At 48.2% G+C, this 565,165-nt stretch overlaps 21 protein-coding genes, 1 long non-coding RNA gene, 1 pseudogene and 1 gene segment (V, D, J or C); 11 read left to right on the plus strand and 13 right to left on the minus strand.

Moving 5' to 3' along the window:
* The first annotated feature begins 22,284 nt into the window (after positions 1–22,284).
* SMPD4 (sphingomyelin phosphodiesterase 4) lies at positions 22,285–41,434 on the plus strand. 2 transcript variants are annotated; one of them, XM_082203112.1, is made up of 20 exons: positions 22,285–22,415; positions 23,760–23,843; positions 24,113–24,199; positions 24,643–24,785; positions 24,893–24,968; positions 25,353–25,461; positions 26,163–26,215; positions 26,878–27,032; positions 27,364–27,496; positions 28,165–28,236; positions 31,736–31,825; positions 34,346–34,491; positions 34,826–34,916; positions 35,602–35,705; positions 36,196–36,359; positions 36,855–37,063; positions 37,413–37,646; positions 39,048–39,179; positions 39,909–40,037; positions 40,875–41,434. In XM_082203112.1, exons 2-20 carry the CDS (start codon positions 23,769–23,771, stop codon positions 41,199–41,201), a joined length of 2,529 nt encoding a protein of 842 aa, XP_082059238.1. In that variant the 5' UTR covers positions 22,285–22,415; positions 23,760–23,768; the 3' UTR covers positions 41,202–41,434. The 2 variants fall into 2 exon arrangements, with proteins under 2 accessions (XP_082059238.1, XP_082059239.1); XM_082203113.1 differs by lacking the exon at positions 31,736–31,825 and having other exon boundaries at positions 22,286–22,415.
* Positions 41,435–44,271: 2,837 nt separating this feature from the next.
* CCDC74B (coiled-coil domain containing 74B) lies at positions 44,272–50,246 on the plus strand. Its single transcript, XM_082203542.1, has 8 exons — positions 44,272–44,700; positions 45,122–45,166; positions 46,237–46,353; positions 46,474–46,651; positions 47,400–47,607; positions 47,704–47,786; positions 48,668–48,718; positions 50,032–50,246. The coding sequence occupies exons 1-8, from the start codon at positions 44,388–44,390 to the stop codon at positions 50,168–50,170; spliced, it is 1,134 nt and encodes a 377-aa protein (XP_082059668.1). The 5' UTR covers positions 44,272–44,387; the 3' UTR covers positions 50,171–50,246.
* On the minus strand, positions 48,909–50,058 carry LOC309521218. Its single transcript, XR_014214575.1, has 2 exons — positions 49,960–50,058; positions 48,909–49,929 (listed from the first exon to the last, which is right to left on the minus strand). It is a non-coding gene; the product is annotated as an uncharacterized lncRNA (long non-coding RNA).
* Positions 50,247–50,584: 338 nt separating the features above from the next.
* MED15 (mediator complex subunit 15) lies at positions 50,585–81,826 on the minus strand. 2 transcript variants are annotated; one of them, XM_082203130.1, is made up of 18 exons: positions 81,666–81,824; positions 77,524–77,611; positions 73,773–73,824; positions 71,416–71,445; positions 70,053–70,256; positions 67,767–68,032; positions 66,390–66,686; positions 64,992–65,186; positions 60,572–60,691; positions 56,469–56,605; positions 56,225–56,352; positions 55,656–55,790; positions 55,003–55,066; positions 54,495–54,561; positions 53,105–53,265; positions 52,624–52,790; positions 52,223–52,321; positions 50,585–51,626 (listed from the first exon to the last, which is right to left on the minus strand). In XM_082203130.1, the coding sequence occupies exons 1-18, from the start codon at positions 81,719–81,721 to the stop codon at positions 51,490–51,492; spliced, it is 2,403 nt and encodes an 800-aa protein (XP_082059256.1). In that variant the 5' UTR covers positions 81,722–81,824; the 3' UTR covers positions 50,585–51,489. The 2 variants fall into 2 exon arrangements, with proteins under 2 accessions (XP_082059256.1, XP_082059257.1); XM_082203131.1 differs by lacking the exon at positions 60,572–60,691 and having other exon boundaries at positions 81,666–81,826.
* A 240-nt stretch (positions 81,827–82,066) lies between these two features.
* Positions 82,067–92,109, plus strand: KLHL22 (kelch like family member 22). Of its 2 annotated transcripts, XM_082204050.1 has the most exons (6): positions 82,067–82,846; positions 84,146–84,311; positions 85,457–86,175; positions 87,313–87,505; positions 88,515–88,748; positions 89,070–92,109. In XM_082204050.1, exons 1-6 carry the CDS (start codon positions 82,620–82,622, stop codon positions 89,445–89,447), a joined length of 1,917 nt encoding a protein of 638 aa, XP_082060176.1. In that variant the 5' UTR covers positions 82,067–82,619; the 3' UTR covers positions 89,448–92,109. The 2 variants fall into 2 exon arrangements, with proteins under 2 accessions (XP_082060176.1, XP_082060177.1); XM_082204051.1 differs by lacking the exon at positions 84,146–84,311 and having other exon boundaries at positions 82,683–82,846.
* Positions 92,110–95,156: 3,047 nt separating this feature from the next.
* CRKL (CRK like proto-oncogene, adaptor protein) lies at positions 95,157–108,982 on the plus strand. Its single transcript, XM_082203422.1, has 3 exons — positions 95,157–95,755; positions 97,272–97,734; positions 105,878–108,982. The coding sequence occupies exons 1-3, from the start codon at positions 95,421–95,423 to the stop codon at positions 106,010–106,012; spliced, it is 933 nt and encodes a 310-aa protein (XP_082059548.1). The 5' UTR covers positions 95,157–95,420; the 3' UTR covers positions 106,013–108,982.
* Positions 108,983–109,097: 115 nt separating this feature from the next.
* On the minus strand, positions 109,098–134,812 carry LOC309521055 (T-box-containing protein TBX6L-like). 4 transcript variants are annotated; one of them, XM_082203319.1, is made up of 9 exons: positions 132,461–134,812; positions 119,877–120,009; positions 118,611–118,713; positions 117,053–117,217; positions 115,826–115,972; positions 114,773–114,843; positions 114,012–114,097; positions 110,846–111,068; positions 109,098–110,211 (listed from the first exon to the last, which is right to left on the minus strand). In XM_082203319.1, exons 2-9 carry the CDS (start codon positions 119,936–119,938, stop codon positions 109,782–109,784), a joined length of 1,287 nt encoding a protein of 428 aa, XP_082059445.1. In that variant the 5' UTR covers positions 119,939–120,009; positions 132,461–134,812; the 3' UTR covers positions 109,098–109,781. The 4 variants fall into 4 exon arrangements, with proteins under 4 accessions (XP_082059445.1, XP_082059446.1, XP_082059444.1 ...); XM_082203320.1 differs by lacking the exon at positions 132,461–134,812 and adding an exon at positions 132,256–132,306; XM_082203318.1 differs by lacking the exon at positions 132,461–134,812 and adding an exon at positions 123,268–123,703.
* A 6,071-nt stretch (positions 134,813–140,883) lies between these two features.
* Positions 140,884–199,556, minus strand: CABIN1 (calcineurin binding protein 1). Of its 5 annotated transcripts, none has more exons than XM_082202971.1 (37): positions 199,358–199,552; positions 198,075–198,134; positions 197,549–197,641; positions 197,345–197,458; positions 196,344–196,478; positions 195,894–196,074; positions 194,281–194,410; positions 193,742–193,891; positions 193,220–193,497; positions 192,524–192,692; positions 191,841–191,977; positions 191,377–191,594; positions 190,227–190,305; positions 189,602–189,792; positions 189,152–189,298; positions 188,497–188,691; positions 187,335–187,571; positions 186,093–186,261; positions 184,983–185,104; positions 184,619–184,780; positions 183,789–183,995; positions 183,010–183,155; positions 182,166–182,427; positions 181,770–182,030; positions 180,808–180,959; positions 180,440–180,531; positions 171,643–171,831; positions 170,880–171,196; positions 168,923–169,036; positions 161,593–161,756; positions 155,677–155,773; positions 154,928–155,590; positions 154,027–154,101; positions 148,272–148,569; positions 143,835–144,029; positions 142,615–142,838; positions 140,884–141,851 (listed from the first exon to the last, which is right to left on the minus strand). In XM_082202971.1, the coding sequence occupies exons 2-37, from the start codon at positions 198,075–198,077 to the stop codon at positions 141,708–141,710; spliced, it is 6,510 nt and encodes a 2,169-aa protein (XP_082059097.1). In that variant the 5' UTR covers positions 198,078–198,134; positions 199,358–199,552; the 3' UTR covers positions 140,884–141,707. The 5 variants fall into 5 exon arrangements, with proteins under 5 accessions (XP_082059097.1, XP_082059096.1, XP_082059094.1 ...); XM_082202970.1 differs by having other exon boundaries at positions 180,353–180,531; positions 184,983–185,101; positions 199,358–199,551; XM_082202968.1 differs by having other exon boundaries at positions 180,353–180,531; positions 199,358–199,551.
* Positions 199,557–200,442: 886 nt separating this feature from the next.
* Positions 200,443–202,286, plus strand: LOC309521155 (D-dopachrome decarboxylase-like). The gene is made up of 3 exons (XM_082203534.1): positions 200,443–200,636; positions 200,741–200,916; positions 201,948–202,286. The coding sequence occupies exons 1-3, from the start codon at positions 200,529–200,531 to the stop codon at positions 202,018–202,020; spliced, it is 357 nt and encodes a 118-aa protein (XP_082059660.1). The 5' UTR covers positions 200,443–200,528; the 3' UTR covers positions 202,021–202,286.
* Positions 202,287–204,962: 2,676 nt separating this feature from the next.
* LOC309521123 (glutathione S-transferase theta-1-like) lies at positions 204,963–210,095 on the minus strand. Its single transcript, XM_082203477.1, has 5 exons — positions 209,913–210,095; positions 208,026–208,113; positions 206,920–207,070; positions 205,340–205,516; positions 204,963–205,187 (listed from the first exon to the last, which is right to left on the minus strand). Exons 1-5 carry the CDS (start codon positions 210,022–210,024, stop codon positions 204,987–204,989), a joined length of 729 nt encoding a protein of 242 aa, XP_082059603.1. The 5' UTR covers positions 210,025–210,095; the 3' UTR covers positions 204,963–204,986.
* A 3,166-nt stretch (positions 210,096–213,261) lies between these two features.
* LOC309521682 (uncharacterized protein) lies at positions 213,262–230,550 on the minus strand (the record flags this gene model as incomplete). The annotated part of the gene is made up of 12 exons (XM_082204395.1): positions 230,306–230,550; positions 228,846–228,933; positions 227,571–227,721; positions 227,140–227,316; positions 225,723–225,922; positions 224,074–224,156; positions 221,597–222,001; positions 220,250–220,309; positions 217,738–217,810; positions 216,321–216,471; positions 214,999–215,175; positions 213,262–213,462 (listed from the first exon to the last, which is right to left on the minus strand). Exons 1-12 carry the CDS (start codon positions 230,415–230,417, stop codon positions 213,262–213,264), a joined length of 1,878 nt encoding a protein of 625 aa, XP_082060521.1. The 5' UTR covers positions 230,418–230,550.
* Positions 230,551–231,635: 1,085 nt separating this feature from the next.
* On the minus strand, positions 231,636–248,239 carry DDX51 (DEAD-box helicase 51). The gene is made up of 16 exons (XM_082203190.1): positions 248,172–248,239; positions 246,118–246,482; positions 244,865–245,067; positions 244,070–244,220; positions 242,195–242,331; positions 241,821–241,892; positions 240,401–240,507; positions 239,583–239,691; positions 238,258–238,406; positions 236,696–236,870; positions 235,562–235,677; positions 234,818–234,934; positions 233,898–233,999; positions 233,706–233,769; positions 232,292–232,426; positions 231,636–232,141 (listed from the first exon to the last, which is right to left on the minus strand). Exons 1-16 carry the CDS (start codon positions 248,192–248,194, stop codon positions 232,115–232,117), a joined length of 2,052 nt encoding a protein of 683 aa, XP_082059316.1. The 5' UTR covers positions 248,195–248,239; the 3' UTR covers positions 231,636–232,114.
* Positions 248,240–250,081: 1,842 nt separating this feature from the next.
* Positions 250,082–252,567, minus strand: MIF (macrophage migration inhibitory factor). Its single transcript, XM_082203724.1, has 3 exons — positions 252,386–252,567; positions 251,705–251,877; positions 250,082–250,330 (listed from the first exon to the last, which is right to left on the minus strand). The coding sequence occupies exons 1-3, from the start codon at positions 252,491–252,493 to the stop codon at positions 250,264–250,266; spliced, it is 348 nt and encodes a 115-aa protein (XP_082059850.1). The 5' UTR covers positions 252,494–252,567; the 3' UTR covers positions 250,082–250,263.
* Positions 252,568–256,928: 4,361 nt separating this feature from the next.
* On the minus strand, positions 256,929–270,971 carry LOC309521053 (solute carrier family 2, facilitated glucose transporter member 11-like). Its single transcript, XM_082203314.1, has 11 exons — positions 269,741–270,971; positions 268,752–268,912; positions 266,804–266,928; positions 265,123–265,252; positions 263,828–263,976; positions 262,956–263,143; positions 260,802–260,912; positions 260,576–260,677; positions 259,361–259,436; positions 258,153–258,280; positions 256,929–257,851 (listed from the first exon to the last, which is right to left on the minus strand). The coding sequence occupies exons 1-11, from the start codon at positions 269,813–269,815 to the stop codon at positions 257,645–257,647; spliced, it is 1,452 nt and encodes a 483-aa protein (XP_082059440.1). The 5' UTR covers positions 269,816–270,971; the 3' UTR covers positions 256,929–257,644.
* Positions 270,972–273,808: 2,837 nt separating this feature from the next.
* On the minus strand, positions 273,809–308,417 carry LOC309521683 (uncharacterized protein; the record flags this gene model as incomplete). Its single annotated transcript, XM_082204396.1, has 24 exons — positions 273,809–274,648; positions 276,237–276,364; positions 278,424–278,499; positions 279,547–279,648; positions 279,985–280,095; positions 281,835–282,016; positions 282,812–282,960; positions 283,261–283,390; positions 284,699–284,823; positions 287,033–287,193; positions 288,370–288,468; positions 289,659–289,741; positions 292,969–293,170; positions 295,664–295,791; positions 298,099–298,174; positions 299,226–299,327; positions 299,664–299,774; positions 300,910–301,091; positions 302,455–302,603; positions 302,764–302,893; positions 303,733–303,857; positions 305,211–305,371; positions 306,979–307,077; positions 308,301–308,417. 24 exons carry the CDS (start codon positions 308,415–308,417, stop codon positions 274,442–274,444), a joined length of 3,135 nt encoding a protein of 1,044 aa, XP_082060522.1. The 3' UTR covers positions 273,809–274,441.
* Positions 308,418–311,268: 2,851 nt separating this feature from the next.
* LOC309521048 (solute carrier family 2, facilitated glucose transporter member 11-like) lies at positions 311,269–331,295 on the minus strand. 4 transcript variants are annotated; one of them, XM_082203304.1, is made up of 12 exons: positions 330,931–331,295; positions 330,026–330,124; positions 328,669–328,829; positions 327,616–327,740; positions 325,354–325,483; positions 323,145–323,293; positions 320,272–320,459; positions 317,055–317,165; positions 315,639–315,740; positions 315,257–315,332; positions 314,483–314,610; positions 311,269–312,700 (listed from the first exon to the last, which is right to left on the minus strand). In XM_082203304.1, exons 1-12 carry the CDS (start codon positions 330,955–330,957, stop codon positions 312,491–312,493), a joined length of 1,506 nt encoding a protein of 501 aa, XP_082059430.1. In that variant the 5' UTR covers positions 330,958–331,295; the 3' UTR covers positions 311,269–312,490. The 4 variants fall into 4 exon arrangements, with proteins under 4 accessions (XP_082059430.1, XP_082059429.1, XP_082059431.1 ...); XM_082203303.1 differs by having other exon boundaries at positions 330,026–330,221; positions 330,931–330,962; XM_082203305.1 differs by lacking the exons at positions 330,026–330,124; positions 330,931–331,295 and adding an exon at positions 329,476–329,638.
* Positions 331,296–335,407: 4,112 nt separating this feature from the next.
* On the minus strand, positions 335,408–355,523 carry SLC2A11 (solute carrier family 2 member 11). Its single transcript, XM_082203265.1, has 12 exons — positions 355,253–355,523; positions 349,756–349,854; positions 347,897–348,057; positions 345,259–345,383; positions 343,610–343,739; positions 342,844–342,992; positions 342,040–342,227; positions 340,938–341,048; positions 339,736–339,837; positions 338,526–338,601; positions 337,847–337,974; positions 335,408–336,229 (listed from the first exon to the last, which is right to left on the minus strand). Exons 1-12 carry the CDS (start codon positions 355,445–355,447, stop codon positions 336,029–336,031), a joined length of 1,665 nt encoding a protein of 554 aa, XP_082059391.1. The 5' UTR covers positions 355,448–355,523; the 3' UTR covers positions 335,408–336,028.
* Positions 355,524–361,450: 5,927 nt separating this feature from the next.
* On the plus strand, positions 361,451–367,568 carry LOC309521402 (derlin-3-like). The gene is made up of 7 exons (XM_082203848.1): positions 361,451–361,744; positions 362,156–362,221; positions 362,472–362,545; positions 363,438–363,531; positions 364,299–364,494; positions 365,967–366,057; positions 366,743–367,568. Exons 1-7 carry the CDS (start codon positions 361,652–361,654, stop codon positions 366,846–366,848), a joined length of 720 nt encoding a protein of 239 aa, XP_082059974.1. The 5' UTR covers positions 361,451–361,651; the 3' UTR covers positions 366,849–367,568.
* Positions 367,569–369,250: 1,682 nt separating this feature from the next.
* On the minus strand, positions 369,251–375,565 carry SMARCB1 (SWI/SNF related BAF chromatin remodeling complex subunit B1). The gene is made up of 10 exons (XM_082203855.1): positions 375,368–375,565; positions 375,105–375,216; positions 374,159–374,188; positions 373,129–373,258; positions 372,451–372,588; positions 371,755–371,882; positions 370,800–370,966; positions 370,339–370,529; positions 369,955–370,086; positions 369,251–369,565 (listed from the first exon to the last, which is right to left on the minus strand). Exons 1-10 carry the CDS (start codon positions 375,458–375,460, stop codon positions 369,526–369,528), a joined length of 1,161 nt encoding a protein of 386 aa, XP_082059981.1. The 5' UTR covers positions 375,461–375,565; the 3' UTR covers positions 369,251–369,525.
* Positions 375,566–379,083: 3,518 nt separating this feature from the next.
* Positions 379,084–390,291, plus strand: LOC309521049 (E3 ubiquitin-protein ligase TRIM38-like). 3 transcript variants are annotated; one of them, XR_014214496.1, is made up of 6 exons: positions 379,084–379,675; positions 381,579–381,980; positions 385,254–385,276; positions 385,833–385,933; positions 387,433–389,652; positions 389,916–390,291. XR_014214496.1 is itself a non-coding variant. In XM_082203307.1 (5 exons), the coding sequence occupies exons 1-5, from the start codon at positions 379,271–379,273 to the stop codon at positions 387,996–387,998; spliced, it is 1,497 nt and encodes a 498-aa protein (XP_082059433.1). In that variant the 5' UTR covers positions 379,084–379,270; the 3' UTR covers positions 387,999–390,291. The 3 variants fall into 3 exon arrangements, 1 of the variants encoding a protein (XP_082059433.1); XR_014214497.1 differs by having other exon boundaries at positions 387,433–388,369; positions 389,425–390,291; XM_082203307.1 differs by having other exon boundaries at positions 387,433–390,291.
* A 28,366-nt stretch (positions 390,292–418,657) lies between these two features.
* LOC309521684 (immunoglobulin lambda variable 8-61 pseudogene) lies at positions 418,658–419,145 on the plus strand (annotated as a pseudogene). Its single transcript has 2 exons — positions 418,658–418,697; positions 418,841–419,145. The product of its transcript is annotated as an immunoglobulin lambda variable 8-61 pseudogene (transcript).
* A 117,231-nt stretch (positions 419,146–536,376) lies between these two features.
* LOC309521129 (immunoglobulin lambda-1 light chain-like) overlaps positions 536,377–565,165 on the plus strand; it is a 627,875-nt gene continuing 599,086 nt past the window's right edge. The window contains exons 1-2 of the mRNA XM_082203492.1: positions 536,377–536,465; positions 536,585–536,879. Of these exons, the coding sequence (XP_082059618.1) occupies positions 536,420–536,465; positions 536,585–536,879 (341 nt within the window). The 5' untranslated portion in view covers positions 536,377–536,419. The remainder of the gene's footprint in view (positions 536,466–536,584; positions 536,880–565,165) is intronic.
* Positions 551,982–554,684, plus strand: LOC309521150 (immunoglobulin lambda variable 6-57-like). The segment is given in 2 exons: positions 551,982–552,096; positions 554,000–554,684.
* Positions 560,381–565,165, plus strand: part of LOC309521143 (vacuolar protein sorting-associated protein 29-like) — a 10,462-nt gene continuing 5,677 nt past the window's right edge. The window contains exons 1-2 of the mRNA XM_082203521.1: positions 560,381–560,453; positions 563,920–564,111. Coding sequence (XP_082059647.1) covers positions 560,451–560,453; positions 563,920–564,111 — 195 coding nt within the window. The 5' untranslated portion in view covers positions 560,381–560,450. The remainder of the gene's footprint in view (positions 560,454–563,919; positions 564,112–565,165) is intronic.

Consider the following 565,165-nt stretch of genomic DNA (forward strand, 5'->3'; position numbering starts at 1 on the left):
GCTTCCCCAGCCACTCTTCCAAAAAAATATGGCGGCTTCCAAAAAAAATATTAAAATACTTTGAAACATCAAACATTAAAAGCTTCCCTAAACAGGGATGCCTTCAGATGTCTTCTATAAAAGTCTGGTAGTTGTTGTTCTTTTTGATATCTGGTGGGAGGGCGTTCCACAGGGAGGGCGCCACTACCGAGAAGGCCCTCTGCCTGGTTCCCTGTAACTTGGCTTCTTGCAGTGAGGGAACCGCCAGAAGGCCCTCGGCGCTGGACCTCAGTGTCCGGGTAGAACAATGGGGGTGGAGACGCTCCTTCAGATATACTGGACCGAGGCCGTTTAGGGCTTTAAAGGTCAGCACCAACACTTTGAATTGTGCTCGGAAACGTACTGGGAGCCAATGTAGGTCTTTCAAGACCGGTGTTATATGGTCTCGGCGGCTGCTCCCAGTCACCAGTCTAGCTGCCGCGTTTACAAGCACCTCTGCAGGCCCCTGCATGGGTGAGTGTGTTTGGGTTTGGTAGGGGAAGATGGGCTGAAGTTGCCCACCAGGAAACTTGAAATTGCATCTGCCTGTTTCCTCCCCGCCCCCCCCCCCAGCTGTGCACAGGGCTGTGGGGAGTGTAGGGGAAAGGCTTTTTGGAAAGGAAGAAATGCTCTGTTCCCCCTTCTGTCCCTGGCTAAGTAATGAAAAGCTTTGAGGTGTGCGTGGGATTCTTTACATTTTTCTCTCCCATAAAACCCTTTGCCACAATCCCCCTCTACCACTGCTGCTTCTCAAATTAATCCCCTCCTCGCCCTTTCCACCCTTTCTGGCTGGGAGTTATAACTGGTGGTTTTTTAAAAATCAATCCAATCCTTCAAACTGCTTGCATACATCTCATTGGTTTTATTGCATTGTGCAATCACTCCAACATTCTTCGAAGGAAAAGATTCACTCATTTAACAAACATTAATTGAGGATCTTCAGAGCAACCCTCGTTTTTTAAAAACGGCAATTCTTAAAAATGCAGAAAACAGTTTGAGCACCATGGAGGCTGTTCTTCTCCGACCTGGTGCCCTCCATATGTGTTAGGCTACAACTCCCATCAGTCCCGGCCAGCATGGGCATTGTAGTCCAAAAATTCAGCTCTTGCAGGGGTGGGTAGAGGTGGGGAGATCTACTTGCAGGAAGGCTCACTGGATGCAAGGACTGCCTCCCCCAACCAAACATGTACTGTAGTTCTAGTGATCTGGTGGTAGCAGCTGCAGCTGATAACTCTTTTTCCAGGAATACTTCAGTGAAGTATCTCTTGGTTTACTGAATCTTCTTGCATCCTGAAACTTGCTGATGTCTAAATACGCCCCCCCCCAGCTTGTTTTTCCTCCTCGATGCTCAGCCCCAGGCCGCTGAGATTGAGTAGGATTTCTGGTAGGGGGTGTTGCTTCCTCCACCCGCGACTGTCAAGGCTGTCTTGCCTCTCAGCAAACAGTGTCAGAGAGTCCAAGAATTTCCAGGACGTTTGCCAAGCCTGAAGCCTGAAGATCATCATCTTAATGTGTTGCATGTTCTCTTTCCTCTCCCCCCCCCCGTGTTCCTCCTGCCTTGAACATTGTTGTAAGTCAGCTGGCCAGATCTCTCGCTTTTCCTTTTAATTAAGGGAGAGTGGAGAAGCTGGGCTGCTCTGAAACAAAGTGCCTCTGTGGCGGTGCCCCTGGAGTCAGAGACCTTTCACGGCCCTTTCACAGAGCCGGGAAGGAACAGAGGCCATGGTGGAAGAAAGCCAGCCATCCCCAATGGGATGCCCTCCGGGTGTCACCGGGGGAAGACTGCAAGGGGGCAGGGGCAGAGCTCCGTGTCAGAGCAGAAAAGTCCTGGGTCCAGCCCCCCAGCACCTCCACGGAGGACTTTGGGGAAGACCCAGGAGAGCCACAGCTGCCAATCAGGGCACATGGTCCGGAGCTAAGGAGACCAGTAGCACAACTCAGTCACAGGGGGTTGGACTAGATGACCCTCAGGGTCCCTTCCAACTCTATAATTCTCTTTTTCCAGTTATATTAAGTTTCAGCATTTTTCACATTTACAATCAAATCACAATTTCGTCTTTTCTCTTCCTTTTATCGACTCCCCACCCCGTTTTCCAATGGAGTTGTTGTCTATCCCCTTCTGCTGCACCCTATCTTCTATAATTTAAATCATAAGCACAGTATTATAAACTGATTAATTCTGTTGCTCATAGTTCAAATCCTCCTTGCATGTTCAACATACTATAATATTTCTTTATATAGTATGGCATCCATTCTTCCATAAAACACTCATCATTAGATTCTGTTAATTTTGCTGTTAATCTAGCCAGTTCTGCATAGTCCATTATCTTACTTATTATCCATTCTTTTTTGGTTCGAACTTCTTCCTTCCATTTCTGTGCGTATAGAATCCTAGCTGTTACATGCAACTTTAACATTTCGAGGGAGGGGGATTTCCCCCCCTTAAAATTCCTCCAACTCTATGAGTCCATGAAATGCCTGTGATCCTGTTGAATAGTGGAAAAGATGGACGAAGGACACAGCTCTGCAACTTAATTTTAATACATAACAGATCCATTACCTTGAAGCAGGGGTCAGCAAACTTTTTCAGCAGGGGGCCGGTTCACTGTCCCTCAGACCTTGTGGGGGGCCAGACTATATTTGGGGGGGGGAATGAACAAATTCCTATGCCCCACAAATAACCCAGAGATGCATTTTAAATAAAAAGGACACAGTCTACTCATGTGAAATACGCTGATTCCTGGACCGTCCCCAGGCTAGATTTAGAAGGCGATTGGGCTGGACCTGGCCCCCGGGCCTTAGTTTGCCTACCCATGCCAAAGTGTGTATATATGTGTGTGTGAGAGAGAGAGGGCAGAGCTCCCCCACTCGCCTCAGCCCTCATCCTGAAGAGGGGGGTCTGCAGATTACCCCACCCCCCGGATGTTAAGAGGGCTGCAGTGAGATGGTGTTGACTTTGGACTCCAGAAGACTCCCAGTTGGCCTAAATCAACAATGCTTTTCATAACAGTGTTTATATTCACATCCCAAGGAACGTTATTTCAGAGGTCCAGTTCTTCCCTTCCCTAAGTTTAAGAAATGGCACGGTTCACGTGAGGATAACAACGAAGAAGCTCAGCTCTGCGGAGCTGAACTAATGTTTTCGATCAACTATTTTTTATTATTTTTAAAAAAGGTTTCTTGTATTATTTTGTTGGCTGCATGTTCACAGACGATCTCTCCCTAGCTGTAGCTCCATTACTGGCCACGTGTAAGGTGCAAAAACCATGTGGGTTACATTCACCTAGGTGCAAGCAGAGTCAAAGTCAGCTTTCCTGCAGCAAGACCATCAAGAGCCCAGCCAGGTGAACAGCAGGACGCCAAAAGGAGCAATAGCCCACCCACACCCATGTCTGTATTCCTGGCATCAGACTGGGTTTAATTCTTTGCAGGATGGGGGGCTGTGCTCACCCCAACTTCTCCCTGTTGCTTTCACACCAGCCCCTTTCTCCATATATAATCATTGTTATTATATTGTCATGAATTGCTGGGGCGGGGGGACCACACCCTAGAAATCAATCAATTATTTTGATTATTGGGAATCTGAAGGGAGAAACACAAGCTGCAGAGGAATTCCTGGACTAGCCTGTGCAGAAGGACCTAGCCAAGGCAGTGCTATTAAACAATACAATACAATACAATACAATACAATACAATACAATACAATACAATACAATACAATACAATACAATACAATACAGGGCCATTGAGAGCCACTGGCAGTGCAAGAGAACTGTCCTCCCCCCCCCAAAAAAAAAACCCTTGCCCTGAGGTGTGAACAAAGACTGGAGATTTGGAAGGTGTGGGGTGACAGGAAAAGAGTTTTTAGCAGGGTGTTCTGGGAAGAAGAAGAAAGAAGAAAGACTGGGCTCCATTTTGGGTAGGTTGGCTGAAGGCTGGCTGCACTGCTGTAGGGGACAAGCGCCTCTTGAAAGGACCATGCTGTAAGATCTGGACTCCCTCCATGCAGACTGAAGGTGTAAAAAGGTGAATAAACCCTATTACTTAAAACTAGCAACAGTCTGTTAAAGCTATGGTTTTCCCAGTAGTGATGTATGGAAATGAGAGCTGGACCATAAAGAAGGCTGATCGCCGAAGAATTGATGCTTTTGAATTATGGTGCTGGAGGAGACTCTTGAGAGTCCCATGGACTGCAAGAAGATCAAACCTATCCATTCTGAAGGAAATCAGCCCTGAGTGCTCACTGGAAGGACAGATCCTGAAGCTGAGGCTCCAAGACTTTGGCCACCTCATGAGAAGAGAAGACTCCCTGGAAAAGACCCTGATGTTGGGAAAGATGGAGGGCACAAGGAGAAGGGGACGGCAGAGGACGAGATGGTTGGACAGTGTTCTCGAAGCTACCAGCATGAGTCTGACCAAACTGTGGGAGGCAGTGGAAGACAGGAGTGCCTGGCGTGCTCTGGTCCAGGGGGTCACGAAGAGTCGGACACGACTAAACGACTAAACAACAAAAGCAACAGTCTCCACCATGTCTCAGTTTTCCAAAGGACCACAGACTGTGGGAGAGTGCCAGGAACCCCATGGGCTCTTGCCGCTGCTCAGCAGAGAGAGGGACGGGCACACGACTTTTGTAACACTATTAACATGAAGAACTTAAGAAGAGCCTGCTGGATCAGGCCAAAGAGGGCCCACCTAGTCCAGCCTCCTGTTCTCACAGTGGCCAAGCAGATGCCTCAATGGGAAACCCGCAAGCAGGACCTGAGTTCAAGAGCAGACTCTCTCCCCACCGTGGTTTCCTGCAACTGGTATTCAGAAGCATTTACTGCCTCCAGATGTGGAGACAGAGTGCAGCCGTCATGGATACCAGCCATCCATGCATTTGTTTAATCCTCTTTCCAAGCTACCCAAGTTGGGGACTATCACTGCTTCCTGCTGGAGCGAGTGCCATAGTTTAACTCAGTGCTTCATAAATAAGTCCTTCCTTTAGTCTGCCCTGAATTTTCCAGTGTCCAGCTTCCTTGGATGTACACAGCATTACTCTGCCACCAGAATCGTAGAATTGTAGCGTTGGTAGGGACCCCAAGGCAGTGGCGTAGCATGGGTTGTCAGCACCCGGGGCAAGGCAAGTAATTTGCGCCCCCTAACCCGTGGATTTGCGCCCCCTAACCCCCAGATGTTGCACCCGGTGCGGCCGGCCCCCCTGCACCCCCACGCTACGCCACTGCCCCAAGGTACATCTGGTCCAACCCCCCCCCCCCCACAATGCAGCAATACACAGTTGTCCCATCTGGGGATTGAGCCTACAACCTTGGCATTATTGGCACCATGCTCTAACCAACTGAGCTATCCAGTCAGCTAATGCTGAACTGGTCCAAAGATGGGCTCAAGAACTTCCGCTAACCCCTGCAGGATGGAATGTGCCAGCATGAGCCTCGCACCAGAGCTGGAACCAGCCCCTTGTGGAGAACAATCAGTTAAAGCCACCAGGCTCCTAAAAGGCTGCTTAGTGGCCGAAGAGGAAGTTTTGCAACACTTCTGGGAAATGAGCAGGATTGCCTCTAGGCAATCATTCTAATAGGGAAAAGATCCTTGGAAGTGTCTGTGAAACATCACCATCACTACAAGTGCCTGATGTTTTAACGGGAGCACTGAGATATCTGCAAGCCAACAAATTCCTTCTTTCATCCCAAGGGAGATTCACGCAGATCTAGGGCGACCCCTGTCTTCCCCGTCCATCTCCTTCAACAGACACATACCCTGAATTTGGGTATGGATGTGTGCTTTATATGGTCGGGATCCAGATCCTCAGCTGGTGGGAATTGGTGCAAGACCACTGAGAAGAAGACTTAGGCTGGGCACACTTTCTTGTTCACTCTGGTCCCCACTGCTAGTTTAGAAAGCACAACCCAGAACGGTGCTGTTGTGAAATACTACATTTTGGTGTGCTTTCCCCCAATGTAATTTTGATCTGAATTGAGAGTGACCTAGCTTTATTGGAAGGGACGCGGGTGGCACTGTGGGTTAAACCACAGAGCCTAGGACTTGCCGATGAGAAGGTCAGCGGTTCGAATCCCCACAATGGGGTGATCTCCCATTGCTCAGTCCCAGCTCCTGCCAACCTAGCAGTTCGAAAGCACTTCAAAGCGCAAGTAGATAAATAGGTACCGCTCTGGCGGGAAGGTAAACAGCATTTCCGTGTACTGCTCTGGTTCGCCAGAAGTGGCTTAGTCATGCTGGCCACATGACCCGGAAGCTGTACGCCAGCTCCCTCGGCCAATAAAGCGAGATGAGCGCTGCAACCCCAGAGTCGTCCACGACTGGACCTAATGGTCAGGGGTCCCTTTACCTTTACCTTAGCTTTATTGTAAGCCGGTAATTTGAACAGAAGGAAGCCCAACTACGTGGAAAGATGCTACGCTGACAAGGGGTGGGGGCTGTTCTCCTATTGGGGGGTGGGGAGGAAGAGTGAGATTCTGCTGAGGGGGAACAAAATAGTTTCCGAATTTGACTCTAGGCCCAAATCAAAGTGTTCACATTAAGCAACTCGGGCCCCAAATATATGGTACTGTCTCCATTCCTGTTGATCTTCTCTGGTACTGAAAGCACCCTCCTGACAGTTCTGCTGCCCTCAGAACTGTGGAGGTTGGGGGCCTGGGAGAAGCAGCTCCTAAACTGTGGGGCTCCCTCCCCACAGAGCTGCAACTACCATCTTCACTGTACATGTTTGCTAGAGGCTCACCTTTTCAACCTGGGCTTTTGACAGCTGAAGTATTTCTGTTTTAACGCACCCACCCTTCTCCTGTGAAATGTAAGCTCTTCTGACTTGAACGGTTTTGCTCCTTAATACAAATGTTCCCGCTTTCTCTGTTTTTACAGGCGCATACAACATTGTTGTAACCTGCCCGCGTCCTGGTGGCAAGCAGGTGGGGCAGTAAGAAATCTTATGCATCAAAGAAAAGCAGCGGAGCGCAGGGTCGGGGCTAGGAAATAACCGGTTTCTTTGCAACAAGTCTGAGCTGGACCCCTTGGAGCTCTCAGTTCAGAAGGCAAGCAAAGTGGAGACCAGCTAAGGACACTTGGGGCAACCTGAGGTCCCATCTCCTTCCTTGGTAAGATCACTTGACCAGGTGGGCCACTTCTCAAGAAAGGGTTACCGGGTGGAAGCAGGGTGAAGCCTCCCCATTCCAAGCCAAATCCTGCCTCTTCCTGTGCTCAGTTCAGCACTACAGAGAAGATGTTTTGAAATGGGACAGGGTGATGGGAAGAGGGGGGCTTTGAAGTGTAGGTGGGTTCCCATGAGGCAAGGCACAGTGATAACAGCAAGAACCTTTGTTGTTGCTGTTTAGTCGTTTAGTCATGTCCGACTCTTCGTGACCCCATGGACCAGAGCACGCCAGACACTCCTGTCTTCCACTGCCTCCCGCAGTTTGGTCAGACTCATGCTGGTAGCTTCGAGAACACTGTCCAGCCATCTCGTCCTCTGTCATCCCCTTCTCCTTGTGCCCTCAATCTTTCCCAACATCAGGGTCTTTTCCAGGGAGTCTTCTCTTCTTATGAGATGGCCAAAGTATTGGAGCCTCAGCTTCAGGATCTGTCCTTCCAGTGAGCACTCAAGGCTGATTTCCTTAAGAATGAAAAAATTCCTTCCAGTAGCACCTTAAAGACCAACTAAGTTAGAACTAACTTAGTTGGTCTTTAAGGTGCTACTGGAAGGAATTTTTTTATTTTGACTATGACAGACCAACACGGCTACCTATCTGTTCCTTAAGAATGGATAGGTTTGATCTTCTTGCAGTCCATGGGACTCTCAAGAGTCTCCTCCAGACCATAATTTAAAAGCATCAATTCTTCGGCGATCAGCCTTCTTTATGGTCCAGCTCTCACTTCCATACATCACTACTGGGAAAACCATAGCTTTAACTATACGGACCTTTGTTGGCAAGGTGATGTCTCTGCAAGAACCTTTACTGAACTACATAACTGGGAAACAGAGGAAAAGCAACTGCTTATATACATTTCTGAAGGCCTGGGCCTCTCCCATTCCCAACGTTATTGGCTGTCTACACTTCCAAACTGCGACTCACGATTCACGAGTTCAAGGGCCAATGGCAGAGGCCCAAATCCTGAAATGTTCTGTGATTGGACAACATGTATTGAATCAGAACACAGAAGATCAGACTCAACCTCAGGCAAACACAGACCACTGAATATATACAGTGGTACCTCGGGTTAAGTACTTAATTCATTCCGGAGGTCCGTTCTTAACCTGAAACGGTACTTAACCTGAAGCACCACTTTAGCTAATGGGGCCTCCTGCTGCTGCCGCCATGCTGCCAGAGCACGATTTCTGTTCTCATCCTGAAGCAAAGTTCTTAACCTGAAGCACTATTTCTGGGTTAGCGGAGTCTGAAACCTGACGCGTATGTAACCTGAAGCATATCTAACCTGAGGTACCATTGTAACAGGCTTCCTCTCCCATTGACTTGCCTTCCTCTGTGCCTTAGTACGAGTTGATTCCCAGCACTACTGCTGTGTTCAGGCCCTACTTCCTGGGCTTGCCGTTGAACCATCTGGTTAGCCACTGTAAGGACAGGATGCTGGACTAGATTGGACTTAAATCTTCTTCCCTGTGGCTTCAAAGGGCCAGGCTACAGTGAACCATGAAGCTGAGGGTGCTTCTCTTTGTTGGAGGGGAGGAGGAAGAGAGCCTCTTGAAGGAACAGCTGTGGTCACAGACCTCCACTACACTTTGGACAGGCCGGTGCTGTGATGTCGCCTGCAGAGATTACCTGACCACTATATCAAAGGCCACATTTGTAGTGTTTGCGGGTGGCGCTGTGGGTTAAACCACAGAGGCTAGGACTTGCTGATCATAAGGTCGGCGGTTCGAATCCCCGCAACAGGGTGAGCTCCCGTTGCTCGGTCCCTGCTCCTGCCAACCTAGCAGTTCAAAAGCATGTCAAAGTGCAAGTAGATAAATAGGTACCGCTCCGGCGGGAAGGTAAACGGCGTTTCCGTACGCTGCTCTGGTTCACCAGAAGTGGCTTAATCATGCTGGCCACATGACCCAGAAGCTGTCTGTGGACAAACGCCGGCTCCCTCGGCCAATAAAGCGAGATGAGCGCCGCAACCCCAGAGTCGGTCACGACACGAACTAATGGCCAGGGGTCCCTTTACCTTTTAAGACCTCGAAATTCCTATCACAAGTGCAACTGTGGAATACGAGAGGCTTAGCAACACTATCATCAGGGACCTCCCTGAAATGGGGTGAGGGGGACTATTAGTTGGCAGTTCTGGACCGGATGGCGGTGGTGGGCTAGTAGTGTGAGAAAGCAACCCCAGCAGGGACCCAAAGCAGCCTCCCCCAAAATCTCACACATTTCCAAAGTAAAACCACTGGGAGAAGTGGAGCAAGGCTTGCAACATCCATCTGTTCCTTGGGAACGCAAACCTCAGCATTCCAAGTTTGCAAAAAGGGAGACGATTCAAACAGGGGGTTTTGCAAGAAAATTGAAACCAAAGGTACATCTCTTTCTTTCTTTCTCTCTCTCTCCCCTCTGAATGGGGGCGGGGGGGGTGACGGGGGGAATTTCCAAATTGCAGAGGAAGTTAGAAGGCTAGAACACACAAACCACACACACACACACACACACACACACACACACACACACACTCCTTGGGGAGATGCCAAGGACTCCTGGGATTCTTGAGACAGTTAGACTGTTTTGTGTTTTTCAGCCAGGGCTCATTAGAAGCTCACCAAGGCCAGAAAATGTTCATTATTTTGCTGGGAATCGTGAGATGCCAGAACAAAAAATGATGGCTACGAACGATCCCCACAAGCTACACAGGGCCACTGCCAATGTAATGATGTCCACATGTACATTTCAGATCTGCACAGGGCCAAAGGAATGAGGCAATATCACCAACCGACCAGTAGGGGGCAGGGCAGTCTCTCAATGTCAGAACACCTGCTTTGTGTGCAGAAGGCTCCAGGTACGATCACCAATGGTAGCATCTCCAGGTCTGGCTGAAAGAGGCCCCCGTCTGAAACCCTGGAGAGCCGCTGCCAGGCAGTGTACACCAGACTTTCTCAAGCTGGACCCCAGATGTTGTTGGACTACAATTCCCATCATCCCTAGCTAGTGGGACCAGTGGTTAGGGATGATGGGAGTTGTAGTCCAACAACACCTGGAGGCCCAAGGTTGGAAAAGGTGTAGACAATACATTTAAATCACATGGCTTAGTCTCTCAAAGAATCCTGGGTACTGGGGTCTGTTAAGGGTGCTGGGAATTGTAGCTCTGTGTGGGATAAACTACAGTTCCCATAATTTTTTGGGGGGCGGGATCTGAGACATGTGCTTTAAATGTATGGTATGGATGTGGCCCTGATAATTTACTGCTGACCTTCCTATCTGGGAAGTCTGATGGCTTGAGGCAGTTTCTGCCTGGAGCTGCTTTAGGTGCCTTGTGCTCAGGAGAAAAACAAATGAAAAGGAAAACAGGATGTATATAAAACTTTAATGAAATTAAGATCCTGCTCATCTCCAGCCCAAAATGCTTCTAAAGCAGCATTGGAAAAATAATTTTAAAACAGAAGTGGGGGGGGGGGATAATGTCCTAAATGGAAAACGATGAAGCAGATAAAATTCCAGAGTTAAGCAACGTGAGAATGGATAACTCTCCAAGGCTTGTGCAGATGAAAATGTCTCCATCTAGGAGTCTTAGTAGACGACAAGCTTAACATGAGCTTAACTTGAGTCTACAATGTGATGCGCTCTATTTTGCTTTGGCCAGACCACACCTGGAATAATGTGTCTGGTTCAATCCGGGCAGCACAATTTAAGAAGCATATTAACAAGCTGGAAGGTGTGCAGAGGAGGGCAACCAAGATGATCAAGGGTCTGGAAGCCAAGCCTTATGAGACAAAGAGGAGACTGAGAGGAGATATGATAGCCATCATCAAAAATCTCAAGGGCTATCACATGGAAGACGGAGCAAGCTTGTTTTCTCTTGCCCCAGAGGTGAAGACCCGAACCAATGGATCCAAATGACTAGAAAGGAGATGCTGACTGAACGTCAGGAATAACTTTTTGACAGTAAGCTGTTTGTCAGGGGAATGGACTCCTTCATTGGAAGTTTTGAAGCAGAGGTTGGATGGCCATCTGTCATGGATGCTTTAGTTGAGATTCCTGATTGCAGGGGGTTGGACTAGATGACCCTTAGGGTCCCTTCCAACTCCACCATTCCATCTGGTGTTGAACAGAATAAGTCACACTCAGCACCAGACAAGACCTTTACCCCGCCCTCAACCTCTGCTCCAGAGTTGAGGGACTGCGACCCCAAAGACTTCCTCTCTGATCACTGCTTCCAGGGAGAATCACAAAGTCGAAGGGCACCTCAAAGGTCATTAATAGTAATAATAATAAATTTTATTTATACCCTGCCCTCCCCGGCCAGCACCAGGCTCAGGACGGCTAACACCAGTAAAAACATAATAGCGGGGGGAAACCAATTTAAAATACAGTCATACCTCATGTTACGTTTGCTTCATGTTACGTTCTTTCAGGTTATGTCCCGCAGTGACCCGGAAGTACCAGAAAGGGTTACTTCCAGGTTTCACTGCTTGTGCATGCGCAGAAGCGCTAAATTGCACTTTGCACATGCGCACAAGCGCCAAATCGTGCCACGCACCTGTGCAGATACGGCGCTTCAGGTTGCGCTCTTTTCATGTTGCGAACGGGCCTCCGGAACGGATCCCATCCGCAACCAGAGGTACCACTGTACAGGTTAAAATGCAATTTAAAATGCAGCCTCATTTTAATAGTAGCCCGTAGATCAAAACCATAAGGGGAGGGAAACATAAAGGTCAGACTGAGTCCAAACCAAAGCCCAGGCAGAACAGCTCTGTCTTGCAGGCCCTGTGGAAAGATATCAAATCCCGCAGGGCCCTAGTCTCTTGTGACAGAGCGTTCCACCAAGTCGGGGCCAGTACTGAAAAGGCCCTGGCCCTAGTTGAGACCAATCTAACCAACTTGCGACTTGGGACCTCCAAAATGTTGTCATTTGTGGACCTTAAGGTCCTCTGCAGGGCATACCAGGAGAGGCGGTCCTGTAAGTACATGGGTCCTAGGCTGCTTGTTTGAGATTAACCCCTTCCTGGTGGTGCAGGACCCCCACTGCTACAGCATCTCTGAGAGGTGGGCTGCCCCTCTCAGGAAGGAGAGGAACCTCTGAGGATGATCTGAGTGCTTGGATGTGTCAATCTGGGAGAAGGTAGTCTGCAAGGTCCCTGGGTTTCAGGCTAAAGCCAGCATTAAAGGACTGGGAGCTGAAGGGAGCAGCTGTGTTCATACTGGCAAGGCAGACTCTGTCCCCTCCAGTCCCAGCCAGCAATCCCTACTGCATTTTGGAAGACCTCTTGTGCTTTGTACAGTCTTCAGAGGCAGCCCCAGGCATGACAATTGTATAATAATAATAATAATAATAATAATAATAATAATAATAATAATAATTTATTTATACCCCACCCATCTGGCTGGGCTTCCCCAGCCACTCTGGGCGGCTTCCAACAAAGTATTAAAATACAGTGGTCTGTTAAACATTAAAAGCTTCCCTAAACAGGGCTGCCTTCAGATGTCTTCTAAAAGTTTGGTAGCTGTTTTTCTCTTTGACATCTGGTGGGAGGGCGTTCCACAGGGCGGGTGCCACCACTGAGAAGGCCCTCTGCCTGGTTCCCTGTAACTTGGCTTCTCGCAGTGAGGGAGCCGCCAGAAGGCCCTTGGCGCTGGACCTCAGTGTCCGGGCAGAACGATGGGGGTGGAGACACTCCTTCAGGTATACTGGACCGAGGCCGTTTAGAAGTGCAGACAATATGGCACCAAATGATGGCCAGGTTTTTTCTCTCCAGGAAGGAGCTGCAGCTGTTGCGCCAGCCTCAGTGCGACACAAGGCCTTGAAATAAGATACGGTACCTTTAAAGATACCTTCATACAGGGCTGGGGAGTTTGAGTGTGTGTTTCCGCATGTGTCCCTCCAGAAATTGTTGTGCCATGGCTCCCCCTTTTCTCCCCTTTGCTCTTTCGAGGAAGAAGGCCAGAGCTGTGTGGTATTGGGGGGACGGTGACAAAGGAGGAGAGTCAAACGTGGCCCCACAGGTTTGCAAATGGCTCAGTCGTAAAACTGGAAGGCAGGAAATGGAGAAAGAGAAGAGAAAGTGTTTTTAAAATGAAAGCACACAAAAGCAGAGAGGGGCCTCTAATTAAATCCGAAGATGGGATTAACGGAATTATGCAATGTTCTGCATGCATAAACAACCCAGTCTTGAGGCACTTTCTGAAGAGAGGGAAAGTCAGGCATGATCTGTTAATATTTTGGAGGGGGAGGGGGAAGGCTACTAAAGGATGTGAAGAGTGGTTTGGAAATGCAACAGGACTCTGCATTCACAGACCCTTGAAAGGAGAGAGGGAAGGAAGTCTTTTTGGAAATATGGAAGTGACATTATTACGAGTGACATTATTAAGATTTATCTAATTCTTGTGGTCCTTTTTGCCATTGTAGCACCCTGCTTGTGGTTAACGCTTAGCTGGAATGAAATATTCAACGCAGCAATAGAGAAATTAAAATAATAATTTATTTGTCAGACAAATAAATGAGAGACACAGTGGTATATGGTTACCAAAGCTCTGCCCACTCCAGCCCTGATGGCCAGCACTTATATTTCCTCAGCCCAGCCCCCTTGCTCCTCCTTTGGCTGCCTCTGTCCAATCAGCCTGGTTGAAATTCCTATTGGCTGTTTGCTAGAACCAATCATGAAAGATACACCCATTTCCTATTACCTTTTATGGGAGACAAAGAGCTATATTTCCTTCTATCTATAAATGGCAAACAAGTAGCCATATATCTTACATTTGCCTCAACAAGGCACCTTAATTATCAGATCATCTTTGCCCTATTGCCCTATTCACTGCAAAACAGATGGCTAAAACAGATGGTGCATGGTTTTAAATTTTTATCTTAAACAGAGATCTTGGGTTCACCTTCTCACACACCATAAATGAAATAAGAATCTAACATAAGAATCTAACATTTCTTACTTTCTAAATCCTTTGCATAATTACATTTAAGCCAATATATTTCATACATAACATATATAGATTTTTAAAAGAAAAGGAACTTAATAAAAACACTTTCGGTTTACAACCCTTCTTTCCCTAGCCAGCTGCTGTTTCTATTAGCTCTTGCCCTTTTTAACCTTATGAAAATATGATTTGAGTCTTCTGTTAAACAATAAAACTTACTATTTACAAACTCTTAATCTTAATTTGGGTTTTTGCAGCTTGATTGTATTCTGTAATTTGTATGGTCAGTGTGACCTTTTGCTCCCAGCCTGTAATTTCCTTTTACAACCCTGAGGCGCTCGTCTCCTGCTTATAGATCAGTGGGGCCCTGTTTAGGAAGATAAACATCTGCCAAAGCACCCAGCTGGTTTCTGCCTGGCATGAGAGATACAAAACATTTACAAATATATATATTTTTAAGCTCATTTTAAAATGCAGATCTTGATCAGATGCCTCATAATGCAGATCTTGATCAGATGCCTCACCATCTCACCCATGAGGCAAGGTGAGGCAATCGCTTCAGACGGCAGGATCGACAGGGGTAGCTGATCCTAATGTAAATCTTTATTCCCCTTCTTCCCTGGTGGGGAGGGAGGACGCCATTTTGAGGCCTACCTCAGGTGCCAAAATGTCTTGGGCAGACCCTGACATATAGACACTTTTCTATCTACTAAATCTTTTGGAGAGTGGTTTGTTTGTCTGTCCGCCCATTTGTTCTAGAACGGATTCAGACTCTTCTCAAAATATTGTATCCAAGCTTGTAAAACCAGGCGGGGGCAAATGTCCTCGTTGGCATTCGGATGATGGGCACCATTTTGAATCAAGATGACAGACCGAAACAGGACTTTGGTATGACTTTGCCTCATTTTTGGTTGGATGGAGCCAAACTCACCAATTATGAGATCCATTTAAAAACCACAATTATTATTACAGTGGTACCTCGCGTTAAGTACTTAATTTGTTCCGGAGGTCCGTACTTAAAGTGAAACTGTTCTTAACCTAAAGCACCACTTTAGCTAATGGGGCCTCCTGCTGCTGCCACGCCGCCGGAGCACAATTTCTGTTCTTATCCTGAAGCAAAGTTCTTAACCTGAAGCACTATTTCTGGGTTAGTGGAGTCTGTAACCTGAAGTGTATCTAACCTGAAGCGTATATAACCTGAGGTACCACTGTATTACTACTACTGTACAGTATTTTGGTTTCTGCAAATTCCTGGGTACTCCCTGCTAATCCATATAGAAAAAATGTACACCTGCTACCTTCGGAAAGGGCTGCAGTGATAAGAACAGCTGCTTTAGGAGGTTCAGTCCCTGACAGCATCTCTAGGTAAGGCTGAGGAAAGAATCTCTGCCTGAAACCCTACAGAGCAGCTGTCAATCTGTGAAGGCAGTATTCAGCTACATGGACCAGTGGTCTGACTCCATGTAAAGCAGCTGCCTATATTGTTACTATCAACTACTGCTGATTGTGATGACAAGAAGCTCCGCATGAATAATGGGTGACTGTAGTTCACTCTGGACTCAATGGGAGCTTTGCCACAGACTTCTCGGCAGAGAAAAATCCTCTCCAAAGCCTTGCAGGCATGTCCTGGGTTAAGTCCCAGAGTTGCTTCAGCAGATAAATATTTGATTTCTATTCTCATTCAGGCTCCTTTCCTTGGTGTCGATCCAGTCTCTGGTAACAGTTAAGAGGTCTTCTTCACTCCACCCCCCCCCCTCGAACTCAGAAATGTGAAAGAGTCCATTGATATCTCTCTATTTGGGGGAAATACATGACACATGCTGCCGGTTTATAACAATGCATCATGGTGTGATTACTAGCAAGGCCATTGCAAGATACTATCGAGTCATTTTTTAAACCTTATTTGGTGGGGTGGTTCTCATATTTCAATGGGGCAATTGTGTGACAAGATTATTATTTATAAAAACGTGCTCTTTTGAAGATTTTGAGTCCTCTCTCTCTGAAAGGAAGACTTGGTCAGGATTCTCAGTTTATGAGCTAAGCGCATATTCTCTCTCCCCCCCCCCCGTAAAAAAAACCCAGTTCTGCTTTCCTCTTTCCCCATCTTCCCATCTTCCCTTCAATTCCCCTCAAACAACTTTTTTTAAACACCGCCCCAAAAAACAAAAACTTCCAGCACAGTAGGTTTGTTTTGTGTTGTTATTTTCACCTTGCTGTTTCTTTATCCATAAATTTTATGAGGCAGTAGAATATTGAGAGAAATTACCTCATATACTTAGAAGAGCCCCAAAAGAGCCCTGAAGCAGAAGCAGCAGGATCAGGCCAAAGGGGACCCATCTAGTCCAGCTTCCTCTCTACCAAATGGCGAGTCAGAAGCCATTATTATTATTATTATTATTGGCATCTAATTTGCATTTAACACTGAAGACTTTCAGGAGACATCAAGATAACACATTTACAAAGTTTTATTTCACCGTTTCTTTATTTGCCTCACACTGTACACACAATAGCATTCTCCCTCTCAGCGAATCCTGGGAACTATAGTTTGTTAAGGGTGCTGGTAAATGTTGTTCCACAAGGGGGAACTACCATTCCATCATTTTCTTCTCTCTCTTCTGGTGTGCACAGGTACTTTAAAGGTATGGCGTACATGCAGATGTCGCCATAACTTACAGGATTTCAAAAACAACACATGCAGACATTCCCCTCCTGGTCTCCTTGAGATGTCAGCCTTGGCCTTTGGCCTTAGCCACTGGCCTACATGGTGTGTGCCGTGCTTTAAAAGAGGATCAGGCAAATTCGCGGAGGAAGGGGCTATCGATGACTAGTAGCCATGATGGCTACGCTCTGCCTCCACAGTCGGAGGCAGTAAAGAGAGCCAGTGTGGTGTAGTGGTTAAGAGCGGTAGTCACGTAATCTGGGAAACCGGGTTCGCGTCTCCGCTCCTCCACATGCAGCTGCTGGGTGACCTTGGGCCAGTCACACTTCTCTGAAGTCTCTCAGCCCCACACACCTCACAGAGTGTTTGTTGTGGGGGAGGAAGGGAAAGGAGAATGTTAGCCGCTTTGAGACTCCTGAAGGGGAGTGAAAGGCGGGATATCAAATCCAAACTCTTCTTCTTCTTCTTCTAAATGCTTCTGAATTCCAGTTGCTGGAAACCACAGGAAGAGAGAGCGCTCTCATGCTTGGATCCTGCTTGCCGTTTTCTCATTGCGGCATCTTGCTGGCCACTGTGAGAAGAGGACCAGATGGGCCATTGGGCATCTAGCAGGCTATTCTGATTAGGGCCGGGCGATATATCAATATTATTGCCCAAAACTGGTTTGAAATGGGAATCGTGGCAGCGGCAGCCTCAGCAGCCCGGAGCTAGCCTGTTAGCGCAGTTGGCTCTGGCTGGCTCCAGGAGCTGCTAGCTGCCGTGGCACCCGCCATTTTTCCTGCGTCACAGCAGCGAGAAGCTCCTGAAGACAGCCAGCGCCAACTGCACTACCAGGTTGGCCCCTCCTGGGCAATGTCCACCCGCCTGTGACTCCCGAGCCTCCCCTGGTCTGTCAGAACAGAGGGGGAAGGGGGAAGGAGATCAGGGAAGGCTCGGGAGTCACGGACGGGAGGCGCACCGTTGCCCAGTTTTTAAAAAAACTCTGCACATTTATGTTTCACAGGATGCGAAAGAAGGGCTTTGCACCTTTATACAATATGCATGTTTGCTTGGGCCCAGGGTCTTTTGCCTCAACATCCCCACTACTGATTCCCTGTTGCTACTCAGCTTCAAAAGAAAGAAAGAAAGAAAGAAAGAAGTGTCCCCAGATTTGTTGGGGGGGGGAAACTGGTAGCCATAACCTGGGCTCCTTGATGGAAGGGCAGCAACAAAGGCCAATCTTTGACTAGAGACAAGTTGGCTGCAAGTGATCGGCTGGTCCCTGCCTGCCTGTTGGGCACAACCAAAGACTCCTTGGCAGGGGCCCAAACCCTTGGAGGAACATCCCCTCACTTGTCGGCCAAAGTCATCTTCAAGGAAGTTGACTCTGCCCTCATACCACTCTACTTTCCACACCCCAGGCAAAGAGGGGCCCGGACTGGAATTCAACCTCGTGTTCAATTTCAGCTAAATTTTGGCAGTTTACTGGAAAAGTTATGTCATAATCAATGAGGCAGAAGGCCTTCCTGGAATCGGAGCTGCTTCTGCCTTCTTTTTGCATTTCGTGTGCTGCTGTTGGGGTTCACTTGCAAAGCGGGGAGGTTTATGCAGCCTTCCCCAAGCAGGTGCCCTCCAGATGTTGTTGAACGACAACTTCCATCACCCAGTGTCATGGCCCATCATCCAGCCCGGACACTGAGGTCCAGTGCTGGCGGTTCCCTCGCTGCGAGAAGTGAGGTTACAGGGAACCAGGCAGAGGGCCTTCTCAGTAGTGGCACCTGCCCTGTGGAACGCCCTCCCAGCAATGTCAAGACAATAAACAACTACCAGACTTTTAAAAGACAACTGAAGGCGGCCCTGTTTAGGGAAGTTTTTAATGTCTGACGCTGTATTGTTTTTAATATTTGGTTGGAAGCCGCCCAGAGTGGCTGGGGAAACCCAGCCAGATGGGCGGGGTATAAATAAAAAAATATTATTATTATTATTATTATTATTATTATTATTATGGGCATGTGCCCTGGCTGGAGCTGATGTTGTAATGGGCTACAAGGGTGTCTGGAAGGCACCGGGTTGGGGGAAGCTGCTGTAACCTCTTTCGCTCCAACAGCGGGTCTAATTTGCAAACGCAAAAGCAGAGCTAATTGGTTAAAACAGGCAGCCTCCTGAGCTTAGCGCAAGGAAAGAGTGTTGGCTGGAGGAGCCCGGAAAGTCCATAGCTCAGTGGCAGAGGACCTGTGCTCTGCAGGCAGAAATCCCAAATTCAATCCCCAGTGGCACCTTAATGAGAAACTTAGTCTCAGGGTTGTGGGTTCGTGCCCCACGTTGAACAAAAAGTTTCCTGCCTTGCAGGGGGTTGGACTAGATGACCCTTGCGGAGTAGTCCCTTCCAACTCTGCAATTCTGTAATTTTATCTCTAGGCAGGGCTGGGGGAAAACTCCCTTTCTGAAACGCTGGATTGTCGCTGCCTATCAGTACAGTGGTACCTCGGGTTAAGTACTTAATTCGTTCCGGAGGTCCGTACTTAACCTGAAACTGTTCTTAACCTGAAGCACCACTTTAGCTAATGGGGCCTCCTGCTGCCGCCGCGCCGCCAGAGCATGATTTCTGTTCTTATCCTGAAGCAAAGTTCTTAACCTGAAGGACTATTTCTGGGTTAGCGGAGTCTGTAACCTGAAGCGTATGTAACCTGAAGCTTATGTAACCCGAGGTACCACTGTATACCCAAAGCTAGATAGAGCAATGTCCTGACTCAGGATACAGCAGTTTCCTATGGTATTTTTTTAATGAGTCAGTCCACGACACCTGCGGAGCAGCAGCAATCCTGGAGGATCGCTGGACCTAACTGGGGGAAAAGCCACCCATCTTCATGCCAGGAATCGAATATTGTGGCCCGTACCGGTGGCCAGCAAGCAGCCCCCGAGGAGAGGAAAGCTGTCTAGGCCGGGGTGGGTCGCTGGATGGGGGAGCTTTGCCTAGACGGAGAAGGAAGGGAGCAGGTTGCTCCTGAAGCAGCTGCCGACCACCCTTTCCCTCCACCTGGCGGAGAAAGGCGAGAACTGCCAGGCTTTTCAAAAACCCCTTCAGCGGAGAGTCCATGTCGGAGCTGGTTCCTGTTTGGGACCGGCCTTGGGCGGTCCAGTGCGGGGCATGCCTCCCCATCTATCAGCCAGGGGGAGAGAAGGGGCCCGATCCAAGCGCAGCAGTGCCCCGTCCTTCTCACCACGGCGAAAAACGAGGCTTCCCAAGCGCGCCTCGCGGGGGTTTCTCACGCACCTTCTCAGTGCTGGTGCCAGGCTATTTTGCGCCCTAGGCAAAGCTGTTTGCACAAATTGCTAACTTCCATTTTCATGAAGGGGTTTACTGTAGAAGTTTTGTGTACTGCACACAACTTTTTTTCCCCCGTCGGTCATACGCTTACAGACGTAAGCATCCTTTAAAAATTGTGAGGTGCAAAAATGAGGATCTGTCTTGACTGTTGTAACATGTAACAGCACTGAAAGAAACACAAGCACCAAGTCCGGTCTTATTTGAGCTTAATGGAGCTGGTGCACAATGGACCCTTTAAGGGCCTTTTAAAATTAAAGTTATCTAAAAAGGTGAGGTTCTGGACATTAGCACACCTCAAATAGGTGCTGACAAGGGGTGCAAGGCATCCCAAAGGGAGGGGGGTGGAGAGAGAAGAGAACCCTGTGTCAAAGATGACTAAGCAAGGTGACCTCACAAGGTATACCATCAAAAGCCCTGAATAACAGGATCAAGACAGACAGCACAAATCATTTTGAACCATCTTGTGAATTTGTGATGTTAAAATTTAAATCTGATGTTAAGAATTTAAATCTCTTAAAAGGTTCAGTTTCAGAATCTTTTTTTTCCCCTTTGCAAATTTTGCCACCTATTCCAATTTTAAAAGATGATGCTGTTAAGGTGCTACACTCAATATGCCAGCAAGTTTGGAAAACTCAGCAGTGGCCAGAGGATTGGAGAAGATCAGTCTACATTCCAATCCCAAAGAAAGGCAGTGCCAAAGAATGCTCCAACTACCGCACAATTTCACTCATCTCACATGCTAGCAAGGTTATGCTTAAAATTCTACAAGGAAGGCTCAAGCAGTATGTGGACCGAGAACTCCCAGAAGTGCAAGCTGGATTTAGAAGAGGCAGAGGAACCAGAGACCAAATTGCAAACATGCGCTGGATTATGGAGAAAGCCAGAGAGTTCCAGAAAGACATCTACTTCTGCTTCATTGACTATGCAAAAGCCTTTGACTGTGTTGACCACAGCAAACTATGGCAAGTTCTTAAAGAAATGGGAGTGCCTGATCACCTCATCTGTCTCCTGCGAAATCTCTATGTGGGACAAGAAGCTACAGTTAGAACTGGATATGGAACAACTGATTGGTTCCAAATTGGGAAAGGAGTACGGCAAGGCTGTATATTGTCTCCCTGCTTATTTAACTTATATGCAGAATTCATCATGCGAAAGGCTGGGCTGGATGAATCCCAAGCCGGAATTAAGATTGCCGGAAGAAATATCAACAACCTCAGATATGCAGATGACACAACCTTGATGGCAGAAAGTGAAGAGGAATTAAAGAACCTTTCAATGAGGGTGAAAGAGGAGAGCGCAAAATATGGTCTGAAGCTCAACATCAAAAAAACGAAGATCATGGCCACTGGGCCCATCACCTCCTGGCAAATAGATGGGGAAGAAATGGAGGCAGTGAGAGATTTTACTTTCTTGGGCTCCATGATCACTGCAGATGGTGACAGCAGTTACGAAATTAAAAGACGCCTGCTCCTTGGGAGAAAGGCGATGGCAAACCTAGACAACATCTTAAAAAGCAGAGACATCACCTTGCCAACAAAGGTCCGTATAGTAAAAGCCATGGCTTTCCCAGTAGTGATGTATGGAAGTGAGAGCTGGACCATAAAGAAGGCTGATCGCCGAAGAATTGATGCTTTTGAATTATGGTGCTGGAGGAGACTCTTGAGAGTCCCATGGACTGCAAGAAGATCAAACCTCTCCATTCTGAAGGAAATCAGCCCTGAGTGCTCACTGGAAGGACAGATCGTGAAGCTGAGGCTCCAATACTTTGGCCACCTCATGAGAAGAGAGGACTCCCTGGAAAAGACCCTGATGTTGGGAAAGATGGAGGGCACAAGGAGAAGGGGACGACAGAGAATGAGATGGTTGGATAGTGTTCTTGAAGCTACTAGCATGAGTTTGATCAAACTGCGGGAGGCAGTGGAGGACAGAAGTGCCTGGCGTGCTCTGGTCCATGGGGTCACGAAGAGTCGGACACGACTAAACGACTAAACAACAACATTCCTTCAGGCTACGTGCTGATGCTTGGGCACGTTCAATCGATCTAGTTGCCTCTTGGACTGCCTGTGTGAAACAGATAAGAGGAGCAGAGCGAAGAGAGACTGGGGGCGGGGCGGGGACAGTTCCGACCCGGAAACTAGGCGATGCGCGTGCCACTCTACCCTGTTAAGAAGTCTAGGAGCTCGTTCTCGGCGCGCGGGTCTGTCTCGCTGCGTCACTTTAGTGCACCCGCGGTTGTAGTCCCTAAGGGGAGGGGCGTGCTGGGGCGTTGTTGACGCGTTTGGTCTGCGCCCTGCCTGGCGGCGGACAGAGCGGAGAGGCGGTGGGATTGAAATGCCGGAGGCGGGAGTAGGTGAGCGGCGGCGGGTGGCCTCGTTGAGGAGGCGGAGGAGAGGCCCGGCACGTTGTCACAAAAGCCATGCGAGGCAGGCCCTGAGCTGCCTCTTCTTCTGGTTAGGGTTACTCGGGAGAAAGTCCCGCCGTGGCCCAGAGAGGCTCAAGTCCCTTCGGTCGGCGCAGGCTGAGCAGCCTCACCGCCTCCCTCCTGGCGGGCTTCGTGCCCTGGAGGCCTCTCCGCGCCTAAGGCGGCGGCTAAACAGCAGAAAGTCTTTCGAAAGTGTTGTTTGTTTACTTGAGATATTTATATGCTGCTGTTTGCATTTTTTGGCTTAAGGGCTCGGGCATGAATGCCACCAGAGTAGCTTACAAAAATCCGTGCTGCATTAAGAAGCTGCTTGCTTGCAATATATATATATATATTGCCAGCAAGCAGCTTCTTAACACGCACACACACCCACACCCACACACCCCAGACATACCATACGAGGGAAAAGGAATGTGAGGGAGAATGGAGGGAGAAGCAAGCTCAAGCACAAGGTTTTAAAAACTGCAGCCACCGCTAGTGGTGTTTCAGGGTGCCTTGCTTTTGGTAAAGAGTAGCTGCTCTTGTGAAGCACCCCGCCTCCAGTGTTAGAAGCTGATTTATGAAAGCTAGGAGCTAAACAGCACCTTAAACCTAGGTTACGAGTGCAACAACAGAATGTTTAGGTGCTTTTTAAAAAATAACAATACAAAGCTGCAAATGAATGAACTGCAGCTGAAATCTTATGTTCATTTTTCACATGCTCTAGTCCTCATCTGAAGACTGCAAAAAACAAATCCAAAGCCAAGCTCCCCCCCCTAACCAGTATTCTTATGAGGGTATTTTCTCCAGTCTTCAGAGAGTGGCTGGAAGTGGGGAGGTAGAGAAAGGTCCTCCTTTCCTTCCACTGCAGTTTTAATCTGAAATCATAGGTGCAGCACTGTGCCCAGACCTTGGAAGCTGCTCACGCTAATGAAATTCCTTATCACAAAACGCACCTAGAACAATGGGAGTCTCAAACGCTGCCCACCTTGTCAGATCCAAGTGCAGGTGGCAACATCCAGGGCAGTGCCTGCCACACACTCTTCCTTTCAGACAGGGTAACTTGTTGGCAGTCAGAATCCTCACAGGAGGGGCTTTGATGGCATCACTGTTTGAGCCACCCCAGAGCACTCTTCTCTCTCACACACACCCAGTTACATCCAGGAGCAGAGCTGATGATAACATTCAGGTCAGGAGGCTGAGGCATCTCCAGCTATGCAGCATATAATGAATGGTATCAACCAACAAGGCTGAGGTCCCAGTTTGAGGCCTTTCTTTCTCTCCTCTTGGCAGCTTGCTGAAATGACACCACCATTTGGCCATATCCGAGGCACGGAGATGACTGCCCATCACTTTCCTCAGCACAGTTACCTCTTGGTAAGTAAGAGGGTTTCACAGCAGTTGATCTCTGTGCTGTTTTGCCTTGAGTTTCAGAGCTGCTTTTGCATATTGGAAGGGTGGAGACCTGGGAAAGGGGCTCCTCCTGCTGGTTCTTGGCAAACTCATATCAGTATTGTGGGTAGACCAGGGCCTGGGTTCTTCACATCTCAGTTTGATCAGGTTGGGAATGACCTGCTTACAAGTGACTGATCAAGGGTTCTTTGCTTTGTCTGAGGTATATTTATTTTCTCTTCTGTTTAAAACAGGATAGCTTAAAGGCTGACTGTCTGAACAAGCCTTTCGCTCAGAGGTGCCATGATCTTGTGACTGTCATTGAAGATTTTCCTGCCAAGGTAGAAGGCTCATTACTTGTTCAGGCCTATAATATTTCCTTGTTGTTCTTCTTTGGAATGTATTGACCTTCTCTGATAAAATATATATGTTGTCAGGGTAGGGCAGACTGCCCTGTTCACTCCTGCCTAATGGAGAGAAAACATGAAAGAACCCAGAGCAACCTCATGTGTAAATGCAGACACAACTACAAATCAAATTGACAAACTGAAATAGAGAGGAACTGACTTGAGGAATTCACTTCCATTTTGCTGATGTCTGCTTGTCAGGTTTTGTCCAGTATTTCCACTAACTGTCAGTCTTGGGTCTCCTGGGAATAGTAAATTTGGCACAGATTGGTTTCTAGACAGAAAATGCCTTCTGTGGTTTGGAGCCCCTGGGAAGTCTTTGAGTCAAACAATGTATATCTTTGTTTTGAGCTTTTCTGTTTCTCTTCCCTTGGAAGGAACTTCATGCCATCTTTCCCTGGCTGGTGGAGAGCATCTTTGGCAGCTTAGATGGCATTATTTTAGGTTGGAACCTCCGTTGTTTACAAGGACGGGCAAACCCTACTGAGTACAACATTGCCTTGGACTTTCTTGATGCTGGGTAAACCTCTTTATTCAGGAGGGCGGTGGGAAGAGCTCTGATGTGGTTCCAAGGCTATACCCCCTATCCTTCTGAATGTTTTCTCTCTTGCTGCCTTTTTTTGGTAGAGGCCCAATGATGAAGTTGGTTTACAAGCTCCAAGCTGAAGAGTACAGATACGATTTCTCTGTCTCCTACCTTCCTGTAAGTATCTAGGAAAGGAGGTGATAAGATCCACACTACCACTTTGAATCCAGGATAAAATAGGCAGTGTAAGTTCCTAATCCTTTATGCGGAAGTCCCACTGATTTCATATGAACGTGTTGAGATTAAAATGGTAAGCTTGAAACCTTTTCCGCTCTCTGCGGCGCACAGATTCTGCCTATTCCTCAGCTTGCTGAGCAGTGGGAGCTGAAGCCTTAAACTCTTGGGCTACAACAGAGCAGAAGGGGAAGGTTTAGGGCTCCAGAAGTGGTTATTGGCTTTCCACACCTCAGATCTCAGGGGGACAAATGTTTGTACACCTTAAGGGCTGTTTCAGTCATAAGGTCTGTATTTTGTGTCTAATCATGCCATTGTTCGTTTCAGGGCCCAGTGAAAGCCTCAATACAAGAGCGGATTTTACCAGAATGTTCTTTGTACCACAACAAAGTCCAGTTTCCTCCATCTGGAGGCCTGAGCTTGAACTTGGCCCTTAGTATCCTTTGGGCAATAAGCCCAGTATCATTTGTCTTCATGCTGTGTGTATGTTTGGGGCGGGGCACAAATCTTGCAGTAGTTCAGTGATGCCAAACAGTCAGTGGTGAGAAGGAGACCATTCTGATTCTTGCAGCTTTCCAGGTTGATTTCTTTGCCCTCCGCTTAGCAAGGCCCTGGATGGAAGTTGTGTTCCCTCTCCCAAATTACATGAGAAGGGGCCAGCGGCTGCACATTCCACACAAACTTTTCAAAACTGCTTGCCACACAAGCTGCTCCAAGGCGATTGCATATGAGTGGCTCCTCCAGGTGAAGATAAATTGCATGGAAAGCCCATGCTCTGCCAGCTCTTAGAAGCCTGGGGAACAAGCGGATTGTTACACTCCCACCAGTTTCCCCACTATTGTGGAGGGAAGTCATTTTGGTTCTTTGCATGGCTGCAGCCTGCAAACTCTGATCTTTCTCAGCGTCTGTCTTGGATTTCTCCCTTAGATGTTTTTCCTTCTGTTTTAGCTGCATTTTTAAGTGTCTTGCCATGTTGATAAAGTGTTTAACAATAAGGGGCACTCCCACCTTCACACCCAAATCTTGAGAATAGAATAAAACACTGACTATAGACACTTCATTGGATGGTCTTGAATGGCCAAGACTTGATGCTTCTTCATGTTTTCTGTTGGACTTTATCCTTGACTCTACTGCCAGATCCCTTTGAATATTACATGTTCTACTTTGCATTAAGCCTGATTACACCGAAGGTAAGCAAAAAGGCAGCTGCTTCTTTCAGTGCATTGCCTACTGTCTGCTATGCAAATGAGATGAGAAGTTGCAGCATAGTTTCATGCCTCTTGTGGTTTATCCCTTGTTGACCCACCTCTCCCTCCCCCTCCACACTTGCCATGATGTTTGGTGGTGTAAAGTCAATATTTGTATAAATAGCTTCTTAAAGTGCTTGAAATACTCTGCCTGTCGGTCTTTCCCTTGGCACTAAAGTGTGCTTAACCATTTCAGCTTGTCACCTGAATGCTTTGCACTAAGAAGAGAGTGGCAGGGGTGTAGGGTTGCTAAACAAGTGGGGAGAGGGGGACTGAGCCCTGCAGAATTGCTCCTTCCTAGCAGTCCTCACTGCCTCTGTTGTTGAACTCTCACTGTAGCACATTGTGTACCAGGTTCGTTTCTCACAAAACAGCAGAGAGGGTGGTAAAATCTGGGCATGGACCATTCCAGGCTGTTGGCGGGAGCTACCGTCATAGAGGACTGCTCCTCCAGAGGAAAACAGAAGAGGAGCCGGGCATAGTGTGATAGAAAATTATCCTTTTGAGTAGCTTGAATTTTTTAGGCTTACCCATAAAGTTCTCTATTTGAGTTGATACCACAAGAGGAATGACTTGGGATTCTCTCTCTCTCCTCTGTGTTTCAGAACATCTCCACGGCCTATCATATCAGCATGTCCAACAGTGCTTACTTTGTCCTAGTGGATCGGTACTTGAAGTGGTTCCTGCCCACAGAAGGGATTGTTCTTCCACCCCCCTCCTCTTCCGAAGCAGGAGGGGCCGTCCCATCACCTGCTCCCCGGTGAGTACTTGTCCTAGTTTTCCAGATTACAGGTTCACGGTGTACAAAGATGGTAGCAGGAGTCATCTCTATATCCCAGCCAACACTATAGCTCTGCTCTTGCAATGAAGCTTTGAGTAGCTGAATTCTAAATTCCCATCCGAAATGGAGACTAAACCCAATTTTGGGGAGGGGAAAAAAATAAAAAATGCTGTTCTACACTGATGGAGGCCATGGTGCAGATTTTCCCCTGCTCCACTTTGTCCTTAGGCCCAACCCTGACTACTATCCTGTTTGGGTGACCCTTTTGGGGGGTTTCTAACTTGTGTCTTTTCTTTCTCCTCCCGTCTAGATCTCCCGCAATGTCGTTCAGCTCCTACGGGATGCATCCAGCAAGCCTTCTAAAAAGACATGTTGCTCACCAGACTTCGGTGAATGCAGACCCTGCTTCCCAGGAGATCTGGAGATCGGAAACCATGCTTCAGGTGTGTCCAGGAGGGAAGGAGGCTGTGGTGCAGCAGCTGCTCTGCCTGGCTGTTGCTGCAAGCTCTTCGGGGATATTGCTTTAGCTCAGCAGGGTGGGGGACAGGCAATTGTAGAATACCAGGCCTACTTCTGGGCGGGGCCTGGGGAACTGGGGAAACACACCTTTAAGAAAAAGAAGCGTTTGCTTTGCCTGTAGGAGAGGGGGAGCCTGTCTCCCTCCCAAGTGTTGCTGGGTTACAACTCCCCATCTCCATCCCCTTTGGACATGTGGGCTGCTGGGAGTTAGAATCCAACAATATCTGGAAGGTTACAGAGGTGTATCTGATTAAATTGTTTTTTTTTCTGAGGGGTTCAAGTAATCAAAAAGGGTTTTAGGGGTAGGCCTTCATTGCAGTTATGTGCCTTTTAGTACCTTTCTGCTGTTTCCCTGCCCCAGAATCCCAAGCTCTGTAGATCCCTAATCTGGGGTGGGGGACAAGTCAGCTAGCACAAACGTACCTGACCACTTGGTTTTTTGAACTTGCCACATCCAACACTGAGCTATGTCTTGAAACAGCTTCAGACCAGACCCCAGGAGCAGAAATCCCTCCAAAGGCCGGCTCTGGCTACTGCTGTAGTAGGTTCTTTGGCCCTATTCGGGCAGGTGAACAAGTTCTTCTCTTCCTAGGTTTTTGTTGAAATGTGGCTCCATCATTACTCCCTGGACATGTACCAGAAAATGCAGTCCCCTCACATCAAGGTAAGGGCCTGAGCTTGGGCATCTCTCGCTTGCTGGCCTGCCAGTTTGAGGGACTGCAGGGAAATGCAACTGCTGCTGCCTAGCTCTGTTCTCTGCTTAATGACAAGAGCTGCTGAGCGAGGAGAGGCTGTTGGCACTTAAATAAAAGCAAGCTGGGGTTGAAGTGGGCTTCTTTGATACATCAGCACTCGAGAGAGGAGTTCCAGTCAATGGAGAATGGCTTTGCTTTATGTCAAAGCCGAGGGAAGCTCGATTCCCGCAGATGCAGGCTGTGAGCATTGCATGTCTTGGAATGTCTGTGTTGTTCGAGTTAGAAATAGTTAAAACTGCCTGAGAGGAAAGACATGAATTTGGTAGGCAGTTTTTGGCAGGCCCTAATGATGATGCTAGGGAAAGGCAAACATTGCTCTCCAGTGCAACTTTTTATTGAATTTTTGTTGTTTACAAAAACATGAAGACACTGAAAAAACAGATAAGTAACAAAGAAAAAAGAGGGGGAGCAATACAGAGTTACAGAATGAAATAACAACAGCAAACCAGTATACCAAATAACAATCATACTTCACTGAAGGTTCTCTGCCTGCAGGCTGGGAGCTGTAAAGGGCCATCCCTAAACCTTAGCTTTGTTTGCTTTAGGAATTTATTTCAAACTTGATAATGTTTACTGTGGTTGTTGCAAGAACTCAGTAGGTCAGGGGTCAGCAAAGTTTTTCAGCAGGGGGCCGGTCCACTGTCCCTCAGACCTTGTGGGGGGTCCGTACTATATTTTGGAAAAAAATATGAACAAATTCCTATGCCCTACAAATAACCCAGAGATGCATTTTAAATAAAAGCACACATTCTACTTCATGTAAAAGCACCAGGCAGGCCCCACAAATAACCCGGAGATGCATTTTAAAGAAAAGGGCACATTCTACTCCTGTAAAAACACGCTGATTCCCGGACCATCCACGGACCGGATTTAAAAGGCGATTGTGCCGGATCCGGCCCCTGGCCTTAGTTTGCCTACCCATGGTTTAGTATTACTCTAATGCTAACCTGGAATCTCTTGCATAGAGAACCTGGGGCAGATTGGGAATTCTTCTGGTACACCACCCACCCACCTCCCTGCCTGAGTTGATAGAGACCATCTCTGATTTCATGTTGGGATAGTTTCAACTTCCGTGGTAGTTCAGGACTTCGTGGCAGCCATGGGGGCTGCCCCAGCATATCTTCGCCCCAACATGGATATCAGCAGGACACACCCTTGATCAGGCAGAGGGATGGTAGTCTTGAGTGTAAGAGAATCAACATCTTTCCTCTTGTTGTGGTTGGATCATTTCCCATTGAGGTGTGGACTTTCTGCTCTGCAAGTGTGGGGAGACCTGGAGGTGAATGGATTCATATTCCAGAGGCCTTAGGTGGATATTTCTGCTGGTGTGCCTGGATCTCAGGAGAGCCTGGCTGTGGGATGCTGAGCTCTTCTTCTCCCAGGTGGCCAAAATGGGGATGCAGTTAGTTATGTAAGAAAGGACCTCTGTGATGGTGGCTCTCCAGTCATTGAATGCTCTCTTGGGAAAGAGATGCTCACATGTCCCCTGAAATGCAGATTTGTCAGAACTAGGTGAAGAACTTTCTGTTTTCCCAGGATTTCCAGTTTCCTTTTTAAACCCAAGTTTTAGTGCTTTGTAGATACTTGGTTTCTTTATCGCAGGTTTTATTCTGGTGGTGTTTTAAAATTTGTTTCTGATTTTATGTGCTATGCTTTGCATTTTCCTTTCTGTATTTCAGCCAGATAATTTTTTCTTCCACTGATGGTGTAAAAATGTTGCAAGTAAATAAAAACACCCTTGTATTGCCAGCAGTGGGGTCTGAGGGCTTGCTTTAGTTAGGATTTGAACTGAAAACGTCACACTTTCCTTTCTGAATGCGGTGGCATCAGCTCTTACTTAATTTTACTGCATTTCTAGACTCACAAATACACACATCCTTCACCCTAAAGTCTTGGGAATATATGTGAGTAAAATCACTTAAAAAGTAAAGCCACCAGCCCCAAACAGTCATATGTTAATCAACTGCACCTGTCATCTACTGAAGCCCATATGCTTGGCAGTTCTCAGCAAAGTATTTCTGAGTGTGCATGACATTGTATACAGTTAACTCCACTTCTTCTTTCCTCGAAAATGCCCGTCTTTCCTTTCCTCCCCGTCTCATGCTCACTTGCCATCCTGTTTGTGTTTCTCCACATGCTGTTGCAGGGAAGGAGGCTCATGGCATCATTGTTGGTTGTGTGTATTCTGTTTGCATCCCATATTTTAATATCTGTGACAGTTTCTAGCGCCAGCTGCTACTGCGCTGCATTTCTAAATTTGAGAGTCCAGGGCCAGAGATTTAGGAAAAGCAGGGCCTGGGGATCGGCCCACTTAGATCCAGATTTGCCATGTATACAGTCTTGGGGCTGAATACATGCACTTTGTTTTGCCTTTCACTCTCTTGTGGCAAAAACGGCCTTCCCTCTCTCCACCCTCCCCCAACTGATCAGCTTTGGAGGCTGACTTGAATATTTTCTCTTAATGTTTTCATAGGGAATCATGAGTTCCAGGCTCACAGTTGCATATTCCGCAGCCCAGGCAGAGTGGATGTTTGCATTGGAGCCTTTGCTCCCTGTGGCTTGAAATCCTTGGTGTTTATACCAGGCTACGTGCCCTTGATTTGTTGCATCCTCACCTGCAGCTGCTTTGCCTCTTCTTTTACCTGAATTTGGCTTGGCCTGGCCTGGTATACCCTTGATCAGATTAGCGCACGCCCAGCACAAGGTGCAGGTGCAGGACTCCTTGTGTGGCTGCTTTGCCAGAGCCCAGTGGCGCTTGTTTGTGGACACACACAGAAGGCCACAAACACTATGCAAAAGCTGATTGGGAAAGTCCTGGTAAATCTTGATACTCATAACTGTGACTTGGGTTTCCCAGAATCCATTTGTTGACGTTAAATTCCAACTGTTGCTGCAAAGTCTCGAACCACCTCCACAGTTCCAGGAGCCAAAATGTGTGTAAGAACTGCCTTGCTGGGTAGAGAGAAGTCCCAGCTTCTCTCCAGTTTTGCCATTTTGAGCCAAACACTTCTGATAAGCCCACGATCCAGGAGCCCCCAGCGCTTACTGCCTAATACCTCTCTGCTGTCCCTCGCTGCCAAAACACCTTGGCGTTTGGGTTGCAGAGAAGAGCTTGCAGCCTGAAAATGTTTGCGCAACGTCAGAAAAGGGGGGGGGGGCTGTCAGACTTTGCTTGAGGCTATTTTGCACCAAAGATGTGTTGCTGCTGTTGTGTGTCCCTCTTCACATTGCCTGCATTTGTCATTCATTTGTGACTCATTCTTGGGTTTTGCTTTTTTGTTTTTTTCCTTGTCCCCTCCTTCTTCCTGGGCTCATTCTCACTGGTTGTTTTCCCCCCTGTTTCTTTCCATTTTTGCGTTTGCCTCTTCTACCCCTCCTGCCCCCCCCCTTTTGTGTTGTGTCTCTCAGCTGGAGGTTCTCCAATACCGGCTCAGTATCTCCAGTGCCCACCGCAGTAATCCTGCCCAATCCAGCTTCCAGGCCCTCCACACATACCAAGTATTTTCAGTTTTCTTTTCTTTCTTTCTCCCTCCCCGCCATTTCATTTTATTTGTCTAAAAATTAAAAAGAAAAGATCCTTCCTGCAGTTTGCAGTGTGGTGTGGGCAGACATTGGGGGTGTGGAAAAGTACATTCTGTGGGGCTGCTGTTGTAAAGAGGATTTTGAGAGTGAGACGTGGGCCTGCTCCTGTGTGCCTATTATTTCTCAGGGAGCACAGAAAACAATGCCAAGTCCAGGTGATGGATTTTCCCAAAGCTCGCTCATTCTCCCACTTCCTTACCCTAGGCAGCAACAACCTCCTGCGATGCTCCACCCACAAAAGGAGGGGTAAATGTATCGGGCTTCTCCTTTCTATGGAGTTGCCAGAGTCTGGTGACTTTGAGTGTGTCAGAAGCTGCCACAGCATTGCTAGGAAAGGAGTATGTCCAGTTAGATCAGCTGGTCACGAGCTTGAGCTCAAAAGCCATTTAGCTAGCAGCTTCTATTCTCTTAACTCCATTGGGTGATAACTGCAGAGAAGAGATGAAGCCTTTTAAGGCCCAGCCTAGCTTAGAACCGGTGGGGAAGCTGTGGAGAACCTCCAGACTGCCTACCAGGTCCATCCTCCCTGACCATTGGCCACATGGACTGCTGGGAATCTCGGCAATATCTGGAGGGTTATAGATGCTGCCCATCCCTGGATTAGGAAGAGCACCGGGGTCTGCTTGCAAGTCTTGATGAAAGGAGAGGTTTGGAGCACCCCTTTGCCACAGACGTTTGCTTTGCTAACTGGGCTGTGTGCTGCTTTCTCACCTTGCTCCTGTCGATGAAAGAGGAGCTTGGGGACGGCATTAGTCCTGCCCTGATTAAGTGTGTATGTGGGTGTCTTTTTAATAAAAACACATACATACACCATCATAATCCGCTTCAAGTTAAGAGCAGCTGCACAGGGCTAAAAACCCCATAGACAGCTTGAAAGGACTCATTTGGGGGACTGCATGTTTGCAGATCGCAACGAAAATGTGCATGCACAGATCATGGCTGCTGGGATTGGTTCTTTGTTTTCCTTCATCCCTTCAATTCCTTGGTGGTGACGGGGGCCAGTCAAAAAGGCATTGTGTGTGGTGTTCAGCCGTGAAGATCCCGCCTTTATATTATTTTCAAGAGCAGCTTTCTAGTCCTCATGATTTAAAAAGTGGTTACAGCATCATCTTAGATGCTGGGAATTATTAGGAGTTTGCGGTGTTGGGATCACCTCGTGAATCTCCTCCCCAAAGGTGAGATTTTTAGTGTATTAACTCCCATCCCTCCTATAAAATAGGCCTCTTCACCGGAATTGTGGTGGGCCCTAGAAAGGAGTGTTCTCCACCTCAGGGTTCAAGGTAATAATAATAAGGTAATAAAGACTAGGACCTAGGTGCATGGCTACACCTTGTCCACAGTCATACCAAATATTTTGAGAAGGGAGAAAAATCTTGATCAGCTGGGATTCTCAGTTTAAGCATAGCAAAGCAGTTTTCCCCTCACTAGAGGGGGAAACATTTAGCTTTTGCAATATTGCTGCCCTGCAAATCCTGTTGTTTGCCATTGTGACTGGGGCTGATGGAGGTCGGAAGTCCAGCCACATTTGGCAGGGCTATTCCAAGGCATTTTGCTGCCTAAGGTGGAGCAGCAAAGGGGAAGTGCATAGTATGCCACTGCCAGTTCAGACTTCATGAGCTTATTGGTGGAATTGGGGTGTGTGGTTTTTAACCCCGATATGTGCATCACTTAATGCTGCTTACATTGAAATGCACTTGTCATCCAACTGCCCATTCACCTATTTTGGAGATATCATTTTGGAGCTCCTCACGATTCCTTTTTGTTTTAACCACCCTGAACAATTCGGTATCATGAACAAACCTTCCTTCCTCACTACTTACCCCTAAACTCCATAGGCGTTTTATGAACAAGTTAAAAAGTACCTGTCCTCCTTTGGGGACCCTGTTTCTTTCATTCCGCCATTGGGAGAACTGTCTTAATTCGTTCCCAGTCTCTGCTTCCTGTTCCTTAACCTTTCCTCAGTCCACAAGGGGATCCTTTCTCTTATCCCGTGATTGCAAAGCTTCACTGGCAACATTTGGCTGGTGGGTGGATGCTGTGCTTGTGCTTTCTGCGGGACGAGCGGTGGCGGCGGATGCCCTGAGGGTGGTCAGGAAGGCAAAGTAGCTTGAGCCACTTTGTGAACAGCCCTGGGCAACTTAAGTCAGAACTGTACTGGAATGAGTTGCTCACGCTCTTCTCAGCAGTAGGCGAAATTACCTTCCTACACTCAGGATGGAAGTGTGGGACACCCTTCACTTCTGCGATTTGGTTGGCCAGGAACTAAACTAAAGGGTCTGCGGACACCTCTTTGCTCTGCTCTGTAGCGCTTCAGCTCTCTTTGCCCTTTCTCTCCACCCCCTCCTCCCTCCTGGCCTTCCTTTCTGGCAGGGAGAGGACTTACTCCTTTTTCCTCTTCTCCTACTCCTCTTCCTCTTGCTTCTGCTTCCGATCCAGGAGTCGTTTAAGCCGACGGAGGAGCACGTCTTGGTCATCCGGCTACTCGTGAAGCACCTCCATGCTTTCAGCAACAGCCTGAAGCCGGATCCAGTTTCTCCTTCTGGGCATTCCCACACTGCCAGCCCGCTGGAGGAATTCAAGAGGTAGGTTTGTTCTAGGCTCGTTCAGGTCAGCACCCTGTGCACCAGGGAGTAAACGTGCAGGAGAGGGCCAGCTCTCATGATTTTTCTGTTCCATGAATCCTATCTCTGTTCCTAGAAGAAGAGAATGGAATAAAAATCACAGATTCCCTCTCTGCATAAACCAAGAAACTAAGCACATTTCACAGCCTCCATGCATAGAGCATGCATAGCATGCATAGAGTTGACCTCTCCTGTATGGTACATTGAGCTGGAGAAGCCTCTCTGTTTCCATACCCAAATGTTATTCTTGCCTCCTGCTTTGCTTATTTTGCGGGGACCTCTCATGTGTTTGCAGGATTGTGATTCCCCGGTTTGTTCAGCAAAAACTCTACATATTTCTGCAGCACTGCTTTGGTCACTGGCCCTTGGATGCTTCATTCAGAGCTGTAAGTACCTCCGTTGAATTTTCTGTTTTGTGTGGACTGTGCTGAAGAGAGGAGAGTGTTAGGGCCAATTTTTTCCAACATGCAGATTTATATATTTTTTTCCATTCAATGTGATCATCAAACATGTGAGTGCAGCATGATTTGCAGATTGTGACCTCTGATGCAGAGTGGTTTATTCTTGTAAATTTTGGGAATGTGGCCTTTTTAAAAAAAGCAGGATCAGGTTTCTAGTCCTCATAAAGCAAAGGAAAAAGCATGAAAATGATACAATCTTTTTGCCAAAGGCTTAGAAAGCCAAGAGGTGTCTGGGCTGGCATCCCAGTGGATAAGCATCACCTGGAATTTGTCTGTTGTTGCTTTTATAAAAAGGCCAGCACTGGTTTTCAAAACTGTTTTGCACCTGCACCTCATCACAAGTGCTAAGGGCTGCATGGATAGCATAGGTAAGTCGGCACAGATTGACAAGGAAGCCTTTTTGTGCTAGCCGAAAGACCCGCTCATCACCACCACCACCGTTTCCACTTCTGACTCTGTCATCTCTGTATGTGTTGAGTGGTTGGGAAAGCCAGTAGGACAAGGCTGCTGATCCAAATCTTCACAAAGTCCACAAGTTCAGGGAAACTAGTTGCTGAACACAACTGTGCAGTGAAACCAACTGTAATAAAAACTAATCTTCTTGTCCCAGGTACTGGAGATGTGGCTGAGCTACTTGCAGCCTTGGAGATATGCGCCTGAGAAGCCCCTTCCGAGTGCCGAGTCATCCCTGCCTCGCAGCGTACCAGAGAAATGGTAAGTGTTAGGATGGTCTGAGTCACTGCAGATGGAGGGGAAACTCACCAGTTCCTGCAGTAAGCAGGTTGAGAGCTGTGTATGATGGTTCCAGGCCAGCCTTCCCCAACCTGGTGCCCCTCCAAATGGTTTGGAATACAAAAGGTCTGATCTGGGCAGTGACCCTTTGCCACTGGTGGCCACTTGTGTCCCTGTTTTGATTTGCGGGTGACTGCAGTGGTTGTGGGTGCCCACGTGGAGAAGCTTTGCTGTATCAGACTTGTCCCCGATTCCTGCTCTGCCCTTATTAGTGAAGGTCATTGTCATGGAAGTAAGAAGAGAAGCTGTAACCAAAGCCTCGTCTCCTTAAATTCTTGCCTGCTTGGAATGCACATTCTCCCAATTTGGAGGTGCTCACAGCATAATCCTGCAGGCCCACCTTACTCAGTGGCAGGGAAAGGGCAGTCCTCTTGCTGGCTATGTAATATGTCCCTTTGTGTTCTCTTAAAAGGGCCTCTTTTGTTCAGGAGAACTTGTTGATGTACACCAAGCTCTTTGTCAGCTTCCTGAACCGAGCTCTCCGCACCGACTTGGTCAGCCCCAAGAATGCCCTGATGGTCTTCAGGGTGGCCAAAGTTTTCGCTCAGCCCAACCTTGCAGAAATGATCCAGAAAGGTAAAACAGAGAGCATGAGAAACCTGCCCCCTTTCTGTCTCCCTCAGCAACCTGTCTGTTGCTTTTCCCTTTGGCAAATAGGAAAAGCCATCAGGGTGGAGAAGGTGAGAAATCTGGCTGGCTTGGTTGCTTGTCTAAATTCCTTCCAAAAAGCTCCTGGTGTGAGAGCCACTGCCACTGACCCAGTGAGAATAGAAGCTTAGAGTCTCCCAAGTCCAAATCCTACATGGCAACCTCCCTCAACTTGGAGTCCTCTGCATAGTTTAGACTCCAGCCCCAGCATTATACAACCATAGTGTACAATGGGGCTGTGGAAGGCTGCTATATCGCATCATGGCGGCTGACACCTTTGCCTCCTGAGGGCAGCTGATCATTGGTCTTAAGAGCCCATCCTTTGGGGCTGCCAGTTCAAGGTGCTAGCAGTAAGGCTACCTTGCAGCAGATTACATAGGGGCAACGATGTAAAAGGTGTTGCTTCCCACCCTTCCTTTGCAGGAGAGCAGCTCTTTCTGGAAACAGACCTTGCCCTTCCTCACCGCCAGCACCGCCTCTTCATTAGCCCTTCGTCTCTCGGAGGGAGCTTCCTGTCATCCCGAGCTCCGACCATCACAGATGCTTCATTTAAGGTGAAGAGCCATGTCTACGGTCTTGAAGGACAGGACTTCCAGTACAAGCAGATGTTTGGGCCGGAAGTCAGGAGCCTGGTAAGCTGCCACTTGTGGTTCTTGTGACATTTTGGGAGGTGTGCCTTGGTAGCCTTGCAGGTGCTGAGTCTAACATGTTGCTTAATTGGGAGGTTTGAAAGAGCGGAGATTCTTCATGACAGGACCTCTGCAAATTGAGCCTTCCCTTACTGCACCATAGTGACTTCCAGTGATTTGCGAACCAGAAGTCTAGAACCACCAGCACTTATTCTGAGGCGTGGTTTGTCTCAGATCTCTTAAGACTCTTGTTTCCCACAATGCTTTCTCTGCCACTTGCTTGCTTGGTCAGGGCAAGCTTTATATTCCTGGGACCTCTGCCTTAGTTGCTTGACTTGCTGTCTTTCATCAGGTGCTACGATTGTCCCAGCTCATCGGCCAGGCCCAGCAGACAGCCAAATCCATATCAGACCACTCTGTGGAGGCCACAACTAGCCATTCCTTTCTTTCCTGGTTCCGCTTTGGTTCCACTGACTTGAACGGCTCCTACACAGGCAATGACTTGGACGAAATGGGGCAAGACAGCATTAAAAAGACCGATGAATACTTGGAGAAGGCCCTGGAATACTTTTGTCAGATATTTCGGGTATGGCAACAAAATATATCCCAATTATGTTTATTTGCAATGCAGGGTGGTCTGATTAATTTGTGGATGGGTGACCTTTGCAGGGTCAAGGGCTGTATTCCCTCATGAGAATGGGATTGGGGGCGGGGGAAGGGGAACCAAAGTCAAGTCTTTTCATTCTCCCTCCATTTATATTGGTATACACAAACACCCTGAACCTTCAGGCTGCTATGCCGAGGAGCAACAGGAAGTAAGTCAGCCTGGCACAATGCATACATGACGCAATCTTTACCATTCTGGGCATCATGCCATGGTGGCTGGGTCACACATGTGTCTGGCTGCCTAAGACCCAGTCATAGAGGGATATTGGAAGTAAGATTTCAGCACTGAACTCCTGTCTTTTTAGGTAGCTCCCTCCTGCTGGCTCTCCTGTTTCTTGGTGCAGTAGGGTTGCCCAGGAGACAGCAGATGACCTAAGGATTTCCCTTTTGTACATTTTGCTTTCTTTCTGTGTAGCAACTGCAAATTACTTGAGAGGCAAGCGTTTGAGAAAGTGAGTGTTCATAGAGCATCATTTGAAAATGATGAAAGTATTTTTTTTGTGATGGCCTTCACTTTGAGGCATCTTGTCTCCACGCCTGGAGAGCTCACAGCTCTCTTTACTTCTGAGAGTTGGCTGCTTTGCTGTCCTAAGAAGTGGTTGGGGCAACCCAGTCAGATGGGCAGATAATAAAATTATTATTAAGCTTCAAACTGATCAGAGAGAAAGTGAGGGGCAGAATTTGACCCCTCCCTGTGGTGCAAGTCCCAAGCCTGCCCTTCTCTGCACAGCCTTATCTCTGATATGCCACTTTCTGGCCTCAAGTGTTTGAAGTAGCTTAGATGGTATAAGAGAGAAAATGGAAACAGGTTTACACTGTATGGAGAGATTTCAGCACTTGCTGCTGTGTGTTTGGGCTACTTAGCTGTCAAGATGTGTCAGCTTGCCTTTTTGGTGTGTAGTATTTATATAAACAAGGGACGCGGGTGGCGCTGTGGGTAAAACCTCAGTGCCTAGGACTTGCCGATCGTATGGTTGGCGGTTCGAATCCCCGCGGCGGGGTGAGCTCCCGTCTTTCGGTCCCAGCTCCTGCCCACCTAGCAGTTCGAAAGCACTCCTAAGTGCAAGTAGATAAATAGGGACCGCTTTATAGCGGGAAGGTAACGGCGTTTCCGTGTGCTGCGCTGGTGCTGGCTCACCAGAGCAGCTTCGTCACGCTGGCCACGTGACCCGGAAGTGTCTTCAGACAGTGCTGGCTTCCGGCCTCTTAAGTGAGATGAGCGCACAACCCTAGAGTCTGACACGACTGGCCCGTATGGGCAGGGGTATCTTTACCTTTACCTTTATTTATATAAACTAATTTTCAAATTGATGTTTGCCAGTTGAATGAAGCCCAGCTGAGCCAGCTGATGTTGAACTGGGGGGCAGCTCAGGATAAGAATGGGAAGAAGCAGCTTCCAGACTGCATTGAGAGTGAAGATGGGCTGATTCTCACACCTCTTGGCAGGTACCAGGTAAGAGGGTGGCTGGCCTGGCTAGTTTTGCTAGGCTGCAGTCAACATTAATTTTTCAGTAATCTTGTGAGTAGCTGAAGATTTGAGTCCAGATTACGGGCCAAAACAACCCTTGTTCAACACTCCTTGGAAAGGTTTTAGAGGCTTAGGCCAACCCCCAGACCCCACCCCCCCCAGTAGTGTTAGAGGAATTCTATTAAAGAACACAAAAACTCTCTAAGAGGTACAGTGGTACCTCAAGTTACAAATGCCTCAGGTTACAAACGCTTCAGGTTACAAACTCCGCTAACCTGGAAGAGTTACCTCAAGTTGAGAACTTTGCCCCAGGATGAGAACAGAAATCGTGTGCTGGCAGCAGAGCAGCAGTAAGAGGCCCCATTAGCGAAAGCATGCCTCTAGTTAAGAGCAGTTTCAGGTTAAGAACGAACCTCTGGAACGAATTAAATTTGTAACTAGAGGTACCACTGTATAATACATCTTTGATTATTAACTTCAAAAAGAAAAACTGATAAAGAGTTGGATCTAATGGGGTTGAAAAGCAGGCCAGTCTTGGTCTGCTGCTGTAACCTTGCCTGAATTCTGCTTGTAGCACCTTTATGACTTAAATGAGTCTGCAATGGCCTAGCCTGTTTAGCTCTTAAAATTTTGAAGAGCTGCCACCTTGTAAAAAAAGTCTTGAAGCTCAAAGCCTTTTAAGGGTACAACTTAAAAGTGCAACTGTTCTCCTAGATCATCAATGGCCTACGCAGGTTTGAGGTGGAGTACCAGGGAGATCCTGAGCTTCAGCCCATCCGAAGTTACGAAAGCACCACTCTTGTGAGGCTGCTGTTTCGGCTGTCCTCAGCCATTAATGAACGAGTAAGTGCTGTGCAAAATCTCCTTGCTGCTCTTCTGAGTCCATATGTCCAAAACGCTACACTCTGGGTGTTCTTTCCACAATGCTTGCCCTGCTCCTTTCTGTTCGGAAGATTGACACCTTTCATTTCAATCTGTTGCTTTTCAAGGCAGTTTGCAAGGAACACACTGTAATCCTATACCACCGTAAACCCTTACACACACACACACACAGAGAGAGAGAGAGAGAGAGAGAGAGCGCAACAGCCCTTCATCTTCTGGATGCTGCCAGACTTTCCCTCCCTTCAGTCTCAGACCTAACAGCAATTGGAGCTGAGGCTTTTTCCTGGTAGTAAAGGAGGAAGCAAGCTGCTTTGGCCCATGAATGGGGCCAGGCTGGTCCTCTCCTTTGTGTGACCATCTTCCTGGAAGATGTAGGATGAAGGCTCCCAGTGGATCTCCTGGTCCAGTGGCAAAGGCTGGAGAATGAATTTCACCCCTTAATGGTATCAGACCCTAGATGTGCTCTGTTCCCAAAGGTATCAGTCCCACTCCAAGAAAGCCAACATTCTCTGCTTGGGGAATTGCTGGTGCTCTTGGCAGCTGTAAACATATATGACAGATGTTATTCTCTACCTTTGGCTTTCCTGAACAGCTGCATTAAAGGGAGTTCCTTTTGACTGCATTCCTGAAGCTGGAAGTGGGCTTGTGTGTTGGGCAGAATAGACTGATTTAGGTCCTTTCCAAGAAGACCTCTTCACAAAACCTATTAAGAAGTCGGTCCTTAATTTCTCATCATTCAGACATAACTGTTTACCAAACATTCCTTATTTGCACTGACTTTTTTCTCTCCATGCTTAGTTTGCAGACCAAATGGAGAGACTCTGTGCCAAGGAGAACTTCCTTGGCAGCTTCTGCCGCTACCATCTCACCAACCCCTCTCTTGTGGAAAAGGCCAGGCACAGCCCACTGAGCCAGCAGAGGCTGGGGCAGATTCAACAGCCAAGAGTCAGCCTTCGGTTTCTGGCAAGCTACAGGACTCTCCTTTCTTTACTCATGGTATACTTCATTGCCTCGTGGTTCTGCATCAGTCCAGTGACCTGTACCTTCCTCCTCCTCCTGGGATATCTTTTCTATGCCACAGTTATGACTCTCCTGACTGAAAAGAGAAAGCCTCATCAACACTAACATTTTACTTTCATTCATTTATTCACATTGCTATAGGAATCCCCTCCCCTAAGATCAGGGGCTCAGAAAGTAGCTTTTGACTAATTAAGCCACAGGACTTTGATTTGAGCATCTTTTCTTGAGTTTGAAAACTTTAAATGTTTTTAATGAAGTGGAACAGAAGGCTCTACTTTTCTAAAAGCTCTGTCAATCTGTAAATGTTGTTTTGATAAACTTTTTAAAAAACAAACAAACCACAGGCTCTATAGTGAAGATTTTGGCAGGGGGCGGGAGGGATGGTACAGCAGTGGGAGAATGAATCTGAAACAAGCAGCTTGGCTTAGAAAAAAGTAAAGTGAATGGCAGCTTTTGAGCATCTCACACAAACATGCTGGCACACTTTTTTACTCCCCATCATTGTAATGGGGCTTAGGCAGAGCATGTACACAATGGGGCTGTGCCCTTTCACTTGAAAGCATGTGGTCAGTGAGGTAGATAACCATGTGTCTACCCATTGCTTGGATTTTCATAAGTTACTTAAGAACAATCTGGTCAACAATCTCCCTGCTATTTTGGGGCCTATTCACAAGTCCAAATAATATTACAGAAATCTTGTGCCTTGAAAGTGGATCTCTGTAGTGATGCAAATGCTTTGTCAAACATCTGGCTCCAGTTCAACCCAAACTTTACCATCAACAATTCTGCAAAGTGGTGAAGCAGCAACAAGTCATGGAAAGCAGGGGGGTTTCTCAAACTCATGCCATGTAAAATTTAAGGTGCTGGTATTTAGATTTCCTAGGAAGCTGAGAGCTTTGAGAGAATCTATGCAAGTGGAGGAACTGGTGAGTGATCCGGATGTAAGAAGAGCCTGTCAACAAAATCCGACCAAGGCATTTAGTCCAGCATTGTGTTCCCACGGTGACCAACCAGAAGCCTCCGAACATAACAGCCTTGTAATCCCCACCAGCTGGTCTGCAGAGCGGTAGCCTACCTGAGACCAAATGGAGAGACTCTGTGCCAAACTGGAAGCAGTACATAGCCACCATCCCTAGGAGCTGTTATCCTTCCTGAATTTGTGTAATCTCTTTTTAAAGTTGTTGCAATGTGCTGCCAGTGCCACATCTTGTGAGAGTCCCATCGTTTCTGTGCACTGTTTTGAATGTATTGGTGCCATTCAGTATCATTAGATGACCCTGTTGGGTTTCAATATTAAGAAGGGGGGCGGAATAACTACTCTCGTCTAGGAGCTATTGCCAGCCTTAGCCACCATGAATTTGTGGTAAAGCTGTCCCTGCTTCCAGAGCCAAGTCCGAAAACTCTGTCCCTCCCACAGCCTACGGAGAGTCAATGGGTTGAAAGGTAAAAAGTTCATTCTAAGCCGCAGCATTAGAGGCATTAGCAGGATAATTCCAGAAAGGACCAAGTGTGGAACAAAGGATGCACATAGCATTTGTACAACTGTTGCAAACACACACACATGATCTCGTGTCACCATTGAGTAGGGACGTGCATGGACAAATGCTTAAGTCACGCAGAGCCGTAGTTAGCCAGATTTTTTTGCTCTGGGTGAAGCCTTCAGAGGGGCACCACTGAATCTCCAGGCCTGTGTGTATGCAAATGTGCATGGCTGGTTGTGTGCCAAACTGGGTCTGACCCAGGTGAAATATAGCCTAGTTTTGCCCCTGAGTCAGGCGTTCTACTTGGCCACAGAGCAGTTCCTTCTTGACCCTTGTCTCAGGCCAGGCGTAACTGGTCTTGCAGTTGCAACTCAGCAAGCGGAAGTCTGGCATTATTGCACCTCAGGAGTTATGGCTCCTGATTTATAGCACTCGGGTATCCTAAATACATATTGCGTAAGCAGAGCATGAGAGGATGTGCGAGCCTACTTGTGTGCTGTGCTGTGTTTCCCCTGTGGGTTCTTAACAACCTCCCAGGGTCATGGCATCCAGCGAAGTCCCAAATCGTGGCACCCAGGTATTCCAAGTTGCCGGGCCAACTTTGGGGTGACTTGGGTCCTGCAGGGTAGTCTTCAATCCAGCCCCATGCTCTCCGTGCTCTGCGTCGTTTGGAGACTGCGGTGCAGGTGGGTGGTTGGAGAGCATAGGAACCAATCAGCCTAATAATAATAATAATAATAATAATAATAATTTATTATTTATACCCCGCCCATCTGGCTGGGTTTCCCCAGCCACTCTGGGCGGCTTCCAAGAGAATATTAAACTACAATAACCTATTAAACATTAAAAGCTTCCCTAAACAGGGCTGCCTTCAGATGTCTTCTAAAAGTCTGGTGGTAGTTGTTCTCTCTGACATCTGGTGGGAGGGCGTTCCACAGGGCAGGCACCACCACCGAGAAGGCCCTCTGCCTGGCTTCTTGTAGAGAGGGAACCGCCAGAAGGCCCTTGGCGCTGGACCTCAGTGTCCTGGCAGAACGATGGGGGGTGGAGAGGCTCCTTCAAGTATAGGACCTTTGCCCCGCCGCCCAATAAAATATTTCAAGCGGTTGATGGACATCGCCATTCAAATACTGTAGTGCTCGCGCGCACCGTAACATTTGATTGATCATGTGGGGGCGGGGCTTCCCTGCCCCTTCCCACAATTTTTTTTATTCCTGGTGGGGAGCTAGAGGGGCGCCCCCTGCCCCTGTCAGGTGAGAGGCTTCTCTTTAGTTATTTCCCCTTCGTGGCTCCCCCTCCCCGCCATTCCCCTCACGGCGCCTTTTCCCTTATGACTTAACACCCGCCCCTCACCGCGCTCGATGGGCGGGGCTCTCCTCCTCCTGGGGCTTCGCGCCTCTTTCGCTCCCTCCGGCCACTGTGGTGCGAGCGAGCGAGCGAGCGCCCGTCGCCATGGCGACAGAGGCGGCTGCGGGGGCGGGGAGCGGCTGGTCGGAGGAGGCGGCGGGAAGGGGCCCAGAGCCGCCGCCTCATTCTCCTCAGGCGGCGGCGCTTCGGCCCTTCAGGTTTCCCGCCCGGGTAGGAGGAGGAGAAGCGAACGGGCCAACGACCCCCCCCGCTCCTGAGGCGGAATGGGCAGCGCCTCCGCCTCAGAGGGAAGGCTCTTCTGAAGAGGAGGCGGCGCCGTCGGCGGCGGCAGAAATGCGCCTTAGCCCCGGCCCGGCTCCTTCTCGCCCCCGAGCTGCTTGAGTCTGAGGCCTCTGCGCACCCGGCTCTTCCGTCGCTCTCCTTCCCGTCCCCGGCCTCGGCCATGCAGAGCTCCGGTTTCCCTTCGCTGGGCCGCGCCCAGCAGCACAACCTCCACCTGCCTCCCTGGTCGCGCTTCGGCGGGCAGCAGCCTCCGCCTTCGCAGCAGGAAAGGGCCGCGTCCCCGGCTCAGCCGTCGCCTTCGCACCCCGCTTCTCAACCTCACCCTCCTCGGCCCCCTCGGACTCCCAGCGCCGACGGCTGGAGGAGGGCGGCCACCGACCTGGAGCGCAGCCTCAAGTTCCTGCAGTCGCAGCACGCCGAGACCCTCCAGAAGCTCCACGAGGAGATCGATGTCCTCAAGAGGCAGAACAAGGGTGGGCAGCCGGAAGGATACCCCACCTCCACCCCCCAATTACGAGCCAACTCCTATGGGACGAGGGAGATCCGGCTCCCCCGATAAAATATACTTTGGGTTCAGCAGCCCCAAGTGGATGGGCATTGTCATTCAAATAGCACAGCATCGTGTGGTCAGTTATATAGGGCGGGCCTTGCTTAACTGCCCCCCCCAATATTTCATTCAAGTTGGCACCCCTCCCTGAAAAAGAGGTGGTTGCAGCAGCAGCAGCACTCCAGGTGCCCAGAGCCAATCGCATGGTGACCCAGTTGGCTGCCCCCTCAAGTCTCCCTCTCCATCCCCAAGTAAAAGAATGGGGAGATCCCTGGGCCTGACGAAGGTTACCAGTTAAAGGAGGGATGGGCTGGCCACAATAACACAGCCTTTTCTTTTTCTTGCAGATCTTCATTATAAGCTCATCATGAACCCGATACTTCAGAGGAAAGGTACAGCCTTGCGCTGCCCATGTTTCAGAGTTATAAAGTGAAACTAGTCACTTGCCCACTCAAGGCTCAGGAATGGATAAGATGGTTTCTGACACAGCTGCTTCACCTAAACCAGGGGTGGGGAACCTTTGGGGCTCCATGGGCCAGATCCTGATCAGGTTCGCCTGCCACTGAATTTGACAGCTGTGTTTGGGAGGTGTCATTAATGTAACCATGATTGACAGGTGGATGCCCCACCCACCTGTCAAAAGAAACCACAAGGCAAGAGACCTTGACAGCCCCAAGTTTGGAAGCTCTTAGCATAGAGTTGGTAATGAGGGGGATAGGCGAGTCCAGTGAAGCTGGTGCTTGTAATATGTGAGCCCTGGTTGTTACCCAAGAGATTAGGCTTGGTGTTTCTTGAAGGGGATGAGTGAGTAGGCCAGGGGCGCCGACTTATAAAAAATATTGGGGGAGCCCGCGAAAGCTCATGAATAAAAAATAAGCTCATGAATATGCAGATAAAGTGGCGCTGCCTCCTCGTGAGCGAATAGGGGAGAGCGTGCTGCGCCTATTAATCAGCTCCGAAGGAAATTGGGTGGAGCTTTTGCTCGGGAGGGAGGGCAGGAGGCATGCAGCCCGACCCTGTGCATTTTGGGCTGGGGGAGGGGCGGCGGTGGCGCTCTGCTGGAGGGGCGCCCGAGATTATTGGGGGGCAGAGCCCCCCCCAAACGAATTTTTGAGGGGGCTCGGGCCCCCTCAGGCCCCATGGAGTCGGCGCCTATGGAGTAGGCACATACACAGACTGACATGGAGCTGGTGAAGAAGGTCCAACTGAGTGCCTCCCAGCTCTTGATAGGCAGGGAGTTGATGCCAAGCCTGGGAGCTCCAGGATCAGCTTTCTCTTAGAATATTTCAGCTACTAGGATGCCAAGACACAAAAGGGTCCCTTCTGAAAATGTCCTGTTTGGCCTTCCCTATGGTTATGCGCTGTTACGTGGGTACTGGTGCTAGCCCTTCAAGGGAGTATGCATCTGTCTGGCACCTGTCTGCCAGATTATTCAACTAGTTCCCTTTTTCTGTTTTTGTAGATCATTCTTCCAGCAACTTGCCTAGTAAGTCACATCCAGGAAGCAGTGCACCAGGGAAGACAAGTGCCGGCTTAAAGATGGTGGCGCCAGCAGCAAAAGAAGAGCACAGAGAACAAGGTACACACACAGTCTAAGCTGAAAAGATAGCGTTAATGGTGGCCACAATGCCTCTGGTGCCATGGCTGTGTAGTGTTTTGAGTGTATTAGCAATGCAGCCTTTTCCTAAACATCTTGTAGGTTCTGAGGAGCTGGAAAAGAAGCCAGTAAGTGGCAAGTTCATGATGGACGAGACGAGTGCAAAAGAAGAAATTATAGAAAAGGAAGTAGATAGAGTAATGTGGAAGGAATTGGAGGACTTCAGGCCGGAGCAGGAGACAGTGCAGGAGACAGTTCCAGAAGAGGCGCCTCATCCCAGGTTTGAGAACACCCACTGAAGTAGCAGTAACTTCTAAATCAAAGCAGCAAGTTCCACATTGTTGTTATTGTTACTGATGATTAAAAGTTCTGCTTACTATTTATCAAGGTGGTGTACACACATCCCCTCTCCATTCTATCCTTACAACAGTCCTGTGAGTGAACTTGTGCTGTGAGGCTGTGACTGGCTCAAGGTAACCTGGGAGGCTTCATAGCTGAGTGGGGATTTGAACCTTGGTCTCCTAAGTCTTAGTCCAACACTCTAACCACTACACCACACTGTCGTGTGCAGAACTGCAAAATTCTGTCTTACGCAGGCTTACTTGGGCCATGCTAGACTTAAGTGTGGTTACTCTCAGATAGATACGTAGCTTCTTTTGTACTACAGACTGATACAGCTACTGTTCAGCAAGTGAAAGCAATTCCATTCTGATATTAGTGACCAGCAAACACTGTTAAAGCCCACCGGTGATCTGACAGCTGGGAGAAACCCCCCCGTCATTCAGTCAGGATATTTTTTTAATGTAACATATAACTGCTTTGAAGCTATATAAAAAGAGAGAAAATATTTTTAAAGCCAAGAGAAATGGGAAGGAAACTAAAACTGATGAAAGAATAGGGCAGTTGGTTAGCTCCTGTGTTGGGGCTACTTGAAAAGAGTGTCAGTCAGTCCCTTAGACCGTAGGTTGCCCACCTGTACTTCACTGAAATAACTGTTCCTTGGTCACACTTCAACTGTGTTGTTACAGAGACTCAGATGTTTGTGACAGGATGACGTCCCCCATCCCTTTTTCATCTGGTCAAAGCAGGGCAGGAGATGTGAAAATCCCTGCTGCTTCTTCCAACCCCTTCTTGGTGACAGTGCTCCCTTCCTACATGCGGAAGCCACCAACGCTGGAGGAGTGCGAAGTGGTCATTCGGCAGTTGTGGAACATCAACCACATGCAGATGCAGGAGGTGAGGCTGCTTGCTCTCCTGGGTCCCACAAAGGCAGGAAGATGACATTTGCAGGAGGAGCAGGAAAGTCACACACTCTCCTCCTTTCTTCTTCAGCTGATGTATTTGCGATCGTGCTTGGAAGATATCCACAAGACCAAAAGAATTCCTGAGGACTACATGCTAGCTGGTCATGTTGGGTAAGGTGGTTTTTTAATGGAAAGAGGAAGGATGGTATCTCTGAATATCTCTTTTGAGTTGCAGCAGGGTCTCCAAAGTACCACAGTTGATTGATTAGGTGGTCGCTGGAAGTAATGAGTGGCTCAGCCATGGCTTTTAGCTAATTTCTTCTCACAAAGTTATTTGTGAGCACATGTGAGATAGGAGCTCAAATTTTTGCCAGGGAACCTTCTTTGATCTCTGCAGTTCTTTAGAGATCCCATGCATTCCTGTACCATCCTATCGCCTTGAGGAGAAAATAGCAGCTGAAAGCAACTGTCCAAATTAACTCTCCATAAAATGCATTGAGACCATTACTTTGTCCGCCTCCTTTTGCAGACTCCTCCTAATGCTGGCTATTGATTCCCACCTCCCAATACAGTTAGCCTGCTTGTTCACTTCATGTAGGATTAAATTTCACTCCTCCCAGCAATTTAACTTCACTGGAATTTTTCTTTGTAGCTGGGCTTAAATTTAATTAAGCAGGAAGTGGTTATGCTTGGAGTAGCCTACCTATGTGGAGAGAGCATGGAAATGCTTACTGCATGCTTACTAAAGTGCTGGATCTCACCTACTAGGAACTTTGATGGCAGCTGCAATCTTGAGAGCAGGTGTGTTGGGGCATTTCCATGTGAGCTAAGAAAGCAGGCTGCACTGGTATTTTGCTACTTAAGATGCTCCTGTGAGTCTCAAAAGTGTTATTTCTATGCCCTAATGGAAGGACATAACACATGATGAAAGGGCAAGAGGTGAGAATTTTTTCCCCAGTGCCCAATTGTTGGTGCCAGAATAAATACTCTGTGGCCTAGTATGAAGTAGCACTTACCTATAAATATACATGCTAATTAATGGTTTCCTTCAGGAACCAAGAGGTCACACGGTTGCCCAAGGTGAAGAATGGTCCTAAGAAATGGTAAGCAGGCATCTTATCTTAACAGGTCAGAGATGGCTTAAGGGGAGCACGACTGGTTAGGTCACACTAGGTGCTTAGACTTTGGGGCACTGCAAGGACCCCACAATTATGATTTAGAATGCAGCATGAGAAGTAGGGGGGGACAACTAAATCTGGGTGTCACAGAAATTTAAGATCCCGAGGTCCACCATTGCACAGGCCACTCACAACTCTTTATTAAAGTTTTGCAATTAAAAGTCTCCCAGCAGGCTTCCCAAATTAGAAAAAGTATTTTGTGGTAAGGATCTAATTGAAATGTAAACATTTTTCAAACTGGACTCTTCCACCTTCCCAAACTGCCTTTTTTTAAAAAATGCCATTACATACTGCTCCTATGGGTCCCCACAGTAGTGTCCTGATGCCAAAAAGTTTTGTGGCACTTTTAAAGCACTTCCAAAATTGGTCGGTTTTTTTTAAAAAAAAGTTTACCAACTGCTCTTGTGGTGATGCCAAAAAGTTTATGACCCTCCCTCCCACCAAGACCTTGCAAATTTTGTGGGTTTTTTTGTTTTTGTTTTTAAATAGAATTTAATTTTTACGAATTTAATCTTGAATGATAAGAATGATATACAGTGCTACCTTGGGATGCGAACGGGATCCATTCTGGAGCCCCGTTTGCATCCTGAATGGAATGTAAGACACGATGGCGTGGCTGTGTGTGCTGCGTTTTGCCGCTTTCGTGGTGCATGCGTGTGATATTTTGAGTGTCTGCGCAAGCGCGAGCTGCAAAACCCGGAAGTAACACGCTCCATTACTTCCGGGTTATCGCAGAGCGCAACCCGAAAGCGCTCAACCTGAAGCACATTCAACCCGAGGTATGACTGTAAAGGTCTTGAATCAGTTGATGGGAAAAGCCTTTTTGGAAGAAGTGCAGTTCTTGCCTCAGCCCCCCAGAGGGCATTGACTCTGGGTCAGTGCTGCCCTTGGCTCACCTCTCTGCTCTAAGGTGAAAGGCGTGCTGAAGTGCAAGCAAATTCTACTGTAACTCCTGCTTAGATCTGTCACTTGGGCAGGTGGAGAAATGTTCCCATTTGCTCCAGAGGACTAGTTTAGTGCATACGAAACATCAACATCAGACAGTTTGGGCTTTGAACGTGAATTACCAGAGCAAGCTCTTGGCTAGAAGCCAAGACTCCAGAAAAAAAATTATTCTTTGGGTGTGGGGGCAGACACTAAACTTGGACACTGCCTTCCTCAAACACCCTGTTAGTAGGATGAGAGAGCAGCTTATTTAAATGCAGACTTCAATATGACAGGCCCACTTTGTTCTCCAGTAGGATTCTCACACCACTGCCTGCTGCTGAAAGGGCTGTGCTGCCAGCACTGAAGCAAACACTAGGAAATGCTTTTGCAGAGAGACAGAAGAGAACACAGGCTGTTCAGAGGAACAGGCTCCACCGGACAGCACTTTAGCAAGTATGGTTCAATTGGCCTCTTTTTGTAATGTGTCTCCTTGCCCTAAAGTGGTTTGAAAGCCAGCTAAACCATTTCCGAGTGTGTGCTGTACTTTCAACAAATTGTTTCTGGTGTTCACCACTCAATTTTTAAAACTTCATAATTATTCCTTTTTTGTCCACATAGCTACAGAAGATCACAGTGACCTTACTTCTCCCTAGAAACCTTCAGTAGTAATTAAGTTTACTTTTTTAAACTACAGAATTGGGGGCTTTTAGATGCAAAATACACAGAAGCCTCCTTAAGACAACCCCAGGTCAAGGTGGTATCAAAGTGACTTTGCCTTTTAGCAAACAAGTTTCTGTGCCCTCGTGCTCAGGCTGCAGTGGAGCTAAAGGAGTTTGGGGGGTTGCAAGAGAAAATAAGTGAGTGTTAAAACACTGGAACAATACATTTATTACAATAAAACAAATGCCTTAGTTCATGTATGAAATAATTGATACTTTGTACTGCAATCAATCAGAGCTTCTTAAGTACATTTTTAAAAATGTCCTCAAATTGACACAGCAATCACACATTTACAGATAGCACAGCAATTGGATGCCGTGTTGGAAGAGTGCAAGCCAGTATTCAGCGACTCTGCTGCAAAGGTGATAGCAGAAGTATGTAAAAACAGCAATACTTCCACAAAGATCAAGAGAGTTGTGCAAGGGAGGTAGGAGAAAGCAAAACCAGGGCTGAGTGAAGCAGCCTCAGTCTCACCCTATGCCCTGCCAGGCTCCTCCCGTGAGGCACAAGTTGATGAATGACCCTTGATGCATGGCTTGCCAGAGCCACATCAGTCTAATAGCTGGCTGCCTCATAGTTGGGAAGACACAAACCGCTCACCTGCTTCAGTCAGTCACTGCACACAGCTATCAAAGAACAGCTTGTGTGGTGGGTGTGCAGGCAGCCTCTTCTTGGGCTGGTATCCAACCTGGCATACATATATACATACATACTGGGCACTGGACGAGGTCTGAAGGACGCTGTCCCTTTTCTTATAGTAGGGAGACTCCGTGACAGAAGTCTACACACGCTCTTCTCTAAGAAGACATTAAAAAAAAGTCATTAACACGTCTGCCGTAAGAACCGTGAAAATCCACCCCCTGCATCAAGTTATGGGCAGGTCTACAAAGGCAGAAGAAGCACAAGCCACTAAACCTAATTCCAGGCCCTTTACAAAGCCGGGCTCCTAGTAAACAAAAAACAATTTAAGGCTTCTGCTTCACACGTTCCTGCCCTGCTTGGCTGTGATTTTTTCCAGCTCAGGCCCAGCAAGAGGAGATGACGAGGCATTAAGCAGCAGACAAGCAGGCCTGGCGGATGCTCTGCGCCCAGGTGTTAAGGAGTGCTGTGACAGAGTGCTTGTCAGGAAGCTGCAGCAATTTGGACATCATGTAGCGATACACTGACTGCAAGAAAGGGTTTGCTTCTGGAAAGAAAAAAAGCAGAAAGAGTCTGTTATTAAAAATTAATAATAAAGGACACCATCCAGATGACAGCTTTTGTGTGGGCGGTTTTGTGACTCATACTGATGGGTTATCAAAGCTGGGGATTTGGAGCTGCAGAACTGAGAAAAACGAGTCACTGGCTTCACCTCACCATTGGAAGCAGTAGCAGTGCCTTGTTACATATCTGAAGCTTCCAAAATTCAATCAAAGGATTTCCTTAGGATACTGGAATTCAGAGCTTCCAAAGCTTAAAACTGAGAGGGCAGTTTTCCTGTAAAAACTTAGTAAGAGAGTGTGTGTTTATAAGTAAAAAAATGTAGTTGGTTCTCTTCTTCCCACTTGGCCTCTAGCAGTGTCCCTCAAAAAAACCCAGTATTCCGAAATCACAGATCAAGCTTTACCACATCTCTTCCTACAGCACAAATAAATCCACACTCAAAAGACAGGATGGGAGTCTTAATATGAAGTGGTCAAATGGATCACAAAGACTAAACTCACCAGTTCCAAGGCTTAATGTAGACCCTATACCCCATCACCCACCCAAATGTCATTTTCCGCCTGCCTTGTTCTTTCATACCGTACTGCTGAGGGTTATCAATCCACAAGGGGCTCTGATGTGGATAATCGGCTGGGACGCTCAGTTGCAATGGTGGGACATTTGGAAGGTTCTTGTCATCTGGAATCAGACACATTTTGCATTACTTTCTCAACCTTCTCCAAGAGACACCTAAAGTTGCTTATCAGACAGCCTCTTTATTAAGTAGGAACTCAGAAACAACCTCTCAGGCACCTTGACCCATCAAGGTCTGGTTAGAATCCTCTGTTACCTTTTCTCTCTTGGGCAAGTTTTGGACCATAACCAGGCCCAGTCAACCTCTCCTGCTGCTGCTGCTGCTGCCGCCACCACCACTGCAGGCTTTTAGCCTTCAAGTGTCAAGAGGATATTTGAAGATAGAGCTGTCTTTTCTTGCCACTCACCTAGCTTGCATATGAGGTGGACGGTGCCATTGTTGCTACAATGGGAGGGATCCAGGTTCACCAAGAACTTTGGGTTTAATCTTGCAACCTCCCCTTGTAATACATTTGGTATAGTCTGCCTTTCGTCCTCTTCATATTTCCGCTTCCGAGTGGAAGGCACCGGGGTCCTATGAGAGGACAGCCAACTTCAGTTTCAATTCTCATTTCTAATTAATTTTGCATACAAAATGATAAGGCAACCCCCAACAACTGGTCTAACTAAAATTTCAAAGCAAGATAAAATAACTTCAGAAATAGCCGTAACAATATATATGCACAAATATCTGACAAATTCCAGAAGGGTAGCTGTGTTACTCTCTTGCAGCACACACAAGTAGTCTTTGGGTATCTTATTCCTTCCAGGCCTGGGCTCTGAGCTTTCCTATCTCTCACAATTCCTTAGCCATCTTTCAGCAGATGCTAGAACAATGAATATACATACGTGATGGGTGGCCCATGGATGGCAGTCATTGCTGGCATAAAGGTTCGGTAGAGGGAATGATTGAAGACTGGTGAGCGGATATTGGCCAAGACAGCATCCAACAAGGGTTGGCACAAGTACTGCTGCTTTGTGGGAGGCACTGTAGGGGGTGGGGGGGTGGGCTGACATACAAGAGACACACATGGATTTAGGGAAGGTGCAGTTCTGTCAGTAAGCGTTGCTGGACTCTCAGGAAACAACAGCCTTAAGAATAACTTGAGACTTCAGGCCCTCTGCTCAGATGCCAGCTTACAAATCTGTCCATTGAATCTCAGACAGCTCCATGTAGAGACAAAGAACTTCATGAGGCATCCACCCTCCTACCAGATTCACCTCCCACGAACAGCTCCAACTCACCCACTCTTCCTGGCCTTGGGGTTGGCCAACTGTCAAGATGCCCTTCTTTCTTTCCTTATGCACCATCTACTCAGATCCCATCAGGCAATTGCTCCTTACTCAGCTTTGGACACACTGGAGTTTGCTTGTATGGTCGACTCGCAACTTACGTGCATGTAACTTGTGTGAGCTCAGCTTTATGTGCCTGGCTGATTTTTTGTTTTTAAGAGGCAGTCATCAAGGGGGGGGGTGGATTGGAAGAAGGTGAGGACACTGGCAATTGTGCCCACCATCACACTCACCTTGGGAGAGCATTTGGATGTGCAGTTAAGAGAGTGAAAGTGGCCTTAGGCGCATTCAGAGGTGCATGGAAGTCTTCACTGGTTTTTACAGGACATTTCCCAGTTTTTAAAGGATTGACTATACAGTATGTGATTTTGGCTTTACGTGCTACCACTGGAACTTAACTCTTGTGTAAGTTGCGAGTTGTTTGTTCTTGTAAAAGCAGATTAGCGCTGTAGCTCTGTCAGCGCCAAGGCCCATCTAGTCTGCCATCCTGTTCTCATAGTGGCTATCGGATGTCTCTGGGAAGAGGACCAGAGTGCAACAGTTGCACTCTCCCTATCTGTGATTCCTTGCAACTGCTATTCAAGGGCATGGCGAATAGCTGTTGATAGCTTCATCCTCCATGTATTTGTCTAATCCTCTATTAAAACCATGCATAATCTTATACTCTTATGTCTCCTCTTAATTGCCTTTTTCCAAAACTTAAAAAGTCCCAAATATTGTAACTTTTCCACATAGGGAATTTGATCTGGCACCTTTTGGTTATCCCTTTTTAAATCTACAATGTCCTTTTTAAGGTGTGGTGACCAGACCTTTATGCTGTACTGTGGCCAACTTCTTTGCCTAGATTTTCCTTCTTTTGTTCCTGACGTGCAGAATCATTGAGAAGAGAAAGCCCCCTGCTAATGTGGACTAGGGGAACAGAGATATATACACACACAAAACTTACCACAGCCATGTCATTCTTGAGCTTCTCCAGAGCAATTTCACATTTCTGCAGTGTCTTCAGAGGACAGCTAGGAATGAAGAAAGCCAGTCTCAGAACAGGCACTTTTCTGCTTCAGAGAAAGTAGAATTGCCTCCTCGTTCCCCAGATGGACATGGCAAGCCACCAACAAACAGCACTCTCCCTCCCCACTACTGCTGCTACACAGTCACTAGGAAGAACGAAGCCGCCTACTGGAACCTGGCCCCACTGCTGTGTGGGGCTGCTTCTTGTGCCTCTCTTCCTACAGAGAAGACACTTCTTGCCTGCTACACTTGGCAAGCACAAACCAAGAACAAGGCAGGCTAGAGCATTGAGCCTCTTTTTCCTCAACTAACACAAAGCAGAATTTTGCCTGTGAACACAACTAACTCTAATTATCTCCTGGCGCTTACAAAAACAACTCCTCTAGATGTTCAAGGGGAGGAGAGCAAGAAGAGATAATGGGTCGAAAATGAGCACACAAGTTTACCGTTTGGAAGGATCAGTCAGAATATCCAGCAGGCTTTTCATCTTACTGAGGTCCTTCTTCCTGTCTGAATTGATAAGAAACACTCCTGAAAGAGGCAGTTATGCTAGAACTATCTTGCAGGACAGAGAGAAAGCAGATCTCTTCTGACAGGCGAAGGAGGTCTGTACCTCTTGAGGTTCAAGCTTCCCTGCCAAAGACAACCACTCAGAAAGAGGTCATAGGGTGCAACATGGCCTCTGTCACATCCTTGTGAGGACAGCAGCAGATGGCACAATCTGATGGTGTGTCCATCCCTTCTGCTTTTCAGAGGGTGCAAAAGTGCAACATGCCTCAGCAAGCCTTCCATATGGCCCATGGTGTTCAGCCACAGAATGTAACTCTGGGCAGAGCCAAAGAATTCATTGCCGCCCAGTTTCCCTCTACTTCCTGCAGAGATATAACAGGGTTTATTCATCACTTTGCACATGACAAGGCTATATTTACAGGTAACCCGGCAGCAAGTAGGAAGTAACATGGCTGATCAGGACCACCAAGCCCAGACCTAGGAGAAAGCCTCTTGGTACCGCCTGCTGCAAGGGGAAAGGCTATCAAGGCTGGGCACCGACAACCCCAAGCACACCACCGGGGGGGGGGGGGAGATGACACACACTTACCTTCATTCTTATCTATCTTGTTGATCATCCTCCGTAGAGGCTCAATGTACTTGGAGAGCTGCTTGAGTTTTTCCAGGTACTGCTGCTCCTCAGATTGGCTGGAGCTCGCTGGGCTCATGACAGAGTTGGGATTGCCTTCCAGGCAGAAAAGAGGACAAGTTAGACCCATGGAGTAAAGGCACTGAGCAGGAGGAGGGGGAGGGGGCTGCACCCAGCACAGCCTGCCTTCCATCTGCTTTCCTGCATGCACCCCCCAGGCTGCTTCCCCTCTGCCACCATCACCAAGCTGTTCTGGGGATTCAGAGTTTGGCTGTGGAACATGCTGCCTTTGTCCTGTTGTTGGGCTGCCTGCAATACAACTTCTGCCAGGGAAGCAGAGGGTCACAGTCTGTATGCAAATTACATTCACCCACATCGCTGATAGTTAAAATGATCAAAAAACCTCTCAAATGCCAGCACTGGGTCCCCACAATTAACCCCATTTATGCAAAATATGCATTACAGGCACAGACTTGGAAGTAAAAAGAGGGGCAACCTGGTTTTGCTCCCTCAAGCCCTGCACAAATTACCTGGAGTATTTAGTGGCCCCGGAGATGGGACACTGAAGTTCTGTGGCGTTCGTGCAGCTGCGGGACTTTGAGAGGGCTGAGGAGATGGACTGGGGAGGAAGCTGCTGGGAGATGGGGCTGGACCAGAGCTGAAAGAGGAGGAAAGTATTTCCCATTGAGGTCTGGGGATGAAGCAGCTATTATTGACCCTAAAAAGAAAACCTGAAACCACCTGAAGCCTGCTTACTCCTACATCAAGGCTCACCTGACATTAGAGTTGGGCTGGGAAGTTGGCTGCCCTGGCTGGGGAGAGGGCTGAGGTGGCGGAGGCATCGGCTGAGGGGTCTGGGCTTGCTGGGCTGGTGAAGGAGAAGACATCATGGTGATGCTGCTCTGGCTGACCTAGAACAAAGGAACCGTCACTGGCAAGAGGAGCCTTTCCAAAAATCCAAGGGCACCAGGACAAGAGTAGCAGCCAGGGATCCCATTGAAAGGCAGCATATTTGACCTGCTGAGGAGCCTTGGGCTTGCCACTCTTTCCTGGGCTGTAAAATGAAGATTGTAATGGACACGGCAGGAAGCTCAAAAACAGGCCCAACACAGCAGCATTTCTCTGCAAGCCTCCTGTGACTTCACATGCAGAATTCTTCCCTGGCTTGCTAAGGACAGAGAGCCAACTCGGAGGGTCCTCAGTTCCATCTACATTTACTAGACCAAACATCTGTCTGAAAAATGCCAGCCTCAACTAGTACCATGGGAGACTTACCTTCATTGTGGCCCAGTGCCCCAAAACCCCGTTCCTTTAAGCTTTGTCAATGATTTCCCAGTAATAATCCACAACAGACTGAGATGGTCCAAAGTGTGTATGTGTGCTGCATGCATGACAGACACAGGCTAGCTTGGCAGAAGAATGCTCCAGCCCCACAGAGAACAGAGCCAGAGTAAAACATGGAACTACATGGAGCAGCAGCAGCTCATCATACAAAACACGTGTGTGTTTTGGGAAGCAGAGGAGGTGCGTGTCATAGTCCACAAGCTGCCCAAGTTGGCAGACTGCTTCCCTCTTTTGCTCCATTTCCATGGAGCATTAGAAGATCAGACAGACAAAACTTCCCGTTCCTCTTTGGGGGGACTCTTTAGAAACTACAGCCAGCTGCATGAAATCTAGCTGAACAAACCCATCATACCCTAGTCCCTGCCCCCTCCCCAGGGCCAATGGAGGCCTTGTATTTAGACACTTACTAAGTTTTGCAGCTTTTAAAAAATGCACATCAGACCAAAATATGACACCCACCCTCTCGGCTTAGAGCTGCAAATTAAGCAAATGAGACCACTTTTTAAATTAACAAATATAGACTTTGTCATTTTAAAGAGTTAAAAAATTCATAAATATTGCTAAAAATATACCGTTTCTGATGACACAGGATTAGACGGTGATGAGCATGTCCTCCCCGGTCTGCTGCTCATGTTGTATGAACAAACAGCTCACTCTTCAGAGCCTTATTTTGCTTTCCTCTGCCGTCATTTTTAATCTTTATTATGGCTAGGGGCCTCTCTGGATCGCTAAGAGGGCCTGCTCCCCCACCCCCTTCAAATTCCAGCTAAATGTGTGTGTAGCTTGCAGCATAATTAATTGTTCTAGGAATCTGAAGCAAAGAGTGAAGGCCGAGATTCCGTGTTCTCAACCTCTAATCTTCACAGCTGGCTCCCTCTAAAGGAGCAGCTTTTTTTTATTAAAAAAATGGACAGATACTGATCAAAGCAAAAGGCCCATAGATAAGCAACACCTGTTCTTTTGCTTACTCTAGCTGCGCAGCAGGCTTGATTGCCCACAGAACGTTAAGTGAAAGCCTTGGACCCAAAGCTTTAGGATTCTACCTTATTTGAACTGCTCTCAATGCAAATTGTTTTCAGAAAACCTTGGTCCCATTCAACTGCAAGAGAGAGTCCTTCAACTGTGTTTATCTGACAGCCTGATGCTGAATTTCTACAAGGCATAATTGAGAGGGGAAAGTGTTTTGTGACTGGCAAGTGCTGCAAAGCCAGAACACCTTACCTAGAAAGCAAACTCTTATTTAAACTCAGTGTGAATCACAGGTAAGGGCCTGCCAGTGTGCAAATGGGTTGCTCATCCACTTAGAAGCCACAACAGTTTCAGTGCCAAGCCTGCCATGTGGAAGGGAGGCTGGACATGGGTGCCACACGGCTCACCTGTCAAACCTATAGGGGCTACATCAGAGATTTTGAGAAGCCTGCTAATTTAGGTGATACCGATACCGGCTTTGGTAGTAGTGCTACAACACAGATAAGGGAACAGCCAGCAAATTACTAGATCATTTTTTGTGTCCAGCTGATGGAAAGCAGGCTGGGAACAGAAGTGCTTGTGAAGCAGTAAGTAGAGACTGAAGGATATGTTAAGTGACTGTGGATATTTCTATGCACCCAGAACTAATTGCTGTTGACAACATTTAAGGCTATTCATAGGTGTTGTTCATGTCAATCTGCTTCCTTTGATTGCAGTGCTGGGTAACTCAGATTAGAGGTCAACACCTGGGCTTCTTTCTCAGGTGGAGTTTGTATGCAGCAGCTTTACGAACCTTCTACCAACCAAAGCTGGGCTACAGAGAGGATATTGGTTCTCCTTCTCAGGACTTGAGTGGCTGCAGCTGTGACTGTATTCCACCAGGCCCAGATTCGTTATGGGAGAGGAAACCTACATTCCTGCTGTCGGCTAAGCTGTGCAATCTGCCAGTTGACCCTGGTCAAAGCACCCACTTTCAGCCTTGGGAAGAACAGGAAGAACTGTCTCTCAAGACATTATTGTTTCCTGGCCAGCGAGATAAGGGTTGGAAAGAACTTGAAAACTAGGCATGCCGAACAGACCACAGAATGTGGGAGTCAGTGGGAGAAGCAGCTCAGTGGAACGAGCCAAGCTCACAAGAGCCTTGCTGCTGTGTGAGTCAACACAAACCTCGGATGTAACTGCCCTCACAACAAAGTAGAGCAGTGGGGCTGTCAGCAGTTCTATTCTATGAGAGTTAATGCAGTTTGAGCCCCATGATGCACCCCAGCAATTCCTCTTCTGGGGGGGAACCTAATGGTGCAACATACTGAAAAGAACAGCACACAAGGCTGGGTGGGGAGGTCATCTCAGGATCAATGGGCCAACCGAGTAGGTGGGTATCCGTTGGTGGAGTTCCTCAGCAAGAGTGCTTGGGGGCACAAGTAGAGTACAGTGGTACCTCAGGTTACATACGCTTCAGGTTACAGACTCTGCTAACCCAGAAATAGTATCTTGGGTTAAGAGCTTTGCTTCAGGATGAGAACAGAAATTGTGCTCCAGCGACGCAGCAGCAGCAGGGGGCCCCATTAGCTAAAGTGGTGCTTCAGGTTAAGAACAGTTTCAGGTTAAGAACGGACCTCCGGAACGAATTAAGTACTTATCCCGAGGTACCACTGTATTTCACAGGTGTGGAACCAGCCAAGACCTGATAAAGACTGCACAGAACACCTTCTCCTGGAGTTTCATTGCCCTGACATGCTGTAGTCATTGACAAGCCAAATGTGGGTGCAGAAACCACCTTGGGTGCCAATCCACAAAGTCACTTTGTGTGGCTCTTGGGCGGTCAGTCACTATTCCATATGCATATGGATTTTGTGAAGATGACAAATTGGGACTGTATAGCAGAAGGACTACAGAAGTGATAAACAGGAGCTCCAGCAGTCTAAGCACCAGCAGTCTGAAGGTGGTTTGACTTTTCTCTCCCTGCTGATTAAACAGAGACTGCCAGACAATCCACTTGAGTCAGATCTTGGCAGAATGGGTGGAGTGAGATCCCTGAAAGACCCACAAGGCTTCCTTTCAGGGGCGCAGGAGGCACGAATCTCTGTTCAGTTGCCTTTGACTGGGCTGCACAAATGGCCAGAAACCTCTACCAGCCTCTTAGGAGGCAAAGGGAAGAAAATGAGCAGCAGCAGCTACAGTATGTAACAGGGAGAGCACATCTACCCCTCAAGGGTCTTTGCAAGCTTCCTCCTCCCTCGGAGTACAGGCACAGGTTCAACGCATGTCTTAGCAGCTAAATCAGCATTCCTGCGATCTGTTCCTATGAACTATGCCAAGCATTGTGAAGGCGAGGGAGACTTGAGGCAATGACTCTCCTGGACTTCCCTGCTCCCAGAAGCTAATCTGCAGTCCTGCTTCGCTTCCCCCACCATTCTATGGGCTGCCTTCATTGGGGTGCCCATGTTCACTGCTAAATGTGCACACCTGCAGTTGAACAGAACTCATGACAAGGGAGGTGGCCCCTTGTGCAACACCCACCCCACCAACCCCCTGGCACAACACACATCAGCTCCAGTAAATACCTGAGGCATTTGCTGTCCACCCAAAGGAATGGTGCTTGGAGGCGTGGCAGAGACAGCGGTGGTAGGCGGGAACCGTGGTCTTATTTGCATCCCACCTCGGGCCATAGTTGCGGTGATCATCTTGGGAGGACAGAGGGACAGACAAAAGTAATCGCAACACAAGAAACGCAGCACGCCGGCAGGATGAGAAGCACATGCAGCCTCCAAGGAGGAGGTGGAAGTCAAGCGAACTAGTCTTAGGAAGGCAACCCTGCAGCAGTCTCTGGATTGGGAGACACAACACTTGCACTCCTGACTGGTTCTGTCAGAGAACTCTGGGGTGAGTGGGTGGATGTGGGGAGGTAGAGTCCAATTAAAGGGGGGTTCAGCTGCATATCAGCTGTATCAAGGCCCTCTAATGGGATGCCAAACCTAGAAGAGGAAATTGACATCTCCACTGACCCACCTGGACACACAGCACCAGTCTGTATTAAGCTCTGATTTAAGGTCCAGGTGTGACACGGGCAGATTTGACCAGAGTTTTCTCATCTGCAAACTATGTGGCTCAGCCGGAACCAGCCAAGCCAGTGAAAGATGCTTTGGTCCCATCTCCTGCCCAATTCCTGACCCTCAGGGGAGTCCTTAAGACTAGCCCAGACCTTGGGGGATGGGGGAAGAATGATGACAGGCAACTGCATTTCGTGCTTCATGTAAATGGACCGGCAGCAGCCACAGCAACAACGTGTCTTGAAAAAAAGTCATAGAGCTCAAAGTTGCCAACAAAAAAGTTAGGAACACAAACAGACACACACATGAAACAAGGAGAAAGGAAATCACAACTCAAGAACAGCAAAACTTTGCACAGCTGTTAGTTCATGGCAGAGCAATCAAGCCCCCTTCCCCTCCCCCAGCCTGGGGCAGTGACGGATGGTCAAAGAGGCTTTTCGGAAGAGAAAGGAATGAGGGGAAGCCAGACAAACCACATGCGCAGGTCCAACACACACAGCATGCAAAAGCCGCCACAGCAGGGGAGGCCAAGGCCAAGCACCACACAACAGCAGAAGCAGCTTCCCAACAGAGGCGGATGTGCCACAGAGAATGGAGGGTGAGCCATGGTGGGCATGGGCGGCGGCAGCAGCAGCAAGACCGGGGGTGGGCTGCTGACAAAACGTGCTCCTCCTCCAGGCATTCCTCCACATTCAGAGCCACACAGGCGCCAGCAGGCTCAACCGAGGGACCACCGTGGGCCGGGGCCTCCTGCCACACCACCAAAGGGAAGACTGTTGGAGCCACGGCCTCCAAAGGCTCCTCCTAAGACCCAGCAGGAGAGTCGAACCGACTGCGAAGGCAGCACCATGACTTCAGTAAGCTGAACTTGCCAAGAACTCCAGACTGCAGCACACATACACCCCCAAGGCAAAAGCGGTTTGTGGAGATGGGGGGAGGTTTGAGAAAGAGCTACTCTGACACAGTAAAGGTGTTAGAAATGTAGAGTTGGAAGGGTCCACGAGGGTCAACTAGTCCAACCTCCTGCAATGCAGGAATCTTTTGCCCATCATGGAGGTTGTACCCACAACCCTAATATTAGGAGTCTTGCGCTCTACTAACTTGTCTGGGTTTTTCCCCTCTAGGACGTGCCTCTTGTATTTCAAATGAGAGAGAGTACACAGGCATCACCAGCGCAGAGCTTCCAAATTCCCAGGAACAACTCGCAGGGAGGATTTTCTCCCCCACGTCTTGAGGACTTCTTAAACTTATGGAAGAAGTTTAAATTGTACACAGGTTCAATTTCCTGGACAGCTAATTTGCGTATATCCCTTCTCCTACAGATTCAGTCCCCCCTTCCCCTTCCCCCAGCAAAAAAAAAAAAAAAAAATCTAGAAAATGTATCAACGTCTAACCTCTCACTCCTAGCGGATTTTGAGACATGAAGCTATGACCAAGATGTGGATCCAGACAGCATCTTGCTCCAGCAAAAAAGCACAAGAGTGGAGTGGAATTCAGCTCCAGAAGCCACTGGATGTGGATGACCGTCCTGAGGACCGATGGCTCACATCCCCACAACACACTGAAAGGGCCTGAACTGGAGGGCTGCCTCCAGCAGCCCACAATCCAGAGGAGAAAGTCTGCGTAGAAGAGCCGCCTCATGCGATTGGCTGCCCTTCGTTCAAGGCTCCCTCCCACACAGCACCACCAGGAGGGCTCTTTGAATGATGATAAGGGAAGGGTTCAGGGAAGTAGTATGGTAAATAAACCCTAACTGCATTTCTAGGAGAAAGGGCAGGCAGGCAGCAGTTGCCTCCCGATCTCAATGGGAGATGAAGCTCCACTCCAAGAAGTAAGAACTGCCCCCTTGCCAGGCATCAAGAAGCAAGACGCTGGAGAGACTACCAGAAAAGTCAGGAAGAGATTTGATTTGAAAACCACAGAAAGACACCCATAAAGGACAGAGAAAAGATCCAGAGCTAGGCATTTCCTTGGTTAAAGCAAGTTGCTTGTTGTATTAGAGACGAGTCTGACTGATCCAACCTCCACAAGGTCCAGATTGCCATCAGCCTCTCTCTAGGTGTCTTCATGTGCATGACATCTCTTTGGCAGGCTGGAGAAGCCAACCCTAGTTTGGGCATGGCCAACAGCCACAATAACCAATTATGCACCCCTAAATCAGGTGTGGGGTATCTCTGGCCCTTGAGATGTTGATGAACTACAATTCCCATAATCTCTGGCCAACAACCATGCTTGCTAGCCGGGTCAATAGTTCCCCACACCTGCCTTGGACGATGTCATTGAGGCTGGACCCCTAGGCCTTTTCACCCTGGAGCAACTGGTAGCAGCCACCATTTGTCAGAATGGTGCTTGCCAGCCAGAAAGAGCACCCCAACTCCCACCATAGATAACCATTCCCAAAGACATTTGCTGACCATATCCTCAGCATACAATCAAGGACTTCCTCGTAGTCTTTGCGACTGCCAATGCCACAGTATTAACTGGCCAGAGGCCACGTCAGTTGGGAAATGTTGGTTTGTTGTGTTTGGAAAGCTGCTTTGTGCAAGCCCAGTAGTTTTCACACAAGCTTGGCTTGCTCCCATCCTCTAGCCCATCAATTCCCAACTAGCAAAAGATGAGGTGAGCCAAAGAGGGAATCAGGGGGGGGGGGGGCTTGTCTAAGTTATGACAAATGGGTGGAAGCACATGGACCTTGAGACAGTGCAGCCACAAAGAGGTTTATTGTGGACATGGAAGTGCATCTCAGGACTTTGCACTCTTTACCCCACCGAACCTTTGAAGAGGCCCCTCTGCTTCCAGTCCATTAAAGCACTGTGGCTTTAGGTAAGCTTCAAAGAGGTTCACAGCTGACGCCTCCTGAACCACCCCCCGGTGACTCCCACAGCCCCTCAAGCCTCCTTGGAACCCTTTCCTCTAGGCTTCTCTCACCCTGCCCACTCGAAGCACCTGCAGATCCTACCCCAATGGAGTGTTGATGCTTGGACAGCAACGAAGGGGCTCTCCAGGACCTTCAGGACAGACCCATCTTGCACAATGGTGAGCCATTTTTGCCGTCCTATCAAGCAGAGCAGCGACAAGCAGATCCGACATTCACAAGCCTAGGAAGAGCCCTGGTCTGAAGCCTGATGCCAACATCCTGGCTTTGCCCTTGGATTTCTGAGCTGGGGGTACACAAATGCCAGGCCCCCATCTCTATGTGTCCCCAACCTAAAACCTCACTGGTGCCTAATTGGTTTACATGGGAACCGGTTCCCGGTTCCGTACGTCTGCCTCTCTGTTTGCACAGCCATCTCTGTGACTTACCTGGTGGAAAGTGAAGTGTTTCAGGAACCACAGAAGCCCCTGGAGATGGGAGAATCCCCAAGCCCACCCTGGTCCTGAGCCCCTCTCCCAGCATGCAATCAGACTTCAGGCTTCCTGCATGCCAGAGAACAAGTTTCCATGGCCTCTCATGTGCACATGCAGCTTCCTCTGAGCCAGCTCTCATCCAAACAAGGCAGCTCCTTAAAGCTCATGTTGATAAGGACAGAAAAGAGAGAAAACAGGACTCCAACAGTGGGCCCTCAACCAAGGCTACTCATTCAGAAAGACTGTTAAAACGGGGGAGGGGGAGGGGGAGGGGGAGGGGGAGGGGGAGAGAGAAACTGAACAGATAGGAGACTTCAGGACTACTAAAGCATCAAGAGTTAGACCCACAGACACCAGATCCCGTCACCCCAGGCAGGAGCCCCCTGACTTCGGCAGTCCAGACATGCTCAAAAGGGGTGAAGAAATATTGCCTCCAACTCAAGACAAAGGGATGGCAGTAGGGGAAGAGTCTTCATCAGAAAGCCAACTGGGGCACCACCACCCAGCTCCCACTGCTTCATGCTCCAACTCTGCAGGCAACTTATTACTGGCTGGCTCTGGGAGGGGAAGGTGGGGGCTGGCTTACCGGTCCTGAAGCACCCATCTGAGCAGCCTGAGCTTGAGCCGCGGCTGCCTGTTGTTGTTGCTGCTGCTGTTGCTGCTGTTGTTGTTGTTGTTGTTGTTGCTGTTGCTGTTGCTGTTGTTGCTGCTGCTGCTGCTGCTGCTGCTGCTGTTGTTGTTGTTGCTGCTGCTGCTGCTGCTGTTGGTGCAAAGCTCTTGCCTTGGGAAACAAAACAAAGAAGGGAATTCTGCACAGATCTGGGTTGAATCAATCACACTTAAAAGTTTGTCTTAAAATTGGACACACACCCCTCTGGACACACACTTGCTCCCTTGCCTCCTACACCTCTGTGGCTTAGCTGCCAGGCTTATGACCTCTGTATGGCACATGTATGCTGCAGGGCCAAAGGAGCTGCATTTCACTCTGTAACACTCTTAGCCTGAAACATAAGCCAGCTCTTAAAGCCCTGCTATAAATGTCCATAAATTAATAAATTTTGCAAGATTTAACTGCAAGAACTGAGAAAACTTATGAGGGACACTGCAATATTCTGGGTCATTTCTGCACATATAAGAAGGGCTAGCAACTTTTTCTTTTTTCTAAAAAAAAATAATAGAAAAAAGGAGGGAACAGAATAGATTATCGGCTCTTGTAAGAATTTGCATCCTGCACCGCTGACTGAAGAGGCCCCATCCAACTGCTGCTGCTGTACAACTTGGCACTGAAGAACACAAGCTAAAAAGCAGCAGCACAGAAGCCAGGGGGGGGGGGGGAGGAAGCAGCAGCTGCAAAGCAAGCCCTGCAACTGAACTTCACCCCTCTAGGTGGGCTGGAGGGCGACTGGCAGAATTCGAGACCAGGGAGAAGAGCGTGTGGAAGAAGATTGGAGGAAATTTAAAATTTATTTACAGAAATATTGTAACATTTTTGAATGCTGATGACGTTGAAATAAACTGAAGGGGTTCTAGCAACAAGGTAAAATGTAAGATGGAATTGATAATAGATAAGCTAAATTGGATATGAATTTTCTGAACCAATTCTTAAAAGGGATACAAAAAAGGGAGGCGTGAGGAAGTCAAGAAAATAAGTTAACTAAAGATGAGAAATTAAAAAAGAGGGAGTTTTGTTTTCTTTTATATGTGTTTTTTCTTTTTCTTTTTTGTGTTTAATGTTTGTATTTTTGTATTTTGTATTTTTCTGTTTTTGTATTTTTCTGAACTTTTCTGTTGATAAAACTTAATAAAATATTATAAAAAACAAACAAAGGTGGGCTGGAGGGGAAGGAGCTGGTGCCAGACACCACAGGCTCCCTCCACCCAGTTTGGTCTGCTCCTCTTTGGCAGAGAGCCCTCCCCAAGATCCCCTGAGCCCATGTGAGCTGCCTCCTCTGCACCTGACCCATTCTTGTTCTTCTATACTTACCTGCATGACTTTAATCTGCTGGGCTGTGAGCATGACCTGACCAGGGATCTGCCCTGGGATTGTCTGTGCCTGAGACACTACTGGCTGCGGCGGCTGAGCTTGTGCAGCCTGTTGCTGCTGCATCTGTTGCATCTGCTGCTGCATGACCTGCTGCGATGGGGGTGGCTGTTGTTGTTGTTGCTGCTGCTGCTGCTGTTGTTGTTGTTGCTGCTGCTGCTGCTGTTGCTGGGCCTGTATGGCCTGAACTTGCAACTGTTGCATTTGAGCAATCCGCTGCAGTTGCTGCTGCTGCTGCATCTAAAACCAGGAAAGGGGTGGAAGACATTTGAACCTACACAACAGGTAAGGCTAGCCAAGAAAGAAAACAGGGGAGGGCTGAGTGAACAGGCCACAGGCAGACAGCTGATGAGAATGGATGTCCATCTCTCTCTGCCTCCACCTTTGCTCTTCACACAACCATCATGTCCAAGCAACCTCAATTCATTCAGACCCTTTGGTCTACAACAGGAATGTGGAGCCTTCCATTTTCTAGGCCTCCCAAAAGAAAATGAAGCAAACCGGCTGCACAGGAAGCAGGAAGTGTTCTTGGCTGGTGGAGTTTCCTTGCTGCACACAGCAAACGGAAAAGGTCCCTTTCTCAGCACGCAGCAAGGAAGCCAATGGAGGGAAGATGCCATGTGGAAGAAGAGAAGAAGAGTTTGGATTTGATATCCCGCCTTTCACTCCCCTTCAGGAGTCTCAAAGCGGCTAACAATCTCCTTTCCCTTCCTCCCCCACAACAAACACTCTGTGAGGTGAGTGGGGCTGAGAGACTTCAAAGAAGTGTGACTGGCCCAAGGTCACCCAGCAGCTGCATGTGGAGGAGCGGAGACGCGAACCCGGTTACCCAGATTACGTGACTACCGCTCTTAACCACTACACCACACTGGCTCTCGGGGTTTGGGCATATTTTCGGACATATACCCCCAAGGTAATTTGGCCCATTCTCTGGCAGAAGATCCTCCCTCCTAATCCCAGTCTACAATATCCAGCCACATTCATGGACAGTCAGTGGTCAATGTCTCTCTCTTCAAAGGAGGGGTCCATTCCATTCCCACCCATGCCCTCCTCTGTCTCAGTTAAACTCCTCTCTGGGTTCACCTGGGAAGTGGCATGTGTTAAGGAGGCCTGCTCCCCACACATTCAGCTCCTCATAGCAATGAATGGGCTGCCAAAGCTTCGCTGTACATATCTGCCCTACATCCCTGGAGAAGGGTAACCACTGCAGGCCACCAGGTGCCCCACAGAAAGACGTTGCGGCTCTAAAGCATCCAGCCTTCAGAAGCCACAGGCCACCCCTCTCTCTCTCTCTCTCTCTCTCTCTCTCTCTCTCTTTACCTGCTGCTGGTTCTGCTGATGCAGTTTCAGCATGTGCTGCTGCTGGGCTGCCTGCATCTGCTGCTGTTGCTGTTGCTGCTGCTGCGCCACGGCTGCCGCCTGCTGCTGCTGCTGCACCGCCTGGAATTGCTGCTGGATGGCCGTCTGCTGGGCCTGGAACTGCTGCTGCTGCTGCAGCGCTGCCTGCTGTTGCTGCTGCGCCTGTGCCTGCTGCTGCTGAAACTGCTGCTGCTGTTGCTGGGCCATCTGCTGCAGCTGGAGCTGGGCTGTGGGGCAAAGGAAGGGGAAGGGAGGAGCCATGGGTGTGTGGCAGGAGGCTGGCAGAGAGGGGCTTTTTCTAGGTAAGGTCACCTAAGAGTTGAAATCCAACCATCAGGCACAGCCCGACTTCAGATTTGGACTTTGCAGTAACTGCAATCTGGAAAGCAGAAAAAAAGGATGAGAAGAAAGCCACTCTCACCCAATGGACAGGAGGCAAGAAACAAAGAAAACGGGCCTGAGCCTGTTTAGCAGACGAAGGTGAACACTTTCGCTCAGCCAACAGTGATTTCTGCAGTTAACTGGCAAGGATGGATCCCTGTGGCTGCCTGAAAAGGCCCACATTCATGGAGGGTAAGAGACTAATCTGCCTGTACAGGAGTTGCCAGGCAGAGCATCCAAAAAGGACAAGAGCATGGGTGGGGCCAATCTTTTACTGCAGGCCAATCTTTTACTGCAAACCATGCCCATCAGCTAATGGGTAGGAGGACAGTGCTGAATCCTGCACTGGACCGTGCAACCTAGGTGACAGGGTTAAAGCCTTTTCCATTCTCCTTTAAGTGGGCTGTGGTGGTACCCAACTGCCGTCACCTGCCTGCTTAAAGGAGGAGAGGATGCTTCAGCCCTGTCACAACGACATCATTGATAAGGATCTCAGCTGTGGAGCCAAAAGGGGTTCCCCACCCCTAGGCTAAATAGACAAGGAGAAAGGCGTGGGGGTGTCTCTGGTGGACGATTCCTCTACTGCAGCTAAGACCTGCTAGTCTCTACACCAGGCTCTGTAACCCAGCAGCATGAAAGGATAGTTGTGAAACAGCACTGGTTCTGCCCGCTTTCGCCCACCTCTCCAGCTCAGAAAGGGATAAGGGAAGCGGGTGAAGTGAACAGATGCTTCCTTAACTTGTCACATGCATGCCACTCGGAGGTAGAAGATGAGACAGGGCTAGATGGGGTGAATCAGCCTGTCCGGGGAACAAAGCATGTTTGTACATGGTTAAAACAGAGCCATAGACAGCATCTTTAAAAGCAGAGACATCACCTTGCCAACAAAGGTCCGTATAGTTAAAGCTACAGTGGTGCCTCACAAGACGAAATTAATCCGTTCCGCGAGTCTCTTCGTCTTGCGAAGCACGGCTATTAGCGGCTTAGCGGCTATTAACGGCTTAGCGGCTATTAACGGCTTAGCGGCTATTAACGGCTTAGCGGCTTTAAGAAAAAGGAAACAAACTCGCAAGAACTCGCAAGACGTTTCATCTTGCGAAGCAAGCCCATAGGGAATTTCGTCTTGCGGAACGACTCAAAAAACGGAAAACTCTTTCGTCTTGCGCATTTTTCATCTTGCAAGGCATTTGTCTTGCGAGGTACCACTGTATGATTTTCCCAGTAGTGATGTATGGAAGTGAGAGCTGGACCATAAAGAAGGCTGATCGCCAAAGAATTGATGCTTTTGAATTATGGTGCTGGAGGAGACTCTTGAGAGTCCCATGGACTACAAGAAGATCAAACCTATCCATTCTGAAGGAAATCAGCCCTGAGTGCTCACTGGAAGGACAGATCCTGAAGCTGAGGCTCCAATACTTTGGCCACCTCATGAGAAGAGAAGACTCCATGGAAAAGACTCTGATGTTGGGAAAGATGGAGGGCACAAGGAGAGGGGGATGACAGAGGACGAGATGGTTGGATAGTGTTCTCGAAGCTACCAGCATGAGTCTGACCAAACTGCGGGAGGCATTGGAAGACAGGAGTGCCTGGCGTGCTCTGGTCCAGGGGGTCACGAAGAGTCGGACACGACTAAACAACAACAAAACAGAGCCAGAGAGCAAACTCTCTGCCATCTGCTCCTATTTTTATCCAACGGGGGCTGAAGAGATTCCTCCCAAGAGAATTCCCTCAGCATGCTCCAAAGCAGGAAAATCCCCCTGCCCTGGCCCAAGCCTGTCGGCTTCCCATTTGGTCTTTGGGGAGGGTCACAGTCCCAGGGCCAAACCGCTTAGCACCCAGGGAAGAGCCAAGACTCCAAACACTTACTTGGCTGGGAAGCTGCGGAGATGCCTGGAATGCCACGGGGGGCCATCCCAGCCGCCCCTGGTGCCGCCTGCTGCCCCGGAAGGCTCATCTGCTGCCCCATGGGGGGCCCAAGCACACCCATCCCCTGGGGGCGAGATGCCATGCCCATGCCCGCTGCTCCCGCAGGTGGGCCGCCCGTCAGGGTCTGCAAGGCGTTCATGGGATCTGTGGAGAAAAGAAGGCTCCCTGAGAAAGCCCCATGGAGATAGGCAGCAATGCGCTGGAAGGAGCTGGCCCCTGGGCTCAGCTGTTCACCCCACCACTAGTCCCAGCAGCCACACAATGACCTCAGCCCCATCCAGCAAGCTGGGCAGAGGGGGGAGGGGTCAACTTTGTTTTTGCAGAAAGCCTTGAAAAACTTTCAGAATTACTCGCTGGTTTCAGATTCTCTCTGTTTTCTTTTTTAACCTTTTCTTTTTTATACATATATTTTTAAAATAATTTTTTCTGTTTTACAATTTAAAGTACTCCTTTTTGCATCCTTGGGATATCATCAATATCTTAAAGATGTAAAAATGAGTACTTTAAAATGTAAAACAGAAAAATTTATTAAAATACATATTAAAAAAGAGATACTGATGACTTCTTCTGTTTCCATGGTTCATTTTACATACCATAAATGCGTGCATGTTTTGGTTCATTTTACATACCATAAATGCATGCATGTTTGACAAAAAATATACCATTCAGTATTCCACTATTACAATCCACCAAAACTTATTTACACTGTTGAATTTATCTAAAAATGCTGCCGGCATTTTCAGCTGTACACGCTTATTTTCCATATATTCAATAAACTTTTTCGAATCTTCTCTAAATGTATATTCTTCTTGTTCTCTTATTTAGTGTTAAGTCTGCACATATTCTGGCAACTTAAGTAGCCAATTCTTCTTTGGTTAGGGCCTTGCTCATTTTAAACTTTGAAGCTAATAAAACATGGGCCGCAGTAGTAGCATACATAAATAACCTTTTCTGACATCTGGGAATTTCAGTCTGAATTATCCCCAACAGAAAAGACTCTAGGGGTTTTTTCTTGGGGGAGGGGAGCACTTCTAAACTTTTTTTTTTTTACCTTTTCTGTCACTGAATTGATCAGATAGAACAGAACCTGGGCCTGTCTGTGTGTCACATTTGCTTGCGACTGAGCTCTGGCAGGAAATCCAGCACAACGAGGAGACATGCCCCTGACACAGCCATCCACACCCACAGAACAGGAGTCAGAGTCCTCGGAAAGAGTTCTTAAGGAAGTAGGTAAGACATATATATGTGTGTGTGTGTGTGTGTGTGTGTGTATAAAGGAAGGTGATGAAGGAGCCATTCTTACCACTGACAGAGGCCTGGTTCTTCTTGTTGTCTAGGAAAGAAAACAACAACAACAACTGAAAAACTGTGCAGGCACATTTAGGCAAGAAAAATATTAGTCTAATTGGAATAAACAGCAGATGGGGGGGTTGGGGGGGGAAGAATCAAACAAAAGAGCTACACACCAGACAAGTGGGTAAATAAGTAACCAAACACACCTTTGTGTTGCAAAGAGAATGTCAGCAATATCTAGGCAACACGATGACCATGTACGCAATAGACAATCTTTACAGAATTCCTTCGAACCAAAACAAGTACAAAATGAAATCTTTAGTCTCAAAGTCTCTGAAAACCTTTAAATGAAGCAAGATACCAGACTTTGTACGATGAAAGACAAGCTGTGAAGCTTTGTGTATTCAGCAAATATGATGTCCAACACCGAACAGTGATTCCAGATATTGATCTGTTTCGTCAGAATTCTTTGAGACTAAAGATTTCATTTTGTACTTGTTATGGTTTGAAGGAATTCTATAAAGTGGGTAAATAAAGCAGAGGGAGGGGTTTGGGGATAGTTTTTTGTTGTTTTACAAATACAGTGGAACCTTGGTTTACGAACTTAATCCGTTCCAAAAGTCTGTTCTTAAATCGAAACCATTCTTAAGCCGAAGTGCGCTTTCCCTAATGAGGCCTCCCGCCGCCGGTGCCCTTCCACCATTCGGATTCCGTTCTTAGATCGTGGTAGAGCTCTCAAACCGGGACACTATTTCCGCTTTTGCGGAGTTTGTAAACTGAATCGTTCTTAAACCGGACTGTTCTTAAACTGAGATACCACTGTAAACATTTTAAGTATTTATCTTATAAGGGTTGCATTAACTGAAATCCTACTCAGAGCTGACACACTTGAATAAATGCACCAGTTAATCCTGTCCATTAGTTTCAGTGAATCTCCTCTGAGCATCACTAACATCATTGCCTCATTTCCCCCCAGCTTTTATTTAAAATATAATCTTTATTGGTTTTCCAAACTTCATACTTATACATATTATATTACATTTTACATTTATAGTTTGGTCCTACGAGTTGACTTCCCTCCTTCCTTCTTCTGACTTCTTTATGTCACTTCTGAGTTTTTCACATTGTCTTTATCCAATCTATATTTTGTTCTTTTACACATTTGTCCATAAATTGTCTGTAAATAAATAAGCCCTTCTATATATACAATTCTTGTTGACTATCCATATATTGTTTGCCACTACCATTGGTTACTCTGATTACATCGTACATTGTATTTCTTATTGTTGTTATTATTATTATTCCCATAAAAGTATTTATGTTACACGTTATGAGGTTCATTTCAATTCTACTGGTTTCTCTATTTCACACACACCTTTCCTATATACAACATAAATTTCTTCCATCCTTTTTGGAATGTTTCATCGCCCTGTTGTCAAATTTCCCCCGTTAATTTGGCTATTTTTGCGTACTCCATTACCTTCTGTTGCCAATCTTCCACTGTTGGCAATTGCTGTTGTTTCCAGACCTGTGCTAACAGTAGCCTCGCTGCTGTTGTTGCATGTAGGAACATTCTCCCCCCCCCCCCCGCTTTTTGAGGTCTTTATTATTTAAACTTATATACTGCTTGAATGTAGTAAAATCCCCAAGCAGTTTATAATAAACTCTTTTCATCCCCTCATCCTATGCAGTTTTAGAATTTGTAGTATTTTATTTGATAAGAATAAACCAGATTTTTTTAAAACCAGCAACCTTGGGGAAAAGAACTCCCCCGCCCCCGAGCTGTCGGCAAACAAAGTGGTAGCGCACACAAATCAGAACGGGAATACTTTCACTTGCGTTCACAATTTTTTACTGATAATAATTAACTAAACAGTTTGAGGAGCTATACAACTGTGTAACATGCAGAAAATAGCATTATTGGAGAAACCAAAGACTGGAACTGAGGGACGTTGGGGGGTGGGTTCTGTGGGGGGGGAATGGGGGGAAATAAGGATGTGTTTTTGGAAAATATGTTTTGCTATAATTCTGAATAATAAGAATAATAAAAATTATTAAAAGAAATATTTGTCTGTTATACTGTATCTAAAAGAGTTTTATCTTTGTGGACTTGAGAGTGTTTCAACATCAAACACTTAGAAAAGCCGGATATAAAAATACTATTTGGATCAGTGTCATATTTGCGCAGTCAAGAATTTCATGATTGCAGTTCCTCAAGATGTGCCACTGAAACCAACCCCTCCATTCCGTCCCCTTTCCTTGGCTAATGCTTATTTTTTATCTCACTCTTCCCTGCCCCGACGGTCCCCCCTTAAAGATTCAAAGGGCCAACAAGCGCTCTCCGCAAACAGGCATGAGAGTACTCACGGATATCCCGAAAGTGGATGATGAGTCTTGCCACCAGGGAAAGATACTCCTCCTAAAAGTTAAGAGAAATGAAAGTGCATTTTAGAAGCCAGGGAGGGAGGGTTGGAGGGCAGGCTGCCTCTGACTCATTTCCTCCTCCTCCTCCTCCTCCTCCTCCTCCTCCTCCTCCTCCTCCTCCTGCTCTCCCTCTAGAAGAGCAAGAGAGCCCCCACGCTGGCAGAACTGAAAGGGCAGGGTGCGGTCTGCATAAAAAGATCACTGTATTCAACTGCAGAAAGGGGATGCTTAACTGGGCAGCATGTAAACATCAAAAATAAAAATGGAATAACTGTGCCAGGCAGAAAGTCAAAATGCAGAAGGGGTAAGGCACAAATCCCTTGAAAGGACATGGCTCAAATTTTAACATGCCACCAGGGGCGGGGGGGGGACCCTGGTGGGACCAACACCTATCAAGGCAAGGCTCAACTTTCCCAGCTCGCCAGACACAGAAAAGCATCACCTGGACCCATATGCCCATTGATGCGGTAGTCATTCCACCTACACAGCAGCAAATCAGAGATGGGGCAGGGTGTGTGTGTCTGTGCGCGCACGTGTTTGCAAACAGGGTGTACACATGATGCATGTGGAGTGATGGGGGGAGGGAACAGATGGACAAAGGAAGATGCGAGCAAACTTCCCACTATAGTCATACCTTGGTTTTCGAACAGCTTAGTTCTTGAATGTTTTAGCTCCCAAACGCCGCAAACCCGGAAGTGACTGTTCTGGTTTGCGAGCTATTTTTGGAAGCCAAGCGTCTGGTGGGGCTTCCGATTGGCTGCAGGAGCTTCCTACAGACAGTCAGAAGCTGCGCTTTCATTTCTTAAAAAATGAAACCGCTTAAACCGCTTCTTAAAAAACCATCTTTAGACCCGGCCAGTATGGCCAACTATCGCCCAGTCTCAAATCTTCCATTCTTGGGCAAGGTGATTGAGCGTGTGGTTGCTGAACAACTCCAGGCACGCCTGGAGGATGCGGACCATTTGGATCCCTTCCAATCAGGGTTCAGGCCTCATCATGGGACTGAAACTGCCTTGGTCGCACTGGTTGATGATCTCCGGCGGGCTAGGGACAAAGGTGAGAGTTGTTTCCTAGTTCTGCTGGATCTCTCAGCGGCCTTTGATACAATCGACCATAACATCCTTCTGGACCGTCTAGAGGGGTTGGGAGCTGGGGGCACTGTTATACAGTGGTTTCGCTCCTTCCTCCTGGGCCGTGTTCAGAAAGTGGTGGTGGGGGATGAGTGTTCAGACCCTTGGGCCCTCACTTGTGGGGTGCCTCAGGGTTCCGTCCTCTCCCCCATGCTTTTTAACATCTATATGAAGCCGCTGGGAGAGATCATCAGGGGGTTTGGACTGGGTGTCCATCAATATGCAGATGATACCCAGCTCTACCTTTCTTTCAAATCAGAACCAGTGAAGGCGGTGAAGGTCCTGTGTGAGTGCCTGGAGGCGGTTGGAGGATGGATGGCGGCTAATGGATTGAAGTTGAATCCTGACAAGACAGAAGTACTGTTTTTGGGGGACAGGGGGCGGGCTGGTGTGGAGGACTCCCTGGTCCTGAATAGGGTAACTGTGCCCCTGAAGGACCAGGTGCGTAGCCTGGGAGTCATTTTGGACTCACAGCTGTCCATGGAGGCGCAGGTCAATTCTGTATCCAGGGCAGCTGTCTACCAACTCCACCTGGTACGCAGGCTGAGACCCTACCTGCCCGCGGACTGTCTGGCCAGAGTGGTGCATGCTCTAGTTATCTCCCGCTTGGACTACTGCAATGCGCTCTACGTGGGGCTACCTTTGAAGGTGACTCGGAAACTACAGCTAATCCAGAATGCGGCAGCTAGACTGGTGACTGGGGGCGGCCGCCGAGACCATATAACACCGGTCTTGAAAGACCTGCATTGGCTCCCAGTACGTTTCCGAGCACAATTCAAAGTGTTGGTGCTGACCTTTAAAGCCCTAAACGGCTTCGGCCCAGTATACCTGAAGGAGCGTCTCCACCCCCATCGTTCTTCCCGGACACTGAGGTCCAGCGCCGAGGGCCTTCTGGCGGTTCCCTCATTACGAGAAGCGAAGCTACAGGGAACCAGGCAGAGGGCCTTTTCGGTGGTGGCGCCCGCCCTGTGGAATGCCCTCCCATTGGATGTCAAGGTGATGGACAACTACCTGACATTCAGAAGACATCTTAAGGCGGCCCTATTCAGGGAAGCTTTTAATGTATGATATTTTAGTGTTTTTTGGTTTCTGTGGAAGCCGCCCAGAGTGGCTGGGGAAATCCAGCCAGATGGGCGGGGTACAAATAATAAATTATTATTATTATTATTATTATTATTATTATTATTATTATTATTATTATTATTATTTCTGAATGTTTTGGAGGTTGAACGGACTTCCGGAACGGATTCCGTTCGACTTCCAAGGTAGGACTGTACTCGGACCCTAAGGAAGTCAGACTATCCTCCACCAGGGCCTTTTCAGTGATGGCTCCGACCTGGTGGAATGCTCTGTCCCATGAGACTAGGGCCTTTCAGGATTTAACCTCCTTCCGTCAGGCCTGTAAGACAGAGCTATTCCACCTGGCCTTTAATTTGAATTCAGCCTGATCTTTTATTTCCCTTCTCTTCCCTCTCCTTTTATGAAGATTACCCACTCTGAGACCCCACAGCTTAATTCTCCCCTGGCCTCCTCGCTGGCCCAAGTAGGACTAATTCAGCTAGCTAGCCCTGGTAACTATCTGATGCTTATTGGATGGATTTCCCCCAAAATGGTTTTTGAACTTTGAATTTTATTGTTATTGATGTTTTTATACTGTATTTTATGCTGCTTCTAGGTTGTATTACAATTAAGTTTTTAAAATTTGTTGTTAGCCGCCCGGAGCCCGGTTTTCGGAACCAGGAAGGGCGGGGTATAAATAAATTATTATTATTATTATTATTATTATTATTATTATTATTATCTCACTAGTGAAACACAGGGGAAACTGCAACGACTCCAGAACCAGCCACAGCGAAAAAAGACGCCTCTCCGCCAGCCTGTAGTGTTCTGCAGGGAACAGGAGAGGTAGAAGATACAATGGGAAATGGCTGGAGCTCCCACATAGAGCATCTCCTATGCATGCAGAAGGTCGCAGGTAGGGCTGGGAAGGAACCCTGCCTGAAAACCTACACAGCTGCTGCCAGTCAGTGTAGATGATACTGAGTCAAGTGGACCAAGGCAGTTTCTGTGTTTGCCCCTGTGGGAAAGATTTGGGACTGGAAGGGGACATGGTGTCTTCCACTTGGGCAGAGCTGCAAAGCTTATGAGAAAGGGAGGAACTAACCAAGGAAGCCACAACTGTTCATAGACGGGCAACTGGCAGAAGACGGGATGCCCACCAGGGAAGTGAAACCAGCTGTTCTGACAGTCACCTGCCCAGGCAGGGTTTCCCACTGTCCTCCTTCACTCCATAGTGGGAAGGGCAGGAGCTCAGGGGCTTGCATGCAGCAGGTGCCTGATCCAATCTTTGGAAGCATCTCCAGGAAGGGCTGGGAAAGACAGCTTGCCTGAAACTCCAGAGAGCAGCGGCTGCAAGCCAGGGTCATCTGTTCTGAGCTGGCTGGACCAAGGGTCTGACTCCTCGGAAGAGGGCAACTGGTACTTCAACCCCAAAATTGCTAGAGCCTGGACCTTCTCTCTCTCCTGCCTGCCCTTCACTTTCACCCTTGGCTCCTCCTCCTTACCCGTGATTTGGCCTTCAAGAAAACGTGGTTCTCCATCTCTTTGCTGCTCTTATTGTGAGCCACTCCAGCATTCCGCATGCTATCTTCACTGCAAGAAGGAAAAGACAGAGAGCAGCTGAAGCACCAGAATCACAACCGCACGCAAAGGAGGCACCTTGAAAACAGGGCCCACTCCACAGGCTACTATTTCTGCTCAGCCCTTCTGTGGGTGAAGTTCAGTTTCTTTTGAAAGGCGGAGGCCCCGGCCCAACTTCAGAAGAAATCATACAAGCGCATCAACCCCACAACACTCGCTGACGCACAAGCAACCCACAAACACACTTCCACACCTGCCCCAACAGGACTTTAGCTTTGTCTCTTCTGGGCACAGGCTCTCCCTTTTCTTGTAGGTAAAGGTACCCCTGACTGTTAGGTCCAGTGGCGGATGACTCTGGGGTTGCGGCGCTCATCTCGCTCTATTGGCCGAGGGAGCCGGCGTACAGCTTCTGGGTCATGTGGCCAGCAGGACTAAGCCGCTTCTGGCCAACCAGAGCAGCATACGGAAACGCCGTTTGCCTTCCCGCCGGAGCAGTTCCTATTTATCTACTTGCACTTTGACAGGCTTTCAAACTGCTAGGTAGACAGGAGCAGGGACCGAGCAACGGGAGCTCACCCCGTCATGGGGATTCGAACCGCCAACCTTCTGATCGGCAAGCCTTAGGCTCAGTGGTTTGGACCACAGCGCCACTCGCGTCCCTTTCTTGCAGGTAGCAGGAATTAAATAAATATTTTATTAATTTTTATTTATTGATGATATTTCTAAGCTGCTTAATATCCAGAATCCCCAAGCAGTTTACATCAAACAACTGGGGGTTGTTCCCCTTCTTGGGGGACCCTCTGTATCAGATTTTGCAGGCACCAAGGGAGAGGAGAGGAAATCCAGGATGCCCCTCCCCACACAACATCAGAGGCACCCCCAAAAGCCAACCTTTAAATACCTGTGCGACAAAAGGCACAGTGAAATATCAAGTAAAACGAAAGCAGTGTCAGAATAGCCTTGACACCTATGCTGTCACAACAAAGTACCGTATTTTTCGCTCTATAACATGCACCCGACCATAACACGCACATAGTTTTTAGAGGAGGAAAATCCGTAGGCATGCCACCTGTAGGCATTCCCTCCATAACACTCACATACATTTCCCCTTACTTTTTAGGAGGAAAAAAGTGAGTGTTATGGTGCAAAAAATACGGTAAGTCTTTTTGACTGTTGCTTTCATTTTTCCTTTCTATTAATTGGACATTCAGCTTTGCTGGCTTAAAAAGATACTTCTTGCTAAAAACACCTTATCGCTATGTGTTTAACAGGAACATTCCATCTCATGCAAAACTGGAACAAAAGGCACCCAACACAACTTGCCCCAGACTGAACAATATTTCTTCAATTGACATCAAAAATAAATGATAAAATAGCCTTCCCAAGATGACTTCCACCCTGTCTACATCACACCTGTGTTGGATATGGTGCAAACTGGTACCCGATCAGAGCACACCAACACTGTAGTGTGTTAATGACAGTCTGATGACAGTGCAGGACACAGAGCTTCCTCTCTGTCCTCGGGTTCCATATACTCAGAGCTCACACAGAAGATATCTGCTGATGAAAACTAGAAGAGAAACACACATGGGAACCAAAGCACATAGCTAGCAAGGTAAAAGGTAAAGGTAAAGGACGCCCGGACGGTTAAGTCCGGGTCAAAAGTGACTATGGGGTTGTGGCGCTCATCTCGTTTTTAGGCGGAGGGAGCCAGAGTTTGTCCGCAAACAGCTTTTCGGGTCATGTGGCCAGCACGACTAAACCGCTTCTGGCGCAATGGGACTCCGTGCCAGAGTGCACAGAAATGCCATTTACCTTCCTGCTGCAGCGGTACCTATTTATCTACTTGCGCTAGTATGCTTTCAGACTGCTGGGTTGGCATAAGCCGGGACAGAGCGACGGGAGCACACCCCATCATGCAGATTCGAACCACCAACCTTCTGAACAGCAAGCCCAAGAGGCTCAGTGGTTTAGACCACAGCGCCACCCGCATCCCTTTACCTTTATGGCTAGCATGCTTTTTCTAAGAGCCTCAAATGCACTTCATCTCCAGACACAAACATCCAATCCCCTACCCCAGGCCAGAATGGGGTAAGGCATACCACCCCAGACAAGCCGGTAAGAGGAAGGGGCAACCATACCACAATACCTATGAACTGATGCAAATCTCTCTCTAGCCCCTTTGCAATTTGTGAATAATGGGGCTTTCTGTTTTGTTCTTACACTCCCCCCCCCAAAAAAGTGGGGTGTGCTGCTCCCACATATGGAAAACACTCCCTCCAACACGTAGGCAAGTTCTCTCTTCACAAAGGCCAGGAAAACGGATGGACGCTTTTGCCTTGCAGGCCCCCAGCCTGGATGCAAGGAGCAGAAGTAGGTGTCCCTGCTCAGAGTGCCATTGCCATTTCTGGGGAGAAGGGGAGAGGACAATCAATCACACCAGCCTCCCATCCCGCATGATAGCAGGGTAATTGAAGCAGAGCACTCATGTGGCAACCTAAACACTTTCAACGCCTCTAGGCTCAGGGACTCTGTGCTCCTGCTGTGATCTATGGCCTTCCCTCGGGTTCCCCAGATTGGCAAGCAAGCAGGCAGGCCAGCTTCTGCCACCACCAGAGACTCTGAAGCAGCTATTTGGGAGAACCACAGATAACAAACCTTCCAGTAGGGTTTGCCTACCCAGCAAACTAGCAAGTGAGATTCCTAATGTGGATTGCCAGTGGGCGGAAGAAAAAGCCAGACTAGCACCCACAGGCACTGGGCTAAGTGACTCAACCATCTTTTGGGATGTGGGACTGTCCCTTGGATGTCAGGATGCACACGCCCTGATTGGATTGCTTTATAGAGCGTGCTGGAGACGTAGTTGCCATCTTGAGATTTCTTTTTTCCCTCCCCTCTTTGGCTGAGAAGGGCAAGGCACAGCAAGCCACTGCAGGACCCAAACCAGAAATAAAAACCCAACGATGTATGTCTAAATCAGCAGGCTTTCCAAGGGAAAAGATCCCACCGGGAGCTGATCCCTGAGTCAAGCCTCCACCTGCCAAGGAATTAGAACCCACAGAAACATACTCCCTCAGGATCTCTTCCAGGCAACCCTCTCCTCCATGGATCAATGTGGCCCCTGGAATGCCTGCCCAATGCATATCCTGCTGTGGCTGCGAGGGCGCCTGGCAGGCCTTGCACAACGCGCCCTTCCTCAGGGAGGACGGAATGTGATGGGGGCCAAAGTCTGGCGGACTACAGGCAACGGTAGGTGGCATAGCTGTCAGGTGTCCCTTATTTGGCAGGACAGTCCCTTATCCCAGCGCCATGTCCTGCTGCTGTCCCTTATTGATGATGTCCCTTTAATAAGCTACTGAAGGTAATGGGGCCCTTTCTATGTCCAGCTGTCCTTTGTCAACAACAAATTGTTGCTGTTTTTGGTGTTGAATATATGCTATATGGTAATTTATGGACCTAATAGATATCGAAAGCCATTTGCATGCAACAAAATATATATTTTATGAAAGTAATTGTTGATCCCGTATTTTGGCTGCTGATCCCTTATTTTCGAGGCTGCTAGTCCCTTATTTTCAAACGTGTAAGTTGACAGCTATGGTAGGTGGGCCTTGCAGGTGGGCCTCCATTCAGCCAAGTGAAACAGGGCCATGGAGCCAAAATCCCTGTCCCTCCAAGGGGCCCTTTTCGAAGAAGACTGCGTCCAGAAATTGGCGAAGAGTGAGAGCGGGGACGGAGGGGACGGGAAGCCGCCGCTTCCTCCCCCACCCCCATCAGGTTCGTTTCAGCATCCCTCCCGTAAAATCTGGCGGGGCACTCGCGGGTTGCGACATCCCGGGACCCGATCTGGGGCACCTTCACGCCACTCACAGCCTCCAGGAGGGTCTCGAAAATGGCAGAGCCGGCTCCATCACCCGGCCCGTATCGCCGGCCCAACCAGGCCAGAGGCTTCCTGCTGCTGCTGCTTCCGCCGCTCCTGATACCGGGGCTGCCCGTGAGGCGCGGGAGCCGAGGAGCCGGCCGAAGCTGGTCCTCCCCTTCCCTTTCTCCCCTCCCTCCGCGGACTCACATCTGGCTGACGAGCTTCTGCCTGAAGTTGGCGCTGCGCCAGTCGTTCTCCTCCATGCCGAGGCCGCCCGCCGCCTCCGCCGCCGCCGATCCGAGGGCCGAGCGAGCTGAGGAGATACTGACTTGAGCGAGCGGCGGGCGCAGTGACGCTTCTTCCGGCCGCCGGAAGTCGCTCGACGAAGCGCGCCCCCCCGGAGCACGACGGGATAGGTAGTTCGCGGGCGCTCAAAGCGCGTTTCCGAGGCAGCGGGGGCTTCTGGGAAGCAGGCGGCTCAGAGGCGGAGGGTTTCCTTGCCCTGAGGCCGATTTGCGCGTGCGCCGCCACGCCCCTTAAAGAGGCGAGTCCTCCTGTGCGCGGGGAGGGCGGAGGCGGATGTGGGAGGGAAGCGACGTTCTGGCCCAGCCGCCAGTTTCTGTGGTTCCCGGCAGTTGAAACCGGAAGGAGGTGCTCAGGTCGGGGGAGGAGGGCGGTGGCGGCCTCAGATGGGTCTGCGCCTTTCCGCTTGGCTCCGTCTGCGGGCGCCTCCTGAGCATGTGCAGAGCACAAGTTGACCCCGAGTTCAGGCCGTGGAGGGGCCCGAGGCGGGGCTTCTCCGCCGCCTTCTTACTCGGAGAGAGCCTTGTTTTGCTTCCGCGTCAGACGTGGCCTCTTCACCCTCTTGCCCTCCTGACCTCAAAGTCCAGCTCCTCGCCCGGTTCCTCGGAGAGTCCTTTATCTCTCTCCTCCTCCCTCTCAGATGTCTTCACTCATACCGCTCTCTAAGCCAATTTTATTTTAATTTTTTTTTATATATATATAACGTCTTGGAAGTTCTTCCGTGGGCTCAGAGGGAAGGAGGGTGGGATGACTAATAAATAAGGTTTCGAGTCAGAAAACCCAACATTTTCCTCTGCAAATTGCTCTACAGGAAACCCCTAAACTGCTTTCCTTGCGTCCCTGGAGTCTTGGCCTGGAATGGCAGAAGATCAGGAGCTGGCCAAGCCAGCCAAGACTCTCCCGGAGCCCTTGGCCAAGGGGGGCTCCGGCAACACCTACCGTAGTGCGCAACACTCCCAGGCTTTACTGAATGGCTTGGTGGCTCTCCGGGACAGCGGCATCCTCTTTGACGTTATCCTGCGTGTGGAGGGGAAGCCGATCGAGGCTCATCGGATCCTCCTGGCGGCGTCATGCGATTACTTCAGGTCTGTCTGGAATAGAACCGAAACGGTATTATGCATGAACTGGAAATGTTTATGTTTAGTTCTGAAATTTATGCACAAATCAGTTGTGGTACTCTTCAGTAAAATCTTAGCACACTGTGGAGGCTGAACATCTGTGCCTCACAGTGGCCACTCAGATGCCCTAGGGAAGCCCACAAACAGGGTGTGAATGCCACAGCAGCACTTTCCCCTCCTGCGGTTTCCAGCTACTGGTATTCAGGAGCATGACTGCTTCCAACTGATGAGGTTTAATGGGAAATTGGTGCAGAGTAGAAATAAAACAAATGTCAACATTAGGGTGGTGCAGAGTAGAAAGCTAGGCAATAACCTGCGGAAAGAAGGGCCAATAGAGCAAGACCAAAAACTGCTCCCACATCAACTGAGTCATGGCATTGCTCATAGAATTATAGAGTTGGAAGGAACCCAAAGGTCATCTAGTCCAACCCCCTGCAACACAGGAATCTCACCTAAGATGCCCTCATTCCCCTTCTCATATAGTTGCACCTCAACTCCCATAGGCTCCTGCCTCATTGCCAGTGGTTGGGGAAGATGGGTGTTGTAGTCCAAAATGCTTGGAGGGCACCGAGTTGGAGAAGGCTGGCATATAATGGTGGTGATATGGCACCCACAAACATTTCCCTTATGCAGCTGAAGTGAACCGCCATGAACAGAAGAGCAGGGCCTACACATTCACACCTGTCCCAACAGCTCCTGCCTAACACATCTGTGCCCATACCACTCTACTTTTAAACCAGTCAGCTAGGATGAATAAGGCTGAAATGTACCAAGCAGGTCTGATGACCCACAGTCCATACAGCGACCCAAGCACCCAGTGGGTCTCCTCCAGAGGGGCACATGTCCACTTTGCCCCAAACCTCAGTACATAGGAAGCTGCCTTCTATGAGCCAGACCATTCGTCTGTCTACCTCAGTGTTAGCTACGCTGGCTGGCAGAGGTCAGGGTTTCAAGCAGGGATCTCCCCTAGCCCTGCCTGGAGATGCTGCTGGGGGTTGAACCTAGGACCTTCTGCATGCAGAACAGATTCTCCCACACTGATCCCCAGTCGTTGACATTGGTCCAGCCAGCCTCTTAGCCTGACCTGCTTCTTGTGTGGCTGCTATGAAGTCTAAGTGGAGTATCTCTGTGCAAGGTGCTTAAGTTCCTTGGAGGAAGGAGTACAGCATAGAAATGGGATCAGTAATTGCCCCCATACACAACCTGGAAGCCCTGCGCAGGTTCCTTTCTGGAAGCATGACTGAAAGCAGCTCTTTCCTTTAATAGGGGCATGTTTGCTGGCGGACTAAGAGAAATGGAACAGGAAGAGGTCCACATTCAGGGTGTGTCTTATAACGCCATGTGTCAAATCCTGAACTTCATATATACTTCGGAACTGGAGCTTGGCCTCAGCAATGTGCAGGAAATACTGACTGCCGCCTGCCAGCTTCAGGTGAGAGAGTTGGCAGTTCTGAAAGGCTTGTTGGGGAAGGAACATGGCAAAGCCCAAAGTTCCTTTATGGCAGGCTCTGTGAGTGGTGGATTGGTCAGAGGTGCCTCTCCACCCAGCTTTGTGGGCCTCTGGTGGTGGCAGCCCATGCAAAACCCCATAACAGCACATGCTGGGAATGGGAGAAATCTGAGCTGGTCCCACTGCCCTCGCTGGAGCATCACAGGGCCTCATCTGGCTCTGGCTGCTGCACCTGCTTTAAGCTACCACAGCTGCTTGCCTTACATCTTGGCTAGTATGAGCAGTAGGGCTGCAGATGGGTCCTGGCTCTGCTGCTCTGTTAAGCACCACCACTGCCCAGATGGGGGTTGGATTGCAGCCTATCCCTTTGAACTTATTAATTAGTAGGAGCATTGGTACCCCACTCTTCATCCTAAAGGGCTCTCAGAGTGTCTTCCATACAGTCAAAACCATTCAGGCTTACAGCCTAAAAAAAACACCACAGAACACAAGGGGGAAAGGAGAGGGAGGGAAGAGGAGAATAAAAACAAAAACTCAGGCACAAATTTATAAACAACTCTTCCTATATTGACCAGCTGGCACAGTTCAGGGGCAGGGTGTGCCTGGTGGAGGTGGGCCCTGTCTCCTACAGGTGAGCCCTGCTTCCCACCTCTCCTACTGAGGCAGCCTGATGGAATGGCTGCCCCGAGGAACAGTTGAAGGGAGAGGCACAGCAGAGCCAATGGAGTGAGCTCTGCTTCCCAGCTCTCCCACCTCTTCTCTTGCAGCCAGCAGTGCCACAGAGGCTCCCAGCTATGAGGGTTTGCTTGACCCTGTTGCTATAGCTGCCCTTTGATCTAAAGACTGGTTTGCTCTCCTTTTCCTACACGTTTGTGCCATGACTCTGGCTCAGCCTCCATCACCTTGGAATTAAAAAAATGTTTCCACTCGCAGTGCCGCTTGCCAGTTCAGTAGATCTTGACCTGATTCCTGTGCTTCATTAGCAAAATATGAACACGGGATTTGGACTTGGTTTGTATGATGCAAAATTCTGCATGCTATGGGTGGCTTTCGATCCTGTTGGAGGGTAGGGTTGGAGTCCCTCGCAGCTCCATATCAGAGGGGCTTTTTTTCTTTCTCCTTTGCAGATCCCAGAGGTTATCAAGTTCTGCTGCGACTTCCTCATGTCCTGGGTGGACGAGGAGAACGTCTTGGATGTGTACAAGCTGGCTGACCTTTTCCACCTGAGCCACCTGAGCGAGCAGCTAGACTCCTACGTTCTGAAAAACTTTGTCACTCTCTCCAGGACAGAAATGTACCGCCAGCTTCCCCTGGAAAAGGTCTACGCCCTCCTCAGCAGTAACAACTTGGAGGTCACCTCTGAGAATGAGGTTTACGAGGGGGCCCTGCTGTACCATTACACTCCAGAGCAAGTGGAAACAGATCAGGTCTCCTTGATGGAGCCCCCAAAGCTGTTGGAGACGGTCCGCTTCCCCTTGATGGACTTTCCTGTCCTGCAGAGGCTTCACAACAAGCTCAGCCCGTGCCCTTTGAAGGAGACAGTGGCGAGTGCTCTGATGTACCACAAGAACGAATGCCTGCAGCCCATGATGCAAAGCCCCCACACTCAGCTGAGGTCCGAGTTTTGCTGTGTGGTGGGCTTTGGGGGGATCCACTCCACCCCTTCCACAGTCGTCAGCGACCAGGCCAGGTATCTGAACCCGCTGCTGGGAGAGTGGAGGCACTTCACAGCAGCCTTGTCCCCCAGGATGTCTAACCAGGGAATTGCAGTCCTCAACAACTTTGTCTACTTGGTCGGGGGAGATAACAACATCCATGGCTTTCGAGCAGAAAACAGGTGTTGGAGGTAAGAGGTATTTGTGATACTACCTTTCTAAGTGACTGGCAAGTGGTGTTGTCCCATTAGGTTTCAGTCCTCAACACCCTTCAGCATTGAACACGGCGAGACATGTATCAGATTGCCCTGTTAATCAGGAAGCTGCTTTCTTGGCACCCTCAGAGAAGGGGAACAATCCAAGCAACTTCCTGGTCCCTCATATAGGGCATTGACAAAGAATAAGACCACGCCTAGCTGGGTGTGAAGGGAGGTGTTTTTATTTATCTCCTCTTCTGACGCTACCCCCCTCAATGTTTTCTGAGCTCTGTAAACAAGGTGCTTCATGCCTCAGTCTTACTGTGATTTATTGTTGCCTCAGGCTCCTGGCTGCCTCCTTCCAGCTCAGAGCGCATTGAGGGCATGAAACATGAGATGGCTGATATGAAGCAGCTCAAAGATAGTGCCCAGTGAGCTTTTGACAGCTGTGGAGTGACTGGACTGATTAAATCTCTCTCTCTCTTTCCCTCTCCTTCTCTCTCTCTCTCTCTCTGACAGTCCTTGTATCTGTAAAGCAGGGATAATTTTATCTGCATGCACAGGACATACTAACCCCTGAAATTATATTGCTGCCTATTAAGTGTAACAAAGACTGAACTATTTTGGTAGCATGACAATGGCAAAAAATGGAACCATGTCCACTTACTATCTACAGGCATTGAGAGGGGAGCATGTCAGAAAATGCACACAAACATACATGCATTTTGGAACAGTGTTGTTCCATCATATTTTCATATCAGGGTTGAGATGGGGAAATTGTTCCCCTTGAGCGAATGTTAATCTGGAAAGGGATTAATCTCTCAGTTAAAACTGAGAAGATCACACAGTGAGCGCAGCTGCCCTAGTGCTGTGCTCTTTTCTCACAAAGCAGAGCTAGGACGGCTATAGTCAGACGTGCTGCAAAGACTGGTGGTTCTCTCTTTGAAAAGCCTGGCAAGAGCAATAGAGGGAGTGGCTGGTGTGGGAGGACAGGCGGATGCACTTGGAAGCAATGGGATGCAGGGAGATAAATGGGTGGCAGGAACAGCACTTAGAGCCTGTGGTCACCATCCATCCCTGGCACTTGTGCTAGGAGAGCTGTGCAGATTGGCCATCCTCTTCCTTTGCAAGGTACGACCCACGCCACAACCGGTGGTTCCAGATCCAGTCTCTCCAGCGAGAGCATGCGGACCTCTGCGTCTGTGTGGTGGGAGAATACATCTACGCCGTGGGAGGACGGGACTACCACGAAGAACTGCGAGAAGTGGAAAGATACGACCCCAAAACCAACACCTGGGAATACGTGGCCCCTCTCAGGAAGGAGGTAAGGAGAGGAGAAGGCAGGAGTTGGGCAAGTGGCCAGGGAAAGCAGGAGCTTTTCCAACACCACAGGGGCACCTGGGAGATCCGAAGCATGGCGCCGGCTAGGCTGAACCCTTGAGTGGGCCAGCAACCACCAGGGAGGTTTGGATTGGTGTGTTTTCCATAAATTTTGCTAATGCCATAACTGGGGTTGCAGGGGGCACTGCTGGTGGGCTTTCCCATTAGGGCATCTCATTGGCCACAGTGAGAACAGGATGCTGACCCGGATGGGCCATTGGCCTGATCCAGCCAAACTGTTGTTATGATCAGCATTCACTTTCCTAAACATCGTACTTTGAGGAGGTGGGGAGTACCTTGAGGTTGCAGAAATGTGGAAATAAGTGATAGTCGAAGTACAGAGCAAAGTTGGGGTTGATGGGGAATTTTGGAGAATAAGGAAGGCTACACGGTTATTAACGGCACAGAAATTTGACAGCTGGATTTAGTGCAGAATTTACGGGATGTCACAAGTGTTGGGGCAGGCGGTGGACAAGGTGTCGTGAAGGTTTCTGCATCACCTGGCAAATGAAAAGGGCTATGATACGTGCTCAAAGCGACTTCCTGGGAGCGGTGCCCAAGTTTCTGTTTGGCGTTTGATCCAAGGCAGACATAAAAGAGGAACAGCCCCCTGTTGCCCTGACCCACCGGCCCAAAGGTGGGCTCATGGGAGTGGTTTGGCACAGGGATACCAAAGGAGGATGTCGAAAACACCAGAGTGATCAATTCTTGTGCATTATTATAAGAAAGAGCGTTCTCCTTTGGAGAGGGAGGTGTATAAATTGGGAGAGGGGTGATTTACACCAGAAAGCCAGGTTTAAGCCATCAATCATTTGGAGGTCAAGCTCTGAGAATTGCCTCCAATTCCAGTCCTGGGAATTTCGGCTAAATATCTCCACATTTGCTGAAGGTGGAGGTGGGTGGGTAAGCTTTGCTGACATCACCTGACTCCTCCCTCTCTTCTGTTGACGCAGGTTTACGCACACGCAGGAGCCGAGTTGGACGGACGGATGTATGTCACCTGCGGGAGGCGAGGCGAGGACTACCTGAAGGAGCTGCACTGCTATGACCCTGTAGACAATCGCTGGGACAGCCTGGCCGACGGCCCTGTCCGGAGGGCCTGGCATGGGATGGCAGCCCTGCTGGGCAGGCTGTACGTGATTGGAGGGAGTAACAACGACTCTGGCTACAGGCGGGACGTCCACCAGGTGAGGAGGCAGCTGCGCTCTGCCCAGAGGCTGTATCCAACGCAGAGTAGCTCCACGGCAATCTAGAGACTGGATTCAGTGGACCTCCTCTGAGTATGGCTTAGCTGGCCACAAGCCATGAACACCCAGGGCTGGTTTTGTTCTGTCTGCCTGACTGTTAACTTAAAACGCCAGAAGGTTTAGGAGCCTCTCCTCCAACTTCTGTGAGGCAGCTGCAGGGGGAGAGGAGCCACAAGCCCTTGCTAGGACTCCCTGGTGGGGGGGGGGGACTTGTTCTCCATCGTGACCAGAGACGACCTGTTGCTTTTGCCTCCCTCCCAGGTGGCCTGCTATTCCCCCAGCACCGCTCAGTGGACCACTGTGTGCCCTTTACCTGCAGGACATGGCGAACCCGGCATTGCCGTCCTGGATCACATGATCTACGTTTTAGGGGGCAGATCCCACAACCGGGGGATTCGCATGCATTACGTCCACATTTATGATGCTGACAGAGACTGCTGGGAGAGAGGCCCTCGGCTAGAGGACAACATCTCTGGGATGGCCGCCTGTGTCCTCACCCTGCCCAGGGCCGTTATCACAAATGCCGAGAGGTGGACCCCTGAACGGCAGCAAAACAGGCTCCAGAACCACCCAGACATTTCTTCAGAGGTCATGAGCATGTTAGATTGGGAGGAATTTGACCATCTGAGTGACAACTGAGCAGCACTTGAGGCTCCAGCTGCCGCAAGGGAATGGCATGCAAGCCTCTTTGCTTTCTGCTTCTTCTTCCCCGCAGCTGAGCTGGGTGGTGTGGTTCTCCTGATTTTGGAGGAGCTCCTTAGCCCCACTGACGGTGTGGGAGGAGGCAACCTGGTCCCCTCATCAGGCCTTGTTAGCCTTCTGCCAACGAGGCCAGAAGCCAGCCATTGCAAAAGGGAGGCCTGGATTTCTGGCTGGTGTCACTCTGATGTGCAGCATGGTCACTTTGCTTTGGAGGGAGGCTGGGTCGTATGGTGTCCCCACACCCCTGAACCACTGAAAGGCTTTTAGGAACAACTGGGTGGATCTTTGGTAGCAGCCAATCCATGTTTTTAATATGTGGTGACTTTCTGTATTCTAAGATAGGGTTACTAGATGTCCCCATTTCCCGGGGACAGTCCCCAGATTTGCAAATTTGTCCCCAGACAAATTCCATCCCTGGAATGTACCCGGATTTCATCTGATGTCCCCGGGAAGCGTTGCAGCAGCGGCAGTCTCAGCAGCCTGGTAGCAGGAGCTGCCCGCTGCCGTGGCACCCACCATTTTGCCTCACTGGAAGTCCCCATATGATGTGTTGCGCACAAGACACATCATATGGGGACTCAGTGTAGGGGCTGCAGATGTGGTGGGCGCCGCCGCCAGGTGAAAGCTGCATAGGGCCGCTGAGCTCGGTGCGCCGCTGCAACTTGGCTCTCAGCTCGCCGTCGGCACCGCTGCCCAAGGCCGCCGGCTCCGGTTCCGGCTCAGCCTCCAGGTGGTGCTTGGGCGGCTGCGGCTGCTGCTCGGCTTTGCCATTGTGCTCCTCGACTTGCAAGCGGCGGCTCAGCTTGTTGGCCAGCTCATTATTGAGGTGAGCAGGCCCAAGCACGCCTCCTCCTGCTCGCTCCCCACCGGCTCTGCCCCGGACCCCCTGACTGGGCGCTCCACAGCGCAGGTGGGCGGCCGCCAGACGATGCCTGCGCAGGAGACGCCCAGACAGGCGGGCAGGGCAGTAGCAGGAGGAGGGGGGTTCTGCTAATGCTTACTCCTGAGTAAGCCTGTAGGAGATCACAGTACAAGGAGGGGGAGGGAGGGGGAAAGCACGGCTAGTTCTCCAAGAAAGGCTGGGACCCAGAAGGCGGCCACACAACAGAGGAGACCACAGAAGAGAAAATATTACTTCTTAATTTTTTAAAATAACCTTTTTCCTCTCTTTTTTTTTTTTAAGAAAAAATATTATTTTATTTTTATTGATTAATTGATTGATTGTGTCCCCATATTCATTGCAATAAATCTGGTAACCTTATTCTAAGAGGCCTTCAACGATTTTTCCAGCAGAGCAAATGCAACCAGCAGTCATCTTTTTCTATTGGAAGAGGGGCCTTCTGCCTGCCCCTTGCCCCTGGAAGCAAAACCTTCATTTTGCTGCTCAGCTAATTCAGCTCTTCCCCGAGCATCAAATGTTCCGCATGAAACAGTTTCATTCTAGTAGCTGCAAAAGCCAAATAACTCGGCAAAGAGGCAGAGGTCTCCCCCCCCCCACGCCATTGCTTCTCTTTTTGTGGGGGTTGCTGCCTGTCCTGCCAGCTGTACTTCCCACTGATGTCCATGACTGCAGAGGGAAGTAGCTAGTTGCAATAGGTGGAAAGAGGTCTCCTGTATTCTGTTAGCGTTTTTGGTACATTTATTCAAAAAGGTTTGTATGTTACAGTATTTCTAGTGACAGCTTCTCTAGCCCAGGCAAAAACACTGTTGTGTGTGTGTTAGGATTGGGGGGGGGGGAGAGATAACACCCTCCCCACAAAGTATGATAAGGTGAGATATTACGGCAGTGAATACCAGGGATTCTGAAATTCCCAAAGAATATAAAGGGGATGGGGAGAAAATGGAGCAACCAGCTCAATTCTTTCTATATGCCATCCCCCACGCAATCCATTTTGAGCTGGATTGTTGATTTTTCAGTTTTATCTGTTTCTTGTTTTCACCTCCTCCCCAAAAGGAGGGGCCTCTGGTGTCCTGGGCAGCAGCTAAGCATTTTTGGCTTGCAGACAGACAGACAGACAGGCTTCTGCTACACTGCAAAATGTCCCTGCCAGCTGTTCCTCCTCTGGCTTGGCCCGGGAAGTAGAAACTTCCACCACCTCTGGATTTCATGCAAGGAAGTTTGAGCCCCTTGCCCTTCCTGGAGTATAGGTAATGTGAAGAGCCATTTCCCTGTAGAATACCCCCCCCCTAATTTACTCCCTGTACCTACCCACTTGTTGGTAGGCGTGCCTGTCTGGGGTTCAAGCATCAAGCTGGAGTGCCTGTCCACAAGTGGATTATCATTTTGCTTTGCTCCTGGCAAATTCTCTGTTGCAGAGTAGATCAGCGATGGCAATACAAACACCTCAGGGGCAGAAGACAATGAAATTAAACCACCCATAGACGCACATGGGCTCTGAGGCAGGCGTGCCCGCATAGCTGGTGGATGGGTTGAAAGCTGTCTTTGGGCAGGACGTTTTGCAACAGCTTAAAAATAGCTGTGACTGAAATGAATGAGGCTCCCTGCCAGGAGTCAGTTCTGTAAAAATTCTTAGCTGTTATGTGTGTGTGTGTGTGTTTATTATTTATGTTACATAAAAAACCCAGAAGTTCCCAATAACATTGTCATGTTTAATTGCTTGGCTGTTTTCCTGCTGTTTACTGCACGGTTTCCCCAGAGGATACAGCTTCTGTTGGGCAGAACTTTTATAGCTAACTGACTTGTTTTCCATTCAGGAGCAGCCTGGCAGCTGCCCCCGGAGGGAAAACCTGCAGGTCAGCGAGAGAGGGGGCCTCAACTTCAGTCCATGGCATCTGCAAATAGAAGTGGAGAGACTCCTGCTCAAAATCACTTCCCATTGGGTTACATGATACTGAGCTGGGTGGGCCAAAGGCTTTGCTTAGTAAATGGAAGTTTTCTGCATTCCTTATTGTTTGTACCATGAAGGGTGGGAGGTGGGAAGCGAGGCAGAGCTGAACCCCTGTATGCAGCTGTCCAGATGGGCACTTAGGTAGGTGACTATGAGGAAGCAGCCTTCAACAAGCAACAGAGTGGGATGAGATTTGATCTGATCTACAGGGCATAACCCACCCTAGAACAGAGGTTTTCAACCTTTTCCAGTCCACGGCTCCCTTAACCAACTACATTCTTTCTGCAACACCCCTGTGGGGCTCAGAAGCTGAGTTATGCCACCTCTTGCCTGCAGAACTGGCAGCCTCTTGCCCTTTTCCAAACACCCTCCCTTGTGGAGTGTCCCCTCAGCCTCCTCTCCTTGGGAGTCCTCCGGGCAGCTGCTGCTGCCATTCCTGGTCTCTGAGCTGCCCTCTCCACCCCTCCAAAGAGGTGCACAATTCACCTATGCAGTTTATAGCCAGGCCTGCTGCAGTAAACAGCTATGCAAGCCTTCGGAAGGCAGAGACGTGAGGGCATCAGAGAGGGAGAGAAAGAGGGACAGAGGCCAGTGTTGCCCATGGCACCATCATTCACCTGGTTGAAAACCACTGCCCTAGAAAACGAAATGTTTATTTCAGTGGCAGGGGATGATGGGAGTTTTCTACCCCTATAGACATTCCTGAGCTATGTGGACCAACGACCTTGCTTGAGGCAAGGTAGCTTTTTGAAGTTACTGAAGCAGAGTTCAAATGATATGACCTTCCTTGGGGTATCATCAAGCTCTTTCAGTGTCCTATTCTAAAATGGAGTGAGACTTTAAAGTTTGCCTGAAGAACCGCTGAGGTGCTGCAAAGGTTCTAGAGCAGGGGTGGGCCATAATTTTTTCTCTTGGAGGGTGGAACCAACCAGTGATAAAAAGGTCTTGAGGTAATAAATTCCAGAATAAAAACTGGCCTGCTTCAATTTTCACTAGGTCAGAATTCCCAATCTTAGGCATGTCTACTAAAAAATAAGCTTCACTGGGTGTGATGAGGTTAGTGCTTTTTTCTGAGGGGATGCAGGGGTACACATATTCCTAAACATTTTGTGAATCTTTGTACTTTTGTCCATTTACTGTATTTAATTTTCCTGATTTGAACTATAAAATGGTGGTTTTCTTGAGTCAAAATGAGAGTGTCCCTAAACATTTTTCAAGAAACAAAGCACTGGATGAGGTTACTCTCAAGTAGGCATACGGAGGATTTTGCTCTCTCTGTGCGTAGACATATACCCCAACCCATACACACACACACACGTGTTAAAAAACCCCCACACAGCCTGGAAAAAATGATTTTTTAAAAACCACACAAATTATTTCTTAATGAACTAAAGTGATGCCACTCTCGTTTGTTCTGAAACTATGCTGAAAAAGTGGGAAACACTTTTAAGAAGCCAGATAAAATAAGCAGGAAGTAAGGAACTCTGATGGAAGAACGGGGCAGTTTCAGGTTGCGTGGGTGGGGCTGTGCACTTGAGGGTGGGTGCACATGTCACCCACTGTGTTCCAGAGGGGAGAAGTGGGTTGGAGGTTTAACATCAGAAGCCTCTTAAATCAGCTGCCACTGCAACATGATGGCAGCTTTAAAGGGCAGTTAGGCAAATTCATTGTGGAGGATGAAGCCATTTATTGTGATGGCTCAGCTTTGGGCTCTAAAGAGCAGCCGCTGGGAAAGGCCCCCTCATTATGGGCTTCCTGGGAACATCAGGAATTGCTGCAGGGGATTGTGTAATCAAAACATTAATATTAATATTATACAATCCCATGTGGGTGTGGGTGTAAACCTCTGAGTTTTGAATGAATCAAGCATTGGCATGAGACCTCCAGGTATAGGGCGGCATATAAATTCAAAAAATAAAATAAAATGACTGTGAGCAGTGGAAAGATTTCCCAGGGAAAGAAGTGGAGTTTTAAAAGCAGCATAGAATTTATTCATAGCACCTATGGTGTCAAATAGGAAGGGGAGGAAGTCAGAGATAAAAGTGTGTCAGTTGCGTAACAGCGAAAGCTTCTTACAAACTTGGCCACTACTTGGCTGCAGAAAACAAGCCATTAAAACTTAGAACTGATTTTTTAATTTAAAGTGTATGTGTGCGTGTCAGCACAAAAGCAGGATGCTCGTCGGGACCAGCCTTAGCTTCCAAGACAATTCGCACGCCTCCCAGCTGTTTTGGACTACAACTCCCATCAGACCCCTAGGCAGCAAGGCAACATAAGGACAGAGGGGCCGATGGGAGTTGTAGTCCAAAACAGCTGGGAGCCGCGCGAGTTGTGGCGGAAGCAAAGGAGAGCCTAACCCCAACGGGCCGACCCTAAAAGGCTTCTAGTGGGCAACATGCGGCTGGGTTGGGCTCCGGCCTCTCACAGCTCAACCGTCCACAGTATGTTTGCGTGCAGTGTGGAGAAGAAGGATTTGAACGAGGTCGCCTGCTCTGGAGTGACAGGCTTTGCATCTCCCGGGAACTTTCAGGCCTCAGGACGGACGTCGCTAGGAAACGGCCGGAAGCTGCCGCTCTAGGAGTTCCCTTTCCCCCATACTCACTATCTCTGGGAGGCGGAGCGGCGGGGCTCTATCCGCGCCTGCGCAATCCCCGAATGCGGCAGGTGGGTAAAAATAAAAAATTTGAAGCTCGGGAGCCCCGCCCCTTTTGACGTCCGGCGTCTCCCTCGCGCCCTTCCTTCCCTTCCGCGCCTGCGCGTCGGGCGTGGCTTCGGGCGCCCCTTTCCCCCCCGCTCCGGCCTGGGCCGCCATTTTGGCGCTGCGCTCTGGCGGACGGAGGAGCCGAGAGCGGCTGAGGCGAGCTTGGCGGGCAGGGCCTTGGAAGAGCCGGCCGCTCCTCCCGAGGGGCGAAGGGCGAGCGGGATGCGCCGCCTGAGCTGAGCAGGAGGAGCAGGAGGCCCGCCTCAGCCTCGCCCCTGCGCCCGCCTTCGCTTCCCCCGGGCCCCGCGGCCTGCCTGCCTGCCTCCCCTCCACCTTCCTTCCTTCCTTCCCTCCCTCGCCATGTCTTCGTCGTCCTCGTCGGTGGCGTCGGCGGCGCGCTTCGACCCGTCGGACCGCTCGTCGTGGTACGCGGGCCCTCTGTCCCGGCAGGAGGCCCAGGGGCGCCTGCAGGGGCAGCGCCACGGGACCTTCCTGGTGCGGGACTCGGCCACCTGCCCCGGCGACTACGTCCTGTCCGTCTCGGAGAACTCGCGCGTCTCGCACTACATCATCAACTCGCTGCCCGGGAGGCGCTTCAAGATCGGCGACCAGGAGTTCGAGCACCTGCCGGCCCTCCTCGACTTTTACAAGATCCACTACCTGGACACCACCACCCTCATCGAGCCCGCGCCCAGGTCAGGAAGGAGGCACGGAGGCTCCTCGCATGCATACACGCCCCACAGCCAGCCAGCCACTGGCATCCCGAGGGAGCGGCGGGAGCTCTCGTGAAGCCCCGCCAGGTGCCAGGACTAAGTGGCCCATGATGGCCTTAACCTTTGGGGTGCTTCCTCTCCAGAGAGGCCACCTAGGGCCGCCGCAGGAAGCCCACCGTGTCACCACCCCCGGGAACAGGACCACAGGAATTCTCACTGTCAAGCTGCTCTTTTAATGGGGGGTGGTAGAAGTGAGCACCAACACTCCTCCTTATGCCACAGTACGGGACTAGCCCCGGGCTACTGAGTCTGTATGAGGTCACAGGGTGGCCATGGGGAATCTGTGCATGTGTGCGTGCAAAAAGGCCCATGGAGCTACCTCTGATAGTCGCTTATGTCTTCATCTTCTCATGCTGCTGAGATGCGGCAGGTGTTTTCCCAGATGTTCCTACTCCATGTGAGGGCTGTTGTAGCCCTTAATCTCATATTGGATGTGGGCATCTCAAATTGATGGGTATGGCTGTCAACTTGCTTTCCTCTCTGCTTGTGAGAAGAGGAAACACATGCGGTTGCCTTGTGCATGTGTCACAGTTCACACTTGCATATTCTGAAAACCAAGTTAAACCTTGAAGTTACAAGTAAAGGAAAAAAAAATCACCCTCCCTTGTCATCAAACCTGTCCCCCCTCCCCCAAACACATATCAATGCCCATTGCTTTCCTTGCCCACCATTCCCCTGGTCACATCAGGAAGTGCAGCTGCAGTGTGCTACTCCTGTCTTCAGTCATTGTGCATTTCACAGCTTCCCCTCACTTTAACTAGGTTGTAGCTAGCCATGTCCCTCTTCACAATCCGTAAACTGACTGGATTTTGGAGCCCACGATTGGTTGCTGGAAATCTTAAGCATTTGGAATCTGTTTCCTTGATTTGGGTAACCACCTCATTGTAACATATTAAATTTCTTCTCGCTTCTGCTTGTCTCCCCAAATAGGGAGATGACAAGTTCTCATAAGATGTAACGAGGTGGCTTAGTGGTCAGGTAAGGAAGAAGCCAACCAGCAGGATAGGACAACTTCTGGATTTGGCAAGACAATTGGTTGAATGACGTAGACATGGGCGCTTCAAAACCAAACATTCTGTATTTTATGAAAGTAGCTGTTCCCTAAAGCTGTGTTACACTTCTAAATAGCTGTTCTGTTGGTAGAAAAGGGCACAGCTGTGCACTGCCCTGTCACTTCTCCTGAGATGATTGTTTCCATCCGTCTGTTTCCCCCCCCAGCAAAAAAAAAAAAGGACACTGAGCTCTAGCCTCTCCTGCTTCAGTAGTAGTTGCTGCTGTGTTCAACAGGGCCAATGAATGTGACTCACATACGTCCGCCCCCCCCCGGGGGGGGCTTCTATTGAGTATGACATACACTAGCCACAAAGAATTCCCTCAAACATTTCAACCCTAATTTAAGAGATCAGTTATCTGCTACTAATCCTCCTGTCTTCTTTAGGTATCCAGCTGCACTGATGGGATCTGGATCAGCCCCCATCATGACTGCTGCAGAAGATAACGTGGAATACGTCCGGACTCTTTATGACTTTGCTGGAAACGATGCAGAGGATCTGCCATTTAAAAAGGGAGAGATCCTGGTCATTGTAGAGAAACCTGAAGAACAGTGGTGGAGTGCCAGAAACAAAGATGGCCGTGTTGGGATGATTCCTGTTCCTTATGTTGAGAAGCTTGTCAGATCTTCCCCACATGGAAACAGGAACAGGAATTCCAACAGCTACGGGATTCCTGAGCCTGCCCATGCTTATGCTCAGCCTCAGACGGCCAGCCCTCTTCCCAACATAGCCAATACGCCTGGGGCAGTCATCACTCCCCTCCCATCCACACAGAATGGACCAGTCTTTGCCAAAGCGATTCAAAAGAGAGTTCCATGTGCTTACGACAAGACTGCCTTGGCGCTAGAGGTAAGCTTTTCAGCTGGCTGGACGTGAGGCTTGGCTATCCTGTCTAAAGGGTGTGTCTGCAGTCTTTCCGTTAAGGGGGTTTTAAGCTATTTTTGTATTAGCGTACTTCTATAGTTGCATATGGGCCTGTGACCAGGAGGGTGCCTGCTTTTCATGTTGACTCTGGCATCTGCAGAATTCAGCTTCAGGAATCTTGGCTAGCAGGTGCCAGGAAGGGTTCACAGGGCTGCTAAAGGTAAAGGTAAAGGTACCCCTGCCCGAACGGGCCAGTCTTGACAGACTCTGGGGTTTGTGCGCCCATCTCACATCTATTGGCCGGGGGCCAGCGCTGTCCGCAGACACTTCCGGGTCACGTGGCCAGCGTGACAACGCTGCTCTGGCGAGCCAGAGCCGCACACGGAACGCCGTTTACCTTCCCGCTGGTAAGCGGTACCTATTTATCTACTTGCCCCCGGGGGTGCTTTCGAACTGCTAGGTGGGCAGGCGCTGGGACCGAGCAGCGGGAGCGCACCCCGCCGCGGGGATTCGAACCGCCGACCTTTCGATCGGCAAGCCCTAGGCGCTGAGGCTTTAGCCCACAGCGCCACCCGCGTCCCTTCACAGGGCTGCTACCCTAGGTCAAACATTGGATTGGCAGTGGGGAGAAAGCAGCCTCACATGTCGTTATTATTATTATTATTATTATTATTATTATTATCATTATCATTATCATTATCATTATCAACTCTGGGCAGCTCCCAACACAATATTAAAAACACGATAAAACATTAAAAACTTCCCTAAACAGGGCTGCCTACAGATGTCTTCTAAAAGTCAGATAGTTGTTTATTTCCTTGACATCTGATGGGAGGGCATTCCACAGGGCGGGCACCACCACCGAGAAGGCTCTCTGCTTGGTACCCTGTAACTTCGCTTCTCACAGGGAGGGAACTGCCAGAAGGCCCTCGGAGCTGGACCCCCGTGTCCGGGCTGAACGATGGGGGTGGAGACGCACCTTCAGGTATACAGCGCCAAGGCCCTTTAGGGCTTTAAAGGTCAGCAAATACTTTGAATTGTGCTTGGAAACATACTAGGAGCCAATGAAGATCCCATATGGTCCCAGCAGACACTTCTGGTCACCAGTCTAGCAGCTGTATTCTGGATTAGTTGTAGTTTCCGAGTCTGGTGTAGTGTCCTGGTTAAGTTCACTCCCTACAAATCCTGGCCTAAAACAGAGCCAGCCACTTGAGTCACTTTAGTGAAATGCAGTGAGAAACAGGCTGTTGGCTGCTCATGAGTCTTGGTTGGTGCTGGTATTTGTTGGATAGGTTTAAATGACATCATCTGCCCCAGGTCACTTGGATGGGGCAGGATAGTAATCACATTTAGATGTAAGGCATTAAGCTATGTAAAACTGGTACACTGAGGGTGCTTCTCCTGACTGCTCTGTGCACACCTTCCCTTAAGGACCTTAAAGCTTTTAAGACTGCTGTTTTCAGGTGGTTGTTAGTGTTGAGACAGAGATGGTCTGTCCCTGTACTTTTCAGGTATTTTGTTGCAGAAATCAGCCTTGGCTGCAGGTCTGCGCACCTCGTCTGCTGCTCAGCTTTGGACAGTGAAATTCATGTGTGTGCATTCACAGGTGGGGCGTCTTAAAGGACCTTGTCTAGTCTAGCTCTCTGTTCCATACAGGAAATTCAGAACAAATGGTTGCCCAGCCTCTGCTCAAAGCCTCCCAACCAGATAGAGCTCAGCATCACCACCCCTCTCTGTCATTGACTCCATTGCTGACTTACTCTTACTGTTAAGAAGTTCCTCCTCATGTTCAACTGAAATCCAGCTTTCTGTGACTGAAAGTCCATTAGATCATGTCCTTCCCTACAGCCTCACCAAACTCAGGTTTCAGCAGTCCCTTCAGCCTTTCCTTGTAGGACTTGCTGGGCATCCCCCTGACTATCTTTACTGCCCTTCTGAATATCTTCCAGTTTCTTTTGGCAGCCACCTTACACTGCAGCAGCCACAGATGAGTTCTGACTAGTCCAGAATCACTGTTATTAGCCAGCCCATAGTAATAAACCTTATTGCACGTAGCCTTTGCAAACTTCCCATCAGTTCATACCACAGACTAATAGTTTACATAATAAAACGTACATTGATACCGTAGATTTAAATATGTCGTAAATAAAATCCATATCCACCATATTTACTGCACATAAAACTTGGTTCAGTTCTTTAACAACGTTCATAAAAAAGTGTGCATGTAATTTCTCGGCATCTAGGCCAAGTAACAGTGCAATATATAAGTAACAGGAAATTGGTCAATAATGGCATTTCTTGAGGGGTTCTACTCAGGTACAGTAAAATAATAAATAGTGAGATATATCTTCTGTAGACCTGCATCCAAAGAGGCATTATTGCTCTGAATGGAGTATGCATTTTTATTTCCCTTCAGGATATGTGAATGGTATTACAGTGGTACCTCAGGTTGCATACGCTTCAGGTTACATACGCTTCAGGTTACATACTCAGCTAACCCAGAAATAGTACCTTGGGTTAAGAACTTTGCTTCAGGATGAGAACAGAAATTGTGCTCCGGTAGCGTGGCGGCAGCAGGAGGCCCCATTAGCTAAAGTGGTGCTTCAGGTTAAGAACAGTTTCAGGTTAAGAACGGACCTCTGGAACGAATTAAGTACTTAAGCCAAGGTACCACTGTACATGGAACCAATGTTCTGCAAAGGCCTTACGTAACTAACTTGTTTTAAACTGTTTCTGAATTGTATTTTTAAGTTCCTCTAACTTGCCCTGTAACCTTACAGTGAAGGACAGATAAGAAATCAAAAGAATAAGAATAGTTTAATGTATTGGTCACTTTCCACAAAGAGTCCCAAACTGACTGACAGAAATAAGTAGGTTGCTGAGATGTTTGCTTAATGCTTTTGCACTGACAGTAAAGATGGTCAGCAGTTTTATCTTTAGCAAACATCTCGGAAGATAAAACTGTTGACCATTTTTACTAGGGGTCGGTAATGGGCTGGTTCACTCCAGTGGAGATCCCTCCATGGGCCAGATTGTGTGCGCACATTAGCGCGTGGGGCCGCAATTTCCAACGTCTGCGCAGACACGTTTTCCGGCGTCTGAGCATGCGCAGACGCGATTTCTGGCACCGCGGAAGTGAGTCACCGCGCTGCGCCGGTTTAGTGCAGCGCGTGGGGACTCACCGAGCAGGCGGCTCGGTTCAGGGGCAGCTCGTGGGCCGTTTAAACGACCCCCGTGGGCCGCTTGTGGCCCATGGGCCTTACGTTGTCTACCCCTGATCTTTACTGTCAGTGCAAAATGTGAGCACATCAAATGATCAGTGGCAGATTTCAACTATAAGATTTTTGCAGTGAAGAAATGCAACCTTTCACTTTAGTTATAACAGTGGCTTCTAAAGCTTCTCCTGGCCTTACTGTGATTTTATTGTGGGGAAAACAATGAAACCTGTAATCCTTTTAAGTAGAGCAAAATATGCCAGATTGCAGCACCTCCAAGGAGTTCTTGACTTATTCTCTCCGATCTCAGAGTCACTTAATGACTGTTTCCTGCCTGCCTTGTGGAGGAAACGGAGCCTGGACCTTTTGCAAGAGACTCATTACTGGGTTTTGAAATAGTTTATTTTATTTTCATTTTAAACTTGCTAGCTAAGAGTTCAGAATTGGCTCCTTTTTCTGTCCATTTCATTGATTGTGCAGGTGCCCTTTTCTTCCTGGAAACGATGCCTTATGAGGAACGGCTAAGGGAGCTGGGCATGTTTAGCCTGGAGAAGAGGAGGTTAAGGGGTGATATGATAGCCATGTTCAAATATATAAAAGGATGTCACATAGAGGAGGGAGAAAGGTTGTTTTCTGCTGCTCCGGAGAAGCGGACACAGAGCAATGGATCCAAACTACAAGAAAAAAGATTCCACCTAAACATTAGGAAGAACTTCCTGACAGTAAGAGCTGTTCGACAATGGAATTTGCTGCCAAGGAGTGTGGTGGAGTCTCCTCCTTTGGAGGTCTTTAAGCAGAGGCTTGACAACCATATGTCAGGAGTGCTCTGATGGTGTTTCCTGCTTGGCAGGGGGTTGGACTCGATGGCCCTTGTGGTCTCTTCCAATTCTATGATTCTATGATTCCTCCCTTGGTTTCCCACTCCAGCGCTTTCCTCTTCTCCCTCATTTCCCTTCTTCTCCCCCCCTCCCAAAAAATGTTTTACAAATAATGGAAATAAGATGATATTTTAAATTATGGTTGGGGGAACTATAGTAAACCCACCCTGCCCAGTGAGGCTGGACTGCAACTCTCATCATCCTTACCCTTTGCCATGTTAAGTGGGGTGGGGGCTGATGGGAGTTGGAGTCCCACAGCAGCTGGAGGCTGCCCACAGATGCTGGCCGGCACTGTTAAACTCAACTTCTTTGGCACATTTTCATTTCATGCCATCCTTATCTGTGAGTTCTTCAGAAAGTGTGTTGTTCCTCTTTAGCTGTGGCCATTGTGGCCATGGACTGTTAACATCCCAAGTGTTTAAGTGGGTTGCTTAACTTAAATGTGGAAATACTTAGCTGCGGCTGATAGCTGCTAAGTGATGACTTCAGCCTTGTAAGGATTTTGGGCTGGTATTTCCTTGTTGGTGGTTTCCATCTGCTTGCTGCTAATTTCCGGGGTAAAACTGGTGAGGACAAAGGAGGATTAAGTGACTTGGGGCAGAATCCAGCCAGACCTTCTTGGCAAGGTCCACTGGAATGAATGGGGCATAAGCATTAGTTGTGGGGCTTGTGCTGACACTTGTGGCTTGAACAGTAACTTGGAACTTAGCTGCAGGCTTAGCAGTGAGTCAGAGGAAATTATGCGCCTGAGGTGCCTCATTCCTTTTTTATCCCTGTGTCTCTCAGCTCAAAGAAGGAGCGTGGCAGGCATGAGTAAGCTTGTAGTGACTTGCCCGTTCCTAAGTCTCTATAGTCTACATGGTCTGGGGCACGTGATACAAGATTTCCCTAAAATACACCCAGGCTTCCTCATATGGATGGGACAACCCGCTTCCCAAATGCCAGTGTCCCACCCCTTCCCCCCCAGTTTCTGTCTTCCAAATAGAGCCAGTCCTCTCTCCGCTGCTCCCCCACAAGTGAAGTGACAACCTGTTTTCTTGACATTGAAATAATTCATTATGACTTTTCCCCAAACCCCACGGGACCCACCTTATTTAAATATCTGAAAGGTCACTCAGGCAGTTCCAATTAAAGGAAATTATTAGTCTTTCAGCGCAAATACATCTGACCATAATGCCAACATGGTGCTCAGCAGAGTAATAATGCCAGTTTTGTGGAGGAGGAGGATGCCCGGGGGCCACTTGGCCATAGCTGGCCTTTTGCTGGCTCTGAGGTTCTCAACTTGTGAGGAGGAATCTTTCTGATAATGGCTTTGGGCTTTTCCCCTTTGGGAGAAGGTGGACAGAAAGGAAGCATCACATGGGAGCTCTGATGTCTCACAAATGCAACAGAGCCTCTCCTCGTGGCTCACTTTTGACATCCATGTTCTCAAGGTGGGCTTTGTCAGCTGCCCCAAGAAGCCCAAGGTCTGTCTGTCTTTTGACTTGGTTCTGTTGCTCACTACCTAGGACCAGGTACATTTCTTTACATAAGGGAGCAAGTAAAAATCTAGACCTTCTACCGTCCCATTCTTTTGTGTATGCTTTGAGACCATTCCTGCTGCATCCTGATAGTCACTGTTTATTTATTTAAAATATTTATAGCTCAGCCCTCATCTTCTAGCAAGCAGCAGCAAACCTTTAAGCGAGAGCAACGCCTGCTGCTGCTGCTGTTGCCGCCACAACCTTTGAGCAGCTCTTGGGTGCTTGGTTGGGCCTTCTCTGTGGCAGCATCTAAGCCAGGGGTAGGCAGCCTAAGGCCCATGGGCCACAAGCGGCCCACGGGGGTCGTTTAACCGGCCCACGAGCCACCCCCGAATCAAGCCGCCCACTCGGCGAGTCCCTGCCCGCTGCGCTAAAGCAGCACAGCGTGAGGACTAACTTCCACGGTGCTGGAAATCGCGTCTGCGCAGACGCCAAAAATCACGTCTGTGTAGACACAGACACCAGAAATTGCGTGCGCGCACGCGCGTGATCTAGTCCACGGAGGGATCTCTGCCGGAGTCAACCGGCCCAGACGAGGTAAACCTTGCCGACCCCTGATCTAAGCTGTAGAATTGCCTCCCTGCTGTTATGCCTCTACTTCCTTTGATACAGGAGATACCCACCTATTCTTCTGATTGTAAATTGTTTTAACTGATTTTAATACTTCATTTTTGCTTTGTTGTAACCCACCCTGGGACCTGATGGCAAACAGCTCCAATTAATAAGAACAAGGTGTAATAATAAGTGGAGGTAGTAATTATCAATGTCATTTCCTACTGAAGTCTGCCCATTGCTGCTTGTCATGGAAATTATTAAACATATATTTAGCCTACACTTTAAGGGGTCTGCCTTCCTATCCCAAGGCAGATTGCAATGTGTCAGTTACTCTACAATATTAAAATTCCAACATTTAAAAATAAACTGATCAGTGATAAAACCACCCAAATGTAGATCAGAATAACAAATTCTTCAGGGCTTTCCTGAAGGCTAATGGAGGGGGGGGGGCACCTCATTCCTTGAGGTGTGTGTTCCAGAAATATGGGATGGGGGAACCTGTGGACTGGTGAGCCAGGCCTTGGCTGCTGATTTCTACCTGAGTGCAGGCTATCCTGTATCCTGCCCCTCTGTTGAAATTGAATTCCCAAGCACTGCCAAACTGCATACTTGACCCTTTATGGGGTCTATAATTATGGCTTTATGATCCAAGTTGAAAGTTTGCAGAAGATGCCATCCAGGCAGAGGCTGCCCTGTCCTTCCCCACCTCCTGCCTAGTTCCGCTTCCCCCCTCCTGCACATCAGGACACTTTCTGCTCTGGGATCATGTTTTATTTTGTCTTAAGAAGTTCCTAGAATTATTATGTGTCCTACTTTTGTCTGATTTTTTTTTTAAATTATTGCAAGCTACTCTGGGTGTGTAAAAAGTTATAAAATGAAGTAGCTCAGAGGCTCCCAAGAGGGTCTTCTTTTCTTTCAGTTTTGGCCTTAAATTAACTATTAAATTAGCTATGTTAATGACCAAAATCAAAACCTTGTTATACCAACCACTCGATATTCTCCGTGGAGAGGGTACATTAAGTAGTATGTTTAAACGCTGAATGTGTAAGTTTTATGTGCAGAGCCAGTGGATGAAACAAACAGCATTAGATGTACTGCTGGATAAGTGTTTCATAGCTCTTGTATTTGTTTAAAAAACAATTTAAAATTGTTAAGATAAAAATAAAGGGGAAAGCATTCTGAAGGGCAAACATTCTGAAATGGCATCTAATGCTCATGCTGGCCATTATAACCCTTCAGCCCACTAATACTTTTAGGTCATCCAGAAAAACAAGCCCTCCTCTCATCTTATAATTGCCCCCAATCTTCATACAGAATAAAAGAAAGAACTGGCATTATAAGAAACCTATACAGTTTTTTGGGGGGGTTGCAGCTGGGCCCATTTAAACTCCTCCTTAGTCAGCTTCGCTTGGCAATTTGAGGGCAGCCACTGCAGGAAACAGGTGGGCTTTTGTTTTGGTCCAGCGTAGCTTTTCTCACTTGGAGTGTGTTGCTGTGGGAAGAAGGTGCTGCTTCTTAGTTGCTGTTAGTTTAAGAGTTGTAGGTTTTCACCTCTGTGAAATGCCTCCTCATGTCTTAGTGGAAGGACAAGGGACTCGTGCTATTTTATTTACCCTCTCTATGGTTTCTGGACCTTCCTTCCCCAGAGAAGAAATAGAACTGGGGCTTCTAGTGTCACTCAGATTTCCTTCTCCTCAAATGCCATTGGGGTGCTTTTTCTTCCAAGCCTGGGGGCTGGGCTGGACTTGAGTGAGGGGGGCAGAACAGGCCACTTTCCATGGGCTGCTATTCCTGGGGTGGCTTTTAGGACCACCAGCCTTCCACCTTGTAGCAGGCCATGAATGGTGCTTTCTAAAGTTAAGCTTCATTTTTCAGGTGTAGTTCCTGTACGTTGAAATAATTTGACTGTTTCCAGCCATGTCCTAAGGTGTTTCCCCCCCCCCTTTCAACTTTGCAGGTTGGTGACATCGTGAAGGTCACAAGGATGAATATCAATGGTCAATGGGAAGGTGAAGTTCATGGTAGAAAAGGGCTCTTTCCTTTCACACACGTCAAAATAATTGACCCTCAGAATCCTGATGAAAACGAATGATTCCTGTTGGCCCATTTCTCTGTTGCTGCTTCATTTTCCTGGCTATCATGAGCATCATCGGAAGTGCAATGATGACTGTTAATGGCGCCTTGTAAGCATTGTCCATTTTTTCCAGCTTGCTGCAATTTGACAGCCCTGTAGTATCTGTTTGGAATGCATACAGCTGAAGTTGCTTGTGGGCCCTTGTGCGGCAATGACGTCGTCCAAAACTTAAAAGTATCACCTGGAAGGATTTTGGACCTTGAGCTCCAGAAGATTGGTGATGTCACCCAGGTAGAAGAACAGAGGGTGGAACGTCAGCTGACCTGGCCAAGGTTTCTGTCCATGGGCAACATTCTACTCAGGAGGAGAATTCTAAGCAACTTTGTCCAGAACCTACGTAATTTTATTTTTCCTTCCAGGGCAGGGAACACTTGATTTGAGAGGAAATAATCTGTTTAAGCAGTTAGAATAATAGTGTCTTTAGGCTATAATTGATGCTTGTGTATTATTAGCAAGACAGTTCTGTGAGTTTGTCGTTGACCTAGAAACAAGTTTGGGATGGCGGCAAAATGTCATTTTAAAGAATTGCATTGAGCAGGGTCTTCTATTTATAACCGTGACACATAACTGGTCTGTTTTGCCATACACTTGTCTAAAATTTTGCTGTTTTGTTTGCAAAACCATGGCAGTTTTTTGGTTTTTTTTTTTAAAGCTGAATCTGACAGTCACTAGATGCAAGATTTTAAAAGATAGTCTTTCACAAGCTTGGTTGAAATTGGCACTTTCTGCCTCTTTTAAAAAGCAAAACCACCAACCATTGATAATCTCCAATGGGAATATAGACGTAATGAAATGTTTTTACCATTTAAACCTTTTAACTCTCCTGTGCCCTTCTGTACAAATGTCTCTGTTAGATTCTAACTATCATAACGAGGAATGGTAAATGCAGAAACTTGAATGTGGGTTTTGTCATTTGAAGAACTGACTCTCTAGATGATGATTTTTAAAAGTTTAGTTGGCACGTGTTGTCTCTTGAGGATTTTGGACTTCTGAGGAGCCTCATGTTCAACTCAGTATTAAAGTGCCTTAATTTGGGATGAAAGTTGCTGAAGGGGATGCCATTTCAGCTTTAAGGTCTGCAGAGAAGCAGTTCAGTTCACTGATCCTTAAAACCCTGTAGTGACTGTTGCAGGTCTGAAGAAGCACGATTTTACTGCCAAACATACTGTGAATTAGGCTAGCCTTGATACTCCCAGAAAGCATTTTCCCACCTTAGGTGCTAAGACCCTCCGTGATGGACAGCAGCACAGTTGTCCTAGAGAATAGCCAGGCAGGCGCCCCTCTTGATCTGTCTTGAGTTACGGTGGAGTAGTACTACTGAGCTTTGTGTTTAGGAATATTTAAGCTGCAATAAATGTCAGTCTGCCATAATAAGATAATCCTACTACATAGAGGCCCTCACTCTCCCGGGCTGTCCTTAAATGACAGCTTATAGATATAGACTGTGTGCAACTTCTGCCTTGAAAAGCTGCAGAAGCAGCACTTGTGTGTGCGTTTGTGCGTGTGTGTGTGCATGATGGGACGCTTTTTATTTACCCTGCTCTCAGCAGGCAGCGAGGAGTCTGATGTCGGAGCCCAGGAGCTGTTGCTTCCTTGCCTCTCGTCAGACTCTTTGCTGCCTGGTAAACTAATGTTAGGATTGCAAATAAGAATCTCTGCACATGAGTGTCTGTTAACCAGGACCACAAGCAAGACTAGCTGGTGGCTTCTGAGGCAGGTGAGAGCTTTTAAGTGCACCTGAAGCCAAAGAGTGGCTTCTGTCATGGCTAACGAGTGCAGCTCAAGTGTAGCACACTAAGTTGATTTTGATGGTGAAACTTGCATCAAAATGTTTATTTGCTATTTTATTATGATAAAAATATTTTCATACTAAAAAAAAACCCAACCAACCATGTTTAATCTGTCTGTAAACGTCACCAGTTTTTCCTCTTGGCTTCTGGCTGGGCTGTGTCTCGGAGAAGCTGCTGTCCCTTCCTGGGGCTAGTTTCCGGTTAATCGTAAGACCTCATCAATCTATGCATTACAATGTAAGGTGCCAAAAAGCCTTGCAGTGCAATCCTTGGCATGTTTACTCAAAGTAAGTCCCATTTATCTCAGTAAGCCTTGCTCCCTCAGAGAGTGTGCATAGGGTTGGGTTTCAAATTAGCAATTGGTTGAAATGTCTGCTGTCAAAACCATCTTGGGAAGGTTTTCCCTTATCCTGCTGCACAGATGAATGGATCCCTGATCGAGGGGGGGAACTGGCAAAAGTGCCGATAGAAATCATGATTGTTTACAAATCAGGCAGGAATGCATCAAAGGGAATCTCCTGTTTGGCTGGGCCTCTTGGGGGGGGGCCCCGACCATTATTTTTTTGTAAAGGGACAGAAAGCGTTCGCTGTGCCATTTCATGTGCCTGCAATAACTTTTTGTATTGTATAATGAACATTCTGGAACTGGGTTGGCTGTCCTGTGTATGTAGTGATTCACTCTGATGTCTCTAGCAGAACGCGAAACTTGACTGCTCTCTTCCCTTGTGGGACCAGTAGAAGCGTTCTGGGGAGCTGTAAATGTTCCTCTTGACCTAGTTTGGGTTGTTATAAATGCAAACATATCCAGACCCATTTTTTGCAGAGGGGGAAAAAAAGGTGGCCTTGTACTTATAAGACAGTCTTCACTGTGCAAACATTTTTACATAATGGAAGTATCATTTGAATTTCAGGCAATAATGTGTTATGCTTTAAGCCTTATTGTGGGGATCATCATAGCTTGTTTTTATTTTATTTTGTGCTACAGAATTAACAGTATTAAATATATTCTTAGAACACACACAGTGTCTTTTGTTAAAATCAATGCCTTTTTTGTTTTCTTAGTTTACTTCACTGGAGGTCCCACACCCAGCCATTGCCCAGTTCGCGTACTCTCAATAAAACATGCATCCAACTTGCAGCAATAGTTGTCATCTATGCCTTGAATGTTCACCATCATGCTGGCTGCCAGCGTCAGGCTTTCCTGTGATAGCAGAAGATACTCTGTGCAAGAGGATCTCATTCCCTTCCCCACAGTGCTCTTGTGGCTGCAAGAGAGTGGGTCTCTTACCCTGCATGTCACTGGTTCCTAGCATTTAGAAAAGAACAGTGCTCTCTGAATATGCTTAAAGGAACATTTCCTTTATAGCTCCTGGACTCCTGGAACTGAGAAGTGGTAGGGAGTATTCACAGCTCTAGCAGTGATCCATGCCCTAACAGTTGTCCCATCCTAGGATTTGGGGCAGGGTACAAGAGAGAAAGGGGGCGCTTTTATTGTTTTACCTGCAGCAAACAGATTAGAGGCCTTTCAGCTTTTCCATAAGGCCTCCTTTCTCTTGCTGGATATTTGTGCCTTTGTAGGTAGCTCTGTCTCTTCCTTGTCAGGTGGAAAAGGGTAAAAGATCTGCCCAGCGCACTTTCTTCGTGTGTGTGTGTGTGTGTGTGTGTGCGCGCGCTTCAAAAACCAATAAACCATTCTGCCATTTTATTGAAGGAGATTGGGGTGGCAGGAGTGGATGTGGAGATGTATGTCTTGGCAACTGTCCCAATTTTCAAGCCAGCGTCTTGACACATGCTCCAAACAAGCTTTCCAGGGTTTAGAATGGCTGCTCTTTGGTGGAGAAATGCAAAGGGGAGAAGGGTAAGAAGCCTTTCTTTGCAAGATGTATAAGGCAGATCTCACAAAGTCTCCCCTACCCTCAAGTCTTCCTCCTAGCCCTCTACCAGCAGGCATAGGGGAACAAGGAATATTGGGTCCAGTCTGCCATGGGGCCTGGGGGGTGGCCTGAGGGCCCCTGTGTACTGTAGTCTGTAGGAAACCCAGAGTAGCTCATAGGGCGGTAGGGTGTTGGTGGAGGAACCACCCACTGGCTGAAGCTTTGGTCAGGGGTGTAGGGGCTGTACATGGGCCTCCGGGATCCTGCTTTCCCTGCCGGGTCAACAGCCATGGCCACCATCCCAGAGTAGTCCTGTGGAGGGAGAGTAGCAGGAAGTGGGGGGAGATTGGTGGCGAAGCCGCCGTCTGCTAGTTTGGGGTCTTGCTCAGGAACTGGGGCAAAGTCCAGCTGCGGGGGTCTGGCTCGGAATTCACTGAGAGATACTCTGTCGCGGAGGGCCCCCGAAAAGGAGCCTTCGCCAGCCTCGTGAAACCTAAAAGAGAAGCCAAGAAGAAGATGGAAACAAGGCGGAGCCCACCTCAAGAAGCAGGACCTTTCAGGGGTCCTGGTAGCAGCCTCCGCAGGTGGGCATCTTCTGAGAAAGCGTAAAAACGTGACCTGGGGCTTTGGTCCCTTGTCACGCCACCCAAGAAACCTCTTAACTCCACAAGGGCAGCACCCCATCCGTCCATTTAACCACCCACTGTGCATTGTCGGCCGCCTTTCCACATGAAAACCAGCCAAATCAGCCATTAAAAGCTTTTACATTTGGAATTGCTTGCTCATTCGTTCACTGCTAACGGAAATGAACACCAGCGGAGGGGAATCTCGTGGGAAAGTGTTTGCCTCTTGCCCTGACTGTGTTTCTGTATTTATAAAAATATATCTCTGCTGCCTTTTGGCTCTCACCGCCCCAGCAAGGCGGCTTACAAATTCCATAAAAAGGTTTCAGGTGTGTTTGAAGTGCAGAGAAGAAAATCAAATCTGCTCAGCGGAATAGTATAAAGAGCCTTTGCCTGAGCTTCTGGGACCCAGTAAGAGCCACCCCCTTGGAACAGAGACAATCCTGATGAGCCATTATGGCAGGAGTGTCTACAAAGTGATGCTACTCCCCAGCCCTCTCTTACCTGTATGCTTGTAAGGAGGAAGAGGGAGGCGGGGGAGGTGTTGGCACTTGCTCTTCTTGGGTGGTCCTTGCACTCTCCTCCACCCCCTGAGACAGAGCCTCTGCAGGGACAGAGGAGGAAGGGTGGCTGTTTTGCTCCGAGACCCAGATGGGGTAGCTGCCGTTGCCGACTGGAATGGCATAGCTCTCCTCCTTCACCTCCATGTTTTCATGCCTCGTAAGATCTGACACACACAGAAAACCAACAGTGAGAGTTTCCTCTACCAGGTCCATCTCCCAGCAGAAAAGCTTGCAAGGTACCTGGTCTGGTACCTACACCTGAACACAGCACCTGTGTTGAGGCTGCTTGAAGAGTCATGGGCTCACCTGAGGAGGCCTCAGAGCTGCCAAGAGCTGCCTTAGGATGGGTGGGTGGTGCTTGCTGGTGTCACAAACCAGGAGCCAGGCAAGGTGCCCATCATGGCATTAGCCAGGGGGATAAATCTTTTACAGTGGTGCCCCGCAAGACGAATGCCTCGCAAGACGGAAAACTCGCTAGACGAAAGGGTTTTCCGTTTTTGAGCTGCTTCGCAAGATGAATTTCCCTATGGGCTTGCTTCGCAAGACGAAAACGTCTTGCAAGTTTGTTTCCTTTTTCTTAACACCGTTAATACAGTTGCGGCTTGACTTCGAGGAGCAACTCATAGAACGCAGTGTACATAGTAGCCTTTTTTGAGGTTTTTAAAGACTTTGGTGATTTTTGAAGCTTTTTCAAGACTTCTTTTGCAGCCATTTGGTAAGTTAAGCTTTTAAAACTTTTTTGGGGGGGTTTTGGATTTTGGGTTGGGGTGTTTGGAATTCAAGGACTTGGTGTTGGGAAGGGGTTTGCAAGAATCTGGAAGCTTGTGGGTTTTTTTCTGCATTTTTATGATTTTCTGTGGCCATTGGGCCACTCTGCCTTTTTTTTAAAAAAAATCTGGGTTTGAATTTTGAAATGCTCTTTACAGTATGTGTGACTTTAAAGAGCACTTAATAAACTCTTGTTGTACCAAATTTGGCTTTGTTTGGACTTTTTTTGACCATAGGAACGCATTAATTGATTTTCAATGCATTCCTATGGGAAACCGTGCTTCGCAAGATGAAAAATTCACTAGACGAAAAAATTCGCGGAACGAATTAATTTCGTCTTGCAAGGCACCACTGTATGGCAGACCCCAGATCTCCCCTCCTTCCCTTCATTTTTGGCTTTGCTTGCATAAAGCTGTTGAGGCATATGTATCAGCATATAAATTAGCTTTTGCAAATATTCCGGGCATGTGTGTCTGGCCCTTGAGTACTTGGCAACTGCATGACTGACATGAGGTGGGCAGGGGGTGACTGAAACTGAAGCTCTGGCATGGAGTTGGGGGGTTTAAGTCTTTGCTGTGTGGCCTAATCCAGATGTTGTAGGGGGTGTGCTCTCCTGCTGCTTGCTGTGGGGGAGATGTTCCCCTTTGCTCCATTGGGAGCTTTTCTTTCCAGTGCCAGTTCAAGAACCCCAATCTGGACTGGAATGACTGCAGGGGGCAAATAATTAAAGCCCCCCCCCAACCGCCATCTAGATCAGGTCCCCAGACTTTTTTTTTAAGCCAATCACACCAAAATGGCTAATGGGATGCTTGAGGGCCAAACAAGATGGCTTGTGTTGATTGGGTGGCAGCTCCTCCGAATTTAACACACTCAGAAGGAATTCTACAAAATAAGAAAGTGAATAAATACTGGCATAATAAATAAATAATAATAATATTTTATTATTTATACCCCGCCCATGTGGCTGAGTTTCCCCAGCCACTCTGGGCAGCTCCCAATCGAGTGTTGAAAACAATACAGCATTAAATATTAAAAACTTCCCTAAACAGGGCTGCCTTCAGATGTCTTCTAAAAATCTGGTAGTTGTTTTTCTCTTTGACATCTGGTGGGAGGGCGTTCCACAGAGTGGGCGCCACCATCAAGAAGGCCCTCTGTCTGGTTCCCTGTAACCTCACTTCTCGCAGTGAGGGAACCACCAGAAGGCGCTTGGAGCTAGACCCCGGTGTCCGGGCAGAACGATGGGGGTGGAGACGCACCTTCAGGTATACTGGACCGAGGCCGTTTAGGGCTTTAAAGGTCAGCACCAACACATTGAATTGGGCTCGGAAACGTACTGGGAGCCAGTGTAGGTCTTTCAAGACCAGTGTTATATGGTTACCAGTCTAGCTGCTGCATTCTGGATTAGTTGTAGTTTCCGGGTCACCTTCAAAGGTAGCCCCACAAAGAGCGCATTGCAGTAGTCCAAGCGGGAGATAACTAGAGCATGCACCACTCTGGAGAGACAGCCTCCATAACTTATACAAGCTGTGTACTTTTTTTTATTTTTAGGGGTGGGGAAGAGCAGAGCATGGATGGGTCTGCCATTGAATTATTTCTAAAGAAAGCAGAACCAGTTTGGTTTTTGAAAAGTAAGTCCTGTTAAGTCACTAGTGGTTCCTTTTCTGGCTGGGCTCCACTTTGCCTCTCCTTTCTACCACCACCCATTGCTCCATCTCCAGCCTCCAGCACACCTGTAGCATGCTTTGGAAATGGGGAGCCAGATATAGAATGGATGCCAGCACATTCAGGGGATTCTGAGAAGCCTTTTGGCTCCCCCACCTGCATGATCAGCTGTACAGTCATACCTTGGTTCTTGAACTTAATCCGTTCCGGGAGTCCGTTCGACTCCCAAAACCGTTCGAAAACCGAGGCACGGCTTCCGATTACCTGCAGGAGCTTCCTGCACTCAAGCGAAAGCCACGTCAGACATTTGGCTTCTGAAAAGCTTTCACAAACCGGAACACTTCTGGGTTTGTGGCGTTTGGGAGCCAGGCCATTCAAGTACCAAGGTACCACTGTAATTTTTTCCCAAATGCAAATACATTTGCCGTTGAAATAAATTATCTGTAGTAGCGAATGCAGGCCGGTGTATGAACCGGCTCACACTTCTGCTGAGATCACATTTGAGGAAGGAAAACATTGCATCTTTACACCTCACTGTGGCCCATAAAAACCTGCAAAGCTCTCGGTGAAGTCAGCCAAATGCCGGGTGCCCTGGGTTTTTTTTTGGGGGGGGTGGGGGGGGCGATCAAGGCAGGTGATGCATCTACCCAATACCTGGCAGGGTTGTTGTTTGTTACCTGGTTCCTCCACGCCAAGTGTGGGTCCTTCCATCAATGTCCTCTTCTGACCTTTGGCTGAACTGTTCTTCTGAACTTTCCCCTCTCTGAGGAAAGAGCAATCAATGGTAGGCATTTTGCAGCTCTCTAGATTGGACCTTCCAAACCCCTGCTAGATGAGGAGCAGGGTAGGGCCCTGGGTTTGCCACAGATGCCTTAAAATGGCATAAGATCTTCCTCTTTGTCATGCAGGGACAGTCACAACTGTGCGTTTTAAAGGGCAGGTCCTGTGGGTTAAACCACATAGCCTAGGACTTGCCGATCAGAAGGTTGGCGGTTCAAATCCCCGTGACGGGATGAGCTCCCGTTCCTCGGTCCCTGCTCCTGCCACCCCTAGCAGTTCGAAAGCACGTCAAAGTGCAAGTAGATAAATAGGTACTGCTCCGGCGGGAAGGTAAATTGTGTTTCTGTGCGCTGCTCTGGTTCGCCAGAAGCGGCTTAGTCATGCTGACCACATGACCTGGAAGCTGTATGCCGGCTCCCTCGGCCAATAAAGCGAGATGAGCGCCGCAACCCCAGAGTCGGCCACGACTGGACCTAATGGTCAGGGGTCCCTTTGCCTTTACCTGAAAGTTGGCATTTCAACAGGTCTCCCATTGTGAGACAGAACCCCCACCCCAAAAAAACCCCACCCACACATGCAGGATATGACCCACCAGGCCATTCTCCACTGGTGACGGCTGTTGTCACCAGGAAGGCACCCAAGCCAGCCCTTGGCCCACCTGCGGGTGTTCTTCCCATGTTCTCGGAAGCCTTTAGCAAATGGATTGTTGTAGATCTTGAGTTTTGTGATCTGGAAAAAGAGACAAGAGTCTAGCGTTAGACCAAACACCTATCTCTGTTATCGCCCTGCCCTGCCCCACGTTTGGGATCTTGCCTTTCCAACTTGGCTGAGGACCAGAGAGCTGCCTCTTCTTCTCCCCAACCTTTGCAGAGAAATTTCAAGAAAGTCCCAGGAGACCTGCAGAACCCAGCCTTTAGTTTGCTCCTCTTTGCAGGCCAGAGTGCACCCTCTTCCCCACCTGTGTGGGGTGCCTGTCCTTCAGCAGTTTGGCTCAGAGAGTGTCTGAGCCACAGGTTCTGCCAATGGACCCCTGGAAGGGGCCACCTGTAGCAATGTATGGGCAAGAGGATCCTGCAGGGAGCTGTCACCGTATGTACGGCCACTAGGCCCTGGGTCTACAGAGATTTTAAGGCAGCTGCGCAAAATGTGTTGTGGGGACATGTGCTGCCAGGAAGGGCTGTGTGAGACCGGGGCTGGCTGGTGTCCTGCAGAACATGCTCCAGGTTGAAGACTCCCCTCCGTTTTGAATACAGTGGTGCCTCGCAAGACGAAAAGAATCCGTTCTGTGATTCTCTTCGTCTAGCGGTTTTTCGTCTTGCAAAGCAAGCCCATTGACGGATTAGCGGATTAGCGCTATTAGCTCTATTAGCTCTATTAGCGGCTTATCTGCTGATCGGATCAGCTGATAAGCGGCTTAGCGGCTTAGAAAAACGGGGGAAGGGAAAAATACCAGCAGGAACTCGCAAGACATTGTCGTCTTGCGAAGCAAGCCCATAGGAAATTTGTTTTGCGAAGCACCTCCAAAACGGAAAACTCTTTCGTCTAGCGAGTTTTCTGTCTTGCGAGGCATTCGTCTTGCAGGGCACCACTGTATAGGCCCCCTAATATTTGGGGAGCCCTGCTGTGTCCACGAGCAGCAACAGCCACAGCCCTCCACAGCTTTTGTAGCAGAGGCTCACGGAGAGGGCCCAGGTGACCCTTTGCTGCCCACCTTCTCGTTCTGGTATGCCGTGACGGAGGTGAAGACTGTCTCTGGGAAGCTGAAGGTTTGGAAGGCGCTCCAGTGGGTGCTGAAGAGGTTGTCTGCCTGCATGATGTGAAAGCGAGGCTTATAGCGATGCATGGAGTGGAGAATGACCTGGAGGGAGACACGGAGGAAGTGATGCAGTCAGGAAGCCTCCTTCAGTGGGAAGGGAGCACCTCAGCCAGTGTCTGAAGCTGAACGTCAAGGGGGGCTTGCCATCGTGCAATTGTGTGTGGGGGGGGGCTTGCCCAGAGAGAGAGAGAACAAGAGAGCGGTTTTGTGCAGGGGGAGCCAGGAAGCTTTGCTTAAGGCAAAATTAAATCCTTCTCCGGACTGATTTTTCGTGCCATTAAAGTACAGCGGCAAATAAAACATTTTAAATGTGTTGTAAAGTGCAATATACAAATGCGACACTAGATGGCGAAAGTGAGCTATGCCAAATTCAATGTAATTTTTTTTCAATTAAGGCATTTTCACAGCATTTTTTTGTGTCTGTAGATTCCACCTAAGAGTGGCAGCAGAGGGGCAAACACACCCTACTTTTTAAATCTAATTTTTATTAAATATTCTGTTTTACAATTTAAAGCACTCATTTTTACATCCTTAAGATATCAATCACTTCCCTTCCCTTTCCATGGTTCGTTTTACATATCATAAACCCCTGCATATTTTACAGAAATTATACCATTCAGTATTCCATTATCACATCCATCAAAACTTATTTACACTGTTGAATCTATCTTAACACTGCTAACGTTTTCAGCTGCACACAGTTATTTCCCATATATTCAATAAACGTTTTCCAATCTTTTCTAACCGTATGTTCCTCTTGCTCTCTTACTCTACATGTTAAATCTGCAAGTTGTGCATATTCTGTCAGCTTAAGTTGCCATTCTTCTTTAGTTGGGACCTCGCTCGTTTTCCATTTTGGGGCTAACAAAACACGGGCTGCAATAGTGGCATACATCAATAACCTTTTTTGACACCTGGGAATTTCAGTCTGAATTATCCCCGGACATGCCCTACTCTCTTGCAGCCCCAATGAGGGCCATGCAAGAGGGCGCTGCAGTGGATTGGGCCCTGCTTTCACCTGCCTCAGGCCTCCCCCCTCCTCTCCTTACCCTCACCCCCAATTTCGCCTAATGTCTCGCTGCACAAACTCCCTCTCTTCTCCCCAGCCCTCTCTTGACATACGTGGCCATGCTGGTCCAGAGTGTTGTTGGTCAGTTTGAGCTTCTGAAAGGAGATGGGCTCTTTCATCCAGTGGCTTCCCAGGGCAGGGGAGTCCGGGTGGACATAGGTCCGGCAGGGAGGCTGCGGCTCCGCCTTCCCAGCAACTTCCCACTGGTCCTTGTTCCACTGGGAGATGAGGAAGAGAAAAGATGAACAGACTCCCCCAGCATTTCCCGCCACATTCACTTCCCAGGTCACTGCTTGAACTGGGGGGATCACTCCTGAAGTGACCCCACAATCATCCTGAAGAGCTTGGGGGTAGTGGGGGAGTCTGCTGGCCATGGAGGAAGAAGAGCGTTTGGGCTGAACAAGCAGCTGAGGTCCAGCTTCCCAGTGCTGCAGATGCTGCTGCTTCAACCTTTCTGGGCCTGAGCCCTCAGGAGTCCCCCAAGCGCCCGAAGATAGACCCATAGAATTGTAGAGTTTGAAGGGACCCCATGAGTCATCTAGTCCAGCCCCCTGCAATGCAGAAATCTCAGCTAAAGCACCCATGGCAGATGGCCATCCAACCTCTGCTTGAAAACCAGAAAGTTCTTAAAAATCCGGAAAGTTCTTTAGCCGGAATCTCCTTTCCAGTACAGTGGTACCTCAGGTTAAGAACTTAATTCATTCTGGAGGTCCGTTCGTAAACTGAAACTGTTCTTAACCTGAGGCACCACTTTAGCTAATGGGGCCTCCCGCTGCCGCCGTGCCAACGGAGCACAATTTCTGTTCTCATCCTGAAGCAAAGTTCTTAACCTGAGGTACTATTTTTGGGTTAGCAGAGTCTGTAAACTGAAGTGTCTGTAACCTGAGGTACCACTGTAATTTGAAGCCTGATGGAGGTTTCCTTCTCACAACCTATTTTTATCAACATGTTTCCATTTGACTGCTGCTTCCACTAGCCCAGTAAAGGTAAAGGGACCCCTGACCATTAGGTCCAGTCGTGACAGACTCTGGGGTTGCGGCGATCATCTCGCTTTATTGGCCGAGGGAGCCAGTGTACAGCTTCCAGGTCATGTGGCCAGCATGACTAAGTCTCTTCTGGTGAACCAGAGCAGCGCACGGAAACACTGTTTACCTTCCCGCCAGAGCGGTACCTATTTATCTACTTGCACTTTGACGTGCTTTCAAACTGCTAGGTTGGCAGGAGCTGGGACCGAGCAACGGGAGCTCACCCCGACACGGGGATTCGAACCGCCAACCTTCTGATTGGCAAGTCCTAGGCTCTGTGGTTTAACCCACAGCGCCACCCGCATCCCACCCCCTACCCCAATAGACATGCCTAGAATGCTCCACAAAACAAATCCAGTCAGACAACGGCCTTTGTCAACCTGGAGACCTCCATATATTTTGGACTACAGCCCCCACCAGCCCTTGCTTGCCTGCACAGCCGCCCAAAGCAACTTAGGCTGGCAAAGGAGGAATACATACCAGAGCACTTTTATCAGAAGGAATCTGCCTAATTGCTGGGCCCTTAATCTGTTAAACCAGTTAGAAGGAGCCTGGATCACACCCAGAAACCGGGGAAAGCCTTTACCTTGTACCTGAAGCTGTCCATCGGCACAAAGTCCACCAGCATGAGATACTTCGCGTAGGGGATCAAGCCCGTAACTTTGATCTTGCACTGGGGAAACATCCGCCTGTGGAGAGGAGGAAAGATGCCCCTGTTTATGCTGGAAGCTTTTCAGAGGGGGTAGGGGAGAGCAGCAACCGAGAAAGAACATGAACTACCTCCGTGCCCTCAGGCCAGTCTCAGCTTTGACCAGAAGAAACTTGGCTTCAAAGCTGGGCTCATGGCTTGCGCAGCCGCAGGGGAAATAAGGTCCCAGTTTCTTTTAGATCAAGGTTCTAGGCCTCATCATTGTTTTAAAAGTGCTGGGAATGGGCACAAGATGTAGGTCACAACATTAGGATGGAAGATTGGGGAAAATTATGGAAAACTGATTTAAAATTTACAGATTGTTCCCTATTGAAGGAGAATTACATGAAGATGATGTATAGATGGTACACAACACCAGTGCAGGTCTTTGTTGGAAGCCACCCAGGGTGGCAGGGGAAACCCAGCCAGATGGGTGGGGTACAAATAATAAATTATCATTATCATCATCATCATCATCTTGCCAAAATAATTTTGAAAAGAATGAACTGAAACGGATGCTGGGATTCTGAAATCAGGAACGGAAGAAGCTGTTTTGATTGATCGATTGATAATTACATTCGTATTCCGCCCTGTACCTGCAGGTCTCAGGGCGGTTGACAAGACAAAACCACCATATTAAATATATGAAATACATAATAAAAACAAAAACAACCCAATAATTCCCTCCCCCCGCTCCCCAACACATTTTTAAAGGGCGTTGGATGTCAGCAGGAGCAGGGACTGAGCAACGGGAGCTCACCCCGTCACGGGGATTTGAACCGCGATCTTCTGATCAGCAAGCCCTAGGTTCTGTGGTTTAACCCACAGCGCTCCTACTTTCATCCAAATTTGTAAGGAAATGACAATATGAAGAAACTTCTAGGAAACCAGGGAAGGACAATGCACTTTGAAGTCTGCCTTCCATAGCCTGGTGCCCTCCAGATGTTTTGGCCAATTCCTATCAGCTCCAGCTGTATGATCCTGAGGCTGGAGAGAGCTGTAGCCCCTGAACATCTGGAGGTTGGGAAAGTGGGGGTTGCCTGAAGCAAAGCTGTGAGGGTGTGATCACCTGAGGAGGTGCTGCCCCGTCCCCTTGGCAAGGGCGACTTTCTAAGCCCCGAAGAAACAGAGATTCAAAAGGGCACAGAACAGGGTTCAGCTCACCGTCCAGATTTGGTGATGATCATCTCTGTTCCCACTTGGTGGAACTTCATCCAGAGGTCCATATCCTCGAGGGTGACCGCAATGGAGCTGTGAGGAGACGAGGCCTCCAAAGATTCGGGAAGAGTTTTGGCATCTTGGATGGAGAGAAAAGACAGAACCGGCACTTTGAGGGGGGGAAACCACGAAGAAATTTAGGATGGCTTCAGCTGTCATGGACCAGTCCATGAAAATGTCGGCCACCATAAATGTGTTAAAGAGTTTAGGGTGCTGGTTGCTTTTGTTAAAAGAAGCAAAGCCGGCTGGAATCACCCTAGACTTTGAGAAAAGCTTCCAACATTATCCAGCATAGGGGAACCCCCTTCCCAGGACCCCCAAATGCTGCGCCTTCCAGCGGAAGAAAGTCTTCCCCCAAGCTCTGCCTGCCCCCTGAAGGTTGCCTCTGCTGCCCTTCCAGCTTTTAATGCTTAGTGGATATTTTCTGCTTAAACTGCTAAACTCCCCTGTGGCTGGTACTCAGAGACGGCCATGGGCATTGCCAGCAAGAACACCAAACACATTTCTTTAGGGTTTTCATATAATCATAGAGTTGGAAGGGACCCTGAGGATCATCTTGTAGTCCAACCCATTTCAACGCAGGAATATGCAGCTGTCCATTTCGGGATCGAACCTGCAACCTTGGTGTTATCCAGCACCACAATCTAACCAATTGAGCTATCCAAGCTGTTCAAAGGAGAAATTAGAGGGTGGCGGTGGTGGGGGAATAGTAAACCACCTGTCCCCAAACCGTCTTTTGAAAAAGGGTGGGGGTTTTGTTGTTTGGGGGGGGGGATAGATAGAAAACTTCAACTCCCATCATAATTTACAATTGGCTCTGCTTTCTAGGGGGCTGATGGGAGCTGGAGTCCAAGAACAAAACCATATCTATCTATCTATCTATCATCTATCTATCTATCTATCATCTATCTATCTATCTATTGGTCAAGAACCAGTAGAGAAGGGAGGGAGGAAACAGCACATAAAGTATAATGCATTAAGTACAGTGTTAAATGTAGAATTAAAACCAATTGAAAATATTACAAAAAGTGGGAAATATAAAATAATTACATTAAAATGATTTTTTAAAAAACCAAAACAATTTAAGACAGATATGGGGGTGGGGATTTGAGATAGATAGCAATCCTGAAGCCACCAGCTGAACTAAGTAGGGGAAATCATTTTAAGATCAACAACAACAACATTTTAAGGATGGGGATTCTTTGCTTATTTCGCTTCCCTGTCAACCAGAGAGGGGGTGCGGAAGTGCTTAGTTTGTCTCAGTGAACCTCTTGGTGACAAACAGCAAAACCAACTTCCAATTCACAGGCAACCCCAAAGGCAAAACAAACCCTGCAGTTTCCTGCTTTGATTCAGCATTAATGGACTCCTGCAGAAGTGACACCCACTTTGCTGTGGACCGTTAACATCTCCTTGCCAGACTAGGCTCCATCTCCTCCAGCAGGGACTTGAAAGGAGCCACGAAAACTTTGGAGCAGAGGAGGATGCTTGTCCCCCACTGGTCGCAAACGGCTTCTCCTTAAAGAGAGGAAGGGAGGTGGGTTTCACAGAACGGATGGCTCTGGGCCAGGGGCAAGGGTGGGGGGGGTTCCCTGCAAGCAAGCTGGCAGGGCGGGTGCAGAATAAGCTCTGGTGGTACAGCAAAAGCAGTGGCAGAGAGGGGAATCGTGAGGCAGAGCCCAGGGCTCCAAAAAGAGAGACTTCTCTGCAAGGCAACTGCAGCACATTCTGCAAGGAATTAAGATAACGGGGCTGCTTCTCTTCAAATACCTGGGACATTTAAGAGGCTGGCACCCTGGCATTTGCTGAGCCATGCTGAGTGGTGGCACCGGTTCTTTTTGCAAAAGATGGGGGTGATTGCGCCTGGCAGGAAGCAAGTTTCAGAGTTTGACAGAACGTTATTTGGGCTGGCATGAAGCACTGCCCATTGATCAAGAAGCCTCAAGTTCTGAAACACTTTCTCGATCTAGAGGAGCAACCGATTTCATCAAATCGTTGCAACGAAAATGCTTAAATTTCAAGGGGTGTAGGAGGCGTGTGTGTCTTATTTGTTTGGCACATATGCCAATCTCTCTTCAATTTGTGGCTAGACTGTAGCTCGATGTGGTGTAAAATGAAAGAATTGTGGAATAAATCACAAAAAGAGTGCCTTTGGTGGATATATTAGTTGTTGATTAAAAAATAGATTAAAAAATGGGAGGAAAATCCTCAAAGTTTTCAGCTGAACCTCCTATAAGTCCCTGCTTCTGCCTCCCTCCCAATCCCCCATTAAGAGGCATCTGCCGGCCCCTGATAGACAAGCAAAGCACACACACACTTTCCCCAGGTTGAGCCACAAAGAAGCAAACAGCCCCCAACCAACAGATTCCCCCCAAACAAGCAAAGCCTTCAGCCCAAATGGCAAGGCAGCCTGGCAACGGGGGACCATTTGGGGTCACTGGGGACAATGTCCTTCATCCCTAGCATATGTCTCCTTACATCGGCAGAGCATTTGCTATGCAGCATGATAAAAACAAAAAGAAAAATTATTATTTATATGCCACCTGTCTGACTGGGTGGCTCTGAACAAAAAATAGTAAAAACACAACACAACTTTACACACTAAAAACTTCCCTGCCTTCAGCATGGTCACGGAGTTACACCATGCAGCATTTCACCAGTGACAGCCTGTTGGTGGAACAGATTTGATTACCACTGAAGGTCCCAGGAGAAGTTTCTGACCCTCTGCTAAGCAAACCAGCGGAGGAGTGCGGTTTGGAGCAAGCGCATCTGAGCTCCAGAACAGAAATAAAAGTTCAGGAGGCGTTTCTGACCACCTGGGAGACCCACAAAGAGGCAGAATGAAGCCCGCTTGTTGGGTGGGGGTGCAGAAGAAGAGTTGTTTAGACTGGGGTGGGGTATAATACATACATACATACATACATACATACATACATACATACAGCCCATCTGACTGGGGTTCCTCAGCCACTCAGCTTCCAACAAATTAAAACAGAATACAACATCAAACATTAACAACTTCCCTTTAGGTGTCTTCAGAAAGTCAGATGGTTGATATTTCCTTAAAATCAGGTTTTCCTCAATGCAGTCCTGCCCCACGGTTTGTGTGGGGAGAGTGGCATGGAGACAGCAGGCTGCCCACACTTCGTGAGATAAAACACACTCTGGTCCCAATCCAGGAGAGGCAATCAATACAAGAGCGCAGCCTGACTGGTGGGGCTTTGCTCTGTTCCCACTGTACAGAAAGTCACCACAACTAACCTAGCAAGCCAGGCGGACACAGCTTCCCTCCTCTCCCCTCTAGGGCTTAAGAAATCCAAGAAGGCACAGCACCTACCTGGTCCGGCTTGCATCTTCCCAGGTGCTGGAAGGAGCCAGAGAGATGTGTGAGGATAGTTGCAGGAGTCTAGACCCAAACACACAACAGAGAGGCCAAAGGAGGAAAGACTCAGCTTGGAGCCAAGGTGAGTTCCTGGCTTATGAAGGTTTAACAAGTGGGGAGGAGCCAGCCCCTTCTCTCTCTCTCTCCCCCCCCCCAACCTTTGATGTCCAGCAGGAACAAAGAGAGGAAATATCTGCTGCTGCCCTTCAATGGCTGGAGAGAGGAGAAGCCCAGTGAATTAACATGGCTTTGAGATACAGGAAACCCCACCAGGAGAAGGAAAGACCCCTCCCTGGACGGCTAATGCCCACTCAGACCAGCCAAGCGGCAGGAGGTGCCAGGGGGCCAGGAACACCAAGGGACCCCTCATCCTTACACCAGGGCCAGGGTTCATTAAGGTAAAGGTAAAGGGACCCCTGACTATTAGGTCCAGTTGTGGCCGACTCTGGGGTTGCGGCGCTCATCTTGCTTTATTGGCGTACAGCTTCCGGGTCATGTGGCCAGCAGGACTAAGCCGCTTCTGGCGAACCAGAGCAGTGCACGGAAATGCCTTTCATCTTCCCGCCAGAGCGGTACCTATTTATCTACTTGCACTTTGACGTGCTTTCGAACTAATAGGTTGACAGGAGCAGGGACCGAGGAACGGGAGCTCACCCCGTCACGGGGATTCGAACCGTCATCCTTCTGAGCGGCAAGTCCTAGGCTCTGTGGTTTAACCCACAGTGCCACCCACATCCCAGCCAGGGTTCATTACCCAGAGGCAAATGGGTCCCCTCCTGGCGCACTGACTGCCCCCAACTAAAGCAAAGCTTCACCCTGAGAGTGGCTGGCTGGCCCAGCGCTTCCCGTCTCACTGAAGCCCAGCGGACAAGCGAGACCAGAAGTTCCCCTCCCTTCTCCTCATGCGTCCTCATCCACTTCTGTTTTCCAAAGCGCAAGCATCTCGGGATGTTGTTGTTGCCATTGCTGAGCCGAGCTCTTCCCCAGAACTGGCTGCATTTCCAAGTACCAGTTCATAGAATGGTAGGATCCAACCCCCGGCAACGCAGGTCTCTTGCCCGGTGCAACCATCCATGGTTGGGCTCCAAACACCAACCTTCTGGTTAACTGCCAGGCGCACTGGCTCACTGGCTGCACATCACTGTGGACCCGTCCCAATAGCCCCTTTACTTTGCACCCAGTGGGTGCCACAACCACAGCCTGGCGCTATCCTTGGGAATGCTGCCTTTTCACCCCACCTGGCCGCTGCCATACTGGTTTTGATCCAAATGGAGAACAAGAACAACTAGTTGCGTTTTTAAGACAGCAAAGTGCCCGCAGCCCAAGTATGCTGCTCCAAGGCAAAATCCAGCCCCCCACTCCCCTGTTTGTTCCGGGTCTTGCAGAAGACAAATCTAAACAGGGAGTACTGTTATTATGATTGGCTTGGTATTATGCTCCCTGTTATGCTTTTTACCAGGTTTTGATTACTGATGCTCTGTAAAATGTGTTCTTAATGTGGTGCACTGCCCTGGGATCTTTTGATAAAGGGCAGAATATAAATCAAATTAATAAATAACAACTTGGAGGCAAGGAAGGAGGATGGAGGTGTGTGGGGGGTGTCCTATCCAGAATCTGGAGGGGTGGGCTGCTCAAAAAGACTCCTATTCTTGCAAAACAAAAGGAAGACTTATTTTTCTCCACCTCAACCCCCCACTCCTTCCTGGTTAGTTAGCAGCATGGGAGGAAGATGTGAAATGCTTCACAGCCACTCGACAGCCCCAGGAGAGGAAAATGCAAAGGCAAGTGCTCTTTCAAAGGGCTCCACAGGCAGCTGCAGCCTTCATTGCTGTCCAGCCCATGCTCTTCCTCTGACTAGAAACTGACTGCGATCCGACACACGTTTACTTGTAAGTAGAATCATAGAATCATAGAATCATAGAGTTGGAAGAGACCACAAGGGCCATCGAGTCCAACCCCCTGCCAAGCAGGAAACACCATCAGAGCACTCCTGACATATGGTTGTCAAGCCTCTGCTTAAAGACCTCCAAAGTAGGAGACTCCACCACACTCCTTGGCAGCAAATTCCACTGTCGAACAGCTCTTACTGTCAGGAAGTTCTTCCTAATGTTTAGGTGGAATCTTCTTTCTTGTAGTTTGGATCCATTGCTCCGTGTCCGCTTCTCCGGAGCAGCCAAAAACAACCTTTCTCCCTCCTCTATGTGACATCCTTTTATATATTTGAACATGGCTATCATATCACCCCTTAACCTCCTCTTCTCCAGGCTAAACATGCCCAGCTCCCTTAGCCGTTCCTCATAAGGCATCGTTTCCAGGCCTTTGACCATTTTGGTTGCCCTCCTCTGGACACGTTCCAGTTTGTCAGTGTCCTTCTTGAATTGTGGTGCCCAGAACTGGACACAGTACTCCAGGTGTGGTCTGACCAGAGCAGAATACAGTGGCACTATTACTTCCCTTGATCTAGATGCTATACTCCTATTGATGCAGCCCAGAATTGCATTGGCTTTTTTAGCTGCCGCGTCACACTGTTGGCTCATGTCAAGTTTGTGGTCAACCAAGACTCCTAGATCCTTTTCACATGTACTGCTCTCAAGCCAGGTGTCACCCATCTTGTATTTGTGCCTCTCATTTTTTTTGCCCAAGTGCAATACTTTACATTTCTCCCTGTTAAAATTCATCTTGTTTATTTTTGCCCAGTTCTCTAATCTGTCAAGGTCGTTTTGAAGTGTGATCCTGTCCTCTGGGGTGTTAGCCACCCCTCCCAGTTTGGTGTCATCTGCAAATTTGATCAGGATGCCCTTGAGTCCATCATCCAAGTCGTTGATAAAGATGTTGAATAAGACCGGGCCCAAGACAGAACCCTGTGGCACCCCACTAGTCACTCTTCTCCAGGATGAAGAGGAACCATTGATGAGCACCCTTTGGGTTCGGTCAGTCAGCCAGTTACAAATCCACTGAGTGGTAGCATAGTCAAGACCGCATTTTACCAGCTTCTTTACAAGAATATCATGGGGCACCTTGTCAAATGCCTTGCTGAAATCAAGGTAGGCTACATCCACTGCGTTCCCTTCATCTACCAGGCTTGTAATTCTGTCAAAAAACGAGATCAGGTTAGTCTGACATGACTTATTTTTCAGAAATCCATGCTGACTATTGGTGATCACAGCATTCCTTTCTAGGTGCTCACAGACTGTTTGCCTAATGATCTGCTCCAGAATCTTCCCTGCTATTGATGTCAGACTGACTGGGCGGTAATTATTTGGGTCCTCTCTTTTCCCCTTTTTGAAAATAGGGACAACATTTGCCCTCCTCCAGTCTGCCGGGACTTCGCCTGTTCTCCAGGAATTCTCAAAGATGACTGCCAGTGGTTCTGAGATCACATCTGCCAGTTCTTTTAATACTCTTGGATGCAGTTCATCTGGCCCTGGAGACTTGAATACATCTAAACTAGCCAAATATTCTTGTACTATCTCCTTAGTTATTCTGGGCTGTGTTTCCTTTGCTGAATCATTTGCTCCAAATTCTTCAGGTCGGGCATTGTTTTCTTTATCGGAGAAGACTGAGGCAAAGAAGGCATTGAGTAGTTCAGCCCTTTCTGTGTCCCCTGTTTGCATTTCACCATCTTCTCCTCTGAGTGACCCCACAGTTTCTTTGTTCTTCCTTTTGCTACGAACATACCCATAAAAGCCTTTTTTGTTGCTTTTAACCTCTCTAGCAAGCCTGAGTTCATTCTGTGCTTTAGCTTTTCTGACTTTGTGTCTACATGTGCTGGCTTTTTGTTTGAATTCCTCTTTGGTGGTTTCCCCCCTTTTCCATTTTTTGTACACATCCTTTTTTAATCTTAATTCAGTTAAAAGTTCTTTAGATAGCCACCCTGGCTTCTTTAGGCACCTTCCATGTTTCCGTCTCATTGGTATTGCCTGACGTTGTGCTTTTAGTATCTCCCTCTTAACAAACTCCCAGCCATCATGAACTCCCTTTCCTTTTAGTATTGTTGTCCATGGGATCTCACCCAGCACTTCCCTAAGTTTTATGAAGTCGGCTTTCTTATAGTCAAGAAATTGAGTCCTAGTATGCTTGGCTGCTCCTTTCCGCTGTATAGTAAACTTCAGAAGAGCATGATCACTCGCGCCTAATGATCCTTCCACTTCTACCCCACTAACCAGGTCATCAACATTGGTTAGGACCAGATCTAAAATGGCTGTTCCTCTTGTTGCTTCTCCCACTTTCTGGACAATGAAGTTGTCTGCAAGGCCAGTGAGGAATCTGTTTGACCTTATGCTCTTGGCTGAGTTTGACGTCCAACAAATATCCGGGTAATTGAAGTCCCCCATTACTACTATCTCCCTTCCTTTTGCATGCTTGGCCATCTGTTCCAGGAAGGCATCATCTATGTCCTCCGTTTGGCTTGGGGATCTATAGTAAACTCCCACAATGAGGTCTCTGTTATTCTTCTCTCCCTTAATTTTGACCCAAATGCTCTCACTTTGGCTTTGAGGATCTAAATCTTGGATCTCTTCACAGGTATACACATCCCTGACATATAACGCCACTCCTCCTTTCTTGTCTGGTCTGTTTCTCTGAAATAGATTGTATCCCCCCATTATTACATTCCAATCGTGGGACTTATCCCACCAGGTTTCAGTGATGCCTATTATGTCATATTTAGTTTGCTGTACCAAGAGCTCAAGCTCATCTTGTTTATTTCCCATGCTTTGCGCATTAGTGTACAGACATTGAAGTCCATTAATCATTCCCCCGTGTCTCTTATTTAAGGATTTTTTCCTCCCAAAACTAGGTCCGTGTGCTGTTTTCTCCATTTGGTCTATGACATTTGGATGATCATCTTCATTAATTGATAGGCTCCTACCTTCAGGAGCACTGTCTCCCTCCCCCACATTAGTCAGTTTAAAGCCCTCCTGATGAGGTTTCTGAGATTTTTGGCAAAAACATTTCTCCCAACCGTTGTGAGGTGCAGCCCATCACTTGCCAGAAGTCCATCTTCAAGAAACTGCAGTCCATGATCTAAGAATCCAAACCGTTCCTGTTTACACCATTTGCGAAGCCAGCTGTTCACTTCCACTATTTTCCCCTCTCTCCCTGGGCCACGTCGTTCAACTGGGAGGACAGACGAGATGACAATTTGTGCATTTAGTTGCTTCAATTTCCTGCCGAGAGCCTCGTAGTCTCTTTTGATCTTCTGGAGGCTATTGCTTGCAGTGTCATTGGTTCCCACATGAACCAAGAGGAAGGGGTATTTGTCAGTGGGTTTTATGATTCCTTGCAGTCGTTCAGTTACATCTTGGATCTTAGCCCCGGGGAGACAGCACACTTCCCGAGACATCTTGTCAGGCCCACAGATCACTGCTTCTGTTCCCCTCAGTAGGGAATCCCCTATCACCACTACACGCCTCCTCTTGGGTTTGGTCGGGGTTCTTCCGTGAGCTGTCCGTTCCAAGGTCGCCTGCACATTCCCTGAGGACTGACTTTGCTGCTCGTCTTCATATACCTGATCGACTGTAATGAGGGAGAGATCCTCAAATGGAGTCTGCTCTTCGTCTTCCATGCTAGGGGAGAGGACCTCAAAGCGATTGTGTATTTCTAAGCAATCAGAGTGAACCCTGGGCCTCCTACTTCTTTGAGTCACGTTTCTCCATATATCTGGCTCCTGTGTTGGTGAACTAGACTCCTTCTCAGGGGAGTCCCCTGTCTCCTCCTTGGTGGAGACGGTGTGCTCTGTTGCTTCCAAGAAGAGCTCCAGCTCTCTAATTCTTTGGAGCGTAGCTACACGTTCCTCCAGTTGCTGGACTTTGTCTTTTAAGAGAGCAATCAACATGCAATTGCTGCAGGTAAAGCTGCCTGCAACCTTTGGCAAGATGGCAAACATTGCGCAGGAATCGCAGGCGACTGCAGCTGTTCCCTCCCCTTCCATCTTGAGATCGTGTCGTTGGGGTTGGCTACAGAGGTCCTCCATCATAAAAAGCTTGAAGACAGGACAAATAACTTCCCACACACAAAAAAACACCTAGATCTCCCCCCACAAACGTTTGAGACTAGCTCCCCTAAATCTAAAAGACGGATCTAACTGCGCGCGCCGCTAGGCGCGCGCCGCTGCCCTGCAAACTCTGATAAGCTCCTCCCACAGCTAATCCCCTGCCTCAACAGAAACCCTGCCCCCTCTGACCTTTACACAGGGAAAACAGCTAATGAGCCACAAAGAAACACACACACACAAGAAAACCCTTTTTGCTCCTTCTTCATCTGATGCCCTGCAAACTCTGATAAGCTCCTCCCACAGCTAATCCCCTGCCTCAACAGAAACCCTGCCCCCTCTGACCTTTACACAGGGAAAACAGCTAATGAGCCACAAAGAAACACACACACACAAGAAAACCCTTTTTGCTCCTTCTTCATCTGATGCCCTGCAAACTCTGATAAGCTCCTCCCACAGCTAATCCCCTGCCTCAACAGAAACCCTGCCCCCTCTGACCTTTACACAGGGAAAACAGCTAATGAGCCACAAAGAAACACACACACACAAGAAAACCCTTTTTGCTCCTTCTTCAACTGATGCCCTGCAAACTCTGATAAGCTCCTCCCACAGCTAATCCCCTGCCTCAACAGAAACCCTGCCCCCTCTGACCTTTACACAGGGAAAACAGCTAATGAGCCACAAAGAAACACACACACACACACACACACACAAGAAAACCCTTTTTGCTCCTTCTTCAACTGATGCCCTGCAAACTCTGATCTAAAGCAGCCTTTCTCAACCTGTGGGTCCCCAGATGTTGTTGAACTACAACTCCTATCACCCCTAGCTAGCAAGACCAGAGCTCAGGGATGATGGGAGTTGTAGTCCAACAACATCTGGGGACCCACAAGTTGAGAACCGCTGGAACCAGCGGGTTATATGCAACCAAGTTCTGCCCAGAGTACACCCCTGTGAATGACGGCTATTATTCCTCATTGGTCTCCTCTGCGTAGAACATTGGGGGGGAGGAACTTACTCACAAGTAAATGCGCCCAGGATCCCTGCGCTCTTTAACTGCATGCCTTTCATTTAGCTCAAACTTGGGTCTCCAGCTGTTGTTAGACTACAACTCCCATCATCCCTGGCTAGCAGGAGCCTGGTAAGGGGTGATGGGGACTGTAGTCCAAAAACAGCTGGAGGCCTAAGTTTGGGAAACCCTGATTTAGCTTCTGTTTCTGGGCTGGGGGCAGAGGGAGAGAGAGAGAAATAAAGGAGAGCATAATGCGGCCGGGCTCAGCACCCACTTCCACCAATAATAAGAAAGTCAAGTTTGCTTTGCCACCCTCACTGCCCCCTCCCCAGTGCAAGGGGACAGGAGAAAAAGCCCATCAGGCCAGTGGCGTAGCGTGGGTTGTCAGCACCCGGGGCAAGGCAAGTAATTTGCGCCCCCTAACCCGTGGATTTGCGCCCCCTAACCCGTGGATTTGCGCCCCCTAACCCGTGGATTTGCACCCCCTAACCCGTGGATTTGCGCCCCCTAACCCGTGGATTTGCATCCCCTAACCCGTGGATTTGCGCCCCCTAACCCGTGGATTTGCGCCCCCTAACCCTAACCCCCAGATGTTGCGCCCGGTGCGGCTGCCCCCCCTGCACCCCCCACTCTACGCCACTGCATCAGGCAGACCCCCACAGCCCCACCCCCCTGAAAGCTGCAGGACTACATGGCTGTACCTCTCTTTTCTGGCTCAGTTGGGTCCTTTTCCGCTTTGAGGAGCTCCAGCTCCCTTGACCGCTCTGGGGAGGGAGCCATGGCAGGCAAACCAGCCCCCCACCCCCCTCAGGTGTGACGCCAAATCCTCGCATTTCACACACTTCCTCCACAGAACAAACTCTGCTTTCCTTCTCGTCCCCCCACTCCGGCCCGCAAGCCTTTTGGTTCTTGGCAAGCGCCATGGGCCCAGGCCACACCCCGAACTTTGCAGCCAAGGGGTGGGGAATTCGAACCTGGATCTCCGCAGGCAAAGTCCAGCATCCAGCTGAGGTGGCCCCTTTGCCCAGAGTGAACCGCTGCTTTCATGAGCCGCAGAGGGTGCTGCTTTTGTGTGTCCCGTTCAGGAGCCCCAAGAGAAACTCCAAGACACATGTCCAGCCCTACACAAGAGCTGCACAGTGTCCAAAATGGGGTGGGGGTGGGAGGAAGAGAGAAAATATATATCTGAGAGACCTTAAAGTTCTGAGTGGGGATGGGGGGACTCACAGCAACATTCAAAAGAGCAGCCATCCCATTAGTGGCAACTAAAGATTGGGGGGGGGGGGGAGAGAAAGGGACAGCAATTTTACTTTCACACCAAAGAGTTTATTGGCATCTCTCAAAGAGCCTCTGAATAGCTCTCAAGGGAGGAGAGGAAAGTGTTGATAGCTCTGGAGGGGGGGGGAGATTGAGGGGGCAGGAGGGGCCGCTCCAGGCAGGGTCCCATGGGGGCCTGAGCTGAAGGATGGGCTGGGAGGAGATGCAGGGGGGGGGGCAGAGGAGGCCTTCAGGACATTTGCTTCCTTCCCCAGTGGATGCCGAGGCAGCAAACAGGCCCTGCTACAGGCAGGCAGAGAGGCAGGATCAGGGCCAGCCCGCCAAACCCACATTGAGAAGCAGAGACTGGATTAGACCTTTGGCCTGATCCTGCAGGCTCTGCAAGGTGGCTGCTTCAGGACCTTCTTGTGAGCCACAGGCAGGCACTGGTTGGCAGGGGAAAACCACATGTGGCTGCTGGATCACAGAGTCCAGGATGATGTTTTCAGAGGTGCTGATCGATGGAAGGCGCCGAGCTCAGGTCAAAATGGACCAGCTTTAATCGCACCTCAATCTGCGGCCACCTTGAGCAGCCTAACCCCTCACTATGGGAAAAGGTGGTACCCCAACAACAGACCCCAAAGCGCTACCCTGCAGTGCAAAATTAGCAATGTAGGCTCACATCACAACATCCTTCTCAGCTTCAGAGGAAGGCAGCACTCAAGCCACCCCCAGAGGAAGTGGGGTGCCCCCTCATCTTCTGCGTAACAACCACCCAGGCCACGGCCTAGCGCATCTCCCTTGCCTCAGCCCAAACAGACTCTGCCAGGAGCAGAGGGGAGGTGGAAAAACAGGCCAAAATGAGGGAAGGGAAAGCGCTGACTTACCTCAGCCCTTGGCCTGCCGTCGCTGTGAGCTTCTGACTGGAATGGCAGGGCTTGAGAGCTAGGCCATGATGGGGTGGTGGGGAGTTCCGCTGGTGCAGCAATGTCTTCAATGATGGGGTGGCACTTCCAGTGCCTACGATCAGCTCCAGGGCTGCCCGTTGAGTGAAGGTTTGGTCACGTGAGAGCCAATTCCTGACCTAGAGCCCAGGAGAACCTCCTGGGAATGGCAGCAAACACAGCTCCTGATGAGGACAGGGACTGAATAATGCTCTCCACCAACTGTTCTTGGTGTGAAATTATGCTAGGAGAGGGAGTCATCGCCCCCAAGGTCCTCTCCCCCCTTAAAAAAAACTCCCCTTTGCATCTGTTTGCTGTTATCTGCTGACTTCTCTCTCAGATGCCAGGGTTTCCTGTCCTCTCCTTTGGTCAGCCAAGAAAGGAAGTGGATCTGGGAAAGACAGGCAGGTGGATCCCGTAGGGGTGGCCACTAACTCACATGGTGTTGTTGTTTTTTACGAAGGATCAGGCCAATCTGTGGTTCTGAGCCAGATTGAGCCTCCATGTAGAGTGGCACTCTATCTGACACTGCTGGGCCAAAGATGTGAGGCCATGGAATGACCTCGGGAAATTGCTTGGCACTCGGGAGGAGGGGAACATTTGGGTCCTGCCTGTCAATGTGGCCAGCAATTTTGTTGTTGTCATGGATGTGGACACCGGTCTTTGGGGAGAAAACCACTCATGAACCTCCAATTAAAGCACAAATGGGCTGGTTCCCTTTGAATTTATTATCCCATTAAGTAGTGGAAATGCAAAGAGGCGGTGGCAGAAACATGGACCATTTACTCTCTTCTCTTTCCTTCGTTTTACAATCACTTTTGGCTTCTTCCTTTAAAACACACACAAGCCATTAAGTGTGCAGCTGAGGGCCTCTCACACTACACAACTCTGCCCCTGAGCAGCTTTGATGCTCTTTTTTGGGCAAAAGGGGAGATGAAGTAGCAGACAGACTGAGCACCTGCTAACCACACACACACAATGGTGTGGTGTTTTGTTTTTTTTTGGGGGGGGAACAGATTTGAATCTCACCAGGAGGCAGGGAAAGAATCATACTGGCTAGGAGGTACCATCTCTGACCCATTTGTAATGCTTCAGGATTTTTTTGGAGATCCTTAAAAAAAAGCAGCCTAAGAAGACTCCTACAGCAGCTGGATCTGGCCTGAGTGTGGGCCCATCTAGTCTAGCAACCTGTTCTCACAGTGGCCACCCAGCTGCCCCAAATGGACTCCCCTCAAGAAGTCCAGAGAAGATCCAGTTTGAGCTTCATGGGTTTTTGCTCCCAAGCTCTGTGCCAGATGGTCACAACCAGAGACACAAATACCTCCACTTCCAATGTTTTGAGCAATGGAACAGGATGTGTGTGTGTGTCAGTTTTCAGTCTGTCAAGATCCCCGTTGCTTTCCCAAGAACCCCCAATATTGCCAGCCAAAGCCCGGTGCAAAATACACAAGCTTAAGCCTAAATAATTATGCTCTCCATCCCTTCTCACAAATCCTTTCTCCTGTTTTCCAGGAAATGGAACAAGAAAATAGAAGACGTTCAGGTCAATGAAAAGGATACACGGCGATAAGAGAGAAGAGGTTCTTCTGTCCTCTTAAATTGTGCCATTTGGTATTTATCCCCAAACATGTCAGTGGGCGGTGGCGGGGGCAATTTGCCATCTGCAACACTAACACATGCCAGGAAATCACTCTGTCTTTCATATAGAAGTCATATCTGTCTTAATTACCAGAAACAGCTCTCAGGGGTCTGGTCAGTTTTTCTAATAAGGCTTAAGTGTGGTCCCATTGCTCAACTGGAGTCTCATCCTTTGCCCACAATATTTTGGCAATTATTAGAGATAAGCAGCTTCCAGTAAGAAGCTTGCAAGTTGCTCGTTAAGAAAGTTAGCTGGTCTGTTTTATTTCTACATTTATATCCCGCTTTCCCCCACAATGAGATCTGGACATGGTCTGGAATTTCCTCTCTCCTTTTTACCCTCACCTACAATCCTGCAAAGGGACGCGGGTGCCACTGTGGGTTAAACCACAGAGCCTAGGACTTGCCGATCAGAAGTTCGGCGGTTCAAATCCCCATGACAGGGTGAGCTCCCGTTGCTCGGTCCCTGCTCCTGCCAACCTAGCAGTTCAAAAGCACATCAAAGTGCAAGTAGATAAATAGGTACCGCTCTGGCGGGAAGGTAAACGGCGTTTCCGTGTGCTGCTCTGGTTCGCCAGAAGCGGCTTAATCATGCTGACCACATGACCCGGAAGCTGTACACCGGCTCCCTCGGCCAGTAAAGCGAGAAGAGCGCCGCAACCCCAGAGTCGGCCACGACTGGACCTAATGGTCAGGGGCCCCTTTACTTTTACCATCCTGCAAGGTGGGCAGGGCTGAGAGGCAGTGGCTGGCCCAGAGGAAAAGGTGGGGAGTTACTACAAGTGGGGTGTGTGAAAGGAGAGACCAAGAGAAGGACCACTACCCCTTTTCCACTTACAGCCATTTCCTGCCAGAATTTGACTTTCCAACTTGGGCTTTTATTAAACGCTAGCACTAAATCAAGCAGTAAGTACTAGGAGGAGAACGGCTTTTAATTTGTTCAATACTTATTGACGCAGCAGAGGCTGATGGCCTGGCTTCCCTTTAATGGGAGTTTTCTTAAGAGGTGCTTGTAAAGAGATCCCTCCCCTGACTGCCTAATTGAGACCTTTCAGACTCCAGCCTCTAATTGCCCATATAAATCCTTGGGAGCAAGCAGAGGCAGCCTTTATCTCACAAGTGGAAGAATTAAAACAAGTCACCTTTAATCTCCCCATGACAGCAGGAAAACAGAAGATGCATTGTCAGGGCTGGTCATCCATCCCTATAATATCGCAATCTGCAACTAATATGTGGAACACACACACCCCACCCAAAAAACTTGCTTTGAAAATCAGGACCGCATGTTGCAAAACAAAAAAGCCCTAGAGCAGCCTCAGCTGCGATGACAGAATCGGATTCTAGATGGACAAGCAAGACAGTGACTGCAGAGGGTTGAGTGAATGCCCTGATGGTTCAGGTATGTGTAGCGGTGGAGCAAGCCGATAGGGCGCTTGGAGCGGCGTCTAGGGGCAGGGCTAGCCGCCTGCGGGGTCGGGGTCAGCCAGGGCAGGACGCTCCGATGAGTCTGCCTGCCTCCAGCCACCCTACAGCCGAGGGGGAGGCAGCTGGTGGACCGCTTGAGCAGTGCGGAGCCTGTGCGCGCCAAAGCCACGTGGCTCGGGCGCACTGCAGGCCCCGCGGTGAGTGCTGCCTGGCATTTTGTCATCCCCCTCAGTGGTGACACCCGGGGTGTCCTGCCTCCACCGCACCACCCTTGCTCCACCGCTGGGATCTGGCCTGAGATCCAGGGACAATGGAGGGTTGCTTGCATGAGCAAGCCCACTCCACAAATGTGTGTCCTGAAATATAATGCTGCATGACCAGGCAGAAGTTCAGCAGGTTCAGCTTTCCCAAGTCACTTCCTATACATACAGCTAGTGCAGGGGTCAGCAACCTAAGGTCCATGGGCCAGAAGCAGCCTGCGGAGGTCGTTTGACCGGCCCACAAGCCACCACCAAACTGAACTGCCTGCTCGCTTGCACACGGCGCTAAACCGGCGTAGTGCGGCCCAGGGACTCGCTTCCGCAGTGCCAAAAATTGCGTTTGCACAGACGCAGGCACTGAAAATCACATCTGTGCATGTGTAGGTGCCAAAAATCATGGGCGCGTGTGCAATCCGGCCCACGGAAGGATCTCTGCAGGACCAATCCCTTCCAGGCAAGATAAACCTTGCTGACCCCTGAGCTAGTGATCTTACTCGCTGATTAGGAGTAACATGAAGGCTGGTGCAAGAGGTGATTCAGAGCACTTGGCTTTTCAGAAGCTGAAAATTGATACTGGGCTTACACATCCTGTGCTCGCTTTTAACTCAGGCTTTAATGCTACCTACAGTGAACATAGTGGGATTTTCTTCTGAGCAAACATGCACAGGATTGGACCACCAGTCTCCAATGCACCTGTTCTCTCCCCTCTGTCATCAAGCAGCCTTGGGCCAAATGGAACCTGGGATCAGTGGTGTGTTCAGAGTTCAATGAGATTTAGGATTGCAAGCCATAAACTTCATTCCTTTGGCGAGCACCTTGCAAAGCTTCTATTCAGATCAAGGCGAATCTTGTGAATGTTCAAACGGAGAACCAATAAAGTTCACTGCTTGCTCCCCAAGACAAAGGGCAGCAGATCCTACACATATTTGGCTGATAAAACTAAAGGACAGACTTTTTCCTTTTCATAGAATCATACGAGTTGGAAGAGACCACAAGGGCCATCGAGTCCAACCCCCTGCCAAGCAGGAAACACCATCAGAGCACTCCTGACATATGGTTGTCAAGCCTCTGCTTAAAGACCTCCAAAAGAGGAGACTCCACCACACTCCTTGGCAGCAAATTCCACTGTCGGACAGCTCTTACTGTCAAGAAGTTCTTCCAAATGTTTAGGTGGAATCTTCTTTCTTGTAGTTTGGATCCATTGCTCTGTGTCCGCGTCTCTGGATCAGCAGAAAACAACCTTTCTCCCTCCTCTATATGACATCCTTTTATATATTTGAACATGGCTATCATATCACCCCTTAACCTCCTCTTCTCCAGGCTAAACATGCCCAGCTCCCTTAGCCCTTCCTCATAAGGCATCGTTTCCAGACCTTTGACCATTTTGGTTGCCCTCCTCTGGACACGTTCCAGTTTGTCAGTGTCCTTCTTGAATTGTGGTGCCCAGAACTGGACACAGTACTCCAGGTGAGGTCTGACCAGAGCAGAATACAGTGGCACTATTACTTCCCTTGATCTAGATGCTATACTCCTATTGATGCAGCCCAGAATTGCATTGGCTTTTTTAGCTGCCGCGTCAGTAGCCAGCTGCTACTGGATGATTTAGAGCTCTCAGGTCCTGCTTGTGGGCTTCTAACCTGTGGAGCATCTGGTTGGTCATTGAGAAAACAGGACTCTGCACTTGATGGGCACTTCCTCCCTGGGTTCTTCTTGGAGGTGGGATGCCTTTGAATACCAGCTGCCGGGGAATTTCAAGGAGTGGGGAGCACTGCCGTTGCACTCAGGTCTTGTCCGTGGGCTTTCTACTGGGAACAGGGTGTTGGGCTAGGAGATTAGGGAGCCTTTGCCCTGATCTTTTAACAGCCCCTGCACTGCTCATCTCCTCCTACCACTTTCCCACATAAACTGTCCCATCACTGCCTTGTCCCTAACTTGAAAGAAAGTGCATTCTGCTAGGTGCTCCCGCTTCCGACTTTCCTACAGGACCAGACAAGGGGGGTAAAGCCCAAGGGAAAGCATCATTGGTTCCACAAGTGCCTCTAAAGTTCCTCTCTTAAACAGGAGATTTTAACAGTTAATTGCATCAAGTATGGATTGGTCAATTTACTACCCTCCATTCACTGTAGGTGCTCCCAGAGCACTGGAGGGGGTGGGGAGATAAGAGAAAACATTTTTAATCCTTTTCCATGGCTTGTCTCTTCTATTTTTCGCCATAGTTCTGGACAGCCCTGGTATGTGGCCTCGAAGGAAGGAAGGAAGGGGGGAAGGGATGGTTAGGGCAGCCCAACAGTCTTTTCTTCAAAACATGAAGAGAACATAGGAGGACATACATGAGGCTGGGTATGTGACTGTTAGCAGCCTTTACAGCTTGGGTAAATGCGATTGGAATGATCAGTTTCTGGAGTTCAAAGGCTTTATTCATGCAGAAGTATTTATAGGAAGAGTAGAGATGAAAAAGAGAATAGCAGGCATCTTCTTGTCTGGTGAGAATAAATGGTCCAGCTTTTAGGGGTAGAGTTAACCTAGAAAAAGAAGCTACAAGCAAGTGCTGGCTAGATTGCTACACAGACAGTGGCCTCATGTGGTTTAAAGTAACACATGCATTAATTAGAAACTCAATACAGAAGGAAATGCATTTGCTTTTCTCCAACAGTGAACACTTTCAGAGTCTGGCCTGACCCCCCCCCCCCCAGTCCTTGGAGGCCATAAAGGGAGAAGAAAGATTCAGACGTCTCTTGGGAAAAGAAATATTTCATAAACTTTTTGTGAGGCAGTTTCACATCCTTGCAGTAAAAGAAGAGGAAATATATCAAAAATCCTCTTCTAAGGCCAGAGATTGCTGTTCTTCTCCTGCCTTGTCTAAGGCACAGCAGGATTTGGGCCTCCCCAAACCAACTGTAAATAAGAATCTTCAATAAGTTTCCCCAGCTACTCTAGGGAAATGAAATCCATCCCATCATTGTGAATTGGGGCAGGGGAGCAGGGATATTCAATTATTTTTTAGATCTGTGATTTTAGGGGATTGCAATCGTTTCAGGGGAAGGGATGGAGGTTTCCCCTAAAACTGCTTAAAGCTGTTGCTTCTTCAGAGCTGACAGAGTTGAGCTCTTGCCATGATTGCTGTGCTCCCTACACAGAACGAGGCTGTAGCTGTGACTCATTTGAAGGGCATTAAGGGAAGAAGCTGCTATGTCCAATGGACCTCCACTCATTTGTCCCTGAGGCCACACCCAGTCTTTTAAAGTGAAGCTGCCTCAATGACCCCTTTCCCCCCTCTGAAAATGTACCAGTTCCCTGACCCTGCTGCTACTGGTGGGGAATCAGGCTAACTGGGTCCCTCTTACTCTGCATCCACTGCACTCCCAACACTTGTTTGTGTAGTTGCTTACATATGGTGTCAGCCATAAGCCACCTCTATCCTCTCCAGTTTTTTTTTTAAATATATATTTTATTCAGGATTTTCTTGTTTTACAGAAGTGTAGTGCCTCGTATTTTTTTTTCATGTAACATTTTTACAAATCCGTTTCATTTGTTGAGGCATTAGGGGGAGAAGAAAAGAAAAAAGAAAAAAGAAAGGGGGGGGGTGGAGAGAGGGAAGATGGATAGGGGTGGGGTTGGGTGGCGGTGTTTCTATTATGTTTAATGTATGTAGAGTTTGGTGTCAGCGTTGCTTGTGTTGTTCACTTGTGTTCCTTTGGTGGTGAGAGAGGTTGGGGTTGGCCTAGGGTGTGATTGTTTGCTTGTGATTGGCTGTGGTGATCTTTGTTTTCGTGGGTGGGTGAGGTAGGTGGGTGTTTTGGATCAGGTTAGCCAGATTGATTTGTATGCTGTTGGTGGATTATTGTCACTGTCCTGTTGGGCTGTGTATGTGATAAAGGGGAGCCATACCGGGGTGAAGGCGTCTTCCTCTGTTTGTCCCCGTGTCAGTTTCAGTTTATTAGTTAATTTTTCTAGTAGGGCTGTTTCCCATACTATTTGGTACCATTGGTCCATGCTTACTCCTGACAGGTCTCTCCAGTGTCTGGTTATGGTGTTTCTGGCTGCTGAGAGCAGGTGGGTTATGAGTTCTTTGTGGTGTAAATGGGCATTGTTGTCTTGGAAGATGTTTAGTAGGGCCAATTCTGGGGTGGTGTCTATTACTTGCCTAGTTATTTTACATATTTCTTGTATGGCTGTTGTCCAGAATAGTTGGGTTTTGGGACACTCCCACCACATGTGGAGGTATGTGCCTGTGGAGGTGCAGCCTCTCCAGCATTTTGGTGAGGTTCCTGGGCATATTAGCGCTAGTTTCCTTGGTGTTAGGTACCACCTGTAGGTGAGTTTCAGTGTGAGTTCTTTTCTTTTCGTTGATGTGGATTTAAAGGGGGGTTTAGACCACATTCTGGTCCATTGAGTGGGGTTAATCTCATAGCCTATGTCATTCTCCCATTGTTTTTTGATTGCATCTAGGGGATTCTCTATCCTCTCCAGTTTCTTGAGAATTAATGCACCTGGGTGCATCTTCCCTAAAACCAGCATCTATCCGATTTGAAAACGACCATGCTCCGCCCACTGGGTAGGACAGAAGGCAACTTGGAGACACATCCAGCCATCCTGATGTGGACAACGATGTGCCAATGGAACTGGAAATGGTGGAGGAGGAGGTAGAGAAACACCAACTTGCTGTGTGCACAGAACTAGAGAATCTTCCCAGCTGGGAAGCAAACAGCCCTGACAGGAGAGGAGGAAAGGAGGCTGCTCTTCTGCCCCAAGTCTGCCACTTGGCTCACACGGCTGGATGAAAAATGTTCCGGCCCCAGCAGAGACTGAGGAGACCCAGCCCACTTCAGCATGCTCAGGGAGGAAGGGGAAGAGGCCTTCTCTACTCCACAATCCCTTGCATCAGCTGTAACTCAGCTCTCTCACTGCTTGCCCTGAGGCGGGGGCCGCTCTCCCTGAAAATTCAGATTTCTTTGCCTCTTCTAGAGACCTGGGAGGAGGGAGAGGAAAGCGGATGAAAGGGTGAAGGAGCATTCCGGGCACAGCAGAGAAGAAGCTTGGGAGAAACGTGTTCTCACTTTATTTAAAAAATGTATATTTATTATTACAAAGCTTTGCACTGCACCATTTATGTAACCCTTGTCCTCTCCCACCTCCCCCCCACCCCCCAGAAATTGAAACCCCGCCTGGCAAGCTCTGTGACACATGCTGTGGGCACAACACGCCCCATTATTGAAGTGCAGGGTTTGTATTCCTTATATTACAATGTCAACATTCAGTAGAAAAAATGCTGGGCTTCCTTTACGTTCCCCATATAAATGTGAGCAATCCCTCCACATGTATTTTTATATATATACTTAAAAAACAAACATATACCCTTCTTTGTGTCGTTCTGTAAAAAGCAGACATTACCAAAATGGTACTGAAATCCGTTTCCTGATAAGACCAAAGGTGCCCTGCGACCACTCAGCTTTCGCCGCTTGTCCGACAGTCCTAGAGTCCTAGTGAGGTTGCCAGCTGTCTCTCCCGCCTGGTCCTTTTAAGACAACACCGCGATAAAATAAGCCACGGTTTTGCTTAAAGTAATGAAGGAGGCAAGACCAAGTCCAGTCTCTCCTGCTTAGCCAGCCAGCCAAATGCTGCTGCCTCCTGTAAAAGCCGTCCATTTAAAGAGGGGGAAATGAGTGAGGAGGTGCCAAGGGATTTAAGTGCAGATTTGGCTTGGGGTGACAGTGGTGAGCTTTCGGCTGCCCGGTAAGTTAAAGGCAACAGCAGAGGCAGCAGCACTGAAGGTGGTAATGGCTGGTGGCTGGCTGGCTGTGATGCTGGAAAGAGAAGCCGGAGGGAGGGGAGGGGAAGGGAGGACAGAGCCCCCCGCCCAGCACCCCTCAGACATCCATGTAGTCATCCTCTTCATCAGAGTCACTCTCCAGCGAAGACTCTTGGCTTGAGGTTTCTACAATCTCCAGCGCTGGCTGGCAAAGGGTCTCTTTCTTCACATTCGCCGCAGACTGGGCTGAAAGGATAGCAGACTGGCCCAGACAAAGGGAAGAGGGTTTTTTCATTTTTAAAAATTCTGAAGATCTACTACACCTCAAAGCATTTCCCTCCACCCCACCTGAGCTTGCTTTAATCATCTTGAAAACCTGCAGTGCTTCCAATACAAGCAATGGGTGGGAGGGAGACTACGGAGATTTCTTAACCAGGTGTGGTAGTTATCCTAGATTAACATGGCAACACTCCAGGCTGAAGGAGGGAGGGAGGGAAGCCTTTCTGCCCCCGCCCAATCCTTCCAACAAGGCTGTTTGCAAAAGGGTAGCGCAGGTGCCACCCCCCAACTTTGCCTGCCTGTCCAGCCATAAAGTTTGTTCCTTATTCCTGCTATGACCAAACAGAGGATGGACCTTGCTTTGGCTGGGGAACAGAAGAAGCCCCCCCCCCTCCAAGGTTAAGAAGTCAGGGATCAGCAGGCCTGGATGAGGCCCTCCTGGGGTGTTGGAATTGCTAAGGTCCTGCTTCTCGGAGGCAGCTGGAGGCTAGACTAAGTGGGCCCTCTTTGACCTGAAGGCTGTTCTTATGTTTTACAAACCCCAAACAGAAGATGGGTTCCTTAAGCCCACCTGAGAACCCAAGGGGGCAGGGAAGAGGCAAAGAGGACACAAAGGACTCTTGTCTGCAGCTGCCTGGACGGTCTCCTCCACTGCCACCCCAGTCTGCGCACACAAATTCTCTCTGCCAAATTCAAAGCATGACTGGGCCCCAATGACACTTCCTGCCCCAAACCCTGGTAAGTACCTTTAGCTTCTGCTTGGTTTCTTCCGAAATGCTGCCCTTGGGGGAGAGGAGGGTGGGCGTTGGGGGGGTGACGGTGATCTCCGGTGGGAACTTGGTGACGGACGAGGGGATGAAGAGCTTGGGCATGCTGGGAAACACGCGGGTCTTGATGCGGCTGGCGTCGGCCTTGCTCCCCGCGGAGGGCTGTGGCGTTTCGGAGCAGAGGTGAGCCTTGGAGCTGGAGGCTGAGAGGAGGAAATGTCAGCTCGGAAGAGGGTCTTTGAGCGAACAAGCATGTCATAATAAAAGAACGTCTGCACCAGAGAAGAACCAGCAACAGGCCGGGCTTGAGCCCTGGGCTCTTTGCTCTGTAAGTGACTGTGAAGAAAAAGAGCTTCCTGCTTCCCCCCAGGAGAGGGTTACTCACCGTACCCTGAATGGGCTCCTGCTTGAAGAAAAGCCACCACTGCTGCCTGCCCTGCCAGCACTCCAGTCTCCTGCCTGGGGCAATACCTTCAGATTTAGCCACCACCCTCCTACCCTTCTCTGTGGCAATGGAGGGCACCCCAGGGAGGAACTCACTGAAGACTAAGGTAAAGGTAAAGGTACCCCTGCCCGAACGGGCCAGTCTTGACAGACTCTGGGGTTTGTGCGCCCATCTCACTCTATAGGCCGGGGGCCAGCGCTGTCCGGAGACACTTCCGGGTCACGTGGCCAGCGTGACAAAGCCGCATCTGGCGAGCCAGCGCAGCACACGGAACGCCGTTTACCTTCCCGCTGGTAAGCGGTACCTATTTATCTACTTGCACCCGGGGGTGCTTTCGAACTGCTAGGTTGGCAGGCGCTGGGACCGAGCAGCGGGAGCGCACCCCGCCGCGGGGATTCGAACCGCCGACCTTTCGATCGGCAAGCCCTAGGCACTGAGGCTTTTACCCACAGCGCCACCCGCGTCCCACTGAAGACTACAGATGGCCAAAAGATCGCCCTACACTTGAGTAACATGGGAAGCTGCCTCTGGTCCACTGGCTCCGTATCGCCTTGCCTGGAGATGCCACCAAGGGCTTCCACATGCTCCTCTGCCACGGAGCTCCTAGGAATTTGCCCTCCCACCTGCCAAAATGCTATCTGTTCTCAGAGAGGCTTTCCTGCCTGCTTGGCCCATGCATATTTTCATACTGTACTCTGTTCTATCCAAGCCACCTTCTCCAAGATCCCCAAAGGCTTCATTGGGCACCCCTTACCTCGGCCGCAGACCTGCCCTCCTCCAACGCTGGTGCTGGTCACAGGCTCCAGCTCCACTTGCCAGGGCATCAGATTGGACGAGGGGGCCACCGTCGCCATCTTCATCTGCTGGCAGAGGTGGGATTCTTGCTGCTGCAAGCCTGCTCCTTCCAGAGGCCGGTCTAGCTTGCCTTCTTCTTCTTCCTCCTCCTCCTCTGCATAAACAAGATGAGCAAAGATGACTCAAGAGATACCCCTCTCTCCGCTACCAACCACAGAAATGGGAACTATGGAGAATGCCACAATGCTCATGCCATGTGGACTTCATGGGGCTTCACTGTGAGGACTTCATGCAGAATACTTAAAAGTGGGCATGTGCTTGACTCCAGGTGTGGTGTACAGCAACATATGATTAACAGTGCAACCCAACACTGGTCTACTCAAAAGAAAGCCCCACCGAGTTCAGTGAGGGTTATATGATTACCAATTTAATGCAGCAAAGCCACAAGGACCTGGCTTTTCAGGGAGCTGCAAGAGAAACTCTCCTGGCAAAGGGCAGCCCAACGGTGAGAAGGTGGCTGGGTTGCTGGTGCATGCTCAGAGTAGGGAACCAGACATATTTATGACCACTGTCACCTCCATCTTGCACTCAGCACAGTGAGAATACAAAAGGGCATAGCAAGAGCACGGCTGCAGCAGCTGGTTCAAGCCAAAGGAGGCCCAGGATCTAATTAGATGCTCCAATGGGGGGAAGAAACCCACAAGCAAGTCCCAGCAACTGGCACAGCAAAGACCCAGGAAGTTTCCACATGGAGGGCAGCTTTTGCCAAGGCCCAACACGTCAATCATGTAAGACCTGGGGAAGAAGAAGAAGAAGAGTTTGGATTTGATATCCCGCCTTTGGGGTGTTGAATAAGTAACAGAGGTGACGAGTGAAGCTTTCTGCACCAGAAACCTTCTAGGTTAGCCAGGCCCCCAGCAAAGGTCTGCCCACCCACAGCTTCCCAGATTGTATGCAGACAAGACATCAACAGGAGGTCCCCTTTGGCCAGGCAGATGTGAGGTTGCTAGTGGCTCCCCTTCTCCCTTCTGAAAGATGCAGCGGCATCTCTGTTGCCTTATGGCAGCTGGAGCCAGTGTGGTGTAGTGGTTAAGAGCGGTAGACTCGTAATCTGGTGAACCGGGTTTGCATCTCCGCTCCTCCACATGCAGCTGCTGGGTGACCTTGGGCTAGTCACACTTCTCTGAAGTCTCTCAGCCCCACTCACCTCACAGAGTGTTTGTTGTGGGGGAGGAAGGGAAAGGAGGATGTTAGCCGCTTTGAGACTCCTTCGGGTAGTGATAGAGCGGGATATCAAATCCAAACTCTTCTTCTGGCTGTGGGGGGCTTATCTTGCTAAATATTTACTGAGCCGGACTGGAATGCCTGCCACTCAGCCAGATCTGTCCGGCTTCGATTGAGTCACAGGCCCAGCCTAAATGCAGCTGACTTCACAGTGAGACACAGGCTCTCCTTTCTGATCAATGGGGAAGAAAAGGGAAGCACATCAAGTGGACTGGCTGGCGGCCTCCTCTGTTGCATCAAGTGACAAGGTCCTATGTCAATTGCCATTTCCTCTTTGGCAGACACTTGCTAATGGCTGTCTGTGGAGAGAGGTTTGGGGGCTCCCCTGCGGCTGAAGAGGATAAAGATGATATAATACACACCCTGCCTCTGCTTTTAAGCCATGTGTTCATTTTCTTAACGTTCCACATTCCCTCCAATGGGAGGACACAACAGCTGCTTCTGACTTGGCTTTGGTTTGCTTCTGCTAGTCCTAAGTATCTATCGACACATATCTGCATCTGAAAGCAGTTGGGAGCCCAGCTCCTTAGGACTTAGGCAGGACTTGAGGTCCTCCTCCCCTTGAAGGGCAGCTGGTCAGAATCAGGCCCGGCCTTCCGACTGCCTCAGGAAGAGGGGCCACGACCCAGATTAGCTCTCCTTCCACCAAGTGGGTCCTTGGTAGTCCAACTCAGGGAGGCTAGGCTGGCCCTCCCAGAGCAAACTGTGCCCTTAATTTCAGTGGGGCATTTATGGGGGGGGGGTGTAGACCGCAGTCCCAAGTCCACTCACCTCCAGCCACCATGACCCCAACTGAAATTAGCTCATTTAGAGAGGAATCAGAGACACATGGCAGCCGCCTTCATTTCAGTGAAGATGTGCCGTCTGGCCCTTTGTTCACACTGTAAGGGAGATGTTGGTGGTGGGGATCCCCAACTGGCCAGAGAACAGAACTGGACTTCCTCACAGGGAGAACCATGTGCCAGATGAGAACACCTTGAGATTTAGCTGGCAGTGTCTGCACAGCTGAAAGGGGAAGGGTGCTTCCTTTCATGAGGTTCTTCATAAGCAAAAGATGTCATTTCAATGGGGCCAATGTCGATCTCAGAAACAGACACAAACCTTCCCATTATGCTCTTAGACATGGCACTCAAAGGTGAGAGTTAAATGTCACGTGGGGACCGCTCCCAAGAAGAGCTGCAGCAACATCCTCTCAACCTTGTATTTAACTGGAACTGGAACATCTGGCCCTATATGTTGCTGAACTACAACTCCCATCAGCCCCAGCAAACATGGCCAGGGATGATGGGAGCTGTAGGCCAGCAACATCTGGAGGCACAAAGGATCTCTGCACCTCCTCTAGAGTAAGAACACTGCTCTGTGAAGTATCCAATTCAGGTAAAAATGTGCAGGCCAGAATGCGGAGTCAACTCAAGGGCTGCCTTGCCTGAAACATTTCGGGGGGGGAGGGGTCCCCCACTCCCACTGTTGGAACCTGGGCTATGAGATGCTGGGCTCTGCTACGCCTATCTGAACACAAAACACACACTTCCTTCTCCTTGGGAGGTGGAGTCGAGGTCCCAGGAGTCTGAATCGGCAGAGCGAATGCGGGGGGGGGGCACTCTAGAGGAGATCAGATACTCGTTTTCTGGTGTCGTACATTTTAATGCCTATTTTGCGAAACCCCCGGGGAAAAATAATTCAAGTGCAGCGATATCCATAACCTCCACAGCAAAACAGACAACAAGGCAGAGATGTAAGTCATCTTCAAATGCCTAGCACTTCAACTCAAGTACTGCTCTCGAAAAGAAAACCAGAGCTGTAACTACTGAGTGCATACAGACAGAGAGAGCTGGCTTTTGAGATTTCAGGGATGGACCCCCCAAAGCCCTCTGAGACTCAGCCTGAAGCAGCCCCCTTCGGCACAGCTGTGTGAGAGGGACAAGGCAGGCCAGGCCTTCCTCCTTCTCCCAGCTTTTACCAAAGAAGAAACAGGCTGGAGAGAGAAACCTCGGATGTGCCAACAGCCCCCTCCACCTCTCCTTCCCAACCTGTTGCCAGGGAAACCCATCAGCACCCGCGGATGCTGAGAGCTGGTGCTTTGGGGTTCACGACTTCATTAGTTGGCGGTTCCTATTCTCACCAGCTCATCTTGCGCTTCACACATAACGCCCACAAACAGGGGACATCATTTCAGTGAGCCCCTACTCTCAAAAACAAACCCGCTGCAGGGTGGCGGCGGCAGTAGCTCTTTGCTACCTTCAGTAAGGCAAGACTTTAGCAATTGCAAAGCTTTCCCCACCCCCAAAAGGCTTCATGCTTTCAGCTCTCTGCCTGAAGGACACAAGGATCCAAACGCTCCCATCTCAGCCACTAATGGTTCATCACAGCCATGTGGCTACTACCAGCTTGTCCGTCCCTTCTGGGGTTTTTGCTGAAGTGGCTCAACTGTGTAAGGAGCAACTGCACCCAGAATGTGGCTCAGGCAGGCAGGGATGTGGTTCCCTGCAGTGCACCACATCAAGCGGGGGTCTGACCTGCCCCCCCGCCCCACCAAGATAATGAGAAATCTTCAACTCCCTAAACCCTGCACGGGATGATCTGCAGTTGATGTTTGCAGAAGAGAATTGGGCTGAGGTGCTGCACTGCCTCATCATTCCTCCTGAAGCTGGACCCAAAAGATTCTAAATGGATCCAGCTGCCATCTCTGCATCCTTTGGACAAGAGTGCACAGACACTGGGTGGAATTCAGGTTTTAAATTTCTTCTTGCTTTTAACTTTTTATGATTTGACTACCAGCTTTGTGTTTTTATATTGTTGCAAACCGCTACGATCCATCTTTACAGTAAGTATTTTTATAAATATAAAACAAGCAAATTCTGGTGGAATTCTGTGCCAAGCCGCTTGTGACCTCACCTTCATTCCTTTGCACGAAGCATTTAAACCCTTCCGTGCAAAGAGCCACATGGGAGCAAGGAAGGTGAGCTGTAGTTTGAGGAGCTGTGTCAAAAATAGCCTCCCCACCCCCTGCCCAAGCCAGAAACCACAGACATGTTTCACGGACACAATCACGCTGGGATGCACAGATGCTTTGGGCAACTCTATAAAGCTTCTCTGCAAAGATGTAGCTCACCACAGACCAGGCTGGAGACAACAGGGGCCTCTTCGACACTCTCTGCCCCGGTTTGCTCCTGGGGCGGCAGCAGTAGCAGCACGCTGGCAGAGGAGGAGGAGGAGGAAGACGAGGAGGAGGATGGGGGAGAAGCTGTCTTGGGCTTGGCCTGCAGGTCAGCTGCTGCTCTCAGGAGGGCCTCTGAAGCCAGGGAGTAGGCAGTCCCAGCGGGAGGCGTCAGAGAGGCGGGGGCGGCTGGGAAGCAGATCTCTTTGCTGTCCTTCGGGTGCTTTGGAGTGGTTGGTGCTTCCCCTGTAGCCTGGAGGAGGAGACAAGCAAAGGCCATAAGGAAGGAGAGGGGTAAAGGCTGCTGCGGCAGCCGGCTCAGGGAAAGAGGAAAGACCTTCTCCACCCAAGAGCTTCAAATACCAAGAGGATCTGGGGAAAGAAGCATCAATAGGGTCAATGAATTAAAAATGAACTGTATCCTGATTTTATAGTTTTACTGATTTTTAGCTGTATTGTACTGAGTTAGTTGTACACCACAGAGAGTCAACTCTAAGTGGCATATAAATTGGTATTTTTTTCAATAAAGAAGCGCAAATTTCAAAGGGATATATTGCCTAGGAGCCGAACATCAGCATCACTTCTACAGCGCTAAGCAGATTAACCAAAAAAAAAAAGTCACACACAAACTTTCCTCACACATTCTCTTCCCAACCCGCCCACAAGCCCTAAGGTCAAAAACTGGCCAATACTGCTAAATCTGGATTAGTCAAAGTTCCCAAGGTCAAGACAAAATGGATTATATTTTTCTTCAAAAGAAATACTTTAAGGGGGGGGGAATGGCATTTGAGACACCTCAGAAACAGAGGAAGAAAAGAAGGGCAGCTGGCTGAGACAGGAGACATGGACTGCTGGTCCACATCTGGGTCAGTGAACTGGTGGCGGGAGGTTCCAAGTGCCTCCTTGCTGAAATGGGTCCGGAGGGCCAACTCTCCGTGGAGGTGTGGCACGGCTTCTCCTTCCAGCTGATGCCCAGAGACTCCTCCCTTGCCCAAGCTGCTTTCCTCCCCATCCCATGCAGATAAGAACGCCCTTCTTCTAGACAGTAACAGAAATGAAGCAAAACGCAAGAGGAGAGAAATGTCGGCTACCTACAGCTCCTCCAAGCATGCTAAGAACATGCAGCCTCAGCTCCGAGGGAGTCTCTCAGAAAGGCAAATCCCAGCGAGGAAAGACAAGGCCTGCAATTAGCAGAGGAGCCCTCCTCCCTCCCACCCGCTGCTAACGGGCATCTCCTAAGGCACAAGCGCATTGCAGGGGGTGGGGGTCAGAGACTGCAAAGCTGGAGCAGAGGCAGGCAAGGCTGCATGAGGAAAACGCCCTTTGCAGAGGCGGCATTACGGGACCCAGGCAGTCAAAACCTCAGTTCCTCCCCCCTGCATCTGCACAAACCCAAGAACCTTTGCTCATTTATTTAAATTACCCTTTGAACACCTCACAAGCCAACTTACAATGACAAGGACAGAGGTTGGGAGGAATATGGAGGAGGCATCCCTCTGTGGCCCCCAACTCACAAAGGCCTCCGTGGAGGAAGCCCCATCCATATTGCCCCCACCCTAATGGCTGCTGGTGGGGGTCCAGAGAGGGGAGCCTCAGGCACCGATCCCAATGCTCCCAACAGGGGTAGAGGGACCTTTAGAGAAGGCTGAGTTCAGTGGGACTCGCTCCCAGGCAAGGGGGAAGAGGGGATTTCAGTCCAAGCGCAGTTTCCCTCTTCCCCCTCGGTGACATCGTTACTACGGGCGGTTCACAGAATAAAACGCAAGATAAAAACACAAGTAAAATAATCAAAACAAAACAACAAATCCCTCTTCCCACAGACCCAATTAAAAGGCTGTAGAATATTAATCAGCCAAAGGCCTGGGTGAAGAGGAATGTTTTCACCTGGCACCTAAAATATATATACAGTGGTACCTCAGGTTACAGACGCTTCAGGTTACAGACTCCGCTAACCCAGAAATAGTACCTCAGGTTAAGAACTTTGCTTCAGGATGAGAACATAAATCGTGTGGCAGCAGTGGGAGGCCCCATTAAGCTAAAGTGGTACCTCAGGTTAAGAACAGTTTCAGGTTAAGAACGGACCTCCAGAATTGGCTGAAATGACTGGCAGAATCCGAGACCAGGGAGAAGAGTCGGTGGAAGAAGATTGGAAGAAATTTAAAGACTATTTACAGAAATATTGCAAAATTAATGAATGTTAGAATGATGTTGGATTGAAGTTAAGTGGTTTCTAGCTGTAATGGTATAAAAGAATATGAAAAAAATGGATTTTTAACAGGTAAATTTAGGTTACAACATATCAAGATTAAAGATCAGGATAAAATAAGGAGGGAAAGGAATTACTGAACTAATAAATTGAACTGGAATACAAAAAGGGGAGGTATGAGGAGGTCCGGGAAACAAGTAAATGAAAGGTAAGTGATGAAAAGATTGAATTGTTTTTAACTATTTTTATTTTGTATTTTTTCTTTTTTCTTTTTCATTTTGTAACATTGTATAAAACCTTAATAAATATTTATATATATATATAAAAAGAGCGGACCTCCAGAATGAATTAAGTTCTTAACCCGAGGTACCACTGTAATGAAGGTGCCAGCTGAAACTCCCTGGGGAGGACGTTCCACAAATGGGAGCCACTACAGAAAAGGCCCATTTTTTATACACCAGTCAAGCTTGCAAAAATCTATCATTTGCCTGATAATAAATGTTGGAAATGTAAAGAGACTGAAGGTACATTCTTTCACCTTTGGTGGACGTGCCCAAGGATTAAGGCTTTCTGGGAGATGATTTATAATGAAATGAAAAGGGTATTTAAATATACCTTTCTGAAAAAACCAGAGGCCTTTCTCCTGGGCATGGTCGGCCAAATGGTGTTAAAGAAGGACAGAACTTTCTTTATGTATGCCACAACAGCAGCAAGAATACTTATTGCAAAGTATTGGAAGACACAAGATCTACCCACTCTGGAAGAATGGCAGATGAAGGCGATGGACTACATGGAACTGGCGGAAATGACTGGCAGAATCCGAGACCAGGGGGAAGAGTTGGTGGAAGAAGATTGGAAGAAATTTAAAGATTTACAGAAATATTGCAAAATTAATGTTAGAATGATGTCAGAATGAAGTTAAGTGGTTTAAGCAGCAATGTTATAAAGGTGTATGTAAAAATGGATTATTAACAGGTGAGAATCCAAAGTTATAATATATTAAGTTAAAGGATTAAGATAAAAACAAAGAGGGAAAGAAATTGCTGAATTAACTAATTGACTTGGAATACAAAAAAGGGAGGTGCGAGGAGGTCAGGGAAGCAAGGAAATGAATGTAAGGTGGAAAGATTGATGTATTTTTAAAGTGTTTTTTATCTTTTTTGTGTATTTTGTATTTTTCTTTTATTCTTATTTCTGTCTTTTTATTTATGTAATTTTTTTCTTTGAAACTTTAATAAATATCATTTAAAAAACACACACAGAAAAGGCCCATTTTTGTGTTGACACCCTCTGGACCTTAAGTGAAGGAGGCACAAGAAGGGTGTTAAAGGGGTTTCACCTCAGGAAGGCAGGAAGCAGACCCCAAGCCATCTAACTTGGTGTCATCTCTACACTGACTGGCAGCAATGGCTCACCAAAGGTTTCAGGCAGGCCTCTTTGCCAGGCCTACCCAGAGATGATGCTGGCGGTCTGAGTGGAGACATTCTGCATGCAAAGCAAGTGTTCTGGCCCTGAGCTAGGACTGGTTGCCACCAGCTGGCCTTCAGGGCTGTCAAAACCCACAAAGCCCAGCAGCACCAACAAGACTGAAATGAGCTACTGGGACATCTTTAGGTGGGGAGCCTAACTAATTGCATTCACATGAGAGTAGTGATGTATGGAAGTGAGAGCTGGACCATAAAGAAGGCTGATCGCCAAAGAATTGATGCTTTTGAATTATGGTGCTGGAGGAGACTCTTGAGAGTCCCATGGACTACAAGAAGATCAAACCTCTCCATTCTGACGGAAATCAGGCCTGAGTGCTCACTGGAAGGACAGATCCTGAAGCTGAGGCTCCAATACTTTGGCCACCTCTTGAGAAGAGAAGACTCCCTGGAAAAGACCCTGATGTTGGGAAAGATGGAGGGCACAAGGAGAAGGGGATGACAGAGGACGAGATGGTTGGACAGTGTTCTTGAAGCTACCAGCATGAGTTTGACCATACTGCAGGAGGCAGTGGAAGACAGAAGTGCCTGGCGTGCTCTGGTCCAGGGGGTCACAAAGAGTCGGACACGACTAAACGACTAAACAACAACAACAAGCAGCATCCCCAGCTGGTGGGGCTGCAGGGAGGAGTGTTTTCCTCCTGAGAGAATCACCAGCTTGCTTGTCCAGGAACATGAATGGCTTGTGAAAGGACAAGGGGGTTAATCAAGCCAATTCGCTTTAGCGGGCTGCTTCACACACTGACTGCTAACTTCCTCGATGCACACTAGCAATTAACAACTGCAATGGTGTTATTTTTCAAACACGGCAGCCCCAAGAGGCACGGAGAACAAGGGGGCTAATTAGTGGGTTATGCTGGAACATTTGTACTTCAGGGCCTTTTGATTTTCTAATCAAGGAGATGGTATTCCACACAGATGGAACAATTAAAGAAAAACAAAGGGCACCACGGTAGAAAGCTGTTTGTAAGGTCCCGAGAATTTATGCTGAACACCGCCCCCCTCTCCCAGCTTTAGAGAGAAGGGAAGGCAAAATTCCACCCAAATCAAGAACCTGTCTGAAGCCTCCTTCTAAGAAGCAAGTCAGAGCTGAGAAAAGCAGAACAAAAGTGAAGAAAAACATCTCAAAAAGCCTCACTAAACTTTACTGTTTACTAAGCAGGTAGCGAAACTAAAAACAAAACTACAATATTCAATATGCAATAATTTTATCACATTTCATGGAATGAGTATGCTTATTTCAAGGCAAGAGAATGAGAAATCTAGCCATGTGCCAAATAAGAAGAATTCCAGTGGCCAGATGAATTCAGCCTGGTGGACTTTGGGTTACTAAGGGTTACCAAGTTAGAAGGGGTCACCTTAGAGGCCACCCCCTGATCCAGGCAGGGGCTGTCCCGCTGTAACATCCCAGATGGGTGACCAAACAAGCTTTGACTGAAATATTGTAGATCTCGCCAGGCTATTAACATGAACAAAATAATGCATTTCAAATACCTGTACAGTCATACCTCGGGTTGAATGTGCTTCGGGTTGAGAGCGTTTGAGTTGCGCTCCATGGCAACCTGGAAGTAATGGAGTGCGTTACTTCCGGGTTTTGCCGCTTGCGCATGTGCAGACGCTCAAAATGACGTCACACGCATGCGCGGAAGCGGCACAACACGACCCACGCACGTGCAGACGCGCCATCGCTTGTTACGTTCGCTTCAGGATGCAAATGGGGCTCCAGAATGGATCTTGTTTGCATCCCGAGGGACCACTGTATACAAATCTTACTTGCAATACACATCATCATCATGGAAAATCCTCCACATCAATTCCAGACGGATGCATATTTTATAATTACAATTTGAACTATGGAGAGGAGGAATACAAAATAAAAATTTAAAAATGCTATATGTATGGCGAAAAGGAGAGCAAATGGCCCCAAAGCTGGAGGGGGATCTTCTGCTTCCTTCTCTCGCAAGCCTGGGGACGCCACACACCTGGTGGTGCTCAAGAGCCTAGCAAGCTCGGAACTTACTTGCTTCTGTGCAGAGGCCCCCACGTGCACCTGGCAGAACTTGACAGCTTGTTCCAAGGCTGCTTCCTCATCCACCTGCAGAAAGAAACCCACACCATGAGCAGAAGCAAGTCCACAAATGCCCACAGGAAAGGCAGCCTCCAGAGCCAAAAGGCAACAAACCCTCACTTGAAATTTGCTACAAGGCAACTTGCAATCAAAGTCTTGGCGAGTGGATTCATTCTGCAAAATTTCAATCGGACCTCGTGTTTTGTCCCTCCTGGGTGACTGGTTTAATGACCCCCATTGGCCTGACCAGGGGGACAATGTTGAGGAGTGGCACTACAGGCCCAGCCCCCTAGCAGAGGTGCTGCTGCCACAGACTGGGATGGTGTGTGAGCGGAATAGATGGATGTGGCCTGGGATAGTTCTGATTGGACCTGCACCACCCACACTTCCCTGCTGCCCTGCCCTACCTCTGCATCATTGCAAGAGATAGTCATGCTGCTGCTGCTGCTGCTGCTAGGAGGTTTTGTCTGCAGTACTGTCCCTTACTGATTAAAAATTATACTGGAAAAATAAATGGGCAATGTGGAAACTGACCAGAGCTCCATTTGGTGCAGTGCTGATCCTGGCCCACGGGTCTTAGCATAAACAGATAGGTCAGGCCAGGAAGAGGGTGTTGCCTCAGTTCCCTGGATTTTCTAAGAACGAGACCATTTGGGGACTGATCACCACCCATGTAGTCCTCAGAAGCCAAGGAGCTTCTCCTGAGAGCCCACACCAAGCCGCCACAGTGACAGCCACCAGCATTCTTCCTCGGTCACCGTGGAACAAATAAGACAACACAAACAATAATACAAGACCCTGTCAGCTTCTGCCCAACATGACAGCAAAGGCACATTTCAACCCTGCTGCTTACTTGCTTAATGAGCATGTACGTCTCAGACATGATCTTCTCGATCTTGGCCAGGTCGTAGGTCATGACCTTCTGACCCTGCTGCCACACACGATAAGCATCCAAGAGGAGGGTCTTCCCCGACTCTGTGTCATCGATCAGTTTCCTTTTCCGGCTTGGCCTCTGGCTGACCTCCTCCATCGGAGCTGCCTGGACGCGGACTTTGGCCGCCTCCAACTGCTGGTGCTTAGAGCTGATGCTCAGCTCCTCCAAGGACAGTTCGGCCGTCCGGCTGCTCTCTAAGCTTTTGTCCTTAGGGATCCGCCCGGGCAGCCCTCGGGTCGACTCAGGGCCTCTATAGGAAGAGCCCATTTTTTCAGGATCCTCAGAATATCCTTCAGAGTCCATGAGCTCCGCTGAGCCCGGCTGGGGAGCCTCTTTTGCTTCTCCCTCAGGGGTTGCCTCCCGTAGCTCTGCTGTGTCCATGGCGGTGGGGGTCTGCTGCACCCCCTGGGCGGCTTCTTTCACCCCATTCTCTGCACCATAAGCTGCCACCCCGCCTTCAGACAAGGCTGCCTTTTGCGGGAGGGTTTCCTGTCCTTCTTCCGCATTTGCTTTGTTAGAGACGTCGGTCGTCATCCTGGACGCAAAAAAGCTGCAGCACTTGGAGTCTGGATCTTCGGAGACCTTTAAAAGAGACAAAGAATTTGTCCCCTTGAATTAGGAGGGGCGCCCCCCCAACCAAGAAGCATGCAGGGATTTTAGGGCCTTACCTCGGTGAGCTCATTCAGCATGTCCTCCAGCACAGTCACCGTGAGGACGAAGGCACGCTGGGCAAGGACCTGGCGGTCTGCATCCCGCAAGTACTTCCTGCAGCACAGGGGAAAAAAGAGGGCAGGAAGGCATTTGATTACAGGACTTGCAGATGCATTTGAAATTGAGGAGACAGCAGTTCAAATGCTCTGGATCCTGCTGGTTTCTCTGCCTCCAAAAACCACCTAGATGAAGCAACTGCTGGCCACCGCACACCCCTTTCAAAGGACAAAACTAAGAATCCATAGTTCACTTGGCTCAATCTGGCCAGAGTTTCCCTTCCCACCACTGGTGCTTTGCTCAGGTCCAAGACTACGACATCATTTGCTACTCAAGTTCATTCCTGACATAGAGAAGGCCTGCCCTGAAATATATTCATTTTGGGCTGGTGGAGAAGATGTCTCCCGCCTAACCATGTGAACTCCAACGATGCTAAATAGGTAGCTTGGCTGATGATGAATATTTATGAGCCTATAGCCCTTAAACCAAAAAGCTCCAGAAGCATCTTTTAACTGCACAAACAAGACGTGAGCTGAGCCACAATACAAACAAAACCATGGTGCTCTGTGCTAAAAGAAAGGGAGACAGTCTTGCCCACCCAGTTTCTGACAAACCAGCCTTCAAAGGAGGGTTAATCCTAACCACATCTCACCACTGTGACTGAAAATACCTTCAGAAGACCACCAGATCCCTCTGAATACCAGGTTCCTGGGAATCACACGTGGAGAGAGAGCCATTTGCACTCAGGTGCTGCTTGTGGACATCCAAGAAGTACCTGGCTGGCTACTGCTGAGACCAGGAGGAGATGCCCCCTGTGGCCCAATCCAGTTCAAGGACTCTTCAGATGTCCCCAAGATATCATTTTGTTCAAAATGCACCGAAGACTACAATGGTTTTTCCTTAACCTGAGACAAGTGTGTCTCTTTTTCTTTCATACACATACACAATAAAGAAGTTTCACTCCAGTCTAGTGAGCTTGCTTAAAGAAAACAAACTTCCTTCGACTGCTCTCACACAAAGCCAGAAGCAAAGGCCCAACAATACATCCATTTCACGATTTTATCCAGCGGCAGCTTCAGTCTTAAGAGCCACACATGATTACGTGCTGGCATGGACTATGTTTAAATCCTTCGGCTATGCTGAGAATCTAAGCAGGCCAGCACAAGAATGTTGCGTATCCCTCAGTAACTCACTGGGAACCGCCTCTAGATCGTAGGAGGCTGTTTCCAAAGATACGCCCCTCACTGTGTGGCCCCATTCTGAGGCCTACCAAGCCCTCCAAGGCTTCTGCACCAAGAGGGGAATTGATGCAAGGAAGAAACAGGAGCAGCGGCTCCTTTCCTCATCCCAGCAATGTTTTTGTGAAAGAGATAGTGTCTGCCAGGTCTGCCTTCTCCATCATCAGAGTGTATGGCTACTAGCTGAGAATTCCCTGGAGGTACCAGCAGCGCCTAACATTCCTGGCCTTGAGCAAGGCCTCTCTTCCTCCTCCATTAACCTCCAACAGTATTTGCATAACATTCATGCCAACACTGCCTTGGTCTTTCTCATGGCTTCCTACACAGGCTGGAAGGCCTCTCCTTAGCTACTGCCTGCACCATCATCTCTTTACCCCTTGCTTAGGTAGAGTCCCATCAGTGGACGTCCCTTAAGTTTTCACCCGTATGTGAGATCCATGGGTTACTCGTATGTAGGGTACCCACATAGGGACTCAGAAGTGGGGTCATAATGCTGCCTCCTCCCCCAGTAGTATTGAGTGTTGCAGCTGCTCATGAGGAGTTCCTTCTATATTCAACCCACAACCATTTGGGGCAAGGCTAGCCCAAGGACAGGGCAAAGGGGGCAACCACATTGCTGCTTCACCATGTGCATGCCCTTGCCCACAACAGCAAAGCCTGACTTGCTTTGCTCTTAAAAGCCCGTAGCCTTCTATTTAAAGAGGAACAATGAACACAGAAAAAGACACTCCTCCCACATTTGCTTCCAACGTCGGGTACCCACGCAAAAGCTCTCAAACAAATATTTAAATCCTTTTAGAAATCATGCTTAATATCAACGCGTTTGGCTTCTAACTGGGTTTGTTGACATCCGCTGGGCTTCTTAGCTACGCTTGTCCTGAACTCCAGAACGCCTTCCTGTTGCACCAGCACGCAAAAAGGCTGTTTGTCTTTTCCATGCACCAACTCACGAAATCTACTCAAATCCATACACAGAGCATCGCCAGATCTGCTTCACCTGCGCAGAGATAAAAACTGAAGTGATGATGATTCCATTTCCCCTAACATGCTGCTGCAGACAGCCCCAGATTAGACCCTGATGGAGTAAATTAATCCACTGCTAAATAAACATGCCAGCCAGTCTCCAGAGAGCCAAACACAGTGAAGAACATCTCAGACAAGGCACTAAAGGGGCATGGAAGGCTTTGTACTCTCAAGATTTCCTGGGCAATGGACTGGCTGGAATTGGCCGTATCAGCTACTTGGCACTGAATGAGGCCCACAATTAGAGATGCATTGCCTAGCATCATGAAAAAGGGAGTAACCAAGCAACTTATTCTTAATGCATAGCAATCAAGTTGACCTCCTAGGGCCACAATCAATTCTCCCAGATAACTTTTTATTATTTTAAGCTTAGATAATGAACCTTCATCACCAGAGCAAATCGAGAGGCATCCAGGTTAAGAAAGACTTTGCCAAACAACACTGTAAAATTAAGTTCCTAATTTATTAAAAGTTAGTTTTGATGGATGCTGCCCATCAGTGGATGAGCAATTCTTCAGACAGAAATTATGGAGGGAGGAAGAGCCTCAGCCATGGTGCTCCCTCTGTGACAGGCAGGTAGCGAAAGCTCCTCTTTTTGTCAAAGAGCTTTTCTTAGCTAAGGGGAATCCTCAGAAGCTAATCAGCTGAACAGCAGGGGGCTGCTGTTGCTAACATACAAGTGGAAATGAAGGTGCAGCTGTGATTAGATGTGACAGTCAACTCTGGGAACCTCAATAACCTCAGCAATTCACTTGTCACCAACTCAGGTGGCTCTCCAATAGGCAGAGAAAGGAAGGGAGGAGGAAAAGGTATGGCGGTTTCAATTCTCCAGGGTACCCCCGCCATTTGTCCCCCAGAAGGGGCCTACAGTCCTATTGAGAGTATTGGACACCATCCCAATCAAGGAAGAGTGGCAAGCAAAGTTCATGGAATATGCAGAAATGGCAAAACGTATGGGAATAATAAGATATCAAGAAGAAAGTGTTTTTATTAAAGAATGGGGATGTTATGTAGATTATTTAAAGAATCATTGTAAACAACTAAATACATTAGCAGGATTAATATAAAATCAAGCATTTAAAATGTGATCTTTGGGGGGGGGAAGTAAATAGAATTTTTAAAAAAAGATGTTAAGGGAGACGTGCAGTTTAATTAAACATATTCACTATGTAACCAGAGGAGGAGTGGAGGGAAGTCAAAATGAGGGATACAAATGTAAAGGAGGACTATTGTTGTTAAATTGAAAACTGGGGAAAAAAATTAAGAGTATTGGATAGAGGAGGACTGCAATGCAGCAGCACTCCGGGCAGGGGGGGTCACAAAGCAGCCCTCCATGATGGAGGCTCCGCATGAGCAAAGGCTCCAAGGAGAAACTTGGCCATTTGGCAGCCATGGAGGCAAAAAGACAGCCTAGAGAGGAGGGCGAAAACTTAGCCTGTTTCTGCCTGCTGGCAGTGACTGGCAAGTAAAAATCACTCACGGACAGTCACACATGTTCTGGATGTTTTTTACCAGTTAGTTAGTTAGTTGTTCAGAACTTTTTTTAATATTGTGCTTTAACGTTGTAACCCATCCTGGGACCTTAGGGTGAAGAGAGGGTAACAAATGATGACAATGACAACAACAACAGCAGCAGCCGTAGTAGGGGCAGTAGTAGTCATAATACTATTACTACTAATATATGTTTTATTTTATTTGCAGATACTGCTGTGCACTGTATTTATATTTTATGTGAGTGGGCAGTATATTTTTATAAAATAAATAAGTTAGATTGCTTCCCTAAATGTCAGCCATTGTTAAAGCTTTGTTCATTGGTTTAAAAACCCAAAAGGGAGGAACTGGCAAGATCCTCACCAAACAACTGAGTGAACAATTAGCCTCTCACATTGGGCCCTACGACCGCCACTCTGAGGTTCTTCGCAATCAAGAGGCATTTTCAATTTATGAAAAACAAAAACAAGGGTTAGAGATTTGCTTGCTTGTTTTAAAAAAATGAAAGCTGGGAATTTGGGGGGTCCTGGCTTATTCAGTGCGGGAGGTATGGAACTGATGAACTGTTTTTCCTGCCTGCCCCCCTTTCCCCCTATACCATAGCACTGCTCTACCACGCTGGCTCCCTAAACCACTTTCCACCCAAAGAACCAACAGCAGCCAGAAGCCAGCAGTGATGTGGGCGGAAGATTTCTTCTTTTTAGAAATGCATTGTTTCATAAAATTAATTATTAGCACAATGAATGCACGCAATACATGCCAAACAGGGGAACTGGAAGAGATAGGATGTCAGTCAAATCTAACATAAAGCGGTTATTAACTTTTTCCAAGGGGCCATCCCTAGGAAGCAGATATATTTATGAGCACAGCTGTTAACCCACGCTAAATTTAGTATGCTGGCACTCTTCAGAGCCTTCATGTGTTTTTCTTGAAATCTAATCAATTTTCAAGCCGTCCAGAAAACATTGATTCTGCAGCAAAGCTTGAATTGAATATGCTTGAATGTAACGTTTAAACCACACTTCATTGATTCCACCCCCTCCCCCAAATGAAATATTTCAGTTCATCTGCTTTTGGCCACTGGAAGGTCTCAGCCTGCCTCTTGACTGAGGGGTTGAGACCCTTACCATTGTGGGGAAGGGGCCAGAGTGCAGGGGGAAGGGGCCTGCTTTGCCCGGAGAAGGTCGCATGTTCAATCCTCATTGACATCTCCAGCCAGTGCAGGCGATATTGAGTCCACCTATTTCAGTATGAGGCAGTGTCCTTATGCAGAGAACTTTAAATGTGGTCCTGAAAGTTGCTCTATTGAAAGGAATCAGGACTGAGTGTCTTTCATTTAGCTCTGCTAAAAGACCTCGAAATCATTAAAGCCAGCGAAGGATCTACACTGTCAGTTTATGGGGGGAAGGAAAGAGATCCCAGCAATGCCATCCGATGTACAAAACGAGAAAAAGCAAAAAGGATGGAAATATGGAACTGTTAACTGCTGTTGCTACTGTCAAAGAAAGATGTGAGGGAGCCTATCTGCGATTTTGATCTGTGACACACGCACACCACATGCTTCTTCAAAATGAGCATATTCCCACCTTAAGAGCTCAATTACTTTGAGCAGTCAAAGATGGAAGAGTGGTTTCTGAGGTGCTGGAAATGCAGTTGATGTTATTTGCTGAACTCTTGTGGTGGGAATAACTTCCAAAAGGCCTCCAAGGGTACAAAAGCCAGGAACCAGCACCTCTGTAATCTCTATTCCCCCACCCTCACCTGTATCCTTTTCCTATCTTTTTGCTTCTCTCCTTTCCTGGAAAGGATTTTTAATATTCATTTTCAACACTGAGAGCAGCTGAAGGGGACCTACAAATGACAAGAGATTTGCAGGGTATACAGTGGGGAGGAAAGTGCCCGGATTTGGCCTTTGACGAACTGCTCTGCGTTAAAGCCAAGATACAGCTTGTTCAGTCTAGACAGCGAGGCTTCAAGGCTGAAAACAAACACTTTTGCAAACCAACCATCGTTATTCTCTAACTAATATATGTAAGAGCTAAGAAGGGTTTCGGCCATGGGGGTGGGGAGGGGTCAGTATCTTAGCATTTCAAGCCATAAACAAGAAACCTGGGCCGTCCTCACTTTCCCTGGTCGGGGGTCCTCTGCAGCATAGATGAGACTTTCAGCAGGGTGTTGTAATCCTTGAGCTGCGACAAGACGTTGAGCAGAAGGACGATGGAGCGGTTCATGTGAGAGGCAAAGCTACCAGGACGATCAATTTCATCCACGGGGATGCGCCAGATTCCCTGCACAGGGGAAGAAACCAGGAGGAAACCATCAACGGTGGGAAGCAGATATTGCAAGCGATAGGAGGGCTGCTTGCCCAGGGCAACAACCTCAAAGGGAGGCTCATATTTAGGCAATTTTTTTTAATTTTTGGCATTCGGTGAGTTTCACAACCTGTTTTTCTGCACACCTGACCCAAATGTGGCACACCCTCACAGCTAAAACAGCATTTGTGAATATACCTCATTTTATTTTTCATGCCTTGTTTTTGGGTTGCCACTTTAATTTTTATTCTATCTAGGGCGCCTCAAAGCAGGAAGTGGCCAGGGCCTCTCTGGGTCTCTGAGAAGGCCTAGCGACAGCTTTGGACAAAAGTTTCTTCCCCACCTGCAGTTTCAATATATGAAATGCAACTGGAAATAATTCATTCAGGATTTCCAAGCTGAAACTGAAAGGCTTCATCAGGCACAGAGAATATGTAAACAAACAAACCATGACATTCCATTGCAGGGCAGACATTCTTGATCTTAACTTTGTTATCCAATACATCATGCAAAGGGCAAGTATAAGGACTTTTCTAGGCTTGAATAGAGCTATTTGCAGACCTGCCACAGCAAACTCCTCATGTAAAGGGAGGATTAAAAAATCCAGAGAAGATGCCCATTGAGGAGGCAATGTACACAGGACTCTAAGGGCTAAACAAACAGAAGTCCCGCAGGCCTGTTTTTTGTAAAAGGCTACACAAGTAATTCAGTTCCCAAGAGGCAACTGAATTCCCAGCCTTCAAGAAATGTTTTTTAAACAAACAGAAGTCCGCAAAATGATGGAAGATTAAAAAAAGAAAGGAAGGTGAAGAGTGTGTGCTGTGTGCCATTAAGACACTACCCAATGCATACCCCATGGCACTTTTGCAACCACATTCTCACATAGTCCAAAGCTTCTCCTTGACTAATGTTCCATACTAACCATACATTCAAGGTGCCTTTGAGTGTGCCCCCAAAGAATCCTGGGACCTCTAGTTTACCCCTCCCAGAGCTACAATTCACAGTGCCCTGAATAAACTTAGTTCTCGGGATTCTTTCGGAGGGGGTGGGAAATGTGCTTTCAATGGACAGACAGCTGCTGGCCAGCAGTTGTCTCCCCCTGTCCTCCTCCCTGTATCCCTCCCTCGTTCTTTCCATCCTCCATCTCGGCTGGACCAATTGGGAAGGCTCTCTGGGGCACAGACCACAAACACTGGAGCAGCCACCAGCAGCGCACCTCCGAGCGGGCTCAAGGGATTTACAGCATCCCAAGAGCTTGGAGACAAGGACTCGTGTTTCCAGCTGACCCACGGCACCGCCAGAGAGGTTTCAGAGAAGGAGCCTCTCCGGGGCTCCACGCCCGGCCAGCGCTCCGTCGTTTCCTCACCTAGACCTCCCTCCCCAGCTCTGCTTCCAGGGCCGGAAAGAGCCGCGCATTTCTTCCCCTGGGAAGTCAGAGCAGCAGAGCTGCGCGCGGCGCCCCGTCGGAGCGGCGGGCCAAGCGATCGGGCTCCCCGGCAGGTGGCGGGCGAAGGGAAGGCTCCATCGGCACCTACGCAACCTAAACCAAGGCGACGGGAGCCGAGGAAAGAGAGCCGCGTCGCTGCTAACTGGAAACCCGCGCGATTTGCAGGCGGAGGCGGCGCTCCGCTCGGCAGGCCTCCTCCTCCTCCTCCTCCCACGCAATCCGGCCAGCCCAGGGGCCGCCCCCGCCCGCCTCCCGGGGCTTCCCCCGCAGTCCCCCGTCCAAACAAGGCCGGGCGCTGCGCAGCCGAGCCCCGAGGCTGCCTCGAGGCGGGGGCTTCCCCTTCGCCCGCTTGCTCTCACCATGCTGGGCGCAGGGCGGCTCCCGGCAGCTGCGCGCCCTGGTGGTGGTGCTGGGGCTGGCCGCCCGCAAGGCCGCCTCCTGCCGCGCCCCGGAGAAGGCTCCCCCGCGGCGGCGCGGAGGCGAAGCGGCAGGCCCCGCGGCGGCAGCGGGAGCCGCCGCGCTGCCCATCGCTGGCGCTGCCATCGGGGGCTCTTCCCCGAGACGGCGCCCGTCACGTGGCTCTCCGCCCCCGAGAAGCCCCGCCAGGAAGGCAGCCAGCCAGCCAGCGAGAGAGAGGAGAGGCGGAGCTCCCCGACACCCCCGCGCCGGAGGGAAGCCAGAGCGCCAAGCCAAGCGGCGCCGCCGCCAGCTTCTGCCTCGGCCGGGCTGCGCAAACTTCGCTCTCCCTCTCCTCTAGGGCGCCCCACCAACGTCACCGCGAAGGACCTGCTGTAGCGCCCGGCTCCCCCAAGCGTAGTTGCCGCGCAGCCAGGAAAACACGCGTCGCCTCTCCGGGGCACTTCCAGGCTCCAGCGTTGCCTGCATCAAAGCAGCAGCGGCAGCAGCTCTGCCCGGCCTTTGGAGGCTTCCAAGAATTTCTGGCCCGTTTCACGCTTCGCTCAGCCAAAAAAGCCCCCACCTCCGCATGGAACCAGGCACGGAGGACAAAAAAACTTCACCCCAGGTCGCTTTTGGGGAGAGTCACCTGTTGTTTCTAGAGCTAACTCTCTCCAGCTCCCACTGAAAGGCTTCTATCAAGGCCCCAACAACAGAACCCAGGTGATTTGTTTGTTTTTTGGGTTTGTTTTTTTTAAAACCAGCAAAATCTGCTGCCTGACCCGCACCCAGCACAACACCAACGCTATCTGCAGCAGCCAACTTGGCGGCAACAGTCTTCAGAAACTTGACTGGGTCATGAACGCAGCTGATTTCAAGAACATGACTCACAGTTTGAGCCCAGATCCCGTTTTTCTTTTTAAAACCTCCCATCAATTTTCAGTTTCTCCTTGTTCGTTTCTGCATAACACATTTATACAATACTATAGAGAGAGACTTTCAGGAGCCTTGCCTATACGTTGCATGAAAAGAGCACTGCCATTAAGCCAGATTCTGGAAGAATAAGCAGCATCTGCCCCAGCCAAGGCTATTGCAACCTGCTCTAGGAAATAAGATGGACTGCAGAAGCCTTCATCCACCTAAGATGGGAAGCCTAAATCACTTGGTGATTAGGAGGATGCAGACGATGAAAACAGAATCCCAACTACCTGAATCTCCTTAGAGAAGTACCAATTTCTTTGCACCTTTTTATCCCATGAATATTTTTTTTTGGGGGGGGGGAGAAAACAGTGCCACAGCGGGTGACATTGTGCTGACAATCCAAAAGTGGAAGTGATGGGCAGCTGCTAAACCCAATCCTGACAGTAGTTCATTCTTATAAAAAGAGGCCACGTTATTTAGCTACTGTTCCCGAGGGAAAGCCTGCCCCAGCACACACATACGCTAGACACAAGTCAGGGCTCATATCTGCATAACTGAACTTGATGAAGCAATTGCACTGATCTGCAGATCCTATCCCAAGCGCACCTCATGGGGAATCCTTGCCTCGTTCCTGCTTTCTGACAGGAAATCATAATATGACCTCAACTCAGTTGTCCACTGAACAAGCCAACAAGAAGGCGGGAATCTGCCCCTCTGTGCATCTACAAGACAAGACTGCTCATCTGCAGCGTAGCATCTTTCTGTTTAAAAACCCCCACACATCACAATTCTGTTTTCAAATCCACTTGAATTAGTCTTCAAATGGTTCTTATCCATAGATAATATAATTTACCGTATTTTTTGCTCTATAACTCACTTTTTCCCTCCTAAAAAGTAAGGGGAAATGTGTGTGCGTCTTATGGAGCGAATGCAGGCTGCACAGCTATCCCAGAAGCCAGAACAGCAAGAGAGATCGCTGCTTTCGCTGCGCAGCAATCCCTCTTGTTGTTCTGGCTTCTGAGATTCAGAATATTTTTTTTCTTGTTTTCCTCCTCCAAAAACAAGGTGCGTCTTATGGTCTGGTGCGTCTTATAGAGCGAAAAATACGGGTATGTTCTAAACAAACTTGAAATGTCTGCTAGGAGGAAGCCCCTAGCACTAATGCAACAGGCGCAACAAAAAGCCCGAAGAATTATATTGACCCAGCAATGGTAGCAACAGAACAAGAGCAGAGGCGGAGGAGAGAGAGTATAGCAGACGCAAACTTCTCCACCCAGCCCTCAAACTACCCTTGACTAAAATCCCTGTGAGCCAAGACGGGAGCATCCTTCCTTTGTAGCTGAGAATTGGGGTGAAGGCGGACACCCTCCGCAGACCAACCATAAGAAACATCCTGGTAGGTCCCCATGTTCCTTTCTCTGCTGGTAGAGAAGTGTCTCCACTCCACAGCAGAAGGAAGTAAATAAGGAGCCCCAGAATCCCAGAGCAGGCAGACCCCTACCTACAGAGCACAGGACTGTCAGCAGCACCTTCTGGCCAAAGGCCACACCGGCAAAGGGGGACCTGTCTGATGCCCAGTGAATGGTGATATGGTGAAGTCCAGGTAGCCCCCCTGTAGATTTTCTTGAGGGGAGGCTGATATCTGAATCCTGCCGATGGGAACCATCATCACCCCTGGTAGAGAGTGGCCTGTGATCCCCTATGAGGCTGCACCTCATAGGCTAGCCCAGCTTTTCTCAACCTTGGGTTACCAGATGTTGGACTACCACTCCCATCATCCCCCTCTGCTGGCTATGGAAGATGAGACTTGTAGCCCAACAACATCTGGGAAGCCAAGGCTGGGCTAGACAGAGACTTGCTGACTCCTCCTACCCCCCCCCCCATGGTGCATGAGTGAAGACAAATGATGAGCTGTCAGGGACTGGGAAAGTGGCTGTATGTTGGATGGCCCTGCAGATCTGAGACTTCTTGGGATGGAAAAACACTGCACTGCAATCTGTAGGAGCCAGAGCTGACTCCAGGCTGCAACACCCCCATTTCTCCTGGCACATGGAGAGGTGAGTGTGGATTGCAGAAGAATCAAACCCTGACCCTTTCCTGGCAGAAATAGCTGCAAGGAAGGAGTGTTTGAAAGATGACAACTGGCCCAGGGACACTGACCCGGGGGCAGGGTGATATCCTGACTCCTAATGGCGGCAGCGATGGCAGAGAAAGGAGGGGAATTGGCTGGTTTCCCTCCAGGCTCTCCCACACAGTGAAGCAATTCCAACCCCAACCCTTTAAGGGGTTGGGGGCGGAAGGCTGCTGAAAAGTCTCAACTCCCATGCGGAGGAGGAAAAGGGATTCTGGCGGCAACAGCAGCCACACATTTCACGCATCCCTCCCTGGCAGACCTAGAAAATTCTCCTGTTGATGAAGAGGTAAAAGATGACGGGAAGGTTTGAAAAAGATGATGAAGAATAAGAAGGGGGAATGGGTTCTTCTTCCAGCTAGTCTCCCGGGGGCGAAAGTGAAGAGCACCCCAGCGTGGCACAAAACCGGGGAGAAGACCAGACCCCAAGGAATTAGCCCTGCAGCAGAAGTCGCAGCCAGCAGTGTGGATCTATTTCTTTTTTACACAGTGCTCTCATAAATGTTTTACAGAATATGGCACCAGGCATAATATACATGATCTAGGACGCAGCAGATGGAGGAACCCTTTGGCCAACCCTCTCTTGCTCTGCTTGGTTGTTGTCCATGTAAAGTGAAATAATCCACAACTGTTAACCTTCCATAGGCAAGCAAGTTAAGCACCCTTCTATCATTCTTCACTCTGAGGAAGAAAAAAGTGGGGTGCAAGTCATGGACCGTATGGAGCAAGGCAAGGAACTAGAATTCTAGGATCATAAAAACAACCATTTAAAAGAAAAGATGTTGACAACTTAACTCAGCCACCAAAAGGCATGGAAATCTTGTGTTAAGGACTTCCGTGCCTTGGAAACATTAAACACCTTCAGTCGTGTGCTTGTGTGTGTGTTTTGCTCACTGTACAGTACAATGTGGCCTCTAGGCGGCACCCAAACAGCTTCTGCCTTGATCTTTCAGCCCCAATTTTCTCTCTGTCCTTCACTACAGCTCCAGAATAGCCACCAGCATTCAGGCTCTGCTTTAAGGTGTGGAGAGAAGGTTACATTTCTCCCCACATTACCCTTTATATCAACCCTGCAAGAAAGACCATTTTACAAATCACCATCAGACATGAAGGCAACTTAAGGGTTGCAAAATCTCTTTTTCTCTCTTCTACATACACACTCCCCCCCCCCCCAAAGTTCTGCTTGGTTCGGTGTTGCTTAAACTCAGGTGCATTTGCCAGCTCCCCTCAATTCCTGTTTCTGCTTTTATATTTCAGTACTTATTGACAGGGGGACATGGGTGGCGCTGTGGTCTGTGAGCCTAGGGCTTGCCGATCAGAAGGTCCCTGCTCCTGCCAACCTAGCAGTTCGAAAGCATGTCAAAGTGCAAGTAGATAAATAGGTACCGCTCCAGCGGGAAGGTAAACGGTGTTTCTGTGCGCTGTTCCGGTTTGCCAGAAGTGGCTTAGTCATGCTGGCCACATGACCTGGAAGCTGTCTGCGGACAAACACCGGCTCCCTCGGCCTTTAGAGCAAGATGAGCGTGCAACCTCAGAGTCATCCGCGACTGGACCTAACATGGCCTCATTTTTTCTTTGATCTTATGTGTGTGTGTTAATTTTCTTTCTGTAGAGTACTGCTGTCAGGCAGAAAAGCAGGGCAGAAGCATTTTACTTAAAGAGAAGAGCCTGCAAGACCCCACCACAACCTTCCTCAGGCAGAGCCTCTTCTCCCTTCCAGGGGCCAACTAACCAGTCATTCATTCATTCATTCAATAAGTTTTTTGTGCTAGCCAAAGGCCATGACAGCTACTAACCAGTCAACAAGCCCTCTCTACTGTAGACAGCTTCATTCACAAGTCCACCTCATGCACATGTGGGAGAGCAACAGAAGTTTGCTAACAGGGTTCAAGCAGCTTCCTTAGTCTGGCCAGAAACTCTTGGGAGCTCAAGGTGTGTGCTAGCCACTGAATGGGAAGGATGTCAAGACCCTCTGCCCTCCCCTTGGATCTTTCCATGCAGGAGAAGCAAGCAGTTGTGCCTCTGTTAAGCATCACTCCTCCCTGGTGGGTAGGGAACACATTTTGCTTTGCTGCAAATTCTTCTCTGCTTTGAAGGTGGCCTCCTAACAGACTTACCTGATGAAAAGGAGATGTAAAATGAGAAGGGGGGAAGAATTAGCTGCTCAGAGGGCACTCTTAATTGGGCAGTATACAAAAGATGTAAACACAAACAAACAGCCACAAGTTTCAGGTACAGGCAACTTACATTGAAGAAATTGGTCTTGTTCCTCTCGCAGAAGAGACCCTGTGCTGGCATGTGCTTCAGCTGCTGCCATGGGAGACTGCTGCCTAGCAACACATCGCGAGCCCACTGAAGATTCTATATAGGACAGCGCAGGGGAAGCAGGAGTTGGAGGGAGAGAGGTGGAGGGGATGTTTGGTTATTGCAGATGAAGCCTCCTCTTTCCTCCCTTCCTTTCCTCTCCCACTGCTCAACCAGCACATCTGCCACAGCCTCCCCCTGCCCCTTAGGCCCCCAGGCCTGCCTTCCTCCCCTCCTCACAGTTAAGAATGTTTGTGAACATCCCAAGACAACGCAGCAGCTCCCTCAATGGCACCAGAGGGGAGGGTGCTCCGTGCAACAACTGGTGTTTAGTCTCACATTTGGTTCAATGAGGTGATGGAGAGCATGTATATAGCCATGCAGAGAAGCCCCTCCCCAGCCTCAGGAGAGAAGGGTTGGGGGCCTCCTCGTCCAGCAAAGGACCAGCCTCATTTTGACCAGAGACCAAGCACCCAGTCCCCGGACCGCTACCTGGGAACAAGCAGGGGCCACATCCAGTGCCCCTCCATGCTGAACAACCACAAAATTTGCCTCCCCGCTCCCCGATAATGCTAGGCTTTTGTAGTACAGTTGAAATGCATACTCTCAAATTGCCAGCACCCCCCATAACTCCAATTTCTCAACAGCCCTCCCCATCCTGGTGCCCTCCAATGTTCTGGACCCACTCCTGGCAGCCCCACCATTGTACCCTGTGCTGGCTGGGGCTGATGGGAGCTGTCTGGAAGCCCTCTGGAGGGCTCTAGGTGGGGGAAGGAAGCCCTGATCGGTTGCTCACCTCAACTGAGCATTCTTATTGCTCCTGTTAATTTGAATGCCTCCACATCAAAGTGCATGAACACCGAGCGTACAAGAAGACTCCCAAGGCGAGCTTGGAAGCCTTAAAAGCAAACAGAAAGTCAGGCAATTTTGGGGAATTGTGTGCATACAAAACATCAGCTGAGCTGTGCACCTGGAATCCAAGCACAGAGCACAGTGCAGGATTCAGCTGCCTGGTAGCTTTCCCTCTTCCCTGAGCCTGCTTCTTTGTAAACCAAGCCCTTATTGGCTCCCGAGACACAGGCCTGCTTGTACGAGAGGGGCTGATGCCTGGCAAAATCTCAGAAGCTGGGGAGGGGGCATGAGATGTTTCATAACTAGGAATGGGGCTTTCAGTGCCTAACAGCTCCTCCCTCCTCACCCTACCACCACCAGCCAAAGCAGAAGCAGTAAGTGAGACAAAGGCGAAGTTTGCTGAATTCCTACAATTTCCCACAGGTTGCAGGGTTTAGCTGTTCTGAACACACAAATGGGACGTCGTCGTACAGAATCAGTTATTTATTTAGGTGCAGAACTGCCAGGAGGTAAGAGGCAGCAAACGGCTGCAGTGGGTATCCCTCCTCATCTTACCGGCCACATCACAGCCAATACAATGGCCAGCACAGCTACACTAGAAGTGCACGCTCAGCAGGCAGTCACTACAGGGACTGTGCTAACATTGCCCTGTCATATGGACACTGCAAAGTCAGCTTCTCCCTGTGGAGGTTGAAGGTGGGGAGCAAAGGAGCAACTCCTGCTCATTTCAGGTTCTAACTCACAGGAAGATGCAGGGGAAGCTGGTTCTTGCTTTCAGGTAAGGCCAAACTGGAGTGTTGCTGCTGTGGCAAAGAGCAGAGGGGATTTTGATTTCGCCCCAGAAGATCTTGAAAGCTCCTGGTTGCTGGTGTTGCTCCTCCCAGTCCCAGAGCAGAGGCTTTCCTCGCCACAAGGCATTGCTGCTACTGCTGCTTAGGGAATGCCACGTGTCCACCACCCACAGGGGCTCTAGGCCTGGACAGTGAGAAGAGCAATGTCCCGTGAGAGGGGCAGCGCTCAGCCCTACTCTCCCACCACCACCGCTTACCTTATGGGTTGTGCTGTAGGCATAGAGGTAGGCCAGCCTGTAGAGACTCTTGTAGTGCTGAGGGAAGCGGCTGAGGCAGAGGCGGAAGGAGGTGATGCAGTGCTCCGTCAGGAACTTGCGCTGCTCCTCCAGGTCCACGGGGAGGCTCTGGGGAAACTGCTCCCCGCTGGGCACAGCCCGCCGCTTGGTGTCCCACTGGGAAAGCGAGGGGGCAGGGGCTTTGGGGGGGACCCCGGGGGGCGGGGCCTGATGGTCCAGCTTCTGCTCAGCCATGTGGCAGGACTCTGAGCTCTCTAAGGGCTGCTCCTCCGGCTTCCCTGGAGGTGTCAAAACAGATAGGGCAGCATCAGCATCTGCTTCGGACCCAGCGGACACAGAAGCCACCATCATTCTTCCTCCGTCGAAGGACGTTACAAACAGTTAAAAAACACCCACAAATTTGAAGATAAGGAAAACCCCATGTGCGCAGAGACGTGAAATGCACGGCCAGGAGAAGACGTTCCCTTGGCTTGTTCTTGCTTCCGTCAGAGTAGCTCAGGAGAGGAAGGAGGTGCTCAGGACCCGTTGGGAACAGCCTCGTCCCTCTCTCCTAGGAGGAATCTGCTGACCCCCCCTGCCCTCAGTCCGCTATTCACTACTCCTTTCTCTCTGGCAGCAACAACCACTTAGCTGTGCTAAGCAATGCTCTCTCTCTCTCTCTCTCACACACACACACACACACACACACACGCACACAGATCTTCACACACCAGGAATGACCTACCCCTTTCCTCTGTAGGTCCTGGGGCCTCTTTGCCAGCAGCAGTGGTGACAGCTTCCGAAGGGGACACAAAAGGCCTCCTCTCTGGAAAAGGCTTCTTCGCACTGTCTTGAGAGTTGGCAACCTCAGTGAACATGTCTTGAGTGGAGTTGGAATCAGAGAGCACCACTGCCGTGCTATCCTGACTCCGGTCTGCAGGAGGGAAAGGAGGGCAAACATGAGGGGGCTCCTAGGGCCGTCTCTCCACACAGACTTCCACCCACCTTGTACATCAAGGACTCGGTGCCTCCTCCTCCTCTCCTCCTCCTGCTCTTGGCCTTATCAAGGCTGTGCCTGCAATCCTCACTGCCCTTCCTCCATTTCCAGCCAAGGCGGCCCATTCACCTTTCCTACCCTTAGCCTCACCTTGCTGTTTCTGCAGATTCCGTCTAGGAGAATTCAGCAGTTTCCACATAAAGCATCCCCCCTTCAGGAGCAATGCTCCATTTGAGACTCAGCGCTGGGCAGCTTTTTTCTCTGGAAGCAAACGGATGGCATAATCCAAAATCTGGTCTGGCTCCACCAGGACTCATTCGCCAGGGGCAGATTTTGAATGCCAATATTTCCAAATGCTGCGACAGTTGCAAGATTACAGTCGGGAAAGATCCAAAGCGGATTTTTCTGTGTAATACTGCTGCTCCTAGATCCTTGACACAGGAACACTGCAGCAACCCGCCTGGACCTGACCGATGAATGAACAGAGACCAGGTACAGGTGCTGCAGGAGGCATTTCTAATCAAGATTCCTGATTTCACCCGAAACCAGAGCTTTCCAAACTGTGTGTTGCAACACATTAGTATGTCGGCTGCAGTGTGTAGATGTGCCACACGAACCTCCCCACAATCCTTCCATGGATGGAAAGGGGTAAGATTAACCTCCGGTTTGCTAGTAAAACTGAATTACTGTGTCGTGAAATGATGCATGTCTAAAAAGTGTGCCCCCAACAGGAAAAGTTTGGAAAGCTCTGCCCCAAACCCTTTTACAAATTGGACAATACAATTGGACCTTAATGTTGTCTTAGGGTGTTCACAAAAGTGTGTGGGAGGTGTGTGTGTGTTTGTTTCTCTATTTACTCTTCTGCAAAGTAATAATTTCAAAAACTTCTATTGGAGGGTAGCCAATTGGAAACTTTTTCCACTTCTGATGATGTACAGAAGTTTCAATATGTGAGGAAGGGCTCTCTTGGCCTAGCCTGTCACACAAGACCAGTGAAATCCAAGCATTTTGTGCCCTCCTGAGACATGCAGCAAAAATCCTTGCGTGGCTGGAAGTCAGTTAGGAAAAGAAGATGCCTTAGAAGTGGGCAGATGGTGGCCAATGCAGCTTCTAATAACCCGTCTGCCAAGCACTGAGCTGCCCCTTTCAAACCTGATGGGAAGGGGGAGGGAAAAGACCAGTTTTTTTATTAGGCTGAGTGCAAAGACATGAAGAACAATGCAGGTGCAGCAAACTTGCAGAAGTTACATAATTAGAAGCAACTGCAAGACAAGGCAACGGAAGAATTGTCTGCCTAAATAGGAGAGCTGTATTATCAAGATGGTGAAATTCCACAGATAAAAAATGAAAACCACTACAGATGAAGAAATGCCACCAGTTGTGGCAACACAAAAAAATGGAAGATCCTGCAGAAGCCGAAGAGCTGCAAATTATGATCTGGAGTTCCCAGAACAGTTCCCAAGGAGAGTGTCAGGCAAAAATATACAGAGCTCTCAAAGGCAATTACAAGCTTCCTCTGCTAGTGAATCTTCCTGTGGATATACCACTAAGGGTGGTCACTCGGAAGGTGGCTTCACCTGCTAGAAGTTAAGATTCAAGAACTGAAATCCAGTCAGCAGGAAACAACCAGCCCTCTGTCCAACATCTGGTCCCTTTCTTTATGTCATCTTTGAGCAAGCGCTCCACCAAAGTGTCAGTAGCTGAGTAGGAGCCACAGAGGCACAAAAGAGAGCTTCACTTGCAACTGATCAATAGCACCAAGAGGGGGTGGGAAGGGCAACTTTAATGCAGGCCCCAAACACCAAAAGGCTAAAGCCGATGTGCAGCCTAAGAGTAGAGCTGCCTCCATCCTGCAGAGACCAGCTTTGTACTGCATGTTAAGAGGCAGTGCCTGTTCAGCAGAGCCAGCAGGTCTGTGAAAGACACCAATGAGGATTCATGGGATTGTAGAGTTGGAAGGGACCCCAGGGGTCATTTAGTCTAACCCCATTCTTCTTCTTCTTCTGGCACTTCATTCTCACCATGGGTGCTGTAGAAGAATCTGGTGGTGTCTAGGATGTTGCAGAAAAGGCATTACACATCTAGGAACAAAATATTCAAGAGGCTTTGGAGAGATTCGGCAACAGCACTGCCATCCTACATATCAAACCACACCAGACCGCCATGTCGGAAAGTCTTCGGAGAGAACCATCCCCTACCTGATGATTTGGGAGAAGAGCTCTCAGATCATACCGCGCAAGTCTGTGAGCAGAATATGCAACACAGAAGAACCTGGCTCAGTTGATCCAGAATGACATCGCTTGTTTTAAAAACAAGAAAAGCGGAAGTGTTGCCACAGGCAGACGATGCTCTTCATTTTCAACCAGCCACTATATCTGGGGAAATGTCCAGATGGAGACTCGCAAAACCAAGAAATGTGGGCTAGAAGGCCTGGTGTGTGGATCAGGCCTGACGTGTGTTCTCATGTCTGAATCCCATTCCAGCTGCAGGTTACAAAGTCATCTCAAAGGCAAATGTATCACTCTGAGATTATGGTGTACATCAGGATGCTGCAGTGGACATACCACCACCAAGACCACCTACATGAAGACCACCCACCTCAGAATATCTCTCACACGGTCACATGACATAAGGAATGTCACGGGAATGTCATGGGGATGAGTGCGCATTTCAAGCATTATTAGCGGTATCTGCAATTTTTCAACTGTATTCTAATTATGTATTTTAGTATTGTTTAGCATTATCCTGCCCCCCTTTCCTGGTTATACTTAGATTATAAATTCTGCAATCAATTTTTTGAAATCTGCAAACAAACTAGCAAACAAAAGCATATAGACAGTGTGCGTAAGGCATATACGGAAATTAAAACAAAGGATCATAGTGGCTTTTATTTGTGCTATTTGAAAGTCAAGGACCCAACCATTGGAACCAGCCTTTTCAGAATCCGTGCACACCAAATTTATGTTTGGCTAGTTAAAACCCGCCCCACTGCCCAGCCACTAATGAGCCTTTGCACATCTTCTAAGAGCCCTTTTCCAGAAGTACAAGGACTAGGCTATGAGTGTTAATGAAAGACACAACATTTGCAAAAAGCAGGGTTTGGCATGGTCAGAGAGTAGGGGATGATGGGAGTTGTAATCACCCTCATCCATGAGGGGACACAGGCTGCCCATCCCTGGCGCAAAGAACAGAATGGGATGGAGGCAGAGCATGTGTTAAGGCGGGGGGAGAATCCAAGGGTTGCAACTCATCTCGAGGAAGCTTTTCCAGAAACTGGATCTCTACATTACCACAGTGAACAGATTCCTCATCCCCCAAAGCGGTTAAGCTGCAGTTCTGGCCTATTGTTCAAGCAAGCCGTGATGGATAAAAAAGCAGGGAGAGAATATCTATGAACAGAGTTTTTAAAAAGGGTTAAGGCAGCACGGGCAATATTGGTTACAAAGGCACAACAAACACACAAAAGACAGCACGGAAAAAACGACGACGACAATAAGAAAAGCGACATTTAGTTGTACAAAGAGCACCAAATGACAAGAATGGATGCTTTCTGCTCTACTGAATGGATGAATGACACGGGCCTCCCCATGCATTTACTGCAGAACAAGTTAGAACACTCTGCTACACAGCAAACACGCTTAAGACAAACGTGACACCAAAACTAGATGAATCCTGGAAAGGAAGTCTGTCAAGTCTCTTGCCTGGGACAACTGGTTTTCATTTTAATAGCTTCCCATTTCTATTTGCAACTTCTGGACTGGACTTGGGAGTTCTTGGCTACTTAACCCTTACTAACGTTCCTCATTCAACCAGCTGCACCTTACTCTACCTCAGTCACTGAGAATCCTAGGATATGGCAAAATCAAGCTCTTTCTGTCAAAAGGATTCAGTTTATGAGTCCCTAAACCACACAGAGGCTGGGCTTATATGGCAGCCCCAACGCCGCCGGAAGCCAACTCTTGTGGACATGCTCACAGGGAGCAAGTAAAATGAGCCGTAATTGCTGTTTACGTTTTATTCAGAAGAAGTGAGCTCTATGCCGGAAAGACTGAAAAATAGACAACAGCCGATGCCAGAGTTGAGGCTCCATGCCATGTATAATACAATCCTACAAAGATTACTGCAGCCAGCCTATCTCTGCCCAAGAACGGCACCCATTAGCAAGCCAGCTTGTAAAAGGTACTCTGTGCCCCCAAGAGACAATGAGGGATCAATGAGCTTCCACCCGCAAGCTGTGGACCTCCTCTTTCAAAAGCAAGGCACCTCCATCCAGAACAGATTTTGTACCCGTTTCCCAGGCCTGACAATCACCTCTAAGCACACTGCCTCTGTCTTGTCAGGATCCAGCACTCTGTTTACTGGCCCTCATCCAGCCCGTTATCAAATCCAGACAATGATTCAGCAGGTGTGCTTGCAATTGGCCATGGGTGGGACCATTAAACTGCACTCCAGAGTTTTTTTGTGGGTTGATTCAGTTAACAAAAATCACAAAACAAATGAAAAGATAATACACCATTAACTTTAAAAAGCAGCATAAAAACATTTCAGAATGAAATGACTTTTAGAAGACATCTGAAGGCAGCCCTGTTTAGGGAAGTTTTTAATGACTGATGTTTTAATCTCTGTTGGAAGCTGCCCAGAGTGGCTGGGGAAACCCAGCCAGATGGGTGGAGTACAAATAATAAATTATTATAATTTTGTTTGCTGATGGGCTTCACTTGGGGCATCTGATCGGCCACTGTGAGAACAGAAGGTTGCCTTGATCCACCAGGACTCCCATGTTCTTAAGAAAGAAGACAGGTGTTCGGCAAGATAGAGATATTGAATTTATTTTGGGGGCTGGGGTAAGAAACCCAGAATGGTTATGACCATGTTGTGAAATCTCTGGGTGCAGCAGGTGTCCCAAAATCTTCAGAGTTTTATGATGCATGCAGCATAACCAACACAAAGGAATATGAGCAGAGTGGGAGTTTTCTATTTGTCTGGTATAATAGAGAAGATATCGAAAGAGCAAGTCAAAAACTGAGTCTCAAAGCTGAACGTAGCATATGGGCAAAGGAAGAATGAGGCCAAACACAATCCAAGGTCTTTCTCCTCCTATTTCCTGTTGTTACTACAAATTAATTAATTAAGAAGAAATATTGGGGGATATATTTTACTGGAACATAAGTGGCCTATATGCAACAAGTCAGTTTCTTATTATAACTTTTTTGGAAGAAACAAAATGTATCCATGTATTTCTAGAAGGGATCAATATTTTCGAATCAGACACTCTTTAAATGTGTTTGGAAATCCAGGCTACCAAATTGGAAGTAGGTGGTGGGTAAAAGGGCCACTTAGTTACACTCATTAAGCCTTTTCTGTATCCTGCTATCAAGAATTGCAGCCATTTCAAAAGAAGTGGTATTACAATTTATGTTAGCGGTATTGCTAAGATATAAAGTATGGCTTTGGCTGCAGGAGAATGAGAATCTTATGAATTTGCAAAAACATTGCATCGGTAATGTCATATGTGATCCCCACATAAATATTGTTTTATAAGCTGACTTGGAATAACTGTTGGCATTGTGGATAAACATGTGCTGATTATATTCATATTTTAAAACTGCCCCCTCAAAATAATTAATTGGCAATTGATATTATACTATGTTAAGCAGCTAGAAGAAATTATTACTAATTGCTATTATATCTCACCTGCCCTCCAAGAAAGTAAAGATGGAGTACATGGTTCTCCTCCTTTCCCATTTTATCCTCTCAACAACCCTGTTAGGTTGAGGGACTGTGGCAGGCCCAAGGTAACCAACCATTGAGCTTCACATGGCTGAGTGGGGATTTGAACTCTGGTCTACCAGGTTCTAGCCTGACACTCTAACCAGTTCAACAGCATTGACTCTGAAGCTCTTCAACTCTTACAAAATTACCTGGAAGGATCTATTTAAAAGGGTGAATGCTGAAGGGATTCCTAATTTGCTAGTGGCAGCAGAAACAGCAATAGCTCACACTTCTGGGGAAATGTTTACAGCACCACCGACTTGGCTTCATAGGATATTGAATGTTGCTATAATGATAATGCGAACAGATGCTTATCCATGCATGGGAGAAGCCAATATAGGAAGATCAGTTTACTGAGTAATGGATTTTACGGATTGGTTTTTGGAAAGAAAAAGTTAGTGATGATACCTGCCCTTAGTCATCGTTTGGGAACACTTTTTCCTTTCTCTGTGCTTGGGATATACAGTTTCTGATATACAGTTGTACCTTGGAAGTTGAACAGAATCCATTCCAGAAGTCTGTTCGGCTTCTGAAACATTCAGAAACCAAGGCGTGGCTTCCGACTGCGCAGGCGCACCAGAAACAACAGTGGAAGCCACACCGGACGTTCGGCTTCCCCCCAAAATGTTCGAAAACCGGAACACTCACTTCTGGTTTTCGATGGTTCGGAAGCCAGAACATTCCAACTCCCAAGGTGTTCAGGAACCAAGGTACGACTATAAACTGAATACTTTTGACTGCTATTTATAGATTTATGTACATAGATATATGTAGGGTGTAAGGGGTTTATAGTTAACTGCGTCCTCTCAGAGATTTGCTTAGTCTCAAAGTCTGGTTTACTGGACTGCTTTAGTCTCTCTCTCTCTCTCTCTCTCTCTCTCTCTCTCACACACACACACACACACACACACACACACACACGCCATTTCCACTCTTGGGTCTTTCCCCCGATTCCTTCTGGCTCCTGGATTACCTTGAGATGCTCTCCAGAGAACAAAGCATGGCTGGAGTGGAAGTCCTGGCTCTGGATACCCACATTATAAACTGCCATTCCTCCTGGGAAGAGCCACGTGTGGCCTTTGTGGCACATCCAGTGGAGTCTGCTTATTTTATTTTGATTTAACCAACATGAGAGATACCCAAAACCAAACCAGCCCAGCACACCTAAAGAGACAGCTTCAAATTCTGTGCTGGCTTTCCTTCCCAAGCAGCTTTGTGGGATGGCTGTGAGCCCAGAAGCAAAGCATTTCCAAAGCACCATTTCAAAATAGACATGCTTTGGGGGTTTTTTTGGACAGAAATGCAAACATCCAACTTTTGTTGAGATGTCAGCATACCCCTCCCGAAGCCCAAAAGGGAATAATGCCAATATGATGAACCCACTTCCCAGGCGATGCAGAGCAGGCAATTCTATATTAAGCTGCTGCTTCTCTGCCTGGGACGTGGGCTGCCAGGTCTGAGCCAAATCATTTCCAGCTCCTCTGTGCCAACGACGTTGTAAGATGCGACCAGCTGTGCAAGGCTTGGTTGTTCCTTTTGGAAAAATCCTATTGTTCCCTGGCTTTGGCCAAAAGGCATTCACACTTGGCACCTTCCACTGCGGTGGCAGCAGTAACTAGATACCTGGACAGAAGCAGCAACCCCAGGAACAAGGGCCAGATAAGGGGAAGGAGGTGAGGAGGAGGCGGTTCTTCAAACTGTCCTTTGGGTTTTGTCAAAGGCAGGCAACTCATGCTCCCAAATCGTTCAGAAATACATTTGACTTTCAACATGCACAAGCTACAGAACCCGTGAAACTGCCTTATGAAGCCAGGTCAAGTGATTTGTTCTTGTATCCTGACATTCTCCCCTCCAACTAGAAGCAGGGCAGCGGGGCTGCTGTTCCCATCACCTGCCACTACCCAGTCCTGCTGCCAGGGCCTAAAATCTTCTGAATACAACAAAGCAGGTCTCCCTAGTGCTATCCATGGGGGATTTGTGCTCATGGAAACAGACAGAATTCAACCAAACCATGCCAATTAAGGCATGAAATAATCTACAGGCCTTAACCCTCCAGCCCAAATTTGTTTCGGAATGCAGATATAGTGCTAAAAGGGAACAAAAATTAGCACAAAAGCAATACTAAAAGGGATGGGGCTAGTATTACTGTGACACACTCATCACAAATGTTCTCTACCCCAGTCTGAGATTGACAGCATTTTGCCATTAAGACTACTGGGTTATAATGTGCATCAGCAATGGAGATGAGCCAGCCAGTTTAGAAACTTCGGAGGAGGGGGAAAGGAGGGGAGAAGATGTAATAATAAGAGGAGGAGGAAAAGTTGTCAGCTGAAGCCTCTCCACTTCATACTGCGAACATGACACTCGCACGGTTGCCACCTGCCTCCCATTGCCCAAATGGCAGAGGTCTGGATTTCAAAACTGCGCCCAGGACAATTTGCCTACGAATCCCACAGCATTCAACCGAGCCTCGAAATACCCTTGAATACAGATCATCCAACTGTCTTGACCATTTAGGTTGGATGGGAGGTGGCGACCTTTATGAGGTTAATAATGAGTTGCAATATTGCCCGTGTTACCGCAGCCCCATCGCCCTCCTTGAAGCAAGCAAATCTGCCGAAATGAGCCCCCCCACCATGATTACAGCACCTCTCTGTGCCGGCAGTATTGAGAACAGGGACTGTACCATCCGGTGTTGCCTGCTGACGGTTTTTTTTACATTTGACGTAATCGTGGTCAACTGGAGTAGCTGTGTAGGGTGGGGAAGTCAGACCTGGACCGGATGAGGAGGGGAGGGAAGTCCCTGGGCCCGGCACAGTCCCGGCAGAGGAGTGGGAGTCGTCATCCACCAGGCAGAGCTTTTCTCTGGAGGAGAAAGAAGGGAGGGAGGTTGTACTGACACACGGTAGCACCTATTACAGGGGGTGAAGGCTACCACTCAAATCCCTCTAAGGAGGTCTGTTGTCAGTGTCTGGCAGTTGCACTTTGGCTCTGCCTGGAGAGCCGCCATGGCAGGCAGCAGCTGCAACTGCCCCACCTGCTTGTGATACATGCGTTCACTTTAAGCCGTTTTGGCACTGGCAATGGAGCCTCCCATTTAACCGAAGCTCTCCCATTGACCCTGAGAAAGTCAGCACTCACTTTTCAGTTATTTTGGGGGTGTTCTTTTCATCCCCCCTGGCGAAAGGCCCCTCGGCAGCTTCCTTCATAAACGTGACCAGCATCTCGGCATCCACCCCAGAGTTGGGCTTCCCCACAAGCTTCAGAATGGAGGCGTGAAGCCGAAAATAGACCTAAGGGGAAGAAACAAAGGCAGGGCAACAACAGCCTAACATATTAGAAATGTATCCCAAAAAACCTAGCTGGCCGTTTACCACTTTATTACCCAGAGCAAATAATTAAATGTAAAGACGCCTGCTTGCTATTGGCAGTGTAAGAGAAAGAGGGTTGCTTTCTGCAGGATTGTGAGAAAGAAGCTGCTTTCCTGGAAAAGATGACAACTGGGGAGAAAGGCTCTCACCACCCGTCGGAAAAGGGGCAGTTCTTGGAAGCTGCCACAAGTGATGGAGCAATAAAGGAGGGAAGAAAGAGCAATGGCTTGACCTTTGGACTGTATTTTTGAAAAACACTTTAAAGCTGCAGTTCTAAGACTTGGCCGGTGGTGGGTGGGGGTCACTGCCCAGCTCTCAATAGAAATCAGCCATATGAAACCACATCAGCGCTTGAGCTGGAGCAATTTCCTCCCTGGTTTAGGGTCATGTCAGGGGGCCGGAAAGGCTACAGATCCTTTGTATTCCTTCCATCCAACCCCCCCCCCGCCCCAACCCCCCCCCCCACCTCAAGCAAGTTGCCTTCCAGCCCTGGCAAAGTCAGGAGGGCAAAGGCTGCAGATGCTTTAATGGTGACTCCCACACTAGCTCTCCCTCTCTGAGCTCCTTACCCGCCCTTCCTAGAGGGGGATCAGATGCAAAGGGAGGTAGTGGCTGCTATAGAGAACTCCTGCCCCGAACGTGCCAGTGGACCTTTCCCTCAAGAGCTCCGAGGGCCTTGAAACTTGTTCTGCTTCAAGGCCACGTCTGGCTGGCTGGCTTCATTGCTTTTACCTCCAAGGCCTCCATTGCAAGCTCTGGCGGGTTATGATAGTGGATCTTCTTGGGGTACCTGGCCGCTTCCTCATGCAGGAAATGACCCGCCTGCTTGTAGTGACGGAGGTAGACCACAGGCGGCTGCTTCTGCTTCTCGGCAATCTTCCCCAGCATGTAGTGGATCAGCCACTCCTCCTCGTCTCCATCGCCCTCACAGTGAGACGCTGAAATGAAGCAGTGCTTGGCCGTCTCCAGCATGCCGTCGCGCCGCTCTGCCATCTGAAACATGGGGAGGGAGCTTCAAGCCTTGCAGCAGCAGCAAGAGCTGCGGGGGGGGGGTTACATTTTTGGGTCTGGCGAGCCCCCGCTTCCCAACCCCGGCCGGGGCCTGCAAGCTCCAGCTCAAGCCCTCACCTGCTGCATGACCTCAGCTGGCAGCTCCGACTTCCACTGCTTCAGCTGCCTGGAGGCGAAGGAGTGCAAGGCATAGGACATGGTGCCGTACTCTATCCACAGGGAGAGGTTGGAGCCGTCAATCTCCAGGGCTCGCTTGAAGCAGCTCAGAACAGGGGTGGCGTGCTTCCAGATGAGGCCGTCGCTCTTCAGCTCGTTGGAGTTCAGCTTGTCTTGGATGCGGCTGGCTCGAGCCAGCGCCATGCCAGCCCAAGAATCAAACCTGGGAGAAGAACAGCACACAACAACCCCCGCACCTTGAGAAGTTCAGTTCCGATCTCTCCCCCATCTCGCATTTTGTGTTTCTTCTAAAGATGTTTATTATACCCCATCGTCAGTCACCTTTGCAGCCCTGAACAGTTTGTGATCAGGGTATTTAAAAAAGACCACCTCCCTCCACTGGCTCTTGCGTTCCCTCCATGGCTACTGCTGGGAGCTTTTCAGCTCAGGTGCTCAGATTTTAGAAAGCTTATCTGGACACGCACACAAGTTAGCACTTCCATGAAGGTCATTATCCTGTGGCAGGGATTCAATCGCATACCAGCAAATTTAGGTTCGTGCAATTAAAAAGGGTTCATGTGTTCTGGCACAACAACACACACCAGGGTGGGATGAGGATTGGTTGTGCGTGCCTCTTCAAGGCAGCAGATGCCAACACAACCACAATGTGCCAATGCTCAGGGCACAGGGAAAATGCAAGCAGCCCAAATGCAAGGGGCCCTTACATGACAAACACACCCCATCCAGGGACCAATGATGGAATGACCAGGCATCTCATCTGGTGTCAGGGGTTCACTAAACTGACCTGTTAGGGCAGATGCAGATGTCATGCATGTAGAACTTGATGGCCTTAGACTGTTCCTTGTTCTTGAAGTGGTAATCTGCGAGGAGGTAGTACAGCTCTGTCACCACCGGAGGAGAGTAGTCGGCACCCTCAGGGAGAGCCGGAACCTGGCAAGGAAGGGGAGAATAAGGATGTCTGGGCTTGTCATGGGCAGCAGCTGCCACCACCTGTGGGAGGAGACTCCTCACAGCCTTGGGGCTCAGTGGAAGGAAAAAAGCTGTTGTGAAAACTGCAATTGGCTTAGCAGGGAATGCCATCCTCAGGCCTCACATTATTCTAATACAGGTGTGGGGAATTTGTGACTTTCCACATGTAATTGGACTCCAGCTCCCATCAGCTTTAGCAGCCAGCATGGCTCAGGGATGACAGGAGTTCATAGAAACATAGAATTGTAGAGCGAAAGGTCATCAAGTCCAATCTCCTGCAATGCAGGAATCTCAGTTGTAGTGCAACAGCTTCTAGAGAGCCAAAACAGGTTCTAAAGGAAGCAATACATGAGAATAAGACTTCGAGAGAGCTTAAACAAAGGAGAAGACATCACAAAAAGATGGAATTCAATTGCTGGATGCCCACAAGGCAATGAGGTCACTTCTCCATTACAAATAGCCTGTATCTGAATGCACCAGCAAACCAGGCTCATTGTTGACAAATGCACCCCCCACCCCTGAAAGAAGGCAGGAGCCCCAGCAGCAGCACCCCTCCCCCTTAATCACCCCCCAAATGATGCAAGAGGCTTGTACCTTGCTCAGAGTCCCTTCAATGTAGCTAGACACCTCCTCTATCCTCAGCATAGGCTTGTCTGTCCGAGGGACAATGGTGGCCATCTTCTTCAGAAGGTTGGCCAGGTCAGCAGACACTGTACTGGTTTTGTAGCTGTCAAATTCAGGAAGGGTCTTGGGCTTGAAATATTCAAACATGAACAAGGCGTCTTCCCACATCAGATCCACCTTGGAGAGAAGGCAAGAGATGCATCAGGCCTTGCCAGGAACAAGAGGAGCCAAGTCAGATTTCGAGTGTACATCTCAGTCCAGCTGCTTAGCAACACAGTAAGCTGCCTTATGCGGCTGAGTGGCAAAGGACACATTGGTAGAGAATGAGGCTCTTAATCTCAGGGTCAAGGGTTCAAGCCCCAAGTTGGGCAAAAGGATTCCTGGACTAGATGACCTTTGTGGTTCCTTCCAGCTCCACAATTCTTTGAGTCAGGCCACTAGTTCATCGAAGCCAGGAATGCCTACACTGACTGGCAGCAGCTCCTCCAGGTTTTCCAGGCAGGGTTCTCTCCAAGCCCTGTCTTGAAATCCTGCTAGACTGAACCCGGGACCTTCTGTGTGCAATGCATGCTTTGCCACAGAGCTGCAAATGCTCTTCCCCACACCTGGGAGGAGGAGAAGGAAGACAAGGTCTACTCTGAGTCCAGCATTCCCTCATGCAGGTAACAAAGATGTCCTTGGGGAGTAGCCAAGGGCTGCTCCTTTCCATCTCCAGCTCGCGGGATTCCAATCTCTGGAAGCAGAGAGACCTGCCTGTCATCCTGCCTTTTCTCTCCGAAGGAGACCTGAGACAGTCTCACCTGCTGCGTGGAATGTTCTTCCAGGTAGCGAGCCTTGCTCTTTTTGCTCGGGAAGCTATACAGGCAATAAAAGCATTGCTCCAGAGCCGTCTCCAGCTCCTCCTTATAGGGATGGGTGTCCTCGGAGGTAGAGGCCAAAAGCTCTTTTTGCAGCACCCGTACCTGGAACGACAAAATTCACTGAGGTCAAGGCTACCGCCTGGGCAGGGGACAGCTGAAGAAGCCTCGGAGGAAGCGTGCTGCTTAGTGGGTGAGAACATGAAGGAACATTCCTCTCTCCGCATGAGTCTGTGTTCCACAGATCTCTCAACGAGTGGGGAGAGGAAGAGGGTTAATCTGGGCTATTTCAAGCAGGGCTACTCACATAGAACTTAAGAAGGGCTCCGTCTGAGTTACAACACCACGATCTCCTCCCAAGGTATTCGTGAGCCGTGTTCAGAAGCATCAGGGAAGAGGGCAGCATAGGAGTGTCCAGATTCTGAGCTGCTGATGACAAAATGAATGTCAAGTAATTGCTGGACAATCAAAAAGCCACAGATCTGGTATGGGAGGTGCATGAGTCAAATGGGCAAGAAGCAGTTGGCCCAGCCATACCTGATGGCTCCTGGACTAGCCCCCAAATTGGTTCCTAGCCCAAAATTCCCTTATACAGGGAAAGACCCAGTTGTTTTACTACGTTCACCAAAAATGCTTGATGTCTGCTCAGAACAAGGAAGTCCCACAATAAACATTTTTCTCTGCAGGAACCTCCACCCCGAAAACTCAATTTTGTTAGGGTGGGGAGAGGAATATTTTGGTCTCTCCAAGTGGGAGGGGAGATTTGGGGCTGGTGGTAGAAGCACCTGTTATGGCAGCAGTAACAGTTTCTACTTCCACACCACCACTACCCTATACTAAACAGCTTAGGAGCTGGTGGTTTTGGAAATGGCAACAGGAGTTCTGGCTGCCGTCACACTTCCTCTCCGCCCCCCAACCCTGGAGTGCCTCTGGAACGATGCTGGTGTGGACATGTGAACATCATTCCATGGGCTCTCTGAAGCATAACAACGGAGGCTGGAGTAATTCCACCTGTTTGTTAAAAAAGAAGGGGTAAGGGCCATCTGCCCCGGAAATTTTTTTGAAGGCCCCAGAATCACACCCCAAAGTAATCACTGGCTAGCCAGTTCCAGCAGCCCTTTCACTTGTTCCAGGCAACCTCCAGCCTGAGAAGGGAGAACCTGGAGGGCTCTTGCACACGGGCAATGTTTTGCTACAGAGAGCCACTTCTAACAATATGTTTGTCTTCCATGTGCAAGAATCCAGTGACAAGACAAGGAAGGCTACAAGGGATGTTGCCATTGATCTGCATGCATTCTGGTGCTCTGACCTTTTGCCCTGTTTTGGCAGGCACAGAGTTCCTGAATGCCCAACTCAACCTCTCATGGCAGAACACAGCTGCTTCCCACCCACCACAGAGGGCAAAGCTGTTCCCCACCTTCTTCATTTTGGCTCTGCAGCTGCTGCTGCTCCTCCTGTTGGCAGCAGAGGGAGCGGAAGGTGTCTTCTTCGTGCTGAATGATCCTGTGAAGAATAATCCAGGGAAGCACCGAAGACACAGAAGGCTCTTTGGGCTCCTCCTGGACAGCCATGCTGCAGTCGATGATCTGGGGTGGAGGGGTTTCAAGGAACAGACGTGGGGCAAGTTAAACCCACAGAGGGGACAACATTCAGCTCTTCTAACAGGAACATACTAATGACAGGCATTCAAGTCATCACCCAAGTGGCCCCAGAATGACCAAGCTGGTTTCAGGCTCATAAAACAATAGGGGATGTTCTTCACTTACACAAACATGCCCCCCTCCAAATTCATCAGGGGCTGAATCTGGCTGCACAACAGAGCAGTAGGAAAACTGCTTAGCCATGTTGCAACACTAAACCACATTTCCAAATGGATACTGGCAGAGCCATGCGCTGAGCAAGACTAACCCTTCCCTGAGCCAACCCTCTCCTCCCAAGAGAAACTCATGGCGGCAGCCAGGGCAGAAAGGAGTGGTCAACAGGGGCAGCCAAAGTGTGTGAGAGGGTGGAAGGCTCTTTAAACACACACACTGCCAAGGCTACATAGAGCCTTCAGCTGCCACCCAAGTAAGGATGGAAGCTGGAGACTTGGGAAGAGGCTAAGGAGAGACAGAGAGAGAAAGAAAGAGCCCCTCAAGGCAGAGGGTGGAGCTGAGCTCTAACCTAGGAGGGAACTAGTATTCGTGCTCTCCTTCCCCCTCTGCCACTACCCATTACGAAAAGTCTGGTTTTGTGTTTCTCCTTCTTGCTTCTCTTCTAGCAGACACTGTTGAGAGGACAGGAACTCCAACTGCTCTTACAGCCAAAGAAAGGGGTTTGGGGTTTAGCTTTTGCTCTGGATTATGCAGTACCTTCCTTTCCCCACTCCCGCTGGGAACCAGTTTAAGGGCCAAACCAAGGCCATGAGCTGCCACTGGGAGCTGGGAGACCTCCAGAGTGCCCCCCTCCTAAGACCTGGCAGGCTCCCATTCCAATGCTCTGTACTCAGAGCCCCTGGGGAATGACCCTCCTCCCCTGGCTGCTTTTGATATATTAAAATGACGTTTCCACCAGCAACTGCAGAACAGACCCTCATGTCACCAGTGGCTCAGAAAAAGGCTGCCAACAGGTCTCCTGCTCTCCAAGAGCAATGTGGGTCCTCAGGCAAAGAGCGGGATACCTGGACGAGGTTGCTGGTCAGTCGGACCAGGCTCTGCAAGGCTGGCGGCTCCTCCAGGCTGCTGCTGTCCGAGGAAAGGGAGCAGTCGATCCCTGCGAGCAGCTGTGTGACAGTGGCCACCCACTCCTCCTTGGCAGATGCCTCTGTCATGTTGATCATCTGCTGAAAGGCTTCGTTCAGGGCAACTTCCGAGCACTCAAAGCACTGCCGGTAGTCCTGCAGCTTGAGCAGGGAATCCTGAGGAGCATTGAAGAAGAAGAGACGCCTTGGAGGAAAATGTGCAAGAGCATTTGCAAGACAGCTGCTGGGAACCTTTCCTAGATCTGCACATGGAAGGGCAGTGAGAGGCATGCCCATGTAGGCTCCCTATGGAGAGGGCACTGGTGCTTGTGGCAAAGAGCACTTGGGCCAGAAAGGCTGAAAGGTGCGGACAACAGGTTCCTGTACACCCTCCGTTTCTCTGCATTTGTGTGACGTGACCAGGATAAACACGAAGCACTGCATAAAAGCCATCAAGAAAACACCCCAAGGACTCCTCAAGAACTTAAGAGCCAGTGTGGTGTAGTGGTTAAGAGCGGTAGTCACGTAATCTGGGTAACCGGGTTCGATTCCCCACTCCTCCACATACAGCTGCTGGGTGACTTTGGGCCAGTCACACTTCTTTGAAGTCTCTCTGCCCCACTCACCTCACAGAGTGTTTGTTGTGGGGGAGGAAGGGAAAGGAGCATGTCAGCCGCTTTGAGACTCCTGAAGGGGAGTGAAAGGCGGGATATCAAATCCAAACTCTTCTTCTTCTTCTTACAAAGAGCCCTGCTGGATCAGGCCAATGGCTCATCTAATCCAGCATCTCTATCTAACAGTGGCCAACCAGCTACCCACAAGCAGGACTTGATTGAGCACAAGGACACTCTCCCTCGCCTTCCCTAACCCCATGGTTTCCAACAACTTGGGTGTTCATTTCCTTAAAAACAGCTTCGAACAGCAGCACACCCAGAGCGCTTTCCCCTCCGCACAGCGAAAGGCACTAGCACCGTAATGCCAGAGTCAGCCCAGTGAACCTGCTGGTTGTTTTGCTGGCTGCTGTTTCCTGGCAGCCTCTGCTGCAACCATCAAGGCTGGCTGTGCCGGTTTGGCCTTCCCTGCTGCCCTCAGACAACCCCACCTGCAGCAGGAGCAGCTGAGCCGGCCTCTCCGGAATGGAGATGACAAATTCCAGGTGCTTCGTCCGGCCGTATCCGCTGAAACACAAGGTGGGCCGCAGCAGACGCACCACCGCTTTGTAGTCGCCGGCCTCGTACAAGCGCTGGATCTCCTCCAGGGACTGGCATCTCTCCAGGGACTTGAGGTTCTTCTCAATCTGCAAGAGTCACACACTGCATGTTGCAAGCGGCAATCCTCTCTCACGTCTTCCACAAGCAACAGAATTAGCTGCTCTGAAGGCAGCAACTGACCAAGGTGACAGCAAGGCAGAAACCCAACTGAAGGACACTGGACTGCTTCATTTCAGTTTTCAAACCAGAACCACAAATCACAGGTAGTTTAGTCAAGCATTTATACAAAGCTTTCTGAGACAAAGTTGAGCCAGTGGCCCACTTAGCTCAACAGTGTCCACTCTGACAGGCAGAGGGTGTTTCCTTGAGGGGCTGAACCTGGGGACCTTCAACACACAAAGCGCACACACACTTTGGTAATGGGGTCATGGCTGCTTCCATGTTTGCATCCCCGGCATAACTGCTATGAGTTCATCCTCACAAGGAAGGCAAGTGCAGCCAGCATCTTGCAGTGACCCAAATGTTCCCATGTCCAGCTGGTGTTACCTCTTCCAACGAGACCACAGAGTCCACATGGAGATTTGGCAACCGGATCACCACAGCCTCGTCACCAGCTTTGGCCTGCACTGCAGCAGAGCTCTGGAGCATCTCTGTGCAGACGTCATAGTTCTCCAAGGCCTGCTCCATGTCCCCCTGGAAAAGCAAGCAGCATGCTCAACTGCAGCCTGCCAGCTAATCTCCTTCCCCCAGCCAGCCCCTCCCTGGAACTCCATACCCCAAGCTGCCTTTTGCAAGGCCTTTTGCTCAAGGCATTTTTTAACTCACTCTGCCTTTGTACCCAGATTTCCACTATAGCCTCACAGAAGTGGAGCTGTGTGCCCAGTGTCTGACTGCTCAGATCTAATGCCAGTCGTACTTAATTAGGTACTCTGCTGCAAACACCACAGAAGCTGTGCAGCACCAGGAGTCCTCCCCCCAATAAACCGAAATACAAACCTGCAGGGCCAGGAAGCGAGCCTTCAGCCAATACACCCGAACCACGAACTCCAGCCAGCCCTCCTCAAAGAGGTCTCGCTGAGAAGAGGCAAAGGAGAGCTGTAGCAGATCCCCCAGGAAGTGGCTGCCAGGGAAATCAGGGCCAAACTTCCCGTTTACAGAGCTGCCCGCGGGGCCGTTCCTTGGAGACACTGAAACAGTTTATATCACATTTCAGCCCAAGGTTCTAGGCTGAGAGCTCAGATTCTTTGCAGCTCAAAGTCTAAACAACAGCAATGGGAGCAGAGAACCCCAAGATCTGCACCTGAGAGAAGCCGATTGAGGAAACGTAACAGAGAAAAATTTGCATTGGGTTTGCTTATGAAGCAGTGAACCCCAGAAGCTGCCCTGTCCTGCTCTAGGTCCATCTGACCCAAGTGGCTTGGGACTCCCCAGTCTCTTCCAACCTAACGTCAATGCCAAAAGGTCAACTTGGGAATGTCTACGTGCAAACCTCAAGATCGACTACCAGGCCCAGCTTCTAAGCTCAGGCACGTGTTTCCTGTGGGGACTCGTATCTCACCGGAGGGAGTTTGCAGGGCCTTTCCTCGGAAGAAGCACTTGCTAACACCCAGTGCTCACTCACCCATTGAGCTCTTCCCTTTGGTCAGCAGCCACTGGTCAAGCTGCAGCTCCATGCAGGATAGACTCATCAGCATCATATCCTAGAGCAGAGACAAAAGTGGGAGGTGGGGAGAGGAGGGTTAGGAAGGCATCAGGGGATTGGAGGGGGAATCATTTGCAATTTGCACCTCCAGCGGAAAAATCCTTCTTATGAGAATAAGTAGTGTTGACTATAGTATTTGTGAAAAATCAGAAACAGCAGCAGAAAGACATTTTGCTGCAGAGAGAGGAAGCATCAGGAGGCAACTGGCCCCCTGGCTCACTTTTCAAACCTTTATCACACGACACCTAAGAAATCTTGATCCTAAAAAATAAAGGGAGCAGAGGGCAGGTAGTGAGCATCTTGCCAGCTAAGTTTGTCCTGATGGGAAAAGTTTGTGGAGGGATTTACTCCCAACTGTCAATCAAGATACAAACCTGGAGCCAGTGGAGGTCCTAGGACACTTTTCCCATGGGAAGGGTGTGCAGATGGCCTAGTAACAACCTCTGGGTAGGTCCCAACCAGTGAAAAGGAGTGCCGAGCATTATCCTCCTGCCTCTAATCACTCAGTCATAGAACACTCCCTGATGCTACACCTCCAGTTAAACAGCATCTTGGGAACCAGGACTGGGAAAAGCTCCCACTCATGAACAGCAGATTTACACTGATTTTTCTCCAACTCTCCATTCCATCAGGCTGTGGCTTAGGAAGAAGCTGGGCATGGCCCTGCTTCCCCTCTCCCAGAATTATATCCATCCCAGCCAGTCACTGTAAGAACTACTATGTAGCTTTAATAACTGATGCTTGGGTTTGTCTTCTTCCTCCTCCCTCTCCATTCCTTTTTCCTTTTGTGTTGTGTCTCTTAAGACTGCAAGTCTGCGAGGAGAGACTTTTTTTTTTGGACAGTATGCAAGTCACCCTGAGAGCCTTTTCAGCTGAAGAGTAGGATAAAAACAACAGCAAAGAAGCAGAGACATGTTCTGCGGATCGTAGCCCATGCCTGGCACCATGTCTCTGGCTACCAGACACAGCTCCTGCTATACAGGAACTAAGTCTCTCTCACACATGTACCCTTTAGAGGTGGTGCTTGGGTGGCAACAGAGCGAGGTCACCTCCAGAAGTATTTCCTTACCCTGATGTGCTCGTTGCGACAGTCCCTTAGCAGCGGATTGGGGAGGCTGCTGCTGTGCTTCCTCCAGCTGTTGTAGATGTTCAGCACAACCTCAGCCAAGCCCGGCGGCCATTTTACAAGGAACTTCAGGCTAATCACTTTCAGGTACCTCATCATCAACTCAAGGATGCCTCCGTTGTTCAAGTTAGCCAAGAGGAAGTTATGAACATCCTGCTTCTCTGGAAGAAAAAAGTTAACACAATGCGCATGGAAAGAAGCAACCACTTCTCCCCTCCCCAGCCTCCCTACAGTGAGGTATGAAGCAAACATTCTGTGACATCAGAGCAGCTCACCCAATCCGTCAAAGGCTTCACCACAAAATTATACTACAGCTTCCAAATATTGGATCAAATTAATGAATTCAAATGTAATCCTTTTTGGGGGAGTCCCTCAGCTGAAACACAGAAGCCAGGGAAAGTCCCTACCATACTCCATGCATGTTGTTGAGTCACACGGCATCCTGTGGGTGCCCACATGCTGGAAATTTTCCTCCTTGGCCTCAGACTGGACCTCATAGCTGCTGAAAGGACCCTCGTCTTCTTCTGGGTCAGGTTTCCTCAGGCTAACAAGAAAAGCAAAACAAAGAGCAAAGCAAAGCATCAATGCTCTGGACCTTGGCAGCCCCTCACAAGGCAGACATCAAAACACACTCCTGTTATAGCAACTTTGCAAGAAACATGCAATTCGCAGAAGCTAGATTTATTTTCGCAACACATCAATCAAAGTGGAGGGAAACACCAGTTCCTTGTAACTGCCGACAATATTGCAGGGATCACGAGAAGTTGTGTCCAGGAGAAGGCAGGCAGCCAACCCCAAATCAGCACAGTACTGCCCCAGCAGCTCATGCAGGAAGCCCACTGAGATGGTGGGCCTGCACCAAAGCTGTGCTAGAAGGGCTTTTGCCCTAGGTGAAGCCTCCAGAGGGGCGCCATTGAGGCTCCCAGTCTGTGTGCATGTATGTAAATGTGTGTGGCATGTGTGTATCAAACTGAATCTTTGACCTGGGTGAAATAAAGCCTAGTTTCACCCCTGGGTGGGTGGGGTGCAGAGCTCAGCAAGCTTCTCTGCTATTTTTTCAGAAGCACAACCACCAATCTTCCTTCCTCACCGTGAAGGAAGGAATTTCACCAGCAGCTCCTGGAAGTCCACCTTCTCTTCCTTTTTGCACTTGGTGTTCCGCACCCGAGCCGACCGCCTCTTGGCTGTTTCGCCGCTGTCTTCGGGGATTCGCTTCCGCTTCACCCCTTTCTTTGATCTGTCCCCCACGGAGGCATCCCCTAAGAAGAGCCAGAAAACGTCCAGGTATCAAACTCCTGGCCCCAGCAAGGACACACTTGATCAGGACGGATTCCCCTGAACTCTGATTTGCAGAAGGCAGAATTCTTGTTGCCACAGAAGCCAAGTAGGGGGAGCCAGAGGAGCAGTGGCAGCCCAGAAGACACCTTGCCCCACCCCCCAAAAAGGTGGCTGCTGCACCAACAGCCACTCCATAGCAGCAGCAACATCATGACCACACAGAATCTCTCCTCCCCATTCTCCAGGCAAATGTCCTCCAAAAGCCCCTGGAAGAGAAGCTTGGCTCGTCCACCTGGAAGCTAGCTAGGACTTGTCACTTCTGCCTTCCAGACTCTCTTTGCACCATAGACGGCACAAGCCAACCTATCATAAGCATCCTACCACTTCTCCCCGCAGAAGACCAGCTCTACTTCCACTTTATTAATTGGTCCATGAAGAACAGAGCACAATGATTCAGAAACCCTTCAACATCCACCCAGAGAACATATTCATGTAATGCATCCCTCACCTGCAGGGCTGACTGATTCCAGAACACTTGGACTGGGAAAGGTGGGCGTCACTGGTGTGTATGTTAGGAGTGGCTCCGTCACAGGCATCTGGGGATTGGTGCTGACGGGGTTGGGCTGTATAACACTGACAGGAGCGGAAGTTGCCGGGATGTCAGAGTGCTGGTCTAGATCTTGGTACTCCAAGAGGTCAATTCTCTTGCCCAGGCTGGGCCGAGGCGGCTCGCAAGTGGTCAGGTGTTGATACATGGCCAGTAGGCTCTCCCCGAGACACTTCCACCTGCAGGACAGCACATGACAGACAACCAAACACAAGCTCAGCTCTCACCCAGGGGCCAGGGCAGGCAATGCTCCCATCTCCTTGCCTTTATGCCACATGCAGAAATAAGGAGAACGTTTGGGAGCAAGGCAGCCATTTTCCACGTGGGACCAAAAGCCAATTGTTCACAGAAATCATTAAGGAAATATTGCTTTAAGTTCGCTCTACAGTTGTCAGAATAAGTTCACACCCAGTTAAGACCTACGTGAAAAGGGGGATGGGCTGGACAAGCTTCAGGTCTGGCTCCCTTTTTCGCACCAAGAGTGCCTGCCTCTTCCTGCGCAACTCCAGAGCTTCCTCGATGATCGTTCTAGTCTCAGACGGACTCACGTTGACATTGTGGACTGACAAGTCACTGGAAAAACAAAAGAAGAAGCAAAGCAGCTGTTTAGATGATTCCATGTCATTTCACAGCCAGGCAAATTCCTTTAAATTTAGCAAAATTTAAATTACCCTGCTGAAAGTAAAATAGCTTAAATACTTGGACACCCATTCAACAGCAACTCTGGAAGCTGCATGTCAATAGCATGATGCCTACAAAACGGTGGGTTCGTTGTGGCACTCTCTGCCTTTCCAATATGGGAGAAGCAGCTTTAGGTCACAAACAGGGGACAGAACAAACCTCTGGGAACTGGCAAAGAGGCTGCATGTCCTCACTTTGAAATGGAAGCTTCTGCCACTATTCCTTCTGATGCGAGACAGGAGCATCAACATTCTTTACCTTCAATTTTGGAAGAAACTCACCCTTTGAGGAACATCCTCAAGGAGTCCTTCCTGAGGCATGGTTGCTCCTCAAAGATCTTCTCCTTAATGACCAGCCCTTTGCTGTACAGGCAATCCCTCTCCAGAGCTTTGCAGATGAAATACAAGCAGGCTGAGGGGAGGAACAAAAGCCACAATTTAAATTCATCCTAAACTCTTTTTCCATATCGGAAAGTCACGTGCATCCCAAAGGAGCATTCTGATAGTATACAGTGATGTGGCTTTCCTGGAGCGGGTGAGGTATGCTAAGATCCAATTTGGCATGTCTGTAAACAGAACTAAGGAATATATCATTTCATTTCACATGCTGTATAAATACCGCACAGGTTTTTCCAGTAGCCCAAAGTGTTGAACTAAAAATATCTGATGGGGGGGGCATAAAACAGTAAAGCACACCAAGTATGGTGACTTAGTTTATATTCAAACACACTGTCAAGTTTTTATTTGAAAATTATTTTTTCCTTAAGATGTAAAAACTGTATGTTCAGACACGTCAAATCAATACCAAACATTTCTGTTACACAGAGCAAGCCATAAATAATGGCTTACTGAGAACACAAGTCAATCGTGCCCACTTTGCCCCACCACACTGACACATGGAAGAGAGAAACCATGGCCCCTGGCTTAAGAGTTAGGGCCGAACCAAGGATTGTGGTTTGTTTTGCTCCCAGCTAACCTTGCTCAGTAAGCCAAACACAATTTTTGTAGGGCCAGCATAAGAACTGAGAGCCGCCAGACCCCGGCACTTTGTGTTTTTAGTTAAAGAATGGCTTTTTAGAGGGCTTCTCACCTTATGGTGTTGATGCCATTCCCTTTATCACCAACATAAAAGGAATCATTTTCCCTTATTGGTTAATTATTATTCTTTTGGCTTGCTATGTTAACACTGTTATTGTCCGACTGTTGTTCTAAGAATTGTTGTTTGATCTTGTGCTCACATATTTTTATATAGTGCATGTTTTGATTTGTAAACTGATTTACTGTATAATCTTTTTTTAAAAAATAGATTATATATATATATATTAAAAACCTATAAATGAATGAACAATACAGTGCTGCCTCGCAAGACGAAATTTAGCGAATTTTTCGTCTTGCGAAGCACGGTGTCGGGAAAGTTTTGGAAAAGCTTCAAAAATCACCAAAGTCTTCAAAAACCTCAAAAAAGGCTACCACACCGCGTTCTATGAGTTGCTCCTCAAAGTCAAGTTGCAACTGTATTAACGGTGTTAAGAAAAAGGAAACAAACTTGCAAGACGTTTTCGTCTTGCAAAGCATGCCCATAGGGAAATTTGTCTTGCGAAGCAGCTCAAAAAACGCAAAACCCTTTCGTCTAGCGAGTTTTTCATCTTGCGAGGCATTCGTCTTGCGGGGCACCACTGTATCCACCCTCTAGCCCTCAATAGGAAATGACTAAACTACCAACAGCTTATCTCAAAACAAGAGAGTTTGCTATCAGGCTATTTTCACCCTCCCAACACCCTAAAAGTGAGCAACACCAACCCAAACAATCCAAAACAGCAACTCCAGCAGCTGCCTGTACTAATAGATGGAAGAAGTTTTATTTGGAAAAATAAAACAAAATGGATACAACTTACTTGTGTAGTCACTGAGTGTGTAGAGAACTGTAATAAGGTTATCTAAACAAGGCCAGTGGTCTGGATTACAGGTGAGTCCTTCTTCAAAGGCATGGCGTGCCAGAGGCAGGCGCATCAGTCTGAGTGCCACATGCCCAATCTTATACCACAGGTTGACGTCCGTCGAGTCTAGCATTACAGCCTGGAAAACACAGGATATAACAATACACTTTTACATACACACACAAGTGTAAATTGTACCCACAATGGAATCTGGAAGTTGCACTAACAGTTTGGGGTTACAAGGCTCTAGTGTAAGAGTGGTGAATCCTGGATCTGGCCCACCAGCCTCGGCCTTCCTCGTGGCTGAGTGTTGCGGCTTAGCGCCCCAGGATCCTCTCTGCTGCAGCATTAAATGCATGTCAGGCAGAAACTCTGGCCCTGGTGAGTGTGAAGGAGAGATGCCTGTACCTCCAAGTAGAACTCCATGGCCGTCTCAAAGTCATCGCGCTGTGCTGCGAGCTGAGCTAAGTTTTTGTAAGTAGAATACTTTAGCATCAAGCCCGGGTGCTTTAAGCCCTCCCTCTCATCACCAGATGGAATTGCCTGAAAATTGTAGACGAGAGATGCAGTTTGAGATAAAAACCTTCATTAATAACACAGAATGATTACAAACCCGCAAGGTGCCAGCGTGCATCATTCCGGAGCACACGAGGGACTTCAAAAAGCAAAGCAGACACTGTTGTAAAATACAATCAGTATCAAATAGCCCACAGACCCACTACAACAAATACTGGGGGGGGGGGGGTTTGCCCTCTCTCTGCTTATTAAGAAACTCCAGAGGGTTGAAGGCCCAGCGAGCTGCTTAACCACCTCTAGAAATGGATATCTATTATCCAACCACTCAAATCTTCATGCAGAAGAGCAGATGCTCTGCACGCAGAAGAAACAAGGCACCATCTTCAGTGAGACAGGGATCTCAGGTAGCAGCTAATAGGGAAAGACCCTGGAGAGCCCCCAACAATCAGTGGAGATTGTTGAAAACAAGCAGCTTTTTAGCGAAACAGCATCTAAAGTCTAAATTCTTACAAAAAATGAAGGTTTGGAAGAGTGGATCATCACACTACTGACCTATGATGAGCATTCAAATGCTCATCAGGTTAGTGAATAATCCTGATGCCCACTGAGCTTAAAAATGCTGGACATGATTCAGCGTGTATTTCACAAAGGGATGCTCTGACATTTGCCCCCACTCAGGAGCTTCCTCCCACTGGTATGTTATTGGTGGCTCACAACCTGGCAAACTTGGGGCCATCAAACTCCCCGAGCCTCAGCTCAACAAAAGACCTTCTCATGGTTGAGCCTGAGATTGCTGTAGGTCTCCACAAGGTGAGTGCTTGTAGCAGAGAGAGCGGACCACACACCCCACACCACCTAGTAGGAGGAAAGCCTATTGATCCCATTTCACTGACCTCTCGCAGGAGGCGAGTTTCAAGCAGTTCATGGTAAGCTTTGGCAGATTCTTCGAAGAGGTCATGTTTCTGAAGGTCCAAAGCTTTATGGTACAAGGCAAATGCTTCTGCTTCCTAGAGATCAAAATTGACATTCTAATTAACTGACTTTGCTCAGAGCAGAAGAAAACACCAGCTCAGGGTTTACAGCAGAACTTTGCTTACTTGTGCCTCCTTTGTCTGTGTTTTGTGGCTTTTAAAGGTCCCTTCATGGTCATCTTCAACAGTGGAACTGGCATTCAATGCTGCAATCCTGATCTAGAAGTGGGACAAAAAAGCAGTAGTGTGTGCTGCTGATAAATCCATTGCAATGGGTGGTCTCTAACTTACTACCAGAATTTCAGCAGTTTCTCCCTCAAAGCACACATTAACAAATAGTAGGGGCAAAATATGGGACATCAGTAACCATTGTTGAAGGAAGAGAGCCAGAGGGAAGATACAGCCACCTTGCCAGGGAATAGTGAAGCCATTTGGATTACAGTTATTAACTTCTCTATGAAGAGTTAACGCATAAGTAACAGTCCAATAGCATGCACCAACACCAGATTAGAATACAAAGGGGAAAGAGAAGTGGAGTTCCCACATAAATAGAAGAGCAAGCCAGAAGTATCTATGAGGAAGCAGTATCCAGCTTTCACTGAGACATGCCACCACAACTTTTTCTAAATAAAGGAGTCAACGGCTACTTTACCATCTTTGAAGACTCAGTGTTGCCATTCGCCACCTCTGTTGGTTCAGTTCACTCATGAATCTAAGGAGCAAAACCCACATAATTTATTGATCAAACTAGAATCGTCTGCCCTGCAACAGAGCACATTGCCACAGAAGGGCAAATGCTCGCTGAAACACTGAAATATTACTTCCAGTTGGATTTAAAAGAAACCCTGAGACATCCCAAACTAATAGATGTCTATTAGTTGAGAAATGCAAGAGATTTCTCAAGCTCTTGTTATGGGAAGTAAACGACATGTGGAAAGCCAGAGCGAGCTTGTGAAGCCAGAAGAGAAGGCACCAAGCTGGTGCATCTACAGATACTCCCAAAACAAACTGAGCTCCCTTCCCATCTCAAAAATGGATTTAGGAAGAGTGTTCACTTACGCAGAGGAAGCACAATCCTTTGGGCGTCATACGTATATGAACAAAAGGCCCAAACCAATGCTTTTATATACCACCATCAATATAATGTCACCCAAGCAAACAACAAGACAACAGAGGCTGGCCCGTTACAGCAAATCAGAGAACCATGTCCACCCAGCACAGCACTGAAGGGGCAGCTGCTCTCCAGGATTTGAAGCAGGGAGTCTCTCCCACCCCCAACTAGGGATACCAAAGACCTGAGTGCCAGTCCCTTCTGCGTGCAAGGCACTGTGCAAGCCTTTCGTCCATGCTGCCCAGGGCTGCGGAGCATGGGATATGCCAGCAGGCCTTTGCAGCAGAACCAGAGTTCAAGAGGCAGGACAGCAGCACCGGCAGGAACAGAGAAAGATACCAGCCTCCTTGCCCATCCGCTGGCTGCTCTGACTGGCAACAGCTGTCCAGGCTTACAGAGTGCAGAGCATGGGCCAGGCCAGCAGGCCTTTGCAGCAGAACCAGAGCTCAAGAGGGAGGGCAGCAGCACCGGCAGGAACAGAGAAAGATACCAGCCTCTTTGCCCATCCGCTGGCTGCTCTGACTGGCAACAGCTGTCCAGACTCGCAGAGAAGGCTGGGGCCCAGCACCTGCAGGCTTGAGGTGCTGAGCACTACAAAGCCAAGTGCTCTGCCGCTGAGATGCTTACCAATGAAATATTGAGGGGAAGGGGAGGGGCGCTTCATGGCCTTTTAAGACAGGAAGCGGGAGAAGGCGAAGGCTTACTGAGCCTTCGGCTGACACAACGCCCTGGCGGTGTCTGCCGCCTGGCTCCAGCGTACCCCGCCCCCCACTTCCGGGGCGGGTGCGAGGCCTGACTGACAGCCAGGCGGGGCGGCTCAGCACCTGAGGGACGGAAGAAAGGCCCGTATTGCCGCCCACAGGTGCCGCCAACGCGAGCTCGAGGACAGGCGGAAACCCAGCGGGTGCGGCGGGCCGGACGCGTCAAGTCAGCGCAGGCTGTACCGGCTGGACTCCCGCCTGTCAGGGCGCCGAGCAGAGCCGGGAGGAGAGCCGCCGCCGCCGCAAGCAAAGCGGCTCCTTATTGGTCCGCGGCGGCCGCCCAATAAGGAAGCAGGATGCTGTGTGGGGGTGGGGAAGGTGGGGGTGGCCTCGAGGGGAGGGTGGCGAAAAGAGGGCGTGGTCTCCACCGAGGCTGCGCTGTGTGTTTTCCCGCCAAAAAGGCCGCCCTAGACCCAATAAAAAAAGAGAGGGGCTGTTCCGCCGTGAGACGACGAGGCTCGTGCATTTTCAGAAAGGGGCTCGTTGCAGGTTCGATTCCGTATGAGACACCTGCGTATCCCTACATTATTGAGCCCCCAAAGGAGATTTGGGGCTTCCCCGTTTGCAGCTGTTCCCCAAGCCGTGCAAAGGTACTTTTAGAATGAAGCTGCGTTTTAAATTGCATTTTAAGCTGCATTTTAAATTGGGGTTTCCCCCCTATTATGTTTTACTGTAATTTTACTGCCCTGAGCCCGGCTTTGGCCGGGGAGGGCGGGGTATAAATAAATAAACTATTATTATTATTATTATTATTATTATTATTATTATTATTATTATTATTAATTATCTCCGCAGCCTAGCCGGAGCAAGGCCCGCCTGCTGCTGCTTCCCTGCCCGAGAAGCCCCAGATCCCAGCGAGGGACCGCGGCCCCGCCTTCTCCCGCCTCGGATCTGCCCTCTTGCTGAGGCCAAGGGCGGGATCGGAGCACGGGAATCATACTCCGGGGCTCTACCGGGCTCCGGGCTGCCTGCACGGACTGGCAGCATCCGGGGCTCGCCTGCCAGCCCTTAAGGAAACCGTCTCCGGGGTGGGGAGGAGAAAACGGGACTCTGCCCGCCGTGTCCCGCAGCCGATCGGTTCCTCCCAGCGCCGGGAGCCGCGACCCCGCCTCGAAGGGGGCCGGTCCGGAGGGGGCGAGTCTCCCGGCGTAGCCAATGCCGAAGTCCGGAGGAGGCAGCGGCGGCCGCGCAAAGGGACCCGGTACCCGGTAGCCGCCGCCTCTCTTGAGCCGCGATGCCTTTCGTGGAGCTGGAAACGAGCCTCCCGGCGGCGCAGCTGCCCCGCGATCTGCCGGCCAAGCTGTGCGCCGCCGTGGCCACCATCCTGGACAAGCCCCAGGAGGTGAGGGGGCGCTGCCGGCCACCCCGGGGGCGCAGGGATCGGGATCCCGGGTCCTACCGGCCCGGTAGAAACTCATTGTCCTTTTTCCCTCCTCTGGGTCTCAGCGGGTGAACGTGACGGTGCGCAGCGACGCGGCGATGGTGCTGTCGGGGTCTGCGGCTCCATGCGCCCAGCTGGTCGTCTCCTCCATCGGCGTGGTGGGCACCGCCGAGCAGAACAAGGGCCACAGCGCCCGCCTCTTCGACTTCCTCACCAAGGAGCTGGGCCTCGGCCCCGACAGGCGAGTCTGGGCCGAGGGAGGGAGGGAGGATCAAGGCCTGGAAGGCGAGGGAGCTCCTGGCAATCCCGAGCGCCGCCAACGCACTCTCCTTGGGTGACCTCCAGCTTCCAGAGAGAGCCCACTTCTCCTCCCTCCTGGCAGCCTTTCCTCTATCGCGGGAGGAAGGTTATAGTCGGCTAGAAGAAGCTGCTCCCAACCCCGCCTCAGCACCTTTTGACACGCTGTGACTGCCTCCTCCTCCATAGGAGCAAACTCCTAGGGGCCGAGCGGTCCATGGGCGTAGCCCGGGGGGGGAGCCCCCCCCCAGATCAAGTAAAACAATGGGAATACTTAACTAACGGATCAATCATATCCGTTCAGTTTCCCTAACAGAGTTCTCCCCACCCCCCAAAAAAATCCTGGCTATACCCATGGAATAGGTTTGCGCCGCCCAATAAAATATTTGAGGGAAACAGGCAGAGGGCCTTCTCGGTAGTGGCACCCGCCCTGTGGAACACCCTCCCACTAGATGTCAAAGAGAAAAACAACTAACAGACTTTTAGAAGACATCTGAAGGCAGCCCTGTATAGGGAAGCTTTTAATGGTTGATGCATTACTGTATTTTAATATTTTGCTGGAAGCTGCCCAGAGTGGCTGGGGAAGCCAGATGGGCGGGGTGTAAATAATAAATTATTATTATTATTATTATTATTATTATTATTATTATTATTTATTTATGAGGGGGCTGCCCCTCCAAGCGGATGGGCATTGCCATTCAAATGGGGTGTGTTCACCACACTATGTGATCAATTATGCAAGGCTTAACTGCCCCCCTCGTATTTTATTCAAGTTGGCACCTGCTGCTCCCCAAGCATTCAGGAAGAAAACCAGCCCCAGTGGTGCCCTCTTCCTGGGCAAAGGATGCAGAGTACAAGGCAGGGAAAGGATTGGATGACACTTTCTGTGGCAGGGGCTGCCACTGCCGTACACAACCTTGGGTGCCTTTCTTCACCACCTGCCATGACTTTCCTTATCCTCTCCCATCCCCACAGGATCAACATCCGATTTTACCCACTGGAACCTTGGCAGATTGGCAAGAATGGGACGGTCATGACTTTCTTGTGAGTTGGCCAAAGACCCCCGAAGACCAGTGCCAACATCCCCACCAGCTCCGGGGACCCCTCTCTTGGGGGGAGGGGAGTTACTCATTTTCTCTTCAGACCCACTTCTCGAAAAGGACGCAAGGGAAAGGTCTCTTGCTGTCCCAGCACCCTTCATTTTGCCTGAGCTCCCTCTGCCGCAGTGGGAGTTATCTTTTACGTGTCTTTGTTTTCTCGAAAAGCCATTGAGTCGCATCCCATGAACAATTAAAAAACACGTGTTCACTTCCAGTGCTTGTTTCTTGAAGATGAGACTCAGCCTTCTGCTCAGCAATGACTGCAGGGAATATAAGGCTTTCGGCCACCCACAGTTATTGCCATGAGGGTCAGAAGGGTTGTTGTAAAGGCAGGAATCATAATTGGAGAGAAGCCAAAACAGTCGCTGCAGCTTTGCCTCTGATCCAGGATTTCCTCTCCCCCTCCCCTTCCAAAAGGGCAATGAAACCTCAAGGTTATTTTTATGCTCACCCTTTTACTGCTTACCTTTTCTTTAAAAAGTAAACTGTCCACTTGGTAGAGCTGGTCAAGGTCTCTCCTGTGCACAGCATTATGCACTAATCCCCCATCCCCGCAAAGTGTTTGGCTGCTTTAAAAAGGTAAAGGGACCCCTGACCATTAGGTCCAGTCATGACCGACTCTGGGGTTGCGGCACTCATCTCGCTTTATTGGCCGAGGGAGCTGGCGTACAGCTTCCGGGTCATGTGGCCAGCATGACTAAGCCGCTTCTGGCGAACCAGAGCAGCGCACGGAAATGCAGTTTACCTTCCCGTTGGAGTGGTACCTATTTATCTACTTGCACTTTGACGTGCTTTTGAACTGTTAGGTTGGCAGGAGCAGGGACCGAGCAACGGGCGCTCCCCCGGTTGCAGGGATTCAAACTGCTGACCTTCTGATTGGCAAGTCCTAGGCTCTGTGGTTTAACCCACAGCGCCACCCGTGTCCCTTTGGCTGCTTTACCAAGGTTTAAAAATAAAAAAAGCCTGAATGTAGCTGGGAGAACACAGCTTTTAACTATCCTCGAAAACCACCTCACCTACTGCAGGAATCTGTAGAAAGACCCACAATGCAACAGCTTCCTGAAAAAGGGGGCAACTGGAAGTGGTGCAGACTCCTGGCCCAAAGAGCCCCTGGCTGAGCCCTGCAAAGCACAGCAGACTTTTCCAATGCCACTGACAGGAGTTCCTGGTGGAGTTTTATATTCCCATAGCTGGAACAGAGGCAGATTTAGGGGAGTGCGTCCGGTTTGCCTGCATTGGGTGCTGAGCCGAGTTTTGGCATTGCACACGGCTGAAATGTTAAAGCCCAAAGTCCACCACTGGCTGGAGGGTGTGATTCTGTGCTTCAGAGCAAGGTTTTGAACATGTGGGATGGAACATACAAAGCATGACTCAGTACTGTCCGCACTGACTGGCAGCTGTGGCTCTCTAGGGAACATTCCCTGCTCTACCTGGAGATGCCATTGGGGGGCTGAATCTGGCACCTTCTGGATGCAAAGCAGCCGCCCTACCACTGAGCTGTGACAGATCAGGAAGTAGGGAAAGGGACCCACAGCTCTAGGGGTCTGCGTGTGCTGGCAAAGAGCCCCTCTCTCACTCGTTCTTTGAGCTGCTTCACACAGGTAGAGATAGATGGGTGGGAAATGGCTCTGGGGACAACCAAGCAATCTGAGAGGGGCAGGGACTTGACCTGCCAATCCCTGCTCCTTCCCCAAAGGGGTCATCTAGAAACATTAGTTGCTGTTGAGCAAATTTCCAGGTATCAGCCAGGCACCAGGAACCAAAAAGCATTCCCACCCCACCTGCCCTTCTTGGTTTTCTGTTTGAAACGGCATTGATGAAAGAAAAGGGCAAACTCCATTGGGGACTTACATGGGGATCATTTTATCCGAGGTGGTCACTTTATGTTGGCTTCAGTTCCCCTTTAAAATGAGGATGAGGCAGACACATGCCTCGGTGGTTATGGGGATGATGTTTTAGGTAAAGGCAAAAAAAAGCCCTCAATGCTACAGTGAGAAGCACTGAGCCCAGGTGACTTGGCAAAGGTGCCCTGCACCTGGGCCCAGCCCATACCAATCTGCCACACCCTCATCTCACATTCCTGCTCCCCTCCCTCCCTATCCAACAGATGCTCAAAACGGTACCCAGCCAAGAAAGAGCCAAATATTTGCAGGAAGTTCCATGTGGTTATGAAAGCCTTTCTGCAAACTCTACAATTGTGACGTGATAGATCTTCCTCCAGAGGTCCTTGTTGCATAGAACCAACGCACAGACACACACACAGTATGATCCATCGAGGACTGATGAGCAGAAACGTTAAATTACTGAACATCAAAAGCCTTTTGTGGTGGTTTTCCATCTGATGTCCCTCATTTCAAGCTCTGTCCCCTGAAAGAATAATGAGATCACTGAGGCCTCTTTCATTCCTTGCCCTCATCCAAATCTCCCCAAATTCCACAATTTGTACAGTGGTACCTTGGGTTACATACGATTCAGGTTACAGACTCTGCTAACCTAGAAATAGTACCTCGGGTTAAGAACTTTGCTTCAGGATGAGAACAGAAAGCGGGCAGCGGCGGGAGGCCCCATTAGCTAAAGTGGTGCTTCGGGTTAAGAACAGTTTCAGGTTAAGAACGGACCTCCGGAACAAATTAAGTACGTAACCAGAGGTACCACTGTACTTTGAATTCACTGCTTGCAAAATTGCTTGATTTATTATTCTAGGATTATTATTATTTTTTTGCAGCATTTCAGGTTATTTTTTTCTACATTTAATTTGCAAAAGGTGTCAGTGAGTTCTTTCGCATGTGCATAACAACCAGTCACCCCATGGCAGAAAACGTGGAACCCCCTCCCTGACAGGGCAAAGCGGAAAAACCCAGGAGTTGAGAAATACCAGAGCAGAAAGCGAAGGGAGGAGCTTGTAGTGCCCATTTTATTTCATCATCTTCAAGAGAAAGGGCTTCAGTTGGACTTTGAGTGATGGGTCAATGGTCATGTTCCTCATCTCTTGATTGTTCAGGATCCGTGCGTGCGCTTCCGCAAATAGCTCCTTGCCCAGGAACACCTCAACCCTTTTGCGCCACTCCTGAAGCTTGGGTCGGCCCTCGAAGGTTTCCCAGCCGGCTCCCATGCACTGGAGAGGGAGAGAGGGGGCACATGCAGTCATCAGGCCTCCACTGTTCCTCCTGATCTCCACCCCAAAGACCTCCAGGCAGGTCCCCTTTCAAGGAAGCCCTCAAGCAGGAGGGAGAAGACTCCTTTTCCTTTGATTTCCCCAGGGCTGACCTGCATGAGCTCCACAATGGCCACCAGGTCCGCCAGGGAGATCTCAGTACCAATGAGGAAGGGCTGGTCCCTCAGGAACTTATCCTCCAGCTTCTGCAGGTTGGTGGTTAGGTCCTCTGTGACATCGTGGAGCTTCTCAGGAGGCAGTTGCTGATTTATGAACATGGGGATCACTACCTGCCCCACAAGGAAAAAGCACCAAAGGTCAAAATCCAGAAGTAGAGCCATGGTGGAGGTGGGGACAAACCACAAGAGAATAACATTACTGTAGGAATGATCGCTGGGTGTGGAGCACACCTCTGCCCGCGGGCAGCCTCAGCTGTCTGCACGCGTAACCTTGGGGTGCGGAGCACACTCCCCCCCCAAACCCACAGCTGTCTGAACATCTTGCCCTCTATCTAACCTTTTGCTCTCTTAGTGGTCGGCCGTGCCCTGTCTGTGACCTTTGTCTCCTTCGCCATACATTGTGCAAGGGGAAAGTGACGCGGTGGAAACAGGTGCCAAAATAACCTTGTACCACCCCTCAATCTTGGGATTGGAAGATGTGTAAAGGTCACAGTCCAAAATGTATCTGCCTGGTTTTGCATATTGTGCTAATAAAAAGAGCCTCAACAGAGCTAGCTGGCAGCTTGCTTGTGCACAGCTCACCTGCATTACCAACTCCTGCCTCATGTCCTTCATTTCACATTACGAGGCCTCAACAGTATATTGTCATGGGGGCATATCTGCCCTCCAAAATGGGTTCATTTGGTCAGGCAAATGTCAGAGACTCGTTCACAGCCCAACCAGGCGCTCTCCTACAGTTTGAGCGGTTGGGTCTTGCCCCTTAGATGTTTGTTGGTGTCACAAAATTTGTAGGCTGCCCTGAGAGCTGTGGGTATAGAGTGGTATATAAAATAATAATAATAATAATAATAATAATAATAATAATAATAATAATAATAATTTTTTTTTTTATTTATACCCCGCCCTCCCCAGCCAAGGCCGGGCTCAGAGCGGCTTACAAGCAATAATAAAAACAAGATGAATGATTACAACTTAAAAACAAAAATAAAATACAACATTAAAACAATGGAACATTAAAATATTAAAATGTAGCCTCATCGCAGGAGGAGAAGGAAAAGAAAAAAGAAAGAGAGGGAGGGAGGGAATCAAATTGGCTCCAAGCCAAAGGCCAGGTGGAACAACTCTGTCTTACAGGCCCTGCGGAAAGAAATCAGACCCTGCAGGGCCCTGGTCTCATGAGGCAGAGCGTTCCACCAGGCCGGAGCCAGAGTTGAAAAGGCCCTGGCTCTGGTTGAAGCCAATCTAACTTCCTTAGGGCCTGGGACCACTAGGGTGTTGTTATTTATGGACCTTGAGGCTCTCCGTGGGGCATACCAGGAGAAGCGGTCCCGTAGGTACGAGGGTCCTAGGCCGTGAAGGGCTTTAAAGGTCAAAAGCAGCACCTTAAATCTGACCCTGTACTCCACCAGAATCAATCAATCAATCAAATAAACAAGAGACACTGCGCTGGGTGCCAAATTCCATGGAATACGGGACCAGCCAAGCCTTGCAGAGGGACCGAGCCACAACCTCACCTTGAGCCAGAAGATCTTGGAGCAGCTGACGTGGATGGTGCTTTGCTGCCAGGCCAGGAACTCATCAACGCGGCCCCGCTTCTTCATATCTGGCGGGTACCAGTGGCTGGGTGTGTTGTACTTCCGGGACAGGTAAAGGAGGATGGCGGTGCTGTGGGGCCAAAAGGCAGAGTTGGAGAAGGAGCATCCTTGCCAGGGGCACCTTTCCTTATTACCGGAGCCAGGTAGGTGTAAATTGCCCCACAGAGATTAGGGGGGGAGAGAGGAGGAGGAAGCAGCAGGTGGTCCAAATTATTCATTTTCCTATCTATCTATCATCTATCTATCTATCTATCTATCTATCTATCTATCTATCTATCTATCTATCCAGTGGTACCTCTTGTTGTGTATGCCTCTGGTTGCACATGCTCCGGATTACAAGCTCCACTAACCCGGAAGTAGCCGCTGCTGGTTGTGAACTTGGCCCCAGGGTGCTAGCGGTAATCACGCGCCAGAGGCGTGCGCACAGTGGGAGGCCCCATTAGTGAAAGCATGCCTTATGTTACGAGCGGTTTCCGGTTATGAACGGACCTCCGGAATGGATTCCGTTTGTAACCAGAGGTACCACTGTCAGTGGCGTAGCGTGGGGGGTGCAGGGGGTGCCAGCCGCACCGGGCGCAACATCTGGGGGTTAGGGTTAGGGGGCGCAAATCCACAGGTTACGGGGCGCAAATCCATGGGTTAGGGGGCGCAAATTACTTGCCTTGCCCCGGGTGCTGACAACCCACGCTACGCCACTGACCACTGTATCTGTTTTGTTTTTGTCGGGTTGGTGTTGGTTAAATGTTTAGTTGGGGTTGGTGGTTATTTTAATTTGGGCATAACTCTAAACTGTTTATTATTGTTATTTTTATTGGTTTCTATTGATTTATTGGTTGGTTTGCTGCTTGTATAGGATTTTTTTTTTAACATTTTATGTTTTGTTGTGTTTTTATATATGCTGTAAACTCACCAGAGTATCTTGGGAAACCCAGCCAGATGGGTGGGATATATTTTTACACACACACACACACACACACACACACACACACACACACACACACAAACAACAACACACTGACTCTCACCTCTCTTCTAAAGTAAAGTCTCCATCTTTCAGAACTGGTACTTTCCTTAAGATGTTCACCTTGTTAAAATCTTCACTAAACTGTTGTCCTGAAAGGCATAAAACAGAAGCACAAACATTACTCAATGAGACCCCGCAGAAATCTGCACCCTCTTTTCCCCCCCAATCGAGATAAAAAAATTCCTTCCAGTTGCACCTTAAAGACCAACTAAGTTAGTTCTTGGTATGAGCTTTCGTGTGCATGCACACTTCTTCAGATACCCCCAATCGAGGTTGGCTTCCAAAGCCGTGTGCAATTAAAATCCATGCAGATACAGCATCTAGTGGGAGATCCATGGAGGTGTTTAAGCTACAGAGCAGCTTCCACTGTGGGAATGGATTTGTTTACATCCTCTGGCAGTTGGTGGTTCAGGTTCCAAGTTCTTCCCTAGGAGAGGGGAAGACTTGTGGCCAGCTGCTGGAGAAGGATGCCCCTACTATACAAGAGCAGTGCTTCTGTCAATTTGCCAAGGATTTTGCACTTTGCTTCCTCTTCCTCCTCCTCCTCCTCCTCTCCAGCCTTACATCTTTTGGCTGATTAACTCTGTTGCCTGGCCTGATGGGTTATGTTCAAAAGGAGCACTTTGGTGGGGGACACCCACCGTGGCTGAGGGCTTAATCGGAGACCATCACAACCCCTTACAAAATGTGACAAGGCTTTGCACTCAAGAGGGTTGAGTGGGGAAATATAAGAAAGAAAGAAAAAGAGTCCTGCTGGATGGGACCCCACCCCTTTCCATCCCTTTGGGAAGCTCATAAGCAGGTCATGAAGACAGCCCACCGACCCCATCTGCTGTTTCCTCCTAGCAACCAATGGCTCAAAGGTAGACTTCTTCTGCACAGGAAGGCTCCATTATTTCTCATGAAAGAGCACGAGCTTTTGCCTCCTCCATAGGGGCGGCCTATAGAAGAGACCAATTGTGTCCCTTGTGATTTTGAGTGCGTGTGTCGAATCCTTTCTGCCCTCCTATCCCCCACAGCTGCAAACTGGGGGGGGGAGTCACTTTCTCTCCCCACCCCTGTGCTTCCAGTACGTTTCCAAGCACAATTCAAAGTGTTGGTGCTGACCTTTAAAGCCCTAAACGGCCTCGGTCCAGTATACCTGAAGGAGCGTCTCCACCCCCATCGTTCTGCCCGGACACTGAGGTCCAGCGCTGAGGGCCTTCTGGCGGTTCCCTCGCTGTGAGAAGCGAAGGTTCAGGGAACCAGGCAGAGGGCCTTCTCAGCAGTGGCACCCACCCTGTGGAATGCCCTCCCACCAGATGTCAAACAGAAAAACAACTACAGTGGTACCTTGGGTTAAGAACTTAATTTGTTCTGGAGGTCTGTTCTTAACCTGAAACTGTTCTTAACCTAAGGCACCACTTTAGCTAATGGGGCCTCCCACGCCGCCACCGCTGCCCAATTTCTGTTCTCATCCTGAAGCAAAGTTCTTAACCCGAGGTACTATTTCTGCGTTAGTGGAGTCTGTAACCTGAAGCAGCTGTAACCCGAGGTACCACTGTACCAGACTTTTAGAAGACATCTGAAGGCAGCCCTGTTTAGGGAAGCTTTTAATGTTTAATAGGTTATTGTATTTTAGTGTTCTGTTGGAAGCCGCCCAGATGGGCGGGGTATGTACGTATGTATGTATAAATAAATAAATAAAAATTATTATTATTATTATTATTATTATTATTATTATTATTATTATTATTATTATTATTCCAAGGTGGATCTAGAAAGGAGGTCAGAGGAAAGGCGAAGTTCCAGAAAAACCTTTTGGGGAAAGGGTGTTACTGGGTCACAATTGGGGGTGGAAAAAGTGGGAGGGATACTAGGAATCCCCCTCCCTCATAATCCCAGTTACCTTTAAGCATCTCGATGTTCTTCATCATGAAAGCGATGTTGTTTTTCTTGGCGAAGATGTAGACCGCCCGGCAGGGCTGGGAGAGCATATCTAGGTAGAGCTCTAGCACCATGGTGAGGTTATGTCAGTGGTGGGTGGGCCGGCCGGGTGACTTGATGGGAGATTCCAGTTGCGTCTGGAATCTCCCATCAACAGAACAGAAACAGAAACATCTTCCTAAGACTCCAATTGGCCTGCAGAGTAAACAACCTGTTCTAGGGAAGGTATAGCCAGCCAATCACGAGAGGCCCAGGTGTTCTGCTACCTGGGCTCAGGTGGGCCACTCTTTGGCCTGGCTCCAGCCTCCTATTGGTTCTGCTTTGTGGGGGGAGCAGAGAGAAGGGTATTTAGGTGCTGGGTCCCTCTTTTCTGCCCTGGGGGGGCATTGGTGAAGGAAACATGGCAGGTGCCAGGACTCTGGTCCTGTTTTTAAAGGCCTGGCCTTCAGCCGGCAGACTGGGACCCTAAGGGAAGGTGGGTTCACAGCAGCGGCACAAACTGGTGTTGCAAAATGAAGAAATGCCACAGTGCCTTTGAGTTGTTCAGTAATGGCCTTTATGTCGCAGTAAAAAATAAAGAACTGGGTCCCCAAACTCATGTTTAGGTTAAAGGTGGGTCCCAGGTATTGAAAAGGTTCGGTGAAGGTCACCTGGGCAGGGAAGGGGAGGCAAGATTTCTTGGTAATCATGCCTGCCCTGTGGAACGCCCTCCCGTCAGGTGTCAAGGAATTAACTATCTGAATTTTAGAAGGGCAGCCCATGTTTGCTGTTTTACTATGTTTAATTTGTTACAAGCTGCCCAGAGACTGGTGGCATATAAAAAATAAAATCATATTATTATTATTATTATTATTATTATTATTATTATTATTATTTCCAAAAGCAGGACTCTCCTCTGTCAGAATCATACAGAAAATGAGAAATAGCCTCGGAAATGTGGCCTGTGAGCTCCCAGGGGCCATTTCTGCTTGTCCGCTCCTTCCATTCCTTCTTGATTAAAAAAACCCTGTTTTATTTGCATAATCTACCAGGAGTGGGTGACATCTTTCCCTCGTGTAAAACTCAACACGCTTGCCTCACTTTTAGACCTCTGCAACTGCAAAGACACCCCTTCACCCGCTTCTCTTTCACTGTTTCTCTGGGTTCAAGATGGCCGCCGCCAACACCGCGAGGTGAGAAAAGCGGTTGGCGGCTATTTTTGTCACGAACACAGCACCGCCTCCCTCACAGAACCCATCGGCTCCTTCACACAATGTCCAAGAGATTGCAACCTCTGCAGTGTGTGGCTGGCTGATGACGCTCTCATGCGGGAAGACTTGCCATAGAAGACCGGTTGACTTCTGTGTCTCCAAAGTGAGCCAGTGTGGGCTGGTGTCTCCAAAGCCCATTTGCTCTGACTGCCATAGGTAGCTGGCCAGAATGGGGGCGAAAGTGCTGCCATGCCCCGGTCACAAGACCAGAAGAAGAGCCTTCATGACCAATCAGAGTTCAGCATCCTGTCCATAGCTGTCAACCTTCCCTTTTTTTTGCGGGAAATTTCCTTATTCCAGTGCCGTTTCCCGCTGCTATCCCGGATTGTTAGATATCCCGTAGACTGTCCCCGAGACAGGTGAGGCTGCTGATCCCTTATTTTTGAGGCTGCTGATCCCTTATTTTCAAATTTGAAAGTTGACAGCTACGATCCTGTCCTCAATGTGACCTCAATGTGAAACCCCCAAGCAGGATTTGTTCCCATACAGGGATTGAACCTGCAACCTTGCTGTTAAGTTGTGGGTGAACATATCAGACGACACAGTGATTCTTCAAACAGCTCTTGTTTATTCAGAGGCCAGAACTGAACTGAACTGAAGGGCTCAGTCAGCCTGCTTATATAGAGCTCCAGTACATCATTACTGTAGCAACTTTCTAAAACTATCCGATCACTGAATGTCACTTTCGATCCTTCATTTGCATAAAAACTATCCAATCACTGAACATCACTTCCAATCCTTCATTTGCATAACTATCTACAGTATCCTCCTGCTGGCCCAGGGTGAGAACTTCAGTACATAACACTTGCTGCCTCCAAGCATGGATGCTAAGCATAGCCATCAAGCCTAGTCATAGCTGTCAACTGTCAGATTTGAAAATAAGGGATCAGCAGCCTTGAAAATAAGGGACCAGCAGCCTCACCTGTCCCGGGGACAGTCTACGGGATATCTAACAATCCAGGATAGCAGCGGGAAGCAGCAGGAAATGGCGCTGGAATAAGGGAATTTCCTGCAAAAAAAGGGAAGGTTGACAGCTATGGGCCTAGTAGCCATCAATAGCCCGCCCCTCTGTGACCCCCTCTCCACCTTGAACAGCAGCTTGGGCACCCAACTCCAACCAGGGCCTGGCAAGATCACTTGAACCAGAAGCAGAGGTGCTGGATACTGCCCCAGTCCCCAAGGACCCCTGAATTGGGGCCTCCAGAGTCAGCATCCTCGGAGTCTGCTCCCCTCCCTTCTGAAAAAGGGACCCTGCTGCACATTCCCTGCCATGATGGCTTTACCCCATATGCCATGAGCCTGGAGGGAATGAGGGGTGCTCAGCTACAGGCTAGAAAACGGACCCTCGAAGGCCTCCCTTTCCTCAGGGAAGGGGGCAGAGTCTGACTGGCGAGGTGTGTGTTGACAGATCTGGCCCCAGACGCTTAATACTAGGGTCTTCAGCCCCAGTTGCCAACCTCCCCTCCTGGCCCTCCTACCCTGCCCTACGGCCTTTCGAACTGTCTTTTCCCCCTCTCCTCCCCTACCACATTTATTTCCTTTTGCTGCCGATGCCGATGGAGAGGGACCATGGGTCTGTGGGGCCCAGCTCTGGACTGGGGAAGAGCCCACCCTGCCTGGGAGGGCCACTGCCAGTCAGAGCAGGCAGTCCCAAGCTGGCTAGCCCAGGCCGTTTCACAGGTTGGGGATCCTGTGCTCTGACTCCACTTGCAACAGCATTCCCAGAGCTCTTCTATCGTCGGAGAAAAGGCGTTGATGCAAGTTGGTGCATTGGGAGATACCTGTCATTGCTCCCCCAGAGAGCTCGGTTGACTGCCTCGCCTTGGGCAGGTTTGCGTGCTCAGTCTGTGTTGGGTGCTGGGCACCAAGCAAAGCAAACAGTCAACATAGGACCTGCCCCGTAGTTCTGTGGGTCATGCAGACTCACACCGGGAGCGAATGCTTAGGAGAGGGCAGCTGCCGTCCGCGGGCAGGAGATCAGGGGGCACACCAGGGCCTGTGGCAGCATCCCTCAACTTAGAAAGGAGAGGCAGAGACGGCGGCCAGCTGGGTGGCTTTTATTCACTTGAGAATCTTCAGTAGCACTGGCCCCAGCTGCTCCTTCAGCCGGGGATCGATCTGGATGGTGCTCAGCTGTTTGATGTTCAGGATCAGCTGGTGCGCTTGCAGGAAGAGTTCCTTCCCGACAGCTTCCTCCACTCGGTCGCGCCACTTGGCCAGCCTGGGCCTCCCCTCAAATATGTCGCACCCAACACCAACCGGCTGCGGAAAGTGGACGGGGTGGGGGTAGGGAGTAAGTCATTGGGGTCTGTGGGTGTCAGGGGCTGGACTGAAGAGGAATGGTGGGAAACACTTCCGCTCTCTTCCTGCCCCTTCCCGAGAGCAGGAGGACAGTATAGATTTAGAACAGTGATTTGCAGAAGGTCATAGGTAAAGGGTAAAGGGACCCCTGACCATTAGGTCCAGTCATGGCCGAGTCTGGGGTTGCGGCGCTCATCTCGCTTTGTTGGCCGAGGGAGCCGGCATACAGCTTCCGGGTCATGTGGCCAGCACGTCTAAGCCGCTTCTGGCGAACCAGAGCAGCGCACGGAAACGCCGTTTACCTTCCTGCTGGAGTGGTACCTATTTATCTACTTGCACTTTGAAGTGCTTTCAAGCTGCTAGGTTGGCAGGAGCAGGGACCCAGCTACAGGAGCTCACCCTGTCGCGGGGATTCGAACCACCGACCTTCTGATTGGCAAGTCCTAGGCTCTGTGGTTTAACCCACAGTGCCACCCGCGTCCACATTGCAGAAGGCCATAGTGTGACGTTAACACATGAGAGAGTGCTGGAGGTGAAATAGTTAAACAGGTTGCCCACTCAGGACCCAGAAGGGTGGAGTCAGTGGGACTCCCCACCTACTAAACCACCTCTCGGATATTTACTTGTCTGCCTAGCCCCTAACTCAGCCTATTTCTTTACACTAACTCAACCTACCCACAACTCTAGCCCAATTCACTCCCACTCCAACCAACCACCCAACTCCCAACAAACTCCTCAATGAACTCTCCTTTGCCACCCCCTCCAGAGCTGGTTTTATATCCCCACTGACTCCACCCCCCTGGGTCCTGACTGGGCAACCTGTTTAACTATTTCACCTCCAGCACACTCTCATATGTTAACGTCACACATAGTTCAGAGGCTGAAGAGGGAAGGAGTTGGGAAATATTGGGAGAGCAGCAGGAAGTAGAAGCACCAGGGGAGAGACAGCTAACAGACTCAGTGTCTCTTGAAAGCATTCCCGACCCCCCTTCTCCCAGAACCCGGCGGGCATTGAGAGTAATAGAACAGAAAACTCAGAGGCAGAAAGTACAGACCAGCTGGTGCAGGGGTGATGTAGAATAGGAGGGACTGAGGGGGTGGGACTTGACTTGGAGCAACAGCATTATCTAAGAGAGACAGCATTCCTTCGTCTCTCTCTCTGTGACTATTGAATAAACTACATGGTAAGAACTGTTCTTGTTTTGATGCTTCTTTGCATCCCGCCGTGAGAGGGATAGGATTCCCTGAAGCCTTGACAGTCGGGAAGATTGCCCTGCACCCTGTTCTCTGTTGGGGCTCCTTGTGGTCTGGCTTGGCAGCTGGATCACCCACTTAGGCCACTCAAAACAGCCGCTGATCACCCTTGGGCCATTTGCTCATCCCACAATGTGCCCTCAGTCAGGTTTTGAGGCAAGGCAGGCTGCTCCCCTGGTCTCCCCAGACTGGCCAGGAGCCAGTTCAGAAAGGAACCTGGTGATCCCTGGGTTCAATCCTCACCTGCATGAGCTCCACAATGGCCACTAGGTCTGCCAGCGAGACCTCACTGCCCACCAGGAAGGGCTTGTCCTGCAGGAAAAGCTCCTCCAGCTGAGTCAAGCAGGCGCCCAGCCCCTCCATCACCTCCTGCAGCTTCTCTGGGGGAAGCGGTTGGCCTGTGAAGAGCGGGATTAGCACCTGCAGAGAGAGAGATCACATCCACACCACACCATTAAAGCCTGTGAACTGTAGTTTACCCTTCACAGGGCTACACTTTCCCAGGGAAAGCCTGAGAAGTCCGGCTAGAGTCAGGGGAGACTGGTCATAGGGGGACAACAATGACCTTGGATGGTTTGAACTCAGTGGTTTTACAATCTCAATGATGCACTGGGCAATAGATACAGGACACAACATAGATTTCAACCTTTGGGAGTAACTTTGGAAAAGCGACTTGAAATTTACAGCATGTTCTTTGAAAGAGAACTATTTGAAAATGATTCATAGGTGGTGTTTAACTCCGAATAGGTTTGCTAAGATCTACAAGACAGAATCAGATAAGTGTAAAGAGGTGGAGGGAACATTCTTTCACATGTGGTGGACATGTAAAAAGGTTAAGGAGCTTTGGAAAATGATTTATAATGAACTGGGGAAAAAAATATTTTTCCCCAAAACCCAGAGTTCTTTCTGCTGGGGAAAACTCAGATTGAAATTCCCAGGTATCAGAAAAGTTTATTAATGTGTGCAACAACTGCAGCCCGTGTTTTGTTAGCCCCAAAATGGAAAGTGAGTGAGGTCCCAACCAAAGAAGATTCACAACTTTAGTTGACAGAATTTGCACAACTTGAAGATGTAACATATAGAATAAGAGAGCAAGAAGAACATAGGTTTAGAGAAGATTGGAAAACATTTATTGAGCATATGGAAAATAACTGTGTACAGCTGAAAATGCTGGCAGCGCTAAGAAAAATTCAAAAGAGTAAATAATTTTTGATGGATGTGATAGTGGAAAACCGATCAGGATAGTTATTGTAGAATATGCAGGGATGAAAGATACGCAAAATGAACCATGGAAAGAGAAGAAGGGAAGTCACTGGATATTTTAAAGTATGGCAATACTGTGAGTTGGACAGGAGGCAGTAGCATGAATGGGCAATTTCCATTCCTCGCTGCCTGGAGAGAAGGCAGCCGCAGGCTATTACTGTTAAGGGCATTAAGCCAGAGAAATTTGGGCAGAGGTTCTGAGATAGGCCTTCCAGAACCTCATCTGTGACCCTGAGCCAAGCAGGTAACCCCCCAAAACTGGGCAGCCCAGCCAAAGCCCATCCATCTCTCTGTTCCCTTACCTTGATCCACATGGCCTTGGGAGCATTGGCCCGGATATTGGCCTGGTGCCAGGACAGGTATTCATCTACCTTGGCTCGCTTCTGGACGTCCGACGGGTACCAGTGGTCCGGGGTGTTGTACTTGCGGCTCAGGTACAGGAGGATGGCTGTGCTGTGCCCAGAGAAGAGAGGGTGACAGGCGTCAGGGGCACAGTGGGAGCAAATGGAGCAGGGAAGCCCATCTCAGGGCTGGCAGGCTGAGGGCAGACCAAAGCTGTGCCAGAGCCCCAGATACACAAAGACCCGTCTCTGCCCCATGGCAGCACCCAACCCCTCGCCAAACACCTTATTGAGTCACGTGCCATGAAGCCGCAGAGAAAGTCCTTCCTGGGTACTGCTCCCCCACTGTGATACACCCCCCCACTACAATTTACATTGAGCTCAGGACTGGATCGCTTTCCATCTGGTGTCAGCTCAGACAGAACTCAAAGGAGTTTCCCAATACCAACGTTTTTCAGTCTCCTGGCCCCAAACCCCCGACTCCTTTGAACCTCTGAGCTGTGCTCAACAGCACCCAACCGTCTTGTTCCCTCACGACATACAGATTAGATAGAAATTGGGAGGAAGGTAATAAAAGCCTTCTGGGAAATGATATATGATGAATTGGAAAAAATGCTTAAAATAACTTTTACAAAAAAAAAAAAAAACAGAGGCTTTCTTATTAGGAATTGTAGGTGCTGAAATTCCAAGTGAGCAGGAAAGACTCTTTATGTATGCGACGACAGCTGCATGGATGTTGCTAGCCCTGAGATGGAAAGAAGATAAAGTCCCTACCAGAGAAGAATGGCAAATCAAGTTGATGGACTATGCCAAAATGGCAAAACTGACCGGAAGACTCAGGAACCAGGAAGACCAAAACCTTCATAAAGAATGCGGGGGGGGGAATACAATTTACCTTGAAGGCCACTGTAAGCAGTTGAAAACGTTAGCAGGATTGCAATAACACTTGTAATGTAAAAACAAAATTAAAAAATTCCTTCCAGTAGCACCTTAGAGACCAACTAAGCACACGAAAGCTCATACCAATGACAAACTTTAGTTGGTCTCTAAGGTGCTACTGGAAGGAAATTTTTTATTTTGTTTTGACTACGGCAGACCAACACGGCTACCTACCTGTAACTAGAACTTGTAATGTAACGAGAACTATTGACACAATGGAGTTACAAAAATTTGGATTTTTAAAATAAAGATGCAGCAGAAGGTTTTAACAACAGAACTCACAGACGAGAAGGTGGGAAGTCCAGAGGTTTGTAGGAATCTTGTAACTTTGAATGTGTTGTGGTATGATTGAAAACTCAAGTATGTAAAATCAAATATATATTTTTAAGATAGAAATTTGGAGGGGAAGGAATCCATTCCTGTCTGCCTGCCTTCTTACCCTTCAGACAAAACGAAGGCCTCATCCCTCAAGACGGGAACTTTCTTCACCGCAGTCGCCTTGGGCAGCGGCCCTAAAACCAGGTGGGTTGGAGGGAAGCGACACAGCACACAGTTAGACCTGGCAGGACAGTTGGCAGGAGATGCCCAGCACATCCAGGACTCCAGAATTGGAGCTTGCCTGGACAATCTGTTCTGAGTGACAGCTGGAGAATTGGTGAGTGTATGTCTGTGTACCAAACACAAACAACAACTCCGGGTTCTGCAGAGCAAATCAGTGGCCAATTTACATTTTGACCCATGCAGATTGAAATATACTCAGAGTCGAGTGTGAATTTCATGCTCTTTATTCAGCTCATAGTAGTGAGGAATGAAAGTTCCCCCAAAATATCTGCTTTATATACATTATTTACACAATGGGTCGCACGTGGTTGGCTAATTCTGGGATTCTCCTGTAGGCCAATCAGGTTGCGGATTCACTTCCACCTGGAGCTGGATTGGGTGGCTCCTGCGGACCAATCAGACTGCTGCATTGTTCTAGGACCAATCAGACTGCTGCATTCTGGACCCTATTGTTCTAGGACCAATCAGACTGCTGCTTTTTGGATCCTATTCAACTCAGTACATAACGCAGAATATCCCAATAAATCAGCTGTGAGTCCAGTGCCATATTTTTTTCTACTCAGAGCAGGCAGCTGGGAGCCCCCAGTGTTTGGAGACTGGGGAGGGGGAGAGAAAGTGGGATGTTTGCTCCACTTTGGTTGTCTTGGTTTATAGCCACAGACAGACCCGAGGAAGCTCTCCACTCCTGGCTAATCTTGCCCCCCAATAATAACCACACCTTGTCTGAAAATACTGGGGGGAAACTGAAAATACTTGTTATTGTCACCTCCCCCCCCCCCCACTCCTCTGGCCTGGCTTTCAAAGCTGCATGAGAGAAGTTCAAACTATGTTCCAAAGTGGGGTTTGGAAAGAGCCCTGAGCTCAAAGTACAAGGTGTGTTTATCTCTAGCCTTGCATGCAGAATGGGGCAGGTCAAAGGGCATCCAGTCCTGATCTGACACCAAAGATCTCTTCCCAAGGGAACGGACCTCTGGCTCCGTGAGTTTGCTTGGAAAGGGCCACTGTATTTCAGCAGGAGCCTAGTGGCAACAGCACACATCAACTGCCCTTGAAATCCTTACGGCAATATTTACATCGCAAAGAGAACTTCACTCTACAACACCAGGGGAGTCCGTTTACTAAAACCGGGGGACTTCCCTTAAACCATATTTTTGGCATCTCTGTCCTGCCTTTCAGCAACAAGGCACCCTGTGAGTTCTGGCTGAATGCTGCTGGCACAAACTGACCCCTGGAGCAAGAAATGCGTGCTTGGAGCCTCCTTTTGCAATGGATGTTTTTGGGAAGGGGGAGGTACAGCTCAGGAGCTGCTGGGTGAGGAGAGGTGCCACCCAGGTGAGGCAACAAGTGTGTCAGTGCAGCCAAGATCTGCCCACATGCCACCTTCAGCTGGCAGCCATATTCATGCCCCCCAAACATGGGCTTTGCAAGTGTGGCGTCAATCCATCCTTGCACGTTTGCCTGAAACAGTTCAGGGCCAGGATTGACGACACAGAGCAGGCATTGTCCTGGGACAATCATTGCTTCTATCGCTGCTTCTAAGGTTAAAATAACAAGCAGTCCTCTTTTGAAAAACTTGCCAGCATTGTTCATCGGCCCTGTATTTACAATGCTCCCAAGCCTGCCTTGCAACCACCTTGACACACATTCATTGGTTTGGCCCATTTCCTGATGGCCCTGAACAGTCTGATGACAGCCACTGTGCTATTTTGTCACACTTGGGACAGACCATGAGCCTGGGGGACTCTGTGGGAGAGCCAGAACAGGCAGGAGAACCAACAGCTCCCTCCACAACACTTCCTGGAGCAAAGCAGCTTGGAATTTGACTCATCAGGTGTTGAAGGAAGCCCTGGATAGCAGCCATCTTCTCAATGTGACCACCTGTACAAATCAACTGCCCAAGAACTCCTCTGGAAACCTGTTCCGGGGAGAAGTTTCAACCTGAGCCAGAACCTAGCAGGCAAACATGTTCACACACAGCAGGAACAAACAAGCGCCATATTCCAGAAACGAAAATAACGAAGGGGGAGGCGAGAATACTTAGGGCGGCCACCCGATCTGTCAGCTGGTGGTAAATACCTCCTGCTGGTTTACAAACATCTTTTGAAAGAGGCTGCAAGAACTTGAAGGCCCCCAGCGAAGCCACTTCTGAACGGGGCATTGAGCCCAGGTTCAAGTTTGGCCTTCCGACCATTGGACCCACAGAACTGGGGGCATCTCCATGCAAACAGTGGGGAGCCCCAGAACCAGAATTGTGTGGGTGGGTGTGGCTGAACTCCCAGGCTCTTGCTGCTTCCAACCCTCTGAACCACGCCAACCTGGGCAGCTGGCCTGTGGACTACCCTGATTTTTCTGTATTATACAAAAGCATCACCCAGCCTCTCAGCTCTTACCTGATGGCGTGGCTCCCTCTGGGTTGCTTGCGCCCTGCACTTTCGTCCCCAGGATGGAATCTGGCAGGAGAGACGCAAAAGTATCAGCAAAGCGAGGGGAGCAAAAAGGCAGGCATCCATCTCAGATGGGAGAACTGCCCTTTTGCCCAGTCAAAGACCCACCTCCCCAAGCTCAGGCAGCTTCTCTGTCAGTGTTTTTCTTCAGTCACGTCAAAGCAGAGAGCCACCTGCAATATTCAGCTGGCCGTGATGACTCCCAGATCACAACAGAAGCTGCTGAAATGGACCGGGATTCCACAGAGCCCACCAGAGAAGGCCAGTCCCAAGAATGGAGTAGCAAGTAAAGGGAGAGACTTGCCCCCCCCCCCAGTTCCTTACACCAGAGTGGGCTGTCCCAGCAGGACCGACCCCTACCAAGTGATCCTTCTAACCAGGCCCATTGCACAGAAGACGGTTGAGGCCAATTTCTGGGCAAGTCCCCCAGAGTTATTTTTTCCTGGGAAAATTAATCCCAGATTCTTACAACTCTTCTTCTTCCTGGTCTCAGAGTCACTAACATATGTCAGAACTTGGCACATGAACATTTGGAGGAGAAAGAGGCAATACTTTTTTAAAAAAAATAAATTTATTTGTTTTTTTAGATTAAAGTTTTACAATCACATATCCAACATAAAAACAAGATTCCAAAGAATCTCCTGGAATTCTTCCTCCTCCCCTTTGTGGTTCCTATTAGTCATTTCCTCCTGCATCTTTTACAGTAATCCAAATCTTTTACATCTCCATTATATCCAAAATTCACCATTAAACTACAAATGTTATTCCAACCCTACTAACGATTTTAGCTGTTTACAATGGTTTTTTAAAGATATATTATAAATTTTCCCCATTCCTTATTAAAATTTTGGTCTTCCTGATTTCCGATTCTTCCGTCATTTTTGCCATTTCGGCATAATCCATCAAACTTAATCGGCCATTCGTCTCTGGTAGGGACTTTATCGTCTTTCCATTCACTGAGTCTAAAGCATGGTGAGAAAGAGGGAATTCTTGCCATGCTTAAAATCAGTGAATGCCTTCTGCTAGGGAGAAAGGGTGGGTGGGAAGAGGTACATTTAAAACCAGGTCTTTTGAAAGCAGGCAGTGAAATGAGGAAGAAGCCCACCTTGGAGCCCCCTGGACATCGTGGTTTCTCAAAGTCATTAAGAGACAGGAGTCTTCCCTCTCCCCCACGCAACATCTCTGCACTTTCTCTTTCTTCGGGAGATAAATTGACCCACCCTGACCTCAGCGCCCCCACCCCTCCTTCGCCGCCAGCACAGAGGCGCCGGAAGGCAGGTGCGTTTAGCTCACCTTTGAACAGCTCCACAGCTCTGAATTCAAAGGGGATGTTGTTCTTCTTGGCAAAGAGGTAGACGGCTCGGCAGGGCTGGGAGAGGAGGTCTAGGTACAGCTCCAGCACCATGGTGGTCCCTGGGCATGGAGAGGCAGAGCAGCGGAGAGCAGAGATTTTCCTCTGTGTAGCCTGCCTTTGGCAGAACACCCTCCCAGGAAGAACAGGAACTGCAGCAGGGCAGAGAGCGAGGGAGTAGCAGAACGCGGGAGCCTGCCAGCCAGCCAGATGTTCTCCCTGAGGGGCGGGGTATTGACTCCAGCAGGCAGGGACTTTTGCTTTCTTTTTTTCTGGAAAAGTACAAGAAGCGAAGCACGTGCGACTGGCAGAGCCTGCGGTGGCAGTCGGCGAGGAGGGCGCAGACCCTCAAGGCGTGGTTGGATCGGTTAAAAGCCCAGGAGAGACTCTTTGACCCGAGAGCCTGCTCACTGAAATATTAACTTTGCAAAGTGGCAGCGAAACGCTGGCTGGTTTCCCAGGTGCTTCGTACATCTCTAGTGCACCAACAGATACTGCACACATTCCTGCGGAAATTTCTATGCCCACCATTTGCAGGTGTCTGACAGGCAGGCAGAAAGTGCGGTAGGTGGCTTGGCCAAGTGGAGAGAGACTCTTATTGCACCAAATGCACCTGAACATTCAGCCCAGACCCTGAGCTCCAGCTCCGAAGGCCTTCTGGCGGTTCCCTCACTGTGGGAAGTGAAGCTACAGGGAACCAGGCAGAGGGCCTTCTCGGTAGTGGCGCCCGCCCTGTGGAACGCCCTCCCATCAGATGTCAAGGAAGTAAAGAACTATCTGACTTTTTGAAGACATCTGAAGGCAGCCCTGTTTTATGTTCTACTGCAGTTTTATAATTTGTTGGAAGCTGCCCAGAGTGGCTGGGGCAACTCACTAAGATGGGTGGCATGTAAGTAATAAATTGTTGTTGTTATTCCACCCCCCGATTGCTGCCGACCCAAGAAACAAGCCACAACCTGCAAGGACACAGTAGAGCTAACTGTACCGACATCCAGCAAAGATGAAACTTCTGGGAGAGAAAGGCTTATCAGAAGGGCAGGTTTGTACCGAAGGAGTTGACCGCAAGGGACAGCATCTGCTCTTAATTTGTTCTTGAATGACTCTCATTCTGCTCTTAATTTGTTCTTGAATGACTGTCTGGCTGTTTTCTAAGTGGGCTGTCCAGGGCTTACAAGTGTCACATGGTGGCAACATGTCTCGGAAAGAAGGTCCTTTTGGATCTGCGGGGAGCAAGGAGTGTCCCCATTATAACAATACCTACAGGATCTGGCTTCCCACCGTGGTTGACCAGATGCTTTCAGCAAACCCCCAAAGCTCAACTTGACCATCATGATTAATAACAGTGACTTCTCCTCCACCTCAGCTATTAATTTGTCTAATTGCCTTTTTAAGGTTGTCTAAGCTAGTGGCCTTGGCCAGCTCATGTGGGAATGAAACCTATAAAACACCAGACCATTCTTTGCCCTCGAACTACCGCCAATAGGTTTCACTGGATGAGGGAACAAGATTTTCTCCATCTCACGTACAATTTCCTAAGCCGCCATCACATTTCCCATTCACTGCCACACATACAGTGGTACCTAGGGTTACATACGCTTCAGGTTACATACGCTTCAGGTTACAGACTCTGCTAACCCAGAAATAGTGCTTCAGGTTAAGAACTTTGCTTCAGGATGAGAAAAGAAATCGTGCTCCGGCGGTGCAGCAGCAGCAGGAGGCCCCATTAGCTAAAGTGGTGCTTCAGGTTAAGAACAGTTTCAGGTTAAGAATGGACCTCCAGAACGAATTAAGTACTTAACCCGAGGTACCACTGTAAAGGTAAAGGTACCCCTGCCCGAACGGAACAGTCTTGACAGACTCTGGGGTTTGTGCGCCCATCTCACTCAAGAGGCCGGGGGCCAGCGCTGTCCGGAGACACTTCCGGGTCACGTGGCCAGCGTGACAAAGCTGCATCTGGCGAGCCAGCGCAGCACACGGAACGCCGTTTACCTTCCCGCTGGTAAGCGGTACCTATTTATCTACCGGGGGTGCTTTCGAACTGCTAGGTTGGCAGGCGCTGGGACCGAGCAGCGGGAGCGCACCCCGCCGCGGGGATTCGAACCGCCGACCTTTCGATCGGCAAGCCCTAGGCGCTGAGGCTTTTACCCACAGTGCCACCCGCGTCCCCCCGAGGTACCACTGTATTTTCTTCTAAATAAAGAAGCCCCAACCGTTGTGATCTTTCCTCACAGGGGACTTCCTCCACCCCCCTGGATCATCTTGCCTGTTCTTTTGTGCAACCTTTCCTAACTCTGCAATACCCTTTTGGAAGTGGGGAGACCAGGGCTGTACATGGGATTCCAAATATGGCTGCATCACAGAACTGAATAGACATTGCAGTACTGACAGCTTTATTTTCCATCACTAGTCTGGAATTCACCTTTTTCCCTGGAGCTGCTGCACACTTGGCTCAACATTTTTGCTGAGCCCAAGGCCTCTTTCCCCAGGTACTTGCCGACATCACTGTGGAGAGGAAAGAAGTGGGGATGTTTCTGCCCCAACATGTATCACTTGACACTGGACCCTCATCAGCCATTTTGCTGCCCACTGATGCTGCTTGGATGAATTTTCTGTGATATCTTTGCTGTCTCGCTTGAGTTTTCCCCATCCTGAATCATTGGTGTCATTCCCAGACATAGCTGCCACACTGCTTGCTCCTGACTCCCAGTCATTTAGGATCAGGCCTATAAGAACTTCTGCTGCAGCTACCAACCTGGGACTCCCCTGCTCAGTACCTGGGGGCCCCAATCCTGCCACTCACCACCTGGCCCAGGGCAGGGCCTGATGGGCTCTATAAAGGACTGCTGCCACGGCTAGGCAGAGAGGGCTCTGTTTTGTTTTGCTTTTTGTTTAAATTGCTGTTATTTTTTACCTATGTCATTTTAAACTGTGATATTAATGCTGTATTCTTAGTTTTAGATTTTGATTTATGTGGAAATTGTTTCCCATTTGGTTGTGTATTTTTTTGATGTGGTTTATTTACTGTTTATGACTTTTGTAGTTATGTAAATCTTGTCATGCTGTAAGCATTGTTTTTTTTTAACAGTGGAAAGGCGGCATACGAATGAAAAATGATGATGATGATGATCAAATTAAAAAACCCTGTTCCTGATACAGACCCATCTCTTCCTCCCAGTAACAGTTGTATTTACATACTTCTCAACATTATGGAGAAGCCCCCCCCCCAGGCAAGACTATGATCTTGCGCAGCTAGAGGCACCAAATGAACCCCCTCTCTTTATTGGATCAGGCTCTTGAAAGAGATGAATGAGCAGCACCAGGATCCTGCCCCTCTTTGCAAGGTTGAGCCTTGCATAAGGATCATTGGGTAGTGGCTAGCAGCTTTAACTGCATGGTAGTTGAGGCTGTTCCTTAGGTGGGCGGCCAAGGCAAGTTCTGTCCCACCCCCTTTGTACAGGGAGGGGGCACAGGTCTACGACAAAGGATCCAAGGGTGAAAGAAAGACACAAAAGATGAAGCAGAACACAGAGGACTTCCTCCGTCCTAAGGCTCCTTGCCCCATCAGTGTGGGGAAATGAGAGTAAAGCAAGTGAAGTCCTCTTTGACCTTCTCCCTAGTCCACCTACATAAAGGTCTTCTTACACAGATGGAAAGACACACAGAGAGGGACAGGATGGATCCTCCCACCCCTCAGTTGGCCACTCCCAGTTAGGATTTTGGAATGGATGCAGTGTTTTGATTCAGGAAGGACCACAACTCTTTCTGGACATGGAAGAATGGGCAGAATTTCTAGAGGGGTGGCTCCTTTTGCCCAGAAGTCGTCCAGAAAAGGAGCCCAGTCACAAGGCTTTCCGAGATTGGACCGAAAGGTTCCCGTACCCCCCCAGGGCCCTCTGCTTCATGGCCTGAACTCTTCTCCTGGTGACCAGCCCTGAGTCCCAGAGATAACAATAAGGAGAAGTGGCACGGGGGTGGGGAGCATTGCTGCTTCAATTATATTTGAAGAGACCAAAACGTGTTGGTTGGTTCTTGAGCTTTATTAAGGGGACTCTGCCCCCCAATGGCGTTCACTTCACATACTTCAGCAAGTGCTGCTTGATTTGTTCCCTCATTTCAGGAGGGAGTTGATCCTCCGTCACATCCTTGGCTTTGAAGAGCTCCTTGTGGGCCTCGGCAAAGAGGTCCTTCCCCACGGCTTCTTCCACTCTGGAGCGCCAGGCGGCCAGCTTGGGTCTACCTTCAAAGACGTCATAGCCGGCGCTTACGGGCTGCAAAGAGAAGGAGAGTGAGCGGGTGCTGATTTGGCGCGGATGCAGCCCCATCACCTGCTCAAGAGGGCATTCAATGCTGGGAGTCTAAAGAGCGACAGAGGGGCAGAGAGAATGATCAAGTGGAAGAATGATCAAGGATTTGCTTGTACGCATGCAAATAAAATGTCATCGGTCTCGTCAGCCACTCAATGCTCTGGATTCCTCAAGGAGCGCCTCTTTCCATATGACCCTACCTGGACCCTGAGATCCTCTTCTGAGGCCCTCCTTCGTGTGCCGCCTCCTCGAGAGGTCCAGAGGGTGGCAACACGAGAACAGGCCTTCTCTGCAGTGGCTCCCCGTCTGTGGAATGCTCTCCCCAGGGGAGTTCACCTGACGCCTTCATTATACACCTTTAGGCACCAGGCAAAAACATTCCTTTTTAACCAGGCCTTTGCTTGACCTGATTGACATCCTATGCCCTTTTCAAATGTTTTTTTTTTGGGGGGGGCTATTGGGTTGTTTTTATTTTTATTATGTATTTTGTGGTTTTATATCTTGATTGTATTCTGGCAAAATGTTCACAGCAAGGCTGTGTCAACAGACTTAATTTTGTACACTTCTGTCCCGACTGGAATCGTCTTGTTCCTAAACTAAAAAGCTCTGTGTGTGTGTGTGCGTGTGTGTGTGTGTGTGTGAGAGAGAGAGAGAGAGAGAGAGAGAGAGAGACAGACAGACAGACAGACGGAGGGGTGGGGGGGTGGAGAGGAGAGAGAGAAAGAAAGAAAGAAAGAAAGAAAGAAAGAAAGAAAGAAAGAGAGAGAGAAGGAGAAAGATGCTTCAGCAGTGGCGCAGATGTGAAGGAAATAAGCAGTTATCCTATCTTTAAAAGACATGTGAAGGCAGCCCTGTTTAGGGAAGTTTTTAATATTTAGTGTTGTATTGTTTTTAACATTTGATTGGGAGCCGCCCAGAGTGGCTGGGGAGATTCAGCCAGATGGGCAGGGTATAAATAATAAATTTATTACTACTACTACTACTACTACTACTACTACTACTATTCTTCAGCCACCTGGTCACTTGGCTTCCCAGCTTGCAGCTCTGACCTCTTCTTTTTGAGATGTGGTGATCCCACCTGGCTCTGGCTAGCAGGAAGTGATGAGGTGCCTCAGCCTCGCCAGGAGCCAAAGGCCATTTCCTCCAGAGGCCCCCAGACCTCATCGCCCCCCAGCACTCACCTGCATGATTTCTACAATGGCCACCAAGTCTGCCAAGGAGATTTCCGTGCCAGCGATGAAGGGCCTGTCCTGGAGGAACTTCTCCTCAAACAGCTTCAGGGTCTCTTTCAGACTCTCGAGGAATTCTTCGAGCTTTTCGGGAGGGGCAGGGTGTCCCAGGAAGAGAGGCAGCAAAGCCTATGCAGAGAGGGAGGCAAGAGGGAATTGACACCGGAGACGTTCTAGGTATGGCTCTTCACCGCTCATCACCGGGTGAGAGGTGAGAGGAAGGGAGGAAAAACGATGGCAGCTGTCAGCATTTCATCTCTCGTGGGCGGGCAGGGTCTCTCTAACAGATTCACAGGCCACAAAACTAAGCCCAGCTCTGGTCGCCTTGTTGCAGCAGGGATGTCTCCTCCGTAAATTTTCATCTGGGCCAAGAGGTACCTTACCTTTGCCAGGTACACTTTGGTGCCATACATTCGCGTGGTCATGTGTTGCCAAGACAGATATTCGTCCACGCAGGCTCGCTTCTGCAGGTCTGAGGGGTACCAGTGGTCAGGGGTCTTGAATTTCCTTGCTAGGTACAAGAGGATGGCAATGCTGTTTGGGTAGAAGAGAGAGAAGAAGAGGAGAAGGCAACAACGGTGAATAACAATGGATGCAGTCGGATGCAAACAAGTTGGGGGATTTTTCTTCTTCTTCTTCTAATTACACATATAGTAGATGCTTATAGGACTGGCAGTGACTGACCAAGGATGAGGCCTTGTGGTCATAGGGAAGAGCTCGATGAAGACGTGCTCCGTAGTGGCGCCTGCCCTGTGGAACGCCCTCCCATGAGATGTCAAACAGATAAACAACTATTTGACTTAGTCTTAGAAGACATCTGAAGGCAGCCCTTCAGGGAAGTTTTTTATTGCACAATTGCATCTAGGAAGTCAAAAAGAATCCGTTCCAGAAGTCCATTTGACTTCCGAAATGGAAACCAAGGTGTGGCTTTGTATTGGTTTCTGATTGCGAAGGTATGCTGGAAACAATAGCGGAAGCCGCGCCGGATGTTCGGCTTCCAAAAAAAGTTTGAAAACCAGAACACTCACTTCCGGTTTTTGATCGATCGGGAGCCGGAACGTTCGACTCCCAAGGCGTTCAGGGGCCGAGGTATGGCCGTAATGGTTTATCGTGTTTTAATATTTTGTTGGGACCCGAGTGGCTGGGGAAACCCAATCAGATGGGCAGCATGTAAGTGTTTGTTAATAATAATAATAATAATAATAATAATAATAATAATAATGATGATTTAGACACTGTCTCAGTGTGCAGTAGCTGTGAGGAAAGGAAATTCCACACTAGCGATTGTTAGGAAAGGAACTGAGAATAAACCTGCCGGTATTATAACGCTGTTATACAAATCTGTGGTGTGACCGCTTCTGGCATATTGTGAATAGTTCTGGTTACCCAACCTCAAAAAGGGTATTGTAGAGTTACAAAAAGTCCAGAAAAAAAGGCAACCAAAATTATCAAGGGGATGGAGTCAATTCCCTATGAGGAAAGGTTGCAACATAAACTTAGTTAAGGCCTTGAAAACGAAAACACAAAACCCCAAAGGGAGGAAAGCAGAGATTTATGGGTTTCCAGCAGGATCTGGTGCACAGTGAAGTTGCAGGGGGCCTGTGTGGCTACTCCTCAACACAAACACACAAAGTAACAGCGCTGTGGATCCTTCTTACCTCTCTGCCAAAGTGAAGTCGCCATCCTTCAAGGCGGGCACTTTCCCCAGCAGATTCACCTTGCCAAACTCCTTTGTCCTGTTTTGCCCTGGAGAGATGGACAAAAGGAATCAAGAGGCAGCTATTCACTAATGAGAACCATGACGCGGGACCCTGACTTGACCCACCCTGGGTGGGGGGTGCTGGTAACCCCCACCTGACCCCCCACTCATGCTCCCTCTTACCTCTTTACTGGATTGCTTTGGTTGGGAGGTGGGGGGCAGCTGGGCTGGGGCTGTGTGCTTGTCAGCCATTCTCCTAAGTCAGCTCTTAGGTAATAAATCTTTTTCACACCCACAAAGTAAGTAGAATCAGAACAGTGCAGAGAACAAGCCAATTGCTCGGGAATGGATGGAAGCAGATGGATATCTGCCTCAAGCATACCTGGGGTATGGGAATGCACAGCAGGCATCGATACACAAGTCTGCCTTGCATCGATACCAAAGGTCAGCAAAGAGCGAATTCTTCTGTGTTTGGGCAGCTCAGGCTTTGCACCGATTGGGCAAAAGGGAGGGGGAAATGAGCCGTGCCCCGGCAGACACTGCCACAAGCCAGGGGTCTTTTTGCAAAGCTCCTTTCTCCTCCTTGCATTCCAGTTAATCATTCTACAACAGTCACCGTTTTTTTCCTGCTTGCCACAGATATGAAATTCACGGCTGCTTTTATTAGGAAACAACCAATTCTTACCCGCCCTTTATCAAGAGGCCCCAACGATTTGAAAGCAAAACTATTGGAAACAGCGAAAGCCTATTTTAAATGTTAGGAAATGACCTCTTCGATGGTATCAAGTTGCGAGGGAACCCAAAGCTCCAAATGAGATCCCTGAACCCTTCCAAGGTCTGCACAGCCATTCAGACAACCTGCATCAAGCAGTCAACAGGCAACTTGAGTGACCCTCTTTCTCCCCCCCCCCCCCGCTGAAATTTTATTAATTTTACAAACAAAAAATACAAATAAACACAAATCAATAAAGTCATACTGTATATGGAGATTCTCCAAATCTCACGACTTCCCCCCATTCCATCCATAGTGTCTTATTTTAAGCATCTACAACTGCATATTAGTCTGTACTGTACTCTGGTTTTTATATTGAACTATATTATCCATGTTTTTTACACGACAAGTGTGTCAGAATCCTGCTCTTGTTTCCATCTGCTTAAAGTGGTCTCCTAGATAACTTATAATCCCCCCCCCATTCTTTTATGAAGTTTTTGTCCTCTTGGTTTCTGAGTTTCTTTGCTATGTTGGCATAGTCCAACTTGGTTTGCCATTTGAGAGTGACCCTCTTTCAATCCATCCTTGTTGGAGTTCAAGCCAGCCCCCCACCCATCAAATAAGCCCCCCGCCCAGCCCCTGCAACTCAAGACAGCTGCACCCTGGATCTTGTGACTAATTCTTCCTGCCCCATCTACCAGTCTCACCTTGGATGAGAGCCACATGCTTGAACTCAAAGGGGATGTTGTTTTTCTTAGCAAAGATAAAGACAGACCGGCAGGGTTGGGAGAGGAGGTCGAGGTAAAGCTCCACCACCATCCTGGCAGCAGCAGGGACAACCAGAGTAGGGAATCGGCTGGCAAGAGGAGGAGAGAGTAAACAGTGCTTTCCCGCTCCTGGGAGATCTGGGCTCGGCTGCTGGGGCTCTTGTACCTTGGCCAGACCAACTCGTCAGCAGCTGCTCCTCCTCAAAGCCAATTGGAAGAGGCCTTGATCCTTGGCATACTTCCCTCCCGCCCACGCCCAAGCAGTGAGGATCGCCAAAGGCTTCGTCAAGCCTGTTTTGCCAGAGAAGAAAGGAGGGAAAGTTCACAGGAGGGACTGGATAGCAGCCAAACAAGATTTGAGAGTTTAAAAAGTGACACCCCTTCAAGGCACATAGCCTCAAGTGAAGAAACACGACTTCGTAAGAGCTGCCCCTACCCCAGGGCAGGATTACGGCCACTTTGGCCCTGTCCCCCAACCCACCTCCTCGCAAGAGCCCAACTTTCTTTGGGCTTGAGGCTCCACCCAGAAGCCCTGAGTTTTTCTGCCACTGAAATGAGGTTCTGTTGCCCCTTCAAAATACTTTATCCTGAAACTGCTCTGATCAGGAGCCTTAAAATCCATAAAGGTTAAGGTAAAGGGACCCCTGACCATTAGGTCCAGTCGTGGCCAACTCTGGGGTTGCGGCGCTCATCTTGCTTTACTGGCCGAGGGAGCCGGCATACAGCTTCCGGGCCAGCATGACTAAGCTGCTTCTGGCGAACCAGAGCAGCGCACAGAAATGCCGTTCACCTTCCCGCCATTCACCTTGCACTTTGACCTGCTTTCGAAGTGCTAGGCTGGCAGGAGCAGGGACCAAGCAATGGGAGCTCACCACGTCACGGGGATTCAAACCGCCGACCTTCTGATTGGCAAGTCCTAGGCTCTGTGGTTTAACCCACAGCGCCACCCGCGTCCCTTAAAACCCATAGACTAAAATAAAAAGGCTACCCTGCCGCCCCGACTCCACAAGGCAACCTTTTGCAACGGTGGAACTGCACAGGGGCTGGTTTTAGCTTTCTTGCTTTCCGAAAGGAGATCTCCTGCAGCAGGGAAAAGGTGCACCAGCACCCCAAGGGTCAGGGCAACTTCCTGAAGTCCAGCCTTAGCACAGAGTCCTGGGACTTCACCAGCATGGCCAGCAAGGGATGTTGGGATCTGTAGTTCAACAGCCTCTGGAAGAAGGCACTTTTGTTTTAAAAACAGCAAAGCAAACACACACACAAAGAGGGAGACATCTTGCCTGCCCCAGAAGGCACAGGCTGATTTCTTTATTTAAAACTTCTTCCTGAGATGGAGCCCTCGCTCTTAAAGCCCAGCTGGGCTCAGCAACCTTTGATCCCCTCTTTTGGCCGTGAGGGAGTAGCACTGGGATAGGCAAGGCTGGTGAGGATTAGGGCCACTCACAGGGAAAGGCTGGCAGTTCTTTGGCTCATAGGGAGAAAGAGCTTTTATTTACAAGCTAAGGCATGTTCTGCTGGTCTTTGAGGGATCAAGAGGTGGCCTTGACGACAGTAGGATGGCAGTTGGCTCTCCTTAAGCCGTGCGATGGACACTCCTTCCGTATCTTGATACTTCCAGGAGCTCTTAAGCCTTAGTGTTTGCTTCTGAATGTCACTGTGTACTCAAGACATTGGAATCCAAACCACAAAGTAAGAGTTCCAGCCCCCTGATTATTCTCAGCGAGACATCTCTGGCTTGCCTGGACTTGCTCAAGATCTCTTCTCAGCTCGCTCCTCCTGTTGAGGGAAAGATGAGGAAGGGAGGCGATTAGGCCCATTTCAGACACCCCAGAGACCAGAAGCAGCATTTTGGAATCTAAAGAAGCACAAATGCATGCTCAACAGCCTTGCCTATCAGGGCAAATTCCTGCGTGGAGCGATGGATACCTTCATTATCTTCTGGAGGTCTGCCAAGGCTTCCTCATACTGTGGGAGGAGTGGCTGGAGGGATGTGTTCTTCACCAGCTGCTGCTCCAACTCAGGAAGACCGGCTTCCCTCAGCATCTTCAGAAACTTCCTCTCCTGGAAAGCAAAGGAGGAAGTGAACACCATGCTGCAGTCTAAAACCCACATTACAGAAAGTTGTGAAAGGGTCCTACTGACCAACCACCTAAATTCAGTGGAAGAGGCCCTGGGTGTGGACTGACGGGCAGCTGAGCTGGGTATCCGGCAACCAGGCAGTGTCCCTGAAGCCCACTCCCTGCTCGCCTCCGTCCTCTTCTCTGGGCCATTTTCTACCCCAGTTGCTGCCACTGAAGTCCTTGAAGCAGAGCCTGTCTGAGCCACAGGAGACCTCACTACGAGGACCTCCGTCTGTGCAAAGGCACCCAGAATGAAGCATCTGGGTTACTCCGGAGAGGGATGGGAACGTGTGGCAGCCTCTCAGCCTCCCTGCCCCACACAATAGTTCAGCCCGGACACTGAGGTCCTTCTGGTGGTTCCCTCATTACAAGAAGTGAGGTTACCCGGAACCAGACAAGAAGAAGAAGAAGAAGAAGAAGAAGAGAAGAAGAGTTTGGATTTGATATCCCGCCTTTCACTCCCCTTCAGGAGTCTCAAAGCAGCTAACATTCTCCTTTCCCTTCCTCCCCCACAACAAACACTCTGTGAGGTGAGTGGGGCTGAGAGACTTCAGAGAAGTGTGACTGGCCCAAGGTCACCCAGCAGCTGCAGGTGGAGGAGCGGAGACGCGAACCCGGTTCCCCAGATTACGAGACTACCGCTCTTAACCACTACACCACACTGGCTCTCAAGAGAACTCTCTAAGTAGTTGTGCCCACCCTGTGGAACACCCTCCATTCAGAGGTCAAGGAAAGAAGGCATCTGAAAGCAGATTTTTAATGTATGTGGTTTTATAATTTGTCAGGGGACGCAGGTGGCGCTGTGGTGTAAACCACTGAGCCTAGGGCTTGCCGATCGGAAGGTCAGCGGTCCAAATCCCTGTGGCAGGGTGAGCTCCCGTTGCTCAGTCCCTGCTCCTGCCCACCTAGCAGTTGAAAAGCAAGTCAAAGTGCAAGTAGATAAATAGGTACCACTCCAGCAGGAAGGTAAACAGCATTTCCGTGCGCTGCTCTGGTTCGCCAGAAGCGGCTTAGTCCTGACCCAGAAAAACTGTCTGCGGACAAATGTTGGCTCCCTTGGCCAGTAAAGCGAGATGAGTGCCGCAACCCCAGAGTCGTTCGTGACTGGACTTAACTGTTGGGGTCCTTTACCTTTTATAATTTGTCAGAAGCTGCCCAGAGTGGCCGGGGAGTCCCAGTCCAATGGGCAGCATATAAATAATAATAATAATTATTATTACCTGCTGTTTCAGCACCATGGTGAAGGCCAGTCCTGCTTTCCCTGCACGAGCCGTTCTGCCCACTCTGAAAAACAGAGAGAGGAAGGTTGGTCTTTTCCAGGAGGTGCCATTTCTGAGCCCCCACCCCTAAGCTACCTGGGGAAAAAGGAAACTCGTTCACATTATTTGAAAGCCTCCCTCTGAGGGAATTACCGGTGAATGTAGGTCCGGATGAACTGAGGAGCATCGTAGCTGATGACGCATTTCACTCCGCCAATGTCGATTCCTCGGGCTGTGGCGTCTGTGCTGATTAACCTGGGTGTTGAGGAGAGAAATCGCTGTCATCCCAGCAGATCTGAGCGCAGCCACTAAAGAGATGCTTGGTCCGCAAAGAAAGGGCTGGGGGCTTGTGGTGTGGTGGGTTGGGGAAGAGGCCCGGCTCGTACAGTTTCTTCTCGTGTCATGAAGAAGAGAGACATCCCAGCTAATTTATGGTGCAACTTGTCTGGGAAAAATTCATGAGCAAACGCCTAGATTCTATTTCATCGGAGCTGGGGGGAAATGGCGTTTGCCACTCGAGGAAGACTTTGGGATCAGCGTGTTAATATTTATTGCAAACAAAAGACTTTCCAGTTCTAAAAAAAAAAAAAAAAGGGAGAGCCTTACAAAGTTCACACAGAAGTATAATACTGTTTATTTTAACTCGCCTGTGGAAACAACTCAGAGGCTATTAAGAAGAAAAAGGATAACATCAAGAAGATTGGAAGATGGGACTGGTGCACATTAAAAGCAGCACAAATATGAGATGATCAGACCCTACTGAACTCAAAGCATGGAAACCCCCAACAAAATTTATAATTTGGCAAAATATTCAGATTTTATGATTTGTATTGGTATAATTTGGAATGATATGATTGGATTGTTTATTGGAAAACTTGATAAAAATTATTATAAAAAAGAAGAAGAGAGACATCCCACGAAAGGCAGGTCCTCTTCTGGCTCAACTCGACTCCCGACTGTGCCAGAAACTTCCCAGCATCCCTGCACATCTGGAGATCAAGAGGCAGCCAGTGTGTGATGTGCAACTGAGACACGAGGATGTGGCCAGCCCCCCTTGCCCTGGAAATACTCACAGCTGGATCTTCCCCTGTTCAAACTCCTTCAGTGTCAACTTCCTTTGCCTTGGATTCAGCCTGGAAGAGAACTCGGCCACGTTCACGCCGCCAAAGGCTCGAAGCAGTAGAAAGAGCCTGGGGTGGTGGAGAGAGAGAACAAAGGATGAGGATGGGGGCACAGACCAGCGGCAGAGCCCCTGCTCTGCAGGCAGAGGAAGGGGATCCCAGGATTAAGGACCAGCCCCTCCCAGGAGGGCTGCTGAGACTCCAAAGGATCCTCTGCCTCAGCAGACTGGACCAGTGCTCTGTTGGCTGTTAGGATATAGTTCCGTTCCACCTTAAAAAGGGACAGGCAGGACTATTGTGTATCACATGCCTGTTTACATCCAGCACTTGCTGGGAACTTCTGTTTGTATATAGCTTTTGTGTTACTGCTTTTTTGCTGGAGACGAAGGGAAGCAGACATGTTTTCCTCTGTTCCTGAACTATGCTGAATAAAATGCTGTACACATTTCTCTGCCTGCCTCTTCTGCTGTGAGAAGATTTACGCACTCTGCTGACAGAGCGTGCATGGGTCTCTAAACGTATCTGAGGCTCGTGTCGCTAATTGATGCTGTTCCAAGGGAGATCAGCTGCCGGCCGGTGGCTGGAGCCAGCTGGGGGCCTGCCTGATACCCCCGTCTTCCCGGCAGTATCCCAACATTGGCTTCCTATGGAAGTTCAAGCCTAGCCCGCAAAGATCCCACTACTGCACGGCCTCACCTGTGTGACGTGTCCCTGCTGTTGGTGAAGCAGAGGACGCGGGAGAACTTCAGCCGCAGCAGGAAATGCAAGAGGAAAAGGGGCTTCCAGCGCAGGTTGCAGGGCACATAGTATTGCTGTGGCGGGAGGAGGAAAGAAGTCGTTTGTGCCCTGCCCCCCAGGAGTGTTTCCTGCCCAATCCCTTTGGGAAGACGAGGAGGGTCACTTTGGGCCAAGGAACAGGACAGGCTCAAGGGCTGACACTCCTGACTCTCAAGACAATAAGAGACTGTGTCTCCAGTGAACAATTCAAGACTAGGTTAGTGTGTTTCTCGCAAAACACCCTTTTCACTTCAGAATTGACAACTTCCACTATGTTTCTAGACCACCAGTTTTCATACATTAAGCCATTTATTTATATTAATAATAAATATAATAAATATAATAAATATAATAATAATAATAATAATAATAATAATAATAATAATGTTATTATTATTTACATACCAACCTATACCTGGAGATCTCAGGTATAGATCAATCTAAAAACCACATTATATATAATCAAAATAAAAACAACCCAGTAACACCCCCCCCAAAAAAGAGGGGGGGAATCCATTATGGAGTTCCCAATTTAGAAGCAGCGACTCTTCTGCATTTGCCTCTCTGATATTCAAGTCACAAAATCACCCCCTCCCCGACAAACCACCAGGGCCGAGTCCCTAAACCGGTGACCAGCCAGCTTGCTGCCTTCTTTCTAAGTCTTCTATTATTATTTCCAATTTTTATTCTCTCTATACTACTTTGTTAGCCGCCTGAGAACATAAGCTTTGGTTGAAGACGCAAGAAAGAAATTATGCAGCCGAAGAAACGCAAACCTTTCTGTGCATTCCTGCCCTCCCAGGGACCCAAATTCTGAGCCCCCGAGCCCTACACAGAACTGCCTGGGACTTGAGGCACCTGCTGCCGCTGCCAAGGAATGGGGCCTTCTGCCTCCCCCAACCCAATTTGCCGTCCAGTCTGGAGGAAAGGGCTGGTGCCGTCCCAAAAGGGCACCTTCTCACCATTCACGCGCCCCTCGCCAAACACGCCTTCCTGGCTCTGCCAGAACCAGAGCGGCAGGTGGGCGGGCTGCCTGCAAGCCCCGCCTCTTACCGAGAGCCCCTCTGGGAGGGCGTACTTCTTCGTGGTCTCCGTTGCCTTCTCCTCCGAGGAGATGGGTGTGAAGAGGCGAGGCCGGTAGAGGCCCAGCGGCTGCAGCTTTTCGGGGTTGCGTGTCAGGGTGGCCGAGAAGAGGAGCTTCTGCAGGGGGACGTGGGGGCAGCCAGCTCTGTGTAGGGGTGCAAATACCCAGAGTGTGGGGGTCAGGTGGGACTGCTATGAGGAATTATGAAATATGGAGCAAGTCATTGGTGTCTGTGATGAAAGCATTGCGTTGACTGGGTTTGATGCATTGACAATAATTTCTGATGGAATCCCACAGCCTTTGCACCTCTGCCATTTGCTTTCTCTATGCCTGACAAGCACGTATAAGCATTCTGAAACACAGATCAGGCATCCTCAGTACATAAAGATAGTAGGTTACTTTGATGTAGTTTGTTAATCTTTAGATAGATCTTAACGCAGGTGGCGCTGTGGGTTAAACCACAGAGCCTAGGACTTGCCGATCAGAAGGTCAGCAGTTCGAATCCCCGCGACGGGGTGAACTCCTATTGTTTGGTCCCTGCTCCTGCCAACCTAGCAGTTCGAAAGCACGTCAAAGTGCAAGTAGATAAATAGGTACCGCTCCGGTGGGAAGGTAAATGGCGTTTCCGTGCGCTGCTCTGGTTCGCCAGAAGTGTCTTAGTCATGCTGGCCACATGACCCAGAAGCTGCCTGTGGACAAATGCCGGCTCCCTCGGCCTATAGAGCGAGATGAGCGCGCAACCTCAGAGTCGGTCATGACTGGACCTAAAGGTCAGGGGTCCCTTTGCCTTTTTAAGGGCCAGGAAGAGAGATCACAAGGAGATGGTAAATACTACCATCCTTCCTCTCCTGTTTATGACTTCCGGGGTTTTGCTGAATGCATTCCTCCTTTTATTCCTATTTTATTTACTCTGGACTACTATGCATGCTCAAGTAGGAAATAGTTTCTTTGTAGTTTTAACTTGAACTTCGTCCCACGTGGGGTTTTTGAAATGCTCAGAGTAAACCTGATTGGTTCTTACGAACACTGTGTAAAAAGTTCTTTTGTGAATAAAACGACCTGGGCCAAGGGGTGGAGAGGAATTATTACTGGCACTCCTCCCAGAGCCTTGCTGGTCAAGCCTCAGGTGTATTTTATTAATCAGAGTCCAATCCTTCCTTGCTTTGGTAACACTACAGCAAAAAAAGCAAAAGGCACTGGGTGGGATAGGCCTCCCGACCCAAACACAAGCAAATGAGGGGCTTTTCCAGTGCCCCTCTGTTCCCCACCCCCTGGAACCACACACACCGTTCTCAGGCCAGCTGCTTGGTATTCAGGGGTTTGGGACCCACAAGGCGACCTTTGGGGTCACATTCCCGGCAAAGGAACCCCCCACAACACAGTGGGCAGTTTCTGCACAAGGCCTGACTCCCAGGAGGAGCTGACTGTGCTTCCAGGAGCCAGAAGGGGTCCTCTGCTGATCCGTCCCACCACTTCCCACCCTGCCCTGCCGTTTCCCTTCTCATTCTCCTCTCCGGTGCGGCTGGTGTACCTGGCTGCCGTGAGAGGCCCCTGCTCTGCCCTCCTGAACAGCTGTGGGGTGCCAGAGCCCTCTTCCACCGCTGAATGAGCTGCCACCACCACCTGCCGCAGCCAGTCCTGGTGCATGTTGTCAATCATGCGATCGGCTTCGTCAATTATCTGCGCTCATGGGCAAAAGAGAGGCAGTCAGGGGAGGCTCATGACGTCTGGCACTGCAGAGAGCTTCACAGCCGTAGCTGGCATTGCCTTGCCAAGGTCTGCTGGGAGGGGGGAGATGAAGGGGGGGGCAGCGTTTTGAGGGTGGGGTCCCGTTGCCTTTACATTCGTGGTGGAGCTGCGTGTGACTGGGAGCCCAGCCTGCAGGGAGGAGAGCCTCAAAGCAGGGCCAGCGAGAGAGGCACTTTCATCCAGGAAGCAGCTGGCTGAATCATGCATTAAAGAATGGACATGTGCGGGAGAAGGAAGCAATGCAAGTTATAAGGCTATTATAGGTCACATTTTATGTAACAGGGACACCGTGTCACAGTCCACTACCCCAACCCCTTATATCAGCGGTTCCCTAACTTTCCCCACCCACCGCCCCCTTGGTTCCATAAACTCATCTCCTGTGTCCCCTACCCTACAAAAGGCATTCAGAATACAGTGGCACCTCGGTTCTCAAACATCTCCGTTGTCGGACATTTCAAAACCCGAATGCCGAAAACCCGGAAGTAAATGCTTCCATTTTCGAACATGCCTCAGAAGTCAAACGGCTTCCGCTGGGTGCTTTTCCATTTTCTCAATTCCATTTGCAGCCAGCCTTTTACGCCTCGGTTTTCGGACGTTTCGGAAGTCGAACGGTCTTCTGGAATGGATTACGTTCGAGAACCGAGGTACCACTGTAGCAGTTTGCATGACCCTCTATGGAAGGTAATAGCACAATAAAATTCAAAACAGCAACAATTAATTGCACATCTATTCAAAATCCAGTTAAAACGTGATTCAGCAAAACTGATGAACCTGACCCACTGATGCCAGCTTTTTAAAAGTAATTTACCCCTGCCTCTAAGTAAGCGTGCCCCAACCTTGGGCCTCCAGCTGCTTTTGGACTACAGTTCCCATCATCCCTGACCACTGGTCTTGCTAGCGAGGGATGATGGGAGTTGTAGTCCAAAATCAGCTGGAGGCCCAAGGTTGGGGAACACTGCTCTAAGTGTCCCTCTAGGTAATTCCCTCCCCCGGGGGGCAGGAATGCCCACTTTGGAAGCCGTTGCCTTATAAGGGCCCTTCCAGCCACAACACTGCATGTGATGCAATCCCCAAACATGGGGGCGGGGGGAGAGGGATTCCTCTCACCAGGAAGCGAAGTTCTTTCAGGCTGAACTGGGGGCTCTGCTGAAGATGATCTACGAGGCGCCCAGGAGTGGCCACGACAATGTCTGCCAGGCTGCGAAATCCCATCAGCCTGGAAAAAGAAGCACCAGAACAGGCAGTGAAGAGGAGTGTGATTTACGGAGAAGCAGCAGCACCAGACAACCTCCCACTTGCGCCCATTGCTAAGGAAGATGGAGGCCTCTACTACAGCAGCAAGAATACTCATCGCAAAGCATTGGAAGACTCAAGATCTACCCACCCTGGAAGAATGGCAGATGAAGGTGATAGACTATATGACATTGGCTGAAATGACCGGCAGAATCCGCGATCAGGGGAAAGAGACGGCGGTTGAAGATTGGAAGAAATTCAAAATTTATCTTAAGAAATATTACAAAATTGACGAATGCTAAAATGTTGAGGTTTTTAGAAAGAAAAGGAGATTACAGCGAAAAAAGATTAAGTAAAAGAAAAGAATAAATAAGGGACAAATTTGATAAAATTAAGTTTAGGATTTGCTGAAATAATTTTGGAAATTGGGATGTAGAAAGGGGAGGTTTGGGGGAGTCAGAGAAGTGAGGTTTATGAAAAAAGGATATGAAATTATACATGTTTGTTTGTTTCTTTATTTGTTTGTATTGTCTATAAAAAGTTTTGTAAAACCAATAAAAAATATATATAAAAAAAGAAGATGGAGGCCTCTGCTGCTGCTGCTGCTGTGCCACCTCTGGGCTCGGCTTCCTGGGCCAAGACGCAAGGAGGAGGTTGGCGTGCAAAGCCAAACGAAGAGAAGGTGAACTTACGTCTCCTCAGCGAGCGACTCCTGCTCCTTGGCAAACGATTTCTGCCCGGTGAGCTGGACTACTTTCAGCCCCGTCCCGTCAGTGTAAATGTTGAATACTTTAGTCACCTGTGGAGAGGAGAGAATCAGTGGCCTAGAGGGAACAGGGCTGCCTCTCAGGAGCAGCAAGGCACAAAACACACCTTCAGGGCCAAACTTGAGGCAAGAAGAGCAAAGAAGAAGAAGAAGAAGAAGAAGAAGAAGAAGAAGAAGAAGAGTTTGGATTTGATATCCCGCCTTTCACTCCCCTTCAGGAGTCTCAAAGCGGCTAACATTCTCCTTTCCCTTCCTCCCCCACAACAAACACTCTGTGAGGTGAGTGGGGCTGAGAGACTTCACAGAAGTGTGACTGGCCCAAGGTCTCCCAGCAGCTGCATGTGGAGGAGCGGAGATGCGAACCCAGTTCCCCAGATTACGTGACTACCGCTCTTAACCACTACACCACACTGGCTCTCAAAGGCAAAAATCCGGCTCTTGACAGCTCCCAAAATGCTCGGTCCTTTGCACTTCTGACACGTGGCAAAGGGTTCAGCAGGGCCCTTCTCTTGTGTTGGTGCTTCTACTTACAGAGCCTAATAGATGCTTCTGCAACAGCTCCCCCCCCCCGAAGGCAGGAAGGTAATGGGCCTTCCCTGACTGGTATTCTGAGGTAGACTGCTTCTGAACCCAGAGGTTCTATTTAGCCATCCTGCCTAGTACGTGGAGACAGGCCTCGGCTACTCTGTGAATTCCCTCTCATCTGAGCCAGTGCCTGGTGAGGCTCACAGCTTCTGGGGGCAGTACTGTGGACTGTGAGAGTTAAAAATTTATACCTATCTTTATTTGCCAGTCTTGAATTTACCGCTGATCCCTTCAACTGGGGGAATCTTGATTTCTAGCATTATGAGGGAGGGAGAGAAGGGTATAAAGGCTAAACTTATGCAGCGAGTATTTGTAAGGGGGGTGGCAGTATAAAATCTGAAGAACAAGACTGTGCAGTACTGTTAAGCCAGTCTAATCACTTATACAGTGGTACCTCTGGATGCGAACGGGATCCGTTCCGGAGCCCAGGGTGCAACCTGAAGCGAACGTAAGATGCGACTGCACATCTGCGCATGTCGCATTTTGCCGCTTCTGCGCATGACGTCATTTTGAGCGTCTGCGCATGCACAAGCGGCGAAACCCGGAAGTAACGTGCTCTGTTACTTCCGGGTCGCCGCAGAACGCAAACCCGAAAATATTTAATCTGAAGCGTATTCGCCCTGACGTATGACTGTAAACTAGTTAACGCATTCCTGGGGCTGACCACACATCCTACAAATTGGAGAATCCAATTGGGATGAACTCACAGCTGGAGTCCAAAGTCCCCCACCCCACCAACAAATCTCTCCTCAGTAACACACCTGCTGGGCTAGTTCCTTGGTGGGCAGGACGGCCAGAGCTCGTACTCGGCAGACGACTCGGTCTAACAGAGCCTGAAAATACAAAGGCCAGCGATCAGGAAGAGATGGGTGTCTCCTGCTCCTCAGTCTACACGAATGGGTGTGGGAAAAGCAACCAAGAGAGCTAAATGGACACACAGTCGATTTGAGTCACATCCCCCTGTGCCCCAAGTGCTGGGGGATCCTTTGAGACAGTGCTTTCCAAATTCACCAGCCTGATACTACTCCTTGTACGCAAAAGTCTTAAAGCAGCCCACACTGGGTTGCACAACAGGAGGGTATTTTGGCACAGAACACACACCAGCCAGCAGCTCTCCGCTTCGCCCAAAACTCACCTGCACCACCGGAATGACAAAGGCAAGGGTCTTGCCACTGCCGGTAGGGGCCGAGACGCAGATATCACTGGGCTGGTAGCCACCTCTCCCGGCCAAAAAACCGCTTTCCAAGATGGCTGGAATCACCTCGGCCTGAACTGAAGAAAAAGAGCAGGCAGGATCAGCACATACCCCAATAACATCCCCCCCACTGCTTAAAGGGTAAGGAAGAGGGCAAGGGGTATGGGAGAGGTTTCAAGGCGGTTTTGGAATTTGTATACTACTTTCTTTCTTTTTTTTAATGATATTTATTGAAACAAAATATTTTTTTAAAAAAATACACAAAAAAGACAAGATTACAAAAAACAAAAAAACAAAACAGAAACATGAGAAGAAAAATAAAAAATAAAACCATCATTATCAAATTCTCCAATTTCCATTACCTTCTTTCCATGACCTCCTCCTCCTCCCATCTCTTGTATCTTGATTAATAATTGTCACAGCAAATCCTTTCCATAATTCATAATATTTTATCATTACATTTTATCTTATAAAGACGACCTTAGAGCTTAAAACTTAAATCTTTTTTACCAACTTCTCATAACCATTACCTTTTTGCCTAATTCTTTAAACATTTTAACAAGAGCCAAGTAATTTCATTTCAACATTTCCCCAACATTCATAACACATTTCTAGTAATACAAAAAAAGTACAATAGAATTTGTATACTACTTTCTCTCCTGCCAAGGATTTGGTGGCCACCAGCAAGAAAACCGAGCCATCTTTCTCTTTTGCCTACACTTTTTCACCTTCCAAATGTTTATACGCTTCACATTCCATCAATGAATCCACTTTTAAGTCTTCTCTCCAGCTCTGTCAACTCTAGCCTAGCCTCACCATACAAGAGAGAGAGCTTGGAATTGCCATCATTATCATTATCATTATTAATTTGTATACCGCCTTTCTATCTTACAATACTCAAGGCGGTTTACAAGCTGAAGAAACAAAAAATGTACATCTTATAGCAATATAATGCAATACAAAAATGCCATAATAAAACATAACTTTAAAATGGGCAACCTCCATCGAAAGAGTAACATTCAACAATCATTAGAATCGTATAAAATAATAATATCAACATATAAAAGTTAAACAGAAATCCACTCAACAGTTACAATAATATCTAAACTATAATCAATAAAACAACAGCAAGCCACAGTACATAATACAATCCACATTGAGAAGCAGAGGGTGGGCCAAGGCAGGTGGAAGGAGGGCTTGCCTGATGGAGTCTTTCGCCTCACAGTTCTTCCTCCAGGAACAGCTCCCTTATGAGAAGTGGAGGGGGAGTGGTCCTATGGAAAGTATTTGTGGGCACTCAGGTGTCTTGGGGAATCATTACTGGAGCACCCAGAACAAAGGTCCAGGGGCAGAAGCTGGCTCATTTATTTCTGGGCAGAATTTGTTTAACAGGGTGTCGTGAAGAATACCCACAGCCCTCTGGCTCCTTTGCACCAGAGTTCTGAGAAAGGTGGGGTTGCTTCTCTCTCATCACATGCGAATGGATCCACACACTTGAGGTGGAACTTGCTGTGGGATGAGAGATGCAGGTCCACGTTTACATCTAGGTATTTCATTGACATTCTAGCCTAGCTAAATAATTTGCTGTGGATAAAACTGTGCTTCCTCAGTTTGACACCACATCAAACACTGCAGAGGTTACAACTGAAGCACCGATGGGAGCGACTCCCACCAACATTCATTTAAAGAGCAGAGGTCCCTGTCTTCTAAGCACTAACCATTCACATCCATCCATCCATCTCCCAAACTCTGGCCATCTTCTAAATATGGGTTTAAAAGCATGGAAGAGGAAAAATTTTCCCACTATGATGATACCTGGAAACAAAGACTCTATTCCATTTGCTTGCAGTTTCTTCCTCAATTTTGGATGGATTACTGGAACGTCTTGGAGTGGGACAACGTTCTCTTTGATCCGCCTCTGGACCAGCTTAGGTTCAGCCAGCCAGCGTGGCAGAAGAGGCTCCACCTGGAAATGACAGGCGCACATGTGATGGTGGAACTGTGGACTCAAGAGAACTGCAGGCACACACACCTCTGTCCCGACAAGATGCCACAAGGAACACTGCCACTCCAGCCTCAGGACAAATCAGGCCCAATGTTCCAGCTGAAAGGTTTTGCTTCCATGGAATCTCCCTCTATTGAGCTTCAACAAGGCTTGGTCCCCGTTGTCGAAAAAGAGAGGAAACTAATGGGGTAAAGGAATTAAAAGGGTGCTATGCTCAAGCACCAAACTAAGGCTTTGATGGCTCTGTGATATGAAGCAAGCTATACATTTGTTTATTATTAATATTAACATTAGCGGTGGGGAGGGGGATATCTGCAGCCCTCCAGCTGTTGTTGGATTCCAGCCCCCATCAGTCACAGCCGTCATGACCAATGTTCAGGGATGATCGGAGTTGTAGTTTAGCATCATCTAGGGAGCGCCACAGGTTTCCAATCCCTGCATTGAACAGATAGCCAAACCCAGCCGTCACCTTGACCCTCCAAGTGTTGCTTCAGTAAGGAAGCAACCCTGACCTCATCGCAGAGCAGTGTGGCTGAGCCTTTGACAAAGACTGGGAGCAAAGCATGTTGATAACAGACTATTGGCTCAAGACTTAAGTGAGCTACCTTCTTCTTCTGCGCTGCCTTCAAAACCCAGTCACCAAGAACGATTGTGTTGGGAGGTGGGGGGGTTTCCTTTGGAACCTGTGGTGACTTCAGCATCTGCTCCTTTTCACCATGGCTCTCATTTGCTCTGGCTTCTGCGCCATCCTCCCTCTCTCCTGCTGAGCCATCATCTTCTAGTTGGCTTGCTAACTTAATTTCACTTCCTGGTAAAAGCAACATGAACATGACAAATGATTTGAGTTTAAGAAAAAGGTGTGCTTATGGCATTTTCAAAAAAAGAGGAAAAGGTGAGCTGGGGGTGGGGGGAATGGTTGGGCCCAAGGTGGGAAAGGGCCCAAAAGTGCACAGAAAGCAGTCTGTCCCATTCCCCCCCCCCCCGCTCATCCCACCCCTCCTAGTGCCAATCAACAGAGCCAAAGAAGCAGGCAGCTGCTCACTTTATAGCAAGTGGGAGTCTCAAGGAGAGAAGTGAGGGCTTATCCATACCAGCAGCTGCTCACACAAGAGGCAAGTGAAGCTGGGAGAAAGTGATTCATGAGAGACACAACAGGAGTTTTGCTGTACACACCACACTGGGGGAGCAGAAATCCCTACTGATGGCTTCTCTTGAAGAGATATGGTGTTATTACTGAATACGGTAAGCCACTCTGGGAGTCTTTCTCAGATGAAGAGTAGGCCAAAAATACTTTGAATAAAAAACAAACCCTTCCTGTATTATGATTCTCATTAGGAAGCTGCCTTAGACTGCGTCAGACCACTAGGGTCTGTCTAGCTCAGTTTTGTCTACAATGAGTATGAGGAACCTTTGGTCCTTGAGATATTGCTGAACTACAACTCCCATCATCCCTGGCCATGCTACCTAGGGCTGCTGGGAGGTTGTAGTCTTGCAACATCTGGAAGTTCAGAATTTTCCCACTCCTCATTTACACTGACTGGCAGAGGCCCCCCAGACAGAGGACACCCCCAGCCCTACCAGGATATTGCAGACTGAACCTGGAACCTTCTGCATGCAAAGCAGCTGCTCTACTGCTGAACCACAGCCCTTCCCTTCATTCCGGAAGTCAGAGCCAATCTTTATGGTACACATTTATTCTTAGACTGTGCCTTCCTATCTCTAAAAGATGAGCATCACTGGCCTGATTTGGGGGGGTGTGTGTGGCCCGAGCAGATACTATCATATTGTTGACTGAGCACTGCCCAGAAACAATGGAGACTGAATGTAGCTCCCAGTTTCCACCCACAATTTATTTTACCTTCCCCTCCATCAGTCCTTCCTTGTGGTGTCTTTGATTCCTTTCTGCTTGTTTTACTTCTTCTTGGACTAAGATCATCGTCTTTCTCTTCCACGCCTTCACCCCCTTCAGTGGATAATTTCTTCTTTCTCTTTCTATGGCCTTCAGTAAAAGGGGATTCCTCACTTTGCTTCCTCTTTTTGGATTTCTGCTTTGCTTCCTTCTCCAAGTCCATGTCAGGCATTTCATTATCTGGTCCACTTTCTGCAGGCATGTGATCATCCTGCTGCTGCCTTTGCTGCTGTCGAGCTCTTACCCGTTCCTTCAGCCGTTGCAGGAGCACTTGCGAGTGGTCTTTGAGGTCACTGTCTTCATCACCAAGATACCTGTGGATTTCACAATGGTTTCAGTACTCCACTAACAAGGGTTTTCTTTGGTGGCAGCACCCCAAGAGTGGAACTCTCCCCCCCCAAAAAAAGTTAAATTGGGCACCTTCATTTTTTATTTTTAGCTGGGTGGTTAAGACATACTGCTTTGCTGTATTTTAACTTTTGCCTATTCACTCTTATCCATTTGAAAACCACAGTAGTGGTGTGGACCAGGGGAAATTTCTGGAACACTTTGGGAGATTGCCAGAGCATGGATAATACATGGGAGGGTGGGGTGAGCTCTGACTGACCACAGCCCTGCAAAGTAGACCAGTGGTGTTATAATCATAGTACTGCATGGGGGCAGGAGAGATGCTGAGAGAAATTAGCTATAACAACACTGGGCTACACTACAAAGGCTTAGTCTCCTGCCATATTAGTTTATTAAATATTTTTTTAAAAAAAGAAACACAATTGGAGGAGTGCTGTGAAGATGACTGTAGCCAGAGAACAGCAAAAAGGTGATTAAATGCCTTCATAATTTATGGTGGTGGGAATTCTTATGCACAATTCTGATTAAAAAAAGAGCCTGAAATGAGTTAATCACTTCTTTCCCAATGCCGCTACTGACACCGACTTAACAGCGGCCTGCTGTTCCATATACCACAATGCCTTAAGGACCAAGGACAGGGTTATTCATTTATTGGGCTGTTGTTTTTATTTTGATTCATGTATTTATGGTTTTATATTCTGATTTTATTCTGTGAACCGCCCCGAGACCTGTGGTTATAGGGCGGTATATAAATTCAATAACAACAACATCCCATATGAACTGACCAACAACAACCCATATGAACTGACCCGAACCCTGCAATCATCCCGAGGCCCTTCTTCATGTGCCCCCTCCACGAGAAGTCTGAAAGGTGGCGACACAAGAACAGGCCTTTTCTGTGGTGGCTCCCCACTTGTGGAACGCTCTCCCCTGGGAGGCTCACCTGAGGCCTTCATTACATATCTTCAGGAACCGGGCAAAAACACTCCTCCATAACGAGGACTTTGGCTGATTTAGTAAGTTTATGGCCTTTTAAATGTATTGAGGGTGGGGCTATTGGCTGGTTCTTTGATTATGCATCTGCGCTCTCTTTTTTGTATGATTGCATTGTAAACCGCCCTGCGATCTTCGGATGAAGAGGGTAAATAATAGTACAGTGGTACCTCGGGTTACATACGCTTCAGGTTACAGACTCCGCTAACCCAGAAATAGTCTTTCAGGTTAAGAACTTTGCTTCAGGATGAGAACAGAAATCGTGCTCCAGCGGCGCAGCAGCAGCAAGAGGCCCCATTAGTTAAAGTGGTGCTTCAGGTTAAGAACAGTTTCAGGTTAAGAACGGACCTCCAGAACGAATTAAGTACTTAACCCGAGGTACCACTGTAATGATGCTGATGCTGCCAGCCGCGCCTCCAAGTGCTTTGAGGGGCTGCAGTGGAAATCATCCTTGCCGCCACCGCTGTCATGTGACCACGAAGCCCCTTTCCCACTCACAACTGGGATCGAATTTCAAGCCAAACATCCACATTCGCCCGCAGCCCAAGCGGCAGCGAAGCCTCCTCCCTCGCGGTCCCGCCCGGGGCTCGGTCGCGGAAGCCTCAGCGCCGCCCGGACCCGAACCAGGCAGCCGCGGGCCGCATGTCCGGCCCCCTTCTCACCTGTGGACGACGAAGAGCGCCATGCCTGCTCTTTTCCCTCCGCCGGCGCCTAGCGATGAACGCCGACGTCGTCCCTCAACGATTACGACAGGTGGCCAATCAGGGCCGAGGTATGCAGATGAGGCGCGCCGTCTCGTGGCCGGCCTGAACTCGGTTCCTGTCGCTGCCGAGTGACGCAATCCCCGCGCTGGCCAATGTCGGGCGACGGCGCTCTCCCCATTCACAACTGGCAGCGCGGGAGGCCGGCGTGGAGAGAGAGGCGCGCGGGAAAGGGGCTCCCGCGGGAATCCGCTCCCGCCAGGAGTAAGGGCAGCCCTAAGGGAACTTGGGCGAATTCGAGGAGGGGGCAAAGGAGGGGAGGGGCCCTTTTGAGCCTTCCGGGGGAGGTGTTTAGTCAGTGCGACATAACAGTGGTCATGATGTGTGGATGCCCAATTATCGTCTTCCAAAGCAACTGCTCTATTCCGAACTTTAAAATGGAAAGCGTAATGCTGGTGGTCAACAAGAGGTTTAAAGACGCTCTCAAGGCAAATCTAAAAAAATGTAGTACAGTATAGTGGTACCTCGGGTTACATACGCTTCAGGTTACAGACTCCACTAACCCAGAAACAGTACCTCGGGTTAAGAGCTTTGCTTCAGGATGAGAACAGAAATCGTGCTCCGGTGGCGCAGCAGCAGCAGTGGGAGGCCCCATTAGCTAAAGTGGTGCTTCAGGTTAAGAACAGTTTCAGGTGAAGAATGGACCTCCAGAAGGAATTAAGTACTTAACCCGAGGTACCACTGTATAGACACCAACAACTGGGAAACACTGGCCTGCGAGCTCTCCAGTTGGAGAACAGCCTTACCAAAGTTGTCATGGGCTTTGAAGACGCTTGAACTCAGGATGAAAGGGAGAAACGCGCTCAGAGGAAGGCATGTTTGGCAAACTCTCACCGTGATCGACTCTCACCTGGAAACTTATGTCCCAACTGTGGAAGGACGTGTGGATCCAGAATTGACCTCCACAGTCACTTATGGACTCACAGTTAAAACCGTGTTTATGGAAATCTTTCTTGGGTACAAGTGATCGGCAAAGAAGCAGCAGCAGCATCTATTTAGCCAGTGTGAGAACAGGAATGCAGGACGTTTTGTGTTTGCTTTGGAAGGTCAGCTAAGCATTACAGGAGTCGAGGCACTTACCGGTCACATCCCTGAAAGAGCAATTTGCAGGCAGGCCTTGGGGGTTTTGTGCATTACCAGGTGGAGCTCCCCCCCTTCCAAAAGAGGTGGCAAAAGATTGGGACCCCATTTTTCTGTATACCCGAGAGATCACCCATTCAACCAACAGCATCGCTCCTCACACTCCACAGGAGCTGCTTAACTCTTTGCAGCTGTGTTCAGCACAGATACGCAAGCAGATCTAGGGGGCCCGTGGCCTTCTGGAGGTCAGTGAGCTCCATCCTCCTATTGGCCCCAAACTGGATGACTGGTATAAAGGGGGAGATGCGAGATACAGTCCTTCAGGTGTTGTTGGAGTACAAGATCCCTAAGTCCAGAGCATGGGAGTGGCTGGAGTGGGCCGCGTCTGCCCATTTCAAGCCCTGGTGGTAATTTAGGCTGTGTGCACACCATACATTTAAAGCATGACTCCCCCAAAGCATCTTGGGAACTATAGTTTACTCCTCACAGAACTACAATTCCCAACGCCCTTAAAGTGTGACTCCTGGGATTCTTTTTGAGGGGTGGGGATCATGTGCTTTAAATGTCTAGTATGCCAACAGCGTTAGTGCCTCTCTACTGAACTAGCCGCAACAGCGAGACCCAGCAGTCTGCCATCTCAAAGGCCCCTGCAAAATAGAACTCCTCCTCCTCCTCCTTGATCTGGTTAGGGCCATCCCCACCCCCTGTCACAGAAACACTTTGCACTTGCACAGCTTTCGCCAGAGCTTTTATTTGCATTTCAGAAACTGGATGCATGCAATAGGCTCTGCTAAAAAGAACCATCAAAAGGAAGGTGGGGGGGGGGGAGAGGAAGGAAGAGGTGGTGGTAGTGATTGCCGGCAAACACAAGGGAGCAGCAGGTCCACTAGGTGGCTGTGCAGGAAGGAGCTGACTAGGCAAAGGTGGAGCCGTTCCAACCCACGTTAGCGGCGTTCATGTCACAGTAGTTGATGTAGACCCTACAAAAGAAGCAAAACAGCAAAAATCAGCCCAAGAGAGCACCAGCGTTACACGTGGCTCCCACACCTGCCCAGGTAAGGCAGGGATGGGGAACGTGTACCTATTGAGATGCTAGGACTCAAGTGTGGCCACGAAGCAGGAGTAATGGGAGCTGGAGTTAAGCAAAACTTGTTCCCCCATCTTTGCTGGAGGAGAATCCTAACACTGCAAGAAATGTCTACAGTGGTGCCCCGCAAGACGAATGCCTCGCAAGATGGAAAACCCGCTAGACGAAAGGGTTTTCCGTTTTTGAGCTGCTTCGCAAGACGATTTTCCCTATGGGCTTGCTTTGCAAGACGAAAATGTCTTGCGAGTGTTCCGATTTTTTTTTTGCTTTCCACCCCCCTTTTTCTAAGCCGCTAATAGCCTTTTAGCCGCTAAGCCTTTAATAGCCGCTAAACCGCTAATAGCGCTAATCGGGTTGCTTCGCAAGACGAAAAAACCGCTAGACGAAAGAGACTCACGGAACGGATTAATTTCGTCTTGCGAGGCACCACTGTATTAGTTCCTGACAGTCTTGCTTCTCTTTCATCATGGGACCTCTGCACTGCTTTTGATGAACATAGGAAGCTGCTCGACGAGTCAGACCACTGGCTCCAGCTAGCTTATTAGTTTGGTGGGCAAGCAGTGGCTCTCCTGGGTTTCAGCAAGCAGTCTCTTTCAGCCTAACTTGGAGACGCTCCTGCATGCAAATGTTCTCCAGCTGAGCTACAGTCCACCTCCCTGTGATATTTTACTGCTATGGAGAACCTAATACAGTTGGGTGGTGCCTTGTACAGTGGTACCTTGGGTTACAGACGCTTCAGGTTACAGACTCCGCTAACCCAGAAATAGTACCTCGGGTTAAGAACTTTGCTTCAGGATGAGAACAGAAATCGTGCTCTGGCAGCACGGTTGCAGTGGGAGGCCCCATTAGCTAAAGTGGTACCTCAGGTTAAGAACAGTTTCAGGTTAAGAACGGACCTCCAGAACGAATTAAGTTCTTAATCCAACATACCACTGTACGCCTCTTTCTGGAAACTCCAGGAGCCAAGCTGGCGCCAAACGTATTGCTCTGTTTTCCTTTGGACCACATCAGCAAGGTCCTGTTGTCAGGGCAGCCCAAGACCTCAATACACACTTGCCCAGGCTTGTTCCCTGGGAGGTCACTTCTGTGCTGCTGACATGGTCCTTCCTGCTCTTTTGTGCTTTTTTAGAAATGTGGTTCCCAGACACGTGTTCAGCAGTGACCAGCCCCTGGGGTGCTTGGCTTTTAGCCTTCAGACAATAACACCTTGCATTTCAACAAAGATGCTCCCTTCCCAGCCAGCACGGCCTCTCGGCTTGCAGCTCACCTGTCTGCAGGTATGTGCAGGTGCTTGGTCAGCAGCTCACACAACAGCTTCGTGTAGGCCTTATTCTGCGGCCCGCCAATCTTGCCGATGCTGTGGAGGCTGCAGAGGGCACAGGGGTCAGAGGAGCCTCCGAAGGACATCATCTGGTCAGCCACGATGTGGATGGCGATGTACTGCGGAGGGAGGCAGCAAACGAAATACTTTTATGGCTGCGCCTGGCGGTTGAGGTTTTGGAGCAGGAATTGTTCATACAAATCTTTAAAGTTTTTTTTTTTTTTTAAGTGGCACCTAGCGGTGCGGCAATAAAACTGCTAACACGTTTGCAAAGCTAAAGCAGTTTACGGTATTGAAATGCCTGCCTCCAAGGGGGTTGGGCTGGATGGCCTTGGGGGGGATCTCTTCCAAATCTATAATTTTCCGAGTCTGCATGTGTTTGCGCGCGCCCACCCTTTCTGCAAACTCGCTTCTCCCGCTAACTGGGACTTCCTCCGCCCCAGAAATCTCTGCAAAGGGCCCTCCCTGGCCCAGATTCAGGCGCCCAACCCGGCTTCCCAGCCGCCTCGCTGCTGCCACCGGCAGATGAAGAGCTGGGCAGGCGGGACTCTCCCGGTTTGGAGATCAGATGTGGAAAGAAGCCCCTGAGCGCGCGCAGAGTGCCACTCCTTTCCAACCCCCTCTCACCTGGGCTGGCTTGCCGGTCGCCTTGGCTAGCTGCTGGGTGAGCTCTCCGAGGAGGCTCTCGGGCACGGCGTCCCGGCTCACGTTGGTGTTGACCACGAACATGGGCATCTTGGCTGCTTATGCGTCTTGCGGGCTGCAAACTGCGTGCAAGATGGGAGCTGCCTCCCCGCTTTGTAGGGCTGCGCCCGAGAGCGCGCCGGGAACTCCTCCCTCCCCCGCGCTCTTAAAGGGGCCGCAGCTGCAGCAGCCGGAGGGGGGGGGCAGCAAGTGCAGCCCTGAGCGAGTCCCCCCCCCCGGGGGGGGGATAGGGGCTGCCTAACGGGACCGAGCTTGGCTGGTGCTCCGTTTCTGGAGCTGCTGTGAAGGGCAGGGCGCGAGGATGCGGCTGGCGGAGTGCGGGGCAGGGTGGTGGCGTGGGGGTGGGGGGCGCCTGTGCCAGGCTGCACGTACCCAATGCCCGCCTGGGCGAGCCACGTGCTCGGTGCCCTCCAGGCGGGCTGGGCTGGGCGAGGCGGAGGGAGGCCCGGCGCTGCTTCCAGAGAGGAGCAATGGTTGCTGATCTGCTCTCTCTCCTTCACCTCGGTGGCTTTCGCGGTGATGCAGAATATGAAATCGACGGCAGAAGGCACTCCCCTTGCAATAGTGTGCCTGCACGTGGGATCTGCCACAGCCGTGTCCTTTCTTAGAATACAGTGGTACCTCGGGGTACATACACTTCAGGTTACAGACTCCCCTAACCCAGAAATATTACCTCGGGTTAAGAACTTTGCTTCAGGATGAGAACAGAAATCGTGCTCCGGCCGGGCAGCGGCAGCAGGAGGCCCCATTAACTAAAGTGGTGCTTCAGGTTAAGAACAGTTTCCGGTTAAGAACGGACCTCCGGAACTAATTAAGTACTTAACCCGAGGTACCACTGTAGTAGAGTTGGAAGGGATCCTGTGGATTCTAGTCCAATCCCCTGCAATGCAGGAATATGCAGTTTTCCCATACGGGTGTTGAACCTGTAAACTTGGCGTTATCAGCCCACACTCTTAACTAACTGAGCTATCCAGCATACATTGATCCTTTCCCTGTTTTGGGACACTTCATTCTGTCTGTCCCTCTCCTACCCTGTTTTCCCTTTCCAGCTGCCAGTCTGCATTTCCGGGCTGCTGAACCTCTTGAGACCACATTCATTTTTTGGGGGGGGGGGGTTGTTTGTTTGTTTTGTGGGGGGGGGGCTGTACTTCTGCAAACCTTGAGGTGCTCCTAGGCCTGCTGGTTACCCAGTGTGGTGTAGTGGTTAAGAGCGGTAGACTCGTAATCTGGTGAAGTGGGTTCGCTTCCCTGCTCCTCCACATGCAGCTGCTGGGTGACCTTGGGCCAGTCACACTTCTCTGAAGTCTCTCAGCCTCACTCACCTCACAGAGTGTTTGTTGTGGGGGAGGAAGGGAAAGGAGAATGTTAGCCGCTTTGAGACTCCTTCGGGTAGTGATAAAGCGGGATATCAAATCCAAACTCTTCTTCTTCCCTCTGGTGCACAAATGTTGCCATTTTCACGACCAGGGAGGGGGCGAGAATCGTAAACCGCACTGAAATCCAAAAAGGATGAAGGATAGGGTTAAAAAAGAAAGAAAAAGAACGACTCTGATTGGCAAATCATAGGGTATTCTAAACAGAAACCTGGAAATGGGCGTCAGACTTGCTTGTAGTACAGGAGACCAACTTTAAGGTGAAACACGTTTCCAAAATGCTGTATCATGGAGTCAGAGAATTGGGATCCCAAGGGTCATCTAATTCCAGCCCCCTACATTGTAGTAATGCCTTGCCCAACATGGGGCTCAAACCCACAGCCCTGAGATTAAGACGCTCATGTTCTACCGACTGAGCTATCTCAGCTGTATGGAGTACATTGCTCCCTCTTTCCCCACTCTCAATATTTACTGAATGATCCAACAGCCTGTTTAGGTAGGGGAGACCCCCCTCCCCCATCCAACTGCAAATACAAGATACCAAAAATCCCCGAAGGAATACGGTGCTTCATCAGGATAGTTAAAAATCAGCCCACCCCATACAAGTAAAGGTAAAGGGACCCCTGACCAGTTGCGGACAACTCTGCGGTTGCGGCGCTCATCTTGCTTTACTGGCCAAGGAAGCTGGCGTACAGCTTCTGGGTCATGTGGCCAGCATGACCAAGCCACTTCTGGCGAACCAGAGCAGCGCATGGAAACGCTGTTTACCTTTCTGCCGGAGTGGTACCTATTTATCTACTTGCACTTTGACGTGCTTTCGAACTGCTAGGTTGGCAGGAGCAGGGACCGAGCAACGGGAGCTCACCCCGTCATGGGGATTCGAACCGTCAACCTTCCGATCGGTTTAACCCACAGTGCCACCCATGTCCCCTACCCCATGCACGTACTGTGCCACAAAAACAGTAGCCAAGGAAGCAGCAGCACCCATCCTGTTTGGTACACGGTCTCCTGCTCTCGCTTACGAAGAAGGCCCTAGAGGTTTGGAGGAGGGAGGGGGATTCCAGGCATATTTTTATGTATCTCACAGGCTTCTGCTTTTGGATGAGGCAGATTGAAGGCGACACTCCACATTCTGTTTTAAAAATAATAATGGCACAGGGTAATCCTGATTTTCTGCATGAGAAAGCAAAACCCAAAGGAGAGTCTGATGTCAAAACCAACAAGCACCAAATCCACCAGGCATTGTGTTGTCTGGGTGAAGAATCTGCTACCCAACACCCACACTGTTCTCTTTGTTGTATCCTGATGGAATTCGACTTCAGATGAGAAATATGACCAGCTGATAAACAAAGCAACAACTTGCAATCAAATGGGTATGATTCAAAAGGAGACCCAAGTTGCAGGTTGCTATGCCAGGCCCATTGGGAGGGGTGGGGGGAATAAAAAAATAAACTGTAGGAGGTACCTTTCTCAATTAAAAGTGCACAAATAATTGAGCAAGCTTTCAACCTCCCCAGAGGTCTTCTGAAGATTAGATGTCCCTGGAATTGCAAGACCCCAACCTGCACTTTGAAGGAAGAGGCATTGTGCAGATGGGGAGAGATTCTATAGTGAATAAATGAATAGACTAATGTAAAAGGAGAAATGGATGGGGAGGGAAAAGGAAAAAATAACTCGGCCATCAGCTCTTAGGTCATGTAAAATATCTGACTAGCTTTGGGAACTGAGAGATCAGATCCTTTGGAGGAAGAGAGAAACACTTTGGGGGTGTATAATTAGTCCGTATACCTACAGAAAATGAGATTCTATGGGAGTGAGCAAGAAAGGTGTGGTCAATGGTGCTGTTTACTTTTTACAAGGGAGCGATAGTGAGAGATTGAGTTTATCTCCAACTGGATTTCCACCCACCTCTGGTTATCGCCTTCCCAGATGCCCCACCTACATTGTACAGGACCAAACCTGGCATCAGTTTCCGGCTGCATAAAGACCCTAAATATACAGGAGGGTGACCCTGCTGGCTGTGTGTCTGGGGTGGTCATTGAGCGGCTGATGGTTAGGTTCCGTGAGCTTCCTTGCTGGGAACAAGAGGGATGCGGGTGGCGCTATGGTCTAAACCACTGAGCCTCTTGGGCTTGCTGATCAGAAGGTTGGTGGTTTAAATTCCCTAGATGGAGTGAGCTTCCATTGCTCTGTCTTAGCTCCTGCCAACCTAGCAGTTCGAAAGCACGCCAGTGCAAGTAGATAAATAGGTACCACTGCGGTGGGAAGGTAAGCGACATTTCTGTGCGCTCTGGTTTCTGTCCCAGTGTTCAGTTGCACCAAAAGCGGTTTAGTCCTGCTGGCCACATGACCTGGAAAGCTGTGAACAAACGGCATCTCCCTAGGCCTGAAAGCGAGATGGGTGCCACAACTCCATAGACACCTTTGACAGGACTTAACCATCATGGGGTCCTTTACCTTTACCTTTTACTGGGAACAACCTTATTGCCAAGGTCTTTCTGACCGATCTAAGGTATTACCAGGGACTCTTATGCAGGAATGTCAGATAGGCATAGGGAGCCATGCATGCCTGATTTGGATAATAATAATAATAATAATAATAATAATAATAATAATAATTATTATTATTTATTTGTACCCAGCCCATCTGACTGGGTTGCCCCAGCCACTCTGGGTGGCTTCCAGCACATATAAAGACATAGTAAAACATTAAATCTGCCTTCAGATGCCTCCTAAAAGATATATAATGACTCATCTCCTTGACATCTGGTGGGAGGGCATTCCACAGGGTAGGTGCCACTACCAAGAAGGGCCTCTGCCTGGTGGAGGTAGGAAAGACACAACTTTATTCCCCTCCATTTGTTCCTGGGCATGCAATGCTTGCATTCAGCACCTCTTAAATTTGGTGCCAACACACTGAAGGCCCCGCTTGGATCGGCCATTTTCTGGAGTTCCCTCTGAGTCCAGCTGAAAGCGGAGCTTGGAGTCATCACCACTGAACAGCTAAGTCGCAACGTATGGTGAGCAATAGCATGATGCCATTTTTTTTTTTTGCCCCCAGCCTCTGGCGCTACAGAGAGTTCTAAGAAGCCTTTGCAGAAATAATCATTGTTTATTTCATTTATACCTCACTCTTATACACCTTCTGCATTCAAAGCAACATACAGCAGAAGTAAACATTGCAAAACCCAGAATCAAATATAGCCACAACTGTGGGGGTGCCAGATGACACTGAATGAGATAGGCCTCCTCCACAGAGAGTGCAAGGAGTGAGGAATCTATGGCTCTCCAGCCATGGTTGGACTCCAGATCCCAGCCAGCATGTCCAATGAGCAGGAATGACTACAGCTACAGTTTCCTCCCCACTACACTAAACCGTGGTTTGTTTAACAAACCATGGGTTAACAAGTCATCCGACAGAAAATTAAACAAGCTGTGGCCTCCTTCTCCAATATTTGACTTGTTTTTCAGTTGCTTTTGCCTTTTTGGTTTGGTGAGGTTTTTTTTGTCAAGGCTTCAAGCAAACCATGGTTAAAGACACGTTAGACATAACACCAAACCAAGGTTCATAAGCCAACAACAAACCATGGCTTCAGATTGCAATTTGTTGGGAGTAAACAAACCATAGATAACCTGTCTCTCATGGGAAACAGGATGTAAACTGGAAACAGGATGTAAACTGGTGAAATGTCCCATCTTGGCTGAAAGCCATGGGCAGGCTGTTGTTTTCTTTGCATGGGGCAGAGCTAGTGACTCTTCACCCTCCTCTCTCCTCTGCTCCAGAGCTGGAGATTCTGCAAATGGGGTGTCAGAGCCTGGTGCAGAAGATGGTTTCCTGAGGAACTTTATTTTCAGCAGGAAAAACTTGTTTCTTTCCATAATTCAGCTTATTAAACTCTGCTGTAATTTCCATGATAGATTTCCCTTTTGTTTCCGGGAGGAACAAGAAGATGAAAACGCCTGAGGCTGTAAGGATGCCCATGAAGATCAGGAAGCAGAAGGGGCCGAGATATTCCTGGAAAGAGAAGGGAAGGGAAAGGTTAAGGAAGCTTGCGTTGCGTTCTCAAAACCCTCCTTGCAAACACTTGGCCAGTGCAGAGATTCATACAGAGCAGGATCTCGTCCACAAAGCAGGTTCTCTGGCCCATACAGGACACCTGTAATTTTTGGGGGAAGTAAACACCCCGTTTTTCACTTTCAAGCAATTGCGTGCAAAATCACCCATGTCCTCATCATGGCCTTAAGTGTCCGATGTCCCGCGGCAGGGTTGATTGTGTGGGACTTGGCGGGTTGCCTGTGGCCCGTGGGCTGCCTACCACAATGAACGGAAAGATCATCCCGAGCAGGAAGAGACCCATCCAGTTGATGAACCCCACGATCACAAAGGCCGACGGGCGGAAGGTCTGGTTGAAGATCTCAACCATCACGGCAATGGTGGCTCCAGCTGGGGAAGGCAGAGAAAAGCTAAACAAACAAACAATGTGCAGCGGGCCCAATTCTTTGCAGCTGGTCTGCTTCAGACGTTATGCGGGGAGAAGAATCACAGAATCATAGAACTAGTCTAGTGCAACCCTTTGCAGTACACAAATCTTTCCCCCGATGTGGCGTTCTAACCCCAAACCCTGAGATTACGAGCCTCATGCTCTACCAACTGAGATGTCCGCTTGGAGACCTCACTGTGCCTGCAACCTCACCCACCCCGACCAGGCCCTCTGGGGGTGGATGAGTGGCTGCTTTGCCAAAGGCCAGTGTGGGCTGGGTGCCACCAACCGCCTCTGCACCACCCACTCAGCACCCACAGGTGTCAGGATTGGCAGAGACCTGACCAGATGCCTGGACATGCCTCATCCCAACCTCTCAACAGCAGGTGCTGAGTTGGAAGGATTTGGCCCAGTAGGAGATGGACGTTCCCACACCTGCATATGGATCTGGGCCTGGTTGGACACGCCCCAGTAAGAAAAAAAGGTAAGTCCAGTCAAAGGCGACTATGGGGTGCAGCGCTCATCTCTGCTTTCAGGCCAAGAGAGCTGGCGTTTGTCCACAGACAGCTTTCCGGGTCATGTGGCCAGCAGGACTAAACCACTTCTGGTGCAATAGGGCACTGTGATAGAAAGCAGAGCGCACGGAAACGCCGTTTACCTTCCCGCCGCAGCGGTACCTGTTTATCTACTTGCACTGGTGTGCTTTCAAACTGCTAGGTTGGCAGGAGCTGGGACAGAGCAATGGGAGCTCGCTCAGTTGCGGGGATTCGAACCGCCAACCTTCCGATCGGCAAGCCCAAGAGGCTCAGTGGTTTAGACCACAGCCCCACCCGCTGTCCCACAAACATCCAGTGCACACCGCAGTACAGAAGTGGCAAGGCCATGCGTGTGGACCATGCATTTGCGAGCCTTGCTCCCTTCCCTCCTTGCCTGCCAGGCTCCCCCAGGCTCCATCCATCGCCCTCCTAGCAGGCTGCTTGCGTCCCTTCCTGGACGGGGCTGCCAGGGACCTTTCCCCCACCCTCGCCCCCGGAGGTACTCACAAGGCCCAATCCCATAGAAGAGCACAAAGAGGAAGATGAGGACCACACTGAAGTGGTGCATCCAGAAGAAACGGTGCTGGGAAGAGAAGAGAAGGGTCCTCTAAGCGGGAGTGGAAGGATCCAATGCTTCCTGTTGCAAAGGCAAGCAGAGGAGAATTGGGGGTGCCCAAGTGGGCTCCTGGGGGTGCCAGTCCCTTGAGGGCCAGGGACAGAGAGGGTTGTCTTAAGGAGGCTTCTGAACTGTGTCCATTATTATTATTATTATTATTATTATTATTATTATTATTATTTATATACCTATACCCGGGGGCTCTCTAGGTGGTTCACAGAATAAAATCAAGATATAAAACCACAAAATACATAATAAAAAAATAAAAACAACAACCCAATAGCCCCCCCCACAAAAAAACACATTTTAAAAGGGCATAGGATGTCAATCAGATCAACCAAAGGCCTGGTTTGAAAGAAACGTTTTTGCCTGGCGCCTAAAGGTGTACAATGAAGGCGCCAGGCGAACTTCCCTGGGGAGAGCTTTCCACAGATGGGGAGCCACTGCAGAGAAGGCCCCGTTCTCGTGTTGCCACCTTCCGGACCTCTCGAGGAGGAGGCACACGAATGAGGGCCTCAGAAGATGATCTCGGGGTCCGGGTAGGTTCATAAGGAAAGAGGCAGTCCTTGGGGTATTCCAGTCTTGAACCATTTAAGGTTTTATATGTCAAAAGCAGCACTTTGAATTGGGCCTGGAAACTAAATGGTAGCCAGTGCAGTTGTACCAGGATTGGTGTAATATGCTCAAACTGTCTTACTCCAGTGAGCAACATGGCTGCTGAATTCTGCACCCGCTGAAGTTTCCAAACCGTCTACAGAGGCAGCCCTATGTATAACACATGTGTTATGTACTAAGCTTGGATCCTAGAACAATAGGCAAGTAGGATCCTAGAATGCAACAACTGATTGGCCTGCAGGAGAAGACCAATCAGGCTCCAGGAGGGAAGCAGAACCAGCCAATCAGATGGGACTCATTGTGTAAATAATGTATATAAAAACCTGAGGTTTGGGGGCAAGCCAATCACTGTTTTACAAGCTGCAATAAAGAGCATGAAATCACTCCAGGACTCCGAGTATATTTCAGCATGGCAGTAATCTAACCCAACAGCTCTTTTCCCTTTCACTCCACCACTGCCCCACATCACAGAGGACCCCCAACCGCCTTACCTGGAGCGAGAGGGTCAGGGTGAGCAAAGCCAGGACCAGGACCATCGCAGCGTAGCCCCCCCAGAGCAGAAGCTTCCGTCCAAAGCGCTCAATGAGGGAACTCTGGAAGGCAGCAAAAGGAGGGGAACCTCAGATGGCCTGCCAGGGGGACAGGGGCTGGGGAAATACATGAGGGGCTCTCCCCATTTTGGGAGCACCAGATGTGCCCCCCTCCCCTTGAACTTACGCACAGGATGGACGAGAGGCACTCACACATCCCCACGCCCAGAGCGATGTAGGGAACGAGCTCCTCTTCAAACCTGGCTGTGCGGAAGACTTCAAAGGAGTAGAAATAGATCTGGAAAAGGCAGGAGGAAGATGAGGAGACGTGGGGCTAGTTTGCAGGAGACGTTTTTGCCTGCAGAGCTCCATGTGTGCAGAGGCTCCCTGCCTGCCCCCGTTCCCTTCTGTTAGAAGGCAGGTGGCCTGCGGTACACACAGCACGGACACCTCCCTGCCTACCACAGAATCATAGAAACTGCAGAGTTGGGAAGGAACCCAAGGTTCATGTCAGGGAACTGCCATCAGCTCAGAGGCGAGAGGTGGAAAGGCAGTTGTGTTATGGGGAACCTCCGAAAATCTTGTGAAGCAGTTCCTCCTCTGGCGAGGAGGAAAGCCCCACCTCCAGCGGAGAGGAGGTGGTGGGACCAGGGGATGCTAGGGAGAGCCTGAACACTGAGCCGGAGGGAAGTAGCCCTTTGCCAGCGCCCACTCTGCGCAGTAGGTTTCGGCGCAGGGAGGGCAGGAGAAGGCTGGGGGTCACGCGACTGTTATGCTGGGGAAGGTACAAGAACCGGCCACTCCCAGATTCTGCTAGCGACTGAGCCAGACATGAACTTGCGCTGTTCTTCACTGTAAATAGTCTGCACTAAGAATAAAGCCTGGAAAAGACAGGTCGGAGTCTTGCCTGTTTGCTCTCAAGCAACCACACCATCACCTAACAGTTCATTTAGTCCAACCCCCTGCAATACAGGGACCACATACCCCTCTCTCCAGAGAACTGGCGTGGGGCTTTGGATATGGCCTTGTTGTTGTTGTTGTTTTCAGGCAACAGCTCCTAGGCACTCACATCCGCCCAAGATTTCTCTCATAGAATCATAGACTCCTAGAACTGGAGAGTCATCTAGTCCAGCCTCCTGCCAATGCAGGAATCTTTTGCCCAACGTGGCTCTCAAACCCATGACCTGAAATTAAAAGTCTCGCGCTCTACTGACTGAGCTATCAAGGAAGCCTCCAGCCAGAAGGATACAGATAATGCATAACCACTGCTGCTCGTGTGCAAATGACTCAAAGCAGGAGGCGGATGGGATCGAGGCCCCTCAAATCACTTGGCTGGCCTTTTGTTCTCTGCACCTTGACTGGTGTGTGTGTGTGTATGTTGGAGGGGGACAGGGGCAACTTTTGCTCTGTCTCAGGCGGCAAAATATATTGGGCCCACCCTGCGTGAGCTGACCTGTCTGCTGAGTCTGCAGACACAGGGTGGATCGACACTTGTGGTTTATAACGTTAGGAAAGGGTTAAGAAAACGCTTCAAAATGTAAGGGTCATATTAAAGGCAAAGGGATCCCTGACCATTAGGTCCAGTTGAGGATGACTCTGGGGTTGCGGCGCTCATCTCGCTTTACTGGCCAAGGGAGCCGGCATACAGCTTCCAGGTCATGTGGCCAGCATGACTAAGCCGCTTCTGCCGAACCAGAGCAGCGCACCTTCCCACCGGAGCGGTACCTATTTTTCTACTTGCACTTTGATGTGCTTTCGAACTGCTAGGTTGGCAGGAGCAGGGACTGAGCAACGGGAGCTCACCCCGTCGCGGGGATTCAAACCGCCAACCTTCTGGTTGGCAAGTCCTAAGCTCTGTGGTTTAACCCACAGTGCCACCCACGTCCCTTAAGGGTCATCTTAGTCATGCGTTATTAAAATGTGACAGCAGAGGGTACTGCAGAGCTACTAACTACGGTATATTAAACCAGGTGGACCTTTTGGAAAAGAAACTGCCATTTTAGAACAGTATTTCTAATATTTTTCTAATTACATTTTACAGGTGAGTGTTAGATCCAGCCACAGACTGGCCATGGCTGGGTTGGCCCGCAGCAACCCTTCTGCTCCCCACCAGGGAGCAAGTAGACTCTCTTTTGCTTGTGCCTGTGGTTCTCCAGATGTCCCTGGACTACAAGTCCCATCATCCTTGTCCTGCTGGGTGCAGAGGCTGATGGGAGTTGGAGTCCAGCAGCACCTGGAGAAGAGCCACCATAGCTGTTCCCTGTTGTAAAGTCTGCTTGATCCAAAAGGCTGTGTGACTCCCCTGGAAGCCTCCGCGTCCCCCAGGAAGCAAAGACTCAACTGCGTTGATGCCGCAGAGCTGCAAGGTGGTCATGACTGTGATCATCACGTAGAGCTGCCAGCGGAAGGAGCGGGCCTTCATCAGCTCCAGGACGCGCAGGCTCTTGGTGGTGGCCACGGCGGACTTCTCCTTCTTGAGGTCCTCAATCTCCGCTTGGTGGTCACCTTCACCCCAGAGCTGCTTGATGGCTGCGGTACGGAAGGAAGGAAGGAAGGAAGAATAGGCCTGGCTCCACCCAAAGTGTCCCTTGGATCAGCTCAAGGGGCAGATCAACCCATGACTGCCAGGGCAGCTCTCTACCAGCTCCACCTGGTACGCAGGATGAGACCCTACCTGCCTGCAGACTGTCTCGCCAGAGTGGTGCATGTTCTAGTTATCTCCCGCTTGGACTACTGCAATGCACTCTACGTGGGGCTACCTTTGAAGGTGACCCGGAAACTACAACTAATCCAGAATGCGGCACCTAGACTGGTGACTGGGAGTGGCCGCCGAGACCATATAACACTGGTCCTGAATGACCTACATTGGCTCCCAGTACGTTTCTGAGTACAATTCAAAGTGTTGGTGCTGACCTTTAGAGCCTTAAATGGCCTTGGCCCAGTAGACCTGAAGGAGCATCTCCACCCCCATCGTTCAGTCTCTTGCCTTCTGTTCTGCTCAGTTCACTATGTCGCAATTGCAGTGCCCTGCAGCGCCCCTTAGACTAGATGCCCAGTGCGCCAGAACCAGTCGTGCTGCTCTAAATCCACCTCTGGCATTTGCGAGCCCTGCTTAAAGTCATGGGCAACCCTGGAGCCAGCCTGTCTCAGCCCTGCTGCTGCCAGGCAGCCAGCTTGCCTGCCTGATCTGTCCGGATGGCATGGGACTCCTACCTTTCATGAAGGCTTCTTCATTGCCCTTCTGGATCAGAAGGTAGGATGGGGAGTCGGGGAAGCAAGGGAGGGTCAGTAGCTGGACCACTGCAGTGAGCCCACTGGAAGCCAGTAGCAAAGGCCACAAGAAGTCACTGCCCAACATTTCCCTGCAGAGAAGAGAAGGAGGAAGTCAGGGGGCAATGGAGTACAATGGTTGTTTTTTTTTGTAAGGGAATAGTTAGGGCCAGAGGCACCAGCTTGCGAGGGCGCATATTGCCTTGCCTCCCTAAGCTGGGCAGGAGCATTCTGGGTTGGGGGAAGAAGGTGCCAGGCCTCTGACAGGATGCTGGCACCCTCCTGCTCTGGTCAGACCTCACCTGGAGTACTGTGTCCAGTTCTGGGCACCACAATTCAAGAAGGACACTGACAAACTGGAACATGTCCAGAGGAGGGCAACCAAAATGGTCAAAGGCCTGGAAACGATGCCTTATGAGGAACAGCTAAGGGAGCTGGGCATGTTTAGCCTGGAGAAGAGGAGGTTAAGGGGTGATATGATAGCCAAATATATAAAAGGATGTCACATAGAGGAGGGAGAAAGGTTGTTTTCTGCTGCTCCAGAGAAGCGGGCACGGAGCAATGGATCCAAACTACAAGAAAGAAGATTCCACCTAAACATTAGGAAGAACTTCCTGACAGTAAGAGCTGTTTGACAGTGGAATTTGCTGCCAAGGAGTGTGGTGGAGTCTCCTTTTTTGGAGGTCTTTAAGCAGAGGCTTGACAACCATATGTCAGGAGTGCTCTGATGGTGTTTCCTGCTTGGCAGGGGGTTGGACTCGATGGCCCTTGTGGTCTCTTCCAACTCTATGATTCTATGATTCCTGCCTCCTTCCCAAAGCCAAGTGAGCTTTGGGAAGATGGTGGAAGGGCTCTTGGACCAATCGGAGCATCACTCCTCCCTTCTTAAGCCAGGCAGAAGTTTCCCGTGCTTTGGGAAGGAGGTGCCAGGGGAACATTTAGAGGACTAGCCTAGTCCCTGTAGTCCACTGACCTCACGCCACTGCAGAGGGGTGTCATCATCACAAGACAGCCCCCCCCAACAGGAGCACAGGCCCCCGGTCCCTCCTCCGAAACCCACACATTCTTTTGAGCAGCCCAGAATTCAAAGTCCCAAACCCAAAGCATGCAGCTTTGGAAACCAAGGTTCTAAGTTAAGTTCATGTGATTTTTATTCAACACAATCCAAGTCCCAAAGGCTTTCAGCCACACTGTTCTCAAGCATCTTTCAGGCAGCACAGAGGAGGAGCTGCACTTACCCCAAACCCATCACTTGTCCCGAGACTTTCCCGAGGGTCAAGAAAACAGCCACCGTGGCATTTGTAAATCCGCGCAGCTTCTTTGGAGAGATCTCTCCCACGTATTGAGGGTGTATGTTGAAGGAAAACCCTTGGGAAAGAGTGGGGGGCATGATAGAGAAACACAGTGAAGAAACCTGCAAAACCACCCGGTTTCACTGTCTCCAGGTTCAAGGTCAACTCAAACGAATTATTATTGGCAGCTGTTGCATCTGACAGGCATGTAGCCGGGTCATGTCTTAGCAGGTCTGCAACCTGCTCCCTGCTCCACAGCCCAGCCCAAGTGCCCTGAAGCTCATCCATCTAGGTTTCCAGGGTCAACCACCCTCGGTTGAGTTCTGCCAAATGGACCAGGTTAAGCTAAAGAGGGGACGCGGGTGGCGCTGTGGGTTAAACCACTGAGCCTAGGGCTTGCCGATCAGAAGGTCGGCGGTTCAAATCCCTGCGACGGGGTGAGCTCCCATTGCTCGGTCCCTGCTCCTGCCAACCTAGCAGTTCGAAAGCACGTCCAAGTGCAAGTAGATAAATAGGTACCGCTCTGGCGGGAAGGTAAACGGCGTTTCCGTGCGCTGCTCTGGTTTGCCAGAAGCGGCTTAGTCATGCTGGCCACATGACCCGGAAGCTGTACACCGGCTCCCTCGGCCAATAAAGCGAGATGAGTGCCGCAACCCCAGAGTCAGTCACTACTGGACCTAATGGTCAGGGGTCCCTTTACCTTTAAGCTAAAGGAGACTGCAAAAATTGGGGAAGGCTGGGCAGGATTCTCTGCCTGCACAAACAATGCACCTTGACTTATAGCATCTCCAAAGGAACCAGCCCCTGCATCTCCCTCCTGCCACTGGAATTTCTGATAAGAAATGCTTTAAAGACCCATTTAAAAGACCAACGTAGTACAGTGGTACCTGGGTTCTCAAACATCGAAAACCCGGAAGTAAGTGTTCCGGTTTTTGAACATTTTTCGGAAGCCGAATGTCCAATGTAGCTGTCGGCTATTGTTTCTGGGGCGCCTGTATCAATCAGAAGCTGTGCCTTGGTTTTCAGACATTTTGGAAGTCAAATGGAATTCCAGAACAGATTAAGTGTGGCGCTTTTGTTTTTCCTATTTATTTTGTGTTTTTGTTTTTGAGGCTTTTTTGGTTAATTTGTTTTTGTGACTGTGTGGAACCCAGTTCAGCTATTGATTGATTGACTGATTGATTGATTGTGTGACTGCGGAAATGGATAAAAGCCTCCCAACCAAACAATGACTATCATCAGTGCAGGTAATCATTTTTTTAAAAAAAACTTTTATCATCTACAATATTGTCTTATTTATTTTATAGTACAGCGCATTGATTATTGCTTTCATTTTATGGATCAGTGGTCTCGTTAGATAGTAAAATTCATGTTAAATTGCTGCTTTAGGTGTTGTTTTTAAAAGTTTGGAATGGATGAATTCGTTTTGCATTACGTTCTATGGGAAAGCACACCTTGGTTTTGGAACGCTTTGGTTTTGGAACGGACTTCTGGAAGGGATTAAGTTTGAGAACCAAGGTACCACTCTGATTTAAAAAGAAGATGAGACTGATGAAGGAACGAAAACAAAATGCCCCCGGAAGGTTGTGGCGACTTTGCTGCAAGTGCCAGGATGCTTCCTTCATACCAATGCCGACTCCGTAGAGAAAGCGCCCCAGGAGGATCATCTCGAAGGACCCGGCCATCTTGCTGAAACCCATGAGCGACGCAGCCGCTAGCATGATCAAGTTGGTGAACATCTGGCATTTCTTTCTGTAATGGAAGGCGGAATCAAGGTGAGAAAGGCAGGCAGACACAGGGACCTTAGAGCAGGCGTAGGCAAACTCAGCCCGTCAGATGTTTTGAGACTACAATTCCCATCATCCCTAACCACTGGTCCTGTTAGCTAGGGATGATGGGAGTTGTAGTCCCAAAACATCTGATGGGCTGAGTTTGCCTATGCCTTCCTTAGAGCAACAGCTCAACTGCTCCCGCCAACAACAAAGGGACTTGGACTTACCTCATGGCCTGATTTGCACCTGGGATACAGGTGACTCTCAGGTGGGGGGCAAACACCTTGTGCTTATTGTTCGCCCCCCTGGGAAAAATGGGAAAGGAGGTATCCAATTGAATGCACAGAGCTGCGCAGGAAAAAGCGGTTTTCTGCTGCTCCAGCACTGATTAAATACCAGTACTTTAATAGTGTGAAAGAGAGCAGAAGAACCTCAGCGCCAAACTGGATCCACTCTTGTCTGCGAGACGCCTCTGCAGCGGCGTAGCGTGAGTTGTCAGCACCCGGGGCAACGCAAGTAATTTGCACCCCCTAACCCGGGGCAAGGCACGTAATTTGCGCCCCCCCTACCCCCTAACCTGCGAGTTGCCGCTGGTGCTGCTGCCCAAACGACGCCGCTTGCCCGGAGGAGGAGGGGGGCAGAGAGGCGAGGAAAATGCAACGGCCCAGCAGCTGCAGCAGCAGCGGCGGAGGCGGGGCTGTGAGGAGGGGCTGCCTGGCGCGTCCTCCGCGGCGAGCGCTGAGAGCCGCTGCCTGCCAGGCGCCTTCAGCCCGGACGCGCGCACAGCTCGTCGGTTCCGCGAGACATGCGGCTCTGCTACAGCCTGCGCCCGAGGCTCTTCGGCGACTCCGGAGGCAGCGAGCGCGCCCCCCCAGATGTTGCGCCCGGTGCGGCCTGCCCCCCTTGCACCCCCCACGCTACGCCACTGCGCCTCTGGACCCGACAAAGATAGCACCAGGTTTTTCAATTATAAAACTGACGCCACACGAAGCTACCTCGGAGCTATAGATTATTAAAATTAAACGTGGAGGTAGCTGGAAAATATAATTTTAGGCATGCACGGTTACAAAGAAAGATGTTTAAAGAGAAAGGGGGTAAATCACCATGTGGTGATTTACAAAAGTTGCGACCAGAAGCCTTGCGACGAATACAGGATAGAGAGAAACAGCATATTAAAGAGCACAGAGTACCACCTCTGAGATTTTGATACGAAAAGAAAAGGAGAGAGAGGAGAGGAACGAGAGGCTGGAACGCGAAAGGAAAGATGAGGGGGTTTGCTATATATGATTTTATTTTGGAGTTGTCTGTTGTAAAGAATGCACATTATTGTGAATAAAACAATAAAGAAACAAAGTAGTAGTAGAAGAATATATGTATTATGAAACTATTGTATCTTTTTGTAATGTGTTTTTTAAAAAACTGTTGACTGTTTTCTTTTTGGAATCAATAAAGCGCGCGCACACACGCGCACACACACACACACACACACACACACACACACACACACACAGTGTGTGTATATGAAGTTATGAGACTTCCGTTGAAATCTACAATTTGATGCAGTGAATAGTATACCTTATTTATTCAAAAGTACAGCTGGTTACGTCTTGTGTGTTTATTGAGTACAGTGACAACAGGAAATGTGTGCTTGTTTTGCTTTTTCTAGGACTGAGAATAAGAGGCATCTCTTTGACTCAGACCGTCCCGCACCAACTTCCAGGGCATTGGCCTGGTGGGCTTGAACCCTATGCCATAGATTTAGATGTGCATGGAAGCCACCAATAGCCTTAGGGAAAGACTTACTTCCGATATTTTGTGGTCAGGTACCCACAGCAGACGCTTCCCAAAAGCCCCCCTATGCCGTAGATGGAAACGATGAAGGACCACAGCAAGAGGATGGTCTCTTGCGGGAGAGGGGAGCCATGCCGCTCCAGCCAGGTCTCGTTGATGAATTTTTTGATGTACTGCAAGCAAGCAAACAAAAAAATTCATTGTGCGTCTATTTCCTTTGGCTTACAACACGAACAATACGGGTCTCTTTTTGATGTTTTGTTGGGAGCCACCTAGAGTGGCTGGGGGCAACCCGGCCAGATGGGCAGCGTGTAAGTAATTCAACTACCGTATTTTTCGCCCTATAGGGCGCACTTTTTCCCCTCCAAAAATGAAGGGGAAATGTGTGCGCGTCCTATTGGGCGAATGCAGGCTTTCGCTGAAGCCTGGAGAGCGAGAGGGGTCGGTGCGCACCGACCCCTCTCGCTCTCCAGGCTTCAGGAAGCTCTGTGCAACCCTCGGGAGACCGGCTCCGAGGGTTGCGCAGAGCTGCCTGCAGTCCCGGGATCAGCGCAGCTCTGCGCGGCCACCGGGAGCAGGGCGCTAAGTCCCGCCCCGCTCCGGATGGCGGCGCAGAGCTGCCTGCAGTCCCGGGATCAGCGCACTTCTCCCCATCGCCAGCCCCACAAGCTCGGGGGACAGCGGGGAGGCAGAGCGTGCCTTCCCACTGTTCCCCGACCTGGTTCTTCCAGCCCCGCACCTGGGGGGGAAATATTTTTTTCCTTCTTTATTTCCCCCCCAAAAAACTAGGTACGTCCTATGGGCCGGAGCGTCCTATGGGGCGCAAAATACGGTAAATAACCTCGAGATGTGCAACAATTCAATTCAAAACGTAACATCGTGCTGCCATTCAGTGAACAAGGAATGCCGCTGATGATGTCACTCAGTCCAAGGTTCCCCTCTTGCAGCCTTGACAGTTCCAACCTAAGGAATGCAGGACAGTTGTGGTTTTTTTGGCTTACCAAGGAGGGGTAGTTGATCACAGAAATGTGAAACCCATATGGGAAGCTGCCACCTATGCCCAGAACAAAGATCATCTGGAACAACCCACGATATTGAATCTGTAAAGACAAAGCAAATCCAGAAGGCAATCTCCTGGTGCCCCACAGTGGGGAAAATACACAGTAGTTCTCAGAAAAATTCTACAGAATTGGCAAATGAACAAAGCTGAATGTTCAAATGCTGGAATTTACCACGAGTATTTTCATATTTTTTTTTATTAAATGGATTTGGTAATTAATTCTATAGTGCAGGGGTACCTCGGGTTACATACGCTTCAGGTTACAGACTCCGCTAACCCAGAAATAGTGCCTCAGGTTAAGAACTTTGCTTCAGGATAAGAACAGAAATCAGGCAGCAACAGGAGGCCCCATTAGCTAAAGTGGTGCTTCAGGTTAAGAACAGTTTCAGGTTAAGAACGGACCTCCGGAACGAATTAAGTACTTAACCTGAGGTACCACTGCACATGATGAATAGCTGGCCAGTAATGACAGATTGTCTATGATGATATGAAAAGTTTCATAATTCTTGACCTGGCTTCCCTCAGACCCCTGAGGCGTGTTAACAAGGGACCCCAATGACCTCCTTATATATTTTTTTCTTCTGATATCTGCTGCCCTCTAATGGTAAGATGCAGGCCCTATTTGGGATGAAAGGAACTGGCCAGATATTTTCCTTTGAAAAAGGAAGGACAATGAAGGGGGTCTGCTGCCATGGCCAGCAGAAAACAGGCCTATTGCTCTGCCTCAGCCAGAAGGAAGCCACCCACCTTCCCCAAAAGCAGCACATCCATCTTCTACCACTTGCACCCAGCCTCATCGGAGAGAAAAAAAATAATTTCGTGCAGGTAAAGGGAAAGGGACCCCTGCCCATTAGGTCCAGTCGTGACCGACTCTGGGGTTGCGGCGCTCATCTCGCTTTACTGACCGAGGGAGCCGGCGTACAGCTTCCGGGTCCTGTGGCCAGCATGACTAAGCCGCTTCTGGCGAACCAAAGCAGCGCACGGAAACGCCGTTTACCTTCCCGCTGGAGCGGTACCTATTTATCTACTTGCACTTTGAGGTGCTTTCGAACTGCTAGGTTGGCAGGAGCAGGGACTGAGCAACGGGAGCTCACCCCGTTGCGGGGATTCGAACCGCCGACCTTCTGATCGGCAAGTCCTAGGCTCTGTGGTTTAACCCACAGCGCCACCCGCGTTCGTGCAGGTAGGATTTCTCAAAACTTGGAGACATGAGCTGGGGGCTCCAGGTCAGGTACTGCCCCCCCCCCGACTGCAATCTCTCTGCAACAGAGGCCTAAATGGTGACAAGAGGCCTGGGGAGCGGAGGACCTGAAATCACCACGGCAACTGCAGCATCACCAATTGAGGCAAAGGACCACCCTGACTATACAAGGCAGGCAGGACACACGGGGGGGGGGGGAGCTGTGGGTCAGAAAGTAAGGGCAGGAGGCGTCACACCATCCAAGGGGAGAAAACATATCCAGTACCCTGTTCCCATAGGATGCCATGGCTGCCGTGACGGTCCAGTGCGACGCAACTCATGGGTCAGATTCTAGATGCTGCCGCTACAAAGACCCCCACAGCCAAATCCTCAAGTGGGTCTCACACTAAGGTTACCAAACATCCCCGTTTCCTGGGGACAGTCCCGGATTTACAAATCAGTCCGCATACAAAATCCATTGAAGTTGAAAAGTGTCCCCGGATTCATTGAAAAAAATCTGGTAACCTTATCTCACACAGAGCGCTGCTCCCCGTTACTGCTGCCCCACCCTTCCTTGCCAAGGGCAAACATTTTGCATTGCTAGTCAGACCATACTCCAAAATGCTCATATTTGAGTGGCTTTTTAAAACATGAATTCTGTTATTTGCTTGATCGATCAATATTTATGGTTTCGATTTTTGCTCTATGAGTAACTTTTGAGGATTTTTAAAAAAATGTAAAATAGCTATGGCTTATGAAGAAGGAGGTACTCACCAGGTTAGAGAAGAAGCTCCCCATCTCCGATTCAAAGACCCCCCACAGGTGTGGGGGGCGCTACCAATTGATCAAAATCCGGCTCTTTTCAACTGGATGCAATATGGGCTGCTTCTCAAACCTCTCTCTCTCTCTCTCTCTCTCTCTCTCTCTCTCTCTCTCGTCGCTATCTTGCCAAAACCATCAGCAGGCACCAATTACTCGAAGTTAAAAATTACTATGCAGGTTTTCAATTAATGGATTAATTTTGTTTCCCGTGCAAAGTTTGGAACCGCAAAGCTAAATAGATCAACCAGCCGTGGGTGTCCATGACCAATTACATCCTCAAAAGGCAGTGAGCCCATGTGAACGCCCCCCAGACTTGGGGAAAGGGGCTTTGGCAGTTTGCCACCCTCAAATTGTATAAATTCAGTCGGGCTGCACTTCTGCCCAGGGAAAATTGCATTGCCGTGGTACCTTGGTTCTCAGACTTAATCTGTTCTGGAAGTCTGTTCCAAAACTAAAACGTTCCAAAACCAAGGCATGTTTTCCCATGGAAAGTAATGCAAAATGGATTAATCCGTTTCAGACTTTTAAAAGCGACCCCTAAAACAGCAGTTTAACATGAATTTTACTATCTAAAGAGACCATTGATCCATAAAATGAAAACAATATTCAACGTACTGCAGTCACACAATCAATCAATCAATCAATCAATAGCTGAACTCGGTTCCACACAGTCACAAAAACAAAAACAAAAAAGAGCCGCAAAAACAAAAACGCAAAATAAATAGCAAAAGCAGACAGACATCAGGGTAACACTCAAATCAGAAGCGGAACACTCAAAACGGAAGTGTAACACTCAAAATGGAGCACGTTCGGCTTCCGAAAAAAGTTTGCCAACTGGAACACTTACTTTCAGGTTTTCACTGTTTGGCTTCCAAGTTGTTTGAGCATCAAGGTGTTTGAGAACCAAGGTGTTTGAGAACCAAGGTGTTTGAGAACCAAGGTACCACTGTAGTTGTAAATGGACCATTGGTGCTCTGCTGCCAAATCCGGGGCTCAGCCACACTTCCCTTTTGTCCCAGGATTCCTAGTGATGGGTCTGAGAGGTTTCAGCTTTCCCCATAGCTTTTTCTGGGGAAACCTGCTGTTTACTGCCGAATCAGAACAAACATCCATCTGCAAACCCCCCCCCCCCATTTCTGTAATTTCGGAATGTCCTGGGGAAATTGGGACAGTTGCGGGGTATGACGTTGCAGGGCAAAAGAACCCCCCAGACCTGTGACTAGAAATCACAGGGCAAATGTCAGTGTGGATGAGGCTCAGCTGTAACATCCACACTTCCCCTGCCTGCAAATACTCAGTATACCTGAAGGAGCGTCTTCACCCCCATTGTTCAGCCCGGACGCCGGGGTCCACCTCCGAGGGCCTTCTGGCGGTTCCCTCACTGCGAGAAGGGCCTTCTCGGTAGTGGTACCCGCCCTGTGGAACACCCGTCTATCAGATGTCAAGGAAATAAACAACTCTCTGACTTTTAGAAGACATCTGAAGGCAGCCCTGTTTAGGGAAGTTTTTAATGTTTGGTGTTTTATTGTGTTTTTAATATTCTGTTGGGAGCCTCCCAGAGTGGTTGGGGAAACTCAGCCAGATGGGTGGGGTATAAATAATAATAGCAATTGTTGTTGTTGTTGTTGTTGTTATTTTGCCTGAAGCAGAACTTTGCATTAGGCTCTTTTGAAGTTATTTTCATTAGCTTCAGCCCAACAATCTCTATCGATCACCAGGTTGATTTGATTAGACTTCTCCAGAGACTCCAGCAAAACTGGTCTTTCACGGGGAGGGCCACCTTCTGTCCATCGATGGACTGTAAACACCACCCACTCCAACCCCTTGCTCAGGAAAGTAATATTAGTCCCTGTGGGAGGAGAGGGCCGGTCCTCTTATGGAGGGGTGGCTAGCTAAAAGACGAGGCAGCAGAGAGCAGAAATGAACGGACCGTTTGCCCAGCATAGTTGTGCCCCCCTAGGCTCTGCATTAGACTTATAAACTTGTTCATAAATGATCTGGAGCTGGTTTATTTGTTTGGTTGTTTATTTCCCCTTAAGAGTTCTCTAAATTGCTTTCTAGGACATTGTCCTTCCAAGCACAGTACAACCACTTCCGAAGCATGATAGAATAACAGTTACAACATATCACAAAAGTCAGGAAAACGGAGCAATGCATCTTTTAAAATATCCAGCTAATGAAATGGATCAGGATCTTTGCCAACCAGCTAGAAACCTGCAATAAAACCAACTGGCCCCAAACCAGTTTGAAACGGCAGCATAGTCACCTGCTTTCTGAATCCCACAGCTGAGCCAAAAGCAGCTTAGAGGAGGAGGAGCAGACTCCTAAGCCAGGGGCCATTCCTGGCAAGGCTCCGCCTGTCACGACTCTCAGTCTCACTGGTGTCAGTGATCGGTTTTTGTTCCGCTATTGTTCATAATTATGAATCTCTCCCCACACATTTTTGAGGCTTTGCTTCTAAGCAGGCACAAGGGCAGTTTGCCTCTGAAGGGAAAGCCAGTGTCTGGGGAGCACCAGAGGGCAAGGCAGATGGACTCAGGCCCTGGTTGCGGGCATCTAGACTAGGAGCAGGAAGCTGGGGCTAAGTGGGCTTGATTCACCTGCAGAGTTCTTCTGACCTCCTTATCCCCGAGAGCTCCATCATAGCTTGGTGCAGAGCACAGGGTCTCCTGCAAAGCTCGTTTCTGAGCCGAGAGCCTGCTTCTTCTTAAAATTGAGTTTATCAAACTCTTCTCGGATTTCGAGGATCGATTTCCCCTTGGTCTCCGGCAGGATGAAGTAAACAACGATTGCGGAAACGTAGAGAGTGCCCATGAAGATGAGGAAGCTGAACTGATGAATGCGTTCCTGGAGAGGGAGGGAGCGGGGAAACAGACACACCCCGACCCCACAGAATTATAAGGCAAGACTGGATCGGTTCCTTCCAGGGATACTTTGTGTTATGTACTGAAGTTCTCACCCTGGGCCAGCAGGGGGATACTGTAGATAGTTATGCAAATAAGGGATCGAAAGTGACGTTCAGTGATTGGATAGTTTTAGAAAGTTGCTACAGTTACGTTGTACTGGAGCTCTATATAAGCAGGCTGACTGAACCCTTCAATTCAGTTCTGTCCTGGCCTGTGAATAAACAAGAGCTGTTTGAAGAATCGCTGTGCTGCCTGATATGTTCACCCACAACTTAACACTTTGCTTCTTGTGTGACCTCCATACAGACACCTGCAGTTCCCAGCAGAGCAAGCCTTTGCAATGACAACTTCGCACCACCCTGTAAACCTCTTTCAGCAAATTGATGCAGCCCAGCGGCACGCTCCCTGCCACCTTCCCGCAGCGGAAGCAGGATACTGGGGCAGGGAGTGTGGGGGTCAGCTGGGATTGCTATGAGGAATTATGAAAATATGGAGCAAGCCATTGTGTCTGCAATGAAAGCGTTGCATTGGCAGGGCTTGAGTCATTTTACATGATTTATGATCGAATCCAACAAGCCTCTGCACCTCTGCCATTTTCTTTCGCTACGCCTGACAGGCATGTATAGGCATTCTAAAAACACAGACCAGTTCTTCACCAGGCATCCTGGGCCATAAGAGATAGTAGGTAGCTTTGATGTAGCTTTTGTTAATCTTTAGGTAGATCTTAAAAGGTAAAGGGACCCCTGACCATTAGGTCCAGTCGTGACTGACTCTGGGGTTGCAGCGCTTTATTGGCCGAGGGAGCCGGCGTACAGCTTCTGGGTCATGTGGCCAGCATGACTAAGCCGCTTCTGGTGAACCAGAGCAGTGCACGGAAACGCCGTTTACCTTCCCACCGGAGCGGTACCTATTTATCTACTTGCACTTTGACGTGCTTTCGAACTGCTAGGTTGGCAGGAGCTGGGACCAAACAACAGGAGCTCACCCCGTCATGGGGATTCGAACTGCCAACCTCCTGATCGGCAAGTCCTAGGCTCTGTGGTTTAACCCACAGCGCCACCCGCGTCCCCTTAAGGTAGATCTTAAGGGCCAGGAAAAGAGTTCACAAGGAGATGGTAAATACTACCATCCTTCCTCTCCTGTTTACTGCTGTTTATGACCTCTGGGGTTTGCTAAGAGCATTCTTCCTTGATTCCTATTTTATTTACTTTGAACTATGTATGCATGCTCAAGTAGGAAATAGTTTCTTTGTAGTTACAAGGATTTCTCTGATCTGACTTTGACCCACATGGGGATGTTTTTGAAATGCTCAGAGGACATCTGATTGGTTCTTACAAGCACTGAATTTTAAGTTCTTTTGTTAATAAAAGTGGCCTGGGCCAGGGTGCGACAGATTATTATTGGCACCTCCTCCCAGAGTCTTGCTGGTCAAGCCTCGTGTGTATTTTATTAATCAGGGTCCAATCCTTCCTTGCTTTTGGAACGTGACAGGGGAGGGGAATGGAACCATCAGGAGAAGTCTCGCTTACCACGACAAATGGGAACACCATTCCTATCGAGAAGAATCCAATCCAGTTTAAGACTCCACTGATCACGTAGGAAGACGACCTGGAGGACTGGTCGAAGATCTCCATCCTCACAGACGACCCGGCCCCGGCTGCGGAGGGAGGAACCAAAGGTCAGGGCTGCTCCTGCTGCCACCACTAGGCTAGAAAATGATGCTGCAAAGAGCAACCGAGGGAGCCTCTCCCACCGTCTCTGATGCCCCAGCAGTGGCCAAGTGGCTTGGAACAGACGCTGTACTCTTCGTGGCACCCAGAACGTGGCAAGTGAAAATATGGCCCTGTTGTTGGTGATGGAGATGAAGGTGTTGGACCTTGGGGGGGGTGAGGGGAACTGGGGGTGGGGGAGTGGGGTGAGACCGGCAGTGGGTGGCTCATCAGCTGGCAAGACCCCCAAGCCCTGCCCTCCAAGCGTGGACTTCTGTCTTCCTGAGGTTACAGCTGCTGAGCTCCAGATTCCAGCCTTTTCCATAGAATCGTAGAATTGGGACCACAAGTGTCATCTTTTCCAACCCCCTGCAATGCAGGAATCTTTTGCCCAACTTGGGTCTCAACTCTGAGATTAAGAGCCTCATGCTCTACCGACTGAGCTCTACATCACAAGCCATCTTTTTTTCATGACCGTGTTGCCTCCAGGGGGAATGTGGGGGACGCACTTGTGGATGGGGGAGGCTCTTGTGCCAAAGGGGGGTTGGGGTGAACCTCCTTTTGCCTACCCAGCCTCAATGTCAGAGGCTGGACTGAGGAGGAATGGTGGGAGCCGCTCCCCATTTTTCTGAACCTTCCTGGTGGGAGGAAGACAGTATTGATTTAGAACAGTGGTTTGTAGAGGGACATCGTCCAGAGGGGAAAAGCTGGGAAATGCTGGGTGAGGAGCAGCTAGAAGAGCAAACACCAGGAGAGAGACAGCTGGCAGATTCAGTGTCCTTGGAAAGCATTCCTGACCCCCGCCCCCTTTGCCTAAGACTAGACGGGCTTTGAGAGTGATAGAACAGAAAGTGCAGCGGCAACAAGCTCAGATTACCAGACGTAGGAATGATGTAGATTAATGGTGAACCTTAACTGGGAGCAACACCATTTCTAGAGAGATATGTATTCCTTTGTACCTTGCTGTGATTATTAAAGAAACTAACTGGTAAGAACGTTCCTTTCGTTTGATCTGCTTATTTACTGCCACTGGGGGAGGGATCCGATTTCCTGAAGTGACACTCAGGTGGGGAAAGGTCCACGTGTTTGGTGGGCTGTGGCTGAGCTGTAGGGAAGCCCCCATGCACCAGGACCCATAGCCAAAGGAACCCAGGGGCAAAGTTCCCAGCTCTGCTGGAGAGGCTGATCCTGCACTGCGCTGCATGCTCCACCAGAACTCACTCAGCTTCCCGTGCAAAGGCGCAGCTGCAGCCAGGATTGGACCTCCTCCCCAATTTTCTAGGCCCACTCAGGCAGCCTAGGGAGCTTCAGCATGCCGTTGGCTTCTTTCTTTCTTTCTTTCTTTCTTTCTTTCTTTCTTTCTTTCTTTCTTTCTTTTTTCCTCCCTTGTCCCCCAATCACCGCAATCAGTAGCAGTAAAGCCAAAGCAAAACCACCTGGATACAATCTGTTTGCTGCAATGCAAAGGGACTAGTGCAAAGGGACAACCCACAATATATTACAGTCTATGAGAAGATCAATAGATTCCGGACAAATCTCATGACTGCACAGCTAATTTAAAACAACACTAAAGCTAGGTGATAATGATAACAATAATAAGCTGCAGAATGTGAAGTTAAATGTTTAGGATGAATTGGCAGCTCACCATTAGATATAGAAGGAATGCAATATTTTTAGGGAGGTTTTTACAGATACCTTTATGGTGTGAAATGTGCCGTTCCCTGATAAATAGTCTTGTGCTTCACCAATAATTTCTGAAACCTTGATTGGCTCAATGCCCTAAAACTGCAAATGAAGCCAGATTTGGATAATCTTTCAGGGCACTTTGCTTATTTGTTCCCCTACTGCCATGCTATCAAATGAAATCAAAGAGCACACTGATTATTATTTTTAAAAGTTAATCAGTCAGTTTTTACTCCACAAATTTCTCGATGGGTGAGTGCCTCACTTTGAGAGCTTTGAGTGGGAAAACTGCCTATCGATATGAACAAGTGCCCCATCACTGACCTGGGCCGGCTCCAAAACAGATCACAAAGCAGAATATCAGGGCAAGGCTGCAGTAGGGCATCCAGGAGAAGGAATGCTGAAATGAAAGCATGTTTTCATTCGTGAGAGCTGAGGTTCCCCCTGGGCGCAGGCATAGCTGTCAACTTACAGATTTGAAAATAAGGGACTAGCAGCCTCAAAAAAAGGGATCAGTTTTGTTTTGTTAGTTTAATCTGTTATGTAGTGTTTTTGTATTGTATTGTATTGTATTGTATTGTATTGTTCTTTTTTCTTTTTATTTTTGTGTGTGCTTAAATTGTTGGAAAAGTAATAAATATTATTATAAAAAATAAATAAATACGGGATCAGCAGCCAAAATAAGGGATTTTCCGAACACAGGTATGTTCGACTTCTGAGCCAAAGGCAGAAAGCCCAGCCAGCAGCCAAACGAAGCCTCAAGCGGTGGTTCCCACAGCGCAGCAACCCGGCAAAGGGGATGCAGCAAGGAAAATCACCGTCACCTCTCCGCTGGGAAGCGCTGAGCAGAGGCGAGTCCCCAGGCTACGCGGCCGATTTGATCGGCACAAGGCATGCAAGCTCCACCCCCAGTCGTTCTTAGACTCCTTATTGGGTGAGCAACGCAGCCAAGCAAGACAGTTGGAGCCTCCCTCCTCCCTGGCCGGCAGGGAGGGAGGGAGAGGAGCTGCTTCCTTTGAAACCCGGGAAGTTTAAGGGACATCATCAATAAGGGACAGCAGCGGGACACGGCGCTGGGATAAGGGACTTTCCCACCAAATAAGGGACGGTTGACAGCTATGGGCGCAGATTGCAGGGCTGTGTGGGCCTCTCTCCTTTCCTTAGGTGCAGCTGAGATGCTTGATACACACACAAACACACCCTTGGTGAATCTCGCTTTTCGTAAGGCATCTGGGCTCCTGACCACCAATCTCTGAGCTCAGATCCTGTGGGCTCCCGGCCACCAACCTAGTTCTTACAGCAGTCCCAGCCTCACCCTCCCCGACTCTGAGCCAGGCGTTGGGGTCACTTGCAGCCTAGTTTGGTCAGAGACCGACCGCTGGCCACATCTTAGGTGAGGGGCTGTCAGGGAAACACCCTAACCCCCATTTTTTGGGGGGCTTCTTACCTGCAAGGAGATGGTCAGCGTGACAGCAGCAAGCACTGTGGCCATCAGTCCATAACCTCCCCAGAGCAGTACTCTTCTTCCGAAACGCTCAATGACGACACTCTGGGGACAGAAAGGACAGAGGGCTCTGCAATGGCTGCGGGGTGCTCCACCAAGCCCCAGCTCGGGTCAACAGGGGGCAAATGTGGGCAATTGCCAGGCCCCCCACGTCTACCACTACCCCCCTGAAGGGCTTTTTGGGAGAGGCCTGGCAGGAGTTCTTGGGCTTCACATCTGGACTTGGTCTGCCTAGGTCTGATGTCAGTTTCCCCACAATGCAATTCCCTGCGACATGCATATTCCTGAGGGCCAGGTTGAGAGACCTGGGGGGCCAGGTTCACCCCGCCCCCATGCCTGGGGTTCCAAAGGTGGCGGCTCTCCCTAAGAACCCTCACTCACACAGAAGACGGCAGATAGGAGCTCACTGAGGCTGATCCCCAAAGACAAGGCCGGGATGTGGTCATTGTCGAAACCAACCGTCTGCAGGACTTCAAATGTGTAGCTGTAAATCTGGAGAGGGGGGAACACGTTGAGAAGGGGGCCCATCAGGGGAACCAACTCTACCTGTAGAGAGCCTTCTGGGGAGGGAAGGAGGAGGGTCAGTGGTGGTCCCTGGACACCTCTGGCCTCATCCTCACTCCTGTAGGAAGGGAAGTTAATTTGTCAATCAAGTGACGGTGTTTGGGACAAGTTTTGGGAGAAAGCAGGACTTCTGCAGAGAGAAAATGAACAGTTGAGGAGGAGCTAACCTGGGGCTCAGCTTCATTAGTTCAAAAACAGCATTTTGAATGCGTTATAATAATAAACACACAACACCAGATGGCAATAGAGAAGAGAGCAAAAAAATTATTTGCAATTTTCCATAGTGCCCCCCCCCTTGTTATACAGTGGAACCTCAGTTTTCGAACACAATCTGTTCCGGAAGTCTGTTTGACTTCAGAAATGTTCGAAAACCGAAAATCAAAGGGCTGTTGGCAAAATGAATGGTGAAAATGGAAAAACGCGCCGAGGAAGCCATTCGACTTCTGAGGCGTGTTCGAAAACGGAAGCATTCACTTCTAGGTTTTCGGCATTCAGCTTCCGAATCGTTCGGCAGCCGAGACATTTGAAAACTGAGGTTCTGCTGTAATGATTTAATTTCTGACTTATTTATAGCGTTCTCTCCTTGTGTGTAGATCCAGCCCTGGGCTTTATCAAATAGCTGCTAGGGCTTATCCACACGTAGCTTTTGCCTTACCCAGAGGTTCGCATTAGCCCAAACTTTAAATAGTGAAAACCCACTATTTAAAGCTGAATCGGAGCAAAGATTAATTTGTGTTTTCCATGGGTTGATGTTTGCTGCAATTGAGCTTTAAAGATCGGGGTTTTTTTTGGGGGGGGAGCCCTGGAAGAATAAAAGTGCACTTAGACACAGAGGTTTAAATTGAGGACCGTGTTTGGAAAGAGTGGAGAAGAGGTAAATGTTGATAAGTAATCAGTGGGCAAAGGTTATCAGAAGGCAGCTCCTTATGAAGTCACGTTTCTAGGGGCAGGTCTGTGTCTGAGTGGGAATTTGGTCCCTGCGCTTTCCCTTCCAAAAATCCCCTCATTTTACCACTGAATTGGAGCAAATGAACATAGGGTTTCGGCGAATTGCTGTTTGCTCCTGTGGTGCTGTGGGTTAAACCACAGAGCCTAGGACTTGCCAATCAGAAGGTCGGCAGTTCGAATCCCCACGACAGGGTGAGCTCCCGTTGCTCGGTCCCTGCTCCTGCCAACCTAGAAGTTTGAAAGCACGTCAAAGTGCAAGTAGATAAATAGGTACCGCTCTGGCGGGAAGGTAAACGGTGTTTCCGTGCGCTGCTTTGGTTCGCCAGAAGCGGCTTAGTCATGCTGGCCACATGACCCGGAAGCTGTACACCGGCTCCCTCGGCCAATAAAGCGAGATGAGCGCCACAACCCCAGAGTCCTCAGCGACTGGACCTAATGGTCAGGGTTCCCTTTACCTTTACCCTGTTCAGTGGTAAAACACAGGTTTTCCTGGGGGGAAGCACCAGGGAAAAAATGAACACCCCAGTCGAACCCAATCCTGAAAAGCCCAATCCTGTGCCTGGAAAGTACAGAGGAAAGGTACGTGTGGATGAGCCCTTAATCTGAAGCAGCTCATCTCATTGGGGAGAAATATCTCAATTTAAATATTTGGATCCCCCCCCCAGCTCCCTTTCTCTGAGCTCGTTCTTCCACACAACAACATGCATGTGAAACTCAACTGTGTGGATGCCAGTCAGCTGTAGGGTCACAGCCAACAGGAAAAGGATGTACAGCTGCCGGCGCAGGGCCGGATCCTTCATCACTTCCAAGACACTCTTGGTGCTCCACAAGGCAGACTGCTGCTTCCTCAGGTCGTCCAGCTCCACCTGGTGAGGCCCTCGTCCCCAGAGGGTCTTCATGGCTGTGAAGGCAGAGAAAACAGAAGCCCTCACACCATTCTTCCCACTGTGTGGGAGCCAGGCGACACACGGGGAAAGGCTCTAGCTACAACTGAAGGAGCATCTCCACCCCCATCGTTCAGCCCGGACACTGAGGTCCAGCGCCAAGGGCCTGCTGGCGGTTCCCTCGCTATGAGAAGCCAAGTTACAGGGAACCAGGCAGAGGGCCTTCTCGGTAGTGGCACCCGCCCTGTGGAACGCCCTCCTACCAGATGTCAAGGAAATAAAAAACGATCTGGCTTTTAGAGGACATCTGAAGGCAGCCCTGTTTAGGGAAGTTTTTAATGTTTAGTGTTTTATTGTGTTTTTAATATTCTGTTGGGAGCTGCCAAGGCCAGATGGATGTGGTATAAATAACTATTATTATTATTATTATTATTATTATTATTATTACTCTGCTACATCCCGCAGGAGAAGGCAAATAAAATAAAGTTAAGGAACAGGGATGTGGAGGCAATCTGACTCAGAAAACATGTTTTGCGGCCACATGTAAGTTGTACACACCCTGAAAATGAAGGGAAAACCCACTCCTCAATTATCTCCAAGGGCAGTGGGGGTGGGAGTGTCTGTGACTCAACTCCCCCCCCCCCAGCATCTGACTATCATGTGGCACAGCCAACATGCCAAATAAAATAATTAAATACAGTCAATGGGATGAAGATCTCTTTCAAAACCCGTGAAGTTCCTTGTACCCAAGTATGCTTGAGGGAGGCTATTCTGCAATTTAACCATTTCTAGCTGCTTGAGCACCCAGTTACCTTTTCGGCATCCTTCCTCATCCCCTTTGCTCAGGAACAGGTGAGGTGGGGACTCGGGGAAGAAGGGCAGAGTCAGCAGCTGGAGCAAGGCAGTCACGCCGTGGGAGGCAAGCAGCAGCGGCCACAGCGAAGCGTTTCCTAGGAACTCTCTGGGAAAAGCAAACCAGAAGACACCCATCCCTTCAGAAAGCCAGGAGGGGCTTTGTGTGCCAGTACAAAGGAGCAGCAAAACCTGGAGTGGTTTAAAACCAGGAGTGCATGTGGCACTGGCGCTAGCCAATGCGGGCTGGTGATTGAACTAGCATGTGCTGGCTGTCATCTGAGGTTGGGGCAGGGTTCTCAGAAGACCCCTCAGAGAGAGAGAGAGAGAGAGAGAGAGAGAGAGAGAGAGACTTTGTTGTGGGGTTGGGATAGGAAGCACCCGAACAGGTAGATAAGCAGGATCCTACCTTTGCCCCATCACCTGACCCAGGACTTTCCCCAGGCTCCAGAAGATGGAGGCAGTTGAATTTGCAAATCCACGGAGCTTCTTGGGGGAAATTTCCCCGACATACTGAGGGTGGAGAAGGACACAGATACCTGGACGTGAAGGCAGAGAGAGGACGAATCTCTTAGCATCGCAGGACCCCCAAAACATTTGGGAGAAGTTGTCCAGAAGAAGCTGCCTTATACCAAACCAGGCCGTCAGTCCACCTAGTTCAATATTGTCTACCCTGACTGGCAGTGCTCTCTCCAGGGTTTCGGACATTTTGAATTGCGATGGCTTCACTGAATTGCATCAATCGTTTCGATTGATTTTTTGCTGCTCGTTTTATTTACACATTTCTGGGTTTGATATTATGGCGACGGCGATGCTTGTTGCTTTTAATGCTGTTGAAATTATTGTTGAGCCGCTTGGAGCTCAACGTCTGTTGATGGAAAAGCAGGATGCAAAACTCAAATTACCTGGAGATGACGCTGGGGGATTGAACTTTTGCAAACAAGGCAGGGACACTACCACCGAGCAATGCCCTTTCCCATGTGGAATTCCTGCTGATCAAACCTATCCCTGGGAAAGCTGGCCATGATTGGCACCCTGGGGCAGGACGAGGAGAAACTGGGGGCAAGTGGAGTAAAAGGACCCCTGGACGGTTAAGTCCAGTCACAGGCGACTATGGGGTTGCGGCGTTCATCTCGCTTTCAGGCCGAGGGAGCCGGCGTTTGTCCACAGACAGCTTTCCGGGTCATGTGGCCAACAGGACTAAACCGCTTCTGGCACAATGGGACACCATGACAGAAACATGCCAGAACGGAAATACCGTTTACCTTCCCACCACAGCAACACCTATTTATCTACAGTGGTACCTTGGGTTACATACGCTTCAGGTTACATACGTTTCAGGTTACAGACTCTGCTAACCCAGAAAAATTACCTCGGGTTAAGAACTTTGCTTCAGGATGAGAACAGAAATCATGCAGTGGCGGCACGGCAGCAGCAGGAGGCCCCATTAGCTAAAGTGGTGCTTCAGGTTAAGAACAGACCTCCAGAACGAATTAAGTTCTTAACCCGAGGTACCACTGTACTTGCACTGGCATGCTTTCGAACTGCTAGGTTGGCAGGAGCTGGGACAGAGCAACGGGAGCTCACTCCGTGGTGGGGATTCGAACCACCGACCTTCTGATTGGCAAGCCCAAGATGCTCAGTGGTTTAGATCACAGTGCCACCCGTGTGGGGACCTGGAAGTGGAGCGGAAGAGGCTGCAGTTCCAGGGGTTGCGCTGAAGCAAGGGACCGAGACTTGGGAGCAGGCTGGTCCACTTTCCCCACAGTTCTTCACTCAGGTGGTAGCTCAGAGGAACCCGGCCCTGCCAGTGAGTCCAGAGCCGCTGGAAGGAGGACAGCACTTACTGGTGCTGATGCCACACAGGAAGCGACCTGCCAGGATCAGCTCAAAGGAGTTGGCCACCTTGCTGAAGCCCATGATGACAGCCCCCGACAGCATGATGAGGTTGGTGCCCAAGAGGCATTTCTTTCTGTTGGCACAAGGATGGAGGAAGCCGTGAGTGGCAGCGGTGTCATGGAATTCTACTCACTATTGATCCAGAGCAGATTCCAACGTATAGTGAGCAGAGTAAAAACTTAAACAACTGCTGTGCGTATTCTGTTAGCTAAAAAGTGGATAACCCAAGAATTACCAACAATAGAAGAATAGCAGATGAAGATGGTGGATTTTTCGGAGCTAGATGACCTAACCAGAAGAGTCTGCGACCAGAAGGAGGAGGAGTAGCAGGAAGAGTGGATTAAATTTAATAATTATTTAGTTAAACATGTTAAGCTAAATTAACTGAAAACAGCTTGCAGATACTTAATTGGCTTAGGATTTTATTTATGTTAAGTGTTGAATTAATATGTTTAATTTCATAATGTGAATATCTAAGGATGTTAATGTTTAAGTTAAATTTTATAAGAACTGTGATTTGGAAAACCGTTAAAAGGATATGCAATGAAATTCAGCCAAGGGAAAGCGAGGAAGTCACTTAACAATGTTAATAAGTGTTATTTTCAATAAGGCTATGATTTAGGTTTGTTTGTCTTATGTGTTTGTTTGTTTATAATGCTGTGAAAACCAATTATTTTTTTTAGAAAACAAAACAAAACTTAAACACTTTGTGGGATTCCCCCAAAATAGACCAGAGGCGATGAAAATTTCATCCAGCAGAGCTTTACTGCTACTGAAGGCAAATGAGCATAATGGTCACAAATCCAGTAAGTTCAGGATTGGCACTGTCCATAAGAAATCCAGTTTCAGCAGACTTAACTTAAACTTACAAATGAAGGAATGGGTTTCCCAAATTGGAGTTCACTGATTGGGTCTGCGTTGCTCCAGGACAGGAGGAAGGAAGTCAAAATGACACTGAGTTGGTTCAAAGAAAGAGTTTATTCTGCTCTCTGGATAGCAGAAGGCACTTGCGTGATCAAGTCCACAGCAAGTCCAAAGAAATGACAGGTTTCATGCAGTTTATATATCCTCCAGGCACCCTCTCACTCTTCCCCTAGGAGCCCAACCACGTTGGCGTACGTACACAGGTTGACATCACATATGTTCCTGCTCTGGTACTCTCAACCATAAAAGGATCTTCCTTCCTGTACTTCTGACCATAAAAGGATATTCCTGATCCTACTCCTATCTTGGAGCAAGAGGTCACTACTTCCGAGAACATGCTCTGGCGTTAGTCCCAGACTTGGGTCTCTGCGTCATTTGTGGTCAGGACATAAGATATGTCTGTGTCTGTTCTACTGGTAAAGTCAAGGCCAGTCTTGCCGTCAAACTGATAAGGGAGAGAGCTGTGTTCTTGTTTTGCATTTGCTCAACGGCTAAAGTTTATGCATTTTAGCTAATGAGAAATGGGGATTTTGGTGCAGTTTAAAAACTGCCTGCAGTCAGTTTTGGGGTTTGGGAAACCCATTCCTTCACAATAAGTCTAAACCTTAACACTAAGCATACCATATACAGAGCACCACACAAGAAGAGCAGAAAAAATTGCACGCCTTTGTGCCACAGTGAGAGAAGGACAGGTGGCTTCTCCTGTGTTAGATCTCGCCAGAACAGCAGCTGCACAACATACACATCCATTGCAGAATTCAGCTGTCAGAAACAGTGTCTGGGCGGAAATTGCTGCTATGTCCAGGAAAATCCAGACATGTGGCAACCAATGTTGGAAGTGTAGATTTTGGTGAAATTCCTTAAATGTAGCTCAGATTTATTTATTTTTTGAGATTTTGCAAAACTAAAACAAACAAACAAAGGCTCAACAACTTTGCGTCCGGATTTTCACATTTTGAAATATGGCAACCCTAATATACATCACGCACTCCATAGTCTGCCTGGTGATTTTTGCAGCTTCCCTGGGCTTGCACCCCCAGCGGGGCCCGGTTTCACCAACCCCTAAAGTACAACTCAGGTGTTCTGCAACTACGATGCACACAGGTGCTTTGCTGGAATTTCCCTTTACTTTTTTCAGCATGAAGAATTCCTTTCCTGGCCACCAGGTGCAAGAACATTCTGACCAGGACAGCCCACCTCTGGTCAGCTGACAACTGGGATGTGCTTTGGACCTTGACTCTGGAGCCTTCAAGGCCCAATCCTTTCCCCAGCAGAGCCCTGGCCAACTCATTCCCAGCACACCATTTTGTGGCTCGAACTGGCTTCCCAGGAGCAGCTTGTTTCACACTTATACCTACTTCCCGAACTTCGTTGTGAAATGTCCGCTGGCCATAGTGCCCAGCAGGCCCCCTAGGGAAAAGATGGACACAATCGAGGCCCAGAACAATGTGAGGCTTTCAGGGTGGACGGGCATCCCGGACCGCTCCAGCCAGCTCTCATTGATGAACGTTTTCACGTGCTGCAAAAAGAGGAAACCCCGTTAACCAGAAGATGCTGTGAAAAGCCAGTAGTTTGGGTGGTGGTGGGAGCTGAACAAGAAGCAAATGAGGAAAGTATGGCCTGCAATAATATAAGATCACACATCTAGTCATTGCATGGAGGGAAAGGTCAACTCCAGCAGCCAAACGGATTTGTTCATTGTGGTGCTTGACCAAAGCTGGTATAGGACTACCTGGGGCCCATTCTCTGCCCCCCTTTCATGCTCCTCTTCAGGGTATGGAGGAGAGTTTCCCAAACTTGGGTCACTAGCTGTTTTTGGACTACAATTCCCATCATCCCTAACTAGCAGGACAGGTGGCCAGGGATGATGGTAATTGTAGTCCAAAACCAACTGGAGACCCACTGGTCTGGAGTAAGAATATCTGTGTCTGAGCAACTGTAACAAACAGATTACGCTAGTAGGTCTGCAAGAATTTCTATAAGGAGGATTATGTGAAATATTGCAAGGAAGACTATGAAGAGAACTATAAGTTAATGATAATTAAAAGTAATAGAGAAATTAAGAAATGCAGAATAAGTGATAAAGAATGAAAAATCTTCAGAGGTTGTTGATGGAAGTCTAAAAAATTGTATAAGATAAGAATTTATGTTAAATGATTGTTGGAAATGATATGTTAAAAAATCAATAAAAGTGTGTGTGTGTGTGTGTGTGTGTGAATATCTGTGTCTGTTATGGGACGCGGGTGGCGCTGGGGATTAAACCACAGAGCCTAGGACTTGTCACAGAGCCTAGGTCGGTGGTTTGAATCCTCGCGGCGGGGTGAGCTCCCGTTGCTCGGTCCCTGCTCCTGCCAACCTAGCAGTTCGAAAGCACGTCCAAGTGCAAGTAGATAAATAGGTACTGCTCTGGCGGGAAGGTAAACGTTGTTTCCGTGAGCTGCTCTGGTTCACCAGAAGCGGCTTAGTCCTGCTGGCCACATGACCCGGAAGCTGAACGCCGGCTCCCTCAGCCAGTAAAGCGAGATGAGCGCTGCAACCCCAGAGTCGGTCACGACTGGACCTAACGGTCAGGGGTCCCTTTACCCTTTACTGTGTCTGTTTTTTGGGAGACTGGCACCTTGGAGGAGCAATTCTGGGGGAGCCTCTCTTGCAGCTTCCACCAACCACCGGAAGAGGTTTCCCCTTTGCTGCTTACCACAGAGGTGTAGGTGATCATGGAGCCTTGAAAGCCAGCCTGGAGGGACCCACCAATTCCTAGGACGAGCATCATGAGGAGCAGCCTTCGGTGCTGAACCTGCAGAGACACAGACACCCATCCTCAACACTCCTCAGGGCAGAAAAATAAACCAGACCCGAGCATAAACTGTGGGGGGTGGGGTGGGGATTGGGGGTGGAGTGGGGCAGTGGCGTAGCATGGGGGGTGCAGGGGGGGCCGGCCGCACCGGGCGCAACATCTGGGGGTTAGGGGGCGCAAATCCACGGGTTAGGGGGCGCAAATCACTTGCCTTGCCCCGGGTGCTGACAACCCACGCTACGCCACTGAATGGAGCTTCCTCCCAGGGTGGTATGGTGCTGTGCGTTTTGAAGCAAGTCTTCAAAAGCTCTCCAGAAATTTAGGGCGCCCCATGCACCCCACCAAGGAAGTGGCTTGCTCAAACTACATTCCGTTAGATGCCACCAGTGGCGTAGCGTGGGGGGTGTGCAGGGGGGGGCCCGGCCGCACCGGGCACAACATCTGGGGGGGGGGCGCTCGCACTTTCAGCTCTCTGCCCCTACCTGGCTCCACGGGTTAGGGGGCGCAAATTACTTGCCTTGCCCCGGGTGCTGACAACCCACGCTACGCCACTGGAGTGGGGTGACTCACCCAGTGCAAGGAAGGGCTTTGCAGCACAATCTTGACAGCCCATGATTCGCCACATTAAATGGGAAGGTGAAAGAGAGCAAATATCTAGGTGAGAATTCATTCTAAACTCGGTTTATCATGTGATGCATTTGGAATGGAGACAGAAAGATGATCTACTGAGAACTGGGCAAACAGCCTTTTGACTTTGTCCTCACCCATAATCTGCAGAGTTGTGCTTTTGTCCTGTGATGGAAACGTCATGGTGGGAGGGCTTGGTGCACCCCCAGGTCTTTCACAGAAGGGATCAAAACAGGTGCCTTAAGAATGAGGGAAGTGGGGGGCAGACTCACCCCTAGCTTGCCAGAAGGTCCTATTCTGACATTAGACACATTTCTCCCCAAGACGGGCAAAATATATTTGAGTGCACACATCTGTGCTCCAGGTACCTTCAAAAATGAACAAACTAGAGAACTTGTGTGTGATCCGAAAGATCTTAGAATGGACCCTGCTCCAGTGAGTGTTGATTAAAGGTGGAACATGAATAAACCAATAATAAAAAAATAAATTTCTTATTTATACCCCGCCCATCTGGCTGGGTTTCCCCAGCCACCAAGCCAGCCAACCCCTCGAACCTCACTCACCAAGTCCCAAAGGGAGCTGCTGCCCATCTCTGCTGCAGAGGCGTCCTCCGGGTCCCTCCTCTGCTGCTGGCTGCCGCTGCTACCTCACAAGGTGGGCGGACGGCCCCTGGTGTTCCTCTTTCTTCATCCTATTTGGTTTGGCCAGCCACCAAACGGCCCGAGGTTAATGTTTGATCCTGCGTGTTATGACACTTGATTCGTTTCAGAGCACTGGATTAAACTGCAAATTGGCCGGCTGCACTCGGACGAATCCAAGAGAGGGGTGAGGCTTCTTGGCCTGAGAATGTGTTGGGCAGCCGAAGCACGGAGGGGTGTGTGTGTCTAGGTATCCTTCTGAGCACTGACACTTTGCTGTCCCTTGATGCTGTTTTAGTATTGCAACAACGCCTGCCTTCCTTCCTTCCTTCCCTCCCTCCCTCTCTCCTTCCTTCCTTCCTTCCTTCCTTCCTTCCTTCCTTCCTTCCTTCCTTCCTTCCTTCCTTCCTTCCCTCCTTCCTTCCCTCCTTCCTTCCTTCCTTCCTTCCTTCCTTCCTTCCTTCCTTCAAATTCAATTTTACACTATACATTTGAATTCAAACATTAATCATAACCATCAACATTTAGGATTCCCTGAATCATTGGTCTTCCCTCCAGCCCTACATGGTTTTCATTATCAAACTTTTTCCACTGCGTCGTATATTTTCTCCATTTTTCTTAAAACGATCCATTTTTACCTTAGTTTTTAATATGTTACAAGCGTTACTCAAATCCTGCCAAAGTTTTTAGTTGTTTACAGTGTTCTCTTAAGTAAATTGTAACCCCCCCCCTCATTCCTTATTAAACTTTCTATCTTCCTGGTTTCTGATTTTCCCGGTCATTTTTGCCATTTCGGCATAGTCCAACATCTTCATCAACTATTCGTCTCTGGTCGGGACTTTATCTTCTTTTTATCTCAACAAAGCCTATTTTCTGAGGTAACCAACAGCACCACCTGTAGTGTCTGTGATTCAGCACCCACAGAATAGGAAGGTATATCGGGTTTTTGTTTCCTTTTTTTACAATGGCCCAACTGATCAGAACCTACTTTGTAATGCACAAAATCATTTGTGAGTTAGAAACTGTCTCTACGTACATTTTTGATTGGCTCCCTCTTACATCAGAGGTGGAACTTCTCTTGCTGCTGGCCCAAACAAGAATCCATTTCCATGAAGAAGACTCTTTTTACTTGTCTCAAATTCCCATAAATGTGGGGCATCCCCTCAGCTCATTAGTCTCCTTGGAACCATCCATCCGGGTGTCCAAATATAATCTCCCTCTTCCCCTACCTCTATTCTGCATGGAACTCTGCACATGCTCTGAAACCCTAGACTCTACTCAAACAGGGGAAATGCAACTAGCTATGGCATATTGAGCAACTCCCCTGCTTCTACTTAGATACCACCCCATGTTTTGTGAAGTTGGAGATACGATGGATTGGGAAGGCTGGGAACAAGCAGGTCTATATAGACTCCCGGAATTTTAATGGAAATGCTTCTCCCTATATAAAGAACAGATTTTGGCTCTTCCCAATATAACTTGGTCATGGTTTCATTTCAATCTATTGTTTTCCTGTTAAAACCATGCTTTCGGGCAGACCAAGAGTTGACCGCTTTAGAACAACTTATAGTCAATGTTCCTGCTACGTCAAAGGGTGTAGAATCAACTGTATGCAAAATATTAATTGAGGTAGAATTTGGTCATCTTATGGACACAAAATTTCCCAGCGAAATGGTCCTTCAAATAATAATCTCTAATGGAAAATGGAACATGCTTGGTGGGGGATTCTCTTTTTAAATATTCAAATATTCAATAAACCATTTTCTTTCTTTTATATAATTTTTTTTGTTATATTGATTTCTTATTTTTCTGGTAAGTTTTGCCATTTCTGCATATTTCATACGTTTTTGTATCCATTCTTCCTTTACTGGGACTTCTGCTTCTTTCCATTTTTGGGCAAGTAACGTTCTTGTCTCGTCAGCCACATTCCTGCTGGCTCAGAGAGAACGTTTGACTAAAACCCATTACAAAACACACACATTGCAGTACCAAAGTCACATTTAATTATCCACAAAAAATTATGAACAAAACCTCTGTTAGGAAAACACAGTCAGTTGAGGAAAGAAAACCTGTTGAATTAGCCGCCGTAACCCCCAGCACAGATCAAATATCCATATTTCAGTGAGCCTGCAAGTCAGAGCAAAGGGTGGAGGAGAAGAAACACTAGCAGAAAGAGTTCTCCTCTTGAGGATGCTACCACACCTTAGACCATGGGTAGGCAACCTTAGGCCCAGGTACCGGATCTGGCCCAATCGCCTTCTAAATCCGGCATGCGGACGGTCTAGGAATCAGCGTGTTTTTACATGAGTAGAATGTGTCCTTTTATTTAAAAATGCATCTCTGGGTTATTTGTGGGGCCTGCCTGGTGTTTTTACATGAGTGGAATGTGTGCTTTTACAGTGGTACCTCAGGTTACACATGCTTCAGGTTACATACGCTTCAGGTTACAGACTCCACCAACCCAGAAATATTACCTCGGGTTAAGAACTTTGCTTCAGGATGAGAACAGAAATCGTGCTCCGGCAGCACGGCGGCAGCAGCAGGAGGCCCCATTAGTTAAAGTGGTGCTTCAGGTTAAGAACAGTTTCAGGTTAAGAACGGACCTCCGGAACGAATTAAGTACTTAACCCGAGGTACCACTGTATTTAAAATGCAATTCTGGGTTATTTGTGGGGCATAGGAATTCATTCATCCCCCCCCCCCAAAAAAATATAGACCGGCCCCCAACCAGGTCTGAGGGACAGTGGATCGGCCCCCTGCTGAAAAAAATTGCTGACCCCTACCTTAGGCAGATGCTCTGGTCTTCCTTCCTAGTGTGCCTAAATTTCTTGGAGTGCATATTGGATTTTGCCTCCCAAGCAATACCTCAAGTCTCTTCAGGGGAGAAGAAAGAGGAGGAGGTCCATTGCGTACCGTCTGAAACTGGCTCTGACCTACAGTCATGGCTAGGAAGTGGCCTTTGCTTCAGCTTAAAAGAAATCAGCTGGTGTCATTTCCAAGAGGACTCTTTGAACTTGTGTGTAGCTATTGACCATGAGGGCAGGGGGAGGAAGGCCCCCATCAGTTGTGAAGGTGGGCAAGAGGGGCACAGATAGTGAAAGACCACAGAGAGGGTGTCTGTGTGTGTTTAAAAGGGAGTGTTGTGCCTCTTGCTGGTGTGAATATCAGTTGAAAACCTGCCCAGGTTGAGAGCCTCCTAGTAGCAAGTTCTCCCTTGGCTGCTGTGCTCAGAAGCTGGTGTAGGCAGAGAGGTCATCCCGGAAGCCTGTCCGAAGGGCAGAAGTTAGTCTCTTCTGAAAAGGTGATGGGTTGCTGAATTCCTCTGTGATTTCCACAATGGACTTCCCTTTCGTCTCTGGGAGGAACAGGTAGAAGAAGATTCCTGACCCCACAAGGACAGCCATGAAGAGGAGGAAACAGAAAGGGCCCAGAGCATCCTGGAAATAAGATGGAGGTAGGGGGAGAGAGTGCAATGATCAACCCCTTGAACAAGCCCTCTTTGTGCCCTTGCAATGTTTGTCCAGTTTTGGGCCGGGCCATATGGTGTCACAGCCGAGGCTACTGCGTTGGCCAGAAGGGAGAGGAGTCTGCAAACACTTGAAGCTGGGATTCAGACACAGGGGAGGAGAATCAGGAGAGAGATGAGGGCCAGACTAGACAGTGTGATTTTGTCACATAGTTTTCTTCTCTTCTCAATGGTGGCCACAGTGCACAGGTGCAACCCTTTCCTCCTGAAGAATTTCCCCACCGAAAATCACCTCCCAATGTCCCCATTTGCTCTCCCCCACCCCCCCAGAGGGGGTTGAATTGATTTCAGGAGGGAAAGGTTGAAACTCTCCTTCCCACATCCTGCTCCTGGTCTGGATTCTCCACCTTCACAACTCCTAATTAGGAGACATTTGAAGGCCGGCCTGTTTTGGGAAGTTTTTATTATCTGATGAATTATTGTATTTTAATCTTGTGTTGGAAGCTGCCCAGAGTGGTTGGAAACCCAGCCAGATGAGCGGGGTATAAATAATAAATTATTATTATTATTATTATTACTAATTAAAACAACAACAACATGAACCACAACGCTGTGTTTAACATTGTGTCTAGTTACCTCTCAGGGAGGCTGCCCTGGTGTTCAGGCCTGATGGCGGCAGCAAGGCAGGTCAGGTGTTGCAGGACCACGGAGAGCTCCATGGGAGCAAGTGGCTCCAACAAAGCCCGAGAACAGACATAACCCCTTTGTAAAGGTAAAGGTAAAAGGACCCCCTGACCACTAGGTCCAGTCGTGGCCAACTCTGATGTTGTGGCGCTCATCTTGCTTTACTGGTCGAGGGAGCCGGCATACAGCTTCCGGGTCATGTGGCCAGCATGACTAAGCCGCTTCTGGCAAACCAGAGCAGCGCACGGAAACGCTGTTTAACTTCCCGCCGGAGTAGTACCTATTTATCTACTTGCACCTTGGCGCGCTTTCGAACTGCTAGGTTGGCAGGAGCAGGGACTGAGCAACGGGAGCTCACCCCGTCGCGGGGATTAGAACCACCGACCTTCTGATCGGCAAGTCCTAGGCTCTGTGGTTTAACCCACAGCGCCATCTGCGTCCCTAAGAGGGTGAGGGAAAATACTGCGTTGGCTGGGAATCGAACCCGGGTCAACTGCTTGGAAGACAACTATGCTAACCACTATACCACCAACGTTTCAGATAACACCTTTGTGGAGAACTCTAAATGCTTAAAGGGCCTGAAGTTGGGCCTTGCGCCTTGGAGTGCTCCCTGTGCTGCTGGACTAGTAAGGCTCCTCAGGAGAAGGTACCTGCGAGGGGCCCGTCTCTGGCCTGACAGGCCCTATTGGTACAGGAGTTTCTCCCGGGGGCTGCTAGCTGACAGCCTCAGGCTCAGTGGCTTCCTGCGCTGCGGCAGCCCCCTCAGAGCGCTGAACCTGGTGTGAAAGTTACTTGGTTATTATGCAAGTAGGGGCAGGTCAAGTTCGACCCTTTGGCCCATTTTTAGATACTTAGAAGTGCTTTTCATGTCATCCTGCACCTCAGGAGCTCCAGGTGATGGGATAATGTGCAACTGGTCACCCATGGTCAGCCAGTGTGGCCTATGGTAATAATCATAATCATAATTTATGTATACCCTGCCCATCTGGCTGTGTTTCCTCGGCCACTCTGGGCGGCTCCCAACAGAATATTAAAAACACAATAAAACACCAAACTTTAAAAACTTCCCTAAACAGGGTTGCCTTCAGATGTCTTCTCAAAGTCAGATTGTTGTTTATTTCCTTGACATCTGATGGGAGGGTGTTCCACAGGGAGGGTGCCACTACCGAGAAGGCCCTCTGTCTGGTTCCCTGTAACCTAACTTCTTGCAGTGAGGGAACCACCAGAAGGCCCTTGGAGCTAGAGTTCAGTGTCCGGGCTGAGCGATGGGGGTGGAGATGCTCCTTCAGGTATACTGGGCCGAGGCTCCACAACCTCATATTCATACCCCAGGGGTAGCAAGATGATGTGGTCTGCAAGCTACCTCATCCCTGGCCATTGGCCCTGCTGCCTGCCAGGACTGTTGTGGTTTGGAGTCCAGCAACCATACCAGCACCACACTGGGTTCCATTGCCAAGGTGTGTAGCTGAGGCAGGGGGACTCCTGAAGCTATTCTGAGGAAATGGTTATCCAGAGAGACACTACAGATGCCGTAGGAGTCATGCACATATCTCCTTGCCCTTGGGGCAGCACCAGGCTGCTCTCTTGAGCATGGGGCCATATAAGAATAACAACAATAATTTTATTATTTATACCCCGCTCGTTCGCCTGTGTTGCCCCAGCATTATTGGGGCCACAGAGAGAAGGCATCAGGAAGGAAGGCTGGAAGGAGGTGTGTGTGTGTGAGTGTGTGTGTGTGTGTGTGTGTGTGTGTGTGTGTGAGAACCTGACAGACACTGACCACAGCAAATGGGAAGGTGATTCCAATGACAAAGAGGCCGGCCCAATTCAGGCAACCGCCAATCAGGAAAGCTGCTGGTCTGGAAGACTGGCTGAAGATTTCCATCATGACAGACATGGAGGCTCCATCTGAGGCAGGAGGGAGGGAAAGACACAAGAAATCATATAATTGTAGAGGCATCTAGTCCAGCAGGAATCTATTGCCCAACATGGGGCTTGAACCCACAACTCTGAGATTCAGAGTCTCCTGTTCTACCGACTGTGAAATGCTTGGGGTTTTGGCATGTTCCTGGGTCTGGCCTTAGTGCAATTATTCCCCTTCCTCAGTGCTGTTGCCTAGCAGGACCTTGCAACTCACACCTCGAGGTGACATCTCCACCCTCCCCAACCAGGAGCAGTTGCCCTCAGCCCTGCCAGGGTAAAGGCCTCCTCTGTTAGCATTTCACTCCTCCGTTGCTGGATGTGCGATTGTTACATCACATGTCAGTGTTTACTTTCTAGGCTTGGAAAGTGTGAGAACGGAAGTCAGTCCTATCTCTCTTCCGTTGTACTGTGCTTTTGGACTGTTTCTTTGTGTCCCTTGGAGAAGAACTGAGAGGACACCATGATTGCTTTGTGCTGTACAGTGGTGCCTCGCAAGACGAAATTAATTCGTTCCGCAAGTCTCTTCGTCTTGCGGTTTTTTCATCTTGCGATGCACGGTTTCCCATAGGAATGCATTGAAAATCAATTAATGCGTTCCTAGGGAAACCACCTTCAGACCAGGTCCGGGGACAGTCTGTCCACGGACCTCTTCTGAAGGCTGGGGGGGGGGGAGACAAGGGCTTTTCTTCCCACCCCCAGCATTTTAAAAAACCCCGGGACAGCGGAGGACTTCTCCGCTGTCCGGGGCGATCTTAAAATGCTGGCGGGCGGCATTTTAAAATCGCCCCGGACAGCGGAGGACTTTTCCGCTGTCCGGGGCGATTTAAAAGCCCCTGGGAAGGCAGGCAGGGGGGACAAAGACTTTCGCCCCCTGCCCGCCTTCAGAAGGTGTCCCCGCCCCCCCTCCCCACTTCGGAACAGCTTTCCGAAGTGGGGCGGCTGGGGCAGGCGTCCCCGCCCCCCCTCCCCACTTCGGAACAGCTTTCCGAAGTGGGGCGGCGGGGGCAGGCGTCCCCGCCCCCCCCGCCCCACTTCGGAACAGCTTTCCGAAGTGGGGCGGCTGGGGCAGGCGTCCCCGCCCCCCCGCCCCACTTCGGAACAGCTTTCCGAAGTGGGGCGGCTGGGGCAGGCGTCCCCGCCCCCCCTCCCCACTTCGGAACAGCTTTCCGAAGTGGGGCGGCTGGGGCAGGTGTCCCCGCCCCCCCTTCGGAACAGCGTTTTAAAATGCTGGGGGTCGACCCCCAGCATTTTAAAATCTTCCCGGGACACGGGGAGATTTTAAAATGCTGGGGGTCGGCAGCTGACGCTCCCGACCCCCAGCATTTTAAAATCTCCCCGGGACAGAGACTTCTCTGCTGTCCCTTGGAGATTTTAAAATGCTGGGGGTCGGCAGCGAACGCTTCGCTCCCGCCTGCCAGCATTTTAAGATCGCCCGGGGCAGGCGGGGGGAAGGCAGGCGGGGGGAGCAAAGACTTTTGCCCCCCGCCGGCCTTCAGAAGAGGTCCTCTTCTGAAGGCCGGCTGTGGGCGAAAGTCTTTGCTCCCGACCGCCAGCATTTCCCTATGGGCTTTCGTCTTGCGATGCAAGCCCATAGGGAAATTCGTCTTGCGAAGCGCCTCCAAAACAGAAAACCCTTTCGTCTTGCGGGTTTTCCGTCTTGCGAGGCATTCGTCTTGTGGGGTACCACTGTATATAGGTAAAGGTAAAGGGACCCCTGACCATTAGGTCCAGTCGTGGCCGACTCTGGGGTTGCGGCGATCATCTCGCTTTATTGGCCGAGGGAGCCAGTGTATAGCTTCCAGGTCCTGTGGCCAGCATGACTAAGCCACTTCTGGCGAACCAGAGCAGCGCACGGAAACGCCGTTTACCTTCCCGCCAGAGCAGTAGCTATTTATCTACTTGCACTTTGACGTTCTTTTGAACTGCTAGGTTGGCAGGAGGAGGGACCAAGCAATGGGAGCTCACCCCGTCATGGGGATTTGAACCGCCGACCTTCTGATCAGCAAGTCCTAGGCTCTGTGGTTTAACCCACAGTGCCACCCGCGTCCCTTGTGCTGTATATATTGCTTAATAAATACTTAGAATGCACACACCAAGCTCCACTTCGTTTCTGCTATACTCTGCAGAGTGAGCGTGCACATAGTCTTATGATATGTAGCGCTATTGCGTGCCGGGACTGAAGATTTATGGATGTCCCGGGCTGCGCTTCATCAGGAAGACATCCGGAGAGGTTTGTCTCATCCTGGGGGCTGTGTGCCCCCCCCCAGGCGTGTTCCGACATCCTCTACTCACTTGGTCCGATTCCAAAGAAGAGAACAAAGAGGAAAACCAGGGTGACGCTGCAGTACGACGCCCAGTGGGATTTGTTCTAGGGGAGGGAGGAGGGGGAAAATGACAAGTGCCAATGAATTCACACTGGGTATTTAAAAAACCATACGCTACTATTTCGTAAAGAAACCATCAAAGCAGTTTGCAACAACTGGACACAAAGCCATGCAATAGGCACCTTATAAAAACATGTTAAAACCAGAAATCAGCTAACTATTGCGTATTCCCAATTTCCCACCTATCGGCAGGTGTTTAGAGGTTGAAACCGAAGGCGTCTGCTGAAGACTTGGGGAGGGGGAGCAGTGTTGTTTTGCCGCTTGGCGCAAAACAGAAAATGGCACCCCCTCCTACTTTTTGGTGTTGCTGCTGACGGAGGCGACTAGAGGTGGTTTAGAGAAGATAAGGAGCACTGAAGGGCGTGTTGGGGAGTCTGGAGAGGAGCAGGGCAAGAAGCAAAGGAGACTGTAAGCAGCTGCCTCACATTGCCTCATGGGCAGGCTGGCCCTGGTGTCCATGGGGTCTCATAGCTCCCTGCTTCATTTCTCTCTCTTGTGTTATAAGAATTCTAAAGTCTCAGATATTGAATAAACATTCATAAATGTAGAAGGCAAACACATACAGAACTGTATAAACCACGTGTCTGAAATAGTACAGGAGAGCAATCCTAAAGCCATTTTCTGACTCTCTCAAATTGACCTCAACTACAGTGGGTTACATATGCTTCAGGTTACAGACTCTGCTAACCCAGAAATAGTACCTCAAGTTAAGAACTTTGCTTCAGGATGAGAACAGAAATCACACGGTGGCAGCGGGAAGCCCCAATAGCTAAAGTGGTACCTCAAGTTAAGAACAGTTTCAGGTTAAGAACGGACCTCCAGAACGAATTAAGTTCTTAACCCGAGGTACCACTGTATTCCTCTGCAAGGAGGAAGGAAATGGGAAAAGCTTTCCAATTGTCTTTGGACTTTAGGGGCTTGTACCTCTCTTTTCGAATACAGTCTGGCAGGTATCTGTTAAACCTGGCATGCCTAATCAGGCCCGCCAGTCAATTTAATCCGGCGCCCGAGGCAGTATATGTCCTTGGCTCTTACCTGTACTGAGAGAGTAATTGTGAGGAGAAAGAGGACAAGCGCCATCATGCCACAGCCCTGCCACAGGAGGGTCCGCCGTCCAAACCTCTCAATTGTCAGAATCTGAAGAAGGGGGAAGAGTAATTATCATCGCCATCATTATTTATTGCAATTCTTACTCTGTCTTGACCATGAGGCCTCAGGGCGAGTTACAGCCTATGAAAACATAGTTCAGTTGAAACGATAACCCCTCTAAACACACACCAGGGAGGAGACAAGAAAATGTTCTTCCATTTCCAAAAGGCTGGAGCAAAAAGGTGCATCTGCAGCAGCCTATGGCTGGCGTGAAGAGACGGTACCAGGTGGCACACCAATGGGGAAGGAGGAAAAGAGCTCCACACACTTGCGCCTCAGTGGAAAATGGCAGAAAAAAGGGGACTGCCTGGGAAAGGGTCTTACACAGAGGAAGGAGGAGAGGAGCTCGCAGAAGCCCACCCCCAGCGAGACGTAAGGGAGGAGGTCCTCTGCAAAACCGGCTGTGCGGAAGACTTCGAAAGTGTAGAAATAGACCTGTGGAGAAAGGAAGGAGATAATAATAATAATAATTTTTATTTATACCCCGCCCTCCCCAGCCCCAGCCAAGGCCAGGCTCAGGGCGGCTAACAAGCAATAATAAAAACAAGTCGAATGAATACAACTTAAAAACAAGATTAAAATACAACATTAAAATATTAAAATGCAGCCTCATCACAGAAGAAGAAAGGAAGGAGATGTCAAAAGGGGCTCTTGTTGGCCGCTCCCACCTCCAGGGCAACCCTGGGGGGCATTGCACACTTGCCAACTTGGTCTCACAACAGCTGGCATTAAGATTAAGGCAACCAAAGCAAATGGGCAAAGAAGCCTGTCATCAAGGGAGAGTTTCATGTGTTCAGATACAGATTTCCTGTGCTTTGGCTGCCTTGGGCTAAGGCTGTAGATGCTCCCCCCCCCCAGCGCAGGTGAGTCTTCAGGGCAGCCAGCTCAGAGCACTTTCACACCTGAACCTTCACACCTGCCTCCAGCTGGCACCCCATGGAAATGGGAATCCTTCCCAGGCCAGAATGCCTGTTTGCATCTGAAGAGCCTGTCTCCTGCATCGCCACTGATCAGGCACCCAAGTAAAATATTAGCAGAGAAGATTGTTAAGCCTCACGTGTCAAAACACTGGTAAGAGAGAAGGTCTTGGAAGGAGAGGCCCTGTCCTCTGGCTGCTGCCTTCAGCTATACTTGTCAGCCTCTCCAACCCATCAAGGCTCCTTTCCATCCCTGAAGATTATTAGAGTTCAGAAGTGTTTGTGATGCTAAACCTCAGTCTGCCTTTCTGCAGTGTAAACCCATTGCTTCTATCACCCATTATCCTCTTCTTCCTCCCAGCCCTGTCAGTTGGGTGATCCAGTCTACACCTTTTCTTCCTTAGCTGTGCTTGTTTTCTGTCTGCGGATCTAGACACATCAAAGAAGCGTTTCAGTTAAAGGCCGCTGCAAACTTTGCATGAAAAATCGGGTTAGCACACACGGAACTCCACAGCGCCACCTGGTGTCACCGTGTTAGAATGCACAAACAACGCACGTAAAGCGCTTTTTCTTTGCCAATGTAGCTGAGTCCCTCCAAACCCAAAGGCAGGGCTGTGCATTGTTGCAATCAAGGGGAGCCTTTAGAACTCAACTGCGTTGATGCCGCAGAGCTGGAGGGTGACGACGACCGCCACGAGGATGTGCAGCTGCCGACGCAGGGACTGGTCTCTGAGCAGCTCTCTCGCACTCAGGACTTTGGTGCTGTTTTCCGCTTCCTGCTTCAGGTCACTGAGTTCCTGCTGGTGATCTTCTTGGCCCCAGAGCTGGTGCATGGCTGGGAGATGGTGGGGAGAAGAGGAAGGAGCCAGACTTACTGACAAATCCAGGAGGGAGGTGTTATGTACTGAGTTGAATAGGATCCAAAATGCAGCAGTCTGATTGGTCCTAGAACAATAGGATCCAAATGCAGCAGTCTGATTGGTCCTAGAACAATAGGAACCAGAATGCAGCAGTCTGGTTGGTCCTAGAACAATAGGATCCAAATGCAGCAGTCTGATTGGCCTACCCTAGAACAATAGGATTCAGAATGCAGTAGTCTGATTGGTCCTAGAACAATAGGATTCAGAATGCAGCCGTCTGATTGGTCCTAGAACAATAGGATTCAGAATGCAGCAGTCTGATTGGTCCTAGAACAATAGGATTCAGAATGCAGCAGTCTGATTGGTCCTAGAACAATAGGATCCAAAATGCAGCAGTCCGATTGGTCCTAGAACAATAGGATCCAGAATGCAGCAGCCTGATTGGTCCACAGGAGTCACCCAATCCAACTCCAGGTGGAAGTGAATCCGCAACCTGATTGGCCTACAGGAGAATCCCGGAATTAGCCAGTCACGTGGGGCCCATTGTGTAAATAATGTATATAAAGCAGACATTCTGGGGGAACTTCCATTCCTCCTCACCGCTATGAGCTGAAGAAAGAGCATGAAAGCCACAGCCCTGGGAGCCAAAGGAGGTGGCAATTGCAGCAGACCTTGGCAAATGGAGGGGGGTTGTGTAGATGCTGCCAGGAGGGTCCTGGCATCGGGACCTATGTGGGTGTCTAGATCCTCTAGGCTAGGGCGGTCCAAGGTAAAATTAAGCAATTCCAAATGCCACTTCTAACAATAATACTTTACATATGGGGTGGAGGTTGTCGTGAAGACCTGGCAGGCCCAAGGAGGTTTTAAACTGCCCCTTCCACCTCAAGAACCCCACTTTTCCCCCTGGAAAATGTGTACAGTGGTGCCCCGCAAGACGAATGCCTCGCAAGACGGAAAACCCGCTAGACGAAAGGGTTTTCCGTTTTGGAAGTGCTTCGCAAAACGAATTTCCTATGGGCTTGCTTCGCAAGACGACAATGCCTTGCGAGTTCCTGTGGTTTTTTCCCCCCTTCCCCCTTTTTTTCTAAGCCGCTTATCAGCTGATCCGATCAGCAGATAAGCCGCTAAAAGCCGCTAATAGCGCTAATCCGCTAATCCTTCAATGGGCTTGCTTCGCAAGACGAAAAAACCGCTAGACGAAGAGAATCACTGAACGGAGTCTTGCAAGGCACCACTGTATGTGAGAGACGAAGCGTTGGCCAAAATGCTGCCTAGTCTGTCCCCCCCTTCCTGTTGTCTCTCCCCCTTTCTCCCCAGGGCAGTCCTTGGAGGCCTCACCCTTCACGCAGGCGCCTTCGTTTCCCTTCTGGATCAAGAGGTACGGAGGAGATTCGGGGAAGAAGGGCAGAGTTAGCAGCTGGAGGAAGGCTGTGGCCCCAATGAAGGCCAGGAGCGAAGGCCAGGAGGACTCTGTGCCCAGGCACTCCCTGCAGAGGAGGAGAAGGAGGATCAGGCGAGGCTTCATGTGGAATCAGAGCACAGGTCCGCTCAGCTCAGTCCAGGCTCAGGAGGCGGCGGTCAGAGAGCTGGTACCGTGGCCCAGCCAGAGAAAGGGAGCCTTCTATCCACCCCGGGAGGTGCAAGTACCTGAGCCCAAGGATTTGGCCCAAGGATTTCCCCAAGGACCAAAAGAAGGCGGACGTGGCGTTTGCGAAGCCTCGGAGCTTCTTGGGCGAAACTTCTCCAGCATACTGGGGGTGGATGGTCAAGCAAAAGCCTGGGGCATGGGAGGAGAGAAGGGCAAGAGAGAAACGGAGTCAAAAGGGAGAGAAGCACCCCAAGAAAAGGGGCTGACGTGGCCGTGAGCTGAACCAAAGAAACCACGGACATATGAACCCAACCCTTTACCAAATCCACCCACCCACCCGCCCCAGAATGGTTGTCCAAATGCACATTGCCAAATGTGGCACAACGCTTCCCCCTTTTTAAAGGGAAATTCCCTTATTCCCTTGTATGCCCCACGGAGGACCTTAAGGTCCATATATAGCAACACCCTAGAGGTCCCAGGCCCTAAGGAAGTTAGATTAGCCTCAACCAGAGCCAGGGCCTTCTCAACACTGGCTCCAGCCTGGTGGAATGCTCTGTCTCTTGAGACCAGGGCCCTATGGGATCTGATCTCTTTCCGCAGGGCCTGTAAGACAGAGTTGTTCCACTTGGCCTTTGGCTCAGAATCAGTTTGATTCCCTCCCCCTTTTTCTTTTTCCTTTCTCCTCCTATGATGAGATTGCTCCCTAATTGTTTTCATGTTGTATCATAATCTTTTAAATTGTATTTTAATCAACTTGTTTTTATTATTGGTTGTTAGCCGCCCTGAGCCCGGTCTTGGCTGGGGAGGGCGTGGTATAAATAAAAAATTATTATTATTATTATTATTCCGAATAGGATTCCTTGCAAAAAAAGGGAAACGTTGACAGCTATGGCACAAGCCCCTTGCTCCCTTCAAATGGAGAGGGGAGTTGGGAGGTTTCAGTGGGGAGCTGCCCCTTGCCAGCTGACGGCAATGCCTGGACTCTGGAGTCCTCACAAGGCTACCGCAATGATGCCCCAAGACCTTACCGGCGCTCACGCCGAAGAGGAACCGCCCAATCAGGATCATCTCGAAGGACTTGGCTCTCTTGCTGAAGGCCACGAGCAGAGCTGTCGCGAGGATGAGCAGATCAGTCCCCAGCATGGTCCTCTTCCTGCATCCGAGGGCACAGAAATGGGGTGGCAGAGGAGACGCGGAGAGCAGGAGGGAGATCATTCACATCTGGCCTGCTGCAGAACCTCTGACAAGCCCCAATTTGTTCAGAGCTTCCTAAGCCAGTGAAAAGCAGCCTTCCTGCCAGGGCCAGCCCAGGACATTTTGCTGCCTGAGGCCACCATTTCCAAAAGCAGAAGCTTCTGTGTGCATTGGCCATGGGAAGGGAGCATCTTCCACTGCAAACAAGGACAGCGAATGAGCTTAGGGTAGGATTACCAGGTGTCCCCGGTTTCCGGGGACAGTCCCCGGATTTGCAAATCTGTCCCCGGACAAATTCCGTCCCCGGAATGTCCCCAGATTTGCAAATCTGTCCCCGGGAAACGTGGCAGCGTCAGCTCTGGCTGGCTTCAGGAGCTGCCCGCTGCTGTGGCGCCCACCATTTCCCCTTGCCGGAACTTCTGGCGAGAAAAAATGGCGGGCGCCACGGCAGCAGGCAGCGAGCAGCTCCTGAAGCCAGCCAGAGCCAACTGTGCTACCAGGCTGGCTCTGGGCTGCTGACTGCTGCTGCTGCCGCCATTTCCGAAGGGGAGCTGGGGACGTTTGGCAGTACAGATCTCCTGCTCTCTTCCCCCTTTGTTTTGACTGATCTTCCATTGCCCAGTTTTTTTAAAAACCTCTGCGCATTTATGTTTCACAGGGTGCAAAAGAAGGGCTTTGCACCTTTATAAAATATGCATGTGTGCTTGGGGCCAGGATCTTTTGCCTCACCATCCCCACTACTGACTCCCTCTTGCTACTCAGAAGAAGAAGAAGAAGGGTCCCCGGATTCATTGAAAAAAATCTGATAACCATAGCTTAGCGGGTTGCCAAGAGAGAAGGAATAACTCTGTCCTTTTCCAGCCAGTGGCGTAGCGTGGGGGGTGCAGGGGGGGCCGGCCGCACCGGGCGCAACATCTGGGGGGTTAGGGGGCGCAAATCCACGGGTTAGGGGGCGCAAATTACTTGCCTTGCCCCGGGTGCTGACAACCCACGCTATGCCACTGTTTCCAGCACCTCCCTTGCCGTTGTTTTGCAGCATTTGACTCCCGGGTAGGGACAGCACTGATTCTGGCTCTGGCTGCCTTGGACTGCAGAGCGCTAGAGGAGGCACCAGAAATAACAGCTGTCCCAAGAGAAGCAGGATTTCTCATGCGCCAGGATCTCACACACCCTTCCCTAAATTCAGCTGTAAGAAAACTCAAACAGGGAATATCTCAGCAGCTAGGTTTTAACACAGAGCCAGAGGGCAGGATGGATGTGTACCAAAGTTCAGAGAGTTCTTTTCTGGCAACCTGTTTGGAGTATTACATACTTGCCATATTTTACAGTCAGGTAGGCACTGCAGAGGCAGCCCAGCAATCCTCCTGCCCCATAGATAGACACAATGAATGACCACAGGAAAAAGAGGGCACCTTCAGGCAGCGGGGAGCCAGAGCGCTCAAGCCAGGTCTCATTCATGAACTTCTTGATATACTAGGGAAGGAAAGAAGGAAGGAAGGAAGGAAGGAAGGAAGGAAGGGGGAGTTGAGGCATCAGCTAATGCTTCATCATCATCATCATCATCATCATGCAGAATTACTTCTTAACCCTTTAAAAGTGTTTGCTTCCCTACCCATCCCAACAAGATATTTGGGATTATTTCTCTGCTCAGATATCAAAAGTGTCATAAATTCCAATTGCAAACCAGCAGCAAATGAGATGAAACAGAAATTTCAGCCTTGGAAAATGCATACATTTATAATCTCATGGTTTGGGAAAAGAGCATTGGTCAAGTTGTTTATTATTCCTAAATGAGTACAGTGGTACTTTGGGTGTCAAACTTAATCTGTTCCGGGAGTCCCTTTGACTCCCAAAATTGTTCAAATACCAAGGCGCGGCTTCTGATTAGCTGCAGAAGCTTCCTACAGTCAAGCGGAAGCTGCTTCGGATGTTTGGCTTCCAAAAAATGTTTACAAACCGGAAACTTACTTCCGGGTTTGCAGCGGTCGGGAGCTGATTTGTTTGGGAGCCAAGCCGTTCGAGAACCAAGGTATTCCTGCCTCAAGTTCTACTGTTGAGAGAAACGGATTGCAAATTTTCAAAATGTCAAGAGAGTATTTTAGAACATTGCTGAAATGGAAGGACTCTTTTTCGGGGACTTTCCAGCAGGCAAAGAAGACACACTTCTCTGTGCTCTCCAGTTAAAGCAAACGACTATCAGCTCATTCAGAGTTACTGCAAGCCTCAGCTCCTGCTCAGGCCAGCTAGAACTGGTATATACACTGTACCTCCAAACAGTGCTTTTTTTTCTAGAAAAAGAGGCACCCGTAATCACCATGAAATTGTTACAGTAAGTGCCACACATTTTAACAAAAAAGAGAGGTGCCCCTGCTGCGTACTCTTGAGTACCCCCTTGGTGTGTGTGTGTGGGGGGGGAGTACTTCCTTCAAAGCACCTCCTCCCGCCCAAGAATAATGGGAACTATAGTTTACTCCTCACATAGCTACAATTCCCAACACCCTTAATGAATTACACTGGTACCTCTAGATGCAAACGCAACCCGCGTCTGCGCATGCACGGGGCACGATTCGCCGATTCCGCGCATGTGCATGACGTCCTTTTGAGCATCTGCACATGCGCAAATGGCGAAACCCGGATGTAATGCACTCTGTTACTTCCGGGTCGCCGTGGAGCGCAACCCGAAAATATTCATCCCGAAGCTACTTCAACCTGAGGTATGACCGGGATACTTTGGGCAGGAAATGTGCTTTGAAGATGCAGCTCATCTGCTACCCTGGTTAAAAGCCTTCTGAATAAGCCGGGGTGGGTGGGTGTTAATCTTAAATCCAATTCAGTTCCCTTCCTCCCCAGTCTCAAACTGAGGCACCAGCAAATCAATTCTGTTTGACCAGCTAAACCTATGGAAAGAAAGTCTTCCTTCATCACCTTCTGCCTCCTCCTGGACCATGGATGGAGCAGGAGGCAGCTATGGAATGTAACCAGGGTGAGCATCACTTGGTGGAGAGGAGGCAGGCTGTTTGGTCAGTCATTGCTCCTGCTCACCCCCTCCACCGGGTGCAGCTGCTTAAGGGGCTGCTTACCATGGAGGGATAGTTGATCACAGAAATCTGATAGCCAATCTGGAGGTTGCCACCAATCCCCAGCACGAGGATCATTTGGTAAAACTTCCGGTGCCGAATCTGCGGTGGGAGACAAAAGACACAAGAGCCTGGAGGAAAGAAAGGCCACCCGCCACCCTTCCTCAAAGCGCCCATAGAAAATGGGTTCAAATCTCAGGGGGCCATGCTCAGAGGTGATGCAGGGGACGGGGTGGTATTTGGGACGCCCTTGCTGTGAAAAGAGAGAAGTCCAGAATCAGAGGCAGAAGCAAGAGAGGAGGGAGGCCAAGAGGTAGAGATGAGTCAGGCTGGTGAAGAAGTCAGGGTGTCTCCCCCTCCTGCTGCAACAAGCTCCCCTCCCCACTGGTCTCCCAGGACCAGAAGTTATGAAGAGGGAGGAGCTCAGATTGCTTGGGAAGGACCCAGGAGAGGAGGATGCTTAGTTAGCTATGGGAAGGCGGAGGTCTTCAGCATTTGCAACTGCCTCATAGGGACAGCAAGACCTACTGAGAAGAGTTGTTGTGCTCATTATGCCTGTCTCCTCTGAGCTGGCGTGGTTTCTGCTAATAAAGAGTTAACTTCATGGACTCTGTGTGATTTATTGCTGGCTAGCTTTTCTCTCTCTCTCACACACACACAGAAAAAGAGAGCTCAACTTTGATTTTGGAACGATCATTTTTGTTTAACGCTTTAACATTATGAGGCCAAAGATCAGGGAGGGTGTGAGGAGGAGAGAAGTTCGGACAGATGTGGTTAGCACCATCTTATATCAGGACTTCTAGAGCCTTCTAGAAATTGAAAAGGAAGCCCTGAGGAACTGCCAGCCAGAGCTCACTTCGGTCCAAACCAGGCAAACTCTGGTCCTCCAGATGTTTGGGACTACAATTCCCATCATCCCTAGCTAACAGGACCAGTGGTCAGGGATGATGGGAATTGTAGTCCCAAACATCTGGAGGGCCGGACTTTGCCTATGCCTGGTCCAAACCAAAATAATGTGGGGGGAGGGCAGGCCTGCAGATGAGACAGCACACCTTCCTACCGGGGGGGGGGGGGAGGTGGATGAGGTTGAGGGCACCCTGACCCCGACTTTGACCGCAGCAATTGACCCACAGCCTCGTGATTCACGCTGAGGAGTTGGCAGGCTGGGCTGGACTGGGCTGGAGAGGATGAGCTATCTGGTCCCAACTGAGTAGAGCTTGAGAAGGAACGCGCGTCTTCCTAGGGGGGGGGGGCTCTCGCAGACCAACCTGGGAGCTAATTCCTCCTCCCGTAACCACCCTCTTAACAAAGCCCGTGTTACTCACCAGCCCAGAGAACCGGCCCTCCATTCTGCACCAGAAAGCAGCTTTCGGAGGGGAAGGAAAGGAGGAAGGGGAGTCCGGCTGGAAGGGCATGTGTGTCTCAGGCTCCTTCGCTGCCATGTGGGCGGCTTGGGCGGAAACCATGACACCAGAGTTAAAATTAACTGCCTGGCTGTGCCCTTCATGCCTGTTTCGATCAACCATTAATTACATACACAGCCCAAGACTAGAAAGCTCCATTGGGCAAAAGGTAAAACTCACCCAGGTGTGAAATCGAGACACGAGGACCAGTCACGTTGGCCGCCGGCGTCATCCTCCCCACCCACCCAGCCCGGTGACATCAGCCTTATCTGCTGCCCATCAGTTTTGGTCTCAGTCTGTCGCACCTGAAGTCTCTGCAGAGCATTTCCCGCTGCAAATTCCAGGCTCCACATAAGCAGAATCTTCCTAATATTTACCATATTTTCCCATGTATAAGATGCCCCCATGTATTTTGAATAAACATACACAAATTTATTGATTGTTAACATAACAGACAGATAATTTAAGGATCTTTACAATTTTACAATATGCAGAGAATAACGGGTTGAAAAATCAGAGAAAGGAGCTGAGGGAAGTCTTGGGGGGAGGGAGGGTCTTTTTTGGGGAGGGGAAAAATGGGAAATAATGAAGATATGTTTTTGATAATTTGTTATGTTGAAATTCTTAATATTAATTTTTTTTTAAAAAAAATTGCCACCATGTATAAGACGTTCCCCTATTTTTAGGAACCCCAATTTAAGAAAATAGGGGGGAGATTGCCCTGTGTATAAGACGACCCACTGTTTTTCCACATAATTTTTTAAGTAAAAACCCTAGTCTTATACACGGGAAAGTACGGTATTTGGAAGATCTTACTAAGACCCAGCAACTGGGTCTGCCAGCCAAAATGGGTCTCCCCTCCTTCTCCAGCCTATTGTATTCACTCCCTCCCTAGGGCAGATTGGAGATTTCTTGGCCCCACACGACAGGAACCCAATCCCTATTCCCCCACTGCAAGTTCCCTGTAACAGCAGCACTATTTTTTCCCCTTTTCATTTTATTTATGCTTTTCAGGTTTATACATTTCACTAATTTTACAATCCATCATCTTAACATTTCAAAACTTGACTTGCTTCCCCCTCTTTCTGCGGTTCCTTAAATTTATTTTTAATATCTTCTGCATATGCAAATTAACTTCATTTGCTCATTTGTTCATCCACTTTAAATATATACTCTTACAAAACTGCAGGTTATTGCAATCATCCTGCCAATGTTCTTATCTGTTTACAATTTATCTGTGAATATTCAATAAACCATTTCCACTCTCTTATTGAAAGTTTGTGGTCTTGATTTCTTATTCTTCCGGTAAAAGTTTCACCATTTCTGCATATTCCATAAGTTTTTGCATCCAGCAGCATTATTAGGTGATCGAGGTGAAGCCTGGTGATGGGTTCTGTAATGGGTATGGGTTGCTCGTGCGTAAGTTGCCGCCTCTCCTGGCTATGTTGCCTTGTCTGTCTGGACAGCCCTTCAATTCGTGGCTGCCTCAGTCACTGGCAGAATCCGTCAGTGGGCGTTTCTTAAATCTTTTCCAACATAAAAGTTGTTTGACACCCAGTCTCCTCCTACTCTCTCTGCGCGGAAGTCTTCTGCGCAGGGTGGGCGTGGGTAGCGGAGGACCCGTGCTCTCCCCGCTGGTGTCCGGTGAAGAGTCCTGAAGCCCTCTCGCTGATTCCCCCATCAGCCCCTCTATATCCCTGGTGTTGCGCTGATTTGCTTCCCCATCTGCGGAGCTGCCTCTCTCCCTGCTGGGCCCTTCTCCAGCATCATTTGAGAGCCTTCCCTCCGCCTCTAGCTCCAATGTCAGTTCCCTGACAGGTTCGCTTAAGGACAATTTGACATCTCTGGCAGCTCCCCAGCTGATGCTTTAAGGGGTCATTCTGAAGTGCTTTTGAAAACAGGAACTGGAGATTTCTTCCATGTATGCGATAAGACCCCCTGCATTGCAAGGGGTTGGACTAGATTACCGCTGGGGGTCCCTTTCCAACCCTCTAATTCTACGATCAAGAAACAGAGCAAGCACAAACGTGTGGGGATCTTCCTTTATTCCCTGGTTTCATTTTACAAGTTCACGTATCCCACAAAATACTTCGATGCTTTGTGGAACTTGTCAGTCAGAGCTTGAAGTCTTGTTCGTAGAAGCCTCCCCAGAAATAATAGGACACAGTGGCCTTCCCCCCCAAAAAAAAAATGTCTGGGAGAAGAGAACAGATAGGTTGGGATTCAAAGAAAATGGGCTTCATCTGACTTCCAGCAAGGAGGAGGCTGAAATGGTGTTGAAGTTTACTGCAAGCGTACCAGTGAAACAGCAGAACAAGTTTCCGATACTGTACAGTGGTACTTCGGTTTACAAACTTAATCCATTCTGGAGGTTCTTTCTTAAACAGAAACCATTCTTAAACTGAGGTGCGCTTTCCCTAATGAGGCCTCCCGCTGTTGGTGCCCTTACACCGTTCGGATTCCGTTCTTAAACCGAGGTAAAGTTCTCAAACCGGGACACTACTTTCGGTTTTGCGGAGTTTGTAAACAGGACTGTTTTTAAACCGAGGTACCACTGTACTCGGGATGCGGGTGGCGCTGTGGGTTAAACCACAGAGCCTAGGACTTGCTGATCAGAAGGTCGGTGGTTCGAATGCCCGCGATGGGGTGAGCTCCTGTTGCTTGGTCCCTGCTCCTGCCCACCTAGCAGTTCGAAAGCAGGAAGTGCAAGTAGATAAATAGGGAAGGTAAACAACATTTCCGTGTGCTGCTTTGGTTCGCCAGAAGCACTTTAGTCATGCTGGCCACATGACCCGGAAGCTTACGCCAGCTCCCTTGGCCAATAAAGCAAGATGAGCGCCGCAACCTCAGACTCGGCCACGACTGGACCTAATGGTCAGGGGTCCCTTTACCTTACCACTGTACTCATAATTTCAGAAGCAAGGTGAAAGATTAGGGGGGCCCTGAGAAGCCCCCCCACCTTTTACCTCTGCACACCTCTAGGCTCCCCATACATGGGTGTTGCCATGGGGTGGGGGGAGCAGCAGCCCCTCCTAGATCAAGTAAAACAATAGAAATACTTAACTAACTGGCCAATCATGTCAGTTCTGCTCCCCCTAACAAAGTCCTGTCCCCCCAAAAAAAATACCAGGCTACGCCCAGGCACCCACACCTACCCATGGGTTTCCCTCCCCATCTACCCCAAGAATTCAGCCTTTATTTTGATGTGTTTCAATCAGGAAAAAACTATCCCAAGCATGAGAACTCAGCTTCTGTTCCACCTGCATTGCTAAAAATCACCAGGTAGCAGTTCCCTAATTTATGCAGTTGACTCTGCTCATGGAAAACTCAGCAATGTTGCTTGCAGTAAACAAAAGCCCCCCCCTGCCCCTCATGGTAAAGCAAGAACAGGATTAACAACTCCAGATCATAGGGATTCTTCAAATAAGGGCCAACCCTAGACTCCAGGCATGCAGTTAAAAGCCTCTTTGCAGCAATGCATGGATTTTTAAAGAATGCAAATTGTGCTAGGGCTGGGGCTGGGATCAGAGCAGGCAGGGAGGGGCAAATTTAACCCTTTCCCCTTCTGCTTTGATTTCTTTACTTATTCATTTCAACAAAATTTATACACCGCATGATTGTAGCAAAACCTCTAAGCCGTTTACAATAAATATTAAAACTATCATTAAAAACAGTTGAAAACACTGGAAAACATGGAAAGATAATTAAAAATAACAGAAAAACAGAGATTAAAACATGTCAACATCAATGTGTCGGAATTTTGTTCTTGTTGTTTAGTCGTGTCCGACTCCTAAACAAAAGGATAGGCTTAGTTTTGAGAAGAATTCATTTTCCGAAGCTGGCATTTGCTTTCTTCTTTTTTTTCTTTTCAAGAGGGGGGACTCTCACTGGCACCAATGGGAGAAGCCCCCTTTCCCAATGCAAATGCTAGCTTCAGAAGAGTATTCAGAAGCACAGCTGGAGAAGGAAGCCTTCTGTTCCCTCTCAAGGCCTTGTTCACCTTCCGCCCGGCAGCTGATTCAACTGGCATTCGGAAACACCAGCCTGCTAAGAGTTTACTTTCCCTCTCCTGTTGGCCCTGAGGGCCCACTTCATCCAAACAGCAGCTGCCATCACAACTTGGTACAAAAACTGTGGTCGGTGGAGGCCATCTTTGCCCGAGTGGTGAAAACCATTCTCTTCCCCAAACGCATCCTTTTGAATTCTTCGGTGATCTCGCTGATGGACCTTCCCTTTGTCTCTGGCAGGTACCTGTAGATGAAGATCCCCACCACGAGGAGCACAACGAAGAAGAAGAGGAAGCAGAAGTGGCCGAGGACCTCCTGGAGAAAGGAAAACCAGGCACATGTGAGGTGCCTCAGTAGAGCCTCCTAGAAAGGAGAAAAACTTCTCCCTTTCCCTTATGGGGTAGTCCAGAGCCCATAGAGAGTCCTTAAGTGGGTTCCCTATCGGTAGGAGAAAATAGCAGAGGCCAACCAGAGTACTGTATATCTGAAGGAGCGTATATCTGAAGGAGCGTCTCCACCCCCATCGTTCTACCTGGACATTGAGTTCCAGCAGCGAGGGCCTTCTGGCGGTTCCCTCACTGCGAGAAGCCAAGTTACAGGGAACCAGGCAGAGGGCCTTCTCGGTAGTGGCGCCCTCCCTGTGGAACGCCCTCCCACCAGATGTCAAAGAGAACAACAACTACCAGACTTTTAGAATACATCTGAAGGCAGCCCTGTTTAGGGAAGCTTTTAATGTTTGATGTGTTACAGTATTTTAATATTTTTTTGGAAGCTGCCCAGAGTGGTGGGGTATAAATAAATTATTATTATTATTATTTGCTCTGTAAGACACACTTTTTCCCTCCTAAAAAGTAAGGGGAAATGTGTGTGCGTCTTATGGAGCGAATGCAGGCTGCGCGGCTATCCCAGAAGCCAGAACAGTGAGAGGGAGCACTGCGCAGTGCTCCCTCTTGCTGTTCTAGTTTCTGGCTTAGCCGCACGAAGCCTCTGCAGGGCACAGGGAGCCTTCATCCCGCTGCCCTGAGGAGGCTTCACGCAGCTATCCCTGGCTTTTGTGGAAGGTGGGGGAAGGGACACAGCGCACGGCTCTGTCTCTTCCCCCACCTACCGGAAAAGCCGGCAAGAGCCAGGCTCCCTTTAAAGAGCCGTGCGGAACATGTGTGCAGCTCTTGGGGGCTTTTCCCCAAGGAGGGAGATGGGCAGTCCTCCTCCCTCCTCGGGTAAAAGCCTGCAAGCGCCACACACACGCGACTCGTGAAAGGGAGCGCTGAGCACAGCCTGGGATGCATACAGGCTCTGTTCAGCGCTCCCTTTAAAGAATATTTTTTTTCCTTGCATTCCCTCTCTAAAAACTAGGTGCGTCTTATGGTCAGGTGCGTCTTATGGAGCAAAAAACACGGTACAGTGGTGCCTCGCAAGACGAAATTAATCTGTTCCGTGAGTCTCTTCGTCTAGCGGTTTTTTCGTCTTGCGAAGCAACCCTATTAGCGGCTTAGTGGATTAGCGGCTATTAAAGGCTTAGCGGCTTAGCGGCTAAAAGGCTATTAGCGGCTTAGCGGCTTAGAAAAAGGGGGGGAAGCGAAAAAAAATCGCAAGAGTCGCAAGACTTTTTCGTTTTGCGAAGCAAGCCCATAGGGAAATTCATCTTGCGAAGCACATCGAAAAACAGAAAACACTTTCGTCTAGCGGGTTTTTCATCTTGCGAAGCATTTGTCTTGCGGGGCACCACTGTATATTGAGAAGCAAAGCAGCTAGTAAGCCTGATCTTTATTCAAGGAACTGTTGCAACAGCGTCCCCACTCACCACACACAGGAGGGAGGAGAACCTGAACAATAACAGCAACTTCGCTTGTGTCATGAAGTAGAACAAGGAGAAGCTTTGTGGCTGACTGGGCCTGTCAGGGTTTTGTTTGTCTCAGGCATGGGGATTTGCATGAAAACCAAGGGAGACCCAAACACACACACACACACACACACACACACACACACGAGAGCTGGCTGGGTGCACTGGGAAAATAAGCAAGGGGGATTGTGTATTTTGTGTATTTCAGGCAGCGAAATGACTTGGGCAGACGTCGGGCAAAGGGGGCAACTCACCACAAGAAAAGGAAACGTCATCCCGACCAGGAAGAGGCCCACCCAGCTGACTATTCCAATGATGGTCATTGCCGATGGCCTTACTGACTGGCCAAAAATCTCCATTATAACCGCGAAGATGGCACCAGCTGAAAGAGGAAATATGGAGGGTCTTTTGCAATTCAGATTTCTCTGTGGAGTTTGCCGACACAAAACTCTGACTAGAAGCCACTGGCAGAAACTGTTCCAAGACCATATAACTCTGGTCCTGAATGACCTACATTGGCTCCCAGTATGATTCTGAGCACAATTCAAAGTGTTGGTCTGACTTTTCAAGCCCAAATGGCCTCGGCTCAGTATACCTGAAGGAGTGTTTCCACCCCCATCATTCAGCCCGGACACTGAGGTCCAGCTCTGAGGGTTTTCTGGCGGTTCCCTCACCGAGAGAAGTGAAGTTACAGGGAACCAGGCAGAGGGCCTTCTCGGTAGTGGCGCCTGCCCTGTGGAACGCCCTCCGATCAGATGTCAAGGAAATAAACAACTATCTGACTTTCAGAAGACATCTGAAGGCAGCCCTGTTTAGGGAAGTTTTTAATGTTTGATGTTTTATCACTTTATTAATTATTATTATTATTATTATTATTATTATTATTATTATTATTATTATTCTGTTGGGAGCCACCAAGAGTGGCTGGGGAAACCCAGCCAGATGGGCAGGGTAGAAATAATAAATTATTGTCGTTATTTTTCTGGCTCCACCCCACCCTCTGCAAGCCCTTTTCCAGATTTACTCACATGGGCCAAGACCATAGGAGAGGGTGAACAAGAATATGAGGGCGATGCTGCCAAAGGAAATCCAGGGGAACTGGCTCTGGGAAGCAAGAAGGAAGGAAGGGAAGTCCTGTTAAAACAATTGTGATGCGCATGGGATTCTTCCAAAGAACGTGTATTTTTTCCTCTCTCTTGCCCAGGATGCTGCAATGTCTTTTGCTATCCAAATGGTCCATGGGCACAGCAGATTTAGTAGCCATCACAATATAAAACCAGAGAGTCGGAAGGGACACCAAGGCTCATCTAGTCTAACCCCCCGCAATGCAGGAATCACAGGTAGTGAATCACTGACAAATGGCCACCCCCAGAGGAGAAGGAAGAGGAACCGAGGCTGGACTCTGCTCACCTGGAAAGAGAGGGCCAGGACAAGGAGCACCATCACTAGTCCCATCATTGCGAAGCCACCCCACAGGAGAACCCTCCGGCCAAAGCGGTCAACAAGGCAGCTCTGTGTGGTCAAAAAAAGGCAATCAGCACCATATTTTGAAAGGACATGAGACTGCAGTCATACCTTGGAAGTTGAAGGGAATAAGTTCTGGAAGTCCCTTAGACTTCCAAATGCTTGGAAACCAAAGCATGGCTTTTGATTGACTGAAGGAAGCTCCTGCAGCCAATTGGAAGCTGCACTGGATGTTCGGCTTCCGAAAATCATTCAAAAAGCGGAACACTCACTTCTGGGTTTTGAGCCTTTGGGAGCCGATTTGTTTGGGAGCCAAGGCATTTGAGATCCAAGGTACGACTGTAGTTTATAGAAAGTGGATTTGTTGGGTATTATCTTGGAGTGGATGTGCTGAATATTTTCTTCATATGGCTGACGGATGAAGAATCAGAAGTTTTTTTTCCTGTTCCCCTCTTTCTTTCTTTCTTTCTTTCTTTCTTTCTTTCTTTCTTTCTTTCTTTCTTTCTCTCTCTCTCTCTCTCTCTCTCTCTCTCTCTCTCTCTCTCTCTTTCTCTCTTTCTCTCTCTTTTCTTTTTCCCTTTTCCCTTTCTCTCTTTCTCTCACTTTTCTTTTTCCCTTTTCCCTTTCTCTCTTTCCCTCTCTCCTTTTCTGGTCTGCGTTTTTATTTAGATTAGCTTTTTAGCTTTGATTAAAAAAGAAAGACACGTGATACTAATTTTTGTATTTCTTTTTCCCCCAAATTTTGATAAAATGGATTTGGAAAACAAAGAAGGGGCATGAGACAAATTCCACTGAGTGTGTGGGGACTGCACAGGATACCTTGCCCATGGACAGAAAGGTGTCCGTGGGAAGTTTTTGCCCACTGCTTCCTGCTCCCAGACCAGGTAAAAAGGTAAAGGTAAAGAACCCCTGGACGGTTAAGTCCAGTCAAAGGCGACTATGGGGTTCCATCTCACTTTTAGGCCGAGGGAGCTGGCATTTGTCCACAGACAGCATGACAAAACTGCTTCTGGCACAACGGGACACCATGACGGAAACCAGAGTGCACGGAAACACCATTTACCTTCCCGCTGCAGCGGTGCCTATTTATTTTCTTGCACTGGTATGTTTTTGAACTGCTAGGTTGGCAGGAGCTGGGACAGAGCAACGGGAGCTCACCCCATTGAGGGGATTCAAACCGCCGACCTTCTGATCAGCAAGCCCAAGAGGCTCAGTGGTTTAGACCACAGCACCACCTGCATCCAGCCCAGGGCCACACACAAGCACCAGCTACTGAACCCGCCCTTCTCGCTCCCTCCAGCTCCTTCCCATTACAAAGGAGTCGGCTCTTCTGTTCCCACTCGCAAACCAGGCTGGACTTACGCATAGGATCGCACCAACAAATTCGCAGCTGCCAACGCCGACTGCTACGTAAGGTATGAGGCTTTCCTCAATTTTGGCTGTGCGGAAAACTTCGAAGGCGTAGAAGTAGATCTGGAAAACAAAAACGAAACAAGGAATGTCCGAGGGACTGGTGCAAAAAGTTTTCAGGAGGAGGGAAAGAGGTGCAGGTTCAATCTCTTGGACGAAAGGGCTCCAACATTCCTGTCAAAAGCAGGCATTTTAAGGTCTCCCAACTTCAGGTGCTCTGAATTGCCTCAAGTGGCTTCCACATTATGCTGGATGTGATCTCGTTTTTGTTACGGTGCTGTTTTTACAAGCTGTTTTATGCCACTTTGTCTTTCAAAAGAGACGAAACCATGGTGCCCACCAAAATTTCTTGGGAATAGACAGAAGCGTGAGGGTCATGGCCATTGGCACCAGGAGGTTGGGGGAGCTCCACTGCAGCTCTCTTTCATCCTCCCTTCCACCTGAACCACCAGATTTTCTGCTGCCTCAGAAAAGATGGAAGGATATCTGGGGGGAAAGTAAAAAAAATTCCTTCCAGTAGCACCTTAAAGACCAACTAAGTTAGTTCTTGGCATGAGCTTTCGTGTGCATGCACACTTCTTCAGATACACTGAAACAGAAGTAGCCAGATCCTTCTATATAGAGAGAAGGTGGGGAGGGGTATTACTCAGAAGGGTGGTGGGAATGGGAGATTGGCAGATAGCTGAGATGAGCCTGGTGACGACTCTTAACGACTGCAATAGGTCTTACAGGAAAAGGCAAGGGGTGAGAAGGTGAAAAATGGCTAAGCCATGTATAATGAGATAAGAATCCAATGTCTTTGTTCAGACCAGGTCTCTCCATGGTTTTAAATTTGGTAATGAGTTGCAATTCAGCAGCTTCTCTTTCCAGTCTATTTCTGAAATTCCTTTGTAGTAAAACAGCTACTTTGAGATCTTGTATAGAATGTCCTGGGAGATTGAAGTGTTCTCCTACTCGTTTCTCTGTTTTGTGATTCTTGATGTCAGATTTATGTCCGTTTATTCTTTGGCGTAAGGTTTGGCCTGTTTGTCCAATATAGAGAGCTGAAGGACACTGTTGGCATTTGATGGCATACACAATGTTAGATGATGAGCAATTAAATAGTCCCGAGATGGTATGTGTGATGTTGTTGGGGCCAGTAATGGTGTTGTCCGGGTGTATGTGGCAGCAAAGTTGGCATCTGGGTTTATTGCAGGCTCTGGTGCCAGTGTACGTGTTAAGTCTGGTTGTAGTATTATTGTGGGTTAGGAGTTGTTTAAGATTGGGTGGCTGTCTGTAGGCAATGAAAGGTCTTCCTCCCAGAGCTTGAGAAAGAGAACTGTCATTGTCCAGGAGAGGTTGTAGATCTCTGATGATGCGTTGTACTGTTTTAACTTGGGAGCTGTATGTGATGACTAGAGGTGTTCTGTTCTGTTATTTTCTTTTTTGGGTCTGTCTTGCAGCAAGTTCTCTCTGGGCATCAGTCTGGCTCTGTTGATCTGTTGTCTAACTTCATCTGCTGGGTATTTTAGTTCTAAAAAGGTTTGCTGTAGATCTCTTAGGTGAGAGTCTCTGTCTGTAGAATTGGAACAGATGCGGCTGTAACGTAGTGCCTGGCTATATACAATGGACTGTTTGGTATGTTTGGGATGGTAGCTAGAGGCATGTAGATATGTTTGTCAGTCAGTTGGTTTACGGTATAAGGTGGTGTCTATGCGCCCATCCTGTATTTTTATAGTAGTGTCCAAAAAATGTATTTCTTGCATAGATTGATTCATTGTTAGGTTGATTGTGTATCTGAAGAAGTGTGCATGCACACGAAAGCTCATACCAAGAACTAACTTAGTTGGTCTTTAAGGTGCTACTGGAAGGAATTTTTTTTATTTTGACTATGGCAGAGCAACACGGCTACCTATCTGTAATTGGGGGGAAAGTGTGGGAGTGGTGCATCCAAAATGCTATGGAAAGAGCTAATGCAACACAGAGCCTTGAGTTTTACTGACAGAGCAGCAGGAGTTATTTTACACTGCTATGCGCCTCAGAATAATTCTCTAAAGTGTCATAAGTCTGTCTGGACTCAGCTACACGCCGCAGATAAAACGTTTCAAATGTGTTGCATTTCACAGCTTTTTAAAATATGTGTGTAGATTCCACCTCACTCTCATATATATGTATAACACATGCACACACAGAGACTATATATATATATATATATATATATATATATATATATATATATATATATTTGCTTTCGTAGATTTTCACGGGTACAGGAATGCAGGTTTTGGTGTCTTCGGGTGTCTTCCCGTGTAAGAGTCGGGGTGTCTGTGCGACGTTTCGACGAGGTCGAAACGTCGCACAGACACCCCGACTCTTACACGGGAAGACACCCGAAGACACCAAAACCTGCATATATATATATATATATATATATGTGCTCATCTTGCTTTATTGGCTGAGGGATCCGGCGTACAGCTTCTGGGTCATGTGGCCAGCATGACTAAGCCGCTTCTGGCGAACCAGAGCAGCGCACGGAAACGCTGTTTACCTTCCCGCCGGAGTGGTACCTATTTATCTACTTGCACTTTGACGTGCTTTTGAACTGCTAGGTTGGCAGGAGCAGGGACCGAGCAACGGGAGCTCACCCCATCGCGGGGATTCGAACCGCCGACCTATGTAAATATGTTTTCGTATACCAAGTAAAGTGATGTGTTATGTTTAAACTCTAAGCAGAGAATCTTGCACAGTCTTTTAAAAGGGGCTTGAATGTCCTGGGGGCAACTAAATATAAATAAAATCAAATATAAATATAAATAAATATAAATATAAATAAAATATAAATAAATATAAATATAAATAAAATATAAATAAATAAATAAATAAATAAATATATAAATATAAATATATATAAATAAAATAAATATATATAAATAAAACCAAAAGATGGGAAGATTGATGGCTGGGTTATGATTATTTAAATGTTGTCTTAAAACAGCACCTTGCATGTGCCCTTTAGGAAATGGGTGGAGAAAGTGTGTAAGTCCCCCAATCAATGTGTGGAAAGCCCCTAAGAGAGGTGGGGGGGGGTGGGGAGAAGAAGAAGAAGGAAAATAAGAAGAAGCAGGAGAAGAGGAAGAAAGAGTTTCCATTGCTTAGAGTTCCTGATGCAATTAAAGTGATTCTACTCAACGGCACTCAAGCCAGAGAGGTTCAGGGTGAAGATCAGCAGGACGCTGAGGCCCAGCGGCCACCGCACAGACTTCTCGCTCATCACTTCCAGGACACTCAGGTTCTTGGAGCTTCTCATGTCCTCCTTCTGCTTCACCATGTCCTCCAACTCAGCTTGGTGATGCCCTTCACCCCAGAGGTACTTCATGGCTTTGTGGGGGAGAGAGAGGGAGAGAAAGAAAGGGGGGGGGGGACGGAGTCCTTCAAAAACTGAGTTACTCAATTATCTGAACATTGGCTGAACAAAAAGATCAAAGTTTCAGTCATCATCAGAGAACGCATCCAGGGGTATCCAAATTACTATCATCCATTCAGAAGCTTGAAGGAGCTGTGGTGGACTTGTAAAAGGGTAAAAGCATATTGGGAAATGATTCATAATGAATTCATAATTCCCTCCCAAACCCAGAGTCCTTCCTGTTGAGGATAATTCAGACTGAAATACCCAGATGTCAAAAAAGGTTATTTATGTATGCTACCACTGCGGCTTCTGTTTTGTTAGCCCCAAAATGGAAAATGAGCAAGGTCCCAACCAAAGAAGAATGGCAACTTGAGCTGACAGAATATACACAACTTGCAGACTTAACATATAGAATAAGAAAACAAGAAGAACATGCGTTTAAAGAAGACTGGAAGGTGTTTATTGAATACAGTGGTACCTCGGGTTTAGTACTTAATTCGTTCCGGAGGTCCGTTCTTAACCTGAAACTGTTCTTAACCTGAAGCACCACTTTAGCTAATGGGACCTCCTGCTGCCACAGCGCCGCCGGAGCACAATTTCTGTTCTCATCCTGAAGCAAAGTTCTTAACCTGAGGTACTATTTCTGGGTTAGTGGAGTCTGCAACCTGAAGCATATGTAACCCGAGGTACCACTGTATAGGGGAAATAACTGTGTACAACTGAAAACGCTGGCAGCACTAAGAAAAATTCAACATCAAAATAAGTTTTGATGGATGCAGTAATGGAAAACTAAATAGTATAGTTTTTGTAACATATGCAGGAATATAAGATATGAAAAATGAACCATGGAAAGAGAAGGGAAGTCATTAATATGTTAAGGATGTATAATGAGTATTTTAAATTGCAAAACAGAAAATTTAATAAAAATTACATTTAAAAAAAGAAGCAGCAGCTCGACGGAGCTTATACCTGAAGGAGCGTCTCCACCCTCATCGTTCTGCCCGGACACTGAGGTCCAGCTCCAAGGGCCTTCTGGCGGTTCCCCCACTGCGAGAAGCAAAGCTACAGGGAACCAGGCAGAGGGCCTTCTCAGTAGTGGTGCGCACCTTGTAGAACGCCCTCCCATCAGATGTCAAGGAGATAGACAACTACATAACTTTTAGAAGACATCTGATGGTGGTCCTGTATTGGGAAATTTTTAATTTTTTTTTATATTTTGCTAGAAGCCACCCAGAGTGGCTGAGTCAACCCTATCTAAAGGGTGGCATATAAATAATAACATTATTAAGCCACCCCTGAAAATAGGGGAATGTTAGTGACAGAACAAGTGGAACAACATTGCTTGGGCATCCCGCCCTGCCTAAAGAGGCCAGCTGGAGTTGGACAGAACTAAAGGAAGGTCCGTATAGTAAATGCTATGGTTTTCCCAGTAGTGATGTATGGAAGTGAGAGCTGGACCATAAAGATGGCTGATCGCCGAAGAATTGATGCTTTTGAATTATGGTGCTGGAGGAGACTCTTGAGAGTCCCATGGACTGCAAGAAGACCAAACCTCTCCATTCTGAAGGAAATCAGCCCTGAGTGCTCACTGGAAGGACAGATCGTGAAGCTGAGGCTCCAATACTTTGGCCACCTCATGAGAAGAGAAGACTCCCTGGAAAAGACCCTGATGTTGGGAAAGATTGAAGGCACAAGGAGAAGGGGACAGCAGAGGACGAGATGGTTGGATAGTGTTCTCGAAGCTACAAACATGAGTTTGATCAAACTGCGGGAGGCAGTGGAGGACAGAAGTGCCTGACGTGCTCTGGTCCATGGGGTCACGAAGAGTCGGACACGACTAAACGACTAAACAACAAAGGAAGCAGATCAGGGGTTTTTAATCTGGGCAGCCCACCCTGCCCACATGTGATCAAACATCTAGACTTGCTCTGGTCTCCCAAACAGGTCTGGGGGTGGTTATTGTTATGTACTGAAGTTCTCACCCTGGGCCAGCAGGGGGGATACTGTAGATAGTTATGCAAATAAGGGATCGAAAGTGACGTTCAGTGATTGGATAGTTACAGAAAGTGGTTACTGTTGCATTGTAGTGGAGCTCTATATAAGCAGGCTGGCTGAACCCTTCAGTTCAGTTCTGTTCTGGCCTGTGAATAAACAAGAGCTGTCTGAAGAATCGCTGTGTCGTCTGATATGTTCACCCACAACGTAACAGTTATGAGACCTGGCTGTGCATGGGCAGAAGTCCTCTGGGGTAGGGCAGGTCTTACACCCCCCTGCGGCAGAGAGTCGCTTACAGCAGCTCTGCGGTGGAGAACACTGCTAAAATCGCATATCAGAGGTGGGGCTGTGGCTCTTTTGGATTCCTAGTTTAAAAACCCTAGAATTTCTAAGATTGCCGTAAAAGTCAAACCGCTCCCTCACCCCTAATTTCCACTGAGGCTGAATCAGCCTCCGACTTTTGCATGCAGAAGCCTCGGGTACCACTGATTTGTGTGTGGACGGGAACTTTTGGATGAAAAATAGGCAAACAACTAGAAATTTTGTGCAAGTTATGGCAGGGGCTTCTATTTTCCTCGCTGACTTTTTATTTGGGCACACCTCTTGTGCTCAGGCAATGCAGGCTAGACGGCCACTTCCACCCCACCCAACTTGCTCATTACCTTTCAAGCAACCATCTTTGTCTCCCTTCTGGAGCAACAGGTATGGAGGGGACTCGGGGAAGAAGGGCAGGAGCAGCAGCTGGAACAGGGCTGGGATCCCACACAGAGCCAGGAGCAGAGGCCACAGCGACTCTGTGCCAAAGAGATCTCTGGGGACAACAGGCATAGAGAAAGCAGCTATTTAGGCTTCATCCAAGGTAGGAGGGCAGGTGTTTAGGGGACCTGGGAACCCCTGATTTCCTTCTTTTTTAAAAAACAACAACACCACATCAATATTGTTGTTGCTAATTAAATTTGTATACCAGCCTATACTCACAGGTCTCAGAGCAGTTACAACATAAAATACATAATAAAAACAAAAACAACCCAATAAACCTCCTACCCGGCACATTTTAAAAGCACATGTATAGACCTCACAGTTGCAGAGATCAGTTCGATTTGTTATATTTCTATACTGCTTTTCATTCAAATGAATCGCTAAGCGGCTTAAAGGTACCCCTGACCATTAGGTCCAGTCGCGGATGACTCTGGGGTTGCGCGCTCATCTCGCTCTATAGGCCAAGGGAGACGGAGTTTGTCTGCAGACAGCTTCTGGGTCATGTGGCCAGCACGACTAAGCCGCTTCTGGCGAACCAGAGCAGTGCATGGAAACGCTGTTTACCTTCCCGCCAGAGTGGTACCTATTTATCTACTTGCACTTTGACATGCTTTCGAACTGCTAGGTTGGCAGGAGCACGGACCAAGCAACGGAAGCTCACCCATTTGAACCACCAACCTTCTGATCGGCAGGCCCTAGGTTCAGTGGTTTAGACCACAGCACTACCACGTCCTTACAAACAATAAATAACAATTGCATAATAGAACACCACAAATGCAGCACAAATCCAGTAGAACAATTAAGAAATCACCAGTTAGAAAAATCACAGGTCCTGCCCCCGCCCGACCAACCCCCAGCACATTGCTCAGCTGTTTGTCACAGAAACAGGTCTTTCCAATGTATCACTCTTTAAAAAAGGGGTAGGGAACCTCTAGCCCATGAGTCAATCTTGGCCCACTGGGGGTGGGATCTAATTTGGCCCATGAGGTCATTATCCCCCAAACCACACCCACCAGCTGACATCACTAAGTGATGTCAGCTGAAGCGCAGAGTTGAACGCGGCTGGGTGCTGTTTTGCCAGTGCATTTCCTGCAGGGTATGGAGTGAGTTTCTGAAAAGCCTATGGAATTGTATGTAGTTGTCCCTTGCCCCCCTTAAGCTTCCTGGCATTACGCCACCACCTTGCTCCCATCAGGAGAAACCCCAAAGTGTCTTTGGCCCAGCAGACGGGAGGGAGCCAGCAGGCAAATCTCTCCTGCCTGGTCCAACAGAGAAACCAGTAGGAGAACACTTCAATCTCCCAGGACATTCTATACAAGATCTAAAAGTAGCTGTTTTACTACAAAGGAATTTCAGAAATAGACTGGAAAGAGAAGCTGCTGAATTGCAACTCATTACCAAACTTAAAACCATGGAGAGACCTGGTCTGAACAGAGACATTGGATTCTTATCTCATTATACATGACTAAGCCATTTTTCACCTTCTCACCCCTTGCCTTTTCCTGTAAGACCTATTGCAGTCATTAAGAGTCGTCAACAAGCTCATCTCAGCTATCTGCCAATCTCCCATTCCCACCACCCTTCTGAGTAATACCCCTCCCCACCTTCTCACTATATAGAAGGATCTGGCAACTTCTGTTTCAGTGTATCTGAAGAAGTGTGCATGCACACGAAAGCTCATACCAAGAACTAACTTAGTTGGTCTTTAAGGTGCTACTGGAAGGATTTTTTTTTATTTTGACTATGGCAGACCAACACGGCTACCTATCTGTAACTGGAACCCTGGTCCAGAGTTAGAGAGGAAAGGGAGGGCATGACACAAACAAGAATGAAAGGTGCGGAGCTCACCTACGTCGCCAAGGCTGTTGGGGACGACGCAATCATTACAGTGGTCAGCACAAAATAGACTCATAAACCATTAAAAGTGACAAGATCAGTCCAAGTGGAAATAAGGAGAGAATGTAATTGGTCAGCAAATTGAGGGAAATGTCCTGACAGATGGAACAACACTTGATTGTCTCAACCGCAAAACGGATCCAAGTGGGAAGAAAATAGAAAAGGAGGGAAGGATAAACAAACGCGGTTGTCTGCCATGCCATCAGTTTAACTTACCTTAAGCCCATAATTTGTCCAAAAGCTTTTCCTAGCGAAAAAAACACAGAGCAGGTGGCAGTGGCAAAACCTCTGAATTTCTTGGGTGCAATTTCTCCAACGTACGGTCCATTGGTGTTCAGGGAAATACCTTCAGTGAGAAGGAAAAGGTACATTACAGAAATATTTAGTGATGTCTCTGAGATCATACCACATTGTTCCACCACCCAGAAAACCCACCACTTGGAGCTGCCTGTGTCAGCCTGGGCCACATGATGGGGGGGGGGGGGGAGGAGAGCAAGCTGGAAGGAGAGCCCCTTCTGAGATGGGCCACTTGCAAGCTGGTAACAACATACCCCCAGATCTCCAGATGACCTCTCAAAGTGGCTAAACATTAGGGATCATGGTGGGCAGTGCTGGATTACCAAATAGACAGAGTAGGAAGTAGTCTATGGGCCCCATGCCTTTTAGGGGCCCGATGACAACGAATCAAAATAATATTGATTTGATCTTGAAAGAAAATTACAAAAAAACGTATTCGGAGATAATTTGCGAGATTTCAACTGCCTATCAAAAAAACTAAGATCATGGCCACTGGTCCCATCACCTCCTGGCAAATAGAAGGGGAAGAAATGGAGGCAGTGAGAGATTTTACTTTCTTGTGCTCCGTGATCACTGCAGATGGTGACAGCAGTCACAAAATTAAAAGATGCCTGCTTCTTGGGAGAAAAGCAATGACAAACTTAGACAGCATCTTAAAAAGCAGAGACATCACCTTGCCAACAAAGGTCCGTATAGTTAAAGCTATGGTTTTCCCAGTAGTGATGTATGGAAGTGAGAGCTGGACCATAAAGAAGGCTGATGGCCGAAGAATTGATGCTTTTGAATTATGGTGCTGGAGGAGACTCTTGAGAGTCCCATGGACTGCAAGAAGATCAAACCTCTCCATTCTGAAGGAAATCAGCCCTGAGTGCTCACTGGAAGGACAGATCCTGAAGCTGAGGCTCCAATACTCTGGCCACCTCATGAGAAGAGAAGACTCCCTGGAAAAGACCCTGATGTTGGGAAAGATTGAGGGCACAAGGAGAAGGGGACGACAGAGAACGAGATGGTTGGACAGTGTTCTTGAAGCTACCAACATGAGTTTGACCAAACTGCGGGAGGCAGTGGAAGACAGGAGTGCCTGGCGTGCTCTGGTCCATGGGGTCACGAAGAGTCGGACACGACTAAACAACTAAACAACAACAACAGGGACTGCCTCCAAAGGGTTTAATCTGGCAGTGATGATGGGACCTTGACAGGCAAGACAGGAGTGTCCAGCAGACATCCTCCAGCTGGACCCAAGCCAGGGACCACCTTTGTCAGGCAGCCCAGAAGGACACCATTGCTGAGCAGGTCAAAATTTGCTAAGAGCTCCAGCAGAACCAACAGGGAGACAACCCCCCACCCTGTGTTTCCAGTTCCCACGTCATCTACCCAGTGGCCAAATACATCTCTGTCTGAAAACTGGAACCAGGATGAAATGGGTTCAGAAGAACAACATATTCCTCTCACAAGGCTTTCATCCCTTTCAAGACCCGCTTGGGTGGATGTCTTTATGTGTGAGTGAGCTCACACACCCAAGATCAGGCCCACAAACTGAGATGGATCCAGGACCATGTGAGAAGGACCTCCTTCTCTTCCTGCTGCTGCCACTAAGGGCCCATGGTTGGGTTCGGCTGTCACTCTTGCATCCAAATCTGAGCTGCTTTATTTGCAAAGCGTGAAGCTTAAACTGACCTGTGATGATTCATCCTTAGCTGCAGAGGGTCCTTGATGCGGTAAGCTACTACACTTGCAGGACTCTGTGCCAATGCAACAACGGTGGGACAGTGAAATGCCTTTGCCTCCCTCACTGCCACAGTGGAGGCCAGGGCCAGCTCAAGACATTTTGCTGCCCGAGGCAAAGGACAAGATGGCCCCTTCCCCAAAGGCACACACAGAAGGCAATGGGACTGGTAGTTGAATTTTACTCCAACGTAGATGAAAGAACTGTGTCTTCCACCACACTTGAGGACACTCGCAATTCTGGCCAGTCCCTGTACCTCAGCATCTGCTGCCTGAGGCAGCTACCTCATGCTAGGGCCGGCCCTGGCAGAGGCCCAAACTGGGGTTCTGGCCTGCTCTCAGTAGCATTTTACCAGAGTTTTCCTCCATGTTTAAACTAGCCATCATTGCCCCAGTTGCATTCATGCAATTGGCCCCACCCAAGACTCAAAATTTCAGGGCTGAGAGGTCTCCTACCTGCAGTGAAGCCATAGAGGAAACGGCTTATCAGGATCATTTCGAAAGAGTCGGCCGTCCTACTGAAGCCGACGAGGAGGGCGGCGGCGATGGTGACAATGTCGTTGAACAGCAGCGTTTTCTTTCTGGAACGGACAACGTCCCGGGGTGAAGAAGAGGCTTTTGCCCGCCCCTTTTTCCCCAACTGAAGAAGCAAACCCCCCTGACTGACCTCTTGCCAAATGAAACATGGCAAATAAGGGATTCAAAGCACATGATTCACAAAATGATGTTGGCATCACAAGAGTGACATACTTCTTTTTTTTTAAAGGACTATTTCTGTATTTTATTGCTTAGAGTTAGAATCATAGAATCATAGAATTGATCCCGAGATGATTCCAAGAGGATAACAATAACAACAATAATAAATGTATTATTGTTGTTGTTGTTATTGTTAAATTCTTAATACTTTTATTTTGCTTTAAACAAATACAGATAAATATAAACAACCAAAATTACAAAAGAAAAATCCTTAATAATAATAATAATAATGAAAAAAGCTAAAAAACTACAAAAAATAAAAGTACACGGCATAGAACATAAGCCATTATGGGAAAGAAAAAAGAAAAAGGAAAGGAGGTGGGGGGGGGGGAAGGAAAAGAAAAAAAAAAGAGGAAGATGAGCCAAAACACAAGAAGGCTCATCTATTGTATGCTTCCATCAAGGTCACAACAGATCATTATTCTTATCAATTCTCTCTATCTGCATTCCATAGAATCCCTCATCTTGGTAATTGGGAACATTTCCCTATGTGGTATCATCCTAAACATAACCAGGTCTTTCTTGATGAACCCTTATCCCCTAGATAATTATTTAAACATCCCCATTCTTCTTTCACCATCTTTTTAGGTTTATCTCTTATTGCATCTGTCAGCTTCGCGAGCTCCAAGTAATCGTACAGTTTGACTACCCATTCATCTTGACATACTTTATTAATGCCCATATTGACATACTTTATTAATGGCCACAAAGGGGTGGGGGGCACCAGGGCCTCCTGGTAAGGAAGGGGCTTACTTTCCATATTGGGTGGTCACATGCCCACTGGACAGGTTGCCCAGGATCCCACCCAGGCAGAAAATGGAGACGACTGCAGACCACAGGAAGGTGAGCGTTTCGTGGTGAAGGGCAGAGCCATACCGCTTGACCCATGTCTGGTTGATAAATGTCTTGATGTACTGGGAAGGGAATAATAATAATAATAATAATAATAATAATAATAATAATAAATAAATAAATTAAAGAAGACATGAACTCCAGCACCCACCCACTGTGTATCTCTTATATTGAAAGCTCTTGGTTTTGTGTGTGTGTGTGTGTGTGTGTGTGTGTGTGTGTGTGTGTATTTCTTGGTTTACAAGAGAGGAGGCACCTCCACAGGTATATACCTCCACATGTGGTGGGAATGTCCTAAAATCCAACTCTTTTGGACATCAATCATACAAGAAATATGCAAAATAACCAGTGCTTTTTTCTGGAGGGACGCAGGGGTACGCATACCCCTAAACATTTTGTGAATCTAAGTCTGCCCACATTGAGGGGCAGTATTTCAATATGAGTAGGAAAATGGGAGTATCCCTAAACTTTTTTTTTATAGGAAAAAAGCACTGCAAATAACTAAGCAAGTACAAGAAATCACCTCAGAACAGGTCCTACTAAACATCTTACAGGACAATACTCCCCACTCACATCACAAAGAGCTCATAACCCACCTACTCTCAGCAGCCAGAAGCATAATAGCCAGACACTGGTAGCATATTTTTTCAACAAACCACATTATTTTCCAGACAGCAGCCCCTGCTCTGCCCTGCCTTGTTTACAAACCTTCATTTCCTCCGTTGGTATGAAAGGAGATGGTTTGGATTCAGGGTACAACCTTCTCCAGATGACAAAACTGGAGAAATCCTGCCCCTCCGGACACACCAGAGCCAATCAGCAGGAGCCAACTAGCTCTTTTGGCCCCTCCCCCTGGTGGCAACCCATGTGACCCAATCCCTCCGCCATGCCTGTATCTCCACCTGAACCACCGCTGGCTTGAGATGATACTGCTGCCCGTCCTGACATTGTGGGCACCAGCTAAGCGGGTGGAGGAAAAGAGGTCCCGGGCACAGCTGCCCCTCACTCACCCCTTGAAAATGGGGGCTAGCACCCTCAGGGGCAACCCCACCACCCATTTGTCAGGGGATATTCCCACACCCTGAAAAGCCATCTTCCGTGCGTGTAGAGAGCCCGTGAAGCCAAATAATCTACCTAAACACCACAAAGCTGTTCTCTTTTTGTATCAGCTGAGGCCACCGTCGGACGAGACCCCTTGAGGCTATCGCCAACCCACATGTGAGAGGGAGAAGGTTCAACTATGATCCCCCTTGCTTACCTGAGAGGGATAGCTGATCACGGAGATCTGGAAGCCGATCAGGAAGGTCCCTCCCATCCCCACCACAAAGATCATTTGGAACACTCGCTGGTACTGAATCTGCCAAGAGAAAACACCGCCATCTGGGCCACGTCCTCGCCTCACCTCTGCAGCCACCATCCAAGAGATGGCGAGGGCTGGTCCAGCACCTAATGCCCTATTAGGCAGGGAAGGAGTCAGGTGAGAGGACAAGGGGGACAACAGGAGAACCAGGTGTGACCCTGACGCCTCAGCCAGGTGTTATGAACCCACTTAAGAAGTGACTGACCGCCTCAGATGGGAAACAATTGTTCTCCCCTCCATGGTATTCATTTAAAGCCAGGGGTCAGCAAACCTTTTTCAGCAGGGGGCCAGTCTACTGCTCCTCAGACCTTGTGGGGGGGCTGGACTATATTTTGGAAGGGGGGATAGGAACGAATTCCTATGCCCTACAAATAACACAGAGATGCCCTACAAATAACACAGAGATGCACATTCTACTCATGTAAAAACATGCTGATTCCTGGACCGTCCACGGGCCGGATTGAGAAGGCGATTGGGCGGATCCGGCCCCCAGGCCTTAGTTTGCCTACCTGTGATTTAAAGAGGCTTTTCTCAAAGAATCATAGCTACAATTCCTAGCATCCTTAACAAACTACAGGTCCCAGCATACTTTGTGTGTGGGGTGTAATATCCTGCCCTGAAGCAGAGAGAGAAAGAGAAGGGGATTGCAGAGAAGGTGTCGTGTCCCCCCCAATATTGGTGAGGGAGAAGAGCAGGTCTTCTGGGGGCTGGGGTGGGACATCCCAGAGGTGGGGTCCTCAGCTAGGAGTAAATAAAGAGTGCTGAGTCTCTTTCCTCGTCAGGCTGAAGTGCCCGATACTCACCAAGTCAGAGAAGACACGGGCTGCCATTTTCTGCAGGAAAAGTTGTTGCTCTGTCCCCGGTCGTTTGTCAGGTGGGCTGAGAGCTCTCTAGGCTTTCCTTGACCAACAGCACAACGCAGGACAGTGAGGTAGCAAGGAAGAGTGGGACTGCAGCCCAAGGTATTATTTCGAGGATTTCAGTGACTTTTGACCCATCAGCAAGTTGTCCCCGGTTAACTATTCCAAGAAGAAACCGAGCCAGCCCTAAGTCATCATGAAGTCAGCTTTCTCTTGGATTGACACAGCGCCATGGCCTGATAACTAGGGCAGGACACAGAGGATTTCACCTTTGCCTTGCTTGCATACTGACCAGGCCTCTGCCCCATATCTGCCACATCAGGGGCTTATTTTGCAATAGGGAGAGAAGGAAAAGCAATGGATGTCACCACCTGCAGTTGTTCCACCTAGCATCTCCTCCAACGTTTCTCCAGTGAAAACAGGGACGTCCTATCCCATAATAACAACAATAGTAATTTTATTATTTATATCCCACCCGTCTGACTGGGTTGTCCCAGCCACTCTGGGCAGCTTCCAACCTATATAAAAACATATGAAAACAGGGAAGTCCTAAGGAAAATGGGACATTCCAGTATCAAATCAGAAACAGGGATGGCTTCTGTAAATCCGGGACTGTCCCTGGAAAACAGAGAAACTTGGAGGATCTGGGATCCCAAGGCTGATTTGCTAATAATAATAATAATAATAATAATAATAATAATAATAATAATAATAATTTATTACTTACTTATACCTTGCCCATGTGGCCAGGCCTCCCCAGCTCCCAACAGAATATTAAAAACACAATAAAACACCAAACATTTAAAACTTCCCCAAACAGGGCTGCCTTCAGATGTCTTCTAAAAGTCAGATAGTTGTTTATTTCCTTGACATCTGATGGGAGGGTGTTCCAGAGGGCGGGTGCCACTATTGAGAAGGCCCTCTGCCTGTTTCCCTGTAACCTCACTTCTCGCAAGGAGGGAACCGCCAGAAGGCCCTCAGAGCTGGACCTCAGAGCTGAACGATGGGGGTGGAGACGCTCCTTCAGGTATACCAACAAAGAGCAGCTTCCTTTCTTATACTAAGGAATAACTATGGGGATAACTATGGTCCTTGCCTGGCCAATTCACCAATGGGACCCTGAATTAGATGTTAACTCTTGGTAGAACCAGGAATTAGAAGGGACTCAGGCATCATACACCCTCACCCTCACCCCCGACCCCGAACAACTCACAACAATAATATCCCGGCTGACACAAAGCTAGCCGTTGGAGAGAGCAGATCCCTTTCACGTTCTGTTGAGAGAGATGGTAATCAATTACCCAAACTGGTAATCCATTATCTAGAGCAGGCAATGACTAAACCTGGACTCCCCTCCATCTGCCTGCAATGCTGAATTAAACAATTACATGTCAACTGCCTATGCCAAGAAGAGGTGGGAGTTTATTTGGGGTCAAGATTAACAGGGGAAATGGTAGATGGGAAAAGAGGATCCATCTAAAGCCCAAGGAAACCTCCCTGTCACCTGCTGGAAATCGGGAGTCCAACAGCATCTAGCTCCCCATCCCACGCTCCTTTGGCATGTTGGGGGCCACCTGGGACACCAAGCCACTGACCCCCTATATGCTTCCCATATACAGTTGTACCTTGGAAGTCGAACGGAATCCATTCTGGAAGTCCGTTCGACTTCCAAAACATTCGGAAACCAAAGCACGGCTTCTAATTGGCTGCAGGGAGCTCCTGCAGCCAATTGGAAGCTGCAGAAGCCGAGTTGGATGTTCAGGTTCCAAAGAACCTTCGCAAACCAGAACACTCACTTCCGGATTTGCGGCATTCGGGAGCCAAAACGTTCAAGAACTATGCTGTTCTAAAACCAAGGTACGACTGTATATACTGTCATTAACCAGCAGTAGAAAAAGGGTTTTCACAGATTTTCTTAAAATCTTCACTGGCACGAAAGATACATCAGTCCATGTTGCTCATTCCAAAGAAATAATTTTATTTATATATTTTTTCATAAAGTTATTTCATGCCCTTGTCTTGCCAGGATTTCATTATTTCCTTTACACACATAACGAAACCAACACTTTTTCATGTTTGCATTTTGCAAAAGCTCTAACCTCTACAGTGTTTATTAAATGATGCACGCCAACGAAGCTGCCTTGCTGCTTCTGTGATTTTTCTTTGGTGCGGCCTCACAAGCAGAGCAGGTTCGGGAGAGGCAGCTGCCTTGCTAAGGCTGTAGCAAACATGCGGACGAATATGCCCTGTGGCAGGAAAAGGCATTCGATAAGGCAATAGGCCTCCAACTGGTGTACAAAGATGGCTGCCTCCCATCATCCCAAAAACCCCACTCCCTCCTGGATCCTGAAATCGGGGATCAGAGACATCAGTAGGAGAGGGGGGCGATGAAAGCAGTCAAAGCTCAGTCAGTAGAGCATGAGACTCTACCACAGGGTCGTGGGTTGGAGTCCTACATTGGGCAAAAGATTCCTGAATTATGGGGGTTGGACCAGATGACCCTCATAGTCCCTTTCAACTTTACAATTCTATGATTCCATGGCCCACAAGGCACTTTCTCAGAGAATCCTGAGGGAGGGAGCCATGATTACCACCCCTCCCCTGCCCTGGCCTTGTTTGGAGCAGAGTTTCCCCCCACCCCCAGCCCTATTGGTGCATGGTGGTGGATACCTTATTGTGGTAGGATCTCTGAAGCTACCTCAGTAATACAGTGGTGCCCCGCAAGACGAATGCCTCGCAAGACAGAAAACTCGCTAGACAAAAGAGTTTTCCGTTTTGGAGGTGCTTCGCAAAACGAATCTCCTATGGGCTTGCTTTGCAAGACGAAAATGTCTTGCGAGTTCCTGCGGGTTTTTTTCCCTCCCCCCCTTTTTCTAAGCCGCTAAGCCGCTAATCAGCTGATCCGATAAGCTGATAAGCGGCTAAAAGGCGCTAAAAGCCTCTAATAGCGCTAATCCTCTAATCCGTCAATGGGCTTGCTTCGCAAGACAAAAACACTGCTAGACGAAGAGAATCACGGAACGGATTCTTTTCGTCTTGCGAGGCACCACTGTACTTGAATCCTATGGGATCCAATGGGAATAGGGACCGTTCTGGCACTTCAGACTATAATGTGCATTGTACAGTCAGTAGCTCATAAGGGAAACAAGCCTTATGAGGAACGGTTGAAGGAGTTGGGTATGTTGGAGCCTGGAAAAGACGAGACAAAGAGGAGATATGATAGCCATCTTCAAATATCTCAAGGGCTGTCACATGGAAGAGGGAACAGCTTGTTTTCTCCTACTGTGGAGGGTAGGACTTGGACCAATGGCTTCACGTTATTTCGTGAATACTCACGAGATTCCGACTAAACATTCGGAAAAAACTTTCTGACAGACTTCCGCGAGAGGTGGTGGACTCTCCTTCCTTGGAGGCTTTTTGGCAGAGGTTGGATGGCCATCTGTCATGGATGCTTTAGCTGAGATCCTTGCATTGCAGGCGGGTTGGACTAAATGGCCGCTGTGATTTCTTGCAACTCCTACCATTCTGTGATTCTAGCTATATGATTGTCCTGACATGGGACTTTTCGAATGAAAATGTTGCAGCCTTTGAAAGGTGGGACAAGGTTTTAATGCTTGCTGGGAAACAGAAGAAGGAGCAGTAAAAGAGCGAGAGCCAAGGGGGGCAGGGAGAAGAAACACTGGCAGCATGACCATCCCAGAAGAAGCTGGAGAAAGAGAGAGACCATGTTGTCACCATCATGGCAGCTAAAAGAGGGACACCTCCGCTCAGTCTTCAGGCTTCAGCCAGTCGTTAAAGCGCATCGTCGAGAAAACTAACAGCTACAGAGATACATCACGGTTCTTCTGGCGATTGTGGGACTGACACCGAAATCAAAAGCCTGGGAATCATCAAAGGCCGTTTTGTACCATAAAATAGTGAAAAGGTTGGGTGGCTTGTATATAAAAACCCAACAAATCTAGCGACGATATTAAAGGAAATCCAAAGGCAGAGAGGCACAAGCAAGAGTTATTTGAGGTAGTTACTGCTCTGCATGAAGGAAGGAGGAGAAATTATTCTGGGTGGCCACACGGGAGCACTACAGGCACGGCTACTGCTCAGAGAACTTGCAAGGAACTCAACAAAGCAGCAGTAACACACTGTTAAAGCAAGATATGCCTGTCCAACCAGCAGGAGGATCCAGCCCACATAACACCTACAGGGCACAACAGGGAAATTTCTAGAAAGAGAAAAAAGCATCTTTACCCCCCAGTCCCTTGGCACAGCTCAGGGGGTGGGATGGGGGGGACACTGGCAGAATAGCTCAAGCAAACTTAAAGGAGGAAAATCTACCACAATCGCTTAATAAAAAAAGAACCCAGTGCACGATGGAAGTTCTTTCAAGGTTCCCTAGTAGCCAGGACTTTTCTCAGAAGGATTTGCGGAATATTTTCTATATTTTAACACACTTTCTGTCAAAAAAATATGCCCCAGGCACGTTAATACATGTTAAAGAGGCAACCCATTCGTAGATTGGGGGGGTGGGGATGGGATTGTGGGTTTCTCCTAAACAAAACTTCCCAATGCATTTGGCTATCAATACATTTGGGCATCGATTAAAGCGCAGGTGGGTTTTCCATCCTCATGAATCAATTTCACGTTTAGAAAACGGTCCCCAAAGCAACACCCTGGAATAGCGCATTGCTCCCTCTAACTGACCAAGCCTGGCAGCTGATGGTCAGAAACGACATTTTAGGGTTCAAATTCCAGACTCTGGGCATTATTTCTTATACAATGTATAAGAAATTCTAAAACTGAAAACCCACTAAAAATCTTGGGAGTGGACATTTCCGTACAGGACTTTTAACGCGCAAATCAGTATTTGAGAAACAGAAAATGTTCCATCCCACCTCCCCACTCTAAACTCGCTTCAGCTGCAATTTTTACCCCATACTGGGAATTTGGGGGTGCAAGTGTGTGTGTGGAGGGATAGATCTGCCTGGTGGCACAAAACCAACTTTCTCTCCCCGTGTCCCTGTCGTTCTCCTCCATCCTTCGGGGGCTACAACATGGTGGACTTTGTTTCCTCGGAAAGACTCTTGGACTCCTCATGAGCCTGCGCTTTGAAGTTCCGTTTGTTGAATTCCTCAGAGATTTCCAGAAAGGATTTCCCTTTGGTCTCGGGGAGGAAGAAAGCGACATAGAGGGCGGCAGAGACGCAGACGATGAAGAAGGGGACATAGCAGTAATGGCCAAGGCCTTCCTGAGGGGAGAGAGAAGGAGAGGCCTTCAGTTTGTCCGTGATGCACACAAAGCGAGCCCCATAATCAAACTGTTCTGAACAGTCCCCTCTGGTGCTGCTCAGTTTGCTCTGGGACTCCCTCCTACCCAAAGTGTCTGCAACGGTAGCTGCTTAAGGATTTGCATTTGCGGTCCTGATGGTCACCAACTTGGTAAAGGTAAAGGTCCATTAGGTCCAGTCGTGGCCGACTCTGGGGTTGCGGCGCTCATCTCGCTTTATTGGCTGAGGGAGCTGGCGTACAACTTCCGGGTCATGGGGCTGGCAGGACTAAGCTGCTTCTGGCGAACCAGAGCAGCGCACGGAAACGCTGTTTACCTTCCCGCCAGAGTGGTACCTATTTATCTACTTGCACTTTGATGTGCTTTCGAACTGCTAGGTTGGCAGGAGCAGGGACCGAACAACGGGAGCTCACCCCGTCATGGGGATTCGAAACTCTGACCTTCTGATCGGCAAGTCCTAGGCTCTGTGGTTTAACCCACAGCGTCACCCACGTCCCTGCCCACCAACTTAGACTGCTTCAAAAGAGGATTAGAGTTAGACCAGGCACCCCCAACCTGCGGCCCTCCAGATGTTTTGGCCTACAACTCCCATGATCCCTAGCTAACAGGACCAGTGGTCAGGGATGATGGGAATTGTAGTACAAAACTATCTGGAGGGCTGAAGGCTGGGGATGCCTGAGTTAGACAGTCCTTTTTGTTGGGGATAATTCAGACTGAAATTCCCAGGTGTCAGAAAAGTTGATTGATGTGTGCCACTACTGCGGCCCATGTTTTGTTAGCCCCCAAATGGAAAACGAGCAAGGTCCCAATCAAAGAAAAATGGCAACTTAAGCTGATGGAATATGTGCAGCTTGCAGACTTAACATATAGAAATTGTGCACACCTTAAAAGGTTGGCAGCATTAAGATAAATTCAACAGTGTAAATAGGTTTTGATGGATGCAATAATGGAATACTGAATGGTTTAGTTTTTGTAAAATATGCAGGGATTTATGATATGCAAAATGAAAGAGAAGAAGGGAAGTCATTGATATTTTAAGGATGTTTAAATGAGTATTTTAAATTGTAAAAACAGAAAATTTAATTACCGTATTTTTTGCTCTATAAGACTCACTTTTTCCCTCCTAAAAAGTAAGGGGAAATGTGTGTGTGTCTTATGGAGCAAATGCAGGCTGCGCAGCTATCCCAGAAGCCAGAACAGCAAGAGGGATTGCTGCTTTCATTGCGCAGCGATCCCTCTTGCTGTTCTGGCTTCTGAGATTCAGAATATATTTTTTTGTTTTCCTCCTCCAAAAACTAGGTGCTTCTTGTGGTCTGGTGCGTCTTATAGAGTGAAAAATATGATATATATATATATATATATATATATATATATATATGCGCATACTAAAAAAAATGCTTAGACAAATTCATGGAGGAGGCTGTCAAATCCGCTTAGTAGGATTGCAATGCAAATTGAAATTGGACAGAAAAGAGGAGCGGTGGCTTCAAATGGGTCCCTCCCACTTCCTATCCTGTCCCAATAGCATTGACCCATGGTTCAACCCAGCATGGCAGTCGGACGGACAGAGTTTGCTTACCACAAGGAAAGGAAACACCATGCCCACCAGGAACAAGTTGGCCCACAGCAGAGAACCGCAGATCATGCAGGCAGCTGGGCGAGACACCTGGTCGAAAATCTCCATGGGCATAATCACCGTCACGCCAGCTAGGCAAATCAAACATATTTTTCATCACTTTCTCTCTGGCGCTGCAAGGGTCAAGGTGTAACGCCAGGACACCCAACATTTATCCAGATTGTGCGGGTGTGTTAATGGCGAGAGGCTGTAAAGCAAGCTTCCTCAAACTCGGCCCTCCAGATGTTTTTGGCCTACAACTCCCATCATCCCTAGCTAACAGGACCAGTGGTCAGGGATGATGGGAATTGTAGTCTCAAAACATCTGGAGGGCTGAGTTTGAGGAAGCCTGCTTTAAAGAAATAAATCTTCACCGGGAGGGTGTTGAGCACAACAGAGTGGAGGGAAATGAGGCTCCTCCAATATCACTGGCTCAATTTCTGCTGCACCTGCCTTCACTTTGGAATGTCTCCATAGCAATTGAGAATCTCCATTGGCAAGCATCTAGTCCTCATGGATGCCAAGGCTTCCAAACAAAACACCCACGTCGTGTTGACGTGCATGCCTGCTCTTGTTTCAGGTTGGACGTGAGCGCCCCAATGCACAGCTTTCCAGGGGGGGAGTCCGCGCCGTTCTGACTCACCTGGCCCAATTCCAAAACTCAGGATGTAGGCGAAGATGCAGGACATGCTCAGGTAAGGCATCCAGCTGTATTGGTCCTACAAATCCAAGGAGGCAAAGGCAAAGGGGTTAGTGGGAAATTGCAGTCAAAATCCAACAGTGCATATTCTTGCTAGTTCATAAGTTTAGGAGCAAATGACCACAGAACTGCATTGCTGATAGGCAAAGACTCAGCCCATAGAGATGTAATTGGTAGAGAGGGTTCTGTGTGATGTCATTTCCACTCCTCTCCTGGGAGGGCTATTTAATTTCCTGTTCCTCTCCCACCCTCTCTCTTTCTTTGACAAGTGATGCCTGAGACTGTTTCTACTGTGAATGTAAGTATTTTACCTGCACAATTTTATTGCCGCTGTGGCTGAGAACCAGTGCAAAGACTATGCGTAAGTAAATCCTGTTTTAAGCTTACTTCCACAGTCGGTTGTCTGATTTCTTGGTTAAGCGGGGCAAATGAGAAGGGGGAGCCAGCTCGCTTCATTGCTGGACGTAATTAAAAGAAGGCTTCACAGTCTATTCTGACATGCCTCAATTTTTCTCCCAAGTGTGGAACTTTTTATTATTAACATTTTATTTAAATCATTTCAGTCACAGGAAATATAGTGATGAAAGAGAAGGAAAGAGAAAGAAAGTGGGGGAAAACACACATTAATGCCTAAGGATGGAACTTTAAACTCTGTTCAACAGACACACAGGAGCACGTGGAGGGATAAATTGCTATTAATATATCCTCTCCTACCCATTAAAGGTAAGGGACGCGGGTGGCGCTGTGGGTTAAACCACAGAGCCTAGGACTTGCTGATCAGAAGGTTGGCGGTTCGAATCCTCGCAATGGGGTGAGCTCCCGTTGCTCGGTCTCAGCTCCTGCCAACCTAGCAGTTCGAAAGCACGTCAAGTGCAAGTAGATAAATAGGTACCACTCCGGCGGGAAGGTAAACGGCGTTTCCGTGTGCTGCTCTGGTTCGCCAGAAGTGGATTAGTCATGCTGGCCACATAACCCGGAAGCTGTATGCCAGCTCCCTTGGCCAACAAAGCGAGATGAGCGCCGCAACCCCAGAGTTGGCCACGACTGGACCTAATGGTCAGGGGTCCCTTTACCTTTACCCATTAAAACCCATTCCACAGAGTTGGACTCGTATTTGGGTCCTCCTCAGCCCCTCCTTCAAGAGCTCAGTTACCTGCAGGGACAGGGCCACCATGAAGACAATGGCCCACACAGACATGAGACTGTATCCGCCCATCACCAGCTTCCTTCGTCCGACATGCTCAATGATCAGATTCTGGAGCAAAGCAACACAGGGAAGTTATTGCCAGGACTCTCACGCTAAACCTGCCCCAAAGCAACAGGGAGTTGGTCTCACGGCAAGTCTAATTATCATTTGTATTATTATTATCGAGTTCATATACCTGGAGGTCTCAGGGCGGTTCACAGAAAAGATCACAACATACATAATCAGAATAAAAACAACAACCCAATAACACCCCTCCCCAGAAAAGAGCCACATTTTAAAAGGGTATAGGATGTCAAACAGACATTCTAAAGGTGTGTAATGAAGGCGCCAGGCAAACGTCCCTGGGGAGAGCATTCCACAGACAGGGAGCCACTGCAGAGAAGGCCCTGTTCTCGTGTTGCCACCCTCCGGACCTCTCAAGGAGTCACACGAAGGAGGGCCTCAGGAGATTATCTCAGGGTCTGGGTAGGCTTTATAGGTCAAAACCAGCACTTTGAATTGGGCCCAGAAACTAATTGGTAGCCAGTGCAGTCGGACCAGTATCAGACTCAAATCCTGGTTAACACACTTCATTGTAAAAAATAAAAGGAGGGAGGGGAGACCAGGCCATTTGATGGTTCTGCAGGCAGACACCGCACCCCCCCCCACAGCACCCCTTCTTTCTGCTAGCAGGGTGGATTCAAAGTTCATCCCTTTGTCTGTCCTGAGTTTCACAACTAGCTATGCCCAAGAGAGTCACATCATCTCTCCCTCTTTCCATTTCCCCCCACATCACGTGAAACTCGCGCAGTTCCATCCACTTCTCGGCCTTGTCTCTAAAAAGTGCTGCAACCTTTTATCGCTCCACCCCCTTCATCCCCCTGGCTGCCCTTTTCGGAGCATTTCCCAGCTCAACAGTACCCATTTTGAGGTGAGGCGAACAGAACTGGGTGTGAGACAGAAGGCAGACTCCCACCCCCGTATGGAAGCTCCACCTCCCCCAGAAATGGCTCCCCACTTCACCACTCGGAGACACCCCCCCGACACACACACAAAGCGAAAGGTCCAAGCGCTCTCTGTGACTGTCTATCGGACAAACCAGTATTTTTTTTGGGGGGGGAGCAGCGGAAGGAAGCGGGTCGCTGCCAAAGGACAGCAGAGATTCTCACACAAGTCATGGCGGTGATCAGCTCGCAGCTGCCCGTGCCGATTATGCTGTACTGGATCTTGTCGTAAGGGATCCCGGCCTCTTGGAAAACGGTCGAGGCATAGGAGTACATCTGGGGGACACAAAGGGAGATGGAGGAAGGATGAATGGAGAATGGCAGGGCTCTGGTTTTGCTGCAGACACATACAGGAAAGAGAAGCAGAACTCAGGAGGGGAAGAAGGGATAGCGGGTGGTGGTATGGGTAAGCATATTTTTGCAAGCACCTCTCCAAAGAGCACCTCCTGTTCTTAAAAAGGTAAAGGGACCCCTGACCATTAGGTCCAGTCGTGACCGACTCTGGGGTTGCGGCGCTCATCTCGCTTTATTGGCCGAGGGAGCCAGCGTACAGCTTCCGGGTCATGTGGCCAGCATGACTAAGCCGCTTCTGGCGAACCAGAGCAGTGCACGGAAACGCTGTTTACCTTCCCGCTGGAGTGGTACCTATTTATCTACTTGCACTTTGACGTGCTTTCAAACTGCTAGGTTGGCAGGAGCAGGGGCCGAGCAACGGGAGCTCACCCCGTCGTGGGGATTCGAACCTCTGACCTTCTGATCGGCAAGTCCTAGGCTCTGTGGTTTAACCCACAGCGCCACCCGCGTCCCCTCCTGTTCTTACACAACCCCCAGACCTGTGCTGTGTGGGTCAAGGACGGCCAAATCCCTCCAGAGTCCAGCCTGGCTCATAATGCCTTTGACAAGCCCACCCGAACGGTCTCTCTCTTCTTCTGGAGCCCAGCACTTTTGGGTAGCTCCTGCCTGGCCCCGGCCAAAGACCTGAACTGGCACCCCCCCCCCACCAGTGGCATAGTATAGGTTGCCAGTGCCTGGGGCCATGTGGAGGTAAACAGGTGGAGTATGCATGCACATTCGGGTGTCTGCGTCACCCAGGAGATCTCAGCTGCAGAGATGAGTTGTTCCATTGTCTGGAGAGGTCACTTCCTGGTTGAAATGTTGCACCCCTAACAATTTTGCACCCGGGGCAACCGCCTCTATGCTACGCCACTGTCCACAACCCTGCCAATACTCAAGCTGATTCCCCCCTTGCCTTCTCCCAGTCACTCACAGAGTCGTTGCCGCAGAGCTGCATGGCGCTGCTGAGGAAGACGATGGTGATGAGTTGCCACCTCACGGCCGGGTCCCTGAAGAGCTCCCAGGGGGCCTTGGCTGTCACCCCTCGGAGTGCCGCCTGCTCTGCCAGCAGCTCCTTCATCTCCCCGCCCAGGTCGTCGCTGCCCCGCAGCTTCTGCAAAGCTGGAAGAGGCAAGAGGAGCAACATACGGGCTGCAAGCATGAAGATGGAGCGGTCAAACTCCAGGAGATGCTCCGAGTTTTATTAGGGATTCCAAACATACTCTGAGCACCTGTTGAGCTACTGGAGCTTGGGGTGAGCTTGAAAGCAAATTAGGAAGGCAGCCCACAAATGGCATGCGATAGCAGGGGTACAGGAAACAGATCAAGCTGCTCTTGTTGTGAATCTACTTTCTCCTATGGGAGGAACCATGCACCATCCCCTATGGATCTTCCCTTAAACAGGGTTTCCCAAACTTGGGTCTCCAGCTGTTTTTGGACTACAACTCCCATCATCCCTAGCTAGCAGGACAAGTGGTCATGGATGATGGGATTTGTAGTCCAAAATTAGATGGAGACCCAAGTTTGGGAAATCTTGCCTTAAACATACACATGAGTAGCGATTATTTCTACAGGGTGAAGCCTGCCCTTTTGGATCAAGACCAGGCCAGACTGGAACTCAGAGCCTTTGGAATGGAAGCAACCAAGGAACTCAATGCAACAGGAGAACCAAAAGGCAGTTTTGTCTTGAGCTTGGGGTTTTTTTTTTTAAGCAATGAGAAGCACTGAGCACACCCACCACAGATGCAAGATTCCTCATCTCCTCGGTCGATCAATAGGTACCGGGGGCTTTCCGGGGCCCAGGGCAGCAAGACCAGCTGGATCAGAGCAGGCACTGCATTGCTGGCCAGGAGGAGAGGCCAGCATTCCTCCGCTCCTAAAATTTCTCTGCATTAAAAATACAGAATTGTGTGAGCAGAACCTTTCTGAGCCAGCAGTTTGGGCCTCGCCGAGCGTACATATTTACTTTTTCTTTTTACGTCTGTTTGTCACTTTTCGCACACAGAACAGTGGCCCCAAAGCAACTCAACGCATTAAAACCCCATTTAAAGAAATAATAAAATGCAAGAGCTGCAGCTCAGAGGAAGAAGGCCCCGATTTCAATCCCGAATGGCATGTCCAGGTAGGGTTTTAGAGAGACTCTCTGCCTGAAACCCTGGAAAGCTGCTACCAGTCTGTGTAGACAATGCTAGATGGAGCAAGGGTCAGACTCAGCAGAAAGCAGCCCTGCATAATCCTAATACTAGCCCCACCCCAGCTTCTTTCTCTGTGCCCCAGGAAGGGCTTAATGTAGCTGCTCAGCATCTAATTGCCATTCTGGGCAAAGATGCTACAGATCATTATGAGACCAAGTCGCCGGGATTGCTGTGCTAGGAGTACCCTTTGCTGCAAGAGATGCAGAGGTTTGCTGTGGCCTTGCTGATTTCTTTCTTCTTCTTTTTAGGGGAGTGGAAAGAGGATGGTACCCCCCAACAGCTTCTCCAGGATGCCCCTTTCAGCCTTACCTCAATCCAACCACCTGTCCCATCACCAACCCCAGGGCTGTGAAGGATGCAGACGTCAGGGCCACGGCTCCACGGAGCTCCTTGGGGGCGCTTTCTCCCAGGTACATGGGCTGGATGTTCATGCTCACCCCTGGCCAGGAGGAGAGACAAACAAGGATCAGGAATGTGGCAGTGCTCCAATCTATAGTGGTTCGTCCTTCCCCCCAACGCACACACAGAGACTCCAGGCCGGCTGGGACTGGTCAGATGACATTTATTTATACCCCAGCCTGCAGAAACAACAGTAACTTTCTCCAAGTTCTAACCTTTGCCCAAACTCGCTTGTCATCTCCTCCTCCTCCCCACCAGCCTCACATCTCGTCCTAATGTTTCCCCTCTCGTGCCCCCAAATTACCAACTTTGTTTATTGCTCTAGGAATGTTCAAAGGTGAGGGAGGCACTTGCCTCCCAGCCACCCCCCACTTGCTTTCCTTACATCCAGCCAGTTATCATGCCCCTTCCGTCGTCTCTGCTCCAGGCTAAACATAACCAACTCCTTCAACTGTTCCTCATAAGGCCTGGTTTCCAGACCCTTGATCATCTTGGTCGCCCCCCGGCTACACACCTTCCCACTTGTCAATACCCTTCTTAAATGGTGGTGCCCAGAACTGGACACGGTACTCCAGGTGTGGTCTGACCAAGGAAGAATAGAGCACGACTATTGTGGGTTAAACCACAGAGCCTAGGACTTGCTGACCAGAAGGTCGGCGGTTCGAATCCGCACGACCGGGTGAGCTCCCTTTGCTCGGTCCTTGCTCCTGCCAACCTAGCAGTTCGAAAGCACATCAAAGTGCAAGTAGATAAATAGGTACCGCTCCGGCGGGAAGGTAAACAGCGTTTCCGTGCGCTGCTCTGGTTCGCCAGAAGCGGCTTAGTCATGCTGGCCACATGACCCGGAAGCTGTACGCCGGCTCCCTCGGCCAATAAAGCGAGATGAGCGCCGCAACTCCAGAGTCGGCCACGACTGGACCTAATGGTCAGGGGTCCCTTTACCTATTACTTCCCTTAATCTGGACACTATACCTCTGCTGATGCAGCCTAAAATAGCACTTGCTTTTTTCCTGCTGCATCATACTGCTGACTCACATTAAGCTGGTGGTCTACTAAGACCCCTAGACCGTGTACAGCTGTGAAGCCAGCTGTCCCCCATCCTATATTTGTGCCTCTGATTATTTCTTGCTACGTGTAGAACTTTATATTGATCCCTATCAAAATTAATTTTGTTAGTTTTGGCCCAGTTCTCTAATCTGTTTTCAGGGAATATCGAATCCCAATTCTGTCTTCTGCAGCATTAGCTACCCCTCCCAGTTTGGTGGCGCCTGCAAATTTGATAAGCACCCCCTCAATTCCTTAATTCAAGTCATTTATTAAGATGTTGAAAAACGCCAGGCCTAGGACAGAACCCTGCAGCGCCCCTCTTGGCCCTGTTTCTCGGGATGACAAAGAACTGGCAGAGAAGGATCTGCTGAAATGGATTCCTTGACTGAAGACTTAAGGGCTGCCTGGTTATTCTTCAGTTGGTTAGACGCTTGTCAGATTCGCACACACTCCCCATTTTCAGTGGTGTGGCCTGCAGGGAATCTTGAACTTGCCCACTCCTCCTTACCTACCAGAATTGATTCCTGCAAGAAATCTGCTCAGCAAGATCATTTCAAAGGATCTGGCCATTTGGCTGAATCCCACCAACACCGCAGCCAAGGCCACAAACAAGTTGTTCAGCAGCAAAGATTTCTTCCTTTGGAGAAAGAAAGAGGGATAAAATGTGAAATATACTCGGAGTCAAGAGTGGATTTCATGCTCTTTATTCAGCTCATACTGGTGAGGAGGAATGGAAGTTCCCCCAGAATGTCTGCCTTTTATACATTATTTACACAGTGGGCCCCACGGGATTGGCTAATTCCGGGATTCTGCTGTAGGCCAATCAGGTTGCGGATTCCCTTCCACCTGGAGCTGGATTGGGTGGCTCCTGTGGACCAATCTGACTGCTGCATTCTGGATCCTATTGTTCTAGGACCAATCAGCCTGCTGCATTCTGGATCCTATTGTTCTAGGACCAATCAGCCTGCTGCATTCTGGATCCTATTGTTCTAGGACCAATCAGCCTGCTGCATTCTGAATCCTATTGTTCTAGGACCAATCAGCCTGCTGCATTCTGAATCCTATTGTTCTAGGACTAATCAGACTGCTGCATTCTGGATCCTATTGTTCTAGGACCAATCAGACTGCTGCATTCTGAATCCTATTGTTCTAGGACCAATCAGCCTGCTGCATTCTGAATCCTATTGTTCTAGGACTAATCAGACTGCTGCATTCTGGATCCTATTGTTCTAGGACCAATCAGACTGCTGCATTCTGAATCCTATTGTTCTAGGACTAATCAGACTGCTGCATTCTGGATCCTATTGTTCTAGGACCAATCAGCCTGCTGCATTCTGGATCCTATTGTTCTAGGACCAATCAGACTGCTGCATTCTGAATCCTATTGTTCTAGGACTAATCAGACTGCTGCATTTTGGATCCTATTGTTCTAGGACCAATCAGACTGCTGCATTCTGAATCCTATTGTTCTAGGACTAATCAGACTGCTGCATTCTGGATCCTATTGTTCTAGGACTAATCAGACTGCTGCATTTTGGATCCTATTGATCTAGGACCAATCAGACTGCTGCATTCTGAATCCTATTGTTCTAGGACCAATCAGCCTGCTGCCTTTTGGATCCTATTCAACTCAGTACATAACAAAAGGAATCAGAAGCCCAGTTCAGACGTAATGAGGATGCACATCACACCCCTGTGCTTCTCCCCTCATGCGTTGGTTTTGGCACAGTGACTTTCCTTGGTCAACTCTACGTTCCAACCTCCATGTGACACCCCCTGCCTTGGCCAACCCTAACAGCCCCCTCTCCCTTCAGGATCAGTGCCAAGGCCCAAGGGAGCGGCTCCTGGGCCTGCCCTTCCCTGGCTCATAAAGCCAGCTGCACCCGCACGCCCCCCCTCACAGGAGGGAAAGCTGCCTGGAACGCCCAGTTCTTCCCAGGGAGATGAATGTCAGTCTTGGCAGGAGGAGATAATGCGGGTGAGAATGGTTCTTGGACTTTGGGTGAACTCCACAGCTATCATCCAAAGCAAGCAGAGAAAGCCTCAGTGAGTGGGCTATACTGGGACCAGCACCTAGATCTCTCACCTGGGCTTTGCCAATACTCCCCGCAAAAACAAGAACCCAGGTCATTTGGATTCAGGCTAGGTTGATTGGAACAGGATTCGTTTCAGTTTAATAACTGGTTTAATTACACATAACTGATAAATTGAGGCACTGAGATGCTGGCAGTAAAAAGTTCAACGTCTAAAACGCAGGCTGCGTGAGTTCTGCAATAGCCACCCCCACCCCTCCACCAGTGCCGAATTTAAGTATAAGCTAAACAATCTATAGCCAAGGGTCCTATTTGGGTGCCTCCAAAAATTTTAAAGGAAAAAAAGCAAAACCTGGATGTACATTTCCAAAATTCTTAATTGTATTTCAGTTCAACAATTACCGTATTTTTTGCTCTATAAGACTCACTTTTTCCCTCCTAAAAAGTAAGGGGAAATGTGTGTGCGTCTTATGGAGTGAATGCAGGCTGCGCAGCTATCCCAGAAGCCAGAACAGCAAGAGGGGTTGCTGCTTTCACTGCACAGCGATCCCTCTTGCTGTTCTGGCTTCTGAGATTCAGAATATTTTTTTTTCTTGTTTTCCTCCTCCAAAAACTCGGTGCGTCTTGTGGTCTGTTGCATCTTATAGAGCGAAAAATACGGTACTTTGTAATTACAGAGAGGAGCTGAGGGAAGTCTTTGGGGGAGAGGAGGGAGGGTTTGAGGGGGGTGGGGAAAAAGGGGAGAAAATAATGACTATGACATGTTTTGATATGTTGTTATGTTGAAATTGCTAATAATTTTTTTTAAAAAAATTACTTTGATAAAAGACATATTTTGTTATGTGCAAATGGCTTTGGATACCTATTAGGTCCATAAATTACCATATAGCATATATTCAACACAAAAAACAGCGACAATCTGTTGTTGACAAAGGACAGCTGGACATATAAAGGGCCCCATTATCTTCAGCAGCTTAGGGCCACATCAGACCTAAATCTGGCCCTGCCCTCCACCAACAGACTGACATAGGGCCGGGTCCCCCATGGGGCGTCAGCAGCTGAAAATGGTTGTGAGTCTTAGCTCACTGAAGCACAAATCTACAAGGCGCCTCCTCACCTTCCCAGCTTAATGGCCATGGGGCCCGCGAGGATGGCTCCCACGAGACCCCCCAAAGGATAGATGGAGACCACAGAGGACCAGATCAGGGTGATCACCTTCCCCTCCAGAGGGCTGCCCGTCCGCTCCAGCCACGTCTCATTTGTGAAGCTCTGGATGTACTGAAATGTGCAAAGGCTGAAGTCACGTCGGGAGAAAACAGAAAACGGGTCTTTCTACAGGTGCTGCATGCGACATATCATTTTTCCAGGACCTAATGTGGTGAGTATTGGATGGGGAGGAGAGACCTCCAGCTTCAAACCCCACCCACTGTCACCTTGCACCAGTCGCTCTCGCTGAGCCTGGTCTACCTCGCAGAGCTGTCGTTGTGGCAAAATCAGGGTGGGGAGCCACATATGCTGCCCTGAGTTCTTTGGAGGAAAGTGAGGATGCAGACATGGCCAACACGCTGCAAAATACTTGGGAGGGGAGGTGTACAAAAAGCACAAGAGGAAAGGAGCCTTCACGAAAAATTACATTTGCCCCTAAGGGAAAGAAATACGATATACGATATACGATATACAATATCTTTATTGTCATTGTCCCATGCAGAACAATGAAACTGGAAAACTACATAAAACTACATAAAAACTACATAAAACTACCACAAAACTACATAAAAACTACATAAAACATTCAAAAACCCCTAAAAACTCTAAAACCCCATTTTAATATACACTATACTATAGAGACCCCTTATGCTGCGTTTAGAACCAGAATTGCATTTGCGTAGAAACTGTTTCTCAGGCAGCTAGTCCTGGCCTTTATAACCCTAGACCTTCTTCCAGAAGGCAGAAGCTGAAAGAGATCTCTGCCGCTTTCTTATGGCACCTGGCAGCATAGATTTGATCTAAGGTGGGAAGAGTGCACCAATTATTCTCTCTTGGATAGCATTGTTTTTTCCCTGGCCGTGCAGCTCCCAAACCTCTCTCTGTCTGGCTTCTCTCCTGTGTTGACAGCACCAAAAGAAAAAATTGCTGAGAGAGGGGCCAGCCCCACTTTGCTGCCTCAGTCTGTGAACCCATGGCAAGTTAACAGGATCACAGGGAAAGTACAGTGGTACCTTGGTTCTCAAACGCCTTGGTTCTCAAACGTCAAAAACCCAGAAGTAAGTGTTCCGGTTTTCAAACCTTTTTTCAGAAGCTGAATGTTCAATGCGGCTGTCGGCTATTGTTTCAGGGGCACCTGCACCAATCAGAAGCTTTGCCTTGGTTTTCAAACATTTCGGAAGTCAAACGGACTTCCGGAACGGATTAGGTTTGGCGCTTTTGTTTTTGCTACTTATTTTGCGTTTTGTTTTTGAGGCTTTTTTGGTTAATTTGTTTTTGTGACTGTGTGGAACCCAGTTCAGCTACTGATTGATTGATTGTGTGACTGTGGAAATGGATAAGAGCCCTCCATCCAAACAATGCAGGTAAGAAAAAAAATAGTTTTAATTTTTACCATCTACAATGCTGTCTTATTTATTTTATAGTACAGTACATTGATTATTGCTTTCATTTTATGGATCAATGGTCTCGTTAGAGAGTAAAATGCATGTTAAATTGCTGTTTGAGAGGTTGTTTTTAAAAGTCTGGAATGGATTAATCCATTTTGCATTGCTTTCTATGGGAAATTGCGCCTTGGTTTTGGAACGCTTTGGAACAGACTTCCAGAATGGATTAAGTTTGAGAACCAAGGTATCACTGTAAATATAACCCCAGGAAACAAAAATGCTTCATCGACAGATGTGACGACCCTAGAACCCTCTAAACAGAGATGGCCTGCTCTCTGCTAACAGTCAGGGAAACTGGGATAAGTGTCGTGAGGTGAGGACTTACTGTGGTTGGGGCATTGATGATGGTGAGGTTGTATCCATATTGGAATGAGCCCCCAATTCCTGCAGCACAGACCGTCAGGATCAAGACCCGACCTTGAAGCTGAGGGAAGACCCAGAAACGTTCAGAAAATAAGGATGTTGCCTTATTTATTTGGTTTTCAACATACAATAACATTCTGCAACATACAACACACAACTGAGGAGCACCAAATAGAACAATATAAATTTCCTAATACTGTATAGCAATAATCTACAAAACATTTCATATTAAGTGCCCAGTCACTGAAAGTCACCTATGCAACACAGTGGTTCATCTTAGAACATGGTTGTGCTGAAACTCCACTGCCAACAATTACTTCCAGGGTACGGCCCAAAAGAAAAAAAAGGAAATTGATTGACAGTGAGGCAAACGCACTGAACTGAAGCAGCTTAAGATATCTGGGGTGATTGAAAGAATATAATATCAAGGGCAGATTTCCCTTTAATCCTTTATTTTTAATGAGGAATTTAAGATTGTAGGTCAAGTGGCTAATCGGGTAGGATAAGAACGTGATTATACTTTATAAAACCCTGAATGAAGTTTTTGAAATGGGTCCAATCCAACGACAGCCAAAAAGTTAAAGAGAAGGAAACATGAGAAGGAATAAAAATCATGGGCGTAGCCATACACCCAGACTCCCCAAATCAAGTAAATAAATAAAAATACTTAACGAAAAGTAGAAATTGTAGAAAGATTTTGACAGATTTTTCTGAGCACTTGGGGTCAAAAGAAAGTAACTTTAAACAACTGTTGCTGAGAGATTTCATTCCGAATCTGCTAGACAGAGCCAAGCATAGGATGGGTGGGTATCCTGCGCCCTCCCCAACATAAATCCTGGATACGCCCATGATAACAATGGAAGGCACATCAATGGCTTTTGAAGAACAAATATGACTGTCTTTGGGATACTGTGTCATAGAATCACAGAACTGTAGATTTGAGAAAGGAATGTAAGCTCTTTTTATATGCAATAACAGCAGCAAGAATATTATTGCTCCCAAAAAAGGAAGCAAGAAGAGTTACCATCGATTGAAGAATGGAGGATGAAGTTAATGGACTACGCAGAATTAGATAAACTAACAGGAAGGATTTGAAACTGGTGAGACCAGAAATTCACGGAAGACTGGAGTAAATTTACGGACTATTTGAAAAGCAATTATGAAGAACAGGCGACGTTTGTAGGGTTGCAAGAAGTTTTGTGAGGAGTATTATTGGAAGTATTGTAAAAATGGAGAAGGGGGAGGATGATTTGTTAAGAGATGGAAAGGCAATATAAAGTTAAGAAATGCATAAAGGTAAAGGTACCCGTGCCCGTACGGGCCAGTTGTGTCCGACTCTAGGGTTGCGTGCTCATCTCGCTCTAGAGGCCGTGAGCCGGCGTTGTCCGAAGACACTTCCGGGCCACGTGGCCAGCGTGACGAAGCTGCTCTGTCGAGCCAGCACCAGCGCAGCACACGGAAACGCCGTTACCTTCCCGCTATAAAGCGGTCCCTATTTATCTACTTGCACTTAGGGGTGCTTTTGAACTGCTAGGTGGGCAGGAGCTGGGACCGAACGACAGGAGCTCACCCCGTCGCAGGGATTCAAACCGTCGACCATACGATCGGCAAGTCCTAGGCACTGAGGTTTTACCCACAGCGCCACCCGTGTCCCTAGAATTGAAATGCATAAGAAGTGGTTAAAACGGTGGATCATCAGAGGTGCTGATGGAAGTCCAAAAATATTGTATAAGTGATAAGTTTTGTGGTACATTTTATAATTTATATGTTAAAATTAATAAAAATTATATATATATATATATATATATATATATATATATATATATATATATATGCAGGTTTTGGTGTCTTCGGGTGTCTTCCCGTGTAAGAGTCGGGGTGTCTGTGCGACGTTTCGACGAGGTCTCACTCGTCATCTTCAGGCTGGTGCTTTCGGCTTCTTGTTACTGGAACAGTTCTGTTCCAGTAACAAGAAGCCGAAAGCACCAGCCTGAAGATGAGTTCTGTTCCAGTAACAAGAAGCCGAAAGCACCAGCCTGAAGATGACGAGTGAGACCTCGTCGAAACGTCGCTCAGACACCCCGACTCTTACACGGGAAGACACCCGAAGACACCAAAACCTGCATATATATATATATATATATATATATATATATATATATATATGAAGAACTGTAGATTTGGAATGGCCCCAAAGGGCCTTCTAGCCACAGATATTGTGGAGTAGGAAAAGGTTGACCAGAATGATTGAGGCATTGGAGCAACTCCCCTATGAAAAGGGTTGTAGCGTTTGTGGCTTTTCAGTTCAGAGAAAAGTAAGAGGCGACATGATAGGAATTTAAAATTATGCCTGACTTGGAGAAAGCGGATAGAGAAAAGTCTTTCTCCTACTGCGGCCTGTGTTCTGTTAGCCCCAAAATGGAAAACAAGCGAGGTCCCAACCAAAGAAGAATGGCAACTTAAGCTGATGGAATATGTGCAGCTTGCAGACTTAACATATAGAATAAGAGAACAAGAAGAACATACGTTTGGAGAAGACTGGAAAATGTTTATTGAATATATGGGGGGAAATAGTGTATACTTGAAAACATTGGCAGCATTAAGATAAATTCAACAGTGTAAATAAGTTTTGATGGATGTAATAATGGAATACTGAATGGTTTAGTTTATGTAAAATATGCAGGGATTTATCATATGCAAAATGAACCATGGAAAGAGAAGAAGAGAAGTCACTGATATTTTAAGGCTGTTTAAATGAGTATTCTAAATCGTAGTACAGAAAATCTAATAAAAATTAGAGAGAGCGAGAGAGAAGTCTTTCTCCTTCTCTTGGAGAAAGAACTCGGAAACATTCAATGTAGCTCAATGTTGGATGTTTCAGAACAAATAAAAGAAAGTCATTTTTCGTGCAGTGCATAGACTGTGGAACTTGCTCCCAAAGGATGCAGTGACTGCCACAAACCCTACATGGCTTTAAGAATATTATTGTCCCAAAAATGGAAGCAAGAAGAGTTACCGACGATTGAAGAATGGAGGATGAAGTTAATGGACTATGCAGAATTAGATAAACTAAGTGGAAGGATTCGAAACCGGCAAGACCAGAAATTCACGGACGACTGGAGTAAATTTACGGACTATTTGAAAAGTAATTGTGAAGAACAGATGACGTTTGTAGGGTTGCAAGAAGTTTTGTGAGGAGTATTATTAGAAGTATTGTAAAAATGGAAAGGGGGGGGATGATTTGTTAAGAGATGTAAAGGCAATATAAAGTTAAGAAATGCATAAGAAGTGGTTAAAATGGTGGACCATCAGAGGTGCTGATGGAAGTCTAAAAAGATTGTATAAGTGATAAGTTTTGTGGTACATTTTATAATTTATATGTTAAAATTAATAAAAATATTATATATATAAAAAAACCTTACATGGCTTTAAAACAGAATCAGGCAAATTCGTGAGAGGGCTAGCGATGGCTACTAGTCATAATAGCTTAGCTCTGCCTTCATGGTCAGAGCAGTAAATGCTTGCTGGGAGTCACAGATGGGCAGAGTTGAGCTCAAGTCCTGCTTGTAACTGGGACGCGGGTGGCACTGTGGGTTAAACCACAGAGCCTAGGACTTGCTAATCAGAAGGTCGGCAGTTCGAATCCCCGCGACGGGGTGAGCTCCGGTTGCTCGGTCCCTGCTCCTGCCAACCTAGCAGTTCGAAAGCACATCAAAGTGCAAGTAGATAAATAGGTACCGCTCCAGCGGGAAGGTAAACGCCGTTTCCGTGTGCTGCTCTGGTTCGCCAGAAGTGGCTTAGTCATGCTGGCCACGTGACCCGGAACTGTACGCCGGCTCCCTCGGCCAATAAAGCGAGATGAGCGCCGCAACCCCAGAGTCGGTCACGACTGGACCTAATGGTCAGGGGTCCTTTACCTTTTACCTGTTTGTAACAGGCTTCCCACAGGAATCTGGGTGTCCCTGCCCCCTAAGAACAGGATGCTGGACTAAATGAGTCCCTGTTTGTCTGATCCAGCAGCCTGTTATTTTCTTACATTTTATTTTAAAGTGTTTTCTTTTATCCCAAGATTATGTACCTGAAATCTACAGCACGGTACAAATTTTGAGAGAAATGGGATGAAAGTTGGACGGGCAATCTTTAATTTGGGACCATTGCAATTCCTCAGCGTAAACATAAGATAAAATTGTTCTAAACTGCTTTTACCAGTGGCACACAAGACATCACAGAGACTGAATAAAATATATACCAGGTGAGATAGTAAATGTTGGGAGTTGTGGGTAATAATAATAATAATATTTTATTTATACCCCGCCCTTCCCAGTTTAAAAATGAAATGCATACGCCCATTATATTAAAGATTTTGGGAAAAGAGATTAACAATTTCATTGGTAACTCTTTAAAAAGAGTTTTATTATCATTATTTTATTTATCCTTTTCAGGTTTATACATTTCAATAATTTTACAATCATCTTAACATTTCAAAACTTTACTTCCTTCCCCCTCTTTCTTTGGTTCCTTAAATTTATTTTTAATATCTTCTGCATATCCAAATTAACTTAATTTGCTCATTTATTCATCTACTTTTAATATATACTCTTACAAAACTGCAGGTTATTACAATACTCATGCTAGTACTCTCTTAAAGAGTTTTATTGGAACATTTGGAGGAACAAATCAAGAATAAGGAATTGATACAGAATTTAATAGTTACTGCCAATATGTTAATTGGCACAAAGATGGAGAAAATAAGGTGCGAGTAATTAAAAAAGAGTGCTGAGCAAAAATTTGGAAGTTAAGTCTTGATGCAGAAGCTTCCTGGAGTGATTAGTTTAAGAGATGGCAGAGATAGAAGGGAAAATTTAGACATTAATTTAATTTAGAAAATAGCAGATACAACAATATTGGTGGATAACAGCTTTTCTGAGTGGCAGATAAAAATGTTTAATCTTTATAGTCTTCTGCGATTTATGATATTCTGCAATGATATTTGTTTACAGATTCCTGCATTTGGGCATGTTTCCAAATTTAATTTTTGGAGCGGCTGGTAGCTCCAGCCAGCCCAGCTGGGCAGGGCAGAAAGCATGGAAGGGACACCCCGCGCCGCCGGCCCCCACGCTTGTCCCCGGAGCTAGAGACGGCAGGCATGCCGGTTAGAGACGGAGGGGCTCCGGGTCGGAAGTCTCCGCCTCACCTGTCGCTGCCACTCGGCCGGGCACGCTGCGCTGGACCCTCCGGCGGCCTCCCGGGCCGTGCGCCTGGCGGGGCCACCCAGCGAGCCAAGGGGTCCCGGGCTGCCGGTCTGGGCAGGAGGCGAGAGGGCCGGGAGGGAGGACCCTTGCAAATATCCGATCGCCCGGGGGTTGCTAACTGTCGCCTCCCCCGCACCCCCCGCGGAGGAGCTCCGGAAGCGTGACGCACCGGTCCTGGCCAGGTGTGCGAGCGGGGCGGGGCCTCACCTGGCGGCGCGGCGGCTGCAGAGGCTGCGAGGCTCCGTCCGGCATCCTTCTCGGCCCGGCTCGGCTTCCCTCCTCGGCTCTCCTAGCAGATGCCGGCCGGCTAGCAGGAGGGTGGGCGGGGACTTCGAGCTGGGCAGGGCTTCTTGGCTGGAGCTGAGCCCGGAGGCTCATCGCGCAACGGGCGACTCTGAGCATGTGCAGAGTGCCTCTGGGAGAGAGGCCAGCGGGGCTAGCCTAGTGGGTTCCAGGATCCCCTTGCGGGAGACGGTATGGCAGGGGTGGGGGAAGGGGATGGCCTCTGGCCTGGTCCCACCCACTACCAGTGGCGTAGCGTGGGTTGTCAGCACCCGGGGCAAGGCAAGTAATTTGCGCCCCCTAACCCGTGGATTTGCGCTCCCTAACCCGTGGATTTGCGCCCCCTAACCCTAACCCCCAGATGTTGCGCCCGGTGCGGCCGGCCCCCCCTGCACCCCCCACGCTACGCCACTGCACCCACTACAGCATCCTTTGGGTGCTTTTTTTGCTGGAGGCGACCGGGAGGGTCGTGGGACCGCATGGGGAGGGCCGGGTCGGCCACCCGGTCCTTCTGCGGACCGAGGATCGCTCTCCTGGTGCCTTTTCCTGAAGCCAGGCCAGCCCAGCCCCCGAAGTGCGACAGCTCCCATTTGGCACCTCTGGCTTTTTTTGGGGGGAGGTGTCCTAAATAGAACAGCCGAAGCTCAGTTACATAGCATTTGCTCTGCATGCAGAAGGTCCCCGCAGGCAGCATCTCCCGTGGAGAGCTAGTGCTGCTGCTAGATACTAGATAGAGCAGCAAGACAATTGCATTTTGATTGCTGCACAGATCTCTGGTTTTTGCGGGGGAGGGGGGAAGACTGCCAAACTACCTCGACTACAGTACTGTGACACTTGACAGCTGGGATAGCTCAGTGGGTACAGCATGAGGCTCTTCATCTCAAGAGTTGTGGGTTCGAGTCCCAGTTGGGCAAAAGTTTCCTGCATTGCAAGGGGTTGAACTGGATGACCCTTGTGGCTCGTTCCAGCTCTACAATTCTGATATTCTATGTAGAGACATCACCTTGCCTTCAAAGGTCCGTATAGTAAATGCTATGGTTTTCCCAGTAGTGGTGTATGGAAGTGAGAGCTGGACCATAAAGAAGGCTGATGGCCGAAGAATTGATGCTTTTGAATTATGGTGCTGGAGGAGACTCTTGAGAGTCCCATGGACTGCAAGAAGATCAAACTTATCCATTCTGAAGGAAATCAGCCCTGAGTGCTCACTGGAAGGACAGATCCTGAAGCTGAGGCTCCAATACTTTGGCCACCTCATGAGAAGAGAAGACTCCCTGGAAAAGACCCTGATGTTGGGAAAGATGGAGGGCACAAGGAGAAGGGGACGACAGAGGACGAGATGGTGGGACAGTGTTCTCGAAGCTACCAGCATGAGTTTGACCAAACTGCGGGAGGCAGTGGAAGACAGGAGTGCCTGGCGTGCTCTGGTCCAGGGGGTCATGAAGAGTCGGACACGACTAAACAACAACAACAACAAATGCTACCGAGCACCTCCAAGCGGGCGCACACTTCTCCTCCGCTCGGCCTCCTGCAGGTAACTGGCTCAGGTCTTCCCTGACTCCAAGCGGCTCCGGGGCATCCTCATATCTGACGTTTGGATCGCCCCGAGTTCCTGGACCCAGAAAACCCCCCGAACCTCTCGCCGGCCAACCAACCCGTTTGCTTTCCGCACCACAAAGCCCCCCCCCCAATCTTATCTCTTGTTGGATTCCCCCCTGCAGGAATCGCTGGAAGAAATCAGTGGATCATGGAAGCGGTACCATCTTCTGCAGCGCCTTCATCCTGCTAGAAGTCCAGCCGGCCGAGGAGGAGGAGGCGACTGGGGCTGGGAGAGGGAAAGTCCTGCAGGGTCGGCCTGGGCTTTTGGGGGCAGGAATGCAGCTATTTAGTCACCCATTACCCCGGGAGGCGAAGAAGCGGCTCATTTACAATGCTTGCTCCGTAGTTCTCTTTTTATCCCTTCTCATTTGGGGACTGATCATTGCACACCAAGAACCTCCCAGTCACTATGACTTCTCGCGCTCCTGTTGACCTTCGCACCTTTCGAGGCTGTGAATTTTTACACGCCTGCTTCCTGAGCTGTCTGTTGCACATCATTAAACGCGGCCAGATCCACTCTGGCCAGGAGGAGGAGCAGACACTGCCAGCGTTTGTGTGAGGACAGCCTGCAGGACACCCTCCGAAGCAGATGGGCTGGGCCTGAGTCTTGGAGAATGAGCATCTCTCTCATCATAAAGATCACACACACACACACAAACAAACACACACACACTCCTGGGCTGGGTGAGCCAGGAATGATTTTCCACCACTGGGGCATGAGCCATCAAACTGGCATGTGCTGTTCCTTCTCCCTGGGGCATAGCTGTCAACGTTTTCCTTTTTTTCAAGGTAAATTCCCTTATTCCGAATAGGATTCCTCGCAGGAAAAGGGAAAAGTTGACGGCTGTGCGGGAGATCTGGGCGGTCCTATATCCCATTTCATGGACGTGCAAAAGGATCCTGGAATCGGCCTGTCGATGGTTAATGCTAGTCACAGGGGTCTCTGCTCTGTCTTCATATTCAGAAGCCTCAATGCTTGTGAATATCAGTGAATACAGTGGTACCTCAGGTTAAGTACTTAATTCGTTCCAGAGGCCCGTTCTTAACCTGAAACTGTTCTTCACCTGAAGCACCACTTTAGCTAATAGGGCCTCCTGCTGCCGCTGCGCCGCTGGAGCACAATTTCTGTTCTCATCCTGAAACAAAGTTCTTAACCTGAGGTAATATTTCTGGGTTAGCGGAGTCTGTAACCTGAAGTGTATGTAACCTGAAGCGTATGTAACCCGAGGTACCACTGTATCAGTTGCTGGAAACCGCAGCAGGGGAGAGCGTTCAAATCCTGCTTTGGGTTTCCCATTGGAGCAGGGGTGCCAACTTGAATAAAATATTGGCTGCGGGGGGGGGGGCAGGTAAGCCCTGCCCCACATAATCGATCGCATGATGTGGTGCATGCACATTATCTGAATGGCCATGCCCATCAATAATAATAATAATAATAATAATTTATTATTTGTACCCCGCCCATTTCCCCAGCCACTCTGGGCGGCTTCCACAGAAACCAAAAAACACTAAAATATCATACATTAAAAGCTTCCCTGAATAGGGCCGCCTTAAGATGTTTTCTGAATGTCAGGTAGTTTTCCATCACCTTGACATCCGATGGGAGGGCATTCCACAGGGCGGGCGCCACCACCATCAACTTTGGGGGGGAGGGCAGCCCCCTCAAATATTTTATGGGGAGAGGGCGCTGAAGCCCCAAAGGCCCCTAGGAGTTGGCTCCTGTGTATTGGGGCATCTGGTTGGCCACCGGGCGAGCAGAATGCTGGATGCCTGATCCACCAGGGCTGTTTTGATGTTATTATGGTAAAGGTAAAGGACCCCCTATGGGACACGGGTGGCACTGTGGGTTAAACCACAGAGCCTAGGACTTGCCGATCAGAAGGTCAGCGGTTCGAATCCCTGTGACAGGGTGAGTTTCCGTTGCTCGGTCCCAGCTCCTGCCAACCTAGCAGTTCGAAAGCACCTCAAAGTGCAAGTAGATAAATAGGTACCACTCCGGCGGGAAGGTAAGCAGCATTTCCGTGTGCTGCTCTGGTTCGCCAGAAGCGGCTTAGTCATGCTGGCCACATGACCCGGAAGCTGTACGCCGGCTCCCTCAGCCAGTAAAGCGAGATGAGCGCCGAAACCCCAGAGTCGGTCACGACTGGACCTAATGGTCAGGGGTCCTTTAAGGTAAAGGGACCCCTGGACGGTTAAGTCCAGTCAAAGGCGACTATGGGGTTATTATGACTGTCCCGCTGGCCTAACCTGTTTCTCGTTTCCTTTTGGGGACCCAATCCTCCGCAGCCCTGGGCACGTGTGCCCTTCCAGCCAGTCTCAGGGCAGATCCACGGTGTACATCACATGACTTTCACCCCCAAAGAATCCCGGGAACTGAAGTTTGTTCAGCGGTAGGGTTGGAACTATAGTTCTGTGAGCAGCAAACTACAGTTCCCAGTATTTTTTTTTTTGGGGGGGGGTTGTCACTTTGGATGTGCTTGAGATGCAAGGTACGGACCTGCCTTCAGTCTTTGGCTGCTCTCGGGAGCCACCTGGTGTGATAGTTGAGGCCCACTAGGGTCAGGCTGGAAGAAAGTAGCAGAAAAAGTGTTCTCTCCACTCTTGAGGTTGCAAAGCACAGCACTTGCTCTCCTCTCTATTTAAATCTCCCTTTGTGTAGAGATTTTCAAAAGGGAAACATGACAAATCTGAAGAATCATGAATTGTGCAGGCTGTTTATGTTAGCCAGATTTAATGTTTCCCTCGATGATAGTAAGAGGAAGGTATTTAGCTCTCCCAGAAGCAGAGCGTCTCTGCAAATGTAGTAAACAGGAACCTGGAGTATATTTCCTTTTCTTGTGATTTTGGCATTTATGCCAGAAGACAATTATTAGAGGCCTTACAACTCAACAGGCTCAATTATATGCCACCAACGGTTCAGGACCTGCTCTCGGACAGGAATGATCAAATTCCTTTAATAGTGGCTGAATTTTTGAGTGCTGTCCATGCAGAAAGACTGGGCCACTATAAAGAGATTTAGTGGCTCTTAATTGATCGGTGATGTGGTAGTGTTATATTGTATTATTTATGCAAATTGATTTTCTCTGGACAAACCTTCCTATGCTGAGCTCGTATTTTGCACAATTTGTATACGGTATTTGTTTGATCATGTGTGGATTGACTTTTAAAAAGGAAAGAAAGGAGGACCCGGTTGCTGGGGAAAAGCCACCGGGACTGCCTCCCTCTTCTGATACTGCTTAGTGCCTCTGGCAGGCAGGATGCGCTCTCCTCCCACAACAGCTCTGGGGCACCTACCTGGGCTTTACATAGGCCGCCCAGGCAGCCCACCCCTGGGGGAGGTTGTGCCTCTGCCTGATGCTGCTGGATGAGGGGTGAGCAGACCAGCATCCTGGCCGGCGGCTGCCCTTCTGGCCTCCCCCGGCAGCAAATAATCCAAGGTTGCGGACATGGCACATGTTGAAAGCCCACCAGCCGGCCCCTTCTTGGCCCTCTCTGCTCCCTTCCCTTTGAAGGAGGGCAGGATCCAGCAGACAGACGCAGCAGATGCAGGGCCGCATTGCCTCCCCGTGAACCCTCTGGGGGCCACAGCCCAGTGGCGGGCAGAGTTGGATGAGAAGTGGGCAGGACTGCCTGCACACCTTACATCCGAAGTAAGCCCCACTTCTCACAAAAAAAGCTCCTGGGAACTGTGGATTACGCCTCACAGAACTACAATTCCCAGCACCCTGTACAAACCATAGTTCCCAGAATTTATTTTTTTAAAATAACTTTTTGTTAGATTTTCCACAATGATAACACAAACCACAAAGCAAAATGATACACGAAAACAGAAAAAAGGGAACAATAGACAGATAAACAATAACAACTTAATTCTTCACAAATCCAAGCTTTTAAACATCTTGGTTGACTTCCTCAAATCCCTCCCTTCTGAGTTTCCTTGTAATTAAAAGTAACAGCTTTCCAATATCATAATTAAACTAAAACAATTATGGTCCATCTTATTCACTTTTCTTAACATTCTAAATCCCATTTATTTAATTATAACTTACTTTAATCCTAGGCCTATTTGTTTCTTTCAAGTAATTTCTAATTTTTTATATTACAATATTTATTCAAACAGTCCTTAAATTTCCTCCAGTCCTCTTGCAATTCCTCTTCTTTCTGGTTGCGGATTCTTCCAGTCAGGTTCTTCCCAGTCTAGAATTCTTTGGGACCTAAGCCACGTGCTTTGCATGTCTAGTGTGTGCGCGCGCAGCATTCGATTCCTCCACCGAAATTCCATCTACCAGTTAAGCTCGGAAATCTCCTATCCGTTCCATGAAACGCCTCTATTACTTTATGTCTCCGTGGCCCCACAGAGAGGCAGCCATAGCAACGGATGGGACCAGCAAATAGACGCCTCCTTGCTGATTGGCCGACCGTCTGCCGGCCAAGGCCACGTGGCTTTCTCTTTCTCCGACACAACAACACAGCTCGCGCCATGCCATTGGCTTCCAAACCCGTCACTCCTTACTTGCCCCGCCCCATAGAGAGTGGCATCCCTCCAGCCCTTGGTGCGCCTGTGAGTGCTCCTGAGTGGCTGCGCTCTCTTACAGCCACGCCCCTGCGCCCTCTCCCCGCCCTATCAGCGGCTTGATAGACGAAGGGGCTTGGCCGCTCCGGGAGCCCCGACCTTAAAGGGCGCGCAGCCCTTTCCGCTCCTGCCCCGGGTCTCCTCGTTCTCCCGCCATGGCCTACCAAGGATTCGCCGCGGAGTACCTGGGCATCCCCGCCGTGACGCGCGCCTACACCACCGCCTGCGTCATCACCACCGCTGCCGTGGTAATCGCTGGGGAGGGGGAGAGAAAGGGAGGCAGGCGGAAATCCAACAGGGAGAGCCGCAACAGCCCGCCCGGTGCGATGCCCGCCTGCCTTGTATGGAGCGCATTTTCTTTCCGGCCCGAGGGTGGCTCTGGGGCGGCGGAGGCAGCAGCAGCCCCATCGCCCTTGCCTCGGGCCTGGGGTGGCGGTTTCCGTTCCCTCCCTTGCCAGCAGACCTTGGGCTCTGCTGCCCCGAGTGGGGATTGCACGAGGACGGCATTGCACGCCTCTCCTCTTCCTGGGAACCAGCTGGGATGAAGGGCGGACGAGGCAGGGCTACCTGGAGAGCCCATCAGAGCCAGGCAGGCGCTGCCTTTGCTGTGCGCCCAGGATCCCTGCTCAGCCCATTGCCTGCCTTTTTGTATTTTGCAGCAACTGGAGTTCATCACGCCTTTCCAGCTGTATTTCAATCCGGATCTCATTTTCAGGAAGTTCCAGGTGAGGCCTGGCCCTGCCCCCGTTTGCTTACTAGCCTCAGGGCAGGATGTGTTTGCAGTGGCTGTTTGGCAGTCCCATGCTCGCTTCAGAAAGGACCTACTTCTGGGGACAGGGGAGTTCTCAGGAAGTGTTGGCGGAAGCAAGCAACAGGCTTCTTGCAAGAAGACTGTGTGTGCATCTGGTGGAGGGTGCTGGGGTTGGTGCTGTATTTGGCCACCTGGTGCTCTTTCCTTTTCTCCTTTTCTTGCAGATCTGGCGACTCATCACCAACTTCCTGTTTTTTGGGCCGCTGGGATTCAGCTTCTTCTTCAACATGATATTCCTGTATCCTTTGACCCTGACTACTTATTTTTGCTCTCTCTCTCTGCCCCTTTCAAAAAGTGTTCTTGGCTTATCCTGACAGCAGCATGACCTGCCCTTTGCCTCTGCTGCCTCTGAAGGTCTGCATGGGTAAACGACACAGCCCTTAAGACAAAAAAAGCAGCTGGAGAGCAGAATCCTAAAAGTAATATGAGCCAAAATTGATATGGTCTCTTAGTGGCAGCTGTCACAGCAGTTTCTGACCATGTGGCCCACCTAGAACATCTGAGCAAGGACTATACCCCAGTTCATGGACTGGGAGGGAGACAATATAATAATAATAATAATTTTTATTTATAAAAATAAGGGCTGCACATGTTAAATAGCAGCACACAAACTACCACATTAAAATGTAGAGCAAAGAATCAAATCTGGTCCAAGATGTAAAATTCAAAACTCAGAACTCTTAAGTCTGGTGGGAATTTTCTTCCCAGGCCTAGGAAGCCCACTTAGCTGCACAGCTCAGACGGGAAACAAGGCAAATCTCAGCTTGCTAGAAGGAAGCCTGGCCCAAGTCAGGAACTGGAATAGATGGAGAGCATTTGATCTGTGCCACAGTAATAGGGGTATTCAGACCGTATGCCCCTCATACTTTTGGAGCAGGGCGTTGTTGAGGTGAATGGATGATGTCTAGCAACCATAACATACAAAACCTCTCTTCTTAAGACTGAAAGCCTGTTAACAAGATGCTTTCCCCAGAGTATTGGAAACTCCTATGTATACTTATGAAATGTGCAGTTGGGGCACCCCAAAAAGGAGCTCCATGTATGTCCTGCTACTCTCTAGCCAACAGCCTAGCAATCCATCCATCCGTTAGTTTCCTTTACTACCTTCCTCCATTGCTGCCTGCTCACAGGTACAGATACTGCAGGATGCTGGAAGAAGGCTCTTTCCGCGGAAGGACTGCAGACTTCATCTTCATGTTCCTCTTTGGAGGGTTTCTTATGACAGTATCCTTTCCCGTTAATTTGCTCATTGTTCTGCTTCTGGATTGGTTTTGCTCTCACCTGGGACCATGGCAAAGGGGCTGCCACCCTGTCCATTCTGAAGGATCATGAAAGGCTTTTAGAACTCACACAATCTGTTTTTAAAATTGCTGCATTGGTTGCCAGTTTGCTTCTAGACTAGGGCTGGGCAATACCTGGTTTTTCAACATCCTGATATATCACCAGCTAAACATCTCGAAATACCTATATATCACAATGTCTGGAATAAGGATGAAGCTTGGCTGGCTTCATGGCTTTTCCCTGTATCGTGATTTTTCCATAGCACACACACGCACGATTCACTATGTATTGCCAGGTCAAATTTTTTGAAAGAGATTGCCACAATTTGGACTTCAAACTGGTTTTGGATGATGTATCAGTATATTGCCCAGCCTTATTCTGGACCCAATTCCAAGGTGCTCTCATTAGTGTTTAGAGCTCAAAACGACTTTGCCTCCAAGTATCTGCAGGATCGCAAGATCTGCAATACCGTCTCGGGCATTAAGACCTGCAGAGGGAGTGCTTCTGGTAGTTCCACTGCCAAGAGGTTAGGGTGGTAATTTGTTTTAATATTGTATTTTTAAATAGTTGTGACCTCCCTCGGACCTTAAACTGAAGGGCAGGTAATAAATAATAATAATGATGATGATAGGAAGCTGTTTTAGGGGACTCTTTCAGCCTTTGTTGAGCCAATGAAATCTCTCCCCACCCCTTGACTCTGTAGCTCTCAGCTTTTTGGACTCTTTGCCAGCCTCTTCTTCCTGGGCCAGGCCTTCACCATCATGCTGGTTTATGTGTGGAGCCGGAGGAATCCCTATATCCGCATGAACTTCTTTGGGCTGCTGAACTTCCAGGCACCTTTCCTGCCCTGGGTCCTGATGGGCTTCTCACTGCTGCTGGGCAATTCCATCATCATTGACCTCTTAGGTGAGGGTGGGCGCTTCTTCTTCTTGCAGAGCTTCTTGGTATATCTGTGAGGAGCTGGTTCTCACAGTCAGTGGCATAGCATGGGGCTGGGGCTACCGGGGTAATTGCCCATGCACACTTTTTTACAGGGGTGCACTGCTGCACCTGCCACCTTGACTGGAGGAGCTCCCTGTCCTGCCCATCTGCCTCACCTGAGCAGTACACCATGCAGGAGGTGGGAGAGGACAGGCCTTTGCATCCCTTGGCCAGGGGGCGTCCCTCCACTGGTGGGGGAGGCGGGCAGGTGGCAGCAGCAGGGAGATGCACATGTATGTTCCACCGCTGCTCCACAGCTCTGTCTGGCAGCGGCAGCAGCAGCAGCAGAGGCTGCATGGAGACACCTGTTTGGGTTGCAATACTTTCCTTGCCCCGAGCACTGGCAAACCATGCTATGCCACTGCTCACAAAGGCTTTGCCAGGTGAGGGCTGTGCTGCCTCTGCAGCTCCCTTGCAGATAGTTGCTTTGCTGCCTTGAGGACTATTCAGATGCTATGAAAGGTAACATGCTGATAATGCTGGTGTAGTGTTTCAAGATGTTATCTTTTAGGAGTGTTATGTGTGGGTGCTGATGAGGCAAAACACTCAGTCAGTGCCTGGAGGCGGTGTCTCCCAAGGATTGCAGCTAGCTAAGGCTGTATCCACAGGATCAGCACCTGGTTTGGGAAGCAGTTAGAAAAAGGGGATATACAGGCAAGACAGTGCAGTTCATGGGGACAGTCTAGGACAGGCATAGCCAAACTTGGCCCTCCAGCTGTTTTGGGACTACAGTTCCCATCATCCCTGACAACTGGACCTGTTAGCTAGGGATGATGGGAGTTGTAGTCCCCAAATGGCTAGATGGCCAAGTTTGGCCATGCCTGGTCTGGGAGATGTGCTGCTGTGGAGAAGAGTCCCAAGACTGGATGGAGGTGGCTGGCTTGTGGGGGGACGGGTAGGGAGAAAAAGGAGGATGGGTTTGAGCAGTGATAGCACATAGTAACATCCCCTGGTTCTCCTGCTTTTGAAAGCAGGTTTCTCCCCCAGCTCTGACAGCACACACTAGTGACCCAACAGATGCTGTCATCCTGAGAAGGTGGAAGCAGAGAGGCAGAGATTCTGTTTCCTATTGGCCAGAGGCTACGCTGCTGGGTCAATGACCCTAAGAGCGTCATCCTATCCCAAACAGTTGTCAAATGCAGGTGTTTTTACCTTATTGAAATCAGTGTCCGTACCTGCAGGGTTTAAGAAGTGTCTCAATTTACAGGGCTCATGCCTCATCTTCTTTGAACTGCTGCTACGCTGCAGAAGATTCTGGTGGCAAATTGTCACAAACCAGCAGTGCACCAGGGGAAATGTATTTGGGTGGTGGGCTATGGAAATGAAGCCGTTGCCTCTAGCTATACTGGCAAGAGAGATCTAGATTGTAGCTTCTCAGACCTTTGTTTCTCCTGTAGGAATAGCCGTGGGTCACGTCTATTACTTCCTTGAGGATGTCTTTCCCAACCAACCCGGAGGGAAAAAGTTGTTACTAACACCAGGATTCCTGTAAGTAAACGGCCAACTTTATCAGGCAGTCCTACAAAGCAGGTTGAAGAATGGCCACCCTCATTCAACCATAGATGCACACAAAGAGGCAGTATTATGATGGGCGCAGATGTGGCGCTTTTCTCCTGCCTTGACTAGAAAACGGGGAGAGGGAGGATCTTCAGTGTTTGAAGGAAGAGAGCAGGGATAAAAGGAAATGGAAAAGGACTACACATACATGTTGGTTGTATACACCTCAAAACATTAACAGAGACAAATACCACCAATGAGCTTCGTTGGTTCCCCAGTATACGCTTGGTGCCATACAACTTTTGGCAAGGCTAAGCAGGTCCCAGCAAGCTCCCCGCACCCCGTGTTAGTGTTATAAGAAAGGCAAACTGTTCCTACAATGTAGGTTGCCAGCCACAGACCCTTCCTTTACTTATAGGTCCATCCTGTTAAGTTAAATGCTTCTGGTCCTGCTTAGGAGATTTAGAGCATGTTTAGAGATCTTGATGTGCTTTTCGGTGCTGTTGTGTCTCAGAACAGGGACCTGTTTTTGTGTAACAGCCTCCCACAAAAACAAGCAAGCAAGCAAGCAAAAGGGAAGGAGCAGCTCATTTGAGCTCCTCTTCCAGTGTAGGAAAGTGTGTGTTTTGTCTTTGCGGCATGGATCTCATTTTGTGGTTGGGGTTTTCCTTTGCAGAAAGCTGGTATTTGACCCTCCCGAAGAGGACCCCAACTACAACCCTCTCCCGGAAGACCACCCTATGCCTGCTCCAGACCAAAACCTGCCACAGGAACCCCAATAGTGACGGCACAGCAAGTCCCTTCTGCCTAAGACTGTTCTGCATGGACAGGTGTGTGGATGGCCCCCTGAGCTGCTCCACAGCTGGGTGGGTTGCATTCTCCTGCCACTCCAATTCCCTTCTGCTGCTAAGCTGTCCTCTAGTGTTGTGGATAGGATGGGGGACAATTCTGTTTATGTGCCAGATGCTGTAAAGGACTAGATGATGAATTTGCACTGGACAAACTACAGGCAGAAGGCAACCGGGCAGATGCTGAGCCTTGCACCCTGTCAACTTCCACGTTAAACCAAAAAATCCAATCTCCTGTTGCTGGCCTGTCTGGGCCCGAGAAGATAGGCTGTTGGTGGAACTGCCCCGCTGCCTCAACTCTGGATCTGACCCAGAATTGGGCCTAGCGTGTTTCTGCATTCTCAGGCCTCACTGGGCAGTTCTTGTGCCGCCAGTACTAATTTCATGAGAAGTCTGCGGACTGCCCTGACCACCTGCCTCCCCAGCATTCCCTCACCTACTTCTCTGTTTTGCCAATTTATTTCAACCTCTGTAAAAATAATAAATGTGGGAAGCAGAATAGAGTGCATAGCCACTGTGTCCTTTAAAGTTACAGCTCTGGATCTCAGGAGTTAAGTCTCTCCTGTTTTGCAGCTGTGGCTGCAAATATACAAGCCAATGCCTCAAGAAACTCTGGGTGAGTGGGGCTAATTAAAGTGAGACCTGAATCCAAAATCTGTTTGTCTCTTGACTACATCTTTTGCTTCTTTCTGGGTCCTGAGCCTTGACATGATTCTCAGGCAGCAGTTAATGTGCCTGATACCATGTTTTATAAAACTTGGTTTAATATAAAAGCTGCTGCCTGAAGTTCTGGTCCTATAGTCTCAGAAACCCAGGGCATGCCTTGAAACTGATGGGCCTTGGCTGGGCTCTGCAGGGAGCCTTCCTCACATTTTGGGCTTCCCCTAACTAGCTGCAGCTCACGTAGAGGAATCAGAGAAGGAAAAAGATGCAGATGCTCACCCAGAAGCCATTCTGAATACTCCCTGGCTTCATTCCATGGCAAGCCAGTGTTGAAGGCCAAAGCCATGGGTCCACACTGGGCTGCTTCACAGAAGCAGATTCTGGGATGGGATACTGGCAACATGACAACAGCCTTAGTATTGTATGAATATCAGGATGTGCTGGTCCTGGAAAGGGATGAAGTGTTCCTGCAACAGCTGCTTTCCAGGGAGCAGGAGGCGGCTTGTCATTTCTATTATGTAACATGATCCAACTCACATTAGAAAATATATATATTTTTTAAAGGTAGTGCACAAACAGCAGCACCTTCAAAACAGTACAAAAAAGTATCAGCTTACAGAGGGGAGAGAAATACCTGTGTTTCTCTGTGAAGCCAACAATCCAAATTGCTGAATGTCCGACCATTAGACTCGGGCACATCACTCTGGCTTAGTCCGCTTGTAGTGATCTGTGGCTCTTGCTAATGTTTAAGAGACAGATGTTGGAAAGAGAAGATGCCCCTGGTGGGGAGAATGTACAAAGTACCAGCCTGCAAGCACTGCCTGTGACAAATTGCTTAGGTAGTTCATTCAGGCCCTGCCTAAACCCAGTGGATTCTCCAGCTGCAGCTTCTGTCAGTGCTGCTTGGCCGGGCTTGCATACAGCTGCATGCACTGGAGACCCACAATGCCAGTTCAATGTTCTGGCAATAAGCATGACCTGCCCTGGTAGTATTCTACTGCAGAGTGTGTGTGTGTGCAATGGGATTGGGGAGGGAGAAGGCAGCCTCCACCCCATGCCAGATTCAAGTGCTTTGTTAACACATAACAGGCAACAGTCCCAACACAGACTGTTCTTGTTGTTGCTTTTAAGACATATTCAGGAACTGCACTGGGCTCATTCTGCTAAAAGCAGGTAGAGCAGATTGACTCCTGTACAGACACATTTTAAGACTTAAAAACAACTCTAACCTTGCTGCTTTAACACCAAGCACTAAAACAAAGCTAAGCAGATCTGCTAGCTGACCCTTTGTGAAAGATGCCACAAGCTGCTAGCTACCGTTGTACCTTTTCGAGAAACTACATCCCTCTCTAACAGCACCCCTCATCTTTGTACAGAAGGATGAGCTGCAAAAAAAGAAAAAAGCCGCTGCTGTGTGAAATAATATTAATAAAAAACAAAAAAATCACCAGTGCTAATCTGGACTAGGAGGAGAGAACCTTTGGGGCTCCAGATGTGGTTGAACTGCAACTCCCATCATGCTTGGCCCATTTACTGTGCTTGTTAGGACTGATGCAAGCTGTAGTTCATCAACATCTGGGAAGCCAAGGCTGCCCCATCAGTGGTGTAGACTTGGAAGGCAAAGGCAGGAAAGAAAACTGGGAATGCACATCAGAGAAGGCCTGACAAACAAAAATTATTATTCATTTATTTAAAAACTTGTCCTAAGGTTTTTGGGGGAGGGGGGAGAGAAGGGCTCAGACAGCTGCCACAGGTCTTTATTGGACCCCTTGTTTGACAGGTACCCACGAGGTGGAGAGGTCACCATCCCTCTGGTCTGCTGGGCCAGCCAATGCAAGTACCGCCAGTCCCCAGGTGGGCATAGAAAGCATAACAAATGCTTGCCCTACGCTTGGCTCCTCATGGACACAGCCTGGAGGCTGAATCCTTTTGTCCCACTTCAGGAGGGTTACCAAGCTGGAGCTGTGTTAGCCAAACGTCTCATCCGCCTGCAAGGAAGAAAACAAATTGTTATGAACAGCGATGGCAACAGCAGCAGCAGATGTGGGGGATTGTTTTAGCTTAGACCGGAGCAACTGCAGGTGGGTGTGAAAACACATCCCCCCAAACTTCAACGCCGCCCCATGATATCTATGAGGAAACGTTTCCAAGAAGTCCCACTTCGACCAACCAGCGGCATTTGCTGCACTGGGAAGTTGTAATGGCCGAGTAACCTAATGGGACCCTCTGTGCTTCTTGTGAGGTCTGGAGTTCAGCTTGCATAGTAAACGAGAGATGCTTGCAAAGTCACAGAAGGCAAAACAAAAGAAAACCTTCCCCTTCTCAGCTCATGTCTTTGACAAAAAGGGCAGTACACAATCCACAGGGGAAGGCGCACCTTGTGTTTCTGTCTTGGTCTCGAATTTTCTTCTCCATCTCTGCATCAGTCAGGGTTTCAAGTAGAGGGCACCATTGGTCGGCATCCCCAGTGTTACGAATGGCAATCTCCACCGTTGGCAGGGGGTTCTCACTGGAAGAGGGGGAAGAAACACAGCTCAGCCCCAAAGCCCGGAGAACTTGGGCATGTGCTTTAATTTGAAGCCAGATCCATCATGGGACATCACACGAAGAAGCAGCAGCACGCCTGAAGCCAAGCAGGCAGTAGACTATGGAGGACACACCACCAAGCTGGAGCCTTGTGGTCAGGATATCCAAACAATATAGAATTTGCTACCTCCCTCCCATTTTGCAATCCTACATAAGCACCAGTTGCACCCCTTACCTGAACGCGTATGTCTTCTGATGCCAGCTCAGCTGCCCCCGGATACTGTAAGCGATGGTGGTGACGAACTCGCCGCCCAGCCCAAGTTCTGAGCACAGCTTCAGGGCAAACTTTTCTGGGGAGTTCTCCTTTTCAGACATGTCCCACTCAAACTGGTCTACCAGGGAGATGTTCCCCACATGGATGTTGAGCTAGATGCAAATGCCACAACTGAGTATCCTATATTTCAAATGCCCTTAAGCCAACCCCTTTGCCCCCAACCTGCCTCGGTGTGGACTAATGAGGAAAACGGAAATGGCTTCCTCGTTTTCCTCCCTTGTAAGTGCTAAGGAGTTTGCATATAGCCCCACTGGCTGGTCCTCCTTTACAACTTGAACTCAGCACACCACTGGGAAATCCATTGTACTGTGCCTCAAGCAAGAGAGTCACTTTCAGAACCAACTGTGCCTAGGTCTCCTTGCCTTAATAATGACGCGTTGATCTGACTGGTCCTCCAGAATACTATCTGTAGGGTAAGATTCAATCTGCTGCCGTATTGCTGACGCGATTGCCGGGACAAAGGTCAGGGGATTCAAATCCAGATCATCGCAGAGAATCTCCGAAAACATTTCCGGGGTCATTAGTTTTTCTGATGGAAGCAAAGAAATCCAGATTGTTGCCATGGTGCTTGTCTAATATCTAGCAGCTTACTTATTGCACCCTAAAATGATGGAACTTAAGCAGCCTACAAAAGGGCGCTTGTTAAGATACCCCTCAGTGAATTTGCCTCTGCCCCCTGCTCTCTGCCTCTTCTAGGCTCAGCATTGCTCCCATCTACTCGCTTAACAGACAAATCTATGAATAATTAGGCAGTGGCAGCTACTCCCCTTTTCCTCTGTACAAGAGCAAAGAATCATAGAATTGAAGAGCAAAGAATCATAGAATTGTGGAGTTGGGAGGAACCATGAGGGTCATCTAGTCAAACCTCTTGCAGTGCAGAAATCAACCCTGAGATTAAGGGTCTCATGCTCTACTGTCTGAGCTGCTGGATCAGGCCAAAGGGGCCCACATAGTTCAGCATCCAGAGAGTAGCCACCAGATGCCTGTTACAGCATCTGTCCTGCAGCTGTTTCCTTGCTCATCTCTGCTGTGCCAGACCAGGGACGGGTGAACAAGCAGCCTGTAATGGTGTCAAGGAGGTCCAGGGGGTTCTTGGCAGTCCACATTTGACCAAGATGTGGCCCACAGCATTTGCCCAACCCCTAAAACTAGTCCCTAAATTAAACTCCTTCTCGAGCTGTTGCCTCGTCAGCAACTTCTACAACCACTGGATTTTGTTTCTGCTATTTTTGAGAAGTGCAGCAGCTGAACTATAAGGCATTAGGAAAGGTCACATTTTATATAACATTGGATTGTCCACTTCTTCTCCCTACGCACCATTCATGTTCCATGTAAAAGCGTCTCTCAGTTTCTGCCCGTCAATTTCCATGTCGAGGCGGATGGGAACCAGCACCTCTGGCTGGGAGGCGTTCTCGTGGATCACGGCTGGGTCGTGGTCATCAAAGCTAAAATACAAAAGGGGGGCAGGACAGAGCCATTGGGGAGGCAGGAACAGTGCCTCCATGTGGGTGCAGGGAAAGAAGCACGAGAGTTTCAAGGCCCAGAGCTTGTTTTCACTGGAAGAGCCAGGAAACAAAAGAACATGCACAGAGTGCATGCCACATCAGGGATAGGGAGGACTCTTCCCGGGAGGAGAGCAGGGCTTCCTAGACAAATCTGAGCTCCCAAAATCAAGCCTTGCCCCAGTGTTCAACTAAAGGATGGGAGTATACGAAGGAAGAATTGCAGCCACATCCTGCTTCCCTGCTAGAAGTTGATGATTAGCCCCATTCTGATGAGAAGGACCAATGCTGGGAAACTCAGGGTTGTAGCCAACCAAGTTCCACTTGGGAGCAGACCGAAGTGAAGTGAATGGACCAAAGTTAGTCATGTTCACTCATTTCAGCGGATCCACTCTATGACAGCCCCAGGCCTCAGATCTGCAAATCAGCTTCCTCTGTCCATACGCTCAGCAGCATTACCTTGTGTGTCAATGTTTCCTCACTTCTTCCTAAGAGCCAGCAACAAACTTACCAGAGGGGGAAGGTTCTTTTCTTGTCTCTGCCCATCCGATTTCTGTTAATGGTGGTCGAGCATGGCACAGCATCAAGGTGGTGGGAGCTGTTGGGAAGGGTCGGAACCCACTGACTGTTCCTTTTTGCCTTCTGTTCTCTAGGAGAGGAGACCACTGGTGAATGGGGAACAATCTTCAGAACCTAAGCATTTGTATGTGTGTGAGAGTGAACGCACACAAACCTCAAAATGGCATGACCCTTCATCTGCAACATGCTGCAAATATAGTGACTCAAATAACATAAGACTAGACGTGTTACTAATACAACCCAGGATCCCACTGACAGGAAAATCAAGAGCTGTTGGTTAAAGTGAGTAACTTTTAGAACTTTTCATTATGCTGCAAGTCTCCTGAGGGTCTTTCTTCACACAGTTTCTTTCTGCCCTGATTGGCTTTTCCTTTCCCAGAAAGGAGAGCCACTGTGGTATAGTGCTTAGAGCATCAGACTAGGACTGGGGAAACCCTGGTTCAAATCACTATCTGCCCATGAAGCTCACTATGTGATCTTGGCCAGTCACCATCTCTTAGCCAAACCTACAGGGTTGTTGTGTGGATGAAATGTGGGAGCAGCAGCATCACGCACACAACCTCAAGCTCCTTCGGGGGGGGGGGGAGGCAATATATAAATATGTAACTACCTAAGGTAGGTGGGAGGCTCAGTGCTGATGGAGACTGCCTTGTATTTCTCATCATTTCCATCCAGGATCTCTTCTACTTCAGAGGCTTTCAAGAGAGTCACACTTGTGGCCAGTGTGGTATAACCGTGATCTAAAAGAGGAGAGGGAGGAAGAGAAAGTGGTATGGATCATGAGGGGTATCATCTGCCAGGGGAGGAGATTCCCCCCCCCACGCTAAAAGATGCAGTCACCCATTTCATGGTCCCTTCAATAGTCCGCATGGGCTGGAGCCAGACTGCCCATAGAATAAAGTGAGCTTCCCTGGCCCCCTTTCTCCTGCGTTTCTGACAAGCAGCTTTCACAAAACGGAGCTAAAAACTCTCCCTTTGCAAACACTTGAAGAACACAAGTCACTTTCAGGTTAGGCAGAATATAGCACATCCCTGCCCTTCAAAAATCTTTTAAGAGACCTATGCTGTCCAGTCCCTGAGACAAACTCCAGACACACTCTTGGAAGGATATCCTATATATCCAGGGCTGATTCAAAGAAACCAGAACCGGCCCAAAGTCTATACTGAGGGGATGTAAAGGTGGGCAGGATTTATCCCTTTCCTATTCTGAGCTGAGCGAGGATTTAGCACCAGTAGAGTGGCAGGTGCATCCCTCTCCCCACTTGGCTTGCGTACTAGATTGCTAAACCCATGGCAAGATCGCTCGTTGCCACCTCTACACCCACGAGAAGAAAAAAGCTGCATATCTAAGAGCTACCAGAAATGCTAACAAGCGTTTGGCACAGTGCTGGAATCCAAGGCCCTGCAGGAAGAGGGAGATGCTCTTCTTCAGGGAAAACATCCTTGCTTGTCAAAAAGCAACGTGAGGCTCCCCGACCCCTACTCTGGGCTCCACAGATAAGACCAGAAAATCTTAAAATCAAAGAGGCGGCAAAGCAAATTCAGCATATATCAGGTAGCCCTTTGGACACTGCAGGAAGACTCGGTGCAAGCAAAGCAGAGCCTCAGTAAGAAGAAGAGACCCCCAAGTTTCGACTTACATCTTCTGGGACTGTGACTCCGTTGGTTTTCTGTGGGGAAGAGAGAAGAAAATGTCAAAGGGGCAAGATGCTAATGCCGGGGACCTTGCAATGCTGGCTAGTGGGATGGGGAGTTAGGGATGGGAGACGATGACAACAGCACAACCTCCTCCCCCTCCTTGGAAGGGCTGCAACCCCCTCCCCACAAAAACCCCTCCCGCTGCTTGAGGCTGCATAGCCAACAAGGGGGGGGGGGTCCTGGAAAGGGGCTGGCCAGGAAGCGGTCCTCCCTTCCTCCTACCAGCGGGTTGGTGTGTGTGGGCAGGGCCGGATTTAGGTTTGATGAGGCCCTAAGCTACTGAAGGCCCTTTATATGTCCAGCTGTCCTTTGTCAACAACAAATTGTCCTTTTTTTGTGTTAAATATCTGCTATATGGTAATTTATGGACCTAATAGGTATCTAAAGCCATATGCACACAACAAAATATGAATTTTATCAAAGTAATTGTTGAACTGAAATACAATTAAAGAAGTATATTAATAGTGAAACAATTATGAAGCCTTTTATAAGTCCAGCTTTCCTTTTCAACAACAAATTGTCACTGTTTTTTGTGCTGAATATATGCTATATGGTGATTTGTGGACCTAATAGGTATCTAAAACCATATGCAAACAAAATATGCATTTTATCAAAGTAATTGTCGAACTGAAGGACAATTAAATAAGTATATTAGTAGTGAAATAATTATGACGCTCTAACTTAAAATGATTCGCAAACTTAATAATGCAAACACATGGGCATTTGGCAATAACAAAAGTTCATGTAGAAACGCAATTTACAAAGACTCATAATTTTTGGGGGCCCCGCCCCCCAAGAGAGTGGGGCCCTAAACTACGGCTTGTTTAGCTTATAGGTAAATCCGGCCCTGTGTGTGGGGTTGGGGGCCTGCCCGCCCTGCTCACCCACCGTGGGAAGAGGCGACGATCTTCTTGCGCTCCTCCACCGTGGCCAGGCGCCTCCAGAGCGACGGGTAGCGCTTGTACAGGGAGCCCCGGAACATCCGCAGGTAGTTGCCCACCTGCAAGGGGACGCAGCCACAGGACCCGCCTCGTCAGGCGCCGCCGCCCGCTCGACAGGGACCCCCCCCAGCCTCCCCCAACCAGCGCGGGAGGCGACGCTCCAGCCCCTCCGCCTCCCTCGGCCGCCGCCGCGCCCCGCTCCCTCCTCACCTCAGAGCCTATCATGAAGAACTCGCCGTCCTCCTCCAGCTGGAACTTGACGGGCTTCTGCCCGAAGGTCTTGCTCAGCGCCATCATCATCATCTCGGCGGCGGCGGCGGCGTGAGGCAAGGCCGGGAGGGATGAAGCAGGCCGGGCCGGGAAAAAGCGACGGGAGGCGGCCGCGGCCTAACTGGGAGGGCTAGTGCGCACGCGCGGCCACGCCCCATGCCCCTCCCGCCTCCCTGCTGCGCTTCCAGCTCCTCACTGCGCCTGCGCGAGGGGAAGGGTGGGTTTACCTTTCTTTCTTTCCTCCTCCCACCCTGGCGGGGGGGAAGGTTATGGAAAGGAAACCCCGCCCCTTCCCTCCCCTGGAGGGCGGGATTGGCTGAGCTCTAGGGGCGGAGCCTGTCCGCAGGCCTTTGGCTGCGCCGCGCAAAAAGCCCTCTAGAGGGCGCCTCTACCTCTCGGGAGGTGCTCCCAGCAGCCCGGACTGTCTGAGCTGGGATGAGCGAGTTATTTATGTATTTATTTTATTTATTTAATTTCTATACCGCCCTATACCCGAAGGTCTCAGGGCGGTTCACATAAAATATCAAATACATAAAATCAAAACGAAACCAACAACCCAATAAAACCCTCCAAAAGAGCCAGCATTTTAAAAAATGCTATAGGATGTAGATCAAGTCAGGCAAAGGCCTGGTTGAAAAGGAACGTTTTTGTCCGGCGCCTAAAGGTGTATAGTGAAGACACCAGGCGAACTTCCCTGGGGAGAGCAGTTGCGACAGTCTATCATCATCATAGCTGTCAACTTTCAGATTCAAAAATAAGGGATCAGCAGCCTCGAAAATAAGGGATCAGCAGCCTCACCTGTCCCGGGGACAGTCTACGAGATATCTAACAATCCGGGATAGCAGCGGGAAGCAACAGGAATAAGGGAATTTCCTGCAAAAAAGGGAAGGTTAGGAGCTATGATCTTCAGCTGGGGATCTGAAGAAGTGTGCATGCACACGAAAGCTCATACCAAGAACTAACTTAGTTGGTCTTTAAGGTGCTACTGGAAGGAATTTTTTTTTTTTTACTTCAGCTGGGGAGTTCAACTGGCTGAGCATGGAGATCTGCTGCATCCGAAACTGCTCCTCCTGGTGGATCTTACCCTCGGATTGCCCCTTAAACTAGCCAATCCTAACAATTTAGGAGGGTGAGAGAAATCCAACTCATTTTGCATTTCATGTACCTGATTCACACTCTCTGAAATAGAGACACAGCAAGAGGCAGTGAGCTAATGAGATGCCCCTTTCAAAGTGCGCAGGGACAAAGGCTGGATGGGATGAGCTTCTCACATTAACAACAACTATCTAGCCTTTGTTCTTAACTGTTGTCTTCACCCCCCCCCCCCGGAAACCAAGACCAGTTATTTCTGTTGCACCTTTCATTTCCTCCTGAGAGAGGCCATGCAGATCTGAAAGAACATGCAAGTTATTCAAGCTGAAGATAGCTAAAAACAAAATAAAACCTAAACCCATATCGATTTGCAGTTAACCAACTGCACAATCCATACATCTTGCCACCAGATGGAGATATTGTATGTGTCTGAGCTGTCTCTCTCTGTGTGTGTGTAAGAGAGAGAACTACAACCACAATATTGTACCTCTTCATCAGTGAGGGGGAATGCAGTGAGGATCTAGGAAAGAGTTGGTGTTTTGAGTCACTTTAAGGGTGTAGCTGCTTTCTTTTTAGCAAAGCTGCTGCCCTCCTCCTGCACCCTGAGACAGTTATTAAGAGGCTAAAATATTTGCATAGGGACACGGGTGGCGCTGTGGGTTAAATCACAGAGCCTAGGACTTGCCAATCAGAAGGCCGGCGGTTCGAATCCCGGTGACAGGGTGAGCTCCCATTGCTTGGTCCCTGCTCCTGCCCACCTAGCAGTTCAAAAGCATGTCAAAAGTGCAAGTAGATAAATAGGTACCGCTCTGGCGGGAAGGTAAACGGTGTTTCCGTGCACTTCTTTGGTTCACCAGAAGCAGCTTAGTCATGCTGGCCACATGACCCAGAATCTGTACGCTGGCTCACTCGGCCAATAAAGCGAGATGAGCGCCGCAACCCCAGAGTCAGTCACTACTGGACCTAATGGTCAGGGGTCCCTTTACCTTTTTATATTTGCATACAATGGCTGTTCTCCTCACTTCTGAGGGCTTAAGAGGTTCTGGGAGGATGCCAAAGAGAGGTCTCTTTTGGGAAGATCCTCTCCATCTCCCCATGATGGAGTGGTGCCTGTTCCTTGCCACAGTCCTGGCCTCCATTGGTAAGGGAAACTAGTTTGAGACAGACCCAGGTCTTTCTCATCCTCTCCCAGATGTGCAGACTTTGCTATACTGGGATATAGTTCGATAAGCTTGTCCTTGCCTCGTTCCTTCTCAGGTCTCGGCACCAGTGGCGTAGCGTGGGGGGTGCAGGGGGGGCCGGCCGCACCGGGCGCAACATCTGGGGGCTAGGGTTAGGGGGCGCAAATCCACGGGTTAGGGGGCGCAAATCCACAGGTTAGGGGGTGCAAATCCATGGGTTTGGGGGGCGCAAATCCACGGGTTAGGGGGCGCAAATTACTTGCCTTGCCCCGGGTGCTGACAACCCACGCTACGCCACTGCTCGGCACCCAGCAACTACAGTCCCCGAAACCCTCAAAGGCTGTTCCTCTAGGTGGGACCATCAGCATGTCTTGCACATTTGATAGCAGAAGCATCACTGATAACAACTACCCTCTCTGGATCCAGCACAAATTGGGTAAAGCGCCGTGGCTGTTGTTTTACCACACTAGCAAAAGAGCATCCGGTGTCCCAGCCCGTTTCTCTGGGTCTAGATCAGGGGATACAATGTCTTTGGCCATCACTGGGGCCTTGCAAGAAGATGAAACTGTACATTCGAAAACCGAGGTACCACTGTATTTGCATTCATTCATTGCACGACAACCAGCCACCTTCTTCTGCCTCAGCTGTAGCAAACCATGTCTCTCCTGTATCCTATAGCCACAGCAGGCATTGCAACCTTGCAACAGTTTGACTTTACTCCCAAAGGTGCACCCCTCCATTGTTTCCCTGGACAGAGGGATGCCAACCAGTCATTGCTCACTACAGTGGTACGTCAGGCTAAGTACTTAATTCGTTCCGGAGGTCCGTCTTTAACCTGAAACTGTTCTTCACCTGAAGCACCACTTTAGCTAATGGGGCCTCCCGCTGCTGCTGCGCCGCCGGAGCACGATTTCTGTTCTCATCCTGAAGCAAAGTTCTTAACCTGAAGCACTATTTCTGGGTTAGCGGAGTCTGTAACCTGAAGTGTATGTAACCGGAGGTACCACTGTACAATATTTTTTTCTCAAAACGACGTAGGTAAAGGTAAAGGGACCCCTGACCATTAGGTCTACTCGTGACCGACTCTGGGGTTGCGGCGCTCATCTCGCTTTATTGGCCGAGGGAGCTGACATACAGCTTCCGGGTCATGTGGCCAGCATGACTAAGCCGCTTCTGGCAAACCAGAGCAGCGCACGGAAACACCGAATACCTTCCCGCCGGAGTGGTACCTATTTATCTACTTGCACTTTGATGTGCTTTCGAACTGCTAGGGGATTCGAACCGCTGACCTTCTGATCGGCAAGTCCTAGGCTCTGTGGTTTAACCCACAGCGCCACCCGCATCCCTCTACAAACAACATATACAGTTATAAAAAGCATACATTATTCAAAATTAAAAAGGTGTCATTAAATGCGTTGCAGGGCTTCTGAATCTGGAACAGATGAGTAAAATTTGTGTGCATATGGTTGTTCTCTTTTCTTCAACCAGATCCCACTCACCCTCTTTATCACAGTGTATGTTTGAAGTTGTTGACATACTATAAATTACAACTTGGAGAGGCACTCCCACCATGGCATCCTGCCGGAAATTGCATTCCAGTGTTTACTTCAGGCTGCAGGCTGTTTTTGAAGGAAGTATGGCTGCTGGAGGCACTCTTGGCCAGGAAGAAATGACTTGCCCCGTTTGCCACCAACCTTTCTTGGACCCAGTGATTACTGACTGTGGACACAGTTTCTGCTACGCTTGCCTCATCCAGTATTGGAGCGACTCTGATGGAGCAGGTTCTTGCCCTCAGTGCGGAAAACCTTTTAAAGAAGGCAGCTACACGCGGAACCATGAGCTAGCAAGGCATGCAGGGGAATCTACAAAATCTAAAGAAGGGGAAAATGCGAAAAGCAAGACAGGAAGGTGTGATAAACCGGAGGAACTCCTGGAATCCTGTGAGGGTGATGATCAAATGGTTCGAAAGAAAAAGGTAGGAAACTAGGGAGGGGAGGGAGGGAAATGAATTTGGTTTGCTTACTTTAGAAAAAGTTCAATTGATTCACATGTATCTCTTCCATAAAATTTATGCATACAAACCAGAAAGCAGTTTACAAAAATAATAAAACAATAAAGTTATCGATAAAAGCAGTTAAATAGCATTTAAAACATTCAGAAAGTAATTAAAATCTGCAATAAGCTGAAAACAGAATAAAGCATATGCCACCCTCTGCTTGCTCATAATTTACCCGCCATGGGCCCACACTTTACCTTGGTCTTTTAGGAACACAGACTGACACTGTACAATGTTATAAATGAGACTTTCCCCTACCGATGGACTTGGGAAATTGTTGTCACCAAATCAACTAGGGTTGCTAGGTCAGGAGCATCTCAGACCCTGAAATTTCAAGGCCCAGACCTGAGACCTAAGGGAGCCCCCTGTTGATGTCATGGGGACAGGCCCTGGAGACGGAGGTTAATTGGGAGAAGGGATTGGAGGAGGGCATCCTCCTCACTGAGTGTCTGTGCTATGATTTGCAACTGGCTCCTACTGGGTTGAGGCTTGCAAGCTAGATGCACAAAATTCTTAATTACTATTAATAATGCATAGTAGAGGAAATTGCATAAACAAGTATGTATATTGGGGAAAATGTGCTGTAAAATGCTGGTGAATTTTCACGAGCTGCTCCTTTTTATTTATTTAATAAACTGGCAAAGTGGTGCAGAAATGTGACAAATTGAACATAAGATTGGGGGCGGGGGGCGGATGAAAAACACCAGAATGCACAGATTCATTCATCCCTACTTCTAGATCACACAAGTGACACCTTGGCTTACAAAGCCTCATCGGTGGTGTTATGTACTGAAGTTCTCACCCTGGGCCAGCAGAGGGATACTGTAGATAGTTTTCACTCAGGTCCACATATGCAAATAAGGGATTGAAAGTGACGTTCAGTGATTGGATAGTTACAGAAAATGGTTACTGTTGCGTTGTAGTGGATCTCTATACAGTGGTGCCCCGCAAGACGAATGCCTCGCAAGACGAAAAACTCGCTAGACGAAAGGGTTTTGCGGTTTTTGAGCTGCTTCGCAAGACGAATTTCCCTATGGGCTTGCTTCGCAAGACGAAAACATCTTGCAAGTTTGTTTCCTTTTTCTTAACACTGTTAATACAGTGGTGCCCCGCAAGACGAATGCCTCGCAAGACGAAAAACTCGCTAGACGAAAGGGTTTTCCGTTTTTGCGTTGCTTCGCTAGACAAATTTCCCTATGGGCTTGCTTCGCAAGACGAAAACGTCTTGCGCTTTTTAAAAAAAGCTGCTTGAAGAGGCGCAGTTGCGACGGACCGTGCTTCGCAAGACGAAAAACATCGCAAGACGAAAAACATCGCAAGACGAAAAGACTCGCGGAATGAATTCTTTTCGTCTTGCGAGGCACCACTGTACAGTTGCGACTTGACTTCGAGGAGCAACTCATAGAACGTGGTGTGGTAGCCTTTTTTGAGGTTTTTGGTGATTTTTGAAGCTTTTCCAAAACGTTTCCGACACTGTGCTTCGCAAGACGAAAAATTCGCTAGACAAAAAAACTCGTGGAACGAATTAATTTCGTCTTGCGAGGCACCACTGTATAAGCAGGCTGGCTGAACCCTTCAGTTCAGTTCTGTTCTGGCCTGTGAATAAACAAGAGCTGTTTGAAGAATCACTGTGTCGTTTGATATGTTCACCCACAACTTAACAGGTGGTATTGTATCTTTCTGGTTAATTACTCTGGTTGTGTTGAAGAACTCAGCTGTTACATTTCCATGGGGCGGGGGGAGGAAATGAAGGAGTGGATGGAATTGTACTTCTAAATCAAGAACTTTACTAAGAAACATGTGATGTTTTTATATTTATAAGGGAACCATGATACCGAAAGGGACGTCCACACTGCTTGTAGTTATGGAAGAAGACATTAAGTGCCCTATTTGCATAGACTATTTAACAAACCTTGTGACTCTGGATTGTGGCCATAACTTTTGTAAGGCCTGCATCAACCATCACTGTGAGATATGGAAGGAAATAGGTCCACCGGAATGTCCTACCTGCCGAACAAAGATCCAGAAAGGGGGTTACCGGCCAAACTGGCTGCTGAACAGCATTGTAGAAAACTTCAAACGCTGCAAAGAAGAACTGTGTGACAGACACAAGGAAAAACTTCTACTGTTCTGCAAAGAAGACAGAGAATTGCTATGTTCCAAGTGTGAACATTCGCCACAGCATAGCCAGCACTCAGTGGTTCTCCTGGAGCATATTGAACAGGTAGGAACTTGTCTGGATAAGCCCCAACCAACATTGTGTCCTCCAGATGTTATGCAATGCAGATCTCCGACCAAAAACAAAATAGGTTACAGAATGAGGGGGAAATGCAGTGCATTTATTGGTGAAAATAAAATGCAAAATTATGTTGTATTAGGGGGAAATGAGTTCCAAAAAATTTCCTGTATGGAGAACAGTTCTGTCCATTCCACCCACTAGTTTAGATATTTGTCCTTTAAATTTTTTTGCACTCCAGGTTCCATGGAAATCTTTGCCACCCTAATGGTGATAGGAAGGGGGTTGAATCCTGTGTTGTAGCCGTTATCCCCTGCCCAACCCCCATGGCTCAAGTTTGACAAGTGGGTAGGATCACCTGACATAATTAGGAGCTGCTAGACCCATACCAAAAGGGACGCAAGTGGTGCTGTGGGTTAAACCACAGAGTCTAGGACTTGCCAATCAGAAGGTTGGTGGTTCGAATCCCCGTGACAGGGTGAGCTCCCGTCGCTCGGTCCCTGCTCCTGCCAACCTAGCAGTTCGAAAGCACCTCAAAGTGCAAGTAGATAAATAGGTACCGCTCCGGCGGGAAGGTAAACGGCGTTTCCGTGCGCTGCTCTGGTTCGTCAGAAGCGGCTTAGTCATGCTGGCCACATGACCCAGAAGCTGTACTCCGGCTCCCTCGGCCAATAAAGCGAGATGTGCGCCGCAACCCCAGAGTTGGTCACAACTGGACCTAATGTTCAGGGGTCCCTTTACCTTTACTTAGACCCATACCTGAACCTCAGCTGACTATTATCAAGTCTCTTCTCTCCGGACGTCTCCTTGAGAGGAGGATTTTACTCCTGAGGAGTCCTTACCAGTAACTGACCACTGATGGGAATGGGCTGGGCTTGTATCGGGCACTGCCTTTCTCTAGGGCTCAGGACTCATTTGGCTTCAGTGTCAGAGGACTAACCTTGGTTGTGAACAGCCCCTACTTAGTCTTGTCTGAGGACCCCAACTCCCTGCCCCCAGATGGAGCCTGATTCAGAACGTGGTGTAGGGCTCCCCCAGCTGGGACACGACAAGGTGAGATTCACGTCCCCCCCCCGCTTTTAGTCTGAAGTGGTACAGTCAAACCTCGGTTGTCGAACGTAATCCATTCCAGAAGACCATTCTGACTCCCAAAATGTTCAACAACCGAGGTTCAAATGGCTGTAGGCAAAGTCAATGGAGAAAAAATATAAAAACTCTCCGGAAGCCGTTCAGCTTCTGAAAATCGTTAAAAAACCAGAGCAGTTACTTCTGGGTTTTCGGCATTCAGGAGCCAAAACATACGATAATGGAGGTGTTCGGGAACTGAAGTTTGACTGTACAAACCAGGTTTTTATTTTTTTTTTAAAAAAATAAGAAATAAAATAAAAATGTACACCCCACTCCCGAGACCATTCCATTGTAACTATCCAACCTCCCAAAATTTGAACACCTCTTGCGATGGTTTGACCCTTTTCCGTTTTAACAGTAAATATTCTACAAATACCTTCCTTAGCTCCTCAAAATCATCTCTCCTGCATATTCCCTGTTTTACCTGACAAGGTGAGATTCAAGACGAAGACATATACCACAAAAGCGATGAAGAACCTGCTGTGCCCCTTCTGTCACCAGATACTGATGTGGACTCCTCTTATACATAAAGACCTTACTGCCCTGAGGTTTACCAATAGGGATGCGGGTGGCGCTGTGGTCTAAACCACTGAGCCTCTAGGGTTTGCTGATCAGAAGGTTGGCAGTTCGAATCCCCACAACAGAGTGAGCTCCCGTTGCTCTGTCCCTGCTCCTGCCAACCTAGCAGTTCGGAAGCACGCCAGTGCAAGTAGATAAATAGATACCACTGTGGTGGGAAGGTAAATGGTGTTTCTGTGCTCTCTGGTTTCCATCACAGTGTTCTCTTGTGCCAGAAGCCGTTTAGTCCTGCTGGCCACATGACCTGGAAAGCTGTCTGTGGACAAACACCAGCTCCCTCGGCCTTTGACTGGACTTAACTGTCCAGGGGTCCCTTACCTTTACCTTTAAAGCTGCAGTTTACCACTGCCTGTTTACAGAGTCCCTCCCACTAGAAAGCTCTGACAGGCTGGCAAGGGAGACTTTGGGATCTGTTTCTTTTCAAGCATTTAATTCAACACAGAAGGGTTGTTAGAGGCCAAACTAAACAGGATGGACAAAGTACGATTCCTATATATCAGCCATGTAAATAAAAGTGATGTTAATGACAGACCTCCAACTGCTCGTGTTTACTTACAGAGAATCTGTCACAGATTGGTGAACCTTTGAAGATACATTCAATGATTCAGTTATTAGGCAGTGTCCCTGCTCAATTTCCCTTATAATATGCGACTGAAGTGTTCACATAACACTGCACAGGTGATCAATGTCATTTTATTATAAAACCAATAAAATATTCCCCAAAAAGGGACACATCCTAGGACAGGAGAAGGGTGGTGGAGGATATGTCCTGGGGCCAAATACAGCTTCCCAGAGGGCTGCATTTGGCCCCTGGGCCTGCATGTCCCCACACTTGCCCCAGGACCTAGGGAATAAAGAAGAGAAGATCCCTCAAGACTGGTGAATCATTCACTGCTTAGCTCATAATGTGGAGTTTAGGAGAATTCCCATGTTCGCTGGCTAGCAGAAGCATCACACATCCAAGATTTTCATCTGAGCCAGAGAATAATTTTGTGGTTCTACGTTTTCTTTCCTGAGCCTGAGAAGAAATTCACTGGTACAGTCATACCTTGGGTTGAATGTGCTTCAGGTTGAGCGCTTTCGGGTTGCGCTCCGTGGCAACCCGGAAGTAATGGAGCACGTTACTTCTGGGTTTTGCCGCTTGTGCATGCGCAGACACTCAAAATGATGTCACGCGCATGCATGGAAGTGGCAAAACGCGACCCACAGATGCGCTGTCGCGTCTTACGTTCTATTCAAACTCATTCTATGTTCTGTCCCTGTAGCTGAGACCTCATTTATCTTCTTGTCTTTTTCAGTCATACCTTGGGTTGAATGTGCTTCAGGTTGAGCGCTTTCGGGTTGCGCTCCGTGGCAACCCGGAAGTAATGGAGCACGTTACTTCTGGGTTTTGCCGCTTGTGCATGCGCAGACACTCAAAATGATGTCACGCGCATGCATGGAAGTGGCAAAACGCGACCCACAGATGCGCTGTTGCGTCTTACGTTCTATTCAAACTCATTCTATGTTCTGTCCCTGTAGCTGAGACCTCATTTATCTTCTTGTCTTTTTCAGGGGATCAGAAGGAACTTGAACAGGTATGTAACTATTTCTTGTCACAGCAGCAATCCCTCTTGCTGTTCTGGCTTCAGCGATAGCCGCGCAGCCTGCACTCGCTCCATAAGACGCACACACATTTCCCCTTACTTTTTAGGAGGGAAAAAGTGCATCTTATAGAGCGAAAAATACGGTATCTTGCTGTATTTTTTACACAGAACAACACATGTATCAGACTTTTGAATAGGTAAGTAAATAATTTTAAACTTAGCAGTGTGTGGTGTGTTCAATGAGGTCTGTTGCTTCAGCGGACTAAACAGAACTTTTAAACAGGATTCACAGTCTATTCCTATGCTGTACTGCTGCACAAGTTGTGACTTGATTTTAAATTCTGCTGGGGCTTTCTGTGTGCTAGCCCTGTGTTTTGAATCTAGGCACCTAGTCAGTTCTTTTGTTGTTCACCCACACGTGTGAGTCGACAGGGATTCCTATATTAATTCCCCCACAGCATCTTCTCTTCTTATGTTCTTACTACACATTTGTATGGGAGGGCAAGGGGATTGTTCAGTACTGAAAGCTGTCCATCTTCCCTTCCAGGTCCAAAGATGAGGAGGAAGTGGGGCATGAGTTGGTTAATCACCCCAACAGTTGCTCACCGAAAAACTTTGCTCTGATCAAGATTACAGAAAAATGGGAAGGTATTGGGGGCAAACAAGGGGGCAGGAAAATACATTGAACTCAGAGACTTGCTAGTGCTCAGGGGCATGGGCAAGAGGTGGGGGGGTGCGTCCACCCTGGGTGTCATGCCTAGGGTGTGTGTGACAAAACCTGCCCCCCAGGTGGATCGGTGTGGTGGCGCTCGCACCCCCGGTGGGTGGATTTTCGTGATTGGCGTGATTGTTGTTGTGAAAATGCAACCCACTGATCGTGCAAATACACCCGGCTATCAGCCTGGCACCGATCAGCCTGACTTAGAAATAAAAAGCTGTCCACGATATATTTTCTTAGTTTTCTTTTCGAAAACATAGCAACCAAACTCTGCAAGCCATCACTCCTCCTCACCAGCAGCTTACAAGACATTTGAACACAATCTACTGCAGTCTCAATTAACCAATTATCCTATCACATCCATTTCTGCACCCGGCGCAGAAAGTAACTCCCCTTTTAATTAGGCATCAAGTCGAGAGACCACAGGTGTGCAGCTAAGTAGGTCAAACTGCAAACACACACCTCTCAGAACCAACCTTCTTCCTGCGTAGCATTATTGACCACTCTAAGATAAAGAAAACCCAACATATACATCTCTAGGCGCCAGGCAAAAACATTCTTTTTTAACCAGGCCTTTGGTTTGACATCCTATACCCTTCTAAAACGTGGCTCTTTTCTGGGGGGTGTTATTGGGTTATTGTTTTTATTCTGATTTTATATGTTGTTATCTTTTCTGTGAACCACCCTGAGACCTCTGGGTATAGGGCAATATATAAATTCAATAAATGATGATGATGATGATGATAATGATAATAATAATAATAATAATAATAATAATAATAATAATAATATCAGGTGGAGGTGGTCAAGACCTCTGACCTGCATCAGAACGCCATCATGCACTGAACTGTGATTCATTACAATAGGCACTCTAGACTCCCTTCTGTTATTAAGGCTGGCCAATGTATCAATCAATTACTGCAAAGGGGCTCCATTCAGCTGCTCCATTTGACATCCAGCTTCTAGCAAATGATGCCCAAACTGATCCCTAATACCCAGTCCATCTAGTCCTGTTCTCACAGTAGTTCATTAGAAGCCTAGTTAGGGGAAGAAACATAGCTCAGAGCTAGAGCATCTGCCTTGAATGCAGAAGGTTCCAGGTTCAATTCTCAACATCTCTAGGTAGAGCCGGGGAAGAGACAACCCTGTTTGGAACTCCAGAGAACTGCTGAATAGACAAGACTGTGCTGTATGGACCAAGGTATAAGGCACCTTCCTCTGTTTCCATCCATGCACATCTCCTTCCAGGAGCGCCTTCCGGGGGTGTGGCCCGGGGAGGAGGCGTGGCCTAGAGAGAACCTTGAGAACCAGTTCAAGAGGACCTTGGGTCTCAGTTCTGCACCTGTAAGATAGGTCTCTGAGTAGATCGAGCTGGGCTTGTTTTTACGTTCCTCAATCTCCACTTTCCTTCTTTCCCTCACTCCTGCAGGAAGTATAATTCTGGATCCAAGCACAGCATATCCATACCTCATTGTGTCTGATGACCTGAAAAGCGTGAGATGGGGAGATGGAAAGCAGGACGTGCCCACGAGCCTTGAGAGGTTCCACTTTGATCCCTGTGTCCTGGGCTGCGAGAGATTTGTTTCAGGAAGACATCGGTGGGAGGTGGCAGTGGGGATGGAGGTTAAGGAGGAAGAGGCTGAGTGGGCTGTGGGGGTTGTACGAGAATCTTTCCAGAGGAATGCGAATAAGCTTAGTCCTTATTGTGGGATCTGGGCTGTGGGAAAGGAGAGGAATTCTGGCCATGGCTCATTGAGTGACTCTCTTCCCCCCTGTTGCCTATGGGCTTTTACTTCTCCCAAGTGGACCATGTTGAGACTGGAACTTCTGCCCAGGAAGATCAAGGTGTCCCTGGATTATGAAAAGGGAGTTGTGGAGTTTTTCGATGCTGATTTGGACAAACCGATCTTCAAATTCTGTTCAGCCTTGTTTAATAGGGAGATGGTCATTCCCTATTTGCGGGTAGAACGTGGTGTCACCCTGAAATGCTCTTGAGAAGAAAGCCACATCTCTGCGGCAATGGGGCAAATGGATCTCACGAATGACTACTGGTTCCTGAACATGCATCACTGAATCTTTTATCTGTGGGCCAAGAGCTGGGATGTGTCTTGCCAAAGGCAAGGTGGTTCTTTTAAAGTTCAGAAGCAATACAAAATACACAAGTGAGTGAGAAGATTAAAGGTTTTATTCCAAAACAACAAGCGATGTATACATACCAAGCAAGCACTTCAACCTGCCAATTGGAAGCCCTCAAGAAGCAGTGAAGCAACCCGCCTCCCCCGTAGCCTCAGTTGACACAGCCCTGCGGACGATCGGTCCGTGCACGAGCTTCAGAGAAACTCTGCCCAAACCATCAGATTTTAGACGTAGGAGTGCAAATATCCAGAGTGTGGGGTCAGGTGGGATTACTATGAGGAATTATAAAATATGCATCAAGCCATTGTGTCCACGATGAATGCATTGTGTTGACTGGGTTTGAGACATTGACAATAATTTCTGATCTAATCCCACAACCCTCTGCATCTCTGGCCATTTCCTCTACTGTCTATTTCTCTTGCTTGACAAGTCACTTACTGCAGACAGGCATCCTGGGTCATCAAAGACAGTAGGCAGTTTCTTTGATGTAGCTTTTCTGATATGTTAATCTTAGGATGTTAATCTTAGGGCCAGGAGACAGGTCTCACATAAAGGTGATAATGATCGCTGTCCTCCTGGCCATCCTTCTTATCATGTGTATTGATTCTTTATGACCTCTGGGGTTGCTGAATGCACTCTTTTGTAGTTTTCATTCATTTACCCCCAAAGTATGCATGCTTAACTAGGGTTTGTAGTTTAACGTTGTCCCCCACGTGGGGTTTGTTGAAATGCTCAGAAGAAATCTGCTTGGTTCTTATGAACGCTCTGTAAAAAGTTCTTTTGTGAATACAGTGGTACCTTGCAAGACGAATGCCTCGCAAGACGGAAAACTCGCAAAACGAAAGGGTTTTTTGTTTTTTGAGCTGCTTCGCAAGACGATTTTCCCCATGGGCTTGCTTTGCAAGACGGAAACGTCTTGCAAGTTTGCTTCCTTTTTCTTAACACCGTTAATACAGTTGCGACTTGACTTCGAGGAGCAACTCATAGCACGCGGTGTGGTAGCCTTTTTTGAGGTTTTTGAAGACTTTGGTGATTTTTGAAGCTTTCCCAAAACTTTTCCGACACCGTGCTTCGCAAGACGAAAAAAATCGCAAGACGACAAAACTCGCGGAACGAATTAATTTCGTCTTGCGAGGCACCACTGTAAAATGACCTGGGCCAGAGGGAGAGACACAGAGATTATTATATGCACCCTTCCCAGAGTCTTGCTGGTTCAAGCCTCTGTGTGTATTCTTATTAATCAGAGTTCAATCCTTCCTTTACTTTGAGAATGCCTCGTTTATAGACAAACCTATGCAGCTTTCAAGACTGGCCGCGTTCAGATCATCCATTAGCCACCCCCTCCCAATGCCTCACTTTCTCAGAACATGTCAAACATGAAAGAAGGTACCAAGCACTATCCTCCCCAACTGATAAGGCAGATGGGCGGGGGCTCTGCACCTCCTCCCAACGTTCCCAAAACATTTAAGACTGTTCTCAAAACATTCAAGAGAGAGGAAGGGGGAAGTGTTATGTACTAAAGTTCTCACCCTGGGCCAGCAGGGGGATACTGTAGATAGTTCAGGTCCACATATGCAAATAAGGGATTGAAAGTGACATTCAGTGATTGGATAGTTACAGAAAGTTGTTACTGTTGCATTCTAGTGGAGCTCTCTATAAGCAGGCTGGCTGAACCCTTCAGTTCAGTTCTGTTCTGACCTGTGAATAAACAAGAGCTGTTTGGAGAATCGCTGTGTCGTCTGATATGTTCACCCACAACTTAACAGGAAGGAACAGGGGCAGGAAGGGCTCTGTGTCAGACCACTAACTGCTCGATACATTTTGTCTTCCGGATGCATTTCCCATACAGGATGTTGGAGGAATCCATTGGAAAGTGACTATCAAATGGATTACCTTCGGTCTGCCTCTTTGACCTCTATCACAGCACAGTTTCTCTACCAAACACATTTTTTTTTTAAAAAACCCCTCTAATGGTTAGAAAGCAGCTTCCTATGGCTACCCATGCCAGTCTCGCCGTGCATCTCATATATTTTTAATTTCATAAAATTTGTACACTGCTTGATTGTGGGAAAAAACCAGCCCAAAGTGTTTTGCAAAAGAACCTTCTGTGCCTGTCTTACTGCAGTTTGCAATAAACTTTTTCTACTTTCCACCTCATCTGTCTGAAAAGTAGGTTGGAAGCTGCCCAGCGTAGCTGGGACAACCCAGTCGGATCAACGAGATACAAATAATAAATTTTTTATTATTATTATGGAACAGGACGTCCCTATTTCAGTCAAATAATTGTTGTAGTTCATTGGTACATCATCTGTTCTGCATGTAGAAGGCCCCAGGTTCACTTCCTAGCATTTTCATGTAGGCTCTGGAAGGACTCCCTGTCTGAAAAACTAGAAAACCACTACCACTCGGTATAGACCACCCTGAGCTAGTTGGACCAGTGGTCTGACTCAGAATAAGGCAGCTTCTTATGTCTCTGGCTAGGAAGCAAACATTTGTATGCCCACAGCCTGAGGGACTCATTTGCATCCAGACTTTGCCTCTGCTCCACCTCTGAAATTCTACCTCTTAAATGTGCTTAAAGATTTCTGTGGGGCCGGGAGCTGTACTAAGGTTGAAAAGGCTGGTTGCTCCATAAATGCTGCTAGACCATGGTTCTGCTAGCACCACCAGCTCTATGGTTTCTGGGTCTTTTCTTAGCAGGTACTGGCAATCTCCTAGAATCTACAGATTCAGTTCTGGACGCCTTGGCAGAGACTTAGGTCTTATTGCCTTGCCACATGGAGAATTACACACGGACAAGGACTGCAAACTGGATCTGCAGTTGGATAGGGGACAACCTCTGAAATCCCCTCTTTGCTACTCAGATGGAGATATTGGGCTGGAGCCAAACTTTTCCGCTGAAATCAGTGGAACTTAAGTTGAACTTATCCCATTGATTTCTGCGCTCTGCAGGAGAGGACCTCTGCAGATACCATCTTATTAGGAGGTCTGCTCCATATAACATGGGAACAGGGCCTTTAGTGTGGTGGCACCTGCCTTTGGAATCCCCTCTCATTAAATATCAGACAGGTGCCACCTCTGTTGCCATTTTGGTGCCTGCAGAAGACCTTCCTCTTCTAATAGGGCTTTTGGGTGAAGATCTTTCCCAGTCCACATCTGTACTGGAATTACGTTAACATGTTTTATCGCTTGTGTGTTTGCCGCCCTTTGAGAGGGTGGGCGGGCTACAAATCAAATAGATTTCAGTGGGGCACATGTTGAGCTAACTTAACATGGATCCAGTCTCTGGTGTTTGTAGAAAGCTGCATCTCTGTGGACAGCGACGTGACCCACCTCAGGGTTATGGAATGAAAGACTCAAAGTTCACAGGCTCACCCAAGGGTCACCAGCATGTTCTTTACCTGCTGTTCTGCTTTAAAAGCAACCTGCTGATGTCTCCATGTTGTGTTTGTGTCTTCGAACCACAGGCAATGCAGAAGTGATGCTGAACCAGCCTGGCTCTATACTGGCACCCCTAGGAAATGTCACTCAGCTCCCCTGCACCCTGTCTGGCGACAGCATCACAAGCATCGCGAGCCACATCATCGTCTGGCTCCAGCAGAAGCATCAGGGCTCTCCCAAACGCATTTTGTATTACAAAGATGAATCGAACCAACATAAAGTCTCGGGCGTCCCGGATCGTTTTTCTGCTTTCAAAGATGCCCAAAGCAGCACCTGCTACCTCACTATCTCTGGGGTCCAGGCAGAAGATGACGGCATCTATTACTGCCTGACATCGGCAGGGGGAGAATACCACAGTGTTTTGGCTTAAGAGAGAACCAGGACCAAAACTCCATCCCATCCCCTTGGTGAGTAGGCTGTTGACACAGGTGATAAGGAAGTCAATCCGGCAGATGGATTTGCATGAAGACACTTGTCAGAGTCTAGATTCTATTTTTGCAGTTTGGGCAGCGAACGAAAACCCTCCAAACCAAGATCGTGTTTCAGTTCCCACCTGTACAGTGGTACCTCAGGTTAAGTACTTAATTCGTTCCGGAGGGCCGTACTTAACCTGAAACTGTTCTTAACCTGAAGCACCACTTTAGCTAATGGGGCCTCCCACTGCTGCTGTGCCGCCGAAGCACGATTTCTGTTCTCATCCTGAAGCAAAGTTCTTAACCTGAAGCACTATTTCTGGGTTAGCGGAGTCTGTAACCTGAAGCGTATGTAACCTTAAGCGTATGTAACCTGAGGTACCACTGTATAGACTAATAGCAAATCCCTTCTCTTTGATTTCAGATCCTTAGGTAGCTAAATGTTGCCATCTACAGAGAAGAAGGAGCTCCTTGGAGGCTTGGTGGTGGGGAGGAGAAATCTAAAGGTTTGCAGAAGTACAAAATGCGGTGAGCCAGTGTGGTTTGGTGGTTAGGGCTCAGTCTAGGACCTTGGAAATCAGGGTTCAAGTCCCCCTAAGACACTAAGTGGAGTAGAAATAAAAAAATTTCCTTCCTGTAGCACCTTAAGTTAGTTCTTGGTATAAGCTTTCGTGTGCATGCACACTTCTTCAGATACACTGAAGTGGAGTAGGTTAGGCCAAAAGACAGAGACTGGCCCAACCTCACAGGGTTGTTGTGAGAATAAAACAGAGACATATTCTACTCATGTAAAAACACACTGATTCCTGGACCATCCGTGGGCTGGATTTAGAAGGCGATTGGGCCAGATCCAGCTTCTGGGCCTTAGTTTGCCTACCCATGCACTAGCAAAAACATGTACATTAGTCAGTGCTGAATCCAAAAAAAGGTGTGCATTAGGAGAAATTCACATTAACTTACTGGCATATTTCCATGACTTTCCAAAAAAACTGCAGAAAAGTTGGGAACTCAATTTAAGAATGGAAAAATGAGAAACTTCGAAAACCTGCCTGACTCCAACAGGGTCAAAGTGAAGACTGTCGATTCACTTTGGGAATTCTTATGGGGTGATACATCAGTGTGATCAAAGAGTGGAACTATCTCCCTCAGGAGGCTGTGGACTCTCCTTCCTTGGAGGTTTTTAAGCAGAAGTTAGATGGCCATCTGTCATGGATGCTTTAGTTGAATTTCAGGGGGTTGGACTAGATGATCCTTGAGGTCCCTCCCAACTCTACGGTTCTATGATTTAAACACAATATCTAGCCTTTTTTAATAAAAAAATAAACTGTCATTCACAGACACCTGGAAACCACAATCAAATATTTCTTCCTGCACCTGTTGTGCCCATCACCTCCCAAGGGAAATTCTGTTGCTCTAAAAGGGCGTTCAGCTTACTCAAGCTGAAAACTCCCACCAGCTTTGCACTTATAATTCTCACCATGAGATGGCCCTATGGTAGAATGGATGGCGAGAAAAACTCTTTTCTGAAATAGCATGGAAGGAGCCCCTTTGTAACAGCTGCGCTTTACATATAGCTTTCAGTTGTACCTGTGCATCCAGGCACTGCCTAACCTCACAAAGTAATCAGGATGAATCCTCAAAGAGTAACCGACATTGTGCAAACCAGCCAGGAGGTAGGTTTTAGAAAGTAGGTTGTCCTTTTACTGACTGAGTTAATCAAGGAAGGAATGCCTGCTCTAAACTTGGAACAGGGACGTCTTAAGCGGGGAATTCCAGGATCAAATCAGAAACTGGGACGGCTTCGGTAAATCCAGGACTGTCCCTGGAAAACAGGGACACTTGGACCATCGGTGAATTAATCCCTGCTGGAGAGGCAGAGCAAACACTATACAGTGGTACCTCGGGTTAAGTACTTAATTCGTTCCGGAGGTCTGTTCTTAACCTGAAACTGTTCTTAACCTGAAGCAGCACTTTAGCTAATGGGGCCTCCTGCTGCCACCACGCCGCCGGAGCACAATTTCTGTTCTCATCCTGAAGCAAAGTTCTTAACCTGAGGTACCATTTCTGGATTAGTGGAGTCTGTAACCTGAAGTGTCTGTAAGCTGAAGCGTCTGTAATCCGAGGTACCACTGTAGAGGGAAAGCCGTTCAATGCTGGGATATTAGAATTCCCCACCTTGGTGCTGCCATCTTGCTGTATAAAGGACACACCCCATTACAATTGTGGCAGAAGCACCCTCCATTAATCCTCATCTGTGATGCAGCCACGGAAAGAATCAAGCAGGGATGAGCAACGCTGTGTCTCCCAAGATGCTCCTGGGCTCCAACTCCCATCAGCCCCCAGCTGGTGCAACCAATGATCAGGAGGGGTTGGGAGATGTTCAGCAACACCTGGAGCTCCACAGTTCCCCCACCCTTGAGACAGGGGCTTTATCTATATATGCATGCAAACACACCCACACACCCATGACAGGAATCCTACATGTTTCTTCCTTTCAAAGACTGGACCCTAGAAGGGAGCAGAGATGCAGATTTGCATAAGGAAGACCTTCCTCAGGCCTCAGGAGGGTTTAAAGGAGAAGAGCATGAGGCTCTTGGTCAGCAGAGCTGCTAGTCTGTCTTCTCCACCATGGGACTGAACCTTCTCCTCCTTGTCTTCTTGGCTTTTTGCAATGGTGAGAAATAGGGATTAGGTTTGATCAGGAGGGTTCCCTGATTAAGCAGCTGTCAACGTTGCTTTGAGCTGCTTTCCCATTTCTGCGATAGCTTCATCGCTTAGCATGGTACCTCGATCTCCAGAGACAGCAAGTGTGTGACAGTACTGCTCCCCAAAACCCTGTCTTTATCAGTACCAAAAAATCACGGGAAGCATGTCCCTTATTGACACTGGCAAGTTTCAGAGGTGAGTGATGCAATGGTTTGCTTTCCATCTTATTCCTCCCAGGTCTCAGTTCCCAGGCTGCGTTGACTCAGACAAATGGTCCCATCTCCGTGGCCCTCAGATGGTCAACAACCCTGTCCTGCACTCTGCAAGGCGTGGAGTTTATCAGCCCAGTCCACCCATCCTGGTACCTTCAGAGAGAAGGGAAGGCTCCCCAGTTACTAATCTACAAGTCCAGAGAAAGAGCCACAGGTATCCCTGAGCGTTTTTCTGGAGAGACATATGGCAACACTGCAAAGCTAACTGTCTCCAGCATTGAGGAGGGCGACGAAGGGGATTATTATTGTGCAGTGTGGCATGAAAACACGTTGCACTGTGATGCAGTCATATGTAGAACTGGAACAACAACTCTCTGGGCCCGAAAGAGAGGTGCAGAAACAAGAGGAGTGGAGAGGAGAAAGGGGCTTGGACCTAAAATTGTTGCACTTTTAATGCACTGAAGTAGAGATTTTTGACTACAGAAGAATACTCTTTCAACTCCAGCTGTTAGCATCTACCTCAGTGTCTCCCATCGTTGGGTCTCCAGCTGTTTTTGGACTGCAACTCCCATCATCCTTAGCTGGCAAGACCAGTGGTCAGGGATGATGGGAATTGAGTGGCGAGTTCCTGTCCCCCGCAGGGGAAATAAAGACACACGACACAATTATTAAGGTTAATGGGCTAAAGAAGGCCACAACTTTATTGATTACAGGGGATGATTGGTATTGGCTTAGGCACTGGTCCTAACCGACTATATCCGGCTTCAGCCCGTCCGCTTGAAGCCCGGGAAGGGTTAACCAACAGTAGGGGGAGTCCTGCTGATGCACATCAACTAGGAACTCCCCCGGGGTCACCGCTCAGGGGCGTGCATGTGTATGCTTATGAATCTGAATTCACAAGACAATAGGCAGTCAAATAAAGAGAGAAAACATGATTACTAAATCCTGACGAACTTCTTAACTTTTCCAAGTTGGTAGAAGAGAGATTTACATGCAATGGGCCACCACTGAGGAGGCCTTGCAAATCTGGTACCCTCTGGACTACAGCTCTGCAGATGCCTGATTATCATCTTCCAAAGCAACTACTCTATTACAAACTTAAAAATGGAAAGCGTAATGCTGGTGGTCAGCAAAAGATGTTTAAGGACTCTCTCAAAGCAAATCTAAAAAAAAAATGTAGTATAAACACTGACAACTGGGAAACACTAGTCTGCGCTCCAATTGGAGAACAGCCTTTATCAAAGGTGTCATGAACTTTGAAAATGCTCGAACTCAGGACGAAAGGGAGAAATATGCTAAGAGGAAGGCACGTTTGGCAAACCCTCACCATGATCAACTCCCGCCTATGTCCCCACTGTGGAAGGATGTATGGATCCAGAATTGGCCTCCACTGTTACTTATGGACTCACTGTTAGGACCATGTTCATGGAAAACAATCTTGCTGGCTACGAGTGATCGCCAAAGAAGAAGAAAATAATGCAAATTAGGCAGTGGAATGGAAACAACATCATTTTTCTCTCCCATCCTTAATTCAGAGATGTGGCAGTTCATCTGACAGGGTGCAGCAGAGGCCCTTCTGCTTATTTTGTAGCTTTAATACCTTCTGGGACAAGGGTGAAAGATCAGGAGATTTGCAAGAAGAGTCTGCTGTCTGGGCCACTGGAGGTTTAAGAGGGATGGGGAAGAGGCCGGTCAGAGACCCCATTGCTTCCTGTTCCTCCATGATGGCCTGGGCCTCCCTGATCATCACAATCCTGTCTTCCATCGGTGAGAGCAATTGAATAGCGAAAGGAAGAGAAAAATCTGACAAAAGTCTCTGACACTATAATCCAATATTTGTGAAGGTTTGGTGTTGCTACACTGTGTGAGATAGTTTTTGTTGCGTGGCGAGTCCCCCCCCCCCGTGGAAATAAAGACACATGACACAATTATTAAGGTTAACGGGCTAAAAAAAAGGCCACAACTTTATTGGTTGGAAGTGATGAGTGGTATTGGCTTAGGCATTGGTCGAAGAAGAAGAAGAAGAAGAAGAAGAAGAAGAAGAAGAAGAAGAAGAGATTGGATTTGATATCCCGCTTTATCACTACCCTAAGGAGTCTCAAAGCGGCTAACATTCTCCTTTCCCTTCCTCCCCCACAACAAACACTCTGTGAGGTGAGTGGGGCTGAGAGACTTCAGAAAAGTGTGACTAGCCCAAGGTCATCCAGCTGCTGCTTGTGGAGGAGCGGAGACGCGAACCCGGTTACCCAGATTATGAGTCCACCACTCTTAACCACTACACCACACTGGCTCTCCTAACCGACTATATCTGACTCCAGCCCATCTGCTTGAAGTCTGGGAAGGGTTAACCAACAGTAGGGGGAGTCCTGCTGATGCACATCAACTAGGAACTCCCCCTGGGGTCACTGATAGGGGGCGTGCCAGCTGGCGGTCAGCAAAGAGGGAGATTCCTGGCCACGTCCTGCCTATTTAGGGCAGACCACGTCCTCGAATCAGCCGATTGGCCGGCTAGGGGGTGATGTGCATGGAGGAACTGTGAAGTCCGCAACCCCACCTGCTTCTTAAGGCGGAAGTGGCTTTCCCTTCCAGGTCCCAGTGCCCAGCAGCAGCTCCACCCCCTGAAGCCCTCAGAAGTTGTGTCTGCAGGAGATACGGTCACTTTTTCCTGCAGATTTAGTGGTGGAACCATCACAGATGGCAACTACCCTCTCTGGGTCCAGCAGAAACTGGGGAATTCTCCACGGCTGTTGATTGACCAGACCAGCAGAAGAGCGCCAGGCATCGCAGACCGTTTCTCTGGGTCTAAGTCAGGGAACACCATGTCCCTGACCATCACAGGAGCTATGGCAGAAGACGAGGCTGATTATTACTGCACCATTAATATCCCTGGCCAGTATGTCACAGTGGTCCATGCATGTGGGGAAGCGAGACAAAAACTCTCCTAAACTGCCTCCATTAGCCTAAGTTCCTCTTGCGGTGAATGAAATCTTGAGGGAAATTTCACAAGCTGTCAAGACTCAGGAGAAAATTTACAAACATTAGAGAATGGTCAGCAAAATTATAATTTATCAATTCATATTATGACTTTCCTATTTTATTTCCAAAACTTCAAATATAACTGAAAAATAAATCAAATGTGAGTGCTTTAAACTCTGTGAACTAAGTCCTACTCAGAGTAAACCCACTGAAATGAATGAACCTAAGGAAGCCATGTGTATTTAATAGATCCTCTTGGAATAGGACTAGCCCATTATACCCTGCTTTCTTTCTAATATTGTACTTGTTAGGCAGTCCTTCCCAATATGATTTTCCTCCTCTTTAACCGACCAGTATCTGTTGATCTTTTATTGACATTCATTATTATTATTAGTATTATTATCATAGCTGTCAACTTACAGATTTGAAAATAAGGGACCAGCAGCCTCGAAAATAAGGGATCAGCAGCCAAAATAAGGGATTTTCAGAGCACAGGTGTCAGGGCTGCCTCAGGTCTCAGCTCACAAAAGACCAACGCCAAGCTCTTCTTATATACAAAGATGTTTATTGCAGTTCATTATAGGTTTCACAACCGAGGCGCGCAGCCCCGCGTCTCTTAGCCTAGACATTTTAAGTCCCCTCTGAATCGGTCCCGCCTCTACACCAGTTTAAGAGGCTTGTGCTAGACCACCTCTTCCTGTCCTTTCTTTTCCGCAGGGTCTTTCTGCCCCCCTGGGTTCCTTCCCTCCTGCTCTCCCCTGACGCAGGCATCCCTCAGATGCCTGCTCCCCCCTCCTTCGTGCTTTGGGGCCAGGCTCCTCCTCCGGGCTCTCTGCATTTCCGCGCGCCTCCACATTTGAACTTGGCGCGCGTTCGCTACCCCTGACCTTCCTTTTGACAGCTACACTACTCCCTGTACTACTCTCCGCCCCTTCCGGCTCTGCTCCGTGTGTTACACTGGGAACTCCACCCTTCTCACTCCGTTCCTCCTGGGAAGCCGACCCCGACCTCCCATTCCCACTCGGGGTTTCCCTGCTGCTTCCCTGCTCCTGGCAAGTCCCCCCTGTGACCCCCCTTGGCTTGACCAGGGGTGCCCCCTTCTGGGAATCCTCCGATTCACATGAGAGACTCATGGAAGACCTCAAGTCATTGTCATCCTCTTCCTCACTGTCCTGGGTTTCTTCCCCATCGCTCTCCGTCTCCCCCCTCACCTGTGCCTCTGTCCCTGAACCCCTGACAACAGGTATGTTCAACTTCTGAGCCCCTCTGAGCCAAAGGCAGAAAGCCCAGCCAGCAGCCAAACAAAGCCTCAAGCAGTGGTTCCCACAGCTCAGCAACCCGGCAAAGGGGATGCAGCAAGGAAAAGCACCGTCACCTCTCTGCTGGGAAGCGCTGAGCAGAGGCAAGTCCCCAGGCAATGCGGCCGATTTGATCGGCACAAGGCATGCAAGCTCCACCCCCCCAGTTGTTCTTAGACTCCTTATTGGGTGAGCAACGCAGCCAAGCAACACAGTTGGAGCCTCCCTCCTCCCTGGCCGGCAGGGAGGGAGGGAGAGGAGCTGCTTCCTTTGAAACCCGGGAAAATTTAAGGGACATCATCAATAAGGGACAGCAGCGGGACACAGCGCTGGGATAAGGGACTTTCCCGCCAAATAAGGGATGGTTGACAACAATTATTATTATTATTATTACAGATATTTATTTGTTTGTTTTATTGCATTGTATTGTTTTTGTGTTGCGAGCTGCATTAATATATGTTCTTAAAGTGCAGCTTGTAAATATTAAACAGATAGATAAGACGATACATCTATGATCAGGTTGTTTGCCACGATGTCCTTCAAATTCCATTCAGCGTATTTAAAGAGCAACCCGGCAAATTAGCGAGCCGGCATCGTAGCCTAAACCAGAGGGAGCCAACGTTGTGCCATTGGGTCGTTCCTGGACATAAATGATCCTTTTAAAGTTCTGCACAGTGCTTAGCAACATCCCTTTATTGACACAGAAGGAAACCAGCTGTCTGGAGCAGCCAATGAGCTTCAAGGATATTTGCATGCAGGGACGCTTCTTGCATTGAAAAGGGGATCGCCTAATTCCTCTAGCTAGAAACCCCTTTGTCCCAGGAAGCTGTGAATTCCTCACCATGGCTCAGCTCTTGAAAGTCTTCCTATTTCTCGCTTGCTGTTGCTGTGGTAGGAGGGAGGATTTAAACATGTTTTATTAAATATATTCCCCTAGTTTCTCCTCCATGCCCCTGTTGATGCCAGGGTATCCACTTTCTGATCCTCCATTTCCACTTAATTTTTTTGCTACCGTTTTTGGTTCCAGGTTGTGAGGCGCAGTTCACGATGACTCAGCCGCCCTTCGTCTCGGCCTCCATGGGAGAAACAGTCGGGATCTCTTGTACAAGAAGCAGTGGGGGTATAAGAAGCAAGTGGAATCACTGGTACCAACAGAAACCCAACAGCGCTCCGATACTGCTAATATACAAGGATGAAAAGAGAGTGTCGGGGATCCCAGAGCGATTCTCTGGTTCTTATGACACCTCGGCCAATTCTGTCACCTTAACCATCTCCAACGTCCAAGCAGAAGATGAAGCTCACTATTACTGTCAAGCTGAAGACAGCAGTACACACACAATGATACAAGCTGATGAGGAAGTGAGACAAAAACCTTCCTTTAGGTGATTAGCTCTACTTGGTATTGCTTGCAGCTGGTAGATGTAAGAGCTGACCTTGTTCTCTTAAGGGCTCGTGGGACAATTCATGCCAAACTTCAGCACTTGCTACCAAGCCACGTTGAGGATCCTTGTATTAATTTACAAAGCACTGGGTAACCCTCTTTTGAGAGGCTAGTTTAAGTTATGGACATTGAAATATACTCGGAGTCGAGTGTGGATTTCATGCTCTTTATTCAGCTCATAGTAGTGAGGAGTGCAAGTTCCCCCCAAATATCTGCTTTATATACATTATTTACACAATAGGCCGCACGTGATTGGCTAATTCTGGGATTCTCCTGTAGGCCAATCAGGTTGCGGATTCACTTCCATCTGGAGCTGGATTGGGTGGCTCCTGCGGACCAATCATACTGCTGTATTGTTCTAGGACCAATCAGACTGCTGCATACTGAATCCTATTGTTCTAGGACCAATCAGACTGCTGCCTTTTGGATCCTATTCAACTCAGTACATAACAGACACACAGGTGAAGATGGTGAAAAATGGATCGCAGAGATGGAATATAATATCAGATGGAATTGTGTGTGTAAAGTAAAAATTAAAAAGGGGGGGGGGAGGAAGAGAAGCTCTAGTCTACAAAAGGTCTATGAAGGAAACTTAGAGCGGCCTCTTTCCCTAGCCTTTATCATCCTCAGACTGAACTGAATTTAATTTACAGTCATACCTTGGGTTGCAAACGTGATCCATGCGGGAGGCACGTTCGCAAACCACATGCGAACATCATGGGTTCAGCACAGGAGCCTTTCTGTTTTGAATCACCGGTAGGTGCCACTGTTGCTCTTTTTGCACAGGGGAAGTGGTGGGGAGGCAGGTAGAATTTGCTACTATGACTTACCGTATTTTTTGCTCCATATAAGACACACTTTTTTCCTCCTAAAAAGTAAAGGGAAATGTCTGTGCGTCTTATGGAGTGAATGTGTGGTCCCTGGAGCCAAATTGCCCAGGGGCAAAAAGCAGATCATGGTTTTTTTTTTAGAAAGAGGGAAGGGGGTGTTGAAACGGAGCCGCTGAGCAGCTGGTAGGCAAGCGATCAGGAGGGAGATAAGGGAGGCTAATGATAAAGGAGGCTGCCTGGAAGTGGGGAGGTAAAAGCACATGGATCCTCAGGATTTTTGCATTGGGTCACCCCAAATTAACCATCAGATCACATAGCATGTCCATGGCTATAGCATGCACCAAAAAAATCACGCACCCACTGCGTGTAACCATGGTTACAAAGCATGGATCCACATGGATCCTCAGGATTTTTGCATTGGGCTACCCCAAACTCACTGTCAAATCACATGTCTGTGGCCACAGCATGAACCACAAAAATCATACATTCAATGTTTCGTTCAGAATATTTTTTTTCTTGTTTTCCTCCTCTAAAAACTAGGTGCGTCGTATGGTCAGGTGCGTCTTATGGAGCGAAAAATATGGTATACCCTACGTACACTGGGTCAACTCAGGGGTCACCTCCCCTGCCCCATCCCACAACTGGTCCTGAATAAGTTCAGGCATGGTGGCTAATGTTGAAATATGGTTTCAAAACCTAATAGATTTTTGAGGGAAGTCTTCGTCTTGGAACTAGGCATAGGCAGGGAAGGGCCGTAGCTCAGTGGTGGAGCAACTCTCCTGTGTGTAGAAGGAAGGCCCCAGATTCAATCCTCAGCATCTCCAGATAAGGACAGGGATGTATCCTGCCTGAAATAACCTGGAGAGCTTCTGCTAGACAACCCAGAGCTAGATGAGTCCATGGTCTGACTTGGTGTAAGGCAGCTTCCTATACTGGTATGAACCCATTCATAAACAGGATACAGTATTTGCATGTGTTTGCATTTCTCCAGTCCTGAGAGGTTTAAGGGAGACCATCTGGGTTCTGCTCAGAGAAACCATTGGTTCGGGAACCTGATACTACTCCGTTTCCCCTGCCATGGCCTGGACTCCTCTCTTCCTCGTCCTCTCTGCTTACTGCACTGGTTGGTAATAGGGAGCATCTGCTTTCTCTTTATGGGGGATATGGGTTCTAGCTCAGCGGTATAGCACCTTCACAAGGTCTAGGGCTCAATCCCCAGCATCTCCTGATAAGGCTGGAAAAGGCTGCTGCTGGTGTTCAGGATAGACCATGGGTGGTCAACATGACACCCTGAACATGTTGTTGGACTACTGCTCCTATACTCCCTGATCGCCGTCCCTTATGGCTGGGGCTGATGGAAGCTGGAGTCTAATGACATGAGGAAAGCACCCCATTGGCTGTCCCTGGGGTAGATAATATCAGGCTGGGTTTGACTGGGTTTGAGCAGGAGGCATCTCCATCTCCATCTCCATATCCATCTCCATCTCCATCATCTCCATCTCCTCCTCCATCTCCATCTCCTTTTCTCTCCTAATCATCAACTTTTGAGAAGTGATCTGACAATATTAATCACTTGGGACCAGTTTACCTGTGAGATCTCCTTACGCTATATATGCCCACTCAACCGCTCCGATCTGTGGAACTGGCACCATTACAGGCGCCACATAATACTCACTCTGCATTGGTAAGAAATCAATATTTTAGTGTAGCAGCCCCCACACTTGGGAATTCCCTGCCTATTGACACCCAGACAGCAGCCTTCCCTGTATTCCCTGTGCTAAGAACCTTTTAGTTTAGACCGGCTTACTCAGGTATGTAGAATGTGGCATGTGTTTTAACGTGCCTTTAGCTTATCTCTGATTCTGATTCTGATTATTTTTTGGGGGAATGTTTTTAAGGATCATTTTGGGTCCCCCCCCATTCTTCTTGTAAACCGCTTTGAGGGGTGTTTTTGACAATCAAATGGTGTGTGTATGTGAAACAATAATAATAACTACCAATAATAATAACACTGCTCTTCCACAAGTTTTTCTCTCTTTCCCCTCACCTTGATGGAACACAATTCTTGCCAGCAATAGCCTCCCTCTTTGCTTTTCTTCTAGGGAGTGTTTCTCAGTTCTCCCTAACTCAGCCACCTTCCATGTCGGCATCCCTTGGAGAAACCGCCAGCATCTCCTGTCGGAGGAGCAGCGGATACATTGGCACCTACAATGTCGCCTGGTATGAACAGAAGCCTGGTAGTGCCCCCAAAATCCTGATCTACTGGTTTAGCACCAGAAGCTCTGGAACACCAGAGCGGTTCTCAGGTTCTGTCAACAAACATTCCAACACAGCCACCTTAACCATCTCCAAGCTTCAACCAGAAGATGAGGCTGATTATTACTGTTTGTCTTATGACGGCAGCTACAAGTACGCACGGCGATGCAGTCCCTGGGGAAGTGAGGCAAAAACCTCTTTGCAGAAACCCAGCATTGCTTGCAATGAGCGGCCGCAGGATAGAAGCTGCACAATCGCTCCTGACCACTTCCCTCCAGCCTGACTTGCCTTAAGAGTCATAACCACAGATCTCCGCTGCATTAAAACAGAAATACGATTACTGAAAATGTTGTGGTTCAAGCTGAGCCTGTGGTCACTAGAGGAAAGGAACCTGCTTCAGTGCAATGGTTGAGCGTCTGGAACTGTTGCCATTCTCACCCTATTTCTCCAAAAGACAAGACGTTCCAGGACTGTAGCGCTTCCACAAGTTTGGCTCCCTTTGGAAGAAGTTCATTGGAGGTTTATGGATATTTTGAAATACTTGTGCTTATTTACAAAGACTAGGGACCTCTGTCCCAGCTCACCCCGTTCCCCTGTCAGTTTGCATTTCTTGGTACAGAAGAGATTGATCTGATGTGTAGAGATCTTTCCTATTCTGATTCATTCAAGAGGGTTCTGGAAGCTTCTCTGTGTGAAACAAGCAGAAGGTTCATGATGTTTGGGTTATTCCTTCAGAGAAGCGGAATACAGGTGGCTTAAACTGGTTCTGTTATCTCTTCAGTCAAGGTCACGCTGACTATAATAATAAGGCCAGAAGGAGCCAGGGTTTCACCTTTCTCTTTCTATCTTTATCTTCTGGTGTGGTGTTCTGTATGTAGTGTTCTGTATGTCTTATTATAAGTTATTGTAAGTTTATGTTAAGTCTGCTGCAACTGGATTTCTTATGGACAGTGCCAGTCCTGAATGTATTGGATTTGTGACCATTATGCTCATTTGCCTTCAGTAGCAGTAAAGCTCTGATGGATGAAATACAATTGCCTCTGGTCTATTTTAGGGGGATCCTACAAGGTGTTTAAGTTTTTACTCTGCTAACTATGTATTGGAATCTGCTCTGGATCAATATGAGTAGAATTTATGACATCCCCACCCCTGCCCACCCCAACTTCCTCCACATGTGACCACCCCTCCCCTTACACCTCATTGACCCATCAGTTATCCTCCCATGGCTCACCAAAACTTTTCCTTTCTCCTTCTCTCACAGCTCACCTCATCCACTCCTCCTTTCAAAGGAGAGAGGGAGGTGCTTTGGAGAGCGGTTTGGCAAACCGCTTCCTCAAGTGCCTCCCAGCCTCTGTTAAGCAGCTCATCTAAGCTACCTGCCACCTGCTCTGCTTGCTTGCTCATTTGCCTGCCATTCTGTCATCACACCAGAGTTCGCTTGGCCACCTATTGGCAGCCATGCAAACTGCAGCGTGATGACAGCCTTATATTTTTCTGCATATAGGAAGATGCAGGTTGAGCGTTGGTGGAGGCGCACTGCTTAGAAACATTGCAACAGATAGCTATACAGTGGTACCTTGGTTTTCGAACTTAATCCATTCTGGGAGTCCGTTTGACTCCTGAAACCATTTGAAAACCATGGTGCGGCTTCCGATTTGCTGCAGGAGCTTCCTGCAGTCAAGTGGAAGTTGTGTTGGATGTTCAGCTTCCAAAAAACATTCACAAACCAGAACACTTACTTCCGGGTTTGTGGCGTTTGAGAGCCGATTTGTTCGGGAGCCAAGCCGTTCAAGAACCAAGGTACCACTGCTTCCACACCAGACCTCCAGAGAGACAGTGGGCATCTCGGTGGATGGAACATCAGTAATAAATAATAATAATAAAATGCATGCTGACAGACAGCTTAATAATAAAACAGTTGCTAATATTCCTCTTCCCCACATTTTCACAAGCTGTAGATTATTTAATAACCATAGGCCTGGGTAAAGAGGAATGTGAAGAAAAAAAAAGGGACTTTTTACCACACGTGGTGGGAATGTAGAGAAGTTAAAAAATTTTGGGAAATGATATACAATGAATTGGAAAAAAAATATGTTTAAAATGACATTTGTAAAAAAACCAGAAGCATTTTTGTTAGGGATGGTAGGACAAGACCTGCCAAGAAAAACAAAGAATCTATTTATGTATGCTACAACAGTGGCAAGAGTCTTGATAACACAAGGATGGAAGAATGAGGAAATCCCAATGAAAGAACAGTGGCAAGAGAAATTGATGAGCTATGAAGAACTGGCTAAATTGACATACAAACTGCAGGACAAGGACAACTGTGACTTTAAGGAAGAATGGGATCTTTTTACAAATGATCTAAAAAGACAACAAAATGAACTGGAGTCCTTGGCAGGTTTTGAATAAACATACGCAAATTTATTGGTTGATAACATGATAGACAATGCAAGGATATGTATACTTTTATAACATGCAGAGAATAATATGTGCAGAGAAATCAGAGATAGGAGCTGAGGGAAGTCCCTGGTGGTGGGGGGGAGGGATGGAAGGTGGGGAGGGGAGGGGAAAAATAAGATAATTTGTTGGTTGGAATTAATTAATTTTTTTTTTTTAAAAAAATAATAATGATGGCACCAGGTGAGCCTCTGGGGAGAGCATTCTACAGTCAGGGAGACACCACAGAAAAGGCCCGTTCTCGTGTTGCAACCCTCCAAATCACTCCAGGTTGGGGGACATAGAGAAGGGCCTCAGATGACACACAGAGGTTCTGGGTAGGTTCGTATGGAGAGAGGCGATCCTTAAACTATTGAGGACCTGAGCTGTGTATGGCTTTATAGGTCAATAAAGGTAAAGGTACCCCTGCCCGTACGGGCCAGTCTTGACAGACTCTAGGGTTGTGCGCTCATCTCACTCTAGAGGCCGGGAGCCAGCGCTGTCCGCAGACACTTCCGGGTCACGTGGCCAGCGTGACAAGCTGCATCTGGCGAGCCAGCACAGCACACGGAACGCCGTTTACCTTCCCGCTGGTAAGCGGTCCCTATTTATCTACTTGCACCCGGGGGTGCTTTCGAACTGCTAGGTTGGCAGGCGCTGGGACCGAACGATGGGAGGGCACCCCGCCGCGGGGATTCGAACCGCCGACCATGCGATCGGCAAGTGCTAGGCGCTGAGGTTTTACCCACAGCGCCACCCACGTCCCTTTTATAGGTCAGTACTCATACTTATTACCACCGAGGCAGTACTTAATATCTCAAAGGACAGTTGTTACCACCAGGCTGGCCCTGCATGAAATGTTTGTTTATTGTAGATTCATTCAATGAACCATTCCAGGGTTTTTTGAATGCCCTCCTAGGCTAAGTACTGACTAACCCACCGAGGGATTTCTATTTGACTGGAAGGGCAAGCAAGGTGGATAGCAGAAAGAAGAATCCGAGTCTGCCCAGACTGGCTGTATGCAAGGAAGGACCCCTGCCCCAAAGCATTCCCTCTGCTCACCCAAGCCTCTGGACCCAGATCCTTATATCTATGTATCCCAGGTACCTGAGCATACCCTGGGACCAGCAGTTTGCAGCTGCATTTTCTGTGCCAGTCCTCCAGCATCTATAGACAGTAGTTAAAGAGTTAGACATTTGCATGAAGGGGCTGCTCCCTTGACCTCTGGGGATTTAAAAGAGATTGGGCAGAGGCTATTAGGATATCCTTTGGCTTTTAATTTGCTCAGCCGATTTCGTCACAATGGCCTGGGGCTTGCTCCACTTCACAGTTCTGGCATCCATCATTGGTGAGGGAGATTCATTGGGAGGATGGGGGGGGGAATCTGATATGATGCAAAGAGAGGCATAACCTGCCCTTCCAAGCCCTGCGTTTTGCAAAGTATTTGGTGTTGTCCACTTTAAAATTAACCTACGGATTCTTTGCCCTGCTTCCTTCCAGGTCCCAGTGTCCAGCAGTTACAGACTTTGAAGGACACAGAATTTGTGGCACCAGGTGGGACGGTCACCATGTCTTGCAGGTTCAACAGTGGAAACATTGGTGATGGCAACTACCCTTTGTGGGTACAGAAGAAACCTGAGAGTAAACCCTGGACACTGATCTACACCACTAGCACCCGGCCGTCTGACGTTCCAGCCCGTTTCTCTGGGTCTCGATCGGGGAATGTGATGTCCCTGACCATCATGGGGGCCCCTCTGGAAGATGAAGCTGCTTATTACTGTTGCGTGTGGACTGCAAGTCAGTGGCACAGTACTTCATTCGGATGGGGAAGTAAGACAAAAACCTCCTCTCCTTTGCTCTCTATGTATGTCAACAGAATCTGAACTCCCTGCTGTAGTCTCTGTTTGTTTGCATAGTGAAGGGTTTATTGAGCATGCATCCAGGCACAGTTTCAGGGAGGTTCAGTGAAGCCTGCTATTTATCAAGCACTCATTCTGAATATGCATACACAGCCAGCAGGAGACCGTCATCGTTCCAGCCCATTTTTTTGGGTCTAGATCAGGGAATGGAAGGTCCTTGACCATCACCCAAGGGCATCCAGTAGGTGTCACTGTTGCCCTTTCAACTCTGACTGGATGGCGACACATCAAGGAAGCGTTTCAGTTAAATGCGTTGTATATCTAAACAGGGAAAACGGGGCTCCACATCGCCATTTGGCAGTACAATGTTATATTGCGTATGCAACGCTTATTCTTTCCCCATCTTGCTGAGTCCTAAGTATTGGTTTGCTTCAAAATTTTCTCTGTAGCTCAGTTATTATGTAAACTGTACTGTGCAATGTTTTATATTGTAAGTGCCTCTTTTTTGTTTATATTTGTATTTTAGATATACTTATGCACACTGCCTAGAGAGGTTCAGTCATGGGGTGGTATAGAGATATCATTTATATGATTAAATTAGAGCAATTTAATTATGATTAAATTAGATTAAATCAACAACAGAAAACGAGCGGCAGAATTTGCTGCTGTGAAATAGAGCCTTTTCACACTGCAGGAGGGGGGAGAATTGGATTGGGGAGGCCCTGTGGGTGCGTCAGGCAGAAAGTGGAAGGTTGGGGGAAATGGCTAAAAATGACAGTGGCCGCTGGTAACATTTTGACTTGGATTCCTATTTGACTGGATGGGAGATTCCATTGTGAGGCATTCTAATCTACGTATGGCTGTATGCAAGGAAGGCCCTTAAAAGAAAAAGGGGGAAAAAGAAGAAGGAAAAAAATCAATCTATGAATCTCTGCTCTACCCTTTTTTAAAAAAAATCAGACCCAGTGAAGGCGGTGAAGGTCCTGTGTGAGTTTCTGGAGGCCATTGGAGGATGGATGGCAGCTAGCAGATTGAGGTTGAAACAGAAGTACTGTTTTGGGGGGACAGGGGTGGGCAGGTGTGGAGGACTTCCTGGTCCTGAATGGGGTAACTATGCCACTGAAGGACCAGGTACGAAGCCTGTCCATGGAGGTGCAGGTCAATTCTGTTTCCAGGGCAGCTGTCTACCAACTCCATCTGGTATGCAGGCTGAGACTCTACCTACCCACAGACTGTCTCGCCAGAGTGGTGCATGCTCTGGTTATCTCCTGCTTGGACTACTGCAATGCGCTCTATGTGGGGCTACCTTTGAAGGTGACTTGGAAACTACAACTAATCAAGAATGTGGCAGCCAGACTGGTGACTGGGAGTGGCCGCCGAGACCATATTCTCCTGGTCCTGAATGACCTACATAGGCTCTCAGTATGTTTCCGAGTACAGTTCAAAGTGTTGGTGCTGACCTTTAAAGCCCTAAACGGCCTCAGCCCTGTATACCTGAAGGAGCATCTCCACCCCCATTGTTCAGCCCGGACACTGAGGTCCAGCTCCAAGGGCCTCCTGGTGGTTCCCTCATTGAGAGAAGTGAGGTTACAGAGAACCAAGTAGAGGGCCTTTTCAGTAGTGGTGCCCTCCCATCAGATGTCAAGGAAATAAACAACTATCTGACTTTTAGAAGACATCTGAAGGCAGCCCTGTTTAGAGAAGTTTTTAATGTTTGAAGTTCTATTCTGTTTTTAGTGTTCTGTTGGTAGCCGCCCAGAGTGGCTGGGGAAACCCAGCCAGATGGACGGGATATGAATTAATAATAATAATAATAATATTCTCCAAATCCAGATCCTTACTTCTCAGATTCCCAGCACCCTGATACCATGACCAGCAGAGGACTGCTGCTTTTTCTTCAACATCCAGACACAGTGGTTAAGGAGCTACCCATTTGCATGAAGGGGCTGCTCCCCTGACCTCTGGGGATTTAAGAGAGGCTGGCAGATGCCAATTGGATCTCTTTTCTCTTTAGAAAAACCCAGTCTGTAGATTTCCTCACAATGGCCTGGGGCTTGCTCCTCTTCACAATCCTGGTGTCCATCATTGGTGAGGGAGATTCATTGGGTGGATGGGAAAAAAATCTGATATGAAGCAGAGAGAAGCATAAACTGTCCTCCTAAACTCTTCACTTTACAAAGTATTTGTTGTTGTCCACTTTAAATTAACCTACTGATTCTTTTCCTTGCTTTCTTCCAGGTCCCAGTATCCAGCAGATACTGACTTTGAAGGACCCAGAATTTGTGGCTCCAGGTGGGACAGTCACCATGTCTTGCAGGCTCGACAGTGTAATCACTGATAGCAACTACCCTTTGTGGGTACAGAAAAAGCCTGATAGTAAACCCCAGACACTTATCCATGACACCAGCGTCAGACCGTCTGACGTTTCAGCTCGTTTCTCTGGGTCTCGATCGGGGAATGTGATGTCCCTGACCATCACAGGGGCCCTTCTGGAAGATGAAGCTATTTATTATTGTTGTGTGTGGGCTGGGAGCCAGTGACACGGTGCTTCATTCAGATGGGGAAGTGGGACAAAAACCTCCTCTCCTTTGCTCTCTGTGCACGTGAACAAATTCTGAACCCCTTTCCTCTTTTTGTTTGATTTTCCTGTAGTGAATGAGTTCCCAAAGAAAGGCTGGGGATTTTTTCAGGCAACCTGTTCTTTCACAATTTCTTCAGGGAGGTTCAACAATATCTACTGTTTATTGATCATTCATTCTATTATGTTTGCGGGAAGGTTGTATTATATTGTGCTGCAAAAACATGTTATAACACATTTCCCAGTGCATTTTCTCATAAACTTCCTCATTGCATGAAATTCCGATGTTTGGAGGAAGTTGGTTGGTTGGACATGAACTCCAAACCACCTTTTATTGTGCAATCTGAATTTGCCAGTACAGTCAAACTTTGGTTCCGAAACAGCTTAGTTGCTGATCAAATCGGCTCCCAAACACTGCAAACCCGGAAGCAAGTGTTTCAGTTTGCAAACATTTTTCGGAAGCCGAACATCTGATGCGACTTCTGCTTGAATGCAGGAAGCTCCTGCAGCCAGTTGGCAGCCATGCCTTGGTTTTTGAGCGGTTTTGGGAGTCGAAAGGGCTCCTGGAACGGATTAAGCTTGAGAACCAAGGTGCCACTGTACTATATTGAATCCTGTCCTAGCCTTCGCTACCAGTTGGAGAAATCAAACACCCAGTAGGCTGATGCCCAATACCATAGGTGCCAACTCCCTGGGCCCTGGGTGCCTAATCACCCACAAAATTCCCCAGGGGCCAAGCACCCACAAATTTGGGTGCCAGGGCATGGCACCTATGGCTGAGTGCACCAATGGTCATGGGGCCAAGCTGACACTCCTGCCCAAGACTTTAATTCTTAAATTAGAGTTGTTCCCAAGCAAGGCAAAGTTACAATGAACACAGGTGTGCAAGGGAATCAGATGCAAAGTTTGGTTCTGACCACTGTGAGACTAGGATGTTAGACTAGATGGACCATTGGTGTGAGACCTAGCAGGATCTTCTTACCTTCTTCAGTCTGAGACATTGATCCGACAAGCGACATGTTCCCTGCACCTTCCTTTTCAAGATTAGGTCAGGTACTACTCTTAGAGCAGCAAGCAGCCAGAGTCCCAGGACCAGGGAAGCCCACCCCAAGGGGGTTGAGGTTCTGAGGTCTATTGGTAGCAACCTTGGTGTCACACCATCTCAGGAGGTGACGTTGATGGCAGCTCAGGATCTGATTTGCTCTCAGTAGCCTGCTTCTCTAAAGGAGACTCGTCAGCAACAAGGAGAGGTGCTGTTTGTGTGTGTGTTACTCCACAGCAAAAGGGGTCCATGGTGTTACTGGAAGAGAACACCCCTCAGCTCTCCTGCTTCTTCCCAGACCTGAATCCATGTCTCCATCTTCCATACTGCAAACCCGTTCTCTGCTCTCAAAGCCGAGGTGCCAAGGTTGAAGGACACTTGCCCTGGTAGATTTTCTCCCTAATGTTGGGCTACATAAATGCAGTCTAAATAAGTTCAAAATATGTTTCCCCCCATGGCTTCCTATTTTCTGGTGCTACCCTAGGAACAAAAACAGGTTTGGGGGCTAAACTCTGACAGCAATGAATGCATTCAGGGACTGAGCCTGATCTTCTGGTCCCAGTTTTGTTTAGTTTTTAGCTAACTCAGGAGACATCTCAGAGATGGTAAGACCTGAGTTCTTTTGTCTCAGATTCATTCTGCAAATGCCTTGGGCTAAGCAGAAACTAGACCACCCCAATGATTTATATGAGATTGGCGGGGCAAGGGGGTGCCAGAAAGAAAAACAGAAGTTTGCCTGTTGCTGTACACAAGGAAAGAGCTCTAAAATGAAAACGTAGTCCCTGAATTCAGATTCCCACTCCTCAGATTCCCAGGTATCTGAGCATACCACAACCAGCAAGACTGCAGTTGCTTTTTCTGAGCTAGTCATCCAGCACCTAGAGACCAAAGTTAAGGAGTTGCACATTTGCATGACAGGGGCTCCTCCCTTGACCTCTGGGGATTTAACAGATGCTTTTCAGATGTCAACGAGATCTTCTTTTCCTTCAGAGAAAACTAGCCCAGCAGATTTCCCCATTATGCTTCTCTTCTCAATCCTGCTGTCCATCATTGGTAAGGGGAATTCACTTTTCGGATGGGATACATTTTCCTTGAAGCAAATACATGCGTCCTCTGTGCTCTAAAACCCTACAGCTTGCAGAACATTTGGTGACTCTACATAGTAAATTAAACTGCCAAACAGTGAAATGCCTTGTTCCCTTCCAGGTCCCAGTGTCCAGCAGCTACAGAACTTGAAGGATCCAGAATTTGTGGCTCCGGGTGGGACGGTCACCATGTCTTGCAGATTGGACAGCGGGCGCATCAGTGACAGCAACCAGCCTATGTGGGTGCAGAAAAAATCCGGGAGTAGACCCCGACTGATAATGTACACCACCAGGAACAGACCGCCTGATGTTCCAGCCCGTTTCTCTGGGTCTAGCTCAGGGAATGCGATGTCCCTGACCATCACGGGGGCCCTTCTGGAAGACGAAGCTGTTTATTACTGTGCTGTGTGGACTGCGAGTCACTGGCACTATGCTTCATTCAGTTGGGGAAGTGAGACAAAAGCCTTCTCTCCTTTGCTCCCTGTGTACATCAACAGAATCTGAACCGCCTTTCAAAGTTTCAGCGATGTCTGCACCAGCACCGTGTTTTAAAATCCTGAATACCAATCCCCAAACGTATGCATACAAAGTAAAAAAAGAGAAAAGGATCTCAACCTGCAGTAGATAGGAAAGCATTGGAAGAATATATGGCTTGCAACCTACCAATGATAGTACTTCTTATCATAATGTCTCAAAGGAGAGCGGCAGGGCCTGAAGCCTCAGAGGGAAGCTTTGCCCTGCTAGACCTCTCCCCTAATCTTTGATGAGTGTTGGGCCGCACAAGGTTGCTTCAGAAAATGCCAGTTCTATTTTTCTCACAAAATGTTTAGGAGTACTCTCATTTTGACTCAAGAAAATCACCATTTTATAGTTGAAATTGGGAAAAATAAATACAGTAAATGGACAAGAGTACAAAAATTCATGGGACACAGATGGCGCTGTGGGTTAAACCACAGAGCCTAGGACTTGCCAATCAGAAGGTTGGTGGTTTGAATCCCCGCGACGGGGTGAGCTCCCATTGCTCAGTCCCGGCTCCTGCCAACCCAGCAGTTCGAAAGCATGTCAAAGTGCAAGTAGATAAACAGGTACCACTCCGGCATGAAGGTAAACAACATTTCCGTGCGCTGTTCTGGTTCGCCAGAAGCGGCTTAGTCATGCTGGCCACATGACCTGGAAGCTGTACTTTGGCTCCCTTGGCCAGTAAAGCGAGATGAGCGCCACAACCCCAGGGTCGGCCACAACTGGACCTAATGGTCAGGGGCCCCTTTACCTTTACAAAGATTCATAAAATGTTTAGGGGTATGCGTACCCCTGCATCCCCTCAGGAAAAAAATCACTGCTTAAACATATTGAGAAGAACAGCTTTCTGTACCAGGGATTCATATATCCCAACCAGTGTTATCACTGGGACAACAACAACAAAAACAACAACAGAACAGATTTGGGTGTTGAACCCTAACATCTTCACTGAATCAAGGGTTGCTCCCCGTCCTGACCCCTTGGTCCAGAGAATTATTTTTAGGAAATGCAGCCATGCTGTTGCAGGCATGACGTGAGCTGAAATGTTTTCTGCAGATCCATTCCTTCAATCAGGCCAGGATTCTTTTTAGTGCCTTGTGCTAAACACAGACTAGTCCACCCCTGGATTAATCATGAAGGAAAGGACGCTGCCTGCCACTGTGTGTAAGGGGGGACCTATAAAATAAAGTAATGCAAAAAAACGAAAAACCATAGCACATTCGAAGCTTAAATTCTGAATCCAGTTTGTCAGTCCCAAGTCCTGAACATAGCATGACCAGGAGTTGGCAGCTGCTTTTTCTGCTAGTCCTCTACAGTAGTTAAGGAGCTAGACATTTGCATGAAGGGGCTGCTCCCCTGATCTCCGGGGATTTAAGAGAGATGGGGCAGAGGCCACTGGGATCTCCTTTTGCTTTAGAAAATCTAGGCCAGCAGTTTTCACCATCATGGCCTTGTTTCTCGTCACATTCCTGATCGCCATCATTGGTGAGGCAAATTCATTGGGTGAATGGGGACAAATCTGCGTAGAAACAAAAGCAGTGATCTTCTGTTCTCTAAAACCCTGCACTTTGCAAAATGTTTGATGTAGATTAATGTGCTGAGCAGTTCCCTGCCTTGCTTCCTTCCAGGTCCCAGTGTCCAGCAGCTACAGACTTTGAAGGACCCAGAATTTGTGGCACCAGGTGGGACGGTCACCATGTCTTGCAGGTTTGACGGTGGAAACATCGGTGACAGCAACGAGCCTTGGTGGGCACAGAAAAAACCTGGGAGTAGACCCCGACAGATAATGTACACCACCAGCACCCGACCGTCTGACATTCCAGCCCGTTTCTCTGGGTCTCGATCGGGGAATGTGATGTCCCTGACCATCATGGGGGCCCTTCCGGAAGACGAAGCTGCTTATTACTGTTGTGTGTGGACTGGGAGTCAGTGACACAGTGCTTCATTCAGACGGGGAAGTGAGACAAAAACCTCTTCTCCTTTGCTCTCTATGTACGTCAACAGAATCTGAACTCCTTTACTGTAGCCTCTGTTTGTTTGCATAGTGAAGGGTTTATTGAGCATGCATCCTTGCACAGTTTCTGCAGGGAGGTTCAGAGAAGCCTGCTATTTATCAAGCACCCATTCTGAGTCTGTGTGCACCGCCGGCACCACACTTTCTGCTGTTCCAGCCCATTTCTCTGGGTCTAGACAGGGAATGGAAGGTCCTAAACAATCACCCCTGGGCATCCAGTAGGTGTCACTGTTGCACCTTCAACTTTGGCTGGATGGAGACACATCAAGGAAGCCTTTCAGATAAATGCGTTGTAAATTTAAACAGAGAAAACTGTAGTGGAAAACGGGGCTCCACATTGCCACCTGGCTGCAAAATGTTATATTGCATATACAAAGCATATAAACCGCTTTTGCTATACTAATCTAGCTGAGTCCTAAGTATTGGCTTGCTGCAAAATTCTCTCTGTGGTTCAGATTTTGCTTAAATCGTGCTGTGCAATGTTTTATATTGTAAGTGTCTCTTTATAGTTTAGATTTGTATTCTAGATATTCTTATTCCCACTGCCTAGAGAGCTTCAGTCATGGGGTGTCATAGAGATATTGTTTATATGAATAAATTAGAGTTGTCCTAAACCAACAAAGAGGAACGCAGGTGGCACTGTGGGTTAAACCACAGAAGGGCGGCAGTTTGAATCCCCGTGATGGGGTGAGCTCCCGTTGCTCGGTCCCTGCTCCTGCCAACCTAGCAGTCCGAAAGCACGTCAAAGTGCAAGTAGATAAATAGGTACCACGCCGGCGGGAAGGTAAATGGCATTTCCGTGTGCTGCTCTGGTTCGCCAGAAGCAGCTTAGTCATGCTGGCCACATGACTCGGAAGCTGTACGCCGGCTCCCTCGGCCAATAAAGCGAGATGAGCGCTGCAACTCCAGAGTCAACCATGACTGGACCTAATGGTCAGGGGTCCCTTTACCTTTACCTAAACCAACAACAGAAAAAGACAAATAGAATTTGCTGCTGTGAACCAGAGCCTTTCCCCTCACATTGCGGGGGGGGGGGAGAGAATTGGACCTGGGAAGCCCTGTGGGTGTGTCATGCAGAAAGTGGAAGCTTGGGGACATGGCTAAAAATGGCAGTAGCAACATTTTGACTTGGATTTGTATTTGACTGGATGGTGGATTACATTGTGAGGGATTCTAATCTACGTATGGCTGTATGCAAGGAAGGTCATTTAAGAGAAAAAGGGGGAAAAAGAAGGAAAACATGAATCTGTGAAACTTTTCTCTGAATCCTGATCTTTATTTCTTAGATTCCCAGCTCCCTGATACCATGACCAACAGATGGCTGCTGCTTGTTCTGTGCTAGTCCTTCAAGATTGAGACACCGTAGTTAAGGAGCTAGACATTTGCATGAAGGGGCTGCCCTCCTGACCTGGGGATTTAAGAGAGATGGGGCAGATGCCATTAGGATCTCTCTTTTATTTCAAAAAACCCAGTCTGTAGATTTCCTCATAATGGCCTGGGGCTTGCTCCTCTTCACAATCCTGGCTTCCATCATTGGTGAGGGAGATTCATTGGGTGGATGGGTGATAATTCTGATATGAAGCAAAATGTTTGATGTAGATTAATGTGCTGAGCAGTTCCCTGCCTTGCTTCCTTCCAGGTCCCAGTGTCCAGCAGTTACAGACTTTGAAGGACCCAGAATTTGTGGCACCAGGTGGGACAGTCACCATGTCTTGCAGGTTCAACAGTGGAAGTATCGGTGATAGCAACTACCCATGGTGGGCACAGAAAAAACCTGGGAGTAGACCCCGACGGATAATGTACGCCACCAGCACCCGACCGTCTGACGTTCCAGCCCGTTTCTCTGGGTCTCGATCTGGGAATGTGATGTCCCTGACCATCACGGGGGCCCTTCCGGAAGATGAAGCTGCTTATTACTGTGCTGTGTGGATTGGGAGTCAGTGACACAGTGCTTCATTCAGACGGGGAAGTAAGACAAAAACTTCTCCTTTGCTCCCTTGGTGCATCAACAGAATCTGAACTGCCTTTCAAAGTTTCAGTGATGTCTGTACCATCACTGTGTTTTAAAATCCCGCATACCTATCCCCAAATGTATGGATACAAGGTAAAAAATATCTGAACTAGCAGTGGTAGAATATATGACTACCAATGCTAGTCACAGAATGATATGCCATAATAATAATAATAATAATTTATTATTTATGCCCTGCCCATCTGGCTGAGTTTCCCCAGTCACTCTGGGTGGCTTCCAACAGAATATTAAAATACAATAGCTTATTAAACATTAAAAGCTTCCCTAAACAGGGCTGCTAGTACTTACTACCACCAAAGGCAGGGCTTAATGTCTCAAAGGAGAGGGGCAGGGTCTGAACGTTCAGAGGGATTCTTTGCCCTGGTTTACCTTTCCCCTAATCCCTGATGGGTGTTGGGCTACTTTGGAAAATGCACTCTAAACTGTTGAGAAGACTTTAGCGACTATGGGGTTGCGGCACGCACCTCGCTTTCAGGACGAGGGAGACAGCATTTGTCCATATACATGCTTCCAGGTCATGTGGCCAGCAGGACTAAACCGCTTCTGGCACAACGGAACACCATGACGGAAGCCAGGGCGCACGGAAACGCTGTTTACCTTTCTGCCACAGTGGTACCTATTTATCTACTTGCACTGGTGTGCTTTCGAAGTGCTAAGTTGGCAGGAGCTGGGGCAGAGCAACGGGAGTTCACACCGTCACGGGGATTCAAACTGCTGACCTTCTGATCAGCAAGCGTAAGAGGCTCAGTGGTTTAGAACACAGCGCCAAGCTTTCTGTACTAGGGCTTCATATATTAAAACCAGTGCTATCACTGGGACAAACAAAAAACCAAACATTATAAATCAGATTTAGGTGTTGAACTTTAATATCTTCACTGAATTCAAGGGTTGCTCCCCGTCCCGACCCCTTGGTCCAGGGAATTATTTTTTAGCAAAAGCAGCCATTGTATCCCAAGCATGGCATGAGCTGAAATGTTTGTGCAGATCCATTCCTGCAATCAGGCCAGGATGCTTTTTAATGTCTTGGGCGAAACACAGACTGGTCTATCCCAGGATTATACCACCATGAAGAAAAGGAGGCTTCCTGCCACTGTGTGTAAGGGGGGACCTATAAAATAAAATAATGTGAACCCCCCCAAACCATACCACCTTCTAAGCTTAAACTCTGAATCCAGATTGTCAGTTCCAGCTCCCTGAACACAGCATGACCAGGAGTTGGCAGCTGCTTTTTCTGTTAGTCCTCTACAGTAGTTAAGGAGCTAGATATTTGCATGAAGGGGCTGCTCCCCTGATCTCTGGGGATTTAAGAGAGATGGGGCCAAGGCCAATGGGATCTCCTTTTGCTTTAGAAAATCTAGCCCAGCAGTTTTCTCCATCATGGTCTTGTTTATCATCACTTTCCTGATCTCCATCATTGGTGAGGGAAATTCATTGGGTCAATGGGGACAAATCTGCGTAGAAACAAAAGCAGTGATCTTCTGTTCTCTAAAACCTTGCACTTTGCAAAATGTTTAATGTAGATTAATGTGCTGAGCAGTTCCCTGCCTTGCTTCCTTCCAGGTCCCAGTGTCCAGCAGCTACAGACTTTGAAGGACCCAGAATTTGTGGCACCAGGAGGGATGGTCACCATGTCTTGCAGGTTTGACAGTGGAAACATCGGTGACAGCAACTACCCTTGGTGGGCACAGAAAAAATCCGGGAGTAAACCCCGACAGATAATGTACACCACCAGCACCCGACCGTCTGATGTTCCAGCCCGTTTCTCTGGCTCTCGATCGGGGAATGTGATGTCCCTGACCATCACGGGGGCCCTTCTGGAAGATGAAGCTGCTTATTACTGTTGCGTGTGGACTGGGAGTCAGTGACACAGTGCTTCATTCGGATGGGGAAGTGAGACAAAAACCTCATCTCCTTTGCTCTCTCTGTACATCAACAGAATCTGAACTCCCTGCTGTAGCCTCTGTTTGTTTGCATAGTGAAGGGTTTATTGAGCATGCATCTTTGCACAGTTTCAGCAGGAAGGTTCAGCGAAGCCTGCTATTTATCAAGCACCCATTCTGAACCTGGGTGCAGCGGCGTAGCGTGGGTTATCAGCACCCGGGGCAAGGCAAGTAATTTGCGCCCCCTAACCCGGGGCAAGGCAAGTAATTTGCGCCCCCTAACACCTAACCATGGTCATTAATACTGACGGCTCTACTCTGGGGCAAACTTCGTGGTGACTACTGCCCTCCGTGGTGTTGTTTTTGCAATTAAAGGTCCCTGCCTCAAATAAAGCATCTTGGGGATTGGGGACTGGGATTTGCCAAGGGAGCTGGAAATTGCAGTTCAGTGGCGGGTCAGGGGGAGAGGGTCCCTTCCGCGTCTGGGTGCTGTGGGCCCCTTTGCGCCAAGACGCGCGTCTTTGGGCGTCGCAGCGCAGCCTTCTCGGTCTCCCTCCCCGGCCCGGCTAGTCCCGACGCGGCTTCTTTCTGGCGCGGGGAGGGGGCGGCTCTGGGGCCAGTGCGTCGGCCGGCCTCCGGCGCGGGTGGGGGGGCCCCGTCGGGGCGGGTGGGTGGTCTTGGCGCGCAGGCACTAGAGCGCCGCCGATGGCGTGTTTGGCGGGCTGCGCGCGTCCAGACAGCGACCCGAGCCTGGGCGGCGTGGCGCTTGGTGCCGGAGCCTCCGCCCGTAGCGCCCCGTCGGGAGACCTGGCCGGAAGGAGCCTCGAGCCGGCTGTCGGATGCGGTTGAAGCAGCCAGGGCGGCATGGCAGGCGGCCGAGCCCCGCAGGCGAACGCTGCCCGTCGGTGAGGAGGGGCTGCCTGGCGCGCCCTCCGTGGCCCTGACGCGCGGGGACCGCGGCGAGCACTGAGAGCCGCTGCCAGCTCGTCGGTTCCACGAGACATGGGGCTCTGCTACAGCCTGCGCCCGAGGCTCTTCGGCGACTCTGGAGGCAGCGAGCGCACCCCCCAGAAGTTGCGCCCGGTGCGGCCGGCACCCCTGGCACCCCCCACGCTATGCCACTGCCTGGGTGCACTGTCCGCACCAGACGGTCTGCCGTTCCAGCCCATTTCTCTGGCTCTAGATCAGGGAATGGAAGGTCCTTGACCATCATGGGGGCATCCAGTAGGTGTCACCGTTGCACTTTCCACTTTCCACTGGCTGGATGGAGACATATCAAAGGAGCGTTTTATTTAACATGTTGTTCTAAATTTAAAGAGTTTTGTTGGATCTGTTGTCTAAACCACAGAGCCTAGGGCTTTCTGAGTAAAGGTCTGCGGTTCGAATCCCTGCGATGGGGTTGGCTCAAATTGCTCAGTCCCTGCTCCTGCCAACCTAGCAGTTGAAAAGCACGTCAAAGTGCAAGTAGATAAATAGATACCACTCCGGCGGGAATGTAAACAGCATTTCCGTGTGCTGCTCTGGTTCGCCAGAAGCAGCTTAGTCATGCTGGTCACATGACCCGGAAGCTGTCTACAGACAAGCACTGACTCCCTCGGCCTATAATAATAATAATAATAATAATAATAATAATAATAATAATAATAATATCTTTATTGTCATTGCCCCCTTCGGGGACAACGAAATTACTTGACTCCTCCATAAAAACACTAATTAAACAATACAGTATAATACAGCAAGGGAGATTAGATGACTTTCAAAGTCCGGGCTTCCCATTCAGGGCCGAGATCGCTCTGGAGAAGAAGCTGTTCTTAAGACGGCTCGTTCTTGTCTTCATCGTCCTGTATCTCCGTCCCGACGGCAAGAGCTCGAAGAGACAGTGACCAGGATGCGATGGATCTTTTATTATGTCCAGTGCCTTCCTATGGCACCTTGTGGCATAAATCTGCTCTAAGGTGGAGAGTGGGCAGCCAACAATGCTCTCTGCTGCCTTAACAACCCTGCACAACCCCATCCTGTCCTGGGTAGTACAGCTTCCGTACCACACACATAAGCCATAAGTGAGACACTCTCAATGGCACAGTGATAGAAGGCAAGCAGCAGTTTCTGCGGAAGATGGTTTTTCCTTAGTATTCTCAAAAAGTACAATCTCTGCTGCGCCTTCTTCACAAGCCCCCTTGTGTTGACACTCCAGGACAGATCCTCTTGTAATTCAATGCCCAAAAATCTGAACGTTGTTACCCTCTCCACACAGACCCCATCAATCAAAAGTGGCTGGACGTTGCTCTTCTGTCTCCTGAAGTCTACCACAAGCTCCTTTGTCTTCCATGTATTTATGAGCAAGTTGTTAGCTCTGCACCACTCTATCAGCCGCTCCACCTCATCTCTATAATCCGTTTCACCCTCCCTTTCAGGGATGAGCCCAATCACAGTTGTGTCATCTGCAAATTTGACAACCCTATTACTAGGGTGAGTAGCGACACAATCGTACGTGTAGAGAATATAAAGGAGCGGACTGAGTACGCATCCCTGTGGTGTTCCTATAGAGCGAGATGAGTGCGCAACCCTTGAGTCGTCAGCGACTGGACCTAACAGTCAGGGGTACCTTTACCTTTAAATTTAAAGAGAGAAAACAGGTAGAGAAAAACGTGGTTCCACAGCACCATCGGGTGGCACAATGTTATATCGCATATACAATGCATATCAATCGCTTTTTCATGACAAATCTAGCTGAGTCCTAAGTATTTGTTTGCTTCTAAATTCTCTCTGCGGCTCAGTTATTGGGTAAACTGTGCTGTGCAATGTTTTATATTGTAAGTGCCTCTTTTTGTTTATATTTGTATTTTAGACATACTTATGCACGCTGCCTAGAGAGCTTCAGTCATGCGCTGGCATAGATATATCATTTATATGAATAAATTAGAGCAGTCCTAAATCATCAACAGAAAAAGACCAGCAGAATTTGCTGCTGTGAACCGGAGCCTTTTCACACTGCAGGAGGGGGGAGAATTGGACTGGAGAAGCCCTGTGGGTGCGTCATGCAGAAAGTGGAAGGTTGGGAGAAATGGCTAAAAATGGCAGTGGCAGCTGGTAACATTTTGACTTGGATTCCTATTTGACTGGATGGGAGATTCAAGGTCCTTTAAAAGAAAAAGGGGAAAAAAGAATCTGTGAATCTCTGCTCTACCTTTTTTTAAAAATCAGAAACAGTGAAGGTGCTGTGTGAGTTTCTGGAGGCCGTTGGAGGATGGATGGCAGCTAACAGATTGGGGTTGAATCTTGACAAGACAGAAGTACTGTTTTGGGGGACAGGGGGCGGGTGGGTGTGGAGGACTCCCTGGTCCTGAATGGGGTAACTGTGCCCCTGAAGGACCAGATACACAGCCTGGGAGTCATTTTGGACTCACAGCTGTCCATGGAGGCACAGGTCAAATCTGTATCCAAGGCAGCTGTTTACCAGCTCCACCTGGTACGCAGGCTGAGACCCTATCTGCCCGCGAACTGTCTGGCCAGAGTGGTGCATGCTCTGGTTATCTCCTGCTTGGACTACTACAATGCACTCTACGTGGGGCTACCTTTGAAGGTGACCTGGAAACTACAACTAATTAAGAATTGTAATCTGTGTATGACTGTAGGCAAGGAAGGTCCTTAAAAGAAAAGGAAAAAGAAGAAGACGGAAAAAATCAATCTGCTGAACTTTTCTCTGAAGCCAGATCCTTACTTATCAGATTCCCAGTGCTTGATACCATGACCAGCAGATGGCTGCTGCTTTTTCTGTGTAGTCCATCAACAGCTGGACACAGTAGTTAAGGAGCTACACATTTGCATGAAGGGGCTGCTCCCCTGACATCTGGGGATTTAAGAGAGGCTGGGCAGATGCCAATTGGATCTCTTTTTTCTTTAGAGAAGTCCACTCTGTAGATTTCCTCACAATGACCTGGGGCTTGCTCCTCTTCACAATTCTGGCGTCCATCATTGGTGAGGGAGATTCATTGGGTGGATGGGAAGCAAATCTGACATGAAGCAGAGAGAGGCAGAAACTGACCTTCCAAGCACTGCGCTTTGCAAACTATTTGGTGTTTTCCAGTTTAAATTAACTGATTCTTTGCCCTGCTTCCTTCCAGGTCCCAGTATCCAGCAGTTACAGACTTTGAAGGAGACAGAATTTGTGGCACCAGGTGGGACGGTCACCATATCTTGCAGGTTTGACAGTGGAAACATCGGTAATGGCAACTACCCTTGGTGGGCACAGAAAAAACCTGGGAGTAGACCCCGACTGATAATGTACACCACCAGCACCCGACCATCTGATGTTCCAGCCCGTTTCTCTGGCTCTCGATCGGGGAATGTGATGTCCCTGACCATCACGGGGGCCCTTCTGGAAGATGAAGCTGCTTATTACTGTTGCGTGTGGACTGGGAGTCAGTGACACAGTGCTTCATTCGGATGGGGAAGTGAGACAAAAACCTCATCTCCTTTGCTCTCTCTGTACATCAACAGAATCTGAACTCCCTGCTGTAGTCTCTGTTTGTTTGCATAGTGAATGGTTTATTGAGCATGCATCCTTGCACAGTTTCAGCAGGAAGGTTCAGCGAAGCCTGCTATTTATCAAGCACCCATTCTGAACCTGGGTGCACCGCCCGCACCAGACGGTCTGCCGTTCCAGCCCATTTCTGTGGCTCTAGATCAGGGAATGGAAGGTCCTTGACCATCATGGGGGCATCCAGTAGGTGTCACCGTTGCACTTTCCACTTTCCACTGGCTGGATGGAGACATATCAAAGGAGCGTTTTATTTAACATGTTCTAAATTTAAAGAGTTTTGTTGGATCTGTGGTCTAAACCACAGAGCCTAAGGCTTTCCGATTAAAGCCTCCTCTTGCACAACAGAAACCCCTGCCACCTGTCAGACTTAGGGGATTCTTTCCTCTCCTGGAGCATGAAGGATCAAGGCAGAAGCAAGGAAGTTCATATCTATGGTTTTATTCAGTTCCCGTGGTGCAGGACGAAGAATCCAGTCCTTAACTGGTTGGTGACATTGCTCACTCTGAGCGCCTCCACTTCTTTCCCCAACAACACCCTGTGGCCATGCTAGTGGAGTCAAACGTCTTTGAGCCCTTTGCTCTTGAATTCTAAGCGAGCGACGTGTACATGGCGATGGTGGCTCTTCTACACTTTCCAAGGATGTATCTGCTGGCAATTCTGCCCCTCCCCCTCCTAACACTTCATAACCTGGCAGCTCTGAGTCCTGCTGCAATTACCGTATTTTTCATTCCATAAGACGCACTTTTTTCCTCCTAAAAAGTAAGGGGAAATGTCTGTGCGTCTTATGGAGCAAATGCCTACGGATGGCGGAGGGAGCAGAGGATCCATGGTTCCCCTTCCTTCCCTCCTCCGTGGCTCGCTTTGAAGCAGCAAAGTGGGAGAGGAGCCGCTTACACTGGTGTAAGCGGCTCCTGTCCGGTTGGCTGCTTTAAAGCGAGTGGGCTCTCTTTCCCTCCCTCCTCCCCGGCTCTGCTCAGTGAAAAGCTCCTTCTCCACACACCCCACATGTGCTCCTTGTCCCTTCAGTGTTTTTCCTTCCCTCCCCACTTAAAATGTGGTTACAAAGCACGGATCCACATGGATCCTCAGGATTTTTGCATTGGGTCACCCCAAGCTCACCTAGCATTTCCATGGCTACAGATTGCACCAAAAAAGCACGCACCCATTATTGCCTGGGGCCACAATGGCACAAAAATGTGGTTACAAAGCACGGATCCACATGGATTCTCAGGATTTTTGCATTGGGCTACCCCAAACTCACCGTCAAATCACATGTCTGTGGCCACAGCATGAACCACAAAAATCATACATTCACTGTTTCGTTCAGAATATTTTTTTTTCTTGTTTTCCTCCTCTAAAAACTAGGTGCGTCGTATGGTCAGGTGCGTCTTATGGCGTGAAAAATACGGTAAATCCTGTCTCCCTCTTCTCTTGAAACGTCTGTAGACTTTCCGCTTCTCCTCCGAGAGAAGCAAAGGAGGAGGAGGGGTGATTCCAAGCCCTTGCCTTCAGTCTAATCCCTGACACCAGCCGCCCCCTGGAAGCAATGCTTCTGAATATTGGTTCCTGGATAGGCGATTGTGCTCTTGTTCTCAAATTCTGCTTGAGGGTTCTCCATAGTCATCTGGTTGACCATTGTAAGACCAGGATGCTGGCTAGTCAGGCCGTTGGCCTGATCCAGGAGCTTCTTCCATTATGTTCTTCTGTTCTCACCACACAATCCAGTCTAAAGATAACACACCTACAGTACAATAACCACAGAAGTCTACTAAAGGATCAAAGGTCCTTGGGGTTTATATTATTGCCGGATGCCATTTGGTTTGAGCACATATGGCAGAGAGGCCATGTGGTGGCGCCCAGGTCAGTTTGTGCTGAGCAGTAGGAGGAGGCGATTTCCATCATCGCCCCTTTTGAGTTTTCCAGGGATTGCTGAGCTCATCACTTCCACAGAACTGAAATATGAAAATTATCCGATGCGATAATGCAGATATGGAAATGAACAAGCACCATGAAAAATCCAAGTAAGCCTGTGTCGGGTTCTGGACTGAGGAGGAATGGTGGAGATCGCACTCCTCCTTCCTGAACCTCTCCTGAACCTTCTAGAGAACAAGAGGACAGTATAGATTTAGAGCAGTGGTTTGCAGAAGGGCATAGTTCAGAGGCTGCAGAGGGGAGAAGCTGGGGAATATTGGAAGAGGAAGAGCTGGAAGAAGAAGCACCAGGGGAGAGACAGCTGACAGACTCAGAGTCTTTGGAAAGCATTCCTGAACCCCCTTTCCCAGAACCAGGTGGCCATTAAGGGTAGAAGAACAGAATGCTCAAAGGCAGAAAGCTCAGATCAGCCAATGCAGGGGTGACGTAGAATGGGAGAGGCATAGGGTTGGGGTGGGGGACTTTACTTCGAGCAATGCCATTATTTAGGGAAGTTGGCATACCTTCGTCTCTCTCTGTGAATGTTAATAAATTACATGGTAAGGATTTTTATTGTTTCTCTGCTTCTTGGCTGCTACCATGGGAGGGATCGGATTCCCCTAAGCCTGACAGCATGTCATGTTACCCAAGTTGATACATTTTACATCTTTAAGGGCATATTATCCAAAGCGAGAGTTAACCGCTGAAGTGTCAAAGAGAGAAACACAAGTGCTGAAGTCTGCTGTAAGAGGTATAGGTTGGTTGCTCGAGAGCAATCAGGCGATATGCTTCAATAGTCTGTTTTAAAGCTTTCTTATCGGTGATAAAAACCTTTGGAATGCAGAGCGCCTCTATTCCGTGTCTTGCTCATTCACTGGCAGAATCTGAGAGTGGGCGGTCCTTAAACCTTCCCCAGCAGGGTAGTTTCTTGACGCCCAGTCTGCGCCTCCCCTCTCTGCGCGGAAGCCTACTGTGCAAGCAAGGCTTGGGTAACGGGGACCTCTCTTCTCCCCGCTTTGCCCAGGCAAGGTGTCCTGGCACTGCCTTGCCTCCTCCGAGCCCTGAAGCTCCTCTCCACTAGAGGCGTGGCTACTCTCCTCCACTGAGGAGGTGCTGCTTCCCACGATCTTTGGGGGCTCTCTGTAATCCATCCGGCTTTCCCCCTCTCGCCCCTGAGCCGATGGCAGTTCCCTGACATCTGCCTTTCAAATAAATGCAAATGAAAAATACCTAGTTAACTTTCGTGCCTTTGGCATTTGGCCACAAAACATACTTTGCTTGATGCCTGTTACAAACTGCCATTAACTTATAGCAGTGTTTCCCAACCACTGTTCCGCGGCACACTAGTGTGCCGCGAGATGTTGCCTGGTGTGCCACGGGAAAAATTAAAAAATTTGAAAGATTTTTTTTAAAAAAGTCAAATTTTCAATTGGGGCGCCGTCACTAGATGACCCCTGGGGTTCCCTCCCTCCCTCCCGCTCTGCGCCTCCCTCCTCCTCCTCCTCCTCCGGGGAGGCCCTTCCTGGCTCTCGGCCAAGGCTTGGCAGCTGCCACTCACTCACTCACTCGCTCGCCCACCCGTCCCTCCATCCCTGCACCCGGCCTCTCCCCCTCCGTCCCCAGCGCAGGGGCTGCCGGGATCCGTAGTCCCCTCGCCCTTGGGCTCCGCGCCCGCGCAGGGTGCGCGAACTACATTTCCCAGCGTGGCCTGGCGGGCCAGGCGTTTTGTTTGAAGCGCTCTTCTCCCGGCCATGGAATGAGCGCGGCGGCGGCGGCCGGGCGGGCAGGGGCTCTTCCGCGCAGACCCCGCGCAGCCTGCCTGCGCCCCCGCGGAGATCGGGCGGCAGGATGGAGCCCGGGGATCCCCGCGGAGGCGGAGCGGCGGAGGCGGAGGCTGCCCCCCAGGTAGGGCTGCGTCGGGGTTTTTTTATTTTTGCAATGCTGCATCCGCGCCAGAGGGGACGCATCGGACCGCGGGGAGACCCCTTGGCGGGCGTGCAAGGCAATGCATGCGTGCAGGCGTTGCATGGAGTGCAGTACAATGCAATGGCAACGCGGCGCCCTGCATGCATGCATGCAACTTCCACCGGCGCTCCGGACTTGGCAGGTGAGGGGGGTCCCCAGTGGGCAGCAGAGAGAGCCGGGAGGGCGAAGGGGAGCTGGGGGGAGCAGCGCTGCTCCCCGAGCCGAGCCCGGGGGGAAACTTCGGTGTCGTTGCGCCGGGTGTTGGAAGCGGAGGCTGGCGGGGGCCCCTCACCTGCAAAACCTGGTCGCCTCTCATATATTTCATGCATTGCATTCATCGCCCGCTTTCTCCTCCAAGGAGCTCCCGGGGGCGCGCGTGGTTCTCCCCGTGTTATCCTCGCAACAACAGCCCTGCGAGGTGGGTCAGGCGAGTGGCCCAAGGGAGCACCCAGGGATTGTCCTGGCCAGGTGGGGTGATTTGAACCCTGCTCTCTGCCCGGTCTTCGTCCTCATTTAGCCCCCACATGTGCATGACTGTGCATGACTGAGGTTTTCCCCCCTCGTCTTGGCTATGGTGTGAGTCTGTGCTGTTAATTAATGGGGTTCTGCCTTCGGAGAAGATGAGCCAGCCCTCAAGGAGGTGATTATGTAATTTGCTAGCAATTCATGTCCCTCCCGGCGTGACGCTGCGCGCTGACGTCACGGGGCTGTAATGGTGGTGTGCCTCGAGATTTTTTTCATGAAACAAGTGTGCCTTTGCCCAAAAAAGGTTGGGAAACACTGACTTATAGCAGGAGGTGTTGGTCCAGTTTTTGGGGTTTATTAATTTATTTTATTTACTATTTGTGCTTATAATTTGCTTTTCACTTAAGCCTGTTGGCTGTTTGCAGTTTAGTTGCACTGCAGAAAGCTTGCTAGGGAGACCACGCATTACAAGGAACTCAAAAATAACTTTATCAAGGTTTTAATAACAAAAACAAAAACTCCTTTTACACTAAATATATCAACACGCATAACCCATCCCCCAGGGTACTGAGAGAGCTAGGTGCTGCTCTTTATATACTATACCCAATTGCTGACACAGCTTAATTAACACAACTTAGCAGCACCTGCTATACTGTTTCACAGCTGTAAAACTGGGTCTCGCTATTTGCTCTGGCCCTTAAAGAAATACACATCTTGTGGAACAATAATGAACCTTCACATTTAAAGAGACCATTCAACACATTCTATATACATGATTGTTCTTTCTGGCTTTTGGGGGGTTTATTAATTTATTTTATTTATTTACTATTTGCGCTTATAATTTGCTTTTCAGTTAAGCCACCTGGGTAGGTGACAAAAATACATCATTTTTTTTAAAAAAAGACGCAAATTTAATTAAAATCATAAAATAGAAATAACCAATGACAACAGCAGCAGGAATGTATGAACAGCAATGGAGGAGGAAAGCTACTAGTTTGCAAAGAGTGTATAACCCAATCAGCACCTTTCTGTGCAGTCTAGTCTGCCCTGAGTGTGCAACCCAGTTTGTTCTAAACTCTTAACTTGGACCAGGGGATGGTTACTGAACTGGGGGAGGGGGAGACCCTTGGCTGTAAAAATAGGTCACATTTGTTTGAATTCAAATGTACTTTTATGAGTAAATATACCTAGCAATTTGGGTTTGGGGTGAACGGAGCTTCTCACAGACACCCCCTTTCTGTTTGCCTGGTGAACACGTTCACGCAACAACTGACCGAATACCAAAATAAGCCTACTATGAATAGGAAAAACGCCACCTGAAGAAATAAATAAAAACAGCACATGGAAAAGTGTTGCGAACCAGACTAAATAACAATTGATCGTGTTTGTAAAACTAGCAGCTCAGTGCTAAACCGATTTGGTAAATCACATTGCCCCTTCAGTTCATTAAAAAAGGAATGGAGCAATCCAGCTCAAGGAAATTGGTATTTCCTCTAGAATGAGACCCACCAGGTTCAGCGGGGCTTATGATAATGTTCTTGTGTCCTTGTTTCACTGTGAAATATACTTGGATTCGAGAGTGGATTTCATGCTCTTTATTCAGCTCATAGTGGTGAGGGGAAAGGAAGTTCCCCCAGAATGTCTGCTATATATACATTATTTACACAATGGGCCCCATGTGATTGGCTAATTCTGGGATTCTCCTGTAGGCCAATCAGGCTGCGGATTCACTTCCACCTGGAGCTGGATTGGGTGGCTCCTGCGGACCAATCAGACTGCAGCATTCTGAATCCTATTGTTCTAGCACCAATCAGACTGCTGCATTCTGAATCCTATTGTTCTAGGACCAATCAGACTGCTGCATTTTGGATCCTATTCAACTCAGTACATAACACACTGTAACAATGTCTTCTCATCTTCACCCCTTCCCTTTTGACTTGGAGGAACTGAGGCTCAGAAATACTCTCTCGGAAGGGTGGAGAGACCTGGCTGAATGTGATTGGTGGAAGAGTTGCCTTCATCTCCTTTAAAGAGTGAATCACAGCGATGCCTGGAAAGAGACCCATTTGCCTCAATATGCAGAGTGTACCTGGATTCCTCTCCACGGCATGGCCCTGCCTGCTCTTCCTGCTCCTCACTTACCCCACAGGTAACAGAATGAGTGAAATCCCCAGGAACAGATCTGTGCTGAGATCCAGGTGTGAATTTTCTATAGGTGCAACTAAACTTCTTTCTCTTTCTCGGGTTTTTATCTTTTTGCAGGTTCCTCCTCCCAGCCGGTGCTGACTCAGAGACCCTCAGCATCCTTTTCCTCAGGTGAGACAGCCCGTCTCTCCTGCACCTTGAATGCTGGATACAGTATCAGCAGTTATGGGGTCAGGTGGTATCAGCAGGTATCAGGTGGTGCCATACGGGCTGTATACCACTACTATAAACCTAGTGATCAGGGCAGAGGCCCCGAGGTCCCAGAGAGATTCAGTGTCTCCCCTGATTCCTCCAGCAACCTCTGGAATTTAGTGATCACAGGCGCTCAAGCTGAGGATGAGGCTGATTATTACTGTTGCACATGGGATGGCAGCAGCAGCATGTTCCACAGTGGTACAATCTGATGAGGAACCGAGACAAAAACCTCCACTTTTCCTCCCCAGAGTTGTGAAACTGAAATGCTTAAAGGTCTGAGTTATGTCAATGCTCTCAGCTGCTTGAACCACAGCATGGAAAGTAAAGCTTTTGACAAAGTCCCCCATGATATTTTTGCTGAGAAGCTGGTAAAATGTGGGGTGGATGAAGTTATTGCCCCCCCCAATTATAACAAATATAACATAGAAAAGGAAAAACACACAAAATAAAACACACATTACAATACTAAAAAAGAAGAACAAAAAAATTAAACACATATTACCTGTGAAACCCAATTTATCTTTCATTGTTAATTGACTTCCTCGGATCCCTCCTATCTGAATTTCATTGTATCACCTTATAACAGCTCTCCAATATCATTTTTCAGCTAAAATTAATTCCACCAATTAACTATCTTATTTTCTTTTCTTAATATTCTAAATCCAAATTACTTACAATTCAATCTTATTTTAATCCTAGGTCTATTTGGTACTTTCAAGTGACTTCTAGTTACTTATATTACAGTATTTAATTAAACAGTCCTTAAATTTCGTCCAGTCTTCTTGATATTCCTCTTCTTTCTGGTCGCGGATTCTTCCAGTCAGGTCGGCTAGCTCCAAAAAATCCAACATCTTCATCTGCCATTCTTCCACCATTGGAATTTCTTGAGATTTCCAATTTTTAGCAGTCTTGCTGCTGTAAGGGTAAAGGACCCCTGACCATTAGGTCCAGTCATGACCAACTCTGGGGTTGCGGCGCTCATCTCGCTTTATTGGCCAAGGGAGCCGGCATACAGCTTCCGGATCATGTGGCCAGCATGACTAAGCCACTTCTGGCGAACCAGAGCAGCACACGGAAACGCCGTTTACCTTCCCACCGGAGTGGTACCTATTTATCTACTTGCACTTTGACGTGCTTTCAACTGCTAGGTTGGCAGGAGCAGGGACCGAACAATGGGAGCTCACCCCGTCACAGGGATTCGAACCGCTGACCTTCTGATTGGCAAGCCCTAGGCTCTGTGGTTTAATCCACAGTGCCACCTGCTGTAGTGGCATACAAAAATAGTCTGGATGAAGTTATTGTTAGGGGAATTTTCAACTGGTTGACACACCAAACCCAAAGGGCGCTCGCTAATGGTTCCTCAACATCTGGAATAAAGTGACCTGGGCCTGTTGTTCAATGTCTTTATAAACAATTTGGATGAAGGAATTGAGGGAATGCTCATGAAATTTGCAGATGACACCAAACTGGGAGGGGCAGCTAATGCCACAGAAGACAGAATCGGGATTCAAGAGGAACTTAACAGATTGGAGACCTGAGCCCAAACTAACAAAATGAATTTCAGTAGGGGACAAATGTAAGGTTCTACACTTAGGCAAGGAGAACCAGCTGCACAAATATAAGATGGGGGACACCATGTGAAAAGGATCTTTGGTCTTAGTGGACCATAAGCTTAACATAAGTCAACAGTGTGATGCAGCAGCAAAAAAACCTAATAGTATTCTAGGCTGTATAATCAGAAGTATAGTGTCCAGATCCAGGGAAGTAATAGTACTGCTCTGTTCTGCCTTGGTCAGACCACAGCTTGAGTACTGTGTCCAGTTCTGGGCACCACAATTTAAGAAGGATATTGTGCAAAAGAGGGTGACCAAGATGATCAAGGGTCTGGAAACCAAGCCTGATGAGGAACAGTTGAGGGAACTGGATATGTTTAGCCTGATAAATACATCAAGGGCTGTCACGTGGAGGATGGAGCAAGCTTGTTTTATGCTGCTCCGGAGGGTCGGACCCAAACCAATGGCTCCAGGTTTCAAGAAAGGAGATACTGACTAAACATCGGTATGAAATTGCTGGCAGAAAGAACTGGTTGACAGTGGAATGGGCTCCTTCAGATGGCAACGGACTCTGCTTCACTGGAGGTTTTCAAGCAGAGGTTGGATGGCTATCTGCCATGGATGCTTTGGTGGAGATTCCTACATTGAAGAGGGTTGGTCTAGATGACCCTTTGGATCTCTTACAACCCTACAATTCTTTGGTTCTATGACTCTCACCTCTTTCTGGAAGATATGACCACATGCACCGGTTGAAATGTGGGAATCCTTTGATATAGAAAACAAAACACATTTCCGCATCACCTGGCCTAGTATAAATCTGCTACAGATGTGAAAGGATGCTGCTGCTAGAATAGGAAACTTTAAGCTGTTTAAGTTATAATTAGAAAAATCTTAATAATTATTAATAAAGGAAAGAGTTTATAAGAAGTAAATAAGGAGGCCAGATACAGGATAAAGGAAGTCTTTTATTTGGTTTTTATTTTATTTGTATTGTTGTATGTTATGCTCATTGTATGTTATGTTCACGTTTAATGAAGGTGGATTTGTGTATTGGGGGTGGGGGGTTTATGTTATGTTGTAAATAAAATTCCAATAAAAATTAAAATAAAAAAATAGAATAGGAAACCATGTATTTCAGGATACACACACACACACACGCGCGCGCACACACACACACACACACACAAATATTGCAAGTCGCCCTGTGATCCTCAGATGAAGGATGGTATAGGAATTTAACAGATAAAAATAAAAACAAAAAGTTACAAGTTAAGCACTTTAAAGTTTTGATGAGAGTATGATGGATGTGTGTAGGACTCTCCTGTTCAAATAAGCCTAAATGAAAATTGATTAATTTTGTGCCTTTAGCGTTTCCCTATGAAACCTTCACGGTGGATTGGAACCCACTAGAGGTTCACATCCTGATCCAAGGTGGCTCACAACATGAGCACCAACACTATGCAAATATAGGGTGAAAGACTAAGAAATGGGTCCACAGATGCATGCTTGTGTGCCGCATCTGGGGCTGAAAAAGGTTGAAGAGACTTGGCATAAAATATTCTTTATCGGATGCCTGCTAAGCTGGATTCAACCTCTAGGGGGCGGTGCTGGTCCAGTTTCCTGACATCATGAAATTGATCACAAAGACCCCTTGAAAGTGTTGCCAGAAATGAAGGAGGGGAATGTGCTATATATGGGGTGGTTCTTTCTGGGCTTTCCCATTGGTTGGTTTGTTTATTTGTTTATGCTTATAGATCACCATTCATCAAATACTTTCAGGATGAGTTACAAAGATATCACAATTCAGGCAGGCACTATTTATTTATTTATTTTTAAATGATATTTATTGAGATTTTACAGGCAATAAAAACTTACAAGATTAAAAATAAGAAATAAAAAGAATAACAATAATAAAAGAAAAAAGATACAAAAATACAAAAACAAAACACATAAAAAGTAAGAAAAAATTAAAAAGAAATCAATATTTTCATGTCTTATATTTCATTTACTTGTTTCCTGACCTCCTCACACCCCCTTTTTTGTATTCCAATTCACATAATTAATTCAGCAAATCCTTACCCTCTATCATTTATCTTTACTCAATATCTTAACCTATTATGACTATATATTTTAAACCATTGTCAATCCGTATTCACATATTCTTGTTAATCTTTTTACCAATACCGCTTATTTTCAATCCAACATCCCTTTAACATTCATTGATTTTACAGTATTTCTGCAAGTAGTCTTTAAATTTCTTCCAGTCTTCTTCCACCACCTCTTCTCCCTGATCTCGGATTCTGCCAGTCATTTCTGCCAGTTCCATGTAGTCCAGGCAGGCACTATTTAAACTAAAATCATAGGAAAAGAAATGCTGAGCTAAGCAATCGAAAACTTAAGCCAGCGACCCCAAAGAATGCACATCCCTGCTGGAGGAGATATATAATTTTCTGTGGAGAGGGATCTTGTGAACAGTTTCTCCCCGAATGAGGGTCATTTCAATTGTACAATTATTAGCTTCTTTCCTTCCTACACAGCTCCCCTGTGTATTCAACTCAAGTTAGTGTCACGGTCCGGTCTACGGGCGATTCAAGTCCCGGCTGAGGACATCGGGACCGGGGGCAAGATGGCGGGGTGGGAGCAGGAACAAGAGTCTAGGAGTCAGGGGTCTGAGGGTCAGGAAGCAAGGAGTCACGAAGCCAAGGGTCCGAGTCTGGAAGCGAAGGTCCGAGGATCAGGAAGCAAGAAGCCAAACACAGCAAGGCAGGAAACGTGTTGTTGTGGCAAAGAGCGGAAGGGAAATGCTGACCTTATATCCCTTCCCAGCTCTTGCCACCAGGTACAGAGAGTTACCAAGCGGCCTCACCTGTGTGGCCGTGCCTTGCCTCTCCAGAACAAACTTAGGAAGGCCCCAGTCCTGCGAAGCCCTACTGGTCACAGGGCCTGGCTCCTGCACGCACACCTGACAGTTAGGAGTGTTCACAAGTGTCGTTTGCTGCTCTAAAAAAGTTGTTTCTAGAGTTCAGATTTTACCAGGCTGAACCAAGGGCTCTGAAAATTCTCCTTCATGAAAATTTGCCCTGGAGTCCTATGCTTGAATATCCCACAATGCTCTGCAAGATCCCAAAGTCCTAACAGAGGCAATCAATGGTCAGAAAAAGCACCCAGCCACCCACAGTCCAGCTGACCCCCAGATCTCCATGCCTCCTCAGATGTTTATTTGTAGATCTGAAATATACTCAGAGCCGCAAAGTGATTTCATGCTCTTTATTCAGCTCATAGTGGTGAGGAGGAATGAATGAATGTCCCCTCACAGTATCTGCTTTATATACATTATTTACACAATGGGTTGCACATGATTGGCTAATTCCGGAATTCTACTGTAAGCCAATCAGGTTGGGGATTCACTTCTATCTGGAGCAGGATTGGGTGGTTCCTGCCAACCAATCATACTGCTGCATTGTTCTAGGACCAATCAGACTGCTGCATTCTGAATCCTATTGTTCTAGGACCAATCAGACTGCTGCATTTTGGATCCTATTGTTCTAGAACCAATCAGACTGCTGCAGTTTGGATCCTATTCAGCTCAGTACATAACAAGATCAAATAGTTGGTTTCAGAAAAGGGACTTTATAATTCCCAGTTTCAATATCCTTTTCGGGAAATATAAAATATGGCAGAGATACCACACGGTTCTCCTCCCCCACAAGTCATCCTGACAACAAGCCTGTGAGGTGGGTTAGGCTAAGGGATGGAAACTGGCCCAAGGTCACCCAGGGATCTTCACGGCTGAGTGGGGATTTGAACCCAGGTGCAATGCTCTAACCACAAGTCAGATATTCTATGTGCACACACATACAATGTGTTCCAAGGATCTCTCTTGCAAAGGGTTGGCGTTTCTGTCATCAGCCTGTATCTCGTTGAGTTTGGTCTGTTTTTGTAAAAGGTCCCTTATGCAAATTTTATCATATGGTCATATGGCCATTGGTTGTGCTTGAATGTCCCACAATGCTCTTCAGGAGCATGAAATCTAGGGGAGGCAAGCAATGGTCACGGAACTCATTTACATACAAGAAGAACTCTTCAGCTCTGGGGGGATTTAAAGAGGAAGGGGGATGATTCCTTCAGCGAGTCGGATTCCTTCAGAAATCTCACCATGACCCCAACTCTTTTGATCCTTGCTCTTTTCACTTATTGCTCAGGTAAGGACAGAGAGAATTCATGTTATGCTGGGAAACAAGAAAACTATTTGCACTTGTACTGCTTTAGAGACATTTCAGAGCGTTGAAGGTGCAACCAGTTCATGACATTTGTCTTTTCTGGCTTTCCCCCCGTAAAGGTGTTACCACTCAGACAACTTTGACTCAACCTGCCTCTGAGTCTGTGTCCCCGGGAGAAACAGCTAAACTCTCCTGCGCTGCCAGTGATACATCATACAACATTGGCTGGTATCAACAGAGACCTGGAGAAGGTCCTCGCTATGTGCATTACCCTGGGTACAGCAGGGGAGAAGGGATCCCGGATCGGTTCACTGCTTCCCAGTCAGGGAGCATTGGCTATTTAACCATCGCTAATGTCCAGACTGGAGACGAGGCAGTTTATTTCTGTGGTAGGTGGCAGAAAGGAGGTACCACGTTGCACAGTGCTAAAACCGTATGGGGAACTGAGACAAAAACCTTGCCTCTTCCTCTGCAGAGCAGTGAAAGGTAGATGCGCTCACTCTCTTCCTCCCTCTCTTCCTCCCTCTCCTCTTTATAAGATCTGTGTCTGCAGCTGTTATCAAGTCAAACCTACAATGCATAGAACTGGAAGAGACAGAAAACATGTCTGAAGCCCCACCTCTTTCTGCAAAGAATCGCTAATTTCCAAACCTCCTCCGTTTTTAGTGTGTTTCCAGGGGGTGGGTGGTGGTCCTATTCAAATACAGTGGTACCTCTGGTTACATACATAATTTGTTCTGGAGGTCCGTTCTTAACCTGAAACTGTTCTTAACCTGAAGCACCACATTAGCTAATGGGGCCTCCCACTGCTGCAGCGCTGGCACCACACAATTTCTGTTCTCATACTGAAGCAAAGTTCTTAACCCGAGGTACTATTTCTGGGTTAGTGGAGTCTGTAACCTGAAGCGTATGTAACCTGAAGCGTATGTAACTCGAGGTACCACTGTACACTCAAATAAAGTTGGCTAAATTTGGGCCTAAGAAATATTCTTCATACCCTCCAACATACATTTTTAAAAATCATATCTGTATTAAATTTTCAAAAAAATAAAAAAATAAAAAACAAACAACAGCAAATACAACCACAACCACAAACAAAGAAAAATATACATAGAAACAATATCAAATCCATCAAATGGGATTCTCTGAATCCCGTGACTTCCCTCCCCTCCCCCGGTTCCTTAATTTTCTTTTTCAACTGCATATCATTTCTGCTCCAAATTATTTTCCTACCTCAAATTTCTTTCATTATTTATCACGCCCTCCAACATCTTGAGTTCCAAAACTGGGATGATGTCAGGGACTGGACTGAAGAGGAATTCTCTGAACCTTCCCGAGAGCAGGAGATTTAGAACAGTGGTTTGCAGAAGGGCATAGTTCAGAGGCTGCAGAGGGGAGAAGCTGGGAAATATCGGGAGAGGAACAGCAGGAAGAAGAAGCACCAGGGGAGAGACAGCTGACAGACTCAGTGTCCTTGGAAAGCATTCCTGACCCCCCCATCTCCCAGGACCAGACTGGCATTGAGGGTAGAAGAACAGAACGCTCAGAGGCTGAAAGCTCAGATTAACCGATGCACAAGTGATGTTGAATAAGGGAGACGTAGGGGGGTGGGACTTTACGTGGAGCAACGCCATCATGGAATAGAGCAGGGGGTCAACAAACTTTTTCAGCAGGGGGCCGGTTCACTTTCCCTCAGACCTTGTGGGGGGCCAGACTATATTTTGAAAAAAAATATATGAACGAATTCCTATGCCCCACAAATAACCCAGAGATGCATTTTAAATAAAAGGGCACATTCTCCCATTGGAGAAGATAACAGTGGTTACCCAGTCCTTGTGTCTGGTTGTGAAGGAGGGTCCCCAAGGCAGTTCAAGTTTCAAGGCCCCCAAAATGTAGGTCCGCCACTAGAGAGGAATTTCTAATTCTCGTCCAGGCCAAAGAAAGGACCTCCTTCAAAAAATGTCTGCTATGCAAATTTGTCCTCTTTCCCTATGCATGAAGGTCTCATAATAACCTGCAGGAAAATGAAGTTCTAGTAGAAGCAATCAACGATCTAAGAACATATTTGCATAAACTGGCAAATCTTCAGCTCTGGGGGATTTAAGAGAGAAGGGAAGATTTCTTCAGAAAGTCAAACACCATTGGAAATCTCACTATGGGGCAGTCTCTATTTATCCTCGCTCTTTGCATTTACTGCTCAGGTAATTCTGTGGAGATGATCTCATGTAACAGGTCAACCGAAAGCTCTTTGTACTTAGTATAGAAACAAGGTGTAATTTAAGAAAACTAAAAATGCACCAAGTTCATAGCGTTTGCCTTTTCTGTTTTGTTTTTTTAAAGGTGTCAGTTCCCAGTCAGCCTGGACTCAGCCTGCTTCAGAGTCTGTGACCCTGGGGCAAATGGTTAAACTCTCCTGTACCACTAATGATGGCAAATGGTATATTTACTGGTATCAACAGAAATCTGGAGAAGCCCCTCGCTTTGTGCACTGTGAGAGTTGCAGCAGGGGAGAAGGGATCCCAGATCGGTTCACTGCTTCCCGCTCAGGTAGCATTGGCTATTTAACCATCACCAACCTCCAGGCTGGAGATGAGGCAGTTTATTACTGTGGCAGGTGGAATACAGCTGGTAATGTGTTCCACGGTGGTACATTCTTATGGGGAACTGAGACAAAAACCTTGCCTCTTCTGCCCCAGAGTCATGACATGCGAATGTTGAAGAAGAACTTCATATGCTTTGATCCTGCAGCTGTTGTCAAGTCAGACATCCGTTGGAGAGAAAGAGACCCATTTGTGCTTTCACCTCCTTCGTAGCAGCAGAGCCATGTACTTGTCAACCCACCGCACAACCAAGTCTCCATCCAGAGGAGCCAGGCCTCTGAAGACACTTATTTGTGGATCAAGGAGGCTTGGGACTTTATATCACAGCCAGGTGCGAGTCCGCTTTAGGAAATGTCTGTTGCACTTCCATTTAGAGTCTGTTCATTAGCTACTGGGGTAACCATCGTGTAGATAATGCAGACACATATTCTTTCTTAGGAACCCTATAGAACTTTGTTGCAAGTGTAAAAGGTAAAGAAAAAAGGTAAAGGACCCCTGGACAGTTATGTCCAGTCAAAGGCGACTATGGGGTTGCAACGCTCATTTCGCTTTCAGGCCGAGGGAGCCGGCGTTTGTTCACAGACAGCCTTCCAGGTCATGTGGCCAGCAGGACTAAACTGGCTCTGGCACAATGGGATATCGTGATGGAAATCAGAGTGCACGGAAATGCCATTTACCTTCCTGTCACAGTGATACCTATTTATATACTTGCACCAGCATGCTTTGGAACTGCTAGGTTGGCAGGAGCTGGGACAGAGCAACGGGAGCTCACCCTGTCATGGGGATGCGAACCACCGACCTTCTGATTGGCAAGCCCAAGAGGCTCAGTGGTTTAACTCACAGCGCCACCCGTGTCCCCTTTACCTGCAAGTGTAAATAATCACACACACACAGTTTATTATCAATTTGTGAATAAATCATATTTCTTAAAGCCATGACAGTCTCTGCCACGTCTTTAATTCTCCAGAGGAGCACAAACCCTGGAAACCCCCTGGAATCCTGCTACCACTAGGCTGTGTGTGTGTGTATGTGTGTGTGGGAGGGGTGGTGCCCAACCTTTGTAGCAGGAGCAATGCCATGACTGCGACAAAACTCTTTCTTGTCAGAGTGAGGAAATGTGAATGTTTTTCTAAAAATGTAAATACGATCTATTCCTGCGGTTGTTGCCAAGTCAAATTTACTATGGACAGAACTTGTAAGTCATTTGATGTATTAAAAGTCTTCTGTTTCTTCCTGTCACCTGTGTCTGCAGCTGGTGTCATGTCAACCCTGCAATGCACCGAACTGGAAGAGACAGGAAACCCTTTGCAGAAGGAGGTGGGACTTCAAAAGATGACCGTGCACCTTCCAAGCCAAGGAACGACCTGTTCCTTTTTGCCACCTGAGGTGAAATTGGGATTTGCTGCTCCCTGCCCCACTGCTATCCCCCTGCCCACCCCACTTCTGCCACTGCTGAAAAGCCGCCTATCACTGCACTTGGTGAGAAACAGGGAATTATGTCATGTGTTGCTGCTCACCAGAACGCCTCCCTCTTGCTGGCGAGAGGGTTCTGGCGTTTTGGCGGCAGTGGGGTAGGCAGAGAGGTTGTGCCGATTCCCAAGTGTTCACAATACAGTAGTACCTCGGTTTTCAAACATAATCCTTTCTGGAAGACCGCTTGAGTTCTGAAACGTTTGAAAACCAAGGCGCAAAGGGTGGTCTGCAAATTTAATAGAGACAATTGAGAAAAATAACATATACACTCAGCGGAAACTGTTTGACTTCTGAGGCGCGTTCAAAAATGGAAGCATTTACTTCCAGGTTGACGGTGTTCGAGTTCTGAAGCGTTCGTCAACAGAGATGCTCAAAAACTGAGGTACCCCTGTATTCACATGTGAGATGATCCACACTAAAAAATTAGTGCTCCTTGGATCCCTTTTGAAAAAGGGTGTACATTTCTGTCATCAGCCAGTATCTCGTTGAGTTTGGTCACATCCTGGCCAAAGCAAGGGCCTCTCCTGTTGTTCCTTCAGACTGACTTTTATGCAAATTTGTCCTATGGTCATTGGCTATGCCCAAATGTCCCATAATGCTTTACAGCAGGCGCATCCAACTCCCAAGGGACTGTGATCTACTCTCAGTATAAAAAACAGGCAGTGATCTACTCATTGTTATTGCCTAGAGTTATTGAGCTTTTTTGGGGGGAGGATTGACCAGAGTTGTTCTTTTTATGTTTAGTTTCCCCCCTTTTTTTGATCTGACTTTTTTATCTTTATTTTTTTTTTATAGTTCTCTATATATGCAGGTTTTAATAGTTGAATATTTAGATCTGTGCTAAAGGAGAATGTGTACAGATAACTGAGGGTTGGAAAAGGAAGGGATCTGTCTGAGAGATGGATCAGAGTGGGTTTTGTCAAGATTTGAGGCGGAGGCATGAGGGAGACCTCCCAGGTGGGAGATGGGGTGACTCAGCTCTCAATATGCGTATGGAAGATTGAGATGAAAGGTTGATAGAGGGCTATACTTAGATATAATTGCGTTTTATGAGAATCATGAAGATTGCTACAAAGTTCGTCAGCCAAGTAAAGTGTTCAAAAATTGATAAGATGGTGTGGTGTTCAGAAAAATGCACACATTACTGAAAATGATATACGAAAATACATAGTTCTAGGGAGAAACATGTGTATACAGTGGTACCTCGGGTTACATACACTTCAGGTTACATATGCTTCAGGTTACAGACTCCACTAACCCAGAAATAGTACCTCGGGTTAAGAACTTTGCTTCAGGATAAGAACAGAAATCGTGCTCCAGTGGTGTGGCGACAGCAGGCACCATTAGCTAAAGTGGTGCTTCAGGTTAAGAACAGTTTCAGGTTAAGAACAGACCTCCGGAACAAATTAAGTACTTAACCCAGGGTACCACTGTATTAGGAAGAATTGTATATAAAAAATGGAAATCCAAACTATTCAGATAAATTCACAGTGAAGTGCTGGTGAATTTTCATGTAGACTTTTAAATTCCCCTCTGCAAACTGCTGTTGAAATGTGGAGAAAGGAAGTTAAGACGGGGAAAGAGAAAATGAAAGAAAGGAACATTGACAGATCTGCCCATTCAGCTCAATCCAACTTCTCTGGACTAAGTCGCATTGGACCCACGGGGATTTTCTGCAGTACAATATTGTAAATCTAGTTCCGTCTCTTTTCGCTTCAGATAGATTGTTATTGTTCTCTTAGATTGGACCAAGGAATGGTGAATTAATGTGTTTCCTTCTTACACAAGGGTTTGAATGCCACAATCTCTTCCCATCTCCATCTCTCATCTTCTGCTTTGGAGGAACTGAAGCTCAGAAGCTCTTTCCTCACCATATATGGAGCTTCTCCTGCAAGGGCGGAGAGACCTACTGACATGTGATTGGTGGGTGAGTGACATTCTTCTCCTATAAAGAGCGAATCACTGAGATTCCTGGCAGAGGCCCCCTTTGTCTCAGGATGAAGAGTCTATCAGGATTTCTCTCCATGGCCTGGTCCTTCCTGGTCCTCCTCTTGTTCCTCACTTATCCTTCAGGTAATATAATCAGCTAAACCCTTGACAGCAGCTTTGTGATGAGCCCCACCTGAGTCCCAAAGCTTCTACTGAGGTCTTTCTATGGTTTTTCTACAATTATTTTTCTTTGGGATTTCTATCTCCTTGCAGGTTCCTCCTCCCAGCCAGTGCTGACTCAGAGGCCCTCAGCATCCTTTTCCTCACGTGAGACAGTCCGTCTCTCCTGTATCTTGAATGCTGGATACAGTATCAGCAGCTATAGGGTCGGGTGGTACCAGCAGATATCAGGTGGTGCCCCACGGTTTGTATACCACTACTACAAAGCTAGTGATCAGGGCAGCGGCATCGGTGTCCCAGAGAGATTCAGTGTCTCCCCTGATTCCTCCAGCAACCTCTGGAATTTCGTGATCACAGGGGCTCAAGCTGAGGATGAGACTGATTATTACTGTGGCATGTGGTATAGCAGCAATGGTGACAAGTTCCACAGTGGTACAATCTGATGGGGAACTGCGACAAAAACCCTCACTCGTCCTCCCCAGAGAGGTGAAAATGAAAATGCTTAAAGACCTGGCTTCAGTCTGTTCCCACAGCTGCTCAAATCCCTGGTTTGGAAGAGACTTACTGGGCAGCCTCTCTCATGTCCTTCTGGAAGACATAACCACCTGCACAGGTTCATCGGTGGGACATATCTGATAAAGAAAGCAAAAGACATCTCTGCTCCACCTGTGTCACGATCTTGTTGGCTTAATTAGGCAGCAAGCAGACTCCTTCAGTTTTCAAGCAGTTTTATTATATACAGTAATTACACTCAGAGCCGTTCCCACAGCTACTGGCTCCTTTCAAGACATTGAAGCATCCGGGTTCTGATTCCTCCACCAACAGGATGTCTACCAGAAACCCCCCTTTTGTTTCTTTGATTGACGTCTTTCTTTGACGCTTGTTAACCTATGAGCGTGGGGAGATTCTGGCTGACGCCCCGCCCATAGCTGTCAACATTTTCCTTTTTTTAAGGGAAATTCCCTTATTCTGAATAGGATTCCTTGCAGGAAAAGGGAAAGGTTGACAGCTATGGTCCCACCCCTTCCTCTGGCGAATCACTCCCCCCTTGTGTTGTTGTTAGAGACCGCTTATCATTGCCTTGGCGCCTCTCCAGCCCTGTCTCACTTCCTTGAGAATTTATCTCCTCTTCTCTGGCAGAAGACAAGGGGGGGGGGATTGTGGGGGGCAGTCTTCAAACTGCTGAGAAGGAAGGAGAACTACTCCTTCCTCCTCTAGCTCTCTGTCTCTCTGGAGAACTATGTCTCTGACATCCTCTGTCTCTCTAGACCCATCCTCCTCTTCCTCTTCACTCTGGGGAGCCCTGTCCTTGATGTTCTCTAGCTCTCTGTCCCCATCACCATCCTCATCGTTGCTCTGGAGAGCCCTGTCTCTGACAACCTGGTGTAATATCCTACAGATGTGAATTCATGTTGCTACCAGAGGGGATATACTGCATTGAATTAAGCCACTGAATCCATCCAGTATCAGCCCCATACATTTTGTGTAAAAGACATTTCCCATCATTTGGGCCATATTATGCAAAGGAAAGTGGGACGCAGGTGGTGCTGTGGGTTAAACCACAGAGCCTAGGACTTGCCGATCAGAAGATTGGCGGTTCGAATCCCCGCGATGGGGTGAGCTCCCGTTGCTCGGTCCCTGCTGCTGCTGACCTAGCAGTTTGAAAGCATGTCAAAGTGCAAGTAGATAAATAGGTACCACTCCGGCGGGAAGGTAAACGGCGTTTCCGTGTATTGCTCTGGTTCGCCAGAAGCGGCTTAGTCATGCTGGCCACATGACCCGGAAGGTGTACGCCGGCTCCCTTGTCCAATAAAGCAAGATGAGCGCCGCAACCCCAGAGTCGGCCACAACTGGACCTAATGGTCAGGGGTCCCTTTACCTTTACCTATGCAAAGGAAAACTCAACCACTTTAACGTTTCCATGAGGGAAAGATACATATGTACAGAGCTCACCATACGAAAAATGATTAATTTTGCTTCCCATCCCATGTTAGAAATGATCACAAGTGACATGTTGAACACTAGATCAAAGTGTTCTCATGATCCATTTTCAAAACACTAGGTATTCCTGGGTTTTATCGACGTGGGATATGCCATCCTCACTGTCTTGTTCTCTTCCTGGTGAAGCATATTCTACATTTTCAAAATAGCTGTCAGGCAGATTTGCCCCCAGGTCCTGTGCTTCAGTGTCCCAAAAGACTCTGGGGAAATGAGAAGTCCAAGGTAAAGTCTTCACTCTCCTGTTTAATTCTGTGCCTTCCGTGTTCTGCTATGAAACCGTCTTTATTTGACGCTTGCTAAGCTGCCTTTCACCACTAGGGGAAGATATTGGTCCTGTTTTCTGACATAAATGAAACGATCACAAAGACCTCTTTGGAAATGTGCTGGGAAACAGAAAAGGGGAATGTTTTAGGGACATGGTTGCTCTTTCTGAGCTGTACTCGTTTGCTTTATTTAATATCTGTGCTTACAGCCCATGCTTAACCAAAGGCTCCAGGAAGATGACGAAAATACCCTTTGTACATTTGACCACCCCATTGAACTGAGAGGAATTTTCTGATTTTCCTTCAGGTCAAACCAAGGACTTGTCCTACCCCTTTTCAAGATGCCCGTAATGCAAATTTGTCATTCTGTCCTGTGCTTGAATGTCCCACAATGCCCTGCAGGAACATGAAGTTCTAGCAGAGGCGATCAGCTGATCACCGAGGACATTTGCATGAAGAAGGGGCAACTCTTCCACTCTGGAGGATTTAAGAGAGGAGAGGGCATAATTCCTTGAGTAAGCCAAAGACTTCTGGAGAAATCACCATGGGCCAATTTCTATTTCTCCTTGCTCTTTTCACTTACTGCTCAGGTAAGACTGTGGAGATGTCCTCATGATTTGTAGACCAAGCGAAGCTCTTTGTATTTATCAATGGAATATATTACTTGGTGGGCGTTTGAAAGTGCATCCAGCTCATAGTACATGTTCTTTCTGGTTTTCCTTTTAGAAGGTGTCACTTCCCAGTCAGCTTGGACTCAGCCTGCCTTTGAGTCGGCGACCCTGGGACAAACAGCTAAACTCTCCTGTACCACTAATGATGGCAACCAAAGAATTAACTGGTATCAACAGAGATCTGGAGAAGCCCCTCTCTTTCTGCACTGTGAGGGTTGCAGCAACAGGGGAGAAGGGATCCCAGATCGGTTCACGGCTTCCCGCTCTGGGAGCATTGGCTATTTGACCATCACCAACATCCAAGCTGGAGACGAGGCAGTTTATTACTGTGGTAGGTGGAATACGGCTGGTACCGCGTTCCACGGTGGTACAATCTGATGGGGAACTGAGACAAAAACCTAGCCTCTTCCTCCCCAGAGGGGTGAAATGTGAATGCTGTAGAAGAACTTCACATGGTCTGGGTGGCTCTGCAGCAGATGTCAAGTCAACCCTACCATGGAAAGAACAGAGAGTGACACAAGGAATTCACAAAACCCTTGTTTGTGGATCGAGGGCCCGACCCCGCTATGTGAAATAAATACACAAGGACACGTGATATAAGGTTAATGGGCAAGAAAAGGCCACAACTTTATTGATTACAGCAGTGAAAAGGTATTGGCTTAGGCATTGGATGACTATAGGTGGTGGGTTTATTCAACAGTAGGTGGAGCCTGTTGATGCTCATCCAACTATAGGCTCACCCCCTGATGTCACCGAGGGTCGTGCCATGGCCTCCCGCCAAGCAGGCATCGGACGGAATACACGACCGCCAGAATCCTTTAACGGAATAACCCACGGTAGATAGCATAGGCGATGGCCCTTGACACAGCACAACACATGAATCCAATGCCTAACCTACCCACAAAAGTTGTGACGATTGCTACGAGGTAAGCGAAAAAACCAAAAGGCCTAATGCCAAATGGAAAAATTCCTACCAGGCCCCCCAGCCAACCAGGGCGACCAACCTAAGGTCCATAGCAAGGCCAGAAACCTAGACCCTGAGCTAAATGGGAGTGGAGGGTGGGTGACTCGCTGAGGGACGACGACGAATGAGGAGGAGGCGGAGCTGGCACCACAGCATTAAGCTGCTACACACGCCCCCGGAGGCACCTGGTTGGCCACCTCCGGTGGGCGTGGGCGCCAGCCAGGTAGGAGGGGAGGGGGCTAATGCCCCCTACCAGGGGCGGAGCTCGGTCTCCCGCCCACAACCACTCCCCTCTCTTCCAGGGAGGAGAGTCTTTATTATTTCTGTTTTGAAAATTACTGTATTGTACCACATGCCTCTTCTGTTGCTATGGCAGGGTAGAAGATTCAGATGAATTGTATCTGTGTTGCATGCAGAGGTAAAGGGAGACCATAGAAATATGCATCTACATTTTTTTGTTGGGGATAATTCGGACAGACATTTCCAGGTGTCAAAAAATGTCATTTATGTATGTGGCCCGTGCTTTGTTAGCCCCAAAATGGAAATGGAACTGAAAAATGAAATGGAAATGGAAAATGAAATGGAAATGGAAAATGAAAATGGAAAATGAGTGAGATCCCAGCTAAAGAAGAATGGCAACTTACGGTAAACTGATGGAATATGTGCAGCTTGCAGACCTAACATACAGAATAAGAGAACAAGAAGAACATACGTTTCAAGAAGATTGGAAAATGTTTATTGACTATATGGGGGAAAATTGTGTACACTTGAAAACATTGGCAGCATTAAGATAAATTCAACAGTGTATACAAGTTTTGATGGATGTAATAATGGAATGCTGAATGGTTTAGTTTATGTAAAATATGCAGGGATTTGTGATATGCAAAATGAACCATGGAAAGAGAAGAAGGGAAGTCACTGATATTTTAAGGATGTTTAAATGAATATTCTAAAGTGTAAAACAGAATATATTCTGTTTTATACTTTAGAATATTCATTTAAGCAACCTTAAAATGTGTATGTGTGTGTGTGTGTGTGTATATATATATATATATATATATATATATATATATATATATATTTGCTTTCGTAGATTTTCACGGGTACAGGAATGCAGGTTTTGGTGTCTTCGGGTGTCTTCCCGTGTAAGAGTCGGGGTGTCTGTGCGACGTTTCGACGAGGTCTCACTCGTCATCTTCAGGCTGGTGCTTTCGGCTTCTTGTTACTGGAACAGAGCAGAGTCTGGTGTTTGAGTTCCTATAAATACTGTTGAGGGGTGTGGTGTATAGCCTCCAACGTTCTGGGCAGAGAGGAAGTTCCTAGATTAGTGTGCCTTTTCTTCTTTTGTTCCTTAATTACTTGAGGGATATCTTGAGTGATTTCATGAGTGATATTCTGAATACCACTGGGTGGGTCATTAAGTGTAGATTAGTTGCTACACACCAACCGCTACTTACATGCACAATCACACCACCACCCTGCACAAATAAACTCCGTAGCCAAAACTCTCATCTCCAGAACCAAACGCCTGGCTGACAAAGACCACTTGACAACTGAGTTACAGAATCTCTCAAATGTGTTAATCGCCAATGGATACCAGAAAAACAGGGTTACGAAGCTAATCCAAAAAGAAACACCCCCCAAAAACCAAGACACAGAAGAAAACAATGGCATGGCCCTCCTTCCTTATATCAAGGGCACTACAGACAAAATCAGCAAAATCCTCCATAAACACAATATCAAAACAGCCTTCTGCACCAACCAAAAAATAGCCAATATCCTCAGAAACCCAAAAGACAAAATCCAGCTGGAAAACCAAGGGGTCTATGAAATACCCTGCAAAGTCTGCCCAGCCACGTACATTGGACAAACAAACAGACGAATAAATGCACGTATCGCAGAACACAAGAATGCCGTCAAAAAAGAAGAAAAAACTTCCTCTCTTTTCCAACACATGAAAGAAACAGGACATGAAATTAATTTTGCAGATTCCAAATTGCTCTTTAACATGGAACATCACCACAAGAGAATAATCATGGAAGCCATCGAGATAGAGAAACACCCTCACAACATGAACAAGCGTGACGACACGTCCCGCCTGCCAGACATCTGGAAATTAGCCCTCCCCACAAAAACCGACACCAGAACCAGAGGCACACAGAACGCCGTCACCAATCAACCACACCAGACCCAAACCCAGACCCTCTCCACAGACATATTACAGACTCCATCCAGTAGCCAAACTATAGTGGCACCTCCGGATGCTGCACCCCCCTGCAATCCCTACACAGATCTGGCTGGCACAAGGCACAAAACCATAGCTCGCCCCTATACACGAAGCCAAGCCAGAGCACAACTAAATGCAGCACAGCCATCTTCTCAGAAAAACTCTTCACAAGCTCAAGAGGTCAAGACACGAAAGCTTTAGCAACTAATCTACACTTAATGACCCACCCAGTGATATTCAGAATATCACTCATGAAATCACCCAAGATATCCCTCAAGTAATTAAGGAACAAAAGAAGAAAAGGCACACTAATCTAGGAACTTCCTCTCTGCCCAGAACGTTGGAGGCTATACACCACACCCCTCAACAGTATTTATAGGAACTCAAACACCAGACTCTGCTCTGTTCCAGTAACAAGAAGCCGAAAGCACCAGCCTGAAGATGACGAGTGAGACCTCGTCGAAACGTCGCACAGACACCCCGACTCTTACACGGGAAGACACCCGAAGACACCAAAACCTGCATATATATATATATATATATATATATATATATATATATATGCTTTCGTAGATTTTCACGGGTACAGGAATGCAGGTTTTGGTGTCTTCGGGTGTCTTCCCGTGTAAGAGTCGGGGTGTCTGTGCGACGTTTCGACGAGGTCTCACTCGTCATCTTCAGGCTGGTGCTTTCGGCTTCTTGTTACTGGAACAGAGCAGAATCTGGTGTTTGAGTTCCTATAAATACTGTTGAGGGGTGTGGTGTATAGCCTCCAACGTTCTGGGCAGAGAGGAAGTTCCTAGATTAGTGTGCCTTTTCTTCTTTTGTTCCTTAATTACTTGAGGGATATCTTGAGTGATTTCATGAGTGATATTCTGAATACCACTGGGTGGGTCATTAAGTGTAGATTAGTTGCTAAAGCTTTCGTGTCTTGACCTCTTGAGCTTGTGAAGAGTTTTTCTGAGAAGATGGCTGTGCTGCATTTAGTTGTGCTCTGGCTTGGCTTCGTGTATAGGGGCGAGCTGTGGTTTTGTGCCTTGTGCCAGCCAGATCTGTGTAGGGATTGCAGGGGGGTGCAGCATCCGGAGGTGCCACTATAGTTTGGCTACTGGATGGAGTCTGTAATATGTCTGTGGAGAGGGTCTGGGTTTGGGTCTGGTGTGGTTGATTGGTGACGGCGTTCTGTGTGCCTCTGGTTCTGGTGTCGGTTTTTGTGGGGAGGGCTAATTTCCAGATGTCTGGTAGGCGGGACGTGTCGTCACGCTTGTTCATGTTGTGAGGGTGTTTCTCTATCTCGATGGCTTCCATGATTATTCTCTTGTGGTGATGTTCCATGTTAAAGAGCAATTTGGAATCTGCAAAATTAATTTCGTGTCCTGTTTCTTTCATGTGTTGGAAAAGAGAGGAAGTTTTTTCTTCTTTTTTGACGGCATTCTTGTGTTCTGCGATACGTGCATTTATTCGTCTGTTTGTTTGTCCAATGTACGTGGCTGGGCAGACTTTGCAGGGTATTTCATAGACCCCTTGGTTTTCCAGCTGGATTTTGTCTTTTGGGTTTCTGAGGATATTGGCTATTTTTTGGTTGGTGCAGAAGGCTGTTTTGATATTGTGTTTATGGAGGATTTTGCTAATTTTGTCTGTAGTGCCCTTGATATAAGGAAGGAGGGCCATGCCATTGTTTTCTTCTGTGTCTTGGTTTTTGGGGGGTGTTTCTTTTTGGATTAGCTTCGTAACCCTGTTTTTCTGGTATCCATTGGCGATTAACACATTTGAGAGATTCTGTAACTCAGTTGTCAAGTGGTCTTTGTCAGCCAGGCGTTTGGTTCTGGAGATGAGAGTCTTGGCTACGGAGTTTATTTGTGCAGGGTGGTGGTGTGATTGTGCATGTAAGTAGCGGTTGGTGTGTGTTTTTTTCCGGTAGATAGTGTGTCCTAGGGAGCCATCAGGTTTTTTGTAGATTAGGACGTCAAGAAAGGGGAGTTGGTTGTTGTCTTCTATTTCCATAGTGAATTTGTACATGGAACACTTTGAAACCAATGCTTTAGACAAGTCAGAACACAAACCCAAACTTTGGCTCAGATATGTTGACGACACCTTTGTAATTTGGCCACACGGGAAAGAAAAACTAGATAGCTTCCTCACACATCTCAACAGCCTACACCCCAAAATACAATTCACTATGGAAATAGAAGACAACAACCAACTCCCCTTTCTTGACGTCCTAATCTACAAAAAACCTGATGGCTCCCTAGGACACACTATCTACCGGAAAAAAACACACACCAACCGCTACTTACATGCACAATCACACCACCACCCTGCACAAATAAACTCCGTAGCCAAGACTCTCATCTCCAGAACCAAACGCCTGGCTGACAAAGACCACTTGACAACTGAGTTACAGAATCTCTCAAATGTGTTAATCGCCAATGGATACCAGAAAAACAGGGTTACGAAGCTAATCCAAAAAGAAACACCCCCCAAAAACCAAGACACAGAAGAAAACAATGGCATGGCCCTCCTTCCTTATATCAAGGGCACTACAGACAAAATTAGCAAAATCCTCCATAAACACAATATCAAAACAGCCTTCTGCACCAACCAAAAAATAGCCAATATCCTCAGAAACCCAAAAGACAAAATCCAGCTGGAAAACCAAGGGGTCTATGAAATACCCTGCAAAGTCTGCCCAGCCACGTACATTGGACAAACAAACAGACGAATAAATGCACGTATCGCAGAACACAAGAATGCCGTCAAAAAAGAAGAAAAAACTTCCTCTCTTTTCCAACACATGAAAGAAACAGGACACGAAATTAATTTTGCAGATTCCAAATTGCTCTTTAACATGGAACATCACCACAAGAGAATAATCATGGAAGCCATCGAGATAGAGAAACACCCTCACAACATGAACAAGCGTGACGACACGTCCCGCCTGCCAGACATCTGGAAATTAGCCCTCCCCACAAAAACCGACACCAGAACCAGAGGCACACAGAACGCCGTCACCAATCAACCACACCAGACCCAAACCCAGACCCTCTCCACAGACATATTACAGACTCCATCCAGTAGCCAAACTATAGTGGCACCTCCGGATGCTGCACCCCCCTGCAATCCCTACACAGATCTGGCTGGCACAAGGCACAAAACCACAGCTCGCCCCTATACACGAAGCCAAGCCAGAGCACAACTAAATGCAGCACAGCCATCTTCTCAGAAAAACTCTTCACAAGCTCAAGAGGTCAAGACACGAAAGCTTTAGCAACTAATCTACACTTAATGACCCACCCAGTGGTATTCAGAATATCACTCATGAAATCACTCAAGATATCCCTCAAGTAATTAAGGAACAAAAGAAGAAAAGGCACACTAATCTAGGAACTTCCTCTCTGCCCAGAACGTTGGAGGCTATACACCACACCCCTCAACAGTATTTATAGGAACTCAAACACCAGATTCTGCTCTGTTCCAGTAACAAGAAGCCGAAAGCACCAGCCTGAAGATGACGAGTGAGACCTCGTCGAAACGTCGCACAGACACCCCGACTCTTACACGGGAAGACACCCGAAGACACCAAAACCTGCATATATATATATATATATATATGCTTTCGTAGATTTTCACGGGTACAGGAATGCAGGTTTTGGTGTCTTCGGGTGTCTTCCCGTGTAAGAGTCGGGGTGTCTGTGCGACGTTTCGACGAGGTCTCACTCGTCATCTTCAGGCTGGTGCTTTCGGCTTCTTGTTACTGGAACAGAGCAGAATCTGGTGTTTGAGTTCCTATAAATACTGTTGAGGGGTGTGGTGTATAGCCTCCAACGTTCTGGGCAGAGAGGAAGTTCCTAGATTAGTGTGCCTCTTCTTCTTTTGTTCCTTAATTACTTGAGGGATATCTTGAGTGATTTCATGAGTGATATTCTGAATACCACTGGGTGGGTCATTAAGTGAAGATTAGTTGCTAAAGCTTTTGTGTCTTGACCTCTTGAGCTTGTATTTATAGGAACTCAAACACCAGATTCTGCTCTGTTCCAGTAACAAGAAGCCGAAAGCACCAGCCTGAAGATGACGAGTGAGACCTCGTCGAAACGTCGCACAGACACCCCGACTCTTACACGGGAAGACACCCGAAGACACCAAAACCTGCATATATATATATATATATATATATATATGCATCTAAAACCCAGTTCAGAGCTTCTCATCTTCTTAAGAGTGGGAAGGCAGAACAAGGGAATTGTGGGTAGTGGCAGAACATCACATAGCTTGGAGCAGGGGTCAGAAAACTTTTTCAGCAGGGGGCTGGTCCACTGTCCCTCAGACCTTGTGGGGAGCTGGACTATATTTTGAAAAATACCGTATATATGAACGAATTCCTATGCCCGACAAATAACCCAGAGATTCATTTTAAATAAAAGCACACATTCTACTCATTTAAAAACACCAGGCAGGCCCCACAAATAACCTAGAGATGTATTTTAAATAAAATGACACATTCTACTCATGTAAAAAAACGCTGATTCCCAGACCGTCCGCTGGCCGGATTTAGAAGGCGATTGGGCCAAATTCGGCCCCCGGGCCTTAGCTTGCCTACCCATGGCTTAGAGGGTATGTGTAGCACAGCAGACACTCTGTTTGGGGTGGTGGGAGCTTATTGCTACAAAATGTGACCAGTTTATAGACTTTCCACACATTATGTGGCCGTAAACCTGTTCTGCCAACAAGTGGACTCTGAACAGGGAACTGGACACAGTCACCTCCTTAAGACTTGAGCCTCTACACCAGGGGTGTCAAACTCAAATTCATCGGGGGCCGCATCAGCAGTTTGGTCACCCTCAAAGGGCCGGTTATATCGGCCTAAAATATTTGAGCAGGCTGAGACCCCCGAAGTTGATGGGCTTTGACATTTAAATGGGGTGTGTGTGGCATGTGATAAATTATATGAGGTTCAAGCTGGTCTTTGACCAGTAATAAATTATGATGGTGATGATGATGATGGTGATGTGAGGTGGGGCCTACCTGCCCCCCCTCAATATTTTATTCAGGCTGACACCCCTGTTATGAAAGATTACTAAAGTCTGCCCCTGTGGTGATGTATCATAACATTGTGCAGGCCCAGTCTGAGGGCACCTTTACCGGACTGCGTCTTGTGGCTGGGGCTTGTCTGCGCCTTCTCTTCCTTCTCCGCCTGTTGCTGCCTCCTCCCTGTGCCAGGTGCTGGTGGGGGGGGGAGATGTGCTGGTTTCACCCCAGTTTCTGAGGGGGGCCAATGCTGCTTGTTCCTCCCTCTGCTTTTCAACACTGCAATATATCGCTACCATATCACAACATCACTATCACAATGTTGAAAAGTTGGTATGGTCTGCTTTTAGGGGCTGAGGGGCTTACTCAGTACGGACAGGGGCACTCCTAGGAATGTATTGGATTTCAAATCCCATTGAGGGGGGGCAGGGTGGACTTTGGTAATATGGCACCCACCCTGAGTGAGGACAAAATTTGGTGCCCCCCCCAATAGAATAAATAGGCATTGTTATCATTATTTTGTGCTTCCTTGGCTTGGGGCGGGTGAGGCGCCCGCACGGCACCAGATCTGGCGCTGTTGGCGGAAGCAAATTTCCACGACGGACTGAGCTGCCCCTGTGGATCCTGCTGCCTGAGGCAGCCGCCTCCCCTTGTCCTCCGTGGCAAGCCGAGGCGGAGGCGGCGCCGGGCGCGGGGCTCCCGTCCACTTGCTCCGGCGCGCCCGCTGCAGCCCTGCTGCCAGCAGCCATCGGGGAAGGCAGCTGGCCGGGCTCCGGGGCTCGTGGGGCCGGCCGGCAGAGGGCGGCGCTGCGCCTCGCCTGGGCGTGGAAGCCCTGCTGGCACGTTGTTTCCCACACCGCCGTCCGTGCCGCGCTCCCGCCTCCATCTTGGCTCGCTCCCTCCTGTCCTCTGCCTCCACGTCTCGCCTGCCAGACTCGCATCCCTGCCCGGCGGGGGCGCAGCGGAGGCCGAGCACGGCGCCAGCAGCGGCTGCCGGGACGCGCGGAGGAGCGTCCGGCCGGGCAGCTCCGCTCTGCTTGCTGCTGCTGCTCGCGCTGGGCGCCTCCTGGGCGGCGCGCCCGCTGGACCGGAGCGGGCGCCAGAGACGCGGCAGCCCACGGGACGAGGCGGGCGGCCTGCGGGGTCGTGCCGGCGGGCGAGCTCCGGAGGCAGCCTCTCTGCTCACCACCTCCTTCATGCTGAAAGGCGACGCGGCGCACAACCAGGCGATGGTGCACTGGACGGGCGAGAACAGCCGCGAGAACGGCGGCTACACGGGCCACATGACGAAGTCTGGCGGGCCGGATTCGGCCCGCGGGCCTTGTGTTTGACACCCGTGCTCTACATGGTGATGGGGGAATCTGTCAGTTTCTGTTTTCTCCCAATTTCTTATTTTTCCCGTTCCGTTCCTCATACTTCCACATCTGCTTGCAATTTTCCTTTAAAGTCCACATGAAAATTCGCCAGCATCACAATGCAAACTTCTAGCACACACACATTTTGTATGCCTCTTTGCCTACTATACACGGTTTGGCAAAACATCCCCAAAGACAGTACAGTTTGGTATGTTTTTTTCATAGGTATATATGCATTTTCATGCACACATTACTCTAGTACATGCATTGTTGTACACATGAATTGGCTGCTGTACTACCTTGCAAAATTAAGAGAAGTGTGAATTTCTGAGGATGGCCGTATTTGCACATTGTTTCAGAAAAAGCAGACTTGGTAGATGTTATGTACTGAGTTGAATAGGATCCAAAATGCAGCAGTCTGACTGGTCCTAGAACAATAGGATTCAGAATGCAGCAGTCTGATTGGTCCTAGAACAATGCAGCAGTATGATTGGTCTGCAGGAGCCACCCAATCCAGATCCAGATAGAAGTGAATCCACAACCTGATTGGCCTACATGAGAATTCCGGAATTAGCCAATCACGTGCAGCCCATTGTATAAATAATGTATATAAGGCAGATACTTTGAGGGGACTTCCATTCCTCCTCACCACTATGAGCTGAATAAAGAGCATGGAATCCACTCTAGACTCTGAGTATATTTCAGTAGATTTGCCTTTCAATGTGATCTGAACACTACCTCCTTTTCAAAGAGACTGAATCATCTGTAGAACTGGAAGAGACCCCCCCCCCAAATCATCTAATCCAACCCCCTGCAATGCAGGAAACTAAAGATTCCTTGACAGGTGGCTGCTTAGAAACCTCCAATGAAGGTCCACATCTTCAGAGGACATCCCTTCCACTGTCAAATAGGTTTTACTGTCAGGAAGTTTTTCCTAATGTTTAGTGGGGAGCTCCTCTCGTGTCATTTGACTCCACTGGTTCGGATCTTACCCTCTGGAGCAGCAGGAAACAAGCTTTCTCCATCTTCAGTGTGACAGCCCTTTAGATATTTGAAGATGGTTTCATATCACCTCTCAGTCTTCACTTTACCGGGATAAGAATTCCCTCAACCACCCTTCATAAGGATTGGTTTCATACCCTTGATAATGGTTGCCCTGCTTGACACTCCAGCTTGTCAATATCTTTCTTGAACTGTGGTACCCAGTAGTTACGGCATCATCAATTATCTTGTATCTGAGTATTTTTATTCCTGGTATCTGTCGGTTTCTGTGTCGCAGGAAGCTAGGGGACAAACAGGGGAGTGCAGTGGCTGTGTTGAGAATTGTGTGGTTCAGAGTTCAAATGTCAACCCATGGATTCCACTATGAGAAGTCCACTTCTCCATTCTCAGTTCCCCATGTGCAACAATATAATGTAATCTAAAGCCCTTGAAATTCTCTCTCTCTCTCTCTCTCTCTCTCTCTCTCTCTCTCTCTCTCTCTCCATACTTCTTCCTTTGGAGAACTCAAGACAACGTAAATAGGATCCCCAAATGGTCTTAAATCCATGGACTGACAGATCCAAGATATGCCATAATGACATAGACCTAGTGAAGCTTTTGCTGTAATTAATTTATTTGCTTTTAAGGAGTCACAAACTTTTTATTATTTTCTGCAATGCCATCAAGACTTCTAAGCCCTGACCAACTGGGGTGACTCAGAGACACTCCCGGTGGAAAATCCTCACTTTGTAATGATCAAAAAAACCTTATGAGAATTTGGCATCTGACCCCTGTCTCACACCTGTACAGCAGTAGAAAGTTTCATGATAGTGCTGTCAGATGAAGAAGAGAGTCAAAAATCTTCACTCCTCTGTGCCTTCTGCGTTTTGCGATGAAACCTTCTTTATTTGAGGCCTGCTCAGCATCAAATGATCACAAAGACCACAGAGCACATTTGCATGAAGGGGCAGCTCTTCAGCTCTGGGGGATTTAAGAGAGGAGTGAGGAAGTTTCCTTCAGAAGTTCAAACTCCTCTGGAGAGCTCACCGTCATGTCTTCATTTCCCTTTCTCCTTGCTCTTTTTATTTACTGCTCAGGTAAAGCTGAGGAGCAGATCTCATGTTCCATTGGCTAACCAAAAGCTAACTGCATTTATCATATTTCCTTATTTGAGAACACTGAAAATGTTCCTTTTTCTCAATTCTCTTAAAACAGGTGTCACCTGCCAGTCAATTTGCACTCAGCCTGCCTCCGAGTCTGTGTCGCTGGGTCAAACCATTAAACTCTACTGCACAACTAGTGATACTGCCTCCCGCGTTCGCTGGTTTCAACAGAGATCAGGGCAGGTCCCTCGATTTGTGCAGTATGAGGGTAGCAGCAGAGCAGGGGAGAAGGGATCCCGGATCGATTCATGGCTTCTCGCTCTGGGAACATTGGCTATTTAACCATTACCAATGTCCAGGCTGAAGATGAGACCGTTTATTATTGTGCCAGAAGGTATAATAACCTGTTTCACAGTGATACAAACCAATGGGGAAGTGGAACAAAAACCTTTCCTCTTCCACCAAACAGCAGTGATCTGTGAATGCTTGAAATAAACTTCATATACTCTGTCTCTACATCTGTTGTCAAGTCCAACTCCACCCTGCTTTCAGAGGCGGTTCAACAGGTTTGGCCGAATTGGGCACTGTGCTACAGGGGGTGACACAGCAATACTGTAGAACGAAGAATGAGAGATGGGGGCAAGCACCAAATTTTGGCATCCCACAAGGCGGTGCTGAAATCTGGGAGCCCAAAGTCCGCCATTTCTGCTCTCCCACCCAGGTCTCATAGATACCATCCTTGTCACTGCTGCAGGCTGCGTGTCTGTTCATCACAATCTCTGCTCCACATATGCCAGAAGGTGGCAGCAGAGACTGTGCCTTTTGAAATACGGAGAATGAATGTTTTCTTTACCAAGTTTGCGTAGACAGGCGGAGTCCCCAGATCCTGCACGGTCCCCCCGTCATGTGGAATAATGACTCAAGACAACGTGCTATGGGATTAAATTGGCCACAACTTTATTAAATTTCAAATGTGGGTAGACCTTGGCTCAGGCATTGGGCGTTCTCCCTCCCCAGTCCCCAACCGGGGACCTAGGGAGCATCAGGGTTATCCAGTGTGTGTGTGGGGGGGATGGGCCGGCTCTGGAGAACATATGTTCAAGCAGAGATGGTCGCCCCCGTAACGCCGCCTCAGGAGAGAGCAATGACGACCTTTCGGTGTACGGCCAAAGCCTCCCTTCAGAAAACCCCTTTAACGGGGAACCCTGGTATCGCCGCCGCAAGAGGAAGATGGACAAAAGGATTCCGCCCAAGGCCTGATACCGCCAAAGTTGTGACGTTTTGCTACGGGAAAGGCGAAACCTGCCAATGCAGGGAAATTCCTTTCTGGCCCTTTAACAGCGACCTTAACGTAGCAGCGCCCGCATACCTGTGAAGAAAAGTTAACCTGCAAAACCTGTGAAGAAAAGTTAACCTGCAAAATAAGACCTTAACTGAGGGTGGGTAGGGTGGGAGAAGCTCTGGAGCCAAGCGAGGATTCCTAGGTAAGATCCTCCCTCTATTGTGTGGGCAGGTAATCCCTCCCCTACCTGGCCTGGTCTCCTTGGCAACGCTTCCCCCAGGTGGGATTGGACAACTGACTGGGGTAGGCGGAGACCTCCAGGTATCCCACCTGAGGGAAGGCAAAGCCAAGCCTATGCTGTTGGGGCCGCTCCAGATCTAGGGGCTCCACGCGTCCACGCAAAGGCCGCCCCCCGTTTTAAGCGGGGAGCGGTCATTACGCAAGAATATTGTACAGCGGGGGTAGGGAAACCATGGCCTTTCAGAAGTTGTTGGACTCCAACTCCCATCAGCCTCTGTCAGTAAACACAATAGGAGCATGCAAAGAGCAGGTGGACCAATTGGCCCCTTTCTATGAAGGAGGACATAGACTAGGCTGTCCAGAGTGTGCAGTTTGGTTTGTTCAGTCCTGATGACTGGGTGTTCTTCCCCTTAAGAAGGCTCTTTTGAATTTCTGAGTCATTTGTTTAACTTATTTATTTCATAATATTTCTGCACTACTTAATTGCATTACAAAAAGCCTCAAAGCAGGTTACAAAAAGGTAAGACAAGAAAAACCTTACCTTTTAACATAAAAAGTTAAAATACGAAGACAGACTGAACTTTCTTTGACTTTCTAAGAATTATGAGCTCTTTTTGTGCCTAAACTGTCCTCTGTATGTACAGCCCATGTTAGGAATGGTCCCAAGTGAGATGTTCCACACTACAAAAAGCAGTGTTCCCAGGACCCTTCCTGAAAGACTTCCTGATAGACGTCCCTTCATGGCTGTCTCATCACATCCTGGCTGAACTAAGGGCTAATCCTGCTGCTTTGAAAAATCTCCTTTATGCAAATCTGCCCTTTGACTCTTTGATTGAATGTCCCATAATGCTCTACAGGATCTCCAAATCACAAGAGAGGCAATCGATGATCGCGGAAGATATTTGAATGAAGGGGCAGCTCTTCAGCTCTGGGGGATTTAAGAGAGGAGTGAGGAAGTTTCCTCCAGAAGTTCAAACTCCTCTGGAGAGCTCACCATCATGTCTTCATTTCTCTTTCTCCTTGCTCTTTTTATTTACTGCTCAGGTAAAGCTGTGTGGAAGATCTCATTTTCCCTTGGCCAACCAAAAGCTAACTGCATTTATCATTTTATTTATTTGAGAGCACTAAAAATGTTCCCCTTTCTACATATTTTTTTAAACAGGTGTCACCTGCCAGTCCGCTTGGACACAGCCTGCCTCTGAGTCTGTGGCGCCGGGTCAAACCATTAAACTCTCCTGCGCAACCAGTGATACTGGCAACTACATTCACTGGTTTCAACAGAGAGCAGGGCAGGTCCCTCGATTTGTGCAGTATGAAGGTAGCAGCAGGGGAGAAGGGATCCCGGATCGATTCATGGCTTCTCGCTCAGGGAACACTGGCTATTTAACCATCACCAATGTCCAGGCTGGAGACGAGGCCGTTTATCACTGTGGCAGATGGTATGGTAACACGTTCCACAGTGATGCAACGTAATGGGGAAGTGTGACAAAAACCTTTCCTCTTCCATCAAAGAGCAGTGAGATGTGAATATGAAAACCAACTTCATATAATCTGTGTCTACATCTGTTGTCAAGTCCATCCTACTCTGGATGGAACCAGAAGAGACAGAAAATTCTGCAGTCCCACCTCCTTCCTCACAGCAGGACCTTGGAGCTGCCAGCCCAGCAGACCCTCAAGTCAGCCTTTCCTTGTGGATGAAAAGCTGCTTTGGGAAAGTCAGGCTGCAGACTTCATATCATTCCAGATGGAAGTCTGTTTTAGGAATTGTGAGCTATAACAGAAATGCCACCTGCTAACTGCTAGATTGGGTTTTCATTGAGCCTATTATAATGTTCTTCATATTTTCTGAGCAGTATTATTATTATTATTATTATTAGTAGTAGTAGTAGTAGTAGTATAGTGGTACCTCGGGTTACATACACTTCAGGTTACAGACTCCCGTAACCCAGAAATAGTGCTTCAGGTTAAGAACTTTGCTTCAGAATGAGAACAGAAATCGTGCTCCGGCGACATGGCTGCAGCGGGAGGCCCAATTAGCTAAAGTGGGGCTTCAGGTTAAGAACAGTTTCAGGTTAAGAACGGACCTCCGGAATGAATTAAGTACGTAACCAGGGGTACCACTATACCAGTAGTAATAGTACAGGCTCAAGTTGTGTGTGTGTGTGTGTGTGTGTGTGTGTATAAATAACCCATATGATAAAGATAACACACTTGCCAATAGGCCTCATTCCAAAAGAAATGATGAACCCTGGGAAATGCCTGGAACCCCTGGAACCCCTCACCACTTGGAGATTTGGGTGGCGTGGAAAATTGGCTTTGTGCCTGCAGGTGCTGTCAAGTCCAACTTTTTTTGCCTAGAACTTCTAAGAGCGAAAGAACACATTTGATGTCCTCCCTCCTCTTGCAGAGCAGCACCCTGGACCTCCCAGCCCAGCCCTCCATCCCATCCGCACCAGGAGTGCCAGGCTTCTGCAGATCCATAGGGCTTGTCCACATTTCTGCTTGTCCAATTTCTGGAAAGCACAGCTATGAGGACTTTTACGCTTTGCCCCTGCTTTCTAAACATAAACTCCTTTATGCAAATCTGCCCTTGGGCTCTTTGATTGAATGTCCCATAATGCTCTACAGGATCTCCAAATCCCAATTGAGGCAATCGATGATCAAAGAAGATATTTGCATGAAGGGGCAGCACTTCAGCTCTGGGGGGTTTAAGAGAGGAGTGACCAAGTTTCCTTCAGACGTTCAAACTCCCCTGGAGAGCTCACCGTCATGTCTTCCTTTCTCTTTCTCCTTGCTCTTTTTCTTTACTGCTCAGGTAAAGCTGGGGAGAAAATCTCATATTCCCTTGGCCAGCAGAAAGCTAAAAGCATTTATCATATTTTTATTTGAGAACAGTGAAAATGTTCCCTTTTCTCATTTTTTTTAAAACAGGTGTCAACTGCCAATCAATTTGCACTCAGCCTGCCTCTGAGTCTGTGGCGCCGGGTCAAACAGTTAAACTCTCCTGTACAACTAGTGATACAGGCGACCGTATTCGCTGGTTTCAACAGAAATCAGGGCAGGCCCCTCGCTTTGTGCAGTATGAGGGTAGCAGCAGGGGAGAAGGGATCCCGGATCGATTCACGGCTTCTCGCTCTGGGAACATTGGCTATTTAACCATCACCAACGTCCAGGCTGGAGACGAGGCAGTTTATTACTGTTGCAGATGGTATAGCAGTGCCAGTGCGTTCCACAGTGATGCAAACTGATGGGGAAGTGTGACAAAAACCTTTCCTCTTCCACCAAAGAGCAGTGAGATGTGAATACTGAAAACGAACTTCATGTAATCTGTGTCTACATCTGTTGTCAAGTCCACCCGACTCTGGATGGAACAAGAAGAGACAGAAAATTCTGAAGCCCCACCTCCTTCCCCTCCTTCCTCACCGAAGGACCTTGGAGCTGCCAGCCCAGAACACCCTCAAGTTAGCACTTCCTTGTGGATGTAAGAGCTGCTTTTGTAAAGTCAGGTATCAGACTTCATATCATTGCCAGATGGAATTGGGATTAAGAAGTGGGAACTATAGCAGAAATGTCACATGCAGATTGCTAGGTTGGTCTTAATTGAGCATTTTATGATATTATTATTATTAAGCAAAATAATAATAATAATATTAATAGTAATAATTGGCTCAGGTTGTAAAGCTAAAGGGACCCTTGACTCTTAGGTCCAGTCACAGATGACTCTGGGGTTGCGTTGCTTATCCTGCTTTACTGGCCGAGGGAGCTGGTGTACGGCTTCCGGGTCATGTGGCCAGCATGACTAAGCCACTTCTGGTGAACCTGAGCAGTGCATGGAAACGCCGTTTACCTTCCTGCCGGAGCAGTACCTATTAATCTACTTGCACTGCGTGCTTTCGAACTGCTAGGTTGTCAGGAGCAAGGACTGAGCAACGGAAGCTCACTCTGTTGCAGGGATTTGAACTGCTGACCTTCGGATCGGCAAGCCCTAGGCTCTGTGGTTTAACCCACAGCACCACCTGCGTCCCGCTCAGGTTGTATATGTGTGTAAATAAACCATATATCATAAAGACACCACCTTCTCCAATGGGCCTCATTCACAAAGGAGAGACAAACCCTGGGAAATGCCTGGAACTGCTGGAACCTTGCACCACTTGGAAATTGGGGTGGCGTTCAAAAAGAGGCTTTGTGCCTGCAATTGCTGCCAAGTCCAACTTCTTCTGCCTAGAACTTGTAGGAGATAAAGAGCACATTTGAAGACCCCCATCCTGCTGCAGAGCAGGACCCTGGACCTCCCAGCCCAGCCCTCCATCCCATCCATACCCAGAGTGCCAGGCTTCTTTAGATGCATAGGGCTTGTCCACATTTCTGCTTGTCCAATTTCTGGAAAGCACAGCTACAAGGACTTTTACGCTTTGCCCCTGCTTTCTAGACAGGAGTCTGGCTGGTTTTGCCTTTGCCCTGCTGCTTTCCCCGGAAAACCTGCTCTTCAACCCTAAATCAGAACAACCAGCAATGTGTGTAAAATCTGATTGCTGTAACTGCCATTCAGAGGTAAATTGCAGATTTTTCCTGGAGAAAGAGGCAGGGGAAATGGAGCTGTGTCCTTCCTTTTGGATCAAAGTGGTCGGTTTGGAAAGCATTGGGAGTTTATATCTATTTAGATCCATTTGAGGAAAAGTGAAATATTAGAGAGACACGCGCCAATGGGGGCGCAGCGAACCCAACAATTTTCAAGGAAGGGGCCAGGCCCCTCAAAACTCCCCAGTGGATGTGTTTACCTGCCATGGGGAATGCTTGTGCCAGTGGTGCAAGCTGTAGGGCATGCGCACGGCATGCCAGACCACCCTGTGACGTTCGTGCTTGATGTCAGAATGGAGGTCTGTTCTGCAAAGCAGTAACGTGAACCTGAATATGGCAGCTGTGGGGAAACGGTGGCCTTTCAGAAATGGGTGGACACCCATCAGCCCCAGTCAGCATGGCCAATGGCCAAACACATTTGGGCCTTTCTCTAAGTGTTCCTAAAATTTGACAATGCCTCTTGCACGTCTGGAGGGAGGATGGAAAGAGACGTGTGAAGACACTTTCGCAGGAGACAGAATTAAAATTCAGAGCCATTGCTCCACCCACTTTTTGCTCTGGTCCCTCCTCCCATTGGCAGGTGCCTTGGCCAGTCCATGGCTTTAACAAGCCTCTTCCCCCCCAGAACTGGAGTCTGAAACTAGCATTTCTTCCTACCAATAGCTTAGAAACTTATGTAAGTAAGCAACATTTGGCTTCTTTCCTGACTGGTGATTTACTGCTGGCTCGGTCCTGTCACTGGCTTTTTAATTTTATTTTAAAAATGCTTTATGAAAATCTGTTCTATTCTCCTCGGTTTGACTGCCCCACAATGCTTTGCAGGAACATGAAGTGGAGAGGCTAGGAGAGGTGATTGGATAGCCCCAGAACCAGGGCTGTCGCTAGGGGGTGGTGAGGTGGGCCCCTGCCAGGGGTGCAGATGAGGAGGGGGCACAGAATCAGCTAAAATATATGCATAAACATGTCTATAAATAAACATATTGATATTGCCTCATAAGGAAAGGTTTTTAATAGAGGGTGAATGGAATAGGTGGAGGGGGTGGGGTTTGGAGGAGAGGCGGAAGCAGAGCTACCGGTAATTTGTCTGTGGCTAGGGGGTGCAATCTGGATGGTTCTGCCAGGGGCGCAAGGTCACCTAGATAGGGTTCTGCACAGAGCACATTTGCATGAAGGGGAAAGCCTTGAGCTCTGGGAGATTTAAGAGAGGAGAGGGCAAGATCCTTTCAGAAAGTCAAACTCCCCTGGAGAACTCACCATGGCCCTCTCTCAGTTCATCCTTGCTATTTTCCTTTACTGCTCAGGTAAGGCTGTGGAGGTGATTTCTTGCTACGGAGGCTAAGCCAAAGATATTTGAATCTATCCAAGAAACATAATGCGTTGTGGGCATTTGAGAATGCTGAAAAGGAACAGAGGTCCTCATATTTGTATTTTCTGTTGTTGCTTCCCCCTGCAAAGGTGTCTCTTCACAGTCAGATGCGATTCAGCCTGCCTCACAATCGGTGGCCCTGGGACAGACAGTCAAGCTCTCCTGTACTACCAGTGACAGCAGCAGCAACTACGTTTTTTGGTATCAACAAAGACCAGGACAGGCCCCTCGCTATGTCCACTGTGAGAGTTGCAGCAGGGGAGAAGGGATCCCCGATTGATTTACTGCTTCCCGCTCTGGGACCATTGGCTATTTAACCATCACCAGCGTCCAGGTTGGAGATGAGGCTGTTTATTACTGTGGCAGATGGTATAGTGGCAAGTTCCACAGTGATTCAAACTGATGGGGAACTGAGACAAAAACCTTTCCTCTTCCACCAAAGAGCAGTGAGATGTGAATACTGAAAACCAACTTCATGTAATCTGTGTCTACATCTGTTGTCAAGTCAATCCTACTCTGGATGGAGCTAGAAGAGACAGAAAACTCTGAATTCCCACCTCCTTCCTCACAGCAGGACCTTGGACCAGCCAACCTACCACACCCTCGAGTCAACACTTCCTTGTGGATGAAAGAGCTGCTTTGGAAAGTCAGGCTTCAGATTTCATTGCCAGATGGAAGTCTGCTTTAGAGTTGGTGAGCTATAGGAGAAATGCCACCTGCAATTTGCTAGGTTGATCTTCATCGAGCATTTTATAATATTATTATTATTTACTCATCATCATCATCATCATCATCATCATCATCATTATTATTATTTCAGGCTCTAGTTATATAGATGTGTGTAAATAAACCATATATCAAGATACCACCTTCTCCAATGGGCATCGTTCACAAAGAGACAAACCCTGGGAAATGCCTGGAACTGCTGGAACCTCGCACCACTTGGAAATTGGTGGGGTGTTCAAAAATAGGTTCAAAAATAGGCGTTCAGAAATAGGATTCCTCAGTCGTCTGGCCCAGGGGGTGTCCTTGCCTCATTTAAGGCAAGCGTGGCCGGGAATCTCCCTCTTTGGCCGCTCACCTGTTTTGATTTCCCACCCGCCTGCCCTTCAAGGTTCCCCTTCCTGACCTTGCTATGGACCTCGGTTGGTCGCCCTTGAGGGGCCTGGTAGGAATTTTTTTCCACTTGGCAAATTGGCACCCTCCTTGTAAGAGTTCTGGCACCTTATGCCAGATGGTGGCAGCAGAGACTGTGCCATTTGAAAGAATGAATGTTTTCTTCCCCAGTTTTATGCAATAATTTAAAGCTCAATAGTTTTGTACAGTGGGGGGTAGGGAAACTCTGGCCTTTAAGAAGTTGTTGGACTCCAATTCCCATCAGCCACAGGCAGCAAGAACAATAGAAGCATGCAAAGAGCAGGTGGACCAGTTGGCCCATTCTGTGCAGGAGGACGTAGAGTAGTCTGCCCATAGTGTGCAGCTTGGTTTGTTCAGCACTGACAAATTGGTATTCTTCCCCTTAATAAGGCTCTTTTGAACTTCTCGGTCATTTGTATAACATATTTATTTCATAATATTTCTACACCACTTGATTGTATTAAAAAGCCTCAATGCAGGTTACAGAAAGATAAGACAAGAAAATGAAGTTAAATTCACAACCTTACTTTAAAACAAGAAAAGTTAAAATACAATGACAGATTGAACTTTCTAAGAGTTTCTAAGAATTATGAGCTTTCCCCCTTTCTACACAGTCCTCTGTCTATCCAGCCCATGTTATGAAAAGAATGCCCTTTATGAAAATCTGTCCTATTCTCCTCTATTTGAATATCCCACAATGCTTTGCAAGAACATGAAGCTCTAGGAGTGGCGATTGGATATCCAAAGAGCACATTTGAGCTATTTTCATTCCTACACAGTCCTCTGTCCCTCCAGCCCATGTTAGGAATGGTCCCCATTACGCCAACTAAAGAATCATGGCAAGAAAAATGGATGGACTATGCAGAGCTCGCAAAACTGACATACAAGCTATGGGACAAGGATAACTGTGACTTTAAGGATGAATGGGAACCCTTTACAAAGTATCTGAGGACGCAACAAAGTGAACTGGACTCCCTGGCAGGTTTTGAATAAACATTCACAAACCTTTTATTGATAATAATCAGCTAAATAGTTTGAGGATCTATACAACTTTGTAACATGCAGAAAAAAGCATTCTTAGAGAAACCAAAGACTGGAACTGAAGTTAGGGGGTGGGGTGGGTGGGTTATTGGGTTTTGTGTGGGAGGGGGGAGGGAGGAAAAATGGGGGGGGGGAAGGATGATATGTTTTGGATAATATGTCTTGTTATAATTTGGAATAAAAAAAAATTTAAAAAGAGAAAGGAATGGTCCCAAATGAGATGTTCCACTCTATAAAAAGCAGGGTTCCCAGGACCCTTCCTGATAGATGTTTTACTGCAAACAGTTGCTTCATGACTGTGTCATCCCATCCTGGCTGAACTAAGGGCCAGTCCTGCTTCTTTGAGAAATCTCCTTTATACAAATCTGCCATTGCCCCCTTTGATTAAATGTCCCATAATGCTCTGCAGGATCTCCAAATCCCAATAGAAGCAATAGATGATTTCAGAAGATATTTGCATGAAGGGGGAACCCTTCAGCTCTGGGGGTTTTAAGAGAGGAGTGAGGAAGTTTCCTCCAGAAGTTCAAACTCCCCTGCAGATCTCACCATCATGTCTTCCTTTCTCTTTCTCCTTGCTCTTTTTATTTACTGCTCAGGTAAAGCTGGGGAGAAGATCTCATTTTCCATTGGCCAACCAAAAGCTAACTACATTTATCGTTTTCTTTTATTTGAGAGCACTAAAAATGTTCCCCTTTCTCCATATTTTTTTAAACAGGTGTCACCTGCCAGACAATTTGCACTCAGCCTGCCTCTGAGTCTGTGGTGCCGGGTCAAACCATCAAACTCTCCTGCACAACTAGTGATACTGGAGACTACGTTCGCTGGTTGCAACAGAGATCAGGGCAGGTCCCTCGATTTGTGCAGCGTGAGGGTGGCAGCAGGGGAGAAGGGATCCCGGATCGATTCATGGCTTCTCGCTCTGGGAACAGTGGCTATTTAACCATCACCAACGTCCAGGCTGGAGACGAGGCAGTTTATTACTGTTGCAGATGGTATAGCAGTATTAATGCGTTCCACAGTGATGCAACGTAATGGGGAAGTGTGACAAAAACCTTTCCTCTTCCACCAAAGAGTAGTGAGATGTGAATACTGAAAACCAACTTCATCTAATCTGTGTCTACATCTGTTGTCAAGTCCATCCTTCTCTGGATGGAACCAGAAGAGACAGAAAACTCTGAATTCCCACCACCTTCCTCACAGCAGGACCTTGGAGCTGCCAGCCCATGACACCCTCAAGTTAGCCCTTCCTCGTGGATGTAAGAGCTGCTTTGGGAAAGTCAGGCTGCAGACTTCATATCATTGCAAAATAGGAGTCTGTTTAAGGAATTGTGAGCTATAGCATAAATGTCACCTGTGGATTGCTAGGTTTGTCTTCACTGAGCATATTATAATATCATTATTATTTACTAAGTATTATCATTATGATTACTATTATTACAGGCTCAGGTTGTATATAAATGTAAAAGGACCCCTGGCCATTAGGTCCAGTCGTGGCCGACTCTTGGGTTGCGGCACTCATCTCGCTTTATTCGCCAAGGGAGCCAGCGAACAGCTTCCGGGTCATGTGGCCGGCATGACTAAGCCGCTTCTGGCGAAACAGAGCAGCGTATGGAAACGCCGTTTACCTTCCTGCCGGAGCAGTACCTATTTATTCACTTGCACTTTGACGTGCTTTCTAACTGCTAGGTTTGCAGGAGCACGGACCAAGCAATGGGAGCTCACCCCATCACGGGGATTCAAACCACCGACCTTCTGATTGGCAAGTCCTAGGCTCTGTGGTTTAACCCACAGCGCCACCCGTGTCCCTGCAGGTTGTATATATGTGTATATAAAATACCTATCATAAAGACACCACAATCTCCAATGGGCCTCATTCCGAATGGAAAGATGAACCCTGGGAAACACTTGGAACCACTGGAACCTCCCACCACTTGGAGATTGGGGTGGCGTGCAAACATAGGCTTTGTACCTGCAGTTGCTGTCAAGTCTAGCTTCTTTTGCATAGAACTTATAAGAGAAAAATAGCACATTTGAAGCCCCCGCCGGTACTGCAGGACCTTGGGCCTTCCAACCCAGCCCTCCATCCCGTCTGCAGCAGCTACAAGGACTTTTATGCTTTTCCCATGATTCTAGACATGAGTCTGACTGGTTTTGCCTTTGCCCTGCTCCTTTCCCCTCTTCAACCCTCTTCAACCCTCAATCAAAACAACCCACAATCCGTGGAGAGTCCGACTACCGTTTGCTGCCATTCAGCAGTAAATTGCAGGTTTTCCCTGGGGAAATAAGCAGGGGAAAGGGAGTGGTGCCCTTCCATTTGGATCAAAGTTTTCGTTTTGGAAAGGCTTGTGAGTTTATATCCATTTAGGTTCTTTTTAGGAGATGTGAAATATTACAGACAGGCATGCCAATTGTGGAGTGGGCTGCCTAAAATATATTGTCAAGGAGGGGCCAGGCCCCACAAAGAACCCCAGAGGATGTGCGCACCCACTGCTAGGCATGCTTGCGTCACTTTTGCAAGCTGCAGGGCATGTGCACAACATATCAGCACACGCCATGACATTCGTAGGTGATGTCAGAACTGAGTTTGTGCAGTCCTGGGCCTGTCAATCGCAGGGACAAGGGGGCGCCCTTGATGGCAGAGATGCTATTTCCCACATCATACTTTGCCAGACAGTAGGAAGCGGCTGTCACCATCCCTACCGCTTGGGAATTTCCCTTGGATCTTGTCCCTGCTGCAGGTCACGTGCCTTTTGTTCACAATCTCTGCTCCTTAGAAGCAGGCTGCAGAGAGCGTCTCATTGGAAATGTTCTCTGTCCCAATATGTTCTGCAGTACAGTAATGTGATCCTTAATACAGCAGGTGAGGAGAAACGGTGGCCTGACAGAAACGCTTGGACCCCCATCAGCCCCAGTCAGCATGGCGAATGGCCACACACATTTGGGCCTTTCTCCAAGGTGTTGCTAAACTCTGATGCTGCCTCTTGCTTGTCTGGAGGGAGGATAGAAAGAGATGTGTGAAGACACTTCCGCAGTAGAGAGAAATAAAATTTAGAACTCTAGCTCCACCCACTTTTTCCTCTGGTCTCTCCTACCATTGGCAGGTGCCCTGCCCAGTCCATGGCTTCTTTTTTTAAAAAAATTTTATTGTGTTTTTCCAGATAAAGATAAACAGTCAGATATACAAAGAAACAAGAACAACAAGAAAGAAAGATAAAAAGGAAAAATAGATCCTTTCAAAGCTTCTTTCTGTCTTCTACCGGACTTCCCCACATCTCCCTCACCGTGCATTCTTGACAATAAAAATATCAGCAAATTATAACCTTGTTTCATGCGTTTCTTTTGTACTTTCAAATCATTATGTTTTAAGTTTAAATTACTTATTATCAATTTACTCTAAACATAAATATAATCTTGTTTTAAACATTTAAACATTGGTCCTTTCATTAATATTGCTTTGTTTCATATAACATCCACTCTCATTACTGGGGCTAACCTTTCCAAATCATGCGAGTTCTTATAATTCATATAACTTATAAAATTTTTGCAGATAGTCCTTAAATTTTTTCCAGTCTTCCTCCATTGCTTCTTCTCCCAAATCTCGGATCCTGGCAGTCATCTCGGCCAATTCCATATAGTCCATCAATTGCGTTTGCCACTCTTCCAGTGTGGGTAAATCTTGAGTCTTCCAATGTTTTGCGATAAGGATTCTTGCTGCAGTAGTTGCATACATAAAAAACGTTCTGTCCTTCTTTAACACCTTTTGGCCGACTATGCCCAAGAGAAAGGCCTCTGGTTTCTTAGGAAAGGTGTACTTAAACACCTTTTTAAACTCATTATAAATCATTTCCCAGAAGGCCTTCACTTTGGACAAGTCCACCATAGGTGAAAGAATGTCCCTTCAGCCTCCTTACATTTCCAACATTTATTGTCAGACAAGTGATATATCTTAGCAAGCTTGACTGGGGTCATGTACCACCTGTATATCATTTTCATAATATTTTCTTTCAAGGCATTACATGCCGTAAATTTCATACCGGTGGTCCATAACTTTTCCCAGTCTTCAAACATAATGTTGTACCCAATGTCTTGAGCCCATTTTATCATGGCTGATTTAACTGTCTCATCCTGAGTGTTCCATTTAAGCAGCAAGTTATACATTCTTGATAATAACTTAGTCTTTGGTTCTAACAATTCTGTCTCTAGTTTCAATTTTTCCACCTGGAATCCTATTTTTTTATCCATCTTAAACACCTCCTGAATTTGAGCATAATGAAACCAATCTTGCACCTTACTCTTTAGTTTTTCATAGCTCTGTAATCTCCAATTTTCTCCATTTTTTTCTGCTATTTTCCCATATTTCAGCCAGCCGGCCTCCATATTGGGTTTTTTCCTGGCCTTAGCCTCCACTGGTGATAACCACCTCGGGGTCTTACTTTCTAGTAAGTCTTTATATTTTGTCCAGACCATAAATATTGCTTTCCTGACAATATGGTTTTTAAACATTTTGTGAGTCTTTACCTTGTCGTACCACAAATATGCATGCCATCCTAACGAGTTGTTAAACCCTTCCAGATCTAGGACATCCGTGTTCTCTAAAAGCAACCAATCTTTCATCCAGCAGAAGGCTGCAGCTTCATAATATAACCTTAAGTCTGGCAGGGCAAACCCCCCTCTTTCTTTTGCATCAGTTAATATTTTAAACTTTATTCGGGGCTTTTTGCCCTGCCAAACAAACTTCGAAATATCCTTCTGCCACTTTCCAAAACATTCCACTCTGTCCACGATCTGTAGGGTTTGGAACAAAAACAACATCTTTGGCAAAACATCCATTTTTATAGCTGCTATTCGGCCCAACAAGGAAAGTTTCAGTCTTGACCAAATTTCTAAATCCTTTTTAACTTCTGACCAACATTTTTCATAGTTATCTTTAAATAGGTTCAAATTTTTGGAAGACAAGTTGACCCCCAGGTATTTCACTTTTTAAACCACATTTAACTCTGTTTCCTTCTGAAACCCATCCGTTTCTAAAGGTGTCAAGTTTTCCCCCAAAACTTTAGTTTTTTGTTTATTCAACTTAAAACCCGCCACCCGACCAAAATCATGAATCAGTTCTAAGACTCTTTTTGTACTAGATTCTGGCTCCTGTAGTGTTAACACCAAGTCATCTGCAAAAGCCTTCCGTTTGTATTGTTTCACTCCGACCCGTATTCCTTGAACCAGCTGGTCCTCCCTAATCATATTCAAAAGCACCTCCAGGACTGAGATAAATAACAAAGGGGAAAGGGGGCACCCCTGCCGTTTTCCTTTTTCAATTTTAAACTCATCTGTCACCACATTGTTCACTATCAACTTAGCTTTTTGTTCTGAATAAATTGCTTCTAAACCATTTTCAAACCCCCGTCCCACTCCCATCCCTTCCAGGTTCTTTTTCATGAACTTCCAAGAGATATTGTCAAAGGCCTTCTCCGCGTCAATTAACACTGCTTTAGTGTTAATATTGGTTTGCAACAGTTCCAGAATATCAATAATGTTCCTGGTATTCTCAAACAAATGTCTGCCTGGGAGAAAGCCTGCCTGGTCCTTATGGATTACTTCATTTAAAACCTTTTTAAGTCTATTTGCCAAAATGTCCGCAAAAATTTTATAATCCACGTTTAGGAGTGAGATGGGACGGTAATTCTTAAGCTGAGCCTTTTCAGTTTCCAATTTAGGTATCAATGTGATGAAAGCTTCTTTCCATGTTTCTGGTGCCCTCCTTCCCTCCATAATCTGATTGCAAACCTCCATTAGTGGTTGTGTCAAATAGTCTTTCAATGTCTTGTAATACTTGGAGGTAAGTCCATCTGGGCCTGGGGATTTGCCTAGTTGCATATTCTGAATGGCACCCTCGATTTCCTGTAATGTTATTCTGTAGTTCAGGATTGATCTCTTCTCCTGAGATAATTTTGGTAGGCCATTAACTTTCAAAAATTGATCTATCTCTAATACTTCCTCAGGTCCTTGCGTGTACAGTTTTTTTAAATATTTCTGGAAACACTTTCTAATTTCATCTGGTTTCTGAATATTTCTCCCTTCAACCTCTAAATTGGTAACAAAGTTCAGTTTTTGTCTCTTTTTCAACTGCCATGCTAGCAGTTTTCCACATTTGTTTGCCGATTCAAATGATCTTTGTTTCATTTGTTTAATTTTCCATTCCACTTCTTGGTTTATCAATTTCATATATTGTGTTTGGTGAAATTTAATCTCTCTTGAAATCTCTTTTGATTTTGGTTTTAGTCTCAATTTTTTCTCTCCATCTCTTATCTTCTCTAAAATCTTATCTTTTTTCCCATTCCAAAGTTTTTTCTTGATCGTATTCTGTTGTATCAGAAACCCTCTCATTACAGCTTTACTTGCGTCCCAGATTACTCTCTTTTCCACTGAGGTGTTCAAGTTAATTTCAAAGTAGTCCTTTAAAGTTTTTTGGGCCTTCTTTACAATCTCTTGATCTCTTAGTAGGGTGTCATTCATTTTCCATCTGAAGGAACCAGCTGGAGTAAGTCTCAATTCCATTTTCAACGCGTTATGGTCGGAGCATGTCTTTGGACAGATTTCCACTCTTCTGATCTTAGGTGCCAGCCCTCTAGTTGTCCATATTTGGTCGATTCTTGTCCATGACAGGTGGGCCTCAGAAAAGAATGTTCCTTCTTTACCTAGGGGGTTTCTTGTCCTCCAAATATCAATCAAATCCATATTGTCAGTTAGTTCGAAAAAAGTTTTTGGTAGTCTGCCATCTTTAGTTAGATTTTGATTTTGTGACTTATCCATATAAGTAGAGACCACCCCATTCATGTCTCCCATCATAATGATGTTAGTATAATCCAGAAAGTCCAGCAATGTCTCATGTAGCTTCTTATAAAATTCCGACTTCCCCTCATTTGGTGCATAAATTCCTAATATCAAAAATTTTTCTCCTTGAGTTTGTATTTCAATTGCCAAAATTCTTCCTTGCTCATCTTTAAACAGAAATTTCAGTGACAAGTTCTCCTTTGCATATATCACCACGCCTCTCTTTTTAACTCTATCTGATGAAATAAATTCTTGGCCCAATCTTTTATTAATTAAAACTTTCCTATGGAGTCTAGTCACATGTGTTTCCTGCAAGCAAATAATGTCCAATTGTTCTTTTTTCAAGATATGGAAGATCTTTTTCCTTTTTTCCGGGGAATTTGCTCCATGAATATTCCAACTGTACAGCTGCAGAGACATCCTGAATCAGTCTGTTGTCCTCTTTATGGGGTGTCCTTCTTTTCGTCCGGGCCCGAGGGAGAAGGTGTTGGTTCTATTCCAGGTTGTGGCTGTGGCCAAGGAACTGCTATTCCCTTCTGCAGATCCTCTCCGTGGTCGTGCAGGAACTTCTGGTTGTCCTCTGTTGTTTTAATCTTAACTTTCTTTCCTTTGTAGTTAAAAGATAAACCTTGGGGAAACTCCCACCTGTAGGGTATCCCGTTGCCTCTCAGTAGTCTTGCTAGATCAGTATATACGGCTCTAAGGTCCAAAAGTTGTTTTGGTATATCCTTGTAAATTTCCACCCTTTTATCTTGAATATCAAGCGATTTCTTGAAATGAAGGTCCAATATTTTGTCTCTCTCCTGTTTGGATCTCAAAATGATCAAACAATCTCTGGGTCTGTCTCTCCTTACTGCTCTTCCCAATCTAAACACGGTTGTTATTTTAAAGTCCTTATCTGCTTCTATACCCCAGAACTTAGAAAATTCTGCTGTCAGATAGCCAATCAAATCTTCTTTCTCAAGCTCTGGGATAGATCTTAATCTCAAATTATTTTCCCGATTTCTCAATTCCACCATAGACAGATAGGCCTGTTGGTCACTGATGTGCTTATGTAGTGGCCTTACCTCCCCTTTTATGGCCTCAACTTTCTGATTTGCTTGATCTGCCTTTAAATTGGCTGCCTCAGCCAGTTTCCGATTCTCAGAAGTTGCTTCTTTAAGATTTCCAATTGCTTGTGTGTTTTGTGCAACTTGTTCAGACAGTTTTGTAATAGAGGATGTGGCTAGGTCAATTTTTGCCGTCCGGTCGTCCACTTTCTTGTTTAAAATTGCAAATTGTTCTAACATTTCTTTTAAGAGGGTATCAGATCCTCCTGCAGCCATATCCTCTGTTGTTGGCTGTTCAACTTCCCTTAGTACAGCTGGGACGGATGATCTACGTGACTGAGTAGTCAAAGTTGTTTGCACAAGTTGAGCTTGCCTTGCTTTCGTTTTTGCAGATCTTGTTTTCGGTGGGCCACTCATTCCACACCTGTCTATGAGTCAAGGTCAAATTGCCTATTATCCCATGGGAAAGACAGTTCCCAAATGTAAATAACAGAACAGCAGAGAGTCAAAATAAAGTTTGTTCCCAGGCTCTTATAAATCCAAAGTTCCACTAGGGGGAGTGTTACAGTTCAGGAAAGAAAGAAAGAAGTTTGTCCACCATTAAAGTCCCTGCAGTCCCAAACAGTCTAACAATAGTCCTTCAAACTTTTTTAGCTTGCAGAGCACTTCCCAAGTTGCCACAAAGTCTCATCTAAAAGGTGCAAGTTACAGTTCCTTAGTTGTATCTTCCAACAACACTCAACTGTAGCAATTTCTATTTTAGTTACAGTTTCCGCAATGACAGTTCTCTTTTCTCCTGTCAGTCCGATATTTGGTATCTTAAATTTTTATAATCCATAAAGGGGAGGAGAGTCCCAATTAAAATCCAACACAATAAAAGAAAAGACTTGCCTTTTCCCTTTTACATACCAGTTCCACCAGCGCACGATAGTTCCAAATTTGTAATCCTTTTAAATTGCCTCCAGCTTGTCAGTTTCTTTGCCTTTGATCTTTAAGCGCAGCCGGGAGACGGACTTCCTGTTTCTCGTCCCCCGCTTTCAGCCGAATTCAAAATTTATAATCCCAATAAGAGTGGTCCTTACTCACGAGTAGGTAATTTAGAATCCAATAGTTCAGGAAGAAAGGTCGGCGCTCATCAGCAGCAGCCGTGCGGCTTCACTCCCGCAGAAAGAGCGATGAACTCACAGCACCGCTTCCCCTCCACACTTCCGGAGCCCCTTACGGGGTCCCTTCTTTGTTTTGGGGGTCACTCCAGGTGCCCACCGAGTCCCACGGCCACGGGCTCACTCTGCCCGTGGTTTTTCTTAGTGGGTCGTCGCTGTGCCGCAGCAGACGACCCTTTTCTGCGGAGCCCCTCTTCAGAGACCGAAGAGGACTGCCATTGCTGTTTTGCGCCGCCTCCGGAACCCAGTCCATGGCTTTAACCAGCCTCTTCCCATCCCCCATACCAGAACAGATTCTGAAACTAGCATTTTTTCTCACCAATAGCTTAGAAATCTTTACCTTTCGTAACTAAGTAACATTTTTCATCTCTCCTGACTGGTGATTTACTGCTGACTCACTCCCATCACTAACCCACTCCTATTTTTCATTTTTTTTAAAAAAAGAAAATCTGTCCTATTCTCCTCTGTTTGACTGTCCTGCAATGCTCTGCAGGAACATGATGTTCTAGGAGTGGCATTTGGTTATCCACAGAACACATTTGCATGAAGGGGAAAGCCTTCAGATCTGGGAAATTTAAGAGAGGAGAGGGCAAGATCCACTCAGAGAGGCAAACTCCCCTGGAGAGCTCACCATGGCCCTCCCTCAATTTATCCTTGCTATTTTCGTTTACTGTTCAGGTAAGGCTGTGGAGGTGATCTCTTGTTCAAGAGGCCAAGCCAAAGATATTTGAATCTATCCTAGAAACATGGTGCTTTGTGGGTGTTTGTGAATGCTGAAAATGAATTGAGGTTCTCATCTTTGTTTTTTCTGTTGTTGCTTCCCCCTACAAAGGTGTCTCTTCACAGTCAGATCCGACTCAGCCTGCCTCTGAGTCTGTGACCCTGGGACAAATGGTGAAACTCTCCTGTACTTCCAGTGGCCGTGTGTGTGTGTGTGTGTGTGTGTATAAATAACCCATATGTATAAAGATAACACAATTGCCAATAGGCCTCATTCCAAAAGGAATGACAAACCCTGGGAAATGCCTGGAACCCCTCGAGCTCCTCACCACTTGGAGATTTGGGTGGCGTGGAAAATAGGCTTTGTACCTGCAGTAGCTGCCAAGTCCAACTTCTTCTGCGTAGAACACTGTTGAAGACCCCCCTCCTCCTGCAGAGCAGGACCCTGGACCTCCCAACCCAGGCCTCCATCCCGTCCGGACCCAGAGTGCCAGGCTTCTTTAGATGCATAGGGCTTGTCCACATCTCTGCTTGTCCAATTTCTGGAAAGCACAGCTACAAGGACTTTTATGCTTTGCTCCTGATTTCTAGACAGGAGTCTGGCTGGTGTTGCCTTTGCCCTGCTGCTTTCCCCGGAAAACCTGCTCTTCAACCCTAAATCGGAACAACCAGCAATCCGTGGATAATCAGACTGCCCTTTGCTGCCATTCAGAGGTAAATTGCAGATTTTTCCTGGAGAAAGAGGCAGGGGAAATGGAGCTGTGTCCTTCCTTTGGATTAAAGTGAGGTTTGGAAAGGCTTGGGAGTTTATATCTATTTAGATCCATTTGAGGAAAAGTGAAATATTAGAGAGACACACGCCAATGGGGGCGCAGCAAACCCAATAATTGTCAAGGAAGGGGCCAGGCCCCTCAAAACTGCCCAGCGGATGTGTTCACCTGCCATGGGGAATGCTTGTGCCAGTGGTGCAAGCTGTAGGGCATGCGCACGGCATGCCAGACCACCCTGTGACATTCGTGCCTGATGTCAGAATGGAGGTCTGTTCTGCAAAGCAGTAACGTGAACCTGAATATGGCAGCTGTGGGGAAACGGTGGCCTTTCAGAAATGGGTGGACTCCCATCAGCCCCAGTCAGCATGGCCAATGGCCAGACACATTTGGGCCTTTCTCTAAGTGTTCCTAAAATTTGACAATGCCTCTTGCTCGTCTGGAGGGAGGATGGAAAGAGACGTGTGAAGACACTTTCGCAGGAGACAGAATTAAAATTCAGAGCCATTGCTCCACCCACTTTTTGCTCTGGTCCCTCCTCCCATTGGCAGGTGCCTTGGCCAGTCCATGGCTTTAACAAGCCTCTTTCCCTCCAGAACTGGAGTCTGAAACTAGCATTTCTTCCTACCAATAGCTTAGAAACTTATGTAAGTAAGCAACATTTGACTTCTTTCCTGACTGGTGATTTACTGCTGGCTCGGTCCTGTCACTGACCCACTACTTTTTAATTTTATTTAAAAAATGCTTTATGAAAATCTGTTCTATTCTCCTCTGTTTGACTGCCCCACAATGCTTTGCAGGAACATGTAGCTCTAGGTGAGGTGATTGGATATCCACAGAACCAGGGCTGTCACTAGGGGGTGGTGAGGTGGGCCCCTGCCAGGGGTGCAGGTGAGGAGAGGGCACAGAATCAGCTAAAATAGATGCATAAATATGTCTATAAATAAACATATTGATATTGCCTCATAAGGAAAAGTTTTTAATAGAGGGTGAATTGAATAGGTGGAGGGGGTGGGGTTTGGAGGAGAGGCGGAAGAAGAGCTACCGGTAATTTGTCTGTGGCTAGGGGTTGCAATCTGGATGGTTCTGCCAGGGGCGCAAGGTCACCTAGATAGGGTTCTGCACAGAGCACATTTGCATGAAGGGGAAAGCCTTGAGCTCTGGGGTATTTAAGAGAGGAGAGGGCAAGATCCTTTCAGAAAGTCAGACTCCCCTGGAGAACTCACCATGGCCCTCTCTCAGTTCATCCTTGCTATTTTCCTTTACTGCTCAGGTAAGGCTGTGGAGGTGATTTCTTGTTACAGAGGCCAAGCCAAAGATATTTGAATCTATCCAAGAAACATAATGCGTTGTGGGCATTTGAGAATGCTGAAAAGGAACAGAGGTCCTCATATTTGTATTTTCTGTTGTTGCTTCCCCCTGCAAAGGTGTCTCTTCACAGTCAGATGCGATTCAGCCTGCCTCACAATCGGTGGCCCTGGGACAGACAGTCAAACTCTCCTGTACTACCAGTGACAGCAGTGGCAACTACGTTTTTTGGTATCAACAGAGACCAGGACAGGCCCCTCGCTATGTCCACTGTGAGCGTTGCAGCAGGGGAGAAGGGATCCCCGATCGATTTACTGCTTCCCGCTCTGGGACCATTGGTTATTTAACCATCACCAACGTCCAGGTTGGAGATGAGGCTGTTTATTACTGTTGCAGATGGTATAGCAGTGCTAGCATGTTCCACATTGATACAAACTAATGGGGAAGGGTTACAGAAACCCTTTCTCTTCCTCCAAAGAGCAGTGAGATGTGAATGCTTAAAGAGAACTTTCTATGCTTTGTGCTTGCAGCTGTTTTCAAGTCAGAGGTAGATTTGCTATAGCTAGCTGTGCTTGGCCATACAGGCAGCGTAATCTACACAGATCCCACCACTGCAGGCCACAAAAAGAGAGTGAACAAACTTAAAGGAAGCTCTTTGTAGATTAGGCCACAGCCTCCAAGTGCCCCCATTTTCCCGGGACAGTCCTGAATCTAGAATGCCGTCCTTGTTTCTCATTTGTTCCCTTAATCCTCCACTTTTACTTAGCATGTCTCGATTTGCACCGGAGAAATTTTGGTGCGTATGGAGTTATTCGACTCCCAAAACCTCAAAAGGAAGCCATGTATAGGCAAGTTTTTTTATGTTTCATGTTTTGTTATGCTTTTATATATGTTGGAAGACAGCCAGAGTTGCAACGCAGTCAGATGGGCAGGGTATAAATAGTAAAATTATTATTACGGGATAGGACTTCTCTGTTCTCATTGGAGAAATGTTGGAGGGAATGTTGACAGACAATCAGCCCCAGAGTCACATTCCCCACCTGGCAACTTTCCATGGGAGCCACGTTACTGGTGGGCGGGGCCAGAGGCAAAGGTGCAATGGAGGGATATTTTACCTCCCTACTGTAGGCTCCCTGACCCTCAGGTCTGCCCTGATACTGCACTGCGTATCCAGATTGGCCCAGCTGGGTGAGACCAACTGCACTCTGCTCTCAGAAGCGATTCAACTGGTTTGGCATAATTGGGCACTGTGCTACAGGGGGTGCCACACCAATGCTCTGGAACAGAGAACGAGAGGTAGGGGCATGCGCCAAACATGAGCATCGCACAGGGCGCTGCTGAAATCTGAAGGCCTCTAGTCAGTCATTTCTGCTCTCCCACCCAGGTCTCAGGGATATTGTTCTTGTCACTGTTGCAGGCTGCGTGTCTTTTCATCCTAATCTCTGCTCCTCATATGTCAGAAGGTGGCAGCAGAGACTGTGCCGTTTGAAATAACAAGAATGAATGCTTCCTTCACCAAGTTCATGCAATAGTTTAAAGCTCAATAGTGTTGTACAGCGGGGGTAGGGAAACTCTGGCCTTTCAGAAGTTGCTGGACTCCAACTCCCATCAGCCCCGGCCAGCAAGAGCAATAGAAGGATGCAAAGAGCAGGCAGACCAATCGGCCCTTTTCTGTGCAGGAGGACATAGACTAGGCTGGCCAGAGTGCGCAGCTTGGTTTGTGCAGCCCTGATTAGTGAGTGTTCTTCCCATCTTTTGAACTTCTCAATCATTTGTTTCACTGATTCATTTCATAATATTTCTACACCACTTGATTGTATTAAAAAGAAATCAAATAAGGTTACGAAGAGATAAGAAAAGAAAATGAAGAAAAATTCACAAACTTACTTTAAACATAAGAAGCTAAAATACTAAAAGAGACTGCACTTTCTGAGACGTTTTAAGAATTTTGAGCTCTTTCCTATCCTACACAGTCCTCTGTGCATCCTGCCCATATTAGGAATATACCCAAGTGAGATGTTCCACACTATAAAAAGCAGTGTTCCCAGGACCCTTCCTGATAGATGTCTTACTGCAAAGAGTTCCTTCATGGCTCTCTCATCACATCCTGGCTGAACTAAGGGCCAGTCCTACTGCTTTGCGAAATCTCCTTTATATAAATCTGCCATTGCCCCCTTTGATTAAATTTCCCATAATGCTCTGCAGGATCTCCCAATCCCAATTGAGGCAATCGATGATAGTGGAAGATATTTGCATGAAGGGGCAGTTCTTCAGCTCTGGGCTGATTTAAGAGAGAAGTGCGGAAGTTTCCTTCAGCAGTTCAAAGTCCTCTGGAGAGCTCACCATCATGTCTTCATTTCTCTTTCTCCTTGCTCTTTTTCTTTACTGCTCAGGTAAAGCTGTGGAGAAGATCTCTTGTTCCATTGGCCAACCAAAAGCTAACTGCATTTGTCATATTTACTTATTTGAGAAGACTGAAAATGTTCCTTTTTCTCAATTCTCTTAAAACAGGTGTCATCTCTCAGTCAATTTGCACTCAGCCTGCCTCTGAGTCTGTGGCACCAGGTCAAACCATTAAACTCTCTTGTACTACTAGTGATACTGGCTACTACATTGTCTGGTTTCAACAGAAATCAGGGCAGGCCCCTCGCTTTGTGCAGTATGAGGGTAGCAGCAGGGGAGAAGGGATCCCGGATCGATTCACGGCTTCTCGCTCTGGGAACATTGGCTATTTAACCATCACCAACGTCCAGGCTAGAGACGAGGCCACTTATTACTGTTGCAGATATTATAGCAGTGCTAGTGCGTTCCACAGTGATGCAAACTGATGGGGAACTGAGACAAAAACCTTTCCTCTTCCACCAAAGAGCAGTGAGATGTGAATCCTGAAAACAAATTTCATGTAATCTGTATCTACATCTGTTGTAAAGGCAATCCTACTCTGGATGAAACTAGAAGAGACAGAAAACTCTGAATTCCCAACTCCTTCTGAATTCCCACCTCCAGCAGGACCTTGGATCTGCCAACCCACCACACCATCGAGTCGGCACTTCCTTGTGGATGTGAGAGCTGCTTTTGTAAAGTCAGGCTTCAGACTTCATATCATTGCCAGATGGAAGTCTCTTTTAGGAATGTTGAGCTATAGCAGAAATGCCACCTGCTGATTGCTAGGTCAGTCTTCATTGAGCATATTATAATAATATTATTATTATTTACTGAACATTATTATTATTATTATTATTATTATTATTGGCTCAGGTTGTATATATGCCTAAATAAACCATATATCATAAAGACACTCCAATGCGCCTTATTCCCAAAGGAAATATGAACCCAGGGAAATGCCTGGAACCCCTGGAACCTCCCACCACTTGGAGATTGGGGTGCCGTACAGAAGTAGGTTTTGCGCCTGCAGTTGCTGTCAAGCCAAACTTCCTCTGCCTCGAACTTGTAAGAGAAAAGAACACATCTGAAGTCCCTCCTCCTCCTGCAGAGCAGGACCCTGGACCTCCCAAGCCAGCCCTCATTCCTATCCACACCCTGAGTGCCAGGCTTCCGCAGATTCCTAGGGCTTGTCCACATCTCTGCTTGTCCAATTTCTGGAAAGCACAGCTACAAGGACTTTTACGCTTTGCTCCTGCTTTCTAGACAGGAGTCTGTCTGGTTTTGCCTTTGCCCTGCTGCTTTCCCCTGGAAAACCTGCTCTTCAACCCTAAATGGGAACAACCAGCAATCTGTGAAAAATCTGATTGCTGTTAGCTGCCATTCAGAAGTAAATCTGATTGCCAGACCTTCCAAGTGTCCCTATTTTCCAGGGTCAGTCCTGAATCTACAAAAGCCATCCTGGTTTCTGATTTGATCCCAGAAAGTCCCACTTTTCCTTAGATCGTCCCAATTTCAATCTGAGAAATGTTGGCGGGTATGGAGTTATTGAACCCAGAAGCCATTTGAAGACAGCCCTGTAGAGCCATGTTTTTAATGTTTAATGTTTTATTATGCTTTTATATATCTTGGATGCCACCCAGAGTGGCACCCCAGTCAGATGGGCAGGGTATAAAGAGCTAAATTATTATTATGGGATAGGAGGTCCCGATTTTCATTGGAGAAATCTTGGTGTGTACGTTGACAGGCATCTGCCCAAGAGTCATATTTCCCCACCTGGTAACTTTCCATGGGTCCCATGTCACAGGTGGGCGGGGCCAGAGGCAATGGTGCCATGAATGGATATTTTACCTCTCTATTGTAGGCTGGTCCCCCCAACACTCACTACCCCCCATCCATGAAATGAGAGGCATCAGCGGAATGCTAGGGCAGATCCTTGCCAGGCAGAAACCCTTGGGGTGCAAACAGAGCCAGTGGAAGGTGGGGCTAGAGGAGAGTGGGTGTGGCCTAGCGCAGTGGCAGTGTGTGTGTGTGGGGGGGGAATGGGGTGCTTGCCCCAGACACAAAATTGTTAGGGGCACACAAATTTGTACACTTGGTGCTACTTCAATACAACTGCACACTTCCGTAATGTGCTCCCTTGAAAAAAGGTTCTCCATGTGAAATTGACCCTCTCCAAACAATGGAGCGACTCTTATTTTCTTGTCTCTTTGACTGCAATGTCCTGGGTGATGCGGAGGCTGCTAGGCAGTTGAATGTACATGCGTACTTTATCCGTTTTCCTCCCACCCACCCCCCTGCAGTTGGCCCAGGGCGCTGCAACCCACGCTACACCACTGGCCTAGAGGGCCAGACAGAGACACATTGCACTTTCAGCTTGAGGTTCCTCACCTTGTTGCAGATTGATGAGCTGCTTCCACAAGTGACTAATGCTGACAGGTGCTGTCGATGGCTACTGGCCCAGGAAATCAGAGAGGCAGAGAAAGAGCCAGCTTTCCAGTGATGTCCTTTGTGATGTAAAGATTCGGCACTCTCCCTGCTTCTCGTCTTCCATTGTTTTTCATAGTTGTGGCACCTCAGGAGGTCTAGGTCCACTCTCCCCTCAACTGGGCAGAGAGTCAGGGGAGAGGGAGAGGGGAGGGGAAAAAATCTCTATAGGCTACTCGATCTTCTGCACACTGACCCTCAAGTCTGCCTTGATACTGCACTGAGTACCCAGATGGGTTCAGCTGGGTGAGACCAAATCTACTCTGCTCTCAGAGGTGCTTCAACTGGTTTGGACTAATTGGGCACCGTGCCATAGGAGGTGCCACACCAATGCTGTAGAACGAAGGATGAGAGGTGGGGGCATGCGCCAAATTTTAGCATCGCACAAGGCGCTGCTGAAATCTGAGAGCCCAAGGTACGCCACTTCTGTTGTCCCAATCAGGTCTCAGTGATACTGTTCTTGTCACTGTTGCAGGCTGTGTGTCTTTTCATCACAATCTCTGCTCCTCACATGTCAGAAAGTGGCAGCAGAGACTGTGCCTTTTGAAATACCGAGAATGAATGTTTTCTTCACCAAGTTTATGCAACAATTCAAAGCTCAATAGTTTTGTACAGCGGAGATATGGAAACCCTGGCCTTTCCGAAGTTGTGGGGCTCCAACTCCCATCAGCCCCTGCCAGCAAGAACAAGAGAAGCATGAAAAGAGCAGCTGGACCAATTGGCCCCTTTCTGTGCAGGAGGACATAGACTAGGTTGTCCAGGTTAGAAAAAGATAAGACTAAAAGAAAAATTCACAACCTTACATTAAACTAGAAAAACTTAAGATACAAAGAAAGTCTGAATTTTCTAAGGCGTTTTAAGAATTATGAGTTTTTTTCATTCCTACACAGTGCTCTATCTATAAAGCCCAGGTTAGGAATGTTTCCAAGTGAGATGTTCCACACTATAAAAAGCAGTGTTCCCAGAACCCTTCCTGATAGACGTCTTACTGCAAAGAGTTCCTTCATGGCTGTCTCATCACATCCAGTCCTGCTGCTTTGAGAAATCTCATCTATGCAAATCTGCCCTTGGGCTCTTGGACTGAATGTCCCATAATACTCTACAGGATCTCCAAATCCCAATAAAGGCAATCGATGATCGCGGAAGATATTTGCATGAAGGGGCTCTGGGGTATTTAAGAGAGGAGTGAGGAAGTTTCCTTCAGATGTTGAAAATCCCCTGCAGATCTCACCATCATGTCTTCCTTTCTCTTTCTCCTTGCTCTTTGTATTTACTGCTCAGGTAAGGCTTTGGAGAAGATCTCATTTTCCATTGGCCAACCAAAAGCTAACTGCATTTATCATTTTATTTATTTGAGAGCATTTGAAATATTCCTTTTTCAGATTTGTTTTTAAACAGGTGTCACCTGCCAGTCAATTTGCACTCAGCCTGCCTCTGAGTCTGTGGCACCAGGTCAAACCATTAAACTCTCCTGTACAACTAGTGATACTAGTTCCTACGTTCGCTGGTATCAACAGAGATCAGGGCAGGCCCCTCGCTTTGTGCAGTATGAGGGTAGCAGCAGGGGAGAAGGGATCCCAGATCGATTCATCGCTTCTCGCTCTGGGAACATTGGCTATTTAATCATCACCAATGTCCAGGCTGGAGATGAGGCTGTTTATTACTGTTGCAGAATGTACGGTAAGACGTTCCACAGTGATGCAAAGTAATGGGGAAGTGTGACAAAAACCTTTCCTCTTCCACTAAAGAGCATTGAGATGTGAATACTGAAAACGAACTTCATATAATCTGTTTCTACATCTGTTGTCAAGTCCATCCTACTGTGGATGGAACCAGAAGAGACAGAAAACTCTGCACCTCCTTCCTCACAGCAGGACCTTGGAGCTGCCAAGGTAAATTTACTGCTCAGGTAAAGCTGTGGAGATGATCTCATTTTCCATTGGCCAAGCAAAAGCTAACTTCATTTATCGTTTTTATTTATTTGAGAGCACTGAAAATGTTCCCCTTTCTCCATATTTTTTTTAAAAAAGGTGTCACCTGCCAGTCAATTTGCACTCAGCCTGCCTCATCTCAATCATTTGTTTCACTGATTCATTTCATAATATTTCAAAACCACTTGATTATGTTAAAAAAAGCCTCAAAGCATGTTACAAAATGGTAAGACAAGACCAGAAAAGTTCACAACCTTACTTAAAAGCATAAAAAGTTAAGATACAAAGACAGACTGAACTTTTGAAGACTTTCTAAGAATTATTATGTTTTTTCTATTCCTACACAGTCCTCTGTCTCTCCAGCCCAGGTTAGGAATGGTCCCAAGTGAGATGTTCCACACTCTAAAAAGCAGTGTTCCCAGGACCATTCCTGATAGATATCGTACTGCAAAGAGTTCCTTCATGGCTGTTTTATCACATCCTGACTGAACTTAGGAGAGTGTGTGTACTTGTGTAGCAATATTGTCCAGTGGCATTTGTTGCTGTGTGCCACCATGCCTACTGTCCTGCATGAAATTTAGCATGACTAACACAATATTTCCCATGTCTGAATACACCCCGCAATCGCCATCTCTTGGGTTATCTTCCTTCTCCTGCACAAATGACTGGAACCTCTGCATTCCTCTGGAAAGACCATTCTAGGAAGTCTTGCTGCTGGATCAGACCAAAGGCCCATCCTGTTCTCATAGGAGCCAAGCCCAAAGCAAGGCCCATAAGCCGGGCCTGTCACCGTCTGGTTCACGGGCGAGTGAAGTCCCGGCAGGGTACGTCAGGACTGGAGGCAAGATGGTGGGGTGGGAGCAGGAACGGGGGCCCAGAAGCCAGCATTCAGGAAGCCAAGGGTCTGAGGGTCAAGAAGCAAGGAGTCACGATTTCAGGGGTTCTAGGATCAAGAAGCAAGGAGTCAAGGGTCTGAGGATCAAGAAGCAGGGAGTCAAGAAGCCGAGGTTCAAGGGTCAGGAAGCAAGAAGCCAAACGCAGCAAGGCAGGAAGTGTGTTGCTGTGGCAAAGAGCTGAAGGGAAATGCTGACCTTGTAACTCTTCTCAGCTCTTGCCACCAGATGCCGTGAGTTACCAATCGGCCTCACCTGTGAGGCCACGCCTTGGCTCTTCAGAGCAAACTTAGGAAGGCCCCAGTACTGCAAAGTCCTATTGGTCACAGGGCCTGGCTCCTGCACGCACACCTGACAGGGCCTGAGCCTAACAGCCCTCTCCCCACTTCCTCCCAAGGGACACTTGAAGCTGCTAAGATGAAGCTAGTGTACCATGGATATCTGAGGAGCTGCCCTGATTGCTGAATAGCAGGGGAACCATAACCCTGGCAGGTAATGTCACCCCTCCATCACTGAGTCCCCCATCACACAGTTGCACAACTCCCAGGTTGTGGGTCATGACACCCACTCACCAAAGAACTCAACATCCTTGGATCCATCTATTGAAATGGGCAGGCCCTTGAGGGCTATGCCCAAGTAAGTCTTCTTCAGAGTAGACCCACTGGAGTCAATGGATTTCATCCAATGCGGCTCCTACTCAGAACAGAGCCATTCAAATGAATGGATCAAAGCTAGTCATCTTCATATATTTCAATAGGTCTGCACTGAGTAGCTTCAGCATTTGATACAACCAGATGTGCATGCGTTAGTCATGTCCAGCAATTTCAGTGGGTCTGTTCTGACTTAGTTGGTTGTAACCCTTAGGCAAACCCTCTCACTATAAGAATGGAAGAAGAACCTGCTAGATGATACCAACAGCCCATCTAGTCCAGCATCTTGTCCTCAAAGGGGTCAACTAGATGCCTGTAGGAACCAGCAAGCCAGACCCAAGGACAGGAGCCTTTCCCCCTTCCTGTGGCTTCCAGCAAATGCTCTCCTGCAACATAACTGCCTCTGATGGTGGGGCCAGAACACAGTGGAGCTCTGTCTTCCTAAAGACCAGATATTGAGCTGATGAGATCCTGGGACTTCACACAGTCTTTGTGATATGGAGAGCCAATAGCAGCGAGAGACATTTGCATACAGGCCAAGGAACCTTTCTCCAAGTGAGTGATATAAGACAGGAGCCGATAAGATGGGAAGGAAGAGAAATCAGTCATGGGTGTGCTTGCTGCAATGTGCTGGGTTCCTGTGGTTCTGTTCCTGGAGACACTTCTCTAAGGTGAGGATACATCAGGGAGACATGAGAAGTGTTGTATCCATTCTCATTCAGGTGGTCAGGTAGGGAAGGGGAAGAAATTTAGTGGTGATGGCTTTTTAATGATGAATGACCTATTTCACACTTCTTGAACTGATACCATGAACTCTAACACAGCAACCTTTGAAAGGCACAGTTTTCTGACAAAAATAATGTGAAAAATGCCCCATAATATTAGTGCATAAAATGCACAGATATGTGTTCATTAGACAAAGCTATGTACAATAATGTGCAAATGAAGAAAAATTAAAATGGTGATGAATTTTTGGAAGATTTTTAAAAAAATAATAAATAATAGCTAATTTCTGTGGAATTGTGGAGAAACTAAATTTATGAAAAGAAGGGTGGTCGGTAGCATTGCCTATGATCTTCCCACAGGTACAGTGTAGGAAGATCAGTGTAGCCTTCACTATTGCTTCCCATTTGCATACATGGCTGGTATGTGCCAGGACATGTTTCACATAGGAACAGCCACCTGTTGTGTCACACAACCAGTGGGCACTCCAACATCCCAGTTCTGGCACTGCCTGCTCACAGATGGGATGCCCAGGGTCATTGCCCTGGGCACAACATTGCCAACTTCTGGAGCTGTGTTGAGCCTCTTTGAGAACAATCTGAGAATACAGAGTTGGGAGCCCGTACTTTTATAGCAACATGGGCTCAAAAACCCCCAGGAAGATTCTTAATTGGAACATAGGAACATTGATCCACCCAGCTTTCTTAATCGTTATTTTGAGCAAGTAAACTACTGAGGGACGTGGGTGGCGCTGTGGGTAGGACTTGCTGATCAGAACGTTGGTGGTTCGAATCCCCACGACGAGGTGAGCTCCCGTTGCTCGGTCCCTGCTCCTGCCCACCTAGCAGTTCGAAAGCACGTCAGTGCGAGTAGATAAATAGGTACCGCTCCAGCAGGAAGGTAAACGGCATCTCCGTGTGCTGCTCTGGTTCGCCAGAAGCGGCTTAGTCATGCTGGCCACATGACCCGGAAGCTGTACGCCATCTCCCTCGGCCAATAAAGCGAGATGAGCGCCACAACCCCAGAGTCGGCCACGACTGGACCTAATGGTCAGGGGTCCCTTTACCCTTCACCTTTACTAAACTACTGCTGTCACTTCAGTACAAACAGCATTTCTACCCAGTAGCGTGTGGAGGGTGAGGCAGGGGTGGTGTGCCGCCCCGGGTGCCATCCTGATGGGAGGGTGCCCACTGTTGCCCAAGCCTGGAGGAGGCAGGCAGGCAGGCGAGAGGACGAGCTGTGCAGCTTTGCAAAGTGGCGTAGCTTCCCCCCTTCCCCCAACGGCTCGTGGTACTTGGAAGTCGGGGGGAGGGGGCTGGAGGAGGCGTCTTTTCACAGTCAGATGCGACTCAGCCTGCCTCTCAATCGGTGACCCTGGGACAAATGGTCAAACTCTCCTGTACTTCCACTGATTGTGGCAGCAAGTACATTCCTTGGTATCAACAGAGATGAGGACAGGTCTCTTCCTTTGTGCAGTATGATGGTAGCAGCAGGGGAGAAGGGATCCCGGATCGGTTCACTGCTTCTTGCTCAGGGAACATTGGATATTTAACCATCACCAATGTCCAGGCTGAAGATGAGGCTGTTTATTACTCTGGCAGATGGTATGGTCGCACATTCCACAGTAGAAGAAGAAGAGTTTGGATTTGATATCCCGCTTTATCACTACCCGAAGGAGTCTCAAAGCGGCTAACATTCTCCTTTCCCTTCCTCCCCCACAACAAACACTCTGTGAGGTGAGTGAGGCTGAGAGACTTCAGAGAAGTTTGACTGGCCCAAGGTCACCCAGCAGCTGCATGTGGAGGAGCGGGGACGCGAACCCGGTTCACCAGATTAGGAGTCCACCTCTCTTAACCACTACACCACACTGGCCCCAAACTGATGGGGAACTGAGACAAAAACCTTCCTTCTTCCACCAAAGAGCAGTGAGATGTGAATGCTTAAAAGGAACTTCCTAGATCCACGCCCCCTGCAACTGGACAGAGAGTCAGGGGAGACGGAGAGGGGAAAAAAAAAATCTCTATAGGGTGTAATGGGAATTGGGGTTGCTCGTGCGTAAAGGGTGCTGAAGCTCTAGGCAACGTTGCCTGGCTAAACCTTTCCCTGGCTGGACAGCCCTTTCTCCATGACTGTGTCAGTCACTGGCAGAATCCGTCAGTGGGCGTTTCCTGAACTTCTTCCAACATAAAAATTCCTTGACGCCCAGTCTCCGCCTAGCCTCCCTGCGCGGACGTTTCCTGCGCAGAGTAGGCATAGCTAGCGGAGGTCCTGGACTCTCCCCGCTGGTCTCTGTGGAAGAGTCTTGGAGCCCTCTTTCCGAAGTCCTTCCCTGATCCCCTTCCTCCCCGGTGTCACGCTGATTACCTTCCCCAAACGGAGTGTTCTCTCTCCCTCTACTGGTCCCTTCTCCTGCATGGTCAGGGAGCCTTACCTCCACTCTTGGCTCCAATGGCAGTTCCCTGACATCCACCTCCCCCCCAGGACCCCCCTCACCTCCGTCCCGTTCCTTTGGCCTAAATTCCTCCGTTCCCTCTGACGGCGATGCGGGAAATCCCCGGAAGGAGCTACCCCCATCCTCTGAAGATTCAAACATAGCTCTCCACCTGCTGCTATCTCTTTGTACCGGATAACCTTCCCAGTCCGATTCCTCACCCTCGGATCCCTCCCCGGAAACCCCACAAACTCTTCTTCCTCATCTGTAGTACCAAATTGCTCCTCCCAGAACCTCGCTACTGGTTTAGGCTTCCGTGGGAACCTGCCGTGTAACTCCCCCCGAGATCCTCATCCCTGATGGTTTCCGCAGGAACCCACGTGTTTTCCGACTCGGGTTCCCCCTCCCAAGCCACCAAATACTCCACTTGCCCTCCTCTCCATCTTGAATCGAGTATTTCCTTGGCTTGACTACTAAGTTCCCTCTCCTCTACGCTTGGGTGAGTGGGGACCTCTCTCTCCCGCCCCGGAAATTCCAACCCCTTCCTGTACAGAGAGAGTAGGGACCTATGGAACACCGGGTATAGTTTCATACTGATCGGCAACTTGAGCCGAAAGGCCACTGGATTAACCTGCTGTGTCACCTCGAAAGGCCCCAGCCGCCTGGGCCGCAACTTCTTGCAACCTCCCTTGAAAGGTAACCCCTGGGTTGACAACCACACCCGGTCCCCCACCCATATGGTTTCACCTTCCCTGCGGTGCTTGTCTGCATGCCTCTTATACACTTCCTTGGCCTGTTCCAAGTTCATTTTAAGTTGTTGGTGTAAAGCTTCCATTTCTTCCACAAACTGCTCCGCTGCTGGCACACTCCAGGCGTAGCCAGCGGAGGTCCTGGACTCTCCCCGCTGGTCTCTGTGGAAGAGTCTTGGAGCCCTCTCTCCGAAGTCCTTCCCTGATCCCCTTCCTCCCCGGTGTCACGCTGATTACCTTCCCCAAAGGGAGTGTTCTCTCTCCCTCTACTGGTCCCTTCTCCTGCATGGTCGGGGAGCCTTACCTCCACTCTTGGCTCCAATGGCAGTTCCCTGACATAGGCTATTCAATCTCCTGCTCCCTAACCCTCAAGGCTGCCTTGATATTGCACCGAGTACCCAGATGGGCTCAGCTGGGTGAGACCAAATCCACTCTGCTCCCAGAGGCGATTCAACTGGTTTGGCCTAATTGGGCACCGTGCTATAGGGGGTGCCACACCAAAGCTTTAGAGCAGAGCATGAGAGGTGGGCATGCGTCAAATCTTAGCATCGCTCAAGTCGTTGCTGAAATCTGGGAGCCCAAAGTCTTCCACCCAGATCTCAGTGGTACTGTTCTTGTCACTGTTGCAGGCTGCGTGTATTTTCATCACAATCTCTGCTCCTCATATGTCAGAAGGTGGCAGCAGAGACTGTGCCTTTTGAAATACGGAGAATGAATGTTTTCTTCACCAAGTTTATGCAACAATTCAAAGCGTAATAGTTTTGTACAGCAGAGGTATGGAAACCCTGGCTGTCGTAGGTTGTCCATGTTAGAAAAAGATAAGACAAAACAAGAAAAATTCACAATGTTACTTTAAACTTTAAAAAGTTAAGATACAAAGAAAGACTGAACTTTCTAAGACGTTTTAAGAATTATGAGCTCTTTTCATTCCTACACAGTCCTCTATCTATAAAGCCCCAGCTAGGAATGTTCCCAAGTGAGATGCCCTGCTGCTTTCCCCTGGAAAACCTGCTCTTCAACCCTAAATCAGCCAGGCCCCTCAAAACTGTGAAGAGAATCAGAACTTACAGGGTTAAACAGTTCTGAGTGATGTCTCACATTCTGAGGCGTGGTTATGTTCACATACGGGAATGTTCTCTGTGTGTGAGTCTTCTTTCGGTTTTGACCGAGAGGCGAAAGATGTGTGCTCTTTCGCCGGGCTGATTTATGGTGTTTTGCTACACGATTAAAGACTGTCGGAGATAAGCAACAAGCCTGCGTACAATCTGATTTATTACCCACACATTGCAACAGTTTCTACCACTGCGGAGACTCTGCTGAAGCAAGCTGAGAGAGAGCTAGGCACAGGAGCGCAGTGGCGCGCAGCAGAATGTGCCGGACGCCATCCTAAAGACAAAAAACTGCCCAGTGGATGTGCTCACCTGCCACGGGGAATGCTTGTGGCAGAGATTGTGATTAAAAGGTGGCAGCAGAGACCATGCTATTTGAAATACCAACAATGAACGTTTTCTTCACCAAGTTTATGCAACAATTCAAAGCTTAATAGTTTTGTGCAGCAGAGGTATGGAAACCCTGGCTGTCCTAGGTTGTCCATGTTAGAAAAAGATAAGACAAAACAAGAACAATTCACAACCTTACTTTAAACTATAGAAAGTTAAGATTCAAAGAAAGACTGAACTTTCTAAGACGTTTTAAGAATTATGAGCTCTTTTCATTCCTACACAGTCCTCTATCTATAAAGCCCAGGTTAGGAATGTTCCCAAGTGAGATGTTCCACTCTTTAAAAAGCAATGTTCCCAGGACCCTTCCTGAAAGACGTCTCACTCATGACATCCTGGCTGAACTAAGGGCCACTCCTGCTGCTTTGAATAATCTCCTTTATGCAAATCGGCCCTTGGGCCCTTTGATGGAATGTCCCAGAATGCTCTACAGGATCTCCAAATACCAACAGAGGCAATCGATGATAGTGGAAGATATTTGCATGAAGGGGCAGCTCTTCAGCTCTGGGCGACTTAAGAGAGGAGTGAGGAAGTTTCCTTCAGACTTTGAAACTCCTCTGGAGAGCTCACCATCATGTCTTCATTTCTCTTTCTCCTTGCTCTTTTTATTTACTGCTCAGGTAAAGCTGGGGAGAAGATCTCATGTTCCATTGGCCAACCAAAAGCTAACTGCATTTATCATATTTTTTTATTTGAGAACACTGAAAATGTTCCTTTTTCCCAATTTGTTTTAAAACAGGTGTCACCTGCCAGCCAATTTGCACTCAGCCTGCCTCTGATTCTGTGTCGCCAGGTCGAACGGTTAAACTCTCCTGTACAACTAGTGATACAGGTAGACGTGTTAACTGGTTTCAACAGAGATCAGGGCAGGTCCCTCGATTTGTGCAGTATGAGGGTAGCAGCAGGGGAGAGGGGATCCCGGATCGATTCACGGCTTCTCGCTCAGGGAACACTGGCTATTTAACCATCACCAACGTCCAGGCTGGAGACGAGGCTGTTTATCACTGTGGCAGATGGTATGACAGTGTTAATGGGTTCCACGGTGACACAAACCAATGGGGAAGTGTGACAAAAACCTTTCGTCTTCCACTAAAGAGCATTGAGATGTGAATACTGAAAACGAACTTCATCTAATCTGTGTCTACATCTGTTGTCAAGTCCAACCTACTGTGGATGGAACCAGAAGAGACAGAAAACTCTGAATTCCCACCACCTTCCTCACAGCAGGACCTTGGAGCTGCCAGCTCAGCAGACCCTCAAGTCAGCCCTTGCCAGTGGATGAAAGAGCTGCATTGGGAAAGTCAGGCTGCAGACTTCATATCATTCCAGATGGAAGTCTGTTTTAGGAATTGTGAGCTATAACAGAAATGCCACCTGCTGACTGCTAGATTGGGTCTTCATCGAGCCTATTATAATATTATTATTATTTTCTGAGCAGTATTATTATTATTAAGTAGTAGTACAGTGGTACCTCGGGTTACATATACTTCAGGTTACAGACTCCCCTAACCCAAAAATAGTACCTCGGGTTAAGAACTTTGCTTCAGGATGAGAACAGAAATCATGCTCTGGCGGCGTGGCAGCAGCGGGAGGCACCCCTAGCTAAAGTGGTGCTTCAGGTTAAGAACAGTTTCAGGTTAAGAACGGATCTCCAGAACGAATTAAGTACGTAACCAGAGGTACCACTGTAGCAGTAGTAGTACAGGCTGAAGCTGTGTGTGTGTGTGTGTGTGTGTGTGTGTGTGTGTGTAAATAACCCATATGATAAAGATAACACAATTGCCAATAGGCCTCATTCCAAAAGGAATGACAAACCCTGGGAAATGCTTGGAACCCCTCGAGCTCCTCACCACTTGGAGATTTGGGTGGTGTGGAGAAATAGGCTTTGTACCTGCAGTAGCTGCCAAGTCCAACTTCTTCTGCGTAGAACACAGTTGAAGTCCCCCATCCTGCTGCAGAGCAGGACCCTGGACCTCCCAGCCCAGCCCTCCATCCCGTCCGGACCCAGAGTGCCAGGCTTCTTTAGATGCATAGGGCTTGTCCACATTTCTGCTTGTCCAATTTCTGGAAAGCACAGCTACAAGGACTTTTACGCTTTGCCCCTGCTTTCTAGAGAGGAGTCTGGCTGGTTTTGCCTTGGCCCTGCTGCTTTCCCCGGAAAACCTGCTCTTCAACTCTAAATCGAACAACCAGCAATCTGTGAAAAATCTGATTGCTGTTAGCTGCCATTCAGGGGTAAATCGCAGATTTTTCCTGGAGAAAGAGGCAGGGGAAATGGAGCTGTGTCCTTCCTTTTGGATCAAAGTGGTCGGTTTGGAAAGGCTTGGGAGTTTATATCTATTTAGATCCATTTGAGGAAAAGTGAAATATTAGAGAGACACGCGCCAATGGGGGCGCAGCGAACCCAACAATTTTCAAGGAAGGGGCCAGGCCCCTCAAAACTCCCCAGTGGATGTGTTTACCTGCCATGGGGAATGCTTGTGTCAGTGGTGCAAGCTGTAGGGCATGCGCACGGCATGCCAGACCACCCTGTGACGTTCGTGCCTGATGTCAGAATGGAGGTCTGTTCTGCAAAGCAGTAACGTGAACCTGAATACGGCAGCTGTGGGGAAACGGTGGCCTTTCAGAAATGGGTGGACTCCCATCAGCCCCAGTCAGCATGGCCAATGGCCAGACACATTTGGGCCTTTCTCTAAGTGTTCCTAAAATTTGACAATGCCTCTTGCTCGTCTGGAGGGAGGATGGAAAGAGACGTGTGAAGACACTTTCGCAGGAGACAGAATTAAAATTCAGAGCCATTGCTCCACCCACTTTTTCTCTGGTCCCTCCTCCCATTGGCAGGTGCCTTGGCCAGTCCATGGCTTTAACCAGCCTCTTCCCCCCCAGAACTGAGTCTTAAACTAGCATTTCTTCCTACCAATAGATTAGAAACTTATGTAAGTAAGCAACATTTGGCTTCTTTCCTGACTGGTGATTTACTGCTGGCTCGGTCCTGTCACTGACCCACTACTTTTAAATTTTATTTTTAAAATGCTTTATGAAAATCTGTTCTATTCTCCTCTGTTTGACTGCCCCACAATGCTTTGCAGGAACATGAAGCTCTAGGAGAGATGATTGGATATCCCCAGAACCAGGGCTGTAGCTAGGGGGTGGTGAGGAGAGGGCACAGAATCAGCTAAAATATATGCATAAACATGTCTATAAATAAACATATTGATATTGCCTCATAAGGAAAGGTTTTTAATGGAGGGTGAATTGAATAGGTGGAGGGGGTGGGGTTTGGAGGAGAGGCGGAAGCAGAGCTACCGGTAATTTGTCTGTGGCTAGGGGGTGCAATCTGGATGGTTCTGCCAGGGGCGCAAGGTCACCTAGATAGGGTTCTGCACAGAGCACATTTGCATGAAGGGGAAAGCCTTGAGCTCTGGGATATTTAGGAGAGGAGAGGGCAAGATCCCTTCAGAAAGTCAGACTCCCCTGGAGAACTCACCATGGCCCTCTCTCAGTTCATCCTTGCTATTTTCCTTTACTGCTCAGGTAAGGCTGTGGAGGTGATTTCTTGCTACAGAGGCCAAGCCAAAGATATTTGAAGCTATCCAAGAAACATAATTTGTTGTGGGTATTTGAGAATGCTGAAAAGGAACAGAAGTCCTCATATTTGTATTTTCTGTTGTTGCCTCTCCCTGCAAAGGTGTCTCTTCACAGTCAGATGCGATTCAGCCTGCCTCACAATCGGTGGCCCTGGGACAGACAGTCAAACTCTCCTGTACTACCAGTGACAGCAGCAGCAACTACGTTTTTTGGTATCAACAGAGACCAGGACAGGCCTCTCGCTATGTCCACTGTGAGAGTTGCAGCAGGGGAGAAGGGATCCCCGATCGATTTACTGCTTCCCGCTCTGGGACCATTGGTTATTTAACCATCACCAACACTTTCTATGCTTAGTGCTTGCAGCTGTTGTCAAGTCAGAGGTAGATTTGCTATAGCTAGCTGTACTTGGCCATACAGGCAGCGTAATCTACACAGATCCCACCACTGCAGGCCACAAACAGAGAGTGAACAGACTTAAAGGAAGCTCTTTGTAGATTAGGCCACACCCTGCAAGTGCCCCCATTTTCCCGGGACAGTCCTGAATCTAGAATGCCGTCCTTGTTTCTCATTTGTTCCCTTAATCTCCCACTTTTACTTAGCATGTCTCGATTTGCACCGGAGAAATTTTGGTGCGTATGGAGTTATTCGACTCCCAAACCATCAGAGGCAGCCATGTGTAGGCAAGTTTTTTATGTTTCATGTTTTATTATGCTTTTATATATGTTGGAAGACAGCCAGAGTTGCAACGCAGTCAGATGGGCAGGGTATAAATAGTAAAATTATTATTACGGGATAGGACTCCTCTGTTCTCATTGGAGAAATGTTGGAGGGAATGTTGACAGACAATCAGCCCCAGAGTCACATTCCCCACCTGGCAATTTTCCATGGGACCCATGTTACTGGTGGGCGGGGCCAGAGGCAAAGGTGCAATGAAGGGATATTTTACCTCCCTACTGTAGGCTCCCTGACCCTCAGGTCTGCCCTGATACTGCACTGCGTATCCAGATTGGCCCAGCTGGATGAGACCAACTGCACTCTGCTCTCAGAAGCAATTCATCTGGTTTGGCATAATTGGGCACTGTGCTACAGGGGGTGCTACACCAATGCTCTGGAACAGAGAACGAGAGGTAGGGGCATGCGCCAAACATGAGCATCGCACAGGGCGCTGCTGAAATCTGAAGGCCTCAAGTCAGTCATTTCTGCTCTCCCACCCAGGTCTCAGGGATATTCTTCTTGTCACTGTTGCAGGCTGCGTGTCTTTACATCCTAACCTCTGCTCCTCATATGTCAGAAGGTGGCAGCAGAGACTGTGCCGTTTGAAATAACAAGCATGAATGCTTCCTTCACCAAGTTCATGCAATAGTTTAAAGCTCAATAGTGTTGTACAGCGGGGGTAGGGAAACTCTGGCCTTTCAGAAGTTGCTGGACTCCAACTCCCATCAGCCCCGGCCAGCAAGAGCAATAGAAGGATGCAAAGAGCAGGCGGACCAATCGGCCCCTTTCTGTGCAGGAGGACATAGACTAGGCTGGCCAGAGTGCGCAGCTTGGCTTGTGCAGCCCTGATTAGTGGGTGTTCTTCCCCTCTTTTGAACTTCTCAATCATTTGTTTCACTGATTCATTTCATAATATTTCTACACCACTTGATTGTATTAAAAAGAAATCAAATAAGGTTACGAAGAGATAAGAAAAGAAAATGAAGAAAAAAATCACAAACTTACTTTAAACATAAGAAGCTAAAATACTAAAAGAGACTGCACTTTCTGAGACGTTTTAAGAATTTTGAGCTGTTTCCTATCCTACACAGTCCTCTGTGCATCCTGCCCATATTAGGAATATACCCAAATGAGATGTTCCAGGCTATAAAAAGCAGTGTTCCCAGGACCCTTCCGGATAGATGTCTTACTGCAAAGAGTTCCTTCATGGCTGTCTCATCACAATCTGGCTGAACTAAGGGCCAGTCCTACAGCTTTGAGAAATCTCCTTTATATAAATCTGCCATTGCCCCCTTTGATTAAATGTCCCATAATGCTCTGCAGGATGTCCCAATCCCAATCGAGGCAGTCGATGGTCACAGAAGATATTTGCATGAAGGGGCAGTTCTTCAGCTCTGGGAGATTTAAGAGAGAAGTGCGGAAGTTTCCTTCAGCAGTTCAAAGTCCTCTGGAGAGCTCACCATCATGTCTTCATTTCTCTTTCTCCTTGCTCTTTTTGTTTACTGCTCAGGTAAAGCTGTGGAGAATATCTCTTGTTCCATTGGCCAACCAAAAGCTAACTGCATTTATCATATTTACTTATTTGAGAAGACTGAAAATGTTCCTTTTTCTCAATTCTCTTAAAACAGGTGTCATCTCTCAGTCAATTTGCACTCAGCCTGCCTCTGAGTCTGTGGCACCAGGTCAAACCATTAAACTCTCCTGTACTACTAGTGATACTGGCTCCAACGTTCGCTGGTTTCAACAGAAATCAGGGCAGGCCCCTCGCTTTGTGCAGTATGAGGGTAGCAGCAGGGGAGAAGGGATCCCGGATCGATTCACGGCTTCTCGCTCTGGGAACATTGGCTATTTAACCATCACCAACGTCCAGGCTGGAGACGAGGCCACTTATTACTGTTGCAGATATTATAGCAGTGCTAGTGCATTCCACAGTGATGCAAACTGATGGGGAACTGAGACAAAAACCTTTCCTCTTCCACCAAAGAGCAGTGAGATGTGAATCCTGAAAACAAATTTCATGTAATCTGTATCTACATCTGTTGTAAAGACTATCCTAGTCCGGATGAAACTAGAAGAGAGAGAAAACTCTGAATTCCCACCTCCAGCAGGACCTTGGACCTGCCAACCCACCACACCATCGAGTCGGCACTTCCTTGTAGATGTGAGAGCTGCTTTTGTAAAGTCAGGCTTCAGACTTCATATCATTGCCAAATGGAAGTCTCTTTTAGGAATGTTGAGCTATAGCAGAAATGCCACCTGCTGATTGCTAGGTCAGTCTTCATTGTGCATATTATAATATTATTATTATTATTTACTGAACATTATTATTATTATTATTATTATTATTATTATTATTATTACAGGCTCAGCTTCCATATATGCGTAAATAAACCATATATAAAGACACCACAATTTCCAATGCGCCTTATTCCCTAAGGAAAGACGAACCCAGGGAAATGCCTGGAACCCCTGGAACCTCCCACCACTTGGAGATTGGGGTGCCGTGCAGAAGTAGGCTTTGCGCCTGCAGTTGCTGTCAAGCCAAACTTCCTCTGCCTCGAACTTGTAAGAGAAAAGAACACATCTGAAGTCCCTCCTCCTCCTGCAGAGCAGGACCCTGGACCTCCCAAGCCAGCCCTCATTCCTATCCACACCCGGAGTGCCAGGCTTCTGCAGATTCCTAGGGCTTGTCCACATCTCTGCTTGTCCAATTTCTGGAAAGCACAGCTATAAGGACTTTTACGCTTTGCTCCTGCTTTCTAGACAGGAGTCTGTCTGGTTTTGCCTTTGCCCTGCTGCTTTCCCCTGGAAAACCTGCTCTTCAACCCTAAATGGGAACAACCAACAATCTGTGAAAAATCCGATTGCTGTTAGGTGCCATTCAGAAGTAAATCTGATTGCCAGACTTTCCAAGTGTCCCTATTTTCCAGGGTCAGTCCTGAATCTACAAAAGCCGTTCTGGTTTCTGATTTGATCCCAGAAAGTCCCACTTTTCCTTAGATTGTCCCAATTTCAATCTGAGAAATGTTGGCGGGTATGGAGTTATTGAACCCAGAAGCCATTAGAAGACAGCCCTGTAGAGCCATGTTTTTAATGTTTAATGTTTTATTATGCTTTTATATATCTTGGATGCCACCCAGAGTGGCACCCAAGTCAGATGGGCAGGGTATAAAGAGCTAAATTATTATTATGGGATAGGAGGTCCCGATTTTCATTGGAGAAATGTTGGTGTGTACGTTGACAGGCATCTGCCCGAGAGTCATATTTCCCCACCTGGTTACTTTCCATGGGTCCCGTGTCACAGGTGGGTTGGGCCAGAGGCAAAGGTGCCATGAACGGATATTTTACCTCTCTATTGTAGGCTGGTCCCCCCAACACTCTCTACCCCCCATCCATGAAATGAGAGGCATCAGCGGAATGCTAGGGCACATCCTTGCCAGGCAGAAACCCTTGGGGTGCAAACAGAGCCAGTGGAAGGTGGGGCTAGAGGAGAGTGGGTGTGGCCTAGCGCAGTGGCAGTGTGTGTGTGGGGGGGAATGGGGTGCTTGCCCCAGACACAAAATTGTAAGGGTCACAAAAAAATGTACACTTGGTGCTACCTTAATACAACTGCACACTTCCGTAATGTGCTCCCTTGAAAAAAGGTTCTCCATGTGAAATTGACCCTCTCCAAACAATGGAGCGACTCTTATTTTCTTGTCTCTTTGACTGCAATGTCCTGGGTGATGCGGAGGCTGCTAGGCAGTTGAATGTACATGCGTACTTTATCCGTTTCCCTCCCACCCCCTCTGCACTTGGCCCCGGGCAATGCAACCCATGCTACACCACTGGCCTAGAGGGCCAGACAGAGACACATTGCTCTTTCAGCTTGAGGTTCCTCACCTTGTCGCAGATTGATGAGCTGCTTCCACAAGTGACTAATGCTGACAGGTGCGGTCGATGGCTACTGGCTAATTGCCCAGGAAATCAGAGAGGCAGTCTGCCTTGATACTGCACCGAGTACCCAGATGGGTTCAGCTGGGTGAGACCAAATCCACTCTGCTGTCAGAGGTGCTTCAACTGGTTTGGCCTAATTGGACACTGTGCCATAGGAGGTGCCACACCAAAGCTTTAGAGCAGAGCATTAGAGGTGGGGGCATGCGCCAAATTTTAGCATCGCACAAGGCGCTGCTGAAATCTGAGAGCCCAAAGTACGCCACTTCTGTTGTCCCAATCAGGTCTCAGTGATACTGTTCTTGTCACTGTTGCAGGCTGCGTGTCTTTTCATCACAATCTCTGCTCCTCACATGTCAGAAAGTGGCAGCAGAGACTGTGCCTTTTGAAATACCGAGAATGAATGTTTTCTTCACCAAGTTTATGCAACAATTCAAAGCTCAATAGTTTTGTACAGCGGAGATATGGAAACCCTGGCCTTTCCGAAGTTGTGGGGCTCCAACTCCCATCAGCCCCTGCCAGCAAGAACAAGAGAAGCATGAAAAGAGCAGGTGGACCAATTGGCCCCTTTCTGTGCATGAGGACATAGACTAGGTTGTCCAGGTTAGAAAAAGATAAGAATACAAGAAAAATTCACAACCTTACATTAAACTATAAAAACTTAAGATACAAAGAAAGTCTGAATTTTCTAAGGCGTTTTAAGAATTATGAGTTTTTTTCATTCCTACACAGTGCTCTATCTATAAAGCCCAGGTTAGGAATGTTTCCAAGTGAGATGTTCCACACTATAAAAAGCAGTGTTCCCAGAACCCTTCCTGATAGACGTCTTACTGCAAAGAGTTCCTTCATGGCTGTCTCATCACATCCAGTCCTGCTGCTTTGAGAAATCTCATCTATGCAAATCTGCCCTTGGGCTCTTGGACTGAATGTCCCATAATACTCTACAGGATCTCCAAATCCCAATAAAGGCAATCGATGATCGCGGAAGATATTTGCATGAAGGGGCTCTGGGGTATTTAAGAGAGGAGTGAGGAAGTTTCCTTCAGATGTTGAAAATCCCCTGCAGATCTCACCATCATGTCTTCCTTTCTCTTTCTCCTTGCTCTTTGTATTTACTGCTCAGGTAAGGCTTTGGAGAAGATCTCATTTTCCATTGGCCAACCAAAAGCTAACTGCATTTATCATTTTATTTATTTGAGAGCATTTGAAATATTCCTTTTTCTGATTTGTTTTTAAACAGGTGTCACCTGCCAGTCAATTTGCACTCAGCCTGCCTCTGAGTCTGTGGCACCAGGTCAAACCATTAAACTCTCCTGTACAACTAGTGATACTAGTTCCTACGTTCGCTGGTATCAACAGAGATCAGGGCAGGTCCCTCGATTTGTGCAGTATGAGGGTAGCAGCAGGGGAGAAGGGATCCCAGATCGATTCATCGCTTCTCGCTCTGGGAACATTGGCTATTTAACCATCACCAGTGTCCAGGCTGGAGATGAGGCTGTTTATTACTGTTGCAGAATGTACGGTAAGACGTTCCACAGTGATGCAAAGTAATGGGGAAGTGTGACAAAAACCTTTCCTCTTCCACTAAAGAGCATTGAGATGTGAATACTGAAAACGAACTTCATATAATCTGTTTCTACATCTGTTGTCAAGTCCATCCTACTGTGGATGGAACCAGAAGAGACAGAAAACTCTGCACCTCCTTCCTCACAGCAGGACCTTGGAGCTGCCAAGGTAAATTTACTGCTCAGGTAAAGCTGTGGAGATGATCTCATTTTCCATTGGCCAAGCAAAAGCTAACTTCATTTATCGTTTTTATTTATTTGAGAGCACTGAAAATGTTCCCCTTTCTCCATATTTTTTTTAAAAAAGGTGTCACCTGCCAGTCAATTTGCACTCAGCCTGCCTCATCTCAATCATTTGTTTCACTGATTCATTTCATAATATTTCAAAACCACTTGATTATGTTAAAAAAAGCCTCAAAGCATGTTACAAAATGGTAAGACAAGACCAGAAAAGTTCACAACCTTACTTAAAAGCATAAAAAGTTAAGATACAAAGACAGACTGAACTTTTGAAGACTTTCTAAGAATTATTATGTTTTTTCTATTCCTACACAGTCCTCTGTCTCTCCAGCCCAGGTTAGGAATGGTCCCAAGTGAGATGTTCCACACTCTAAAAAGCAGTGTTCCCAGGACCATTCCTGATAGATATCTTACTGCAAAGAGTTCCTTCATGGCTGTTTTATCACATCCTGACTGAACTTAGGAGAGTGTGTGTGCTTGTGTAGCAATATTGTCCAGTGGCATTTGTTGCTGTGTGCCACCATGCCTACTGTCCTGCATGAAATTTAGCATGACTAACACAATATTTCCCATGTCTGAATACACCCCGCAATCGCCATCTCTTGGGTTATCTTCCTTCTCCTGCACAAATGACTGGAACCTCTGCATTCCTCTGGAAAGACCATTCTAGGAAGTCTTGCTGCTGGATCAGACCAAAGGCCCATCCTGTTCTCATAGGAGCCAAGCCCAAAGCAAGGCCCATAAGCCGGGCCTGTCACCGTCTGGTTCACGGGCGAGTGAAGTCCCGGCAGGGTACGTCAGGACTGGGGGCAAGATGGCAGGGTGGGAGCAGGAACGGGGGCCCAGAAGCCAGCATTCAGGAAGCCAAGGGTCCGAGGGTCAGGAAGCAAGGAGTCATGATTTCAGGGGTTCTAGGATCAAGAAGCAAGGAGTCAAGGGTCTGAGGATCAAGAAGCAGGGAGTCAAGAAGCCGAGGTTCAAGGATCAGGAAGCAAGAAGCCAAATGCAGCAAGGCAGGAAGTGTGTTGCTGTGGCAAAGAGCTGAAGGGAAATGCTGACCTTGTAACTCTTCCCAGCTCTTGCCACCTGATGCTGTGAGTTACCAATCGGCCTCACCTGTGAGGCCACGCCTTGACTCTTCAGAACAAACTTAGGAAGGCCCCAGTACTGCAAAGTCCTATTGGTCACAGGGCCTGGCTCCTGCATGCACACCTGACAGGGCCTGAGCCTAACAGCCCTCTCCCCACTTCCTCCCAAGGGACACTTGAAGCTGCTAAGATGAAGCTAGTGTACCATGGATATGTGAGGAGCTGCCCTGATTGCTGAATAGCAGGGGAACCATAACCCTGGCAGGTAATGTCACCCCTCCATCACTGAGTCCCCCATCACACAGTTGCACAACTCCCAGGTTGTGGGTCATGACACCCACTCACCAAAGAACTCAACATCCTTGGATCCATCTATTGAAATGGGCAGGCCCTTGAGGGCTATGCCCAAGTAAGTCATCTTCAGAGTAGACCCACTGGAGTCAATGGATTTCATCCAATGCGGCTCCTACTCAGAACAGAGCCATTCCAATGAATGGATCAAAGCTAGTCATCTTCATATATTTCAATAGGTCTGCACAGAGTAGGTCCAGCATTTGATACAACCAGATGTGCATGCGTTAGTCATGTCCAGCAATTTCAGTGGGTCTACTCTGAAGATGACTTACTTGGGTATAGCCCTCAAGGGTCTGTTCTGACTTATTTGGCTGTAACCCTTAGGCAAACCCTCTCACTATAAGAATGGAAGAAGAACCTGCTAGATGATACCAACAGCCCATCTAGTCCAGCATCTTGTCCTCAAAGGGGTCAACTAGATGCCTGTAGGAACCAGCAAGCCAGACCCAAGGACAAGAGCCTTCTCCCCTCCTGTGGCTTCCAGCAAATGCTCTCCTGCAGCATAACTGCCTCTGATGGTGGGGCCAGAATACAGTAGAGCTCTGTCTTCCTAAAGACCAGCTATTGAGCTGATGGCATCCTGGGACTTCACACAGTCTTTGTGATATGGAGAGCCAATAGCAGCGAGAGACATTTGCATACAGGCCAAGGAACCTTTCTCCAAGTGAGTGATATAAGACAGGAGCCGATAAGATGGGAAGGAAGAGAAATCAGTCATGGGTGTGCTTGCTGCAATGTGCTGGGTTCCTGTGGTTCTGTTCCTGGAGACACTTCTCTCAGGTGAGGATACATCAGTGAGACAGAGAAGTGTTGTAAACATTCTCATTCAGGTGGTCAGGTAGGGAAAGTGAAGAAATTTAGTGTTGATATACACAGGGATGTGTATACCTGTGAAGAGATCCAAGATTTAGAACCTCAAAGCCAAAGTGAGAGCATTTGGGTCAAAATTAAGGGAGAGAAAAATAACAGAGACCTCATTGTGGGAGTTTACTATAGATCCCCAAGCCAAACGGAGGACATAGATGATGCCTTCCTGGAACAGATGGCCAAGCATGCAAAAGGAAGGGAGATAGTAGTAATGGGGGACTTCAATTACCCGGATATTTGTTGGACGTCAAACTCAGCCAAGAGCATAAGGTCAAACAGATTCCTCACTGGCCTTGCAGACAACTTCATTGTCCAGAAAGTGGGAGAAGCAACAAGAGGAACAGCCATTTTAGATCTGGTCCTAACCAATGTTGATGACCTGGTTAGTGGGGTAGATGTGGAAGGATCATTAGGCGCGAGTGATCATGCTCTTCTGAAGTTTACTATACAGCGGAAAGGAGCAGCCAAGCATACTAGGACTCAATTTCTTGACTTTAAGAAAGCCGACTTCATAAAACTTAGGGAAGTGTTGGGTGAGATCCCATGGACAGCAATACTAAAAGGAAAGGGAGTTCATGATGGCTGGGAGTTTGTTAAGAGGTAGATAGTAAAAGCACAACGTCAGGCAATACCAATGAGACGGAAACATGGAAGGTGCCTAAAGAAGCCAGGGTGGCTATCTAAAGAACTTTTAACTGAATTAAGATTAAAAAAGGATGTGTACAAAAAATTGAAAAGGGGGGAAACCACCAAAGAGGAATTCAAACAAATAGCCAGCACGTGTAGACACAAAGTCAGAAAAGCTAAAGCACAGAATGAACTCAGGCTTGCTAGAGAGGTTAAAAGCAACAAAAAAGGCTTTTATGGGTATGTCCGTAGCAAAAGGAAGAACAAAGAAACAGTGGGGTCACTCAGAGGAGAAGATGGTGAAATGCAAACAGGGGACACAGAAAGGGCTGAACTCCTCAATGCCTTCTTTGCCTCAGTCTTCTCCGATAAAGAAAACAATGCCCGACCTGAAGAATTTGGAGCAAATGATTCAGCAAAGGAAACACAGCCCAGAATAACTAAGGAGATAGTACAAGAATATTTGGCTAGTTTAGATGTATTCAAGTCTCTAGGGCCAGATGAACTGCATCCAAGAGTATTAAAAGAACTGGCAGATGTGATCTCAGAACCACTGGCAGTCATCTTTGAGAATTCCTGGAGAACAGGCGAAGTCCCGGCAGACTGGAGGAGGGCAAATGTTGTCCCTATTTTCAAAAAGGGGAAAAGAGAGGACCCAAATAATTACCGCCCAGTCAGTCTGACATCAATACCAGGGAAGATTCTGGAGCAGATCATTAAGCAAACAGTCTGTGAGCACCTAGAAAGGAATGCTGTGATCACCAATAGTCAGCATGGATTTCTGAAAAATAAGTCATGTCAGACTAACCTGATCTCGTTTTTTGACAGAATTACAAGCCTGGTAGATGAAGGGAACGCAGTGGATGTAGCCTACCTTGATTTCAGCAAGGCATTTGACAAGGTGCCCCATGATATTCTTGTAAAGAAGCTGGTAAAATGCGGTCTTGACTCTGCTACCACTCAGTGGATTTGTAACTGGCTGACTGACCGAACCCAAAGGGTGCTCATCAATGGTTCCTCTTCATCCTGGAGAAGAGTGACTAGTGGGGTGCCACAGGGTTCTGTCTTGGGCCCGGTCTTATTCAACATCTTTATCAACGACTTGGATGATGGACTCAAGGGCATCCTGATCAAATTTGCAGATGACACCAAACTGGGAGGGGTGGCTAACACCCCAGAGGACAGGATCACACTTCAAAACGACCTTGACAGATTAGAGAACTGGGCAAAAACAAACAAGATGAATTTTAACAGGGAGAAATGTAAAGTATTGCACTTGGGCAAAAAAAATGAGAGGCACAAATACAAGATGGGTGACACCTGGCTTGAGAGCAGTACATGTGAAAAGGATCTAGGAGTCTTGGTTGACCACAAACTTGACATGAGCCAACAGTGTGACGCGGCAGCTAAAAAAGCCAATGCAATTCTGGGATGCATCAATAGGAGTATAGCATCTAGATCAAGGGAAGTAATAGTGCCACTGTATTCTGCTCTGGTCAGACCACACCTGGAGTACTGTGTCCAGTTCTGGGCACCACAATTCAAGAAGGACACTGACAAACTGGAACGTGTCTAGAGGAGGGCAACCAAAATGGTCAAAGGCCTGGAAACGATGCCTTATGAGGAACGGCTAAGGGAGCTGGGCATGTTTAGCCTGGAGAAGAGGAGGTTAAGGGGTGATATGATAGCCATGTTCAAATATATAAAAGGATGTCACATAGAGGAGGGAGAAAGGTTGTTTTCTGCTGCTCCAGAGAAGCGGACACGGAGCAATGGATCCAAACTACAAGAAAGAAGATTCCACCTAAACATTAGGAAGAACTTCCTGACAGTAAGAGCTGTTCGACAGTGGAATTTGCTGCCAAGGAGTGTGGTGGAGTCTCCTACTTTGGAGGTCTTTAAGCAGAGGCTTGACAACCATATGTCAGGAGTGCTCTGATGGTGTTTCCTGCTTGGCAGGGGGTTGGACTCGATGGGCCTTGTGGTCTCTTCCAACTCTATGATTCTATGATTCTATGATTCTATGATTCTATGATAGCTTTTTAATGATGAACGACCTATTTCACACTTCTTGAACTGATACCGTGAACTCTAACACAGCAACCTTTGAAAGGCACAGTTTTCTGACAAAAATAATGTGAAAAATGCACCATAATATTAGTGAATAAAATGCACAGATATGTGTTCATTAGACAAAGCTATGTACAATAATGTGCATATGAAGAAAAATTAAAATGGTGATGAATTTTTGGAAGATTTTTTTTAAAATAAAAAATAATAGCTACGGTAATTTCTGTGGAATTGTGGAGAAACTGAATTTATGAAAAGAAGGGTGGTCGTTAGCATTGCCTATGATCTTCCCACAGGTACAGAGTCTCAAGTTGTGGTGGTGACTCAACCAACCTCGATCTCTGAATCCCTGGGATCGACAGTAAAGCTCCCATGTGCTCTGAGCAGCGACTACAAAATAAGCAGTGATCGGGTGCGATGGTTCCAGCAGAAATCGGGTGGGGTCCCCCGATTTCTCTACCATTACCGCAGCAGTAGTGAGCAGAACAGGGGCTCTGGGGTTCCCGAGAGATTCAGTGTCTCTGCTGATGCCTCCAAGAATCTCTGGAATTTAGTGATTGCAGGAGTTCAAGCTGAAGACGAGGCTGATTATCACTGCCTTGCATGGGACAACAGGCACAGCACTTTCCACTGTGATACATCTCAATGGGGAACTGAGTCAAAAACCTCTCACTATCTCACAGGGTCATGCATACAGTCTCTGAGGACATGCCTTTGCAGCTGTTTGATTTTTTCGTGAGATGCCAGTAATTTTAAAGATCATTCTGTATTCTTCTGAAAGTTTTTTTATGTTACTCTACACCAGTGGTTCCCAACCTTTTTTTGGTCATGCCCGTAGCTGTCAACTTCCCACCTTTTTAAAGGGAAATTCCCTTATTCCGAATAGGATTCCTCGCAAGAAACGGGAAAAGTTGACAGCTATGGCCATGCCCCAGCTAAACATCTCTAAAATCCAGATGCCCATCCCCTGTGACATATAGTTCTTATTCGAAAAGTGAACTCCTATTCATGTGGAGGAAGCAGAAAAGGCCATTCACTGTTAATAACTCATTCTTGAAGTGCCCCTCTTAAAAATCAAATTGCCCCCCCCTGCGGGGGCGTGTGCCCCACGTTGGGAACCACAGCTCTACACCATACTTTGCAAGAGGACAGTGTGTACGTGTGTTTCCTTGCCCCGGGTGCTGACAACCCACGCTATGCCACTGTGTGCGTGTGTTTGTGATATGTGCGCGCACACACTTTTATAAAGAAGTAAATAAGTGAGAAATGACAAAGCAGACTCAGTTGCTAACATTCATTTAAAATATACGAGTATTATATTGTAGTTTTGAATTATAGTGTAGCCTTCACGATTGCTTCCCATTAGCATACATGGCTGGTATGTGCCAGGACATGTTCCACATAGGAGCAGCCTCCTGTTGTGTCACACAACCAGTGGGCACTCCAACATGCCAGTTCTGGCACTGCCTGCTCACAGATGGGATGCCCAGGGTCACTGCCCTGGGCACAACACTGCCAACTTCTGGAGCTGTGTTGAGCCTCTTTGAGAACAATCTGAGAATACAGAGTTGGGAGCACGTACTTTTATAGCAGCATGGGCTCAAACCCCCCCAGGAAGATTCTTAATTGGAACATAGGAACATTGATCCACCCAGCTTTCTTAATCGTTAATTTGAGCAAGTAAACTACTGTGGGGCGTGGGTGGCGCTGTGGGTAGGACTTGCTGATCAGAAGGTTGGTGGTTCGAATCCCCACGATGAGGTGAGCTCCCGTTGCTCGGTCCCTGCTCCTGCCAGCCTCGCAGTTCGAAAGCACGTCAGTGCGAATAGATAAATAGGTACCGCTCCAGCAGGAAGGTAAAAGGCGTTTCCGTGTGCTGCTCTGGTTCACCAGAAGCGTCTTAGTCATGCTGGCCACATGTCCCGGAAGCTGTACGCCGGCTCCCTCGGCCAATAAAGCGAGATGAGCGCCACAACCCCAGAGTCGGCCACGACTGGACCTAATTGTCAGGGGTCCCTTTACCCTTCACCTTTACTAAACTACTGCTGTCACTTCAGTACAAACAGCATTTCTACCCAGTAGCATGTGGAGGGTGAGGCAGGGGTGGTGTGCCGCCCCGGGTGCCATCCTGATGGGAGGGTGCCCACTGATGCCCAAGGCTGGACGAGGCAGGCAGGCAGGCGAGAGGACGAGCTGTGCGGCTTTGCAAAGTGGCGTAGCTTCCCCCCTTCCCCCAACGGCTCGTGGTCCTTGGAAGTCGGGGGGAGGGGGCTGGAGGAGGTGTCTTTTCACAGTCAGATGCGACTCAGCCTGCCTCTCAATCGGTGACCCTGGGACAAATGGTCAAACTCTCCTGTACTTCCAGTGATTGCGGCAGCAAGTACATTCCTTGGTATCAACAGAGATCAGGACAGGCCCCTCGCTTTGTACAGTATGATGGTAGCAGCAGGGGAGAAGGGATCCAGGATCGGTTCATTGCTTCTTGCTCAGGGAACATTGGATATTTAACCATCACCAATGTCCAGGCTGAAGATGAGGCTCTTTATTACTGTGGCAGATGGTATGGTCGCACATTCCACAGTAATACAAACTGATGGGGAACTGAGACAAAAACCTTCCTTCTTCCACCAAAGAGCAGTGAGAAGTGAATGCTCCCAGAGGCGATTCAACTGGTTTGGACTAATTGGGCACCGTGCTAGAGGGGGTGCCACACCAAAGCTTTAGAGCAGAGCATGAGAGGTTGGGGGCATGCACCAAATTTTAGCATCGCAGAAGTCGTTGCTGAAATCTGGGAGCCCAAAGTCTCCCACCCAGATCTCAGTGATACTGTTCTTGTCACTGTTGCAGGCTGCGTGTCTTTTCATCACCATCTCTGCTCCTCATATGTCAGAAGGTGGCAGCAGAGACTGTGCCGTTTGAAATAACAAGAATGAATGCTTTCTTCACCAAGTTTATGCAACAATATAAAGCTTAATAGTTTTGTACAGCAGAGGTATGGAAACCCTGGCTGTCCTAGGTTGTCCATGTTCGAAAAAGATAATGCAAAACAAGAAAAATTCACAACCTTACTTTAAAGTATAAAAAGTTCAGATACAAAGAAAGACTGAACTTTCTAAGACGTTTTAAGAATTATGAGCTCTTTTCATTCCTACACAGTCCTCTATCTATAAAGCCCCAGCTAGGAATGTTCCCAAGCGAGATGTTCAACTCTGTAAAAAGCAGTGTTCCCAGGACCCTTCCTGATAGACGTCTTACTGCAAAGAGTTCCTTCATGGCTGTCTCATCACATCCTGGCTGAACAAAGGGCCACTCCTGCTGCTTTGAATAATCTCCTTTATGCAAATCGGCCCTTGGGCCCTTTGATGGAATGTCCCATAATGCTCTACAGGATCTCCGAATACCAACAGAGGCAATCGATGATAGTGTAAGATATTTGCATGAAGGGGCAGCTCTTCAGCTCTGGGGGATTTAAGAGAGGAGTGAGGAAGTTTCCTTCAGAAGTTCAAACTCCTCTGGAGAGCTCACCATCATGTCTTCATTTCTCTTTCTCCTTGCTCTTTTTATTTACTGCTCAGGTAAAGCTGTGGAGAAGATCTCATGTTCCATTGGCCAACCAAAAGCTAACTGCACTTACCATTTTTATTTATTTGAGAGCACTAAAAATGTTCCCCTTTCTCCATATTTTTTTTAACAGGTGTCACCTGCCAGTCACTTTGCACTCAGCCTGCCTCCGAGTCTGTGGTGCCGGGTCAAACCATTAAACTGTCCTGTACAACTAGTGATACAGGCTCTGCAGTTCGCTGGTATCAACAGAGATCAGGGCAGGTCCCTCGATTTGTGCAGTATGAGGGTGGCAGCAGGGGAGAAGGGATCCCGGATCGATTCACGGCTTCTCGCTCTGGGAACAGTGGCTATTTAACCATCACCAACGTCCAGGCTGAAGACGAGGCCGTTTATTATTGTTGCAGATGGTATGACAGTGTTAATGCGTTCCACGGTGACACAAACCAATGGGGAAGTGTGACAAAAACCTTTCCTCTTCCACCAAAGAGCAGTGAGATGTGAATACTGAAAACGAACTTCATCTAATCTGTGTCTACATCTGTTGTCAAGTCCATCCTACTCTGGATGGAACCAGAAGAGACAGAAAATTCTGCAGTCCCACCTCCTTCCTCACAGCAGGTCCTTGGAGCTGCCAGCCCAGCAGACCCTCAAGTCAGCCCTTCCCAGTGGATGAAAGAGCTGCTTTGGCCTCATTCCAAAAGGAATGAAGAACCCTGGGAAACGCCTGGAACCCCTGGAACCCCCCACCACTTGGAGATTGGGGTGGTGTGGAGAAATAGACTTTGTGCCTGCAGTTGCTGTCAAATCCAACTTCTTCTGCCCAGAACTTGTAAGAGAGAAAGAGCACATTTGAAGACCCCCCTTCCTGCTGCAAAGCAGGACCAGGGACCTCCCAATCCAGACCTCTATCATGTCTGTGCTCAGAGTCAGGACCACCACCTGGGCTGGATGGAAGAAGGAAGCCAAGCAGGTGGGGGCACTTAATCCTATCTGCACCCGTAGGGCTTGTCCACATTTCAGCTTATCCCATTCTGGAAAGCACAGGTACAAGCCATTTTATGTTTGCCCATGTTTTCTAGACATGAGCCGGGCTGGTTTTGCCTTTGCCCCACTGCTTCCCCCTGGAAAACCTGCTCTTCAACCCTAAATCAGAACAACCCGCAATCTTTGGAGAATCCAACTGCCCTTTGCTGCCATTCAGAAGTAAACCACTGGTTTTCCCTGGGGAAAGAAGCAGGGGAAACTGAGCTGTGCTCTTCCTTCTGGATCAAAGACATCGGCTTGGAAAGACTTGTTAGTTTATATCCATTTAGGGACGCGGGTGGCGCTGTGGGTAAAACCTCAGCGCCTAGGACTTGCCGATCGCATGGTCGGCGGTTCGAATCCCCGCGGCGGGGTGCGCTCCCGTTTCTCGTCCCAGCGCCTGCCAACCTAGCAGTTCGAAAGCACATCAAAGTGCAAGTAGATAAATAGGGACCGCTTACTAGCGGGAAGGTAAACGGCGTTTCCGTGTGCTGCGCTGGTGCAGGCTCGCCAGAGCAGCTTTGTCACGCTGGCCACGTGACCCGGAAGTGTCTGCGGACAGCGCTGGCTCCCGGCCTCTAGAGTGAGATGAGCGCACAACCCTAGAGTCTGTCAAGACTGGCCCGTAGGGGCAGGGGTACCTTTACCTTTATCCATTTAGATCCTTTTCAGGAAATGTGAAATATTACAGACCGGCGCGCCAATTGCAGGAGTGGATATCCCCCACCCAAAAAATTGTCAAGGAAGGGGCCAGGCCCCCCAGAACTCCTCAGTGGACGTGCGCAGGCTGAGTGTCCCTCCTGCAGACCAAGTGCCTTTTGAAGTTCTGGTCCTCAGAAGTTGGCAGCAGAGAGCGTATCACTGGAAACGTTTTCTCTCCCAGTACGTTCTGCAAAACAGTAATGTGAACCTTAATACAGCAGGTGAGGGGAAATGGTGGCCTTTCAGAAATTGTTGGGCTCCCATCCGCCCCAGTCAACATGGCCAATGGCCAGACACATTTGGACCTTGCTCCAGTATGTTACTAAACTTTGGTGCCTCTTGCTTGTCTGGAGGGAGGATGGGAAGAGATATGTGAAGACACTTCCACAGGAGACAGAAGTAAAATTTGGAGGCATAGCTCCACCCACTTTTTCTTCAGGCCCCTCCTACCATTGGCAGGTGCCTTGCCCAGTCTATGGCTTTAACAAGCCGCTTCCCCCCCCCCAGACCAGACCAGAGTCTGAAATTAGCATTTCTATCTAACAATAGCTTAGAAACTTTTACCTTTTGTAACTAAACAATATTTTGCTTCTTTCCTGACTAGTGCGTTTCTCGCTTTTTTTTTTACTTCTATAGTCGATTACTTCTTGTTTCAGGGATTTTCATGGTAATTTCTTTTGTTTTGTGTAATTTCTTGGTTCCGTGACTGTCTTTTTTCCACTGGTGATTTACTGCTAGTTTGCTCCTGTCACTGACCCACTACTTATTTTTTTTATTTTAAAAATGCTTCATGAAAATCTGTCCTATTCTCCCCTGTTTGACTGTCCCGCAATGCTTTGCAGAAACATGAAGCTCTAGGAGTGGCGATTGGATATCCACAGAGAACATTTGCATAAAGGAGAAAGCCTTCAGCTCTGGGAGATTTAAGAGAGGAGAGCGCAGGTTCCCTTCAGAATGTCCAACTCCCCTGGAGAGCTCACCATGGCCCTCTCTCAGTTCATCCTTGCTGTTTTCCTTTTCTGCTCAGGTAGGGCTGTGGAGATGATCTCTTGTTACAGAGGCCAAGTCAAAGATATCTGAATATATCCTAGATATATATCCTGAATATAGTGCTTTATGGATATTTGAGAATGCTGAAGATGAATCTAGGTCCTCATCTTTGTTTTTTTCTGTTGTTGCTTCCCCCTGCAAAGGTGTCTCTTCACAATCGGCTTGGACACAGCCTGCCTCTGAATCTGTGACCCTGGGACAAACGGTCAAACTCTCCTGTACTACTGGTGAAAGTGGTGGCAACAACATATATTGGTATCAACAGAGACCAGGACAGGCCCCTCGCTTTGTGCACTGTGAGAGTTGCAGCAGGGGAGAAGGGATCCCAGATCGGTTCACTGCTTCCCGCTCTGGGATCATGGGCTATTTAACCATCAGCAACCTCCAGGCTGGAGACGAGGCAGTTTATTACTGTTGCAGATGGTATAGCAGTGCTAGAGAGTTCCACGGTGATACAAACTGATGGGGATGTGAGACAAAAACCTTTCCTCAATGAGATGTGAATGCTTAAAAAGAACTTCCTATGCTTTGTGCTTGCAGCTGTTTTCAAGTCATGGGCCGATTTGCTTTAACTGGCCATGACTGGCCATACAGACAACTTAATCCACACAGATGCTGCCACTGCAGGGAACAAACAGAGAGTGAACAGACCCAAAGCAAGTTTTTGTTCGATCAGGCCAGACGCTCCAAGTGTCCCTATTTTGCAGTGTCAGTACTGAATCTACAAAAGCCGTCTTGGTTTCTGAACTGATCCTGAAAGTCCCACTTTTCCTTAGATCGTTGCCATTTCCATATGAAAAATGTTGGAAGGTATGGAGTTATTGAACCCACTAGCCATTTGAAGACAGCCCTGTATAGCCAAGTTTTTAATGCTTAATGTTTTATTATGCTTTTGTATATGTTGGATGCCACCCAGAGGGGCACCCCAGTCAGATATGCAGGGTATAAAGAGTTAAATTATTATTATGGGATAGAACGTCCCGATTTTCGTTGGAGGGTATGTTGACAGGCATCAGCCCTAGAGTGTCACCACCCCGGGCAGCATTCCATGGGTCCCATGTCACGGGTGGGCGGGGCCAGAGGCAAAGGTGCAATGAATGGATATTTCACCTCTCTACTTGTTGTCTAATTCCCCCCCCCCACATTCCTTTATCCCCTATCCAGTAAAGCGAGAGGCATCAGTGGAATGCGAGGGCACGTCCCGGCCAGGCAGAAAGCCTTTGGGTGCATTCAGAGTCAGTGGAAGGTGTGGCTGGAGGAGAGTGGGCCTGGCCTAGAGCAGTTGTTTGCCCAGGACACAAAATTGTTATGGGAACAAAATTTGTACACCTGTTGTGATTTCGGTACAGCTGTGCACTTCCGTCACTGGACTATGTTGAAAACAGGTTTTCCGTGTGAAGTTGGCCTCTCCAGACAATGGAGCAACTCTTATTTTCTTGTCTCCATGGCTGTGATCTCCTGGGTAGTATGGAGGCTGCTAGGCAGTTGAATGCACATGTGCACTGTGTCCTTTTCCCTTCCTCCCATATCCTTTCATGGGGCTCGAGCACTGGCAACCCACGCTACGCCACTGGCTGAGAAGGCCAGACAGAGTCACTCGCAGAGACACATTGCTCTCTCAGCTTGAGGTTCCTCACCTTGTTGCAGATTGATGAGCTGCTTCCACAGGTGACTGATGCTGTTAGGTGTTGTCAACGGCTTCTGGCTAATTGCCCAGGAAATTAGAGAGGCAGAGAAAGCCAGTTTTCCAGTGATGTCCTGTGTGATGCAAAAATCAGGCACTCTCCCTGCCTCTCATCTTCCATTGTTTTTCAAAGTTGTGGCACCTCAGGAGCTCTAGATCCATGCCCCCCGCAACTGTACAGAGAGTCATGGGAGAGGGGAGAGAGGAGCGGGGAAAATCTCTATAGGCTACTCAATCACCTGCTCCCTGACACTCAAGTCTGCCTTGATACTGCACTGAGTACCCAGATGGGCTCAGCTGGGTGAGACCAAATCCACTCTGCTTTCGGAGGTGATTCAACTGGTTTGGTCTAATTGGGCACCATGCTAGAGAGGGTGCCACACCAAAGCTTTAGAGCGGAGCAAGAGAGGTGGGGGGCATGTGCCAAATCTTAGCATCACACAAGTCGCTGCTGAAATCTGGGAGCCCAAAGTCTCCCACCCAGATCTCAGGGATACAGTTCTTGTCACTGTTGCAGGCTGCGTGCCTTTTAATCATAATCTCTGCTCCTCATATGTCAGAAGGTGGCAGCAGAGACCATGCTATTTGAAATACCAACAATGAACGTTTTCTTCACCAAGTTTATGCAACAATTCGAAGCTTAATAGTTTTGTGCAGCAGAGGTATGGAAACCCTGGCTGTCCTAGGTTGTCCATGTTAGAAAAAGATAAGACAAAACAAGAACAATTCACAACCTTACTTTAAACTATAGAAAGTTAATATTCAAAGAAAGACTGAACTTTCTAAGACGTTTTAAGAATTATGAGCTCTTTTCATTCCTACACAGTCCTCTATCTATAAAGCCCAGGTTAGGAATGTTCCCAAGTGAGATGTTCCACTCTATAAAAAGCAGTGTTCCCAGGACCCTTCCTGAAATACGTCTCACTCGTGACATCCTGGCTGAATTAAGGGCCACTCCTGCTGCTTTGAATAATCTCCTCTATGCAAATCGGCCCTTGGGCCCTTTGATTGAATGTCCCATAATGCTCTACAGGATATCCAAATACCAACAGAGGCAATCGATGATAGTGGGAGATATTTGCATGAAGCGGCAGCTCTTCAGCTCTGGGCGATTTAAGAGAGGAGTGAAGAAGTTTCCTCCAGAAGTTCAAACTCCTCTGGAGAGCTCACCATCATGTCTTCATTTCTCTTTCTCCTTGCTCTTTTTATTTACTGCTCAGGTAAAGCTCTGGAGAAGATCTTGTGTTACATTGGCCACCAAAGGGTAACTGCATTTATCATTTTTATTTATTTGAGAACACTGAAAATGTTACCCTTTCTCCATATTTTTTTAAACAGGCGTCACCTGCCAGACAATTTGCACTCAGCCTGCTTCTGAGTCTGTGGTGCTGGGTCAAACCATCAAACTCTCCTGCACAACTAGTGATATTAACGACTACGTTCGCTGGTTTCAACAGAAATCAGGGCAGGCCCCCCGATTTGTGCAGCGTGAGGGTGGCAGCAGGGGAGAAGGGATCCCGGATCGATTCACGGTTTCTCGCTCTTGGAACAGTGGCTATTTAACCATTACCAACGTCCAGGCTGATGATGAGGCAGTTTATTACTGTTGCAGATGGTATAGCAGTATTAATGCGTTCCACAGTGATGCAACGTAATGGGGAAGTGTGACAAAAACCTTTCCTCTTCCACCAAAGAGCAGTGAGATGTGAATACTGAAAACGAACTTCATATAATCTGTGTCTACATCTGTTGTCAAGTCCATCCTACTCTGGATGGAACCAGAAGAGACAGAAAACTCTGCAGTCCCACCTCCTTCCTCACAGCAGGTCCTTGGAGCTGCCAGCCCAGCAGACCCTCAAGTCAGCCCTTGCCAGTGGATGAAAGAGCTGCTTTGGGAAAGTCAGGCTGCAGACTTCATATCATTCCAGATGGAAGTCTGTTTTAGGAACTGTGAGCTATAACAGAAATGCCACCTGCTAACTGCTAGATTGGGTCTTCATTGAGCCTATTATAATGTTCTTATTATTTTCTGAGCAGTATTATTATTATTATTATTAGTAGTAGTAGTAGTAGTAGTAGTACAGGGTTACATACACTTCAGGTTATAGACTCCCCTAACCCAAAAATAGTACCTCGGGTTAAGAACTTTGCTTCAGGATGAGAACAGAAATCGTGCTCTGGCAGCGTGGCAGCAGCGGGAGGCCCCCTTAGCTAAAGTGGTGCTTCAGGTTAAGAACAGTTTCAGGTTAAGAATGGCCCTCCAGAATGAATTAAATACTTAACCAGAGGTACCACTGTAGCAGTAGTAATAGTACAGGCTCAAGTTGTGTGTGTGTGTGTGTGTGTGTGTGTATAAAGATAACACAATTGCCAATAGGCGTCATTCCAAAAGAAATGATGAACCCTGGGAAATGCCTGGAACCCCTGGAACCCCTCACCACTTGGAGATTTGGGTGGTGTGGAGAAATAGGCTTTGTGCCTGCAGGTGCTGTCAAGTCCAACTTTTTTTGCCTAGAACTTCTAAGAGCGAAAGAACACATTTGAAGTCCTCCCTCCTCCTGCAGAGCAGGACCCTGGACCTCCCAGCAAAGCCCTCCATCCCATCCGCACCAGGAGTGCCAGGCTTCTGCAGATCCATAGGGCTTGTCCACATTTCTGCTTGCCCAATTTCTGGAAAGCACAGCTATGAGGACTTTTACGCTTTGCCCCTGCTTTCTAGACATAAACTCCTTTATGCAAATCTGCCCCAGGGCCCTTTGACTGAATGTCCCATAATGCTCTACAGGATCTCCAAATCCCAATAGAGGCAATAGATGATCAAAGAAGATATTTGCATGAAGGGGCAGCTCTTCAGCTCTGGGGGATTTAAGAGATGAGTGACCAAGCTTCCTTCAGACGTTCAAACTCCCCTGGAGAGCTCACCATCATGTCTTCATTTCTCTTTCTCCTTGTTCTTTTTCTTTACTGCTCAGGTAAAGCTGGGGAGAAGATCTCATATTCCCTTGGCCAACAGAAAGCTAATAGCATTTATCATATTTTTTTATTTGAGAACCGAGAAAATGTTCCTTTTTCTCATTTTTTTTTAAACAGGTGTCAACTGCCAATCAATTTGCACTCAGCCTGCCTCTGAGTCTGTGGCGCTGGGTCAAACGGTTAAACTCTCCTGTACAACTAGTGATACTGGCTCCTACGTTCGCTGGTATCAACAGAGAGCAGGGCAGGTCCCTCAATTTGTGCAGTATGAAGGTAGCAGCAGGGGAGAAGGGATCCCAGATCGATTCACGGTTTCTCGCTCTGGGAACATTGGCTATTTAACCATCACCAACATCCAGGCTGGAGATGAGGCTCTTTATTAATGTTGCAGATGGTATAGTGGCAAGTTCCACAGTGATATAAACTGATGGGGAAGTGTGACAAAAACCTTTCCTCTTCCACCAAAGAGCAGTGAGATGTGAATACTGAAACGAACTTCATGTAATCTGTGTCTACATGTGTTGTCAAGTCCACCCGACTCTGGATGGAACCAGAAGAGACAGAAAATTCTGAAGCCCCACCTCCTTCCCCTCCTTCCTCACCGAAGGACCTTGGAGCTGCCAGCCCAGAACACCCTCAAGTTAGCACTTCCTTGTGGATGTAAGAGCTGCTTTTGTAAAGTCAGGTTTCAGACTTCATATCATTGCCAGATGGAATTGGGATTAAGAATTGGGAACTATAGCAGAAATGTCACATGCAGATTGCTAGGTTGGTCTTAATTGAGCATCTTATGATATAATAATAATAATAATAATAATAATAATAATAATAATAATAATAATAGGCTCAGGTTGTATAGGTAAAGGGACCCCTGACCCATAGGTCCTGTCACAGATGACTGTGATGTTGCATTGCTTATCTTGATTTATTGGCTGAGGGAGCCGGTGTACAGCTTCCAGGTCATGTGGGCAGCATGACTATGCCGCTTCTGGCGAACCTGAGCAGCACACAGAAACTCCACTTACCTTCCTGCCGGAGCGGGACTATTTATCGGCTTGCACTGCATGCTTTCAAACTGCTAGGTTGGCAGGAGCAGGGACTGAGCAACGGGAGCTCACTACGTTGCAGGGATTTGAACTGCTGACCTTCCGATCGGCAAGCTCTAGGCTCTGTGGTTTAACCCACAGCACCACCTGTGCCCCGCTCAGGTTGTATATGTGTGTAAATAAACCATATATCATAAAGACACCACCTTCTCCAATGGGCCTCATTCACAAAGGAGAGACAAACCCTGGGAAATGCCTGGAACTGCTGGAACCTCGCACCACTTTGAAATTGGGGTGGCGTTCAAAAAGAGGCTTTGTGCCTGCAGTTGCTGCCAAGTCCAACTTCTTCTGCGTAGAACACAGTTGAAGACCCCCCTCCTCCTGCAGAGCAGGACCCTGGACCTCCCAGCCCAGCCCTCCATCCCATCCATACCCAGAGTGCCAGGCTTCTTTAGATGCATAGGGCTTGTCCACATTTCTGCTTGTCCAATTTCTGGAAAGCACAGCTACAAGGACTTTTACGCTTTGCCTCTGCTTTCTAGACAGGAGTCTGGCTGGTTTTGCCTTTGCCCTGCTGCTTTCCCCGGAAAACCTGCTCTTCAACCCTAAATCAGAACAACCAGCAATCTGTGAAAAATCTGATTGCTGTTAGCTGCCATTCAGAGGTAAATCACAGGTTTTTCCTGGGTAAAGAGGCAGGGGAAATGGAGCTGTGTCCTTCCTTTCAGATCAAAGTGGTCGGTTTGGAAAGGCTTGGGAGTTTATATCTATTTAGATCCATTTGAGGAAAAGTGAAATATTAGAGACACACATGCCAATGGGGGCGCAGCGAACCCAATAATTGTCAAGGAGTCTGAAACTAGCATTTCTTCCTACCAATAGCTTAGAAACTTATGTAAGTAAGCAACATTTGGCTTCTTTCCTGACTGGTGATTTACTGCTGGCTCGGTCCTGTCACTGACCCATTCCTTTTTTCTTTTTAATGCTGTTTATGAAAATCTGTCCTATTCTTCTCCGTTAGAATGTCGCACAATGCTTTGCAAGAACATGAAGTGGAGAGGCTAGGAGAGGTGATTGGATATCCACAGAACCAGGGCTGTAGCTAGGGGGTGGTGAGGTGGGCCCCTGCCAGGGGTGCAGGTGAGGAGAGGGCACAGAATCAGCTAAAATAGATGCATAAAATATGTGTATAAATAAACATTTTGATGTTGCCTCATAAGAAAAGGTTTTAAATAGAGGGCGAATGGAATAGGTGGAAGGGGTGGGGTTTGGAGGACAGGTGGAAAGACGAGCTAATTTGTCTGTGGCTAGGGGGTGCAATCTGGATGGTTCTGCCAGGGGCACAAGATCACCTAGATAGGGTTCTGCACAGAGCACATTTGCATGAAGGGGAAAGCCTTGAGCTCTGGGATATTTAGGAGAGGAGAGGGCAAGATCCCTTCAGAAAGTCAGACTCCCCTGGAGAACTCACCATGGCCCTCTCTCAGTTCATCCTTGCTGTTTTCCTTTACTGCTCAGGTAAGGCTGTGGAGGTGATTTCTTGCTACAGAGGCCAAGACAAAGATATTTGAATCTATCCAAGAAACATAATGCGTTGTGGGCATTTGAGAATGTTGAAAAGGAACAGAGGTCCTCATATTTGTATTTTCTGTTGTTGCTTACCCCTGCAAAGGTGTCTCTTCACAGTCAGATGCGATTCAGCCTGCCTCACAATCGGTGGCCCTGGGACAGACAGTCAAACTCTCCTGTACTACCAGTGACAGCAGCGGCAACTACGTTTTTTTGGTATCAACAGAGACCAGGACAGGCCCCTCGCTATGTCCACTGTGAGAGTTGCAGCAGGGGAGAAGGGATCCCCGATCGATTTACTGCTTCCCGCTCTGGGACCATTGGCTATTTAACCATCACCAACACCCAGGCTGGAGACGAGGCTGTTTATTACTGTTGCAGATGGTATAGCAGTGCTAGCATGTTCCACATTGATACAAACTGATGGGGAAGGGTTACAGAAACCCTTTCTCTTCCTCCAAAGAGCAGTGAGATGTGAATGCTTAAAAAGAACTTTCTATGCTTTGTGCTTGCAGCTGTTGTCAAGTCAGAGGTAGATTTGCTATAGCTAGCTGTGCTTGGCCATACAGGTAGCGTAATCTACACAGATCCCACCACTGCAGGCCACAAACAGAGAGTGAACAAACTTAAAGGAAGCTCTTTGTAGATTAGGCCACAGCCTCCAAGTGCCCCCATTTTCCCAGGACAGTCCTGAATCTAGAATGCCGTCCTTGTTTCTCATTTGTTCCCTTAATCTCCCACTTTTACTTAGCATGTCTCGATTTGCACCGGAGAAATTTTGGTGCGTATGGAGTTATTCGACTCCCAAAACCTCAAAAGGCAGTCATGTATAGGCAGGTTTTTTATGTTTCATGTTTTATTATGCTTTTATATATGTTGGAAGACAGCCAGAGTTGCAACGCAGTCAGATGGGCAGGGTATAAATAGTAAAATTATTATTACGGGATAGGACTTCTCTGTTCTCATTGGAGAAATGTTGGAGGGAATGTTGACAGACAATCAGCCCCAGAGTCACATTCCCCACCTGGCAACTTTCCATGGGAGCCACGTTACTGGTGGGCGGGGCCAGAGGCAAAGGTGCAATGAAGGGATATTTTACCTCCCTACTGTAGGCTCCCTGACCCTCAGGTCTGCCCTGATACTGCACTGCGTATCCAGATTGGCCCAGCCAACTGCACTCTGCTCTCAGAAGCAATTCAACTGGTTTGGCATAATTGGGCACTGTGCTACAGGGGGTGCTACACCAATGCTCTGGAACAGAGAACGAGAGGTAGGGGCATGCGCCAAACATGAGCATCGCACAGGGCGCTGCTGAAATCTGAAGGCCTCAAGTCAGTCATTTCTGCTCTCCCACCTAGGTCTCAGGGGTATTCTTCTTGTCACTGTTGCAGGCTGCGTGTCTTTTCATCCTAACCTCTGCTCCTCATATGTCAGAAGGTGGCAGCAGAGACTGTGCCGTTTGAAATAACAAGAATGAATGCTTCCTTCACCAAGTTCATGCAATAGTTTAAAGCTCAATAGTGTTGTACAGCGGGGGTAGGGAAACGCTGGCCTTTCAGAAGTTGCTGGACTCCAACTCCCATCAGCCCCGGCCAGCAAGAGCAATAGAAGGATGCAAAGAGTAGGTGGACCAATCGGCCCCTTTCTGGGCAGGAGGACATAGACTAGGATTCCCTGAGTACGCAGCTTGGTTTTTGCAGCCCTGATTAGTGGGTGTTCTTCCCCTCTTTTGAACTTCTCAATCATTTGTTTCACTGATTCATTTCATAATATTTCTACACCACTTGACTGTATTAAAAAGAAATCAAATAAGGTTACGAAGAGATAAGAAAAGAAAATGAAGAAAAAATCACAAACTTACTTTAAACATAAGAAGCTAAAATACAAAAACAGACTGTACTTTCTGAGCTGTGTCCTTCCTTTTGGATCAAAGTGGTCAGTTTGGAAATGCTTGGGAGTTTATATCTATTTAGATCCATTTGAGGAAAAGTGAAATATTAGAGACACACACGCCAATGGGGGTGCAGCGAACCCAATAATTGTCAAGGAAGGGGCCAGGCCCCTCAAAACTGTGAAGAGAATCAGAACTTACAGGGTTAAACAGTTCTGAGTGATGTCTCACATTCTGAGGCGTGGTTATGTTCACATACGGGAATGTTCTCTGTGTGTGAGTCTTCTTTCGGTTTTGACCGAGAGGTGAAAGATGTGTGCTCTTTCGCCGGGCTGATTTATGGTGTTTTGCTACACGATTAAAGACTGTCGGAGATAAGCAACAAGCCTGCGTACAATCTGATTTATTACCCACACATTGCAACAGTTTCTACCGCTGCGGAGACTCTGCTGAAGCAAGCTGAGAGAGAGCTAGGCACAGGAGCACAGTGGCGCGCAGCAGAATGTGCCGGACGCCATCCTAAAGACACAAAAACTGCCCAGTGGATGTGCTCACCTGCCATGGGGAATGCTTGTGCCAGTGGTGCAAGCTGTAGGGCATGCGCACGGCATGCCAGACCACCCTGTGACGTTTGTGCTTGATGTCAGAATGGAGGTCTGTTCTGCAAAGCAGTAACGTGAACCTGAATACGGCAGCTGTGGGGAAATGGTGGCCTTTCAGAAATGGGTGGGCTCCTGTCAGGGCTGCCTCAGGTCTCAGCTCACAAAAGACCAACGCCAGGCTCTTCTTATATACAAGGATGTTTATTGCAGTTCATTATCAGTTCCACAGCCGGAGCGCGCAGCCCCGCGTCTGTTAGGCTAGACATTTGAAGTCCCCTCTGAATCGGTCCCGCCCCTACACCAGTGTAAGGGGCTTGTGCTAGACCACCTCTTCCTGTCCTTTCTTTTCTGCAGGGTCTTCCTGCCCCCCTGGGTTCCTTCCCTCCTGCTCTCTCCTGAAGCGGATCCCCCAGATGCCTGTTCCCCCCTCCTTCGTGCTTTGGGGCCAGGCTCCTCCTCCGGGCTCTCTCCATTTCCGCGCGCCTCCACATTTGAACTTGGCGCGCGTTCGCTACCCCTGACCTTCCTCTTGACACTTACACAACTCCCTGTACTACTCTCCTCCTCTTCCGGCAGGACGTCCTGCCCTGATCTCCTTCCCCCGTCTCCATCCTGCTCCGCTCCGTGTGTCACACTGGGAACTCCTCTCTCTTCACTTCGTTCCTGCTGGGAAGCCGATCCCGATCTCCCACTCCCACTCGGGGTTTCCCTGCTGCTTCCCTGCTCCTGGCCGGTTCCCCCTGTGACCCCCCTTTGCCTGACTAGGGGCGCCCCCTTTTGGGAATCCTCTGATTCACTTGACAGACTCATGGAAGACCTCAAGTCATTGTCACTCTCTTCCTCACTGTCCTGGGATTCTTCCCCATCGCTCTCCGTCTCCCCCCTCATCTCTGCCTCTGTCTCTGAACCCCTGACATCCATCCCCCCCTCGAAGCCCCCCCTTCCCCCCTCCCGCTGCTCGGGTGCAGGTTCCGGTGGCTCCGTCATTGCGGAGGTCGCTGCTGGACACAGGTCGTCGACGTCGATCTCCTCTGCTTCCAGTTCATTGTTTGCGTGCTCGAACCCATGGTCCTCTCCCCACATGTTCACGTCCTCCCCTCCCCCTGTTGCTTGGGTGGGGTCTGCTTGCCAAGGACCCAGCCGCCACCTCGTGCGCCAGTCCTCTTCTGGCAGGTCGTCCCACCAGTAAGAAGGGTCGGTGTCCACCCCCGAACACGATCCCCTAGGAGGGCTCGACTCTGGCGTCGTCTCCTCTGTGGAGGAGAACCCTCGGAAGGTGCTGGCGGAAAGTGTGGGCGTAAAAAGCCAATCGTCGAAAAACTGTGCTGGCATGGGCCTGTGTGGGAAAAGGGCATGGAACTCGTCCTTGAGGAGGGGTTCATCTAAAGCGTAGTCCGGCACCCAACTGTTGGCGCTGGCCGGGGCGCCCTCCCTGGCGAGAAAATATTCTACTCCCTCTTCCCCCCATCTCGAGTCCAGAATCTCTGAGACCTCGTTGATTGGTTCGTCCCTAGGTGACCTCCCCCTCTTGGGCGACTCTCTGCTCGGTTCTGGTGCCGTCCCTGACTCCTGAAATCTGTGTGGGGCCCTGTAAGGGGTGAGCACCGACCTATGAAAGACCGGGTGCATTCTGGAACCTTCGGGGAGGGCCAGTCGAAACGCTACGGGATTGATCCTGGCCTCAACTTGGTACGGCCCTAGTTGCCTGTGTCCTAGCTTCTTTTTAGCTAATGATTTGGCCGGCATTGCTTGGGCCGCTAACCACACCCAGTCTCCCACCTGGATGTCTTCCCCCTCCCTCCTGTGTTTGTCTGCCTGCACCTTATAGGCATGTTTGGCTAGCTCCAAATGTCTCCGTAGCTCGTCGTGGACCTCTTGCAATTCTGCTGCGAAATGGTCGGCTTCCTGTGGTGCCCCCTCCCCCGTCGTTACGAGCCCCGGGAAGGTTCTGGGATGCCGTCCATTGTTAGCGAAGAACGGCGTCACCCCCGTCGACGCGTGCTTCGTGTTGTTGTAGGCAAACTCAGCCATCGGTAGGTAATCCACCCAAGCCGCGGGTCGCTGATTGGCGTAACATCTCAGGTACTGCTGCATGATCGCGTTGACCCTCTCCGCTTGGCCATTGGTCTGCGGATGCCTCGCCGACGACAGGTTGATCTTGACGTGCAGAATCCCTAGGAGCTTCTGCCAGAAGCTGGACACAAACTGGCGCCCCCTGTCGGACAGAATGGACCGTGGCAAGCCATGCACCTTGAACACGTGGTCGATGAACAGTTTGGCGGTCTGCTCCGCTGTTGCCACCTTCGCGCAAGGAATGAAATGCGCCATCTTGGTGAACAGGTCTACAACCACAAGCACCGCCGTCTTGCCTCGCGAACTGGGCAGATCCGTGACAAAGTCCAGCGCCACCCTCTCCCACGGTTGCAGTGGCGTCTCCAGAGGTTCCAGCAGTCCCGCTGGCTTCTGGTGCACTGGCTTGGACCTTTGGCATGTGTCACACCTGGCGACATACTCCGCGACCTCCCCTCGCATCTGGGGCCACCAAAAGTCCCTGGCCACTAATTCCGTCGTCTTTTCCTTGCCGAAGTGGCCAGCGCTGGGTGCGTCGTGCAACTGCTGCAGAACCTTCGTGCGGAGATCGTCTCCCGGAACGTAGAGAGCACCCTTACGGGTCAGCAGGCCGTCGCGTATCTGGAACTCGTCGTCCTTTGCCGTGCCTCTTCGCACCTCGTTCATCTTGGACTGTGCGAATGGATCCCCCTGCAACGCGCGCCACACCGCCTCCAGGTCCACGGCAGCTGAAGCGCACGCCCACGCCTGTGGTGCAAAAATGTGCTTGGCTGCCGCCGGCGCCGCTTCTTCGAGATACTGCGGTTTCCTGGAGAGCGCATCTGCTATGACATTGTTGTCGCCTGGGATGTACTCTATCCGGAAATCGAAATCCGCAAAGAACTCCGCCCAGCGTATGTGCCTCTGGCTCTGTAGCTTCGCCGTGCGCCAGTACTCTAGGTTCTTGTGGTCTGTGCATACCTGCACTGTGTGCTTGGCTCCGATGAGAAAGTGCCTCCACGCCTTGAAAGCTGCGTGGATGGCCAGCAACTCCCTGTCCCAGATGGTGTAGTTCTGTTCCGACTTGCTGAGCTTCCGGGAGTAGAAAGCACAGGGCCTCCAGTGCCCCTGCGGGTCTTCCTGCAAGAGGACGGCCCCCACCGCTCTGTCAGATGCGTCAGTTTCCACCCTCATGGGCCTGCCGGGATTCACGTGTAACAGCTGTTCTTCGGACGCAAAGAGACTTTTAAGTCTCCTGAAGGACTGCTCCGCCTGGTCCGTCCAGGTGAACTTCTTCTTCTTGGAGCTGAGAGTGTCCGTGATAGCTGCCGTCTCCCTGGCGAAACCCCTGATGAACTTGCGGTAAAAGTTGGCGAAACCGACGAACCTCTGAACCTCCTTCCGCGTTCGCGGGCTCTTCCAGTCCAACACCGCGCGGACCTTGGCGCTGTCCATGGCTAGTCCCTTGTCGGACAGCCTATAGCCCAGAAAATCCACCTCCGTCACGTCGAATTGGCACTTCTTCAGTTTGGCGTAGAGCCTGTGCTCCCGTAGCCTCTGCAGGACTTCCTTAACGTCGCTCTCGTGAGTCTCCGGCGATTCCGAGAAGATAAGAATGTCGTCGAGGAAACATACGCACTTCTTGTAGAGGAGTCCCGCTAGCACGTGATGCATAAAAGCTTGGAAAAAGTGGGAGCCATTTTGGAGACCAAACGGCATAACTCTGTATTCGTAGGTGCCCAACGGCGTGAACATGGCCGTCTTCCACTCATCACCCTCTTGCACGCGTATGAGATTGTATGCGCCGCGGAGATCCAACTTGGTGAAGATCCTCCCTTTCCGCACCGCCCCCAGCAGGTCGTCAATCTTGGGCATGGGGAAGGCTGCAGGCTTTGTTTTCGAGTTTATGAATCTAAAGTCCACGATCAACCTTTTTTGGGGCGTGTCTTTCTTCTTCACGAAAAACACAGGACTGCCCCCTACAGCCTTCGATTCTCGGATGAATCCCCGCTGCAGGTTGTGATCAATGAACTCCCTGAGCTCCTGCAACTCGTCCTCGGACATGGAATACAGCTTCGCAGTCGGTAGCGTTGTCCCTGGCAAGAGGTCAATTGCGCAGTTGTAGGGCCGGTGGGGTGGCAACTGGTCAGCCTCCTTTTCGCAGAAAACCTCCAAAAACCCCTTGTACTTGAGGGGTACAGCTTGCGCCATGCTGAGTCTCAGCTGCTGCCCTTCCTCTGGGCCCTCCTCCTCTTGACCGGTCTGGATGCAATGCTGCGCGCAGTAGGACGAGCCGAAGGTGAGCTGCCGCTGGTACCACGCCATGGTAGGGCTGTGCCTTTCTAGCCAACTCATGCCTAATACTATAGGCGTGTCTGACAGGCGGGTGACGTTGAAACTGATGATTTCTCGGTGATTGCCAATCTGCATCACCATGGGTGGCGTCTGTTGCACCACCTGCCCACCCAGCAACTTCCTGCCATCCACCGTGACGACGTTCAAAGGCAGTGTGGCTGGTAGGAGCTCTATGCGATGCTGCTTGACGAAGTGCACCCCCACGAAGTCTGCGTTGCTCCCACTGTCAATTGTAATGGGGACTTCTAGGGCGCGTCCATTAGGCAGTTGGAGAGTTGCAGTGAGCTGTATCACTGGCTTAGGTGGCAGGGGGTCTGTAGGCTGCAAAAGCGCTGGGGACTGCTCTACTGATTTGCCTGACTGTGCCCCAGCATTTCTGCTTCCAGCCAGGCAGTGTCGTTTCCCTGATATTGGTCATCATGTTGTGCTGCTGCAGTTACTGTTGCTAAGGCTGCAGTGTGCTGCCGGAGCCTCTGGGGACACTCTTTGGCCATGTGCGTCCCACTGTCACAGATGTAACACTTCCTGTTCCCTCTAGGAGGCTTTGTCTTGACTGCTCTGGACGCTGGGGCTCCAGCTGCTGACTGAGCCTTTGCACTCCCCAGTTCCATCGGTTCTTCCCCTGCCTGCAGCTGAGGTGAGGGACGCGTACGTCCTGGATCTCTGGGAAAGAAAGGAGACACTCTAGACATTGCGTGAAGCTGGCTACCCCCCTCATCGCGCCAAGGGCGTTCCTCATGACGTACTCCAATGGCAAGCGCCCGCTGCACCACGTCTGCCAGGGTTTTAGGTCTGTTCCCCCGTGCCAGTTCGTCTTTCACAGGGCCAGAGAGTCCCTCCCAAAACAAGTCTCTGACTGCCAGAGAATCTTTCTCCCATCGCAGCACATTCAGCAAGGCGAAAAAGCGAGCATGGTACTGACGTACTGAAACCTTGCCTTGCCTCAACCCATGGATCTGCTGGCGTGCCACATCCACATCCACACTAGACTGAAAGCAAGCGTCCATGCATTTGATAAATTCATCAGAGTCCCTTCGAGCAGGGCAATCCTCGCGCCACAGATTGCGCAGCCAAGCCCTCGCTTCCCCATGCAAGTGGGACACAATGAAACCCACCTTTTCCTCCTCATCTTTAAAGTCGTCGCGAAGCAAATGCAACGCATATTCTACGTCTGCTTTAAAACTGGGGTACTGCTTCAGGTTCCCATCGAAGTGGGCTACCAAGTTGCCTCCTCTTCTGCCCAGTGCTACTCCAGCAGCTTTGGCCCCCGGGAACCCCACCTTGCATGAATGATCCCACCTGGTTTGCAGATCTTGGCACCGCTTTTCCGCCTCTTCTCCCCTCTTCTGGGAGACCACTACCTCAGTGGAAAGCTGGGAGACTGCGTTGCGTAGCTCAGCTATCTGCTGCTCCATACTCATGGCTGCCAAACTTCGTGAGCTTTGCAAAAAAATTTTTTGCGTTTTTTGGGGAGGGGACTTACTGTCAGGGCTGCCTCAGGTCTCAGCTCACAAAAGACCAACGCCAGGCTCTTCTTATATACAAGGATGTTTATTGCAGTTCATTATCAGTTCCACAGCCGGAGCGCGCAGCCCCGCGTCTGTTAGGCTAGACATTTGAAGTCCCCTCTGAATCGGTCCCGCCCCTACACCAGTGTAAGGGGCTTGTGCTAGACCACCTCTTCCTGTCCTTTCTTTTCCGCAGGGTCTTCCTGCCCCCCTGGGTTCCTTCCCTCCTGCTCTCTCCTGAAGCGGATCCCCCAGATGCCTGTTCCCCCCTCCTTCGTGCTTTGGGGCCAGGCTCCTCCTCCGGGCTCTCTCCATTTCCGCGCGCCTCCACATTTGAACTTGGCGCGCGTTCGCTACCCCTGACCTTCCTCTTGACACTTACACAACTCCCTGTACTACTCTCCTCCTCTTCCGGCAGGACGTCCTGCCCTGATCTCCTTCCCCTGTCTCCATCCTGCTCCGCTCCGTGTGTCACACTGGGAACTCCTCTCTCTTCACTTCGTTCCTGCTGGGAAGCCGATCCCGATCTCCCACTCCCACTCGGGGTTTCCCTGCTGCTTCCCTGCTCCTGGCAGGTTCCCCCTGTGACCCCCCTTTGCCTGACTAGGGGCGCCCCCTTTTGGGAATCCTCTGATTCACTTGACAGACTCATGGAAGACCTCAAGTCATTGTCACTCTCTTCCTCACTGTCCTGGGATTCTTCCCCATCGCTCTCCGTCTCCCCCCTCATCTCTGCCTCTGTCTCTGAACCCCTGACAGCTCCCATCAGCCCCAGTCAGCATGGCCAATGGCCAGACACATTTGGGCCTTTCTCTAAGTGTTCCTAAAATTTGACAATGCCTCTTGCTCGTCTGGAGGGAGGATGGAAAGAGACATGTGAAGATACTTTTGCAGGAGACAGAATTAAAATTCAGAGCCATTGCTCCACCCACTTTTTGCTATGGTCCCTCCTCCCATTGGCAGGTGCCTTGGCCAGCCCATGGCTTTAACAAGCCTCTTTCCCCCCCAGAGCAGAACGGAGTCTAAAATTAGCATTTCTTCCTACCAATACCTTACCTTTTGTAAGCAAGCAACATTTTGCTTCTTTTCTGCCTGGTGATTTACTGCTGGCTCGCTCCTGTCACTGACCCACTACTTTTTTCTTTTTAATGCCCTTTTTGAAAATCTGTCCTATTCTCCCCTGTTTGACTGTCCTACAATGCTTTGCAAGAACATGAAGTGGAGAGGCTAGGAGAGGCGATTGGATATCCGCAGAACCAAGGCTGTAGCTAGGGGGTGGTGAGGTGGTCCCTTGCCAGGGGTGCAGGTGAGGAGGGGGTGCAGAATCAGCTAAAATATATGCATAAATATGTCTATAAATAAAAATATTGATAGTGCCTCATAAGAAAAGGTTTTAAATAAAGGGTGAATTGAATAGGTGGATGGGGTGGGGCTTGGAGGAGAGGTGGAAAGAAGAGCAACCAATAATTTGTCTGTGTCAAGTGGGTGCAATCTGGATTGTTCTGCCAGGGGCACAAGATCACCTAGCCACAGCTCTGCACAGAGCACATTTGCATGAAGGGGAAAGCCTTCAGGTCTGGGAGATTTAAGAGAGGAGAGGGCAAGATCCCTTCAGAAAGTCAGACTCCCCTGGAGAGCTCACCATGGCCCTCCCTCAATTCATTCTTCCTATTTTCGTTTAATGCTCAGGTAAGGCTGTGGAGGTGATTTCTTGTTACAGAGGCCAAGCCAAAGATATTTGAATCTATCCAAGAAACATAATGCTTTGTGGGTATTTGAGAATGCTGAAAAGGAACAGAAGTCCTCATATTTGTATTTTCTGTTGTTGCTTCCCCCTGCAAAGGTGTCTCTTCACAGTCAGATGCGATTCAGCCTGCCTCACAATTGGTGGCCCTGAGACAGACAGTCAAACTCTCCTGTACTACCAGTGACAGCAGCGGCAACTCCGTTTTTTGGTATCAACAGAGACCAGGACAGGCCCCTCGCTATGTCCACTGCGAGAGTTGCAGCAAGGGAGAAGGGATCCCCGATCGATTCACTGCTTCCCGCTCTGGGACCATTGGCTATTTAACCATCACCAACGTCCAGGTTGGAGATGAGGCTGTTTACTACTGTGGCAGATGGTATGGTAACACGTTCCACAGTGATGCAAACTGATGGGGAACTGAGACAAAAACCTTTCCTCTTCCACCAAAGAGCAGTGAGATATAAATACTGAAAACCAACTTCATGTAATCTGCATCTACATCTGTTGTCAAGTCAGTCCTACTCTGGATGGAGCTAGAAGAGACAGAAAACTCTGAATTCGCACATCCTTCCTCACAGCAGGACCTTGGACCAGCCAACCTACCACACCCTCGAGTCAACACTTCCTTGTGGATGAAAGAGCTGCTTTTGGAAAGTCAGGCTTCAGACTTCATATCATTGCCAGATGGAAGTCTGCTTTAGAGTTGGTGAGGTATAGGAGAAATGCCACCTGCAATTTGCTAGGTTGATCTTCATCGAGCATTTTATATTATTATTATTTACTGAACATCATCATCATCATCATCATCATCATCATCATCATTATTATTTCAGGCTCTGGTTATATATATGTGTGTAAATAAACCATATATCAAGATACCACCTTCTCCAATGGGCATCGTTTACAAAGGAGAGACAAAACCTGGGAAATGCCTGGAACTGCTGGAACCTCGCACCACTTGGAAATTGGTGGGGTGTTCAAAAATAGGTTCAAAAATAGGCGTTCAGAAATAGGATTCCTCAGTCGGCTGGCCCAGGGGGTGTCCTTGCCTCATTTAAGGCAAGCGTGGCCGGGAATCTCCCTCTTTGGCCGCTCACCTGTTTTGATTTCCCACCCGCCTGCCCTTCAAGGTTCCCCTTCCTGACCTTGCTATGGACCTCGGTTGGTCGCCCTTGAGGGGCCTGGTAGGATTTTTTTTCCACTTGGCAAATTGGCACCCTCCTTGTAAGAGTTCTGGCACCTTATGCCAGATGGTGGCAGCAGAGACTGTGCCATTTGAAAGAATGAATGTTTTCTTCCCCAGTTTTATGCAATAATTTAAAGCTCAATAGTTTTGTACAGTGGGGGGTAGGGAAACTCTGGCCTTTAAGAAGTTGTTGGACTCCAATTCCCATCAGCCACAGGCAGCAAGAACAATAGAAGCATGCAAAGAGTAGGTGGACCAGTCGGGCCATTCTGTGCAGGAGGACGTAGAGTAGTCTGCCCATAGTGTGCAGCTTGGTTTGTTCAGCACTGACAAATGGGTATTCTTCCCCTTAATAAGGCTCTTTTGAACTTCTCGGTCATTTGTATAACATATTTATTTCATAATATTTCTACACCACTTGATTGTATTAAAAAATCCTCAATGCAGGTTACAGAAAGATAAGACAAGAAAATGAAGTTAAATTCACAACCTTACTTTAAAACAAGAAAAGTTAAAATACAATGACAGATTGAACTTTCTAAGAGTTTCTAAGAATTATGAGCTTTCCCCCTTTCTACTCAGTCCTCTGTCTATCCAGCCCATGTTATGAAAAGAATGCCCTTTATGAAAATCTGTCCTATTCTCCTCTATTTGAATATCCCACAATGCTTTGCAAGAACATGAAGCTCTAGGAGTGGCGATTGGATATCCAAAGAGCACATTTGAGCTATTTTCATTCCTACACAGTCCTCTGTGCATCCAGTCCATGTTAGGAATGGTCCCCATTACCCCAACTAAAGAATCATGGCAAGAAAAATTGATGGATTATGCAGAGCTCGCAAAATTGACATACAAGCTATGGGACAAGGATAACTGTGACTTTAAGGATGAATGGGAACCCTTCACCAAGTATCTGAGGACGCAACAAAGCGAACTGGACTCCCTGGCAGGTTTTGAATAAACATTCACAAACCTTTAATTGATAATAATCAGCTAAATAGCTTGAGGATCTATACAACTTTGTAACATGCAGAAAACAGCATTCTTAGAGAAACCAAAGACTGGAACTGAGGGAAGTCAGGGGGTGGGGTGGGTGGGTTATTGGGTTTTGTGTGGGAGGGGGGAGAGAGGAAAAATGGGGGGGGGAAGGATGATATGTTTTGGATAATATGTCTTGTTATAATTTGGAATAAAAAAAATTAAAAAAGAGAAAGGAATGGTCCCAAGTGAAAAAAAATAAAAAGTAAAAAGCAGTGTTCCCAGGACCCTTCCAGATAGACGTTTTACTGCAAACAGTTGCTTCATGACTGTGTCATCACATCCTGGTTGAACTAAGGGCCAGTCCTGCTTCTTTGAGAAATCTCCCTTATGCAAATCTGCCCTTGGACACTTTGACTGAATGTCCCATAATACTCTGCAGGATCTCCAAATCCCAATAGAAGCAATAGATGATTTCAGAAGATATTTGAATGAAGGGGCAGCTCTTCAGCTCTGGGGGTTTTAAGAGAGGAGTGAGGAAGTTTCCTCCAGAAGTTCAAACTCCCCTGCAGATCTCACCATCATGTCTTCCTTTCTCTTTCTCCTTGCTCTTTTTATTTACTGCTCAGGTAAAGCTGGGGAGAAGATCTCATTTTCCATTGGCCAACCAAAAGCTAACTGCATTTATCGTTTTCATTTATTTGAGAGCATTAAAAATGTTCCCCTTTCTCCATATTTTTTTAAACAGGTGTCACCTGCCAGACAATTTGCACTCAGCCTGCCTCTGAGTCTGTGTCGCCGGGTCAAACCATTAAACTCTCCTGTACAACTAGTGATACTGGCTCCAAGGTTCGGTGGTATCAACAGAGATCAGGGCAGGTCCCTCGATTTGTGCAGTATGAGGGTGGCAGCAGGGGAGAAGGGATCCCGGATCGATTCACAGCTTCTCGCTCTGGGAACATTGGCTATTTAACCATCACCAACGTCCAGGCTGAAGACGAGGCCATTTATTACTGTTGCAGAATGTATGGTAAGACGTTCCACAGTGATGCAACGTAATGGGGAAGTGTGACAAAAACCTTTCCTCTTCCACCAAAGAGCAGTGAGATGTGAATATGAAAACCAGCTTCATCTAATCTGTTTCTACATCTGTTGTCAAGTCCATCCTACTCTGGATGGAACCAGAAGAGACAGAAAACTCTGCAGTGCCACCTCCTTCCTCACAGCAGGACCTTGGAGCTGCCAGCCCAGCAGACCCTCAAGTCAGCCCTTGCCAGTGGATGAAAGAGCTGCTTTGGGAAAGTCAGGCTGCAGACTTCATATCATTCCAGACGGAAGTCTGTTTTAGGAATTGTGAGCTATAACAGAAATGCCACCTGCTGACTACTAGGTTGGTTCTTCATTGAGCCTATTATAATGTTCTTATTATTTTCTGAGCAGTATTATTATTATTATTATTAGTAGTAGTAGTAGTAGCAGTAGTACAGTGGTACCTCGGGTTACATACGCTTCAGGTTATAGACTCCGCTAACCCAGAAATATTACCTCGAGTTAAGAACTTTGCTTCAGGATGAAAACAGAAATCGTGCTCTGGAGCAGCAGGAGGCCCCATTAGCTAAAGTGGTGCTTCAGGTTAAGAACAATTTCAGGTTAAGAACAGACCTTCGGAATGATGTAAGTATTTAACCCGAGGTACCACTGTACAGCAGTGCACTTCCGTCACTGGGCTATGTTGAAAACAGGTTTTCCATTGGCCTCTCCAGACAATGGAGCAACTCTTATTGTCTTGTCTCTGTGGCTGTGATCTCCTGGGTGGTATGGAGGCTGCTAGGCAGTTGAATGCAATTGTGCACTGTCTCCATTTCCCTTCCTCCCATCTCCTTCCATGGGGCTCGAGCACTGGCAACCCACGCTACGCCACTGGCTGAGAAGGCCAGACAGAGTCACTCGCAGAGACACATTGCTCTCTCAGCTTGAGGTTCCTCACCTTGTTGCAGATTGATGAGCTGCTTCCACAGGTGACTGATGCTGTTAGGTGTTGTCAACGGCTTCTGGCTAATTGCCCAGGAAATTAGAGAGGCAGCGAAAGCCAGTTTTCCAGTGATGTCCTGTGTGATGCAAAAATCAGGCACTCTCCCTGCCTCTCATCTTCCATTGTTTTTCAAAGTTGTGGCACCTCAGGAGCTCTAGATCCATGCCCCCCGCAACTGTACAGAGAGTCATGGGAGAGGGGAGAGAGGAGCGGGGAAAATCTCTATAGGCTACTCAATCACCTGCTCCCTGACACTCAAGTCTGCCTTGATACTGCACTGAGTACCCAGATGGGCTCAGCTGGGTGAGACCAAATCCACTCTGCTTTCGGAGGTGATTCAACTGGTTTGGTCTAATTGGGCACCATGCTAGAGAGGGTGCCACACCAAAGCTTTAGAGCGGAGCAAGAGAGGTGGGGGGCATGTGCCAAATCTTAGCATCACACAAGTCGCTGCTGAAATCTGGGAGCCCAAAGTCTCCCACCCAGATCTCAGGGATACAGTTCTTGTCACTGTTGCAGGCTGCGTGCCTTTTAATCATAATCTCTGCTCCTCATATGTCAGAAGGTGGCAGCAGAGACCATGCTATTTGAAATACCAACAATGAACGTTTTCTTCACCAAGTTTATGCAACAATTCAAAGCTTAATAGTTTTGTGCAGCAGAGGTATGGAAACCCTGGCTGTCCTAGGTTGTCCATGTTAGAAAAAGATAAGACAAAACAAGAACAATTCACAACCTTACTTTAAACTATAGAAAGTTAAGATTCAAAGAAAGACTGAACTTTCTAAGACGTTTTAAGAATTATGAGCTCTTTTCATTCCTACACAGTCCTCTATCTATAAAGCCCCAGCTAGGAATGTTCCCAAGTGAGATGTTCCACTCTTTAAAAAGCAGTGTTCCCAGGACCCTTCCTGAAAGACGTCTTACTGCGAAGAGTTCCTTCATGGCTGTCTCATCACATCCTGGCTGAACTAAGGGCCACTCCTGCTGCTTTGAATAATCTCCTTTATGCAAATCGGCCCTTGGGCCCTTTGATGGAATGTCCCATAATGCTCTGCAGGATCTCCAAATACCAACAGAGGCAATCGATGATAGTGGGAGATATTTGCATGAAGGGGCAGCTCTTCAGCTCTGGGGGATTTAAGAGAGGAGTGAAGAAGTTTCCTTCAGACGTTGAAACTCCTCTGGAGAGCTCACCATCATGTCTTCATTTCTCTTTCTCCTTGCTCTTTTTATTTACTGCTCAGGTAAAGCTGTGGAGAAGATCTCATGTTCCATTGGCCAACCAAAAGCTAACTGCATTTATCATATTTTTTTATTTGAGAACACTGAAAATGTTCCTTTTTCCCAATTTGTTTTAAAACAGGTGTCACCTGCCAGTCAATTTGCACTCAGCCTGCCTCCGAGTCTGTGGTGCCGGGTCAAACCATTAAACTGTCCTGTACAACTAGTGATACAGGCTCTGCTGTTCGCTGGTATCAACAGAGATCAGGGCAGGCTCCTCGATTTGTGCAGTATGAGGGTGGCAGCAGGGGAGAAGGGATCCCGGATCGATTCACAGCTTCTCGCTCTGGGAACAGTGGCTATTTAACCATCACCAACGTCCAGGCTGAAGACGAGGCCGTTTATTATTGTTGCAGATGGTATGACAGTGTTAATGCGTTCCACGGTGACACAAACCAATGGGGAAGTGTGACAAAAACCTTTCCTCTTCCACCAAAGAGCAGTGAGATGTGAATACTGAAAACGAACTTCATCTAATCTGTGTCTACATCTGTTGTCAAGTCCATCCTACTCTGGATGGAACCAGAAGAGACAGAAAACTCTGCAGTCCCACCTCCTTCCTCACAGCAGGACCTTGGAGCTGCCAGCCCAGCAGACCCTCAAGTCAGCCCTTGCCAGTGGATGAAAGAGCTGCTTTGGCCTCATTCCAAAAGGAATGAAGATCCCTGGGAAACGCCTGGAACCCCTGGAACCCCCCACCACTTGGAGATTGGGGTGGTGTGGAGAAATAGACTTTGTGCCTGCGGTTGCTGTCAAATCCAACTTCTTCTGCCCAGAACTTGTAAGAGAGAAAGAGCACATTTGAAGACCCCCCCTCCTGCTGCAGAGCAGGACCAGGGACCTCCCAATCCAGACCTCTATCATGTCTGTGCTCAGAGTCAGGACCACCACCTGGGCTGGATGGAAGAAGGAAGCCAAGCAGGTGGGGGCACTTAATCCTATCTGCACCCGTAGGGCTTGTCCACATTTCAGCTTATCCCATTCTGGAAAGCACAGGTACAAGCCATTTTATGTTTGCCCATGTTTTCTAGACATGAGCCGGGCTGGTTTTGCCTTTGCCCCACTGCTTCCCCCTGGAAAACCTGCTCTTCAACCCTAAATCAGAACAACCCGCAATCTTTGGAGAATCCAACTGCCCTTTGCTGCCATTCGGAAGTAAACCACTGGTTTTCCCTGGGGAAAGAAGCAGGGGAAACTGAGCTGTGCTCTTCCTTCTGGATCAAAGACATCAGCTTGGAAAGACTTGTTAGTTTATATCCATTTAGGGACGTGGGTGGCGCTGTGGGTAAAACCTCAGTGCCTAGGACTTGCCGATCGCACGGTCGGCGGTTCGAATCCCCGCGGCGGGGTGCGCTCCCGTTTCTCGTCCCAGCGCCTGCCAACCTAGCAGTTCGAAAGCACATCAAAGTGCAAGTAGATAAATAGGGACCGCTTACTAGCGGGAAGGTAAACGGTGTTTCCGTGTGCTGCGCTGGTGCAGGCTCGCCAGAGCAGCTTTGTCACGCTGGCCACATGACCCGGAAGTGTCTGCGGACAGCGCTGGCTCCCGGCCTCTAGAGTGAGATGAGCGCACAACCCTAGAGTCTGTCAAGACTGGCCCGTATGGGCAGGGGTACCTTTACCTTTATCCATTTAGATCCTTTTCAGGAAATGTGAAATATTACAGATCGGCGCGCCAATTGCAGGAGTGGATATCCCCCACTCAAAAAATTGTCAAGGAAGGGGCCAGGCCCCTCAGAACTCAGTGGACGTGCGCAGGCTGAGTGTCCCTGCTGCAGACCGAGTGCCTTTTGAAGTTCTGGTCCTCAGAAGTTGGCAGCAGAGAGCGTATCACTGGAAACGTTTTCTCTCCCAGTATGTTCTGCAAAACAGTAATGTGAACCTTAATACAGCAGGTGAGGGGAAATGGTGGCCTTTCAGAAATTGTTGGGCTCCCATCCGCCCCAGTCAACATGGCCAATGGCCAGACACATTTGGACCTTGCTCCAGTATGTTACTAAACTTTGGTGCTTCTTGCTTGTCTGGAGGGAGGATGGGAAGAGATGTGTGAAGACACTTCCACAGGAGACAGAAGTAAAATTTGGAGGCATAGCTCCACCCACTTTTTCTTCAGGCCCCTCCTACCATTGGCAGGTGCCTTGCCCAGTCTATGGCTTTAACAAGCCGCTTCCCCCCCCAGACCAGAGTCTGAAATTAACATTTCTACCTAACAATAGCTTAGAAACTTTTACCTTTTGTAACTAAACAATATTTTGCTTCTTTCCTGACTAGTGCGCTTCTCCCTTTTTTAAAATTTTTATTCTATAGTCGATTACTTCCTGTTTCAGGGATTTTCATGGTAATTTCTTTTGTTCTGTGTAATTTCTTGGTTCTGTGACTGTCTTTTTCCCACTGATGATTTACTGCTAGTTTGCTCCTGTCACTGACCCACTACTTATTTTTTTATTTTAAAAATGCTTCATGAAAATCTGTCCTATTCTCCCGTTTGACTGTCTCGCAATGCTTTGCAGAAACATGAAGCTCTAGGAGTGGCGATTGGATATCCACAGAGAACATTTGCATAAAGGAGAAAGCCTTCAGCTCTGGGAGATTTAAGAGAGGAGAGCGCAGGTTCCCTTCAGAATGTCAAACTCCCCTGGAGAGCTCACCATGGCCTTCTCTCAGTTCATCCTTGCTGTTTTCCTTTTCTGCTCAGGTAAGGCTGTGGAGATGATCTCTTGTTACAGAGGCCAAGTCAAAGATATCTGAATATATCCTAGAAGCATAGTGCTTTATGGATATTTGAGAATGCTGAAGATGAATCTAGATCCTCATCTTTGTTTTTTCTGTTGTTGCTTCCCCCTGCAAAGGTGTCTCTTCACAATCGGCTTGGACACAGCCTGCCTCTGAATCTGTGACCCTGGGACAAACGGTCAAACTCTCCTGTACTACTGGTGAAAGCGGTGGCAAGAACATATATTGGTATCAACAGAGCCCAGGACAGGCCCCTCGCTTTGTGCACTGTGAGAGTTGCAGCAGGGGAGAAGGGATCCCAGATCGGTTCACTGCTTCCCGCTCTGGGATCATGGGCTATTTAACCATCAGCAACACCCAGGCTGGAGACGAGGCAGTTTATTACTGTTGCAGATGGTATAGCAGTGCTAGAGAGTTCCACGGTGATACAAACTGATGGGGATGTGAGACAAAAACCTTTCCTCTTCCACCAAAGAGCAGTGAGATGTGAATGCTTAAGAAGAACTTCCTATGCTTTGTGCTTGCAGCTGTTTTCAAGTCATGGGCCGATTTGCTTTAACTGGCCATGACTGGCCATACAGACAACTTAATCCACACAGATGCTGCCACTGCAGGGAACAAACAGAGAGTGAACAGACCCAAAGCAAGTTTTTGTTCGATCAGGCCAGACGCTCCAAGTGTCCCTATTTTGCAGTGTCAGTACTGAATCTACAAAAGCCGTCCTGGTTTCTGAATTGATCCTGAAAGTCCCACTCTTGTCTCTTTGGTTGCAATCTCCTGGGTGATGCAGAGGCCACTAGGCAGATGAATGTGCATGGGTACTTTGTCCGTTTCCCTCCCACCCACCCCCGCTCTTCACCCTGGCCGCTGCAACCCATGCTGTTAAGTTGTGGGCAAACATATCAGACGACACAGTGATTCTTCAAACAGCTCTTCTTTATTCAGATGCCAGAACAGAACTAAGCTGAGGGGCTCAGTCAGCCTGCTTATATAGAGCTCCAGAACAATGTAACTGTTGCCATTTTCTAAAACTATCCAATCACTGAATGTCACTTTTCGATCCTTCATTTGCATACAAAACTATCCAATCACTGAACGTCACTTTTCGATCCTTCATTTTGCTGGCCCAGGGTGAGAACTTCAGTACATAACACATGCTACACCACTGGCCTAGAGGGCCAGATAGAGTCACTCACAGACACATTGCTCTCCGAGCTTGAGGCTCCTCACCTTGTTGCATACTGATGAGCTGCTTCCGGTGTTGTCAACGGCTTCTGGCTAATTGCCCAGGAAATCAGAGAGGAAGAGAAAGAGTGTGCTTTCTAGTGACGTCCTTCGTCTTCCATTGTGTTTCTTAGTTGTGGCACCTCAGGAGCTCCAGATCCAATGCCCGCCCCCTTCAACTGGACAGAGAGTCAGGGGAGAGAGGGAGGGAGGGAGGGAGAGAAGGAGGGAGGGAGGGAGGGAGAGAGAGAGAGAGGGGGGGGGAGAGAATGTCTGTAGGATACAAAACTCCTGCTCCCTGACCCTCATGTCTGCCCTGATCCTACACCGAGTAACCAAGTGGACTCAGCTGGGTGAGACCAACTCCCCTCTGCTTTCATGTTCCATTGGCCAGCCAAAAGCTAACTGCATTTATCATATTTATTGATATGAGAACATTAAAAACATTCCATTTTCTCCATATTTTTTAAACAGGTGTCACCTGCCAATCAGTTTGCACTCAGCCTGCCTCTGAGTCTGTGGCACTAGGTCAAACGGTTAAAATCTCCTGTACAACTAGTGATACTAACGTCTTCGTTCACTGGTATCAACAGAGATCAGGGCAGGCCCCTCGCTTTGTGCACTGTGAGAGTTGCAGCAGGGGAGAAGGGATCCCGGATCGATTCACAGCTTCTCGCTCTGGGAACATTGGCTATTTAACCATCACCAACGTCCAGGCTGAAGACGAGACCGTTTATTACTGTGGCAGATGGTATAGTGGCAAGTTCCACAGTGATGCAAACTGATGGGGAAGTGTGACAAAAACCTTTCTTCTTCCACCCAAGAGCAGTGAGGTATGAATATTGAAAACGAACTTCATCTAATCTGTGTCTACATCTGTTGTCAAGTCCATCCTACTCTGGATGGAACCAGAAGAGATAGAAAACTCTGAAGTCCCACCTCCTTCCTCACAGCAGGACCTTGGAACTGCCAGCCCAGCAGACCCTCGAGTCAGCCCTTCCTTGTGGATGAAAGAGCTGCTTTGGGAAAGTCAGGCTGTAGATTTCATATCATTGCAAAATAGGAGTCTGTTTTAGGAATTGTGAGCTATAGCATAAATGTCACATGTGGATTGCTAGGTTGGTCTTCACTGAGCATATTATAATATCATTATTATTTACTAAGCATTATGATTATGATTACTATTATTACAGGCTCAGGTTGTATATAAAGGTAAAGGGACCCCTGACCATTAGGTCCAGTCGTGGCCGACTCTGGGGTTGTGGCGCTCATCTCGCTTTATTGGCCGAGGGAGCCGGCGTACAGCTTCCGGGTCATGTGGCCAGCATGACTAAGCCGCTTCTGGCGAACCAGAGCAGCACACGTAAATGTCGTTTACCTTCCTGCTGGAGCAGTAGCTATTTATCTACTTGCACTTTGATGTGCTTTCAAACTGCTAGGTTGGTGCAACGGGAGCTCACCCCATCGCAGGGATTCGAACCGCCGACCTTCTGATTGTCAAGTCCTAGGCTCTGTGGTTTAACCCGCAGCGCCAGCCACGTTCCTTCAGGTTGTATATATGTGTATATAAAATACATATCATAAAGACACCACAATCTCCAATGGGCCTCATTCCGAATGGAAAGACGAACCCTGGGAAACATTTGGAACCACTGGAACCTCCCTCCACTTGGAGATTGGGGTGGCTTGCAAAAATAGGCTTTGTGCCTGCAGTTGCTGTCAAGTCTAGCTTCTTTTGCATAGAACTTATAAGAGAAAAATAGCACATTTGAAGTACCCTTTCCAACCCAGCCCTCCATCTCTTCTGCAGCAGCTACAAGGACTTTTATGCTTTTCCCATGATTCTAGACATGAGTCTGACTGGTTTTGCCTTTGCCCTGCTCCTTTCCCCTCTTCAACCCTCTTCAACCCTCAATCAAAACAACCCACAATCCGTGGAGAGTCCGACTACCGTTTGCTGCCATTCAGCAGTAAATCGCAAGTTTTCCCTGGGGAAATAAGCAGGGGAAAGGGAGCGGTGCCCTTCCATTTTGATCAAAGTCATCGTTTTGGAAAGGCTTGTGAGTTTATATCCATTTAGATCCTTTTTAGGAGATGTGAAATATTACAGACACGCATGCCAATTGTGGAGTGGGCTGCCTAAAATATATTGTCAAGGAGGGGTCAGGCCCCACAAAGAACCCCAGAGGATGTGCGCACCCACTGCTAGGCATGCTTGCGTCACTTTTGCAAACGGCGGGGCATGCACACAACATACCAGCACACACCATGACATTCGTAGGTGACGTCAGAACTGAGTTTGTGCAGTCCTGGGCCTGTCAATCGCAGGGGCAAGGTGGCACCCTTGATGGCAGAGATGCTATTTCCCACATCATACTTTGCCAGACAGTAGGAAGTGGCTGTCACCATCCCTACCGCTTGGCAATATCCCTTCGATCTTGTCTCTGCTGCAGGTCAAGTGCCTTTTGTTCACAATCTCTGCTCCTCAGCAGCAGGCAGCAGAGAGTGTCTCATTGGAAATGTTCTCTGTCCCAATATGTTCTGCAATACAGTAACATGAACATTAATGCAGCAGGTGAGGGGAAACGGTGGCCTGGCAAAAATGGTTGGACCCCCATCAGCCCCAGTCAGCATGGCGAATGGCCAGATACGTTTGGGCCTTTCTCCAAGGTGTTGTTAAACTCTGAAGCTGCCTCTTGCTTGTCTGGAGGGACGATAGAGAGATGTGTGAAGACACTTCCGCAGTAGACAGAAGTAAAATTTAGAACTATAGCTCCACCCACTTTTTCCTCTGGTCTCTCCTACCATTTGCAGGTGCTGTGTTCAGTCCATGGCTTTAACCAGCCTCTTCCCATCCCCCATACTAGAACAGAGTCTGAAACTAGCATTTTTTCTCACCAATAGCTTAGAAACCTTTGCCTTTTGTAACTAAGCAACATTTTTCATCTTTCCTGACTGGTGATTTACTGTTGGCTCTCTCCCGTCACTAACCCATTCCTATTTTACTTTTTTAAAAATAAAGAAAGAAAATCTGTCCTATTCTCCTCTGTTTGAATGTCCCGCAATGTTTTGCAGGAACATGACGCTCTAGGAGTGGCGTTTGGTTATCCACAGAACACATTTGCATGAAGGGGAAAGCCTTCAGATCTGGGAAATTTAAGAGAGGAGAGGGCAAGATCCACTCAGAGAGGCAAACTCCCCTGGAGAGCTCACCATGGCCCTCCCTCAATTCATCCTTGCTATTTTCCTTTACTGTTCAGGTAAGGCTGTGGAGGTGATCTCTTGTTCAAGAGGCCAAGCCAAAGATATTTGAATCTATCCCAGAAACATAGTGCTTTGTGGGTGTTTGTGAATGCTGAAAATGAAACGAGGTCCTCATCTTTGTTTTTTCTGTTGTTGCTTCCCCCTGCAAAGGTGTCTCTTCACAGTCAGATCCGACTCAGCCTGCCTCTGAATCCGTGACCCTGGGACAAACGGTCAAACTCTCCTGTACTTCCAGTAACCGTGGCAGCAACTACATTCATTGGTATCAACAGAGACCAGGACAGGCCCCTCGCTTTGTGCAGTATGATGGTAGCAGCAGGGGAGAAGGGATCCCGGATCGATTCACTGCTTCTCGCTCAGGAAACATTGGCTATTTAACCATCACCAACTTCCAGGCTGAAGATGAGGCTGTTTATTACTGTGGCAGATGGTATGGTCTCACATACCACAGTAATAGAAACTGATGGGGAAGTGTGACAAAAACCTTTCTTCTTCCACCAAAGAGCAGTGAGATGTGAATGCTTAAAAAGAACTTCCTATGCTTTGTGCTTGCAGCTGTTGTCAACTCATAGGTAGATTTGCTTTACTGGCCATGATCGGCCATACAGACAGCTGAATCCACACAGATCCCACCACTGCAGGGCACTAACAGAGAGTGAACAGACCCCAAACCAATTCTTGGTAGATCAGGCCAGACCCTCCAAGTGTCCCTATTTTGAAGGGACAGTCCTGGATTTACAGAAGCCGTCCTGGTTTCTGATTTGATCCCAGAAAGTCCTGCTTTTCCTTAGGACATCCCTATGTCCATAGGAGAAATGTTGTAGGGTATGGAGTTATTTCACCCCCATCTGAAGACAGCCCTGTATAGGGTCTGGAGTTTTTCGACTCCCAAACCATCAAAAGGCAGCCATGTATTGGAAAGTTTTTAATGTTTAGTGTTTTATTATGCTTTTATATAAGTTGGAAGACAGCCAGTGTGGCAACGCAGTCAAATGGACAGGGTATAAATGGTAGAATTATTATTATGGGATAGGACTTCTCTGTTTTCATTGGTGAAATATTGGAGGGTATGTTGACAAACATCAGCTCCCGAGTCACATTCCCCACCTGGCAACCTTCCATGGGTCCCATGTCACTGGTGGGCGGGGCCAGAGGCAAAGGTGCAATGAAGGGATATTTTACCTCTCTACTGTAGGCTCCCTGATCCTCAGGTCTGCCCTGATACTGCACTGCGTATCCAGATTGGCCCAGCTGGGTGAGACCAATTGCACTCTGCTCTCAGAAGCAATTCAACTGGTTTGGCATAATTGGGCACTGTGCTACAGGGGTGCTACACCAATTCTCTGGAAGGGAGCATGAGAGATGGGGGCATGTGCCTAAGTTTAGCATCGCACAAAGTGCTACTGAAATCTGGGAGCCCAAAGCCCACTATTTCTGCTCTCCCGCCCAGATCTCAGTGATACAGTGGTACCTCAGGTTACGTATGCTTCAGGTTACAGACTCCGCTAACCCAGAAATAGTGCTTCAGGTTAAGAACCTTGCTTCAGGATGAGAACAGAAATCGTGCTCTGGCGTCGCAGCGGCAGCAGGAGGCCCCATTAGCCAAAGTAGTGCTTCAGGTTAAGAACAGTTTCAGGTTAAGTATAGACCTCCAAACGAATTAAGTACTTAACCTGACGTACCACTGTACTGTTATTGTCACTGTTGCAGGCTGCGGGCCTTTCCTTCCTATTCTCTGCTCCTCGTATGCCAGAAGGTGGCAGCAGAGACTGTGCCATTGAAAAACCGAGAATGAATGTTTTCTGCAGTAAGTTTAAGCAAGAATTTAAAGCTTAGTAATTTTGTGCAGGGGGATAGGGAAACTCTGGCCTTTCAGAAGTTGCTGGACTCCAACTCCCATCAGCCCCGGCCAGCAAGAGCAATAGAAGCATGCAAAGAGTAGGTGGACCAATCGGCCCATTCTGGGCAGGAGGACATAGACTAGGATTCCCTGAGTGCGCAGCTTGGTTTGTGCAGCCCTGATGAGTGGGTGTTCTTCCTCTATTTTGAACTTCTCAATCATTTGTTTCACTGATTCATTTCATAATATTTCTACACTACTTGATTGTATTAAAAAAGCCTCTAAGTAAGTAACAAAAAGATAGAAAAGAAAAGAAAATGAAGAAGAATTCACAACATTACTTTAAAAGATAAAAAGTAAAAATACGAAGACAGACTGAACTTTCTAAGACATTTTAAGTATTATGAGCTCTATTTGTTCCTACACAGTCATCTGTCTATCCAGCCCATGTTTGGAATGGTCCCAAGTGAGATGTTCCACACAATAAAAACCACACTATAAAAAGCATTGTTCCCAGGACCCTTCCTGATAGATGTCTTGCTGCAAAGAGTTCCTTCATGGCTGTCTCATAAGACCCTGGCTGAACTAAGGGCCAGTCTTGCTGCTTTGAGAAATCTCATTTATGCAAAATCTGCCCATGGGCCCTTGGACTGAATGTCCTATGATGCTCTGCAGGATTTCCAAATCCCAATAGAGGCAGTTGATGATCTAAGAAGATATTTGCATGAAGGGGCAGCTCTTCAGCTCTGGGGGATTTAAGACAGGAGTGAGGAAGTTTCCTTCAGAAGTTCAAACTCCTCTGGAGAGCTCACCATCATGTCTTCCTTTCTCTTTCTCCTTCCTCTTTTTATTTACTGCTCAGGTAAAGCTGGGGAGGAGATCTCAGGTTCCATTGGCCAACCAAAAGCTAACTGCATTTATCATATTTTTTTATTTGAGAACACTGAAAATCTTCCTTTTTCCCAATTTGTTTTAAAACAGGTGTCAACTCTCAGCCAATTTGCACTCAGCTTGCCTCTGAGTCTGTGGCGCCAGGTCAAACGGTTAAAATGTCCTGTACAACTAGTGATACAGGTGAGCGTGTTAGCTGGTTTCAACAGAGATCAGGGCAGGCCCCTCAATTTGTGCAGCATGAGAGTAGCAGCAGGGGAGAAGGGATCCCGGATCGATTCACCGCTTCTCGCTCTGGGACCATGGGCTATTTAACCATCACCAACATCCAGGCTGAAGACGAGGCTGTTTATTACTGTTGCAGATGGTATAGCAGTGTTAATGGGTTCCACAGTGATGCAAACTGATGGGGAAGTGTGACAAAAACCTTTCCTCTTCCACTAAAGAGCAGTGAGATGTGAATACCAAAAACAAACATCATCTAATCTGTGTCTACATCTGTTGTCAAGTCCATCCTACTCTGGATGGAACCAGAAGAGACAGAAAACTCTGAATTCCCACTTTCTTCCTCCCAGCTGGACCTTGGACCTGCCAACCCACCACACCCTCAAGTCAGCTCTTCCTTGTGTATGAAAGATCTGCTTTGGCAAAGTCAGGCTTCAGACTTCATATCATTGCCAGATGGAAGTCTCTTTTAGGAATGGTGAGCTATAGCAGAAATGCCAACTGCTGATTGCTAGGCCAGTCTTCATTGAGCATATTATATTATTATTATTTATTGAACATTAGTATTATTATAATTATTATTACGGGCTCAGGTTATATATATGTGTAAATAAACCATATATCATAAAGACACCACAATCTCCAATGGGCCTCATTCCAAAAGGAAAGATGAACTCTGGGAAATGCCTGGAACCCCTGAAACCTCCCACCCCTTGGAGATTGGGGTGGCATGAAAAAAATAGACTTTGTGCCTGCAGTTGCTGTCAAATCCAACTTCTTCTGCCTCAAACTTGTGTTAGAGAAAGAACACATTTGAAGTCCCCCCTCCTCCTGCAGAGCAGGACCGTGGACCTCCCAAGCCAGCTCTCCATCACGTCTGTGCTCAGAATCATCACCACCCCCTGGGCTGGATGGAAGTAGGAAGGCAGACAGGTGGGGGCTGGCTGGGCATTGTCTAATCTCATCATAAGAATCCTGCATGCAAATCAAGATGTCCTCCATAGATTATCTGCAAGAGCCATTTAGGCTCATTTGCTACCTTAATTTGCAAAAGAAGCATCTGTTAGGTCGTGGGTTGCATCTTGGATAGAGGAACATATCCCTTGACATACCTTCTAAATTTTCTGCCCAATCTCATGTCCTGGGAAGCAAGGAAAAGATTTTAACAGCCAAAGTTGGTTGCTTCCGGGTAGATGAAAATTTTATAGGTGGTTTTGTCCCATACCCCCAACAGCAGCCAGGTGTATCATTTTCTATCTGTGTCTCTCCATGCCTGACTTCACCTGCCATGAGCTTGCTGTGAAAGGTACAGAAGCAGCAGCGCTAAAATAAATGGAGGGATCTTCTTCTGGTAGTATCATGGAGGTTGTTGATGGCTTCCTGCAAATGTCGTTCGGAAGCATTGGTGTCGCTGTGGAGGAAGAGCATAGCAGTGCTCTGTCTCCCCTAAGACCAGTTCATGTCAGGGACTGGGCAGTGGAGGAATGGTGGAGACCACCTCCCCAGCCTGACCCTTCCAGAGAAGAAGAGGACAGTTCAGAATTACAGCAGGGGTTTGAGGGAGGTCACAGCTCAGAGAAAGATGAGGGGGGAAAGTTGGGAAATAATGGGAGAAGAGGAGGGGGAAGCAGAGCCTGAGCAGCTGGTTGACATGTTATCACTATCAAGCATTCCAGACCCATCATCTTCCAGAACCCGTCGAGCCTTAAAAGTAGGAGAGCAAAGGACTCAGAAGCAAAGGGCCCTCAGCGCCACCCATAGAAGAGATGGCGAATGAAGAAGGGGAGGGGAGATTTACTTGGGGCAACACCATTATTCCAAGAGGCTACATTCCCTCTCTCTGTAAATATTGAATAAAAAGCAGATGATAAGGAATTTTCCTTGTCTTATCCGTTCCTGGCAACCTGCCCTGGGGATTGGTTCCTCTGCTGCCTGACAGCTCATGAGCTTGATAGCATTCTAGGACATCACACAGTCCTTGTGACAGGGAAAGCCAAAAGCAGCTAGAGATATTTGCATACAGGTCCAGGAATTTGCCTCCAAGTGAGAGATATAAGAGAAGAGGTGTTAACATAGCAGGATGAGAAGCAAGCCATGGGTGTGCTTGCTGCAATGTTCTGGGTTCCTGTGGTTTTGTTCCTGGAGACACTTCTCTCAGGTGAGGTGACTTGAGCGAGACAGAGAAGAGTTGTATCAGTTCTCACTCAGGTGGTCAGGTAGGAAAAGGAGAGAAATTCAGTTTTGTTTGTTTTGTAATGATGAACTACCTAACTGACACTTCTCAAACCGATAGACAGCTATCCTTTGAAAGGCACGCTTCTCTGATTTGTGCAACACAGTTCCTCAGCCAAAGAACACATGTACCAAGCTGCATATATTTGGGAGAACTGTATATCAAAATATTGACAAAAATAACATGAAAAAATGTATTTGTCCATGTTAGGCAAAACCATGTATTTGTCCATGTTAGGCAAAACCATGTACAAAAATGTTCATATCGAGAGAAATTAAAATGGTGGTGAATTGAATTTTTGCAAAGATTACACACACACACACACACACACACACACACACACACACACACAGCTAATTGTTTTCACAATATCTTTTCTTAAATATGAATTTGCTGTGGAAATGTGGAGATCTGAATTTAAGAAAAGAAAGGCAGAAAGAAAAGTGACCGATGAGTCCATCTCCAGTGGTCAGTAACATTCCCTATTATTTTCTTGCAGGTTCAGAGTCTCAGGTTATTGTCGTGACTCAACCAGCCTCAATGTCCGTATCCCCGGGATCAACAGTGAAACTCCCATGTGCTGTGAGCAGCGATTTAAAAATCAGCAGCGAGAGGGTGCGATGGTATCAGCAGAAAACGGGTCCCCCACGCTTTCTCTATCATTATTACAGCAGTAGTGACCAGGGCAGGGGCTCTGGGGTCCCAGAGAGATTCAGTGTCTCCCCTGATTCCTCCAAGAACCTCTGGAATCTAGTGATCACCGGAGTTCAAGCCGAAGACGAGGCCAATTATTACTGCAGTACATGGGACAACAGGCCATGCGCGTACCACTGTGATCCATCTCTATGGGGAACTGAGACAAAAACCTCTTACTGTCTCGCAGGGCACCAGCAGGCGACTCTGAATACAAGGCTGTGCAGCTGTCTAATGCCTTCCTGAATGACTAGTGATTTAATGGTTGCTCTGCACTGCTTTTGAAGAGTGTTTATTATTATTATTGTTGCGTGTCGAGACCCCACAGCCACCCCCTCATTGGGAAATAACTCACACCAGGACACAGATATTAGGTTTATGTTACTGGGCAATTTTTGGCCACAACTTTATTGAATTACAGAATGTGAGCGGTATTGGCTTAGGCATTGATTGAACCCGAATATATCTGACTCCTGCCTGCTGCGCAGGAAGTCCAGTAAGGGTAAGCCACCGGTAGGGGGAGCCCTGTCGATGAGAACCAACTCAAGCTCCCCTTGGTGTTCCCGTCGGGGTCGTGTCAAGGCCCTAGCCCCCAGCCGGGCTTCAGACAAGATCAACACCCCCGGATTCCTTTAGATAGATAGATAATTTATTGTCATTGTCCGTATATACACAGTATGCACAGCAACGAAAATCAAACACCCACCCAAAGACCGGGTACACATATACATTTGCACGTATCTCCGAGCTCTCATCCTATTTGAACATAATCTATAAATCTATAAAACATACATAGTCCAGAATATAGCACGACCTATTAAAGGCATAACATAACCTAAAAACCAATCTCATTCCTTCCTCTCCCTACTTACTAAACCTTGCAACTGGCCCTGAGATCATTATTTAGTGCAATCAGAGCTCTTGGATAGAAACTATTCAGAAGGCGTGTGGTTCGTGTTTTCATTGTCCTATATCTTCTGCCCGAAGGCAATAGTTCAAAGAAGTTGTGAGCAGGGTGGGTGGGATCTCTCAGAATGTTATGTGACTTCTTCAAGATGCGAGACGTGAAGATCTCATCCAGGGTTGGTAGTCGGAGCCCAATAACGTTCTGGGCAATTTTAATTATTCGCTGTAAAGCTTTTTTATCCGTTTCAGAGCTGCTCCCATACCACGATAATATACTATAGGTTAAGACACTCTCGACGGTACTATGATAATAGGACAGGAGTAGGTGCTGGGATAGATTCAGTCCCCTGAGCATTCTCAGGAAATACAACCTCCCCAACTTAAGGGTATTTAACGGAAATACAACTTAAGGGTATTTAACGGAATACCCTTAAGCTTGGAGGGGCAGGTGATGGCTACACCTCCCCACACACAAGGTCACATAATGCCTAACCGCAACCCTAATAAAGTTGTGACGATTGCTACGAGGTAGGCGGAAACCAAGTGGCCAGTGCCAATTTGCCAAGTGGAAAAATTCCTACCAGGCTCCTCGGACAACCAAGGCAACCAACCAAAGTCCATAGCAAGGCCAGTGCCTAACCTGCAAATAGGGAGAGAGGGCGGGTGATTGAGGATGTGAGCCAAAGAGGACGTCCTTTGGCTCGCGCCTCGGTTTAAACTGTCCCGGCCATGCCCCACGGCCAGCGGATTGGCTGGCCAGGCTCTGACGTGACCGGGACCCCCCAGGCAACGGGGGACAAAGTCCCCCGCCCCCGGTGGGGAGTGGGTGACCATGTGGTCCACTGCAACTCCTCCCCACTGGGAAGCGGAGTGGATTTATTCTAAAAAATGTTGCTCTTCTACACCATCCTTTGCACCACGCGGGTGGCGCTGTGGGTTAAACCACAAAGCCTAGGACTTGCCAGTCAGAAGGTCGGCAGTTCGAATCCCCACAACGGGGTGAGCTCCTGTTGCTCGGTCCCTGGTCCTGCCAACCTAGCAGTTCGAAAGCACCTCAAAGTACAAGTAGATAAACAGGTACCACTCTGGCAGGAAGGTAAACGGCGTTTCTGTGCGCTGCTCTGGTTTGCCAGAAGTGGCTTCGTCATGCTGGCCACATGACCCGGAAGCTGTACGCCGGCTCCCTTGGCCAATAAAGCGAGATGAGTGCTGCAATCCCAGAGTCGGTCATGACTGGACCTAATGGTCAGGGGTCCCTTTACCTTTTACCCCCACTCCATGCATGAAAAAGTTTCATTAAAAACCAACGAGCAATTAGAAGAACACAAAGTTGTGAATATTCTGTCTGAGATGAAATCAGGAAAGCTCTTGGTTTAAGCCCACAAGTGAGCAATGATGCTTAAACAACAGCCGAAGAATAGGAAGCCTATTTGCATGCATTTGAATTTTCCTCTTTGCTGTCTTAAGTGCGAAGAGGAGAACTTTGTTTTCAGAGAAGCCTTTATCTCAAGAAGCCAGTTTTCTCCCCATTTCCCAATCATGGCCTGGGCTCTTTTCCTTCTGATCCCCTTCAGTCACTGCACAGGTAAAGGAAATTGATTTCCTAATGTAACTTTTTTCTGTGTATATATATTTTCTCCCAGGGAGTAGGCTCTTCCCCCACACCAGTGTTGCCCAAAATTGGGTCTCCAGCTACTTTTGGACTATAATTCCCATCAGAAAACATTCCTCTATGCCACAAGAGCGGCAAGGATCCTAATTGCTAAAAACTGGAAAAAAGAAACTGTGCCAACAAAAATGGAATGGCAAGACAAACTGTTAGAGTAAAATGAACTGGCTAGATTAACAGAGGCAATTAGACATCACACTAGACAAGAGTTTCACAAAGCATGGGGAAAATGCAGAGAATACTTCACAAAACAGTGCCCTAAAATACATACCTGGACTTGTTTCGATTTAAGTTATAATTAGAAACATCTTAATAACTATTCATAATGGAAACAGTTTATAAGGAGTAAATAAGGAGGCCAGATACAGGATAAAGGAAGTCTTTTATTTGGTTGTTTGTATTGTTGTATGTTATGCTCACTGTATGTTATGTTCACATTTAATGAGGGTGGATTTGCGTATTGGGGGGTGGGGGGGTTGTGTTACAGTGGCACCTCGGGTTACATACGCTTCAGGTTACAGACTCCGTTAACCCAGAAATAGTGCTTCAGGTTAAGAACTTTGCTTCAGGATGAGAACAGAAATCGTGCTCCGGCGGCACGGCAGGGCAGCAGCGGGAGGCCCCATTAGCTAAAGTGCTGCTTCAGGTTAAGAACAGTTTCAGGTTAAGAACAGACCTCCGGAACGAATTAAGTACTTAACCCGAGGTACCACTGTATGCTGTAAATAAAATCCCAATAAAATTAAACTTTAAAAAATAGACTTCCCATCACCCCTGACTGCTCTTGCTAGCTAGGGGTGATGGGGATTGTAGTCCAAAAACATCTGGAAACCCAAGTTTGGGAAACACTGGGCTAGGTCCTAGAGCAGTGGCGGAGAACCAGTGTCACTCCAAATGTTGCTGGACTCCAGCTCCCCTAAGCCCCAGCCAGCATGGTCAATAACAAGGGCTGATGGGAGTTGTAGTCCAGCAGCTTCTGGATAGCCACCAGTTCCCTATCCCTGCCCTAGGTCCTAGAGCGCCTAGCCCATCATTTCTGACCATTGACCATACTGATGAGAGTCTAGCAACATCCAGAGCAGTGGTTCTCAACCTGTGGGTCCCCAGATGTCGTTGGACTACAACTCCCATCATTCCTGAGCTCTGGCCTTGCTAGCTAGGGGTGATGGGAGTTGTAGTTCAACAACATCTGGAGACCCAAGGTTGAGAAAGGCTGATCTAGAGGGCCACAAGGTTCCCCATCCATTATCTAGACCAGTGTTTCCCACACATGGGTCTCCAGCTGTTTTTGGACTACAACTCCTGAAATATACTTGGAGTCGAGGGTGGATTTCATGCTCTTTATTCAGCTCATAGTAGTGAGGAATGAAGGTTCCTCCAAAATATCTGCTTTATATACATTATTTACACAATGGGCCGCACGTGATTGGCTAATTCCGGTATTCTCCCATGGGCCAATCAGGTTGTGGATTCACTTCCACCTGGAGCTGGATTGGGTGGCTCCTGTGGACCAATCATACTGCTGCATTCTGAATCCTACTGTTCTAGGACCAAACACACTGCTGCATTTTGGATCCTATTGTTCTAGGACCAATCAGACTGCTGCCTTTTGGATCCTATTCAACTCAGTACATAACAACTCCCATCATCCCTAGCTTGCAGGACCAGTGGTCAGGGATGATGGGAACTGTAGTCCAAAAACAGCTGGAGACCCAAGTCTGGGAAACCCTGACCAAGGCCGCCTTCTTTCCCCTTGGCTTTCTACCCCTTTGTCTTAGCTTGAAGTGAAAACCTTCAGGGTGCCTATGCTTTCTTTCAGGGGCTTTGGCCCAGTTCATGTTGACTCAGCCACTGCTCTTGTCAGCATTCCCTGGAGAAACCATCAACATCTCTTGCACCAGGAGCAGTGGAAACATTGCGAGCTACGCTGTCTCCTGGTATCAGCAGAAGCCTGGCAGTTCCCCCAAGCCACTGATATTTGGCTTCAGCAGCAGATCCTCCGGAATCCCAGAGCGATTCTCCGGTTCCTTCGACGAGTCATCCAATTCTGCCACCTTAACCATCTCCAACCTTCAAGCAGAAGATGAGGCTGTGTATTATTGCTTGTCGTACGACACCACTGAACGGCCTACCATGTTTGCGATACAACCGTACACAGGAGTGGGAGAAGAACTTCCCGAGAACGGATTTTGCACTTTCGATTAAGGCTTGTTGACTTACAATTGCAGGAATGGGAAATATTTTAAAGGTGTAAACAGCTTATGAAAAGCTTCGTGTTTTTGCTTGTAATCTGATTGTACCTTTCTCTGGTTTCTCAACACATCTTTCTGTCTGCATGTTGTAAAATTGCAAAGATCCTCAAATTATCTATCTATATATTACAATAAAGAGTTTGTGAATGTTTATTCAAAACCTGCCAAAGAGTCCAGTTCATTTTGTTGCTTCTTCAAATATTTTGTAAAAGGTTCCCATTCATCTTCAAAATCACAGTTATCCTTGTCACGTGGTTTGTGTGTCATAATGTTTTACTATGTTTTTATGTATGTGGCAAGCTGCCCAGAGTGGCTGGGACAACCCAGTAAGATGTGTAGGTTATAAATAGTAAAAATTATCATGATGGATTGGGACGTCCCTATTTTCATTGGAGAAATGTTGGGGGGTCTGCCATTGCTGCTACATGGGTGATGGATTGAAGAAAAGGAAATATGAATTGTCCCTGCCCCATTGCTTGACCAATCATGGATAAGAGTGGCTAGGAGCTAGGTGGAGTCATAGATATAAATAAAAGTGTAGACATGTATTCACTGGGCAGCTTCTGTTTTGACTTGAAATGTTCATTTTGGACTTCTCAGAAGTAAAGGTAAAGGGACCCCTGACCATCAGGTCCAGTCGTGGCCGACTCTGGGGTTGCGGCGCTCATCTCGCTTTATTGGCCGAGGGAGCCGGTGTACAGCTTCCGGGTCATGTGGCCAGCAGGACTAAGCCTCTTCTGGCGAACCGGAGCAGCGCACGGAAACGGCTTTTACCTTCCCACCAGAGCAGTACTTGCATTTGATGTGCTTTCAAACTGCTAAGTTGGCAGGAGCAGGGACCGAGCAACGAGAGCTCACCCCGTTACGGGGATTCGAACCGCCGAACTTCTGATTGGCAAGTCCTAGGCTCTGTGGTTTAACCCACAGCGCCACCCGCGTCCCTCTTCTCAGAAGTACATAATGGCAAGAAGCAGGCGGGGTGTGTGTGTGCCAGCCCACAATGTCTCCCCCCGGAGATGTGCCAGAACTGCTCTCCAGCTAAAACGAGAAACAAACAAACAAACAAACAAACAAACAAACAACCACTGATAACTACTCAGAACACCAAAGGCTTCTGCGCTCCTTTTTTTGTATTGCTCAATGTCATGGGTAGGCAAACTAAGGCCCGGGGGCCGAATCTGGCCTGCAAACGGTCTGGGAATCAGCGTGTTTTTACATGAGTAGAATGTGTCCTTTTATTTAAAATGCATCTCTGGGTTATTTCTGGGGCATAGGAATTCGTTCATCCCCCCCCCAAAAAAATATACTCCGGCCCCCCACAAGGTCTGAGGGACAGTGGACTGGCCCCCTGCTGAAAAAGTTTGCTGACCCCTGCTCAATGTCATATTTTGTTCCTTGGTGCACTGACTCCCCACCAGGTGGCCACTCTGAAATCATGGCACAAAATTAGAACTTTTTGTCCCCAACGTTGTAGTTGGCGATTCACATGCACAAACCTCTGTGTGCATGGCTAGCTAGGTGGTCCATCTACATTTCACTGCACTCTCGGTTCTGAAATCCCTTGGGCCACCCCTTCTACACCTGCATATTTGTCCTGAACACCTGTAGCGTGATATCCTGTGCAGATACAGTGTGGTTTCCCTTTTAACATAGCGCATCTTGAACTTTTTCAGGCCCCCGCCTTGTGGTTTCCCCATAACCAAAAACCAAAAAATCTATTCTGACAGGCAAATGTGTGACATTTCTTAAGCCTCTGCTGCTGTAGAAATGTTGAAGGGATAGTAATAAATAAATAAATGAACAAGTAAGTAAGTAAGCAAGTAAATAAATAAACAGAAATACATACATACATAAATATCGGGAAGTTTTTAATGTTTGATGTTTTTCTATGTTTTACATATGCTGTCAGCTGTTCAGAGTGGCTGAGGAAACCCATCCAGATGGGCGGGGTATAAATAATAATAATAATAATAATAATAATAATAATAATAATAATAGATCAAATTATTATTAATAATTAATTATAATAATAATTTGACCAAACAGCAAAAGGCAGTGGGAGATAGGAGTGCCTGGCGTGCTCTGGTCCATGGGGTCACGAAGAGTTGGACACGACTAAGCAATAAATACAGTGGTACCTTGGGTTACAGACACTTCAGGTTACAGACTCCGCTAACCCAGAAATAGTACCTCAGGTTAAGAACTATACCTCAGGATGAGAACAGAAATGGCGCGGTGGTGGCAGCAGGAGGCCCCATTAGCTAAAGTGGTACCTCAGGTTAAGAACAGTTTCAGGTTAAGAACGGACCTCCGGAACGAATTAAGTTCTTAACCTGAGGTACCACTGTAGTAGTAGTAGTAGTAGTAGTAGTAGTAGTAATAATAATAAATGTAGTGGCAGTGGCATCAGGTAGCCAGTAGGTGGCAATGTTGTGCCATACACATTTGCTTAGGCTACATCAGACACAGCTGTTCCACTCAACTATCTGTGCTGTAACAGGGTCTTGCCTCGAACTGCCCCACTCCTGCCTTTTCCTGCAAATTGCAGTGTAGTTCATTGCCATCCTTTTCTATTGCATGCATTTACTCCTCAAAAGCTTCTCTGTGATGGCATTGTTTCAAAAGTCAAGAAGGTCTTTGTAATTCAGATTAAAGACACTAGAAAACACAAACACTTATGCTTGCCCTATGTTTGGCTGTCAATTGAGCCCCATCAGCCGGTGATCCAACTCAGGTCTTGCACATGCCTACTCAGAAGCAAAGGAACCCCCCCCCCCAGCTGTCACTATTTTTGGGGGTGGGATGAAATCACATGCTGGGAAAATTCAGGTTGTGCGATTTTAATGGATCGGTTGGTCTTCTCCTGTATGCCTGAAGGAGTGTCTCCACCCCCATCGTTCTGCCTGGACACTGAGGTCCAGCTCCGAGGGCCTTCTGGCGGTTCCCTCATTGCAAGAAGCCAAGTTACAGGGAACCAGGCAGAGGGCCTTCTTGGTGGTGGCACCCACCCTGTGGAACGCCCTCCCACCAGATGTGAAGGAAATAATCCTATCTTTAAAAGACATCTGAAGGCAGCCCTGTTTAGGGAAGTTTTTAATATTTAATGCTGTATTGTTTTTAACATTTGATTGGGAGCCGCCCCGAGTGGCTGGGGAAACTCAGCCAGATGGGCGGGGTATAAATAACAAATTATTATTATTATTATTATTATTATTATTATTATTATTATTATTATTATTATTATTATTATTATTATTATTATCCCATTTCACCCACAAGACTGGACTTTTTGATAAGGAATTGATGGGGAAGTGTACTGCAGAACGGTTGCTTAAATCACCTAACCTCCAAATCAGGAAGCTATGCAGAACTGGCAAAATTAACAGCAAAATTAAGAGAATCTAATGATGAATGTTTTCTGGAAGAATGGGTGCCTTTTCCGAAGTACTTAAAGAAATATTATAGTATGATGAACCCGAGAGCAGGATTTGAGCTAAGAGCAACAGAAGTAATTAGATTATAATACTGTGGTTACGATTTAAAAGACAGAAGGGGAGAACCCACAACTCCTTGGAAAACGGGGTGGGAAGTTGATAAAAGTAAGAGAAAAGACAAAATTGTGATTTGATTGTAAATGTTAAAAATGTTGAAATTTACTAAAATATAATTGGGGGAAAATAATCGCCTAACTTTCCTGCAAACCGATCGGAATGAAGGAGTTTGTTGACGCCCAGGAAAGCGGGTGCAAGTTTGCTTTTCCGCTGGTAGCTATGTCACCCTGCTATGTTCCAGGGACATTAGTTAATTTTTTTTCTTCAAAAAAATTATTGGTTTTTACAATACTAACAACAAACAAAAACATAAAACGAAGAAACACAACAAACATAAATCATAACCTTATTGAAAATAACAGCTATTAACTTTGTAAAGCGACTTCCTCGTTTCCCCTTAGTTGAATTTCATTGCAAATCCTTATAACGGTTTTCCAAAACCCAGTTTTTATACACTTTAAATTGAACATTAACATCTTTAAATCTTCTCCTTATAATATTAAACACATTATTTTATCAGTTAACATAAATACAATCCTAAGCCCATTAAATATCTGGAAGCTATTTCCGATTAGTTTAGCTTAACAAATTTAAACAAATCTCCCTCCCACTAATCCAGGGACATTAGTTAAAGGGCAGGACATTTGCATGAAGAGGAAGCTCCCTTCTCGTCTGTGGGTTTAAGAGAGTTCTGAGAGGGTTCCAATCAGAATCTGTTTTGCTTCAGGAAGAATCTCTGCATCCCCCCAAGATGCTTCGAACAATTCTTCTCCTTTTCATCCTTGAGTCTTTAGGTGAGGGACATGACATTGATGCAAGGAAGAGAGATCCCCTATAGAAACCTTGAGTTGTCTAATGCATGGGTGGGGCACATTTTTCAGCTTGAGGGCCACATTGCCTTCTGCAGGACCTTTCAGGGGCCACATGGCTGTGGTAGGTTAAGCCAGAGGTATAAGTGGATGTGAACTCTGAAAGCTTTGTATAGGAAAGACCAGAGGTTCCCTCTCCATCCAGTGAAGCGAGAACACATTCCAGCCAAGCAAAAGTATTCAAGGTGGACGGGGATCAAGGATTGGCTTGGGAAGAGCTCCATAGGCAAGAAAGAGAGGCATTGAGGTCCACCTTCATCCCCCAGTCCTGAAGTTTCTCTTCCTTCCACTAATGCAATGCTTGCAAATGTTTGGTATCACCGCTTACTAAGTTCTCCCCTGCCTCATTCTCTTCCAGGTTCCAGTGCCCAGCAGCTGCAGCCCTTGAAGCCCTCAGAGACTGTGCCTCAAGGTGGGACCATCACCTTGTCTTGCAGACACAGTAGTGGGACGATCATGGATGCCTTCTACCCGCAGTGGTTCCAGCAGAAACAAGGGCAGGTTCCACGCCTGATACTTTACCAAACCAGCTCCAGGCCGTCCGGCATCCCAGCCCGTTTCTCTGGGTCCAAGTCAGGAAACGCAATGTCCCTGACCATCACAGGAGCCCAGTTGTGAATGACTCTGGGTTGAATTCAGCTCACACTTAAGGGCAGACCTACCCAATTTGCTCTTCCCAAAAACAACACATGAACCGCGACACGGCCTTCCTTTGAAATTTGCTGCTCTCTGAATTTCTCAATGCCGTTCTCCAGCTGAGCATAACTGCAAGAAAATGCATTTGCTAGGGCAAAGTGTGCATATTTTAAATGGCATGTATTCGCGAACACAACATTAGCATTGCATTATGTGAGGGGAAATGCAAATATTATTAATTTTTGCATATTAGGGAAAGTGCAAACAGAGAAATTCACGGATGAATTTTCAAAGGGAATTTTTAAAAAGTCAGAACAATGTGGAATTGTAGAGAATTGAAGGGGAAAATGGAAAAATGAGAAAGTGAGACTGACAGATTTGTCTGTTCCCACTGCAAAGTGGGAGTAATATCTACCTAGGGTTGCCATATTTCAAAAAGGAAACACTGTTGAACTTTTTTTTAGGAATACCCAGAAATGGTTGGGATGCAGAAACTCCTTTAAATATCAAAGTGGGTGTGGGAAATCTGTGTCCCTCTGGACATTGCTGAACTACAACTCCCATCATCCCTGGCCATTGCCTATGCTTGCTGGGGCTGATGGGAGTTGTAGTTCGGCAACATCCCAAGGGCCAAATACTGTATTCCCCACACCCACCTTAATATTTAAAGCAGGTTCTGGATATCAGCCCCAGCAACAGCTGGCTGCTCCTTTAAATGAAGCCCTCTATCAAATAACCTTCAGGACCGGGACCCGCAGCTCAGAAGTGTTTTTAAAAAGGGAGATGAATGCAAAAGGGCAGTGAGGGCAAGGGCAGTTGCTTCAGGGCTTGCACTGCACATGTGTCAGGAGCTCCACAAACCTACTAATTTGGCAGCTGCTGTGGACAGCTTTCATTTGCGATTCAGTGTGTTTGCTTTGCTGTCTGCTGGGATACCAGGAAGGAGGTGGAAGTCTTACAAGATGGTGAGCAAGGGGCAGGGGCTAAGGGGGACTTTTGCATAGGGTTGGAGGGATGCTGCTTCCCTTAAGGAGGGAAGGGTGGTTTTAGTATTTACAGCTGTGCCAGGATTCTAGGGAGAGCTCTTATTCTGAGGCCAAATGAGGTTCCAGGGCTCTGGCTGGGAAAGGAATGGAGAAGGAATTCCAGGTTGTAACATGTGTTATAATACCAGAGTCTCAGCTAGCTGCAGAAGTGACTGCCTCCGTTTTCTCTTCCTGCTCTACTACTTGCAAAGAGGCAATGAGAAAATTATGCACAGTTTCTGGGTCGATACCTTAGATCAGGGATGTGTTCTTCCAAATCCAACCAGACCACTGGGCACGCGAGCTGGGACTGATGGGCGCTGGAGTCCCATAACATGTAGACCTTGCCCTTCAGCCTGAGAGCCAGATGTGGCCCTCTAGACATCTTTAGGTGGCCCTTGGGCCACACCCCTCACTGGTCCTGCCCTGCCCTGCGTCCTCCTCTAGTGATTACCTATCTGTCTGGGGTGTGTCCTTGAACGGCAACCATGCCTTTGGTTTGCCTGTATGGAGAGTGGGGTGGGCTTGGCCACACCCACTTCTGCCACTCTCACCCATTGGAGGCCAACAGTAGGGGGCGCCAGAGTCAATGGCAGAAGGAGCCAACTAATTCTTGTTTAGTCCCCATCTTCCTCTCTGTGGAGTTGTACAAGGGCAATACTGAGACTGAGGGGAAAGATGGCAGGGAGAACCACCCCTTGGGCTGGTTGAAAGTAAAAAGTGTTATAAGAAAAATACCTCTAATTCCCTTATGGAGTACATAGAGGCCGTATAGAGTCCCTCAGGAGATCTCTATCGGTGGGAGAGAAAGCAGAGGCCAACTGGAGTACATTGAAAGCAAAGCGGCCACTAGGCCTCATTAAGGATAATAAACTGTTGCAACAGGGTCCCCACTCACCACACGCAGGAGGGAGAACCCCAAACAATGGTGCGCAAGCCCCTATAAAGACTTTTGAAATTGCCCACCCTGTTGCCCAAGACCATGCCCCAAAAAACCATACATACATCACAGAAGGAGAAATTTCTCTAGCAGAAATTTGAGAGTGTTGCTTCTCTCCTGTCTGCCAGGATACCTGATAATGCCTTTAAAAAAACCAAACTAAAGGACCCCTGACAGTTAAGTCCAGTCACGGACGACAGCGCTCATCTCGCTTTACTGGCCGAGGGAGCCGGCGTTTGTCCGCAGACAGCTTCCGGGTCATATGGCTAGCATGACTAAGCCACTTCTGGCGAAACCAGAGCAGTGCACGAAAATGCTGTTTACATTCCAGCTGGAGTGGTACCTATTTATCTACTTGCACTTTTTGGGGTGCTTTCGAACTACTTGATTGCATTTTCCATGTAGCACTGCCATTCCTTTGAGATGATAAGCACTTTAGTTCCTGAATCTCTTACACATATTGATAGTTTAACAGATACTTGACAGACTGTATTTGCAGGGAGGTGTAAGCCCCTACAGTCCAAAGACAATTGGAAAGCTTTTCCCATTGCCTTCCTACCTGCAGAGAAATAGTTGAGGTCGATTTGGAAGAGTCAAATTGTTCTCCAGTACAATTTCAGACACGTGGTTTCAGGGTGGATTTGATTTAAATCATTTTTTTTACAGAAGGACTTATTCTTGCTTCCCTAAACATGGCTGCCTTCAGATGTCTTCTAAAAGTCAGATAGTTCTTTATCTCCTCGCCATCTGATGGGAAGATATTCCACAGAAAGACTCATTCTTGCCAGTATAATCTATACTCTGGTTTTTCTTCAGATCGCAAGCCAGTATAATCTTAATATTTACAACCAGATGAAGGTTTCATTTTTGGAATAATAAATTTTCAGAGTAGTCTTTACAGTTATATCAAAAATTACTTATTTGGCTATACTATTAGAAATACATAGACAGATCATTATGAAATTATTGTGAGGTTTAATAAGTCAATTGTTTATATTTGGACAACTTTTCTGCTGTACTTTATTGGAAGGAGAAAAATAATCATTTCCTTAATAAAAATTTAAACTATTTATTTAACTAAAATAGTAACATTATAGCATATATATCCATGTTTGTTAACTGATGTGGTTAAACATTTTTTTTTTTAACTTAGACTCTGAGTTTTAGCACACATGAAAAGCTTTTTAAAAATCCTTATTTCCTGGTGACTAACCTTTGGACTATAATGTAACTTAAATCAAAAACTATCTTTAGAAAGATTTTTCCTCCAAAAGCATTTTATTTTAAAAATCCAATTTATATTTTAAAAATCCGATTTAAATTTTTACAAACCCCGTGGTTTTTTAAAAAAAAAATCATTGATTTTTAACCACCCTGCATGGTTTATATACTTATGTATGTGTTTGCCTTGTACATTTATGAACATTTATTCTATATTTGAGACCTTATAATTCTTATAACAAAAGACAGGCAAGGGATGATAGGCTGAGGTTAGTAGAGCAGTGGCCCAAAGTTTAAACCTCCATTGTATTAGAATGCAGTTCCTTTGGGGTTCCTCCCAAGTCAGGCATGTGTCCTTTGAGCTGCAAAAGGTTCTTTTCCCCTGCCCTGGAGGCTGCCATGTACACAGGGAAAGGGAGAAAATCTATGAAATTCTGTGTCCCTCGAGGGGTGCTGCTAATATCCACAACTAAGAAACCACAGGCCTCTGAAATTCAGAGCGTTAGTCTGCAATCCTAAACTCTCTTCTTGGAGAGTCAACTCTCATGGCGCTAATTGAGACATGCCTCTGTGCCACAAACACACACAGTATCCCAGTTAAGAGAGTCCTTCTTGAGTACATAGTTGACTTAGACTCAGTTAAGATTGCACACATTCCTTTCATTGTCATGTGATAAACTCACAAGATTTTGGCAAGTCTTTCCTGGTAAGTGCATACGTGTTTGCAGAACTGGGGCGATTAGAAAGATAAAGCGTTGATGGAACAATGCCCCAGATTTTGCCATTTCTTTGGTTTTTGTTCCAAGAAATAGTTTGTACTAGGACCAGATCACTATCTCTGTGAAAGGTTAGGGTGGAGGGTGATGTTGTGAAATGTTACATAGTCCCTTCATTAAAAGGTGGGAGGAGAACCTAGACTTTTGCCCATCTTGAAGTTTATGATAAATTTCCTTTTTCGTTTATTTACTAAAGCCTTTTTACCTGCTCTTCTTCCAAAAAAGGCTCCCAGAGCCACTTTCGTAAGATCCCTATCAGGTGAGATAGATACACAAGGAAGTGGGAATGAGGAGGGAAGAGGAAAGCAAGTGAACTCTTGAGGTTATCAGATTCTTACAATGACTGTCCCCAGCACTGTGGAGACTACTTGTACCTGGGTTCACACGTGAACAAGCCTAAAGTCTAACATTTTTTGCTGGCGTTTTCGCTTCTACTCTTCCCTCACCGGGCTTGAAAAAAACAAAACAGTTGGTGCTGGTGATTGGAGACCTTCACATTCCACACCGATGCAACGCTCTCCCAGCCAAGTTCCGGAAACTCCTGGTTCCTGGAAAGATCCAGCATATCCTCTGCACGGGGAATCTCTGTACCAAGGAGACCTACGATTATCTGCGGACATTAGCCGGGGACGTCCATGTGGTCAGAGGGGACTTCGATGAGGTAGGGGCACAGCTTCAAAACTTTGTTACTGGCTGCCAGTCTGGGAAGATGTAAATGGGGAGCTACTCCTAAGTCTGTGATGGCCTGGGATTCGGACTCGGAGGCTGAACCTGAAGAATCCCAGCCTGCACAGGAGTCCCTGCCTCCAGAACCAGCTGAGCCGGGGCTGGGTCATGAGCCTGAAGGGTCCTCACCTGTGGTGGTTCCTCAGGTGCAGGCACCAGCTGAGTCTGCTCTGGCTCCTGAGGTGATGGAGGACCCATTGCCTGCAGGTGCTCCACTCTCAGCCCCGTCAGGGGAAGAGGAGGTCGCCTCTGGGTCCGGTAACCCTCCAGCCTCTCCTGAGCTGCAGAGGCTCAGGGCAGAGAGGCGGAGGGAACTAAGTTCCTGCAGGAGGAGTGCTCGCCTCCAGGCCAGAAGAGGTAAGTCACTTGTGGACTGGGGCCGCCCTATGCCTCGGGGCAGATAAAAGCCAGCCAGCCCCAGTCCCAGGTTGTGGGAGCAACATTGTTGGTAGCCTGTTCCTGCCTGCACCCTGTCCTGCTCTTCTGCCAGAGTTCCTGACCTCACCCGACTCCCTGCCTTGGACCCAGCTTCAGCTTTGACGGACAGCCTCCATACCGCACCCTCGACCTTGTACTGGACTCAGACCTCGCCACACAGTTAACCCTCGGGACCAGCACAAAGTCACATTTCCACCATATGTTTAAAGCACTGTGATACCCCTTTAAACAGTTATGGTTTCTCCCAAAGAATCCTGGGAGCTGTAGTTTCAGAGTGTTGAGAGTTGTAAGGAGGTCCCCTTTGCCCGAACTACAATTTTCAGAGTTACCTGGGAAAAACCACTTTGGGAATTGCAAGGGGCATAGGGGAGTCTCCTAAAACTCACCCTGAACAAACTAAAGCTCCCAGAATTCTTTGGGGAAAGCCATGACTGTTTAAATGTACAGTGTGGCCTATATAATAATGTGTACCCCCTCCTGGAGAATTATACCTGGGGGTGGGAGAAGAGACTGCTTCCTCCATGTACCTGTGCGGGCAACCACCCCCCACC

The sequence above is a fragment of the Podarcis vaucheri genome (genome assembly GCF_965113315.1).
Source record: "Podarcis vaucheri genome assembly, chromosome: 16".
NCBI lineage: Eukaryota > Metazoa > Chordata > Lepidosauria > Squamata > Lacertidae > Podarcis > Podarcis vaucheri.

Coding starts and splice junctions, on each gene's coding strand:
- SMPD4 (XM_082203112.1), top strand. CDS start 23,769: ATGACACCACCATTTGGCCATATCCGAGGCACGGAGATGACTGCCCAT. Junction 27,033..27,363: donor GTCCCATCACCTGCTCCCCG/GTGAGTACTTGT, acceptor CCTCCCGTCTAG/ATCTCCCGCAATGTCGTTCA. Junction 31,826..34,345: donor AGGCCCTCCACACATACCAA/GTATTTTCAGTT, acceptor CTTCCGATCCAG/GAGTCGTTTAAGCCGACGGA.
- CCDC74B (XM_082203542.1), top strand. CDS start 44,388: ATGCAGAGCTCCGGTTTCCCTTCGCTGGGCCGCGCCCAGCAGCACAAC. Junction 44,701..45,121: donor CCTCAAGAGGCAGAACAAGG/GTGGGCAGCCGG, acceptor TTTTTCTTGCAG/ATCTTCATTATAAGCTCATC. Junction 48,719..50,031: donor AAGAATGGTCCTAAGAAATG/GTAAGCAGGCAT, acceptor TTTGTTCTCCAG/TAGGATTCTCACACCACTGC.
- MED15 (XM_082203130.1), bottom strand. CDS start 81,721: ATGGAGGAGAACGACTGGCGCAGCGCCAACTTCAGGCAGAAGCTCGTC. Junction 60,692..64,991: donor AGATGGGTGCTTCAGGACCG/GTAAGCCAGCCC, acceptor TGTCCTCCCAAG/ATGATCACCGCAACTATGGC. Junction 55,791..56,224: donor GGGGCCACTAAATACTCCAG/GTAATTTGTGCA, acceptor TCTGCCTGGAAG/GCAATCCCAACTCTGTCATG.
- KLHL22 (XM_082204050.1), top strand. CDS start 82,620: ATGGCAGAAGATCAGGAGCTGGCCAAGCCAGCCAAGACTCTCCCGGAG. Junction 84,312..85,456: donor CTGCCGCCTGCCAGCTTCAG/GTGAGAGAGTTG, acceptor TCTCCTTTGCAG/ATCCCAGAGGTTATCAAGTT. Junction 87,506..88,514: donor TGGCCCCTCTCAGGAAGGAG/GTAAGGAGAGGA, acceptor CTGTTGACGCAG/GTTTACGCACACGCAGGAGC.
- CRKL (XM_082203422.1), top strand. CDS start 95,421: ATGTCTTCGTCGTCCTCGTCGGTGGCGTCGGCGGCGCGCTTCGACCCG. Junction 95,756..97,271: donor CTCATCGAGCCCGCGCCCAG/GTCAGGAAGGAG, acceptor TGTCTTCTTTAG/GTATCCAGCTGCACTGATGG. Junction 97,735..105,877: donor AGACTGCCTTGGCGCTAGAG/GTAAGCTTTTCA, acceptor TCAACTTTGCAG/GTTGGTGACATCGTGAAGGT.
- LOC309521055 (XM_082203318.1), bottom strand. Junction 118,714..119,876: donor ATCATCACCAAATCTGGACG/GTGAGCTGAACC, acceptor TCCTCTCCACAG/GCGGATGTTTCCCCAGTGCA. Junction 114,844..115,825: donor CGGCATACCAGAACGAGAAG/GTGGGCAGCAAA, acceptor CTCTTTTTCCAG/ATCACAAAACTCAAGATCTA.
- CABIN1 (XM_082202968.1), bottom strand. Junction 189,793..190,226: donor CAAAGGGAAGAGCTCAATGG/GTGAGTGAGCAC, acceptor AAACTGTTTCAG/TGTCTCCAAGGAACGGCCCC. Junction 188,692..189,151: donor CTGTGGTCTCGTTGGAAGAG/GTAACACCAGCT, acceptor TGACTCTTGCAG/ATTGAGAAGAACCTCAAGTC.
- LOC309521155 (XM_082203534.1), top strand. CDS start 200,529: ATGCCTTTCGTGGAGCTGGAAACGAGCCTCCCGGCGGCGCAGCTGCCC. Junction 200,637..200,740: donor TCCTGGACAAGCCCCAGGAG/GTGAGGGGGCGC, acceptor TCTGGGTCTCAG/CGGGTGAACGTGACGGTGCG. Junction 200,917..201,947: donor CTGGGCCTCGGCCCCGACAG/GCGAGTCTGGGC, acceptor CCATCCCCACAG/GATCAACATCCGATTTTACC.
- LOC309521123 (XM_082203477.1), bottom strand. CDS start 210,024: ATGGTGCTAGAGCTCTACCTAGATATGCTCTCCCAGCCCTGCCGGGCG. Junction 207,071..208,025: donor GACTTTACTTTAGAAGAGAG/GTGAGAGTCAGT, acceptor TTGGCCCCACAG/CACCGCCATCCTCCTTTACC. Junction 205,517..206,919: donor CCAAGATCTTCTGGCTCAAG/GTGAGGTTGTGG, acceptor CTTGTGGGGCAG/GTAGTGATCCCCATGTTCAT.
- DDX51 (XM_082203190.1), bottom strand. CDS start 248,194: ATGGCGCTCTTCGTCGTCCACAG. Junction 244,221..244,864: donor AGGCAGCGCAGAAGAAGAAG/GTAGCTCACTTA, acceptor TGTCATTTCCAG/GTGGAGCCTCTTCTGCCACG. Junction 242,332..244,069: donor AATAGAGTCTTTGTTTCCAG/GTATCATCATAG, acceptor CTTTTTCTTCAG/TTCAGGCCGAGGTGATTCCA.
- MIF (XM_082203724.1), bottom strand. CDS start 252,493: ATGCCCATGTTCGTGGTCAACACCAACGTGAGCCGGGACGCCGTGCCC. Junction 251,878..252,385: donor CGACCGGCAAGCCAGCCCAG/GTGAGAGGGGGT, acceptor CTCCCTCCGCAG/TACATCGCCATCCACATCGT. Junction 250,331..251,704: donor CTGCACATACCTGCAGACAG/GTGAGCTGCAAG, acceptor CTTCTTTTGTAG/GGTCTACATCAACTACTGTG.
- LOC309521053 (XM_082203314.1), bottom strand. CDS start 269,815: ATGATCTTTGTTCTGGGCATAGGTGGCAGCTTCCCATATGGGTTTCAC. Junction 263,144..263,827: donor TGAAGAAGCCTTCATGAAAG/GTAGGAGTCCCA, acceptor TCCGTACCGCAG/CCATCAAGCAGCTCTGGGGT. Junction 260,913..262,955: donor AGCTCTGCGGCATCAACGCA/GTTGAGTCTTTG, acceptor TGCCTTTTCCAG/ATCTATTTCTACTCCTTTGA.
- LOC309521048 (XM_082203303.1), bottom strand. CDS start 330,184: ATGGTGGCTGCAGAGGTGAGGCGAGGACGTGGCCCAGATGGCGGTGTT. Junction 325,484..327,615: donor CCTCTATGGCTTCACTGCAG/GTAGGAGACCTC, acceptor TTCTCACTGAAG/GTATTTCCCTGAACACCAAT. Junction 315,741..317,054: donor TTGTTGGTGCGATCCTATGC/GTAAGTCCAGCC, acceptor TTGACCACACAG/AGCTGCCTTGTTGACCGCTT.
- SLC2A11 (XM_082203265.1), bottom strand. CDS start 355,447: ATGCTCAGAGTCGCCCGTTGCGCGATGAGCCTCCGGGCTCAGCTCCAG. Junction 348,058..349,755: donor TCATCAATGCCCCAACCACA/GTAAGTCCTCAC, acceptor TGCACATTTCAG/TACATCCAGAGCTTCACAAA. Junction 336,230..337,846: donor TGGTGTTTCCTTTCCTTGTG/GTAAGCAAACTC, acceptor CTCTCCCCTCAG/GAAGGCCTTGGCCATTACTG.
- LOC309521402 (XM_082203848.1), top strand. CDS start 361,652: ATGGCCTACCAAGGATTCGCCGCGGAGTACCTGGGCATCCCCGCCGTG. Junction 362,222..362,471: donor TCATTTTCAGGAAGTTCCAG/GTGAGGCCTGGC, acceptor CTTTTCTTGCAG/ATCTGGCGACTCATCACCAA. Junction 366,058..366,742: donor TTACTAACACCAGGATTCCT/GTAAGTAAACGG, acceptor TTTCCTTTGCAG/AAAGCTGGTATTTGACCCTC.
- SMARCB1 (XM_082203855.1), bottom strand. CDS start 375,460: ATGATGATGATGGCGCTGAGCAAGACCTTCGGGCAGAAGCCCGTCAAG. Junction 374,189..375,104: donor GATCGTCGCCTCTTCCCACG/GTGGGTGAGCAG, acceptor TCTTCCCCACAG/AAAACCAACGGAGTCACAGT. Junction 371,883..372,450: donor AAAAGAACCTTCCCCCTCTG/GTAAGTTTGTTG, acceptor TTTGTATTTTAG/CTTTGATGACCACGACCCAG.
- LOC309521049 (XM_082203307.1), top strand. CDS start 379,271: ATGGCATCCTGCCGGAAATTGCATTCCAGTGTTTACTTCAGGCTGCAG. Junction 379,676..381,578: donor AAATGGTTCGAAAGAAAAAG/GTAGGAAACTAG, acceptor TATATTTATAAG/GGAACCATGATACCGAAAGG. Junction 385,277..385,832: donor ATCAGAAGGAACTTGAACAG/GTATGTAACTAT, acceptor CTTCCCTTCCAG/GTCCAAAGATGAGGAGGAAG.